The sequence below is a fragment of the Typopeltis vanoorti genome, chromosome 15, assembly GCF_054136105.1.
Source record: "Typopeltis vanoorti isolate ZY-2024b chromosome 15, IOZ_Tvanoo_1.0, whole genome shotgun sequence".
Taxonomy (NCBI): Eukaryota; Metazoa; Arthropoda; class Arachnida; order Uropygi; family Thelyphonidae; genus Typopeltis; species Typopeltis vanoorti.
In genome coordinates this window covers 105,316,735-105,893,450 of record NC_143563.1, presented here as the reverse complement: position 1 = coordinate 105,893,450, position 576,716 = coordinate 105,316,735, and the positions used below count along the sequence as shown (strand labels likewise).

Below are 576,716 nucleotides of genomic sequence, written 5' to 3'. Positions count from 1 at the left end.
AGCGTGAATGGAAGTTGTACTAGCCTTAGCAGTCAAGGGAATTGCGGAAAAAATGGCCCATTTATACTAACACCAATCAGCTCACTAAGGAATTCCTGAAGTAGGTAGCGCCTTGAGATTTCCTTATTAAGTATACACCCGAGGAAACTATCTGAGTTTAATCTCTACAGTTCTGGTAAACTAATAGCGTTAATCTCTCTCTCCGTGACCTTTCAGAGAGCGAGGAAGTCTTCTGAAACTACACGGTTGTTAAAATTTGTGGTGTAAACGCAATCATGTAAGTGCCCAATTTCTTGGATAGAATTGCCCGGTAGCAACTTGAAGATAATTACGCCGTTCTCAGATCCAAGCAATCAACACTTGAAGTCAGAAGGGAGCCAAGTACATCGAGATGTTTTAAGTCTTTAAGAAAACTTGGCCACTTTGACAAATTTTCTCTCTCTCTCTCTCCTAGTCTTAAACACACAGAGTTAAATAAACATGTTATATGATCTTGGGGAGTGGGGGACTGTAGTTTCTAGGGAGGGCTGTGTCGATGAGTTATATAAATGTTAGAACATGAATAACGTATACGCCATACCAGTGGTATCTGATCTATTAACCAGGCAAAACTTTTAGAATTGAAGGTCTCTATAAATAAGTAATATAAATTTAAGTCCCAAGCAGATTCTTCTGGGTGCTGTTCGAATATTTGAAACCTTAGGATACCAAATCCGTGAAAAATATATTTTAAACTAAATGCTATCTCTCCCACACAAATTTCATTTGTATATCTTAAATATACTGCGCTGGAAATAATAGATATTTCGAAAACTGTTCATTATTATTAAGTATTATCTCATCTTCCTTCTACCCTCTTTAACCTTGCGGTGTCGAGAGTTTGTTAATCATCGGACCTCAAGTCGTTCGCAGGATAAGGTGGTCAGCCCTACACCCCAGTGCATCCTATGTCTGTAGTGTTGAGTTCTCAAGGCCGGTTTGCATGATGAAAAGCCCCAGGATAAACTTGAAAAAAAAAAACCCTACTGTCCACGCCCAAGACCGGCTAACATTTGGCTGTGGCTGAGGAAAATCCTTCAGCTCCTCACGTCACCGACGGGAATCGAACCTAGGACACTCCTTCCCCAGGCATATGGTTGCGAAGCGCACAGCCACTGGGCAATATTAAAATAGTATTGGTGGTGGTTGTTTTTTAATTTTCTAATGGAAAAGAAGTTTATATTTTAAGAGCAACACGAACCATCTGAAATTTATCAATCGAATACGAATCCAAAATTATACTTATTTTCTGGAATTAAGGACCCACTGGTTGATTTAATAAACTAATATTCACGTAATAATGATAATTTAATAATAGAAAACGAAAGCCAAAGTCGTGACCATATTGGTTATATGTTTTTCTCTCATTTCGAATTGGAATATTTCTAATAGCGACCTCTGTGAGAAGCTGGCCCCAAACTATAATCCTCCCATTCTTCAACACCCGAATACCTTAATGATGAAATGCCAAAGATACACACCTCATATCGCTCTTCAACCAACAAGATGGCGTTTCAAATCCCGCGGTGGTCATGGATGTTTACGATTGCCTTTAAGCGAAAGATGAGTATCGTAGTTCGGTAAATGAGACAATCAGCCCGCTTACTGAAGACTTGGTGGCTTGAAAAAAAGTTGACAGTTTGGTTTCTTTGGAAGATTTTCCCAGATTATGCAATTCAATAAATAAAGTAATAAAATGATAAAAAAAAATGCCTTAGCCAGCTACGATACTGAAGTGTAATAGGTTTAAAAACATATTGTGGGTGGGAACACACAATAATGAGTCGTTATAAAGGGCCAATGGTGCAATCTCTGACAATCTTTTTCTGAAAGATTGACAATCTTTTGTTTGTTCACCAAATGGTTTTCGATTTTGATTTTATTCCATTCTTGATGACCCAGATTTTAAAAAAATGAACCACAGTTTCATTACGAATCAAACTAATTCAAATTTTTGTACAAATGATTATGGAACGTGTTAGTCAATTGAAATTTTTTCATTTACATTAATCTAAATTGCTATTTTAATTAACATTTGGAGCATTAAAATGTTTTGTAGGATCCAGTGAATGCTCAACTCAGAAAGAAAGAAACAGGAACAAATGAAAAACTCAGTTGTAAAACTATTTCAAAGATAACTTTAAAACTTGTACGATATTACAAGTTTATATTATGGCTGGGTTATATCAGCTACAAAATATCGCACCAGTCACTTTCTTATCTAAGTGTTCTGGCCTTGTGGTAAGCGACTGTTTGCCGCATGATGTGAGCCGATTTATTAAAAAATGGGAATCCATTTCCTTATGGAATAAATCTAAAATGAACAGCTTACCTTTATAAGGCAATATCCTCACAAGACGTTCTAAGAATAGAGATTAAGGTGTAATATTTGTTGTTTGTTTACCAGCGCCCGGTATGTGAAGAATGACGTCATTAAAATGAACTGTTTTGTGCATTGCTTAGATGGGTTTCATGGATTTCAACTTCAAGAAAAAATCCCATTTCCTCTTTCTTTTCATAAACGGAACAAGTAACGGTTACTGACCATAAGAGATCTATTTTGAAGGATCTTATGTACTCGGGGTCCCCCTTCATTTGACTTTCTACGTCAGACTGTTTTCCTGTGTTAATTATCAGGTGCGTTCTGGATATAAAACCAGAGAGAGAGAGAAAGAGGGAAATAGTTAATTACTGCTTTAACACGTGAAGAGAATATAAAAGTAGGTGTGTGTGTGTATGTGTGTGTTTGGGGGGGGGGTAAAACCAAATACTACTGGATGGTACTAATTCGTGTTATGAATCACGTGCGCATCCAATTGGAATTTAACGTATAACGGTCTTTCTTCTCTAGACCTAGAAACGTTGCCACAGGGCTGAACAGGCTCGGTATTATGCTGTCTATATACGTATTTGTACCTTAATAAATGACTCGGGAAGGGGAGAGCAAACCCAATTGACCAAGCTGTGTGTAATGGGAAGATTCACTTGGGCGTGGTTCAGATGATAGATGCGTTGAAGCCTACACGAACCAGACTGTGGTTTGGGAGTTTCTTTCCACGAAATCCCTTGTTAAATGTTGTTTTTGGGAAGTACTCGCGGTAAACCAAATAAAAATCAGAAACCTAGAGATCTATGCAAATTGTTCGTTAAACAAATCTGTTTACGCATTATGGATTATTTGATCCAAAAATTATGTGACGTCATTTTAGAGAATTGATAATTTTCTGATAAATACAATTAACGAAAATTATTTTAAAAAACCAGTAATTTTGTTCAGCCGATGCACAGTATTCGTGAATTCAGTTTATTTACATCGTCGCTGCTCACTACATCTGTGTGTGTGTGCCTATGATTTATAAACTACTTATAACTATTATTTTATTTAAGTATAAAGAGCTAATAAGCTTCATTTCGGCAATGAAAACATTGCTTAAATTAAGGGGATATTAAATCCCACATAGTTCTTTGCAACGAGTCGTCCGGTATTGTACTACGTATTAGGATCACTTGCATTGGCTAACGCTAGTGTCGCCGATACTTTATAGTTTTACTATATTCGGCATGAAACTCTCTGATTCCAATCTTTGAGTTTCTTATTCGGTTTTAAAACTATGTGGGATTTAATATCCCCTTAATTTAAGTAATATTATTTTATTGTTCTTAATAATGGCAAATAAAATTCAATATAAAGGTACTCTAGTGAATATAAGACTCGTAAGCCTATTACAATTACATGTAAGATGAAAATTATTAAATTCAGTGACGATGGTGTCTTGATCATTGAGATAGGCTTCAGGCTAATCTTACCTCGACAACTCTTGTTGTTTTAAACAAAAAATAAACTTCTAAGTTTTGAAAGGTGTTACACTCTTTAACACTACGGTTATCCGTACACGTGACAACCTTACTTCCAAAATAAAAAACAAATTAACGGTGCATGTTGATGACCAAACAGGTTAAGCCAAACTATTCGGAATGACTAAGTTCAGGGGATAATAAATCCCTCATTATTTTAAAGCCGGATACGAAACTCGGCGATTGCAATTTATCGAAATAGATGTTGACTTACGCTTGGACTCGCCGATAGTTCTTCGGCATGAAACTCTTAGATTTCGATCTCCGAGTTTCGTATCCGGCTTTAAAATAATGAGGGATTTATTATCCCCTGAACTTAATTTACGCCGCCGAAAAAATAGCCTCTTGGCTCTTTATCATTCGGAATGACTCTTCGTTGTGAGAATCATTCTAAATTTTTTGTTTGCCTATCTAATGAAAATAAATGCTTTATTTACCACTTGTACGAGTATGTCTGCATAAAAACGTTATTAACAGACACATCTACAAGTAAAAGAAAAAAAAGAAGCATTTATCCGCAATACGATGGTGGTCTAGAACCTAACGTGTCGTATGACTTGAGTATGCTTGTACAACTTTAGATGAGAGGGAATGTTTCCGCACACTCCTGCGAATACGTTTGTCTAATAATCTTTCTTATGTCACAAGTGTCATTAAAACTAGTAGTCCACGTTCTTTCTGGCGTATGCAGAAGCTCTTATATCATTGCTACGGTAATTTCCCATCTTCAAATTGTGTTTTCTTTTTATCTCCTTTAAAAGTGTAGAATGATGGTGGAATTTTCCATTATTACAGAAAAGCCAAAGATAAAGAAAACTGCTAAAATATGTGCTTTGATTACACTGTATCGTACACTGCAAGAGCTTGCAGATGCAATTCATGTTTTATCAATTGCAGGACCAGATGCGGATAGATGCATTTTTTGATCCGATGGCATCCTCCTTAGATCCCATGACTGACATTCTTGTTAAAGTTTAGCTATAATGATTTTATTAGATTCCAAATCACAGTTTGTTGACTGGAGAGGATACCCTGTTCTTTCGGCCAATCAATGCCTGAAACAAACAAGTCTCATTTCTGAGAGCGACTGACGATATTCTCTCTTATCAACGGAGAACTTGTACACTCTGAAGGTATGCATGATTTTCGATATACCTCTGTGAATGTTACTAGTCGCTTAAAATCAACATTATTCAAAAATCATTCCAGTAATGCCATAATCGAGCCTTATTTGTTTACAAAACGTGTTTATATACACAATTTCGTATCTCATATATCTTTCACTAGCAACTTCGTGAAGCACAAATATAAAACTTCATCAGTTCATTAGAGAACAAACTCTAATTTCAAAGACTTCAATCAGAAATTAAAACTAATCTTAATGAACAATGGGCCTTCAATAATTGTAATCTACTCCGGATGTGTTAGGAAGCTTTTCCAGTTAATGGGCAGATGCCACAACTTAAAGCACGCAAAATGTTTCCATCTGCAAACAGCAGTTAAGTGGTTGCAGTAGTTTTCGCTGGGATTCATTAAAGAGAAGATGGTTTTAGTATGATGAACAAACTATGTTACAGAAATTCCTATCTCGGATTTGTTACAAGCTTCCATTTAAGCAACTATTAGCCGCATATTTTTCCTCTTATTACTTTCTTAAATACCGTCTGGTTGCAACTGAGTAATTTTCTAATATTAATCTCAGTCCTTGCCGTGAAACCGCACCAGATTCACGGTAGCACTTTCATTCTGCAACACTTCGTACCGCCTAAAAATTAGTTTGATTTTTTTTATTTGTTTAACTGGGACAATTGTAAACGAAAAATATCATTCAGAAGAAAACGAGAACCTTCGTTCATTTGTTCCTAGCACGCATTGCAGTGGTAAAAATAATCTGGAAGTTTTGTAATTGCCCTTGCAATTATCTAGAAGCGCAGACTTTCTTGTAATATCTTGAGGAAGGATAAATCCCTGGTAAACACTGATATAGAATTTTTCCTCGATTAGTTTTAGGGGTCTTAACGTAAGAGTTACATTTGAGTGAAGAGTCCTAAATCATCGGAAATCGATATATATTTTCAACTCTCTGATAAAAAAAAAATACAACTAAAGTACTCCATAATACAATAAAATATGCAAAAGGCAGAGAATGAAAGATAACGTAAGCACGCGTAACTACATATTATTATTATTATTATTATTTTGTTTTCTTTTCTGAACTCGATTATGTTAGCTGTCTTGGTTCCTTTTTCCAACCAAGATTTACAATATTTCTCTTAATGCATCGCCAACAGGACTTTCTTAGCTATCAATTGCTCTGCCACTACTAATTCTGCGAAAATGTATGTAGAATAATTTCAGTCAGGGCAACAAAGGTATCCTCATCCACCAGGTTAGCATAAAAAATATGACTTCCTTATAACGCCAATATGAACTATCAAACAAGACACTAATTATTACATATTGTATAAATAATTTCACAGCAATTAGTATTCATCTGATATATTATTATTAAGAGAAACCTCTAGAGAGTCAAAGACCCATCGTGGGAGACCACATAATATTACTTCTTCAAGTGTCATCCCCTAGGAGGAGGTTGGCAACCATGTCACGGAACCTTTTTTCTTCTTTTACTGCTCTGGAACATTTATGGTAATTCAAGCCAGTCCAGTCCTTAATGTCTTCAAACCACATTCTACTGGGTCTACCTCTCCCTATTTTTCCATCCAATTTTCCTTCAATATTAATTTCTGAATGACTTCTTGTCTAGTTAGATGTCCAAAATATTTACGTTTTCGCTCTTTAATTATTTTCATTAATGTTCTTTTCATTTTTGCTTTCTTTAAAACATCTTCGTTTTTCATTTTCTCTATCCATGGTATTTTCAATTCTACTGATGGCCCACATTTCGAAAGATTCTAATTTTTTCTCTGCTTCTTTATTTAACGTCTAAGTTTCATAGAGAAGGCTTGGCCAGATATAGCATTTTATTAATCTTTTTCTCCACATAATACATGCACCATCTATCATACTTATTCTTGAATTCATTCACACTGCTTGCACTCACAACATCCAATGGCAATCCATTTCAACCACGCACCACTCTAATGAGAGAAAAATCTAGCTCTCATCCCTTTCTTGATTGCATTCATTCTCACAGCCTTTCTCCAACCTATATAAAACGAAAAATTCCACCAACGGAAATCTTGTATGAACCCTTCCGAAGTTTGTAAGTCTCGATCATATCACCCCTCTTTTTCCTGTTTGCTAGTGTCCGCAATCTGTCTTTATAATCAGTATTCTACAATCCTCATGTTTTGACACACACTCTCCTTTGCACTCTCTACACTATATCAGAATGGCAGAAGCAGTCAGACCAGACCTGCCCACAATAGTTTAAGTGAGATCTTTTGGATGTCAAAGTTCGTTCTGCATTGCAATTATCTTTTGAGTTGTATTTGCTATCTTTGCTACATGGCCCCTGAACTTCAACATCCTATCCACTAACACTCCAAGATCCCTAGCCTCATCAGTTTCTTCTAACATAACCTCACCGATATAAAGCATATTGGATATCTAATCACGCTGAAGTGAATGACTTTACATTTACTAACATCCATTTTCCCATGCCCACAATTCCAGCCTATTCAAATCATTCTGCAAGTACTACATATCAGCAGTATTTCTGATTTCCCTGCATCATCAGTAAATAGGTGTATGTCGCATGTCATATGCTTCCTAATGTCATGAATGTACAAACTGAATAACAGTGGCACAAAGACTGATACTTGTGGTATACCACTAGTTAATTTATTTATTAAACTTCATACTGAGAGTGCAGTATTACACTTACAAATCTTACTAGGCCGAAGCCTTCAAAGACTTGCCTTAAACTCTGTCAGTCAGCCATTTTCTTATCCACGCTAATATTCTCGAATTTATGCAGCAGTCTACCATGCCATATTCTGTCAAAAGTGTCATTGTGTATCCATTCCCCTTGTCTAGTTCAATCGTAACATTATTACAGAATGTGAGCAAGTTGTTAAAACATGACCTTCCCTTAGTAAACCCATGTTGCTCATTGAAAAGTACAGATTCTCTGTCAACCCATTAATGAATGGAGCCCTAAACAACTTTTCCAAAATCTTCACCACCACCACTCCTGAGATACTGATTGGTCGACAGTGTTATATCGGTCTTTGCACAACCCTTGTGCAATGGAATTACCATACATTCTCAGAACAGGAATCTTCCCTGTTCTGAGACTCATATTAAACATCCTGGTCAAAGGAATGGCCAATTCAGCTGAACACTTTTAGCATCTATGCTAATATCCCATCAATCCCAATAGCTGAATTCTTATTCAGTTTGTACATAGCTCTTAATACATCCTCCTCATACACCTCAGTTTTTTCATCCAGTGAAAAGATATCAGTGAATTCAATGTTGCATACACTAGATTGATAAGTTGAATGTTCAACTTATGAGCGTCCATTTTAGCAACATGGACGCTCATAAGTTGAACATTCATTTCTGCTAGAATTCTTGTGTGTTGTCTTTAGCATGCAGAGCTAATTTCTTTTCATACTCAGACTTTGCTTTCCGTACAACAGTTGTGACTATTCTAGCCTGCTGCTTATAAGGTTCATAACGGATGTCATCCTTAGGCACTCGGTGTTCCTTCTACATAATCCTTTTCTTTCGAATCTCTTGCTTAATAAGATTACACCTCCATTTGACTCCTACTCCATCTACGTTTTGAATTCTCGGAACAAATTCTGATATCGCATCATTTAAGTATTGTTTAAATGCTTCTCTGCACTGTTGATATTCTCCCGATCCCATTCCACTGAACTCAGTGTACTGCTTAGTTGTTCCTTAAGCATATTTTATCATATCTTTAAACGCTTTTAATCTATACAAGTAAAGTTTGGTTTTTAAGTTATGCATCGTTCCACACTGGTACAGGTTCAGAAATTATTATAAAGTGATTCCATCTATGTAGAAAAATCAATACTACCAAATGTCCTTTACAAAAATTTGGCACTAAAGAAGCGATAAATTGAACAATTTGCTTCTTTTAATGCGCTCACATGTTTCATGTTGAAACAATCCACTTCGGACTTAATGAACGTTTTGGTCATCGGGAATGAAATTTGTAAAATCCTCCTCCACAGCATTTTAGGGTACATTTTAGAAAATATTGACTGGAACGAACTAAAAAGGCTACACTACCCCCCTTAATCCAGCGCTGAAAAAAAAAAAAGCTTTATAGGGTATTTCGGGGGTGGGGGATCCCCCACCCCCGAAATACCCTACAAATTATGTTTAATTTATAGGGTATTTCGTTCTGTTTAATCTCATTTGTTAAGTTTCCTAATTTTTGTAGCCCTCAAGAGAAGAAGGCACCCCTGGCGGAACTTACTCAGAGTTTATCCAAAACTGATTATAGATAATCAATTCTGGATTAACCCTTGTAAACAGTTTTACACGGATCAGCGCTTGCCAGATAGTTTTCTTAGCATACATATTCTAGTAAAACTAAAATGCTTTTAGTTTTTTGATGGTACACAAAGCGATATTTATTTTAAACACCAGAACATTTAAATTGTTAACTTAGTATATTAATGACCAGTGTTGCATGTGTATTTAATGCAATGTAAAAAGTGAAATGAATATCGAGCAGATGTGGGAATTGTGCTTGAAATAAATAATAACCATTGTTTGCTTCGGTCTAGAAAGATCTCGCGCCCCTCTAGGGGGCGCACTCTACAGTTTGAAAACCACTGACCTGATCTAATTATTGCATTACATAGCTGGTGCTATAATGCACATTAGTCTAGTCAACAATGAAGCTGCAATTTCGCTCAGTGGCAAATCACCAGCATTTATTTTTATTTAAATAACGAATTAATCCACCTCTGTTTTCCAGATTAGAATGTTCGACTGAGCAGCGTTTCTGTGTAACAGGAATTACAAGGATTTACTTTACATCTAATTTACTGTTATCTGTACGATGTAAAATTTTAACATGAGATGCCGACATCTTTTGTCTCTTCATGAAAGAAATATTTATTATTAAAGGTATTCCTTCAAAGGCGCTCGGTATTGTGCTATTTAAACTTCTAAACTCTTTTAAAGAATTTGCTTACCTTAGCGCATCCTTTATTCTTAACCGTAGGGAGAAAATTAGTTGGAGGCATCAGTAATACGAGCTCTGGAAGAGTTATTAAAATTTTCTTAAAATCTTTCGCTTAGTCCGGTGCTATTATCAATTCTTCTCTCCAATCTTTGCATTGAAACCTTCCTTTTTTAAGGCAGCTTCAAAATTATGCTTCCTTCTTGTTATCAAAATTCAGCTACGTGAATTTTTTTTTGATTGTTTAAAGTAATTCCTCATATCTTTGTTAATTACTTAAGTTAGTTAATTTAACATTGTTAATTAGAGCACAATAGAGGGAGGTCTGGAAAACGACTTTTTTTAAAAAAACCCTCATTTAAACCCAACTTTCATGAAAGCATTTTATAAAATTGGTCAATAAAATTATGTAGCGAGGAGGACTTTTTATTTGCATATTGTACTCAGACAAGCAAGATGGATTAAAAAACTATAAGAAGATGGATTAAATATTATAATTAATAAAGTGATACGTCATCTCGTTAGTCTGTTGTACATACACAAGCAAAGGTGGGGAAAACCAAGCTGGAATATTTTTTCGTTCTTTCTTTGCATTTAAATAAGCCCAGGGAGGAATTTAAATAGCGTGTCAAGTAATCAGTTTTGTTTGTTTATTCTTACAGTTTCCTTGTCATTTTTTGGCATGCACACAAAACAAAAGAGGGGAGAAACATTTGAAAAGAACGTCGTAAGTAAAGTAATTTTTCTTTCATGAATTTTCTAGAGGCTTCTGTAAAGCGATCGACTCCCATTTGGGAGGTAATTGTGTTGTGGCATAATACAGGTTGAATGCTTACTTCAGAAACTCAAATTAATTTTCCTTTTTTAAAAAAAAAAGATTTTAATGTTTATTCACCTTAGCTCCTAAAAAGTATTATTTACCAGAAGGATTAATAGAATATTTAACTACATAACTCAAGATTTGCAGCTTTTTTTTAGTCTCTAGAGCGTATTTTGTGCAATCTTACATTATTTTATGGGTAAGACCTGAATAAAGTCCTTTATTTTAGCCCGTTATAGGCATTTCAACATCCCTTCACTTGATCTTCATTTTTGTTCCCCATTCGCAAGACATACAATGAAGAATTCTCTAATAAACCAAAACGACTTGAATCACATCTCTTGGTGTCAGACCACCACTAGGATTGCTGTAGTCGCTTGAAAGTTTCCCATGTTCGGTTTCTAGAGCAAATAGTTCGAGGGTTATCTGTTTCTAGGTAATAATATCACCCAGGAAAGACAACACTCATGGATGAGTATTGTCATGAAAATACGATAATCCTTGAATACATTTACATTCCCAAATATCTACAGAACATGATTCTTACAGCACGTAAATATTCTTTAGATGTCTTAATTCATTATAGTTTCATGTAAAGTACCTACTAGTTGCAAACTTAAAAATCTTTGTCAACCTAAAGTTTTATTTAATTATCGTTGAATAGTCGATTCCTACCGTAGTGCAAAAGCGACATTTCGATTCAAAATGATTTAGCCGATCTTTTATGGAGATGGAAGAGTCGTATCCTCCTCCCACCTTTCCTGGGATCTTTTATCCCACATAACATGTTTTACTTGCGTGAAAAAATTTAAATAAACCAATTAGCCTTAATTCAATTCAGCACAGAGAAAGAAAGATGAATTCATACAATAATTTCAGATCGGTCCACAAACAAACCTTTAATTTTAGCACTGCTCAGGTATGATTTATTAAGGATAATAAAACATGTAAAAATATATTTTGCAAAAAAATTAAAGAAATCGTTTTAATAAAGCATGCCTCTGTAAAATGGACAAGGGCCTTCGTCACCTTAAATTACGACAAGAGGCTTATTGTCTCTCTGCAATCCCTTCAAAGATCATTATCTGCATCTCCTATCTGTCATCCTGTAGGCAAACCCCGATGAAAATAATGCAAGAATTTATCACATATTACGATTAATTTTTATGGTACGTGCAAAGGTATTCTGTTGTTGCACAGTCTTTTCTACAAATATTTTCTTGACCGAAAAATATCCAGTATTTTGGGGCCTGTTTGGTCGAATTAACATCTCCGCTTTCCAACTTACAATACGAGTCCCACGGCGGAATGCTTGTTTATGAAAATCTTTAGATGGTAGATGGTTATCATGGCCCTGTGAAAGACCGTCATCCAGTTTACTCGATACATGAAGAGGGTTGAGAAGCAGCGTGTTAGCAATGCTAAATTCTCTGGATCATACCTTATGAAATGCGGACACGAGATCAGATCGAAATGTGGATTCACGATGAAAATAAGAGGAAATGACAATTTCACTTCAGGCGATATCAACACGGGAGTAGCACTAGATACCTTTAAAAGGAAGATGATTTTTATTGCTGGGTGTGAAATCACCATCTTGTTTATTGACACTTGAAGTTGATTTGAAAAAGTTCCATTTGCATTCTAAGAGTTAGATTTTTTTACAACCTTTGGTAGTTAGGATTAACGTAAGAAGTTTTGTATAATTGCTCTCAGATCAAGCAGTTTTTTAAATATATATATAGTTAGTGCAATCGTTTCTCTATAATGTGAAACAAGCAAGCAAACAAACAAACAAAAAAAAACTTGTACTTCAATATGAGACCGGATAACTCGTTTAAAACGATCAATCTTTCAATCTCAACGAAAGATTTTAAAGTAAACAACAAGCATATTAATCAGCTCAAGCCCTCATAAATAATGCGAGAGAATAAAGAAAAACCAAGTTCTTAAATTTTATATTTAATTTTAGGCTTATCTTCATATATGCAAAAATTTCATCGCTAGATGTTGCAATCATCGCCTCGCTTAGTGGAGGATGTAAAGTGGCTTGAAAAAATTCCAGAGCACGGTTTCGGGACTATAAATGTAAAATAAAAACAAATTCTTTGCCTACTACTACAAGACAATAGAGTAATCTTTCGTGGCTAGGAGACAAAAAAAAATATCACAGGAATATATAACATGCATATAGGCTATCACTCGTTACAGTTAATTTAGTAATTGGGCTGCTTGGAATTTAACTTGAATATTTTTGCCGTACTGTTTATCGAGTGGCGCGCGCTCTACAACGGATAGGTCGTGTGATTGAATCACAAAAAGGTTATCTTGCTTCATTGAGTGAATAGCATTGTCTCTTCATCTAAGAGGCTGCAGGTTCGAATCCCAGTATGTTTGTGAATGTGTTCAAGTGAAAGACAGAGTTCATGCATCGGTTCAAACCAACCTCCCCACTTACTGGAGGTCTGAAGTGGCTCTCTAAAACTTCGTTTTTGATAGGTAAAAATCCTCATGGAATTTCTAACAGCGAGTCATTATCATACGCACAACTAAATAATTACACACCGGTATGTTTAGTATATGCGCATCTAACAGAATGAAAAACTAAGTTTATCGGAGGGAGCATTACCCTTCCGCTTCCGTACAAGACAGGCCAACTCACCGTCAGTTAAAAAAGACGTTATAAATGATCAGTTCCTACACGAGATTCGAGCTCAAGTCCAGCCAAACAGCATCGTCGGCAACTACGACGTCTATACTTCATGAAGAATTTTTCAAGGGCAACATACTGATGTACGAGAATGAAAAAATCATCCACTTTTTTAATTAAGGGGGGAATAGTTGGGTGTGCTGTTCTGTTGAAAACTTCGCAAAGCTCAGTGAACCCAACGAAATAAAAGTTAACACTGCATTCAGAAACACGTTAATAAAATTACAATTATGCAGTATCTTTACAAATTGACGCGCACAGAACATACTCTGTGAATACGAAAAAAAAAAAAAAAAACATTAAAGATTCAAAGGATTTAAAGTTTTCCTGTTTTTGAATAGTTTCCTACCTCCACACATTGTGTAGGCGGCTTTCCACTTAATAATTGTCAAGTTACTCAGAGACTTTTATTCAACACATTTTCTTCCATACATCTTTTAAGTCGCCTTCTAAAATCACTTATTGTACGATAGATTTTTCATTTAAAACGCCTGACTTAAAAGAAACCATTTCCAGATAAATCTGTCGACAAGATTTGTTCCACGCAAGAATAGTTAGGAATCCGAAGAACACTGATTTTCCCTCCTTAGGTGATTAAATATTAACGTTGGGAGCAGGGCTTGGTTCAATAATGAATCAATTGGAGCTTTCATCCTAAAAATTAATGAGTATTCAAAATTGTTTTTTCTATCTTTTGTAACTCAATTTACACACACACACACACGAAGCAGAGCAGTATCAATGAAGCATTAAATCATCGCAAAGATAATCTCCTTGCGATAGTTAGGTTTCAATAGAATATTTTTTTCTTCTTTATTTAGATTACAAACTTGCTTTTTACGTGGGGCAAAATCTCTAATTTCGAATTCAATTCTGTTGTCTATCTGTATGGACAACGAAACAGAATAACTCCGTTCTGGCTGAGCGAATCTTAATGATGTGTGGTATTCGGGACATCGACTGATATTTTTGAAACTATTCAATTTTTGTTTCAGCATGACTATTTATACTGGCAAAACAGTATAAATTTTTCCAAATTTTTCATAAAAATATTAATAAACTGTGCGCAGTAGTAAGTTAAGATGGCCAAAAGTTTGTTTTTCGATTGCTAGATTAATGAGATTTCATTCATTATACGAGGATATTTCCACTGCGGAAAGTAGCTTCTTAATGATTATCTTCGTTATTATGTGTGTGTTTGTATCTTTTCTTCGAAGGGTAGACCACCCTACATGCTGTTTCAGACTGGCTACTGTTAGGAACTCTGTCAATGTTCTGAAACAACATTACGCGGATCACATATTCCATGCGTACAGACACGACACAACAACCACATACTCTCCAGCTGTTTTGCCTATTTCTCTGCGTTTGTGTTTTCAGAGTTTGCCTCAGTTTTTCCCATAATACGGGGTATTATATTTCGTCACAAATGCCGTCAGCACCTTACGTGACTTTGCATCTGCAGAAGAATGCACCTATTACAGGTTCGATTCTAGTTGGCGACATTTTCTAGGACTTTATTCCCAAACGATTGCAGAGTTATTCGGCTTTGGCAAACGCAAATAAAAAAAATAACCTAACTTCAACTTCTGTAGAAGTACTCAACCTCCATGATACCGAGAGTTTCAGGACTACTGTCTACGGTTTACTAAAAAAAGAGTATGGCCTGCTGCCCAAGGAATGGTAAAGGCGTTAACAGTTATCTCATGCATATCAGATCAGTACTTTCAAGGGATCTTATGACCCTAAGGCGATAAGTGACTTCTATTTAAAAACTGGGAAAGAAATCCAGTATTACAACAGATATCATAATTTTATCCGCAAATTATTACTTAATTTAAATTAGCTGATACCGATGAGTTTTGAGGTTAAGGATCCAAATAATTTCATTATTATTTTTTCTTTTCTTTTTATTTATTATTTTTTAACAGATGCTGTCAAATTTTGTCATATCATAATAATCTGTACTATCTTTCCGAACTGAAGGAAAATCAGTCGAATATGAAGGTGGTTGGTTTTCCGATAGAAAACTGGGATTTTTCATCCTGCAAAAAACAGAAATATCAATTGCAGAACTAACACAATAATACAATGACCGTATAGCGTTAAGGAATTAAAACTATAAGACAAATATATTATAGCAGTTAAGTGTGGAATTGTTCAGGCTAGTTTGCCTGTTGCTGCATGCCCAGAGTCACCTGGGTATGAGACAGGCTAACTCACCTCAGCGGAAAACAGTTATAAAGATCCTTGCATTCAAGATGAGGGGAGAAATCAGATCTTTCAACGAAAGGGCATCTTCGTAATCACTTGGCTATGATCTTATAGTTTTAGTTGCTTTATAGCCTAACTCCGAACAATCGAAACTCACGATTACTGGAGTGGAGAGGACTCAATATTTTTTTATGTGAATTTTAATGGTATTGTTAAAATACGCAATGTTCCTGATATCTTAGTTTCGAGTAATTCGACTGTTTAATGACAGAGGTCGATAAAATACCTTAATTTTAGTTATACCGAGTGCGATGAGTAACACTTCGGATATCTCCACGAATGACTTGATATTATAGGCGTGTACATAATCTCGGTCAGTTGCCACAGCACAATATCTTCGCCTGTTTGGGAAACAAAACCACACATATATTTTCACTTATTGAATTTTTTTAAATTTTTTTAAATATTTTTATTATTATTTTTTTTTTTTTACGTGAAGGTTTCTCCGGAACGTCGTCTGTCCTAAGTGACAAATACTATGAGTAGTAATTTTTTTAAAAATTCGTGCCTTGTTAGGATTGGATGGTTAGAAATGTGGCGACTCTTGACAGCTACGTTTATCTCACAATGATCCAAAAGCCTCGCTATTCTCTGCAGCCTCTGAAATACTCCGGATTCCCCGGCCCCTACACCGTTTGGTCATCAAAAATCGAACCTGTGATACGACACGCGCCATGCCAGAGAACGTGACAGCATTGCTCCAACGCGTATATAGTTTTTTACTTTTTTTTTTATAAGTTTTGTTATCCCTTTATTAAACCATTATATTGTTTGCAAACATGCGATCTCAATACCGAAAAATAAACGAAGAATTATCATTATTCTGAATACGTGTGACTAATAATCGAAACAGAATTTAAATGAGATTGAGATACAAATATTCGTTCATTTTCAGTAATTATCGAGAAGCACTTTACGAATATCCCCCCGCCAACACACACTCTTGAGAGTGCATCGATATTTTCTTGTCACACTGATGACGCCAATTTTTTAATTTTTAATATTTGGTAATTCATCTGCAAAACAGGATATTAACTTTCTCTGCATTAAGCCTATTATTATCCGAAACGACCAATCGCTTGCAACAGTCAACTTCCTTCTTGATTTAACACTTTGGGCGCGCAGAAAATTGTTTCATTAATGAAACGAATAAAAAAAAAGTAAATATGTAGGTGATAGAAGTATTTATTTAGTACATTTTAATTTAAATATTTAAAACACAGAATATGAGACACATCTTAAGATAACTTTTTAAACGCGTGGTTCGTAAAAGAGTCCTGCATAAATTGTGTGGAAAAATCCTCAATTACAAATCGAAGTGATGACAACTGACTGAAAAAAATTGTCAATAAAACGTGAGATTTTTCTTGGTTTTATTCGTTGACCAGATATTAATAAAATGCTATACACACATTTTCAACAAGTTTCGCCAGCTATTCTGTCTGTCTTCTTCAGGACAAGTGTAACGATACACAATAACGTTTGCTAGTAAAAATGAAGAACGGGGTAACAAAGTCAAATATATTAAAACTAACGCGTAACGTCATAAGCATGGATTAAATTACATAGGCCAAACAATAAGAAGCTTGAAATTCGAAAAAAAGAACATATAGGAGACGTGAACAACAACAGAACAGATACTTCGGGATTAGTCCATCACTTCTCGATCTCTAATCACACCATCGATTGGGATAACAGCTCCATGCCTTATATAGAAGAAGATTTTCGATGTAGAAACTTCAAAGAAGCCGCGGTTGTACTCTGTTAGGGAGAAAATCTAAACAAAAATCAAGGAATGATTCTGAAAGACATCAGAAAAAGCTTAATAAATTCACTCAGCTTACCAGAATTATATTTCGCTAAAAACTATCCAACGCGGTCAATAAACAATGCCTGAGACACCACGCTCCATGCTTAGGATGTTACGCGTCAGTTTTAATATATTTGACTGTGTTACTCCGTTCTTCTTTTTTTTTACTAGCAAACGTTAGTGTGTATCGTTACACTTGTCCTGAAGAAGACAGACAGAATAGCTGTCTGACAAGATACAGTTTCAAAAGGATGGTTGCGGATAATGTATTTATGGGGTCATGAAGTATTTATATAAAACAACCAGTAACAAAGCTAAAGTTAGTAATATCTAAGTCATCTTACTTAACTGAATTAAATTTCAAATATTTTATTACATCACAAGAATTTTGGTCATTTTTGACTCAACTCCCTTCTCGCAGTTTCTGGGAAAAATTACATCGAATATATTATTCGAATTTAGGACAATTCCACGTTGCCAACGCAATCGTAGTTTCATTCAAATTATCACGATGATGTTTATCATCGTGATAATTTATCATGTCATACTGCAAGAGCAAGGGCGATATGGTTTGAGGTAAGAAACGGAAGTGAAAGAAAGACTAGCCCAGCACCAAGACCTTATCTGAATCTCACAGATTACTAGCAGAACACTTGAAGGGTTCATGATTTTTGCTCTGTGACCAATAGATCGGAGATCTCTGAGCTTGTTATCGATCCACAATCTTGGAAATTTTTATTGCATATATCACTCTGCTGGTAGTCCAATTTTTATATTTAACGGATGAGGGTGTGGTATTTTATTCTTGTTTTTAAAAGTAATCTTTTTTGTCAATTTGGTAATCTTGTCCATATTTATAATTACATAAAGTAATTCCATTTCTGAAAGCTGAAGTGTAACATTTGAGGGTGAAGATAATATTTTCAAACTGTACTGATACTCTATATACTAATACTAAACTTGCTTTTAATAAACAAAATATGTAACAAAGAAATAAAAAATAAAAATACGCGCTCAAACCAGACAGAATTCATCGCTAACAGAAAACATTAATAGCTATGAAAAAAAAGATGCCCCTCCCCCCTGACAACAGCAGTACAAGTTGAATTTAAAAGAAAACGGAATAATTTTAGGACAGAAGTTAAAAGTGCAAAAAGAAACTATTATAAAAACAGCTCAGAGCGACCAAAAGGAAATCTGGACCTGATCAATGAAATGCTAGACAATACCCACATAGCCAACTTTGTGCTCTGTGTTTAATAAAAGCAGAATAGTATTAGCTATTTTTATTGATCCAACAAACGTGTTTGACACCCTAATACACAAAATCCTGTTCAACAAACTAACACATATCGGAGGTCGTCTACTCCTATAGTTCAAATCATATAGGGAAAACAGAAAGCACATCACACGTATAGGATCAGCGCACAGCAAAGAGCTACCGGTAATCTGTGGAATGCTGTTATTTCTCCCATTCTGTTCAAAATATATACATACGTCATTAACCAAATTCCCCTAAAAATTGTAGTATCTTGCAATGCGCAGAAGAAACGGCCATAGTGTCCATTCTCAATGACGAAAACACAGCCTACACAAATATGCAACACGAAATTAATCTGGTGATTAGCTTGCTAACTATGAACGGCATACACAAACTCTGGAAAAAAAAGGCTGGTGATATTCACATACAAACACATGGACCTAACCAATAGAAAGTAAGCACCACACTGTCCGACATCCATTCTCCCGTACCAATCCTATAAAATCTGCAACTATAGCACAGGACAATACAATACGATACGTCGGACATCACATCGATGCTGATCTAAACTGGAAAGGCCAAATAAATTATCTGCACAACAAACTCTGGATATATAAACTATATCGATCAAAAGACATTGCTCCTAAGTACATAAAAATACTAATCTATAATGCACTATGTGAAAACCATAAGAAATGTAACCACAGCATGCACATTCTGTACAAAATACAAACTTAACAGTCGCAATATAAAATGGTAAAACTGATACTTTGGGAACAAGGAGAAGATCCCACACTCATACGGGTCACAATATTTAAGCTAAAACACTTATGCCACTAGAGTCATGCTAAACAGTCGGAACTACAGAATAACCAGAACAGATAAGACTACAGTTAACAAACTACATAAGACATTATAATATTCACTAGGGAAACGTTCACTTTCCCGACATGATCATCAAGCTGCCGTTCGTTGAGATGTTTCTCTAGGAGAAACTAGCCCCCCCCCCACCTCCTCAAAAAGGTTAAAGTGCACATATATGGATGTGCCGATGCACTTAGTTAAATACTTTGTAAGATAATATAATAAACCTTATTACGCATAAAATAAATGAAAAAATATATTAATATATATTTCAATATTTTATGAAAGTACGTTTTAATTATTTAAATTTATTTATACCAAAGACTTGGCGGAAATAGCAACTTCCGCATCGAATATGTTGTTAAATTCCGATGGAATGTCTTTTATAAATCTCTTGTTCACGATCGCTGCAAAGTTGCGTGTTAAATCACTCCTGTAACCTATGAACTTTATTACAAAGGTAATGTACTGCACCACTCACTCCTTGCGCACAACAAACGATCTTAAAAGGTCCTATCTTATATCACTGCGCGGATAAAGCGATCGATTTTTCTACGAAAAAGCTGCTTATACAAAAGTAAACATGTTTACATTTTCCCGAAGGCATTCCTCTGTTAAATCGTGGAAACCTTTTCTCAGAGAATCCCCGAATCAACCGCTGGGATTTTCAATTTTGATTTCAGGCGACAGAAGCGCTTTCTAACTTTTAAACTAATAATAAATAGTACTGGTTACAACCAACTTATTCCCAGTTTAAGAAGTGTCGAATTCAATTAATTCAAGTCGAGATAAAAGTTACTAATAATAAGACATGTTACTATAAATCCAGGGAAAAAGTGGCGTATCCGTTTAATTTATATTTAAACTAACTTATTTAATACCACGGTCGTGATAAAAAAAACATTGAGGGTTCGAGACAATGAAGTGCGTATGTGCGCAACATTTTATTACATTCACGATATACTGTGGAACGACCACAGATGACTTGGAATGAATTCCTAATCTTGCCACGTAACATCGTTTAATACAGACATCCAAAACTTGGAATAGCTGAATTTGGGTTTTCCAAGACATTTAGATGTAGGAGTAATCAAAAATAATATTACAGCCTTAAATGTTCACAATTTTCCATATACTTGGCTTTCTTGTCCCAATAGATTTTTCCTCCTCCATGGGTAGGTGAGGAATACTGCATGCCTCAAAACTTCCATTGGATTTGGAACGTTTGAGGTAGTGCATCGTTACAACAGTTGCCCAAATTAACAGGCAGATACTGCAAAATGGATGCAAGAGATGAAGCATCTAGCTGATGTATGCATGGAAACGCACGATGCACATATCTGAAGATACGTAAGGCGTGATCAAAATTTTAAGTTGTATTATCATCTAGCACAAACTTTATTGCTTTAACTTACATAAAATGTGTGCATTATTTATTTTACTGTGTACACGGGTATAAGGTTAGCGCTGTTAAATCTGTAGGTGGTCAAATCATGATAATTTTATCTATAAATAAATCTTTTAACGCTTTTGATTCTCCAAACAGCCCAGTCATTGATTACTAATGATTTTGATGACATCGAGAGCAGGGGGAGAGAGAGAGAGAGAGAGAGAGAGAAAATAGGACAGAAACTACTGCAATCTAGTGACCGAAACCCTAATTCGCGTTCATGTCTGAAGCAGCGAGTTCCAAGTTCGATTTTTTGAGTTACGGATTAAAAATCTGAGGTCAAGAGAAGGAAAGACTCCATTTGGCGGAATTAATTCAGAAATAAGTTGAAAAAATGCGTAAAAGAGTTCTTTTAGTGTGTGACTAGAATCGACCTATAATGGTCTTTCCTGTGGTGGTCTAGCATTATGGGAGAAAAAAGTTGGCAAAAGGGTTACACGGTAACTTGATATGTGTGAATACAAATAGCTGATGCTATTATTTTAAATATTCGTGATTACTGCTTACAAATGGACATTATAATCGTTATATAATCTTTAATTAATTGGGAAGTCATCTCAGACGTAATTTTGTCCTAATTTTCGGTGACATTTTATTGAACTGTCATTTCCAAAAAAAAAACAAAAAAAAAAACGTTTTTACTGCGTGGAGTGTTACGCTGTAAGGATGGGTCAGTGTGTCGATAACTGCGCAGTTACAAATCAGATATATAAATGGATAAATATACTATCTACACTAATCTTGCAATCTATTAATTATAATATTTTTCTGTTTTTCTCAATCAGGTTATCATAGCGCTAAAAATCTAATTGCCCTCGATTTTACGTATAAATACCATGAGAAATAGAGCTAGAAGGAAAACGCAGTCAACTACGTTGTCGAAAATACTGCATTCAGTGATTTATAATAATAATAATATCTTTAATATTGTTCATTGACCTTCAGGAAGAGGGCGCGTTTGAAGCCATTATGTTACTATGGCCAATTCAATTTTCCACAATTGTGTGCTTTCATTTCCGTTGATATCGTTCGGATTAAGTTCTGCAGAACGTTTTCCTTTCATTCAGCTGTTTGTATTAATGTTAGTTCATTTTTCTTTACGAAAGGGCTGCTTCCTTCTATAATTATAATGATTAAAAAACATTAATAAAAGGCTAATTAGTGCAATCAATAAAATCAGCCACCAGGCGTAATCAAAACAGCTTCATGGCAACAATGAAAACCGACTCGTGCAACTGACACAGCATCATTGCAGATTCAAGACTATATGATAGATTACGAACCAACCGGAATACTATTTAAAGGCGGGAAAATGAAGTCCCGTCCTAATATGCAACAGCTAGTGAGTGCAGCCACTGTGAAGAACCATGGCCTATTTTTATCTGCTAAGAAAAGCTATTATCATAATTAAGTGGTCACAGGAAAATGACTTCGAACAACCTGGCCGCATAACCTTTATCTTCTGTCTGAATGACGTGGAAGGTGGGCGGGGTGTGCCACTTGCATCTGAGGAGACTTAATTACACTGTCAGTGCGAGCAGTAGACTGAATTTCTGGTTTTTAAATGTCGCTCTAAGAACTCCCAGAAGGGAGAGTTTCATAGAAATTTAAGTATTTTATGTGGGAAATACAATAGACTTTCGAGGAGCTTTTATGTGCGTGAGAATAATTCAAGGTGCCACGGTGTGTATTCTGAAACAACCAGTAGCTCCACCCGTTTGATATTTAAAACTACTGAAAAAAAGGAAAAGTCTGAGTGGCAGAAAGAAATCTGTCAGACTATTCTCCCGCCCATAGAGGGAGGGAGAATAGTCTGAGAAGGAGAAATGTTTGGGCTACACTTACATTTCTTTTTCTTCAAATATATTTTGTACACATGTTAAGCCAGATTTCCCAGGTATCCCATCCGAATACACCCACACGCGCCCATTTGTCGCTCCCTATCTCGGATTTCCAATTCTGGAGGGGGTCACACATGTTTATATCAGTGGTCTGTGCTACTGATTGCCATGGTGATGCATGATTTATATATTTCTTTACGTAACATCCTCCTGCGCCTACTACTTTTGTAAACCACATTTAAAAAATGTACAGGAGGTTTCAAATTTTCCAATGTCGTTTCAAATAAGAACACCTCCTTGTGGACAACCTTCAGGTGATTGGATTTTAGATTCCTTTGAGTTACTTGGATGTTAAGGACTCAGTTCTTTAGACACTTGGATTTGAGGAGACATATTTACACTACCGCTGCGTTACGAATGGATAGGCCACTGCTTTGGTATCCTATGATAACACCTGTTTTGAACTCCGTAACACTTCCCAATGTCGAATGTCAATACAGGGATGTATAGTATCTGAGTAAATTCGATTGTAACTGTGTATATATTCCTGATGATATTAATAAGGGCATGCATATATTTTATTCGAAATCAGGTGTACCAATATTTACTTACAGAACAAATATTCAAATTTATTAATTCAATTTTTCAATTTTAATTAATTGTCGTCTATGTTACACTATTTACATTCTCTACAGCTGCAGCGTTGATATATCAATAGTCAAAGTCAATTTTCACGAAAATGGGGAGGCTACCCTATTAACCCATCCACATCTTTTGACGATTTGGCTTTAATGAGGACTGAATTATTACAAAGTTTTTGTTTCTCCCCTTCGTTCTTTTTCTCTGTTGTACTTAACTGGAAATGACAGCAAGCAAAAATAAATCCCATTTGCTTGAAGGCTCTATTTTTGTCATTTACGATTATTCTTAACAACCAAAGGCGAACCGTTTTTCGAGAAGTTTGAAATTTCTTGGTAAAATACTGTGAATTTAATTTCCCAAATGTGTAAGAATTTTTTTTTTTTTAATGACATCTGGGATGCGAACTCAAGTGAGAGAAAAAAGTAATTATTCAAGAACCGCTGCCAGGCTGGAAAATTGTCTTTATTTAAACAAAACTTAATTGAAATAAAAATGGATTTTGGCTTAATAATAAAATGTACTGGGAATCATCATTTACGTTAATAGCAGTTCATACGTTACGAAGACGTATTTCTGACTATACATGGTAGTTATCCCAATATCCTCATAACTGATAAGGGATTGTTAATTGAAATAATTCTGCTCAGAATTAGTTGCAGCAGAAGGTTTTCTCGGCAATACACGAGTATTACAAATTCATTAAATAACGAATGTAATTAATTTTTTATGAAATAATAAACGCGCTGTAAAATATAAGAATGGAATCGAATTAAATTTTTTAGATTAAAAAGCCAATCTAATCTAAAGAAATATGACTGTGTTCAATTCCCAAGGATTGGTAAGTTTAACACAGCCAGAACATTAATTTTAGACTTCCCGTCCATAGAGGGCGCCCTCTTAGGACTTGAACATCTAGCACTTGTTCGTGTAGTTTTCTGTTCCTTATTAAAATTTTTACATTGTATCACAGCAGATGTCTCCGTGATATACACACTTAAAAGGCATAATAAACTCGCCATACGTCTGAGTTGCCTCAGCGTTAACTCTTAACAACCTCTCCTAAGTCTTTTCCTAAGTTTTTCCACACGTAGAAAGGCGAACTACAAAATTACATGAAATCAACTCTTTTTGGATGCACATTTTCAAGAGTATTATTCGCTACTTAAATCACAACGCCATTACAACTTATCGTGGACATGATTTCCTGCTTTTATCCATTCAGTTTCCATGTATGGACTTTCAGTATTTCGATTATTTCCGATAATTACTCAGCCATTACCAGAGAAAGACGTTTTGGCAACTTTATAAAACCCAACGATAATGGAGTTCTTCGTTAGCCACTTCGTATCCCATTAAGCCTAAGTGGCATCACACTTTAAGACTCCCAACCCCGAATGTAGAACGATTAATCACTTTAATGTTAAAACCTCGTCTTCTCACTCCAAGTCGCATCACAATTACGCTTTGGCGGGATTAATATGTGGAGTTAGTGCTTCAATATTCTCGAGTGGAGCGAAATCTTTATGGTTATTTAAAGTACTCTTTTTACGCTCTGACTTATCTTCCGGGAGTTCTCAGTAATAATTAAACAATAAGCGCTAAACGCGACTCAGAAAATGTATTTCTCTAATACTACAATTCATTCCCGACTATCAAATGCACAGGCAGTTTAACGGAAGGCTAACTATGCAAATTTATTCCCAACACCTACGGAACTTCCTCCTTTCCTGAATATCAACTCTTTGTAGTGGTAGATAACGTATCTTCCTGTTTAACGAGTATTAAGGCTTACTTAAAATAAACTGCCAATGGGCTTCACTTTGGCGATGTAACATTAATTAAATTAAGGGATATTAAATCCCCTATTATTTCAAAGCCGAATAAGAAACTCAAAGATTGGAATCAAATCGTTTCATGCCGAAAATAGCAAACTATAAAAGTTTCGGCGGATTTTTATAGTTTGCTATATTCGGCATTAAACTCTTTGATTCCAATCTTTGAGTTTCTTATTCGGCTTTGAAATAATAGGGGATTTAATATCCCTTAATTTAATTAGTATTAAAGCTGTTCAGCCGAACTAAATAAAAACTAGAACAGTGTGAAAGCAGTGGCATTTTCCAACTGAAAGCGGGCACAGGATCGACTAGTAGGAAAATGAATACAGTATTAGATATATATATATATATATATATATATATATATATATATATTTTTTTTTTTTCAGTTGTGCGTGTTCCTTAAGAGCATAATTAGAAGGGTAATTATGCTCTTAAGGAACACAGAGAAAAATGTAACTGTAAAATTAGCTAAACAATATTCATGGGAACACTTGAATATCGAGAATAAATATCAGGAAAGTGGCAAAATATTCTGGAGGCTATTGAAAAAGCTTAGAAATGGAAGAAATAGCACTGTTAAAGGAATCAGGGTTGATACACGTGATATGAAAACTGAGTATAAGGATATCCTAGATGTCTGGAGTAACTGCTTTGAAAGACTACAAAATGAAACGAGCAGTGTCAGCGTGGTGGTAGAAAACTCCAAAGAGGAATGCGCTCAAGAATACATATCAATACTCGAGGTAGAAAAATCCGTCAAAAACTTGGAATGTAAATGCTATTCGGCGAGAAATGCTCAAATATGGAGGCATAAAAGTCTTACAGCTGCTGCACTGCATAGTTCAGAGGGCCTAGTCAGAAGGGCGAATTCCCGATAATTGAAGTAGAGCTCTCTTACAGTACCTATCTATAAAAAAGGGAATAAAGGCTGAATGCGAGAATTACAGAGAAATTTCTCTACTGAGCGTTCCCGGTAAGATTTATGCAAATATTCTTGAAAAACGGCTAAGAAACGTTGTGGTGAAGAAGCATGGAGAATAGCAAGCCGGGTTCAGGCCAAATAGAAGTTGTCAGGTTCAGATATCCACTTTATGATTATAACAAGGATCTGTATTTAAGTTTTGTAGATCTGGAAAAGACATATGACCGGGTACAAAAAAGAAAGCTGCTCAGAACATTACAGTTATATGGTGTCAATGGGACATTATATGAAGAAATACATAGTCTTTATGTGATGTAAATCAGCATTTAGAATTGAAGGAAGTACAGGAAGATGGTTTAATGTTAAATCTGGTGTGAGACAAGGATGTACATTATCCCCTCTGTTATTCATTATCTATATGGATCACATTATGAAAGAAAGTGGTATTAAACAGATATCAAAATTGGAGATGTTAATCTCAGCTCTTTACTATATGCAGCTGATGTTATACTTCCAAATAAATCTAGTACAATTCTGCAAGATTCCCCGACTAAATTGAATAACTGTTGTAATAAATTTGGTATAAAGATCACAAATAAAAAGTACAATAAAAATAGGCAGAACCATTTAAAATATCAACTGTATCCTGAATAAAGAACCTATAAAATAAGTAACAAACAGGGAGCAGAAATAGCAGAGTTTGTATGGTAGGAAGTCAACTGAACAAATTCATATGGAATAAGAGAAAAATTAGTCAAAACACTAAATTAACTGTATATAAGACAGTACTGAAACTAGTTTTAATGTATGGATGTGAGAGCTGGGTTAGAAATAAAACACTTGACCAAAGACTGGAGACCGCAGATATGAGAGTCCTGAGAAAGATTAGAGGCGTGAACAGATGGCATCAATGGCAATATCATATTAAAAACGAGGATATTAGGAAAGAACTTGGCATTGTCGGTATCCAGGAATGCGTTAGCAGAGCTAATCTCAGGTGCTATGCTCACTTAAAAACAGAACAGGAGAGGAAAGATTAGCAAAACAAGTGTTCTCTGCCAGGTTGGCAAGAAAAAAGACCCAGAGGAATACCAAGATGTAGGTGGATTGATACAGTAAAAGGTATAATAAATTTAGTTTAATCCTTTATCCAAGTGTGAGCAAACAAAGTTTGCGCCTGAAAAATCTGTTTCAGGCGCAAATTGGTTTGCTCACACTTGGATAAAGGATTAAACTAAATTTATTATAGTCTAACCAAGTGAAAAATAAACTTTCAACAGAAATATAAAATCTGATAATATTCGAATGATGACAGATACGGCTAATCTGGAGGAAAATTGTTGATAGGAAGATAGTAATGATGTAACTTTTCATGTAATACTATCTAATTTCTATCAACGTTACGTTTTTTGAGTTAGTTGCAATTGTGTAACGCAAATATTATCTTATCACTACCGTTCGATGTGCCTCTATTCAACCGTACTTATACAATGCGAATAAAGACTGGATTAAGTGAACCGCGAAACCATAACCTAAATCAGAGAGGAGAGTGGAGGAGTTGACCAACTTTCTTTCCAAATTTTGCTATTGTAGAAAAGCAGCAATAAAATGCACGCACACTTACACACACACACACACACAAGAAAAGACATCTTTAATGAATTAACAGTGTTATTAAAGGATCAAAATGTTAATCATAGCGCAACTATCTACTGTGCTATAAACATGCATGTATAAATGGTACTTTGGGTTGCATACTTATTAGGGAGTCTCCATAACTCAGTTGGTATCGACATACCTCTTTCTTGGAAAGACCTGGGTTCGAATCCCGGCTATGGCACGAAGAATCTTTATCAGACTTTTTCAATCAAATAGGAGTTCGGTGGTCTCATATGGAGGAGTTTTCTTCACAGGAAAGTGGGCTTTTCGTCCCTCAAAACAAGCAAACCGGTCGCGTTAACATACATATCTAAAGACGGGATACTACTGGATAAAGAAGGATAAAGGAAACCGCTTGTTCTGTAAAATTTCCTAGTAAAAGTAGCCCTGTTGAAAAGACACACGTGTGATAACGTTTATAAACTTCAACTCCAAACATTTTAGAACAAATTAACTACTTTAAATGCCTTGGGTGTGCTGATATATCAAAATTTATAAAGATAACAGGAATGATCACTAATATTTTCAAACCTAACCAAGTTAGGTTTGAAATAGCATACGAGAAAGTTTTGGCAAGACCTTTACTGTACAGAAGTGAATTATGGATCATAAAAACTGCAGAAGTAAAAGGAATAGAAAACTGGAGAAATGTAATTCCTGTGAAGGAGGGCAGGCTGTACTCTCTTGGCCAAAAAAAAAAAGAGTAGCACAGAAATACGTCAAGAATTTTTCTCCAATACTGAAAGAATTCTTTTCGTATTGGAGAAAATTTCAATAGTTTACCAACAACAAGGCGGTGACGCTAATGCCGAGCGTTTATAATTCCGGCGTTTGAAGGATAGGATAAAAGGTCCGATGACAATAACAAATCTTAGAAAAATGATTTTACGATTTGAAAATAGCGGATCTTTAGCAGTGAGGCCAAGACGTGGGCGAAAATTGAATATTCCGCAGCAAGTTGACAAAGTTGCAACTGCCATCATGGAACACGGAAGCGATAACGCACAAGGGTCGAGCTCTTAGCTCGAATGGAGGTCGATGATGCATGACCTGGAAGATCTTGTGGGACGACGAGGAACAATTTTATTTGAATGGTAGTGTTAACTCACACAACTGCCGTATTTGAGCTGAGAATAACACTCATGTGTTCCATCAGATCCATTTACACTCTCCGAAAGCTACAGTGTGGTTTCACTGCATCGTCTATTATCGATCCGTGCTTTTTCGTCCGACAAGACCAGTAACTTGTGCCGTCTCTGTTGTTAGATATCGAGAGATGCTCCGTAACATTGTTGTTCCGCAACTGCAGTAGCGAAGATGCCTTGAGTCTACCATATTCGTGAAGGATGGAGCACCACCTCACATTGGATTGCCGGTACAGCGAATGCGATGAAACAAATTCAATGTAAAGAGAATGGCTAATCGTTCATTTCCCACAGCATGGTTACCTCATTCGCCTGATCTCAACGCTTGAAACTTTTGGTTGTGGGGTCATCTGAAATGCGTGGTGTATGGAGGACAATGACCTGATTTAGCAACCTTGAAAGAAAGACAGATTAACGGTATGTGAGGCAAATCAGTGCAGATTTATTGCGTTCCGCTGTAGGAAATGTCATTCACAGATTGCAGCTCTCATCAGAAAGGAGGGCACACTGAACTACATCTGTAAGTTATACGAACACGAAAATTGATTTGTTGCGTCTCTTCTAGCCATTACTGTTTTAATTCATCCTAAACCACGCCCATATAGTGCCAAATTTCGCCTGGTGGCAGAATTTCGTACTTTTGTTAATCTTCTATAAACAAAAGCCTCATGTTCCAGTGTGAATGGACTTACCCAAGTTTGGTTGAATTCCAATACATTTTTCGCTACTACAGGGCTCTGAACACCTCATTAATTATGGCCACCCATCTTGTATGAACCAACTTGTGAAACATCCGTATGAATCATATCGTTATTATTTCCCGTATTTTGAGAGTACTCTCTGTAAAACATTACATTTTTCGTGGGAAAAAAAAAAAAAAAACTATTGTTCTAACGGATGCCTAGTAGACTTGAATAACACATGACCATTTTATACGGAACTCCTTGTAAAAGACAGTTCATGCAATTCAATCTTTATTTTATTATTTTCTTTCTAAAGTGGATTCGGAACTTCAATTATTCCGCCTAGATGAAACGGTTGAAAAAGACGAAGAGTTGTTTTAGGAAGGGGATGGCGTATTTTGATTGTCTCCGGAACACAGTTCCAGTCTGACGGCGTGTCACTGAACTCCGCGAGAGCCGGGATGGGAAGCATTTCTGTCTACACCCTTGCCGTATTTGAAATGGACAAAAGAACAATTTCTGAAACATATTAAGCAATAATGCAGACGCAGTGGCGTTATTAAAATATGAGACGGGTTTTATCCGCTAATTAGGGGTTTTAGGCAATTAATGTTCGTTATTTGTCTGCTGCATCCCCCTATGGCGAGCATTTCATGTCTGTTCACGTGGCCGGTATGCCTGTTTTGAGGAACCGGAAACTCTCCTCCTCTCAATGAAACTGGCTATCTCACCGTTAATTAAAAATTCCTCGCACTTGCATGCTGGAACAGCACACAAGTGCTGTTCTACAAATCTCCACATTTTCCTTACGCAAGGCAGTTAATAAAAATTTATTCGACAATAGCTGAAATTTTTATCAAGCCAAATTGCAACATTAATAGGAATGAAATATTCGAGACATTTTATATGAAATATTTGCTAAAAACTATTGTGCACATTAATAGACGAAACAAACTGGTTAATAATATCGGCTGTGGAATAAAAATTTCCAGAAATAGTTAGAAAGCATTCGTACGCCATGTGGTTTAACGAATAAAGTTTCTATATATATATAAAAACACAAGCTAAAGACATCAAATCAAATCTTCTGGTATTTTTCCTTTAAGTTTGAAGACTCCGCCAGATATGCCCTACTTTAAAATTGATCACCGTTAAGAAGACATATTTCTTGAGATTTTTCTTTAGTGTTTTTCAGACTGACGATCCGATTACGCATAATAAGAACTGCTGTCGCGTAATATGAGTAATGCTGTCGAGAAATAAATCGGCTTGTTGCAATGCTTAGCTTATGTCGCCTAAACGCTTGCTGTACGTCGATTTTTAAAGAAGTATTTCACGCAGACTGCAAAACATCATTAGATGCCTTTCTCAAGAAATCTGAAGAACTTGAGAAATATTCATGTAGCATGAATGGCAGAGGGAACTGTCTCACTAGAAGGACTCCTTTTTCTTATTTTTACATCACTGAGAGAGAAGAATGCAATGGAGAGAGCATTTCTGCAAATAAGTAAGTGCCAAAATGACAAAACATTATTTTACTACGGCTAATATTTGTTTCATTATTTATTTATTTATGTTTGTATACGCTGACCTCGATTCGATAAAGAAATCCTACACAAACTAAACAGATTCAAAAAATATTAAAGTTATGGACGACACAAAATACGTTACATATGTATTTGGAAGCAAGGGAAAAAATAATAACTTCTTTAACAAAATAAAAAGATTATTCATAAATTGAAACGTTTCTTATTTGAATTTATAACAGTTATATATCTTTCCATTACTTTTAATACTTTTTTTTGGGGGGGGGGGATTTAGCATATCAATCATAAAAATTCAAAAAAAATTTAAACAGAACTTTCGCTGACTCCTTCATCAGAATGGTAGCACTTTCCAGTAAGCAGTTCCCATCTATCATACATGCAACCTTTTAGCGTGCATGCGCAAACGGGATAAACTAACAATTAATCAGGTTGTAGTTGCAATACTTCAAATTCACACTTGACTGATTCGCAATCGTTTTGTTATTATAACATTTTCTCCCCTTTTAGCTATTCCATTTCCAAGACTACATTTTTCACGTATTGTTCTTATAAATAATCTTATAAATATCTTCAGAAGTTTGTTAACCTATTTGGCTGAGTACACAATCAGAAAATCACTGTAATGAATAAATTACAATTGCATAACTTTATGTTATGCTCATTTTTTTATTACAATAAACTTAAACTGAATCATAATTAAACGTATAAAATATCTTAAAATTGAAAATTCAAGGCACAATCCGCTGAGTTTCCTGCAGTATTGAATAATTCAGAAAAAAAAAGCAGCTAAACATAACAATACACCATTTTGGATTCCACGCAATATGTAATTAAATATATCCAATATTTTCATTTCACGAATGAAGTTCTAACTGAGGCTCGGCTATTGCCCTCCTGCCATGATTTCACGAGCTGAGGGGTTAGTTGAAAAAAAAAGATGGCGGCTCGTGTGTTAGTGTTTCGTGTCGTGTATTATTGATGATGAATTCTGAATTTGAATGATATGTTTTTAGCGATTTATTTATGCTTATTCATTAGTAATAGTAGTTAATTGCTTGCTACCATAAACAGTTACTTTATTTTCCATAGTGCTTTATCCAGGTAAGTCATTTGTAATTACAAGGGCGATACGCTAGGCCTACTGCCGCTAGTATCGCCTTTGTTTCTTACAGTGACATTTTATTGCTGGTAGACACCTAAGAGTGTCTACGGGATTTGCTAGTGGACCCTCAAAAGTCCACAGGGCTCGGGACACCTGAGAAATCTCTACTCTTTCTCCATCATTTTAAATTATTGAAATGGCAAAACTTCTGAATGAGACCAAATTCGAGGAAGTATACATGGAATTCCTCAGACTAGGAAAGCTGCTGAGTGATAATTGGCCGGGAAAGGTGAATTTGTATGGCACGTTTCCCCCCGAATGTGTCTCAGACGTTGTCGCTGAAGATCATTTAAAATCGGTGCCTTCTACTCCTTCAGACTTTGTAGAAGTGCGCGCACGCAAAAAGCGAAGAACAACAGATGAACCACACAATGACAATACAGAAATGGAACAGGATTCCCAGGGTTCGGACGCCGCTATTTCTCCCAAAGAAAAGGTGCCTCCGATCATCCTTAGAGAAAAGCAGAAGTGGGCAGCTTTAAGATTCACAATGTCCAATCTGCATATTGGCTTCATTAAGGCCAAAAACATGGATGAAGGCATAAAAATCCAGCCAGCAACAGTTACAGACTATAGAAGGTTGACCAAAGAACTGGACGATAGAGGCATCCAGTATCATACCTTTGCGCTCAACTCCGAAAAAACTTAAAAGTGGTCCTTCGTGGTGTCTGTGAAGACTGGAGGCAGATCTGTGAAGACAGATCTGCCTCCAGTCAAGGTCAGCAGAATGTACAAAGCAGACAGACTCCCATGCCATTAGTCCTTGTTGAGATTCATAAAATATACAAGGATATCTACAACTTAAAAACAGTCTGTGGTCTCATCGTCACACCGGAACCACTCCGTAAAAGATCGTCTTCTGGGCAGTGCCACAGGTGCCAGAAGTTTGGCCATGCCCAGAATCTGTGCAGAGCGGAATATAGATGTTTAAAATCTGGAGACAGCCACCCAACCAATACCTGCACAAAGCCGAGGACCACCTCGGCCAAATGTGCCAACTGCAGTGGCCCTCATCCTGCGAACTACAAAGTATGTACTCAGTACCCAAAGAACAGACGGATGGAGGCAGTCAATCAGCCCTCATCCTCCTACAGTACAAGAACACCAGAGACCCAGGCATCAAAACTGGAGACTCAGCGGCCACAGCCGGAGACCTCCAATAATAGAGACACCCAAAAGCAAACAAGAAGTTATGCCGATGTGACCCGTACAATACCAATTCCAGAACAAAATCAACCAACAGCACCTAAAAACCTAACAGCTATTATTACGGCCTCACTGCTACAACATGCTACAAAATTTCAGCCTATCAAACCCTACTGAAACCTCCACTAAAAGATTTCTTCGTGAAACGCAGGTCATCCTCACAGCTCTCATAAATGAATAGTAACAAACTCATTCCAGCATCTCTTCAGATAGTTGCCTGGAACGCAAATGGCCTCAAAAACAAAATTCTGGAACTCCAAGATTTCACATATAGGTATCAACCAGATGTTATTTTAATCAGTGAAACTCATTTAAGACCCTCAGACAATCCTACAATAAGGGGCTATCACCTATACAGAAATGACAGACTATTCTACAGAGGCGGCGGCATGCCATCTTCATTAAAAACTACATTAAGCACCACTCTGTGAGCAATCCTTCAACCACTAACCTTGAGATCACAGCCGTGGACGTAGTCACCAGCTCCACTGGCAAACTGAAAATCTACTCAGCTTACAACCCTCCCCAAAAATCTCAACTTCACTCTGATCTAAATGCCATCTTATGCATCAGAGAGCCCACCATTATTGCCGGGGATTTGAATTCCAAGCATCCTGCATGGAATTGTACAACCACAAACAAGAATGGTTGCATCCTTTCCAATTACTTAGGATCAAGCAACGCTGTTGTGGCAGGCCCCACCGAACCAACTCATCTCAGTACGTTCGGCACTGCTGACATCCTAGATATAGCTATCCTGCAGGATATTAAACTTCAATACAGCATCATATCTATGGATGAACTATCATCCGATCACAATCCAATTCTACTACAGCTGGGAAATCAAGAATACCTGTGTCGTCCTTCTCACTCCTACATTGCATGGGAAGGACTGTCAGCAGCACTCAAGGATTATATTGGACCTGTTCCTCACATACGCACAAAAGAAGAAGTAGAAACTGCAGTTACAAATCTCACACAACAAATTAATTCTGCTATAAAGGTAGCTTCCTCCTACAAATCTGCCCGCAAGCCAGATCGTTTGCCTGAAGACATCATGAACTTGATCAGAGACAAAAACAGAGCTAGAAAAAGATTCCGTAACACGTGTGCACCACAAGATAAAACAAATCTAAACAGATTAAATGGGACAGTAAGAGATGCACTCATAGAGACCAAGTATGGGATGAAAAGTTATCCTCCATTTCACCTACTGATCACTCCATCTGGGGACTACTGAAAATATCAAAAACAAAGACAGATCCCTTCCCCCAATATTCTCTGACCAGGGCCTTGCTCACACAGATGTAGACAGAGCAGAAGTTATAGCATACAATTTAGAGGAGAAATGCAGGCCTTCGTATGGAAACCTTGACTTTGACCACATATATAAGATTCACAGCAAGGTCAGACACTCACTCAAACTTCCTATCACCAGCACTGACTATATTGCATCAACATCACCTGCTGAGATATATGACATTATTAAAAAATTAAAGAACAAAAAAGCTCCCGGGCCAGACGGCATTACTAACCGGGTGATCAAACTTCTGCCCCGAAAAGCAGTAGTGCACCTGACCAGTATAATAAATGCAATTTTAAGATTTCACTATTTTCCTTCCACCTGGAAACTGGCTGACGTAATTCCTATACATAAGCCAGGCAAAGACACACACCTACCGCAAAATTATCGTCCAATCAGTCTCATCTGAAATCTGGGTAAGGTTGGAGAGGAGGTCATCCTCTCACGACTCCAAACCTCAGTAAATGACCTAAACATCCTCCCTAAAGAACAGTTTGGTTTTAGGCAACACCATAGTACTACCCAGCAAACCACAGAATTGTCGAATACATCACCACCGGCTACAACTGGCGCCAGTGCATAGGCGCTGTTTTCCTAGACTTATCCAAAGCATTTGACAAAATCTGGCATTTTGGACTCATGCAAACTTATCTCAGCCGGTACCTCACTAAAAATGGTTCATTTAATCCATCCATATCTTCAGAATAGATCAATGCAAGTAAAAATCAACGGTTCTACATCCTCCCAGCGCCACATCTTTGCTGGAGTGCCGCAGGGATCTCTACTGGCTCCATTGCTGTTCTCTATATACATGTCAGGCATCCCGCACAATCCGATGACTTCCATTTTGGCCCTGTATGCGGACGATACGGCAATACTAACCAGATCTCTCATACCCCATTTCATTACCAGAAAGCTTCAAGAAAACATTCTAAAGCTGGAGGGTTGGTTCTCTAAGTGGAGATTGGAAGTCAACCCCCAGAAAAGCTCAGCCGTTCTTTTCTCAAAAAGGCCAATGTCTCCTGTAGGAGATGTGTTACTATTCAATACTAAAATTCCCTGGCAGACAGAAACAAATTACCTGGGTGTAATTCTCGACAAAAAGCTATCTTTCAATCAGCACACAAAGTCTGCGTGCACAAAGGCATCTGAAGCCATAGCTCAGATCTATCCGCTAATTAATAGAAATAGCAAGCTCAGCAACAGAATCAAATTGCAGCTATACCAGATGACGATTCGTCCTATAATCACCTATGCCTCTCCGGCCTGGAGCCACACCTCTAATGCTAACATTATCAAAATACAGCGAGTGCAGAACAAGTGCTTGAGAATGATTCTGAACGCCCCGTGGTATGTTAGAAACAATCAACTCCACAGAGACACAAATATTCCCTATATTTTCTCTTTTCTACAATCCTTAGCATCCAAGTTTTTCCTCAAGACGTCCACACATCCCAACGATTTGGTTCAGCAAGCTGCAGCATACGAGGCAACGGACATATTCAAATATAGAAGACCAAAAACTATAATAGCCTCCTATAGCGATGCATAATCTCCATGCCCATTCAGGGCGAGCAAACTACTCGTAAATTTTACCCTCACTGTAACCACAACAGATAGCGGGGAATATGAAAAGCATCTTGCTTCATCCCTAAAGACATAAACGTCAATTGTCAATTTCACAAGCTCTTTTTATTTGTTGCATTTTTTATGTTTCTATGTTGTTTCACATGCTTATTGGCGAATACGATTTATAAATTCTTACTTTTGTTTTTCAAAATTTAAGCACCCGAATTCAAACATGCATGATATTTTATCAGCTTGTGTTTTCTTCATTCGTCTTTGTTATATTCTCACTATTAATTTCTTTTCTGGTTATTTAAATCACATTTTCTACTATTTTTCAGTTCAGTTCCAATTTGCACCCCCTGTTGGTTCTCATGCATTACCTTATTTTGCTTTCTTCCAATATTGCAGTTGCCTTCGGAGGTTAACTCCATTTGCTACAAGTAACACTACACTATTTGCATTTCAACCAAATTTCAGTTTTTTTTTTCAATAATCCATAATTAAATTAAGTGAAAATTGACATAAAGAATCTTCCTGCCAGATTACTTTCATTAAAATGATTATCTCCGTTTCTGTATTGTAATATTTCATCGTATTCAATGTGTGTGTGACTGTCATTTAGATATTACTAAGCGCAAAGTTATGCACTCTGAAGTGACGATATTTTCAATGGCATAACTCTATTGGTTGGATTATGTTCGGAGAAAGGGATGAAAATAAGGATGTTAGAGTTATGTTGGATTGGAAGTTGAAGTTCAAATGTCACTTAGCAAAAATTGAGAATACAACTCAGTGGTTCATTGCTATCCAGAAACTAACATTCACATAAGGAAGTCATTTTGTCTCTTTACAAGTGTCGATACAACCGCATCGAGACTACTGTGAGCAGATTTGGTCTCCTGAGATTCAAGGGTATAAAGAAGCAATGTAAGTTATAGATATTGGGATTATAAAATGGCAGATCATGAGAATATATGGATACACATCCTAGCATAGGAGAAAAGCGGTCATGTGATAGAGGCCTATACACTTCTGAATGGGAGTTTTACAAAAGTATTGAGTAATGAAGTCTTCCGTTATATTCGAGGTGGCGAGGGGAAGTGGAAGTTAAGAAGCGGGGGGGGGGGGGTGAGAGACGGATTTTTCTCTCACAGAGCAGTGATTTAGGGGAACAACTGTTGAAATGGCGAATGCATCTGACCGAGTAATACCTGGAGGTATTTGACGATGAAGATCATGAAGACGATAATTTTAAGTAATACACAATAAATTTAGTCCCTGATAAATTCAAGGTTTAGATTTTATTCCTCCTTGATCAGTGGCTTGTAATGGCCATCATTCATTCGTGTAGGGGGATGGGAGTGGTCGTTTCTTTCAGGTACTCTGAGCTTCTCATGTGTTCAAGAATTCATGTACTATCCACAATTTAGTATTTCCTTAAAATTCACCGATTTGAGCTGATTCTATTCATTTATTATTTCAAATTGTATTTTGTATTGCGTTTAATATTTCTGACATTCTTATTTATTAGCCTTCATAACACTTGATAAATTAATTCTTCCACCGTTTTGTAATTGGTATGGATTTCGGATTACTCTCCATAAAGTCATATCATATTCCAATTACTTCCAACTCCTAGAGTTTGAAGAATAAATAGAGTAGCGGTGAAATGGATGTGTAATCTTATCAAACAGATGATTTGTAAGGAATACCTTGTGCATCCATATGCACACGGTATTCCTTATGTCCATTATGAAAATTATAATGGGCTGGGCAGAAGATTCCCAACTGCTGCACCGACAGCTGAATATAAAATGATGTTGGCTCTAGCTAAAGACAACTCCAAAGAATTCTATCATTGTGTTGCAAGTAAAAGAAAGAGTGAATATGAAAGAATAACTCTACTGAGTGCCTATTTTGCTCAAAGTTGTCAACCTCATGTATGCAACATCGTGCTCACTGAATGAAGAAACTCGGGTGTATGAAGAGGGGATATTAGAGCTGTTGCACAAACTGAATAAGAATTCAGCAATAGGGACTGGCGGGATATCATCATGGGTGTTCAGCTGAACTTGCAAATCCACTGACAGGGCTATATAATTTAAGTCTCAAAACAGGAAAGATTCTGCAGGAATAAAAATAATGTATGGCAATTCCATTGCACAACGGTTGATGCAAACACTGATATATCCGACTATCGACCAACAGTATCTCAGAAGTAGTGGTGAAGATTTGGGAAAGGAACTCGCATTCAGAAATGGGCTGACAGAGAATCTCTACTTTGCATTGAATAGCATGAGTTTACCAAGGTCATGTTTTAACAATTTTATCACATTCTATAATAATGTTATCACTGAACTAGATAAGGGGAATGGATACACCTTGATACGTTCGGATTTTGCCAAGGCTTTTGACAGAATACAGCATGGAAGATTGTTGCATAAATTGGAGAAATTGGGTTTGGGTTATACAATATTAGCATGGATAACAGGATGGTTGACTAACAGATATCAAAAAGTAGTATATGGAGGATGTGAGTCTGCAAGATTTAACGTAACCCGTAGTGTACCAATACAGAGGATCAGTGCTTGGTCTACTCTGTTATTCGATCTGTACATTAATGATATTGAGAAGGATTTCACAAGAGACATACAGCTATTTGTTGATGATGCGAAGATACGTAGGGTGATCAGGAGTGCTATTGACATGCAGTACTTGCAGAATTATTTGTATAGGCTGGAATTGTGGGCATGGGAAAATGGATGTCAATCCAATGTTAGTAAGTCATGTACTTCGGTGAGATTAGATATCCAATGTCATATTAGTGGGTTTATGCTAGAAGAAACTGATGAGGTTACGGATCTTGGAGAGTTAGTAGACAGGAAGTTGAAGTTCAGAGAGCATGTAGCAAAGATTGCAAATACAACTCAAAAGATAATTGCAATGAAAAACGGTCACATGTAAAGATAAGGATAGCACTTTACCTCTTTAAAAAGTCTTGATAAAATCTCACTTGGAGTAGTGTGTGCGCGCGCGCAGGTCTAGTTTCTGTTGTGATTCAGATATTTTGGAGAGAGGAGTGCAAAGGAGAGTATTAAAAATGATATCAGGATTATGGAATACTGATTATGAAGACAGATTGAAAATTTGTAGACTGCAGACACTAGCAAACAGGAGAAAGAGGGGTGATATGACTGAGGCATATAAACTTATGAATGGGCCATACAGGATTTCAGTTGATGGAATTTTTTAAATTTATCGAGGGTGGCGAAAGGACATCCTTGGAAGAAACTGAGAATGAATGCCGCTAAGAAGTGGGGTGAGGGCTAGATTTTTCTTTGATTGGATGGTGTGTGATTTGAATGGATTGCCATTGGATGTTGTGAGTGCAAGCAGTGTAAATGTATCCAGTTATCGTACAGTACTTATTCAAGAATAAGTATCATAGCTGGTATGTGTAGTATGTGGCCTCCCTTGATGAGTCTCTGACTTCATGGAGGTCTCCCTTAATAATAATAATATTTTTCGTTATTTTTTATCGTATAATTCTTCTATGTGTCATTTCTTATATTTAGTTACATCAGTGTTTCTTCTTTTTATATGTTCTTTTATTTCTTAGGTAAATTGAGAGCGATCATGTAGTTTAACGATTCTCAGTTTGTGTTTGTTCTTATGTTACTTATACGATGCTTGTCCATTTTTTTTTTTAAATTTAAGATTTGAGATTTTTAATTTTTTGTGACTCTTGGTAGAGAATTCTTATACGACCCACTTATGATATTCTAGCTTAAATTATTTGCTGTTATATCTTATTTATGTGCGTCTGTAGCTCAGTCAATCGTGAGGATGACCTTTGCTTGGAAATATAAATATCTAGGTTGGAATCCCGTCCAGGGAGCGACAATCCTTTATTATAACTTTTTTTTTTTCCATCTGAAGGTGAGTTGGCTGGTCTCATACGGTGGTGAGTAGATTTTGTTTCTCCTGGAAACTCGAGATTTTCATCCGGAAAGCAGGCAAGAACACAAAGCAACATAAGCATAGGAAACTACGAAAATAAGGATTAACTATCCTATTCCTACGGATTGAGTCCTTCATGCATGGTACGGTCTGCTCGTAAAGTAGGAAGGAAGGATTTCTCATTTTCTTCGTATTTTTTGGAGTCGAAATTCTCTTATCAGAAATCTGTGATTAATTCTTATGAATGCGAACACTGCAACTCTAATATTCAATATTTCATTGGCATTTGCTGATCTATTCGTCATTTATAATTGTTGGTTATTATATATCTTTTGTTATTTCTCCATGTTACTTCATCTGATATTATTATTATTTTTTTAAATTCATTATCTGTATAAAATTGAAGTTACTTTATTGAATGCCTTGTCACGGCCAAGTAATTTGGCTTCTTTCAAACATAATTAACGTTTTCGTTAACTGCATCTTCAACATCTTTCTATTATTTCATTTTTTTTTTTTTCAATTCTAGCATTAAAGCTTGTATTATAAATTCATTTGATGCATTTTTTTTTCAGAAATTAAAACCGAATTTAAAGGACCTCGTTTCAAATGGAGTAGGAACAAATTCGGTGGCAATGTCAAGCAGGATTGATTCTGACGAACTTTTTAGCACGTGGCACAGTTACAACAGCGGCAGCAAAAGAATTCGATACTCTGGGCCAACAAATACTGCTAAAGAAATTACACTCCTGATTTAGGAATTACCTACCGAAGTGAATCCGGGTATTAAAACTGAACAGGAGTTCTTTGAGGCGCAGCATTATCGTCCAGTTTTCAACATGTGCATCAAAAATATTCGCACTCATACAGAGACAGATATATCGATATTCAAGACATGCACTACTAATACTCCACGAGAACACCAACATTGCCCTGTCCATATCGCAAGACCTGAATTCATTACCGACATATTTTCATAATAAATAATATGAAAACCCAAATGCTAGCTTTCAGCACCATCTAAGAATTGGGTAACCTGCACCAATTAATTACCCTGCTGTCACACACGTATCGCATTATCAATGCTAACAATTGTTATCATCCTGAAACCATCCCCTTAACGCATGCTAAATGCCTGTGTCTTTCTATGGACTACTACAACAAACGGACCAAACACATTGAATTTCAAACCTTTAGAATCTTAGCATTATCACAACCAAGTTGTTCCAAGTAAAGGATATGCACTAAGAAAAAAATTAACACTAAGAAAATTATCCACCATTGCATCAGGGAAACAATACAAAGATACAATACGTCTACGCGAACAATGCAAACAGCGAACCTTATAAATTAGAAACGGTGCTCAAAAGATTAATTTCTGTGGGGCGCTGGAGAACCAATACACGAAACATTCACCATATCTTTAAGGGAATATCATATCAAACCTGAGACAATACGTAATCATAAACATTTATTTCAATAATGATTGCCGTTTCCATAGAGACATTTCGCATAACGCAGCCTACCACTACCCTCTACATTACAGGGGCTGTAATAACACATAATATACAACTGTGAGAGAGAATATCACATGTGCTCTGTTCAACTGTCAACCAACAACTATGGATTAAACGAAGAACACTACACCTACGTTAGGCACCAAAACACAAAGTAAACAATAATCCCACTTTCTTCATAAAAAGCTTAATCTGGCTTCAATGATAACGGGCTGGGATTATAACTCCACACTACCCACAATCGTATTACAATTAAACTCTTTGTACTTACATCCACACAGATTTTACCCTGTTACACACACTTTCTCTTTGCGCATAACTTTTTTTTTGTCTTAGTCTACATTTATCATTATTACCAAATTTATTAACAACCTAATATTACCATTATTATTCATTAAATTAATTAATCATCATACTAATAATAAATTATATTTTTCTCACTAATGAGTGTGTTTTGTATTGTATGTTTGCACTAAACAGAAAATATAATATTAATAACAGTAAATAAATTATTATTACTGCTACTACTAGTATGTGAATTTGTCTGAGAGATTTAAAATGTTCAAAAAAATTCTCTGACAGCGCCCTCTAAATGTACAGTGCTACGACGTACAGTTGTTAGAAAACTTAGAAATAAAAAACGGTACGTCATCAGAGCTGCATTCTACTGTAATCCGAAAGCACCGCATGCTGAAATGCCGTACCAATATCTTTCACTACTACAAACTAGTATTCACAGTACAATTTTTTTTTGCAACACTGTTGGTTTACTTTAGGTGACGCGGTATTGTGAATACTAGTTGGTACTGCTTTCAACAGTACAAACTGCGACTAATGTCCCAGATACTCTGGGAATACATTTAGCTCCATGCCTGAAGTCCCACGTTTATATATAACAGGAAAAACACCTCGAAGGAGGAGCAGGCTTAATGGGACTAACGATACCAATCAGTACTTGGATTAAATACGTCTGTGTAGACACGCCTCTCACAAATACAACCACACGACGCCAAGCGGAAACCAGATAAAAGTAAAAATGAGACGTCTTACACAAAGTGAACACTCCGATAAACAGTACATCACCTCTGGCCATTAAGCTCGCTCATAATAGCGCGTGAGGGCAGATTAGCAGTAGATTTACAACGTCGGTAAAAGGGGTGTGAGCGGTGTGATTAGACAAAGACAACATAAAAAGGAGAATAAAAAAAAATAATGTTAGCAGTGTACAGACTGCCACTTAATGCGCTGGATGAGACTAACAGAGAATGGTCGATTGATTTCAGATAAAAGAAAAAAAAATATTTTCGATTTTATTAATGAAAAACTGATAATGAAATTATCACAAGTTGTACACATAAAACAGTTAAACATTCCTTGCCCTGAATGTACTCTGATAGATTTTATGCTGCTTCGTTATATAAAGAAAAAAAATTAATGTTTAAGTTTTTATAAATAAAAAGGAAGTAGAAAAAAAAAACCATCCTGTAAAGGACAGAAAAACTCAAATATTTTCGTCCAACATATCAACAATTGCATCATGATACATCATACAACAATTGATTGTTGATATGCCGGATTGAAACAGTTGAAAATTTAAACAATGAGTTGTTTAAATTTTCCATTCAAAATAACGAAAGCACGCGAAAAGTTTCCAACAGATTCTAGCAACGAGTAATCTTCACATTGCTACTCATAAATAAATCTACTTACTAACTGATATATAGAAAGGTCCACTGTAAAAAGCACTGCAGATGAATATAAACTATTTTGCATTTCAATTATCGGAAGGGACGGAAATTCAGAATGTATTACGAAATTACTCGACACGTGAAATATCACTTCGCATTTATTTTGAACATCCATTACACATTAACAACAGTTTTGTTTTGCCATCGCCTCATTTACATATTAATGTTCAGCGTAACAAAGCACGAACGTTGTTTGCCCAATCATTGACGCCACGTTTAGAATAACAAAACTACCAAATTTAATTCAGGAAAGAACGCCAATAAATATTTTGCAATTTTTCTGTTTAGCGGTTAGAAACAGCTGTTACATCCCTGAATAATCGTGATTTACGAATGAACCAGTCCAATATGAGTGATCGAAAAACAAATTCTTGCGTGAAATAGAAAACTTTTAAATATTTTCAGCTGTGAAAAATTTCGCCACTCAAGCGAGGACAACAATTTATGGAATCGGTTTTCCGACTAACAGAACAAATTTTTCTACTCTTTTTTTTATTTATTATCTGTTACATAGGTCATGATAATTCGGCCAACTTTCGATCGAGGATTTAAAGCTGTTGATCCACAGTCGGACGCTAGACGGTGAACCAAACTTATAGTAATCCTTTAGGAAGTTGCCGAAGTATCAAATTAATATTACTAATCTTACTTGCCTTCTTTGCGACCATGGAGAGAGTATAAGCAGTGGATTACTCGAAGTAGAGTTTTCAGACCCTGTGACTGTATACTCGAATCCAAATGTTTTGCTTGTTGACGTTCACAATAGATAAAGACATTGAATTTTGTCAAAATAATATTGAAATTTACAACCTTGGTTTGGTTCCGATTTATACTTTGTGACTTCTCAAATAGTAGAAATGGTCAGGAATCACGTGAGTACTTTCACTATCAGTTTTAACAAGAATGTTGTTGGATAAACTGCCGATAGTACTAGCACGGCCAATTATGACCGAGACTAACTGGTTTTGTGTAGGAATACATTCCGTTTATGGGATACTCTATCAGGGAAAAAAAAAACTTTTGATAAAAATAAAAAGATGAAGACACTGAGATTAGCATTTCTCAGACAACGAAGAAGAATTCGAAATCAGTACATTTGCGTTAGCAACGTCTCGTATTTAAATGAAAATATTCAAAATATGCCGGTGTCATTAATTATTTTAAAACTTCAACTGGATGCAATAATCTTTCGCAACAAAAAAAAAAAAAAAAAATGAGTGAATTGGGAGATGAAATGAAATTAGTTACACAACACGTTGGAATTCGCTTCTTGATATGGTTTCAGCATTTTTAAGACTTAAGTTTATTGAAGAGATTCTTCAAGATATTGGTAGAGCAAATTTAATTAAATACCTCCAACATTCAACTGCTACGCGATTTGAATAATTCACTAAAGCTGATTAAATCGACTGTCGGTAGGCAAGATGAAAACTGTCTGTTCAGCAGATCCGACAAGTGACTCCATGTTAACAAAGTTGGGGGGAACTCAAGGTGACTTAGGCCAAGAATTGTTACTTAAATTGGAAACACCATAAAATAACGCGAGAATATCGACAGATTTCTTGGGATGTCTCACAAACACTGACGTATCGCCAAAACGGATGTTGGATTTTGCAACAGAAACAATGTAGATACTTTTTTTGGGGGGGGGGGATTTAAAGTAATTAAAAACCTGGAAAATTCTAATGAAAATACTGTTGAGGATAATGAAGAAAAAACATTGACAATGGAAGAAGAACCGGAGCAAATTTAAGTAGAAAAAATTCTTGTTGCTGATACTTCATCGCTTTATATTTCACATCCCTCTATTACCCCCACCCCACCACCACATCAAAGTTAAAAGTTGCATAAAGAGGAAGAAAAGGTGAGAATCAAAACATCGGTCACTCATTTTAAATAATAAAAAAGCTACTTAAAATATTAAAACATAAATGTTTGATAGCCTCTGGGTCCCTTTGTCTTGGATTAGATGCAAGTGCTTAATTTATGACAAACTCGTTTTCAAACTAAATCCACTGTTTTTTTCTGTTTAAAATTTATATGTTCGTATGCATACTGGGGAAACTTGTATACAGTATATGTAAATTTCGACTTCTCATGTAAATAATGCTCCCATAGTTATGTCAACACTTTATACACTGTATTCAAGTATTTTTCATCTGAATCAAAAAAAAAAAAAAAAAGCCTAGCCACAGAAATCGTTATGGTTGGCCGAGTGATTAGAGATCCGCTCTCCAGCTATTGGTTAGAATCCCGCCGTAGCCATGGATGTGTACGATTTTCTGTGAAAATACCAGTGGTTGGCGGTAGACGGCGTTGGTATAGATGATGCGGTTTATTGTAGTTTGGGGATTGAGTGGTGGAGATAGAGCTGTAGAGTTGCCCTCGATGAGTCTTTGGACTCCTTGGAGGTGTCTCGTAATAATATTTAAAAGAAATGTGCAGCAAAAGTTTTTTTACTAGCTCCTTTAAGAGCGACTTTGAGTACTTCTTAGGTGTTTCTCTGACCGTTATGGAATATACTGTGTGTGATGGGTATGAATGTTTCCATTTATTCTGATTATTATAAAAATAGATTTTGCATCAGTCCCCGTTCTATATAAAGCAGTGCAATTAAACAGTTGTTATTCACACACGAGGATGACAATCCGATTGTTACCATGGAAACTGATATGTCTGATATTTCAATGTTTCACTCTCAAAGACTGTAGTCTATAGTACATCGATGTTACGAACGGGCTAAGGTTTAAGTAATCCAAAATTTTGCTGCATAGTATTTTTTGCCATCTCAGAGCGTCTGGTAAGCACGGTAATTGGGGTGGTAAAGCAATGAAATTCTTCTACCACCTAACTAAAACTGACTTAACTACTGTTATTTTGAATTGTATTATTTCATCCAGTACGTGAGATTGGCTTGAGATCTTTTGTATGTTTGTTTTTATGCTTTTCTTCAGGGATTCCTCTGGAAGTAATCTTGAAGGACAAAAAAAGAAATATATCTCTGACTAGAGGGTGATATATTTTATAAATTTCTTTTTTTCTTCGTCGATGAGAAAAATGAGGCCAAGCAGTCCTATTTCTCAACGGCCGCAAGGTCTTGTTAACTTTGATCTTATATATGACCTAGTATAGTATATGAATAACATTACGATATACGAAAAGTTCATTCCAGTAATGGAGAAATACATTTATCATTCAATAACATTTGATAGGGAAGCTACTTGACAGTTTGTCTATTTAAAGGTACTAAGCAGATGTCAAACACAACTCTATGTTGCGAGGTCAATACAAGGATGTTATTTCGTATCGCAATATTTTATGATCATCTCAGAAAATTAATTTCAGTGACGCACCCGTGAATATCTGGGCCATATTTAAAGTAACAAAAAAATTGATAATCATTATAATGTGCTTACCGAAGGTATAATGTCGTTTATAACTCTTCTTAAAAACTAAATGACACAGCAGTTCTACATACGGCTGGATAATGCAAGCAAACTCAGTCACACGAGAAATATGTTCGCCTTAAAAACTTATGGATATGAAATAATCCCAACTGCTTTATATACCAGTCTTCTAACGAAAATAAGACGAAATTTAAATGATGCAGCAAAAGGAATTCAGATAAATAGCTAAATGTTAAAATTTTTCATTCTTATTTTCATGAGAGAGAGAGTTGAAGTTGTTGGATACGCCAAGTGACAGCTCATGCAGAAAGATGGCATAATGATGTTCAAGCATGTGGTTAACAATCGCTTGGATGTAGGCTAATTATTTATCTTCTGTTAGCTCGTCCTTTGTTTTCTCGACACCATTCCATCTTCTCATTGTGACATCACAGACAGGTCTACGATCATCATCATTGTTTCATTCGTTTGTTTAGCAAAATTTATTTTCAGTGCGTTTTAGGACAAATCGAAGCCCTGTTTCTTTGGATGTTTAAGTACTACGAATAACAACTATTCACCAACAAAAGGAGTAGATGTTTGTTCAGTGTCAGATACGAGTATAAATGCTGCATTTGAAACGTGGTGGGTGGTTGCTGGAGGTGTCTTCCTGTGTATGCGATAATTTTATGTCGACTTATTATGAATAGTCAGGAATGTTCTGTTTGGAAACTCGCAGGAGTGTCTAAAATTGTCAACTCAGTCACAGAAAAGATCTGAAAGATATTACGAAAGAGATTTAAGAGAATAGATTTAATTACGATAATTAAAAAAAACACACCTGGTGGAGAATTTATGCAAGAATATTCTTGCATAAACACTCCAACAAGTGTTCTTTTTTCCAATGATCAACGGTTTTTAAACATTCAAACAGCGTCATAGCTCACCAGACTCTTCTGTAATCTCTACAAGTCACGCGCCTCCTCACGTGGAAGTTGCGATTTCAAAATGCTAAACGGATATCGTGCTCTGCTTCTATTTACTTGAACATGAGATATACAAGTAAATGGCGTTAAGATTGAAATTGGAGATCCGTGCTTCACTTGACCGGTTGTGTCGTAATGATCACAGCCACGTAGTGCTGCAGAGAGAAAACAATGCGAAGGAGATAAACTCCTCACGTATTCTGCATGGGTTACTTGACAATATTACTCAATGGGTTACTTAATATCACGCATTCTTCTGTTTGTCAAGCTTGAAAATTTGTCATTTTCAGGGCATATGAAACCTCTTTGAAGACGCTAATTTAGACACGAAATCAAACACTTTGACTTGTATATATTTCGAGTATTTTCGGGATAAACACGAGAAACATTTTAGTGGAGGCCGCAGTTTCTCATTTGCTCTGGAATCAAAGCCTGCTTTGCAAACTGCCTCCCTTCGTCCTACCTGCCACCTAAGTGGATAGCTAACTTCCTCTTTGGTCTTTCACTGCGTGTCATTTGGGTGGCACCCTCTCTTACAGCTTTGCACCAATTCTCTCGCCTACCCTCTTTCTCTTATACATAAATGACCTACTCTCCGATCCACAAATCTACTGACCTACAAATCCTATCCGTAAGTTTGCCGACGATAACGCTCTTCATTCCTCCTACTCGTTTGACAAACCATGTAGTTCCTTTCCAGCAATCTCTTATATCAAGATCATATGCAACCAGTGCCTTAAAGACTGACCTCCACACCATCCTTCAGTGGGGCAAGGATAACCTATTCACCATAAATGGTCTCAAACCTTACCTTTTCTCTCACAAAAGGGATTTCAGCTCACCTTCCCTCTTCCTAAGTCATACACACATACTTCTCTTGGCAAAAATACATTACATCAATAGTTTCCTCACATTCTAAAAACTAAGCATTAAATCTAGACATTCTCCCAGCTACTAACACTATACAAATCCCCAATCCGCACATCCCTAGAATACTGTTCACATATTTCGGGTGGTTCACCTGAAACCTCCTTATAGTCACTGCTCCAGTGAATTGGCAAACATAATTCCTTCATATGCTGTTATTCCTGTTAAAACGGAGGCAACAACTGCTCAACATCTCTTTATAGTACAACTGCAAAAATCATCGAACCTGTTTCTCCTCTTCCGCTCTTAATCCATATATTTCTGGTGTCTGGAACAGCCTTTTCCATGATGTGTTTCCCAACAAGTTCAACCTACAGTTCTTTAAGAAAAATGTCAATATTTTCTTCTTTCTCAGCCCTCATCTACACCTCACCCATGTGCTACAGGATCGTGTATCTCTCGTGTGTGGGATAAATATATAGAATATGTATATTATTTCTGGGAAAACTCCCATGTTACTCCTCTTAATAAACTATTATAATTACGGCTATTTTACCTGCTTCAGTTTAGGAGTGCCCTTTTTTAAATGCCATTGGCTATTTACTCACGGATTCTTAGGGCATTGTAGATGTAAGTTTACCAAAATATATGTAGCATAAGGAAGAGAAATTTACACATACCTTTTTCTGGGTGTTGCGGCTTTTCTTCTTTATGCGATGTCCGAAAACTATTGAGTGTGTGGAGGGGGGGGTAGGCAATTTGGGAGAATTAAATTAGAAAAACCCCGGTTTTTTTCCGTAATATATATATAAACATATATATTATATTACTATATTATATAGGGTGGGGGAAATGTGAAAGGGTTGATTATTTATATAGGGGGAAAGGGGGTTGACGGGGTGCGGTCCGTTTCGACTATTCTCGGTCGTCATCTGAACACATTGGGAAAGTGGATGCTATGTCAGGTCGGGTGGGTGCTTCTGTTTTTTAAGTGTTTGTGTTATCGCCTATTGGTCGGGGTTGTGACCTCAATTTTATGTTGTAAAGCTTCCAAACCTCGGAGATTATGTAGGGCCTGTGTACGTTGATAGAGTTCGCGTCACATTTTATGGCTATTGTTTCCGATATTCTTAGCATTGTTTCATTGTCTTGTCTGTCTACTATGATGGCCTTGTCGATCTTCGGGGTATGTTTTTGTTCAAGGGCGTGAACAGCTATTTCCGTTTTTCCTATGCTTTGTATTCGATTTTTCTTTTTCATGTTACGTTTTTTAGTGTTTAAATGTTCTGGAATAGGGATGTTACAATCACGGAAGTGTTCTTGTAGTCTTGCCCATAAAGACCTGATGGTGGAACCTGTGTAGGTAATATCACAGTCTTTTTGGCAGGGAAATTTATAGACTACATTGTGATGTTCAAATATTTCTTTCTGTGTGTGAGGTTTGGTGGATTTTAGGAGATTTGCCAGTTTTTGGTTTGTGGTGAATACCAATTTTTAGTCAATATGTTTGAAGATGTATTTATAAGCATTGTATGTGTTTTGGGTGTATGGTAGTTTGATAATTTTTTGTGTAGGGAAGTTCGTTTTGGTACTTGGGTTGTTTTGGCGGTTTTTTGCCGTCTTGTTTGCGTAGTTAATCAGTTGTGTAGGATAGTTGCGATTTAAGAAGATCTGTATTAGTTTTTTTATTTCTGCGTTTAGATTATTCTGATTGGTTGAAAATTTGTAGGCATTTATGAATTGTGATAAGATGACAGATTTTTTAACAGAATATGGATGGTATGAGTGAAAATGGAGGTAGTTTCCGATATGCGATGTGATATATTTTCGTGGCTATTTTGTTGTGTGTTCTGGTTAATGTCAAGTTTAAGAAATTGATGGATTTGTTCTGTTCGGTTTCTGTGGTGAATTTTAGTCTGTTGCTGTAACCGTTTAGGGATGTTTTTAAGGTGGTGATGTGTGTGGGATTACCAATGCACAGAATATCGTCCACGTATCTGCCATAAAAGGTTATGCCGGGGGGGGGGGGGAAGGGTGGAGTAGGAGTGATTCTATATGTGCTAGGAACACAAAAAATTATCAAACTACCATACACCCAAAACACATACAATGCTTATAAATACATCTTCAAACATATTGACTAAAAATTGGTATTCACCACAAACCAAAAACTGGCAAATCTCCTAAAATCCACCAAACCTCACACACAGAAAGAAATATTTGAACATCACAATGTAGTCTATAAATTTCCCTGGCAAAAAGACTGTGATATTACGTAGACAGGTTCCACCATCAGGTCTTTATGGGCAAGACTACAAGAACACTTCCGTGATTGTAACATCCCTATTCCAGAACATTTAAACACTAAAAAACGTAACATGAAAAAGAAAAATCGAATACAAAGCACAGGAAAAACGGAAATAGCTGTTCACGCCCTTGAACAAAAACATACCCAGCAGATCGACAAGGCCATCATAGTAGACAGACAAGACAATGAAACAATGCTAAGAATATCGGAAACAATAGCCATAAAATGTGACGCGAACTCTATCAACGTACACAGGCCCTACATAATCTCCGAGGTTTGGAAGCTTTACAACATAAAATTGAGGTCACAACCCCGACCAATAGGCGATAACACAAACACTTAAAACACAGAAGCACCCACCCGACCTGACATAGCATCCACTTTCCCAATGTGTTCAGATGACGACCGAGAATAGTCGAAACGGACCGCACCCCGTCAACCCCCTTTCCCCTATATAAATAATCAACCCTTTCACATTTCCCCCACCCTATATAATATAGTAATATAATATATATGTTTATATATATATTACTGAAAAAAGCCCGGGTTTTTCTAATTTAATTCTCCCAAATTGCCTACCCCCCCCCTCCACACGCTCAATAGTTTTCGGACATCGCATAAAGAAGAAAAGCCGCAACACCCAGAAAAAGGTATGTGTAAATTTCTCTTCCTTATGCTACATATACATTTTGGTAAACTTACATCTACAATGCCCTAAGAATCCGTGAGTAAATAGCCAATGACATTTAAACAGGGGCACTCGTAAACTGAAGCAGGCAAAATAGCCGTAATTATAATAATATATATTTAAAAATAACCATACAACAATACTACAAGTGGTGTGGTTATTCTGTGAAATTTTATAGTTTTATGATTAGCAATCCAATGTTAATCTGACTAACGTCCAAATTCGTTTAAGATCAGGAATCTTCGATAGCCGTTTTACTATTAAACTCTACACACACACACACTTGGAATGGGAACGGGTCATATTATTTAGCTGAATGGTGAAAATAATTATTCACAGCGGAATTGGATCACCACCGACAGGATATATATATCCTGTCGGTGGTGATCCAATCCACCACCGACAGGATATATATATCCTGTCGGTGGCGAGTTACTTGAATATAGAACCAGCATTATCGACAAAAGGGAAGTATCCACAATGCATTTATTATTAAGATTACTCTAACAACAAAACACAGAGCGTAGAACCGCAGCTCATTTCAACACAGTCCCTATTTATCTGAAAACACCTGGGTCCAGCAACAAAGAAAAACGGAACATAAAAGAAATCTACTGTTTATTGCTGGCAAAATGACAATCTTTTCACGCATTTTTGGATGTTACCAAGAGATTATCAACAGACAAGGAATTCTTCCTAGAAGGATATCAGGACTTCATCATCAAACGTGTAAAGTTTATGAAAACACTTCTCTGCTAACATCCCTCCCTCTTCTGTCTTCTTCCTAATCAGTATATCGCTCTTTCGTATTTCCTAATTAGGAAAGAGGGTGCTCCTTAATCGAACTTTACTTGCATTAACATAAAATATTAATTTTTAAATAAACATTCATTATTTTATTATATGCATGGGTTCTTGCAAATAATCGAAGTGAGGCGATTATAATACAAACTTTAAATTCCTCGTCTTTTTTAAATGCATATCTTGCCGCATTAGGTTACTGAAAAAAATCAATAGGGTAAAACATAATGAGAGATTATTCTTAAATAAACATGGTTAAGGAATTGCGACGCATTTTAGCCACACAGCGCAGAGCGAATGACTCGAGTTGGGCCTCCATATAATATGAGCTTGCGTTGTATGGGACGCACAATAGCGAAGAGACATAAACGACGCTCTCTCCGATGACAAATGGAGAAGAGGAACGAGATTACTGGTACGAAAGAGACAGTAATGGCTGTATCCGGTAAACATTAGGGGACTTTCTTTCCTTAAGAAATACGGATCCCCTAAGCTGTCATTAGGGAAGTAGAGTAGAAATATGTGGATAAACCCTGTGACCCCGAGGAGTACCGCAGAACAGACAGAAGAGGGTTATGGCGCACAGGGGAGGCGGAGGAAAGTAAAGATGACTTCAGAACACGTGCGAATGCGAACCGGAAAATAGAATACATTATCTTTACTTCACCGAGGGCGCGTGTTGCACGAAACAAATTACGCAGAGATAGCGGAAACAACCGAAGAAAGTGCAAACACTACTCCTAACAAGACGATATTCGAGATGTCTAACCCGAGGCGATTTCTTTTCAAAATGGCGAACTGTTTGGAAAAAAGCAGCTCGGTACAATGCATCTCATTTTTGTTCGATTAAATTAACAGGACGGGCTTTCTTCGGCAATTTTTATAAAGATTCTGAAGGTGTTCAATTACATGAAGAAAATTCAGTAGTCATCCACGGTCATTTAAATATTTGCTAATTTTTAATAATACAAGCAGAAAAAAGGAATGCCTGATTTCTCAGAATCTTTACAGATTCTGAGAAATCAGGCACTCCTTTTTATGAGAATAATGAACCCTTATAAACCTCATAATAACGAAATTATTTTTTAAATGTTATTTTTTCTAAAGTTTAAAGGGAAACATGGGTGTTGGATATGTAATGCAGTCGGAGATTTAAGAGTAATCGACTAATTTAAGACATTCTACTAAGAACTGCATTGGTTCTGTTAGGTGTGCCTGAGCATCGATTAACTACGAGTTTATAGCGGAAAGTAAATCCGAATGGAAGTTCTTCAAGAAGCAGCCTTATAAGGACCTTTAAGAACACACAATAAATAAAGTTTGGAGTCAAGTTGTCGATAATTATGAGAAACAGATAAGTTGTTAAAGCACCTGCAGTGTCTCAAAAGAGAGCATTCAAAGAATGGCGAACTTCTTTTCGGGGAGGGATAAAGCACTGAAGTTGACTAGTAAAGAATCCTATTATTTCTCTGTAAACATGACTATCATTGGATAAATGGCGTGGTTTTATATATATATCAACGGGAATGACTTTTGCAGACACAATTGGTTTAATATCCTAGCCACACAGTTCCAAAAACATAAATAAATATGAAACGAAGAATTCTGTTTCATATTTATCATTTTCACATTTCATATTTCGTATAAAATGATCAGTTAATTGTAAATCGCCTAACACATTCCATCACAAACAACAGCAACGTAACACAGGATGTCAAAACACGGATGTATACTATCTCAATTTACTTAAAAAAAAAAAACCAACTCTGTGTCTAGAGAAAGGCAAGTCAAAAACGAAAAGTATCTATCAAACGCGCGCGCAATGCATAATACTTCAATAAACTTGGTAACCTTAGTCAACTTTTCGGAAAGTTGCCTTCTTATATTCTGAAAATTCGTCTTTCCTTCCATCCATCTCTTCGTGCTTTTATCTTTAAAAAGATAATTCGTTAAAAGCGTTGGCATTACATGTTTACTGGTCTTCCAAAACTACTTTAATTCGTCGGAAACTGCAGTAGATTGTGAGTTTTAAGACACTACGACACGAGGAAACTAAAAAAGCAAAGTCATATTGCTGTTGTACAGCTAACAGAACTGCATACCAATTAGTCATTTCTTTAAGAACGTTTCAGATACAAATTCACGAAATTTGGTTCTTTTAAAAAAATCACTGTATGACCACATCACAAACTTCATTCCAAAATACTGAGCACGAAAGAACAAAAATTGGGCATTTACTTTTGTTGTCGCTCATCCTGCGTTTCACTTCTAACGCCTTTAAAGAATTTTCTGTATCTGAAGAATTCCCGATTTCAGATAATCTCTCCTGGAGGTTGTTTAAATTGAGCAAAAAAAGATGAGAATGTACTGTGAGTATCACCTTGCCGCTTTCATATCACAAGATATGAAAGCGGCAAGGGGATTCGTTAACTAAAGAGGATATTTCAACATCTCTCATCATCATATCAAGATACAAAAATTAGTCATGTTGGGCAGCGTGTGACTGTTCTTATCAATGACAGCCTTAACCTACCGTCACATCGTTATTCTATGTGAACGGATTGATACAGTTTCTGTATTCGCCTCCAGCAGATCACCCTTGAACCAGACTTATAACCGAAATAGTCTTTGGGTATGTTGTGTTCAGCAACTCGATGCGGTGATGTAATACATCGATCAAATATTAATAAACGAATACAACGTTATTTACATAATCCCGGTTAGCTCTCTGTTACTATGGTGACATCCGTGACCTCAATTAAACACTAAAATATTGTTGGACAATTCGCATGGGCTTACGTAAATGCGAACAAAATTTCATTAAAAATAAACCCAAGTATACGATGACATTATAATGACTACAATCGTTCGAGGGAAAGCATCAATTTAAAAATAATCTATTATGCATGAGTGGAAACGTAAACAAATCTAAAGTGAGGGAAAGAGAATTTTTTAAAAGCAAACAACGCAAATATTAGCAGCATGGCACAGAAAATAACAAGAAAGCACTAAAGAATAAAATAGCTATTTGTTTTCATGACTTCGTGGCTCAAGAACTAAGTTCTTGAATGACACGTAGAACGGTGCGTCTAGAGCAAGAACGTGGGGCAGACTAATGCTGCAAGCACAATACATCCCTGCTCGTAATTTAAGATCAGTTTCACAGATGAAAGTCTACATTCTGATCTATAATTCAAGCTTTAATTTAAGGCATTACGACCTTTAAAAATCGCTAAACCTCATTAAAGTTTTCTCCATGAATATCACGAGGTAAACATACATGAGTATTATTTATTCATTCTGCGAAAATATTTTTGAAAAAGGATTTTTTTTTCTTTTTCATATTTTAAATCCATGATAGCTTTCCAATTACTAACATAGTTCTCCAGCTGACAGAAAAAATCCATTTCATTCCCCTAACAAGACCACTTTATTTTCTTGTCAAGAAATTTATTACTTCTTGGTGTACGTTCTAAGAACAGAAATCAACTTGTCCGCCTCACATGTTAGCGGATGACCAGGTAACGAGCAGAGTTCCTGAAATTTCTAGGGAACAGATAAAAACTTGAATGACAGCAAAAATATCTTTTTTTGTGTGGTTCCTTTTGGGTGGAGCTGTGTGGACTGAGTAACAAGCACGCAACACACGAAACACACCTAACTAGAGTTTATATCATCGTCTTACTTGTACTTTGAAGCTGTGGTGCTTCGCTCGCTGAAATGTTTATAAATTTTACGTTACTTGAAGTAGGTGGAAGCACAAAAGGATTCGATTGTAAATACGTAAGAAAACGAATAAAACATTATTTTTTATAAATATTTCAATCATTGATTCCAAGAAATATCAAAATTTTAATAAGAGAAAACTTGACAAAAATATATGTGCGCGCTTTACACATTAAGTATAGAATTTCTTTTAATTGTAAGGAAGTCGATCATGGAATGTTTCCGAGACCACATTGAAGAGTCAGAAGCACGCACACACTGCTGTTTTTGGCAGGAAGTCTTGTACCAATAAATCAGGATTATTGTTGTACTAGGAAAAAACAGAGCTTGTGTATAATTTCTAGTAGCGCAGCTCTCAGCTCATTTACGTCAAACATCATCCTACTGATGCAGCAGAATAAAAATGATGGTTCTCATTTTCATCTGTTCTACTCGTAGAAAGACATCTGAAATTCACCATCATCAACCTGAGCCATCTCTCAGGCTCAGGACTTCAATCACTTTTGTATTCTGCTTTATCTCCAAAGATTTCTGTCCTGGCTTCAACTAGTCTAAAGCAGAAGTTGATGGGCATACGCTGTTCCTTCAAGATCTCCCACACACCTTTTTCTGAAGGACGAATATCGAAATTGAGGAAACACACGTCACACGGTATTACTTCTTAATTATGCAAACTCAAACTTCTAAATACACGGAGAATGACTATAAATATTACTCAATTTGTTATATTTAGTTTTAATCGGGTAGGAATTTTATGTACGGATAAAAATTACGTTTGGTGTACTTCGGTGTAATCAGGAAAATGCTCGGCAAGAAGAACACAGTTTACATACAAGATAGAATCACCAATGATGATTATCATATACGATGCTATAACACACACAAATGGTCACGTTAATAAAATATACTAACCATATCAATCAAATTGATATTAATCGGTCACCACTCTCAACATTTTTTGGGGGGGGGGTAGATGTTTTTGCCATATAGCTGTTGCATATCTGGCGCAGTTGCGATATGCTCCTTTCAGTAGGAAAGGCCCCGAGTTCAAATCTCATCCGGGATGAGAGAAAGCTATATAAAGGGTTTTGTATCAAAAATGAGTTGTCCGGTCTCAAAACACAAGTAGTGAGGAGAGGGGTGGGTGTAAGGATTTCCACTGAAATAATATATTGTGCACTGTTAATGGACAGAATGCCTTAGTCGCCTCGTGTTGTTCCGGTCGAAATAAGTAAAAAATCCGTAGTTGAACTTTGAAACACGAAAACCATCGATATGAACATAAAAACAAAACTGCAACGCCCTCTAACGTAGATTAAATAAATTGCTGTGCAATTTTTATTCGACAGAATACAATTTGAAACGCAGCTCCATCTAGTGAACACTACAACATTTAACTTAATGCATCACTAGCAATACATTCCAATGACTGCATACTATTATTACGTGACACTTGCAAGGACTCATTGCTGGAGGCCACTCGACTCCACTCCAACACACGCTCACTAGCGACACATAACCACAGTATTACTACCATCAACATCGTCGTCTACTGGCCCGCACCACTAATAGTATTTTTTCTCTGTAAATTACGTGTGTTCTCATGGCCTATATGCGGATAAAAACTCGATTTTCCGGTAGAGAAAACCCCCTGCTACCCCCCGTTTCAATAATTTCGATATCAGCTCGTAATGCACGGAATACGTAGCATACCAAATTCGGAAGCATTTGGAATAAATGTTTCAGTATATATTAACAATTTTATATCGAAAAAAGAGCAGTACAAAGAGTTCCTGCATTCTGTATACGTGATTCCTTTTTTAAATTAAATTCCTTTTCAATGAATAAATTCAACTGATGGCAAACTGTTATTCTGCAATCACCTCTCAGCTTAGCTGGAGAAGAAGTCAGTGTTTGCTCTTACTATCGAAAGAAAACCAATTTTATAATAACACGAGAGATAAGTGGAATTTACACTTTCGAAAACATCTATTCAACTCTTCTGTGTTTGAGCTATACATTCAAAAACTTTGTAACATATTAATCCTCTACACAAAATCATCGGTATATAACACGTGCATGACTTTAACCCTGCAAGCAAATCAGCTTTAATTTTGTTCATTAGTAGAAGGAAAGCGAATTCATATCTTCAGAAACTTTTAACACTATTTGGCATCGCGTCTTGTAAACTAGAGAATGGCTATTACAGTCACAATGAAATATGAAGACAGAATGGCGCCCTACAAAAGCAGGCAGGAAGGCAGCAAACATCTGTGAAAGGAACGTAATTATGTATTAATAGAACACGTCCAAAGGTAGTGTTGTTGTGAATGTATTTGCTAATGAATGTTTACTTAACATCGGCGTTTATGAATCTTCCTCTAGAGTATGAGTCTTAGCAAGTAACTCTCAAGACATTAGAAACACGTGTCTATCCACACGTGCCTTACACCATCTTCTAGTGACGCAGTGAAACTTATTGGCGCAGTTATCTTAGAATAAGAGCTTTGAGACGAATAGATAAGACAATTGCTAAAGAATTTGTTACGGCTTCACGACATGTCTATTTACCGTCTCCGACTAATTAGAAAGATTAAACTGCGATCAAGAAAATGTTAGTTGCGTACCACGAAGCACATTACACTGATTATTTGTCTGAAATTCGATATATTAACGTCATAAAATACGAGTGGAAAACGTTGTTCAACAAAATATAAGTCATTCTGTTCTACGCTCTTGATCCAGCTCTGCAGAGCTTCCTAGCCAAAAGGTAGTTGCTATAGCAACTACCAAATTGGGAATTATCCGGTATCACACACAGCTGACAGAATGTTTTCAACCCCCTCCCAAAATGAAAACCATAGATAACGTAGTTGACGTGTATCGCATTAGATGTCGCGTAAATTTCTAACTTGGTCCAATCTCCGCGATCAGTTTGACCATTTGATAACAGCTTATCTACAATTCCTCGAAATGCAATATTTTGTTAACTATAAAGGGATTGGAAAACTTTGTAACATATTAATCCCCTAAAATACATATTTAATTTCTGGTAGCTCTCGCATCTCAGACAGTAGAAGTGTGGTGAATAACAGGAGTGACTGAGAAAAAGACAGCATAATAACTGAATCAAAAGTAGTCTTACAGGAGGGAACAGTATTAATTTAACCCATTAACTTCCATGACCGCATTTGGGGATCAGCAATATTTTTTATGTTGGCACCACTAATTTAGAACTTTATGAGTATTTTTAAGGTTACGTGTGTACATCCAAGTCTGCTCTCAATGTATGTAGTGAAAGTTTTTAGTTTGATTAAAAAATACGTGTAATAAATGATATTAATTCAAAGTTTTGCCGGTGAGTGATGCTTTTTTCACATATGCCTATTCGATAATTGAAAATCTCATATTTTATGTCGAAATAAATCATTTTCCATTATGGAGGTTATGTGCATGTGTGTTCTGAATAACACAGTACGAAAACTGAGCAAGTTTCAAATTTCATTACTTGATGAGCTGAAAAATATGATGATCCCTATTTGGGGCCCACGGCTAGTGTAATGTAAAATGATTTACCATTTCGACTTATGTCAAATATTATCTTATGAATACCGAGATTGCGATTTTTTATTACTTCCATGACAATTATTACTCTTAAGAATATTTTTATAGTTATTCAATTTATTTTTCAGCATAATCATGAGTAGAAAAAAGTTTTAACGCTAAGAGAACTTGAAGAATATTGGGACAATGAAATTGATTTGACAGATGAAGCCCTTAATGGTACTACCACCGTTGGGACGAGTGTCAAGATGGTCTAGAGCTGAGATGAAACAAGTGATAATTCCGCAGCCCAGTGCTATTGCAAATTACAATAAGTACATGGGCAGTGTTGATAAGCTTGAATGGAATATACAAAAGTATCGAATAAAAATCAGAGGCAAGAAATGGTATTTTGCAATTTTCAATAATGCAGTGGATATGGCTATAATCAATGCTTATGTCATATACTGCAGTGCTAATGGAAAAATGCCACTATTGGATTTCAGAAGAACGGTTGCGAGGTCCCACTTTAATATACACTCTCAATCTGATCCCAAAAATAGTGGAAGTCCATCCTACAGTGTGAATTCACAGAATCGTGTACCAAAAGACGTGAGAAAAATGCTGCAGGGCATTAATTAGAGAAAACATTAGATGGAAAACAAAGAAATTGCGCAGTCTGTAAGAAAAATGTTAGGAAACAATGTGTAAAGTGTGATGTCGGGTTACACGTACACTGTGTTGTTCAATGGCATTTATAAAATAATGATATAATTATTTACATGTCATGTACCGTGATCCCCAAATGGGGATTTTTTTTAAATCAATAAAAATCATATATTTACTTTCTATATTATAAAATTAGATATCCCATGTTTGTTTACATGCAGAAAACATTACTTCATTCCAGAAAATAATTTAAAAAAAATCTGGCAGGAAATGGGTTAATATCTTAAATATTGCTGAAGAATTGTGAAGGCTATCGAGTCAGGTGATGGGGGTTGTTGATTTGTTTCTCATTAACTGCAAGTGTGCCCACTAAAGAGCATTTCATTCGTATGTAATTTTCTGCTATGAAAAGTTTTAATTCAGCTCTCCTCTAAATTTTCCACGACATGCGCTACTCTCCGGTCACGTGACGCCATTCTTGGTGAGAGGTGGAGATCGTGTGCCTTTTAGTACATTCACTGACATGGGCTATCACTTACCATAAGTCCACACACAAACACAGTAGAATTCAGTTCATAAGGGAAAACATATGGAAGCGATTCTAAAGAAATCCTAGATAGTAGTAAACAAGATAATCCTACAAAGTTTTAAAAATCCCTAAACGACTCAATCATTCACTATCATTTTTAAACCCACGTATCGCTGCGTTATTCATATCCAGTGTACTTGTACTTATTTCTCGAGTGTGATAGGAGGGAGGAAGGCATCTCTGATTTATTTCAGACTTTAGAAAAACAATACTGCTTGAGTAATTTCGTGATAAACTCCACGAAGTAAATAAACGGCATTTTGTACGTTCTTTTAAGAATTTTAGTTTATATTAATTATGTGAGAATACATAAACTAGTATCGAGTATTAATCCCTTTGATAGACTGCGCTTACCGTTCATTCAGCGTTGAACAAAATCACTTCTATAAAAGTATGGTTATTAGCAACTCTGTAAGAAAGGCTGATAGCCAAAGTTTTGTTAATCTCGATACCAGAGGTCAACTCAAATTTATTTGATATTAAAAAGAATGTGAACGACTCGAGTCTCATTAAACAGGTTTGGTTTTTTCCTAACCGTGATAATATTTTTGATTTCTGCTTTAGCTCTAATCATTGTGCTCAGTATAATAGTGAGAATAACTTCACTAGTTTGGTGTATTAATAATTAAAGGGACTTTTTTTAATTAGTGCAGAAGTACCCCATATGACCATGCCAACTGCTATTATAATGGGTAACATCATTCGAAGAAATTGTGAACTAAAGTTTCATTAATATGTTAAGTAATAAAACTTTTTTTTATAAAAAAAAAAACAGAATTGAAACTCATTTCATCAAAATCATCTCACGTAGAGCAGCTCTTTATGTGTAAGGGTAGAGGGAAAAATTATGCAGTGCTTGCATTCCTAAGTGTGCCTAAAACGGTATTTGCCAACTTACTGACACCTACACCTTCGTAACTATTATTGTGACTTCATTCGGGATTCTCTTAAATGGATTGCATCTTGTATAGGGGTTCATTTTTCATGTAATGGAGAGATGAATTCTCAAACAAATATGTACATACACGAGCCAGATACGTTACTATACAGACATCTGTATATTAACGTATTGTGCCACCTTTGGCTGAGATAGCTGCTTGCATCCGTCTTTGCATTGACTTCCACCCGACCAAGTAAGGTGTCCTGAGGTATTCTAGACCAACTACACAGAATAACGTCCCGGAGGTCAGGGACTGGCATCGACAGCGAAGGCTACGTTCTACATAAATCCAAAAATGTCCATGGGCTTCAAATCAGCAAAACTGGGTGACCAGGGGAGCACAGAGAATGCCTGGATATGCTCTTTGGACCATGGTTGCGCAATGCACGCCTTGTGACACTGGGCGTGGAAGAGTCTGGACCCACTGAGCCACGTTGTCACCATGTGGAACAATCTCTGGTTCGAAACAATCCCCAAAGGGCAATTAACGGCAAAGATTTGTTCACCAACTATGAGTATCGGACAAGATTAAAACACACTGTTGTGATTTTTGCAGTTTCACGTAAAACGGAGTAACCACAATATCAAAATGTTCATCGGTATAAAGAAAAAAATAGATCAGCCAATTTTGAGTACTTCTTAACATTATTTTGGGTCTTTTAACTTGTTACAAACAACGGTTTGAGTTTCTTTAAATTAAGTTTTCACAGATTTGATTTCACCCATTCTTATATGAAAAGTTGCCGCTTCAGAAAGGAAAAGTTTACACTAGCTGACATATTATAAATAAACAAACGTTTTGAGCAGTCGGAAGTTCACAGCGAATTCTAAAAATAAGAGATAAATGACACATCATATACATGACATTCGATATCAACCAAAGTGGAAAGGTAATTTTAAACTAAAATTCGAAATAAGCGAAGGCGAGATAGTATACGCATATTCTCCCAAAAGAAAGAAAAATCCTTCAACTATTTTTCCCGACAGCAATCAGAAAATACACGCAAAACTCAAAGCAGAACATAATTCTGGAAGAGAACAGAAAATGAAAAGTCCATTCCCACTTTTGGTCGTCAAATCAGTTCGGAGATTCTCATTTCATCCAATATATGATTTCTTTTTCTTCTTCAGCTTGATAAGCGTGTCGGGCTGCGTTTTGTATTCTCTTGTGAGATGATAAGAAATAACAAAACGAGCCTAAGAGAGATTCGGAAGACCCACAAAATATGTCAGATGCGAACAAAACTTCGAAACACCTTAATTTTAAAATACTCACCTATTATACTAAAATACCGAATTTGTTTTTTGTTTGGCGAGCTTCAAAAAAATTATGACTTATTCAAATGAAAATCTCAGTTTACTCTACGATGCGGATTTGTAATAATGTTTTATGAGTATCCTGCCCACGAAAGCCTGTAAACCAATGGTACGTTAGGATACAGTGGGAGAGCTAAGGATTTTATTGTTATCATTTTTGTCTCATTATTCTTTCTGCATTTTTCATTTATTTTTGCATATTCCGGATACCGTGCTCTGGAGACCAAACACGGAACTTTTTCAAGCCACTTCAAACCTCCAATAAGCAGGGCGATGGTTTCACACCTTGTGGTGATAATCATCTCCCACCTAAAGACAATCACAATCGACAGATTTTGCATAAAAATGTTACTGCATTTTAACCTTTTAATGATATTAAAAACAGATGCATTTGAATACTGCAGAGCTTTCAACTATCCGAAGAATCAAATACGGAAATAACCAACGTGAGGTTTACCTTTTTAATCTGAATCACTAACTGGGATGACAAGCTGGTCAAGAGAAATGATCAGTCAACAACAGAGTACCAAAGCAAACAATCTTAGTTGACATGTACGATGGAAGAGTTGTGGTTTCTTTAATTCGTTTTATGGAGAAGACTTCAAGACTAAAAGTGCCGAAACCAAATCCAAATATGGTGAATTCAATCTAAGAAAAAGAAACTCATCCAGTGCTTTCTGCAGTTTTAACAGACGATTATCTTAAATAGTTTCCAGAGGTTCACACAGTAAATTTCTTCTCATTAAACTCATTACTTCGATCGTATATAATGCACAGAGACGCGGCGGCAATGGTCAGTGAAATCACACGCGGCAATGTAATGCACATATGAAAATTCGAATATGCCATAACAGCAGACAAGAGTAGTGAGTTATTTAAGCCTGCGAGCATGTAGATATCCATAATCTTTAAATGTGTACAATAGGAAATCAAAGAATGCTTCTGTTAGCAGCAGCATTCAACTTTGCTTCTGTTTCAAGTTTCTACTCGATGCACTCCATGAATGAAGAGAAAATGTTGGACAAGATTTAGCGCCGCTGCTCTTGAGCATAAATTTCTCATATGATTCTGCGAAAGGCGCTCTTCTGCGAGTAGCTAAATATAGTCAAGATGTTTCGAGGCAATAGTGCAATTAAGTTTAAGGGTTAATCGTTAAGGTCCTATGTTGGTGCGTTTAGCGAAGGAGTAGCCTTCGAGTTCATTAATATAGTAGATATAATACACGCTTTCGAAACTGTGGAGATTTAAATTAAAGTTCTGCTGAAATTAATGAGCTTCGCTTACCATCATTAAATCCACCAAAATTATAAACTAAATATCAGAGGAAAGATGCGAGATCGCAATAGCTGAATTGTTTCGAACGTAACCACGACAACAGAACGAACAGACTGTGGATTATTATAAGGATTAAGTCAGACTTTTTTAATTCCATATCTGCATGATATAAACACCGAAAAACGAAACGATAATACGAAGCGAATTAAACTCTTATTCAAAATCAGAAAGACCTTTAATTTCAAGAACCGGAAAGACTGTTGTGGGATAAGCGTGTCTTTGGATCACGGAAATAACTGTTCGTCTCATATCAGCCAAAACAAAGAAAAGAAAAGCTAGACACAATAGAACTACACAGATTCTTCGGCCTCTTCGTAGCCCCGTTTAAAATTACAATGACCTTTGCGTGAGAGTTAGCAAATGTGAGTACAGGTGTGTTTATATGGTCTGATCTTTGGAAAGAAAAATGTCGACGCTACTGGGTGAGACACGATAACTCACCTTAGCTGGTACAGGCTGAGAAAAGCCCCCCCCGTATCTTTGGCAAGATCTGAATTTAGATTTATCCACACAGGCCTCCTACAAGCTTACTACAAAATCGTTTGTAAAGTAACTGAGGGAGTCAGAGAGAACGATGAAATCATATTTTATGAAGGTAGGGAAAGGTACTTTAAGCGAAAATATTTACGGGTGAGAAAACATATTAGGAATACAGAGATTGAGCTGCTAACTAGCATAAAGAAGAGCTTCAAGGCATGACTAAGACGCAAAAAAAATCATAAATAAACGGTCATTGAGGATTTAAATATTTCTGCTCTAATGTAGAATATTACTTTGTAATGTACGCACTATTCCAGGGCGAAACTGGTAATTCATCCTTACGTAATGTCGGTAATTTAACTTGCATTGATAATCACTGTTGTCATGGAAACAGAATGTGAGAAGCACTCCTGTAAAAAATAGTATTTAATCGACTCGACAAGAGAAATCCTACGAAGTGATACTAATTTCAATGTTTGCGAATCACAATGAAGTAAATAACTGACAAGTTATGATAAAGCGTTGCAGTTATATCAAAATGCTCAATTATGCAACTTATTACATTAATATATTGATTCAGACAGACAAGTTGTGCAATTCTCTTCAACTGTCTGGCAACAGAAAAAAAAAGAAATTAATTGTGCTTTTATTTCTTCCGTCAAAGCACAAAATCGATACATACACAGATAATAAGTGTTGCATGTTTGTCTCTTGACCGGGATTAAAGCAACTTCTAAATGTTTACAGCCATACTTGGGTGGAATGCACATAAAAACGAAAACGAAATCATGCAATCATCGCAAGATAAGCATTTCTGAAGAGATAAACAAATTACACCTCAGAGTATCCAACTATGTCCTGCATTTATTCCTATCATCAGCTTACCAAGTTAAATATTTAAGGGCACTCAGAGGGATATATTCGCACGCACGAAACACAATCGTCAGTAAACCAGTAGGCAGTAAATTCGCTGGTTCTCGCTTTTCAACGTATTTTGTCTCCGTAGCGTGCAATTTCTGAAGTTCAGGCCACCCCCTAGTCAGAAAGAGAACCTGGCGTGGTTGAGTGCGTGCATTTTTGAAAGAGAGAGATCGTATGGTAGCGTGCACCACCGACGAGAGAAAAAAAAAAAAACGTACACGCAGTTCTCTTACAAGGTACCATTCTCGAGGTGGCGACTGCAGACGAGTAACAATAGCAACAGATAAGTGGAGCCAGACGATACGACACCAGCCAACGTGATAAGTTGTTTTCTCCACTGTCTGCTCGACATGCCTGCCGGCATCGTTTTGTCCTTTACCAAAGAACTCGATGACAAGCACAGCAACAAACAATACCGAATGCTCGTCTAACGCGTGACGCAAATAAATCATTACTAAAGGGTTAACGAGGCATACTTTAAAGCAGTTTGTGTGAGAGGCAGCCTTTCGTATTTGAATTTTTAAGAATTAAACTCGTTATATTCTAAGGATAAGAACTTCAATATGTTACACGTATGACGAACAGAAATTGCCGAGAGAAAGCCAAATTTCTACGATGATTACGTCATCGTGGCGTGAGATATGAGAACCAGTGGAACACGTTTCCTTATTAAGGAATCGTAAGTGCATCTGGTTAATCAAGAATCGTTCAGATCGCGGGTCGCTAATGAGACGCATCCCATCATGCACATACGGAAGGGCACTCATTCGATTTATTAGCAATCTTCTAAGATACTTTCAACTTGATTGCGTTATGGGCAATGGAGTGAGTCGTCCATCGCACTAACACCGATAAGCTTTTTCTTCCAAGTGCAATATCCATCTCTCAATCCCCGACAGGAGCTTCATTTGGCAAGTCTTTAATAATCGGAGGACACGTCATGCTACACGAATGCCGATCTTATTTCACGATAAAGCAATGCGATTAAGAAAATGGAAAGTTTTAATACGGTGATGTCATAAAAGAATTGCGTCAAATGAAGGTGGCTACGGAGAGAAAGGAATATTGAGAGAAAGGCAAATATTCTAACTCTGTTTACATTTCGATGTCATCGCATATTAATACTACTGCTAATAATAATAAAATTCGATTGTTTTAAGACAGACTTTAACCTTACTTTCCTTAATAATATATTTTATTATTAGTTTTTCTAAATAATTTCAATTCCGGCCTGCCCTGAGGTAACAGTAAAGCCTTTTGCAGAGAAAGGCATTGAATTGCATCGACGTTACCGAAAGAGATACGAAGGCTTTCTCGCTAACGCAAAGTTACAACTTTTTTGAATGAGGAGCTCTTCGTGGTTACACGAGTCCGAGTTTGTCGTGAGCGATTTCATGACCTCTTGTTGTAGAACATTCCAATCCATCGTAACTTCATTGCAAGCAAACGGAGTCGTCCGATATGGTGAACACAGTATTCCCGCGATTGCATTATCAACATGTCCATTTTCAGAATGCAATACACCACACAGAAACCAACTTGTTTCTTGCGTGTTCCTACATGCAAACAAGCTCAATGTGAACTGCGAGGCGTTTCGTCCTTTGCATGCGGAAAAGGAATGACGTTCTGATACGCCTTATACTGGCGAATTCGAGAAACAGTTAATGTTTGCGTAACTCTCCAGTCGTGGAGTTTTTTCCCTTCTAGTTTCGACTATTACGTGCACAGGCCCAGCACCATATTGTGCTTCTTCAAACACACACACGCACACCACTGTTTGCTATTATTAGATGACATTCTTTATAACTAGTATTTACCAAAATGTGTATGCTTTATACCTTACTCTGGGAAAAACCCTCGTGTGATATTACACGTGATATATTTTCTGCTTAAACAAACAGCAAAATACGAACTTCGATTTAAGTAAACAATTTTTTTCTAAAGCTATTGCTATGAAGTAAAAAAATATCTTCAGTTTCTATTGCTAGTATTTTCTTCGAATATGTAAGAGAATTTGGAATGAGACTAAGTGTGGGTGTAGCATAAAGTTTGACGAAAAAGCTTCCTCTCAATTTATGGTTGGTTAAAATGCGGCAATCGTGTTTATTGTTGTCACCAACTAATTACAATAATATCTGTTTATGAAGGAGAAAATTCTACGGATTTATATTATCTAAACTTCGAATTAACTACGGATAATCTAGTTTTGTGACGTTCAACAAGGTTTAAGAACAATAAAAACATCTGTAGTACAACGACAAACAACAAACAATATTTACCGAAAAAAAAAAGCGACTGTTGAAAGAGACTGGCGCCTTTCCGCGACACATGCACTCAGCAACAGTCTGCTGCAGCGCTTTCGAAGCAGCTCGATACTTGGCAGCTTTATTTTTTAAATTTGTCTAGCCAACCAGTGCTTGCTTTGAATTCTCTATGACCTACGTCCTCTACACATTCTGCACTTTTTCCACCCCATTAAATGCCCGTTTATTGGAATACTTCTATTACCAAATCACATCGATTAAAGGAGTTTAATACTGCGAATACAAGTCCATCTTTGATTCAGCAGAAGTCTTAATATTTTAAAAGGGTTTCTGGGTTCTTTACAGTCTGCAGCACTATTGCAGGAATTCTTTGGAATCTTTTTCCCATTTTTCCTACGGTTTATCATGAAGAGTGGCAACAAATTTAGTTCAACCATTCGCTGTTTTTTCGATAAATTGTTTTCGGTTAACTCTCTGGATCGTACTGTTTATCTAGAATGTTTAAGGAAATATCCCGGAGCGTTGAAGCAGTAACCTGGAACAGCCAGGCAGTAAACGCTACCGATGACACAAATTTTAACTGCGCGCTTATGTTCCTATAGACCGCTTCAAGATCAATAAAACACGATTGTAATTTTTTTGACCTAAAATTTGATTTTCACGAACTAATAATAGCGTAATAAAATGTAACGCATTTTATCATTATTTTAATGAACGCTTTTAAATTCGCAAACAAGTCTCACACGAATGGGTCAATTCCCACTAATGCTGATCACGTGATACTGCTGAATGACAGGTGAAAACCGAACTAAATGATTCGTTCTTCCCCTGCAGCAACGACTTCGATAATTAGATTTACTCGCACACTATTTCTTCCGATGATTTTTGCCGAGTCTACAGAATGGGTCGCAATTAAAGGAAATTTCACCATTCGAGACTGTTGTTTCACGTGTTCTTGCTGACCAGCACGCATTAGCATAAGAATACACCTCCTAATCTTGTAGAAATGTAGGAGAGGATTGGGATGGCTGTTCGGCGGAATAAATATTCATGTTGGAAGAAGAAACAACGAGCTGCAATACCAGGACGGCATTTGCTAAACACGCCTTTTTATGATTGTCCGCAAATCGCATCGCCATACACTTTGCAACTTGCTTAATCTAATTTAAATATGTTCGGCTCGAGCAACATCACGATACATGCTTAAAAAGGTACAGAAACACGAACCGCACTACTAATATCTTGAGCTATGTCAGGAGAGTAAGCTGAAAGGAGAATTATTGTCCAGAAGAAACAAGTTCTGTTGTACTGGGTTCTGTCGAAATTGTGGGGTTCAGGATTCCGAAAACAAAGCGTAATTAATTACAGACACATTTGTGTGAAAGGTGTTTCAAATTAATTGCAGGCGATGAATACAACCAGATGTACACTATCGGTGTCTACGCGCCTTTTATTGAAAAGCGCACTAAAATATGAGACGGGTCATCAATTTCTTTCATATTGTAATAACATACAGCTCGCGATGAAATGTAGCGAAAATCGGTGTCGAGAGCCGCGTGCGATCGACCATTGGAATGAAGAGTTTCCTAACGCCATCCTAAGAGTCGTTTCTTCCGTAATCACGTAAGCTAATCAAAGACCCTTCTGAGTTTATTTTAATAAGAGACTTAGGAAGTCAGTCAGCTGAGAAATTCTACCAGAGGTATGTTTGCTTAAATCCACCGTCATCTGATCTGACATTCAACTTCTGCTTTCAGTAGCTCCGTTTCGCGAACTATTTTACTTTAAGCACTCATAAGATGCCTCGTCTTTTACTACAATCCTAAATGGTGAATGAGAGTATCGCATAAAACGCGAAACTAACTTAAGTCCAACAACATTAGTCCTATAGACAGCAAAAGTTCATCTTCAAAATAAAAGCTGCCACTTTCTTCTTCTTGTCAGATTTCTTAAAAAACTACCAACTGGTCTCTTATCATGAGAGAACCGAGATTACGTTCCTCTGGTGGGATGGCATTGCTGCTATTCCAAACGCGGCATGGTAGTTGAAGTTTCGTTGACTTCACTTTTAATTTGGACGAGCTAATCTCGTATTCATACAAAGTAGACGTGGTATTGCGCTTAATTGGTATTTCTTTACGCGATATTAAATCTGACTTACTGGGTACCACAACGTTTGGCACCCAATCCTTTGGGCATTTCCCATGATAGCAATTTAAAAAAAACTTCAAGTTACTTGAGTCTGATGAACGAATCACTAACTTTTATTTTGTCGTCATTGAATTGAAACTTTTTTTTTTCCTGAATTGTTTTAGAATCAAATGCCGTTTTGATATTTCACAGGTGAAGCTGTTTTCCTGGCCGATCTTGGTGAGAAAAACAGGTTTTCATACTGATAGAAAATCTAGTATTTCCTTATGAAAAACTAGGTTTGTCATAAGGAAATACTATTTGGTTGTTCAGTATTATAGGCCTCTGGACAAAGCAATACGCTGGAGGTGCCCCACCCACTTATGTGAATAAAAATGTAAACGGTCAATAAAATTAAGCCTATAGATTTATTGGTACTATTAACAAAATCAAAAATGCTGTAAAGCGAGGATTAATCCTCACAAACTTGGATGCATGGGGTTCCTGGGCAACTGCCCAGTGTGCCCATGACTTACGACCAGTACCGTCAACAGGGTGTAGCATAGAGGCAGCCTGCCTCACGGCGCGGCTTAATAAAGGCGCTCGTTCAGCAATATTGCGGTAGGCGCCGTCGCTACGCTAACAATTCCTGTTAGCGTATTAAGTGCGGAAAGAAGTTTTAAAAATTATTTGCGAACAGCAATGACCCAAGAAAGATTGGTTGGTTTATCAACTATATCGATAGAGGCGGACATAGCTTATAATTTAAATTTAGAAAAGCTTAAAAACAGTTTTATTGTGCGATATCCGCGTAGAGCAAACATTTAATTAATGTTATTATTAGGGTGCGATCTAATCTGGCGACGGCCCTGCTTAAGACGGCCTAGGAGGCCAGAGTAACCAATCGGTTAACTGCATCAGTTTATTGATCTGTTTATATTTGACAAACAATCAAGAACATGTTTGGGAAGGAAAAACTAGATTTTCCTGAAACAAAATTTTATGAGACTAGATAACCCCACAAAAGGAACCAAATGTCATGAAGAGCAACTCATTATACACAATGTGTGTGTGTGTGCACGCACACATTGTGTATAATGAGTTGCTCACACATACGTCACTAACATCGACGTATAGTGGTTTAATGAGTCGCACCATACATCTAGGAGGTTGCTAAGGCAACAGGTTGAATGACATAAATGTATATGTTTAACTTTAAGCTATAAAGTTCATTTCAAGAGAGGCATTTATGCTTAAGTTAACTTTATAAGTTAATATATTTTGAATCATGAATGAATGAACTCAAACAATATGGCGTACACTAATTCGCTTCTGTCACCGAGAAAGAAGTCGCGATTCTGTAATGCATATCGCTACAGTATTTCTATGCGACAGGCGGCTTTTCTTGTAGTTTCTCCACTCTGACAGCTGCCTCGGTATGTCCTGTTAGGTCGCTATCAAGAAATGATGGAACAGCTGTCCAAGAAGACGGAAATTTCATTCAGTGTAATATCCCGGGAGGACTCACTTCTCCAGAGGAAGGTTCCTTAGGCACAAACTGATTTAATCAATCTGTGATGCTTCGGTGGACTCCCGATATTTCTGAGTATCACCATAAATGCGGACGCCAACACACGACGGCACTTTTATCTAAATTTTCTTCGTTGGACAATGGAAGCTTAGTTTACGGTGAGAATAATCAGTGAAGTGCGAAATGGTGGGAAACAACTCCCGTTAGGAAAACTTACTTCGACGATGTTGACTGCAAATTATCACACATTCAGCCGATAAAATACTTTTTAGTCTCTTGGTGTATTCTCCGTCTTTGTGTCAACGTATCCAAAAAACCGGTCAGGCGAATTAATCTTATTAATGCGAAACAAACTCTATTAAGAACGTTACTAATTAAACAAGGCAGAAAAGCAAATATCGCGATCAAACAGGAGGTTGAATAGAACCTGTGGGAGGTGAATTAAAAGATTCAACTCCGAAAAAAACAAAAATTGAAAAGGAATGCGACAATGAACAAAATAATACCCGAAATTACATAACGGAATGAAAAGGGCGAGGTATTTATATTAATGAAACCACCCCTGTATTCCAGCCTGTAGGTCTAAAATGAGAGTTGCCTAATTTTTTTAGAGAAATATAAAAATAGCGCAATATTATTTTGCTGGAAGCTGAACAATGTCTTGATGTGTTATCGCATCAATTTAAAAAAAAAACTGCAAAAATAGTAATTTAAACTCTGCAAGTATACGGTTGATTGCTTTTATGGCCATATAAATCTCCTATTCAGTGACAACTTGAGTTTTGGAAATAATAAAATATTGCAAAAAGTGCAGGATGTCAGTAATTTCGACTTGACAGTAACCTTTCAGACAAAACAGAGTGGGTGGAAGAACTTCTTGGAGATCTTCAGTGAGCAATTTCTGGAGTCGTTTTTTTTTTTTTTTAAACACGTATCGCTTTAAACGTCAGAAAGAAAAAAGTGGAGGTGACAAGCGGACTCTTGAATGACAACGAACTAAAGCACAATTTCACGCGTGTCAAAAAACTGAACTTATAAATCCATTCAAGGCGTGTGAATCCTGTTCATTTGTTCCATGAAATAAAATTTAATATTGAAGGTTTCTGCATCATATTTTCAGTTTTTTACAGTCGCACTCTTCAACCCCCCCCCCCCCAACAGACAAACACCTAAAGCTAGAAGACTGAAATAAACAGAATGACCCCAACAGTTTCCTTCTACACCTAGCAGAAATCCGGCCATCTAAAGTAGTGCCATTTCACGGCCATGCTGAAAATTTGATGATCACACCATTTTATTCTCCCGTAAAGTTTTTACACGCAGCCTTTGTTGTTCACGTGATAAACGCTTAGTTGATTTTCGCCTCAACAATTTCAAAATCGTACAGGGGATGATACTCCATTGCTCTTTTGTGTCCTCTTTTATTTTTATTAGGCCAGAGTAAAATGTCTGTCCTGGTTATTCAATGAAACACATGGCAAATCAATGGGGCTTTTTTTTTTATTGTACATTTCAAATTTATGGCGATCAGAGCTGACACTGAGCAGGATCGGGCAGTGTATATTTTCTCAAGATGCTTATCTGATAATTAATTATAAATTAATTAAAAATAAATAAATTTCGGGAAGAAATAAAATAATCATATAATTATTTTTTCCTTTACAAAGGTTCCAAACAGTTTACCAGCAACTTACTTTATCGAAGCATTTAAGGAATGAATACTCTCGTTTGGTAATTACGTCCCATGCATTTATTTTGGGACGACTTGAATAGAAATTCCGTGAAAAACCTACCCACGATAACCTTGATTCCTCAAAACTGGACAATGTTTTCTCTTTTCAGAAGTCCTCCTCACGCCAAATAGCAACAAATCATCTATAAGAATGTCTGATAGTTTAGCCAACCCCGATCAACATTCAATCCCCCCCCCCTCCCTTATTTTTGCCGCATCGCTTGGGAATCAATTGTTGTTACAGATGCTCGATTTATCTCCAGCACACAAGAGAAATAACGTCATCGCTCTCAATTATGTGCTTTATGTGTTGTATAAATGTTTCGCATCACGCTGTCAGTAAGAGGAAATCTGATTTAAGATAGATCGTTATCTTCATAAATCTTTAGACCGAACTACGAAGAGGAGACATGGGCAGACCTACCCACATCTTATATTCAGTTTTATTAATAGTCTTTTACGTATTTCGTTGAAATATGACTAATATTTCAGTATTAACAAATGCAAACATTTTGATCAACCTCTGCTTAACATTGTTTCAATAGATAGCACAGAATTGATATGTTGCATTTCGCAGTCATGTGGCCTCTTACCAAATTAAAGGTAATTTTAAGTTACCTGTAATTGATAATTATCAGTTAATGAACAGTGACTCAATGGATAACATTGCTGCCACAGCTAATATAAAATGTCTGGTTACAACAAACATCACTCCTTCACAATTTACCGACCCTGGAAACATCAAAAAACACCTCATTTCCTTGGAAACCATGCAGCTGGGCACAGCATCAAAGGAAAAAGTGCAGATCTAAAGGAAAAGCCTTTATATATGAAGAACATGAATATCGTCTGGCGCTTTTATATGCAATAACTAAACACATCTAAAGATATTTTTATAATTCTTACATTCTTTTTTTTATATATATATTTTTATAAAGCATGAAAGAAAGGAAATTTTATAAAGCAATACTACTCAGAATACGTAGAAATAACTCAAACAATAAAACTAGCAGCGCCAATTTTGTGGCTTCGAGAAATTTTAGTAAATTTTGAAGTTGCTAAAAAAAGGTTTTCTAAATTTATATCTGAAAATCACGAATGTCGTTTGCCGCTTTTATATGCAATAACTATCCTTATAAGGACTGGCTTAAAGGGGTGAAGCAAGAATGCTTTTTATCTTCCCCGTTATCTGTAGAGGACAGTGTAGGGATAGTGTTATTGAGCTATTAAAGCTCTGATCATGGCAGGAGAGTAACAGCAATAGCCCAGCCTCAGTTAGAACTTCATTGGCTACAGCATTGCCATCCATTACCCTCCAACGGTATTCCGGAGGATTATATTTTGAGATCATTCCTTGCAATAACTAACACATTTGAAGATATTTTTATAATTCTTACATTCTTTTATATGTAAGGTGTATTGTTCGTTTAGAGAAAAAAAAAGTAAAACATGCATTAATATTTCTAATTCTTGAAATTTTAATATATCTATTATCTTTCATTAAATTTATTTAGAAAATACAATTTTAATAATCGTGTAAAATACTAAATTCGGGATGAAAATGCAAGCTTTCATTCCAGCATCAGACGCCATCTCCCGGCAATCGATACGGACATGAACTCTGATTTTTCTTTCATTAGAAACAAAGTCCAAAAAAACAAAACCTCTTCTTCGTGACGCAATAATATATAGTGGTAATTTAATATTTCGTTCCTTTTTTTATTCGCAGCGCATGATATAAGAGCTCATATTGTTCCGATAAAATAATTCTCTCAGCATCGCGGATGCCTTCCAGCGCGATTAATATTCTATTGGTGATTGTGAGAATATTATCGAGTCCTCCTTGCTCCTGTGATCCTGAAAACGTGCTTTGAATACCGAGGGCGCAATCGAAAAAGTAATGGCTTTGAGCATGGTTATTGCATCACCGTTACCGGGGTTACAGCGAATGTGAAACACAACAAAGACAGCTAGCTTGCGCGAGGACGCCGTAATGTCCTCTCCATAGTAATAAAGGAGCTGAGCCGGGCTTCGAAGTATAATTCCGTGTTTGACTTAACAAGTCGGTGATGAATAAATCAAACCGTAATGAGGAAACTTAATGTCGAAGGAAATTACAAGTCGGAACTTCGCAGTCCGTTTATACATCTAACCGGGGCGTTAGATGAAGCGGTCTATTCCAATAGATGCTGTTAGTATTTAAAAGAAATGATAAAATATCTCCGCTGGTGAGAGTCGGGATTGTTTGAAGAAGGGATACCATTTACTTCCCACAGGAGTTCATGTCACCTGTTCTGAACAACAACAACAAAAAAATGTTAATACGAAACTTCTCCGGGAATATAAAGCTACTAAAATTGTAAGATTGCTTCCATCTCGAGTCCAAATTGCGCCTGTTATGGACAAGTCACAATTGTCGAAAGAAATGGCAGTGTACAGCGATCCATTGTGAAATTAAATTTTGTAAGGGATCAATAAGTTAAGGATGGAATCATATTTGAGACAGGCGCTGTCTTCATATCTATCATCTATATAATTTATATACCGCATCAAACATCTCTGCTTATAACCCCTTTATCGTGTTACAGTCTTTAATGCTTGGATACGTTTTTAGCAATTTGTTTTCAAGGAAGACTGCTCAGCATATGATTGAAGATTTTATGCCAATTTCAAGTAGCTATGCAAAATTAGTGAGCCCCTCCCTCCACTTTCTGATGAGTTGTATGAAAAGCCAGGGATTACTCTCAAACGAGTTTTGAACAATAGCACTGAATATCTGACTCATTCAATCCACATGAACGTTATTATATTATTATATTTTATTTTATTATATTAGACGTTTCTCAGACAGAAATTTCTCATTCTGGATTAACATTAATAATATTATTCTATACAGATCAAGGAAAAGATAAACAGAAACAATATTCGGATTAGCCAACAGATTAGACTCCATGAGATAACGGCGCCAACTGTATTACTAACTTTAAATCCACATAAATCGAAAATGACATCATAACCCATTACTCGAACGTAGTGGGTTGTGATGGGTCGTCCTCATATAAACCTCGCTTTGAAGTAATGATAACGTTATTTATGAAGGTCTGCTAGATCTATCCTTGTGTGTGTTCTTTGTCCAGTTTGTCTGTTTTAAAGGAGAGAAAAGTTTATTGGCAGAAAATATCCTGTCACCGTAATATCAGATCGGATAACTGACCTGTTAGACGAAATTAGGATTGTCAATGACGGCAATGCGATAATAGAAAATAGCGAAAAGGGTATACATTTAGAAATGCGAAAGTCATTCCATCACCTTCGACATAGAAATGCGTGCCACTGATTTACTGAATGAGCCTTTCCACTCTATGTCTCAAATACGTAAAGTCGTTCTGTAAACGAAAGGCTTGTCTATCACCACCTTTTCTTGGTGACGAATGCAAGCAGTGTTATTTTTCAAACAAATTTCCCACAGTTAGTAGAACACATTTGTTGTTGCTCTAAAGCAGGGATTCTCAACCTATGGTACGCGTACTATTGGTGGTACGTGAGCCGCTGCTGTATTGGTACATCTATCTTGAATTAAATATAGTGGTACGCCACTGGAAAAAGGTTGAGAACCCCTGCTCTAAAATAATAAACCCCCATTTCTCAAACACTGGCCTCAGAGAGCTTATACTTCGGGCACAATATTGGTTAAGATATAAATATTACTTTCTTTATATTTTGATCTAATCATTATTTTCCAACCGAGTATGAAGAAATTTACAAAAAATAACCATTATAGACATTTCTTTTTCATTTTTATAATCTATTACGTCCGTATACATTTGTACTGTCGATGATAAAACAAATTTTAATAAATTCCGATGTGGGGGTGTCGAAGCTGGTTTATACTCGTCTCTTATGGGAATCAGCTCACAGTTAACCAATCATAATTGTAAGTTCTCACCTGCCCACGATTTGCCAAGTATCCTTGACTTTTGTATCATTTTAGAACCATAGGATTCGTCCTTTGCCTATTTATGTTTTTTTATGTGAAGTCCGCTCAAACAGACTGAGCTAAGGAGGTTGTTCACACTAAAGCGAAGTATTACTAATATTATTATTAGAATTATTACAGTGAAGAAAATATCAGGTTACTTCATAAGCCACGCCAATAGCAACGAAAAAAATATCGCAAACTAAAAACACGCAAGAAATTCATGAGCCAAAAAGAGTGAAGTCAAAATAGCGGGTTGATGTGAAAAGTTTCGAAACCAATTATCTGAGACATCGACGAAGTATTTTAATTGAAATAATGTAGAAACATTCTTAGAAAAGGTGTATTAACGCAATATCGTACATGCTTTATAAACAGCTTAAGACTTATGCGAATATTAATCTGGAAGTCAGAGAAACTTAAACCAAGCCCAGCATTGTACACATCTGCAAGAGTTTAGCAAACATCCCTTGCCTTTATTCCGTGTGTGATATTCTCTTCACTATTATGAAGCACACAAGAAAAATGTGTGTGCAGGAAAAAATCTTTCGTCATATATATGTAAAACATGAAAATATGTCGAACTAATTTTACTGCATCTTTTGGCAAGATTTTAAAACGATAAAAGAAATATGAGGACAGGCTACCCGATGAAGAGATATTCCTAAGAAATGATCTTATCGCGTCGATAAATCGCTCTACAAACTATTTGAAAGCATTGCAATGAAAGCTATTATTTGGCTAGATTTCTCTCGTTATTTGGCCTACCTTGAGGCTTGGTTTTACTCATCGCAATCTGGTATCAGCATCTCAGTAAAATGGCAGAGAAATGAAATCAGTCGAAAAGAGGGAATCGTTTATGGCTAGCAAGACCGCAGTGCCGAAGTCATTAAAACGTATTTGCCAGAATTTATTCCCCTCCATTAGCTTTTTTTATATACTTTTCGAAGTAGTTAGTAGATATTTAAAACTGGGTCATTTCGTAGTCGTTGGCCAACCGTCACATGAAAACGTACAACTCATGACGAAGAAATTAATGAGTCCAAAGTCGCTTTGATGATGGATAGGAGATGGAAAAATACTTAGATATGTTTTTATTCCTAATAATCGAAACGGCAGGGCTGAATTTCTCAAATCTTCACGGTTATCTTTATAATTGTACTTCTACGAATTATAAAATTTGACATTTGCGTTTTAAATTAGTGGATGTAAACAGAAATTTCTGTTTCCAACTGCGACAGTACAGTTGTAGTACGGTGCACGCCGCCCCTTCACCCGGCAACAAATAAACAGGCTCAGAAATCTGCATTCCATTCTTCCCCATAAAGAAGTGCAAAAAGGCATGCTCAGGTCACAGATGATTATTCGCCATGAAGGAGAAACTACTCCATTGCACCTGACGCGATCTTTTGTGAAGAAATAACACGCTCTTCACCATGACAACATGGCCTTCGCAAATACCTTCATGCCGTATGTGTCTAATGGGACTTGTCTTTCTAGCGTGCTCCACCGGAGCTTGGTAAAGATGCTCGGATGAAGTATGAGTGAGAAGCCGCAAAGCGTTCGGCGCCTAATTGGCTCACAGTGCCGCTTCTAATACCAAATGCGAGTAACCTTGGTTGTGCACGCTAAGACAATATGTAACCGAGAGCTGCTTGTTAAGCTGGAACGTAAGGCTTATCATGTAGATCTCAAACCAAGCCTAACATCTGAAAAGTATCGAAGGGCTGATTTTAATAACCAATTTCAGTTGCATTTTCTGTTCATAGCGGCGCCTCTAGTCCCTGATTGGATCCAAATTATTTTCCATTGTAGAAAAAAACGATACCTACTGTATATTTTTTTAATACATTTTGTGCGAAAACAACGTAACGTAGTTAGATTCCCAACAAAATGGCAACGAACAACTGACCACCAGAGTAACAAAAACTAAATACTACCTGCTAAACAAACCATTGCGTTAAGATTTGGAAACGAGATGGAAGGCAGCTGCTTGTCCGCGAATGTAACTATGAGTGAACGTGAGGAAGTACATGCAGCATGAGATAATGTTCAGAAGGCATAGGTTAAGCTAATCGCTTGGTTTTCGTGTGTGTATTCAGAGAAAGAAACAATCTTTCCTTCTGTCAATGGATATTTCAAGAGAACGGTTGTATGCGAACAGATTCTTTCGAATTAAAAAAAAAACGTACAGGAATTAAGAGTGGCAATATACGCATTTCACAGATATATAAATTCTGCCTTTGACATTTATTAAAAATAATAGTTTATAAAGACAGCTATGGCTGTTACTTGGAGTAGGATGTCATTTTGATACAAACCTGACAAGGATTCGAGGATAGAACCTTACTAACACATACCATCACTTATACTAGTTTGGCATTTTGGGAAAGTGTGCGGTGGGAAAGAGGCAGTAAAAGACCCTTCTGAAAATGCGTCTAAAAAGAGCGGAGCAGATTTCTAAACAAACGTTGAAATCCTAATGGGTGTCCAAATACTATTTCTATAGCATAGGATGGTTGTGTTTTTATTTATTATTTTTAATACAAATTTCCAGAACAGACAGAACGCAAGCTTATCCAGCTAAAAGTAATTAACTGTTGCTCTGATTTTTTTTTTAATTGAATCTGAAAACAACAAGCCTAACTTCACTGGGAAAAGAGTTCAGCCGGGTAGTCCAATCAATCTCATACTTCGAAATCTTACCTTCTCCATACTTAAAAAGTATGGAGAAAATTAGCAAAATACATACCTAGGCAAAATAATTGGCAAAATACCTAGCGTTCGGGTCCAACCGAAGGACAAATGCCACGTAACTTAGAATCGTTTGTTCATTCAAAAAAAGAACCTCTGAAGGTCATTCGATATCCCTTGGATGAAAAGACTCGGGTCCGAATCTCATATAGCACTTGTAAGAATATTTTGAAGTCATTTTTCATCCGAAGCAGCCAACCGGGATGTGTCACACATGGAGAAGACAGGGACTTTTTAAGCGACACAAACAAACATGTCCTTCAAACAAAAAAAAATGATACAATAATAGGAAAATACCGCTGACTTGCGCGCAGTAATACAGATTTGAGAAGAACGAAGCAATATGTCAATACAATTACAGTTTATCATACCCTTTTATTTAAGTTCATTTATTTCAAGTTTGTTACATATGTAAGTTTTTTCTCTGCTACCTACGAAGTGACTTCAAGGCCCAATTTCCTGCGAAGATTACCGCAGACATACTGAAGTATCAAATAAAATGACAACCGATGGATTTTGGCAATGGAAAAATAACTAAAGAGGAAAAATGACCATTACACAAATAACAGACAGTACTATCATAAAAACTTACGTTTCACTACCTTTATAGATTTGAAAAAATGTATTTGATAAATACAATGAAACAAGTTTATCGAAATTATTACAATGGATTTGACTGGATATTATTATTCGTGACACCTACAAGGAGTCCGAAGACTCATCGCGGGAGGACACCCATTGTACAACTCTTCGTCTCCACCATCAACACCGAACCTCTACTACCAATTATCAACATCAGCTCCATCCACTGGCCACCACCACAGTTAGTATGTTTTGTCTGTAAATTGTGTGTGTTCTGAAGGTCCGATTTGTCTGTATGCGGGATGAAAAACCCGAGTTTCCGGGAGGAAAAAACTCTGCTACCTCCGTATGAGATCGGCTAACTTACCTTCGATTGAAAAAGTCCATATAAAGATTCTAACCGTCATGACGAGAATCGAACTTAGGCCTTTTCCAATCGAAGGGCACAACGTACCGTCGTTCTTCCAAATGCACTACAGAGGCGCTTATGTTAACCGAAAAGTAAAGATACGAGAAAAATGAAGTAAAAGCAAAAGTGAAAAACTGTGACGAAGACTACAGGATCCTTAATTTTTGATCTCTATACAGAAATGCAATAAATGACGAAATGAAAATAGAAAATGCAGATATAGTGCAGATAAATGCGATTTTGCTTATGATATAAGTGCATCAGCTGAGAATGAACAGAAATTTAAACAAACAATAAACAGAATGGAAGAAGCTCGAGATGAGTTATGAGCTTAAATATAAATGTGAAAAAAAAAAGAGAAAACAATGGTGAGAGGATCACAGGAATAAAATAAGATAGGGATAATAATCATGACAATCACTAAACCAAAAGAAAATTCATATAATTTGGGGAAGAAGTGTAAGAGATAGAAGATAAGTTGGAAATACATATTGCTACAACAGAATATATATTAAAGAAAACAGGTCGTATATTAAGAAAAAAAATGAGCAAAGATATAAAAAATGAAGATGGTTTGTATGGAAAACATTGGTGTGTCAGTAATCCTCGTGTTATGAAAAATGAACCATCACAGCGCAAAAAAAATTGAAAAAAAGAGCCGATGCTTATGAAATATATGTTGGAGAGAATTACTAGGAATACATTGCAAAGAATAATAAATGAGAACCAAAAACTAAAGACGAGAAACACAGGAAGGATGATTATGTCCAGAAAAGAAGCCAGTTGACCCTTCGATTAGCAGTAAGACCTTATGAGAAGATTAAGAGAATCTCAGAGGGAGGCTTCAAAGAAGAAACACACCGGAGCGGATGGGTTGCTCGATAATGAGACGAAATGTACCATTCTTTAATAGACTGCCGACAACCTCTTTCTGAAAAGTTAAGACACGTACCAGATGTTCTTCTTAAAACTAATCATCAAGTAAACCAAATTCTTTTCTGATACAATTTTTTCATATTTCTATTGGGATGAAACTCAGAGCCATAAAAAAAAAGTGTCACGTGACATAACTACGTGCTTGCCGGATTTGAGAAACACTAATATTTACAAATAGTGGCTTAGGCATAAAAGAATGTTTTCCCTTATTCAAGTACAACAACGGCTTTCAACTTCGGATATGCAGAAGATAATACTTTCAGATGGCATGACGTATGAATTATTGATGGAGAATCCTTTGTGATATTTATGTTTCAATATGGAAAGTATACGTAAGAAGCAATCATGTAGAAGTGTCTGAAAACATCGGTGAATGTAAAATACAAAACTGCTTACTCAATTTTCATAAGTGCAGCAACATATGCGTCTAATACCAATGGATATGTACAGGAAACGACTACAATTCAATTCTCATTTGCCCGGAAATATCAACTAAGGTATTTTATGAACAAATATTAAAATATCTAATGTATTGGTTAATTCAACTCTTTTTTTAGTTTACAATAGCATCTCAAATATGGGATTACTTGCTAATCCCACTCTTAGGTTTCAATGTACCGATCTAACTCGTATAAAACTGCAATAGTTTAATTCTTCTCTCATAAGAAGATACTTTAGCGTATCCATCCATTTTTAGACTATGGCAGAAAATAAACAAAATGGTTGTCAACATTAACAGGGCAAGTTAGTCGCGTAATATTTAAGTAGCGTGTTTTTGGACCATTTATCCTTAATCTACCCACGGTCTTAGATGTTTTTCTGGTTATAACAAATCCCAATGGGACATGGATATTTTTGAAAGCCTTTAACATGGTTCAATACTTCAAACTTTAAAATACATCAAATAAAAGCACTTGCAATTCGTATGATGTATTCTAGAAAAAGTATTCTTACTATAGTTTAGTTACATCAACATTACTCTAAATAATCTGGGAGGACCAATGAGATCAAATTGCTTCGCATACTCTGTGAATTCTCGAATCATCCTACTGTAAGGAGAATTGCAAATAGTGATACTTTTAAAGTATCACTCCGGTGGCTAGGCCACAAGGCTGGATCAGATCGCTTACCTAAATTAGCATTATAGGGCTTGACTTCTGGATTAAGACATCGAGGATAGCCTAGAATCACCTGAATAGATATTAGAAAGTGGATTAATTCTTCGTTTTCCACTTAGGGAGGTCCTAAGGCAGAAACATCTGGAGAGGTATGTAAGGACTATCACCTTTATAGTATCACAACGATCCACATACAGTATGGATAATAAACACTGATTTCTTGTGTGTGTGTACTCATATACAACCTATTGGTTTTAAGGATTTGTCACAATTCTTATGTGTAACAACAAATACATAACTAAATGTGTCTCGACTAGTAACATAACGTATAACTCTTTGACAGGAGTGACGGAATGAGTACGACGACATTATGATTAACTGAAAATTAAACGCACAAAAACAAATAAAACGAAGATGACGTGCTTAAAGAGGGAACAATTTTTATCGATCACAGTTCCCATCACTTGCACATATTCACGCCACTTATTTTTAGTTCCAGTTGCTCTAAAATGTTCTGTAGTAAACATGCAATTACTTCTATAATAAAAAAAAATTAAAAACACTAAGTTTAAGATTTTGTTTTAATATTGCGATCAGTGTTGTGAAAGGAGACATTGTTATTTTTCGTGCTCAGTGTGCTTACATTATTAATGACAGCCGAATCTTTTCAAACATCACACACTTCGTAGGCTTGTGCATTAATTAATTTCAAATGTAGATTACTGAAATCCATAATTAATGGATTTTTCTTTCCTCTTTGAATTAGTAATACAGTTTATTTAGAACATACACATGAAAACCATGTGTATGTTTATCAGTGGAATCGAATTAAAAAGAACACAGAATGAAGTGACAAAATGAAGTTCGGTTTCAATACAAAGATCTGATTTTCATAACGTTTTTGCAACAAACACGATCCTTTGTTTATTTGCCAGTGTGCGAGAACTATTCATACAAAAAAAAAGAAGAACATTTTAGTCAGGAACTCATTACCATCGGCACGTGTGTTCAAAACATTTACATAAGACAGCGAGGAATGGATACCAACACCGTTTTTCATTCTCTTTTCTTTCTTTCTCGAGATCACGCCGAAATAGTAAATGTCAGCTGACTGTTTGAGTAGCTTTATATAACGACGAGACACATCAAGATGCTTGAAGAGATACTGCTGTTGACAGTGACGTCTTAGAGTCTTTAGAAAATTACGTACCTCATGGAACCGCAGGTGAAATCGAGATTGAAGAAAAATATCTTAAATTTCCTAAGGCGGAATGTCTTTCGATTAGCGTTTACAAACGAACCCCTAGCGATCAGGCAACGTTCCAAAATAAAACTATTTTAGAAGGCGACATCCTGCTTTGTGATACGACATTTCTTCTAGGAGAAATGTCAGCTGCAAAAATGCGCCGAGTTTGGGTGGAAAGGTTTAAAATTATTTCCTTTCTCACTTGCGTACGATCTACTAGTGCATAACTCAAACACAGAACTGCGTGCGAAGGTATCTAATTATGTAAGAACTTTTACTTGAGCTAAATAAAAGGTATGCGACTCAGTCTTTCTTTATTATACCAAACTTTACAGAAATATGAATAACGATGGCGGATAAACGCTAAAGGCGGCAACCAGAATTAGAGGGAATGGCTAGTAAACATAAGACCATCTTTATGTTCCGTGAATCTGGAACCTACATGAAGGTGAAACGCAACACGATCATTTCGTTTACAAAATTGTCTCTGAAATCACAGTAATTTTTCTTGAGTTTCCTCTAGGTTCCGGCAGGTTGGTTATTTCTTCATCTTGATTAGATTTATTTCTTGTGTTTTGAATTGTTTATGGATCTTCGAATGATCGCCAAGGAAATAATTTTAGTCGCAAGTTATATCCTCACAATAGTTATGTCAAAACCTTTTGCTAACACAACAAGTGTCAAAACCACAAGTAATCCCCTCATTAAGCTGGGAAGTAACTACATTAAATCATAAAAGATGTGGCCATAAACACCATAAAGTACCAGATGTGTTGAAACAGACAACGGAATTGAAAACGAATAGTGGTTCTTTTATAAAGGAACGAACGTTGAAATTACTAAAGAAAATCAAAGAAACTAGACCTCATCTGAAGTTGTTGGAATCTTGCGTTTTTATGCAACAATGAACTGTCTCGTTGCTTTGGTAACAAGAACTGGGCAGCTGTTAACGGAAATTGTTGAGCCTTTGTAAACGAAATGCCCATCAAAAATAAACACGTAGATCATGGTGGCATATTGAGGTCCTACAAAATGACACGTGGATTGTTTTGAGAACAAATAAAAATTCAACACACACACGTATTATGCTAGGTTTAAAAAGACTAAACACATCAGTGGCCTCACGCATTCTCGTTCTTTACAATTACGGTGGCGATTGATTCTAATTGATCTTGGGATTACATTTCAGTTTAAAAAAATTTATTTAGGTGAAAGTTTAATTAGAAAGCATGCTCTGGCGCCTACTCTGTACTGCAGGCATAATTTTGCGAGTACATATAATTGATAAATACTGAAATGACTCCATAAATTGTGACAGAGATGTAAATACGAAACGTCATTAAAAATCAATCCAACCAGTGAAGAATTTAATATCATTTTGCCAATAAAAACGACCATGTTTAAAACAAAACGGAATCCCACCGACGACATCACCTTGTGTGCATCTGATGTCGCTAATTTCATTATGTTCCACTCAGCAAGAATCGAGTTATTCAAATAATTTGGACACATTCACATCCTGAAAAGAAATTATAATCGTCAGCCAAATCCACGTGCATTTGGTCATTTACATAAGCTGTATCGAGTCATTTTCACCCTTACGTTCACACCGACTAATGGATGGGTTCTTTTCGCTGGGCATTTTATTTATTTATTGACAAAACGATTTCAGATGATGATAAATAAATTCTCTTGCAGGAGAGAATAAATTTAATTTGGTATTAAAATTAGGGTTCATTTCAACTGCGGTTTCAATCAGACAATTTCAATGAAAAAATTATGCAGGATAAAATTATGTTTAAAGTAAAACTCGCGTGTTAATACACGACACCACTGTACAATAATGTCATTAGGGGATGCACCATCGTATGATTACGTAAGATCATTTTTTATTTGTTTGTTATTATTGTAATTTTCGTAATCATGATCAAGATGTTCTTAGGAGCAGATAAAGAGACTACGATTTCAATGCATTAAATCTTTTAATTGCATTTGTTCTTCTGACCCATTTGGCTGGATCCCTTCCATTTCTGTAGGATATCAGCTAACTATCGTCAGTTGAAAAACTAATGAAAACGTGCATTCTTCGAGTAACGTGAGCAAGTGTGTATTTGAATCATTTCTCTAATAAACTGCGGAAAAACTAGAGATCTGCGTGTTTTTAAATAAATAACCACAGAAGATTAACGAAAAATGACAATTGCAGAAAGAAAATAGAAATGTAAAAGTGTGCCAGAAGATACCTTTGTTTTAATGCATCTTATACTTTATTCAATCAAAACTTTATTCCACGGGGATCCTACTGATGACCAATTATAGTTACTAATCCTACTCTATTCGGAAAATAAGATTCTGGCTGAAACTAATTCTTCACGTAATTAAGTTTTTTTTTGTTGCATATTTGTGGTTATTTTCCAAACAAGGGAAATTACTTTGAAAAGAGATGCTAATCTGCCGAGAGAAAAACAATACAAGTTCCAGCGTGGTCCTGAAAAGATTCTGTTTATCAATGACGTATAACACTTTGCAGCCCATCAGATAATTAAGTAATTAAGAACAGAAAAAACTTTAAACATTCTTAATACTAAAGGCTGTATTTTAGTTTTTTACATTTTCAGTTACACTATTTTTCCAGCCGTTTTTCTTGTAACTCTTTCATATTTTAAGTATATTTTAAACATTATGTACGAAAATGCAAGGTTCTTCATTTTAGTTCAAGAATCCTACATTAAAAGAGAGAAATGTAAGTTAGTGATCAAATACAGAACCTATTTGGAAAACAATTCAGAAAAAAAAAGTGAACAACATTAGCACTGAAAATTGCTGCAAACATCTGGCTATACGCTGTACACATTTTCTGAAGACTAGCCAAAAAGCCAAACGGCCGATCTAGCATTAGGGTGATATCTCTGTTACCATCATTCAATGCAAAATGGACGACTTTAAATATATATTTTTATAAATTTCTTCTGAAAAATGGGGCTAAATTATAAAAATACGCAAGCCTTGAAATAGCCTATAATCAATTTGTGTATTTCATTTTAATTTTCCGATGACTTATAAAAAGGTTTCGCAAGGTTTCCAATGTCCAAACCATTCACTACAGTGAGAACACTTTCCGTGCAGAAGCCAATCCATCTCCTGCCAAGATAGAAACCACAAATGGAGACAATGATTGAAAACATTACGATAATAAACAAAACTGGCTACTAACAGGAACTGGGCCACTAATATATTTTGTTGGAAAACTACCTGTGATACTAAATCAGCATATTACCATCGCGGGTGGGCGAAAGGTTAGATAATTTAGGAGCCGCTGTAAAGACTAAACATGTAGCTTTTTCAAGCCATTTCAGATCTCCAGTAAGTAGGGTGGTGGTCTCAGACGTAATAGAATTCAGAAACATCCTTATCATATTTTGATTTTAACTTGCTGTCTACGGGCTGGAGAATGGAGACAGACAACGCAACCAAGTCAGTTTGTCGTTGAATAATTAAAGTGACATCTCAGAAGTGGGTTAAACAAATGAAACCCTCAATGGAGAATTACAATTTCCGGATGGGAAAGAAGCACCTTTCATGACTACTGCTTTATATTCCTCATTAACAGTTATCTGCATTCTTGAGTGGGAGTTATTTGCCACAATTATCTTATTCGGTTAACTTCTTTCTCAAATACAGTTTCCTTAAGACATAACCTCATTTAGAATTGAAGGTTTTAAAGGCAAATTCAATTATTTTGATAGCGTCGTAAGGTTCTACGGCAACCAATTCTGTACGCTATAAGAAAATCTATCCAAACGTTCAGTAGATGTGCTGCGAATATTTTTTATTGCCATAAAAAGTGAAGTCTCTCGATTTTTGCTAAATAAAACTTTAAAAAAATGAAATAATCATAATTTAATGCTGAGTTCCAATACACTAATGCAATCATTTGGATGTTTGCAAGAATGGTTCGCGAATCAGATGTGGCAGTTTATTTTCAATTATGCTACAGAATTTTATAACTGTAAAAAGATCCGAACGCTGGTCATTCTAACAAACCACAAGCCTTTGTCGTTACCGACAACCACGGCGGATATTTTCACTTAACATTCCTCAACTCTGTTGCCATTTGAACGATTTAAATTTGGAGATACCACAAACTTTCGAATTTCGTTAGATTCCGATATTGTAATTTTAATCCCATGTGTACTGTCCGACCACAGATGCGCGACCCTCGGCTGGCACAGTGCCAAGAAGAGTCAATTCATGTTGAAGGGAAGAAAGGAATAAGGCGATGTACGAATTCGTTAACAAGACACGAAATCACGTGCTTTATATGTAAAAATTTCCAACTGTTGTAAAAACAAAAGAGTTAACGCTTTAAAAACTAGAATTTTCATAAAAGAAAAAAACGCTAATTTTCCGATGTATAATAATAAATACTCATCCCACGAAATGCATTGATTACCCTATTATCGGAATGGATTCGCCTTCTTCTGCCATGCGCAAAGTGCCGAGGGGTCTCGCATCTGTGGTCGCACAGTAGTTTAATTAACGTAACAGGTGCTTGAAGAACGAAGCGGATCAAAACAGCAAATTAGTAATAAAAGTATGACTGAACTGGCGATGATGCCAACAGCAATAAATTAGATATGACGTAAAATCCATAATGGGTCTATTTTTGAATGCATTTCCTCAGTCGATCTCTGGCCCAGGCAAGTAGGATTAATCTTCCTGGAATCACCTGAAATATTAACTACTCAGTTAATATTCCAGTAATCACCCTTCTGTGGTGCTAATTCCTTTCATTTCACCCACATTTTATCTTTTGTTTAGTGTCAAATCGTACGACACACATTGACAGATTGCAAATCCCGTCTATGGTTATCACCATCTCGTGTATTATATGCAGTTCATGGGATCACCAATAAGGTTTCATTCAGGATTTACATGAAAAAAAAAACTACATGCTTCCCTACTGGATATATTTATTTATGATAAGTTTTAGATGGGAGATCACCCTCCACTTTTTGGAGGACTGAAGTGATTCGAAAATGTTCCATGCTTGGTCCATAGAGAAGGCTTTCTGGACTATGAAAAAATAAATGAATTAGTACCAAAAATTAATAAAAATAGAAAAGTAATTCTTAGCTCACTCATTGTAAGAATGCATGAAAGGTTTACAGAATCCTTTCGTGGGGTAGTTTTTTCTTTCTTTTTTTTTACCCCACATGCCACAAGGTTACCCGAACACAACACTGCTTCAAAGAACATTACTGCAGGAAGCAGACGTTTGCTTGATGTTTTCCACGGCTTAATTCAATGGTTCAAATTTTATACCGAGGTCTAAGATAGCTCCTGGTTTCAACTATTCTCTTAACACCAAATATCGTCTTATACGTAGACATACACGGTATATCAATGCTTTCATATAATTATAGCTTTATTTCTTCCACGACTTGAATTTAAACCCTGCTACGAGTTTTTCGTTTCTATTAGTCAAAATATGTTGTCAAACGTTACATTTTATTTCGACTTATACCTATTAAAAATGGAAAAACGTGAACATTTGTAGCAAGTAAAATTAGCCAAATATCATTACGCAAAGAATAAGAAAGCTTATTACTTTAGGAGTTCATAAATGAACTCCTGTAAAAGAGTTCATTTATGAACTCTTTTACTGCAAAAGTAAAACTTTAACTTTTACAGGAGAGGTTAAATTTGTAGATCATTTCGGCTACTGAGAAACATATATCGAATTCCTTTTTGGGATTTCCAAAAGTGTTCTTGTCGTCTTTCGTTTAATATCCTCAACACCATCAACGGTACCGTTACAATTTTTTTTGAATCAGCAAGATGGTTCAGAAACTAGTAATTGCTTACTAATATGGTTTCTCCATGCCACTGCAATGCCTGTGATTTTTCTTTTCCATTAGTTAATAGTGCACGACAGAAAACAAGATTGTTTACTATTACTGACGAAAGTTGTTTCTTGCTTCGGGGTAAGGAATATTATCCACAGATCACTTAAGGACAATCCTGAATAAATTTTCTAATTCGAAAATCCTCTTACAAACTGTGATGTTAAGGAATTTTTGTACAAGTTAATACTCTAAAATAATTAAAATTACTTAAACTCTGCGAAAAAAAAAATGGATTAATTCACAGCAAACGATCCCCAGATGAACTATTCATCCACATAAGGAACATTGGGCAACTCCAAATTCTGATGGTTTTCAAGATCAAAACACGCAGTTTTTCAATGTATGCAAAACTAAAATGCACGTCAAAGTCACTTTAAGCGAACGACATTGATTATGAAAAAAAAAAAACATGTTAACTCCGACGGGAGTTAAACTTGGAAGTGCTCAGAGTAGCAATAAATGTTGCTGCCTTTCTACATGGTAGTTCCATCACGGCATATAACGAAGAGATGTCGTTGGACACGGATAGTAGCAATACGTATGTCAAATGTTGTATGGCGTAATCTTTACACATTTAATGCCCCCTGAGTATCGTCCTTCAACCGACTGACTTTCTTTTGACGAACAAGAGGCATTTTTCTCAGCGATGAAATAAAGAGATGTTATTTCTGTATTCAACTCATTAAATATATTTATGTATTCAACAGATTCAAACGCCCGAATAATACGACAAAGACTGGGCAAAAAGGGATAAATTTAATCTTAATGAGAATTTTTTTTTAGTCAACTATTCTTGAGAAAATAAATATTTAACTTCATTTTCTGATTGAAAAGATTTACGCTTGGCAAGTTGAACTACGTTCATCTTCCTTTGATTAAAAAACTTCGTTCGATGAGTATTTTTTTTTTTTTGAATATTTTTCTCTTCAACTTGTGTAAAAGTCAACAGATTTATTTCCAAATGCTAATTATTATTTGAGGAAAGGGAGTTTTTGTGCTCGTGTTTGCAAAATTCGTGTCTTGTCTAACCGATCCTAATTTAATTGTATACAAAATTTCAATTCACTGCGGAATTCAAAATAATTCTAGCGAAACATCAAATTAGTTTCATTATTATTATTATTATTATTATTATTTTGAGAACTGTTAGGTACAAAAGAGGACATGGCTGTAAATAGCATGATGGCATTAATTCACAGTTTAATTTCGCTAGAATAATGTATGTTTACCTGAATAAATTCACGAGTAAGATTTTTATTTACAGTAAAGAAAATAACTTTCCAGCCGATTGTAGCACATCAAGATCAACTGAGTTTTGATCATTTCAAGCACAATTATTTTGGTTTTTTAATTTTTTTTTATAATCAAACGGTTCACATCAGTAAAGATTTATGCCAAAACATTACTGAACATCGCAACCCCTCTGTTTTTTTGCGAAACAGTGCTAAGTAGAGGTCAAACTTCAGCACAAATAATGCTGAGATAAAAATTACGTGACGCGAAGTTCGTTGAGTGGACATTAACCGTTGACAACCTATTGTGTGGACTGCCGAATTATGACACGTGATGGGATACGTTTGAGTATGGCGGCTGTCAGAAGAACGTTATTTAACAGAAGTATCGCACCATCTGTGGTGTAATGAATCCTGGATTAGACTAGAATTTCTTGTTGTAATGTTGGAAGTTTATGTTTCCAACCGTTACAACATGTTATATATTTATATATGACAATTCTATTTCATAATTATATATTTTGGATAATTCTGTGTTGCGGTAGTTCTGCGGAAACAACAAAAATCAATACCAAGAAAGCGCTCTATCATCGTCTAATAGGAAGACGGCTAGGGAGGTTCTTTTATTCCTTTAGTTTTTTTTAAAAAAACCTTTAGTAAGAGAGATAAATTCTAAAGTAAACTGATATTATAAATAAAATTAATATAATTAATTTATGTATACTATTATATTTATACTAATTTTATAATATAAAAGTATATTAATAATCTTATTTAGCATCGAACACAACTCCAAAAATGAGTTGAGTTCGAGGCTATATAAGAAAAGATCGTTTCCATCTGAAAACGCATTTACAACAACATTTATGATACCACATTAACATCTATGCACAAAACAGCTCGCCAGTATCAACAATACTTTTGTAAGATGACCTCATCCATGGCGTGTTCTATACCAAGTTACACAAATAGTATGTCAAAAAAAACCGAAAATACATACAAACAATAAAACGTCTGTGTAGTAAACTGTCGAAAAAAATCTGTTTTATGAAATGAATTTGTGTTAATGACAATCTTAGTTCATTATCAGATTGGGAGAGGAAAAAAACCTAAAAGTACACAGCCACAGTACAAATGACACGAACATTAATACAATATCACCAATTGGGTTCATCTAATCGATTCAAACGATATTTCTCAACGTTGACGAGCCAGATACACTGAACAAGAAAATGGTGCTGGATGGCAATATTTTATTGCTCAATAAACTGTTTAACAAACTGTTGTGTGTATGTTGAACGCATCAGCACACCATAGAAAACATGGTATTCATTGCGATGATATGTGCTTCCGCTCCGAAGGCCTCAATTGTTACTGGAGTTTAAATGGTGGACATGTCTCGTCTACGGTGATAACTACATGCGAATAAATTCAGACTGACAGCGGCGTACTGGGAAAAAAAAAAAGCGTGGGAACGTCACTCGCAGATGGAGTTTTCCCAATGTGCCAAAGAGTTTTGTCTGCAACAAAAATCACAGTGCGTTTATTTTTAATTAAATAAAAAAAATCCTAGATGTACTTTTTTAAAATTAGAATAAAGTAAAAAAAATGATATTAATTTTATGAGTAAACAAACTGAAGTAAACCAATAAAAGAAAACTGTTAAAATTTCTAAAATTATTCAGTTGTCATAACAAAACTGAACATTGGACTGGTAAGGAAATACCATTCATATTTATACAAGAAAATTAAAGTTATTTTAGAAGTATTAATTTTAAATAACTAATAAAATATTAAATACGAAAGCAAATTAAATATATTTAATAAGTCTGTTTTTATACATAAAGCTGCGACTTCGTGTTTTTCTTGATTTGACGAAAGATAATCAAACTCGACTAGCTTACTTAGTGACTTCGCCATGCTCTTTCCGAATCCCTAATATGAAGCACTGATGTTCTACAATGTCAAGACACTCTGCACCCCAATAATCCATCTTACAGCAATAAAAAAAGAGACATAAGCATGACGAAAATGGTTTTTCGGCATTACTTGAAGATGCCAGTTTCCTACCTGACTTATAAAATACAGCATGTAACCCTTAACCATTGGACAGCGAATTTGTTTCGGATAAATACGTTTTTTTTTTCTCATATCTGATGGTCCAATGCGAGAATCTCTACTGCTGATTCTTAATTTATTTCAATGAGTATAAAACATAACTTCTTATAAAGAAGTTGGAAAACTGTTCTGCATATCCACAAAATATCTGAAAGATGAGCTTATGAGTTCCGATAGCAAAATACCAAAGTGCTTAATTCAGTGTAATATTAAAAAACCAACACAATAGTCGTCACTGTATATATATACACACACACACATTGTCATACATAAACATGCAGCGGTGGCCTGAACTGACATGCTGGACAGTTGAGTAAAGATTAGTAACACACCTGGTTAGTTATTTAGAATCTTTTGGCAAAATGAGCCATCTCTCCGTCTGAATCTGTTTTTCAACGAAGAGATCATCAGTGCCTACCATTCGCAAACATCAGGTACGCTGATGTACTGTTTAAGCGCATGCGTATGGAATGATTATAAACTTTGAAATCGTAAGTTCTGCTGAGAGTCACAAAATATTTTAGCCAAAATTCAAATCCTGTAAAATGTTTTACAGTAGCAAAGCACATGCTTAACTAAAGGTAATATCAGCCTATCAGAAATAGGAATAAAAGTTCAAACCCTCTTAAATACAGATTATTTTCTATGACTGGAAAGTATGAAACTCATGGATTCATGATGCCACTATTTGTAACGGATTCTAAAATTAGTTAAGCTATCTGAGACATAATTTCAGCAGGTTCCTTTCATGCCTAACTCTCTAATGCCAAATTTCGTGAAAAGTGATGGTGAAGTGTGAAGGACACGGATTTACTCATATCTGGACTGACGTGAGTGTCGACATTCCACAGTGATGATACTGCTATAACTTAATAGTAATGCGATCTCTCTTTTCAACGCTTGTGATGATTTATACAATGGACGTAATACAAGACGTGGTTAAAAGGAAATAATATTTTCCTAACCAAATTAAGATAAAACTGATGTGAATAGTAAGAATGTAAACTGAAATGTACTGTTCAAATATAAGGTTTATATTTTTATTTTTTTCTATTTAGAACACACACACACACGCACGAGGTGTGTCTACTAAATAACGAGACTGGTTGCAAAAATGTGGTTTATTATTACAATTGTACAACTTAATTGTTATCCCCTTCAACATTCTCCCCTCCTCTATCTATACACTGTTGCATACGAATTTTTCACTGCTGGAAGCAGAGCTGCAAGCCATCAGGTGTTGTCTGCTTCAGCAGCGCTGCCGTTTTCTCCTTCACCTCATCCACTGACTAAAAATGAGTGCCCTTCAATGCGGATTTCAACTTCGGAAAAAGGTAAAAGTCGCATGGAGCTGAGTCCGGATGGTCCAACACTAGGATCTTCTTATTAGTCAGATACTGCACTGTGGGCTGGAGCGTTGTCCTGATAGAGAATCCAAGCGTTGTTCTTCCACAAATCGGGTCTCTTCTTCTTCCTCACTCGTTCTCTCAGCTTGGCCAGAACCTGAAGGTAATAATGTAGGTTAACTGTCTGACCCTCTGATACCCATTCAACCATAACCTCATTCAACCTCGTAAAGGAGAAAACGTCAGCGCGACTGAAGCAGATAACACCTGATGGCTTGCAGCACTGCTTCCAACAACGGAAAATTCGTATGCAACGGTGTGTAGATAGAGGAGGGGAGTATGTCGAAAGGGATAACAATTAAGTTGTACAATTGTAATAATAAACCACAATTTTGCAACCGGTCTCGTTATTTAATAGCCACACCTCGTATATTTAATTTTAATTCCATTTTTTGTGTCAAAATGGCAATAAAAAGACCCGGAGAAAGACCTAGGTCTAGATGAATGATACAGTAAGATATGCCTTAGAAGACAGAAATATATTATATTATTTTATTTATATTATATTACTGTCTTGAAAAATAACGGATTAATCTGGAGGAAAATTGTTGATAGGATGTTAGTATTGATGTAACTGTTTAATGAAGTATTATCTTGTCTACTCCTGAGGGTACATCGTCAGGAATTTGACGATGATGGCATTTGATACTTTTAAAGTTAGTTCTTAGTTTTATCCTTATTTGGACGGGAAATATTATTTCAACTCATAATATTCAAGCGTATTGTTTGTACGGAGTCATGCCTTATCAAAACAGAAATCTCCTTTTTTTTTTTTTTTTAATTTTCCAAATGAAACGAAATCAAATGACTGGCATTACAGGGAAGAGAAAAAATTGCTTAAATTGTTTTATGAGCTTTGCAATGTCAGGATTGGCAAAATATATTCATTCAGAAGACTACATTAGAGGGTTAAATTAAAAACCAAATCCTTAATACAGCATTTACAGTAAATAAGGACATTTATTAATTAAAATAACAAGGATAGGAAAGATTGCTTGGCGAGTAAAGAAATGAACAACATTTACAGAAATAAACAACGAAGACAAAAACATAATAAACTACTATTAATTACTGAAGTCTTGAAAGAACACAGAAAAACTCATTCCCATTAGTCTTTTTTGATGGATCGAAATTTACATATTTTCTTCAGACTATTTTTGTTTCAACAAAAACAAAACATCCCCTCCTCTAGTTGAAATCTTGCCTGACACTATCAATCAGGTTTTTTTTACTTCTCATCTTAAAAAACAACAGCAGTTTTTCGTGAAGTTGAATAGTGATATTTAAAAAAAAAGTTTATCCGAAAACTTTCTAACAAGGCGCATCAGTTGATGAGTGGTCCTGAAAACTATCTTCCACACACACACACAAAAAAAAAGAAGAAAAACCTAAGATATTCAGAAGCAACCGCATCGTGATGAAAATACCCTAACAGAGACAAAAAGGTAGGATTGCGCCGATATCATTTGTATGCTCTCTCTTTCTGAATTATTTCACTCTGCCGATGTTTTTTTTTTTCCCTCAAATCTTATATTTCCTTCCTGCCGCCTACCATTTTGTAAACACCTGTCCACTTTATTGTCCTATCATATTTCAACATCTTTCTTGAATTACTGGGCACAGTCTCCAATATATGCTACAATTCCGAATGTTTTGTGGTTTTTTTTAATGTCTATAGATTGCTTCATATCCGTTTGTTGTTTTCTTTACAATTACTATCCGAATGATTTTCTGCATTGTGAACGGAAACAAACTGGCCACAGAATAAGCGCAACTGACGGACAGCAAACTATGCAGATAGGAGCATTAACCATCAGAAAATGGACTATTCAGATTTCTTTTGCAAAAAAGAGGTTGGGATGAGGCATATCAGACGTTCTGTTACGGTTTAAACGATAAACTGAATACGAGAGGGGAAATCGATAATATCACTAGAGCCATCAATGGCATAATATTAAATACAGTTTGTTATTTCATTTTGAAAACTCATTTCTGCTATGACCAGATGCGTCATAAATTAGACTTTTCCTCCGTGCCATCTGAACATCGCACTTAACTTCGTTGCATTATATTAGTGGAATTAAGATTTCAATCATTTCGCATTAGGACATTAAGCTAATATCCCTTAATCAATCGCGGAATAGGTCTGTTCGTTATTGACACTTTGATTACTTCCAATTATGGATTTATTTAATAAAGCAATGCAGCCAAATTATGCAAAGGCCTTTGTTATTCCGCTATTTTCGTTTTTCCGAAAAATAAAATGTGCTTTAATAAAAAGTCGTCTGTTTCGCGAGTAGAGAACCTTTTTCATTATTCGTTCTTGCATTAAGGATAACGACTGCTATCTGTTGAGTTCTTTCAAATGAATCATTTACAGGCACAATCAAAGAAAACAAAATTATATGTACAGAATTAAAAACGGATGTACGTTTACTTGTAATGCACGATGTTTTGAGCTTCTTCACAGGCCGGATGAAGCAATGTACACACTCTTTCGTTAAGAAGGGCATTTTTGTAAAAAAAAATTCAACAGCCTCGGAATAAAAAGACAGAATTTCCAAACAAAGGCTATATTTCATATTGTAATGAGGTTTTTTAATAACCCTCGATAATTCAGCTTTATTTGAATTATCAAAAGGAAATTCGGATAAAAAGGGGTTATCCAAAAATTAAAAATCGGCGGGGTCAGAATATTCACATCAATCAGACAAGAATATCGCTCTGCATGAGATGGCCACAAATTCCCGACATACAAATGCTTTCTAGAACCATTCTAAGGAATAAACAACAAAATTGTATTCAGGGGTGTGTTTGGCAGAACCTGAATTAAGTACTAAAATATGAGAAACTAAACTACGGGGTTTGAATAATAAAGTTCAGGAACAGAAACTAGGAACGTGCGATTTGGAAAATGCTTAGAAAACCGATCGGGCTAATAGTCCACAGGTGTACTTCAGAAACTGTAAAAAAATATTAATCTATTATATTCGACATTATTTATTTGCATTTCATAATCAGGATCTGATCATTAAATTTGAAATCTCTACGAAATTAATTTCTTACCTTCAATTTCTTCAGTTCCCATATTATTAATTCCTCAAAATATGTATTATTAAATTATATATTTAACTGAGAATTAATTCTTTCTAAGTAAGATGATTAATGACTAGTCGCCTTGCCAATTCGACAAAAAAGTAAGAAATCAATCCGAGATGCTGTCGCTTTGTCGTTTAAGATAGGTAGACCGAGTCATAAAGAAAGGGGTAAAAACGATTTGTAAAATTTATCACTTTTTTTAAAAAATATTAGCCTTCACAGATGAAACCAAAGAGTAATTTATTAGAACGCAATGATTATTTTTTCTAAGGAATGTAATATTTAATAAATTAAGTTAAAAACCTACGCACTGTCTCTTGTTATTTCAGTATCTACTTGAAGATTAGATCTTTAGTAGAGTCAAACCAAAAAAAAACTGAATTTAACAAACTGCATCAAATAACATTTTCTGAAAGCCAAAAAAGAAATGAACTTCAACAAGCTTTTCACGAGTAAAAATTACGTTTTAGCCAAGATTTTTTTTTTTAATTTTTACATTTTTTTAAAATACAAAATATGAACATGAAAGGATGTAGAGAAGCCATGTATTCCATAATATTACAAAATCTTACTCTTTTGATGTCCGATCGAAATATTTTATCGAATAATTTAAAAATAAGATGTGTTTTTTTATGAGTAAAGAACCTGAGCTAATTATATACCTGCATTGAAAGTAACTGAGCTCTCAAACTGGGATGATGTCCCTATCTCAGAAGCAAATAGGAATTTGAATAATACGACTTTCTCCTGTCAACACATCCCATTCGTGTCTTGGTTTTGCTTTCTCTCTAGTGGAATATGTTTTTATTGCAGCGATAAAAAAATCGAAACGTGTTTGGGAACGTAAGTTGACAGGTAAACATTGGGAAGTTTTTCATTCAAAATAGCATGCATTCGACTCTTAAATCGCGTCTTGGTATGTAGGAGGAAGATATGTCATTATAAAGGAAAGCCAGAAAAATCTTCTCGGTCAGCCACATTCAATGTATCCATAAAGGCACCATCTTAACAGGTGTTGACTGCAATAAGCCTGTAAAGACATCAAAGCGGATCACAGTTAACTTCGTTATCGGTTTAATGACGATGAAAGAAGGCTTAAGGGAGTCGCTTAAACTTTTTAAGAAAGTAGCGATCACTCTCCTGCCACAAGAAATAGCAAAATAAACAGTGTAAACAAGTCGGTCTTCTGTTGCTTTTAACAAGTATACCTACTGGTATCATCATCTTAAAAAGAATGTTACATCTCTCTATTTTCTGCTACTTAATTATTTCTAAATTATTAGCGACATACAAATGAGCATGTTAGTAATTTTGTAATAGCTTCGAGAATTTTAAATTATCAACAATGTCTATTCAAACCGGCTCGAAAACGCTATTAGCACACCAGAAAGAAAATTATGAGTTCTACGCCATATTAAGAAAGGAATCTTACCCGTTTTTCTTCACACACTTCATACGTTTTCAATTACGTCTGTTGAGTACATGAAATATTTCCGTTGATTTCACTACGCTCTCTCAAACATTAAAAAAGATAGGAGTTGGTGCACAGACAGGAACATTAATCATCCCTAGCGGGCGTTACTCTTTGTTGTCATTCGCCTAATATCCTACTGCATCGCCTCCACGCCAGCCAAAAGCAATCCATGGTGATCCTCTTGTCTACTACTTTTGTCCAATTTAATATTCTTCTTTTTATAACGCGTTTAGCAAAGAAGGGTATCATTTTCGAATTTGTCCGTGCAGCGTGAATTTATGATTCGATGGTCCATCATTAGGTGTGCATCAGCATGCTTCACGTTGTGTTATATCAGTGATTCCTCAGCATCAGCCGCTCGTTGTACGAATTTGGCGATTCAATACATTCGCTATGATTACAATCGTTGTGTTGGAATTTTTATTTAGTAATTTTTTGCTTCGTTTCAATGTCATTGGTTACACAATTCGGTGTAATTTTACGCTAATCGCTGTGGCATAATTACACTACAGTATAACTATAGTATAATAATACACGGTTGTCGGTTATATTGGCTTTTAAGAAAACAAATCCTTTACTTTTTTTTATTAGTGTAATTCGGAGAATTAGAATCCTTTCTGTGTATGGAGAGAGAGAGAGATTAACATTAGCACATGACATTTTAATCGCTGAGTTCAAGCAATCATTTGTCGATTACTTTTCCAGCTCATTTGAACTGCATCACTTCTAAGATTTCCAAGCCTGACTCAGAGTAATTTGGTTACTCTGCAATATGTTAAGATTTCACTAACATCCCTGCAAAACCTTGACTAATTACGTATGCGAATTTTTTTGAGTAGTCTTGGATTTTCAGCTTTTCTAACAAAGTAAAATATCCGTTACTATGGCAACTATACCAAGAAGATCGCAAGGTTTATTAACGTATTTTCTACATGCAGGATTACTGGAAATACTGAAGGAGTATCAAATAACGCCGTCGTCTTTCACAGTATGGAATAAGCAAATGTTTATACTCTGCTTCAATTTTTAAAAGTTTTTTATAATGCTATTTGAAACCTGGAGATATTCTTCCAACAACGGATGGGAGAGGAGGCGTGCACTTTAGACGTCAGTGTTTGCTACAAACAACTTCAGAATTTCTATTTGTACAGATTTTATCTAACTCCATCAACGCGCAAATTTCTTATAATTTTCATTGATCTCCGTAGTAGTTTTGGGGAAATTCTTGTGTTTCACAAGGAGAAATACGTGAATAAACTAAAAAACAGGTGACGTACATAATGAAAATATTTGAACATGAATAACAATGGAAGCGTGCATTTGCTTGTTAGTGGTCTGCTATTAACTATAGTAACTGTGTGTGTGTGGGGGGGGTCGTGTTGAATTAGAGAAAGGCCAGACTTGATTTTGGTTTGTTACATAATACTTGTTGTTCAGTTTCTATTGTATGTGATAGTGAATCCGCTATCCAAATAATAAGTCTTGGGTTCAAATTAGCATGGTAGATGAATCTCATCGCCTTCTATGAGACAACCACCCTGCTTATTGTAAGCCTGAAATGGTCTGGAAAACGCTTCATGTTCATCTATCGAGTGTGTTTTCCACACTATTATAGATTGATGATTACATAATAAGTGTCTAATGTATGTACATATTTGTATAGTCTTCGGAAAGTAGTTAAGAAAAAGAAAAGGAAACTATTGATATACTGTAGTTCTTGAGCAGTGAATGTTGTATTCCTCAGCGAAAACAATGTGAAGAACGCTGTTTCAGAGAGAGAGAGAGAGAGATGGATGGATTGGAAATATGTTATGTAGGTTTCCAGCTAAAGTTTGAATGAATCCTCTCATATCTTGGTTGTTTGGAGCATTATGTTTAGAGGCTTACAGGAAGGGAATGATTGAAGCCTATTTAGCAGGAGAGAGTCCGTGAAAATACCTAGAAAATGCATAATTGTGGACGTCTATGAACAGTGACTGGACTGGAGCAGTTCTTTGACGTCCACAATTATTAATGTATTAAGTATATGCTTTTCTTTTACTAGACAGCATCAGTAATGTAAGTCAGCTCTAGAAAAGAAATCGCACCTTCGTTTGGCGATCAGACTATCATAAGTCTGAAAGTATGGAAGAAATTCTGAATTATGGAAGCTTGAAATAGCTTAACACTACCACGCTTGTCAAATGAAGATAACGGAATACACTGTTATCAAAGATATCGAGCAATGTTAGAACACAGTGAAGGTATTCACACAAAGAGGAAGGGCACGGGTTAAAGTTCTGCGTTCTGGATACTCTGCTGTTAGTACAGAAGAGACGAAGCCATTCAACATGTGGTGAGAGACAAAGAGAAACCCGGAGAACCAAAACAAATGTACTGAATTGAAGGGTGATCGTAAAATGGTAGTTATGTAGGTTTATTTTATACCATACTCGATGTCTTGGATATGTGAAGAGCTTGTTTTTTCTGTTCATTGGCTTCCATCAAAGAAGAAAGAATGAGATGGTCGGCAGTTACTGATTAAATATTCGATATTCAGGTAGCACAGAAGTTGAGTATCGATAGCATGTTTTGTTAATTTTACGCAGAAGTAAAGGCGAAACGAATGAAACTTTCGAGAACATCCAAGACATTTTGTACCCTCAACACAGTTGTGCTCAAAATCAGGATTAGAAGGATTGTTGGTACGCAAGTATTTGAATTCATTTGACGTCTTTCCGGTGAATAACGAGAGAAGACACCAGGTGCAGTTCTGGAATAGATGAAACTGATTTACGAGTACTTTGATCCGTGCAGGATTTGGAGAGAAGGATGCAGTCAGGCATTCTTCTCCTCTGAGCATTTAGGTTAATTTTTAAATAATGTTGTCATCTGTATGTGAGAAAGGAAACTACAGAAGGCAGAAGTTTTGTCCAAAGAGTGTGGTGAAATACCAATACGCAAGATTGCTATTTGAGCAGGAGGCAAATTTGGTCCTTTCAGATTCAGTGATGGTTTTGTGCAATTCTTATTAACTGCAGTGTAAGCTGAATGTCGGTCTGAAATCTGTCTTCGGACATTTTTTACACACTCTGGAATACTTGGAGGTGAACCAAGATTCGACAGGTGTTGATGGTTTTGAGCGAAGTGTTTGTTTTATTTTTATTTAATCAGTGCTAAGTATTCGGATCTTGACAGCGAAAACTAAACCAGGGAAATTAAGACAATGTCATTTGGCATCGCTATAATGCCAAGAAACACGTGAAAAACTGATGTTCTGTAGGAAATTTGACTCGGGAAAAATTAGGACCTCAACTAGAAAGAGTTCAACGGTGTTGGGAGGGTGAAGATTATTCTTACTTCTCAATAGTTTGGTAGGTATGTGAACAATATCGGTTCGGTCACTGCTAACAATATTGTTCAGCGGAACTGGAAAAGTGGAACACCAGCTTGAATTATAGACAATGAATCATGCAGTGTGTTATTTTGATAATTGGGGGAGGGGGGTTTACAGAAGGACATTTTTGTGTGCAGTTTTTAAAAATATTTTCTTATTTATTTGCAAGTGGATAGCAATGCCAGCGTAGTTATGTTTCATGCATTATTTGTTTAGTCGGCCCTGAAGTTCATAAAATAGTATAATAAAAAAAACCCGAAGAGAATTCCTTTTATTTTCATCCCAAAGCGAAGTCGACATAATAATTATTGTTGTTGAATGCTTTGATTTCATTCACATGCATTAATAATCACGGAACGAAATTCATTCTTTTAACTGGTAACTCTGTAGATCCGTCCATTGAGATAAAACAGAAAATATAATTTTGACGAGATTATGTTCCACTTTGCGTCTATTGTTATGCTAAAATCAGAGTGTATTGGCTAACTTAGTTACTCCCCAGAGCCAACGAAATAAAATAGAAGTATCCCTTAATATGCGGTTCAAACTCGATTATGATAATAAGTACAACAGAGAAGACAACCTTCGGGAGACATTACGCACATTCATGAAGTGCACGTCACGCGCTGAGAGATACGAAATGAAAAAAAAATGCTGAAATTGTCTGCATGTATCAATATTGGCTGTTGAATTAGATTAAATAATGGGATTTTTATATCACTTGGAATACCATAATTATATAACACAGTTTCATTCGTAACTTATAATTTTCCATCCGATTCAACTCAAGAAATTGCGATTGGTCCACAACAGAAATTATAATATGAACTGACACCGCTTAAATAACATGGCTGGCGTTGCGGACTTTATATTAAATTAAACTTATATTTCATACGAAAATTTTAAGCCAAAAAATTAACTATTTACACCTGCAAACACAGAAATGTTTTTACTTTAACACACGTATATTTGATGCAACGACATTATGTGTGCCAAGTTGTGATGCATCTTACATGTAACTGACAAGCAAGTACACCTCAACACTCTCACCTACCAGCCCGTAGTCCCTGTTAAGTAGTGAAACCCATCATTCGACGGCGTACGGTCGATAAGCAAAGGAGACCTGGCAGGGGTACTTGACCATAACTTGAGATTAGGTCTGTCAAGTTTGAGTAAGCCAGCAACGCAGCCAATATCTTGTGAAAGGCAGTGACCCATTAAAGTTGTTCACTGAGAACAAAGAGTAACCACTTCCTAGAGGATGGACTCCCCAAAATCAAGTCCCTGGAACTCCAGGTTTAATAAAGACAAAATTCCTACAGAGAAAATAAAATCTAAAGTTATGAAACGTGTACAAAAGAACTTGCAATGAACATGGATCAGGAAAGCAAGGAAAAATGACAATATATGACAAACCTCAACTCCTAAAAGTAGTAAATTAGAATCGTAGTATCGGGAAACGATCCTATATTGAGAGGACATGTAAGCTGAAGGTAAGTTCTTTAATATCGCCTTCATTTGAACCTATACACCAATGAAAGAAGCTCATAACGATGTGAAATGTTATGTTATGTGGTTTTAAAATGGGTTATTGGAAGAAAGATATAACAGACAAACAATTATAATAGATACATTTATGTTGCCTAGTTCTACTAGGCAATTTAAATGCTAAAACTAAAAACGAATACAGACAAGTAACAGAAAGTAAATTTCCATATGAATGGCAAAATGACAACAAAAGAAATGTACTTGCTCCTTGGAGTGCAAAACGTATCCCGAATATTATCTTTTACTCTGGTGGGTGGCAGAGAAGAACTCAACTCTGGACATTTTCTTGTGTGAATTACACACAGAGATACGATCTCAAGATATAAAGAAAACCAAAGTAAGAAAAGAAATTGGGATGCTCAACGATGATGAGTTGTTAAGAGATTCAAATGAGATGAAAATAGAAGGAGCTAATTTCCATTAAAGTGGAGGAAGAAAAAGAGAGAAAGAATTGAGGATAATAAACAAGTGAAAAATAAAAACGTCTGAAGACAGGGGAGGTGAACGAAGTGAAACAAAAACAATGAAGGGATAGTATGATGAGAAATGTCATTAGCAAAAGAAAATAAAGAAAATCTACTCTACAAAGAAATGACGAGGAAAGTATCTGAATATAAATAGCAGAGAACAGTAGACGAAGAATAATAGAAATAAAAAAGAAAACAAGAGACGATAATTGGAGAGAACATGAAAAACAATGAAATGAGAGGTTTTTATGAAGGAAATAATTCCGATCTAGAGCTTTTGCAAAGATATTTAATAGAGGAAGAAGGAAAAATGTAAGACATACGCTAAATATTTTGCATCAGAATTAAGATTGGGGAACCGAAGACACTGTAGCGATAGAACTAATAAAATATGCAGAAGAAAAGAACCAATTTCGGAATCGAGCTTCTGTTTTGTGGGATAAAAACTCCTGCTAGCTCCGTAAAATTCGTCCGATTTTGGTCGAAATGTTCCGCATGGACTAGATTTTCTTGAGAAGACAACCTTATGTTGCATCTTTCCCTTAAACTATGAGGCTTCCAAAGTCTCTCAAGCCTAATGGATGCTGTGTCGACTAACAGGCTGTTTGTATCCTACTATGACTCAGTGATGTACGTCTTTAATTGACCTTGGAAAAAAGTGTTGCAATAACTACATATGAATCCCTAATCTTACCTCCTAAGAACCCATATTACGACCATTAAACTGTGGAGTTTGCTAATATTATGTTTTAATTTATATATTCGTTTTACTTTTATTTTTTCTTATGTTATTTACACTGAGCTGAGAAATGCGAGGGGGCAATAATTACTTCCCCCTTTCCGTTTATTTGGGTGCTAGCAAGAATATTTCTGCGCAGAGTGGTCTAGGGATCTTTCATACAATCTACTGTTCTAATACTGCAATCTCTAGATTCGACCAACCATCTGCTTAATAACCCAGTTAACTTCATTTCTGTCAAAGAAGGTTATTTAGAAATTCTTATTTCACCGCGGTATCCCGATTCCAAGTTGACAGTTGTTTGACACTTGGAATAAGAATCGGGTGACTGCTTTTGTCATAATGCGCCCATTCTCAAAGAAAGATTCTTGTTATCAACCAAGTCCATTTCTACAATAAAGAAACTTTCGCTATTTCTGGCACACTTTCTGAAAATATGAACGTCACAACGGGAGGGTATAGTGCGCTGACAACTAGTTTCTGATTCTGCTTCACAACTCTTTCAGCGAAAACTGTCAGCCGAGGTGAATCGTACACAAGAGTGTTGACAGAAATATATGCCTTTGGATTAAGAGTTCGGTTCTGCATTCACCCCTTGCATTCAGATCAGAGGGAGCGAAATGCTAAATGGCACACAGCAAAAGTTGAAGGAATAAAAATATTTGCATTATCAGCTCTAACTTTTCGAAGTCCAGTGGTATTAAATACTTTATCATATACAGTTCACCATTGTTATCCAAAAAAAAAATTGTTTATTTTAATATGAAGGAATTTGTTTTAATTCTTTCAGTGCTTAGCTTAAAAGGTATTCGTTCCCGTAGCCTGGACAAGCGTCTGTATTTTTTTAATCAATTATGGCATATTAGGATGTCTATCAGTCATGGCTTCCAGCGAGGTACAATAGCTTCATTTCAATTCAATTCAATAGTTCAAATAAATATAAATAAAATAATAAATACATTATACAAAGCCTTTTTATACCCTAAAGGAATACGTGAAGTTCTTACTAATTTTTGGAAATCGGAAGCCAGACAGTCGCCACTCTTGCCAATCAATCACCGACAACTTAACCAAATGCTATTAACAATTATAGAAACATCGGGGAGAGAACAAAAACAACTGCTGCCATCACCTGATTATATATCCTAACACCCATATTACTGTCTGAATTTTTTTTTTATTAATGCGAAATTAAAAACCGAGTTCCGGCGAGGAAGAGTTCTCCTTGCTTCTGCCAGAGATCGACTATCTTGGGAAATTGATTATAAAAGGACTAAAAAAACAAAATTCCAATAGTTGGCGATTCGAGTCGAATCCCTAACATTCTTCTGACGGTCTATCATTACGGTACTAGAACCGCTGTCTCATTATGAGTATTAAATGTTTATAAATAAATACAGGCCAGTGTGTCAAAAATCGCAAATATCATACTTGACATCACTATCAGAGATAAGATGGGGGGGGGGGATTAATACTGCCATCGGTATGTTTTAACTTATGCATCAACTCGTTTGTTCATAGGAAATATGTACACATGGCTCTGCGAGGATGCATAATTATGAGGCGTATTATCCACAGATGGCGCTGAGATTTGGTTGTCAAGAGTGACCGACTTTTTCTTTACGTATAAGGAAGTTTTTCAGAGCACAGAAAACTGGCGGAAATGACGTACTGTTCGTATGAGAGTAACATGTCCCACTTCTGAAAACAATCCTTACCACTACTACAAGGGTTCTTGTTCGCTAGTAGTAGTCAGCATGAATAATTTTTGGAGTAGGGGAAGAATAACTACATACCCGTACTAAGAGGAAACTATTATACAGAGAACTGAATTGAAACTCGAAGCAGGCCCTTCTCCACTAGGATTGTATATTTTACATAAGGAGGAAATAGGGGGTGAAAATTCATATGCTTTATGTACCCTCACATTGCACTTAAATTTCAGTTTCACATCAATACTTATAGCACATTTGATTATTTTATAAAGGGGCACCCCCGTAGCATTAAAAACCCTTGGCTTTTTACTGTGGTTAAATTAAGACATGAAAGGTACACGTTCAAACATATATTGAAAATGAAATTATATGAAAAAAGGTAATTTTTGACAGATTTTAAAGGAGCCTCGTGTTGACCTTAAAGTTTTTGATGAAACAGCATCGGAAAATATAAAATTGAGAAGAACATAACTCTTAAAACAATAATGAGCTATAAAAGGAATTTAAAGCCCATCGGTTAGAAAGACGCGTTTTTTTATTATTATTTTATTTTATTTATTTTTTGCAGAAAGGAATAGAGTAGAGATAAAAATATGGAAAGTAAAAACGGGAATACGTACAGAGGTATGGTGGGCTCATATGAAGGTCTGAAAATTAAAACTCAAGATACAAATAAAATGAGAGTAACATGTCCCACTTCTGAAAACAATCCTTACCACTACTACAAGGGTTCTTGTTCGCTAGTAGTAGTCAGCATGAATAATTTTACGGTGTGTGAGCCATTTCTACATATGAGTTGTCTTCAGAGCTCGAGGGAGTAAAAGTAGGGTCTACGTAATGCTGGCTTTTTTATGATTGCATCGAATTTTCTGAGTTATTGTTTATTGCCGGAAATTTTGAATTCATTTGCATGTGGTGAATCTTCGAAGTTTTTTTAGCCACATAGGAACGGAGGACTTTTATGGGATTCCTGTCGCACTTTATGACTATGGTTTCTGATATTCTTAGCATCATCTCGTTGTTTTGTATGTCAATTACAGCTTTTTCAATCTGTGGAGTGTGTTTCTGTTCGAACGCGTGGATCAAGATTTCAGTTTCCCCTGGATTTGCTTTTTTATTCTTCTTGTTTTACTCAGATATTCCGGAATGGATATGTTACAGTCGTGGAAGTGTTCAGAACAATCAAATCGTCATTCCTGTGAAGTGACTTCGCAGTGTTGACAAGGAAATTTGAATACCACTTTGTGTTGTTCCAACATTTCCTTGTGTGAGTGACATTTGCTCGGTTTTAAGAGGGTGGCCAATTTGTAATTGGTAGTGAAAACTACTCTGTAGTCATTATGTTTAAATATGTATTTAATTGCTTTGTATGTATTCTGGATGTATGGCAGTTTTATGATTTTTTGTGGTGGAAAAGTTTCTCGACTGTAGGACGTCAAACGAATTTTGGCTGTTTGGTTAGCGTAATTTATTAATTGCATAGGATAACTTCGGTTTTTAAAAAGCTATGTTTTGTTTAATCTCCTTATTAATATAGTCATTTGTGGTATAAAATTTATAAGCGTTTATAAATTGTGAAAGAATAAAACATTTTTTTAATAGAATGAGGATGATAAGAGTTGAAGTGCAGCCAATTACCGATATGTTGAGGTTATGTGGTTGTTAGATTTAATGAAGATTAAATTAATGGATTTTTCGTGTTCTAATTCTATAGCGATTTTATTAGAGCAAAACATTATCATTGAAATTCAGGTAAAACTAGAAACAGACCCCAATAAAGGAGCAATGTTTAACAAAATAAATAATAATGTCATTTTGCTGATAATGTTATTAGCAAAATAAATAGCTTAACATTACTCCCAATCTTCAGAAAGCTTTGATATCACTAAAAATGAACGCGGACATCATGATCGCTAAAACATACAAAGGTGACATAGTGGTCATTCCAAGTAAAACCGATTATCGAAATAAAACATTCGAAATTTTGAATGGCAAAAACACGTACTAATAAAGTTCCAAAAACGCTGGGTGGCCATAATTAAATAAGTAAAGTATACTTACACCAAACTTGGTGTAAGTATACTCGGCAATATGGAGTTTTGATTTACAGAAGATAAATAACAGTACAAAATTCTGCCAATCGGGGACATTTGCATAATCTCACTGTTCCTACTGACGAGTTAGTGAATATAAAGAAAACTGAAACGGATTCGCGTCATTCTGATAAGACGGAAGTGCTATGGATCTCACCTTACCGGAACGACCGTTATGTATAGGTTTATTAACACAAAGGTCCATCAGTGCTCGAGTAATATCAAGACAAATGGACATGCCATACTCAACTGTGTGGAAAATCCTGCGTCAAATGCTTAGGTTTTACCCTACAAGAGCTTTCATACTCAAGATTTGTTTCATGGTGATGCGGAACTCCACTGGAGTTTGCCCTGACGTTTTCAGATCGAATGAAGGCGGACGATGCATGGCCGGTGTGGATCTTATGGAGTGACAAGACACTTTTGTATCTGAATGGTAGTTTTAACTCATACAACTGTCGCATTAGGGCTGCGAATAACCCTCGTGTTCCATCAAACCCCTTTATACTCAGCTAAAATCACAGTCTGGTTTCACTGTATCGTTTATTATCGGTTCTTACTTTTCGAAGAACCAACAGGACCAGTGAATTGTACCGTCTCCACTGTTAGGTATCGAGAGATACTGCGCAACTTCGTTGTTCCACAACTGCAGCAGCGAAGATGCCTTGAGTCTACCATATTCATGCAGGATGGAGCACCACCTCACATTGGATTGCCGGTACAGCGAATGCGATGAAACAAATTCAATGTAAAGAGAATGGCTAATCGTTCATTTCCCACAGCATGGTCACCTCATTCGCCTGATCTCAACCCTTGAGACTTTTGGTTGTGGGGTCATCTGAAATGCGTGGTGTATGGAGGACATGTGCTGATTTAGCAACCTTGAAAGAAAGACAGATTAACGCAGTATGTGAGACAAATCAGTGCAGATTTATTGCGTTCCGCTATAGGAAATGTCATTCAGAGATTGCAGCTCTCATCAGAAAGGAGGATATGAACCACAGCTAAGTTATACGAATACGAATAAGTTATACGAAATTTATTTGTTGCGTCTCTTTTAGCCATTACTGTTTAGTTAATCCCAAACCACGCGTTTACAGCGCCAAATGTCCCCTGTTGGCAGGATTTTGTACTAGTGTTTGTCTTCTGTGAATCGAAACCCAATGTTCCACAGTGTACTTACACAAAGATTGGTTGAATTTCGTCCGAGACACATTTTTCGTTACATGGCTCTGAACACCTCCTCTTTAATTATATATTACATGAGTTTAAAAAAAATCAAAATAAGATAGATAAAACAATAATGAAAAAAAAAACAGTATCCCTGATCACTCATGCTCCATATATATTCGGACAGGTCAAACTTCACGAAGTAGGCTGCTCAGTAATTTAATATAAAAAGAACCCCACGTCACTTTATCCCAATTTGTAGTAAAATTACACAAATCATTTATGATTAAAAATCACGATGACTTATTCCAAAGAATATCGAACCGAACTTTATACTAAAGAGACCTCCTTGATGCAACAGCGCTATATACGTTGGTTGATGTCCACAGAGTATTAGACATCGTTCGCACTTTACTCCTATAAGAGATACAGCAATCCCTCGATTAGTGCGCCTAATGCGTTCTTTAAGACAGGCGCATTAATCGAAAACGCACTAATCGAATATAATAATCTATGGGAAAATGTATAATTCGTTCCTCAGATTTCTTTTTTGACCCTTAATTTTTTTTATAAAAGAATTAGGGTATGTCTCAGGGCCTAGTTAAAAGAAAAACATGAAGCTGAAAGACAATAAAACATATTCAGAATATAAATTTTATTATTCTGCTTCTTAACAAAGAATTGAGCTAACGTAGTTTGGCGGGAATTTTGTTTCTTTTTTTCATACAACCGACGGTATGGCCCTATTGCCTCTTCTGCAAATTTTGCTTCTTCTCTCTCTCTTTATGATCGAATCTTTTTCCCACATCCACTTATTTGCTTACTAATTCTTTCACTCATGATTAAAGCTTGGGAAAATACTTTAAAATAAAAAAAGTAAGGAAAACACACTCATATAACATTGCAAAGGAGGCACGAGATACGACCATCAAAGCGCTATGTAATTATAATACGTCCACACTTTTGTACAGCTTCGCTTGTCTTCGTGCCAAGAATAGTCGATTCATGCTGAAGGGGAGAAAGAAATGAAGGACGTACGAATCGGTCGCAAACACGCGAAATCACGTACTTTATAGATGAAATTTCCCAACTGTTATGCAAGCAAAATAGTGACCACTTTAAAAACTACAATGATCATAAAAGAGAAGTTAATTTTCCGACGTGTACTAATAAACAACTCATCCCAGAAGACGGATTGATTACCCTATTATCGGAATGGATTCACCTTTTTACATGCGCAGAAATGTCGAAGGGTCTCGAATCTGTGGGCGTACTATAGCAGACGACATACATTTTGGAGGTAAAAAATTTGAACAGTGTACATGGAAGTAATGTAGTATGCTATTAAAAACAACTTTGTAAAATGTTTTAAATCGGTAACTAAATTATTTCATTCTGGTGAGTGATTTTTAAAATAGTTAGCCATAAAAATGTAATAGATGGAAATTTTTTAAATCTGTAACATTTATTTTTAAGATGTACATAGCCGACTAATCGAATTTTAGCGACGCACTAATCGAGGGATTATTGTAGTACCTTAGAATCACGTACAAAATTAACCCCCGACGTTAGCTTAACCCTCATAAATTTAATAATTTAGCAAATTTCTTCAAATTCAACAATGATATTTATATTCAAATTTTTGGCTGCCGGTGAGCCAAAAATATTAACGGATAACTGACCGAACTTTTTTTTTCGTCACACCTGGACTCTAACTTATTAATCCCCCCTCCTTCGCATCAGATTTCTTTATAATTTTCACTGAACGACTTCAGTCACACACTAAAGTTGACTATAGAATTAGAACAAGAAAAATCCATAAATTTCCTAAATTTAATCTTCATTAGATCTAACAACCACATATAACAATAAACCTCAAAATATCGGTAATTGGCTGCACTTCACCTATTATCATCCTCATTCTATTAAAAAATGTGTTATCTTTCAGAATTTATAAACACATAAATTTTCTACCACAAATGGCTATAGTAATAAGGAGATAAATAAAACATAGCTTTTTAAAAACCGAAGTTATTCTACGCAACGCTAACCAAACAGCCAAAATTCGTGTGACGTCCTACAATCCACCACAAAAAATCATAAAACTGCCAGACACCCAGAATACAAACAAAGCAATTAAGTACATATTTAAACATAATGACTACAGAGTAGTTTTCACTACCAATTACAAATTGGCCACCCTCTTAAAACCCATCAAACGTCACTCACACAAGGAAATGTTGGAATAGCGCAATGTAGTATTCAAATTTCCTTGTCAATATGATTGCGAAGTCACTTCACAGGATCGACGATTAGATCGCTACAGAACACTTCCGTTACATATCCATTCCGGAATATCTAAGTAACAAGAACATTAAAAAATCAAATCCCGGGAAAACTGAAATCGCGTTCGAACTGAATCACACTCCACAGATTGAAAAAGCTGTTGTAATTGACATACAAAACAACGAGATAATACTAAGAATTTCAGAAATCATAGTCATAAAGTGCGAGAAGAATCACATAAATGTCCACCGCCCCTACGTGAATTCGAAAATTTGGAAGCTCCACCACATGCAAATTTATCCAAAATTAATTCAAATCTGAAAATGAATTCGATGCAACTGGACTGAAGGAAATGGTTCAAACACCGTAAAAACATATTTTCGTTTTATCTTGAATTTTAATTTTCAGTCCTTCATATGAGCCCATCATGTCACCACTGTGTGTATTCACCTGTTTTTAATTTTGATACCTTTTATCTTTACTCTATTCCCTTCTGAAAAAACAAAAAACTCCATGCATTATTTCTGTAATCGATGGTCTTTGAACTCCTTTTATAGCTGATTATTGTTTTAAGAGTTCCGTTTATATTCTTCACAATTTTATATTTCCCGATGTTGTTTCATCAAAAACTAAGGTTAACAGAGGATCCTTCAAAATCTGTCAAAAATGCCTTTTTTATATATAGAATTCTTTTTCAGTATATGTTTGAACGTGTACCATTTATGTCATAATTTAACCACAGCAAAAACTAAATGATTAATATTACGGGTGCCCCTTTATGAAATAATCAAATAAGCTATTAGTACTCATTTTCGAGATAATGGATTTTACAACTGTCACCACTGTAATTTCGAAAACGAATGCTGATCACCGTGTAACACTAAAAGAAAGGTGCTATGAGTACTGATATCTAATATCTACTTACAGAAGTAGCAAGAAAATTTTCAGAAACATAATATCTTCCGTTCGACTTTTAGTAAGGACATTTGCTTGGTTTGGCCTAACTAGAAAGATGTATACATTTGCTGCTCGTTTCCTGTGCATGTCTTTAACAAAACAGGTAAAACCTGTGGAGAATTGTTAAACGTGTATGATATCAGTGATGTCTATGTTTAAAATCAGCAGCAAAGGCCATTTATTTTTATAAGCTTAAAATATACATCAAAATTAATTATTTTGAACGTAATGTTGATAAGCAAAGCAATAAATAAAAATCTTTACTCATCGAGTCCATATTCCGCATTCCATTCGTACAAGCTGTTAAGCGTTATTATCCGATCAATGTGGGGGAGGTTCTGCATAGGATGGGTGAAGATAGGAAGAGAACAAGAGGTCATTCCTGGAAGCTGTATAAGGAGAGTGTGAGAAAGAGGAGGAGGTGAGTGATTGGAATGCATTGCCCGAAAGAGTGGTTGGTAAGCGCGGAGATAGTGAACAAAGTTAAGGCGCGGTATGATAAACTGTGGAGCCCCCGTAACTCAGTCGGTATAGACGAAGCCCTTTGGTTGTAAAGACCTGGATTCGATTCCCGTTCATGACGGGAATCTGGTCTCTTTCGACTAAATGTGAGTTAGCCGGTCTCTTATGGAGGTAGAGGGTTTTCGTGCCTCAGAACAGGCAAACCAGCCCCGTGAACACACACGGATTTACAGCCATGAACACTTACGATAAGTATGTGGAAGAGACGTACAGACTTACGATAGGTATAAATATGTCGAAGAGACGGGGTCCTCACTACATGTTGTTACATCCCTAACCATGAGACACATCATGGTAGTCAGCCTCCTAGATAGGAGACGGCACATGAATGGGATGATAAACTGTGTTTTGCAGTGGAAGCTTCCGCGATAAGTCTTTTGACTTCACGGAGATTTAATGATAATAATATTCATTCAAATGTATTAAAATAAACAACCGATGATCTGTCAAGGATTAGGATACAGTCATAGAAATAGGTCTGTGACTAAACTACTTTGGGATTACGTAGAGTATCTCTCTTAAATGACAAATTTAACCGATATTTTTGTAAAGTTACTCAATACGGTTTTAAAGATTGTGTGCAACAATCAAAAATTTGATTTCTTTTAAAATCTGAAAGATATTCTTTCTTAATACTGTTTTAAAATATTCTCTATTATTTATGGCTTCCCATAAACAGAATCTTTAAGAGGAAAATGTTCTTGATTGCCTCATACAACAATCAAACAAACAATAAAATTATCATCATCATCATGCTTGTCAAGGGTTTAGGCTTAAAGTGGCCTGTTCCAGCCTTAGAAGTCATCGTTGAATCTCTTAAGAGGACGTCCTGGTTTTCTCTTTCCTAGTAGTTTAGAATTTAAGGCTTGTTTTGGTAATCTTTGTTTTCATTCTTTCAACGTGTTTCATTCATTTATGTTTATATTTAAAAAATGTTTTTCTATTTTTTTTATGTACATTTGTTTTTCTATTACTGATTCCTAGTAAAGTTTTTTTCATAATTTCTTCATTTCTTTTGTAATCGAATAGAGTGTACGTTGCAGTTTTTCTCATAAACTTCATTTCAGCTGTAATAAAAATATCACCAAGGTAATAAATGAACTTTCATCAGTAAACGTTTAGCACTTATGATGGAAGCAGATTTCGACATAATCTCATCAAAAAGAAAGCAGATGTCATCGGTCAGTCTAACCAAAAGCGTGATATTTATTCTAAATCATAGGAGGTAGCTGTGATTTAGAATAAATCACATCACTTGGCTGGAGGTAATACGCAGGTCATAAGAATTAACCGGGGAATACAGTTACAGCTTAGAGACCCCCACATGGAGCAGCATAATACTGTATGGACCACATAAATATACGGGCTCATCCAAATAGCTATACAGCATCCGTTATAACGCGTCAAGTAGCAGACCATTATGTCACTGCATACTGAACCAGAACCCTTAACACTCAGTGAGACTACAAAACAGTATAATAGCATCCTAAACGACGAAATCAGATAAACAGACTGGGTGCAAATAAGATCTTTAGACTCTGCTTATGCTGTATATAGTAATCTTAAACTTACATTTAATAAAATATATAACAAAGCATTAACAAAAGTAAAAATATGCTCCAAAACCAGACGGAATCCATGGATGCAAAGATGCCCTATGGAAACAACTTAAGATGTCACCTAACAATACAGTTTTACAAGCTGAATATAAAAGAAAACAGAATCTCTTAACAACACAGGTTAGAACTGCAAAAAAGACGTTCTAATCTGTGTTGTTAAGAGATTGATGTTGTTAATTTGTAACGTTCTGAACTGTTGTTAAAACAAATTAACAACAGTTCAGTACGACATAAAGGAAACCCATTCTCTCAAACAGTTGGAAACAACTTTAATCGGCACTTCACGAACTCTGTCCAAAACTGCAGGAAACATTCTCTCCTCAAAAAAAATATTCTCCACTAGGACCACGAGCAACCCAGTCAATGTGGTTCCCCACAGTAACAAAAGAAGAACTGTCTTGCAAATCAACCCTAACAAAGGAACAGGAACAGACCAAACAACATAAAAAAAACTCAACCAACCTATGTCCAGTTATACTAAAAGTGTTAAATAAAATCTTCGAAACGGGGTACATGCCTAAAACACCAAAGATTGCATTATTCACTCCTATACATAAACAAGGAAAAACAAACAACGTTAACCACAATAACTAGAGACTATCGCAACATTATAAGTAATCAACCAAATTATGGAGCGCATCGTGTATCCCAAACTCTCCACATATACAGAAAACTTCCACCTTATCCCTAAAACACTAGGATATTAAAAACAATAAAATAAAGGCATAATAACAACAACAACACTCCTGGAAGATTTCCTACACCTAATAAACGGTGCGTTAGCTAAAGATAGAACAGTATTGACATAGCAAAAGCGTTTCACACATTAACACAAAACATTGTTGAAGAGCTACTGGATAATGTAGAGTACCACAAGGTGCTGTTTTTTTCTCCCATTTTGTTTAGCATACACAAACAGGACATTAACTAACTTCCCCTAAACAGTAAAATCTTCCAATACGCAGGCGATCGTAATATCCATTCAAAATGATGCAAACACAGCTTACATAAATACGCAACATGACATCAATCCGATCAACAACTGGCTAACTGAATACGACACATATATAAATCCTGAAAAAATAAAGCTATTATATTCCAAAAACTCCAGACCCAACCCACACAAAATATATCTAACTAACTGACATCCATGTTCTTATACACAAAGCGCTGATAATAAAACCACAACCATCATACTGTATATGTGAAAGCAACACGCTATCTCGGACTTCACTTCGATGCTTATCAAAGTTGGAATAGCCATACAAACTACCTACACAACAAACTCAGGATAATAGCAAGTAAGCTATATCGATTAAAAGACATTGCTCCGACATACATAATAATAGTAATCTATAAGGCATGTTGAGAAAACTTTTTAAGATATGCAATTACATCATTTTCATTAATGTTGTGATTTGCATTAATAAGTTAGTAATGATGAAAATATTTTTCATGTAATGCTATCATATCCTATACACCACTTGAAGGTAATGGCAGGAATTTGATGATGATCATTTGCATTCTGCGCAGACTTCAAACTTTACTGACAACATAAAAATGTAAAAAACTGATATTCTGGGAATAAGGGAAGAGCCCACACTCATAGGGGCAGCAATGGCAGAAAACAAAATATTTAAGATAAAATACTTATGCTTGGACCGCTTATCAGCATATAACCCCATCCATACAGTCGTGTACACGAAAAGAGATAGTCAAAAATACAATCATCCCATCCTGTATTGATCACACATAAATATACAGACCCCTCCAAATAGCGATACAGAAGTCGTTATAACGTGTAAAATGGCAGACCATTATGTCACTGCACTACAGCTGCATACTGAACCAGAACCCTTAAAACTCACAGACTACAACACAATATAATAGCATCCTAAACGAAATTATAGTAAATGACGAAATCAGAAAACCAGACTGGATACAGATAACATCTCCAGACTCTGCTGATGCTCTATATACTAATCGTAAACATATATTTAATAAAATATATAACAAAGCATTAACAAAAGTAAAAATGCGCTCCCAAACCAGACGGAACCATGGATAACAGACAACATATTAATAGATATACAAAGAAAAGATGCCCTATGCAAACTACTTAAGAAGTCACCTAACAATACAGTTTTACAAGCTGAATACAAAAGAAAACGGAATCTCTTAACACAATTAGAACTGCAAAAAACTATTATAGAAACAAATTAACAACAGCTCAGAACAACATAAAAGAAACATGTTACCTGATCGATGAAATGCTTGACAATACACACAAAACCACTGCCTCAGAAACAATAAAACACAGCTTTACTTGCGAGCCCAAATCCCTCAAACAGTTGGCAAACAACTTTAATCAGCACACTTCGCGAACTCTGTCCAGAAACTGCAGGAAACATCCTCTCCTCACACAAAGAAATAATCTTCACAAGGACCACAAGTAACCCCGTCAATCTGGTTCCCCACAGTAACAAAAGAACTGTCACTTGCAATTCATCAAATTAACCCTAACAAATGACCACGAATAGACCAAATCCGAACAAAATATATAAAAAAACACTCAACTAACCTATTTCCAGTTATACTAAAACTGTTAAACAAAATCTTCGAAACAGGGCACATGCCTGAAACACTAACGACCACATTAATCTCTCCCATACATAAACATGGAAAAGAAACATAAGTAATAACAGACCTATTGCCACAAAAAAAAAACACATTACGTAAAAGTGTGGGCTGCACTCTTTGTTCCCAGAGTATCGTTGCAAAATAAAATGATTAAACCTATATTCTGGGAACAAAGAGTGCAGCCCACACGTTTACGGGCAGCAAGGACAGAACACAAAATATTTATAGTGAAACACTTATGCCACTACACAGTCATGCTAAAATTACTTCAGTCCAATTTACAGGATATTGACCTATAGCTGCTTTTGCCATAAGAATAAATAAATAAATCCAACTTACAGAGCAACCAGAACAACTTATCAGATAAGAAGACCACAGTCAACAAACTACTAATCACTACGGAAAAGCCCCGAAGCTTCTACATACATGACATGATCAACAAATTGCCACCCGACGACAGAAATCTAGGGACCTACAGAGAGCTGGAACAGGCGATATATAAATATTATAGAGAGAGACTAAACATTAGAGAGGAAATTACACACACAAACCTATAACGAATTCCTCTCAAACATCGCTACATTGACACAAACACGCGATATATGTTTCCAAGCACATACATATGAACTGTTAAATCTATACCTGGATTGCGACCGATGCTGAAACCAAATCACCGCCATCTGTTATCTTCCTCAGATAAGCTCTGCAGAAGCTTCAAGGAAGAACGCAGAAATGCCACCCCCAACAAAGAAACAAACAAGTACATTAAAAAGAATGTACTCAGTTAACTTGTATGCTGAATTTTTGTGGAGAAGTAAAATATCTGTATTAAATTCAGAATTTATATAAAAAAAAGACAAAATCTAGCAACATTATGTATATTAATATAAAACCATTCCTTTATTATTATCATTACTATTGAATTGTGTATTGTATTACTGCGTTGTATAGCGAATAGTATGCACATTCGTGTCAATCTATGGGTAAATATTTAGTTAGTTTTTTTTTAAGAAAAACGTATATTTACATTTATAAAGAATTAAGTTCTCTGCATTTTGTACTGAATCTTTGCTTTGTACTGCCCAGAAAATAAGTCTCATTGTGTGTGTGTGTGTGTACAACGATTTAATGTCAATTATGTATAGAGACTCTCTATGATGTTCATAGTTTATTTAAGCTTCAGTGTTTTAGTGTTTTTTCTTCCTTTTATAATGTCACCTGATGAAGGCTATTACACGCTGAAACTAGTCGCGTTTTTATACTAAAAGCTTTTTACTTAAATCTCGGTTCTAGTCATTCAATTCGTTTTAAAAAATATGTATGTTAAACGAGTTAATGATCGTTCTTTCATATATGAAAGTAAAAGCGGTTGAATAAAATTGAATTTTATTGAACTGCAACTGTAAATTACAATTACATATTAGTTTTTCATTATACAAAAAGTCTGTAACATTCATTGTTAATATTAGAAGAACAAAAAGTCTCGGTAAATCCATAATAGATTAGTAAAAAAATTCTTAAAAGTTATTATTGAAATCCAATGTAAAAATGATCCATATATGCAGCACCAAGTGCTGAAATTTGTAAATTAATGTTGGAATATCACTCAAAATTATTGTAGTATATATGTAAATATTTTAGAGACCAATAAAAGTATTATTATTATTAAAAATACGTTGTCAAATATCTGTAGTCAATACAGAACATAAAAGAAATATTCTGTCATCTTAGCGCAAACGTTAATGATCATTGTGGTATGATTACTAAGAATAATACATGAACCCAAAGCAGGGTCAGATGAAGAGAAGAACGCAAGAGAAGAAGATCTGAAGTCTCTAATAAAATCGATCGATACATCAACAGGTGTGCCGATCACAACCACGGGCATCTCTTCCGTAAATCGAGGACCACAACGAAATAAAGAGAAAGACCACCACCAGTGATCGCACACCTCCCAGTAAAAGGCTGAAAGATCGCATCCTGCTTGCAAGGCAAGAAGGCAAAGCTAACAACGTGAGTTCTCAATAACTGGCAACTCTCAATTCCAATCTACATGATTGAATCCCGTATTACAGAGACCTATTGTAGCAAGAAGGGAAATCCAAAACAAAAAATTCCAATGGACTAAGGATTCCTAGGTCTTCGAATATGCGAAAGGTCGAAAACCGGCATTCATGTAATCTCATGTGAACCCGATCTAACTAGTCTCTTAATGTAGTGCTTAATCCTCCCTCCTATAGAGGGCAATTTTTATACAACATCTCACACTAACAGGGCTACAAAAATGGTAACAATGTTGTTTTTGAATCTTTAAATAATTGGATGGACAATCTGTATACAAATTCTGAACTGGCCATACTACGCACTCACATGAGAAGCATAAAGAAACACTGGCTTACACTACTGCAACAGCTCAATAACATCTTGAAAAATCTCGATGTTCTAATCTTGACCGAAGTTTATCTATGAAACTGCATATAACATTAACAATTACCAACGTTACACATTACGTATCTCACAAAAAAGAGGAGGCGGCATAATCGCATTTGTAAGTGAAAACCACAGTGTGACCGAAATGATAACCACTTTCGAACATGTAGAAACACTGCACTCACTTGGAAATCATGACTAAGTACAACCGAAATTATGATACACACAATATACAAACTCCCACTCCAGATAGAAACCCCTCTCAGCTTCTTACAAGAATTAAAACATGACTAAATGACATCAACAATCACGCAAGAGATAGACTTATCCTAATAGGTGATATTAACATGAACACTCTTGACCATGGCTGTCCAACTGCTAACATATATCTTGACATAAGCGAGTACGACATAAATCAGACTATAAGCTCCCCAACAAGAGAAGATATTCTACACGACTCACTGACACAATCATGCTCAGACCACAAACATACGGGCTCCTATTAACACACACACACACACACGTGATCACTAATCACCACTAAAATAGCTGACCACTATTTCATCGCAACTTCATTCCACAATAACACCTTTACATCCTCCGCAAGCCGTAAAATCCCACCAGATAAACCTGACTATACTATCATAGTAAAAAGCTGATAACGTTATAAAAATATACAAACTGGAACACACTACTTAATATCATTGATCGGACAAATGTATATGGCAGCCTCAAATTCCTGTTCACAGAAATATAAAGAAAGGTAACAAAGCACCCAAGAAATAGGAGATAAGCACTAAACAATCCATGGATAAATAGGTAACAGTGTTGCAATAAAAGGCATCCTATGGAAGAGAGTAAAAAGGTCACCCACCAACATTCACTCATAAACATTATGCAAAAAAAAAAAAGAAACCAACAACTAAAATTAGGAACACAAAAAGACACGACTACTACTTTCAGAAATTAGTGGAATATAGTGCCAACATGAATCAAGCATGACCTACCCTTCATGAACTATTAATCCTAAAAAGGAAAACCTCCCCACTAGATTTTAACACACCAAGAGAAGAATCAGAAGGAACTCGCAGAATCACTTAACTAGGCCTTCACCAGCAAACTCACACGACTCAAAAGAAGATACTTTTCCCATTAAGTCCGACACAAAACTATTAACCCCAAAGTCAATAGCAAACACAGTGCTTTCCTCCTGAATTCAAATTGGAACTGAAAGATGCTCTCTCACAACCGAAGCGAATTCGGGAATCAACAAAGTCAGACACACTGACCTCTTAGCACATTTTGAACAACTACATTAAACAACTAAATTCTGTATATTACATTAAAAATGAAAGAATATACACAAAGACAACAAAACTACTTACAGAAATATAGCATCATCTCACAAAAGCAGTACGGTTTCCAGAAAACGAAAAGCACAACCATGTTAATTAAAAGACATTACAAACGAACTAAATAAAGCTCTTGATACAAACAAATTTGACACACTTCACCATGATATTCCGCTAACCAAACTACACTCAGTCCGAATAAGAGGAATTCCTAAATGACACTGCATACCTGGTTTGGGAAATATTTCACAGACAGAACGCAAGTAATAAAAACAAGCACATATCACAGCAGGGGAATACAAATACAACACGGGCGCCCTCAAGGAGTGATATTATCACCCACACCGTTCATCATATACATAAATAACATTTGAAACGTGGTTATACAAAGTCAATATATCAATACGCAGACTACATGGCGCCACTATCAGTATACAGTCAGAAACACTGCACCCTCCAAAGCACAATATGACCTAAACTGGCTGCTTTTACCACAATTCAATTTTAGTAAACAACACTAAAACGCAAATGCTAATAATAATAAAGAATTTGAAATCACACTCGTACCACACACTAAATACCTCAGTTTATTCGTTTCAATGGTGCATTGGAAAACCAATAATCGAACTCGTAATGGCAAAATGAAAATCCTGAGTTAAAGAATCTAAGACAATGCGTACTATTACTACAAACTATTTCAATAATGCTTACCATAATAACACAGAAATGTATACCAAAATAGAAATATAACATCGAAATGTATCGCATAAAATTCTGTATGGAGCAGCCGTGAGTGAGGATCGCATACCCACACTACTCAACAACTTGCCATATAATCTACAACTTCTGAACAGTTACAGAACGCTAAAAAACGAACTAAGAAATTGTACCACCTCTCCTTCTACTTCGAAAGTTGCCATACATTTCACACAAAACATAGTAACCACAACACGAACGCTAACAAAAAAAAAAGTTTAGTTAATCCCATTGGCTTCAGAAAAGCTAACTCTAGTTTAGAAATCAGTGGGGTTACTCCGCCTCATCATCCATTTACTACTATTAAAACCTAACTCATTTTCATAAATATATAATTTTTGTTTCTTTAAAATTACATACACAAATAATTATTCAAATAAATTTCTTAGTATAGACGAAGCCCTTTGGTCGGAAAGTCCGGGGTTCGATTCCCATCAGTGACGTGAGGAACCTTTATCTGGTCTCTTTCGACTAAAGGTGAGTTAGCCGGTCTCATATGGAGGTAGGGAATTTTTTCATCCGGTTTCGAACAGGCAAACTGGCCCCGTGAACACACACAGATCTACAGTAAATGTATACTTAAACCCTCATTAGGATGGCTGAACCCGTCTTGAGGGGCGGGGGAGGAAGGGGAGAAACCCCATACGAAATAACTTAAAATGAACAAAAAAAAAAAAAAAAAAAAAACGAAATATTGGTTGCATCAAAATTAATTAAATTTACACTAAAATTACTAAGTGTAATGTAATAGTATTATTATTTAAAATGTGAATATTACTATATAAAATGTAATAATTTATAACGCAACATATGAAACTATAATGTAATAAGACATTATTAAATTATGTAAAAAATTATCAAAACGAATGAACTCAGCAATTTGTATACTGTATCTTTGTAGTGACAGAAAAAGTAATAATAACGTATGTGAAATGTATATGTGAAAACACGTTGTATAATAATAAACTACGACATGATCGAAAAAGAATTAATATCATAATTATAGACATCTAATCATTTGTTTATTTGCAGTTATTGTAAAATATGGACCATAATATGAGCATGCAGCACTTTGTGCTGAACGCTGTGAAACAATACGTTGCAATGCTACTCAACGTGATTATTGTGAATACGTAAATATTTGAGAGATCAATAAAACAAATATTTGAGTGAGTGAGAAAACTTTGTTGCTCATAGCAGTAGGTATATTGATCCAAATAATAAACGCACTTTGTACTGCATACATGTCTTTACTAATCAGAAACATAACGTGCTAACTGCATATAAGTAAATACAATAACTACTATAAATATATGATAACGCATCTTTTCCATATCAAACATGAACAATTTTTCTTAATACGTGTAAATATTAACTGTATAATTTCTAATACAAATGTGAAAATGCAAGTAGATTACCAACGCAAAAGTTATTGCATATAATACTATGCTGCATGTTACTCATGTTAATGAGTAATTTCTAATGCGCATTTCTAATATAATTGTTACACTTAACAATATTAGAAATGCGCATTTCTGATATCATTGTTATACTTAATGCCATTGTGTTTATTGTCAATAGCGTTTGTAACTATTATCGAAGACCAATAATGATTATTATTATTAAAAATGAACAGAAGGGGGTTCTAATAGAAAATTTCAGGACTGATGAAGTTTGTACTGTGAACTGCTTGTATACAGTAATCTTAAGAACTGATGCGTGCGTCAATCTATTGCCAATGGCTTGGATCTAAATTATGTCCTAATTTACAAAACAAAGCTAGGAGAAACAAATATTGTTGCAACTAAATAATTCAGAATCGTTTATTTATTGTAGCAGAGCGTTCCTTCCTATATTCAGTACGAATATATAAATCCAGATTCCATTACTGCAGAATTTCCATTAAAGTTAAAATCAAATAAGGATTCGATTTTAAGTGTTGGTTTACAAGAAATGTGACGCTAGTTTTTTTTTTTTTATCGAAAGAGCTGAAAAAACTGCTATGTAATGCACAAATAAGAATTGATGTATACAATAGTGTATACATAAATTCTAAACGACTGTGGGCAACTAAAACTATAATGATTACATATTTAAATATGCGTATTAACAATATAAACTAAAATGGAATGAGATTGACAGTCCACAACTTTATCTGTAAGTAAAAATCCAGTCACGAGATTGTCGACACTGATTCTGGAGATTGAGCTTAGCGAAACTCTTTCCACTAACAGCGTTCCTCTTTTCTTTTTAAGATCAAAAAATTCTTTTCAATTCGTCACATTCGCTGCGGGTCGGCGAATCTGAATTACATTCCGATATAATCCTAATCTGAATTGTATAGTAGAAGATTTCCAACCTAACGTTTTAAAATTCCTTATAACGATGCGCAATTTATGCTTACTTTGGCAGAACGTCGTTTTATGGATTCACATGACCTATTTCCCGAGAAGCTGTCGGCTCTCAAAACTGCTTTCGGAATCTGACCCCATTGGGATCGTGTAACCTTTATTAGCATTTTTCACATATCGCGTAGCTCTGAATCTGTAGAACAAGCTTAGCATTTCGATAACCAGGTAGTACACCGCATTCCGAAGAGTTTACCAAAACGACCTGTTTTGCCGACGGTATTTAGTTTTGAGGTGGGAGATATAAACATGCAGTTTCTAAAAAAAAATTATTCAATTGAAAACAGATTGTATTTGAAATAAAGTGAGCTCACACACCCGGAAAAATATTGAATAAAGGGCAGATATTCCATGCTTTCCTTTATCCACCTGACATTCTTCAACCCTGCCATAACTGCAAATATTACAATTCCACGTACCAGAAAGATAGCTGTGATCTACACCATTATCACAGTTTATAAAAAATACATTTCGGTGATAAAAAATACTTATGTTTCTCGCATCCAAAAGAGAGATGAACCCGGTTTTCTTTCCACTGTGTAGGAAGAAAATTCTGAGTTTGAACGTTAAGTTGCGCAGACGTACTGCAGACAATAAATCATCATTATATATACAGTATTATCCATTCAATTATCCTATTTCTACGTATATCCAAATGTGGTGATTAAATATTGTGTGGTCACTCTTCATAATTATTATTCAAGTATGTATAATGAATGTTCGGAAAAGAAAAAAACAAACCCTGCTCCTAAGTGCACCACGGGGGTAACTGAGTTATGGAGTCAGCGCCACCATACCGAATTATTCCCTTAGACCAGTCTGTTGGAGATTTAGGAATCCAAACGGGCAATAAGGACAAGGATATCGTCATTTAGTACCTTTCATTATATAAGTTCTCTGATGGCTATAAATCAAAGAACAATGCATTATTAATGTTATAATATTACAATTAGTAAACTGTAGAATCAAACGTGTAGATATTAATACCAAAACCCCATACGATAGCGAAATTTTAAACCAATAAATCATTTAAATAATTCACAAAAATAGACATCCCACATGGCTCATCCACGAGGGTTTCTAACATGAAAATTTGCAGCTGCACACGACTTTATACAAAAATATATTCTGTTATAATGAAATACAATTACAAAAATTTAAGATATAAAATAAGATAAATATTTCGATAATGTACAGTTCAAGCAGTGAAATCATTAACAAGTATGGGAAAGAGGTTTATAAGTGTTCTTATAACAGCATTTCCTATTATTCTGTCATTCTTCTGATTTACTGACAGAATAATGAGGAAAAGATTACAAAAAACTGGTCACGTGCAGGTAAATAGTTTTGATAAGATTAAATAGGTTGCGTAATGAGAGAGAGAATTTGAGCTGCAATACGAGCAAGACCTGCAGGATTTGAGTCACCTGGCGATGGGCAGAGAGAAATGGCAAAAAATGGTGACACAAGCACAGACACCAAACGGCATTGCACCCACGGGCACTGATGATGACTATACGAGCAACTATTACTAAATATAGTGTATATGCTTCACTAAAAATATATGAAACATGCACGCGGAGTCTCTGCTTAGAAGTTAAGCTAGTTTAAAACGCAAAAGCTCCACCATAATGCGAATCACCCAATCACAGATGGAAACCTTTCTCTTTCGGTAAAAAAAAAATCTTGCATCGGTGACCTTGATGTGAAATAAGAATTCAAAAACCACAAACCGTTTGCGTGAATCAATCAACCAGACGATCTAATATATAATTTCGACCATGAAACTGCATTGAAAGTGGCCAAGGAGGTAAACACATAACGCCATTCAGAGAACACACTAACAGAACATTTATATACTCTGTTAATATTTATAACAGAATATATTATATAACAATATATTCTGTAAATATATTATTATATAATATAATATTATTGAGGAAAATAATATAATATATTATATTATATTATTTTCCTCAGTGTTGGACGTTCGTGTGAGAAGAGGGACAGAACTGTCAACTGACCACCGCCTTGTTGTGTGCACTCTACGGCTTCAGAAACCAGATGCAACCATCAACGCTGGTAGGCCTAAGCCGCTATACCGCGTGAAATGGGAGGCATTGGAAAATGAGGCTGTGAGGAAGAATTTTGCAGATGACATTTCCTCCAGGTTCAAAGAGATTCCCAAGCATGCTGCAGATATTGAGGAGGAGTGGAAGCTGTTCAGAACAGCTGTCACTGCCTCTGCACTCTCATGCTGTGCAGAAAGCGGCTCGGCGTGCCAACGGGCAGTGAGAAAAGGACACCTTGGTGGAACCAAGAAGTCCAAAAAAACTGTCCGGGCAAAAAAAGAGTCCTACCTAACATGGCTTAGGATCAGGTCACCTGAGATGCGTTTGCGGTATGCTGAGGCACGAAAAGCTGCTGCTGAGGCAGTAAAGATAGCAAAGCAGAAAGCCTGGGAATCCTTTGGAGAAAGATTAGACTCATCCTATGCAAATGCAAACAAAGTATTCTGGCAGACCATTCGTCGCCTTCGAGGGAGGAAATCGTGCACAGCAAGGGCAATTAAGCCTCTGATGGTGCACTTTTAACAACCGAGAAGGATATCCTCCACAGATGGAGGGAATACTTAGAGAGCCTTCTTAACCCGGGTGTCCCAGCAGTTGTGGACATCCAAGAGGTGCAGATCGGGGCAATGACTAGTCTCACAGTAGAAGAGGTCCATTTAGCAATAAAATCGCTAAAATCGGGCAAGGCTGCTGGCGATGATGAAATTCGGCCCGAAATGCTAAAAGCCTTAAATCAGGACGGTGTTCTCTGGCTGACTCGAGTGTGTCAGGCTGCTTGGATATCTGGGCGAGCACCAAAGCAATGGCAGACAGGCATAATAATACCAGTCTTCAAGAAGGGAGACCAGAAGGATTGCAGTAACTATCGTGGCATCTTTCTGCTCCGCCTGCCTGGGAAAGTGTATGCTAGGTGCTTGGAAAGACGGCGCAGGAGCATAGTTGAGTCAAAGTTCCAGGAAGAACAATGTGGCTTTCGTCCTGGTAGAAGCACAACTGACCAAATCTTCACTTTAAGGCAAGTCTTTGAGAAATCTTGGGAATATGCCAAGAATGTCTACACGTTTTGTGGACTTGGAGAAGGCATATGACCGGGTTCTTCAGGATAAGCTTTGGCAAGTAGTACAGGGATATAGAGTGGATGGCCAACTATTAGCTGTCATCAAGTCCCTGTATGAATGCCCAGAGTTTTGTGTCAGGGTAAACAGCACAAAGTCTGAACCTTTCACAGTCTCCGTTGGCCTCCGCCAAGGGTGTGTTCTGTCACCCCGCCTTTTCATAATATTTATGGACTGGATTGATAGGCAGTGAGTGTGTCAGAATTGGAAGATGTAGCATTGGACGTCTGGTTTTTGCAGATGCCCTAGTTCTACTTAGCTCTTCCGCAGATGACCTCCAGCGGACCCTGGATTAGTTTGTAGCTGTTTGTGCAGACATCGGAATGAAGATCAGTGTGGCCAAAACTGAAACATTTGTGGTCTGAAGACAACCATCCCAGTGCACTCTACTTGTAAGTGGAGTCCCAATGAGGCAGGTGGAGAAGTTCAAATACCTTGGGTCCATATTCACGAATGATGGAAAATGGGACGTAGAGCTAAATACTCTCGAATTGGCTTAGCAAGCTCAATATTGCGGGAGCTTGGCCGTTCGGTAGTATTGAAGCGGGAGTTAAGCCAGAAGGAAAAGCTGGCTGTCGTCAATACAGTCTATGTCCCCATCCTCACATATGGTCATGAGATTTGGGTAATGACCGAAAGAATGCGGACACGAATCCAAGCGGTTCAAATGAGGTTCCTTCAATGGGTTGCGGGGCTAACAAGACCCGACAGTCAGCAGCTCTGCAATTCGGGAAACCCTCAATACTCAACCCCTCCTTCTCCGTGTTGAGAGATCACAGTTACGTTGGTACGGGCACCTGGTCAGAATGCCAGAAGAGAGGCTCCCTCAGCAGGCCCTCTTTGCCAAGCCAGAGGATGGGAGGCCACGTGGAAGGCCACGGACTCGTTGGATAGATTATATCCAAAACCTTGGGTGGACACGTTTGGGAATTCCACCAGAACACTTGAGTTTGGTGGCAGAAGATCGTGACCATTGGTGTAGCTGTTGCCCCCACAACCCAATTAGGAAAGATGGGCCTTCAAGATGTATGTATGTATGTATATTATATAAATAAGTAACGCGTATGGGGGATTACAAAATCCGTATTGTAGGGTTGATGACGCTGATATTTTGCAATACGAAATGACCATGCGTACAGTTATTTAGGGTTTGTACAAAAGTAGGTGTTTAGGCAATCGAAGGACTCAGATTTCTGATGGAGTTCTGCGTAAAACATTTTCACTTGTATACTTCATCTACTCGTGTTGCAACTGCTCTACATACAACGTTTACCAATTATTGTGCTTCAGCACTAGCTAAAGTGAAGAAAAACTACCATAACGTGTGACACATTAAAGGATTGTAGTCTTTCAAGTAGAGAACAATAGAAAGCATATAGTTATATGGCTTCTTAGACCTTTAAAACACTATCAGAATATTAGTTAATTTAATGGCGTGTGAAATAAACACGGCAGTTAACACAATACGAATCCATCCGTTTTTGGAGGCGATGATTACAACCAACACAAAACCAGACGATATTCAAAAAGCAATTTTAGCAAATCAACGACGTCAGTAACGTGAAAATCTTGTCTAAGTTCTGTAACATACTTATATTAAGCATAACTGTCTCGAATAACCTCTGATAAAAGATTTTAATTCATAACTTCACTTTTATTAAAACAGCAATTAAGATATAACTATTTCTCAGCATCAACCAAATCCAGTATCCTCCTTGAGACATTAGTTATACCTAATTAGTAGACTCAACTTTTTCAATTACATTCACATGTCATGGGCGTGGAACTGTGGAGTTTCATTTCCTAGTGTTTCGTTACAGTCGAATGATAATATTTCTATTTTTCCACTGGTGTTCAACATGAATCGCGCCATTAATCCTAAGAATGAACTTTTGACCTTTTGCTGAATATAAGACAAATCTCTTTAAGAAAGGAGCATTCTCTTTGAATACCGAAAGGTGGATTGCGTAATCAGTTTAAAACAATGTTTAATTAACGTGAAATTGGCTTTGTGATAACGAAGATCCTGAAAACGGCTGGCTCTGTCCGCGCGCGCGCACACGCACACACACACAAAGGATTGCTCTCTTCAAGTTCAGTGCCTTTAGAAAAGTATTCTTACAATAGCGCATCTTTTCTTGAATTGCTAAACAATTCAATTCGTTTATCAGTCAAAGAAGGTGACCATCCCTTCTGTGAAAGTGTAATCCTTATTGGGAGAAAAAGATAACAATGTTTTAATTAATGTTGAAATTCCGCAAAGAAACACAAAATGAAATTGAGAATAAAGACAAAATGTAAGAAAGCTAAACACTGTGTAAAACTAGCTAAACAGAGTCATGGGAAGTTACGTTGGTATCGATCATATAGAGTAAATATCAGGAAAGTTGCAAAATATTCTGGAGGCTATTGAAAAAGCTTAGAAATTGAGGAAAGAGTGATGTAAAAGGAATCAGGCACGACAAAGGCGAATTGAAAACTGATATCTGGAGTAATTACTCTGAAAGATTGCTAAATGAACATTATGGTGGGAGAAAACATTCAAGAGGAATGCAATCAGAATGCATACCAATACTTCAAAAAGAAAAAGCCACCAAAAATCCAAAAAGGCAGCTGGAGTAGATGATATTCGACCAAAAATGTTAAAATATGGAGGTGTAAATGTTTCAGTGGCTGCAATGCATAATTCAGAAGGCTGAATTCCGGATGACGGTAGAAGAGATCTCCTAGTAGGGAAACAAAACTGAACATTACAGAGGAACTTCCCTACTCAGTGTTCCTGGTAGGAGTTATGCAAATATTCATGTCGAACGTTTAAAAAAATTCGTGAAAGAGAAGCTTTGAGAAGAACAAACCTGATTCAGGCCAAACAGAGGTGGTCAGGATCAGATTTTCACTTTACGACAAATAGCTGAGAAATCATGAGAATATGACAAGAATCTGCATTTTTTGTAGGTCTGGAAAAGGCATACGACAAGGTGCCAAGAGAGAAACTATTCGAAATGCTACAGTTACATGGGGTAAACGAAATATTTTACAGGGCAATACATAACCTTTACTTAAGTTGCAAGTCGGCAGTTAGAATTTAAATACAGGGAGATGGTTTAATGTTAAACCTGGTGTGCCACAAGGGGGTACGTTATCTCCACTATTATTCATTACCTATATAGATCACATTATGAAGGAAAGTGGTATTAAACCCAATATCAAAATCGGAGGTGTTAATCTCAGTTCTTTACTTTATGCGGATGATGTTATACTTCTAAATAAATCCGCTACAAGTCTGCAAGATTTCCTGAATAAAGTGAATAGCTGTTGTAATAGATATGGTATGAAGATCAGCATTAAAAAGACAAAGACAATGAAAATAGGCAGAATCATTGAAAACATCAACTGCATAATGAATGGAGAACCTATAGAACAAGTAAAATGTTTCAGCTACTTAGGCACAATTATAAGCAAAGACGGTAAATTAAATATGGAAATTGACAACAGAATCAGCAAAGCTGGTATGGTGGGAAGTGAACTGAATAAACTCATATGGAATAAGAGAGAAATTAGTCGGAACACTAAATTAGCTGTATACAAGACAATTTTAACTTATGGGTTCTGAGAGCAGGGTTAGAAGTAAACCACTTGACCAAAGACTAGAGACTGCGAATATGAGTTCTGAGAGATGTTGGAGAAGATGGCATCAATGACAGACTCATTAAAACCGAGGGCATTAGGAAGGAACTTAACATTGTTGTCATTCAGGAATGGGCTAGGACTTAATCTAAGGTGGCACGGCCACTTATACAGAATGGGAGAGGAAAGATAAGTAAAACAGTTATTCTTTGCCAGGATGGCATGGCAGAGAAAGAGAAGGATTGATATAGTAAGGAGTGTTTTAGAAGACAGACATATAAGAGTCTTGACAGATAACAGATTAATGTGGAGGGAAATTGTCAATAGGAGGCTAGTAATGATGTAACTGTATTATATATTACTATGAAGATATCATTTACTCCCCCCCCCTCTCTGGGGATAAAGAATATGACGAATTTGATCACGATGTAACTGACTTGGCTGTCTTTATTCTATCCGATGTAATTTCATTTAAGAGCAATACTTACGGATGCGCCAAGGAAGATAGTGCTCTTAAATCAAGGAAAATAAAAGGCAACTGTAAAGAGAAAATATAATAAAAACTAATCAAAAGATGTTTATGTGTATTTATGCACATAATGCAGAAACGTAGTAGTGCTACGAGTCATGAAAAAAACATTTTAATGCAGAAAAATATATTCTAATAAACTCAACACAATTGCAAAATAAACCGTGAATATTAAACATAATGTAAAAGGCTTCTCTGTACAAAATATATATTTCGCTTCATTCGTGTACCGCTGCGTTCTTGTGAAATATAACCGTAGCCTGCATTTTTATATTTATAAGAATTTTCCGGAACTTTATGCAATCTGCTTTGCTTGAACAGCCATGCAAACAAAGGATATGAAAAGCAATATGTTCACAAAATCAACAATGGAGTTGCGTATGCCATCGCGTGTCGTGTTGTTCAAGAATTACAACGGACTTAGGCCGCTCCCAGTTGTTGTTAACGGAGGGGGTGTACATTGCAAATTTACTTTTTGTCTCTTTTTTCAGAAATATTTAAATGAAATAATTGATATTACAGAACTTTGGTGAACAGAATATGTTTAACAGGAAAACAAACCAGCCGAATTAAAAGGTTGAATCATGTCACACTCAAGGGCGGGAGATTTGGTCCAAGTGTGACACACCGATCAGATGATGAGAGGTGCATCTAGGATGATGTTCTCTCTCAAAGAGTTGAATAATTTTAGACGAATATTTCTGTTTAAAAAATAGAAGGAACTTAAAAATTCATTCAAATCTTTTTAAAGTCCAAAACATTTGAATCCTTATACTTATCGGACATATGCAGATTACAGTGAATCCAATTATTGCTTTATTGAATTTATTTAATAAATGTCGTAGATATCATTACACAGAAAAGGAAATGTAAGGTAATCACATTTTCACTTTGCGCCATGACATCTATTTAAGGGGGGGGGGTTATGATGCCGGTATTATTATTATTATTATTTTTTTTTAACGAGAAAAGAAGCCGTGGATCAATACATTGGGATATCATGGCGAACATTTCTCCCTCCGCACTCAAGCAACCTACACGTACCTATGAAACCAAGATAATCGCTATGACCGCGGCAAAGCACCTTGAACTGTAATAAGGAATCACTTGTGTTCTGGCTTCCTCCCAAAGTGTGATCAAGTAAATCCCCTGCTTTGTCTTGATCGTGAGTTGGAGAGGGACGCGAACCATTCAACACTAGTGATAAGACAGGCCAAGAACGTAAAGTTGTCTTTTAGTGATGCATTACACAGTCACGACTTACACAAAACTGGTTAGTTTGGTGCTAACTGAAAAAAATGGCCCCACTATTACCCCTAAAAATGCTGAATTCGAGGAGTGTTTTGTACCAATCCCATTGACGAAAGAGTGAAAATTTAAATTACTTTAGACAGGTAGATGAATGTGCAGGGCCAATTGGAGGAACTATCACCGTTCCTTTAGTTTGTAAACCTTGGGTTCCATTCCGGTGTAAGCTGTAGGGAACATCGTGCGGTGTTACAACTGAAAGCAAGTGAAATGGTTTTATATGAATGTGAAAAGGTACAATTCCGCCCCTTCGGAAAAGATACATTTCAGGGTCTTAGCTGCTCTTGATTCAATCGATCCTAGACGACTGATTCTTTTTGTCAAGAGGATTATAAACATTGAATTTTAAAACAATTCAAGTGATCTCAGATACTTAACATACATCACAATTAAATTGTGTAATATGATTAGTGGAACCTCGGGTTTTAGGATATAAGTTATTTGAAACAACTACTTTTCAATTATGACAAAAGTTTAGCTAAATTCGCAAGCGAACGTGGGCGGCCGAGTGGCCTACGCACTCAAGCACACGCACAAATTCAGATTAAGTTAAGTTTGAATTTTGCTGTTGCAGACATTCAGTGAGTCTCTAGGTGCGAAGATGAATTTTCATCGTCGCTTGTAAGGCCAACAACTTGCTTATTCTGAATCTAAAGTGCTCTTAAAATACCCTGCGTGTTCTACAACAGATCCTTTGTTCACTTATGGCACAGAAATGTGCCGTAGGATTATAAACGTTCGTTGACGGGATTACATTATCAACAGGGAACTCTAATTCAGACTATAACACAATCGTACTGCAGCCTTTTGTTTATTGATCTTGCTTACTGCATCAACCGACAGGTATTCACTGATAATTTCATTGTTTTTTATTTCTCTTTATGTAGTTCTTAAATTAATCTATCAACCTTTGACCTTCAATAGATATGACCATAATAAATTAGTGATATTAGCCTAAAAACACAAAATTATGAATTATTTGTTAAATTTGCCATTGCACAATCAGGACTTGCAGTGATTACAATATATTAAGTTCTGCCATGAAGGACTCGGCCGGAGCAGAACTTCCACATTGGAATTGCGAGAACACAATTGCCCATAGTTCTGTAACTTCAAGTCTTTTGGTTATGGAATTAGTACAGCGTCTGGTGATTTTTGACCATCGGTGAGAAGAGTTTGATGCATGATCTTGTGCGTTTATACCACAAGAAAAGACACTGATAATCTCACAAAAGAGAAATGACACGCAGAAGTAGATGTTGTTTACCTTAACTGATAATACTGATTTCTAAATATCCAATAAAGTAAAATAAATACTGTACTTCAAATGTTGATACCACTGAAAATACAATTAGCACATGAAATGCATTCACTCTGGTGGCACCACGCAAAGCATAGTTGATTACAGTGTGATGCAGCGAAAGGAGAATAAGAAGTGCAACATAATCATCTATTACGAAAAAGTGACAAGATGGTGAAAGAAAACACTTATTTAGAAGCGAATCCTTATCATTATATATAAGATGATGACGGGATAGATCAATCGCATTCGTTTAATCGTTCCTATCTGCAGGTGGATAAAACGAAAGTGGAAAACAAATACCAGTAGGAAATATGTGAAAAGCACTTCGCGATAAGAAATGGAAACGCGCGCACAGCTCGCTAGAAAGGAGAGATAAATCACCCTGATGAGGTGAACTTCATCATTAACCCTGACAGGCCAGTGCATCAGCTGAATTCTAAAGAGGGCCCAAAGGAGAGCCGGATTAAAATAGAATCTGTCTCTACTCGGGAGCACACACAGAAGTGACTCAACACACACACACGGCAGTGAGCGGAAGAAACAAGCCCGCTACAGCGATCACAGAATGTGACAGCAATGCCAAAATTCTTTAAGAAAGAAAGATTCCACTACGAGCGAGATCAATAAACTCAAATGGCGCTCAAGAGGGAATCCGGACGCTATCGACGGAGAGGGAAGGTGATGAGTAATTAACCGAAAGGCCAGCAGAAATATACGAGGCGTATATTAAGATGAAAACGTGCAGGTACTTAGAACACGACTTTCCCATTGTAAACCTCTTTTTACCAGGTAACAGATTGACTTACAAATCGTTTTTTCCCTTTACGAATAAACATAACGTGTCCTACGGTTCGACTCACAGCTGAGATAAAACCAAAGCTGAAAAAGTGTTTGCTTTTTCACGCTGTTAAGTTGAGCCTCCCAGTCTGCTATCATTAGTGGATGAGGTACGCGTCTCATTGGGCACGCCCACATCATGGCATATAATGGACCTGTGACAGTTGGCCTAAATGTCGCGGGAGGGATATTCTAAGACAGCATGTCTCAAATGGTAGTTTGCAACCGATTTTTAAAATTGGGCAAAGCTATTACTGCCGGTGGTCCTTTTTCCCGTTAGTGTTTCTACTAAGACCGATATGCTCCTAAGTAATCAAACTCGGTGTCAATAAATCATTACTACCATTCAGTTGCAAAAAAGTTTGCCTTAATTAGAGTTATCATGTTTGATTATTTAGGCGTGAGAAAGAATACTGTGGATTTGTCAGTATGTCAGTGATAAAAGAAATAAATGAATATAAAAATGCATTTCTTATTTTGTATATATAATTTATACTTGTATAATTACAAGATCTTCAAGTCATCTGTTTCACGCTACAGACAAGAGTATGCAAAAAAAAAAGCATGCAGGTAGATTCTGATGTCTGAACACGCATACTAGATGCATCAGAAACAAAGAGGTAGAGTTTGTTGCCTTAGTCAATATGTTGGGACCTCAGATTGTAGGAATTAGTGAGGCCTGGCTATAAAAATCAGACATACGAACTGGTATGAATTGTAAAATGTGCAATATTTCTTAGCAAGAACAGAGAGGATAGGAGAGGAGGATACTGCTAATGATATTGGATGACTGTAAAGCTACGAGCCACATGAAAAACTGCTACTACTGCTCGTGGTATCAATTTTTCATGTGGCGAGTTTCAAGCCATCTGGGGTGGTGAAGTGTTGTTACAGACCTACTGGATCGGTTGATAGTGACGAAGAAATGCAATACAAATAAAGATGGGTGAGAATCGAGTAATGGTAATGGGGAACTTTAATTATCCAAACATTCATTGCATAGCAAATGAAAATGAATTTACTGAGCTGTTGCGAGACAACTTCCTCAAGGAGCATGTGACAGAAGAAATTAGATGTCAAATAATGTTAGATGTGTTTACAGTGTGTCATATGGGATTTTTGTTTTTTCCTTATTCAGATTTTCAGTATTCTTCCTCCGGTTTGTGACAGTGATCATACAGTACTCACTTGTGAAGTGGGTACTACAAAGCAGGAAATTATGACCAACTGAGGAGTATACTGAGTTCAGTGGAATGGCTCGGTTGCTGGATGGGAAGAATATCGACAATGCATAAGAAGCATTTTAAAAATATGAAAATGATTTAACATCGGAATGTGTGCCTAGAGTTAGAAGAAGAAATAGGGTAGGAGTCAAATGGATGTGCAATCTTATCCAGCAATAAAGTGTACATAAAGATTAGGTCAATTATGAATATTATAAGGCAGCAGGCTAGGATTTTTCCGTTTAACCACTGTTGTACGGAAAGCAAAGTTTGAGTATGAAAAGAGACTGTCTCCGCGTGCTAAAGACAACCCACAAAAGTTCAATCGATATTCTGCAAGTAAAAGAAAGGATGAATATGAAAGAATAACTTTGGTGAATGCTACCTCTTCAATGAATAAGGAAACTCAAATGTATGAGGAGGAGATATTAGAGCTGGTGCACAAACCGAATAAGAATTCTTCACTAGGAACTGATGGGATATTAGCATGGATGCCAAAAGATAACTTAGCTTAACTGGCTATTCCTTTTACCAGGGAGAATTCTGCAGGAGTGGAAAGAATGTATGGTAATCCACTTGTAAAAGTGTAATGCAAGGACAAGACTGATGTATTCAACTATCAATCAATCAGTATCTCAGGAGTGGTGGTGAAGATTTTGGCAATGTTGGCTGAAGCTCACCTTCAGAAATGGGTTGGCAGTGAATCGCTAATTTGCAACGAACAGCATGGGTTTATTAAGGGAACGTAATAATTGAGCAACTTGCTCACATTCCATAACGGTGTTATCATTGAACTAGACAAGGGAAATGGATACACCATGATATGCTTGGATTTTGCTAAGACTTTTGACAGAGTACAGCAATAGTAGAATGTTGCATAAATTGGAGAATATGGGTTTAGGTTATAGAATATTAAAGTGGATAAGAGGATGACTGACTGATATGAAAAGTGATATATGCAGGATGTGAGTCTGCAAGATTTAAGGTAACCAGTGGTGTACCGCAAGGATCAGTCCTTCATCCATTGTCATTTAATCTTTCCATTAATGACATTGGGAAAGATTTAACAGGCGACATAAGCTATTTGCTGATGGTTAGGGTAATCAGGAATGCCTGCTGATATGCAGTCTTTGCAGAACGATTTCAATGAGGCTGGAATGGTGTGCATAGGAAAATAGATGCCAGTTCCATATCAGTAAATGTAAAGTCATTCACTTCGGAATGATTAGATATCCAATGCCGTATTATATTGGTGGAATTATGCTAGGTATTTTGGAGTGTTAATAGATAGGAAGATGAAGTTCAGGATTCATGTATGTAGCGAAGAATGCAAATGCAACTGAAAAGTTAATTGCAATGCAGAAACGAATGTAAAGATAATGATGTCATTTTGCCTCTTTACAAGATATTGATAAGACCTCACTTGAACTATTGCGTGCAGGTCTGCTCCCCTGTTTTCCGTTGATATTCTGATATATTGGAGAGTGTTAAAAATTATATCAGGATTGGAATACTGATTATATAGATAAATTGAGAATCTGTAGACTGCAGATACTAGCAAACAGGAGAAAGAAGAGTGATATGATTGAGACTTGCAAACTTCTGAAAGGGTCATACAGGATTTCAGTTGATGGAATTATTCAATTTATGGAGGGTGGGGAAAGGACGAGAGGGCATCCCTGGAAGCAGAGAATGAAAGCCGCTAAGAAGAGGGCGAGGGCTAGATTTTTCTCTCAAAGGGGTGGTAAGTGATTGGAATGGATACCATTGGATGTTGTGAGTGCAAGAAGTGTGAATGAATTCAAGAATAAGTATGATAGCTGATGCATGTAGTAAGTGGCATCCCTGGAAGTCTCTCTTACTAATAAGAAAATCTCTGATATCTGTAATATCTACCTCAAATAATAATTTCAGTAGAAATTTTAGTTAACTTTCAGTCCCCAACATAACTGCATTTGGGAAACACTAGGGAAAGGATTAGGGAACAAAGTCTCACGCAAGACAAAATGCCTGGATTTGATCTTAAATATCAGAAACATGATTTAGGAACTGAAAAATCAGAACCCGGATTGAATACAAAGAGAAACGTGGGATGAAAAGTTACTATCGGGGGGGGGGGTAGAAGATTTCGACCAGTATCTCCCCTACGCAGGCACACCAATAAACCAAAATTTTAATTTTTCATCTAAACATTTCTACCGTGAATTAAGCTCTATTACTAATTCCCCAGTTCGCAAGTAAAGCAAAAGGCGCCTACTATGTTATCTCTGACACGCAGTGCATTTAATGAACGTTAAAGCTTTACGTGACTCACAACCACGAAAGACTGAAACCTCTGATAAATTACTACCACGGCGAACTAAGGATTTTTTTATATTAATTTCATATTTTTCTCTGTTTTATTTATTTTTGCATAGTCTGTAAACGCAGTTCTACAGACCAAAGATGAAAGTTTTTCAATTTCTGTCAGTCTTCCAATAAGCAGGACAGTGGTCTCGCATCGCAAGATCTCATGTAAATCCAATTATAATTGTCCATCCACTGATGTAATGATAATTATCATTACATTAGTGGATGACGAGTTACCTTTTGCAGAATAAAAGCACCTTTAGATATTGTAGCCTCAAAAATAGGTTGGCAATATTTGTTCATAGCAAAAGTATTAATCGAAAATAAGTTGATCAGATTAAGATTTTTTATTACTGTCTACAATGTACAGCTAAAATGCACTCGATCTTTAACTGTACGAGTTTTGCCACATACTGTTAAGCAATTCATCAAGATAGTTCTTCTTGAGATGGACCGCATTCTCCAGATTCAGGAAATTAACACTTTTTGAATCGAAAGTTAGTTGTCCGTAATGATTAGGGTTTACACCTTACTGTAGAAAACATTTAAAATCCGCTAACCCTTCAACTTCCATTGAGTCAGTCAGTTATTAAACATTCGAAGGACAACAATGATAAGTTTTTTTTTTTTTTTTTTTTTTTTTTTTTTTTTTTTACTTTCCTCTGCAGATTTTCCACCGATACAAAAGAAGCAGTGGCGGCCGGTGAAAATTTTAAGTAGGGGAGTGCTGCATATACAAAATAAAAAATAAAAAAATAAATAAATTATTTTTTTCTAATCAGTAACCAATTTATTAATAAATAAATTTACATATTAAAAAATTGCTTTATTAAAAATAGTTCACCCTCACCACGAACAAACACCAATAATAAAAGTTTCGTATCTGAGAGAAATAACGCGCGCATGCATACAATTTATGTGAGCGACATTGCTCAAACGAGCAGTGTCGGAATCATTTGTAACGTGCAATGAGAAGCGCAAACAAATATCGGCAAGTCTAGCTGCAATTGGCCGAATGTGATAATTCCGACACTGCGTTAGATCGCAGTGTATTTTTGTCGTAATCTAAAGTGATAATCGAATAATTTCAATTATTAACTATTCAATCAATGTCAAAACATAAGCTGTAACCTTTAGCATGTTGTATTGCATTTATATAATGTTGTAATTTATATTTTATTTATATAAGCATTGTAATTTATAAACACAATTTAATTTTTTCATTTTTTCCTTGGTGGCGCTGCAGTGTCGCAGTGCTTATGTACGAGCCGCTACTGAAAAAAACAGAAGTAATATAACAATTGACAACGTAAATCAGTAACAGAAAGTGTAAAACTAATCTTAAATGTAGGACTTATCTCTTTTACTTATCTCTTCAGAAATATAAAAGGATCTGCAATTAGGTCACAGAAATTCCTCCTTAGGCAACTAAGATATTGTACTTTTATTAGGTAAAAATGTTACTATTTCCGCATTGACAATAAATATTAGGAAATAATTCATATAAATAAAAGGAAACAAGATATTTGATTTGATAGTATTTAGCCTTACGGCTGTCTGGGGGTAGCCATATATGCCACCATCTAGGGAAATGATTATAGCAAGGTGGTTTACCGTTGTCGCTTTAAACAAGATATAACACTTGCAAAAACGTTACAAATGGAGAAGGCTTTGAAAAGACTCACTGATATCTTATGCAGTAATACGTTTAAATCGAACAAGAATGCTGTCGAGTTTCCAGAGAGTTTAGGGGAAATGCAAGAATCTGCAACACTGAATTCACATGAACCTAACTTTGGTTTGAAGGATGAAAAAAAAAAAAAAAAACATGTTTCCCTGGTGCTCATCCATGCGGGGGTGGGAATCGCTTGTCTCAGTGTGACTGGAACTTGAGTGCACAGAATGTAGGAGTTTCCTCAACATCATCGGTATGACTGTCATACCGATGATGTTCACTTGAATGACTGCCATGTCATTCAAGTGAACACTATATTAATGGCAACTCGATGTGACCTCCTATCCAGCTAAGACTCGTAGAGGTTGTTTCATTCTATTCTGTGCAAAGTTGTTTTTTCATTACGAGGAAGACTAGGAAAAAACACGGACTGCTTTTCTGGTGCAAAATTATTTAAACGCTATTAGGGTCATTTGGAATTAACATCCGGAAAAGTGTACCACTTCAAGAAAGCTAAACGAGGGTCCAAGAAAACCGCATTTCCCTTCCGTATTTCCAAGAAAATCAAAACGTATTTCCAGTGTATAAGAAAACATCGTATAATAATGGTTCTGCATAAACATCTTAAATAAACAGCTGTTACTACCGAGGGTATTAGAGTAACCATCGTCTAGATTATGAAATTTAAGCTTATTACATCGGGCAATTTCATGAGCTGCATTGGCGAAATAAACCAACCGACGTGGAAATTTCGTTACTTGGATGCTCTATGAGAGGTACTTATTGCTGCAGATTAAGTTTATTCTAATAGTTGAAGAATAAAAGTAATTTTCTTACAAGCACCTGCTTATTTTTTGAGCAACTGTGCGACTATGTGAGATAAGCGCAAGCTTTATAACCTGTCTTGTTCCTCGAGAAAAAAAACAGAATACTGTGTGCAATTGCGTTAGTGTTTTCGAGAGTCGCCTTAAAATTTATCCAATTCTGAACTTCTTTAAAGTATTTTCTTGCATTTCGACTGATAAAACCGAAAAGCGGTGTAGCAAACAGTACTACAAAAAGTCAAATGATATCGTGGAAAAACACATTTCTAACAACACGTCACCGGAAAAGGGGAAAAAATTAGGTGATTTTAAGTTGATGTTTATAAGTAAAGTGTTTTTATAGACATGTTATATGCCATCATCGAATAGTTTGAATTTTCATACTAATGCTTTTCTACACAATTTTTTTTTCATCAATAATACATCGCCTGTTGCAAAATAAATATTTAAATAAATAAATATATCTAAGACAGTACACAGCGCAGATTAACTTGAATACTTCTAATTTTTCTTTTTGGATGCTGTTAGCGGCAATAAAAGTAAAACTGAATAAATGTACTTAAATAATTTTTCCAGAGTTAATACTCTTTTACCATGTCGTCAAATGGCACATGAAGCTCTTAAAAAGTAGCACTCTTATTACAAGGCTTTTTGACAGTAATTTCTCCTGGACAAAAAGAAACAAACTCATAAATCATTTAACAGTTTCCCCTGATGTTTATTGTTATCGAATCTCCTCAGCTTTTTCCTCCTGGAAACTACGAATCCTTACAACTCTGTAACATGAAAATATACGCAATTAACAGACAGTACAGTATAATTTAACCACTAGCCCTAACCTTAGGCCTACTTCAAAAACAAATATCATTGCACTACATCAAACTGGTATGACCAAATACACACAGTCATAGTAAGTTCTTTTAAGTTTCTTTTCCATCTTGTCCAGAGTCTCAGTTTGAAATTGTTGAGAGATGAATTTTTTGATGGGTAATATTTCTGTTTTCTTAAAAGCTAGCACGATATCTATGAGTACAAATTTAAGTTATTTGAAGAACCAGGGCAGTAATTTTGCAAAACTCTGATGAGTGGGTCAGAAATTATATGGCATTCGTGTAAAATTTTAGGGCTAATTTCATGTAGTTAGGGAAGACTTATTCCAATATATAATATTGCAATAAATATAAACAGAGACATAGTATAGACAGAGAGGTATGAATTTTCCGCCTTGTCCTTTATTGTCTATGCCTGGATAATGGATGAGAAGCCAAACCAGAATGATTGATGAACACACGCAGTGTCAGAAAGCAAACTGTGTGATCGGAAGCCTCAGAGAAACGATCTAACCAACAAAAGCGAAAGGGGCCAATTGCCTACCATGGCATTGTTCCAATTGCCACACAAAATATGGCCGAAACATCTTCTACTACAGAAGAGAAAAAACATGGACTGGCAGAGAAAGAGGGCGTTAGTATGATTACAGTGGACTCAGATAAACATTGTCATCATTTCTAGTTAGTTCCATTTTGTTGAAAATGAAACTAACTGGAGTTTCCAAGTTCAATTCCTGAGATAATGAAAATGTCTTTTAAATAAGTTGAGCTACACAAGTTTTACACCATAATAAAGAAAATTCGAAGATTCCCAGGCTTGCAGAATGAAGTACAGAAAGTGTCCGAATGAGAATACCGATATTATGGGCTACTTCACATTAGTCAATCTATGATATGAACTTAGTTCTTCTCTCAATAGATTATAAAGAAATAAAATAAATGCTTCTAATAAACAGAACTACTTCATTACGATTTCTTTTAATCCATTTAACCTCTGCTAGAATGCAATTTACTAAATCTATTCGGAAATCTATTCGGATGATATAGTTAGTGGGATAGAATATGTAGATTATAGTGTTTAGGGGGGACAGAGAGAATAAAATGGGGGGGGGGGGTTGTTGATGATAGCTGACGAACTGCAGCCAAGGAGAATTGAAGTTGTACCGCAGGATAGTGAAAAGAGCTCATTTGAGGCTATTTGGTGTGAGATTGAGACTGGCAGAATAAAATATACAGTTGGGTGCTGCTATAGACCAGGTGATGGAATAGATGGTGGAGATGGTATGCATAAACAAATTCATGAAATGAGTGGAAGGAGGGTAATTATTATGGGGGATTTCAACTATGGTAACATTGATTAGAAAGAGGAGAGGACACATGTGAGGAAGGAAATGGATTTTATTCAATTATTAAGGGATAACTATCTGAGACAGCATGTAATATTGAAAATACTGGGGGTTTGAGAGTTCTTGACCTGGTAATAGCACCTGAGATTTTGACTGTAATGAATATGAACATGTTGCCACCTATTGGTGAGAGTGATCATAAGGTCTTGGGGAGGTGGCTAAAGGTGTGGAATTTTCGATTAAGACAGGGTATATGTGGAATTACCGTGTTGGCAAGTATGATAAGCTTAAGAGATTGCTTGGTTCAGTGCCATGGCATGTACAACTGCAAGGGCTGGACGTCGATAGAGCATGGAAGTGATCAAGGAGCATTTACAGGAGGCTATGGCTGATTGTATACCTAGGGTCCGAATAGTAAAACAAGTAGGGGTTAAATGGATGAATAACACCATTAAGCTTGAGCTGCAAAAAAAAAAAAAGAAACAACTGTGGAAAGAATTTAAAGAAAGAGGTGTGCAGGCACACGAACGGTATAAACTGCAGGCCAGAAGGGTAACGAGTGTGGTAAAAAATCAAAAGCGGATTATGAAAGGAAACTAGCTATGCAAGCTAAAGAGAATCCCAAACAGTTGGTTCAATATGCTGCAAGCAAGAAAAAAAACTGTACACGGCAAAATGATTTTAAGGAATGACAATGGTAAGGAGGTCACTGAATCAGTCGATATAGTGGAGTTACTGAGCGAGCACTTTGCAAAAGTATATCATCCAGGTGGTGACATTGAAAAAATGAAGGAACCATTAGTTTATACAGGAATTGTGATGAATGAAGTGGAGGTGAATAGTCTATTACAGAACCTTAATGTGAATACATCTGTGGGATTGGATGGTATACAGGAACAGGTCTTATGTGAAGCATCTAAAGAATTATCAGTGCCCTTGTTTAATCTGAGTCTCGGGTCTGGTTTAATCCCGAAGGTGTGGAAAGAGGGGAAAATAGTTCCACTGCATAAAGGAGGATCCAAGCAAATTACCGACCGATCAGTATATAAGGAGTCGTTGTCAAGGTCTTAGAGAAAGTAGTCAAGGGATGACTACTTTCTCCAAGGAATGGATTGATGAAAATGAGATACTGTACGGGGGACAGCATTTCTTTGTGAAGGGTAGATCATGCCCCAGTAACTTGCTCAAGTTTTATAACACGGTGACGGCGGAACTGAATAAGGGTAATGGGTTTACAGTGATACTGCTGGACCTGGCAAAGGCATTTGACAGGATACCACATTCCTATCCGTAAACTACAACATATGGGAATGGATAGAGGGTTGGTGAGATGGATAGGTGGGTGGTTGATGAAGAGATATCAAAGAGTAGTTTATTCAGGAGTAGAGTCCAAAAGACGGCCTGTGACTAGTGGTGTGCCGCAGGGTTCTGTTCTCGGACTACTGCTGTTTAATTTGTTCATTAACGATATAGGGAAGGATCTAAGAGGAACAGTTCATTTGTTCGCTGATGATGCAAAGTTGGGTAGGGAGATAGTGAATGCAGAAGATATCAAAGTCTTGCAGGATGACTTAGATAGATTGGAGTTCTGGGATAAGGAGAATGGATGTCAATTTAATGTGACAAAATGTAAGGTTATGCATTTTTGGTTGAAAAGATTAGCAGCAGTATACCACACTGGTGGAACTGCTCCAGGAGATTGATGAGGTCAGGGACTTGGGAGTGTTGCTGGATAGGGAGATGAAGTTTAGGGGACACATTGCAAAAGTAGCGAAATGAGCTCATCAACTCACTTGGTTGTTGAAAAATACCTTGACGAGAAGAGACAAGCAAGTTATTGTACCTCTGTACCGATCCCTAATAAGACATCATCTCGACTACTGTGCCCAGATTTGATCACCTAGGTTCCTTCTTGATGGGGAGGAGGTGGAGAGGATCCAGAGGTGAGTGACCAAGATGATAGTAGGGCTATGGAACGAACCATATGAGAACAGGTTGAAGATTTGTGGGTTGCAGAAATTGGTTGATAGGCAGAAAAGGGGAGATATGATTGAGACATTCAAATTGCTAAAGGGTTTCTATAGGATTAATTCAGAGGATATTTTTGAGATCAGGACTGGTGGTGGGAGAACTAGGGGACACCTATGGAAGCTGGGCAAGAGTGTGGTTAGCAGGGGTGTTAGAGCTGGGTTCTTTACTTTTAGAGTGGTAAATGAGTGAAATGAGCTGCCAGAGTCTGTTGTGGGTGCTATGACACGGTGAGTGAGTTCAAGGCAAGGTATGACAGATACTGTGAGAATTTCGTATAGTTGTGTGGACATGATGTTTAGGGCCTCCCTGGAGTCGCCCGTAATAATAATAATAACAGTACGAGAAATTCTCCAAAAATGCATTATAAGAATTGTAAACATGGTACCATAAAAAGTGTTCTGTTCCTGATAGTATGCACCACTTCCCGCTGGAATTGAAACTACGACGGGGAGGGAGGGGGGTGAAAAGTATCGATAAACGCCTAGAACAAAAATAATATTAAAAGCAACTGATATAACTACAAGAAAGAAAACATCCTGAAATGAGATTCGAACTCAGATTTTTCCAAACAAACAGCATTTCCGATACCGACTGGGATGCGGTTACCCTTTCACCAAGGAAGCCAATATGTGCTATTGAGTATAGTCTTAATAGGCCTTTCACCCGTAATCCTAACCAACACGTGCCTTTAATGCATATGTTCTTCAACCTCGCACGTGTGTGGGAGGTTGAAGATTGAAAAGCAAAATTTAAAAGTAAAATATAAAAAAAAACATTGGTTTTTCAATCTTTTATGATCGATGTCATTTTAATGTAATACACATTCAATACCACATCTACCAAAATGTAAATAATAAACTGACACAGCGTCCGTAATTTTGTTGATCTTTCGGTTGCGCGCAGGTCATTCCCCAATGCATTACACCGACTTGAAATTCCATTAATTAAATATCTCATGAATATCTTTAACATTCCTAGCTTCTTAATATTTCGATAAGACGAAAGAAATGTATACGAAATTGAATTTCAAAGAAGCGGTTGGAAATATGAATTTTTTCGAAGGCTATACATAATCAGACGCAGCCGTAGATAACCTTAAACATGCGTTGAGCTATTTAATTTCGTCTCCAACCACAACAAAATCATTATAAGGTGAAAGAAATTGACATGTGCACAGGACCACGAACAGCAACATAAATCTCATAACAAGCGAGGTCTCAATTATATCTTAAGAATTGTTTAGGCTTTGATTTCTTAGTCAAACTTTCGTTTCCTATCAAGTTTCTAATTAGGTAGTTCATAAAAATATCAGAATGACTTGCATTCGCGTGTGCATCGTGTTTTTTTAACGAAAACGGAGAACGGAACTTCACTGAGATCACTGCAAAGCTCTCAACATATTTATTTACACTGGGATACAAATTTAATGGAAAATAACCACCAACCAGCTTGACGGATGGACCCAAATACCCTTATTACGTAATAAATTATTAAATCATACTCTCTTAGGCAATATACAGAGTCTTGCTGACAGCTACGAAGATGAAAACACATTCCCTTTTCTTCTTTGGTTATTATCCACAGGTAAATCACTGGATGCGGCATCATTAGGCACATATTTACAAAGTACCTCAGCTATAATCAAAATGAATGATAAATAGAGGATGTCAAGAACTTGAAAGTGCTCTCTCCAGTGCAAAAGGTTTCAGAAAAAATGATTGTTATTTTAACTACTTAAAAGAAATGTGAATAAGTGTTTCAAAATGTGTGGGAAGTAGGCAGATGGGGTTATTCTTTAAAAATATATGATTAATTACGGCTATTAGAATGCCTACCGTCTTATTCACGAAACATGTTAAAATATTTTTAAGCCTTTGAAACTTTCAACGGTCACAAATGAAACCTCGGCTACAAACTGCTAGATGCGATGAAGAAATTAAAACTAACTTGAATAAAACAACAATATTCGACCTATAATAATAAGGATGTTTTATAGAAAATAAACGAAACACTATGATCTAATACACTTTTTGCTTTTAATTTCCAAGTACCCAATACTCCTTTATTAATTTCAGATTAGTACAGTGATATTACACTCGGAAATTCACACCACTGCACAGAACCAGTCCCAGAAACAAATATTTTATTGCAGAAAGTAAACAAGACCTTTTGCTCCTTTCGAAATTGAAAAAAAAAAAATACTAGTACATTTATGCATTATGAGAAAGAATAAATTGCGAGTTCTTTCCACAAATGCATTTTTGGTACAACTGCTGCCATGAATTTATTGTAGTTGCAGACAATACACAACTCTTGAATAGTAACTCTTCCTTCTACGTCGGTAAATACAATACATTTCGCATTTCTTTGACAGAAAAGAAGAGTATATATAGCAAATTACTACTTCGATATATATCCAGAAACAATGATCTTATATTTCCATATTTGGTGGTCACAACTGTCGCAATCCTGTTTTCGTTTTGTTGTACATTAAAACTAGCGGCTGGATATTGTTTTATATGGTGAAAGAGCCCACAAAACAATACTATTTAATTTGGAGCATAAAAATAAAAAGAATAACCGAAATCAAGTACGCAAACATTAAACGGACATTTCAGTAGCGAAAATACGGGATAAAAAATTGCTAGCACATATCAGTACTGTTAGTCGAATAAGAGGAAGTCTACTGTATGATCAAGTTGTCATGCTCGGTCAGTTTTCCAGGAAACAGTGTGGCGATCTACACATGTTAATGAAACTACATGGTAGCTAAAGACATTCAGTATAGATTATGACACCCACCACAGCGAAATTCGAGCCTGTAGTTTTCATAGCGGGTACTTCAAGTCTTCAAAAACAAAGTTCTCTTATTAGCGATGAAATAAAAATTAATTCGTGAATTGCCGAGTTATTTTCCCAAACGGGGTAGTAAAGAATTATGCAACAGTTATTGAGAAACTGTAAAATAAAACTGGTAGAAAATTCAAACAAATCCATGAAAGGCTATATTAAAATTCCCTTGAGAATATATTACAAGACATTAAATTCAGTTCTATAGAATGAAGATTGATCGATATTAGCAAATAAAAGACTGTGAACTGATATCTAACTAAATAAAATTGGTTCGTTTCCATCAATATTTACTCGCTGCATTATCTTTTCTCTATCATAGACATGGCAAGGGTTCTCTCAAATGAGAATTTGAATACGCATTACTAGCTTAACAAAGGCTCCAAGTTGCTTAAATAAACAGAGGTCTAAGCTCGCTAAATATTTTCGTTTTGATTTTAAATTATTCTCCATATTTGTTCATTGAAGTGGGGTAAAAAGAGTCAGGTGTTCTTAAATTCAAGTCGTCGGACGAATATCTAGGTTAATTAACTTGTTTAAACATTTCCGGAAATACACTTGCCTTACGGTTGTTAGAAAAATTAATGGAACTAAATTAATTTCATTTTCAAGCTAAAAGCAAATTAAAAATGTCTGTCTTTCTAAATTAGATCTTTCTCTAATGACTTCTATGCATCTACGATAACACTAGATTCTATTTCAGAACAATCTCTGCATTATTTTGATTTAGTTTTCAGTTACTCATTATGAGCTGACATCAATGGTCCAGACACATTTTGTTATGCGTGGAATAGTTTCAAAGAGATGTTGAGAAACATTCCAAAACGTTACAATAAATATATTGTGCACCAGATTGAGAAATTCTTATGGGATCACTCCTAATAAAAAATGTGATTCGTTTTTGAGTTACTAAAATGCAAGCTCCATTCATGTTAAGGCCTGTGTTATCCACATTCATTTTTAGACAAACAATAAGTAAGATTCAATCAGTTTTTTTGTTCCATTAGCTCATTTACTTTATAATAATGGAACCATTAAGGAAACCATGTCTAGGAGTTTAACAGCAAGTTAACTAAAGATGAACAGCAATTAATTTTGTAACTCTTATTCCTGGATATTGAGTAAATAATTTATTTTATAAGTATTACTCTCTTACTATAAATATGCATGTGTGTTAATCCTTAATTGTTAATTTACAACTATAAAGTTCAAAAGTTCAATCTGCCAACGTCGAATTTCAATAATACTTTCAACTCGACAAGCATCTCTTAAAATATATATTAATGAATTTGTCAGGCGTTTATCTGGTTAAGTAAAAAACCAGCATTCGATAATAAATGCAACAATTACTTCCAACAGAATTAGTACTGCAAATTTACATTGTTAACTTAAACAATGAAAATGGTACACTTGAAATAAATTGATCAGATAACCGGAAATATTTCCAAACGTCTGCGGCTACTGCTTAGATCGCTGGTTTAATGGTATGGAAACACAAATGAACCACAGCGAAAAAGGAACATCACTGGTAAGTCAACAGCAATTTTAATCAAAAGACAAGAGCAATAACTTTCCAACTAGATCTTCACAAGGTCTGTTGATAAAACTGCATTTCTCCGTATTGCTTATTTATTTAAGAAATGAATAACAAAGCTCAGTGGTACTGTAAACGCTGGAGAATATACGACCACTTTAGCCAATGGAGAACTGCACCTAAGTGCCTTGCTCTTTCGACGTCTCCAAAGTGTTACAGTATGTCGTTGACCTGTCTGTAAGTAAACCATGCGATGGCCAATCGATACGGATGCGACTCTGTGATACTTCCTTGTTATAACCGGTCAATGCTAGGAAAGGGCTTTATTCTTGTATACAAGGCATTGTACGAAACCTTCCAGCGATTCCGGAATTTTTTACATTAACTTCATTTGCATTAAACACACTGTTTGGATTCTAACACGGTTCAGGTACAGCATGTAATCCTTGAAATGATGCGATGCAATATCGATCCACGGGGGAGACATCGCTTTTCTACTAAACAGACATGCTGTTCGTATTCGATGTGAGTGCAGCTCGATGATCGCTAAACATCTTCAAAGATAAATGAATTCAGAATTACATTCAGAAAACTCAGGTGATAAGAATATTGTTCGAGATATTTTCCGACTTATAGAGAATTATCAGGGAAAGCTGGTTATTTTATTTCTTGTTATTCATAACACGAAGAAACAGGCTGAAACAGTTGCAGCAATGCTTGAAATGGACATTTAAGCAGATGATTGATATTTCTCCCTTGTTCGTAATTAAATGATATGATGAACACATATTCAGGGTATAGTTCTAAGTATATAATAAACTATAATTTCTGAACATTTCTGAGTATAGTAATTTCGAAGTATACATAAGTTCAGAGTATACAATCAAGTATAATTTCTGAGTATAGTAATTTCGAAGTATAAATACGTTCAGAGTATACAATAAAGTATAATTTATGAGTATAGTAATTTCGAAGTATAACTAAGTTCTGAGCATATAATAAGTATAATTATTGAGTATAGTAATTTCGAAGTATCAATAAGTTCAGAGTATACAATGAAGTATGATTTCTAAGTATAGTAATTTCGAAGTATAAATATGTTCAGAATATACAATAAAGTATAATTTCTGACTATAGTAATTTCGAAGTATAAATAAGTTCTGAGCATATAATAAGTATAATTTATGAGTATAGTAATTTCGAAGTATCAATAAGTTCAGAGTATATACAATGAAGTATAATTTCTGAGTATAGTAATTTCGAAGTATAAATATGTTCAGAGTATACAATAAAGTATAATTTCTGAGTTTAGTAATTTCGAAGTATAAATATGTTCGGAGTATACAATAAAGTATAATTTCTGAGTATAGAAATATCGAAGTATAAATATGTTTAGACTATACAATAAAGTATAATTTCTGAGTAGAGTAATTTCGAAGTATAAATATGTCCAGAATATACAATAAAGTATAATTTCTGAGTAGAGTAATTTCGAAGTGTCAATATGTTCAGAGTATACAATAAAGTATAATTTCTGAGTATAGTAATTTCGAAGGATATAAATATGTTCAGAGTATACAATAAAGTATAATTTCTGAGTATAGTAATTTCGAATTATAAATATGTTCAGAGTATACAATAAAGAATAATTTCTGAGTATAGTAATTTCGAAGTATAAATAAGTTCAGAATATACAATAAAGTATAATTTCTAAGTATAGTAATTTCGAAGGATATAAATATGTTCAGAGTATATAATAAAGTATAATTTCTGAGTATAGTAATTTCGAAGTATATGTTCAGAGTATATAATAAGTATAATTATTGAGTATACTAATTTCGAACTATAAATAAGTTCAGAGTATACAATGAAGTATAATTTATGAGTATAGTAATTTCGAAGTATAAATATGTTCAGAGTATACAATAAAGTATAATTTCTGAGTATAGTTATTTCGAAGTATAAATATGTTCAGAGTATACAATAAAGTATAATTTCTGAGTATAGTAATTTCGAAGTATAAATACGTTCAGAGTATACAATAAAGTATAATTTATGAGTATAGTAATTTCGAAGTATAAATAAGTTAAGAGTATACAATGAAGTATGATTTCTAAGTATAGTAATTTCGAAGTATAAATAAGTTCAGAATATACAATAAAGTATAATTTCTGACTATAGTAATTTCGAAGAATAAATAAGTTCTGAGCATATAATAAGTATAATTATTGAGTATAGTAATTTCGAAGTATAAATAAGTTCAGAGTATATACAATGAAGTATAATTTCTGAGTATAGTAATTTCGAAGTATAAATATGTTCAGAGTATACAATAAAGTATAATTTCCGGGTATAGTAATTTCGAAGTATAAATATGTTCAGAGTATACAATAAAGTATAATTTCTGAGTTTAGTAATTTCGAAGTATAAATATCTTCCGAGTATACAATAAAGTATAATTTATGAGAATAGTAATTTAGAAGTATAAATATGTTCAGAGTATACAATAAAGTATAATTTCTGAGTATACTAATTTCGAAGTATAAATATGCTCAGAGTATACAATAAAGTATAATTTCTGAGTATAGTAATTTCGAAGTATAAATATGTTCAGAGTATACAATAAAGTATAATTTCTGAGTTTAGTAATTTCGAAGTATAAATATACTCAGAAATTATACTTTATTCTATACATAGTAATTTTGAAGTATAAATATGTTCAGAGTATAGAATAAAGTATAATTTCTGAGAATAGTAATTTCGAAGTATAAGTTCTGAGAATATAATAAGTAAAATTTCTGAGTATAGTAATTTCGAAGTATACATAAGTTCAGAGTATACAATAAAGTTTAATTTCTGAGTATAGTAATTTCGAAGTATACATAAGTTCAGAGTATACAATAAGGTATAATTTCTGACAATAGTAATTTCGAAGTATAAATAAGTTCAGAGTATACAATAAAGTATAATTTCTGACTATAGCAATTTCGAAGTATAAATAACTTCTGAGTATATAAGTATAATTATTGAGTATAGTAATTTCGAAGTATAAATAAGTTCTGAGCATATAATAAGTATAATTATTGAGTATAGTAATTTCGAAGTATAAATATGTTCAGAATATACAATAAAGTATAATTTGTGAGTATAGTAATTTCGAAGTATAAATATGTTCAGAGTATACAATAAAGTATAATTTCTGAGAATAGTAATTTAGAAATATAAATATGTTCAGAGTATACAATAAAGTATAATTTCTGAGAATAGTAATTTAGAAGTATAAATATGTTCAGAGTATACAATAAAGTATAGTTTATGAGAATAGTAATTTCGAAGTATAAATATGTTCAGAGTATACAATAAAGTATAATTTCTGAGCATAGTAATTTCGAAGTATAAATATGCTCAGAGTATACAATAAAGTATAATTGCTGGGTATAGTAATTTCGAAGTATAAATATGTTCAGAGAATTCAATAAAGTATAATTTCTGAGGATAGTAATTTCGAAGTATAAATATGTTCAGAGTATACAATAAAGTATAATTTCTGAGTATAGTAATTTCGAAGTATAAATATGATCAGAGTACACAATAAAGTATAATTTATGATTTTAGTAATTTCGAAGTTTAAATATATTCAGAGTATATACAATGAAGTATAATGTCTGAGTATAGTAATTTCGAAGTATAAATATGTTCAGAGTATACAATAAAGTATAATTTCTGAGTATAGAAATATCGAAGTATAAATATGTTTAGACTATACAATAAAGTATAATTTCTGAGTATAGTAATTTCGAAGTATAAATATGTTCAGAATATACAATAAAGTATAATTTCTGAGTATAGTAATTTCGAAGGATATAAATATGTTCAGAGTATACAATAAAGTATAATTTCTGAGTATAGTATTTTCGAAGTATACATAAGTTCAGATTATACAATAAAGTATAATTTCAGAGTATAGTAATTTCGAAGTATAAATATGTTCAGAGTATACAATAAAGTATAATTTCTGAGTATAGTAATTTCGAAGTATAAATATGTTCAGAGTATACAATAAAGTATAATTTCTGAGTTTAGTAATTTCGAACTATAAATATGTTCAGAGTATACAATAAAGAATAATTTCTGAGTATAGTAATTTCGAAGTATAAATAAGTTCAGAGTAGACAATGAAGTATGATTTCTGAGTATAGTAATATCGAAGTATAAATATGTTCAGAATATACAATAAAGTATAATTTCTGAGAATAGTAATTTAGAAGTATAAATATGTTCAGAGTATACAATAAAGTATAATTTATGAGAATAGTAATTTCGAAGTATAAATATGTTCAGAGTATACAATAAAGTATAATTTCTGAGCATAGTAATTTCGAAGTATAAATATGCTCAGAGTATACAATAAAGTATAATTTCTGAGTATAGTAATTTCGAAGTATAAATATGTTCAGAGAATTCAATAAAGTATAATTTCGAAGTATAAATATGTTCACAGTATACAATAAAGTATAATTTCTGAGTATAGTAATTTCGAAGTATAAATATGATCAGAGTATACAATAAAGTATAATTTCTGAGTATAGAAATATCGAAGTATAAATATGTTTAGACTATACAATAAAGTATAATTTCTGAGTATAGTAATTTCGAAGTATAAATATGTTCAGAATATACAATAAAGTATAATTTCTGAGTATAGTAATTTCGAAGGATATAAATATGTTCAGAGTATACAATAAAGTATAATTTCTGAGTATAGTATTTTCGAAGTATACATAAGTTCAGATTATACAATAAAGTATAATTTCTGAGTATAGTAATTTCAAAGTATAAATATGTTCAGAGTATACAATAAAGTATAATTTCTGAGTATAGTAATTTCGAAGTATAAATATGTTCAGAGTATATAATAAAGTATAATTTCTGAGTATAGTAATTTCGAAGTATATGTTCAGAGTATATAATAAAGTATAATTTCTGAGTATAGTAATTTCGAAGTATATGTTCAGAGTATATAATAAGTATAATTATTGAGTATAGTAATTTCGAAGTATAAATAAGTTCAGAGTATACAATGAAGTATAATTTCTGAGTATAGTAATTTCGAAGTATGAAGTATAATTTCTGAGTATAGTAATTTCGAAGTATAAATATGTTCAGAGTATACAATAAAGTATAATTTCTGGGTATAGTAATTTCGAAGTATAAATATGTTCAGAGTATACAATAAAGTATAATTTCTGAGGATAGTAATTTCGAAGTATAAATATGTTCAGAGAATTCAATAAAGTATAATTTCTGAGGATAGTAATTTCGAAGTATAAATATGTACAGACTATACAATAAAGTATAATTTGTGAGTATAGTAATTTCGAAGTATAAATATGTTCAGAGTATACAATAAAGTATAATTTCTGAGTATAGTAATTTCGAAGGATATAAATATGTTCAGAGTATACAATAAAGTATAATTTCTGAGTATAGTATTTTCGAAGTATACATAAGTTCAGATTATACAATAAAGTATAATTTCTGAGTATAGTAATTTCGAAGTATAAATATGTTCAGAGTATACAATAAAGTATAATTTCTGAGTATAGTAATTTCGAAGTATAAATATGTTCAGAGTATACAATAAAGTATAATTTCTGAGTTTAGTAATTTCGAACTATAAATATGTTCAGAGTATACAATAAAGAATAATTTCTGAGTATAGTAATTTCGAAGTATAAATAAGTTCAGAGTATACAATGAAGTATGATTTCTGAGTATAGTAATATCGAAGTATAAATATGTTCAGAATATACAATAAAGTATAATTTCTAAGTATAGTAATTTCGAAGTATAAATATGTTCAGAGTATATAATAAAGTATAATTTCTGAGCATAGTAATTTCGAAGTATATGTTCAGAGTATATAATAAAGTATAATTTTTGAGTATAGTAATTTCGAAGTATATGTTCAGAGTATATAATAAGTATAATTATTGAGTATAGTAATTTCGAAGTATAAATAAGTTCAGAGTATACAATGAAGTATAATTTCTGAGTATAGTAATTTCGAAGTATGAAGTATAATTTCTGAGTATAGTAATTTCGAAGTATAAATATGTTCAGAGTATACAATAAAGTATAATTTCTGGGTATAGTAATTTCGAAGTATAAATATGTTCAGAGTATACAATAAAGTATAATTTCTGAATTTAGTAATTTCGAAGTATAAATATGTTCTGAGTATACAATAAAGTATAATTTATGAGAATAGTAATTTCGAAGTATAAATATGTTCAGAGTATACAATAAAGTATAATTTCTGAGTATAGTAATTTCGAAGTATAAATATGCTCAGAGTATACAATAAAGTATAATTTCTGAGTATAGTAATTTCGAAGTATAAATATGTTCAGAGAATTCAATAAAGTATAATTTCTGAGGATAGTAATTTCGAAGTATAAATATGTTCAGAGTATACAATAAAGTATAATTTATGATTTTAGTAATTTCGAAGTATAAATATGTTCAGAGTATACAATAAAGTATAATTTCTGAGTATAGTAATTTTGAAGTATAAATATGTTCAGAGTATAGAATAAAGTATAATTTCTGAGTTTAGTAATTTCGAAGTATAAAAATGTTCAGAGTATAGAATAAAGTATAATTTCTGAGAATAGTAATTTCGATGTATAAATAAGTTCTGAGAATATAATAAGTATAATTTCTGAGTATAGTAATTTCGAAGTATACATAAGTTCAGAGTATACAATAAAGTTTAATTTCTGAGTATAGTAATTTCGAAGTATACATAAGTTCAGAGTATACAATAAGGTATAATTTCTGACTATAGTAATTTCGAAGTATAAATAAGTTCAGAGTATACAATAAAGTATAATTTCTGACTATAGCAATATCGAAGTATAAATAACTTCTGAGTATATAATAAGTATAATTTCTGAGAATAGTAATTTAGAAGTAAAAATATGTTCGGAGTATACAATAAATTATATAATTTATGAGAATAGTAATTTAGAAGTATAAATATGTTCAGAGTATACAATAAAGTATAATTTATGAGAATAGTAATTTCGAAGTATAAATATGTTCAGAGTATACAATAAAGTATAATTTCTGATTATAGTAATTTCGAAGTATAAATATGCTCAGAGTATACAATAAAGTATAATTTCTGAGGATAGTAATTTCGAAGTATAAATATGTTCAGAGTATACAATAAAGTATAATTTCTGAGTATAGTAATTTTGAAGTATAAATATGTTCAGAGTATACAATAAAGTATAATTTCTGAGTATAGTAATTTCGAAGTATAAATATGATCAGAGTATACAATAAAGTATAATTTATGATTTTAGTAATTTCGAAGTTTAAATATGTTCAGAGTATACAATAAAGTATAATTTCTGAGTATAGTAATTTTGAAGTATAAATATGTTCAGAGTATAGAATAAAGTATAATTTCTGAGAATAGTAATTTCGATGTATAAATAAGTTCTGAGAATATAATAAGTATAATTTCTGAGTATAGTAATTTCGAAGTATACATAAGTTCAGAGTATACAATAAGGTATAATTTCTGACTATAGTAATTTCGAAGTATAAATAAGTTCAGAGTATACAATAAAGTATAATTTCTGACTATAGCAATATCGAAGTATAAATAACTTCTGAGTATATAATAAGTATAATTTCTGAGAATAGTAATTTAGAAGTAAAAATATGTTCGGAGTATACAATAAAGTATAATTTATGAGAATAGTAATTTAGAAGTATAAATATGTTCAGAGTATACAATAAAGTATAATTTATGAGAATAGTAATTTCGAAGTATAAATATGCTCAGAGTATACAATAAAGTATAATTTCTGAGGATAGTAATTTCGAAGTATAAATATGTTCAGAGAATTCAATAAAGTATAATTTCTGAGGATAGTAATTTCGAAGTATAAATATGTTCAGAGTATACAATAAAGTATAATTTCTGAGTATAGTAATTTTGAAGTATAAATATGTTCAGAGTATACAATAAAGTATAATTTCTGAGTATAGTAATTTCGAAGTATAAATATGATCAGAGTATACAATAAAGTATAATTTCTGAGTATAGTAATTTCGAAGTTTAAATATGTTCAGAGTATACAATAAAGTATAATTTATGATTTTAGTAATTTCGAAGTTTAAATATGTTCAGAGTATACAATAAAGCATAATTTCTGAGAATAGTAATTTCGAAGTATAAATAAGTTCTGAGAATATAATAAGTATAATTTCTGAGTATAGTAATTTCGAAGTATACATAAGTTCAGAGTATACAATAAGGTATAATTTCTGACTATAGTAATTTCGAAGTGTAAATAAGTTCAGAGTATACAATAAAGTATAATTTCTGACTATAGCAATTTCGAAGTATAAATAAATTCTGAGTATATAATAAGTATAATTATTGAGTATAGTAATTTCGAAGTATAAATAAGTCAGAGTATACAATATAGTATAATTTCTGAGTATAGTAATTACGAAGTATAAATATGTTCCGAGTATACAATAAAGTATAATTTCTGAGTTTAGTAATTTCGAAGTATAAATATGTTCAGAGTATACAATAAACTATAATTTATGAGAATAGTAATTTCGAAGTATAAATATGTTCAGAGTATACATTAAAGTATAATTTCTGAGAATAGTAATTTCGAAGTATAAATATGTTCAGAGTATACAATAAAGTATAATTTCTGAGAATAGTAATTTCGAAGTATAAATAAGTTCTGAGCATATAATAAGTATAATTTCTGAGTATAGTAATTTCAAAGTATACATAAGTTCAGAGTATACAATAAAGTATAATTTCTGAGTATAGTAATTTCGAAGTATACATAAGTTCAGAGTATACAATAAAGAATAATTTCTGACTATAGTAATTTCGAAGTATACATAAGTTCAGAGTATACAATAAAGTAAAATTTCTGACTATAGTAATTTCGAAGTAAAAATAAGTTCTGAGCATATAATAAGTATAATTATTGAGTATAGTAATTTCGAAGTATAAATAAGTTCTGAGCATATAATAAGTATAATTATTGAGTATAGTAATTTCGAAGTATAAATATGTTCAGAGTATACAATAAAGTATAATTTATAAGATCTGTGTATTGCTTAGTATAGTAATTCATCATCATCAAATTCCTGCCATGTACCCTCAAGGGGTGTATTATACAGGATATGATAGTACTACATGAAAAAATTACATCATTACTAACTTCCTATCCACATTTTCTCTCCAAATCAGTCTGTTACTTGTCAAGACTCCAACATTATCAGATCTTATATTTCTATCCTCTAAGGCAATTTGTACCGTGTCAATCAATCTATATCTTGGTCTTACTCTGGGTCGTTTTCCTGCCATCCTGGCAGAGAACACTTGTTTTGCTAATCTTTCCTCTCCCATTCTATTTAAGTGACCATACCACTGAGATTACCTCTGCTAACTCATTCCTGGATGCTGACAATGTCAAGTTCTTTCCTAATATGCTCGTTTTTAATATGATATTGCCATTGGTGCCATCTGTTCACGCCTCGAATCTTTCTCAGGACTCTCATATCTGCTATCTCTAGTCTTTAGTCAAGTGTTTTACTTCTGACCCAGCTCTCACGTCCATAAGTTAAAACTGGTTTGAACACTGTCTTCTATACAGATAATTTAGTGTTCCGACTAATTTCTCTCTTATTCCATATGAAGTTATTCAATTGACTTCCCACCATACCATCTTTGCTGATTCTGTTGTCTATTTCTATATTCAATTTACCATCTTCATTAAAAATCTGCCTAAGCAGCTGAAATGGTTTACTTGTTCCACAGGTTCTCCATTCACAACACAGCTGACATTTTCAATGATTCTGCCTATTTTCATTGTCTTTTTATTGCTGACCTTCATACCATATCTATTACAACAGTTATTCAATTTAGTCAGTAAATCCGCTACAAGTCTACAAGATTCTCTGCAGGATACAACATCATCCGCATAAAGCAATGAGCTGACATTAACATCACCAATTTTGATATCATGTTTAATACCACTTTCTTTCATAATGTGATCCATATAGATAATGAATAACAGAGGGGATAATGTACATCCTTGTCTCACACCAGATTTAACATTAAACCATCTTCCTGTACTTCCTTCAATTCTAAATGCTGACTTACAACTCAAATAAAGACTAAGTATTGTTTGATATAATGCCCCCATTGACACCATATAACTGTAGCGTATTGAATAGCTTCTCTCTTGGCACCTTGTCATATGCCTTTTCCAAATCGACAAAACATAAATACAGATATTTGTTATATTCCCATGCTTTCTCGACTATTTGTCGTAAAGTAAAAATCTGATCCTGACAGCCTCTATTTGGCCTGAATCCAGCTTGTTCTTCACCCAGCTTTTCTTCCACAATTCTTCTCAATCGTTTCTCAAGTATACTTGCATAGATCTTATCTTGCCAGGAACACTTAGTAAGGAAATACCTCTGTAATTTTCACATTCAGTTTTATTTCTCTTTTTATATATGGGTACTATGAGAGCTCTACTCCAATCATCGGGAATTCGCCCTCTATCCAGGCTTTCTGAACTATGCAGTGCAGCCACTGTAAGACTTTTATACCACCATACTTCAGCATTTCTGGTCGAATATCATCTACTCCTCCTGCCTTTCCACATTTTAAGCCTTTGATGGCTTTTCTACTTCAAGTATGGATATGTATTCCTGACTGCATGCCTGGTCAGTGTTTGTTAGCACTGTGCTGTCATCACTGCTTGTTTCATTTAGCAGTTTTTCAAAGTAATTACTCCATACTTCAAGGATATCTTTTTCTTCCGTTTTCATGTCACCTTTATCATCTCTAACTCCTTTTACTGCACTCTTTCCTCCATTCCTAAGCTTCTTCAACAACCTGCAGAATATTTTGCCACCTTCTTGATATTTATTTTCTATATTCTTGCCAAAGTCCTCCCATGACTTTTTTTTAGCTAGTTTTACACAGTGTTTAGCATTCTTGCATTTGTCTCTGTATTCTCTAAGAGCACAAGCTGACTTATTTGACAGGAACTTTTGATATGCTTTCTTCTTTTCCTTCACTGCCTGTTTAACTTCCTGTGTCCACAATGGAGTTCTCATTTTTCTATCCTTGCTGACAACTTCACCACATGCCTCTCTAGCTGAATCAATCAGGGTTTTCTTCAAGGCTTGCCAGTGAATCTCCAAGGTTTGATTCCTGCTCTCAAACTGTTTAATTTTTTTTTCAATAATCTTTGTGTATTTTAGTCTACAGTTCACATCTGAGAGCTGCTCAACTTTTATTCGCTTTAAAACTTTCTTACATGTTATTCTTTTCAATATGAAATTCAATTTTATCCTGCTCAAGACTAAACAGTGATCACTTCCAATTTCAAATCCTCTGTACACTCTAGTGTCCTGCACCAGGGAATTAAACATCACTATCAACAATAACATAGTCAGTGAGACTTTTCTTATTCCTTGCTTCTCCTCTCCATGTGAACCTGTGCACATTTTTATGTTGGAACATGGTGTTAGTAATAACCAGTCCATGTCCTGAACAGAAATCCAACAGATATTTGCCGTTATTATTAACTTTGCTCTTTTCTCCAAATTTTCCCAAAATATTTTCATTTTCTACTCTGCTATTTAGATCCCCAACAAGGACCAACTTTTCCTTTTTCATTGTGTCAGTTGCTTTTTCTAAAGCATCAAAAATTCCTCCACTTCTACCTTAGTAGAACCTTCTGTGGGACCATAGGCACAAATAAGTCTCATTGTCCAGTTCCTCATTCTCATATTTGCCCACATTACTCTACTTGAGACTGACTGCCATTCAAGAAGATTAGCCTCATATTTTGTGTTGAATACTATGGCTACTCCTTCTTTTCCTTGATTGTCATCGCCTGAATATAACATTTTGTATTTATTGCTCAGAAAGATCTCACCAGTTTTTGTCTTTTTTGTTTCAGTCACCCCTATTATGTCAATCTGGTACTTATCTAATTCCTCAGCTAGCTCGATTTCTTTGCCATTCTGGCTTCTTATGTTGATAGTACCGATCTTTAACTCTGGTGATGTTGAGTTGGGGTGTGCTTTCAGATTTGTTCCAGTAGCTGACTTTTCGCTGTTCGCCCTGGTTCCCTGGCGAAAACAACGGGGGCCTTGTCTAACCGGGCGACGCCCCAGCATGAAATTTTGTCATGTTGTACCATCATTTTGTATTTTGGTTTAACCAATAAGAATACAATTGGTCGGCTAAATCCCAAATTGCCAGCCCATCCTCGTTTGTTTAATATCCAGCTAGATACCCAACAGGGTGCACGACGAGAAGGTGAGGATTGGACATTAGGTCAGAAGCCCTGGTTGGTTCTCCGCATTCCTTTAAATGCTATGTGGAGGTCTCCTCTCAGTTATACAGCTTTGACCTATAGTAATTTCTTAGTATAAATAAGTTCTGAGCATATAATAAGTCCCAGGACACCTCAGGCGTTCGCAGTTATAATACTAATACTATTATAATTCAGAGACTGCGCAAAATGAATAACTAAAATATTGATTTTAAAATTAAAAATACAATAGAAGGTTGCAAGAACCGGATGCTAAGAAATGTTTAAATGATTATCCTTGAGAGATCGCGTTTGTTGAAATCAGAGTTATAAAACGAAACAATCCCATATTCAGTGGAATGATAAATATCAAAAGTTATCGAAATCGGAACTTAAATGAAAAACAAAACAAACTTTACTGGTTATGAATGAAGAACAACATTTAGACATTGTAACTAAAGACACAAAACATGGCTATTCATTAACTAAGACAGTTCAATGGATTTAAATATCTAAGGAAATTATTGTTCTAATCTGGAAATAAGATTTATAGCCAGACCCTTGTTTCTTGATATCCTCTTGTGGTATGTACCCCCTCACTGAAACACTAACAATGAAACTGTTTAATTTAAGTTTGAAATTTAACAGCATAATCGATATTGCTTTCTCTTAAATGTGCTATTTCGTTGCCACCAGCAACAACCATGTCTGGTGAGTCTAACAAAATCTATAAATGAGGCAGAAAAATTGTCTAAGTCGCGAGATAACGTGATGTAACTATGCTAGCCAGACAAGTTAGAATAGCGAATCTGAAAAACAAAAAAAAAAAATTGATTTTGTTATTATAACATGCAGATTTTCGTAATACTATTCAAATTTTATTAAATGTTTCAGATTTCCTAAGTATTTGATATAATTATAATGTAGTCGGAGTTAGCCGAAATCTGCATTGTTATCTGTATTTGACTCATGCATGAAAGCTACTTTTAAAAGAAATACGACTTTTATAAAGTTTTGTTGGGCGCTTAAATATAAGAATATACTATCAAGTTTGCTTACTCGGATAAAATTTGTGAGAGCTTCCAATGTCAATTGCTAACAGTACGTAACAAGTTATCTAACGTCAGATATTTTGAGTCAGTTATCTTCACTATTAGTCGCAGAAACTGCAATGAATCAGTCTTAGTTGACATTCTATTTATATAATAAATAACAGCTGCAACTAATTGCCGTCCATATTGCGTTAACGTAACACTTGGGTATAATAATTATATACACGCAAAACTCATTAATTAAATAGTTTTTAGCCAATTATCGACAAACTGTATTTGTTGTGACAACTTTCCTAATAATTCATAGAATATTGTACCCTGACTTTGTTCATAACGGTACTGTGTTCTCCGAGGCATTTGTCACGAATGTCAATAGGAAAGCGTCTTATTAGCGTGGATGTAAGCTGGGAGCTTAAATCGGTGACCGGGAACAAACAGCATGGTAACAGAATACGTACGACATAGACAGAATTAGTGATCAATAAGGTTAATCTCTTTAACGCATCTTTCGCACTGCCAATAGTGCCAAGGAAGATTTATGCATCTTTCAAATGTCATTTGTTGTCACTAATAAATTTTCCCTTTTCCGAAGAACAGAACTCTAAGATACCATTCTCGGAGGAATGTTGCTTCCGCAGACTGCGCACTACACGAACGAATGCTATTGCATTATTAAAATTGCAAATTAATGTACCATTTCCTTTCATAATTAGGAATTCTGTAGGAGACTAACTAAATTAGTTTACGAAGTTATTTTGGAATGTAAAAACTCGGCAATGTTTGAAGTAAAAAGACAACAGTGTAATATCTTTTAATCCGATTAAAAATTGCTTCAAACTTGAGAAGTATTCTTGGGTTAAGCTGCCAAGTGTTACTCTGATTAACTGTCAAGGGAGCTAAAAGACTTGACAATTTGCTGCATCTTCGTTTCGTAATAAACATTTCTTATTCAAGAAGTCATTTCAGATATTTTACAATAAATTTACAGTGAACTAGAGTTCCTCACCAAGACGTTTTTTTTTTTTTTAAGTATAAACAGTAAAATACATTTTTACTCAAACTTAAGAATTTCTCTGAAAAGTCATCTTGATTGTCTCGAAAATCCAAATATTTCCTGAAAATTATAACTGAAAAAATAAACCATAAAATAGACGGTTTACTTAGCATGTTTATGTATTTATCCTGCTTGAGATCAGCCTACAATTCAGGTACGTACGTTTATGAGTGTTTGGAGAGGCGATAGACCATAAAGGATTTCTCATTTTAACAGTCGCAAAGCCTACAGGCATCGTGCTACCTTACAACTAGTCTAATTATAATTTCGTATTATTAATAAAAAAAATAAAAAAATGATTATTTTCAAAAACGTTTTGGTTTGAATATAATAAGTGTTCTGACCAATTAGAATATTATAGGAAGGATAGATTTCCGCTATTATTTAATAGCAAAAAATAAAAACTTTTATAGTAAAAGGTGCTTGTCAGAGATTTTATCGGTTTCTCAAGTGATACGAGAACTCACGAGAACAAGAACCATTAGTAATGATTATTGAAATATGCCATAATCATATTAAATTATCTTATATTGCAATACTTAATAGTTTGTATTTGTCTGTAAAAATAATTTGTAAAGTAAATTTTGGCTCCGTATTATGTAAAGCATACTAACGTAACCTTAAAAAATATAAATGAGATTATCTAAATCTCAAGTCATGGGCAGAAAATATGTAAAAGAATTGTCTTTATCTAATGCTTCAATCTTTCGTATACCTTTTTGGTTGATTTTTTTTATGAATAAATGCAATTTTTTTCAGCCCACTTTCAGATAAGATGTATTATTGAAGGAGGGGCGGAGGATGTATGTGTATATTTGTAAGATACCTATAAATCTATTGCGTTTTTTCTAGCCAGTCTGCCTATTTCGGGGAAGGAATGAGAGAACAACTCTTCATATGTAACAGGCTAACTCAGTTGAAAAACCCTGAAAAACGTTCGCATTCTAGAATGAATTCGAACCCTCTGAAGAAGGAAAAGCAGATTCACTATTATAGTTTATTTCTAAGAAAATGTGAACTTAATTTAGGCTTAATCAGAATAACAAATAGATAATAGAGGCACCTGTAGACAGAAACGAAGCAGAAAGATATAATTACCATTAGCTATTGAAACAATGCAGAACAAACTGGATCTGCACTGTTTCAATAGATCTGCAGCATTTGCTTCCGAGAATGCAAATACTGCAGATCACATACCACAAAGATGTACGCAAGTTAAAAGAAATCAACATGCGTAAATATTAATGTAAATTTAAACGTGATGAGCACGTACTGAATACAAATCCTCTATTCGAGTCTCACATTTCAAAGTTAAAAATCTGCACGATATTACGTTAGCAACATCTCCGCAGGTGTTCTCTTTCTCACGAGGTAATGAATAGCAATTCATATAGTAGTCTGGAATAATTACGATGAGCCTGCGAGTAAGATAGGAGAACCATCACTTCTCTTGCGTTTCTCAGCTCCTGATTCAAAAGACTAAAGTAGAAGTGTTTGAACACCAGAAATTAATGAGTTATTTTACCTATTTTAAGCCATAAAAGTATATTTTTCACCTTTTGATTTTTTTAAAATTTACAATGTAGTAGATAAAACGGCATCACCCACCACGCGCACACACAGAATTAGTAAGAACAACACACCCGAATGCGAATCTATCCTTAAACCGATTGCATTTAGACATTTTGCGTGAATAAAATAAATAATTTAATAAATTAAAATAATAAATAATAATTAATTCATTAAAAAAATCTTAGCAGTTGTTTTACTGCTAAGATATAGAGAACCATGGAACATATTTGTTTCTAATTTAGAACATGATTTATATAAAATAAGACCCAATGTATATAAGATTTTGAAACACTTAAATGCAAATACCAAAGAAAACATAAAATTAAACACCGAATTGAAATTGGAAGAATTTCTAAATTACTACACAGAACTGTAGACAGACAAATATTTTAAAAAGACAACTGGCAAACAATTAACGAAAATGAAAAGGAAATAACTGAAGAAGAATTAGAAATCAGCCTGGCAGAAACAAGAAACGGAAAATCACCTGGAGAAGATAAGCTAGGTTCAGAACTGTATAAATATGCAGGAACAAGATTCAAAGAAAGACTCCTATTATTTTTAAATAAAATTTACTCAACTGGTATGCCCCCAATAGAATGGAAAAAAGCAATTGTGATTCCTATCTTTAAAAAAGGTAATAGAGATGACTCTAAAACATATAGAGGTATCAGTATACTAAATTCTTGTTACAAAATATATAGCAGACTCTTAAATAGCAAACCAATGAAATATTCCGAAAACTTTATTTTAGAAGTACAGAATAGATTTAGAAAAGGACGATCATGTATAGACCCGGCCTTTTGCCTAAAATTAATAATAGAGAAAAGAAGAAAATACAATTTAGAAACACATATTGCATTTATTGACTTTGAAAAAGCATTTCACAAAGTTAAAAGAAACATATTATTTAACATATTAAAAGAAAGACAAATACCAAATAATATCCTAAAAGCTATCATAAGTATATATGAAAATAATCAAATACAAATAAGATTAAATCACGAGCTATCATATACGAGAGATGTCCCCTCTCAGCAACTTTTTAATATTTACTTAAATGAAATAATAATAAAATGGAATAAAAATTTCAATCAAGGAATTAAACTTTCTCCTACAGTAAATTTAAACACTCTCCTTTTTACCGACGACCAAATAATAATTTGGTCGTCGGCAAAAAAAAGCCAAAGATTACGGTATTATAACATCAGAAAAATAAACAACGATGGCCTTTAAAGGACAAGATCCAGTAAGAACTAAAATAGTAATAGATAACAAGATCTTAGAACAGGTGAATTCATTTAACTACCTAGGATATATGATCACATATGAAAATGAAAAAGATATAAACGTAAAAATTGCAAAATATTTAAAAATAACTGGTGTAATTAACTCTATATTTAAACCAAACCTAGTTCAAAAACAAACCAGACTAAACGTATACAATACATTAGCCCTACCAGTCTTAATGTATGGAAGCGAAATCTGGACAATAAAACAAAAAGACAAAGATTAACAACAGTAGAAATGAAGTTTATGAGAAAAACTGCAAAGTATACCCTATTTGATCACAAAAGAAACGAAGAAATTATGAAAGAATTAAACCAAGAACCAGTAATAGAAAAAATTTAAACATATATACATAAATGAATGGAACACGTTCAAAGAATGAAAACAGAAAGATTACCAAAACAAGCCTTAAAGTACAAGCCATTAGGGAAAAGAAAACCAGGACGTCCTCTTAAACGATTCAACGATGACTTCTAAGGCCGGAACAGGCCTAAATCCTTGATATGCATGATGACGATGAATTTAAAAAATAAAATAAATAATTGCTGGCCTGGTTTGGTCGAATGGATGGCGTATACGATCTCCAGTCAAAAGGCGGCGGGTTCGAATCCCGCCATGGATGTTTGTGATTGTTTGTGGAAATATCACTGGTAGTTGGGAGTAGATGGCGTTAGTATAGTTGCGGTCAGTTGGTGGTGACGGAGTTTGTAGAGCAGATGCCTTCCCTTGATGAGTCCGTGGACCCCCTGGAGGTGTCAAATAATAATAATAATTACTTATGGATTTCTAGACTATGGGTTGTTAATCTTCAAGCCATTTTTATATTATTAATGAAATAAAGAGTATTGTAATCCGTTTATAAATTGCTTATTACAATTTTAATATTTGGCGCATTTTAGCGAGTATAGGTGATATCTTTTTTTTTTTTTAAATGTTAACTTTAAGCTAGCGACAATCTCACCATCAATCTCTCCATCAGCAAAGCATTTATAATGATTCCATATTACCTGAGGAAAAATAACCTCAGTAGGATGGAGGTGGCGGAGATGAGAATGCTTAGGTGGATGTGCGGTGTGACCAGAAAGGATCGTCTGATAAATGACTAGGCAAGGGGAACGATGAAAGTTACGAACTTAGAAGCAAAGATACAGGAGGCAAGGTTGACATGGTTTGGTCATGTGATGAGGAGGAAAAACGTGTATGTGGGAAGAAAGGTCATGCAGATGGATGTGCAGGGGAGGAGGAAAGGCGGGCGGCCAAAGAAGAGATGGAAGGAGCTGGTGGAGGAGGACCTGAGGATGAAGAACTTGGATGTGGTTACAGCCCAAGTCAGGACACTCGCTAAGAACTGCGACCCAACCTGAAAGTGGAATAAGCTATCCAAAATGAATTTAAGAAATAAAGCAACTACGCATGATTTTCTCAGAACATGGTGTACAAATGCAGCAAGGAATACCGCATTTACAGCCTTTAAGAAAATTACTGTTCTATTACAAATTCTTAGGGAATGTAGACAGTTTTCCTATCAAGAAAACGAGTAAGACCGAGGGGAAGATGAACCTTCCTTCGGTGACATTGAATTTTTCTTCGAAAAAAACGTTCAGAGCTGTTCCCATTAATATATTTAATGAGACACGAAATATACGAATAGATATTTATGAAATAAAGGCCGGCGATGTGCTCCAAAAATTAACAAGTTCAATCTAGCCATTTTTTTTTTAATTTTCATTGTTTAAGTACAGAATACTTCACAAACGACTACTGATCACGCATCCTTTGCTTTGATGGTAGTTTGTCATTACTACGTAATTTAAATTTCATCTAATCAAATATGCCAGTGGAATGAATGCGTCATCAGTGCGACATCTCATGAATGGAAATGATCAGCCAGTAACAAATTACAAAAATTAGATGTGAATAAACAGGAAGACTGCCAAATTCTTTATTTACACGTTTCTTAATTTCTAGGATTTCTAATTAATCCTTATAATACAAGCAAGCTTTTATCACCAGGATGATTGTTGGCATCATCAGCTTCAAGTGCTAGTTCAAAATTTAAGTAAATATTTGAGAAATTCGAGCACCTCAGATTAGGGTATTCGGAAGCTGGGAACCGAAGAGTTTTCTATCAGTAAAGGCCATATATCTTTCCACTAATTTGCAGCTGTCTGGTAATTATGATACATTTATAGCTCCACCACGTATCCAATTTTCCGCTATAATATGAATGATCTATCATCGATGTGTCAAAGGGCTTTAAAAGGGCGCGAGGAGATATTAACCGGGAGGGAATGATAAAAGGGGGAATATTGATTGATTTACTTCATAAGTTTTCTCCACTATTCTCGTTAGCTGCCGTATGCGAGCCTGTCAATAGAAATCGACAGAGAATAGCCGATGATCGAGACCCGTCGAAATCACTACACACAAAGCAGGTGCCCATACAGACTCTAAGCCATTCTCACAGTAGTGGCGAATAAATAGAGGGGATAATTATTCACCCATAACAAAACATTTGTTATGGGTGTTACGGTTTGCAACAACTGTCTAAAATTCATTATTGTATGTTACCTTAAATACCCAAGATGGCACTAAGATTTCTCCAGATGTTAGTAACCGACTCGTGTGCACGGAACGTTTAAGGTTTTCTAATTTAAATGGAAAGCAACTTCTAGAAGATTCACTAATGCGATAATCTGAAAACTGAAATCAACCTTCTCCAGTCCAAGTCTTGTTTCATGGTTCCCGAAGCCCAATGTATGTTGCTGTTGGTGGGTTTACAGAAATTTTCATTAATTTCCTGTCATTTGGGAAAAACTACAGTTAATTAAACTATTTAAGAAGAAATTAACTTATCTCATTCACTATTCTTCTCTGTTATTTTTTAATAGCAACAATACAACCCATCTTCGAAATGTTTAAACCCTAATGTTTTGGGTCTGAAATACGACTATAGTAGTTCGGAAAATACTTTTTTTCTAGGAAGAAGTTGTGGAATAAATAAAGATTGGGAGTTGCTGCAAATGAATGATAATTAGTTGGTCTTTGGCGTTTACTCAGTACAGATGAACAAGGTGATGAAAGTTAACTGCAAGAGGAATATAATGAAACAGAATGTTGTGCCACACGTAGGGGGGGGGGGGTTTCACCCTAATAATGCTGAATTCTAGGAAATGCAGAAATGTAGTTTCAATGATCCTAGCAGAATTCGTATGCATTTCCAGGTTAGGATATATCCAGAGGCAGGGCCGTACTTATGTACAGGTGCCTAGCTGGGGACCCCGAAAAATTAGGGCCAATTTAAGAGCCCCAAACAACGAAGGCCCCCGGAGCACTCTAGGCCGCACCCGCCTCAGTAAACGTGCAAGTACGGTCCTGTCCAGACTGCAGAAACGTAAGGAGTTATTTCTGAAAAAAAAACTGCTGTATGGTTTTTAAAGTTGTGTAAACTACTTCAAGTTGATGTTTAAGGAATCGTAGCCACTTATTGCGAGTTTCATTTGAAGGGATTAAGAATAGCAGAGCACTCAGTAACATTTAGGGAAGGAAAAGTGTTCATTTCCCGAGAGTTATTGAATAAAGGTGTTGAATCCCCAGTTTTTATCTACACTAAATATCGGATTGAATAGTCCATTTTATGGGAAATAACGATTGTAAAGATTGAAGTCTTCAATTCATGCACATTTATGGAAAATAAATGTGGAAATGAGAAAAAAACCATGAGAAAAACTAGAGTTATTTCTTCAAAGAAAAGTGAGAATTACTTAAAAGTATATGCATTCAGGTACTTCGCTTTTAATTGTGTGTACACTTAGTCATGTTTTTTTTGTTCTTACTTAAAGCTAGCGTAAACTGGGTAGTTATCCCTATGATATCTTCGGCTTTGCAAATGCAGCAATAAGATCACTTATGACCTGTTTCAGAAGTTTGCATTGCTATTAGGTTTAATCCAGTGTTTCTCAACGTTTTTTGGATCATGCCACCTCAACGTCTCAAAGATTTTGATCCCCCCCCCCCCCCTCTAGCATAATAGTCAGCCAAGTTTTGAAAAAGTATAATATAAATATGTGGATGTACATTTTCTAATTGCCCCCAAAATATTCAAATTGCCCCACGTTGAGAAACACTGGTTTAATCTGATGGCCGGCGTTTAGAGATTTTACTGTGTTATCTCTCTTTTACGAATGAGAATGCTGCAACGAAAAAGAATAGTTTCACATTATTCAATATACGGGGGAAGCATTCGAGCAATCCTCACTGCAGTGAACATCAATTTTCTTGTAACAAAGGAAACTGTAGGCTGCTTTCCAGTTGCAGTCTACTCCACCCTCTTCTATTACCACACATCCATGGTCTCTCTCTCGTGTGCACATATGAGTGAGTTGCGGCTAAAGATTACTGGATATCTATGAAAGAGGAGGAAAAATAAAATTATCGTTACAAATTAAGCTTTGAGATCCTCGTGAGGATCGAATCAATAATTTATGGCCTCAGTTGATTTTATTATCGCGTGGAAACGAGGTGCGAATTCAACATTAATCGATTACGATTGGGAGAGATTATGGATGCCGTAAATGAGCGTGGAAATAGTGCGAAAGTAAATATGCATTTCTATTCGGTGCAAACGACAGAGTTTAAGTGAGTATCACTCATGATACTCGGATTTAGGACGAATTATGGCAGATTATATGTAAGCTACTCTCCTGTGAGGTTTATTATAGTTTGAATTATAAAAGTCAAATAATTGTTTCTTACCATCCAGAAAAATGAAATAAAGATGAAAAGCAATCATCTTACTCCTCATTTCAGTCATCTTCAATGGAGAATGATAATTCAAAAAATCGAAACTGGAGAAGCATCTTCCATATAAAAGATACCAATATTTATTTAAAATAAGGTACAGAGTACATGCGATGTACTCTGTACATTTTCAGTGTACATGCAATGTACACTGAAATGAGTCAAATGGATGTGTAATCTTATTAAGCAAGAGATTCTTAAGAAACGGATGATGTGGAAGGAATACCGTTTGCATAAGGATGACGTCCATTATGAACGTTATAAGAAGCAGGCTAGAATAGTCACAACTGTTGTACGGAAAGCAAAGTCTGACTATGAAAAGAAACTGGATCTGCGTGCAGGGGTGCGCCGGCCATATGTGCAATGTGTGCGACGCACACAGGCGCCAGGATAGTAAAGGCGCCAAAGAGGAGGAAATATTAAAAAAAAAAAAACGTTTTTTTAAGTGATTATTTTATTGAAGGGGGGGGGGGGATAGGGGCGCCAACTAAAGTTTTGCACACAGGCACCGGACACTACTGGCGCGCCCCTGTCTGCGTGCTGAAGACAATCCACAAGAATTCTATCCATATGTTGCAAGTAAAAGAAAGAATGAATATGAAAGAATAATTCTTCTAAATCCAGATTGCGTGAGGGTTACAGATGCAGAAGAGGTTCTTCAGTTAATGAGTGCCCATTTCGTTAAAAGCTATCTACCTGGTGGACGCAACATTGAGCTCACTGTTACCTCTTCACTAGATGAAGAAACGCAGGTGTGTGATGCCGAGGTATTAGAGCTGTTGCACAGACTGAATAAGAATTCAGCAATATCAGCACGTGTGCTAAAAGAATGTTCAGCTGAACTGCCCATTCCTTTGACCAGGATGTTTAATATGAGTCTCAGAACAGGGAAGATTCCGCAGGAATGGAAGGAATGTATGGTAATTCTATTACACAAGGGTGGTGCAAAGACCGATGTATCCAACTATCTATTAGTATATCAGGAGTGGTGATGAAGATTTTGAAAAAATTGATCAGGGGCTTGCATTTAGAAATGAGTTGACAGTGAATCTCTACATTGCAATGAGGTTTACTAAGAAAGGTCATGTTTTAGCAACGTGCTCACATTCTATAACAATGTTACCATTGAACTAGACAAGGGAAACGAATACATCATATTTTTGGATTGCTAAGGCTTTTTTCAGAATACAGCATGGTAGAGTGTTGTATAAATTGGAGAAAATGGGTCTGGGTTATAGAATATTAGCATAGATAAGAGGATGACTGACTGACATATTTCAAAAAGTGGTATACGGTGGATGTGAGTCTGCAAGATTTAAGGTAACAAGTGGTGTACCACAAGGATCAGTGCTTGGTCCACCCACTGTTATTCAATCTGTACATTAATGATATTGGGAAGGATTTGACAAGCGACGTACAGTTATTGGCTGATGATGCAAAGATAGGTAGGGTAATCAGGAATGCTGCTGATATACAGTACTTGCAGAACGACTTGAATAGGCTGGAATTGTGGGCGTGGGAAAATGGGTGTCAGTTCAATGTCAGTAAATGTAAGTCATTCACTTCGGCATGATTAGATATCCAATGTCGTATTATATCGGTGGGATTAGGCTAGAAGAAACTGACGAGGCTAGGGATCTTGGAGTGTTAATAGATAGGAAGTTGAAGTTTAGGGGCCATGTGGCAAAGATTGCAAATACAACTCAAAAGATAATTGCAACGAACAATAAATGAAACGAACGTTCACATGTAAAGATAAGGACGTCATTTTGCCTCTTTACAAGGTCTTGATAAGACCTCGCTTGGACTATTGTGCACAGGTCTGGTCTCCTAGTTTCCGATGTGATGCTGATATATTGGAGAGAGTACAAAAGAGAGTGTTAAAAATGACATCAGGATTGTGGAAAACTGATGACGAAACAGATTGAGAATTTGTAGACTGCAGACACTAGCAAACAGGAGAAAGAGGGTTGATATTATTGAGACTTACAAACTTCTGAAAGGGTCATACAGGATTTCAATTGATGGAATTTTTCAATATATGGAGGGTGGGAAAAGGACGAGAGGGAATCCTTGGAAACTGAGAATGAAGGCCGCCAAGAAGGGTGTAAGGGCTAGATTTTTCTCTCAGGTGTGTGATTGGAATGGATTGCCATCGGATGTTGTGAGTACAAGGAGCGTGAATGAATTCAAGAATAAGTATGATAGCTGGTGTGTGTGTGTGTGTGTAGTATTTGGCCTCCCTCGATGAGGCTGACTCCCTGGAGGTCTCTCTTAATAATAACCGTTGCTAGGAAATCTAGCAATACTTTCTGACGAATTCCTCTAAATATTTAAGCACTTATTAGTTTAATGCTTTAACCCCCCCCCCCTCCAATAAGAGCATATTAAAAATTAGCACTTGTAGGACGGCTTTCACCTACATTTGCCAATTAGGTTGTGATTAAACTGTTGTGGATTACCAACGAGACAATTAATACATACCAGGCGCGTGTCCTAATATTCTGTAATCCGCGTATGTTCTTCGGGCCAATTTGTCTGTCTTGCTGAATGAAAAACCCGAAATATCAGGAAAGGAAACCCAACACAGGCTTACTAAACCGTGAGATGAAAAAGGTCATTCAATATTATCACTAATCTCTGGAGTTAGATGGCGGGGGGGGGTGGTTAATTTGGACAAATATATTCGAAATAATGCTGCTAACTCAGTTAGCACTGAATGGATTATGATGCAGTTTGGTATTTGAAATTATTACTATGGCAGAACAATTCAGAACGAGACAGAATTGTGTTACTAAGGCAATAAAAACTCGAGTCTACCTAACTCCAAAGGCTTTTATAGTCGTTATGAATTACCCCGGTATACAAGAAAGCTATTAATTAGGAAATGCTTACAAATGTTTAGGATCATTTCCACATGTTTATTCTACCCTTTTTTATTTCTGACATCCTGAATTAACAACTATGATTTATTTTTAGCATTTAAGTTTCTTGCATGTTTTCTCTAGTGAATGGCGGATATATAAAAGTGAATAGAGAAGATTCGTACACTTCTTGGTATATCTGCCATTCAGAAATTAGAAACGTACTCTGGGAAAACGAGAGCAATTTCTTCCCTTTTTTTTAATTTATTTTCTTCACTGCTACTCTCCGAAACCCGCTTTAATTCCTTTTGGGATTAAAGCGGGTTTCGGAGAGTGTCAATTTTCCGAGTTTTATATGAGGTATCGTGATAATTCTTTTCATTATTTTCGTAACCATTCAGCGCTTTTGATGCCGATTATTTCAACATACCACTGCTCATCTATTTCGAGAACTGGGGAAAACAGCGCCTGTGCTGCATATTCATTCAGGATTTGGATAAATGCTTTGAGAGAGCACTTACGATAACGAAACGCCCCTCCCCCTTTCATGCTGCATCCGATTAGCGACCCTCTCTAGATGTTAGTCATCCCAACTCGTTAGGGACTGGCCGTTCTGAAGACAACGGCAAGGCTTTTGATGCTCTTACAGATCACTCCGATAACAGCTGCCTGTGTTACTCCCACGTTTTTGAATTTGGCAGCGGAAAAGCTTTCGGTGGAGCATTTTTGCAGGTTTTTGTTACATACGGAAAAAGGGATAACAGTTCTGTGAGCGCTCTTTAATCCCTTTAAGTATATAAGTAGCCTGATACGCCGGCTACTCCATATTACTTTAAAGGGTTTTTCCCCTTTCCATACATAATAACATTACTTTGAGGAGATACTGAAATACTTCAGTGGACCCGAGTACTTTTAGAAAGCTACTAGGCAAGATGCAAATATGATAAACATATCTGAATCCTACTCTTTTTATAAGTGTGAGATGCACACTAAGAATATGCATAATACTTTTACAAAAGTGTAAATTTCAAAGGCTATTTAGAGATTTTGAAATGTGTGTTTTTTGTATAGGAGTGTACTTTATCAAAGTATGACGTCAGGATGATTTGAGGATTAGGTACTACTCTATATATATTGCGTTAGAGTCTCGGGGGGGTCTTTTATTTATGATTTAGTGAGAGCGTGTACAGTAGAAAGAAGGTAATTTATTATTATATATTGAAAGATATCCTTTAAGATGGTTGTTACGGCATGTTTCTAATACACAAAACGCACACTCAAATATACAAGAAAATTACGTCTCAAGAAAGATAATACATACCCTTTCACAACACCCCTTCACCAAGAAGCAAATAAAGTAATATTTTAACAACAGTCCTGAAGCAGCCTTTGCTTTCTCGAATTACATAATAAACCAAAGTGCTAACCTACATAATGCTACATCTGCAAAGGAAAGAAGTGCAGACTCAAATCCAATCACCGACAAGTGGAACTTTGTTTTTCAGTCCATTCCAAATTAATCTTTTTCTTGCGCACCAGAAGGGTTTCCTCCCAAGAAGCAATCTAGTTTTTTTTTTTTAATTCTGGAACTCTGATCGGCAGTACAAGAGGTGTGGGTACATTAAATACTAGTTAAGAGCGCCACCTTTCATTTAGCACTTCGAAAATATGATGCTCTCAGCTTTGGAGTTGATAACAGGTGGCGAACGACTGCCTGCCATTTACCAACGTTAAGGAAAAAAAGATTGCCTTCTTATTCCTTTGGAAGAATGAATATATATTACACGATTTTTATACTTATATTGCCTAAAAATTAAGATATTAAAATAATATTAATCACTTGTTATGAATTTATTCAGATAAGTCAAGGGTTGCTTAAGGTGGGGGAGGCGAAATGTGTAGCACTTGGTTTCAAGGATATGAACAAGAATTATTCATATTCTTGATGTCACTCAAACTCAGGTCTGACCTAACTAAAGGAAACTTGCTCTATGGACACGCCCAAAGTCAGCAATTATAAGTTGCTAAATCGATGCAATTATCAAATAAATTAAGATGGACAAGATTCCCAGAAAAAAACTGATGAAAGAATAGAAACCTTTGTAACATTAAAATACAAAAATGCGGCATCAAAAATGGAAAATAGTATTAAGTCGCAATTTAGGACAGTAACTTGTTGAAAAGATCCAGTAACAGGAGTGGCAGTTCCATATCAGATATACGAGCAGTAAGATACAAATAGGACAATTTACTTTAAACTTTTCTTGCTTTCTTGAGTGGCTCAAAAGATATTTTCATAATCACAGATGTCTTCAAGGGATGGTGTGTATGATTACGAGTGTCGATTTCTAATTCGTCAGAAGATACAGAAATGTATCAATTCAATATGGAGACAACCCCTATGTATGAAGAATATGTCCATTATATATAGAGAGAGAGAGAGAAAGAGAGAGATTTTTTTCCAGTATTCTTCGAAAGCTTGAAGCCATTCATGAAATGGATCGTGAAGCATCAAAAGTACTTTTAACTCATATCGCACGCATAGCAACAATTTTCTCATAACTTTATGGCGAGAGTTCATAAGAGAAGTAAACTATTACAGAAAATGAAGAAAATTATTCTATAGAAGGCTTTCTTTGTTATTTCTTTCTGGTACATATGATGGAAGAAAAGGCTCAGATTACTCTTCACAGTCATTACACTTCATTCCAGGTCAAGAAATATCAGAAGATAAAAAACTATGTACACCCACTCTTCTTTCCTCTTCTCTCTTTCAAAATTCCATTACTCGAGAGCTATAAAAGTTTCGAAATTATGTACTTCCTGCACTTATTTTGAAATATATAAGAAACTGTTAAAAGCCACGGCTCTATATGTTTTCATCATCCTTTTGAGAATATAACAACGCCAGGAAAATCGAAACATATATTTGACAACGAACGGTGAATTACAGAGGAGAGCATCTTGTAATCTCATTTATTGTATTAAGTATTCCCCAGACGTGAAAAATTTACTCTGCATTTTTCTCGAGACAAGAAGCTTATAACTAGAATGATGTTAAGAAATCCACATAGATGAGAACTTTTACACGCTCCTTGTTGCTTCTATAAAACTCGGAAGATACAAATGTATAGCAACATGAAGATAATAAACGAAGATAAATATGCTGCTCTCAGGGTTAGATCAAAATGCTGAGCTGATGCTCTTTTCATCATAAAAAATAATTCACAGTTATTTTCTAATAAGATATTCGAATACTGTATACCTTTGAACAAAGACATGAAATTGTAACAAAGATTAGAGTCAATTACAGCCACAGTATGTTCCTTTAACATTTAATTCCTCTGTCAACTATTGGAGCACTGTTCTGCTTTATGCATGTTGGAATAGTCCATATGATTAAGAGTATAACATATAGTGAGGTTAGTGCTTCGACGAATAGTATCCAATACCTTTTGTTGTCATGCTATATTAATGAAATAAATGTGTCCTTTGATTATTTATTTTTTACCAGTGATGGCCAACGGGATTGGAATTCGACAATTACTGACCGTTATCTGAGGCCATATGTGGCTTGCTATGCGTTTAATGAAAATACATATCACTGAACTAATCCTATTAGGTGATCGTTGTTTATTATTAGTACAGTTAACGGTTGGAATGAGTCTGCAGTACAGAAACAGACGGAAATGGCAGCAGGTGATGCGAGCATATGGGAAAATTCCAAAGCCCGGTCTGACTAAATGAAAAAATGTTATGACATCAGAAGCAATATGAAACTGCACAAAAATATTTGCACCGGTCAATTATTAATACTAAGTTGACTGCCGGTCCACATTAATTAAAAATAAATAAATAAAAATACATAAATAGGCCAAGCATCTACACCTAGAGGTTGATGTATATGACTGACAAGAAGGACAAAAATATGCTAACAGAATGAAATACTCTGGTAATGACAGATAAAATTATCTATTTCTTATGTCAGCAGGTTTTCTCAGTGCAAATTTTCACTTTGAACCACGAACTGTCAACTTCACCAGCTTTGTCTTCCGGTACACAATCCACTCGTTCAGCTCACTTCATTGAGTAGTATAAATTAGGTTTAGTTATACAATCGCCTGCTAAACATACTATTTACATAACAGGGTGAAATATTTCTATTTGTTACTCAATAAAACGATCCTTGTATGCTTCCAAATCTCATCTGACATTTCAAAGAACGTCGCCAATAATATGTGAACGTTAGAGTATACTCGCTGAATATTCTGGTTGATGCCTTTCGGCAATGTCATCTTAATTCGTCGTTAGTGGATATTGCAGCAGATTAGAATTACCTTTGTAAGCCAGCAGGCAAAAGCAGCTGGGAATCTGATTTCATTAAGGTACTGAATAGCGCCGAGCATGAAATAATAAACTGACCTGCACTGGCAAATCCAAATTAAATCAAATATGTAAACTCATATAACGAGTCAATAATTCATTACCTAATCATCTCGCAGTACTGCATTCTTTCTTGTTTCTACTTATAAGTATTAACAACGATAATTGATGACTTTTGAAATAAATTAGTGCGTTAAGTTATATCTACTAGAATAAGATCTGCACGTGTTAAAAGTTGAGAATAGTTTTGTTCATGTCAATCCCACCCACTCAAAGTTGTACCTATCATACATTTTAATCACGAGGGATCGGGGAAAGCAAATCCTACTCTAGAGACCAAGCATGAAACGTTTTCAAGTCATTTAAGGACTGATGGTTAGATGCAAAGCGAGGAAACATGTTTATCATCTCGGCCAAAGTTTGATTCGAACCCACAACCTATTGGAGAGCGGATACGCTAACTATTCGGCCCACCATGCCGGTAAAAATGAAGTCTGAAATCTAAGGTGGTGAGTTACATAAGCGGATCAAATAAAAAATTAGTCAAACTATTTAGTTATTAATACCGATGCAGCCTTCTTTGGCTGATAGCAATTCAATAACCAATAGATTTCCGTTGTTCTACAGTCAGTCCAGAGGTCAGTTTTTACCTTGCATCGGTGACGTAGCTTTTAATGAGTTGTATTAGTGTGAATCAAATCTCGTGACCACAGTCCACTTGCCTCTAGGTTGGTGGTCTCGAGGGTGTGTCCATCTACCAATGAAATCTGGATTCAATACTTCAAAATGGCTGTAATTTGGTTAAACATTGAAAGTCTGTTTGCAAACATATGATAAAAATGATTCCTGTATTTTTGTTCTATGATGCAAAATTCCTGCAGTCCTACTAAACTGAATTATTATGATGTCACCAATCGCATGATTACACATGATTAAATACATTTGATTTGTAATAGATATATAAATAGCTGCTGATTTTTCTACTGATTTGTTTCTATAAATTCAAAAGAGGATGTTCTCAAGCGTCAAAGGCGAGGGGCCTGCTGAAAAAAGAAGAGATCAGACGAAAAGTAGAGTCCACTACTGTATATTTCTTTGTCATCTTTCCAGTTTGAAATTCTACTATAGTTTTCTTTGGATATGAAACTAGTTGTGCATCATCCCAAGTTTCTTTTTGAAATGGACTTTAGTACATAAAATGATAGAACGAAAATGATTATTCTGTTTGGTTTCATTAGACATAATCTCAGCACCTTAGGCTATGAGATCACTGTATGTCTTCTAAGTGCGTGTAATTTCATACCAGCTTGTTTTGTGGGATGAATTCTTGTGTCAGTAGTTGGTCTACAGGAAAGAATCAATCACGTCGTCAATGTCTAGAAAATCTTAATGCGTGATTTTCTCTTCGTCCAGTATTTGGGCCAGCTACAAACGAATATGAATACGAGTCTGTAATGGCATGAAAAAAGTAAGTTTGGTCTTTCGAACAGGATTTATAGATGTAGTTCTGACATGGATTTGGATTTACTATCTATAATGGATTTAGCCCCTTTTAGCGGGCGGGATTCACAAACAACACAAGTACTTTCTCATCATACGCGAGATGATGGTTGAATATGAAGTGAGGATATGAAACGGATCAAATATTTTTCCCACACTAATCCCTACTGAGTGGGCAATTTTATTCCCAATGTGAATCATAGGATTCAATGGCACTTACAGAAGCATTGTGAACATGCAAGGAACACTTCGCACTGCCAACGTCAAGTGTATCTGCAAGTCATTTCTGAATAATAGAAATTGGTTTCACGTGTCCCTATTGACATGAGTCTTCGATTATTTTCGCAAATTCTGAGAACAGAGCATAGGTACCTTCAACAGAAAACGTTACCTAAGTATGAGTCAATAATGTTATTTAGGAACCCCCTTGATATCCAACTAGTATTAGCTAAGCTAAGACAGACAATGAATAATTTTAAAATCACGTGAGAAATTCTGAGCAAACGCGAACACTCAGTCGTAGACAGATAAAGGAAAATTGAAAAATAAATTTAAAATTAACACAAAAACATATCAACGGCAGAAAAAATATTTGTTGAGCCGAAGATAAATGAGCAGAAGCGTCATTTGCTTAATAAAAAAAAAGCTCCGAAAAAATCTAATGATACATAATCACGCATGAAACATTACCAATTTAGAATTAAAACAAAGATACAAAAAAGATGGCTATAATCATGAACAGCAATTATTTGTGCAGCCTAACAATGTCCTATAGTAAATCATAAAACTAGGCAACGAGGTTTTAAAGGCTGTAGCACCAATGGAATCATCAATGTCATGGGAAAAGGATGTGAAGGTGCTTCTGGAAAACTAATTAACATTAAATACTTTCAAATAAGCGCTTATGCAAATGTTAAGAGACTACCATGCAACAATGATGAGATACTTATCTTGGGGTTTTGGGCTGTAAGTGACTGCGCATCAGTACGTAGAAATGTTGATACTAATTCGCTAGTAACTGATAAATAATGAAGTGTAATATATTTCTTTCCTTGAAGGTAAATTAAATAATAAAAAAATAAATGAACTTATACATTCGAATGTATTAGTTTGCAACAACACAGCAGAATGATACCAAATAAAGTGGAAAAACAATCGAAAAAGTTGCAGACAAAATCAGCATTCATCAAAGATAAATAGAAGAAATTATTTTAAAAGGGTAAACTCTGAAGAGCCAAGCGGCATTGAATTTCTCGATGTCAGAGAAGCAATCACTTTGTGACAATTATAAGCCCCATAATATCTCTAAGTCTGTTATGACGTCATCGTGAAAGGTTCTTAAGGAAGACCAAATGATCCGATAGAACGATCTTATAAATTCATAAACACTATACAGAGTGGGGGTCAATCTTGGATAAATCGCGCTGAATTCTGACTTCTTACTCTACAAGCTTGACTACCTGCAGTCAGCGATAACTACACAGCGAAGTAATTCTCCTTAGCATTTGTAATGTCTATTACTTCAATTAGTTCCCTTTTATTGTAACTGAAGTATTTCCTGCCAGCAACAACGTAAAGTAAATCACTCATCTCTCAACAACAGTAGCATTTCAGACAATCTTCTCCACGCTAGATCTTTTATTATCCGATCCTCCTTTCAGATACACTATTGAGATCATCACTCCTCTGTGTAAGCATTACATCACCACCAAGTTGGAAGAACTCTAATCACTTCTGCTTCTCATGGCCACACTACTGTCCATTCTCCAAACCCAAAGAATCTTGAACAACCAACATATTAAAAATTTTATAGTCCTGAGAAATTCTCCATTGCATTTAAGAAATGTGGACTTGAAACGGCATCTCCCCTTTATCATCTCTACTTCCTATTATACTTAGCTGGCAACCACTTCAGAGCATGGAAGAAGCCCGTATTCACCGCATTCTTAAAAAATTGAGAAATTTTGTCCCGAAATTTCGAAGAATCTGATTGGGTTTTACATCGAGGGATTCTCAGCAAATTACCATTTTGTGATCCTTCCACCCATTGTGACTGAATCGCCAGTTTCTCCCCGGTTGTTCGCTGGGTGTAATGGTAGATAGTGTTCTGTCTTCAGATTTCTTTACTAATGCAGATGTTCCTCAAGGCTCTTATTTCACTACCAACCATCTTAAACTTCATATACATGAACGACTTTTTCTGAGTTACCTCAAACCCCACCAAGAGTTTTGCCGGTGATAGCGTTCATTTCTTCTTCTCATGACAAACCTTATGGCACTCCAATACCAAACTTAAAGATCTTTAACGACTAATACTAATCTCTATCTTAATACTGATCCTTCAAATCAGGTGATGGTAACACCTTGAGTCGTCCCCGATGTTTCTTGTTTTGCGAAGAACTGATAAGCAAGGGAATAGATGACGTAAGGATTAAGTTGAGGAATAACTGGAAATTAAATTCGTTCTTAGATTTTGTAAGGTTATCTTGAGCAATACTCTTCAATTTTGTGTCAAGTAATTTTTTTCATAATTAGTTTTGCTTCGTTGTATTCTAATAGTTCTTAAAATTGCAATATGCACTTTAACAATTCATCTCTTTTTCTTCGGTACATTGCGAAAAGGTATCGAAGCTTGGCTGAAGATTTTGCCGATTTAGAGAAACAAAAAGAGACAGACAAAGCACAAGTTTGTCTTTTCTCTCTCTCTCTCTCTCTCTAAAAGATCTTAGTTCTTCTTCGATTGTCATGACGAGATTTCTTTTATTAAAACTGCATTGGAAAAAGCTCCTTCAAGAAAACAGGTGTCCTTTTCCACTCAAGACGTTATTTTTCATCTCTTCAACTACTGATTATTTTAGAATAATACTGTCACTCCAAATCTCTTTAATATTTTTGAAACTGTCCAAAAAAGAGCGCAGTTTAAGCCACTAATGACCCTTCTTTCACAGTTTTTCTCCAGTTGCTGTTATAAAGCTTGGTAGGTATTTTCCCGGATTGTGTATTTTCTATAGATATTTCCAGGGACGCTCTTCTGCTCAACTGGCATTATCATAACCATCCCCATTAGATCAGCAATTGCCGTAATCCCTCCCTTATCTGCGGGTTCGCTATCCGCGGTCAACCCCGGTCCGAAAATATTAAGTGGAAAATTCCAGAAATAAACAAAGTGAATAGATCCAACATTATTTCGAAGCCGAATGTTCGTAGAGAGTACGAAAGTTTCGTAAGCTGACCTGAGAGCTTAGGAAAATACAATCCTCTGTCTCCCAGAGTTGCCTTAGCTACTTTAGTGCAAGCTAAGGTTGTTGAGGATTGTATTCTCGTAAGTTCTCAGATCAACTTACGAAAAAATCGGCTTTGAAATAATGTTGAATCTAATATCCACTTTGCCGATGTAATTTTACATCGCCGAAATGAAGCCGTACGGCTCTTTCTTTTAATAATAGACAATTCATAAGTCTTAAATTGTGCGCCGTTCTGAGTAGTTCTCGGTTATCAGATCGACTGTCGCGGTATCGCAATGCTTGGGTTCAAGTAACCCTTATTTTACTTAATAATGGCCGCAAAGTGATGCTGGCAATTCGGATAAGCCGTAAAGTGCTTCCTTTTAAGGGAAAAAGGTGAAAGTTCTCGACATCACAAAATAATAAATAACGTATGCTGTGGTTGCTAAGATTGCATTCACATAACTTTATTACAGTATGGCGTTATAATTATTCTAGTTTATTATTAGTTATTGTTGTTAATCTCTTACTGTGCCTAATTTATAAATTAAATTTTCTCATAGTTATGTACGTATAAGAAAAAAAAACATAGTATATATAGGGTTCGGTACTATCCGCGGTTTCAGGTATCCTCGGGGTGTCTTGGAACATACCCGCGGATAGGATGTGGGTGGGGTGGGGGGGGGCAACTGTATTTACTGCTCAACTAGTAATCCTCCGAACGTGCTATTCCAATTCATTACATCTACTTCTATTCACCGAAGTATTCCAAAAAGACTACAACCTCCTGTCTTCAAAAAGAACATCGACAGATTCTGTCCTCTTAATCCCTCCCTCTCTCTCTCTCTCACACACACACACAGCATTTACTTTATTATAGGTTTTGGAAATTCCCATGTATGGGAATAAGATAGAAAAATAATGAGAATATGATTCTAAAAATTTTCTCATCGACTTTAAAAATATGTACGAAATATTCATAAAAATGAATATTTACAATATAAGTGTTTCATCAGACTAGAGGTTCAGCAAACTCCTGTGAGTAAAAAAGACATGCACGGAAGCACAGCGGCATACTACAACAGTAATGGAGTGACTTCCAAACCTCGCGTAGCAATTTTCAGCCTGAAGTATTAAGCTAGGCAAGAAAAATAAATATCCTTTGCGACTTTATAGCCATAAAGCTGGCAACTGGTGTTTTAGGTTGTATGACTTAAAAGTATCTAGTTCTGTCCAAGGACCCAAATCTTTTCAGAATAACAATATTAATAAAAAAATAACTGACTGTGTTTTAATACTTACTGATGCCAAGACGAAGCCTTTTCTTTAATAGTTAAACGTTAAGAAAAGCAAGCGCTGCTATTTTTAGAAAAGATGAAATCGTGTCAGTAGTTTTTAAGTTAAGCAATATACATCGGTTATTCATATATGATAAGAAAGGCTGAACGTAAGACAGCGTAAAAAATAATCAAAGAAGTTTGATGTAAAGTATTTTAGTTTGTTACAGAATATATTAATTCAAGCTTTTTGCTGTTCTTTGTCACTGCTACTGCAGGGATCAGTAGGATCACTGGAGCAGGCTTGAAAACTTTTTATTCTGTCTCAAACAGCAAAGGAGTAGTCCGATTAATTACCCCTTAGCCAATCAATGGAACTAAAAAGCTCGTACAATAGGCAGATAAAATAAAATCATTTATGATAAAATAATCCAAGAATAATAAAGCGATTACTGCAGACAATCACGAACAGTAGTATTTCGTAATACCATCATTTACAATGCAAACATGTCTTTTATTTTTAGCACGTGTTAGTTTATTAGTAGTTACTCCATCCGGAAATGTGTGGTACTATTTTTAACCTAATTACTTTATTCTAATTACGTCCCAGTGACGGACAGTGCTGATATGCAATAAGTTTGCAACCTTTCATAGTTGGGATTCACATTCCAACTAATTAACTTTAATTATGCTGTGTGTACGAGATTTGACACTGGCTTGTGTTTCTGAAGTGCTTTACTTGCTTCCAAGAGGGATATTATCATATTTAAGGAAGGGGAAACCTTCACTCTTTCAGATGAAATCAGCAATGGTTGAAAACAAAAACACGAAATTTCACATTCATGACGGGGTTTCAACGTTACTGGCGAATGCCACGAACTCTTGTGCCATTCAGATTGTCATCAGCTAAGTTAATACGAGAGGAACAAATTCAAACTCAACAAGTGAACAATTTAATAATGAGTATCCTTGAGGAAAATCCTCACCCCCCCACACACACAAAAAACCCTCCGAATGATATTGTGTGTCCTGGGTGCAGTACTTTTAAACAAAACATTGATATATAATTTTCCAAATATTAATTTCAAATTAAACAGTAAAGTTTTATGTAATTAAAATTCATTATTTTACATAATGAATGTTAATTTTATACAACTGAAGCTTGGTAAGCAAATACGATCTTGTGCAACTGATAGCTGAAGCATTCACTACCTACCTTCCATATACAAGCAGAACCTTAACGTTATTCCCACGCAAATAGAGAAGTATTTCCATCAATGCCTTCCCTCTTCTATATATAAAAAAGAATTTATATACAGAAAATCAAACAGGCATGAAATGAAACCTATATTTGGTAGTGTCCTCTTGTTTAATATAAAAAATTTCAGAGGAACTATGTTCTTATTATCAGGTTGAGTTCAAAGCTGTTTAGAGGGAATTATCACGATTTTTTTACGATTTTTTTTATTTATTGATTTTAAAAGCTAATATTTTCCCGTAAACTTTCTCCGTGAGTCTCTGGATCAATCGATCAACTTTGGATGAAAACACCTGAGTTCGAATACCGTTTAGGATGCGTACAACCTTTATCAGGGCTTTTCACCTGAAGATGAGGAAGTCGGTCTTGTACCGAGGTGGAAGGGATTTCAATCTCGTAAACCAGCAAGTGGAATACACGCTAAATGGGAAGTGAAGTGATGTCTATGGAATACGTTCGTATTCAGCTACAGTATTTTAGGATCAGAAGAATTTACAATGTAACTAAATAAAATTAAAAACATTTCTAGTGTTTATGAAGTATTTATACCTTTCTGATATCTATTATTTAGGGACGAATAACAGTCTCAAGGAAGCAGAAAATAATAATATTCTTCTTCGTCTAAAATGAATGAAAATAAAGAACGTAGGCGCAAGCATTCTTTGATGGTAATGGTATTTTCGTTTGTCCGAAATCCATAATGTATGATGGGCAAATAAAACACTCCACCAGGGCGAAATGGACAAGAATGGTAATGGTTATTCCAGACACGAAACATCCACCATATATTTATTTGATGCATAACTTGCTTAAACAAAATCGTTTTCTTTGATGGAAGAGGACAGAGAAACGAGGCAAAGTTTTTTAATTCCAATGACGAAAGTATGTTCGCCTTATATGAAAAATCAGAGCAGAAATAACATTGAAGTAGAAACAATCACGTGTTGGTTGATTCAATAATTCTTCGACCTGTTTTAACAGCTGTTTAAATAGAATTCAATATCGGAGACAAATGGCAAAAATCACACGAGAGATTCCAATATCCATTACCCTACAGGGTAATGGATATTACTCAACTGTTTCGTTAAGAGCGTAAATGAAACTTATGTAAAAAATCGTCAATTTAGGAAACGATGCTTTTAACACAACAAATCGTAAAAGGAATGTAAAGGAAAAATGCGATGGAAACAATTAATAATAAAAATCAATAAAAGCGAACTATCTGCACAAGATGGAGGGAATGAGATGCAAATATCGCACCATGGAAAGCAACAAATCAGTCTTTATTAATGACACTTGGAGAGAGATTTAAATTTGAAAATATAAGAAAAAATGCTCCGCCTACATGAGATTCTACTCCGGATTAATAGATGCGCAGAAAGCAAACACCAGGGAGAAATTCTTGGCGAATTTATACGCATTTTTCAACATCGAGTTTTATGCTATTCTGCGTACCGCGCTCTCTTTAGGTCACTGTAACTCTCTCTCTCGCAATCCTGCCACCTAGCGGGTAAATTTTGAGTTTTCGTCTGCATACGCTGGCGGTTATGATAAGGGGGAGGGGAGCTGCGCTCAGTCGGGTGGTAGCTATCGGCAGTAGCTGCCTGTGAGTCGCTCTCTCCGCTGTTTTGGAGAAGGCGCACGGTCTCATCGAAGCAACGATGGAGTTGCTTCACAGCTCGCTAGTCTTCGCACTTCTTAAAAACATCATTTCAGCTTGAGGAGTCATCAAGTCGGTCGTCGGAGACGTTGGGATGCGACAGGTGGTAGTGTCGTCAGATGCACAGCAGCAGGCCAAATAAAACTATGACGCCTCGAGCGCTTATCCTTTCGGAGTGATTTGTGCCATCTGAGTCGGCGGCTCCATAATAACTGAACAAAACTCCTGACCGGCACAACGCCTCGGTTGACCTCCAAATGGATACAAGAGGCAGAAACTGTCTACGGTGATCGACAGGGATCTTTCAGCGAACAGAATCGGTGTTGTCAGACAGCCTTCCCATGACTGTGTCACGGAAACTCGGCTATATTGTCATTCCTAGTTCAATCCTGTGGACGGGATTATGGATAGCTGTGTTGTCTCCTGGTGTATACGCGAGGACTAACCTGATCATCGCAGGATTCTTTCCCACCACCCACAATATCTCGGAAGGAGCCATAGGTCGGGGAGTCCTTCCTGCTGTCAATCTGGCGCTACAACACATCAACAGCAGTCCCCACATCTTGCGTGGCTACTGGCTGGATATGGACTGGAATGACACAAAGGTAAGCCTTTCAAGCCAATCCTTAACTTTACGAATTACCGACAGGTAACATTTCGGGGGTGCTGTGGAAACTGACAACTATTACGCGCATTCAGTTACGATCGGCTACATGCTGATTTATGAAACCTAAAGAGACGGTTGAAAATATCTTCTTCGTGGACATAAATATGAAATCATCTTTATTGGGTTCATTGTTCTGCAAGAGACATTTAAAGTAAATAAAACGCTTCAGCTCCCGTATGCGTTCCATAGAATATCTGAAGTTTTTTTTCTTTTTTTGGGATCGCTAGAAGATTATTATATTTCTTAAAACCCCTGAAAATAATGGAAATCAATACACAGACAGACATACTCTCTTTAGAGTGACGTGCTACGCTTACAGAGAGAAATAGTACAGTTTGTTGCCAGGAACATGGCCGATCTCTGATCATTAACGTAGCATTTGACATTAGATATACATTTCAATGTGCTTGAACAAGGAAAGTGGAGATGAACTCTCGCGGTGGCTCTAATTCCAAGATCATGCCTATTAAAATAAAAACCTGTCTTCCGATATAAAACTCAGTAATTGCATTTGCTTATTACAAACAGATATAATGTTTCGGTAGGCGTTTAAAATAAAATCGAAAGGTGTTTGTTCTACAAGAGTTAACTTTCTGACAGAACGTATGCATTTTTGACGTCAACTGCGCAGGTGAATAAGGATATTGATCCGAGTATCGGCCAGAAGAGGTCTTATATTTTATTCGTCTTTTTGTCGAGCTGGAGCGAAACATGCCTGCTATATTTTGCGAAAGTACAGTCACAGTTTTCGCATGGTAAATGAAATGTTAAGCGCGCAGCCAAATTCTTGGTAGAACAGTCGATGGCAACGTATTTAACAATGCGTCGGTTGGCAAGATAAGACAGCTTTATTATAGTGCCGTTCACAAACTGAATAATGTCATTAATAAACTATATTTAATTATGATTAGTGTTATATAAATGCTAAACACCACTAAATACGCGCGTTGTTATTCAAACCACTGTGAACGGTAAATAGTGCTAACGTTATATACGCAATGATATAATTATGCTAATTTATACTGTTTAAAGTGGGTTTTCATTTGGACTATTGGGACACTCTTTGAAATGCAGATGATTCCCGAGTTGGGTTATGATTAGGTTACAAAGAGAAGATAATTCTAATAAGCAGATTTTGAATGTGAATTGGCAATTATTTGAATATATTCATAACTTATGAATATAACCTCTTTACTACCCAATATATAATTGCTTGAGTAATTAATAATTAGTATTGAACATGGAAATCGGGCAGAAGCATCAAGAATTCATAGAGGAATGGGTGGGGATAGATATTCCACAACATCGACTTTGAGATTAATTTGAGGTTACTTGGAATTGTACTAGTTTAATGGTTTCGCTTAAACGTGGAATGAGTTGCGTCCAATATGGGTTGTTGAGATTATATTGTCCACAGAATGAAATGGAAATAGAAAATGAAATCCAATCAATGAATTGGGGTGCATTATCTTGATCATTTTCTTTCAGTTTTATAGATGGTTCAGTAGATGTATCCTATAAATCATTTGGTGTATTGTCACAGAGAATATTTATTTATTTCTGATTTTTATACAGCTAACATGCTTCATAAAAATCCCACGAATCGTATTTAGTGCAAGATAATTGATTATCCGGCCCTCCTTCGAAAGTTAATTGGTGACTGACCTCACCTTAACTAATTGATTGCGACGACGACGTCTACAACGAACTTCTTAATGCACTTTAGATGCTTGCATTCCCAGAAAAATATGCGGAGTATGGGTCTGATAATAGCAAACATTATCTCCCAACGTGATTAATTATCTGATCTTGAATTAATACTATATACAGAGTTTAGTGGTTAGAAAGTAATAAGTGATACAAAAGGACGAAGCCATGTTTCTACTGATCCGAAATACAAAAGGCTGATGAACATACGTTTGATATTCACGGATTCATTTGCACTAATTTAGTGAGGAAAATGATGATGATTTGATAGCATCACTAAAATTTTATTACTGCAGTACCATGAATAGATGAAATGAAAAATATTAACTTACTGAAATCAGCCATTTAATATAATTTCCATGTATGATTAAGATCACTGCTTGTTTCAACGAACTATTTTGCAAACATATAAACACGGGGGTGGTATAGCATCTTTCTAAAACAGAACTAACAAGACAAATAAACACAGACTTTCTGCATTACATTAATTTAGTTGATAGTCAAAACACAAAATTTGGAAGGTGGTTACGGTGGCATTGGCTGGTGCTACCTCGGTACTGGTAGCAGTTTCATGATAAGTCATTTCCAATCGATATCCTTATAGCGAGTGGTAGTAACCGTACTCAGGCCTGAATCTGTGATTGCTTTTTTAAAGTTATGAAGATGAGTTCTATAAAACTCCAGAAGCTACTCACTTTGTAGAAATCAAATTAGCATAAACTAGACAACGCTAGGTTGCTTATTGTAATTTTCAATAAGCAACTAGCGTTGTCTAGATTATATATTATTTCTCGTATCCGAAATAAAAGCAGCAAGCAGACAGAAACGAGTTTATAAATAATTCGGTAGATGATGTACTTAGTTCGGGTGACTGTTTTTCTAAAATACCAGTATTATGACGGTAACGGCAAATACATTTACAATTATTTATAATTTTATTTAACAGTTTATTTATTTCATACTGATCGTAGCTTAAAATACTAACAATATGTTGGTGGAATTTCGGAGGTCCATTATCCCACATTGAAATTTCCCTGTATGAAGGTCATAAATTCTTTCTCCTTTCCGTCCACCTTTACGAGCATATATATACGGCTGTAGAGAATGGATTTTATGCGCTATCCCTAGTGATGCCCTATTACAGTGCACTATTTAATGTACCGCGAAATGCTAAGATGTTCAATAACTCTCCTCCTAGCTTTCTATTGAGAGCCGCATGCATTCCTGAAGAGATGCTTTACTAGTGAGTCACCATCAGATGGAGCGGAGTAGTTTGTATCGTAGTGTTGGGTAAGTATGTATCTGTTGTTAATGTGTATAAATGATTTCATTGTGGTTTATTTCTCGCCAATCTCTTTAAATAATTTAAATAGATAAATGATCAATTTTTCATTAAGGTAATCTAAATGGACTTTATTTCAGAAGTAAGACAAAAGTTATACTTTCAGAAATGTGTTTTAATTTATCCCAGTAACTTGTTCTTTCTCACTATTAAGCAGCAATTTAACGACAAAGATAACACCTGAATTAGCATTGCAAATAAACCCAAGAGAATTCTCATCCATAAAAAAAATAGCCAAGATAATTATGCCGAGTTTCTGTAGTACATTTATCTTTATAGAAAATATTTGCATATAAAAAATAGAAAATGGAATCTATAGCGATTATTGTTTAATTATGTTTTTTCCTACATGAGGGGCTTATTTCATTATGCGGCATTAAAATTCAATTCTATAAATAAATTACGAGATGCTGTTTTCTGTTTAAATTTCAAATTATATTTATTTATATGATTTAATGATCTGAAATGTTTCGGGCAGTATCACAATAATCATTATGTAAGATGTGCCATCTGTTCTGGTATAGCCCGATATCGATTATATATATTATCTTTTTTTTTTCTTAGTTGTTTATCTTTTCATTTTTTTCTTAATTCTTTCTTTTTCGTAATTTTTATCTTTTTTTTAGTTGTTTATCTTTCATTTTTTCTTAATTCGTTTTCTTTCTTAGTTGTTTATCTTTATTTTTTTTTAAATTCTTGCTTATTCGTTTTTTTTCCTCAGTTATCTATCTTTTTTTTTTCTTAATTATTCTTGCTTATTCGTTTTCTTTTTTTTTTCTTAGTTGTTTATCTTTTATTTTTTGTAAATGCAGATCTGAAAACATCGGAATATTTTACACAACATTTCACATTGTTCGAAATTTGTCTTGTATTTCTCTGTAAATAAATTATTTTAAAATTAGAACATAACTCTCTAGGTTATTGTTATAATATGATAAAGGCAGGAAAAAAAAACTAAACAATAGCAGTTGCTTAGAAATTTTGAATAGAATGCTTTTATTTTTCTTTGTATGCACGGTGAGAGATATCTGGAACGTCATATAAGTTTATCACCGCCACTTAATTTAGCACTGCAGTAGAAACGTGTGAAGACGCTAAAACCGATAGATAAAGGAAGGCACTTCCTTTCCCGATACATCCCTAGAGCTTAGCGTCTCTACCATCGTAAAGAGAACGTGACATTGCCTCACGGAACTGAAGACGAAGTCCTAAAAACATGTGGGAACGTTCTGAAAGGAAGATATTCAAATTGTGGAGTTGACGCTTTATGCAGAATTACTGTCGCACTTATTTCTTCTTCGCACGTCGGACCACGTCATTCTTTCATGTGTGTGTGTGTGTGAGAGAGAGAGAGAGAAAGAGAGAGCTGGCAATAATTTTTCCGGTATTTATTTAAGAAAGCATACCATTCACGAAATATATTAAAACATCGAACAGTTTTGACAATTTAATTTCGCACTGAACCTTGTCAACTGAATGATTTGCACGCATTTGAATTAAACAGCCGAAATGAATATAAATAAACATCTGGAACACTGTAAGAAAAAAATAATAAATGTGGAGAAAAGGTTAATATTTAGAATACCGCTGTGTTGACAGTAATATATTTAAGAACAAAAATCTTTTGCCAATATTTTTTATCTAACATATAACCTTGCTATGACCCACATCTAAAGGATTCCTTTGTTCCACGAGATATTTCGTTACTGTGCCACCTTTTTAATCCACATAAGTCGTGATTGACGATGTCAATGGTTTCATAAAAAAAAAAAAAAAAAAAAAAAAATGCGAACTGGCATGGAGTTTGAAGTTCTTGGTCCACCTGACCTTTCCACATCGCTGATATCGTTTTATTGATATTCGAACTACTCATGCTACTAATTTATCGGCCGGTATGATTAACATTTTACCCTGGTACACCGGCAAACTCAGTTGGTATAAATATGGAAATTATATTTAAAAACAAATCCTACTACACTTAGTCTTTTTTTTTTTTTTGTTTGCACAGACAACAGAGAGACGTTTTCTTTGGAATGTCGAAACAGGCAGTGTAGTGTCACCATCTGCCAGAAAAATAAGTAAATAAAATTAACGCATTAAAAATTCGACTTTCCTTCGCATATTCTGAAAATTAATAATATTCAAATACGTTAACGAAACAGGTGTGAAGATCTTTAAATTGATCTTGCTATGTATACGGGGGGGGGGGGGGTCGGATGATTATGTGACATGGTGAAATGAAGATGATGCATTCAGTTTAAGATATTTGGGAGTGCTTTACCTCGTTATACTCTAATATAATTTCGGCATAACTCAACATTACAACTATAAAATATTTACATCTTTCAGTAAAGAAATAATTATGAACATCGTGTGTGTGTTTTGAGCTCAATTTCACCAGAGCAGTCTAGAAAATTAGCTGATTTTTCCCAGTAAAATCGGCTGTAGAAACACACACACAGCACATATAATTTGTGTGATACAGGCCATGAAAGCAGGAGTGCTTACCGATTTCTAGAAAATTCCGTTTATATGGTTCGAGAGGGCGTTGTGTAGCCGCATTTTTTATTGTTTAGATAGCCGCTAAAATGTCACCAATATATTTAGCAGAGAATCTGGGAGTATTTGTATAAGATAGATTTTTGAGAACTTCTCCAGCATTTTCATCTGTCTTGAGGCCTCAGATATGTAAGATAATATATCAAAAAATCATCGTATTTAGCAAATTGAAATGAATACAGGGACGTGTAGTGACTAATTTTCGACTAGCTAGATAGACCAATAAAATAAATAAAAGGTTACAATAAACTATTTATTATTTATCAAGTAAGCAACATTTTCACGGACATACTGACTATTCCATTATTTATGCTTTAGATCAGCATCTTTTTTTCCTGCTCCCTCCTTTGCCTCCGTTCCCCTTAATAACTAGGAATATTTAATGCTAGAAGTATTTAAGCATCCAGAATTCTACTGTGTTTTTTCCCTTTTAGGATAATAACCAAGTTTTCTTCATTTTGCATCTTTATTCTAGACTGTTCATATCCATAACTTGGACATATTCGAAAGTACAATCTGGTCAGAATTATTGCATGAATTATGTCCAGCGAATTATGTCAGGGAATCGGTCACGCTGTAATTATGTGGAAAGATAAGTAGTCGTGTTGTAATGAGACGGGTTATCTTTAAGACAGGACATTAAGATCGACGGTGGCAAAGCAAATGAGTCTGCGTATGTTAAGAGCATTTTAATGCATTATATTCAGATTATTTGTGAATTACACTACAACTAAATCTCTCTCTCTCTCTCTCATTAGTGGGCTCTAATTCCTGCCTTCACTCACTCAGTTGTTCAAATTATACTGTATTTTCCAGCCGTATACAAACAAGCGGGTGATTACAAGATTGAAGAATGTGCTTTTTTTATGATAATCATATCCACAAGCACATCTAACATATTAGTACAGTTGGTTGGCTCGGTAATCCATGGACACAGCCAGAGACCAACCGAACTATTATAAGACATTTCATTGTCGTCACACTGGGTGATGAAAATCATCCACCACGTTGACTCTCAGACATTCATACCCTAAGAGAATTCAATTTCAGATAGTGTACAGTCTACTTACACTGTCATGTACATTTTTCCCAGTTATCCAACTATCTGCAGATGTAAGTGGAAAGTTGTCGATTATGAAAAAATAGTTCGAATAACTAAATGAATGAATGTCAGTGTATCTCTCGTTTATGATGCCTTCAGTAAACACATGCAATTAAATATGATCAATAGCGCATGCTACAATCACATAACAACTACCAAGAGCATTTGCGAGAATTAGACCACAATATGTACAAGACCACAATAGTCAACACCCAGCTTCTAGTTAAAAACGGCAGAATCATTAACTAATTACAATATGTATTCACTCATCCGGAATTCACATTGACATAAATTGTTTTGCTTAAAACCACTGAATTTTGCGAGATTCCTCTGAGCCAATTTCACGGAGAAACAGATATTTGCAATACAATATCACAATAAAGCCAGCGCATCGCGAACTGCAATTTCGATGATACTGATGCTCATCTACCCTATTACTACGTTTACGCAAGTGGATTACGTACAGAGAGCAACACGAGACATTATGTAACACTGCCAAATTATTGAGATCTAGACGGGTCATCTTCGGTCAGTGGATGAGCTCTATATGCGCGCGCTCATATTAGCATCCACAATAACTGCGAATTTCTCTTAATGGAGAAACTCACCAGAGTTCTAGCAGGCTATGCGCCAATATATTTTATCCATAAGCAATTCTAATTTTAATCAGGCATTTCATTCATATTTCCTGATACACCACATTGCAAAATAGGAACACAGATTTTAGAGTGTCGCTGTAATTTTATGTAAATGTAATTTTAGCCTTGAATATGTAAAAAATATACATATTCAAGCTCCCCCCTCCAGATTTCTGTATTAACAGTTTGTATTTTACGGAGACAACGTCAACATTATAGTCATCATAGTGTTCCAGATTCTAATTTATGCTGTTGAAGTTGAATTTGGCGTACTTGGCCCTTCTGTTAACTTAGAGAAGTGTTGGCGATTTTCTCCTTTTATAAAGCACCTTCTTTTCCTTGCATCATTTTTATCGTTCTGTCAGTTGATTCGTCTGTGAGAACTTCAAATTTTCAGATACGTCTTACTGTTGCAGTCACGTCTTAATCGAAATGGGTTTCAAACTCAGAGGTGTGCAATCTATCTTAGTTAAAGTGTTCTTTTCTCATTTTCGTCCTTTTTCTGTAGTTAATGAAGAAAGGCTGTGTGCATGCTGACGTGTCCTTGGGGACCATGCATATTTTATAATGCATGTAGCGTTTATATGTCCGCGTTTGCTAGCTAACATCTGCCAAAATGCAGACGGGAAATACCATTAAATATGTAACAAGCGAGTTCACCAAAATATTCTCTTATAATTAAGTTGTCCATCGAAGCACTCTGGTCAGAAGCGAGCAGAAGTCAATCCATCATCATCCTTTCATTTTCAGATGAGACGCATTTTCATGGTAAACTTTCTCGACTTGAGGTGATTGTCAAACAACTCCACGTACACGATTGTGCATTATGTAATAAAAGAGTGTGATGAAATTGACACATTTATGTTTTAGTCAATCTGTAAGCTACCCTGGTGTATTGCAATAAAACTAAGAAGGCTAACATTTTAAATCCATGTTTACCTTTTCTGCCTGTGTTCGCATCGGTGTTCAGTTCAGTCTAAAAAGGATTGTAAAACAAAATATATTCAAGAAAAGGTAAAGCTATAACGTCAACTTTCATATTTGGTATCTTTTTCAAACGGTGGTCATTTCCTTGATTCGTATGGAATGATTCCTATTAGGATACAATAATCAGAAAGAGAAAAAAACTAAATAGTTCACAATAAAGAATGTATCTTAAATTCACGCAAGAAAGAAAAAAGACAATATATATATATATTTTTTCCATATATATATATATATGGAAAAAGACGAAACGAACTAATATTAATAACGAAAATCAGATACATCAGCCAAACTATCCGATTATTGGCAACGATTAAAAACAAATATTTGGAGACATTAAATTGCATAAAACCTAGACGTAAAGTAAAACTAAAGCACAATGCGATTTTAATGCATTTTTTAATTCTCATTTTAGTAGCTAAAAATACATCGTAATATCGATGATCTAGAAAATCATGTTTGTTCTCTTTTTAAATTTCTGGGTTTTCTGTTTCATTTTTATATCTCGTTTATATTTCAAAATCGGTAACTGAACATAATAAATTTGAGTTTATAAAATTTCTACGTTACATGTCTCTGTTATTCAGTTGTTTGCTGAGAATGCAAAATTGTGCGATAGTTGATGCAGGTGTCTTTCAGGATGACTGAAATTACAATGGACATTCTCTTGCGAACTTCTGCATTAACCATAACATGGTGATCACCCAAACCAAAAGGAAGACTATGGACCTGGGAACATCCAAATGGTTCTCATTCCCAAATAGACCACATACTAATCAATAGAAAGTGGATCAGATCAATAAGAACTGTGTGCCCACATTAAACTTTCACTAAAAACCTCTGAAAATAACAAGCCTAAAAAGAAACAATACAACTGGGACAAACTAAATAACCCATAAATTGCAGCCTCTTTCTACAGCAAATTAATTAGAAGACAATATGGAAAACATTCTTAAAGATCCAGTTAGTGAAAAGTATAAGGGTATTATTTATTGAAGCAATAAACATAACATCCAACAAATTTCTTGGAAACGGCAACAAAAAAGACTCGGAAAAATGGTTTACTCCTGAAACTGAAAAATACATAGATGAAAGAAATAAAGCAAGAAACTCTACTGCTTAAACAGAAATGAAATAAATAAAGATAAACTAGACACTTTAAATAACAAGGTCAATGAACTAGTGACCAGAGGCAAAGAAAATGAAATAAATATTGCAAGGAACTTGAAAAGTATAATAAAACTGGGGATACTAGAAACACTTTTCAAACGATATATTATATCTGTCTCCATAAAACAAAAAGAAGTGGAAATATTGTCATCCATTACATAAACGGTAGAAGCTATCAGTAAATTCGAACTTGATGAAAGAATGGAGAAACTACTTTTAAGAATTACTGAATGTTGATAATCCCCAACATTCAAGTCAGCTAGCGGACCTGCATCTAACCACCACTCTACCAATAAATTGTCAAGACTTCACTGAAAAGGAACGAAAAATAGCAATAGATCAAACCAAATCAGGAAAGTCCCCAGGGATTGACGGGATTAGGGCAGAAGCTTTAAAAAATGCTGGGTATAATACATATTCCAATATCCTTGCCATAATGAATCAAGCTTAAAACACTGGAATAATAACCTCAACAATGGAAACAAGGCCATATTGTCCCTATACCCAAAAAGGGACAGTCTTAATAGAATGGATAACTACAGAGGTATTACTTTGCTATCAACCACAGTGAAAATCTACAATAGGATGATACTCAATAGAATAGAACCTTACTTAACACCACTTTTAAGAAAAAAACCAAGCTGGATTTCTAAAAAAAAATGTACAACAGAACAGATACATTGCATCAAACAAAATCATAGAAGGTTTACGTGATAAAAACTTACCACTCATTTTAACCTTTATAGACTTCAAAAAAGCCTTTGACTCCATTAATAGAGAAGCAATGTTTAAAATACTCAGCTTCTATGGTTTACCCTCAAAACTCATACATGCAATTTCAGCACCTTATGAAAATTACAATTCCACAGTAATCTTTAAAACAGAAACATCTGAATCATTTCCAGTGACAACAGAAGTCCTGCGAGGTGATGAACTAGCATCTTATTTGTTTTTGATATGCTTGGACTACATCTTCCGGACCATCAACACAGATGATCTTGGTTTTAACATTAAAACATCCACCCGCACCATGTGCAAATAACTGATCTTAGCTATGCTGACGATGTTGTACTTGTTGATACAGAACCAACAAATGCACAAAAACATCTCAGTCTACTAGAGGCAAGGGGAAAAGTTATTGGTCTGCAGATCAACATCCAAAAGTCCAAAGTATTCTCTAGGTTGTGAAAACTTTATACTCATGTCAACAATAAACCCTTAGAAAGAGTCAAGAACTTTCAATATCTTGGATTACATCAGCAATACAGGAAATGATATCAGAAAACGTAACCAGCTGGCTCTAGTCTTCCATAACAAACTACGCCCCATCTGGAAATCATCATTAGTATCATTAAAGACAAAAATAAGACTATACCATGTAACCAGTAGATCCATCGTCTTGTATGGTTCTCAAACCTGAACAATAAGCAACAAAAAAAAAATACAGATCTGATTAACTCCTTTGGAACTACATGTCTCAGACTGATCCTTGGATACACCTGGATGGACCGCGTCACTAACTCTGCTGTGCTAAATCTGGCTAAGCAAGAACCACTTGTCAGTATAGTCTACAACAACTCTGTCTAAAAAAACTACAACTCAAATGGCTTGGGCATCAACTCAGACATCCTGAAGTGTCGCCCTTTTTGAAATCCCTCATCCTGTACAAACCAGAAGATGGCAAACGCAGTAGAGGAAGACCATGCAAACAAATTTGGCAGTAGATATGTGAAACCATCAGTAGGCTGAACTGCAAAACTCCATCTGACATCTACCCGTTAGCTCAAGATAGAGAGACTTGGAAAACCATAATTACAATATTTAATTTTTAATATAAATCTCTTTTTCCTTTTCACATTCTATCATATTGTGAATAAACTATGCATGTATGTGGACAAAGGAAAATGTTGTCAATTTATCATTACACAGTTTAGGATAAAAATATTACATGCTTTGTATTGCACTGATAGTAATGGAATGCAAGAAATTGATGAGGCCGATGATTTGGGGATAATGGTGGACACACACAGCTGAAGTTCAGAGGGAATGTTACAAAGTTGGTAAAATAGCTCAAAGGATTACTTGGATGTTGAAGAACACACTAACAAGTAAAGATTATTCTGCTATTTCATAAATTATGACTTCCTAATTAGAAAAAACAAGTGAAACCGGTTCGTCAATAAAGATCATTCCGTCTAACTTAATATCTAGCATTACGTACGATGAAATATGAAACAAGAAAATAAATTCTAAAATAGCTCTCTACTAGTTGTTATTAATTCCCGAATTACATCATGAAGACAAACTACTGCAGCAAATCAATTCTAATGAAAGCTAAGCAAACCATAAATCAGACCAAATATTCCATAAGATCGTCTGTGCATTGAATCATTTACGGTATAACAATAGCGGATGTAGCACTTTAATCTGATTTGTTCATATAAACACATGACACAAATATGTTCGCGAAAATGGCAGCCCGCCTGTTTGGTTGAAATTAAACTTCTTATAATGCATCGCTGTTTTTCTCCATATGTTACATCTGATAGAACTTTCGTTTAACAGTTTATTTTCCTTTTTTATTGCCGTATGTCTCTAGAAAACGGCTTCAATATTTGAGCAGCATTGTATTACGTTTAAGACAAGTGTCGTCAACTCGTACCCAGTGAGGTATCTTTTGACAGATTTTTATCGGTCGGGGGAAAGAAAAGACCGAATCCATTTATATGATGATGTGTACAGAAATAGCTATAAAGAAGAGCCTCGCACAAGTAAGAATAATGTAATGGTAGATATTTTAAAACCATCCCACTATTCGTGGCAGTTTTGGTTTACCTTACTGCCATCTTCAAGAAAAATATACGGTAACTTCAAACAATCTTTATCTATGCAGCACATAAAAATCTGGTTGCCTTTGTAGTTTTCTTCTTTTGTTTTTAAATATAGGTTGTTTCTTCTATAGATTCATCTGATTGAGAACAGCTGTTACAATATTTTCATATTAAAAAGAAAGCTCCGCGAACGCAATACATTCTAGATAAAATTGCGATGAAATTATCATCAGCACTTTACCTCCTATCCGCCAAGCTTTGCACAGCGCACATTCCCTCAATCTATCTTCGTATTCCAAATTAAACCTTACGGGCATAGTCACTCGCTACTGGAATTTCCCTGTTATCACCCTGATATCGATGAGACAAGATCTGTGCATGGAACTCCACACATACTAATCAGTGCTTCGTACAATGGCGCTATCACTCTGAATCCGGACTTGTCAGTGTCTTTCAAATTAAGGAAGCAATATTTTGTTTAACTTTTCCAACTATTGTTACATGTTCCCTGAACTTCAGCTCATCATCCACAAGCACTAAGAACTCTATCGCTTCCTTCACCTCCTGAAGAGAACCCAATATAACACATCCCATCGCACCAATTCACACTCTCCTATAACATCAGAAGTCCGGAGACTTATGAGTAAAATAAACCCAACAAAGACTTTTCCACAAAGGAAAAGGAAAGCCATTTATCCCTTATTTTATAAACTGAAGGGGAGGTCAATAATTTTCTAGAAATATTCGAAAAGATAAATTTAGTGAAAAACCAATTGAACCATTGCAATAAAGCAAAATAGTTGGCTTTGGCCAGATTTTATTTGTATCAAATACGCATATTATACATTTAAAAATGTATGCAAAAGAATCAGCAGTAACTCAAGCTTTCATTTGTTTATAAAAGTACTCACGTTGTAACTAATCCAGGAACTTGAAAAATAATAGCTATATGCAAATTTCATTCGTCAAAGATTTTACATCGGGTGGGGAGCGTCCCCTATTTTCAGGTAAAAGGCTCAATAAGTCTCTGGAAATATTTGGATGTAGCCATTTATTGCAACAGTAAACAGACTTTCATAACTGCTGCATACATGCAACATTAAGTAAACAGCCCGTAATTATGTGAATTAAAAGGCAGAACAGAGTCAGCATTAATAAACTCGACATCGTATACTGCCTTTGGGCAGGAAAACAATTACTTGTAGGGCCTGAAAGCTACGACGTGAAGAGGTAAATGGGCTTGGTGTAGAAATGATGTTACTTACAATATTGAGGTCTCAGGTCGCTTATTGCTGAGTCAACAAGAATAAACAAACTCTAATTACAAGCTTTCTCTCTCTCACACAGCGTAAAACGCAGTACTGTTCTTGATACAGAGCGAAATTGGTGTGTAAGAAAACGAATATGTCGTTTGACCTCGGTCTTAGCTGCTTTGACCTAATGCTACCAACCACCTTTTTTTTTTTTTTTTAATGTTGCTCCCACCCACGAAGGTTATTTACAAACCTATAGCATATTTTGTACCGTGGGTGGTACAAAGTTTACATATCCTTTTGTATTTTAATTTATTTGTTGCAGTCTAGACTCTCTACTCTAGAGACCAAGCACGGAACGTTTTCAATCCATTTCAAGCCTCCAATAAAGGGGGCAGTGGTCTCACACCAGGCGATGACATTCATCTCGACCTAAAAACAATCACAAGCATCCAATTCCCACGGCGGGATTCGAACCCGCATCCACTCGGCCATCTGGGTTTGAAATGATGGGCTGTTGGATGCTTTAAATGCTACATTTAGCCATTTATATTCTATTATTCATTAAGATAAACACGCTTTTAATTCAGAATGCTGAAAAGAGCAAATCTGACTCTTAAAACTTGTAATGGCTTCAAGCACTCATATATGATACCGGATTAAACCTGTCAAAATTAAAAACGTCGTTCAATATCACTCCATTTTTCTACATTTCATGTACATGTCTATAATTTATTCTCAGGTGCTTCACATCTTTGTATAAAACGAAGCTCACCAAAGCACAATCTAACATTCAATAGTTGAGTATTCTCAATATTTTTATCTTAATAAGGTTTCAATATCATTCGAATGAACTGATCCCTCACTGTTCTCCCTTACGATAAATATGTAAGAAAAGGAATGAAAAAAGGAATGTGTAAGAAAAGGGAAGAAACAGCAGCACAATGCTGCTGTTTCTTGGCGGTTGGATTCCCTGCCTCATATTCCTTTTGCAAAGCTCGAAAGTATATTTAAAGTTTTTCAACCAAAAGGTTTCTGATCTACAAATATAGAGATTGAGTTAGTTCAAAATGAGACAACTCAAAAGATAAACGATTTCTGCCAGTAACGTATTCTAACAGTAGATCACAGGTATTCTACAGAAACTAGGGGAAGGCTTGATCTTCCATCCAGCGTGAAAGAGTATAGACAAAGTTAGCAACCTGGGAGAATTCAAAAGGGGAACAATGGCAAAAGCTATACAGCTTGGCGACTATTATGAAAACTGATAATTGTGGGATAAAAAAATAAAGAAAACAAAGTTATTGTCACGTGACAAAAATATATTCAGTCAGCTGTCTCACGTATTTGGCCGGAAACATCAAATCGATAGACCAAACACGAAGCATGGAAGTTATTTCCAAGTCAGAGTAACGTGATACAGATGACCAAATCACTCTTCTAGAAGAACCAGAGAACACGGACCATCGCATTTTAAAGGGCTGTTTGTTCAACACAATTCCAAAAATGGGACACGGTAACAGCAATAGTGCAGTAGTAGTATGGCACACGTTAGTGTCAGTCCATAGGCATCTTGATTACCAGCAGAAAATGAGCTGAGTGGTGATGCATCCGAAATCACTGCCGACCAACTCCAACTATATATATATATATATATATATATATATATACACTGATCACTTACCCTGCATGTGAACGACATCTCGACCAGAATAATTCCTCATGTCATTTAGGAATAGCTAGGAACGCGATTCTGATGTTTACCTTAATGGACAGGTTCTATCAATCACCGTTATCAATGCTAAATCTTTGTCGTAAGATGGGACAAAATGTTCGTGACTGGGGCCTCACACCCAGTATATCTTGATGGAATTACAAGAATTCTTCACATCTTTCTGGTTACCCTGTTACGTGTTCCGGAACCTCATCCAGTCAATGTGTAGACGAATACAAGTCTGGCCTTTAAAGTTTAATGGTCATCCAAGATGCAGTTAGGCGAATCAGTCTAATCACAAACTGGAAAACGAGTCTATTTTGCTTTTAAGACGGTCTAATTTATGATTCATGTCTTATGTTGCATATTTCTTCAACAGGCAGCAAACTTAGTGTGCCGAAATGGCTATGCGAATGGTCTAGAACTCTTCGTACAAAAAACAATGGATGGCTCAAAATTGAGGTCTAGTAACTATGGCGATTACAATTTACCAATCGCTTTAATCATAATTAGGCACTAGTGTGGATACTATTGGCTAGATGCACATAAAACTTGAGATTGCCAGTTAAGCTTATTTCTGTTGTGGCAACACAATTACCACGAAGAATGATTAGCCGATATTGGTGGAGTGGATGGGAAATCGGTTTCCGACTTATATACTGAGTTTAAATCATACTGTGGTATGGACTTTTGTATTAGTGCTTAGGATGTAATTAATTCTACTGCCCGATATGAAATCCTGTTTATTGCAGGCCTCACAATGATCCATGGTGTCTAGAGCGGGATTCCCGGATTATCAAACCGTATGCTTTTAATGTACTAAACGTAAAATAGCATAAAACATCAGCGAAGCATAACTGAGGTCATTGACCAACGAAGTACGAGTTGCTTGTTACATTTTTAATGACTCTCTTGCAATTTCTGTACAATAAGATTAAAATTAAGAGAAAGGGGCTGGAAGGAGAAATCAGGACAAAGAAAAATCCATCAACTTAATTCCTCGACTGTCTTCTTATCTGCATCTTAAAAAATAAACTTCTCACAAAAAAACATACTGTGAAACGTGAGCTAAGACTAGCGAAGCAGGAGATGGACTATTTAGAAGTGATTGTTTGCTAGCATTGTTTTAATTGTTGCGAATGTTCCTTCCCCCCTTCTGAAATTCAGCAATGACTAATAATTGTTAAGAACAATATGTAAATTATGCACCGCCTAGCAGTAGATGACTTGTTCATCCATCAGCCCTTGACTCATGTATTTTATATACGAAATTTTTCTTTAATGATGTTCGGAAACAGGCGACACGGTTGGATTGGGTGGGGTAAAATTACAGCCAAAGCAGCGAAAGTTTGTAAGGCTAAACTATCGCCATTAAGTATTCTAAGGCTAGTTTACCTATTTACCCAGAAAAAAATATCTAATTTCCGGGAGGAAAACCAAGCCTTTTCTGTATACGCCCCACACGTCTTCAGCGAAGAAACTTTATAAATGGTCTCTCTAAGCATAGACGGGATTCAAACCCAGGTCTTTCGAATCAAAGGTCAAATGCTGCGACTTTCTCGCGACAGCGCTACGGAGTCGAAGATTTAACACCAAAAAACATACAAATACTTCTGGCCATGAAGTAAGACATTAAGTGTAAGACAATTAACTGTATTAAACATGATTATGTTGATAAATCAAACCCGTTCCATCTTCATCCTTCCTCAGCTGCATAAACATCACAAAAGCATTCTTACATCATCGCGATAAATAACGCAGTACGTTACAACTAGAGGGTTGTTACTGCTGATGAAGTGCGATTTATTACTGTGCTGCGCAAGTAATATTTATATATCCTGCTACACAGAAACTGGTGTTTCTTATAAGAGGGATGTATAAACCATATCCTTTTAGAGAGAGGAACTGGCCCTCATTGTTTCACCATCATAATGCCATTCATTCTACGCTGATGGCTTTCCTTTTTCGCTGATGTTTCACGCCCTGTAATGACAACCTGCAATCACGTTAGGTCAGAATAATTTATTTTATATACGTCTGTGCTCTTTCTATCTATCTCTGTTCCACTCTTTTAGTGTACATGCGATAAAACAGTTCTCTAAGCGTGTAATAAGGCAAACTTCTCTTTAGCCCTAAATACTTTACACACTGTATTACAAATATTGCACGGACACCTGATTTTTTTTTTTTTTTTTAAATGCATGTCAGTTACAAATCTCGTGAGACATAGCAAGTACTCAAAGGACTGCAATGTCAAATGACTAGTGCAATACTTGAAGTTGTTTAACTCGCAGGCTGCGCAATTAGTCAAAACAGATCAAAACTGCACAATCGGAACACTGGAAAGTTTCAGAGGTTGATGCTATTAAAAGGTGGATCGCAATGAAAATAAAGCAAAGAAACGCATGCGCACAACACTAACTGAAAACGGTCGATGTGACCTCATTCTCAAAGCTGTACATATTTTGTGATAATTTCTATTGCCTTTGACTAGAACTTCTAATTTATGGAGAGATTAACAGTGAAAATTGTACTCACATTCGGGATAATTCTCTGCTGCCAACTTGCACAAGATGCATTATATATTTCGGAACTCATCTGGACTCTTTCAAAGAGCCTTTTCATGCTTTTCTCAGTAGCCAACGGAGTTAGCAATTCAAACCCAGGAGCAGTATATTAGATAATATTTTCACCTTGAATAATAATCTGCTAGCACAAGGGGATGCATACCATAAACGACTTTGGACAGTTCTATTATTCACAGTTTCATTGTGTGACTAAAAGGTACTGGGCAATAAGAATGGGTTATTGTGCAGTACCGGTCATCCATCAGTGTTGATGCCTCCCCACGGCAGTCCACTTGAAATTTACCCTTGAAATATTCCACTGTCATTTACTGGATTGGGTAATCTCTGAAGGTCGCATATCTGAGCCTCTTACCAATTTGTCATTCATAATCCCTAATGTATTTTCTCATTTCAATGTGTAAAATATTGGATGCAATCAATATTTTAATGAACAGCGAGGTCATTTCTGGATGATTCTTAATGCGGGGAACTGGAATTTCTTGAAATATGAGGAAAGAGAACTCAACAAAATTCAAACATAACCTTGCTTCTGTGGAGAGGGACCATGTCAAAACTAAATCCAGTATCAATTTCACATGAAGAATGCTGACAAAATTTATTGGATTTAATCTTGCGTACAGTATAGCACATTAACTAAACAGTGACAGAATATTTGGAAAAAAGAGTAACAATAATGGCGCATCCATGTTATACAATGATGGTTGGTGACGTGATGAGAAGAGCCTTCAAGATCTGCGCGCATCAGATTTTTGATGAAAGATGACCGAATATCATGTAGAATCATCTGTATTCCTAGTTACATTGATGTTTATATTAGCATTTACAGTGGACCTCGAATTCCCCGAGGAAGTTGTATTCAATGTAGGCCATTTTTGTATACCACAATAATAGATGACTTGACTTGGTTGCAGGTGCTCCTAGGCATAACGTTTCTGTTTGGCCCATTTGTTCCACATAACAAATTCCGCATGAACAAGCCCTATGTATACTTTTGGGTGTTTGAGTATTTCAGAAGATTCTAACATGTCTTTTTTTTCCGATAAAATGTGCTTGTTTCTGATGTCAGTATCCGTCTTGCCTATAAGTGAGACTATCAGCTGTGACAGATTTGTGGATAGAAAAGAGAGATGCGTGAATGTCCATTATAAACCCCAATGGTATGTCTTGTTTGTGCATCTTAGGAGCTCTGTAAATTCTTGGAACTAAAGGATATTCACGTGTAAGAATGTTTTATAGTACCTTCAGGACAGTTGACAAGGTCTCGAATTAAAATGTTGGTTGTGTTGTGTCAAATATGGCGTCGAGTACACTAAGTTACGGAATTAAGTTTTGCAGTTTTTCAACATATTTCTCTAAGTTCATTACTATGGCATCAACTTCATCCGCTTATAATGGTCATGTCATGTCGTAGTTTTGGAGCACCGAAAATTACAATTTTAGGATTTTTTTCTTGCTTGATGTATAATAATAAATAAACGAAACATTGAAATGAAACAAAAAAATTTATCAACAAACAGTCTTCATATAGAATTAATAGCGGTCTTGAAGTTTTGATAAATCTAGTATAATACATGTAGGGGCAATAAACTTGAATAGCGAACGTAATCTGTAATATATGAATAAAGATAAAAGCTATTTGATCGTATAGAAATATATTTCTAACAGCTACGTCATGGAAGTTCATATATCACGTGTTAAACTAGGAAGGTAGAAAAACAAAAAAGCAAACTCTCTACATGAACATCCATATGAGGACTTATCGCATTAGTGACTTCCAAATGGAGGACATGGTTCTTTTGTGTATAGCGTTTCTCCTCGATATCGATATAATCTTGAAGTGGAGCAGAATTTGGTAAACTTGAAGATTAAAGCTGTTGATATTCGACATATTACAGTAACCAATTCACACTTAATGAAACGATTGCCACCAAGGAATGTTATAGGAGGGATATATAGAAGACTTGCTTTCTCAACTAGGTAACGAAGGTTATCACAAAATTGCGTCTGGCTCTAAGCTTTAAAAGATAACTTGGGAGATTCAATAACCATTTACAGACTAATGCCACAAATTCGAAGGTTATGATCATATTAATACAGGTACCAGCTATCCCGGGTACAAATCATGCGCACTGTGCGGGTGTGTAGGAGAAACATGAGACATGATCGCTTCAACACTGATGTGGTAGTCTCCCTCAATGTTATTGATGCACAACAATTGAGTCATTTTACGCCTTGATGAAAAACTGAATCGAGACTGACTTTGCTCACACATTTTGGATCAAAATGTTCGCCAAAATTTCAAATTTTCAATATCAAAGTTATTGATATTCTACAAAATTTACAGCATACATATTATTTGTGGAATTTTCCATGTTACTCCTCTAAATTGATATTAACTGGCTATTTTGCCTATTTCATTAAGGAGTACCTCTTGCATTGGTTTGTTTATATTGTGAAATACTAGTAAAAGGAATTTTTGGCATACCCTTATAAAATCCTCAAGATGAACTTTTTATGGAACGGCATCAGAAATACAAGTGTATCGATAAAAAGTATATAACTGAAGTTTAAACCATTAAAATGAACTGTAAACCATTTAGGACTCTCATTTGAATAAGCACATTAACACTTTTACAAAAAAAAAAAGGACGAATTACAAAATTTAAAAAAGAAGAACGATAAAAATAAAGATAAAAATTCGTTGTACGGGGTATGACCCGTTTCGACTAATTGTCTTCAGAGCTCATGGGCAAAGTGGAGTCTCATGATGGATTTATGTTTGCGTCAGATTTGTCTGTGCTGCTTTTCAATTTATGAGAATGTTGGCCCTAATTTGCATTTTGTGTACCTTCCGCCTCTCTGAGATTACATAGGGGCGGTGGACGTTTATGGAGTTGTCACATTGAATGGTACAGTTTCTGATACTCTTAGCATCGTTTGATTATTCCCTGTCTAATATGATGGGGGTTTTCAATTTATGGAGTATGTTTCTTTTCAAGAGAGTGATTGCGATTTCTGTTTTCCTGGTATTTGGTTTTTGTTCTTATTTTGGATTTGACTCTTCTTATTTCTTAGATGTTCTGGAATTGGTATATTGCAATCTCGCAAGTGTTTCTGTAGTCTTGCCCATAATGACCTATATTGTGAAACCTGTATAGGTGACATCTCAGTCGTGCTGGCAAGGAAATTTGTACACCGCATTGTGGTATTCTAATATTTCTTTGTATGAATGAAATGTGGTAGGTTTTAAAAAAGTTGCCAATTTTTGACTCGTAGTAAACACTAATTTATAGTCGGTATGCTTGAATATATATTTAAGCTTTATACGTATTCTGGATGCTTGGCAGTTTAATGATTTTTTGTGTTGGAAAGTTTTCTTTGATTACAGAATTGGTGAGACGAGTTTTCATTGTTTGGTTGGCGTAATTTATTAGTTAAGTGGGATAACCTTGCTTTTTAAATATTTGTGTTAATTTGCTAATCTCCATGTTAAGACAATCATTTGTAGTTAAAAATTTGTAACTGTTTATAAATTGTGAAAGAATAACGGATTTTTTAATAGAATAAGGATGATACTGGAGGTAGTTACCGATGTATATAGGTTTGTAGAATATTTCTGTGGCTACTTTGTTGTTAGTTCTAATTAATGTTAAGTTTAGGAAATATACGGATTTTTCGTGTTCTGTTTTTATAGTGAATTTTAGTCTATTGCTGAAGTCGTTAAGGGAAGCTTGTAAAGAGGTAATGCGTGGTGTTAATGTGAAAAATGCGATACCACGGGGATGAGAAGGATTTAATAGATTTGATTCTAAATATGACCGAAATAATTCGGCTAACTGTCCACTAACAGTATAGCCTATTGGGAGTCCGAAAATATGAATATAGATGTCATTGTTAAATTTAAAATAATTATTAAAAAATAACAGGGTTAAGAATATTTCATTATTGGGTATGTGATTCTGAGGTGTGGTGTTCTAGGAGAAATATATGAACGATATCTAATGTTCTGGGGGACGCCCATGTTAGCAGAAAGCGCTGTGGCGTCCAATGAAGTAAGGACCTCTTCATGGGATAAGCTCAGATTTGATATTTTTTAAAATAGTTAGCCTGTCTTTTTAATCATATGGTTTGAGTAATTTCACTAAGAATTTTGATAAAGGTGACGTGGTAGTGTTTCATATGAAATTATTTGTGGAGTTGGAAGCTCCACAAAATGCAAATTAGGCCAAGATTCTCACCAATAGGAAGGCAACACAGAAAACACTGATGCAAATATAAAGCCAGCATGAGATAGAATCCACTTTGCCCATGAGTTCTGAAGATGACACTTAGTCGAAACGGGTCATACTCCGTCCAACAAATTTTTATCTTTATTTTTATCGTTTTCCTTTTTTAAATTTATAGTTCATCCTTAATATGAGACCACTATGAAATTACTTTTTGTATTTTTCGGTTTTTAGTCCGCATATCTTTAATTTCCGCATTTTTAGTTGCCACATACTTGTATCTCTATTTTCTTGCCACCTATTTTTTTTTTTTTTTTTTTTGAAAAGGTGTTCATGTATTTATTCAAATGATTGTCTTAAATGGTTTATAGTTCATTATAATGGTTTAAAGTTCAGTCACACACATACTTTTTTTATCGATATATTGTTGATGCCGTTCCATAAAAAGTTAATCTTGAGGATTTATAAAATTATGTCAAATATTATTCTTTTTATTTCTTTTCTTTTAATTTATGCTGGAGTAAAAAAGCCAATAAAGCTGTTGATTAAAGACCAGAGCCTACAGATAGGAGAGATCTGAGAGAAATCAGAAGCCTGAACAGGTGGCATCAGTGGCAGAATCTTATTAACAATGAAAATATCACGCAGGAAGTTGGCATTGGTGGCAGACAGAAATGTGTGTGCAGAGCTAATCTCAAGTGGTAATCAAAGCGTACTGATGCAGTTAGAAGGGCTTTAGAAGACCGAGAACACAGGGGTCGTAGCAAATTAATTATTTTAGAGGAAAATAGTTGCTGATAGAATGATAACAATAATGTAAACTTTATTATATATAATTTTTATTTCGACTTGCATAGAAAGTAAATCTAGTAGAGTGTGTCGAATAAACACTTTGTTTGTTAATTACGCAGACTTATGGGTTTATTCTAGGAAAAAAAAAACTACAAAGAATAGGGAGTGCGAGTTATGCAAATAAGCAAAGTTTCATAAACGGAAAGTACGTGATAACCTCATTTAACCATCGCATTTCATTTTTCCAATTTGGATCGTCTAACAACAACACAGAAGAAAGCTATGAAACTGAAGTCATGTTCGTAAGCGAAATTCTTCTCTTTACTTACTTATCAAAAACGCTAAAGTTGGTCGTAAAAGAAATAACATCTCTAAAATATCCGTTGGGTAATCTGATATAAGTAGTTGCAGAACTAAATTTTTCTGACCTTTTGGTTACGCGCTTCAAACGTAAATGAATAAAAATATGCCTCACGCAACCGATGAATTTCATAGTTTAATATGGGTGTGGTGTGTACGAGAGAAAAGAGACAAATCCGAAAATGGATGACCAATCATCATTATTACCCCCCCCCCACCCTTCAACATATTGATTGATTCAATGTTTGAATTCATTCGCTGAAATGCTGAATTCCAAATCAAGACATTTCTCTTCACCTAAACGACAGGAAGGAGGAAAAAAAACAATAATAAGGCGAGGGATTTTTTCCTTGTCTTTAATTGAGCCAGCACATTTCCTTCTTCTCCACGAAATAAATATAGCTCACTGCCATTTCGACCAGTGCATTCACTGACACGCTTTCCCAGAATCCTCAATAGGAAACCGTAATAGGTTGTTGCGGTTCCGATGAGAATGCTATTGATCTTCCAACGGTCCAACAGAGGGAACAATTTGTATGTATGTGCGCCAACTGTCGTAGTCGGCTGGGAGGCTTCTGCCTGTCACACCAACGATGAAAGAATAGCAATTCTATTTACAACAGAGAATGTTCAAATAGTTAAATCCATCCATTCTTAAGTTGCCAAGAAATTTTAGTTTTTTTTTTTTTTTAATGCCAAATGATGCGACCAAAACAGAGCCAGATAGTAGACTTTGCCAGAAATGGTTTCTTTTACCTGTATGTATGCGAAACAAGATCCATAAATCAATGAATACAATTGCCTAATTCATATGCTGCACGCATTTCTGTCAGACATTTCAGTTCTATAAGGTATGTCCAATAAGATTAATAATTCAAGAGACGTTGAAGTAAGAAATTCTTATAAGATTATAATGAAACACGGGTATTTCAATATGCATTTTCATTTGACGGTTAATTCAATAGAATTTATTTATATACGGCGCTGTTCGAAAATTTAGTAAGACTAAAACTTAATTTAAAATTATAAATTCATTTCAAAATAAATGAAAACAGCAGCTTCTTAAATACGCCATGGTACAAATATTATCCACCCGCTTCAGTCCTGTAGGAACTGACGGAAGGATGCTTCTCAAAAAGTGCTAAACGGCTGAGATCAGGATTCTAAGCCTAGCGCTCGCATCACCTCAAACCAAGTCGCCAGAGTCCACCTACAGTTTAACATAGTTCAGTTCCTGTTTGATACTCAATTGGATCGTAACCAATGAACCACGGAAACAGTAGACATTTGTTTAGAATACCAATTTATAATGTTGCATTCAGAGTTCAATATCGTATGTCAATACTATCACTTGAGTTCTATATGCATCTATCTATCAGTGGTCCTAACAGGCACATAAACGCCCACGACCTTTCGAAGTATTCTTGGACTTCGCAACCGCAACTCGAGGATAAGATGGTTAGGCCTATGCCTTCTGGTGTGTTCACGGGGCCGTTTTGGGGGACGAAAAACACGAGTTTCCGGGTGAAGAAATCCCCTACATCCGTATGAAATCGGCTAACTCACCTTTAGTCTAAGGAGACCAAACAAAGGTTCCTCGCGTCACGGACGGGAATCGAACCCAGGTCTTTTCGACCAAAGGGCTTCGTCTATACCGACTGAGCAACAGAGCATCATATACATAATCTTGTTTTAGTTTTAGAGTACAACAGTCACCTTTTTTAGTCAACAAAATGCAGCTCTGGAATTAAAGGGTATATTCCTAACTAGGATAGGAATACGCTGAAATCAAAAGGAGAGGAGAGGAGAAAAAAAATACATTGACGTTCGGGGAGTATTCAGTGAATGGCAATCGATTCGAAGACTGGGTCAAACCCGTCTGTGATACGAAGAAGGTTCATAAGAACTTTCGAAGTGAAAGTAAGCGAGAATTCCTTTTGCCAGTGCGCAAAACAGATAGAAATATCTCATACTAGCAGCACAAGAGCAGGCGTAAACAAAATTAAACAAGTTGGATCACGCTTCTATTCTGAGGACGTCACAATAGTTACTCATACGGAACTCAATGACAGGTAAACAAAGACAGAATACAATAATAAATAACCGTTTACCTTAATTAATATTATAAAAATATCAAATTTCATTGTGGGCAAACAACATGGTTATTCTTTCACACTATTTTTTTTTTTAATCTGGAATTTTATGATGCGCATTCAAAACACGCAAACTGCATATTTAATCGAAATTTTTACCTTCACCTTCCATTTTTCACAGCATCTTTTATATGTTAATGGATTGGATGCTAAAGATAATAACACTGAACAAAGAAAAGCACAAAAGAAGTAATATTCTAAAAACAAAAGGCATTAAGATGATGTCGCATTAAGCAATTCAAATGAAAAGAAACGGAAGATAAAGTGTGCTACAATAAGGAGTAAATAAAGTTACAGTAAAAGAAAGACATGAGAAAGAAAAGAGGGGATGGGAGACATGAAAATAAATAGCAAAGCGTACTATAAGAAGACCGAGAAGAAAAAAGAAGAAACAAATTAAAGGGAAAGAAAGACAAATAAATTTATTTTAAGAAAGTGGAATTAAAAGGACGTGGGGAAGCTGACAGACTGTTGTGCTCAATGTTTACAAGTAATTAAAAAATAAGGTTACATCTTCTGCTCGAGCGACCAGCAGCGCTGGCCAAGGGGTTGGTCATAACGAAGATCTATGCCGGAACAGGAAACAAATGATGGGAGCGTAACGGTCATGTGCATCAGTGACCTTTTCGCGCTTCCGAGGTGCTTTGTTGTTCCCATAATCAACTTAAGATTTACGATATCTAATTACGGTTGGTGTGATGTTTTCTTTGGGACACTTTATCTTAGAAGTAGCTTGCTTGGCACACCGAGTCAGCTTGCATAATGAATAGATAGCAGAGGATAAGGAAAGAATTTTAAGAGGAGCTCTCCATGGAAGTCATTACAAGATAACGTGGAAGCTTCTTAAAACAGTGCATACTATATTAACAAAGGCGTTATAGCTAGACTTAATGAGGACTGTGCAACTGGCCTGAAAGCACACATGAAAAGTATGTTGATAATCCAGTTAAGCAGTTTTTCAAACTTTATCTACGGTCCTCCAAGTGTAGCCAATAAAATCTTCCGCGGACTCTATGTTCCTTTAATTTAATTTTAAAAAGGAAAAAAAATATATATATAATGCTCAAGTTGAAACTGAATTATTCCTAAGCTCAATTTATGAGTAAAATTGTGTATCATCTACTTACCTTATGAATATTACACGTTTTTTTTGTCTCTCTGATGAAGCCTTATCTCTAAGATCTCTTCAAAGATATCTCTTTCCTACCAATGCCGAAATTTGCAGATTTAATCTTTTCCAAACTGTGATATGTGACTCTTTTAATAGGGATGGCAAGTGATCGTTAAGTGATGTCCATATAGAGACTTGCTTCTGCCACATTTTGTGGCTCACCTATGAATATAAATTTGCAAATTAACGTCAAGATATTTGACACTACTATGCGCTGAAAAAAATATAATTTGCTTCTATTAAATATTTATTAGAGCAATTATTTCTGTAAATTTATTCATAAAAAGGGGATGAAATTATCTCTAAGACTGAAGAGAACACAAAATGAAAATTGGCTCAAGATCAAACTTCTAAATCAATACCATATACCAATCGACTCCATTAATTCGTTGAGTGTGAGGATTTCATTTCACCCTCGAGCAAAGTGTTAGAAGCATTGTATTACAACTCACAATATTGACGACAGCGAAGTAGAATTAAAACGACAATACCTTCAGCAAATGTTACGTCTATCCAAATGTGCAATACTTCTTAGATAACATGGAGATAATATTCGACTAACATGAAAGAAAAATGCAATATATTTGTAAATGTTCTTTGAAATGAAGGAAATACTTTTTTTTTGTTAATTAAGGAAAGAAAGAAATTACATGATATCACGTAAAAAAAGCGAAGATTTATTTTCTATATTGTGATGAAGTGCATCGCTACCAAACTGCAATAAGCTGCCATATATCTTATTAATGTCTTCCTGCATGTCAATGATTTTGCAGGTCTTTCAAGCAGATATTCGCCTTTATCAATTGCTAAATCACGAAGATGCGGAAAAATTGCTTAAACAGATTCAACATAAGTTATTGGTGACTGACTGGAGGTGCTGCAAGTTCAGTGCGACTCTTTTCTTAGATAATATTCAGAAGAGAAATTCTGTTATTTCATTCGCTCTATGATTATTGGTACATCTACAAGCATAGCGCGGTAGATATTATTGAACATGGAAATCAAGTTCCTAATCGTATCATTTATGTAAAATGGTTTCAGAGAGAGGTAACTCTTCCTTCCATTTAGAAATAACAAAGATAAAGAAGATATGCGACTGCGAACTGCAATTGGTACCGTTAGCAGTATTATATCTCTTAGTAATTCAAAGTTGCTTGCTGACATAGTGAACAGAAAGAATTCGATTATTCTTACTTCCTCCGTCCTGGTGGATTTCTTAAGTCAGTCAGGTCCTGATAACGAAAGGCACTTCTGGAGTTGATTCAGTTCTCTCGTATTCAAAATTGGTTTTAGACAGTATACAATTTTATCTCGGAGGGAACTTGAGGATACCGCGCTTGTCTGTGGTACACTCTTGTTAACAGCAGAAAACAGGCACCTAAAAAAGGAGATAAAGTGAAAGAAGGTTATTTAGCCTGCTGTCTCATGTAATTCAAAATCTGATCTAAAATACACAAAATCAAGATGGTTTTTTCATTAGAATACATTTTTTTCTAGAAGAAAAAAAAATGATTACCAACCAAGTAATTCTACTCTTACTGGACAACCTTTTCTGTACCAGCACACGTGTTTCTCGTCCTTAAGTCGGATGACTATCAGGAGATATAAAAAGAAAATATTGTATTAAATATTATTTAAATTATTTTTAATGTTTAAAATATTAAAAAGAAAACCACCAGAAAAGTACATTAGCGGATCTCATAGTTTACCTAAAGATCTGAAGGATCGCCTTTCAGCATGTTAAGAAAACATTTCACGGGTGACACGGTACGGACTAAAAGGCAGCATTGGTAGGTTATCGATCGGCGCTAAGGCTGAATATCCCATTAAATCTTTCTTCGACAGAAATGAACTTGAAGAAACTTAAGCTCGACTAAAACGTAAACGAAAAGGAATAAACATACGTCAAAGTAAAAAGTTATGTGGGTTTCAAACAATATGAAATCAAACATGATTCACCTGCTAGATGCACATATTTGCACTAGCTGTGCTAGCATTGCGTGAACCTGGACTCCTGGTGGAATAAATGCATGTCAAGGACCATGAAAATAGCGCATTATGTGTTGGAATTAGCCCTTCAAGCAAGTAAGGAAAGGTGGCTATGTCCAAGGTCGCATTTGTTCTTCAAGGTGAATATTTTATAATATTGGCTTTGTGGAGGGATCTTTTTTGCAATCAATTTTAATCTGCAAGATTACCCACATTATTTCAGTTTAAGAAATGAATGTTACAGAATAAAACAAAAGGAAATATTTTGCTCTTAATATGATTCGGTGTATGTGTGGATCAGATGCAGTAATTTGCGTTCATAGGTTCAAAACTGGCTGAAGGAAACAAAATGATAATGAATTACAGTAAAGATCCAGATCGATTGAATTTAAGGACTCCACAGTGAATCGTACGCAACCATGCTATTATGAAATACACCATTTTATGATGCTCATTTTCTTAATATTTAAAACACTTGTGACATCGCATGCTACACAAAAAAGAGAAGTAAATAAAGACAAACGGATTCCGATTCTGACCTTTTCCGATACGTAAATGCATTCGAAATGAATCTTGGGTAAAAGCGCCCTTCTTCGGAAGTTGCACCAGTAGTAATCGCTAAATGCAAATTAATGGCACATCCAATTTACCCTGTGTGTGTGTGTGTGTGTGTGTGTGTGTGTGTGTGTGTGTGTGTGTGTGTGTGTGTGTGTGTGTGTGTGTGTGTGTACTCCGCTTCATTTAGCTTGGATGCACTTTTATAGTCGCCCAGCAATACAACAACGGTGTGTCTACTTTTTGGAACGGTTTGTTGGCTTCGCTTTTCGTTCAGATATCTGAAAATTTTGCTGGTAATATTCACACTGAGATCTGCACAAGAAACTCTGAATAAAATATCGATAACACAATACTAAATCTATTACAATACCTCAGTTCTCTTTGCTACAGAACTGTTTAAGATAAAATGTAATATCATAATGGGAGCTTGATTAGATAGCCAGTTATGTTATTAAAAGGCTAATCATATCACGTACAGCACCAGCCGTTAAATTTTATCCGTTTCCAATAGAATGAATGAAGATGCGTTTTATGCTAGATTTGATTATACGCATAGCTCAACTTGTGAGCAGATCATAAAGGAGGAAACTTCGATCTTTGTCCATCTTTTGTTTTAATCATAAGAAGGTGGGTTAACGAGAGAGATGCTTCCGTGTTCTGAAGAATAAACTCGCATTGGCATCTCTCCGTAACAATTTGGAAGTGCAGCACATTTCATCTTAGATTTTCACTACAAGTTGTTTAATTTGATTGAATTCCACTCCATTAAGGTTATTAACTAAACTCAGAGCGGTGTACATCAACCTCATTAAATAGCTAGGTTAAAATCTCAAGAGAGATCACTGGGTCATCGATAGTATATGAACAAGTTTCAATACCATATAATTAACGCTAAAACAGTGTCAGACGGACACGAACGACGAATTTAAGTGCGTGTTACTAGTGGGAATTCTATCTTCTATTTAAACGCCAGACATCAGTGGACATCCGACGAACAGACATTCAATAAAGGGGTTGCAAGCAGCCTGAAGCAATTCGGACTGTAACACTTGTAATGTCCTTTGGACTTAAATATAATTCATTTAATCTTCCCTAATTGTATACTACTTCAAATTTCCCTACTGTCTGTGTACACATAACTAATATTTCGAGGTTTAAATCAAGAAAAGTCAAGAGTGAATGCAATCATATTCACGGATTGTTTTCACATACCAAAAAAGCACTGCATATTTTCCCACCATTAATTTGTTTGAATAAATATTTTGAAATATGAATATTAAACTTTTTTTTAGTTTATTATGGTCTTTTTCACTATTCGATAATTTTGCGAAAGGGGAAGTTTATTTTACTAAAATAAATGGTGCTTGAACACGATCATGAAGCCTAAATTGTGCTGAAATATTTCCCTTCAACATCATCCACAGCTTACAGTAAACTGTTCTCTAATGTAGTCGAGAAAAAAAAAATTTAGTCAAATGCAATCCTACCTTGTTAACTGCCAAAGCCATCTCGCTTCTACACCAGTTTTGAATCCACGTTATAAGATTTCTCTAACATTTACTTCCAGCCTTTTCTGACGAAAATTACATCTCAGAATGTCCGAGGGAACAATCATCTGCGTTCATTTCCGATGTATTCCTTCTTACCTTTGTACAAAACTTCCGTTTCCTTAAAACTGAGAACTATTTGAGGCTTTGAATCCAAACTTCCACCTAAAAATCTTTGATGCTGTTTCAGAAGAGGATAAATCAAATCCCTCTTCCTTCCCCATTTCTTACAAGTTCACTCCAAACATAATCAGCCACGCACCACGACCCTGAAATTAAAATAAAAAATTCCTTTAAATGGAATGAAAAAAAAAGAACAAAAATAAATCGCGTAGTTTGAAACTGCACACAAATAAGAAATGCAAGTCATATTTTAATCATCTTATTCTTCTTTCCAATCTTGATTTGAAATTAAGTCACGATTGGAAAGTAAAAAAAAAAAACGTTAAATAACAGACCTCTTCCGTTCGGAAGCGCACGTGATTCAGTTTGTGTTGTGATGCAAACGAAACTTTCCACGGAAACTGAATGGAGCAAGTAATGTTTGGCGAGCATACATTACTTGTATGCTCGCCAAACATTTTGATTGTGCTGCTGAGTAAGTAAACAGCTCATTTGACGCAAGAGAAGTCAAGTCACTCAAACACTTGTGACAAAGAAGAAATGGTAATTCATCCAAATCTGATTTTCTCGTGTTTCTAGAATGTATAAAAGATATCCTAATAACTGCTGATGTGCAGGAAGTTTCCAATCTCTGCACATCAGCATCTAATAAATATGGAGAATGCGAAGAAGTGTTGCAAAATCGTAGATATAAGCAACTTCTTTCCTCAGGTAAACGATGTATTATGCACTTTCCTCACACTCGTTAATAATGAATGAATATCGTCTTACATAACTCCTAGCTTTATTTCATTCTCAATTTCATTTTTCATCTCTGCTTTTGCCATTTTACTTTGCCTAGATTGAACAAAACTTAAATTTCAGTTATCAGGAAATTTAAATTATTTCTAGATAAGGAAAATGACAACTGCAGCACGTATTTGCCTTATAATTTTGACCCTAATGTATACATAATGGCAAGTGCATGTTCTTTCAAAGGAAAACAGATCCATCTGATTTCTAGGCGCTTAATAAGTCAAAATCTTAAGACTAATTACTGGAAGGTAAACAGATTTGTTTGTATTCTAATATGCTAATAAAGAAACGTATTTTAATTAATAACGTCTCTCCAAATCTTCGATATGCTTCCCCATTTTCCGGTGTGAAAATCTTATCTGTTATGGGCATGCCTTATATTTAGTCTGAGAAGTTTAAAAAAAAAAAAAAAGAAATATTTAGTATTATATTTTGTACCTGACAGAAGATAATTTAAGGTTTAAGCCGTGAAATGCAACTCAGCATAGAAGGAAAACAGGAGTAAGTGCCAAATAACCGGGGCGTAATTTTGAACTTCTTTGGCGTCAGTCCAACCTAACGTAGCCACTTTTCAATTACTGTAAAGAGCTTGAATCTAATAACAACAAGAACAAAAACAAAAAAAGACGTTAATCTATACGAAGTTATATTCACCGTAATGAAGAAGACTAGAAAAGAATCGTATATAGAACAGACTAGAAAAGAATTGTATATAGAAGATGAAACACGCAATAATGTTATATAATAGATAACATGCATTGCTATATGACACATTAATACAAATGGCAAAAAAGAGTAATGCTATATCCTCACTGTCATGTGATAAACCGTGGAATATCACCTATTTCAGTACATCATTAACTGATAATACACATACCCACCCGTTATCACCAGGTATCGAATCTTGAACCGTTTTCTTACATGTAGAGACAAAAATGTTCAATTTAAAGAAGTAGAGGACAGGGCACTCATGAAAGCATTTTTTGTTAAATTCCTCAATTTTAAAGCTAGGATGGTTGGGATTGGTGACAAAGAATCGATGCTACGAGACGTTGTATTATGCGTTTTTCAGAGTGGTTGTTCGGGACCTGCTACCTCCTTATTATATTCTTATGAAGTCCAACTCAGAAAAAATCCCTTAATCCTAGACGAGATTTGACCCCAGGTTTTTCCAACCAAATCGATTCAGAAGGTGGCAGGGCAGGAAAAACACAGTAGACCACAACTTAGTAGTTTTTTCCCTTATGGGTGAACGGATTTCGTTACCACCAGAAAATAGCAAATCGCAATGACATCACTTTATTTTCAAATAATCAATTTGCCACTTTCTCATGTATTCATAAAAGTGCTTTGCGTCAAACTCGATTCAAAGAAATTCTCTCTCTCTCTCGTTAATCTGGAGTGCATTAAGTTCCGATAAAAATCACAGCACTTATTCATTTGACAAATATTCATTGAGGCGAAAGACATTCTTGTCTCAAACGTCAGCCAGCTGATCCAAATTTATATAATATTCTAATATGCAAACAGAAATAACCGCGATATCCTGAGCATTAAAAGACTACTGAACTTAACAGAACTAAGGGCTGTTCTTATAATTTATTTCAACTAAGGTATTTGAATATGAAATGACCTATTTATTCGTTAGTGACTCGGTGTCGTCGTCGTCTGTCGATTGATCTCACTGTTCGAATTGAGCGTTGAATCAAAGCTGCTTGCTTTCATTTTTTTTTAATCGTAAAACATTTGATAAAAGGCTCGAAAGGAAATTAAATTTATCCTGAAGTGTTTTCGATTCTAAGAAACCGTTCTTTTAAAAAACGTGTGTATGTGTCAAAGACAGCTCGCGGTTATGCACATCTTTCGCATAGATAAATAAACACTGCATTCGTTGCCACTTGCAAAATGGAATTTTTGTTTGTCAGTCGCCAATACGATCGATACAGGACAAGAGGATTTCCATTCAACTTCAAATACTTGGTGCGAAATGACATGCAACATACATCGTACGCAGTTTATCATTTTATTTATAAGACGAGAATGTCTAGACTTCGTAATTATTGTTATATTATTAATGATATTTTCTTGTCTTTATCTAACAACATGCAAAGTCTATATAGGTTAAAATACTTGAACTGTCTATCGAGCAGGCTTATTGGGTTACTCAGATCTTTAATTCTCATAACTCCAGACATAATTAAGAAAATCCATCGGATTTCAACCTTTCATAATAAATGATTTTCTTTACTAATCATCATCATCATCTTTAAATCTTAAATAACCTTACAAAAACGTACGTCTTTCGTATTTTCCATTTTTTCTCAGACTTCCGATCGTTTTCTATTTTGTGTAGAGAATGCAGTGAATATTATAAAAGAACGAACGAAGTAGATGCAAATAAAGAACGTTTTGTTAATAGTTTTGCTGACAATACGTACATAAGGATAAACAAGGTACCACTTGAATACGGAATTAACATAAATGCAGAATCAAAAAAAACATTGATGACAGAATCGAAACAAGAACTAAACAGGATAGATAAAAATAGAAACTAGAGAAAGTCAAACGTCCCCAATTGATAATTCTTATTGTTAATTGGGAACGTTTGAAAATCTGGATTTGAAATGAGCGTATACATATTATAATATTTCTGGGAATATTATCCCAGAAAGGAATTAAGAGCATATGACCCACAAATAAACTTCAATTAATGTATAGGAGGATCAAAGTTGAAGAGCGGATTGGAAGAAAAAAAATAAGTCCCTTAGAATGATAAGATAAAAGTATTCGAGCAATTAATCTGTTAAAAATAAAGACCAACATTTAATTTTAGCATCTTGAAAAAAGTCGGCCCTGATTGTTGGATTCGTCACAAAAAAAATAAAATAAAATAAAATAAATAAAATAATTTACGTCAAACGGACACTCGTAGCAGTCGACGTCACTCCTACGGGCCACATGGACATCAGCATTCATGCTGCTTGAACCCGGAATCTTCGTAGGCCGTTCTGTTTCCTAAGCCCGCTACCTCTTATTTGATTCGTGCAACAGAACCCGAAGAGCGTGAAATTACTTTGTCAGGATAACAATGCCACAGGCATCCGGTTAGGCTAAAGGGATCCTGAGATCATATCTTCATGGCTGATGTATACGATTATGATAAACAGCGAGGTCAGTCATGACTTTCGGTCACATAATAAAGAAGTGGACAAGTTTCGGTGTCACTGGCGAAATGGAAAGGGGTTAAAGTAAATCTAAACAGGTAAGCAAGTTAGTCTGTTATGTATCCCTCACTCTGCATAACAAGAAGCAAGTTTGGCAGTGTTAGGTATCATTTTTAGCATTGACGGAATAATACGATCATCCGTTGCTGTGCAGGCGATAGGACACGACTCCACTGCGAAATGTTTCGCCCGCTTTCCTTTGTGTAAAGAGCGAGACCGATCTACATTTGTCTCATAATTAACTCATTCAAATGTAAGGTTAATATTGAAGGAATGAAAATTGTTTTTTCCTAGATAACTTTCTCACCAGTAAGGATAACGTTCTAGTTTCACAGTGCATATAAATGCAGCTAGTTAAGAAGCACATAGAAACAATTGCTGTTTCTCTAACAGCAGGAAAGAAAACGTTGGCAATGTGCCAAGTAAAAAGCATGCACAAGTTAATGGAATAAATGCTAATATACAGGGATTATTTTCTCCGTGGAATTCACAACTATTTCCATTTTTTCATCAAAAGTCATTCCTGTAAATAAATTTTAAAAAATTTGAATGGAATACAAAACGCTTTAACAAATCTAAAGGGGACAAATCTAAACGCTTTAACAAATCTATGGCCCAACACCATACTAACTCATTCTGATTTCCTCCAGGATGATATTTCCAAGATGGCAACGGTAATTTTGTTCTCGTCTAAGTCTTTCAAATTACATATTACAGCTGGTTCAACACTTCAACTCCAAATCCACGTCACTCGCGAATTAACACTCGTGTGGTGTCACAATAAGAAAATTTATTATACACAGAAGTGCAAATTTTAGAGCTAATACAGGTCAGAGGTTTACTCGGAAGGTTAATGCCCGTGAAGAGTTTTAGTCGGAAAGTTATGACTCCAACCCAAGAAAATTTAGTAAACGTACAGTACATGAGTACCGTGGGTCTAAGAATTCTTGTTCGTATTTTTTATTAATTTTATATAAAATAAGAAAGGACACTGCGCGAATATTCTTGTTGAGGAAGTCAAACTAAATACCACAACAACACTGACAAAACAACAGCACACTGACATAAGAGTTAACATCTGTTTGTTAGGTTTGCTGCATCGATGAGAAATGAATTTTGATTATCCATATTTCGTTGTTTTCGAAACTATCATGATGTCAGTAATAATGTTAATCCAAGTATCAACGTTATTCCAAGTATCGTTGTTGATACTTGGAATAACGTTATTCCAAGTATCGACAACGCGTTACGCTATTCAGAGATAATGGAATGTCTACCCATGTTTATTATGTTACTCATGTTAAAGAGCAAAATTATGTGCCCAGGGCATAATTTTGCTCTTTTGAATTTTGCAATAGACAAATGATCCTTTTGAAAACAAAATTTAAAAGAGCAATTGGAAACTAATTTCAATAAATTTTAAACTTCTGATAACCTGTACGGACAAATAGTTTAATAAGTGCTTAGTTTGTAAATTCATCTTAAAACTATGTTCTCTGTGAGAAGAAAAAAATATGATCTTCAGAGTTCTCTCCTTGGTTATATTAATTAACAACAAAACCAGTGTAATCGTTAATTTGAGTTGTATGAGAACGATGACGTCACCACGAATCCGGACATTAACAAATGCAGTGGATATCTAGATGTTTCTTAAAGTTTAGATTCTTGTTTCATTCTTTTAACCAAGTAATTATTAATGTCCAATTCTCAATAACGATTCATTTATTTTAATGCATGATTCTTAAGATCCACTTAGTAATTAGGTTCTTGTTTACTCCTAACTAGATTTAGCTTTAACAGCCACTAGTAGCATTTAAATGGTAAATTTTTAGCTTTAGTTCCGTTCATTAGTAAGTATTGCTGTTCATCAAATGGGAAAAAAGATCCATCGTATGAAGAGAAATTCCCTTTATGTTTCCACTGTCGGCACATTACGTTCTGCAAGTGCCGAGCTAAAACGACTGAGTCACTCTTCCCCCAAGAGATGAACGAAGGAACATTTGGCGGACTCTAAGTTAATCTCCAAGCCCAATGGTCATTTGTGTCAATTGGGCTTGAAGATTAACTTAGACCCCGCCAAATACATCACACGTTATCAGAAGATACGATCCTTCCTGATGACAGAAAGTCTACATGGGAAAATCTACAACCAAAACTGGAACATCCGAATGGAGTCACAAGAACACCTTCAGAGTAGCAGTAAACCTTTGCTCAACTGTTCGTTTAGTTTTGTAAATCTTTCTTTTGAAATCTTGTTTGGTTTACATGATTTTTACAATGATAGTTAAGTAAGGTTGAACTATAATTCAAGTTTTGGAATAATTGATTATTAGTGGAATAATAATAATAATCATAAGGCAGTAGATAAAAAAACTAACAGTAAATTACAAATCATTCTGAGTGTGTTTAATTCTGAATAATCAGTCTGAACTGTCTAAAACTGTGTAATTTCAAATGACCATTTCTATTATTATTGTGCAATTTGTATATCTCTAAATTATAGCTGACTTTAATCCCACTACAAATTCATATGCACTAAATATTTCTGATAGTTTTATGTATGGGCGGCTCGTGCAGAACCCCCAATTTTTCTCGATATATAAATATATTTATTAATTTATTTATATTGGCTTATAATATTTAATTTTATCACCAACAATCCTATACAATTCTCTTATTTTGTATAAAAAATAATAAAAATCCATCTTTTAGCACTTAGGAGGGCGCTAGCAGCACCGTGTTTACCACAGTGTCATATTGCTAAGCGCGCAAGTATATGCACGTCATAGTGGGATGCGAGCTATTAGCGAAATGCGGCACTGTCCGTCGCGCAGTTCCACTGTTGTTTGTATGCAGTTTGCGTCAGTAGTAGAGTGTTCGTAGTGCTTATCGTGTTTATTCCGTCTCTTTAAATATTTGGACATTACAATTAAAGACATAACATTGTTATAGTTTTTATTTTAGAACATTATTGGGATTATGATAATGGATTTTATTTTGAAGTAATTTTGAATTATACCAAACTGTTTAATTTTATCGATAATAAACAATATTTTTTCATGTTTATTTATTTATTTTTTTTTTTACCATAAGTTTGATATTTTATCCAAACACGTATACGCTGTACTTACAATGTGTATGTATATTTCGAAAGTTGCAGCACCCACACGATTTCAAGCTGCCACTGGTTTTATGTAATATAACTTACTTCTCGTACTGTCAAGGTAAACGTATTTATTAGACGCTAACCACTACTTAAAGGCATTCTTAGATATATATATATATATATCATCTATCGATACATTTATCATTAGAGCAGGGCGTTTATACATTATTTTTCCCTCGGTAAACAAGTAATGGAATTTCTTAAGAGGGATGCACTGACAGTTTTCCTAACGGACATTATAAAATTATAAAATGGAACAGTGCCAGTTAAAATGTTTACCAGATATCTTTAATTTTTCTTTCTTTCTTTCTTTTGTAAAATAATATTTAGTTTAAACAACGTTCATTTCTGCTAACTGGGGTTACATTACATTTAATTATCTTATTTAATTTCTTGGCATCCGCACATGAAAGACTGACATAAACAACGCCAAGGCGTGCTAAATGGTTGATTCTTCCATGATGTATTAACTCAAACGTTGCTTTGAGTATCAATTCTTTTTTAGTTTATTTTAGACCTCCAATATGCGGGGCCGAGATCTCATTCCGGGTACTCTATCATCTACCACCAATTCACAAGCAGTCGGCAGAAATCGAATCTCTGATTTCATCTTCACTTATGACGCACAAAAAGCCCTACATTGTATTCGCTGAGACTGCGAAGTATTGGAAGAATTAACTCTTATTTTTAATCCTTTCTCAGTGCTCTCTTACTCCATTAAGCTTCTAACAAACAAGGAAACTGCATTACACACAGAACACGGGGGGAGGGGAGAAACCGAAGGCAACCTTTTATATCGAAAAAATAAATAAATCCACTAACGCATTTTATTGCCTTAAGGGAGTAGGCGAGGTCGTTTCACCCTAACTTCTTTTTTTTTTTTTTTAAACTGGAGACAACAGTTAATCATGAAGTTCCCCAAAACTGATAATTTTAATTGGCGTCTGGGGAAGAGAGTACAGTTGACAACAGCCACCATCTGGTGATCTCAAACGCTATATACTATTGTCTGAAACAGTGAGTTCCATGATCGATTTTTCATCTCTCAATAAAAGGGATTAAAAATCCCAGTTTAAGAAAACAAATTAATTGTCCATCCCAGAGATCGACTAACTCGGGAAATGGTCGAAAAAAAGACTTAGAAAACGTTTCTCTAGACGAACTTTGAACAGTCTCTTTTTCGGACGGGCTAGCGCTACAGACACGCGCGATTTCCACAGGACTGCACAGATCTTCAAAAATAAATACGTACTTAAGAAATGATTTACTGCAACATTATTTTAGATAACTTCCTAGAATAAAGTAGCTTCAAAGAAATTAGATTTTGTACATTTTTCCATTTTAACTAGCAGATGATTATTCAAGAGTGAAATTGCTGCCAACTATACGCTTCCATTCGCTTAATGAGTTTCAAACAACATTTGTAGATACAACTATCATATTTCCTTCTTATAAACTGTAAAGAATACGCAAAGCAACTAGCTGTCCGGAATGCTACCATTTGCTCTCATACACGCAAAGGACCTCCACGCCATGAATAATAGCACGACAGTGGGTTAATTCAACAACATTTATCTCGCAGTCCAATCGATGGCTGAAGTGAGTCTTGCCGAGACGAACGAGCCTTTGATAGGAAAAAAGAAAGTTAAGCCTTACTTTTCAGTTTGATGAGTTTTCAGATCTTCCAGTTCCCTCTTGCCGAGTGTTGCTGGAAAAGATACCTTTATTATTAAGCATTTGGGAACATCTTCAAGACATTACTGTTAAGAAATATCTCCGTTGCTGAAGATGGAAAGTTATGTTTACATCAGTCGCTCTACTCGAGCAACCGAGGCAATATTTCTTGAAAATAATTTTCGTTTTGAAAGTTCGCTGTTATTGGTAAACTTTCTAATAACCGCGAAGTCTGATGCGAATACGAAACAGAAAAGTATTCATTCAATTACATTTCGAATCGATCCAACTTGGGATGTGGCTTATTTGGCGAAAGTTATTAAATCAACGCAGACTGTAGTTAATCGATATCAATTCCTTACAGAAAATTATCATAAAAAGAAAACAATGTATTCTTGCAGTTATTTTATCATAATTTGAAGCATTAGTTCAACAAAAAAAATTGCTGGTAGGGCTGCCTAATTTATACAATAAATGAACACTTGGTAGAGCATTTAACACAACGATCGCTGTTCAACAGTTTTTCCATAAAATTTGCTATTTCTATTTAAGTAAATAAATTTCCAATTGATTAAAGGACAGTTGATCACAGAATTAAAGAGTGATTAAAATACTACGAAGCCAACATATTCAACCAATACCAAGATACAGAGTCCAGGAGGCTTCAAGCTGATAAGATTTCAAATATCCGCCATCGTTTTAAACCAAACCAGAGAATTTATGAGAACAAACCTTCGGCATTAAGAGTTGCCTAGAAATGAAGTATTTAAAAGACACGAACTCTACTCAGGAGTCCATATATTCGAATTTCATTAATGCATATATTAGGTTCCACTAGCTCAATTAGCTGTTTCCAACTGTCAGTTCTCATTAGAGACTGGACAAAAAAAAGAGCTAATAGAGCAAAACTCTCCGTTCATTACCACGCAAGACGTTGCTGACTATAAGGGTGAAGCAAAATGCTTTTATAATCCCTGCTATCTGATAAGGATTGCTGTGTGAGGAAAAGTTTATGAGCTAAGTGCTCTGCCTGAGTGGGTGCGATTTAAAGATCTTCATTTGGAAGTAGGATGGCCTTGGGTCTCCTGTATTTTGAGAAGTCAGTTTCATCATAATTTGCTGCTTGTTGCACTAATTCATTTGGATGCGAAGAGGATGCTGAGAAGAACTTTACTGCTGAAGACTGCAGGAAAGAGTAGATGGAGGGGATATGTGTGTCCCGGTGGAGTTGGACATTTCTGACATACCATGGTGCGTTTAAGATCATGCGGAAACATTTGTTTTGCACTCTCTGTAGTTTGAGGATATTTGTACTTGAGGTGTGGCTCCAGGCTGGGGATGCATAAGTAATAATGGGTCGAATCATCAACTGATAAAGGAGCAGTTTTATTTTGGTATCCAGCTTGCTATTCCTATTGATAAGAGGATAATGCTGTGCAATGACTCTTGATGCTTTTGTACACGAGGCTTTTATATGTGGACTGAAAGTTAGTTTTCTGTCCAGCAGTACACCCAGATATTTGGCTTCTGCTTTCCAGGGAATCTTGGTATTAAATAGGAAGATGTCATCTTTGGGAGATATTGAGTTTTTAGTGAAGAGCATGGCGATACTCTTCTGAGGGTTTACTGGTTCTCGGAATCTCCATTCCGAGAACCAGTTCTCTCATCTCTGCAGGTTTTCTTGCAGTTTCTTGGTGACAAGGTGCGGTTTAATAGATCTGGCTAGTACAGCTGTGTCGTCTGCGTATAGGGCAATGATATATGACATTGGATTGTGCGGAATGTCCGCCATGTAAATCGTGAAAAGTAACGGTGCCAGTAGGGACCCTTGAGGAACTCCTGCCAAGATGCGTCACTGGGTAGATAATATATCATTTAGTTTGACTTGCATTCGTATGTCACTAAGAAATGACTTTATAAGTTGGACTAGATCTAATGGAATGCCAGCTAAAATCAACTTGTATAGTAGTCCAAAGTGCCATAATTTGTCGAACGCCTTTTCTACGTGAAGAAAAACTGCTCCGGTGTATTGGTGCCAATTGTAACTTGTGATAATGAATTCGATTAGTCTATGAATTTGTTGGGTGGTACTGTGAAATTGGCGAAAACCAAACTGTTCTGAAGGAAGGATGTTTAATTTTTTTACTGAAAGTTGAATTCTGGAAAGGACAGCTTTTTCTGCTAGTTTGCCCAAATTAGAAATCAGACTTATGGGACGATAACTTTGAGGCTGCTGAGAATCCTTTCCAGGCTTGTATATAGGAACTACGTCTGCCAACTTCCATGCAGAGGGGAAGTACTTAAACCTGAACATGGCATTTATTATTGTTGTAAGATATACGATAGCCTTTCGGGGTAGAAGTTTAATAACTTTGTTGGATATGCCGTCAGGCCCTGGAGCTTTTTTATTCTTTAAATTCTTTATAATGTCATAAATTTCAGCTGGGGAAGTAGGTGTGAGTTGGCTGGTACAGGTATAAGACCGTTTTAACACGTGTCTGACGTGGCGGTGGACTTTGTAAATATGATTGAAATTTAGATTATTGTATGAAGGGCTACACTGTTTTTCTAAATTTTTAGCTATAGTTTCAGCTTTTTCTGCATCTGTGTAAACAATGTTCAGGTCAGATTTGAGAGGAGGAAGAGATTTGTTTTTGATGTTTCTCAGGAACTTCCAAACGGATTGATCATCACCAGGTGATATGGAGGCTAATTTGTCTTCTCATAGTTTGTTTCTGTGAGCTTTAAGTGCATCTCTCTCTGCACTGTTCATTTTGTTGAGATATTTTTTGTCTTGGGGTGCTCTGGTGTTGTGGTATCTTTTTCTTGCTTTATTTTTTTCCCTGATTAAGTTCATTATGTCATCTGGTAGTCGTTTAGGCTTGAAAGCAATTGAATTTGAGGTGATAGATGCTATGGCTGTGTTGATTTGATCAGTAAGTTTATTGACTGCAGAATCAATTTCTTCCTTGGAATTAATATGAGGGATGGGATCAATGTAGTTTGGAAGCATTTTGGATAGTTTTTCCCAGGGAATGAAGATGTGAGGCGAAGAGGAAGTCCCCTCTGATAATCCAGTAGGAGCAGAATAGGATTGTGGTCTGATGATAATTCATTCAATGATTCCAGGCTATAGTGGTAGGTTGACATTCTGAAGGACAGCTATATCCAAGAAGTCGGATGAGCCAGTAGGACTGTGGTGAGTTGGCACTGAGGGGCCAGCCACAATTGCGCAATTTGAGCTTGTGTAGTTAAAGAGGATGCGGCCATTCCTATTTATAGACCTACTGCTCCAGGCGTGATGTTTTGCGTTAAAATTTCCGGCAATAATAACCGGCAGTTTAACGCCGACGATAGCATCCAGATCTGTGGTCAGCAGTGTTTTAGATGGTGGGTTATAAGCAGCATAGATTTTTATGTTGCCGACAGAATTTGTGATGACATTGATACCTGTGACCTCGAGATTAGTAGTTGTAGGAATGGCTACAGCATGATGGTTGATGTGATTTTTGATGAAGATGGCTGTGCCACCACCTCTGTAACCTAGCCTGTCATTCCTGTAGAGTTGATATCCTTTGAATTTAGGATTGTCAGCAGGTCTTAGGTGAGTCTCATTAATTAATAATATATCCGGATTATATCTGTTATTGAATTCCTGCACTTCTAGTATTTTATTTTTAAGGCCGTTGGCATTCCATGAAATAATCATTAGAGAATCTGGGGTAAATTTTTTCCTATGCATTGGAGAGTGCAGATAAAATGAACTGTTTGCTGCAAGAAACATTTTGTAGTGCCCAGTGATGGATTTGCATTACTGAAATCCTGTAACATATTTACAAGAGAAGAGGTGATGATGGCTGTTATATTTGAATGTGGGTTTGGCATATTCTGGTCATGGATTGCTTTTTTGGGGCGGGCCACATCAGTATATGTTCTTGTTTGGTGTTGAAGATTTATTTTCTTAGGGAGCTCAGTTGATGGTGGGTGAATACCTGTCATCTTGTTCAAACTAATAGGAGCCTGATGAACTTGAGCTTCCGGGGCTCTCGTTTCTGATAGTGAGGTAGATTGATTAACTCAGTTTGCCTGTTTTTGGGTGGCAATTAGCACACTTAGCCGGGCTGGTTTTTGGCTTGGAGCAAGTATGTGTGGGGTGGGTATCACCACATTTTAAACATCTGTATTGAGCTTTGCACAACTTCTGGGCATGACCAAATTTTTGGCATCTATGGCGATGCCCAGAAGAGGCCCTCTTCCTAAGTGGCTCCGGTGAGACCTTAAGCCCACAGATTGTCTTCAAGTTATAAATATCTTTATAGATATTGTGTATTTCCACCAATACCAGAGGCATAGGGGTCTTGTTAGATCTGTACATCTGTACTACTGACTTTTATGGGAGGCAGATCTTGCAACTATTTCAGCTGTTTCAATGTCTTCAGATAATCCTCGGAGTACCACTTTAAAATTTTTCTCCGAGGTAAGTGTGAAGGTATGGTATTGTATACCTCTTACATCCAACTCCTTGGTTAAATTTCTATAGTCAGTCACTGTAGTGGGCTGAATTTTGATGCCCTCCTCTGTGTTCTTGGCAATGCTGCAGGTTGGCCATGGTGATTCTTAAGGCTGTCCATCTCTGCTTTTCCCTAAGACTGACTGGAGGCACCGTTTCATTGGTGGAGGCAGAGGAATCTGTGTTGGGGGTATCTTCATCCATGCCATTTTCGTTTGCTGACTCCGAGGCGAGAGTTTTGCATTTTTTTACGCGCGTGCCTCTCTCCTTGATCTGAATGAGTAGAGTCAGAGATTACTAAGTTTAATTTTTCCTCCATTTGAGGAGCATCTTCATTTTGATCTTCATCAGTCTCGGGTAAAGAGTAAAGATTCAGGAAGCCGGGTCATTCAAGCTCGAACTTCTTAAGGAGTTTCTTTATGAAGCTGAAAGCCAGTCCTTTATCTAGAGAGTCTATAATGATATCGGGATCTATCATGTTTGATGGCCATTTGAGCTTAAATTTCCTTTGAAGTTTATTTAGAAGAATAAGCGCTGGCTCTTCATCCAGCGAATCTGTGAGGGCGTCCAAATCTAACACATTCATCATTGACGATTGCGTATAAACGCAAGTAAATGGATCTGAAATAGATATGCTAATAATGGCGATTCTAACGGCTGTTAGGCCTAACGAATCGCCCTCGTTGCAATTACAGTCCACTTACCTTTGCTGATGTTCTTAAATACAGTATAATCCGCAATTTAATGACTTTAAACACGTCTCTGCTAGTTAATCTAGCTGCTACACTACAAAACCAAAGTCTCTCATAATAACAACTATTAAAATCACTGATCATATATATAAACACTTGGCAACCGCCATCACGCACCAGCGCCACCTCCCGTTCATTACCACAGAAGTCCCATGTTAGCTTATATTCCTAATAAGTGAATTCTCGGTAGGTGTACAATTATAATATCAAAATATAGAGCCTAGAAGGCTTCAATTTTTCTAAATTAATAATATACAATGAGAATATTAAACATTATTATATATTGCTGACATTCGGCTGCTGTAATAATGAACAGCGGGTTCTATGCCAGTTTCTGCCTAGTTTGTCTCTGAAGCGAGCCAACGGTTCGAAACAGCTGTACCACCAGTGAAACCTAATCAATGGATTAATGAATATACGGGGCTGATGATCCGTATCTTTTAAGTACTGAAAGCCAATGCCGAAGGTCTATCTCATAATGCCGGACTGGTTGGTTGCGTACTCACTCTCGAATCAATAAGCTGAGGGTTCGAATCCTGCCGTGGTCAGGGATGTTTGTGATTGTCTTTATGAAAAGGAATGGCGTCGCCCGGTATGAGACCACCAACCCACTTATTGGATGCCTGAAGTGGCTTGAAAAAGTTCAATTTTTTGTCTATTTCCGGATTATGTAAAAAATAAATTAAAAATATATATAAAATTGATCAAAATAGAAAAAGATATATCCCTTGCTTTCCCACGGTACCAAATGCACTGTATGTTTACAAATACTCTTTTTGTGAGTAGAAGCAACATATAGAAAATAATAATAATAAAAAAGGCTCCCTGGTAAAATTCAAAACATTCGTATTTGATTTAAATCCATGAAGAATATGTAATATCATAATTATATATATTCAACCAATGTCCCGTAGAATATATAATGCCGTTTATAATTAATAAAATGTTACGATACGTTTAAGTCCATCCTCTTTGTTAATAGTCGCCAAAAAAAGCTTCCATCTACGCAAAGAAATTGCTGCTAGAGCACTCAATTAATTCCAAAGTCCCATTAGAATTTGATCGAATGCAAAACTGTGTGATGGATTCTAAGAGATAGATTGATGTAATTAGCGTACAGCCGTAGGCAAACAGTTCCTGTTGACACTCCCTCCCTGCCTCTCCATGTATCACTAACGGTGCTAATTAGAACACAAGTCTAACATAGAAAACATTGTCCGATAAATTTCAAACCATTACTCTGAGAGGACAGTGAAATATTTAATTCCGAGACATTGCTACTGTAAAATTATCACGTAACATGCACAAAGAGAACAGCAAACGGAACGTTTTACATTGGGAGAGAAAACCAATTAACAGAGGTGCGGTTTCTTCGCACTACAAGAGCGTTTCGCATTTTAATGCAATTTGTGTGTGTGATAATATGCTCTCTCTTTTTTTTTTAAGCTGAGGAACTACTTTAAAATGTACTATCAGCATTAACTGCATGCCAATTTCCACTATTCCTATTAATAGTTATCTAAGAAAGTTGTCACATCCTGTAGGAAGTTGCTACAGAGGTGTATCACTTAGAACGAAATGTCTATATTCTTGCAGATGTTCACTGTGCTTCTGAAAGAAATCCTCCTCCAGTTCTGCAAAACACTCCATTAATCTTTATAAATAAAGTATGAACTAAGAATATTATGAATTCAAACGTAAAGTTTAAATTTAAGCAAATTTATATAATCTTAAATTTCTTAAGATCTCATACATTTTGCTTTGTGAATATTTAGTGATTTTTATTCAAATGGCTTCTTGCAGAGTCAAAAGTAAAGAGAAAGAAATATCGGTCCTCCTCCTTCAGAGGAAGGCGGCCATTTTTAAAACAATCATTTCCGTCATCCTGTAGTCTTCGGTATCTTTCAGCATTCATTATGAATACTTATTCTATTAATTTACTCTTCATTATTCACAACCAATAATTCATTAATATCTGACTAAAAAGAAACAGTTCGGTTTTGGTATGGCTTATACTGTATTCTCATTACAAAGTAATAACAATGTGAAAACTGATGTTCTTCATTATGTACAACACAAAAGGAAAATCATTACTGAAGATAAATTCTCTAACCAAACCTCCTAAAATAAATTCAATATAAATATTTTAGTGATATGCGAAAACTACTACAAAAATAGCAAAAAGTAGCACAAAGGCTTTCAAAATTACCTTCTGTTTAGATTTTGTAAGTGTTCCTATAAGAAGGGGTAATTTGACAAAATCTTTCGGATCGGCCGAGTAGAGGTGATCTTCAACGTAAGCTTAATCAGAAACTCAAAGGAATTTGACCACTATTCTCAGGAATCTGGAAAAAAGAATAATTTTCGTATCAAAAAATAATCATCATACGTAACTAGAAACGAAAAACATTTATAATTTGAAAACTAATAGTAATAATGATAATCAGTTGCACTAATTAGAGGTAATTAGCGCTTGTTACATTAGCGATATTAGTGATGCAATTAGTTGTAGTAAGGGATACTTAATGATTAGTTAAAATTAGTTACATTAGTGATATATTTGACAGTGATCAGTGATATTGGCGATATTGTAATTAGTGACACTGTTACTAATAATTAGTTCTAATATATAATCAGGATACATAAGTACATTGAATTATAATCACAGTGCGGGCAAAACTTGTGCTGTTAATTAACGAAAAGTAAATAGAATCGTAGCGGGTACCTATCTTAACATAAATTTCAAAAGTGTTAAAAAAAAAAAAGTCACATTTATTTCGTCACACTTTATAATGATGGGCTGAAACCATTCTACAGCATTTTATTTAATTTTTATTAAATTGTTTCAGAGAATTTCATAAAATTAGTTTTGGTAAAACCAAATATTTTAAGCGGTTATTAATTCTTGCTGAAAAACCAGAAACTACATTTAAGCAAAGAAAATCTGCGTAACAGCAAAATGTAACAGTTGAACTTAAAGCAAATTATGTAAAATGAAAACTTATGTGCAACAGATAAACAAACCTGTTCTCTACATCAAATTATACTGATGAGTGAATCATCACTCTAATTTAATGACAACTGAAGATCTTCACTCTGACGAGACTTAATTGGATGCATTTACCACACCACATCTGCCATTGTGTTAAGTGCAGATATTTGAAAGTGTCGCGATTTCTCCAAATTTCTCAATTAAAACGAGTCGTAAGTGCTACGTTAAAGCGTGTTAGGAAACGGCTGAGCAAAATTAATATTACGAGTCATTCATCTGCCTAATACGTCCAATTTTGCCCATTACAAAATCCGTTTGTGAATGAACAATTCTTCGTTAAGAACAGCATATCTGAATGTGTAATGAAATAACGGCTGCTTCGTGGGAGAAACGATGCGTTAAAATCGGTTTAGAGAACTGAAAACAGTCAGGTAAGTGATTAAACGTATTACAGGGAGATAAATCATTTGATTCTTCGATTTTTAATCAGCCCAATTCCTCATCGTAATATCTCAGTTTTAAAACACTGTAGTTCCTGATCATTCGTTGAATGAAAAGAGGTTCGGAATACATAAGTTAGCCGTCTCTATTATTACATAATGTAGCACATGATATTCTGGTTAAATGTTTCGAAAATGGCAGCAACACACACACTGAGATGGCTTTGAAAGCCAAGTTTACCTCTTTAAAAATATTTTTCATGTAATCTGATAAATTCAGTGATATGAAAGATAAATTACTTCCCATTCAATTATTCCATATTACGTTTCCATTTATTAGAATGAATTATCTCTGGCCATTCTCCTCCCTATCAGGAAAAGAGAATCAAGTGCATAAAAACACGCCCGCACCAATTACAAAAGAGAACTGTTCCCGACATTAAAATTAATAAAGGCAGAGCGTATCCTAACAGTTTGATTCTACTGCTTGTCGTACAATGTGCTAGTTATGATCGAAGACCATATGAGAACAAGAACAGATGTTGCAGGCGTGATTTGAATAGATCTTTACTACAAAAGAACCATTTCCCTGAATAAATTTTAATAATTCCAGAATAAAGCAGAAACCTGCTTCTCGATTCGGTCGGCAAAAAAGAAAAACATCAATTGTCTACGTAATAGAAATACTGACTTAAATATTTATTTAATCTGAGAGAAATTCATGATACAAATCTAAATACATTAGCTAATGTGTATTTTTGTCTACATCTTCATCGCTAAATTGTTTTAGATGAAATTCATAGCTTCCAAAAATGAAAAAAGAACAACAACAACAAAAAAAAATTTTTTCTTTTTCGAAATGCCTTTAAACCCGAGCAGAGAAACAACAAGTCGATTCGATGACCAGCCTACTCGCTATCACGTCTTCTGTAAGTACAGTAGAAAGGGATCGAGTATCTGATAAATTTCTTAAGGCCAAGACAGGAGAATTGGTCTTCGCTAGACGCATCAGACATTTCCTAGATAAGAAAGACATTACAGTGCATGACAAGCGTATGACTCGGCTTTCAAAGGAATTGTTCGCTAAACTCTTTTGACCCTTTCGTAAAGAAGTCTCCGTTCACCTCGTAGCATTTTCTTTGAATTCTCATCGATCCTAAGCCCAACATCCTGTAAATAAAGTTTCTCTCCGTCAGGTAACGCCGAAATACTTTGGGAAAAAAAAATAATGCAAGCAAGTTTTAGAGTTGGCTTTCATAATTTTTGACAAGATTATTATAAGGGACCTTTGAGTCATTCTTAATAAGTTCTTGATATTATGGCATAATTGCAAACATTTAAACTAAGATAATTCGATATGTATGAACATTTCTAGTGTTAACGCAATATAAGTAAATTTTTCTATATGAAAATTGAAGTAGGTCATAACCGAGAAAATATGTTGCGTTTCAAGAGAGGATTTTCATATTATAAATCTACAGAACCTTTCTCACGTGGGTGGTACAAGGATTTTTTTATATTTTATAGAGTTCGGAAACCATCGTAAATACTCATGGGGCGCTACATATGACAGTTGATGATTATCAGAACAGTTTTTGTAGAAAAACTATCACCGATATCGAAGAGGCAACCATGTTGGATTGTTAGCAACATTTATTGATGCCAACCACAGGAAAAAGTAACAACTTCAGTCGGATAAGAGCTGATCATATTTTGCCCTCCGTCGCACTGTGAAAGGAATCCGCTGAAAGAGGAAATGGGGGGGGGGGGGATGGGCACATCACGTTTCACTGCAAACTTCACAAGACGGACACACAGAAACGTAAGAAATGTCACTGCTAGACTTCGTCGTCATCATTCGATGAAAGGTGATTCCAAGAAAAATGTCAAGGTAGTGTTGATCACACTGACCCAAACAGCATCAAAGTCTGATGTACCAGGAAGTTCTTTTCCCCACATTCTATACTCAGTGATTATTCAACATCTTCGAGATGCAGAAACTACATTAAGGTGTCACCCATACAGTCCTAAGTGTCCAGGAATCCATAGTCCAGCACTATATTCCCGTGGTTCTGTGCCAACCTTCAGGCATCAGAATTTCCCACATGTGATTTGTTCTTCTACCCAGGATGAATCACACACACACACACACACACACACACACACACACACACACACACACACACACACACACACACACACACACACAAGGGGGAAATGATTTCAAGCCGTTAATGATATACAACGGAATAGGTACCTAACAAGATCCCATTTCTAAACAGATCGCCTGCAGTGACCAATGCAATGATCTTTAATTGCCACATACAATTAGAAAAGTCATAAAGTCAAATAACTCGTATTAGGAGAATTAGATTTACTACGATAAAAGATTTTAAAGTGTGGTGATAATTATTAAAAATAAAATTCCCACTTTCGACACTGTGCTGCTAAGTACATGCATTGGAATGATCCTACTGGCAATATCCTACAACTCCCAAACAACACGCAAGACGTTTCCTGGTACTGGTGCGTAAATTATGGTAATTAGTTGGGTGACATGAACGGACACGAGATATGTACCTAATCTTAACCTGTAGGTCAATGAACTATGACTTTCTTTCTGAACATGCAATAATCGATTAACAGAAGTTAAAGATAATTGCTCGACCATAAGGAAAATAAAATTCAAAACATACGAAAGCGAGATAAAACAGGGAGTGCACATTCAACTTATAATTTCATGTAGAGTAAGTTGTATAAATTAATGAAGGCAGACAAACCTTTGTCAATTATGCAGCATCGTCTCTCAAAAAACAGACGATTTTTAGTGTACAGAATATTTAAACCACTGAAGACAAATCTTGGCCAAAAAAAAAAAAAAAACAACTGATACTAAATGCAAAATAATTATTTACAACAATAGCGTGAAAAATGTGTTGCAAGTCGGTTAGTGAAAATTATATTGTTAAATTATTTATTGTTTATAGAGAAAAAAAAATTATTCGTTTGCGCAGTCCACAATTGTTCAGAACATTTCAAATTGTAACATCTTGTAGCAAGTTTAATTTGCGCTGGAATTTTCTCTTCGTTTTTCCGTTAATACAGTACTTTCAATGTCCCATTTTCTCGATACGCGTTACTCAGGAACGATACTTATTCGAATGTCATATTTTCTACGCAGTACATAAATGGAACAAATATACTCTCAGTTATCTATTAGAGTAAGTAAGATAAATGCATATTAAAAATTATTGTATCTATCATTTATGCACATTTAGAACAGATTGTCTATTTACATTGATTTCATCAACATTTTATTATTTACAAGCTGTTATTTTGGTTCGTTAATTTTAAATTCAATACAATTGATTCATAAGTAGCAGAAAATTATTAGTAACTTAAAATAAATTAATTTTGCTATCGAAAATATATTTAGCTAATAATTAGATAAGAATATGCATCGAATCTTTAGCATATTAAAAACAGGTAAATTTTCTTACCCATTTTATCAATTATTTAAAATAACCGATGAATAAATAAATGATACTAAATAACAAAATATTTCATTGAGCATAAGTTCTAATAATTCACTGATAAACGGAAGATATTCTTCTCCAGTTTTAGCCTCCCAGGGTAACAAGAGAGAGAGGATTAAACAGGCAGAGAGTACGTTCGGAGAATTATATATTAACCAATTTCGTTCTTAGTAAAATATTGGTTATCCATTAATCTTTGTCATCGATTCCGAAACCATTACAGCCATTTCCACCCAACATTATATCCTAGCATTTGAAACTAATAATGGGATCGTTACTCTAGAAAAGCTCAGGTTATTAACCCCGTAAATCAGAAATATCGGATGTAGAATGCACAGTTATATCAGTTAGGCTTACGAACAAGATACCGCAACAGTTCTGGCGTATTCTTGCTGTTAATGCTGACAAGAAAGATGATGAAGATGATGGACTCGGCTGGCAACGAACTTCCAAAAAATAGCTAAAAAGTGCTGCCAAATTCCCTTTGGAGAATGAACAGGATTTCAAAGGCATACTGTATTGACATACTTATTAAGACACCCCTATTTTAGAAATTAAACAGTGGTGTGCATGTTCCTGTCGTTGAATACCAAATCAATTTCCTATTCGTTCATGTTATCACGAAAAATAAAATGTATATTCAAAGTGTGCGAATACCACTTCAGCAAGAAATGTACGGGAAAATCCAGAGAATAAAGAAGGCTCGTGAAGAGTGATATAGAAATCTCGACAGACTGTCGGAGGAAACAAAAACAACTAGGAATTCGTCTAGGAAGCGTCTCTAAGGATTCTGAAGAATAACATATTCTAAAGAATGGCATATGAAAAAACAACCACAGCAAGCAACAGCAGATTACACTGGTATAATCTGGGCTGTTGTAACTGAAATGATGTTGATCTCATGCTACGGCCTTTTCCTATCGGAAGGTCGAATGTTGGTGTGTTCTGGAGTTGTTTCTCTTGGCATGGGCCTCGAATCTTTGAGATTTAGTGACTGAATGAGAAAACAGCCACGGATATGCGAAACATTCACACTTACAATGCAGGAATAATAAGGAAAATGATTATGGAAAACTTGAATGGCATATACAAAATTCTAATCTCGAACCACTAAAAAACAAATGGTAAGTCACGTTTGGCCATACAAGTACAGATACACGGATTGATGTCATATTGAAGGAACAACGAGATATATCTGATTATAGTCAGATACCATAAAAACAATCAAACGTTTTGAAATGTGTGTGGATTGTATATAAATTTATTTAATATTTACTTTTTTTTCAATTATTTTTTAATTAATTTAATTATTTAATATTTAATTTATTGTATATAAATGTGTGTGAATTGTATAAAATGGTTGCCAAGGTAAAAAAGCACATCCACATATGAACAATAATTAGTTTCTAAAATGTGTGTTCTAGGAGTAAATCATGTTTATCTGCAGTGCCTCTCCCCTCCCTAACACACACACACAGGGAAAAAAAATTCAAGTGACCATTTCGGGCCTTCTCTATTCAATCTTATTTACTTATGAATACGGAGGATTAAGCTGAGATATAAGTTCCGGTTCAGTGGCAAAATTTGTAATATGCCCTACACAGAGATTACAACAACGATTATAACAGCACCCAATCCGCGATAACGCATCCAACTATAACAGGCTAAACGCGTCATCTTAATAATTATTATTGTGACATAATGGAAGTAATCTGAGTATTTATTATGAAACAAAATAAAGCAAGAGGTTAAGTCACATTTAGTTGTAGCATAGCATCGCTGCATAAGTTAACAGCCGAATTTTCTGTCGAATAATCTACGAAATGTCGTCATAAGGTCAGAGACAGAAGAGCAAAATTCAGCGTTCATTCTCTACGAGTAAATCCCAGAAGCAACATTAGAAACACGTAGATGACTAATACTGATATTGCTTTTTGCGTATTTGTATTCCGTGAAAACTTATACAAGGAAATATAATTATGTATATTTTAGATAGTTTTTTTTTTTGGGGGGGGGGGAGATTCATTAGTAACAATTGGATTTAAAATTTCACCACAACTATTGGGAGATATTTAGAAGAATACCCCTCACTTATCTTTTCCAATAAATTAAATACAGTTGCCCCCATGAACAAAGTGGAGGTTAGAGGTGCGTTCCCCCCCGCGCAGTCGAAAAATCCGAGTATAACTTTTGACTCTCCCAAAAACGTTACTGTTGACCGGTAACAAATTTTTGACCGGTAAGGTAACCGGTAAAAACCGATACCGGTTAACTTACCGATAACAAACAGTTAATTAACACATATTTTGCATGTTATACTGTATTCTTACAATAAAGTAAGCTAGAGAAAAGAAAATTTTATTAAGAAAATCATAAGGAAGATAAAATGCATTTAATGTACTGTACTATATTTATCGATACCATATAGTAAATTTACGTCGTCTGTCTGTTAGTACTTACACCAATATTGTCTTATATGATACACAATACTGTTGATGTGATACTGACACTAGAACATCAAAAATGAAAAGATAGTGTGAAAAAGAAATTCATATTTATTTACAGGTATAACGATTCATGCAAAGATAACGAAGAAATAGCAAGATGATCGCTTCACAGTAGCCTAGCCTATATTTTATGAATGAATCGTTATAAAATTTTTATTTTATGCTAATTAATTTAACTAATAGTTAATTTTATGTAGTTATGATTTAATACTGCATCTTTACGTTTGTTTGCATTTTAACTTTTAATAGATTTGTAGTTTCTTATTCGGCTAAGAAACGATATGGGAAGCAATATCCCTTAACTTAAGTCATATGTCGCCGAATTGAAGCCTTTGGCTCTTCATATATCTAAATAGATTTGTATATTTTTATGGCAGTAAACGATGAAAACCTAGTATCTACTTATGCACTCATGACATACCCAACTTTTTCTTAAATTTTTTCGATATTTTTAGGCTACGCGATTCGTCAGCGAATGTTTTTTTTTTTTTTTTTTTTTTTTCCAAATTGTCGCAAATCTCAAAAACATTTTCCAATATATTTATCAAAAAAAATCCGTATAACTGCGCAGTTCAAACTCGTGTTCTTCAAGGGTCAACTGTACAAATATGTACCTAAGAATATCTGCTATAGAATGAGTACAGTACTTAAAAGTGAGCACGAGTCTGCTATCATAACAAACAGCGCGTTTGAAAGGACTCAATCGAAAATCCCATAATTTTATTTTCAATACGAGCCAACGAAGACTTCCTGCTTAAAAAGATCGATCATTATTAATCCTTCGTAAAAATGTCATCGACATGAGAAGGCAATAAAGGATTGCGGTAGGAAAGGGCGGTTTCGATCGAATGTAATAGGCGCGTGCGGGTTGGAAGCAGTGGCCGCCACCTGCAGCATAAAAGCTTCCTTTCAGTACTGAACTACCGTAACAGAAGTGAATCTAGAAAATTAACGGTGATCGGTAACAGAAGCGTATGAGTTTGTTACCTTATATAGCGTATACTGCGATCTTTCAGTAGACCATAAAATTTGCCTTTATGTGACTCACACCCACTTAAGGATATAAACTTACAGCACAATATATATACACATGCATACTATAGAAAATACAATTTGGAGTCTTCTCTAGCCAAATATATTTTTAATAGACTTCAGGTCTTGATTAAGAGGTTTCTTATTCTAAATGATAAGAGAAAGTTTCTCAGGATTCTGTAGACTTATTAACATACACTATTTTTAACTGATTATAACCGCTGCTTGAGCGATTTGTTGTACACGAAATTATCTTGGAAACTGATGTGTTGAATGAGATGAGTGCGCATGTGCAAAAGTGTAAGCGATCATCTAACTGGATTTGATGACTAACAAAAAAAAAAAAAAAGCGATGAACATATCTGCATTTAAAATATCTTACACACGAAATTTTTGTACAGTGTTAGTATTTAGAGAATTTCTGTCATGTACACAGATGTTAGATGCCTGAAGGGAAATGAGTTGTTCTTCAGTAGTATAACAGAACGAATACTGTTTTTTTTTTTTTTTTTTTTTTTTTTTTTTTAAACTCAGTTTTGGAGGCGTCCACCAACATTCAAATCAGAAGAAAAGAACAAAATTGTTGTTGCAAATTTCTCTGGGAATAAATGTGTCTAGTTATCTTTAGATAACGTTTTCATTACTTTAAGGATTTCCCCAACGACATAGGAATATTACCGATACAGAAACTAAACGTACTTTGAGTTACTTTTACTTCACACAACATGACATATCAGTGACCTTCATCGGCCCTTGGGTCGTTTTTGCTTTCACACCGACACGGAAAACAAAGAGATCCAAAAAAGCCTCAGATGTTCGGTAATCCAATTCCTGTGTGGAGATGGCCGCTTGCTCCGAGGCATTTGCTGCTATTATATTCGGTCATAAGGCATTTTCAGTCTTTACCCAATCACGTGAGTGCTTCTCTGTAGGAATGGGGATTTCTAATAACAGGCTAACATCCGATAATAATTTACATCTTAATTTGGATTGATAACAAAAAGTTCTCTTATTTCTGTGAGGTTTTCTCTTCATGAGCGGCTAATCACCTTTTCCAAAGCCGTTAGGAAAGTGTCATTGACCTACAACTCAGATCTTTCCAACCGAAGGTCAATACCGCTTTGACCTCGTCAATAAGCTACGGTCAATAAGCCTCGTGCCAAAATAAGTTTAAAAATAATACTCCGAAATTATAAAATATTGCAGAAATAAATTGGTGGGAAGAGCAAACTTCATTCACTTTAAAAACAAAATAAACTATCCATCCGGTTTAATATAAAAACCACAGAGGCACAGAAGAGACAGGACACTACAGTCGATATCATTCCTCATTAGCAGGTTTTCTTTAATAATTCCTTCACGAAACAGTTCACTAAATCGTTTACAAATACTTCGCAGATTTTCAAGGGAAGAAAAATATAACTGTAGGCGTATGTTTGCTTCTTCCTTATGGGAATGCATTCCACGAATCAGCGAAGGGCAAAAGTTTTATTATTATTATTATTCATGTTATCAGCGAGCTCCAAACAATAAAGACATTGTTTATACTGAACAACGAAAATCGCCTGCTGCTCGACAAATTTACAAACATACATGCTGCAGCAGGAATAAAATCTTTGATCTCTGCAAATATATTACACTTTTTTTTGTACAAGTAAGAAACATTTATTAGAATCAGATTTTGCTAATACTCAGGGGCGCGCCGGCCATAAGTGCAATGTGTGCGACGCACACACGCACCAGGATAGTAAGGGCACCAAAGATTTGGTATGATATTTTAAATAAAGTGAATTTTGTCTGCAAAATACTGCAGTCTTCATCTATGAATCTTCAACTTGCTTTAGATGCATTAAATGATCGAAATCAATTTTTAAGTGATTATAGGTCTGATGAAACTTTCAAAGAAATTGTAGAAGGCTCAAAATTAATTGCAGCAAAATTTGATGCAGAATCTGTATTTTGTAGTAGTAGACCACTAAGGCGACGTAAAAAGACAACACAATTTGATTACGAATAAGAAAATTAAAATATAGTAGATCCTGAAATTTAATTTAAAGTATTTTTTTCTCTGCATAATAGATCAAACATTAGAATCTTTGCAGGAAAGATTTACTTTATAAAGAACATGAATTCATTTCAGTTTTTGTATTTGTTAAGTACTTCACAAAATAAAGAATATTTATTATCTTGTTGTAAAACGTTACGACAAAAATTAACACATGAGAATCATTCAGACATTGACGCAGACCATTTATGGGAAGCAATTTCACACTGTCAACCATTTATTTCTAATTTTAAAAACGATATATATCAGATAAATTTACATATATATCAGTATATTTACGTATCTGTGCCATCTGCGGAACGGTCCTTTTCTAGACTTAAAATTATTAAAAACTACTTGCGCTCCACAATGGTACAAGACAGGCTTTCAAATCGTGCCATTATATCAATACAGTCAGATATTTTGGAACAACTTGATATACATGAGATTATTCGAGAATTTTCATTAATGAAAACTAGAAAAGCTCAATTCACTAAGTGATTTTTCTGTTTAATATGTTCCTATTTTATATACTCGTAAGTTACTATTATTTATTTATTTTATTATTTTTTTTCCAAATTATTTTTGTTCTTTTTGTACCCTTCTTGAATGTTTATTATTTTTTATAATTTTTTTTTATAATTTCTGCTTTTTGTTCAATAAACTTATAATTAATATATTTCGTATTTCATTATTACTCACTGATACGTTTTTATAAAGTGATTTTTATTGGGGGGAGGGGTATAGGGGCGCCAACTAAAGTTTTGCACACAGGCGACAGACACTACTGGCGCGCCCCTGCTAATACTGCAATACTCGCGAAATATATTTTCACATTAACACTTTTTACAAAGACCTACGCTGCGTACTCATTATGTGACCTCATTTTAAAATCACAATAAGCACAAATGATTTGCTTCTCAAGAATGCGAAGATTTCGAGTCCTGAAAGTATAAATGCGTAGAAATTATTTTGTAAACTTATAAAAAGTCTTTAATTAAAAAAAAAAAAATCATATGCCAATATGATTAGCCAAGAGCGCAGCGTATCTATTCTCCAACCAAGGCTCGAACCACGAAGTGAACCCAGATGTGTGTTCGACAGATTAATGTACAAGTTACTTTCCGTCCAGTCCTCAAACTTCGTGCATTCCTTATCTCACCAAAAGACAAATACTCTCCTCTATCTTATCCTGGAATTTACAGAATCCCGCGCTTTTGTGGCTTATGTTGTTATGGACAAACTGGTCGATCTGCTCAAATTCAACTGGAAGAACATCAGGAATGCATTTCTCTCAACGAACCCAAGAAATCCGGTTTAGCAGACCACGCATCTACAAAACACAGGATTCAGTGGAACAAACCTAAAGTGTTACGCAAAAGTTGCTTTCTTCTAAAAAAAAAAAAAAAAACGATTACCCAAAACTTTCCCAATTTTGGAAAGTTATATTAACCAATACTCGCCATTCACGTGTTCCGTAATTGTAATTAAACTATTTAGAATTTAAAAATAATTAACTAAATCAATTTATTGTACTTTATTTTGAATATCTATTAATGCAGATGGCGCTATTCTCCTGCAGCCGATATTGCACATATCACGTGCTTGCAATTGAATTGCCCTTTTTAGAGTTTTCCTATAACTGTATCGACGATGATTATGAAACTTAGCCAAAAATTTTACAATAAAAATATTAAACGTAAGACTTTCTGGCATTTATATTTTATAATGAATTTTTCCGTTTACATCTCGATTTTCAGACTGATTCAAAATGTTATAAGCTCCGTAACTATTTAATATAAACCTCATGTTCGTGAGATATTTTAACTCATAAATTACTTCTGTTATGGGGTTTTAAAAACTGATGTATGTTCCTGAGTTATGAGGCTGTTTATTTTGTTAACATATAACACAGTTCATATTTACGATAATAATCACTCGATAATTTTTATACGGATCTTGCTATATCTACAAGCCCATATGAAAAGCAATCTCTTATCAAAATACTTCGCGCCATCCTGTTACAATCCAATCGCTATTATTGTGGTGCAATTCTTATTGGTCAAAATGGAGAGGCAATTAAATCTTGGTCATTTCCATATTTTTAGTAATAAGTAACACGATGAGATTAGCACTTAATTACAAGACAACGTACGTAGTATAACTAGCTTTAGCTGACAATCATGCATTTTTGTGTCTGAATTGACATGTAATAGTAATTTAGGGGATATTACTGTTTATCCATCAATTAATGAATAGGTTGCAAGTCCATGACAAAGGACGCGAAGAAAAAATTAACTTTAGTTACCGCAGACGATCTTAAACTCTTTTAACCAACCCGAAATTTGATTTTCTCATATCCATCCATCTGCACGCGAAATCATTTGAGCTTCTTTTGACCATAAATAAAGCAAACGGAAGCAAGCGCCTTTAATACAAGCTACAAAAAAAAAAAAAAAAAAACTGAAATTTTCAGCGGGTCCAGTTAACAGTGCACATCCCTTTTTTTGTGCGCAGCTCTTGACAGACTTTTCCCATTATTTTCCAAATTGCTTAACTCACAGCCCTTGTTGACAGGTGTTTGTATTCTCGTCTCAAAGATAAGTTTTTATCTAGCACATTTCCTGGGGCTACCTAATCAAACAAAGGAAGAAAAAAATCCATTAAGTTTCTTTTGTGCGCTTCTTATTCCACCAGAGCAGGTGATTTAGCGCGAGCATTCTAGAAATCGATACTTTCGTGACGGAGACACTTAATCCAACATTTCTAATCCTCCCTTCAAGAAAAATAAAAGTGAGAAATAGAAATGGGGGAAAACGTTAACTTCTGAGTTAACGAAGACAATGATACGACACTCTTTCCTCCCTCGGAGAGTTCTCTTTAAGAAAAAAAGAAATCATGGTTTAATTACAACAGCAAATAATGACAAATCCTTTATGGTTATCTGCTTGCCTTTCTATGACCTTTTACACCTCTGCAACGTATATAGCAGAGCGTTAAGACCGTCAATACTACTTCTGGGTGAACGAAAGTAATTAGCACTGACGAGGATCTGTTGAGTTTGTTTTCAATTCTTCTTTTATCATTGCGGTATTTGTAGATATTAAATCTGCAACTGTTTCTTATTTTGTTTCACGACCCACGAGACAAAGAGCACGCGCTACAGATTTAGTATAATATTTCATATTTAATAAAATAATCCATGATATTGTAGTGACTAAACACTTCGAAAAATGTCGTGTGTACAGTTGTTAATGGCAACCATTGTTTCATTTCCAGTACCGATCGTCTACCAAATCGCAAAAGATATTGAGAATAGAATGTCACGGATGTAGAAATGCCAAGATTTTTAAACTACAGTTAATAATATTATTATTTTATTTTTAATCGACGACTTCTTCAAAATTGTCTGATCATAAATAAGCGATGATTTTTCTCAAAATATGATTTAAAATATATATATATATATATATATATATATATATTATTTTTCTCAAGCGGAAACAATTCTGATGGCTGAAGAGCGATCACAATACCTTAGCACGGCTTATTCACTTACACAGGATAAGTGACTATGTACACGTCTATAGCCGTCGGAGTCTCTCAATTCTTTGCAAGTACTCAGAAAATCCGAACACCTGAAGATTACTATCGTTACGCTGGTGAATTCTGGACTGTTCGCAAATATTTAACCAACTAAGGCAAACATTCTTACACAACTTGTATTTTATTGAAGGATGTGCTTTTTATATCTTAGTGTAGGCCTTCTAGCTTGTCTTCTCACGTTAAGAAATTTATAAGACTACGTTTTGAAGTGTATTTACTATATATTGTGCATTTTGTGTGTGTGCTTTTCGCATTGAATGACGGCACGTTATCTAAATTTATTTTTTATATTATTCCCAACCACGAATTATTTTAAATCTATAGTACGTTGGTGCTCTGTGTGGGCTACGGATTTTTTCTTAGTTTTTAATTTGATTTAATTTTATAATTATAGTTATTTTTACGTAGTCGAGAATCCAGGTCTAGAGACCAAACATTTTTTTTGTTAAAACCAAAGGCAGCTCTCCTTATAATTAATGCAAAGTTGGAATCCGAATGTATTCGTTCAACAGAAAACTTATCAAGATGGAACAGAATTAATTTGGAAGTCATTAAAATTCTCATTCATAATTTAATTTAGTTGAGTAACAAATCTTGAATTCAGTGTTTCATGTGTAGAATGCGAACATATTTTAATTTGGATGTTTCCGTGCTTGCAGGCTGTAAACGGAAATATGTTTTGCTTCTACAAGAAATGGCGAGACATAAATTAAAGCAACTCAGTCCACATGGCGTTTCCTAGTCCACCGTGTTCGTACGTGCCCAAGTTACAAAATTACGCGAATGTTATTCTGAAATTCCCGGCAGACGTTTCTCGTGTGGTTGTATCCATTTCAATATTCGATGCGCCTCTCCAGTTATAGAATTATGCTTCTCCGCCAGACAACACAGTCCATTTGAAATAATGTACATTTGCCAAATGAAATTTAATATCCTTTATCCCCACCTGCTTTCTTCCTCCCTACCAAGATGTAGTCCAAGCAATTTAACGTGTCGGCTACAAGAAGAAGAAAAACAAGATATTGAATTACATTTCCTCTTAAAAACATAGCTATTATTAAACAGCAGCCTTTCTGCAAATAGAGATTCGTATCAAGAATAAATCACTTTATGTGTAACAACAAAAGTATCAGACCGCAAGAAGACGGAGGGGTCAAGTCTAGGCTCTGTTTGGATTCCGTAAGAGATAAATGTGGTCCACATATTCCTGACTTATTTTCAATATGGATTTCTTATTATTCAAGCAAAGCGATACGTTACTTATGTTAAAATGTTTTAAAAACAAACATCACATCAAAGTATTCCCTAAAGCCGCAAAGAATTTCCGTAGAGATAAACAGAGTTCACTCTTATAAATGCTTTGTAATATCCATGATTACTAGCATGGATATTTGCACGCCCTTAACACACAAAATATCATATCACCTCTCGCAGTTTCTTTTGTATTTCAAGCGATATTGAATGTAGGTAACGGTAAACTAAATGAAAGAGTTATAATCTGATTCTTCTATATGAGGAATTTTAAGTTCTTGACTATACTAAATTATAACAATCTTGAAACAGTATAACCCATTTAGTATACAAATAACCCCACAAATGAAGATAGATGCACTATTTTCAGATGATCAACTAGTATTAGCTACATCACATAATATAACATAATATCTAAAGGAAAAAACAAAAATAATGGCATTCAAAGAGAAGACAATATAAATATAGAACTAGACAAAAATGCATGTGAAAAATTTAATGCAAGACTACTGAAATTTTTTAATATGGAAATAAATAAGGAAATAAAGACAATTGCAGTAACTATAGGGGAATTAGTCTGCTCAATATAAAATATATGCAGGAATATTAAAAGAGAAACTAAGCAGCATTGTAGAAGACAAACTACCAGAAGAACAAAATGGTTTCCGAAAAGGCCGATCCTGCATAGATCCAATTTTTACTTTAAAATTATTAACAGAAATGAGAAGAAAATTTCAAAAAGAAACACACGTGGCCTTTATTGATTATGAAAAAGCCTTTGACAAAATTAGTAGACAAAAATTGTTTAAAATATTAAACAAACCAAACCAACTTTTAAAATCCATTCAAAAAACAGGAAATAAAATAGCAGTTAAATTAGAACACATTTCAGAATGGAAAGATATATCAAGAGGAGTACGACAAGGATGTACCCTCTCACCTCTGCATTTCAATATATAACAATCTGGACACAGTATAACCCATTTGGTATACAAATGGCCCCGCAAATGAAGATAGATACACTACTATTTACAGATGATCAAACAGTATTAGCTACATCAGAAGATGACTTACAAAGATCATTAAAATCATTAAATGATATCTCAAAGCAATATAATACGACAATAAAAAAATAAAGATGAAAACCAATAAGAAGTAAAATAGTGATAAATAATAAAATATTAGAACAAGTAAATACTTTCAGATACTTGGGATGTGATTTATCATACGAAGAAGAAAAAGACATAGATACTAAAATATCAAACTTTGTCAAACTAAGTGGCATAATAAATAATATATTTAAGACATCCCTAGTACAAAAACACACTAGAATCGGACTATATAATGTCTTGTCAAAACCAACTCTACTATACGGAAGCGAAACACGGACCATGAAAAGGAAAGATGGAAAACGAATTCAAACAGCAGAAATGAAGTTCCTCAGAAAAACAGCTGGATATACCAAGTGGGACCATAAAACAAATGAAGAAATTCTACAATCCCTGAATATAAAACCAATTAATTACCACATAAGACAGCATAAACAAAAGTGGCTAGAACATTTAAATCGAATGGACAACAGCAGACTACCAAAAATATTATACAAATACAAAATAAGTGGGAAAAGAATAATCGGAAGACCACGAAAGAGATGGCATGAAACCGGAACAGGCCACTTTGCCTAAAATTCATGTTAGGAAGAAGAAGACTGTACTAAAGATCAGGTTAATGGCTATGGACGGCTTAAGAAGAAAAATGTCTACAACACGAACAGGAAAATCCAACTAGGTTCAGACGAAAATATTAGATGACTACAAAAGCCATTGAGTCAGCATAACACATGTTAATTGTGTGCGTTTCTTGGCCAGTTTGTTTTGCGCTAAAAGATTCCTCGCAGTGAAGATTTTCACTGCGAGGAATCGTTCAACAACAAAGTCATTACATTCGAGTCCGAAAGTACCCAAAGAAGTCTTGTTCCATCCAACAGAAAAGAGATTTAGTTGTCTGAAATCGTATTACTGGGTAGAGGATATCTAATTTCAGACTTAAGTTGGGATTCAGGACTTGATCAATATGCTTGTGACATTCTGCCGGTTTTAAATATCCCTAGTCCTCATAAATACCAAAGACTATATACAAGTTGACTGTTAAAATACACCACATTTAAGTATGTCATCTAAGATAATGTAAGACGTTATTTCCCCTCTTTCAACATATTTATCATCATTCAGTATTTCGCGCTTACTGAGATACGAAACCAAAGTTTGCTTTCATACTTGCACTGGAGTTAATTCCATTGCGTTTTGAAATACGGGTGGACATAGAACTGTCTAAGTTGGCAAAACATTAAATAGCGAAGAACTCTAATATGATAAAATAATGAAAAAGCGGCTTGTTTAGAGGTGCGAGATTCAAAGCCGGTAAAAGTAAACCTTAAATAAATTGTGAAAAAGCGAAGATGTCGCCCTGATGACAGGTATGACAGATTCTGATATGCGGTCTTTCGCTAATGTCAACATTTGCCGTCCCCAGTATTCCATTAAGAATTATTAGATACCCCCCCCCCCCATATCATTTCAATAAAGCAAAACTAGCATTTGTCCGTTAACCATTCTCAGTGTGAGTATTTACCTATTTGAAGTGTGAATTCTGGACCAACATTTCCATAATTTAACACATGTGACCATCCCGATGGTATATTTTCAGTCTTACTTTGAACGTGAATTTCTCAAAGCTGATAGTTTGATTTTCCTTGGACGCCGAGGGAAAATAAAGTTTTTTACTAGATTTCGTAACTAGTAATTTTCTATAAGTTCCTTCCTTTTTTTTTTCCAGTTAAGACATAATAAGATCTAAAACTGGAAGGTATTTCATTTTGATAAGACGAAATTAATACTGTTACTTGATCCATGGTGTACTGCAAAAGGAGGCTTAGATGATCGCTGAGGTCGAGATTTTAATTATTGATTCTTCATTTCATTCGCGAGTACTTTCTATAAAACGTAATTACGTTTTATAGAAAGCCTGGTTTTATAGAAAGTTCTATTAAGCCTGGCTGCCGAAATCAAAATTAATTTTGTTCTAAAAAAAATTATTTGCTTTCCGTTCTTAATACACAGAAAAGTACACATTCGCTTTTTTGTTTTTTCAAAAACGAAAAATTAAAAAAATCCTTAGAATATTCCTCGCAAAAGTAACAACCCCGTTCTGAATTCTATCACAGAAAAGAAGAAATAAACCAGTCAAGAAAATGTTTTCGACATTTCACTAAGAGTTATGAAACCATTTGTTTTAAGACACCAATTAAAAATATTAACTTGAAAAAGTGCGGTAAGTGAAATGAGTAACAGTTAAAGTGACTTGAATCACTCCGGGGGTGAAAGTGATTGACGGAATAGTGATGAGATGGAATAACCACTGGAGAAGAAAGAAATATAGTTTCAGAGATTGACGTGCTAAATATATTACAATATATCATCACAAAACGCAATATTGTCTAAACACCCAAACTTAACAATGGCAACATCACAAAGCAGGTATTTAAAATAAATAAATAGGAAAAGTACTCGTATAAGGCAATGGATTTTTATGATGGTGAAATGATACAGAAAATAGTTCCGCAATATTTAGCCAGTAACGCCGAACAATACAGTTAACCTCCCCATTGGTTCCCAGAACAGACTGAGTGAAGGACCGCCCAGATGGTGGAAGATCATCAGGAGAGAAAAAAAAAAGTTCCCTGTCAGAGCATTCAGCTCACAAAGCAGACTATAGAGGTTTAAGATTCAGAAAAAAAAAAATTCCATTGGGATTTTCATATCCCAAAAGACATGGATGTTGCTATTAGTCATGCAAAGAATTTGTGGTGGATACAGTTCCAGGGAATGCAATATCCCTTTATTTAAGGTTCTAGACTGCTAACAGACAGAATGAAATCCAGGATCGGTAGTTTACGACACGTAATCTACCAATTAAAAAAAAAAGCTTTCTTCGATCTAATAACATCGGTTACCAAAGCCTAATATAAATCCTTCGCTTATAATCGATATAAACTTAGATATCTCTTTCTTATGTGAAGTATAACGAAATCAATTAGCTTCAGCTAAGTGAACCGGATATGTGTGTGCTGTAAATATGACAAAAACCGGAAATTAAAAGTGAAGGTTTCAAAGTAAAGAAGCGGGTCGGTCAGATTGAAACCAACCGATTGCATCAAATCGTCTCATCCTATCGATTTCAAGAGCGGTGAACATTCTGCTGTCATTTATAAGCTTTGAATTAATCACATCTCTGAAACCTTTCTTACTTTAAGCATATATTAATTCATCTTTTAAATAGAACCTGTTTAGAGTGCTGTGTTATTACAGGTTAGTTCTTTTATATATTTTACTTGGTCTACAGACTTTTCCCCATTTCAAAACATCAACAGATCTTTGAAATTCTAACAGTTCGTTGCTGATAAACTAAACAAGGAATACTAAAACAGCCGATATTTATCTCACTTAAAATATCACATAAAAGCATTCGTTCTCTCTCACACATACACGCGCGCACACAAGAAACGAGCTGAATTCCAGAGTCTTGTTTAATTCGGCTTTCCACTGTTCCTACGGGTGATAACAAGTGAACTATAAAACATTTCTGAGTTTGTTTGTTTTTTTCTTTACTTTCCTAGAGTGCATTATTTTGCGAGGAATGTTTCTTTTATTTTTGAACTCCTCTAAGAGTTAATAATTTTACATTCTTCAGTGTTGCACAAAAACAAAGCAAAGGATCTATTAGTTTAATAATAATAACATCAGTCTGGAGTACTTTCGAACAGACAGGCCCACTCTATGGTATGGATATCAGAGAGGAAGATGATACCGTTTTGAGTTGCACACCTAATTTATTGCTGCCGCGAAATTATACTGTTGCACTAACATAACCACAGCAACGGTACACACGCTTAAGTTATACGTTAGGATTGTTGTGTGCGTGCGTGTGACTACTAGAGTAACCTCCTCGCATGGGGACTGTATTCCTCACCACAATAATATCTTAACTCCTGTTCCCGTTTACTCCCGGGAGAGGATAATTGAGGATATTATAGAAGTAAAAGTATCTGAAACATATGATGAGCAAGTCCAGCTGGTCGCAGTAAAAGTTTGGGAAACTACTGATTGGTAATCTTGAAAATGCACTCGGGGGAAATTCTCGTGGCATCGCCGGCAGCACTTTCCCAATCGAGCACTAAGCACACTTCTGTCATCAGCTAGCGCAGCATCTGTATTCTATTCCGGAATAAGCTTCAAGAAGTTTCGGTAGACTCCGATGTTACATTAAGATCAGTGGGTATCTCAAGAATCCTTAAAGTTAAGAAGTGTTGCTAATAATTAGAATTCAAGCAAAATTCAGTAAAGCTATTTTACTTAATTTTACTTCCTATAAGTGAACAGATAATGAAATACTGAATAAGCAATTCTGTTAGTGCGTCACTGGATATGCGTAAAGGAGGAAGCCGTAGATATTCAAATTATCGTTACGTAACGTAAAATTAAACGTTTACGATCAAGTCCAATTTATTGAGAAATTTAATCATCTTAATTCTTGGTTACTTGCAGAAATACAGGAAAACTATGGGATATACGACATGTGTGGATCATTTGAGGCAGTGCGGTTTTTATAAGGTTGGCGAGGGCTTTTTTAATATTACCCCTCTCTGACATCATCCCTCCCCCCTTCAACTCAGAGTACGACTTCACTCCAAAAGCTTAGCGCTCAAGTTATTGATATTCTGTGAGACGACATATTGTATATAACTTAGCCATCAAATCCATTAGATGGAGGGGGGGGGGGGTTGACTCTCGTCAACACAGCTCGACAGAAGTATTTCTTGTACTCTTTCTTCCTTCTCTCATCTGCAGAAACGGCGATTAACCATGTCTCTGATTTCGTGCGATTTTGAAATTCGATCGCCAAGATCGTCTTGGCAACTTTCCAAATAGGTATCGAGTGTTTTGACAGCTGAAATATGCCACGGAAGAGAAAATACTCACCTTCCTGCTACGAAGTGTCTGCGGAGTTTCACTTATCAAAATATGAACTGCGTCAGCTAAGCCGTAAAGTCAAGAAAGAATAATTGAGAATTTTGGTTATCAATATAAATCACAGAAAATCCAACCCGCTATCTTAAAGTCCATTTATTTTTTATGTATTCTCAGTATACCTTCGTTCCGATCGGGCACCATGAATGTCGCTATTCTGTGAACGGTACAAACAAATACAAGAATTCACGTAATCAAAGTAAGTTGAGTGATCCTCTGACCGTTATAGAAGTCTTCCGTCACCATAACTGTAAATTTTGGTGATTGGTTTCTGCAGGTCTCATATCTACTTCAAAGATTCATTGTAACAAACACCCTCAAGATATGCGGATTATTTCCTGTGGTAAAACGCCGGGGCTCTGAGCATAATCTGCGCATGCAGCAGAATGAGATAGAACTTCTAAATAACAGTAATCAGAATTCTTTTTGTACCATCTTTGTGTATGCGTCTGTTTTTTTTTTTTAAAGGAGTACGAGTATTTTTATTCAGTTGAGAAATTTAAGGTGGTTATTTTAAAAATCTATTTTTAAAATGTGTCAACAGTTAACTCTTCGCTCGAAAAATACAGTATAGCAAAGTAGGATTAGATACTGGCACGATAATTTTAGCCTATGGAGCGAACATCGATTTTGTTGAAACAACCGATTTACAAATAGCGTTTCTTTGTCTTTCAGTTCTAAACGATACACAAATCATACATTTTCTTAGAAATGGGAAGATGAAATAGTAGCAGCGCATAAAACTGAAATAAAAAGAGGGATACAGAATATGGTATAGTGATGTTCCGGTTATAATCATATAAATGGCTCTTTCCGATTTCTCTTAAAAAAATCACGAGAATCTCACAAGGCTAATGTTGTTTATGAGAGTACGCTTCACTATCGAACCGAACCAATATTCCCTTAAGAAACAAACCCTACACTAGTTAAACTCCCATCAGCATAAAGCCGATAAAACAAAATGAGCGCATAAACCATACACAAATTATCAAACTTCCTAAAATACACATAAAAACGATCCTACTTTTAGCAAAAAGTAAACTCACAATGTTTCATTTTAAAGTTTAAACCATTTTGACGCTATAAAAAATAAAAACTGAATCACAAATCTGGCTTTTAATTTTTAAGATATAAACCGGTGACCATGCATCCCGTCTTACATCTTCGGTCATAAACGTTAATGAAAGGGCACTATCTTTAGTAAGCAAACGCTGCCGGCGATCTCCTAACTTTGGAGTGCTTTTATTATCTCCTTCACGGAAAATTTATGTCTCTCACGCCAAGGATGGTGCCAAATTTCGGTGCGAGGGGAAAATGAGAAAATACATTAGAGGAAAAGCAATTTTTCGATTATTTCACGAGCACGCGGCATTTGAGGATTACTGTTGTTATTAGTAGCATCCAATTATTACAGCAATATTCATAATTCAGACAACAGAATAAATCTTAGGTTTATTGTCTACGAAGTATATAAACAAGCATGTTTGTACTAAGTAAATATAAAGAATACCTTGCTTATTTTTGCGATATTGTTTCATTTAAACGCGACAGCATTACTATATGGAGTTCGAGAACTGCTGAAGGCCATTTTGAATACGATTGCGAGGTTTATTTTCTTATTAACCCTGCGGAGATCGCGGTCGAAAAAATTACAGCGTAGGTCGCGTGTATCTGAGAGATATATTCATTACCAGTATGCGCTAAAATGCGATAAATAAATAATTAAAAAAAAAACACTGCAAATATAATACATGATGGTTTATTTATTTTCGGTTACAATCTAGAAATTGCTGAACAAAAAAAAAAACAACTAAACCAATACTATTCTGACATCGGAGTTCGCGGTATTTCTCAGATGCAATTTACTGTCAAATATCGCACACCTTTACATAACACGTGTTAAACCAAAACTGACCGCATAAAACAGTGCGGAATATCACTCATAACATATGCATGCGCAGCTAGTCATGACCTCCAAACTATACACTGGATATGTGTAACAATATTTATATTAATTTGTTTGTATCTGTCAGATCAGCCGCGACCTCCGCAGGGTTAAAGGCTTAAGCTATGGTTTGTTTCAACAGTGGAAAACTTTGTCTTCTTACATCTGGCAGCGTAGAAGTTTGGACGGTCCATCTGTTTTACAGCACATTATTTGCCTGAAATATTGTTTACCAGAAGATCACCGTAGAGACCGAGTTAACTTCTGTTCTGCTTCCATCATCATCTAACGACTAAGGAGGCTGGCAATGTCTCATTCTTCACCACTGGTGATCAACGTGTGCAATACGCAACAATCACTTCTGTGCATAGTATGTTCAATACCATTCCAATGGGCGCAATCCACTTTTAAAAACAGAACACCGCACAAATATGGTTTATATTTCTACTGTAATATCACAGTACAATGTACACCAATTCCTTCATTACCACAATGCCACAAAACAACGGAGGCGTTATGTGGAGGTAAGCTGTGTTTTTCCGTTAAAGACTAGTTATTCAAATTACTTCACGTAATTTACGTTAAAGATGCTTCAACGTAAGAAACATCTTCAACAGTAAATGATAACAATAAAATTGTGATACATTAATATCCGGTATATTGCAATATGACATATATTGTAATATACAAGAAACTTAGATCGCAAGGTAGTCTGAATTACTGACAGCAGTTTAAAAAAATAATAATAATTTATACAACATTCTTCTCTGGACAGCTAACTTGATCCCACTCAACAGACGAATCCTGTCCAGTCTGGATACTACTAAGTCTAAGCAAAGACGGTATGTAATCGCTCAAATAATCTGCACTCCAGCATGAATTCGGTATTTTTCTACAGTTGTGTTGAAAGGAGTGTACAGGAGGGTTCGAAGTAGGCATGGATGTCTGTGATTCTTCTTAGGTGAAAGATAAATTTCATCCGGTTGAAGATCACAACCCTACTTATTGGAGGTCTGAAGTGGCTTGAAAGGAGTTCCATCTTATGTCCGTAGAGCTGGATTTCTGGATTATGCAAAAATAAACAGAAAATAAAATAAAAAAAATCAGCCCATCTAATATATTTTTGTGAGAGGAATCGCATAAAAAATGAAGTAATGCACGTACATTGTCACGTGATGCTGGTTGTTTTATCTTATCGTATTGTGCAATCGCGCACTACCCTCGTCTGGAAAACATGTAATCACGGTGCAAATAAAGCACGCGTAGGTAATCAACACTGCAGGTAATATTGTGTCAGAACTCTTCGGGATGTTGGACTCCTGTCAGCGACTATCTGAACAGGCTACTTACACTCGCTGGCAACACGCAAATTACGCTACTATTATGTAAATTGGTTATGGTAATCAGGGTTAATTTGGATTAATATAGTAACATTGGTCCTAAGCTTGTGGTCCACGCAACACATGCTCGCACTTCGGCGGCCTGATATCTCGAGCGAAATGGATGACTCCTAGGTATCCAATTTACAAGAAGTGGGTCAGAATTCCATTGTGGTACGCGAGGTTTCTCATTATCTTCGGAGAGGTCGATTAATTGCATCTGCATAATAAGTATTATGGCGATTCTCGAGACCATCATTATAAAAAATGAGAGTGGTTTTAGAAACCGTACACCACGTGTTCGGCCACTAAGAAGTTCCCAACCCCAGTCTCACCCAAGGATGGATAAGGTAGTATGCTATAACCTAATACACTTATGTGCTGCATTACCAATTTTAAAGGTTTTCAGGAAGCATTATTACCTTTCAAAAAAAAAAAAAAAAACGAGGGGTGCAAACCGAAACATCAGTGGTTATTTGATAAATCTCATCTCAAAAAAGTGCTATTCCAAAGATAAATGTGCAACAAAGAACATGATTTTTCAAAGTTCAAAATGGAAAGATTCCGGAATCATTTACGGTAATAATTAAATACTAAAGGTACGCAATCATAGATTGATCCTCACTTTTTTAGTACAATAAATGTGTTAATATGAATTTAATAATCGATCTTACTGCATCCATTTCCTATTCATTCTTTCCTTTCTAAAAATATTTAAAAACTATTACAAGTTGAAAACAAAAACTTGAAAAGAAGTTTGCAAGTAAGGGATTTAACATCTTAATATTCAAAAGTAAATTAGACAAACTGAAAATATATTTGACCTCCTCCTCCTCTCCCCTAGAAAGAGCATCCTCACAACACTTAAAACGGTGACGTGGATTTTCCCTGCTGGGAATATCTGAATTTAAATCACGTCTATGGCCCTAACAACTTTTACAATAAATATTCTTTCAGTCGGAAGCGTCAAGTGATTTGAAAAAACACTGTTAGCTGCTGAGGTCCACATTAGCTGACCTTTGGCCCACCCACGATAATTAAGTACGATAGATTGACAACTCATCGTCGCAGGATTCGCATTAAAAAATGAAGGCGAGTTAGCTTGTTTCCAAACGGTGATGGTAGTGTTTTTTTTTTTTTTTTTTTTTTTCATTCCGGAATTCAGGTAAACCAGCCAGAGAAAAGTCTATTATGCATTCCATCATAGTATAATGGTCACCCACCATTATTTGCTTCGACTGTAATTTGAGCCAATGAAACAATACAACCCCTGCCCCACAGTTCTAAGTATGGCAAGTATTATATTCTGGATTAGCATGCAACATACTATTTAAAAGAAAAGGAAGGACTGTTCTTTTCTGTTTCTCCCCGATGACCAACTGCTATAAGTATTAATTGGATGTTTGAAATCAAAATTATAAGAAGGGTTTAAAAAATTCAAAAGATGAACCATAATAATAAAATAATTTAATTAAGGAAATAATAACGAAAATTGTACTCATAAAACCGAAAACCATTTTCAAAGTAGCAATCGCAAAATTGGACAATTAGAAATTTTCCCAAGGTGGAGGAAACACAAATCATTTTATGGCAGTTCGCGAGACCATCATTACAAAAAATCAAAATAGTTGTAAAAACCGTATTCCATTATCATTCCCTCTAGAGACAAGATATTCACAACTCAGTCATATGCATTATATGTTTAACTAAAGGAAAACCACGCTGAGTGAAGGAATTCTGTCGAAGTACTTGACTTCCATTACTTCGATAAATAATCCTGAGATGCATGGGTTTGGTGAGCGTGTGCCGAATGCAATATCAAGCGTGTCAATCTCAGACTTCCCTGCCAAGCTTAATTAGCCGTGCTAATTGGAAAAGACGCACAAAATAATAGTAACGAAGGAAATATGGACCGCATTATTTTAAACTTTCAGACGAAAATGTCTCGAAATGTCTCGAAACAACCGAAGATGAATGATCAAAGAAAATGCATCATCTTGCGCTCACCAGGAAATCTAACGATGCTAATCTGCCAGGAGCACAATGCTATCGCTCCATAGAAACTCAAACACACAATCCTCGATATTCTTATTTGAAATGGATGAGACGGCTCTTTCCTGACGCTAATTTCCATAATTTTGAATGGGTAGTGCCAGATCACGCTCCTTCACTATTTATTATTCGCTCCTTAGTAACTACTCGCGACGGAGTAATGAGTCCTGACTTCTTTTGCACCCACCCACAAATATCGAATCTTACGATACTCGAAGGGTTAAAGAAATTTCGTTACGGTGCATGATAAACGTTTAATTTGTCGCCGACTGCCCACAGGGACTATAATTAGGGAAATTGGCAAGGAAGATTAGCAAAGGCTTAATTTACTTATACAATAAAGAGCGTGAGGTTAATTTTATAATCGAGAAGAGAAATTGGCAATTTATCATTCGTTCAAGTTGCAAAAACTGCAGGATGAAAAGCGATGTTTGCTGTTCGTGCATTTATCTCATTTTATAAATTGCTCTGTAGTGAAGAAATTCTCTCATGGACATTATGGGGCAATAAATACGATCAGCAAGTGCTAGGGAAAAAATGAACTATTTGCGCTGTTTATTGCGAAAAGAAATGTCCGAGTTACAAAGCAGTCCTTAGTACGATGTAATAAACCTATTAGATTCAGAAAAAAAATTAATTCCCAACTGCAGAAGACTGCTCATATTCCTGATGATTACGCAATCCAAAAAGATTAATCAGGATCAACGTGTAGTATATTAAAAAGACCCTGATCCTAGGATCTTTTTTCAGCTAACCAATAGAATTAAGTATTACCTGGTTATATAAGCGGAAGATTTAGTCAAAGGAAAGAAAATAATGAATCTTCTCAGATGATAACTGCATTGTTCTGCTAATCTGCCGATAATTGTGATCAAGAAGTCGGAAATTTTGATATAAATCGTATTATCACCTGAATAGTTGTCAATTTGTTCAGGACGTTTCTTTTTTAAACAATACTGAAGCACTTTGTGCAAGAGAACTTAGTTTTTGAAAAGTTACTGAAGTACTTTTTTGTGCAGGAAAATTTTTTTTAACAAATTAAGTATTTTGTGCAGAACAATGTATCTTCCTTTCAATACTGAAGTAAATTGTGCAAGACAACTTGGTTTTTTGAGCAAGTTACGTAAGTATGTTTTGCGCAGAACAATTTTTAACAAATAGTGAGTGCAGGATGATTTTTTTAAAACAAATACTAGAATAGTTAGTTTGGAGGTCAGGAGGAAAAACGGAGCATTTGTTTGGGGAGAAAATACTAAAGGATTTGTCCAGTAAAAACAGTCACACCAAAGAGTTTTCGGCTATTTCTGTATACAATTTAAGAGTTTATATTTATGCAATTTATATTTACAATTTATACATTATTATTTCTAGCAGATATGTGTTTGCTATGGCACATGAAAAACGAATTTTACTCCGCTATCTGCTTCGCATAACAATTAGTTTCGAGGTCGGAAAAACACAGAACTGTTGCTGCTTTTCTTGCATTCGCTATCGAAGCAGTAAAATCGTTTTCCCGTTGCGAAGGAAGGGTGTTGTTGTAATTCATATGTTTCCGATCGCTACGTGTGTGTGCGCTGGTCGAATTTCTCCAATGTATCACGGAGTCTCGACTTTTATGAGATAGGCAAAAGGATATATTTCAAGTCACGTGTGTATGTTTGCTGCAGCAGAAAACCACACAAGTAGCCGCGTTTAGTGCACACCATTACTCATTTCACGGAAGACATAAGCAGAGTTCCTCCAACGGAAACCACGACATGTTTTACTGTTATGGTTTTCGTGTCAGGTTTTATTTCTACAGTTTCCTCTTTCATCACCGTGGGTTCGAACCGAAAAGAATTTTGCACGTTTCTGCTGTAGGAATACGTATAACATAATGATGTTCATCGCGTGCAGATATCCAACCCCCATCTCTTTCTCTCTCCCTGCGAATGCATAAACCGTATGTATACTGGTATACACACAATATAAGAAACAGAGAAATTGTATTAACTCATAGAAACAATTAATTAGCAGCCACACCTGCACGAGCCAATTAAGGGAATATTTATTACCTGTGGAAATTAACTATCAGATTAATTTAACAGCAACTGTTTTTAATAGTGAAGTTCAGAACAAGCATGCTACAGACATTAATACGTAAAATTATCTGCCCATAGCTGATATGAATCGTGATATTCCGGAGTTAAATTTCTTGCCTTTTGTGTGACTGATGAAAATCACCTCCGTCCACTTAAACCCTCGATTAATCTAGAGTTTAAATCAGGGAGCACGGAAGTTAAAACTCCATTACTCCTGTAATGAATTTTGACTGCATAACGTAGGAATGAATTCCTACGTTAGGATTGGAGAATTATGTCCAGTTTGGAGGTAAAAATTTGACTAAGGTGTTCTAATACACATTTAAAATTATGTGCCATGTAATTACCGTTTACACTTTTTTACAATTACACTTTTTGGTCTTCCACATCGAACACTTTTAAAACATTGTGGATTTTCATGTTTTCCAATGGCTTTAGTTGGTTTCAACTTTCCTTTTCCCATTGCAGCTAAACAAGACAGCTAATCATTACTTTGGATTTCTTTCCTTCTACACAGATCTCCCTGACAATGAATAGACGACGTGGAAGTAACGGACAGAACCCTCGCCTCATGAACACTAAAAAGTAATCGATGCTTCTTTTACAGAGGTATATTTTAGTTTTTATTATTATCAGCAATTCGTTAGAAAGAGATCAATGTATTACCTTTTATTAAATAAACTGTTTCGTTATTTTTGAAGTTCCTCCTAGTGGAATGCGAACTCTTCAAAACTGCATTATGATACGCATGTTCTTGGTGTTCACTAATGATGATGAGATCTACTAAAGAAAAGTCGGAGATACCATTTTGACATTACGATATTTCATAGGTGGCTATTTTTAGATAGTTTTCTTTACATAATGAAACACACACACAACATGCGTGCTTTATTATATTTTGATAGCAATTCTGTCACTAAACCCATATTAATTAGATTAATAACATCATTACTACAAAGAAAACATTCCTATATTTAAAAAAAGTCTGATGAGACTACAAAGAAATGGCCAGTAATTGTTAAATGATAATGCGTTCAAAACTGCCATCTTAGTAATCGGATTAACTTCGAAAACGTGCCGAACAGAGGGTGCTGCAGGAATTATAATGAAACGCAACGCAATTTCAATAAATGAATATTTTCGCCGCGTATGTCAGATCTGCGCATTTTCATCTCTTCAGTCAGAGGATGATGCACTTAATCCGCAGTTCTTTAAATAAGCGTTGAACGTGGCGCGAAGATTTCAATTGTGAGGAGATGCACGAGGAAAAAATGTCGCAAGAAATGAATCGCAAAATGTTAATGAGTTTCGGAGTTTTCTTTTTCTCAATGCCGAGGGTTAAACGCGAGTCTGGAATTTGTGCGTTTTTTCCGAGCCATGTGCTACGTAATGAAGTGAATAAAAAAAAGTTTTAAAAAGAAAATGAATTAAAAATAAGCGGGATGAACACGTATTCTAGAGCAAAGGAAGGATTTCTTTCTTTGGACTAGAATAAGACAGTACAATGGTAGAAGGATTTTCGATTAATTCTTCACAAGTCAGACAACGTTCGGTTCAAGCATGACTTCGTCAATGACTTCCCAAATTAAACGAAATATATTTGGACAAGTTTCCATTAAAATAAGTAACACAAATATTCTCACATTCCCATCAAAACAACAAATAAATCTCTCATACCATTATACAGAATGACGATATGCCCAAGTTCCGTTACTCACAGAAAATACTTTTCTCCATTCTAGCAATCGGGTTTCTCATATGGGCTTTTTAAGCTTCCATCTTGTAATGTCATCTTTCGCAACGAGGCATGTTAACTAGCTTCTTCTATGGTTACGCATGCCGGTCTACGGATCTGTATTTTAAAATCTTATTTCTAATGATAACCAACCCCCAACACAAGATACTTTTCTTCTTGAAATTCGTTGTTGTTGTTACTCTTCCTCTGAACAGTTAATCCAATATTCAAAATCCAAATGGGTCTTTTACATGACTCAATATTTTTAGGAGCTCTCCGAGAGCTATTTGGCTGGAGAATGACTCTCGTTGTGACCAATTCTCTCCACCCTTTCAGAGACATTCGCTTTCTGCCATTGTCAGTGTTCATCACAACTGGTTATCGGTAACTCTCCCGATCTCTCATTTTAATCTATTAAGACCCATGCATCAGCTAGTCACTCCTGTTCACAGCACAAACATTTTCTCCTTTTTCCCCAGTATAATCCTGCCGCTCAACGTTGTAAGAGTCCTCTGTTGTGGATTTACAATGCACAAGTCTTGCAATCCAGGGTTAATATGTCTTGTTTCCACTCAGTGCATTAATTAGTGCACAGGATGAATAACCCATCATGTGTGTACCTACCATCAAAAAGAAAGATGTTACAATCTCGATTAGCTACTGAATATTTATTCATTTAATTTTCACGCCAGAATATATCTCGAAGACATCGAATATAAATGTTATCATGGTGATTGTCGTGAATATTAAAAACACGAGTATCAAGGTGATCAGGAACAATCATAAATGTTTTGCTTCCTAACTACGTTGTATTTACGTAACTACGTCCGTTTTTGTCATACACACTGTAGGTGAATTTCATTTCGCCTAATTTTGTCATTAAAACTGTCCAATCATATTAACTCACTCTATTCAATTTGCAAGAAAGAGTTAATTTCATTCAATCAAACAAGAAAATATTAATATAATTTTCAACTGTTTCGAGATGCCTCAGCAAATTTTAACAAGAATTTCAAATACCGAATTTGATCAAAATCTCTCCAGCCATAACGAAAGAATAACTGGTGGAAGGACAAATTGGCGACACGAAAAACGCGCGTGCGTACACTGACAGCGCCACCTATCTATTACTTACGGGGCAAAAGAGTTAATTTCATTCAATCAAACAAGAAAATATTAATATAATTTTCAACTGTTTCGAGATGCCTCAGCAAATTTTAACAAGAATTTCAAATACCGAATTTGATCAAAATCTCTCCAGCCATAACGAAAGAATAACTGGTGGAAGGACAAAGAGTTTGCTTATGTATTTGGCGACACGAAAAACGCGCGTGCGTACACTGACAGCGCCACCTATCTATTACTTACGGGGCAAAAGAGTTAATTTCATTCAATCAAACAAGAAAAAATTAATATAATTTTCAACTGTTTCGAGATGCCTCAGCAAATTTTAACAAGAATTTCAAATACCGAATTTGATCAAAATCTCTCCAGCCATAACGAAAGAATAACTGGTGGAAGGACAAAGAGTTTGCTTATGTATTTGGCGACACGAAAAACGCGCGTGCGTACACTGACAGCGCCACCTATCTATTACTTACGGGGCAAGTTTTTATATCTTTATATTTTATGACCAGGGTCTTCGTTTTTTCTAACTGAAGCCAACAGGTCTCTCGAAAAGACTTAAACTTTAGTTCCAAAAAAACATCACGTACTTTGGAAGATGATGGCCTGTTTGACAACTAACAGCTTCAATTTATGTCAACGGTTGGTTTAACATACATTACATAAGCAGTTCGTGAGCAATGTCCAGTAGAGAGAGAGAGAGTCAGTACACATCTCTATTTATCCTGAGCAATAGTGACTATGCTTCCTTTAATATTAATCAACTCAACTTTCTGCACCTCCGCTACTTTTATTTGCTTGAATGACCACTTCGTGATCAACATATTTAAAGGAATTGGCTGTGCCATGAATAGCAAACACGCCACCTGCTGACCAATATAGAATAGTAATCTATTAAAGACTTCAGTGGATTTCTGAACAACTGCGTGCAGTTTCATATTTCTGTGCTCGGGATTTCAAGATAATTCATTTAATATAAACGAATTAAGTGAATTATCTAAATTAGGAAATTATACGAAAATGGTTTGCTGCATTGAAAATCTCAGCATTAAACCGAAGAAAATCAGATAAGAGAATGTAATACTCTTATTTCATATATTCTTCGCCACTTGTTTGATCGATCTTCACTTTAATGTACATCAATAATTAAATTTTCTTAAATTGGTGGCATGAGTTCCACTTAACTGAGATGGAATTAATCAGTTGCGAAACAACACAACTGCTTGACGGAGGATACAAGACGCACTTAGAACGAGAGTACCCTGAACAGATTCGCTCTTATTAAAGTTATAACAAAATTAATCAAGCAGTCCATCACGGTTAAAATATTTTTTAATTGTCTTCACAGTTTAGATCTGAAGTTATTACTTCACTGTGAAATAAAATTAGGAAACGGACTAATAATCCTTCGAATTTTTCAAGAACATGTAACGTAATTCTCTTCTGCGAACCTTAAAATAGCTTCTTGAAAATGTTAAGAGAGTTGTGAACAGAGCACGATTTTTGGTCACATGACACGCTTCAGAAAAATCGATCATTTAATTGTTAATTTTATGTCTTCCATCATCAGTTAGGATTCCTTTCTCAACACTACCTGAACACTTCAGGCGATCTTGAAATTTCAATTACTTTCATTGAAACTCTTGAAGAATTCTTTTCTCTGAACTACAAGATGTCGTAAACGGTATAATTATTCTAACAACAAACTTTGCAAGAACAAACCCTGTTTCATGTTTTCTAAAACTCTATTTGTGAACTTCGATTCCAATTACCTCGATATTTTCAGAAACAAGAAAATGCCATTAAAATAGTTTCATCTACTTTTCTATTAAGAGGCTATTTTTTAAAATTATGGTTTAGATGACAACCTCGTCATCACTAGTTCCATGCACGAATGATGAACTACCAGTGTTGAACGAGTAATAAGAATTCTTTGAGCAGATTGAATATTGGAGAGTTTTAGTTATCCGATTTGGTCATTCTATATACATTACAGGACTATGAGTAATGAATAGCATTATCCCGTTAAAAAAAGTCTACTCTTCTCTATCGGAGTGCTGTCTTTTTGTTGGATATCTACGAAATTGAGAGAAACAGATCATGAAGTAGTAATTACAAAGAAAAGTATTTCGAATACCAAGACAAAAATTAATTACTTCCAATATAAAAATACATCCGGGAAATAAAGTAATTTATAATATGTATACGCGTTTATACGAAAGGGAGGAGTTTACGACCGGTTGGTTAATGATTCTGGTAATGGACTGTATTATTTCCGTATTCAAGATCACATTTATCACAGAACATCTCACGTGTTGTCCACCTGACGGAGAGACAAGAAAATTCACTCACAAATACGTGCCAAGATACAAGCAACGATTCTTTTTCTATCCTGTGAATTGAGGATTAGATCATCCCAAATCTCTCCAGAGACCAAACATTTTTCCTTCTTACTCAAACCAGCCACTTCAGGATTCAATAAGCAATGTTCTCAAGGTAGATGATAATTATCGGTATCCGTTTTGTGAATCAGTTTTAAAAATAGATGGAAAGTGACTTCATGTTTTTCTTTCTCGCATACGGGAGGATCTAAATGTTTTTTCTGATGGCTCGGAACAGCAAAGCAAATAAGTACAATTTTAATATTTTCTATCATATCTAGTGTCGTATTAATGTCGTATTTCTGTAGTTAATTTTATGTAGAAAATTAACTACAGAAATACTGTTAAGACGATACTAATAAACTCAATTTCGTTTTAAGAATGCAGTCAAATCAGAGCTAAAACTTAAAATACATATAATGACGATCACCCAACACAAGATGGCGTATACACCATAAAGACCTTTTTTTTTTTTAGATCAATCTTACAAAAACATAGAAGAACGATTATAATGGATTCTCAGTAATGATATTAATTCTCTGCATTCGATCTCTGTATCATTCAGTATGTAATCAGTGAAAGGACGTTAGCATAATGTGCGGTAAAACATACAAAACTAGACTATTACATGCAAATGGCGTGTGTTTAATAAACACCGATACCATTTAACAATTAAAAGCAAATATTAAAAAAAATAGTGCATGAAATTATTTATCAGCTGTGCAGACGCTCCACTTTTAAGAATGTTTCCCAAAATTAGTAGCGTCTGCTTTCTTCCCGTTTATTAGTCTTTGTCTTGTTTTGGAATACAGTATAATAAAATTTTTCTTGTTGAGGAATTTTAATTCCAGTTTTTATCCGACCACTAAATGCGACTAAGTTCAGAGCTTTCATAATGACGCAGTCGCTTATACAGCAATGCGATCTTGAAATACATCTTTTATGATTGCTCCGATCATTTTCTTATTTTCTCTGGTCATACTCATCAGATGTAGTCTTTTCGCGTTTGCCCCTACAATCTACCAACACGCCTGATCTCTTCTTAACAAGCTCCACTTCCAAAAATATCATTTCTTCTCACGGCAACTCGGAACTAGACGGATCTCTATATACAGATCTCCTTCGCCATGGAACATCCCTAGCCCAATAATTCTTTGTGTAGCGTGCTTCTGGGCTACAAGGAGCTAAATGAGTTGATCCTCGTAACTTCTACTCCTCCATTCCATAATCCGACTACCGCTTGATCCAACCACTTGCTCAGACCAAATAACAGAAGGTCATGGGAAAGATGACCTTCATCCCAATCAAAATTCTCGTCTACCACTCAGGTGTTGGTTCTCAAAAAAGTGTGCCAATGCAGCGCAAGAAAGAAAAAAAAAATTCAGCATAACACGAACGGCTCAATATCAACGATCCAGCAGCTTGCTAAGCCCATGTCCATGTTCGCAACGGCTGCGAAAGAAACACCAATAAATCCAGTCAGATTCTGAAGGGCCAAATGCTGAAAACTCGTCTCGTGTCCAAATGGGAGTCCATTCTTCTAGTCCCTTGCCAACTTACTGGCATTACTCTTTTCTTCCTATTCCTGAAGTGACCAGGTCAAAATTCCTTAAGAACTCTACCAAGAACTAATCCCTTCTTCTACCCATAGTTCGCTTGAAAAATATCTTTAGAATTCTTTATAACCTGAACACAAACAAGACATCCAGTTCTGATGGTAATCTGCCGATCCTAAATCCACCAAACCACAGAACACTGCTCTCACGCTTGGGATGGTGCACCGAAATCCTCTCTAATACTACTCAATGCTATCCAGAAGAGAGCAATAGGGTTAAATTGATCACCCCCCCCCCCCGTCTAATATACACATCGCAGTCTCTCTCTCTCGCACACTGATGTTCAGTTTCTGCGTTATGTCGCTTCTAAAAATACTTTCATTTGAATTAGCATTCTTTTTTCCAAATCATATGAACAAACGCTGCTGTTAATCAACAACCTTTTACAATTCTGGTCAAAAATCGCCGAACAAAACACCTCACTCTCTTTCCACCTGCTTCTATTCTTTGGATCATCTACTTCTGTTCTTTGGAAGCGAAGGCAGAATGGAGGAGGAATATTCTTCTTCCAAGAACACAACCTTCAGGTATTCAAAAAATGTCAACAGATTCCACTGTTCTTCTTACCCACACATGGCATTAATACGTTATCTTCCAACCTTGCATGAGTGGATGAGATAATTAAAAAAAAAAAAAAAAAGAAATCTTTATCACAATTATGTGCAATTGTGATAATTGGACATAATTGTAACAATTATCAATTATTATCAATAACAATTAACAATTTTGATACATTGTTACAATTTATCAAAATAACTGTTTCGAAATATTTCGAAATGTTATCAAAATAAAAGTTAAACTTTTATTTTGATAACATTTTGATAAATATGAAGTTCGGTCGGGAAGCAGTGTTAGAAGCCCTGTAGAAGTGTGACAGTTCTATTTTCCTAAAGAGGGTTGTTGCGATTATATATGGATAAACGATAGTAAATTTTCTAACCACACCAATAAATTCACGACCACATTTGCCGCATAATAAGAGAACACTATCTTCGGCAAATCGATTCCAGATAAAGGATTTGTCTCAGCAACCATTATCTTCGATGATCATTATCAAGATATTTCCGATGGCCTATTTCAGGCTAATGGCATCTTTGAATAGTAATAAGTGACAAAACGAATAAGTATTATTAAGAATACTCATCGGAAATGCTGTAAATTGAAGTAAATACGAAGCAGCTACATTAAGAGATTTTTTTTTTTTTTTGCATTCAGCAGATTTCTAATTTAAGAATGCAAAGCAAAAAATGAGGGGAGAGAGAGATGCATGCGGATTACACCATTTATGACTTCAAGTGTAAATTTCTTCCATGAAAGCGAACTTAATCTGTACAATCTTTAAGCAATCTGCTTTATTCTGGCCAAGAACTTCGCTGTAATCTTGATGAACGAGAATAATTTCGTCGTGATATTGATTGGAGAAGCAATTAGGGAAGTCGTGTAGAAGGCTTAAGGAATGAGAAATAAGACAAAAAGTGAATTTATGGAATAACTAGTTCTTTTGATTACCTCTATCGATCAAGACTCCGGCGACGAAGATTTTAAGCTGTTTTCATTAATAACTTCATTAAAAGGATTATTTTGAAAAACAAGGCGGAAGTGGGATAACACTGAAGGGTTGATATGTTAGGAGGGATTCCAACTTTTCCACTGGGTTAAGCCTAAGTAGTCTTCGCTGAATTACGCTAAATATTCTCTGGCGTTCATTCGCAACCCATGCATGAAGTGGACGTTATTGAAAAGAGATTAGCCAGCCTTAGAGACTGGCGGAACATCCGCAGTGCACCGAAGTGAGCTACTAATAATAAAATGAGATAAGTCAATCTTATTCCGACCCATAAAATATATGAAAATTTCGCTGAACCGTAAGAGCATGTGCGTTGAATGGAGTGTTTTCCCGTTAAGCCTTGTCACCTTCACTTCCTTTCTTCAAAATGGCGACAGTTATGTCACGAAAGAAAAAGTAGTTTCTCACAGAGATTTCTCATAATCAGACCTTATTAAACGTATGATTTAAAAAACAAAAGACTCAGCATTTAAAATAAGACTCATTTCTGATTTATCTTTTGCATTTTATAGAGCTTCTCTCCTGTTTAAAGTCGTACACAGTTCATTGATTTATAGTTGCATTTTATTTCTGCTCAAAACTAGATTTAGTTTTACAACGGTCCACTGTTCAACAGCAGTCTGTCATGCAATTCACTAGATCTTCGACAGAGTGTGCAAATGTCTCATTGGCAATGTGTTTGTGGTGTAGCATTATTGATCAATTTGCATTTCGGTCTGAGAAAGAGACACGCACCAACAATCATTACTAGTGCATTTTTAAGCTACATAAAGCATATTTGGTTTGTATACTGTCTATAACCTAGTTAAGGTCCATTTGTTATCACAATGGCAAAATGTATATCACGAAAGAAAAATTTAAAAAATGGAACAAAATGAATGACTAATGATGATATCAGAAACGAATTATAGATGAAAAACAGGTTATGGAAAAGAAGACGTATAGAGCGGCGAAAGGTGGTGAACAGCTGCATGAGGAACACCATCACCATCGCCTGTCCTTTAGAAATGAAAGGAACTCTGGTAAAATAGTGCGAGAATAGAGGCATCAATCTATAGACTACTTTGTATTACTACTACAGTTAGTAAGATAATGGAAAAACTGGTAAGAGTCCGTATATGATTTCTTTATGGATACTTTATTTCTCACAAATAGAAGTTTGTTTGTAAAATTTGTAAAATAAATGTTGAAGGTATAAACCTCTTTCTCTCCCCCTCCTGCGATGAGTCCAACTCTAGGAGAGAGTTTAATAACATCATAGCCACCCGAAGTAATAGAATGGATATCGTCCGGTATGCAACGCTCACTTGGCAGACATCACACCAAAATACGTCCATCGTGATCGACCATCTTTTCATAGAAGAGACAACTTCTCAGCTGATCCAAAACGGGGAAGAAGTAACACTTTTTTTGCAGCACTCCTCGAATACTTTCCATCATTACTGTATGTGGCCCGCTGGGCACTTCTTGGATTTCTTTTGAACCACGTTTCCATATTTTAATTACGTGCACGAGTTAATCTTGGATGGTATAAATATGTTTCATTCACATGAACTACCTCATTACTAATATGATATCATGACACTGTCCAACCACAGAAGCGAGAGCCGTCGTTGGCAGGCTGTCAAGAAGAGTCACTTCATGTTGAAGGGAAGAAAGAAATAAAGGATGTACGAATTGGTCACCAACACGCGAAATCACGTGCTTTGTACGTAAAATTTTCCGACTGTAATACAAACAGAATAGTTACCACTTTAAAAACTACAATAATCATAAAAGAGAAGTTAATTTTCCGACGTGTAGTAATAACAAAAACTCATCCCACAATACGGATTGATTGTCCTAATATCGGAATTCGCCTTCTTTTGACATGCGCAGAAGTGTCGAAGGGTCTCGCATCTGTGGGCGTACAGTAATACCTCTGAAGATCAAGTTAATAAAAAGAAGCTACAGTCGCATTCATTTTTCCTTACGCTTCTGCTATGCACAGTGTTAAAACAGAGACACCCGTGCAATGTTTGCAGCATGTGCATAAATGAAGCTCCGCCACTTATTTCGACATGCAAGAACATTATTTGACTTCTAATTCATATTAACTGAGTTAACAATCTGATGAAATTTTCATAAGTTTGGAAAATATTATGCACACATGTTCCCAACAGTGAAAGTCAGATTTTTGTAACCGCGACAGAATTATAACAAAGATCGGCACAGCCTTTTTATTGGCAATAGTTAAATTACAGAATAAAGTCTTTCATTAAAATTGTCGAAGATGTTGATAATACGTTTTGAAGTGCAAATGAACTCATCATTACGTGTTCGTAATCGATAACCGGAGTTAGGAAAACGGGCGCCAGGCAAAAATGAAAAGAACAAATGAATTCCCATGAGATGGGATCTGCATCTCACAATTCAGAGGAAATGAGGCTCTTAGAACAGAGTAAGACGATGAGGAAAGAAATGGCCACATTTATATTAGAAAGCACAGAACTATTTCGAACAGGCTTTCTGCATAATCCCCACCTGTCTTTCCGTCTATTCAATCTACAGAAAGGAGTGTTGGGGGGGGGGGGGTCAACGATTGAAATAAAAGACTTGGGCGGAACTTCTAGGTTTGATCATGACGAAAGCAATACAACGACGTGTAATAGATTACATCATTAAGACAGAATGTCTTTACAGCTGGACGGACATGACATTTCATATAATTTACTGCAGGCGATGAAAGGTAACAGGGAAATATCAATATTCGTTCAAGACACCAGCAGAATAAAGGAAAACGTTTGCAGCATAATTAATTAGTGAGGATATTAACATTTGCAGTCCAAATAGGGTATGCCTTGAATTATTATTCTGGCTAGATGCACTTAATTTATAACATTGCGCCAGTTTTCCGATGAAGCAAATGGAACTAGCTCGGTAAAGGTTATGGAAAACTGTACAGAAGATAAATCATCGGCTTTATCATTGGTGTAGCACTCTAAATGCAAAACAACGTTGCTTTGAAGTTTATTCATAACACAAATCATTCAGGAGTTAGTTTTTTTCTCTTTACCTAGCAGTAGTGTACTCGTCAGATGATGTAATCGAAGTTTGAAATAAGTGGAAAAGATCCCCGTGTAGTCTTTTTTTTTCCCTGGGTGATGTATAACTATGTATCCGTTTACCACCGTGTGTGTGTGCGTTAGAACTAGTTTGCCTACACGTACTTGGGCAGAAAACTGACTCTTAACCTTCATCTAAGATCATCTAACTCTGGCTCCTGTGTTACCTCCATTACTTAAATACGTGCAAAAGTCTGCCCTCTTTCCTATTTAGTGCATGAAGGTATTTCATCACCGTATGGTACCTGTACACTACTGCACAGAGAATATCATCACACGTAAATCTATGAAAGATTACAACTAACATGCTCATTGTTACACATATCTCGTGAATGCGATCTGATGGTCAACTATTTTGTCCAACAGCATTTGATTCTCTGCTTTTGAATAATGGGCTATGTTCAGTAATCCCGAAGATCGATTAAGTTTAGTGAAATTCATACGCGATGATTGCACAAATGATCAACGAACTGACAAGACTCTGTGCAAAGTGTTGAAAACATCTACCTTCGATTTTAACACATTTCTCAACGTCTTCGTATATTTGCGTTTTTCTCTCTCTCTCTCTACTGACATCGATATTATTAATCTTTTGTGCTATACGCTAATACGTTAACATGACCCTAGACACAGCAATCTGAGAGGTTTAGATTGGAAGATCTATTTGAATACAAACCACATTAGCTGAGTCGAAAATGTGTGCAAAAAATGCCTAATTTGTGTAAGAAGTAGATTTTAATTTTCTGTTACGGCACTGCAACATACTGTATATCCATGTTTAAATTAACAATTGCAAATACGTCAACTGGTTGTTAAAGGTAAAAAATTTGCTACGTTCCTTTACAAGAAAATGGGGTTCATATCTAATGAAATAACCTTTATTCAGCTGCGTGAAGTTTACGCATGAAAACTTTTCATATCTTCATGGGTGGCATTCGAAGCATTGACAGTCCAAAAAATGCCACGTGTGCCTGTTGCCACCAGGAAGTGCATTATGCACGTTCCAGACCATCCTTAATTAAGCGTTATTACTACTGTCACGAACATTACGGTGCATAATAATGAGTTTAGGAAAGCACGAACCAATAATCACAGTTGTGTTAGAACTGTTCATTTGCTGCCTAAAAATGTTTCCGTGAAGAATGCGGCTTCTGCATGATAAACACATTTCGCCAATTCCCAGAAGGGAGACTCCTGTTTGAAAGATGTGGTGGGCAATAACGATGATGAACTTAATTCCGGATATTTGAATGTCTTACAATAAAGAACGCAGAAATTTAAATCACCTGCACTTTCCAAGTTGTGAGTGCTTGACCCTGCATCACATTACAGGTTGCATTTTTGAAACTTTTCCCAAAAGGATCCCAAATTAAAGGAACTCAGTGATAATATATGCATAATACGGGCATTTTATGCATAACGAATAATATATTAAGATGAAGATCAAATAATATGATAAAGGCAGAATAAAGTTCAAAGGCTTCGGTGCAATATTCGACATAAATTCCATCCGATAGGTTGGTTTGTTTTAGATTTGCAGCAGAAGCAACCAAAGCTTTTGAGACCAACGTATTATATGTCTGTAAATTACGCGTCTTTTCGGTCGCCTAGTTTGTGGGATGAAAAACCCGAATTTCCGAGGGCAAAACTGCTTCCGCGTGACACCAGCAAACTCCGGCGATAACTTTGCGTCCTAGACGGGAACCGAACTCAGGTGTTCCCAACTAAATGTGTCGTCAATACCCACTAATCTATGGAGGGTTCTGTACCCCCAAAGTCACACAAGATTGTTTCTTCTGTTAGTAATTTCGATAACAGTAATTCTAACAAGCGAACTGTAATTAAAACTAAAGTCGTACTTAAAACAACATACAGGAGATAATCACTAAAAAAATCAATTTTTGATTCATGATATTCATTGTATAAGCATAGATTCATCATGATACCAACGCCCATAACCCGTTTATTTATTCCCTGCTGCGAAGATCTCTGGTTTAATCTGGTCAACAATTTAATGGGCTACAGTGCAATGGCATTCTTGCAAACTGTGGTCCGTCATTGCACGCCTTCGACTTGAAACGAAAGTGCAGACTTGCGCATAATGATTTAGCGATTCAATATTACTTCTATTTCAACCCCTGCTATTATGGACTACGAATCCGTGCAACTCGTGAGCGCACCTAAGATCACCTCCAAGTTACTTTCACTTGGCGCATCGTCAACCGACTACTGAATTGACGCTCAACGCAAATGTGAAATCTTATAAGTCATTATTATAAGATTTCGGCATAAGTTGCCGAATAAAATTTTATGGTTGGAGGGGGTTCTTTCTCTTTTTTTGCATCGGCATGATAACTGACGGCTCAGGTCTGGTTTCACCTGAAAGAAAAGTACTTAAATGAAGACAATGTTCGCAATTCGTTCCCCCCTTCCCCAATAAAACAAGATCCATCTGTAAAATAATATCACTAAGTAAATAGGTTAATGATATATTCATCAGAAGTTCAAAAATTATGCCATATCGCATGTACTTTAATTACTATTGCTAGGAACTAATAACCATTCGAGATACATTCTGAATCTGCGTCTTACATTTGTTCTGTGTTCGCTTTTGGCGTGCGTGTGACCAATTTCAACTGTATCTGAAAATCGACATCTTCTTAATGGCATTTCTTTGGTTTGGCTTAACGGACACAAAGTTTTCCTCTCATTCGTTTCCTAACGATAGGAAAAACGAGACCATCGGCAACTTGTTCCGCCCTTGTAGAAGCAGTGTTTATGATTTCCATAACAACACCAATAATGTTGCAAGGGTCACCCACGCCCCGGTCGATGTCTGGCAAGAGAATCCTAACAGGCGATCCATCTTGAACGGAAGGTAATTTCTGTTGGGTTAAACGCTTTTCTGCAAGTTGTTGCAGAAACCCAATTTTCTTTTGGAGGGAAGCTGTTGGGGAAAATCTTTCTGAAACGTTATCGTACCAATAAAACCTTTATTTTGCCTTCGCCATTTGCGTGTAAACGCAGGTCACAATTTTTGCAATAGAGGTCAATTATTTTATTCTTTTAATATAAACAGCGGATGTTAAAACTGAACTTGGCTTCATCAACATACATGATCCCTTCGGTAACTAAAAGTAAAACCCAAAAGTTCCGGTAATTGGCCACCGGAAGAAAAGTTGCTTACGTAGCAAAAATGCGATTGTGAGAAGCGGAAAAAATTATTAGCCGCGACGCCCTTTAATAACTGCAGAAGGCTTATCAGCCACCATTAATGCCCACCGTTTAAAGGTCATATACTCATAGTATAAGTTAAAGAACAGAGAACTATGAGTGAAATTGCGGGCGTTAATAATTTAAAAACGTTGAAGTAGGAATATCCGGAAGAAGAATATCCACTGACATGCTATTGGTTTTGCAGCTTCTTATGTTTGGGATTTATGTTAAAAATGAATGCACACAAATATTAGGATGATTAAACCATTATGTAATCAGAACATTCTGATCCTCTTCAGGATCTGAAACCCTTCGGTTCCTGAAGAGGAGAACGGCTGTCTGCGAATTCAAAGACAGCCATTTAAGAATGACTCTTTGAAATGACAGAAGAACCTCTGCTATGGGCAGCAACCCGCAGATCATGATAGAAGCGAATATGAAGCGCTTCAATAGAATAATTCTGAAAGTCGGGTACATTACATCTGCCAAAGATTTTCTTTACATAGTGGTTATTTTATTCTTCAGATTCTGATAAGAAAAACGATGATTTTTTTATAATTAGACGACTCGACAACAATTCTCTCTACAGCAAGAAAGTATTTTGGGAGCTCCTGTCACCCTGGTTAGGCCTGGATAACACAACCCACTGCTTCAGCTTGAGGTAGGCAACAGTATGTGTTGGAATAGATTGTATAGGTTATAAACAGGCTTTTAAATAGCAGAGTTATATTGGAAATGACGATTAGCCCGTTAGAGCCCTTCTGAGTTTGGGGAGGAAAAATACAGACTAGCTTAACAAGTGTACCACAAGCGCCACTATATGATAAAAAGATCAACCAAACTTGATCAAAAGCACTAATAAAACGTGAACATAAGGGCTCCTAAGGCAGTCTTTTTTTAAGTGCCATGGCAACGATTACAATTTATTCTCATAAGTTCTTGGATCAATTTCAATGCTTTTAAGTTTCAGGTATTTGGCTTTGAAACAAGACCTGATTTTTAATATCCATTAATTGCTGGCCTGGTTAACCGAGTGGTTAGCGTATCCGTCTTCCAATCAACAGGAATCCCAACACAGGCACAGACGTTTGGTCTGTAGAATAAGGCTTCGAATTTTTCCTTACAATAATAATAAAAAAAAGTTCGATGCGCATGTTACTAAATTGTAGAATCTGTTCTAACATGTGAAACAGGAGAGAGATGAATAATTTGCTTACAAGTGTTAAATTAAAATTCCATTTTTACAGAGAATGATTTTGTCGAAAATTGCTAAGGCTCATAGAAGTTTTTACACATCTTTTTGTAAAGAATTTTGACAAACATGTTTGCATTTCAGGAAGTACATTTGCGAAAGAGGAATGGTTATTGTGGTGTTCCTATGGCAACAAATTTCTTAAAAAAAAAAAAGGTAACATTCCACCCATATATGAGGCAACAGTAGTGGGAAAAAATGTTTTTAACTTTATAGAAGTGCTCTAAGCGGTTTTCAAGATTCACAGATATGCTGTGAATCACCTTTTACCCATTTTTATGCAGCAAGAAAGTGCTTATTCATGAACCAGAACTTTTCATATTACTGTCTAAAATCTGGCAACGGAATGTATCAAAGATATACATCACTGCGGCGTATAAGCTCACTATTCAGTGAACAGAATGTAAGTTTATATTCGTATTTCTACTGTGGCAGAGATGCCTGTGAACATCTTTATGCGGTGAAAGAAGATTTTTTACCATTTGGTGCGTGGATCACTACCTTAAATACTTAGAAGCATAAAGTGTCTGGGAAAAAATTGTCTTTGGTCTCTCTCCCTTCCTAAATCCTCCCTAAAACTGCTCGATGTTTCGGGTAATTTTAGTTCTGAAGCACTCTCCAAAGTGAAATAAGCATTTTTATTTCAGATTTGTATGGGATAAGGGAGCTGTTGGAGTTGAGACGTATTTTTTTGTTTGGGCAGAAAGGGATTTAGTTCTGTTGTAATTACGGCTGAAGCAAGTAAAGGAATAAAAACCTGTGTGTTTTACTACATATCGGTTAAAGAAGGAAACTCTGATCTAATTAAGATCATGCTGGTGGTATCTCAAGAAAGGAAGTCATCTATCATGATGCGTAGGGAGCGAACAAGACCACAAAGACAGTTTTAAGTAGCATCTACTAAGCGGATCCATGCTTCTGAATTTAGGAGTAACTATACAAGTCTAGAAACCATTTTGTGCCCTATCCAGTAGCGAATGGTGTTAGCTACGCAATTCGCTAAGGATCGCTAGAGAAGAATCTGACCTCTGTTTTTGAGAAAACTAAGGTAAAAGCGACTCTGACGATAGTCTGACGGCAGAATGTTATCTGGAAACCATATGAGATTTATTTCTTAGGAAAATTAGAGTGAACAGGTCGCATTAAGGCAAAACTTAAGACAATCGAAAATGAAATATCAGAAAGGAACTTGAAATTAATTAAGAAAATACGCTCAATCAGAGTTAAACTGTTGAGATCACACTGATTAGCAAAAGATGTTCGAAGCATAAAAATGGAAAACAAAAGACACCCCAAGGAAGATAAAAAAAATGGATCAATACGGAAATTAAAGGTGTCACACCTTTAATTTCCGTATAAAGTGGACAAGAAGTCACTCTGGATGAAAACAACAGAAACAAATAAAAACGAACCACGGTTGTCCTGTACACCCCCCCCCCCCTTTCGAAAGTTACCAAGAAAAGGGTAATAGGTTATTTAGTATTTAAAAAACTTTGGTATCGCAGATATTTCAATTTCCGGACTTCACCTTATTAGGAATAATCCATTATAATTTTGGAAAGGCGTAGAAGATTAAAGATTAAACAAAAAATAAAAATAAAAAATAAATAAAAAACTTTCTTCCACTAAAATCAAAGTGTAAATGAGAACAAGCAGCACAGCAAGGGCACAACTTTAAATGTCATTTAAGACGTCTTTTGTGCACTTCCTTCTCTAGACAAGACTTTGATTATAATGCGCTGTTCTTCCCTGCAGAATATCGATTTATCCAATTCATTTGGAACTTCGCAAAAAAGTCAACAACTGTTTCACAAGAACATTCTACAGTTCAACCGCTGCTGACCATGAAATTGCCGCCTTCCTGTCGATAGTGAAAACATGCAAAGGAAATACTCCATTAGCGACAGCGGAATACGTTTCCATTATCGATCTATTACGGGAATAATGCGTGGCCTTCTTAAAACTGCAAAATAAAAGTACGCGTGAAATATCAGTAAACGAAAGAAGTAATTAATTAGATGCACTTAATCAGACACTAATTGGATGCTTTAAAATCTCCCGATGTTAACTACTTTCGATGCAGATAACACCTAACATTGTTTTTCAATTGGTGATTGGACTAATTGGATCAGTTTATTCTTCCGGTGATGGAATAGACAATCGTTAGCTTAACATTGATCAGCAAGTGTTGATTTTCTTTTGGTCTACTGTGCTCTTTTTAGATACGTTTCAATAACGAGTAAGGACTTTCCCGATTCGTTTGTGTACTGTTTATGAGATTGTAGAATATTGGGAAGTTTGTAGACGGTTATTACGTTTTAAAAAATAAACATATATATACACAAAAATGGCGGCATGGAAAACGGATGGTTTTCCATGCCGCAATCATCACAGCACGAAGCCTGTTCAAATATCAGCTGACAATCTTCATTATCGTTTTAATATGCGACTCACCCTTTAAAAATGCAAAATGACCGTAATGCCAATAACATCACCTAAACACTTCCACGTAACCACTAAGATTATAAAAGCTGCCTGATGATATAAAGGACGTAACCATTTTTCAGCAGCATGTAGATACTTTTCTCGATAAAAAAATTTACGACAGCCAAGATGTATGAAAGTAAGATGATGACAATGCGAATCGATTACCAATGCTTAAAATTTAATTAAAATTTAAAATCTTCATTAGTGAACTGTAATCTCAACAGAAGAAATCATAATTGGCAGCCTGGAAAGAACCGTTCAAGCACGCTCTTCCCCCCCCCCCCCACATACTTAGGCAAAATTTCTAATAGTTTTTTACTAAAATAAAGAGCCAAAGGCTTCATTTCGGCGATGCAAAATTATATAAATTAATTGGATATTAAATCTAATTAGATCCAACATAGTAAATACTTCACCCACCGATCGAGAGTTCGCTTACAGAAAATACACCTCTACGACGTTTCAAGTTCCCTAGTATTGAGAGTTTTTGCTTTCTTGGGTTTCTGCCTAAGAGAGCGAAACCAATGAGTTTGAAACAGCCGTCAGACTAGTGAAACCTATCAAAATAGACCAATAGGAGGTGAATATACGGGCGCTTTTAGCGTTCCTGCTTTTCCTATTAGGTTCGGCTACGGCAACTTGTAGTATGGCGGCGGTGTATTCCCGCAAGCTTTCTGGTCAATTTTCGCACGAAACGTTTATAGTTTCTGTACTCGCCTTTGAACTGATGTTACATTTAATATCCACTTAATTTATATCATTCTTAAGTAGTTTTGTGTCACTTATGAAAGCCTTTGCACAACAGAAGCCACATTGCCTGTCTTGCCGTATTCACTGCAATGGCGAAGTTTATCAAACTAATCTAGTAGCTCATGAGTTCGGATTTGAGTACGCTTAATGTCAACCTGGGCCATGAAACGATGAATCGATGGCCCATTTCCAGATCAACCAACGGAGCACACTGATGAGCCTAGTAGCGTTTTGATTCTCTTTTGGCCGAGATGAGCGCCTGTACTCGTCTTGGCATTGACTCCACTAGACCACGGAAAGTATCCTGTGGTATTATGAACCAGAGTAATTTCCCAGAGGTCAGCGACCAAGCGAGTCACTAGCGTCGACTGGCAGATGCAGAGTTTTTGCATGATCCCACAAATGCTCGAGTGGATTCATAGAAGAATTAGGTGGTCAAGGGAGTATGGAATGTTTCAATATACTCTACGAACCTTGTCTTGCTGGAAGAGTCAAGCCCCATTGGGCCTCACTGTCACTATGTAGGGCAATACCTGGTTCAAAATAATTTCCAGGTAAGAATTAGTATTCCAGTGATGTCCATGAGAACAATTTGCATATCAGGATATCGCCATCAACCGTACAGTATATTTGGCCAGAAGCAGGCTGATGGTCATGTTTTGGCTAGTGAGTGTAAGACAGAAATCCTTGCAGTTCAGGCCACCAATACGTACAGTAGACGATATCACACCTAGTGTTGAAAATCATCTACTTCTTTTACAGAAAGAAAATTGAATTCGATTTCAAAATCGCTAGTTTTTCTTCCCACACGATTATGTCAATACAAAGGTTTACCGTTCTTTAACAAAGGGTGGACAGAATTCTTCGTTGAGAAGGGTCTCGTAACAATAGAAAGTTACACTCAATCTATGAAGAGAAAAAAAAAACATGAAAGAAATCCGGTGATTTTCACTCTCCTCGTGAAAATTTGTTGTCAATATTATTATTAATTATTGTTAAAATGGTCGATTGTGTTGCCATGTTTTCTTTTTATCAAGGAATATCCCACCTGCAATACAGCCAACAAACGGACGCGATGGCCTTTACGGATGAATAAGCCGTAACCAACAAGGCACGTCATCGATACGAACACGGCATAAGGAATTAACGTCGATTCTTCTTTCGCATTACATCCATGATTTTTATTAAACTCGACACAAGGGAAATGACGGCAAAGTGTACTGAAGTCTGGAATGCTAGTAATCACTCTGAGAAAAAAAAAAGTAAATAACAATCCTTAATATGCAATTAAGATTTGCCATCTAAAGATGCAAGCTTAAATTTTTTCAAAGGATTACTGTGAAAAAATATGTATTTATTTTCTTTTTTAATAAATGCAGGCACGCGCACACAGAATACCCTCAGATAATCGATTTAATAATAATCACTGCCATAATCATTCGACCTCCCCTCGGCAAGGTTTCGATTAACGAAAGGTGGTCGAAATTCTTTTAAAGCCGGAGAAACTTCCTCGGCAAGCATCATGTTCGGCATAATCGAGCATCTAAAGAGAATATGCTGTCCTTCATTACTAGGAGAAGACAAACAGAATTATGCGCAAAAAAGTAAAGCTATAATCGCTATGCCAAGTACAAGAACTTTCGAATTCTCTTTTCAAAGTTCGAGAATTTACAACCCACGGTTTTTTTTTTTTTTTTTTTTTTTTACAAAATACTAATGGGGGTATGTGTCATAATCTGGAAGGTGACAGTTCGTACGAACTTGCAACTAAAGTTTTTTGTACAGCTGTGCAGATAGTAAAAACAAAGAGAAAATGCTTGCTCCCCAGAAATAAACAAAAGTTCAAAAATAAATAAACTAAACTAAAAATAAACAAAATCAAAACCAAACTAAACTCTGAAATAAAATCGAAAGGAACTAAATCAGAACACTAATCAAAATAAATAAATAAAACAAAATCAAAACACTAATTGAAACAAAAAATAAAAATAAATAAAAAGTAACCAAAAAAAAAGTAAAAGTAAATAAAAATAAAATAACCCAATCAATCAAAAAATAGAAAAAAATATTTATCAAAGATATTTTGGACTAGTTTAGAAATAGGGATTAGCATCTCAGCATAAAGAAGTCGCTAAATCTACTACTTGATTGTCGGGAAATAAAATATAACAATCCATATCTTGAAAGTAGGAGTTGGAGCAACGGAGAAAAACCTATTCTTGTCCTTGATAAAGTTCAAGTCTTCCTAACCAGAGCTCTGACTGGCCGAAGTCTTTATAAATGTTTGCAATCCTAGTCTGTTGAACTAAATGGCAATGCAACAGACGATGAAGACCGCATGTGTGTAATCGTTTATGGCTTGGCATAATTCTGTGCTTTCCATGTTGCATTCATTATTACATGCCTACACCTCTGCTCTTTGCGAGTCTTCGTCATGCTCTTTCCGGCTACGATTACAACCATCAGGTCTTCTAACTACCTTCTCACATACAATATGTCAGAGGATCGCTTCTGTGTGGGGGATAGCATGCATACACTCATGTTCATAGAAACCTCATCACCTTACATAAATATAGTTTTAGTAGTTAATGGTCATTTTCATTAGTTTTTCATTAGATATTTCGTCGTATTGCATCATCTATCATTCCCACTGGTTTCTGTATAATGCAATAGTTGCTGCTATTGCGTCAATTTTTTTTATGCTATAAACAGACAGCAAGAGCTAGTTTTCGCATTTTCGGGCTAAGATCGCTATGGCTAGTTACGTGCAGTTAGAAGCTCGCATAAAAGATGTTCCAAGCTTTGAATAGGGAAGGCTTTTCCTCTCGTGAAATAGCTAAAAGGATGTCCTGTAGTCAATCGATTGGAGGGCTGCTGTCGAAAGTGAAGGAAACCAGATTTGCTGAAAGGAAGAAGGGACAGGAAGAAAGCCACTGTCTACACCATGCCAAAAATCGAGTTCTAAAGGAGTTCTGCCTCAAAAATCGCCCTACTTCGTCAGGAGAACTGAAACGATACTGGGAAGAACAAACGGGAGTTATGGCAAGTTCTGTAACTGTCAGGAGTAAACTCATTCGACAGGGACTGATAGTCAGGCACCCTAAAAAGGAAACCAATTTAACTTTTTTTTTTACTTTTTTTTGCTAAATTGGTGCAAAGAGCATGCCAAATGGATCCTGATCAGCGGAAAAAGAGTAATTTTTTCTGACGAGAAAACCTGCAGGGCGCCGATGGCAGACAGTTCGAAGACGATCAGGGGAAAAATTCAACCTGACTGTCTCGTGTCAACAGTCAAATTCTCAGCCAGTCTGATGATCTGAGGCTGCATATTGTGTCATGTTTGCATTTCACAAAAAGGTTCAGCGAATGCACGAGTATATCAGAAAATTTTAGAATTGCTGCCTACTATCATAGACCACTTTACCGTACAATAACTGCATCTTTCAGGATGGCTCTGTCCTTTGTCATAGGGCAAGAAGTGTAAGTAATGCTACTATAACCCTAAAATGTACCACATGAATTTAGTTTAGTACTTAAGTTTTTTGTATTTGTTGCAAGTTAATAAGTGGCTCAATGAACATTCGATTCAGGCCAGATAAAGCCCAGGTCTCAACCTCCAATGAGAATTTGTGGTGCCAACTGGAGACTGAAATACAAAAGAATAAGCCGAAAACACTTCAGGACTCCAAGAAGCCATTATAAGGGTATAGAACCATGAAATGACAGCTGCATCCATCGTTTTGTCAATGCCGTGCCGATGACAAGCTGTAATAAAGGCAAAAAGAGGACCCACGAAGTACTAGACAGCATAAAGTGAATTTTTAGATTTGAATATTAGTAAAATTGTGCTGCGGAACTAAATTTTGATACTGGTATTTGTTTTTTCAGTGAAAATATCATTGCCCACCCCCATTTTGAAATATTTGAAAATTTGTCAAATTCGTTGTCGTTTCCTAACGATGCCACATCTTGTACTAAAAAGTGCCAAATATTAATGAAGTATAAAAATATTATATTACCTTCTTCATTGTTTGTTACAGTTATAGTTATCCCTTTTCAAATTAGCCATTCCAATTACCAAAATCACATGGTTACACCAGGTGATGCGGTTTATAAGAACATGCGTGTATAACGCATTTTCCCCCTGTCCTCTTGTTCAATGCTGCATCTGTCCCGAATTTGTTGCAAGTAACCAGAATGCTAGGAGCAATATTGAAAGAAAAGCAGATTGTGTAACCCAGGGTTTCTCAAACTGTGTTCCGCGAGAAGTTCTGGAATTTGTCATTTTAGTTTTCTAGGCATTTTTCATGAATAAATATTTTATAGTGGAAATATTCTGAGGAGAATAACATTCGTGAATATGTCGAAGAACTCAGATCCAGAACGCCTAATAACATCTGTGTATGTTAATTTTCAGACGTCGAAACCTTTCAACATTTAGGAAAGGGAATACCGCTGTTTATGACGGGTCATAAAAATTTGCCTGCAAGCGGATTATAACAGTGGGTGGCATATCCTCTGTTCTCAAAACTGAAGGAATTGACGTCTGTGTAGCAAATGTCAGTGACCCAGCGGCATATTTTTAAACATGGAAATATTCATGAATTATCGTTAATTTTCGCACATCGAAATCTTTCAACAATCGGGAAAGAGAATACCGCCGTTTATGACCGATCATAAAAATGGCCTGCAAGCCGATTACAATAATGGGCGGCGTGTTCTCAAAACTGAACGAAATAACATCTGTCTCTTGTAAATGTCAGTGACCAATCAGCAAGTAAGTATAAGAAAAACTTTCCCACTGAAATTGAAGATCAAGGTAGTCTGTATCCGGTTCTCAAATCTATTAATACTGAATACTTTCTTCGTAAGTTCATATTGCAGTGTGTAATTGCTGGTTCTGAAACCGGAGTACCGTGATTTTTTTAAAAGTAATAGGAATACGGAGTTCAATTCTAATATGAATAAGCGACAAGGCACTTTGTTTAGTTTTGGTATTAAGAAATCTCTTCTTGAAGGTGTTTGTGATGGAACAGATAGCGAGTCATCCACCTGAAGCCTACAAAGATCTCTAGGATGTACAAAAGGAGGGAAAAACTACCAGCACTCAGGAGAAAAAGTCTGCATTCACTCGTATGTACTTCTAATATTATAAATATATTTGGTGATCAGAATAGGATATGTCAATGAAAATCAGCACAAATTAATTTAATGATGGTTTAATCGATGTTTAATTAATTATTAATAATAAAATCAGCTAAATTACTAATTATTAATTAATACATTAAAAATAACCAAGGTGTTCCGTAAAAAATTATTTAAGGATTTGTGAAGTGTTCCGTCGTAGAAAACGTTTGAGTAACCCTGGTGTAACCCATACTAATGTACTGTAATATGCAAGCAGCTTTTGATGCTTCGATTCGCATTAAAAATAATCTAAATTCTCACCCAACTTTTTTTCAGCTATTCATTAAATCCATTGTTTACATTTAAATGCACATGCTTAACTGTTTTAATAGTTTACTCTCAATACAGTCTATATTGTTATTAAGATTTCCACGTAATCCAAGACTAACCTTTTCTATTGCTATTTGGCGCCAGTAAAACGGAGGTTTGTTATATATATTTTTTTATTATTATAATAATTGATTGCACATCAGGAGAAATGCAACAGAACCGCTTCTCTTCACAACTTCTCGTTATTTCAGATTTAGTAATTTCATATGAAGCAAATACGAGAGAAATGCATCCGCTGTTCCTTTTAAATACATAAACGGCATAGCTGCGTAGCCACCTCCGTTTCTTCAGCGATCGAATTCAGGTTAGTTACAACTGACCTGAGAACAGCTGGTTTGAGGCGGTTTGTTGTTTTGCAATACTTATGCTGACAATGGCTCATTGCAATCCCGAAATAAAAATAGCAATTTCAAAAGCAGAAGGAAAACATTACGTGCATTTAGATCAACTCAGCCAACCGCACCAGGCACAAAATCATTTACTTGCGCACATAGCAACGGTTTCCAATATTCGTGAATCAGCAGCAGGTCGAAACATTTCATGTTAAATGTTTGTGTTCTGTTATTTAGTAAAATATTAGGACTGTGAAAGTATGGTTATGGGCATTTCTTTCTGAAATCGTCTTCTTCAAATAGCAACGCCCCTAAGATATAAATTAAAATACTGGACTAATAAAGACTGGAAAGCAACTTGCATTCCTAGATGTATCTTGTTCCACCCAACAAAGGCTATAAATCGATTGCATGCATTTGCTTTTAGGCGGCATTTTGGTAACAATGAAAAATCAAATAAGCAATACAGGTATTGTGTGTGAATATAATATTTTCCTCAGCTTCTACTCTGTGTTTGAAAAAAGTTCGCGAAATTTTCAATTTAGTAAATGTAAATCATTCATTTGCTTCAGGCAAAACGGTTATCGAATTTACCATACTGGTTTCGAGTTGGAGATGCAATGTTCAGGAGGAAATTATTTCATAAAAACTCTAACGGGAGCAAATTCTTATGAATCTCTTTTCTGTAGTTAAAGTAATTAACCACAGAAAAGAAGTTTAATTTAGAAAATAAACTACTTTAGTTGAAAAGTAGTTTGGGAAAAATATCGTCAAGGGAATTTAACCTATAAACGAAATTCCACATTGGCAAACTCTTTCATCGTTCAAATTATGCTAACATCATTTTCCCAGGGTACGGCATTTCATGCATGGGAGTAGACCAAAACGATAATTTTTAGTAGAATAAATATGACTGCATTTTAATTGTGATCAGTTTGTCATACTGAAGGCACATTTCAAAACACGCACATTTCAAAATATGCAAATTACTAGCGAAGAAACAACTTTCTCTGTTTAGCGGATATAGCGCAATATTCAAGTTATCGTAAAGCTATTTACTACAATATTTCTTCTTTTATACGTTTCTGATGACGCAACAATTACTAAAATTGATCAGGTAGTTAATAGTAGTCCCAATTCATATCTGCATTTCCTCTCCACTTTCATACGAAAAGTCAACAGTGTAGTGTTCTGCGTCATACTTTTAAATATACCAAGGCGTGGATCTGTAAAATGAACTGACAGATCGGTTTATTTTACACATCGCGGTGCAAATGAAGGATGTTTAATTCTCATTTGAGAAAATAAAATGCAGCTCCCGTTCTGAAAAATTCGATATCGAAGTTTTTTTGTTACTTGTAAGCTATTCACTCCATAAGTAATGGAGTCACACCGGATAGTGAAAATCATCCACCACCAACCATTTTATTTCCATTTCTCATTTGGTTTCTAGTAGAACACGTAAGAGGTTAATTCGGAAATTTTCAATTCCGCCATCCATAATGAGAGGGAAAAGCAACATATGGCGTAATATCCTTCTTAGAGAAGCAAAAAGAATGGCCCGTTCCAAGCAATAGATTCCCACCTAACTAACTTTTTTTTTTACCACACAGCAAAATGCTAAATACTTACTAAGTAGCTTTCTTTCACATGAATCACAAAGCAAACGTGTTTTAGGTTTCAATAAACGAGAAAATCTGAAAAATCCGCGCATTCCTATCAGAGAACATTATGCGCTGCTGATGTGCTGGAGGGTGTTAAAGAAAATTGTGCGAATCGTGCAATGCATACGGAATTACCCGCATCGCAGTTTTACTGTTACCGTTTTCCTGAGGGAAATCAAAAGACGGCTGACGAGTGTAAGCTTTCATTCAACTGTCAAAAGAAGATTTCGTAGCTGCATTATCAATCTGCTGTATATAAAAAAGCAAGTATTATTATTAAAGCATAAACATTACCAGTTCAGAATCAGCAGCAATAACAAGATATCATGAATGCTGTCGAAACAATACTGGCAGCTAAACAATGCTTAACTAGACAATGAGTATGGAGCTAACAATGAAAAGCTGATGATGCATTTGTTCGCCAAAAGCAACAATAGCAATAGCACTGTTCTGCTTTTCATACTGTATATACAATGACTTTAACAATCGCATATTCGAGTTTTATTTTTTTCAATTTTGATTGTTTATAAGCAACTTTATGAGCATAAGGAAGAGTTTTCGATCTCAGAGTTTCGCATACTGGCTATAAAATAATAAGGGATTTTTATCCCCTTAATTTAATTAACTTCGCCATAAAAAATAGCCATTTGGCTTTTTAACTTTATGTTCTGTTCTACTTACAAATGCTGCATTAACGACTTAACATAATACATTTACTAAATTAACTGTAACTGCACGAACATAAGATATTATTTGGCTCCTTTCATAAACATAATCAGTGACTTCTTGTAGCCGTTTTTTACGCCTATTCATTAATGTGTAACGACTTCAGTCTCAAAGAGTCCACATTAGATAATTTAAATAACGTTGGATGGTTTCCAGTTCCCGAAAAGCAAGTTTGTGAGAAAAATTGCCTTTTTTTTTTTCTAGAAAATATAACTTATTCGTGATACAACAAGAGATGACGTGCGAGATCTTTCAGAGACCCAAATGTAAAATTTAACTCCTCAACCGAAAATTCATGATTCTTTCTGGCAACAAGGAAAAAATAAAGAGATATATTTATCCTTTCATATTAAGCCAAGACAGGGTGCACTATGACTGCCAGCAATGACGCGTGAACGAACTCTGCTCCTCCCGGATGGAAGAAGCAAAACTTACGTTCCTTGCCGACGGTAATCAATATTTTGTACGACTTTACGCTGAAGGCTCACCCCTCTCTCGCCACCTTTTCCGAGCCTATTTCGTGACAAATGGCTCTAATGACCAATGGAGAAGACGGCACCTGCATCTCCGAAGCAGTGAACGTCACACGCACGTGATGGCGTACCCGTCGCTACCAGCTAGTTTGTTTTCGTGCCGGCAAGAAATGTGCGTTCGATTCCGCCTAATGTTTCCTTATAAATATCAACCCTCGATTTCAGATACACCTCCAAGAACCATTACTTGCTTTCACGGTCTGGTCACATATTTGTGTGCGTCAGGCGAAATAAACATTGATTAGACCTTCCGCCAGCACCGCAGTTTTATTTTATTCGTTCATTTTCTCTCTCTTTCTGTCCAAAACAAAGGCCTTGTTACAGTTGGGCATTATTATTATAAAGTGTCTCGTTTGGTGTGTCGCACACGCAATAACATCCATACTTGCTTTTTTCATTTCTGCTGTGGACGTCGTGCATGCGCAAAGTGAATCCCGAATAGGCCTCGCCTTTGTTTCCATGCTAATGCGATACTCTATCGGCGACATACACCTTGTTATCCTGTACAAAGATTAAAGACGCTTTTGGTGACAGATAACTTCTTGAAATTATCTTAGAAGACGATACAATTCAGATGTAAACCTAAGGAGATCTTCTCTAATTACTCCATAGTGTCGGTAGAGTCAAGAATATACGGAGGTTGGAAACGAGCCAGATCTTGAGATCTGGCTCGTTTCCAACTTCCGTATTTTGGTATATTTTGCGCATTTATATATCAGAATACGCAGAATATTCTGATAAATTCTGCATATTGTGGTACATTCAGGTCGTATTCTGCGTATGCTATTAACTGAGTTAATAGCATACACAGAATACGACCAATCACAGTAAATTGTTAAAAAATGATATGCAAGTTTGAAATTGGGAAACGAACATGAGCAACTGTAGGAACGCGTGATTTTTGAACTAATTAGAAGTTTACATTAGCAACTGCAGGCATGAATTGAACTGATTCAAACTTCAGGTTGGTAACGTATGAAATGCGAATCATAATTCAATGACAAAGAATTCGAGTATTACATACTGAATGCTGTTTTGCTTTTCCTTTGCAAACCATACTCGTAAATTTCTTATAAAATATTAATAAGCGTGCAGTTATAATAACAAATTCATAATATTCAATTATAATATTAATAGATATGACTAATTAAGATTATCATTGGAAACTTAAGAAATATCCATTGGAGGAACATAACGGGCAAACTTGTTTTCTAGATGGAAACACACTTAATGCAAATATTTACAGAGATAATAATTAACATTCTTATCTCTGTAAATTTGCATAAAAATTCCATTTTCTCCTTTATTAGATCACTTTAGTATGCAGAATAATTAAACCACAAGCACCTACATTTCAAACAGTAACACTGCAGTTACTTGTTCTAGATGCAAGTGAATCTCGTTAACAATGGACTTTTAACAATTAATTAAAATTCAGCTTTTAATTGTTTAGTTTGAAAACTATGAGACTATTTTAGTTAACAAAACAGCCATCTAACTATTCTCAGAGAAGTCATAATTTTAAATATTCACTGACAGTTAATCGTACTTGTAGAAGTACGTACAGAAATGCGAATACATGAAGTAGCAACGCATTATAGAAATAAATCCTAAAAATAACTTTGCCGATACTTCAGAGTAGCAATTTGCCACTGTTTCGCTCTTCCAAATAAATGTCCTTGCAATTCATTAGCAGAAATTATTCGTTAATAGATTTCCTTCCGAGATAAAGTAATCAAAAGATGGTATTAAGATCGAAGCGAAGAAATGACGATCGAATGTGAAAGGTACGTCTGACTAACGAACAATGGCGACCTTCACGCACTAATACTTAATAGACGCTATTTCGATCTTGCACCTCAACAATGTCGTTCATTTCATTTTGTTTGTTTTTCGCAATCTAGACGGCGATGTCCGATCTATTTAAGCTCAGATCGGAAGGTAACCCAAAACACAAACCTGATTTAACAACAAAAGTCTGCAATCTATCGAGCACTCACAGAGTTTATTTTATTTTTATTTATTTATTTTTGAAGCTTTTTTCGCTGTGCATTATAAAAACTTACTATAAATCCTAGTTAATGAAAGATTATTGCTTGATCTGAAGTAAATTATCTGGATTATTAGCGAAAATTGCTTGCCGGGACAGACGAGTGAATATCGATTCACTCGTCTGTCCGACAGACTGCGATCTCCAACTCACTGCAGCACGGATATTTGTAAAAGTCTTCGGATGGCGAATTTGAGTTGAGAACAACATTCTCTGTACCGGACGCTGTTGAAATGGCTTAAATAGGACTGCGTTTAGCTTCCCCATAGTACTGAATGTTTATAATTTGTTTATAATTTTCCTTATTAACTAGTTAGAATTAAAACTATGCGATCATTAGAGCATGTCTAATTTGTGGAATGAGGCCCCGTCACCTGCGGATGAATCCGGTTAACTCGCCTCCCACTAAGAAAACCTTATCCGTGGTTCCTCGCCTCCCGGTCGAAAAGGGTATAGGGATTCGAACTCCGGTCGTCCATTCAAAGGACAAATACTGCGTTGTCCTCGAGACAGCTGTACCGAGGCTCTTTTTAGTGGACGTGATTATCGTAGAAACATAATAATCCATCAACTACTTAACCAACGAAATTTGTGGAAAGTGTCTTAATTCGCCATCCATTCTACCAACTAACCGTCGGCTACAGCGAGTTATTTAACAAATATTTCTTGGCATGTCACGACTGGAGCGAAATCATTCGTTCACATCGAATTCCAAACAAGAATCGAAACTTCTGAACGATGTATCGAAATCCCTAATTAAATTACACGCAGCACTTCTGCTCTTGAATATTCCAATAATCTACGCCAGAGACAGTCACGGCTGATAGATGACGTCACACAGGCAACACCTGAAAGACGATTATTTTTCCATTATAGTCGCTTGCTATATATAATTTTTTCTTGCATTTGTTTTGATATGCTACCTTGTGAACATCTCTACTAGGTTTAGATGTTCGCATTCCGATCATATTATATTATTTAAGCGACAAAAAATACTAGAATTTAAATTATCGGTCTTTCATTTATATTTTTCACTGTTAAAAATGAGTTATTCTAATCAAGTTAATTTTCGAAATTGTTTTTCTCCAGTTTTTTCCTAACGCAAACGTTTCTTAATTTTTTCCCCGATTGATTTTCCTTTCCTGATTATCCATTCACTCCGTTTACTGCAGCAGATACACGATTAATCTCGATTCGTTATTCTAACTCATGTTCTCCCAAATTCTGCTTTGTTTTTCATGGTTCGTAGGCAGTGATTTCGTTTTCCAACATTAAAAAAATTCAAAGTGGATACACACGAATGCTAAACTTTCAAATAATTTAGAAAGGATGCTAAGTTTTTGCATCCTTTCTAAATTATTTGCCAAGGAATTTGTTTGACCACTACCGTAAATGCAAATTTCTTTGGCTGTTGCTTCCGTCAAGCTGAGTGCGAAACTTCATCTCTCCGTTGATTTCAATGAACATCCGGTTATTATTTGAGCCATAACATTTCCTGTCTTTGCAACCAAAATTTCGCTAAGCCTCAAGGATGTGTTGGTTTTTTCCACCCCTCTGCGGAACTTTTGGCATACTTTCTTAATATTACTTAACTGATAATACCGCTTCTCTAGAAGTGTTTTTTTTTCTGATGGTATAATGTTCGCTGAATGATTAGCAACAGAATGGCGGTGCTCCACTTCTCATTTAATAAACATGCCAGTGTCAGAGGAGATGCACCTGACGTCTATTGTGGTGTAGGGGGGAAGCTAATTCTTAACAGCGTGCTGTAAATTTGAGAACAATCACACCCATTCATGATCAGGAACTGAATTTCAAAACAGAATAAAAAAACTTAATTCTTAACGATCAGGTCCATTGTTGGCAACAATTGTCATGCTCAGTATAAACACCATTATTAAGGTGCGTGGGCAAACGATAATAAAGTATATATAACAAAGTATAATAAAAAATAACTATAATAAAGATAATTTCAAAACAATGCCATCTATATTATCGAATATATACGTGCGGCTTATATATTTATACATACGTTTTGTGTTTAACAAGACATTTAAAGCGACTCCCTAGATTTTAAAATAATCGCTAGATAAGCTATTTGTAACAAGCATGTAATTGCTGATTAGCACTATGATTGTCTGATAATGTCCATGATTTTATCATGTATTTTCTGACTTCGTCTAATATCTTATTCATGGCTAAAGAAGTCGGAATTCCGATACTACGGCAGAACTGGGTCGTTTTAAGACACGTGCCTCAGCAGTTTCTGCACAAGATTATTTTTAATTAAAAGTTAATAAATGACGAGTTAATCTACGTGACAATTTAATGATATAGTCCGACTATTAATTTCTGAAATGTATGATACATAATTAATTTACGCATTTCCTTCAAGTGACAGTTTCTTCCACCAAATAAATTTCAATTAATGTTGTCTTGACATTCGCAAAAATCATAATAATGCGACTGGGAATTCGAAATTCAATATTATTCTCTAGGTCGCATAAACACAGCCTTGCTGCTTTTACACTTGACATTTTAGGAACAGAAAGTGAAATCAGAATGGGAATGTGTTACGTTAACAAGCTGACATGTATACTTTGAACAGACAATGTTGCTTATTATGTTAAATAATATTTAAACTGATGTCATATATTAAAACTGGTGCAAGTCTACAAATGCTATTCCTCTGTTTTTAACGGATTATTATTCTTGTGCTTCTGCAGAACAAATTGTTTCACGTAAACAATTAGCAATAATGAAAGTGAGTGAGGCGTGACGTCACAATGCAATACGAAACAACTCTTTTGCAACAGTAATTTTAACATTTCATTAGTGCTTTGAAGAGTAGCGGATTAGGAGAAATTTGAAATATTCTTTCCTATTTTCTCCCTTGTTTTTCTGCATAAATTTTGCTCTTCTAAAACACAAAAACTTTCCGGTTAACATTTCTGTGCACTAATAAGGAAATGTCAGAGGGGAAAAAACAACAACCATTTCTGTTGCTCGCTAGTATTTCAATAATTTTCTGCACCTCTGACTTTGTTGCAATCCACACAAACCCGCAGCAATTTTCGATCGCCACTGCCGTGGTGCATTTCTGTAATTATTACGCTATTGATTATATAATTAAGGAAAATTGTGAACAATTCGGGCACATTGCTCCTGGCGGCGGTTCTGGTATTAGACGCTGGGCGAGTGCACGGAGGGATTTACTCCTTTGCTTTATAAGTCCGCATATTGCAGATGTTCAACAAGCCGTTTATCACAATATTAAACCATCACATGAAAATATTTTATGCAATCCCCAGTACAAAATTCTCGGCAATATTACAGTATTAAATCAGGCTTGGGGCCAAGTTCCTGCAGGGGCCACTGTAATAGTGAAAGCGAGATTAAAGGTCATCTTCCGCATGGATGGATGAGAGACTATCCTAGTCTCATACGATCTGTTACATTCTCTTTCTATTTATATTAGTTACAAGTAACTGGTCTTGTAGAGTTTAATATTTCAACCTGAATATTTTTATCGTATTGCTTTCCAGCTGTCTCATTCGCATCTACGAATAGGTAATACGTTTATTGGTTTAACTGAGATTTATTCTGAATTAATTTTGGATTTCGTGAATAAATTAAAAAAATAGAAAAAAAGCAAGTAATATTCCTCTTAATATATATTTCTATTCCAAATATTATAAGTGTATTATTCTGAATTGACAGAAAGTGGTAAATTTTAAATCTCCAAGCATATCAAAGTGCATTTTGTATTTATCAACTTTATTACGTATATAATATGCGCTAGGTTCAAATCCCGTCTATGATGAGGTCACTTTTATCAGATCATTTCAATTAAATGGAAAGTCAGCTAGTCTAACGGTGGTGAAGAGTTTTTCTCCCGGAAATAGGGTTTCCGTCCCGCAAAACAGGTCAATGGGTCCCGTGGACGCACAGATCTACAGGAATAAATAATTGTCCTTGGGGGGAAGCAGCAGCAGAATGGAGTGCCCACTGCATTAATTCGCCGTCAGCCCTAATTAGAGGACCCCTACCCATTTTAAGTGACGGAAGGATTGAAGAAATAAAAATCCTCTAATCCGACAGGCACTCTTCAAGCTCTGTGTGAGCACTCTCGTGTGTGATGTACGAGTATTTCTCTCTTGTATATATATTCAACATATTCATTCTATTCGTCCGAAATGGTTTCCATATACGGCAGTGGTAACTATCTTTTCACAAGATGGTGTGTTTAAAAGCTGCTCTGCTAGATTTGGTGATAATTGCGTGCTATTTCGAAATCCCTCACAAAGCAACCCGAAGAATGAAAACGAAAGCAGCACGAACAACGTCTACGAAGTTCCAGAAATGCGCTCATAAATTTGTCAACTGTGGTAAGAGATTTATTTAAACGATTCGTGTTGTCCACCGTTATTACCTCTCGTGTTCAATATGGGCAGTAGACGTCTTGATAAACTGCGACCTTTAGCCACCCTTCCCTTTATTATTACCACGAAGTTCAGATATTACTTTTATAACAAATGTCTGCAAATCAGCGTAACGTACTACGGAGTACTATCGAAAATAGACTTGATGAATAAATATCTCTATCACGTATATGGATGAAAGCATAATGACACTAAATACGGATGTTGGTCTATTTCGTTCTTGATGACGTGCGCAGAACTGTTGTTATGGAAACACTAGTATACATACATCTTTACAAAACGATTTAATAAAATAAACTCATTATACGAGTGTAGTCTGAAACGTTCTTGGCCTCGACCATAGATAGAAAAAAAACCTTGCCGATAGTGTTTCTAAGTTGGGACATCTATCATACGCATCCATGTGAAATTGCAAGTCTTTTTATCAAGTACTTTGTTTTATACAGATGTCTAAAGCAAAAGTGTCTGTATCCTTGAAATTGATAAAATTGAGTATCGTGCGGTTATAAAAGTCTTTGTAAAAGAAGGTTTAACGCCAAAAGAAATTCATTCGAAGTTCATAAACGTTTATGGGAGCTCTTCTCCTTCGTTTTCGACAATTAAGAAATGGGCTGCCGAGTTTAAACGTGGCCGTACCAGCCTTGGAAATGATCCACGTGAATGAAGGACGTCCAAAAAGTGTGACAACACCAAAAATCATTGATCAAGTGCACGATATGGTATTGGATGACCGGCAAGTCTAAGTGCGTAAAATTGCTGAGACTATAGGCATTTAAAAAGAACGTGTAGGATATATTTTGCATGAAGAATTGCAAATGAAAAAGCTTTGCACAAGAAGAGTTCCGCGCTTGCTCACAGCAGATCAAAAACGCACTCGCATGAAAAATCTCTAAACAGTGCTTGGAGCGTTTTAACAAGAATACAACTGATTTTTTTCTGTCGATTTATTACTATGGATGAGACCTGGATTCACCGTAACACAACAGAATCCAAACAGCAATCAAAACAGTGGACAGAAGCTTGCTGTTCAGCGCCAAAGAAGACAAAGTCGGTTCCATCAGCAGGAAAGATCATAGCATCGGCATTTTGGGATGCTAAAGGCATTTTGTTTATTAATTATCTTGAAAAGGATAAAACAATAAACCGGGGAATATTATTCCGATCTTTTAACCAGAGTAGACGAAAAAATTCGTGAGAAAAACCCAGGTTTGCAAAAGAAAAAATTATCTTTCATCAGGACAATGCACCTCCCCACAAAAGTGTTTTGGCATTGAAAAAATTAAGGGATCTATCTGTACTATGAATTGTTGGAGCATCCACACTATTCCCCAGATTTGGCTCCCTCTGACTTCTGTCTCTTCCCAAAACTAAAACTCTTCCTCGCTAGTCAGCATTTTTCTACGAATCAAGAGGTGATTGCAGCTGTAGAGTGTTTTGCACATCTTACTGAGAACCACTACAGGTACGAGATAATGGAGCTGTATCATCGCTGGAATGAATGTATTAGTCTTAAGGGAGATTGTGTTGAAAATAAAAATAATTTTGAAATTATGAATTCACATTTTCATTGTTAGGCCAAGAATTTTTCAGACCACCCTCTTATACAGGAAGGGTTGATATACTGAAATTTCCCCACGTCATGAAAATTTACACCCTTTAGATGCTAACTCCAGTTAATAGATACAGGTTGTAAGGAGCCGTGCGCCTCTAACATTCCTCTTTCAGCATAATTTTTAGTTTGATTTTCGGCTAGGTTTCACCTGGGAATGACTGGTCCCACCAATATAATTATTGCTGGAAATTTCGGCTTTTAACACTAACGTCAGCCTGATGTTGGCAAAGGGGATAAGGTATCCTCTCTCCAACTAGGAGGGGCTGACGTTAGTGTTAAAAGCCTGCAGGTTTTAGTGAATATCATTAAGTGGTAGGTGATTTTCATCCCCAGATATAAGGGCATTATCCTACTTAACAGACGTGAAATGGTTTTACGAAGTCCCATTGTGCGGTTTCGAAAGCAAAGATTCGATCTTGCCTACATGGTAGTCAACTAGGACTAATGTACAATTTTACAACAGATTACATTTTAATGTACAATAAGTTTACAATTTTTCATGTGTGGAATTCACATAAAAATACGGCGAATGTTTTTACCTCGTTTTTTTTTCCTCGTACGTTGTGAAAAATATGCAAAACGTTGGTATACCTAAAACTGAAAAGATTTGGAGAAAATAAAATGCATCAGGTTTCCAGTCGTATCAAAAATAATATTTCATGATCCAGTTATTAGATGCTACGATGTTCAATCACGTATGAGTCAGATATGTTCATCAATAGAATAAAATAATTCAAGAGATCGACTGCTCTTTGAGGAGAAGGAATATTCCAAGTTGAGTTTAGGAGACCAGAGATATTTGAAATGGCTTTTCAACTAAAGAGCGAGTTAAGATGATCATATGGAGGTGGCGATAGTTGTCCTAGCAGGAACACCAAGTTTTACCAAAACAGAAAGAAACATCGAATTGTAGAACTAGAGAATAACGCACCGATCTTGCAGTCTTAGTTTTGGTCGAAATTTAACCAGAAGTCTCTTGAACTTCCCTGGATGCAAAGATTTCTGGGAAAACGATTTGGATCACAGATATATTTAAATATAATTCTTAACTGCAGTAAACAAATCATTGATGCCGGTCTTTCTTCTGTTTATCCTAAAGATCACTTTATATTCGGAAAAATTCAGTAACCTTCCGACGATTATTCGATGCACGTAGCCATTCCAAAATGAAATAACCTCGTATGCAAATGAAAGGCGTCTCCGCAATGACCACCGAGTAGATGGCAAACAGGTGGTTCATCAATCCATGTTACTTATTTTGTGACCGAATCTCTCGCAGACATCTCCATCTCCACTTTCATTAAACGGTGTGCTAATTTGAAGAAAATAATTGCGCCAAGTTATTTTTTCAAATTATTCCAGAAATTATCAACGTCTGTTTGTGACTGTCGCACCACATGGATATGAAGGCACTTTCCGGATATTAATAATCATTTATTTTTGTTGACTGTGTTATTCAGTTTAAGGTTTTTCTTCTGTGGAAAATTCGATATTTCTGTTTTCTTCGAGTAGTTGGACTCTGTTGCCTCTACGAATTAAATGGAACGAAAGGGACTCAAAGAGATAAACATTTATCCATGAGTGGAACGCGGAAATACTGGTTTGTGACGCATGCAAAGGAGAAATAAAAACCTAACCATGAGAACGAACGAGCGAATCAATGCATCTGTGCAAACCAATTGCATTTATTTTAAAACGTTTGGTCTCGACTATCATTTAACAATAGAATATTCACTAAAATCAGATTAATTTGGGATGTATGAATTTCAGGAAAAACAAGTCATCACTAAAATCGATTTTTCTAAATAGCACGCCGCTTTTATGTGAAATACGAAACTGTTGTTAGAAAATCGCAAAAAATGTTATTTTTCAGTAATAAAAATCTTTCTTAGTGAAATAACCAAATGTCGTAAAAATTAACATATGAATGGCTGTCCTCAGAGGAAAACAACAGATTCTTAGAGCCTCCTTTGGTTCGAAAGACCTGGGTTCAATTCCCTTCTAGGACGTAAAAACCTTTAGCGGGGTATAGATCAGTTAGCCAGTCGGTCTCATACGGATGTGGCAGGAATTTTTCTCCAAACACATGCAAAATGGCAAGTAAAACGCACGTAATATACATAGAAGACCACTGGAATAATGATTAACGTCATTCAAAATTAATTGCACTACCTAGCATTGCACTACCGGGTGTTGGCTTACGCTTAGGATTCGCCGAATTTATATATATAGTTTTCTATATTCGGCATGAAACTCTTAGATTAGATTTCCTATCTTTGAGTTTCTTATTCAGCTAAGAAATAATGGGGTATTCAATATCCACTTAATTTTGAATATTTTACTTCGTCGAAGTGAAGCCTGTTGGCTCTTATTTTAGTGATTAACGTCATACTATTCAATGAAGTGTGGCATTAAGCGTAAAAGAGGTAGAGAATATTCTTATACAAAGTTATGAAAGAAAAACTGGACAGCTCTCTTCTCTATTTCTGCTTGTAGCATGGTTACCACATTAATGCGTGACTTCTCTGTCTCCGAGAGGATCCGTTTGTTATATAAAGAATTAAATGTTTTCCAATTTTAATTATCTCAACTATCTTGATATTTTCGTAGAACAAAACTCTGCGATTGAAATGCCAACTCTTTCTGTAATTCCCTCTTTCCAACTATTTTACTAATCATGGTTTTCTTTTCTCATTAACAACATACAAATTTGGAATTTGTAAACTATGAAATCTAAATCAACGTCATAGCCTTAGAAAGAATGCTTCTTCCATTCGTTTATAATTGCCGCAAACAGAATCTGCTTTCCTGTGCACCTCCAAGCGGGCAGAATGTCTCCCAGCAATGAATAAATTCAATAATGCGTAAGGTATGCCGCATCTGATAGAAGATCAGCCCCAGGAATCACAGGATTCCACTGAATAAAGCACATTAACTACATGCAATGTGTTGTTTCTAAGGCCAAATTAATTAAAACGAAAATTGTGATACGGATTTCTTAATCAGAAGGAATAATTTTAGTTAAATCGATCTAAGAAAATTCTTACAATCTGTAAAATAGCGACAATTACAAAAACAAATTATTCCCATTTCATCGTTGTGAGAAAAAATCGCAATCACTTTCATCACAGCAAAACATTTTCACTTCATTATTGTGAAAAAATGCAATCACTTTCACAACAAAATTCCCATTTCATTGTTGTGAGAAAAAATGGCATTCACTTTAACAGCAAAACATTTTGACTTCATTGTTGTGAAAAAAAATCACTTTCGCAACAATATATTCCTATTTTCATAGCAACGCATTCATCTAAAAACCAAAGAACAGTTTAAACCGGTGCAATTGACGCCTAAGTGAAATTATGGGCTCCGCCCATGACGTATGAAAACTAGGTCAAACAAAGCAACAACGCGATCCTATTTTGTGACATCCGCTAACGGTATTGTCTCCTCATTAACAACTCTGAACGCCATAAAAGTTACGGTAGCTTGTGATAACATTCTTTCCGGTATGAAGTTGTTAGCAGTCGGTTTGTTTTCTATTTTTGTGACGTGATGTTTAATAATCAAAACAATTCTTTTTTTAAAAGTGAAATATGTGTATTTTATTTTGATGGGAAATGCAAATTCTATTATCAATCTTACTATTACTCAATATTACTCAAAAAATAATAGCAAAAAAATCACAAGTCCTGTGAGCTAACATTTTAAAACGCCAAAAGCAAAGCAATATACAGTATAATTTAACTATTTATGGAATCAAAAAGGAATACTTCATATCAACAATAAGCAGTACGTCCGGGAAAACTTTCATTACAAATTTAATTCCACGTCCGCATGCTAGCTGATTAGTTACGAATATACACACTTGCATAAGGTACGTGTATATTATTTCTTGACTATTAAACTCAAGTGCTATTGTTGTAAAAATGATTACGATTTTTTCTCAACAATGAAATGGGAATAATTTGTTTTTGTAACTGTCGCTTTTAAATCCTATTACTAATTGTGAATAATACTGAAAATGGCATGCTATTCAAAGCTGCCCTACTAATAATACGGACGTGCTATCAATTAGCTACAATATCAGTAGATCAGTTTCTGCAACTGCAGTACGAATAACGCATCCAAAAAAGACATATTCGACAGCGGAAAATCCAAAACATTCAAGTAAACCACAAACCAAGATGACTGCAGAGGTTTCGGGTTCGACATGTCCATGACAAATTATGACTTCGTTAAGTCCAATTTAAGTGTTTGAACATCGAGCAGCCAGGAGAACCTAAAGTAACTGATGAGAGATCGTCCCATCTAAGTGTTAAGGAGATAGTTTTATAGTTCCCCGAAGATGCTTTTAGCGGTACAGATTAGGAGTCCTTTTCGTAGCAGCAAGTGATGTTCGTGTGTTCACAAACAGCACGTGACTTACTCTTAGTAATGTCGTAGTGGAAGCTAATTAATTTAAGTGACGTGCAACCGCAACCATTTTTAAGGACATGGGGAAAACCCAAATGTTCGGATAGTTTTAATAACCCAATTTTACTTCTCCAGCGGTTCTTAACGCTCATAACCACCCAACATTTCATAACCATGATTCCAAGATAAGGTAGTTAAGTATGTAAATTGCGTGTGTTCTCCTGACCAGTATGCCTGTATGCTGGATGGAAAACCCGAGTTTCCTGGAGAAACTTTCTACCTCCGTATGAGACCGGTTAACTCGCCTTTAGTTGAAAAGCCATGATAAAGGTTTTTGCGTCTCAGACGGGATTCGAACCAGGTCTTTCCAATCGAAGGGCATCGTCGAAACCGATTGAGGATATTTTGTATAACACCTTTACTGAAAATAGCATGCGATTCAAAGCTACCCTACTAATAATAAGGATGTGCTATCAATTGGATACAGTATCAGCAGATCAGTTTGTGCAATCAGTTTATTTTTTTTTATAAAATTATAATTTTTTTATCATATGAATAAGAAAAATAATATAAGCATGTCCGTCTCCTTATAACAATGAAGCTTAAAGAAACCGTGATATCGATTGGTATCCAGAGATGGGTGGAAGAAAGTGTCGCAATGCTTGTCTTAAAATAATTCCTTCCGTAGAATAATAAAGCAAGGGATAGAAGATGCTTATGATGCCACAACACCCCTCAGTATTTTTTATAAAGTTTTCTACTGTTTTCTTATATCAAGAAAAAATTAAATGTGGTTAATTACAGCGCACATTTAATACCAGGGAAGAGAGCCGACCGCACCATATTTCATTATTTTAGGATTATTTTAATCCTACACTTAATAGTCTTTATATGGCGTGTTCTCTATCGTACCAATGCTGGTGTTCGCCCATTCATTTTGTATAATAATTTAAAAATATACGACAGAATAACGAAGGTCTAAAAAAAGCTCGAAAACTATTTGTAATTAAATGGTTTTACTGTCTGATTGGATGGCATCTGGCACCAAATCAGACAAGTATGAGATTTGGACGTGGGTCCAAATCTCATACTTGTCTGATACAGGCATTCAATATCTATCAATCAAGATACAAAATCTCATACAGGCATTCACAAGTATGAGATTTGGACCCACGTCCAAATCTCATACTTGTGAATGCCTTTTGAGGCATGAAATGGCTTAAAGTTCCTTGTTTGGTCGCTAAGACATTTTCAAGAAATAATGTGTTTAATAAACCAGCAACAAAGGTTGCACAACTTCTGAGGGCGGTATTATCACCATCATCGCGTAACGCGTGCAGTCATGTACATATGACGATGCGTGTTACATTATATGTTACCAAAGTGATGTCTCAGCAAAGAATAAATTAGAACTCGCATATCAGTTCCAGTATGTTGCACACGGACCCTGATGTGCTACCGCAGTTTATCAATTTCAGTATTTCTTTGAATCGACGAACTGCCGTTTGCTAGTAAGAACGTGGAGCCAAGTCCACAGGATTTCTGACCATCGGAATGTAATATTAATCCTATTTCTGTAAAGAATTTAAAGGTATATGTATCTCGCGATGTGAAAAATACCGATATACTGTGCTGTAGCAACCACTTAAAATTTGTGAATACAAAAAGTTTATGGTCCTCCTCTTATGACACATAAGTTTATTCAATGTGCATTAGAATCATAATTACTGAAGTATTTGCGATACAAGCAATCCTTAGGTGCAATTTTATCTCCGATTAAAATCCAATAAAGCTCACCATAGAATCCATCTGAACAGCCTTTCTCGTCACCCTTTCTCTGCTTCGTTAGAAAAGTAAGTTATTTTACCATTGAGACTTGGATAAATATATCACACACGTCCTATAAAACATTAAAACTAAATATTATTCCCCTAGCCACCCCTATAATCTCCTCCCTCTCTCCCTCCTTTGAGTATAGGCTGCGTTCTGTCTATCAGAGTCAAGGAATGGCTCCATTAGATATTTGTTCTCTGCGTCTCCCAGGCAACGACGACTTTCGAAGACTGAAGGGATTATAAAATATGTAGGAGAATCACATGAAACGACAACCAGCTTCATAAGGATTAGCCTCGACGGTACCATAATGTGTATCAAGGGACCGACAGAAACGGTGTCCTGGGCGGAGAAACACGATACACTTCTTACAAGGCTATCACTGAAACGTGATGGTTTCCTGATTCTACGTTTGATGTATATTTAAAGGAAGTGAGTTGTGCGCATGTGTTCGAAGCGTAAAAACACGCTGCTTGGTGAAAAATGTGTAAACGCAAAGTCATCCGCTCAATGTTTTGAATGGTTGTCGTGTGTCGAAAAGTTGTGGATATCCATTACGTACCAAACATTTTATAATAATAAACAATCTTGATTTGCGACTATACATGGGAACAAATTTCAAAACAGTCCCAGAATTGGGAGTAAGAGACGCATTACTACAAAGTGCTGAAGTGAAGTTTCAAATACCACTTTATTACTGGTAAAACCGGGCGCGTTGATGGCCTTTGAACTGCCCTCTGTATTATACATGCAAACATACTAAGTGAGTGAAAGTTATATGTTCCTTCCACTTCTGTGATCCTCTTCGCTTCCATAATCTCTGAATTAGACTAAACTGAATGGCATTCTATGTACAACCATCAAGATCAAACAGTTTCGCAAGATTGGATTATGATGAGTGCTGCCAACGGAAGGCGTTTCCGTTATCTGAGGACCAACTATAACGAAGGTGTCTGTCCACAGAATGCTTTCAATTCCGTCTGCATATTAAACACTGCCAGGGCTTTGCTGCACTGCAGCCATTCATTCAACACACAGAGATGTTAAACCACGCACGAATTCCTTTACAAGCCAAAGTCGCTGATATCTGCAAACAAACTTAGGTCCAATTTCAATTCCAAAATGAATTCAAGGAACTCGTTATTCATAATAACGTGGAAGTGGATGTGGAAGAATAACTTTATTGAATGCAGATGGTATACGAGTGTTGGAAGCTAAGGAGACTGTTCAGTTAATGAGTGCTCAATTTGCTAAGATATATCAACCAGATGTAGCATGGTTCACAGTGCTACGTTGGATGAAGTGTTAGAGGTTCATGAAAATGAGGCTGAAGAGCTTTTGCATAACTTGGATAAGAATTTGTCAATAGGGTTAGATGGAATATCTGTCCATTTGTTAAAGGAATGGTCAGCTGAATTGGCTAGGCCTTTCACACATTTATATAACTTGAGTCTCAGCTCAGGAATGCAATACAGTTCCATTGCATAAGGGTGGTGCAAAAACTGATGTATCTAACTACCGACCTATTAGTATTTCTGGTGTGGTAGTGAAGATTTTAGAGAAGGTAGTAAGAACTCGCATACAGCAATGGGTAGACAATCATTCTATACTCTGCAGGGAACAGCATGGGTTTACTAAAGGAAGGTCATGTTTTAGCAATTTACTCATATTTTATAACAATGTTACGGCCGAGTTGGATAAAGGAAATTGATACACTATGATAATATTGGATTTTCTAAGAGATTTGATAGGATACCACACGAAAGGCTGTTGCGTAAACTGGAGAATATGTGATTGGAATATAATCTATTGACTTGGATCAGGGGATGGTTAACAGACAGATATCAAAAAGCGGTATACAGTGGGTGTGAATTTGCCAGATTTAAGGTAACCAGTGGTGTACCTCACGGTTCAGTCCGTGGGCCATTATTGTGTGCAATCAGGGATGCTACTGATATTCAGCAATTACAAAATGATTTGAATAGACTGGAAATCTGGGCAAACGAAAATGGCTGTCAGTTTAATGTTAACAGGTGTAAAGTTATGCACTTTGCGTGATTAGAGATCCAGCGGCATATTATATTAGCGGGGTTATGTTACAAGAAACTGAAGAGGCAAGGGATCTTGGCATATTGGTGGATAAGAATTTAAAGTTCAAAGGTCACATAGCAAAAGTTGCAAATACAACTCAGAGGATAATTTCTATGCTAAAGCGAATCTTGACATGTAAGGATAAGTAATTTTGCCTCTTTATAAGACTTTGATAAGACCGCACTTGGATTACTGTGCTCAGATTTGGTCTCCCGGGTTCCAAGGGGATAAAGAAGCTGTAGAAAGGGTGCAAAGAAGAGTTACAAAGATTATATCCGGAATATGGGATTTAGATTATGAGGACAGATTGCGAATATGTGGATTACAAACTCTGGTCAACAGGAGAAAGAGGAGTGATATGATAGAGATCTATAAACTTTTGAATGGGTGTTATAGCATTTCAAACTGATGAAATTTTTCGTTATACGGAAGGTGGGGAGAGAACATGAGGGCATCCGTGGAAGTTAAATTTATTTGTAGTCAAGAAAGGGGTAAGAGCTAGGTTTTCCTCTCAGGGAGCAGTGAGTGAGTGCATCTAGTGTAAATGAATTTAAGGGAAGGTATGATAGCTGGGTTGGGTAATTTACAGCCTCCCTCGATGAGTCCTTGATTCCATGGAGGTCTCAGATAATAATAACAATAATAATAATTAACTGAAATATGAAATTCTGGAAAAAATTACAACACAGACCGGTTAACACGAAGTCTTTAGATAGTGTGGTGCATGCATGTTAATGGTAAGAAGGATGGTGATGATGAATAGCAGATGTAAATAATGTCTGAAGTAGTCAGTCTAATAGATACTAATGTTATCTGTGAGACTTCAACTTACAGATTATTCGATAAAAAAAATATTCTGCTGAATTTTTTGTTTACACTCATGAGCTAAATCTGACTGTCCAGTGTTTCCCACCAACCATCTGACTGGCCAGAAAGATGAGTAGCTCGGTATTCGGGGGGGGGGGGGGGACTGTTCCCAAATTGGGAACAGATCCCCATTTTCATTCTCCATTCGGACCAGAGATCGTTTGTACGAGGTACTGTCCTACATGGTGACAATGTGGATCTGGACTCTTCCAATACGACAACTGTCGCAAGCCTCGCATTGTGCAAGTATGGTTAGAGTAGCACAGCCAAGCCCTTGGCAGCTTAATTATCTTGATTCGAATGTCAAAGAACATTCGTGAGATCATGTGGAACGCAGCATCCGCCAGTCGACGCCAATGTCTCGATCAGTTGCTGGACGTTATTCTGACTAGCTCGTCCACACTACCTCAGGCCATCTTCCGTGGTCTTCCGAGATAACCGATTGCACCTGTCTTGGCACAGACTTCACTAGACCACGATAGGAGAATCCAGGTATTCTGGACCAACTAGTCAAAATAACGTCCTGGAGGTCAGCAAGTGAGAGAGAGTCACTGGCATTAACTGGCTGATGCTGCGTTCCACTGGGAGATGAGGTTTAAGGAATGAAGATCATGATTAGCGTAACCATATGCATCAAGACTATAAGAATAGATGTGGGAATCAGTACAGTGCTTGGCGATTAATGCTTATAGGATAGTGAGAGGATTACCGCAGTAGAGATTACAGGAGTGTGGCAAATGAACCAACGTTGACTGAACGTAAGCGATCACCGTCATTTTATAATTAGCTCATCCAGAAAATATAAATCTCTCAGCATATTGCGGATAGCTAACGTATGCCAGAAACGTCTTTCTGCTCTTCAAACAGTATTTTTCCCTTACTATTCACGCCAGTAATAAGCATCGTGACAATTCTTCTCACACCGGGCAATAAAAACTATCTGCCTCAAACAACCGCAATGAGACTCTCGAACTCAGAATTTCATTGGAAGATATCACACATTCGGAATGCCTTGCGCTGTCTACATACAAGAACACTGGTTGTTAACTGAGGCCAAACTGAATCTTGCGATTGTATAAAGACACGAAACTAATATTTTTTAAACTGTTTAGATCTAAAGCCGAAGATGCTAAGGCTTTGAGGCCACCTCCGGTCACAGCTAAATTACAAAACTTGTAATTTCGCTTCTTGTAAGCTTGGACGAAAAATGGAGCTACTTCTTTTTTCTTTGGACTAAAAAGGACCGAACGTATCGTATTTTACTATGAATTACTTTTAAAGATCTGATTGGTGGATTTATGTGGCCATAAAAAACATCCCATTTTTCGATTTTAAACTCCACTACTACCACCACATAAATCGTGTTCAACTTCCAAATGGATTAAACTAAGGAGAAGCTCTAGTAATAAATCCAATCAGATCTTTAAAAGTAATTCACAGTAAAATACGATAAGTTCGGTAATATATGGCGTAGGAAATCGTGCTATGCAGGCTAATAACAGGAACATCGAAGGAAAGACAAAGTCTTTAAACTAAACATTAAAATATGTTTATTCCGATTTATAGGGTGCTTCCGTATTGCTGAAACGAAATCTGCGTGTTGTCATCATTTGGTCTTCATATGCTTGCTATAAATAATTAGTCTGCTGTCAGAAGGAATTCGCTAAAGATGAAAGACGAGAATTACATCTTAATGCGTGCTGTTCAGGAAAGACACGAAATCATATTAAATCCCACCAGTGTCAGTATTGGTTTACATGAACTCTAACCTTATGACATTGCTGACGGCCGTAGTTCGTTATAAGAGTTGAAATAACCTTACTTAATAACTAATACATGAGTACTAAGATATATCTCGTCCCCCCCCCCCCGAGAGGCTCTTTATTTAGTTTCAGAGCAGAAAAGGCAACTGGAAAAGATAAGAACTACGCAGAGGAAATAGACTGTCCGCCGTGTATGTGTCATGATCAATTGTTGCTAGGCAGTAGGCCACCCCAACGTCGCTGCAATGCACATTAATAACTCGGTTAAACTTTTATGAAAGCCTGGTAAGGAAAGGTCCCTTGCTATTGTTGGCTCCTGGTAATTGATCGCCGTCTAATAGCACGTGAGACAAAAACTACGGGGATCACTTTGCCCGTACATTAGACATAACTGTTAGGTGAAGTGCAGGTTCTTGTTTATAGAATGGAGAACGATTTAGTTCGCTTGAGAAATGTCGACAAATAATACTTGATACGAAACTTGAATATTCCTATATGAAGAGGTCAGATTTAACGTGATTGGGGGGGGGGGGGGGGGATACGTAAAAATATTCTGCCCACTAAGCCTTAATACAGCGTCTTTCACAATAAATGAAAAATTCCCGGTTGTTAATAGAGGCAGGTGTAATCTCTAGAAATAATGGTTCAAGTAAAGAATACGGAACTACTTGTAGGCAGCTCTTATTTGGAATGGATAGGAGAACACACGCAATTTTCTGCTGTGTATAACATACTACACCTCATATTTTTAGTTGCTTTGGCCATAATGCGAACCAAACCAAAAGAATTGTGAACGCGAATCCCATTGCGATTTGGATATCTTTAAAAGGTGGCATAAACACTCAGTTGTGCAGTCACCACCCTGCTTAAAAAAGTGTCATCTTTGACCTCTAGTTGGTGGTTCACAGATAATCTAACCTTTAGGCCATTAAGGAACTAAATATATTACAGGTGTAATATCTCCTGCGGATGAGAATGTCTGTAAAAAGATTGGGGATATAGATATCGCTTGCAGTGTTTCTATTACTTCTACAGCATCACCTGAAAAAAAAAATCGATTTCCCGACATTTTACTGAGAATATGCACTGTATCACAGTAGACCATTTTTATTTAGACCAACAACATTTTGTTTCTTCTCGACCTTTTAACAGAAAGCAATCGGAAGAATCGCGTTCACTTCGGAAATGAATAGTGGAATGGTTATATCCTAAATCGCGTCTTTTTCCTATTATTCAGCATAAAAATTAGACTTAAATGAAACAAATCCTTATTGCCTTTTCCCCTCACTTCAATACTTTATGAGCTGGTTGAGGAATTCTTCGCCAGCTAATGGCTAAATCACCAGTGATCGGTAGTCTGACTTCCAACGCTTGACTGGAAGTGATCCATTTTGTCCTTTGAAAATGTCCTGATAAACCTGCGTCAGATAATAGAAACACGGCAAGAATCTTGAAGAGGATTTATTAATGGTTTGCAAGCAAACTATCTTCGCATAAACAAATCTATATCCAGTTTTTCTTTGCTTCCAACTGTCTGCCCCAAACCTTACTTCTCCAGTTTGGACATAGCATTATGATGTTGCTATACGTTTCTCTAGAATTTCTCTTTGTCTTAAGAATATGGTCGTTTTCCATACGAAAAATATTTCCTGTCCACCGCATCTTTTTTTTTTTTTTTTGCATTTGAGATATCGTGGGTTCTTTATAAAGTTGTAACAACCGTAAGCCATGGTCTGATCCTGCTCAGACCATTATCATTGACTGGGCCAAATACTTTTTCTAAGGATTTTCTTTTCAAAATATTCTCCACCCTCGCGTAAATATCCAGATTTCACATCCACAGGTAACAGCTGGACGAATTATCCATTGCAATATTTTAGTCTTCCAATGAATATCTTTTGAACTGAGTACACTTGAGAGATCGTAGAAAGTCTGTTTACCTCGCTTTATTCGATTGTGCACTTCCGCATCTCGTTTGTTGGCTAATAATCATTAATAGTATTTAAATTAATAAACAATTTAAATACTTTAGGAGTAATAATCATTACTCCTAAAGTATTTAAATTGTTCCCAGTTTTCGCACTTTTATCCCTTAACTGATTCTGCCTGATAGTAATCATTATTTTAGGTTTTGGGTCGACTAATGTTTAGTCCCATCTCTTATGCTGATTTTTGTGGTTCCAAATACGTTTCGTCTGCTGTTTGGTTCTTGGTATGATGTTAATGTCATCTCCATATTGCATATGCTACAATCTGTACCGATTTGTTTATTGGAGTGCCTTGAGTATCTACTGACAACAATCAGTATACTGTAGCTTTACGAGCTTTCTCTCTCGTGTATGGGATTAATATAAAAGTAAAGTATAATTAAAGATGCCAACAGAAATGTCACGTAAAAGCACTTTTTTTTCTTTGAACACAAACTGGGTCAGTCATGTGCACGTCATGATATTCTCTGGAGCATTGGATGCGTTTTAAGGCGAGGATTTCAGTGAATACTTCATGTCAAATGGGAGGTACGCGACCCTTTGGCATTATAACCAAGGGAGTGTGTCAAACTTGGAAACCATAGACGTATACTATAGACCAGTGGTCTCCAAACTTTTCGCCGTGAGGACCACATTGGGTACTTCAGCACTGTTCAACGGGCCGTAGTAAAAAAAAAAAAAAAAAACTCTAGAACTAGATATATGAGTTTTATTGAAAGCAGATAAAAACTGATTACAGAGTATGTGAGATTAAATTATCGTATATTAATGACAACGAACACCATCAGCAAATTTTTGCTAGTCGTTAGTTTTTCAACCGAATATACACCGACAATTTACATGCAACTTTTTTTTTAATTTCGTATAACTGCGAGTTTTTTGTCAATGAATACAGATCGGGAAATTGTTTTTATTTTGTTTTTTGCTCGTTAATTCATTTTAACCGTGTTTTTACCGACTTTTTAAGTGTTCTTATTTCGCGCGACATAAATGTTTTTTGTTGATAAAAAATTTTATTCGGATGTAACTTTTTATTTCGTTTTGAATTATTTTAATTTTTTTTTTCTTCGTTAGTCCATTTTAACCAAACTTTTACAGTCCCGTAACTTGGATTACGGTTACTTTTTGCTATTCGGAAATATATTTTGAACACAATTTTAACTAATGCGTTTGAAATCTATCAACACCCCGTGGTTTTTTTTTTTTTTTTTTTTTTTTTTTTTGCGGATTCTTATTGAAAAATTAGTCCATTTGGCGGGCCGGATAAAATCATATCGCGGGCCGTAGTTTGGAGACCCCTGTACGAACTAAAAATACTAAACTTTGCTTCTAAGCAACTTTTCAATCTCATTACGAGTCATGCACAATGTGACGCCAGTACAAGTGATGTTGACTCACTGTCAATTCTCTCTAGCTAAAACAAGTAAAAGAAATCTAAGATCACGTGATATACGAGTACTGGCAAAGCAGTTATTAACAGCCATCGTAGCCATATTGAAGAATTACAAAAACAAAAATTAATTGCTGAATTTTTCTTCTGTGAAACACGGAAGCTGTCTCCTCTGCACACACATACAAAGCATGCAGCAAGAATCTGCATCCGTCCTATAAAACAATCCGGAAGGAAATGGCGTCTACAAAAATAAAAACCGACTATTGTTTTATTATGCGCTATATGTTAGGATTCGGTAACAAATCTTTTTATTGCATCTCTTGTCGATCCAACAATATAAATCTATCTCAACTACAAAGAACAAATACATATAAAACAAAAAAGATATCCCCGTCTTTTTTTTTTTGCAGGGACACAGAAAGATTACCGTCAACTTGCGTCTACTGTAGGTACTAAATTTCAGTAAGCGTCAATACAAGATGACGTTAGTTCAACTAGATCTCAATATTATGGATTTATGCAAGTCTAAAGTCCAAGCCATATAAATATCGATATCCGATATGTCCAATACACCAACCCAGCGTGTTCCGACCCACTGAAAATTGATTAACGCCATCGCCATAAATCCAAACCAAAATAACTTGAGTAATTCTTCTGAAAACGTGCCTGATAGTATATCGGTAGAGCACTTCTCTCTGCCGGTGATTTACGCGCGCGAGCGGGTCGTGCAGACGAATGCGAGATGAGACAGTATTTTTATAGTATAGGTAAGCTGGCAACTGAAATCAAAGAGACAGATGGCACGAAGCGATACGAGCATAGCAGAAAATATTGCGTGTGTTTTTGCTTGGATTTAGCTTTGAACTATCCGCTTACTAATATTAAATGAAATATTAGTTCTGAATTTCTTTTAGACTGCAATGTTCTACAAATATTGCCATTTATTTTAACAGCGGTCTTTAGTGTCCGCTACTTCCGTTTGTCAGAAAACTAAACAAATGGGAACCCATTAACGTACCACTGACTGTTTCGCTATTACATCTCCGTCGCCTTAATAACTGTTTCATCTGTGAATACGAAAACGACCCACACTGCATTCGGAGACGTGCATTTCCTTCTCAGAGAAAGATCAAGAACAAAGAACGTCTATTCCCATGACTGGAAAAAAGTGTGGACAAATTATTGGTGACAGTGCAGTAGATGGGTTGGGAAGCAGCATGAGCTGACAATCATCTCAGAAGTCTCTAATATGAATCGATATTGCTCTTTTGTCACAGTTCTATCTAGGAATTGGTCCTTCGCCTTTATTACGCAAGACGTCTTCTAAGACCTTGAAGATGATCTTGTCCAGGTCGTAAGAAATTACTTTGCCGAACACAATTTTCTTTTGTGTCTTGTACAATATTTCTTGTGCCACATAATCACCGATGTTGCTCATAGGAATGCGTTTTTCGCATAAAATGAAATGGGAGTGTTTTTGTGGTGAAGGAAGTGTTCTTTGCTAAGCTCAGTAATGTATTTGACGATGAGGCATATTCAAATTTACGTAATATGCACATTACGACAGAGGTGACTCGGACAAATTTATTTCCTTTTTTTTTCACAGAAGTTATCCATTGTTGGCACATCTGAAATTTTCAGAAATAAAAAAAAAATACTATACTACTCCAACTGAGGAATTCGAAGACTTGCTCGCTTTCCTTAATCTAGGTTTTAGCTATTAGTGTTATGTGAATTCCTTGGTCAAGTTCTTGGTAAAATTCTGTATTTATGGAAGCGGCAGACTTCCACAAATACGCTCTTATTAGATTGTGTCTCAATGTACTCGATCTTTCCAACTTTCCAAAGATGTGATTCTAAGAATAACATCCTTATTATGGTAGACGTGCAATACGAAAGAGGTCATAATTATAGAAATTATTTCAGCTGGGACAACTCTCTGGCAATCAGATGCGTTTGGTAACGAATCACTGAGAAAATCAATATTTCAAAGCACTTCAAGAGCAAAAAAAAAAAAAAAAAAATCACTGATGCTGATTGAAACAGCATAATGTTTGAAACAAAACTTCCATAGGCCATCCAGAACTAAAATTATAATTATTAGGTTGATATTTCTTGCATTATTGTAGTTATTTATAATTATATTTATAACAGGTGTGTAAATTTTATAATGATCTTCATTTAAATATTCTAATTACGTAAATACACATTTTTCACTCTGTCACATTTTATTGTGTTTTACTGTCAAGCCCCAGTAAATGAATACATTTGTCCCAAAATTTAAAGGACTAATTTCTCCTAAACGTTTCGGCTGTCTACTCACTGATCAGGCGAGCTCACTTCATACGTTACTTGATGTTAAAATAACCATTTGTTTCATTGGATTGAGCCAATGGAAAATCGCCATGCTCGGGACTGGGTCAACTGTAAAATGGTTTTCATTTACAGACTGTACGGAAAAACAAACTGTTGAAATCCCAAAAAACAAACAAACAATCTATAATTCGATCATTTTTGTCAAAATTGTTAAACCAAAATTGACAGCCGTTCGCTGCACAGCAGAGTAGTTAACTCAAACAAATTCATTAAAAAAAATCCTGTACAACTTTGTTCCAGACATGGCTAATTATATTTCAGATCCAGCACAGCATGTGGTGTCTCAAGAACTGTTTCATAACACATTAAGCACCTACGTTGCGCACAATGATTGATTACACCAACGTACGCATCGCAGTTTTATTTTTCCTTCGAAGTAATTAAAACTGTAATAAAAAGTAATTCGAACACAGCATTTAATGAACTGTCCACAAAGCATCAAAGAGGTACAAACTCTTCTCAATCACATACCTGTTTTCTTCCAGGAATTTTTTTTTTTAATATGAGCACCTACATTCTTAGGCGTAAAACTGCCGGAAATATAACCCTGTTTTCGTAGCAAAAATGCACTTTCCGAAGGACTTAGATTAATTAAAAATAACAAGAACTGGCTTTAAAAAACGACCGTTCTGCCTCAGTAATTCTCTGGCGTGTGTTCACTTATTAACGATATAATTGTTAAATCTTTGAAGTTGACCGTTAGCAGAGGATGATCGTAATGAAACAAGAACAATGAAAAAAAAAAAAAACATGAAAATATCCGGCTCGTTAATTCTAGTTCGATGTAATTACATTTAACCCATAAGGCTAAGCCACCTGAAAAAAAGAACTATTTGGTTTTGATTCTAGTCTCCGACTAGAAGAAGAAACGGGGTTCCCCCTGCTGGAATTCTGGTTTTTAATCCAGTTAAAGAAATTAACATATTTCAGATAATATATAGTGTTAAGGACCACGAGATGGCAGCAGTTATGCCGTACTCGTCTCCCCAGATGCCTACGAAAATCACTGATAGCCATGGGCTCTCTCAATAACTGGATTCAGGGTGGAGATAGGCTCCCTTCAAACAGTTAGGACCAAACTGCCTCGCCTACTTCCTTTGGGGAATAAAAGGCGTTAGCATGTTTATTTTCCTCAATTCCAGTTAAATGCATTGACCTCTGCGAAAGCACGAACAAAGTCATTTTGGTATTTCCTAATTTTTGGCATTAAAAATGGAACTAATAAAGACACGGCAATTATTCAAACGACGAGAAGTAGTTTAACAACATAAAAATACCGTTTTTTGCTTTCGACGCATTAAAAAATATTATTACGGTTCTTATTATTTGCTTGGTCTATCAGGGACAATCTGATAGACCAAGCGGATACATATCCGGATACGTAGTTCTAGAAGCCTACAGTCCATCAGTGGTATTAATATATCAGTTTTGGAACGAAATACTGGTTACTTCTGAGATCGGACTAGCTCTCAATCAGCTTTTAAAGACCTAATAAAACGTTCCTCCTACCTTACACGCAATGTGAACTCAGATATTTTTCTCCCGCTATCGTTCTTCCGAAACTTACATTAAAGATGCTGAAACTGACACATTATAATCGAGTGTTTGTTTCTGCCTACCTTTCAAATATATAACTGGGCAAAGGTGTGGTGACGACGTTTTCGAGAATTATCTGGAAATGGACATTTACTGTTCAATGAAAGCATCTCCAAATATATTTTTTTAGGTTATTAAAGCAAAATACTCAGACTGTTTGATTTCGTAAGGCGAAAGCTATCAATTTGCGATATTTATATTTCAAAGATGCAAAATTAAAAAACAAATGTTATCAAACTACGTCCATGATCACTGCTGTATGGAATTCTTTAAGTTTTGAGAAATCCAAATCTTTCGTAGATGCGAGTTTTCTGCACAAATAAAACTTGACAGATGCAGAAAAGTGATATGTACTGATACAGGATTCAGAACTTGGACAAAAGATTCCACAGTGACAGGTTGACGATAGTGTTATCATATGGTGTGCTTGACAACAAAATGTTTTCGAAGCAACCTACGTAAATGTCTTGCAAGAAAGCGACACGACTGCGAGAGGCTTAGAAATACCGACGTTATATTTTTGTTTTTATTAAACCTTTTATTTTTCAATTAACATTCTCAATATTAAGAACTACGTTGAGATTTCTGCATTCCTTCATATGTAATCTCGCATATTAAATTTGTGCAGGTGTAGACTGATGGTCCAATATGTTCCGAAATTAAGTTACCGTAATGTAGCAAAGGCTAAGTGTTGCAGAGCAGCCAGTGCAGACCATTTAGTTAAATATAATGTTGTTGTTGGAAATACTCGGAAATAACTCGCTTTGGTACATTACACTAACTTCTGTATTAAGGAGTTGAACTCCCACCTCGTGCTACGTTTTGACTAATGGTGCTTCTGGTCTTGCTTTAACTTTATTTCTTCTGTCATTAGTAGTATAGTTTTCCTGTGCTTGTTTTATTTACCGGATTTGTAATATACAGGACAACATATACTTCAAGTATAATATACGTACGTTAAATGCTGCTTTCTATATTTCCTCCTTCGTATCCCATATACTCTCCTATGAAAGAAATGTTTAAATCAGGTCAGCATTTAATTTTATCAACGTTATTCTACCAGAGAACACGAGTCAAGAGCAACCCAGAATTTCACAGACTTCACACACGTTTTGTACAATACACGACAGTTGTGTCGTATCATTAGCCAATGACAAGGAATATTCGTGTTTGTTTGTTATATATAGGATACAAATGAGCTAACAACTCCTTTTAACTACGATGCGTTCAGAGAATGGCATATCGTAACGAAGCAGTATGTACGGCTGAGTTGATTGAGGTACACAATGACGTCGGATTTTCATCGACCATCGCAGATTTTAAACAAATCAGTGACTAAGATAAAAGATCACCGTAAATCTACTGTCTTACATGTTAAGAGCTACAATTCAATATTACCACTGGACAATTTATCGTGAAAGAACAGCTACTACACTTCGATGTCAGCTGTAATTCGTATCATGCTATTAGCGCCCTCTCACTACGCTAGAGAAATTATAGTGTTAGCGCGTGATAAGTCTAACATGTTTATTGCATGAAACACGAGTAGTCTAAGAAGAGAAATAGAATATTAAAATAAGTTACATAAAAACTTTTCAGAGGTTTATGCAAACAGATGTAATGATATTTGCAAATACACTTTTCTTTATTAAGATAGCTCAGGTTTTTTTAATTATTAATTTTATTTTTTGTTGGTTTTGTTACATAGTTCGAAAATCCAGATCTGGAGACCAAATGGAGAACTTTTTCAAACCAATTCAGACCTCCAATAAATGGGGGGGAATGAAATTCATCTCCCACTTAAAAACAAGATATTCTAACGTCAGAAGTACAGAACGTTTATCGAAGATCTAATTTTATGATAACGACAACAAGGGAATGCAATCCTTAAATTCGATTTGCAGTGTTTTCACTCAAAAAACGGTGTAGTGATGTGCATTTGTGTTTTCATTTGGTTAATTTTATTCCACAAAATAAAACACCAACATTAAGAACGCCAACATTCAGATTTAGGAACTGAACGAAGTAGAATTCTCTGGCATAACCATAATAGGTTCCGTTAATAGTAGGCATGAACTGAAAGAAATCTGATTTTCCAAGCCTATGCTCCCTTATCTCTCTGGTATATTTAATGGCATTCTGTTCCCTTGGAGCAGTTTAATCACCGTCCACATAAAGACAAAAGATTAGGTAGCCATTCCGAGATCTTATAATGGCCACTTAGGAGCGGCACACCAACCAATATCTGTCGGCTGCTGGTGGATGAAAAATTCATCCACACTCATTGTGGGGTTAGACTGCAGCGTGATTAGCAAATTGCTCAATCAGTTCACAGCATTATGGCTGTTTAGACACCGAACAAAAGGCACAATTTAAATAAAATAAACAAAATGAGCTGCTATGAAAATTTTCGATTTTAAAATTAACATGAAAACGAAATATTCAGCAACAGATAAAAGAATTGCTTTCTGGCTTGAACAAAGATGTTTACGCATTCAGCTTCTTTTGTAATTAATGTTATTCCTCTGACAAGCCTCTTCATTGGGTGGTTGCCAAAGACAGTTTTCGTGAGCATCCTCACCCCAGCAATGTAATATAGCGAAAGGAGTAAATTAACTTAGAAAATTTGCAGCCTTGTGATTGCGTAGACAGTTAAGGTTATATGCAAGTAGGATTTGTATCGGTCACTTAGAAAGGCGAATTTTTTTTTTATCTGTTTATAGAAATAGCATAATTTAGAACTAATGCATTCGGCTATAATTCCTGGAGAGAAGCTAAATTTTAAAGTCAATACCGAATCAGTATCTGTATAAAATTATAGAAAGTTAAATATTATCACGGATCATTTAACCAATATTTCCCAATCGAGCAATAATACTGCATTACTGACATCTGCGAATGGGATGGGAAAAAAGCAGTTAAAATCTAGTATTCCATGTATTCCATGCACCGGAATAAAATCAAGAGTTAAGTACGTTTATTTTACAGACTCATTTCCTTAACCAGAGATATATTTTAGACATTTTATTATGAATTAACTTCTATTACAAATTTCCAAAAGTTGGTGTTATAAATGTACGTTTGCAAAAATAGAGATGTTCAGTTCATGACACCTATAGCGCAATTAGATCATTTTTGAACTATTTTGAATTTTTTGCGAAGATTTTCGGTGGCCATCTTGATGTTCTGAAAACTTTTATATAAACAGGGAATGAGCCGGTGCAACAGTCTATAAAAAAGATCTGTATTTATCCTGACCTGCAATTCTCTACTTATCTGATAAAAGTATTATATTCGAAATGTCGCTAAAATAGTGTAACATTCTCTTTCTTAAACTAGCACTTAAATATGGCTTTGTTTTTTTTCTGACACTCTAAAATGAAGGAATATTTGTAATTTTCATTTCAAAATAAGTCTGTCATTAATAGTATATTTTCCTGCGTCAAAGTGAAGGATATGCTTTTTCTTAGAAGCATTTCGGTGTCTTCAATTGGAGTGGTAACCTATCTATCATCTCCGCTCTTCCGTTGAAAGGCCGAGACTTGTAAAGTATCCATGTATCACTCACCAGTTGGTGTTTGTCTAAAGCAGAGTGATGGGGACAAGGTTTACGGTATTCCAACAGAGACAGGACGTATCCATCATCACTTAAGGTGCCTGCAAGTCTGTCCAGTCAGCGAAAAGCCACATCGAAATATCAGTCAAAGGAATTGCAGTCTGTGACTCTTTTCAACTCGTTGACGCTAATACACAGAAATAAGCTATCACAATAGGCCCGAGCATGAGGTTATTGATAAATTTTCGCAACCTTATGTACCGCTACAAAGAACTAAAAGTCCCAGTGAACGATAACTCAGAAATACTTCCTGGGAAATTTGTCTTGGTTTGCGTTACGCTTTCTTGAATCCTTTGCAGCTTTTCAAAACATTTCTCTCAACGTCCTCCAGTTATGGTAGTTTGGTGAATCGAACGTTTCTCTGCTTATAAAAATACACAATGAAATCAATGCGTATCCTATTGTTTTATTCAGTTTGAGAGATTGTGCATCAAATAATAATAACCTTGATCGAATAAATGGCAGAAAAATACACTTCGGTTAGACGGCGGCATATCACGGAACAAGAAGCGAACTAACCCATAATTTTCAACAAAGTTCTTGTTTATTTCCATGGCGACGCCACTTGATAATTCAGAAATTATCAACGAAACACAACTCTGCTGACCGCAGTTGTTCCATCATGTAGAGACTTTTAAAGTTATAAATATTCATCGAAAATTTCAGAGATTTATTGGCACTTGCGTCAATATGGTGCACGAAGGAGAGTACCTTATCGTAAATCAATGGGCGCCGATTCTAAACAAATGGGAAGAGGAGTCTGCAGCTGTTACCACAGTGAAGATACATAAGCAATTACGAAACGATTAAAAAGTGATTTGATTCTTAAATTATTTCGAAAAACACGTTTTTTTGGCTTTTCTATTTTTAGATGTCATTTACAAATGTTAAGTTCTACAGTGGAGAGAAAAATATTATTAACACAATAAAGAAATCGCAAGACATTTGCTTAGGAAGAAAGAAAATAAATCACAGGACAGGAATATTCAGCTTAGTTTCCCTCGTGGTTTCAAATACCGAAATTAGCTAATCATTCCTAATGTAATTATACTCCTCACATTAACACTGGAACATATGATATGTGATTTAGAATGGTCCAATAATAAAATTGCTGATTATATTCTTAGTATTGCAAACAATATGAAAGATTTAAAAGAAATGATAGATCTAATAACTAAATCAACAGAAATTGGATTAGACATTAATTCTGAGAAAACCAAAATAATGACAAAACGAAAGAGATACGATGACAGACGCAGCATCGTAAACCTTGTCCCCCATCACTCTGCTTTCGACAAACACCAACTGGTGAGTGACACATGGATACTTTACAAGTCTCGGCCTTTCAACGGAAAAGCGGAGATGATAGATAGGTTACCACTCCAATTGAAGACACCGAAATGCTTCTAAGGTAAACAATAAAGAAATTGAAATAGTGAATGAGTATGTATACTTAGGAAAACTGTTAACAATGAAGAAAGAAGGAGTCAAGGAAGAAGTGAAAAGAAGAATTGGAATGGGATGGTTAGCTTTTGGAAAATTGAAGAGATGTTTAAACAGCAAAATAAAACCTGAGAACAGAGCAAGACTGTCCAACCAATGTGTATTGCCTGTTATGACATACGGAGCAGAAACCTGGCCAATCAAAAAGGAAATAATAGATAAAATGCAAAAAACAGAAGGAAGAATGGAAAGATGTCTGCTAAACAGAAGACTCAGAGATGAAATCAAAAATGAAGAAATAACAGCTAAAACAAACTTTTTAGATATTGGAGAAAACATACGAAACGTAAGAAAGAAATGGAAATGACCTGGACACATTGCAAGACTCAAGGACAATAATGGACAGAAATTATACTGCAATGGCGGCCATATGAAGGTAAAAGATCAGCTGGAAGACCTGAACGAAGGTGGTCAGATGATATAAGAAAAACAATCACAACTCTTTGGCAAAAACAAGCTCAGGATAGAAACAGATGGAGAGAATTGGGAGACACCTGTAGCCAGAAGTGGCTATAAAAAGGATTGAAAGAAGAAAATAGACGTTATTATTATAAGATAAATTCCACTGATTAAACATCTAGGATATCTCACCTTTTGAGAAATCAGTCAGCTCTGCCGTTTTCAAACTCGTGGCTTCAGCCAAACAGGCACTCACAATAAGCCGTTTATTAAACTCCGAAAGATCCTTTGCGATTCTTCTGGAATCATTCGCGAACAATCTGTACTTTGTGACATGAGTTATTTTGCTGTGAACTATGATCCTAATGAAAAACCGCGTGGTTACGATTGGTCACAGAATATCATTTTGTTACAACGTCATCAGATTTGAACCGAAGGTTTGGACTGGACTGAAATGGTATCATTTTAACTGTAAATAAGGCTAAAAATCAATCTACTATCGTTGCAAGCAGCTCCCTCCCCAAGTTGATGGGATGGTTTGGAATCGCAATTCCCTTCGAATGTTGCCAATACAACCACCACATAACTCTGTACGGCTATTAACGTGTTTAGTATTCATGGCAGTGCTTACAGTGCTAAGAGCGGCTTCTCTTAATGTGTTGCTCAAAGATTTATTTTAAAATAATCCTCTGTTTAACAAATCTATCCATCTTTCACCACTAATGAAAGATGGAGAAACCCGCAATCGGGGGTCTCTCCAACCGGGCAAATGTCGTGCCATCGTTTCGATTGTATTAAAGAGATTCTCGGTGTGGCTATAGCTAACAAAATGTGATGAAATTTAAGGTACTGAGTGAGATCTGCTGCATCATTTAAGTTTTATATAAATCCGACATTAGTATGAAATTATGTAAAATGTTCCATAATCATACGGAAGGAAATGAAAAGAAGAAATTTATTTTAAGTTTGGTGCTGAACTAAGAATCAAGGTAGTCGCTGTTGTAACAGATTTAGGCGAGAGTAGAAGAATTACTTGTTTCAATTCTGATACACAGCGACCAAAATTATATATAGAAAAGAGCGGCAACTTGAGCATCTCTGAAAGCGTGAAGTGAATCGGAGAGACGGCTCATTAATCAAGCTAATTGCCCTCTCTTCTGCACTTAGCTCACAAGATCTGGATGGTTAGGTTACGCCGAAGCAACTAATGCTATATGGCTAATGTACGTTCTGTTAATTGCCCGAGTTCTCTGGCCTGTTCGCATGCAACGTAGGATGAAAAAATATCGCACCTCTCTATGCAAGCCTAGCTGATTCGTCTTTAGTTGAAAAACGTCCAGAGAAATATTTCTCTCGTGCTACACGACAGGTTACCGATCTGTACAGGATTAACACTCAAAAGTAAATTATCCCCGCAAAAGAGGAACCTAGATTTCCTAGATGGTGACAAGCGATACGTGTAATAGCGATATTTCAATGTAGAGGGGGGGGGATGGATGGAGATGAAAATTTCTCACACCAGTTAAATAAAAAATATTTCCCCCCCCTCCATTACACTAATCGGAAAACCATTAAGCAAGATGAATGCGTTCTTTATATTAAAGAGATACTCATGTGGCAGATTTTCAAATGGATGACTCTCAAAACGTAATTGGTTTTCAAGCAGCAGGATTAAAGTCATGTTCCTATCCGAAATGTGGAACACAAAACAGTAAAAAGGCGTAGGATAACTAAGGATCATACAAACTAAACACCATCCTTCATATTATAAATTTTCAAATGGTGAATTCATAAACGAGGTAAAAACAGGCGACATCAACAATTACACGAAGGCAAAATCTATTTGATCAGTTCTTCTTGGAAAGACGGAATGTTTGGTATTTCGAAAACAAATTTCAGATCCCCGTGAAGATGTCATAACTGACAGAACAAGACGTATTCGTGGACTTGGCAAGCACTGACATTCGCTTTCATTTGAGTGCTTATTTACAATAATCGAGGACTAATTGAGATTGGCACGGATCCCAATGATGGCGCCAATTGCAAAATGAGCCCTAAATGCTCTTATTTCAATATCCCATCATTCTCTTGGAATTTCTCACGGCGAATCATCTCCAGGGACTCGATCTTAACAACGACATCCAGCATCACCAATCTTCTCTTCTTGAATCGATAGAAAGCCGCACGTTTCTGCGTTTCTCTCTGCCATCGCTGGGATTATTTCTAATCTAGCCCGCTTTCTTTACACCGGAGTTACTTTCGGTGCACTACACCAGTGGCATTAACTCTGTCGCTTGTCTACCGGACAGCGACGCAAAATGCCGCATGGAAGAAGGATGTCAAAAGTTGATGTTATTTCTCATTATCGATTGATGACACGCGTTTTACGGAATGAGCACGTTGGGGTTGGATAATTGCGAAACACGCCCTCCTGGGGAGGAGGATAGCAGGAAATTAAATGTGTATTATATCACGATTTACCCAGCGTGATCAAGGCGTGTCTGTGTCAGTCTGCTCACGAAACTCATGCCGTCATTATGTGTTTGCTGTTAACGGAACTTGGATTAATTCATCTCCTAAGTAGTTTTGTCTGCGATGAGCTTATAAGGCATTTTAAAGATTAGGTCAGATGCGTGTGTATGAGTGGGTGGGTGGAAGAGATTTACAGAATGGGAGAGGTAAAAGCAGATAATATAAACAAGCAGTAGCCTTAAAAACAGATGTTGTATGGAAATAATACCATTTTGAGTGGGGAATGTTGAGTGAATTATTAAAATAACTAAAACATAGCAAAATCACCTTAAATAGATAAGATATGAAATGAAGTATTTAAAGAAATTAAATTAATTTTACGGAAGGAGAACTGCAGAGGAATAAATGTGCTCTGTGCCGCATTAAAATGATGAACAAAAATAATTAGAAATATAACTTTATCCGATGTGCAACAAGGATTTAGGAAAAACAGATCAACAATAGACTCGATATTTATTTTAAATAAAATAATAGAGAAATCATTAGAATGCAAAAACCGCTCTTTTAATGTGTTTTGCTTAACTAAAGCAGTGAATAGAATACTGTTAAAAGACAAATAACCACGTTGAACATTGGCAAAATGCCCAAAACAAATTTTGAACTAATTAAGAACATTCATACAGATAACATTAATCATTACACAACAAGAACGAACCCACGTTCGTTCTTTATTTTAACTGCAAAATTGAAAAATGTGGAATACATGATCTTACTATCAGTAAAATAAAGATGAACTATATGAGATGTAAATCAGAAATCAAACAAAATCAACTGAACAAGCTAGTAAGATAAAATATTTAGGAACAGAGAGCTACGGTATCACACACAATAAAGTACAAGAATAAGCAATCAAAGTTAGCAGGTTAAGTTTCGAAAGCCTCGTCTGTAAGAATAGACAAGCAAAGAAACAGAAATAAGAATCTACAAAGATGTAATCAGACAAAGTTTCTACAAAGAATCTACAAAGTTACTAACATATGGAGTAGAAATTCGTGCAACAACTACAAAAATTAGATAAATCAATGAAACTACTGAGATGAAAACATTAAGATAAACTGAAGGTGTAACAATAATAAACAAAATTCGGAAATCGTAAATCAGAGAAAATAGTAAAATATAACCAAGAAACAATTGCATCCAAAAACCGAAAAAATAATGGGAAAATCATATAGAAAGAATACAAGAACACAAATACGCAAAGAAAGAACTGGATGTCAAATGGAAAGAGAAAAAGACGGCAGGATGATCTTAAAAACAGGGGCACGCAGTGAGACTTCACTGCGTGCCCCTGTTTGAAGTAAGAAAAATGCATGCCTTCAGCATCAGTTAAAATAAATTAGAGAAATATTATCAAATAAAGATAATATATTAACAATGCACTTAAATTTTATACACCATAAAATTAAATTAGTTCGTAAAGTACTTCTCCCGACTTCGTTTCTTTGCCTGTTTGTTAATCATGAATATATCAACTGATTTCGGTTGGAAATGACACTTGCTCCAACTCCTCCTTGTTTTAGCTCGTCCGCTAGGCATATTTCCATCGCAGTCCCATCATGAAGACTACGATCGCAATATGAAGAGCAGGAACAAAATACGGCACTCTCAATAATAGAAAAACTACACAGCGAAGTACGCAGCTGTTTTTGATGGGGCAGCTGCGTTAGAGAAATTCCTTGCAGCACACCAAAGAAATTTTCGGTATGCTTGTGAAATAGCAGAAGTGGGAAGTGTAAGCATGCCTATCTTCCATTTTAATCTGCTTATTCGCACAAAAAAGTACAGAAATCTATTTCGTAAACTGGAGAACAAAGAGGAATTCTTAAAAGCAGCTAAAACTTGGACCAACTGCAGTACGATTTCTGGTTCAGCGATGACTGTGCAAGTTTTTGTTTGCGAGAGAGCTTGCGTCGATAAAGATGATGGCGATATTCTCTGAAGCAGAGAGAGAGCACAATTTTAGAAAGAACGGAAATTCTCACAGAGAAATCTAAACACTGCAGCTACAGAGAGAATGCACACTCTTCTAAAAGTGTATACGGAGAATTACAAAAAAACTAACCTTCTCCGGGTCACACCTTTTTGTGAGTGAATCATGATTCACTCACAAAATCAATCACATTAGCATGTGATGCTTAGTACATTAACACGAAAATCGCGTACATCTTTTTAAGGAAATGGTAAGTCCTTACTCAGATCCAGATAAAAGGTGTCAAACATCATCTCAATGAAATGCTCAGTGACCCAAAATAGGAAAGAGTAAAACGCGTGTCCACCATCGGAAAAACAAACATCACTGACAGTTTAACAATGCGGGTACGTTCAGAATTTTTTTTATATTAGCTGAACTCGCGTGCTTCAGATTTACGTCACTGGTAGTAAACAATTCGGCTCTTAATCGTGCGGGCAAAACAATCTAAAGGAAATCGAATGAATTAAATCCAGACTTGGAAGGATTAGAAAACAGTCCTCTGAAGAGAAAATGTAAACCTTCACTATAGGATGGACATAAGTACAAAGATTTGAGTACAGTTATGATTAAATAATGATAAATATGAAGATTCAGCATCTGCATACTTTTAGCATTTTAGTAGCATCAGCACACCCTCTCTCAGCCAAAGGCAATTTGGGAAAGCATTTCCAACTGCGTGGTTCAAACTATTCAGATTTAAACTTTTAATGCAAATAGTTCTAACCGCACTGTTGAAACGTGATCGTGTCGTTAACCAGAAGCGGCCTAACAGGTCAGTCGATACATGGCAAGAGACACGTCGTTTAAAACTTCCTTTAGAGTTTAAAATTATTTGACTGATCCACGAACTCTATGTTCATATTTTTCTGCTCATAAATACAAAAATGCAAACTACCATCCAGTGCTAACACATTCCGGTAAGTGAAAATAGGTATGCAAATTAGACCAAACATTTTTTGTTTACATAAATTTCAATTTAAACCAAAGTAATTAGCAAGTAACCAGACCATCCTAATTGACCGAGAGTCCCCCCCCTCACCTCTCTCAAATCAGCCTGACATGGAGTTTTAATTCCAACACACACATGAACCACACATAGATGGTAATAATTGCACTCACCCTGGGATCATCTCCTTTATTGGAGTATAAGGTATCTGGAAGAAGTTCACGTTTGATCTACTGAGATGAAGTAATCTGATCAATTCTCTGAAATTTAGCCAGAGTTACCCATAAACGCATCTTGTTCCAACCCCGAACATGTGTTACATTTTTCATGGGTAGGTCACATGAATAACAGTGATTTGGAGGAAATAATTAAAAAACAATGCATATAAGTTTATTTTATTCGTATGGGTTCCCTGTTCCTGTTCTTCGACCGCTACTTAGGACATTAGTGGGCTGAGCTCTCCTGATGAGGAATTAAGTATATTTTATGACTGTAATCCGTGTGTTCACGGGGCCGGTTTGCCTGTTGAGGGACGAAAAACCCTCTACCTCCGTATGAGACCAGCTAACTCATCTTTTGTCGAAAGAGACCAGATAAAGGTTCCTCACGACTGATGGGAATCGAACCCAGATCTTTCCAACCTCGTCTATACCGATTGAGGTACGGAGGCAATGCATATAAATAGTAACTGGAGATCGGAAAGCGTTAGAGGAGGTACCGACCTATGTTCTTACGATATTTAAAAAAATTAAAGTTACAAATGCAGACCAATATTAGACATAAGTTCTGCTTGTTTTCTACGCCACCCCAAATCGAGCCAAAATCCCCTTCCGGTAAGAAATCAATTTTACTCAATGACACAAAGTTCCAATTTTTCTATGTTATTATTGCAGCTGCATAAAATTTAATTTTCAACATCTTGTAGCAATTAATAAGTATAAGAAAAAACATGTAAGAAAGTTGACGTGATGGAAAGTTAATGAAATATCAAATAATTACAAATTGGTATTTCTTATTTTTTCAACATCACGAACATGAAACAAGAAATGTCGAAAGAAAGTTTGAAGAACTGTTGAGTGGGGAGAAATTAGCGGGATAAAGAAATGCGAACAAAAAATGTTCAAGGGAAGTCAAGGACGAAAGTTATTGATTAAAATACGGAATATGTCAAGGGACTAAAGAAAATTCTTCTGCAGAAGTACTACTTAGGAAGAGAAACGCATTTCGGTGTGTAAATTAGCGAGTTGCTAGGCAGGGGGAAACTTCGGGGAAATTATGAAATAATAAGCTCTGAAATTCGCGCACTTTCCTCGCAAGAAACTAATCAAAAAAATTGTGTAGCAACCAAAACGGTGGAAAGAACTAGTGGCGCCCTCTGATTATCGTGTTAGTCATTCACTGAAATTATAAAATAATTTCATATCCAGAAAGGACATTAAAACTTTCTGTGCCAATTACTATTTACACAAAATAAAGAAACAAATAATGTTTCACAAAATATTTTAATGTAACAAAGGCGTTTTATGAAATGAAATTATAGGAAGAAAAGGACCCAGAATACGATTGCACTACATTCGTCGTTAAAATGCAGAAAAAATACAACAGGTCTGTCTAGACAAAGAAATCTGCAACTTAAAATGATATAGCAAAATTTATAATATTCTACCCACATGAAAAGATGTTAAAAACAGTAGCTTAATCGAGCTATAAAAGGCTCTCTGCATGCATCAACGAACGTTGACTAAACTCAGCATCGAGGAATAAACCAAGGTGTATAAAACTCTCATCTTATGAAAAGATAGGGAATGAAAGCTGCTGTTACGATCTCGTAACCTGTTTCACACAGATGGAAGAAGAAGCTTTTGGGAAATAAAGAATTATGAAATGAGCTTACACAAAAACTATGAAAACTCATCCTCTGCTAAGAACATTGGAGAAATCAGAATTCTGATCTAAGAAAGGAATATGAACATGTACCTCAAGATTTTCTTTAGTATTCGTTTCTATATCTTGATCAGAATACTGAAAGACGGCAATGCCAAGTAAACAGAAAATGACACAAGAGCTATTCGACAAAATGAAACTTTAGTCCCTCATATATATTTGCCCCGATATATATAGAGAGAGAGAGGTGGGGGGAGGGCACATAAGGTAACTCAAACATTCTCAAATATGGCGTTTCAATGTACATACACGTGTTTGCGAATTCATATTGACACCTCTTACTGTTATCTAAACAAATAGCAATGATAAATAAGCCATAAAGCAATGAGTTACACTAAATTAATAACACGGAATTATTAGTGTCATATTAGCCAATTCGTGATATCGTAAAAGAAGCAGAGCAGATGTTAATGATTGAGAAAAGGGTCATGAGAAGAAAAAAGGAAAACGAAAAAAGGGAGTAAAAACACCAGGAAACAGAACTGAAATAAAGGGATAGGTAAGTGCTCGAAATTTCTGAATTTATCGTGATTGCATAGCAGGTCACTGTAACAATGCACCCACTTTGAAATCAGATGAAACCTTTGGGTGTGGACATTGCCAGGAGGAAAGATGTTTACCCAAAAGTACTTCTTTATCTGTTAAATGTGATGATAGTGTCGTGTAGACGTGATCCCATGTCGAAGTGAAGGTTATTTTCAAAATCTAGGCAACTGTGCGTTACCCACGGTGTGGCAGTTTTACAGAAAACTATCACATAAAGCAGCAGAGCATGACAATGCACTCTGCTTGGACTATGGCGACATGGTTTAAGGAAATGGGAGCGTAAAGGTTAAAGCAGTCAGCAAAGATCCCTAATCTGAACTCTACAGAGCAGCTTTATAAAGGGTTAGAATGTCATTTGGGGCAACACACCAGCTAATTTCATTAAGGGCCTTTTTATTGGAGAGCTAAAATTATCTGTTCGCAAAGAATGCGAAGGGACAGACTCCCGCATTTGCAGCGAAAAGTGTACTGAGGTTGGTGAAAATCTTTTGCAATATAAATTTAAATTTTCTTTAACCCAGTTTAAAATGTCCTTTCTTCGAACTACAAACGCTAAGAAAACAATGTTAAACTCTGAACTTTACGCCCTGCGAAATGTGGTTTTTAAATTGTTATCAAGGTGGATTGTGACGTCATCCTTCTCTCTCGCTACCAGCTAGCAAATTAAGGAACGGAGAAAGCAGCACTCCCATTATATGAATGCAAAGGAGTTACATCTGTATGTCCTGTAGTTGCTGCGCCCGTACGACTTATGAAACGAGTTCTAAGAGATTACCGGGAATTCAGTGACGATGCTGACCTCTGAACAGCGAACTGCGTGTGTGTTCGAAGTTATTAGTCGACGTGGGTACCTAATCCAAGTCCGCACTCTGACCGTTAATAGAACTGTTGATGAGTGTGGCAGTTTGTTTCCCGGAATGACTTGGAAACAAACCCGAGTGTAAAATGGATGAGCCGCTTACAATCGTTTCGAGAACGCACTGTCTTATTAAATTATTTTCAAATGACTTCAGTAAATCCCGGGAGAAACGTAATCTGCAATTAAAAGGCGAAATATTTGTTTCTGACGGATTAAATTCCGGAAAAGATTTATTTTCAGTGCATGTTTACTCGAATATTTTGGACTATTCCAGTCAGCATTCTAAAGTAGACCTGTTCCAAGAATATTAGGCGCATATCCGTTTGTCCATACGACCCTTACTGGTTAATATGCAAATAACTCACATTTAAAATGAAAGAAATAAGAAAAACATGCAACCTGTAAAAACCATTCTACGGTCATTAAGTAAATCATATTTGAGAAAGCAAGTTAATTACAAATCAGAGTTTGTTGTTAACTGATTCAATTTTGGACAATTTAAAATCTGAACTATTAAAAGAATGCGATTAGCTAATTAGCGTTTTAAAATTAATTACAGCCGGTCTCATCTTCTCAATAATACGTTCATCACGTCCGTCCTTCACTACTCCACCTTTCGTTTTGTTGAAATCGTGAGGATACTCTCAGAGGAGATCTGAAACAAAAACGTAAGAAACGGCATTCTCAAGTTGGCCTAAAAGGGTTGAACAATATGAGACACTTCCTCTCCCTACGCATTCAACTGATTGCAGAGATGGTTTCTTCAAAGTTTCTGTATAATTGGGTACTTCCAAGTTTCTGAGAGACATTATCCAAAGAACCTTGGTTAAGCATTCCATAGCAGAATAAGGTCGTCAAGCTCTTTATACGCTGAAACTGCATTTGTTTTCTGGCCGGTCGACATGTTTTATGAGTTGAAAAATTGCCTCCGCTTCTGTGCAAGACCTATTACACATCTTTAGAACGACCACCCTTATAATGGTCAGGAAATCTAAACGAGGCCTTTATCAGTGAATAGACCATCGTGGTTATCGCTCTGAAACTCACCCCGATTCCAGAATCCGTATTTCTATTTTAAAATTATTCAAATTACTAGAAAGTATTATTATTACGAGACACCTCCAGGGAGTCCTAAGACTAAGCGAGGGAAGACACGTACTCTTCATCTGTCTCCACCAACTACAACTAACCGCAACTACGCCAATGCCATCTACTGCCCGCTACCACCACTTGTATTTCCATAGATATCCCACAATTTCATTCAAGTTATGAATCAATCCGTCCTCAGTAAATCGTATGGTATTCATATCTTCAATTCGGAATATGGTTGAACTGGAGTTCGGCAATAATCTTTCGACATGTGAGTCACAAACGTACAACCAAAAATAGAATTATTCCCATACCCGCTGCAATTCTGATAGGACAAAACCTTACCAACTTTCCAAACTCAATCACTCTGTCAAGTAATCTCCGCAAATGATACTGGAAAGACCAGTTGATTCTCGAAGGTGATCAACACTTTCCCCTTTCAATGTACAGTCGCTAGTGTTCGGCCTCACAGATGCACATTTCGTTCCAAGTTGTGCGAACTTCTAATTTGCGTCAGAGCTAGAAAACTCCATCTAGCACGTCCTTCGGAAAAGTCGCTCGACTATATCGAGACTTCATCTCATAAAAGCATAAGCAATCGTGCCTTTTACACCTGAGGCGCCTTCTTGACTACAGAGATAGAAAGTGTCACAGCCTGAGGGCGATGTATTAATTCGATGTTGTCAGAGAAGCTTTCTCTGCCTGAAAAAGTCTTAAAACACATTTGTTTATCACCCAAATGATGTATAATAATCCTGTATAAAAAGAGTTTAAAAACCCATCCCTTACCAGTTAATATTTATCAACCACAGTAGCCGAATACTCATACTATAGTATGACTATTCAAAGACAGCTTTAAGTTTTGGCGCCCTCTAGTGCTATTTTAGTACAATTACTTTAGTCATTTTAATTTAGTGTCCTTTATTTTAATCATTTGAATTTAGTAATTAAAAATAACTTATTCGGACAAATATTTAATGAAATGTTTTTAAGTTTTATTATTAATTTAAAACTTAAAATTATATGTAATGTGTTTTTAGTTATACACATATAATCGAAAATTAGTTGGTGGCGTAGGCAGTTGCCTTTAATTTTTATTAAGGCAGCTACTAATTTTCTACTTACTAATAAAAAAAATAATTTCTTTTATGCGATTTTTTTATTCGTTAAAATTACACAGCAAACAAATTTAGCGATAGGACATCGAAATGCTGGTACAACCCACTCTCTCGACTACAGATTTTTCTCAAAGTAATTCTTACATATTTCCCAACATCCGATGTCAGTTTACCGGTAATATTTGAAATGGGTTCTTGTCGAATGCCAATTACCGGCAGTTGTGCAACAGAACAAATCTACGCATCGAAAATGTTCAAACTGGCATTTGGAGAAGAAAAAAAAACTAAAATAAAATAAAAGGAAAACTTTTAATCTTCAATTGTTAGAAGCAGCAATCTTTTGAATCGCGCAGAGTGAAACATTAATCCTGACTATCTGCTGCCAAATCTCAGAAAGCCATGTGGATAACATTTGACTTTCTCTGTACCTCTATTCCAGAGATTCACCAGTGAAAAGAACTAAAGTAAATTATCCTTTCGAGGTTTTTTTTCTTTTTTCTGTTTTGTGAGAGTACCATCACGAAACTCCTTCTTGGAATGTTGCCAAAGAGTCATTTTTCCCTCCTTTCCTTATCTCTTAAACGTTGCAAAAAGCAGCTTATCCCGGGATCATCTTCTACTGCCAATAGAGCACATTTCCGAGTGTTCTTTCTTTGTTCTTGAATCTTTTTTTAAATGAAGACAAAGTGCATTAAATCGACTTTCATCTATCATATTTAAACGACAACGGAACACACTTCGTGACACCAAAGATCACCGAACAAAAAGGTGCCAACTGAATTTTTGTGCAACTGATTTTTATTCATTTGTTAATGTAGTTGGGCACAACTTTGAAAGTGGTTTGTTCAACGCCGTGATTTGGATCATTGTGCGTAACAATATTACTACGTAACAATGTAATATAACAATATTACAATACATCAACTACAAATAAGCATATTTCGGTAATTAATTTTCGAAAAAAAAATTGTGTTTCACGTTTAGTTTCTAGAGCAGGGTTTCCAGATTATGCAATGCAAAAAAAAAAAAAAATGTAAGTACAAAAAATATATAAAACTAATACAAAAAATTTAGCCCAACCATACTTGAAAACTTCGCTAATATTATTTTCTTCGCACAATCTCAATCCTTGAGCTAGGTGAATACGTTTTCAAGCTGTTCGTATCTTGATCCAAATTGTTGTAAACAAACTGGCAAAGAAAACAAGCATACGCAAAAAAAAATAATAATAAATAAAAAAAAATAGGCATGCATGATATAGTGGTTTATATCCTGGTTGACCGAGTGGCTAGCACATACGTCCTCCTACCAACAGGCTGCAGATCTGAATCTCCCATGGATGTTTGTTATTTTCTTTAGGTGGGACAAATTTCATTGCGTAGTGTATGAGGCTACCGCTTTGGGAACAACTTGAAAGTGGTCTGTTCAACGATGTGATTGGATCGTAATGGCGTCATCATTGTGCGTAACAATATTACTACGTAACAATGTAATATAACAATATATCAACTTACTGGAAGCTTCAAATGGCTTGAAAGAAGTTCCGTGTATGGTGGTCTAGAACAGAATTTTGTGAACTCAATAAAAATGCATAAAACTAATCAAAATATGGGAAAATATCCTTAGCCCACCCACGCTACTTATGTACTATAGATTTATCAAAACCCTTTCGTGAATGGCAGTCCCATTACAGTTTCAAACGCCATTCATAGCTTTATCTTCGCCAAAAATTTTCCTACACAAAGTTGTGCATTATCAGGTTAACAATCACCCCAGCATTTCTTCTTCTAGGTGGTGAGGGATCATGCTGAGTGTTTGCCTTATTTTAGCAGCACCACAGGATAACAGGTCTTAAGTGAAATGATCCTGTTAGCACTAACGAAGTTTTCAAAGGAATCTGCAGAAATAACTTCGTTATCACGCGTTCTTAAGCACGTTAATACACTTAGGGTACATCGATAGTCTTCTCTGAGCGGGTTACAAATAATTTTTCGCTCGTTAACCGCGTTTAGAATTTTAATTTCATTCTCGCCTGCAATGCAAGAAGATAAATCTTGTCGTTGTCAACTGGTTGCCATGTTTAGCTGTGAAAGAAAAGTAAAACTGGAGTGCACAATTCCATTATCAGTGAAGTAAGAAAAAGATATGATGATAGTTTTATCCCCATACACTGCGCATTTATTTGAAATAATAGAAAGGTGGCCACTGGATTAACATTTAAAAAGTCCTACAACTTACCGATAAAGTAAACATTTGTCCATTTCTGAAGCACCGTTTTTAAATGTGCTTTTTTTCTGCTGAAAAGTAAAGACAAAATTTAATACAAATGCAGGAACGTTACCAAAATTAGTCTATGAAAAGAAAGAAACGTAATCCCATTTTAAAATCTGTTCTCAGAATTATGCTTTTAAATTTCAAGAGTTTCTCATTTAAAATATTATTCCCGTCAAAAATGGGGAGAACCACAGAGCGTGCTTCTTGTGAGGTTTCGAATTTGGGATTGTGTTTTTACATTTGTACTTCTAATCTGAATTAGCTTGTTCATCAGAAAAGCCATTTCGTAAACGTCTATTAAAGTGAATGGTAATTTGTCCAATTCTCGTTTACCAAGTTAGAAACAGTTGCTCCAAATGCCCCTCCGCTTGTTTATCGTTCTTGGTTTCCGAGTTGTTCACAATGTAATTTGCATTTTCAAAGCTGGTATCTACACCAGCGTTTATGCGCTTCAGGAATCTGCTCCATCAAATCACATTAACCCATGAACACGTTCTCTATTCGCTCCGACATTAAAAGAGCAAAAAACAAAAAGAAAAGGTAGAAAGAAGGGTGGATGAAGTAATGGCAACAGTTTAAATTGCCTAGCGAAAATGCAACCTTGAGATTGTTTATCTTCCTAATAGCTTCTATAATCTCGCATTCCGTAAAGTAATCGCTCAGCACATATAAACTTTGCCGTCCTTCCCCGGCAAGTACGGCCGATGCAGTTTTCATCGTGTTTAACCGTCTATCTTGACATGATCCCTATATTTGTCATGTAAGTAAAACATAAAAACCTATTATACATACTAATATTATCAATGTGGAACAAACGCCAATCGTAATAAAGAGTGATAAGGTGGGGATCATCATTTTTGTCATCAGTGTGCGTATTCTGACTGATGAACTTCAATATCACTTCGTTGATTTTTTTCTGTTTGATCACATGTCATTTGAAATGTATCGAATCGCACGTCCACGTTTTTCTGCCAGCTAAACATCGTATTCATGCAAGTTATTGTTGCATTAGGAGAGAGTAAAACCTTTATTCATAAACTCTTGCATTTTTGAAATAATTCTTCTCAAATTGTGCAAATGTAAATTGCAGCACATGAAGCTCTTGAGGGAAGGTCTTTAGTCCTGTCTTAGTAAACATCCGATTGATTTGAACTTTGCTGAATTACTTGGATTCACATCAATGAACAGGGCAATCCATTTATATCTGATGTATAGAATCAGATACATATTTACTTTCGACAGATCCACTTTACATGACATTTTCCTGTTTTCCGAATTTTTAAAATCTTATAACGGTATGAAATTATTATAAAAGATACTAATCACAATATGAACCCGCAAACTAATAAATATACTAATAAAATTTCAGCATGTCGTAATTTTAAACACTAGGTTTAATAATAGGAATTTAATTTACAAAGGGAATAGCATCCTAATATTGAAGACTTGGATCGGAAACTGCTGCTAAATTATAACATGTTGTAGAAATAGTTCAAAGATGCAAGTAAACATAACTGAAGTCAGTTTTTATTATTTTTTTTTTTTTCACATTTGACGTCCGTAGACGTCGTATGGTCACTGCCCGTACCTCACATGGTTTTTGGCAATGATGTCTTCTGCTAGAATAAGTGGTAGGGTCGCAGATTCCATTTCCACACAAAGTTTGTAGGACAATCACAAACATCCATACCCACGGCGGGATTCGAACCTGGAGAGCGGACAGGCTAATCACTCGTCCAACCAGGCCGGCAAGTCAGTTTTAAATCGTTAAAAATTGAAACAAATCATTCTGGGGTGGGGGGGTCTCAAGTTTAATGAACAGCACGGTTGATTTAGTAAAAATTCATAAAGTCGTACCTCTGAATAGAGTTGACGACCCAACAAATGTGTGCAATATGGAGTTAAGCAATTACTCGTACGTAACAAATAAAATCACGAAACAAACCATCAAATTGTAAAAGATTTTTAAATTATACCAAAGGATTCGAAGGAATACAACAATTTTTCGAATTTTACAAAACATTTTAGTGAATATTACCAAAGATGTACAACGTCAATATTTCGAGTGTCGATTCCGATTCATATTTTAAAGTATTACACGATTCTGTCAATCCATTGATTTCAATGGACTCTCGCCATTTATCGTAATAAATTTATGTGCTTTTTTTTTTCTATGTAAGTCACATTTTCTTCTAAAAATTGGACTTTTAGCTCGTTTAAAAGCTTGCAACATTTTAATAACACTGTGTTATACTGTCGTTATGTCGTCTCACAGTTTAGGGCTCACAGACTGTAAAGGATAATAAGTTACATGAAATGTATTATCGTTTGCAAAGCTCGGTTAAAGCAATATTCTCTGAAGTCCAGTTTCAGCTTTAACACAGTGGACTCGAGAAAGACGATTTATTTCAAGACAAGCCAAAACAGCAGCTCCAAGAATCCAGAAATGCGGAATTTAAGAAACTTTAGGAATGTAAGCCATGTTATAATAGGAAGAAAATAATTAAGTGCGGCACTTAAAAACTTGTCTCCTCAGCTGGAATTTCCAAAAATTGGAGAGAAAAATGCGAAATAGACGAGCTGTAGGAGCGACAAAACTTTTATTTCAACTCGTAAATCTCTAAGTTTTTAGGGAAAGGTGAGTGAAGTTTCGGATAGTTTTATTTTTTTTTATTTTCTTTAAGCAAACACAGGGGAAATGTAATACTGCTAAAGTATTGCAGACAAAAACAAAAATAATATTCACGTTGTTTGTCTTCAATAACCTAGAACATACATTCTGAATTCTTTAACGTGAAAAGCTGAACTCTACTAATGCTGTAAGGTTAGAAAGAAGGAAAAAACTTCGTCATTTAATTTACATAACAGGAAATTATTGTAGAAATAATAGTGGAAGAAAGTTCACAAGAACATAAGTAGAGCGGATGATTAAGAGTCTAAAAAGATTGATACTTTTTTATAAGTTTATTAGTTGAACTAATAACGATAACGTTTCAACTGAAGAAATCGCACGGGCGGGCCACAATCCCATTACGTGTGTGAAATGAAGGACGCTATCAAAAGGAGTAAGAAGTGCATTGAAATTTAATGTGTCCGCAAATACTAGCTGCTCCTTATCAGTTAAGACTCGTTTGATTCTTCTCCAAGATGATAATTTTAAGATAATAGGGAAGAATCGCTGATATCATTCCACTGAATCAGCTAAGATAATTTCACAATCCAGTTCTATATACGACGCATGCGTGGTCAGTGGCCACCTTCACATCAGATCAGTTGTAAGACGGACAGTAGTAATAGCATCATGCTTGTTTTCGGGGGGTTTTTTATGCTCTTGTTAGGCGAAATAATTGCAAGACAGACCAATATGCTGACTCAAGTTGGATATTACACATTTTACATAACTATGCGAGGCCACGTGTTACACGTGAAATATCTCAGCTCGTGAAAGTATGGATGACAAGTAATTCCTTGCTTCTGGTCTCCGCCTGTTTCCTAAGTTGAAATAAGCACTTTATGAGGAGTGTTTCTCTACCACCGTTGAGGTGTTTGTTCACGTGACCCTTATCACGCACATCCACAACAACAAAAAAGTTTGCCGAGGAATACAAGACTTTAGGCAATACCGGAGACTTGTAAGTCGTTTTTTATTCAATAAATGTCCGATTTAATTACAAGAGTGTGCAGAAATAACATTTTGTAACTGAAAACTCACCATCCTACCAATCACATTCAATCAACGCAGGTAACGTGTATCCCTTGAGTGCAACTCAATCCATCAATCTAACGTCACTTAGCTTCAACCTTCTGTCTCTATTCCATCGTAAGCAATACAGCAGCGCATCTACCAGGATTAAATGTTTAAACTTCTTTCCCCCTTCCAATGTCTAATAGTGACCACTTAACTTTTCTTAAAACTGTCTTCCTCTCACACGGTTTTATTACTCTCTCAATAGCGCCAACTTCGTATCCCATGCAGTTTTACATAATTCAATTACATTTCATGATTGTTCCGGCATATTTCACTTGCATATCTTAATGACTTTCCCAAACAGTCTCAGCTCTTAAAACAATCTCTGGGAAATGTGTTAGCAGCACGCAGATCATTTGGACAGATCTGTAAAACAGTACTAAACTGAAATCGATAGAACGATTTGAAGAAAAGATATCAAGCATGCAACCAAAGGCGTTGTTTTAGAAGATTATATCATGAAAGTAGGAGGAGGAGGTGCGTTAAGATGGCGAGCAAAGAAGCACTTTTAGCGACGGTTTCAGGACCTCTAAAAGAAAACTGAAATTTGCTTCTGATATCATTCTAGACGCCACAAACTGTTACTTTATTCAGTGCTTATCAAATCCATTTCAATATTTAGTCTTCAAGATGTATCTGACAGTAAATATGAAGACATTAATTCAATTCCGCTTCAAGATATGAAAGAGCAACTCCATTTCATCTCGATATTATAGCTGATTCACTAACCTAGAAATACGCGGGTTTTAATAACTCGAAAACGTTTCAAGAAACACGAATTGTTTTAAACTGAAGAGGGCAATAAAGTAATGGAATTCCGTAAATAAAAACTGACTTCACTGTGGCGTCGGTAAAGTCTTCATTACGATATATTTTTGCAAATTCCGGGCTCGTAAATCCAGTTACCACACAGGAAGTTTGAAACAGCATGAAAGAAACACTTGCTGTCTGCAGAACATACTTTTGCCACTGCGAGGGCAACCTCATCTCAATTTTCTTGAAATAAACTTGTTTTACTAACAACGTTACGAAATAGTAACAGCATTGGCAAAATGTATCAATAACAGTGAACACCGTCATATTAGTGTACTGACCTTTCAGCAGAGAAGCAGATCAGCGGTGTATGCTTAGATATTTGAATCCGTCCCGTTCAGAGATGCTCAGATATCTGAGCACACACCGTTGGACGAATATCACTCAATTGTCGGTATCTATCCTCGCACAGTTTTAACCAAGATAGGCCTATTAGTTAACAGTATACAAATAAACACTGCGTAAGATAGATAGATAGATAGACAGTTTGTTTTGTGATAGGGAAATTTGAAATGACGGTATATCGACTGAACATTTTTATCTTCAAAGCCATGTTTGATACCTCATTTCACTCAACTATTTGCTGCTAATTCTGGCAAGTTATAACATTAGCCTCGTAAAAATCATCAAAAACTTCAATTAGCACATTAATTCGGCTGTGATAAATATTCCAGATTTATGCCCTGTTACTCCGAAATGACATCTGTAGATAACGCTGAGAGATATTCGTATTTTAATATATTTTTGTTACCGATTCTTTTGAGCTAATCTCTCATTAATCATATAGGTAAAAGAATAGCTCCTCGGAACCAATATAAAAAACGGAAATATGCTCTTCTGTCAGAAGTATGTCTCTTAATTAGGTCCCCCCCCACCTTCAAATGCGGAAAACCACAAACAGCATAAATGTGTCATTGAGGTTAATGTGTTGCTAAATACGTCTGATCAATCACGTCTTTTTCCCGGTATTGTATCAATTATCAAAAGAATTTAATAGCTCCTCAAATCCAACTAACAAGTGAAGTCGAAATGTTATTATAACCATAATAAGGGCACTTCCTTTAAAAATGTTAGCGGCCGCAAAATTATTTTCCATATTTAGTTCATAGTTGAATTGAATCTGCGTTTTTCCATAACATGTTGTACAAACTGAATTCAATTTACTATTCCACTGTTCTCAACATGAAATCTGGTTCTAAACCAACATTGATTAGTCTGGCTACAAAATATAATTGTATTTTTTATACTAACACAAAACAGCTTTAGTATTAATTACAAAAATTAGACAAATTGGTATCTTATGCATCGCGCGACATATAAAGCCTTGCTGATCTTGCTTGATTGAAGGTTCTGGGTGCCCACAAAGGATTCTTTGGTGAATACGAGGAGGAAGTCGTTAAATGAAGGGATTATTTAATTAAGATGAGAGATCATAGGCAGAGGGGACTATCTCTAGATTAGATGAGATGGAGAGGAGGTCAAAAGACAGAATTAACTGGTTGTTCGCATTTTCCAGCTCCAATTAGTTTGAAAGTGGGTAGGAGGCGATGTGGAGAATGAGGCTGTTGGCAGACTTCTGATCTATTCTAATGGAGATGGAGTTCTCCTTATTAACAATCTCTTTGCTTATATCTTCTCTTCCTAATTAGTCCTACAAAACATTCTTCCTAGAACGAACAATTTGTCAATAAATTCCCGCAATATCGCCAGAACTGTAAACCCTTGGGAACGAGACGTAAGCCTTTAAACGCAAACGAAGTGAACAAGAGCAGACTTCTATGTATTGTACAGCTTTAATTTGTATTAAATTTGTATTATGTATTGTAAAGCCTTAATAATAAACTTAAGAATAAAAATTGACAAATGGTTAATTATTTTAATCAGTAAAGTAAATGGTTAATTTGATTCCTATCAAATATCTTTAACATCAGGAAAAGATAAAAGATCAAAAATTTAAATCTAAAAAGAGCACAATCTTCTGCAAGTTTCATCTTATAATGGTCCAAACGTATCCATGGTTTTCTTAAAGAAAACAAGGTAGAGTGTAAGATTTGGTATGAAACGTCCAACTTTTTATGGACAATATTTGGTTCTAAACAGTTTACGCTTTTTCTCCCCTGAAGTATCTGATTGTAGTAGTGAGAGTTCAACAGGTATATGCCAAAATACACCCTCTGTCCAAAAAAAACCGAACTTTTGGAAAATATAAGAGATTAGTGGCGCCACCTGTTGTACTTTTTTGTTGTCAAAAGCGGCAACCTTCATTAGTGTTGTGTCAACTGTTTATGACATTTGTTATATTAGAAGCCGAGTTATAGTGCCAAGAGTGACAGTGTGTTTTGACGAACGTCGGTCGTCACGATATTCATGCCGTACGCGACGAATTCTCGCTATCAATCGCTTTAAAACTTCGAGATAAAACTCACCACTGACCGTTTGGGGCAGGCAGAATAAATTCTTTGTGAATAATGCCCTTGGAATTGTAGAAACAAATCAGCATTGTTTTTACTTTTGACTTCTTCAAGCGACTTTTTTTTTTCGGATGCCCCTCTTCTTGTGGTCTCCACTCAGCATTCTGTTTCGGGCTCAGTCAAAACACCACGTTTCGTCACCAGTAACGATTGTTTCAAGGAAGTTTAAGTCATTAAAGCGGTTTTAATGAGGTCCTTGCAGTGTTCAATTCGATACCTTTTTTGGTCGTTGGTCAACTTGTGGGGAAACAAATCGCGAATTCAATTTACGAAGGCCCACACTCTTGGTCAAAATGTTGTGCACAGTTGATTTTGGAATCGCCAATTCATCTTCAATCAATCTCACGGAGGATTTCGGGTTTTCTTTGATGAAATCACCCACTTTTTGGATGTTAACTTCGCTCACTCAGTCCAGTTTTTGGACGGCCCGGCTTTTCGTCGTCCTCAAGCGTCTCACGATCACTTTGAAATCGCTTAAACCACTCGTAAACTCGAGTACGGATAAGCATTTATGCTTTTTGAAGCATTTGATGCGTTTCGGTAATACGTTTACCAAGTTTAACACAAAAGTCAATTGCAGCTCTCTGTTTGAAACTCATTTTCCGACCGTTCGTCAAAACACACTCTCGGCACTATAACTCGGCTTCTAATGAAAGAAATGTCCTAAACAACACTAATGAAGGTCGCCGCTTTCGACAACAAAAAAGGTACAACAGGTGGCGCCACTAGTTTCTTACATTTTCGAAAAATTCGGTTTCTTTTTGGACAGAGGTGTAGATAAAAAAAATAGGTAACAGACGAGGAATAATTGTGTATGTTAGTTCAACTACCTTTTAGCTTATCGTGAACATATTTCGTTTTATCAATGTAGATAAGATTATCACACGCCTGTCAACAATTGTTTTCGATATTTTTATGACATGTAGATCCGGGCACTTCAATAATCTATCTGTATGACAAAAGCAGGCAGAGGATAAGGAGTTGTATATGTTAATCATTTAAAAACAGTTCACATTTGATGAAACAAAAAAAAGTTGAAACAAAATTTTCAACTTTTTTTTAATCTCGTCTGCATTAATTTTGAACTGTTTGTTATATTTTCAAATACGAACTCGCACGCCAAATAATTTTAAATAACTGACTGCTCACAGATGACGCACTTCCCTCTCCGACGGCCGGCACTCTATTGATTTTCGCTGTGGTGAATATCGAACATCCTAATACAACGAAGCAAATTTGTCTGATGTATAATCTTCTTATATAATTCAAGAAGTGTTTTGCCATGCAAAGTATTGCGGCGATGCACACTTGATAGTTGTGTGATTTTTAAATAAACTACGTAATGAACTAAAAATGGCACCCAAGGTTTCGAAATGGTAACTGATTAATTTACAAGTCTCACGAAAAGAATGAATTTTAGGAAAAGAATAAAGCCTTTGTTGTGGAGGAGAAAATGAAATACGCATTTGTACAAGGTTCGATCATAATTGAAGTCAATTCACGCAATGACAAAAGGCGAATATCAAATATTGTTCAAATACATGACGATATGCTGATCTCTAAATGCAACATGTCACTGCTACAGAGTAAATAGAGGGTGAATGGGATCACTTCTTCAAGCAGGGTGTGATCACTATTCAACAAACGCTTAGGAATTAACCTACTCTTAGAGCCATAAAGGTTTCAAGTTATGAAAAAATATCCTTGGTGCTAATTCTGGAGTGATTTTTTTTGGAGCGCATATCTTCGCAGAGTATACCGTACACTGAAGTAAACATCGTAACTTAAAACAGTATTCACATACAAAGATATTAAGTGACAAATATTATTGAGGATAAGCTAAATCGTTAATGGTAAGTAATCTGTAGTCGAAGGTCATAATGTTTGGAAGTTTGTCTCAAGCTGTGAGTCAAAATCCAGTTCCCCTTCAGATATTTCTGCTACTGGTTGATTGAAATTGTTACCCACAATGCATTTATGCCTCTTGCTTTACTCGTAACTTGTAAATGAAAGAAAATTGCGAAATAATTCATTTAATGGCCAATATACGTTACTTAGCAGCACACATACACGTATAAGTAGCACAATCTTTAAATCTGCACGCATTTCCAGTTTAGTTAATCCCAAATGTCATTATTATATTTTTTGTTTAGATAATCATTCCACCAGTTCTTCCTTGCACTTCCTCTATTTGTCTTTCACTTTTGTATCCAGTTCTTTTACTTTCTTTGCCCATCTGTTATCCAACATTCTTTCAATGATATTTTCATTTATTTTCCGCTTTTGGATTTTTTACAATACAATTTTTGCCGATTTGCGAGTTCCGTATTTTGCTTAATATTGTCACATTTTAAATGTTTCTTAATATCTGTGAGTTATCTTCATTTTCTCCTAGTAATCTATCATCATCATATCCAGTTATCCCTAATTTTTCTTTTTTTTATTGATATTCCACATCCCCCTCCCCTATTTTGTTTACTTTTTATTATTTTATCCATCACCAAATTAAATAAAGTTGGACTTAATGAATAGCCTTGTCTAATTCCTTTCGTTATTTTAATTGCTGCAGTGTGTATACATATTTAGTTCTAAAGTTGGTTTTAGTATTTTTCTAATTATTAACGTGGTTATTATTCTTTTAACAATATTCTATCCACTTCTAATTCTTTAACCGTTTTCAATATTTTATTAACATAAGCAGTGCTCTTTACTGTGTATAGATTGTGAAACTAATTTTTCCATTTATCAAATCCAATATTTGGTCATTTCAAACTTTTTTTGGAACACTAAGCACCGATTTGAGTTATTTGTCTGCCAGTAAGTAAATGATAATATGGCTGGATGCATCTAACTGCAATTTAGTATTGGGAATTCTTTCTACTCCGATTTTGCTTCAATCGAGCTATTTATAAGGTTGTCCTCTTAATCTTATAAGGTTATAATATCACAAAACGGAGACAGTATTTCAAATATCCAGTCCGGCGGAAATTTAAAGGTAATAAATTTGATTATTTAAGATACAGACAATACGACACCAGTTAAAGTTTGGTTTCATTTGGATCACTTGGAGGAAATAGAAATTTGTATATTTAGACTGAGCACGTATGCCAAAAATGGATAGAAGTTTAATTAAGCACGTGAGAACTTTGACACGCGTCGTTTTTATTGTTTATTCATTTATCATTATTCGGTAGAGTAATTTCAATAACCCAATGATAATTCTCCGAAAATATCAACAACCCAAAATCCCCCTCGATATACAATACTCAAACAGATGTCAACCCTAACAATACAACGATTTCAGACTGCACACTGATGGGAACCATGTCGTACTCTCTTTCTCTGATGCCAAATTAAAATAATTTATTGATTTTAATATTAACTACTACTGATGGTCTTGTGCTATTTAACATCGCTGTCTGCAATAAAATAATTTCTCACCCCGATGTCACTAGCCAGACTTAGCCAATTCAAGGATTGCTAAAACATCGTGATTGCAACAGACATCCGGAACAACAAAAAAGTAGGCGGCCATTCCTGTATATCTAAAATAGGACAATCGAATTCATTCTAAGTTCAACATACTTATACTTAGAAAATATTTCGTTAGTTTCTTGAAGGGAATAATAAGAGATTAGAATAAAGGATGTGTTGGTTGTTCAAGTCAGCGGTTCTTTTGGTATGGAGGTGTCCACCACAGACAAAACCGCGTTTGTGATAATACCTACAATGCAATTAATATCTACGCTATCCAAAAATTGTTTCATCAGCTGAAACTAAATGTCGAAAATTGAGAAATGTAACTGTAGTCAAATTCCATGTAGAATTAGAAATAAAGTAATAATCTCTTTTACCGACGCCACTGAGAAATGTCCTTGATTTGACTGATAAGCAATGAGACCGCTTGTCATCATGTACTCGTTTAAATTTGTTGGTGCTTATCTGATTATTCTTGAAAAAAAGTTTAATGGCTTTTAGCCTGAGGCTTGCCAATAATGATACTGCAGCAAACCATCGTTATCAGCTGAACATACCCTAATCGTACTTTTATGTTGTACTATTAATCGGAATAAAAGAAACATGCGTTGCTGAGTTATTCGAAACCAAAAGGTTAACACCATATTATTAACATGTTTAACTCATGCGTCGATCTACCCTTTACGACATCGGATCCAGATACCCGAACGTAATTTCATAGTCCAATTAGCAGTAAACAACATCCGTAACAGCAAAGACAATTAGCAAGATGCTTACGATGTAGTTTTCGTAAGATGCCTTGAATGCGTTCTGCGATCGTTTGAAATCATATAACCGAAACTGAACAAAGGAATAATTGCTATACGTATGGCAAATTATCCGAGAAAATACTTAAAATGGCTGTTGGTAATGTCTTTCCTGTATAGCGTGACATTAACCTCGTCTCGGCATCTGTATTCTAGTACATGGGCCGTAAACAGTCGTAGTGTTGTTTATAGCACATAAATTCTCCATCATTTCCAATCGTTCCACCTAATATACCCTTAAATGAAGAGAGATAGTAAGATACTGAACACAGAAAGACTGGAGCTGACTAGAATTACTAAAATTTTAAAAAGGTATCCAATGAAACTCTGGAATGTTACATGAAATTCATATAAGTGGAGTATTTTAACCACAGTTGTGATTAATGTATAAAGAGATCAATTCATATAATTTAAATTCTAAAATTCTATTTATTTCATTATTAACAAAAAAATACAAATAAATTAATTTTATTTATTAATATCTGATAAATGTCATGATATGAACCACTTCCATGTTGTTTAATTCCTGGTATGTGCATGTCTATATTACCTTGTAAAAACAAACCAATTTCATACTTTCGTAATTGTATTTTACTAACTATGCATGTTCAATTAATATATAGATTTTCCCAGAAGTCACTAAAATTAAATTTGACCTCGTCTTGGAATAGATAAGGTAAACTTTATTCTGCACCAGACGTCACTTTCAAATAGCAAATTCCTATTTTATGAGACTTCAAATAAAATGGCCAACAGCTTAATAAGAGCCGCACTGAAAAGGTGTATAACACATTAGTACCGTACTGTTCATGAAGAAATTTTTAGTTCTTTTTTTTGCAACATAGCATTCCATTTTTTACATAGTACGTCAGCACAATAGAACCAGTGCTTTTTTGATTATGGACATTTAATCAGAACCAATTACATGATTGAAAAGATGATTCCCCACGTTTCCTTCAAACTCGATAATGATTTAACGCATCCAAAATCCCATGATATGAGCCCAAATTTCTACTAACAGTGACATACATGAACATGTTGAAGAATGAATAATGATTGTACTCTATAGCACTTTATGCAAGTCGCTATTTCAGTATGCAAACTTCAGAGTAATATTCTACATCACTTGTAGTTCACTCGATCCCATTTATTGTTCCCCGTAGTCGTTCAATAAGTTGTTTTTCCTTAGGATTTTGGAAGAATTTAAAACTGCTTCAAAGAATCTCTGCTTACTGTAAACCGCTGCGATATATTTATTTAATAAATGATCGTTAGGATGCTTAAGGGTCAAAGCTGTATAAAGGAGAAGAGACCTCCACATAGCCTTTAAAGGAATGCGGAGAACCAACAGGGCTTCTGATCCAATGTGCAATCCTCACCTTCTCGTGGTGCACCCAGTTGGGTGCACCACGAGACGGTGAGGATTGCACATTAATATCTACTAATATCTACCTCGATACTGAACGAACCAGGATGGACTGACAACTTGGGATTTAGCCAACCAAATTGTATGTTTATTGGCTTAAACCACAAATAAATGATGGTACAACATGACACAAGTTCATGCTGGGGCATTGCCTGGTTAAACAAGGCCCCCATTGTTTTTGCTAGGGAACCAGGGCGAACAGCGAAAGGTCAGCTACTGGAACAAATCCTAAAACACACCTCAACTCAACATCAGAGTTCAAGATCGGCTATCAACATAAGAAGCCTGAACGGCAAAGAAATGGAGCTGGCTGAGGAACTGAAAAAGTACCAGATTGACATAATAAGGAGGACTGAAACAAAAAAGATAAAACTGGTGTGATCTTTCTAAGCAATAAATACAAAATGTTATATTTTGGAAATAACAATCAAGTAAAAGGAGTAGCTATAGTATTTCAACACTAAATACAAAGCTGATCTTCTTGAATGGCAGGCAGTCTCAAGTCTCATTGTCGAGTTCCCCATTCTGATATATGCCCACATCACTTTACATGATTGAAAAGATGGTTCGATGTGTTTCCCACAGAAGGTTCAACTAAGGTAGAAGTGTACGAATTGTTTGAGGCTTTCGAGAAAGCAACTGACACAATGAAAAAAGACAAGTTGGTCCTTGTTGGGGATCTAAATAGCAGAGTAGGAAATGATTGTCAGACATACAAAACTATTTTTGGAAAATTTCGAGAAAAGTACAAAGCTAATAATAATGGCAAATACCTGTTGGATTTCTGCTCAGAACATGGACTGGTTATTACTAACGCCATGTTGCAACATACAAATGTGCACAAATTCACATGGAGAGAAGAGGCTAGGAATAAGAAAAGTCTCATTGACTATGTTATTGTCGATAGTAATGTTTTCTCCCTAGTGCAGGACACCAGTGTGTACAGAGGATTTGAAATTGGAAGTGATCACCATTTAGTTTTCAGCAAGATAAAATTGAATTTCATACTGAAAAGAATAACATTCAAGAAAGTTTTAAAGTGAATAAAAGTCGAGCAGCTCGCATATGTAAACTGTAGACTAAAATACACAAACATTATTCAAGAAAAGATGAAACAGTTTGAGAACATGAACCAAACCTTGGAGAGTCAGTGGCAAATCCTGAAGAAAACATTTATTCATTCAGCCAGAGAAGCATGTGGTGAGGTTGTCTACAAGGATAGAAAAATCAAAACTCCATGGTGGACAGACGTTAAAGAGGCAGTGAAGGAAAAGAAGGAAGCATATTGAAAGTTTCTGTCGAATAAGTCAGCTTGTGCTCTTAGAGAATACAGAGACAAATGCAAGAATGCTAAACACTGTGTAAAACTAGCTAAAAGTCATGGGAAGACTTTGAAAATAACATAGAAAATAAATATCAAGAAGGTGATAAGATATTCTGGAGGTTGTTGAAGGAGCTTAGAAATGGAGGAAAGAGTACAGGTGACATGAAAGCACTCAACAAGCATGTACCCAGGAATACATATCTATACTTAAATAGAAAAAGCCATCAAAAGCTTGAAATGTGGAAAGGTAGCGGGAATAGATGATATTCAACTAGCAATGCTTAAGTATGGAAGTATAAAAGTCTTACAGTGGCTGCATTGCATAGTTCAGAAGGCCTGAACAGAGGGACGAATTCCAGATGATTGGAGTAGAGTTCTCATAGTACTTGTATATAATAAGGAACCGAGTGAGAGAATTACAGAAGTATTTTCCTACTGAGTGTTCCTAGTAAGATTTATGCAATTATACTTGCGAAACAGTTGAGAAAGATTGTGGATGGGAAGTTTGTTGAAGAACAAGCTGGATTCAGGCCAAACAGAGGCTGTCAGAATTATTTTTTTGCTTTAAGACAAATAGATGAGAAATCGCGAGAATATAGCAAAGATCTGTATTTTAAGTTTTGTCGATCTGGAAAAGGCAAATGACAAGTGCAAGAGAGAAGCTATTCAATACGTTACAGTTATATGGTGTCAATGGGGCATTATATCAAGCAATACTTAGTCTTTATCTGAGTTGTAAGTTAGCAATTAGAATTGAAGGAAGTACAGGAAGATGGTTTAATGTTAAATCTGGTGTCAGACAAGGATGTACATTATCCCCTCTGTTATTCATTATCTACATGGATCACATTATGAAGGAAAGTGGTATTAAACCTGATATCAAAACTGGAGATGTTAATGTCAGCTCTTTGCTTTATGCAGACGATGTTATATTTCTAAATAAATCCGCTACAAGATTCCCTGACTGAGTTGCATAACTGTTGTAATAGATTTGGTATGGGGTCAGCAATAACAACGCAAAGACAATAAAAATAGGCAGAATCATTGAAAATATCAACTGAATAATGAATGGAAAACCTTTAAAAAAATGAATTGCAGCTACTTGGGCACGATGTTTAGTGACAATGGTAAATTAAATATGGAAATAGACAACAGAATCAACAAAGCATGTGTGGTAGGAAGTTAACTGAATAAATTTATATGGGATAACATGGGACATTAAATGTCGTCAATTTTTATGAAGTATTATTTCTCATAATTTTATGCGTCTCCATGAGAGATTTACATTCCATTATTCCTATGAAATTAGTCAAAATACTAAGTTAGCTGTATACAAGACAGTATTCAAAACAATTTTAACTTACGGATCTGAGAGCTGGGTCAGAAGTAAAACACTTGACCAAAGACTAGAGACCACAGATATGAGAGCCCTAAGAAAGATTAGGAGCGTAAACAGATGACATCAATGGCAATATTTCAGCAAAACTGAAGATATTAGGAAAGAACTTGACATTGTCAGCATCCAGGAATGCGTTAGCAGAGCTAATCTCAGATGGTATGGTCACTTAAATAGAATGGGAGAGGAAAGATTAGCAAAACAAGTGTTCTCTGCCAGGTTGGCCGGAAAAGGACCCAGATGGAGACCAAGATATAGGTGGATTGATACAATAAAAAGTGCCTTAGAAGACAGAAATATAATATTTTATCATGTTGGAGTCTTGACAAGTAACAAATTAATTTGGAGGAAGATTGTTGATAGGAGGTTAGTAATGATGTACGTTCTTCATGTAGTATTGTCATAATATCCTGTACATCCCTAGAGGATACATATCAGAAATTTGATGATGATAAATGAACGTTTAGAAGTTAAATTATAAATAGATGTTTCTGAATCGTATTTTAAATCAATTTTTATGACGCAGTATTTCTCATACTTTTATGCGTCTCAATGAGAGATTTACACTCCATTATTCCTATGAAGGATGACCCACCTATCGTCCAATTTCTCACATCCTCAAAAGTAACGAAACACATAGCTCTACGCGATCTTCAAAGTCTCAACTATAAATGACTGCCAGAATAAATTACATCACTGTCGATTAACAGAGGAGCTGCTCACAGTATGTCACCCATTTCTGGAAAATTACCATTCACATTTTGAAGAATGTCAATTGGTATTAATGCGTTTGACTGGCACAAACATCTATTGAGTAAGCTCCTATTATCTGGTCCCCGCACCCGACTTTTGGGTGTCCAACTTTCTGACCGGACGCACAATTCGTGTGATGGTGGATGGTTAAATATCTTCTGTGTAACTACTGCTAGGCTCTGTTATTACAAAGCTATATTGTTTTGCCCACTTGAAAACAGTAACAAATCTTTAACTTCAAACACTGTCTAATTTATCTCAACTCAGTTCTCTCAAGATTAATGGAAAGAACCATCAATACAACTCCTACGCTACCTTGAAAGTCACTATCTTTTGTATATCAACGATCCAATCCTACTAAGAGCCAATTCAATATAAAGCTTCGCTGATTTTCGCACATTACGCTTACTCCTTTTTACATCGCAAATCTTGAGGCTCACAAATAATAACAGTTTCCACAATGTCTACTGTCCTCCTAAATTCCTGTTTACAAAACAGACATCAATGTGGTTTGGATAAGCTTGTCAATTTCAATGCTAGCAAAACACAAATGTACTTTGTTCCCAATACAAAAGATGAGTTCTCTTCTAGTCTCACTTCATATAACACCCATATTCTACTCAAGATGAGATTTATCTTCCTGGGATTAATTTAAACTCAAATCTCTCATGGCACAAATATTATCAATATTACCTCCTTCGCGCCCATTAGGTTTCCTCTTCGCTTGCGGAGTTACTTTACCTTTAAAACAGCCTTTAACTCTACACTAATCCGAACGACCAAACCGGCTCCTTGAACACACATGGATTAGTCATGAATACGTCTCCGACATATGCCAGCGCGGAGGTGGGGAGCAATGGTGAATTACCTTGTAAAAAATCTCACCAGCAATACTTTGTGGGCAGTGCTCACAAAGTCATCTACGGTCGGAAACGACTGAAAGGAAAAAACCGCCACCAATCCGTTCGACCATTAAATATTGCTCTCGCATGTGGGGGATGGTACCCTAGGTGCTCCCTAAGTACTATTTAAATAAAGCACTTAAACTAATTAATGATCCCTCTTCAACCAACACATCCCAATCACTGTCAAATCTGTTCAAACACGTGCGGCAGCTAATCAACTTCCCTTCACAATTCGACTCAGATCTCCAAGAACAAATTTCACCTGCATCCCTTTAACTGCTTTCCTCTGGAAAGGTCTCTCCACTTTATGCGAACAAGTTCCAACTTGCTCAGCCACAATGCTAGCGTCCTATGGATTCTCCATTAAACAAAAAAGTGACAACAGAAAGGCGCGGATGCACCACACCTGCCTCTGAGCATTTCCCTTGCTTTTTTACCTTCCTTCTTCACTTAATAATTGTTCATAGTTATATGCAAAGACAGTTAAGAATACGAGACCAGACGTTTATATTTGCCTATTTTTCGGCTGGCTGGTCTGCTTTTAATGGACTAAAGTTAAACGCTAGTTTTTGTGGTAGAGAAATCCTACTACTTCCACATAGTATCGACTAACCTACATTCAAATGAAGACCTACACAAACATACTCGGAGATTCCTTGGATTCTAAGTTTTCAATTAGTACCGCAGTGTCGTGCTGACAGATCGTTGTGTTCCATATTATTACTATTGCCACAATATAGGAACCGCTGCGTTATGCAATAATGCTGCACATTTATCGGCATTCGTCTTTCCAGGAACCGCAACCAAAGAGCCCATGTGCCACCTAAAGACAAACATCCATGCTTACTGCGGAACTCGCGACATGCTAAGCTGGAGAAAGAACGGAGAATCTATCAAAGTAGACGTGAAGTAGGCAGGAAAATTAACTGTTGAGTCAGTTTTAGAGGTAAGCACGGAAATTATTCAGCGGGATATGAAAACAAAGCGATGATGGCATTTTTGACTTATCTACTACATTTATTGCCAACCAACAGATATTTCTGTATAATTCGAAATCATTTGCAAATCACATATCTCCGAAACTAAAATCAGAATGGCTTTAGAATTTCAGCAAGATCATAAGTGAGAAATTTAAATAAAATATATTCGGCGAGAGTGAAGTTGTTTCAAAGACAAATCTAATGGCAATGAACGCATTTTTGCTACGCAGGTTTCTGCGGGAAATCACCTACTTTGGTTCCGAAACGACGTTTCGGTTGCAATGATAAAAGTGCACTTATAAAAACTACAATTACATCAGCAGTAATAGTGTCAGAGAAATACAATATTTGTCGCTTTTTCGGATTTGATGGGGAAGACAGTTTGATAATTTTAAACAAAAGTAGTCCACAGCACCGATGATCAGATTGCCCCCTGGAAATGCATTAACAGAACTTTAATATGAAGAAGATGAAAATGATTCGAGACGGTCATCAAAATGCATGTTTCTCAATGGCATTTTTATTATTATCACAAGAGCCATTACATTAAGCTGACATAATTCTTAATTTTTAACATAGTTTGATACCGTCTTCAATAATTTGCCACTTAAATAATTCGTTTTTTGGCAATAAAACCAGTGGCACTTCTAGTAAAGTGTGCAAGCTAAGAGTTAAGTAATGCAAGTATGTTACGAAGACCAAACATGGAAATGTTTAAAACCCGTTTATGCTTCCTGTAATCAGTGCAGTGGTCTCACACGGGCGATGAACTTCACTGCATGAAATTGTATAAAAAATGCATTTACAAATATCCATAGCCACAGCAGTTGCGAACTCCATAGTTTACTGGTTGTAGAGTACAAAAAATCTATCACCTGGACTAAGCAGGACTCATATAAAAGTTGATTTAAATAAACATTGAATGTAAAAGGCATTTAAGTAATTATTGTAGTCACAAAATTTCGTTAAGTTTCGTCCGATCACAGCGTTTACTAAGAAAATCAAATTTGGGATTTTTCGGCAAATTGGTACTCAATAACACTGTCTCCGTCAAGACAGTTTCGTTTGAGTACAAACCGAGCAACACACAAAACTATCTAAAATATCATATTAGATAGTTGTGTGTTGCTCGGTTTGTATCATAATATAGTATATTTCATAATATTTATATTATGAAATATATTATTTCATAATAAGAAATAATATATTTCATAATATATTATTTAATAATATAGTATTTTTAGGTTAATATATTCATTTATTGTGTTTATATCGGCAGTTTTTTTCTTATTCTCGTTACGTAGTGGCTAATCAAAAGAAATGTTAGATTTGCGAACAGGTTCTTATGCGGACATTTTATTTTTCGTCATTGATGCTATTTAAGTGTGTATTGCTTCTATGTTTACAATAAATGTGAACTCGGGAAAACTAGGAATCTAATAACCTGCTTCAAATATAAAACACGTTAGCAAATGCAAACTGCTGCAGACATCCAGTAACTTTCTGATAGAAAGAATTCCGCATGAAATGTAAAAGGAAAATATTCAATAAAAAGTTAAAATGAGGAAAAATAAAAACTATTCAACTGAGAGAGAGGCAAGAACACAAAATGAAAACCCCAAACTTGGAAATTAATGTTCTTTGCGGCAAACTAGCATCGCAGTCCATTTGCCAGAGGCAACTGCACAAAGTCCTGTTTGTTTGTGTTCTTTCTTTCCGTAAAAACAAATCATTCCAATGAATGCTTAACTGGGGGGAAAAAAGAACGACACTATAAAAGCACCAGACCAAACTAAGACTGAGCAGTACGAAGGACGAGGAAATGAGTGTCTTTAGAAACGCATAAAATGTTATTCGGGGCACGAGTGAACGAAAGAATACAAAGTTTTCATATGTGCCAAGAAAGTAAATAAGTGTTTCCCCTCACGTTTAAGTAAAGTGGCTCAAGACATGTTCGCCTTCTGTGTGCAATTAGAAGTTCCGGTCTGATGCAGCAACTGTAAAACTTTAACCACACAAATGGTGGGTAATGATACTCGATCTTCATTCATAAAGAGAATCTACTCAAAGACGAGTTTTTCTATAAGGCGAAACAGATCGATTACGGAATGCATCTGAAACTTGTTTCGGTGCTGAATAGTACAGCAATGGTGGATTTAAAAATTGGGAGTTCAATCGTCAAATGAGTGACATTTTAATTTTCTTTCACCTTTTCAAGTGGCAGTCTATTTCGACCTTCGGTGGAGGACGATGCTTTATGTCACCTCATAATTTAACTGGTCTACGGTTCCGGGCCTCATGCCTCCCCGAAAAAATATTGTTTTTCTTATTCCTTTTAAGTAATGCGTACATCTTCAAAATAACAATCACCATCATAAATTTTCTGATATGTACCCCCCATGGGTACATATCAGGAAATTAAGTTTACATTATTATTAATCTCCTACTAACAATTTTCCTCCAAATCAGTCTAGTACTTGTGAGCACTCCAATATTAACATTTCGTGCTTCTAAGACGCTTCTGACAATCAATCCACCTAGACTTTAGTCATCCTCTAGGATCTCTTTCCTGACATCAAACACCTGTTCTGCTAAACTTTCCTCGCCCATTCTGTTTAAGTGACCATGCCACCTTAGATTAGCTCTGCTGACACATTCTTGAATGCTGACAATGTCAAGTTCATTTTTAACATAATTCGGCCATTGATGCCATCAATTCACTCCTCTAATGTTTCTCAGAATCCTCATATCTGTGGTCAAGTGCTTTATTTCTAACCCAACTCTCAGATTCATAACTTAAAACTGGTTTAAAAGAGTATACAAGACACAGTATACTGCTAGTTTGGTGTTTTGGGTAATTCTCTCTTATTCCATATAAATTTATTCAGCTGGCTATTCACCATACTAGCTTTTGTTATTCTGTAGTCTATTTCTAGATTTAATTTGCCATCTTCAAAAAATATGCCTAAATAGCTGAAATATTTTACTTGTTCTATAGGATCTCTATGCAGAATGCTGCTGACATTTTCTGTGCTCCTGCCTATTTTCATAATTTTGGCCTTTTTATTGCTGATTTTCATGTTAAAGTTGTTACAGCTGTTATCCAATTTAGTTAGTGAATCCTGGAGACTTGCACTAGATGAGTTTAGGAGTACATTATCACGTGCATAAAGCAAAAAGCTAAGTTTTACATCTCCAATTCTAATATTAGGCCTAATGCCACTTTCTCTAATAATGTGATTCATACAGATATAAATAAGAGTGGAGATAATGTGCATCCTTGTCTTATTCCTGATTTTACATCAAACCATCTTCCTGTATTTCCTTCAATTCTAACTGCTGAATGACAACTTAAATATAGACTATGTATTGCTCTGTATATTCCATTCACCCCATATAATTGTAGTGCTTTAAAAAGCTTTTCTATTGGCATCTTGTCGTATGCCTTTTCCACATCTACAAAATTTAAGTAGAGATCCTTGTCGCATTCCCACGATTTCTCAACTATTTATAGTGAAAATCTGATCTTGACAACATCCATTTGTCCTGAACCTGCTTGTTCTTCTTCCAGTTTCTCTTCCACAATCTTTTCAACCTCTTTTCAAGTATGCTACCATAAATCTTACCTGGAACACTCAGTAGGGAAATACCTCTGTAATTCTTACATTCAGTTTAATTTCCCTTTTTATATATGGGTACTGTGAGGGCTCTATTCCAATCATCGGGAATTCGTCCCTCTGTCCAGGCATTCTGAACTATACAGTGCAACCACTGGCAGACTTTTATACCTCCATACTTGAGCATTTCTGGTCGAATATCATCTACTCCGGTGCTTTTCCACATTTCAGATTTTCGGTAGATTTTTCTACCTGAAGTGTTGATATGTGCTCCTCTTTGTATTTTCTACTATGGTTCTGTTACAGCATGGTTCGTTTAACAGTCTTTCAGAGTAATTACTCCAGACATCCATGATATCCTTATCTTCAGTTTTCATGTCACCTTTATCATCTTCGATTCCTTTTACAGTACTCTTTCCTCCATTTCTTAGCTTCTTCAATAGCCTCCAGAACATTTTGCCACCTTCCTGATATTTATTTTCTATATTCCTACCAAAGTCTTCCCGTGCTTTTTGTTTAGCTACTTTTACACACAGCGTAGCTCTCTTTTGAGACTTGGACTCCAAAGTTTGGTTCTTGTTCTCAATTTGTTTCATTTTTTCTTCAATAATGTTTGTATAGTCAAGTCTACAATTTACTTGTAAAAGCTGATAAACTTTAATTCTTTTTAAAACTTTCTTACATACTGTTCTTTTCAATGCGATATTCTTTATCCTGCTTAGTACACACGGACATTTTATTGTATATGCCAGAAAACATAATTAGAATAGAAATATTTAATCTTATTTCAAATCGCATATAAATATTTAAATATGACACACCGGATGAATGAATTTGTTTCGCTTGTATAAGAGAATAACAACTGCTTGCTTGCATAAATATCGTTCCTAAAGATACTTTTAACCAACACAAGATCAAAGCCGATTTCGCATGATTTACATTTCTGAAAACGGCTGATCGCATTAACAAGAACTCCGGTCTCAGCTGGCAATAAATATATCCGGAAATACCTCGGTTCAAATCCTTCCCCCTCAGTATACAACAAACCCCTTTATAAGAAGGTTAACTGAAGGTTGCTTAGCCGGTCTCTCGGGGTTCTTCATGTCACAAAAGAACTAACTAACAGCGATGGTCTCGTAGTCAAGTTGTTTGTAATTCAAAACAACCCCGACTAACTTACTCTCGTTCTTGAATCAGATAAACTCTTCCATATCCTCAAAAGAAGTAGATAGCGGTTGAACGAAACCAATATTGCGATAACTGAGCCTATATATCAGTGTTGATGACGAACTTAAGACTGATTAGCAGAACACTCTCGATGGAATACTAAATATCAAAATTCTGGTTATATGCATGCATGAGCTCTTCACATAGTCATTCACATAGCTCTTCACATTCTTCTTACATGATGAACACTTAAGATGGATGAACGAAAAGTTCGTAGCATATGAAGTTAGAAGGATAATATTCTTTGAGGATCGCCAATTTCCCTTATGTAATCATCGAATTTTTTTCCTTTCTTTTGGTCTCTAAAGTGACAGAGGGGGAGGGGGATTATAGACTGATAACAATGAGGTTGCACTGTTATCTATAAACTGATAACAATGCAACCTCTGGACATCATTATCTCTAGATAAAGAGCCTAATGACAAAAACAAAGATTTTAAGTTGAGCTCATACACGAGAGGTTGGTTGATCAATCTGTAATACGTTAGTGTAGTAATTTACGAGAGCACAGTAGAGAGAAGAGGGATGGACACCTCAAATTATGTAACAGTGGACAGGCGAATCATGCCGGGGTAAGTAATGCATCGCGTAATGATGACCCTCGTTCTTAATGTAATATCATCAGCCAACCATAACAGAACATGATGGGCAAATTCCACTATTGAATGATAACGTTGGATGGGTGGATGGTGAATTGGAATGTCCTCGGCCTGTGGGAAACTCTGGAAGAGTATTCTGTTTCATCAAGATCATCTCGCTATTACTATATTCGTCCAATCTTGCGCCATTGGACTTTTAGTCAAACCCTAAAATCCTGTCGGACTATACACAACTACATGATCATCATCGCGAAAACATGTGTCGGCTTTTGAGGAGTGTGTTAAAAAACAATGAGCTATTATTAAATTCAGTGCAACCCTTTATATTTACGCTACGCAAACCCTACACTTACACGTATCGGATGAGTTCATCTAACTTTATTTGATCGAATAATCGGTGCGTTTGTCTGAGTGGAAATGCAGCTAACTGGGGGGGGGGGGGGGGATAATGAAGGTCGTTACTAGTCAAACTGAGACCAACCAATCCAGCAATGAACAATGCCGCATGGAAATTTCATAAAGGGTTAGCCGGTCTAATATGATAGCGGAGATGACCGAGATCTCCGCTCTGGTAATTGGGGTTCTTTCTGCAAGCACAAAAACCGGCTCAGTGAACATCACATATGCACTCGATCTTAGAGAATAACTTATCTTATCTTGGTCGAAAATTAAACTAATAATATAATTTTGCAAAGACAAGGAAGTTAGAAATGAACATTGCACGTGAGCGCGCGCACGCACACACACACACACACACACACACACACACGCAGAGCAAGAGAGAACTTTTGCTCAGTATTTATAGATTTACAGAAAATCAAATGAATCCTCAAGGCTATTTATCCGAGGGATGCGCAATATACTTGAAATAACATTAAGACCTGCGTCCCGCTGTCTTTAAACATCAGAATTACTTTGGTTGAACAATCATTCTGTTGTCATCGGCCAGTAGACATCCTTCTAACCCAACAGAATCACTGGCACCACTTGCACCGGATACACAAACACCATTTCTGAAAGTAAAATAATAACGTAGCGCCAAAACCGGAAAAGCAGTACAAAGAGCACAAAGGGTTCGATACTCGGCAAATCTCTTCGAGGACAGTGAACTCGGGCAGCATCGCGAAAACAATCCCCGTAATTGCATTAGATTTCCTTCAGTCAGTTTCGCCCGGGCGAAATACTAGGCGAGACTGACTGACTAAATGTGACAAGCGATCTCGTAAGTGAACAGCACACTAACACCAGAATGCGCATAATCTGCTTGTGAAAGATACGTAAATGAATTAAGAGAAACACTTATTTGCGTTGTCGCAGCACTGCTTGGGTTAAGTGCAAAAATAATATTTCGTCGTTATACGGTTGCGATTCGGACAGTGATGCGTTATACGATTCAAGCCCGCATCCATTTCTTCTGATATGGACTGTATTCAAAATGCTCCTAGTTTCTCACCAGCGCATCGCATCAAATGTTAATCGGATTCTATTTAGAGGATTCGTCTTCCTTTCAGGAAGTATGCTCCTGAATATGTGATAATGTCAAACATCTAAAGAGAATTGTATTCAGTGGAAATCTCGCTCGCGCGCGCGCGCACACATTATAATTTCAAAGATGCATTTAGTTTGATACACCAATTTTACTCTCAACTATTGCTCTTGTCCGTGTACAATTTATCCCCCCCCCCCTGGAGCTTTACACACGCCGGATTTAGGGCAACACATGCGTTCACACAAGGCTCGGGGGTTTCTGATGACACAGGCTCAGAGTACGAGTATCTTCAGCGTCGTCACACATAATAAGGGGGACTTGGCTTAATGAAGTAAGGAAAAAGAAATCTCTGCGGGGTAGTAAATTAATCCAGCCGAGGGAAGTTCGATGTTTCTCGCCGGTAATCACAGTCTACAACGATCAGGTTCTCCACAGCTGGTACGAACATTAGAAAACATAACGGACAATGTGAAATAAGGAAAGCAAAGTGTTTTTTTAATAATTTCTTTATAATAAAGGATTTAAAGAATAAAAATCCATTATAATTTTTAATCCTCATTATGAATTAAGAAGCCCTTACACTCGTAAAATTTATAATTTAAGTTACTCATTTTTCGAACCAAATGGGTTTGAATTCCGTCCGGAATGGGATTCAAAGCACCTTTATGAGAGCTTTTCAAATGAAGATGTTAATCTATCTCTGAAGGTAGAGGGTATATGGATTTCGAAGAGGATTTCCTCTTGGAAATCCATATCCTTCACAAGCAAACCAAACAGTTCTGCATTAACAGACATTATAGACTTGCTTCAAAGCCTTGGCTGCTGGCCATAGTTCGAAACAAAAGAAGCCAAACAGCAAGCAGATGTTAACATTAACATTTGCAACACAAAATATTCGAACTATGAGTAAAATGAGAATACAAATCAGTTACATCGGTTAGTGGGTTGTAGACAAAGTTGCGTCTCTTAATAGCATTTTTAGCGTGACCTTATTCATCGTAATGTCGATTTAGAGCCATTTTAAGTCCTATTTATTACTGTAGATTGAATTTTCTTTAGACTACTTTCGCAAGCAAAATAGCCCACAGCAACCCGAATTAAAATGAGTGGTTGTATTTAAATACGATCTTCAATAACGTGTCTTACTGGGAAATTAATGTTAGTTTCAGAATAATTTTACGAATTTTTGCCAACTAAAGTGATTTTAACTGCAACCAAAATTAATCGCAGATTCTCGTGATTAATTAAACAGATTCTCGTGAACACTATGCATCACATTGATTTAATTCCGTCCAAGCAGAGTTGAGTTATTGAGATGTATCATTTCGAAACATTTTGTCCCTACAGAATGTCCTAGTAAAACGAAAATCACAATGGCCAAAGAAATGTTCATACAAGTCTGAATACCGGATTTCAATAAAATCCAGATAGCTAGAATCCAAGAATAACTTTCCTACGGACGAATGAAGTGAATCTAACGAGGTGCTTTTGGCATTACTAATCCTACTTTCACTCGGGGTGGCATCCTGAGTGGATTATCCACTCAATGATGCCATTCCGCAGATAATCCACTCCGGGATGGAAAAAAAAAGTCAACTGATTAGAGCAGCAGAGTCAAGTAAGAACAGTCGATCTAGCAGCCCATTGGCCGGGATTACGGAGAATCCTGTTGTCTAAATATTATTCCATACATCCGAAAGAATGCTGCTTTATATTTAATGTTATCTTTATATAGGGAGAACGGCGAATTGGCGGAGACCCAAATATGTAACTGATGAATCAAATTTCACAAAGAAGCTCTGACAAAGCGAGTTTAGAAAGCAAAGCAGGAATATCTTTCCGGAAGCAAACAGATCTTCACACGTTGCACTGCTAGGAAGCATTCCAATCCCTCCCCTTCCAATTCGCTAGACCGACACAACCGGATGCTTATTTGCGAGGCATCCTGTAGTGTGACCCTGTGCTATGACACCGTTCTGCTGATAGTAGACTATCGGACAAATATTTCCTGAATGGATGTGCACGGATTGCACACCCATTCTGGAAATGTCTGAAAAATCTCCGTTGCAGATATGAAAATTATCAGCGTGATGCATGAAATGCAAAGCCGACCTTGAAAGCCTTCTCGGTTTGTTTTAACTTTCGTTCTGCTTGCTTTGGAAATTAAAAACGGCTACACCTAATGGAGGGCTTAAAAAGCCCAGTGTTTAGTCTACAGAACAGAGATATCAAAGATTTAACACAAATAGTAATGAAAACTGAAGATTAAAGGTTTATCTATTATACTTAACGAGAGCATTAGAGAAAGACAACTTCTTCCTTCCAGTGAACGACACATCGTATTAACTTGTTCGTAACATATTCGAAGAATATATTGGAATATCTGTTGGAACGTTATCGAATGCGACTTGTCCTCAGGAGACAGCACTCAGCAAGCTATACTATTGGGAATGCGCTGTTAAACTCGGAGAGACAAGAAATTTTAGGAGAAATGGTCAAAATTCAAATTCAGAGGGCACAGGGTTAATAAGAATAGTTAAAGCACGCAAAGTATCGCTGCCATAATATGAATGAAACTGATGAGTCCAAGGAAGAAGCTATTAATGTGAATATTTGTCTTGTACATTTATCCTCTCTCCAATCTGCAGCCTCCAATGCAAAAGTAAGTAAACCCCATCTAATTTTATAACTTGACAAATGCACTTACTAACTGGTAATATACGTTTATTTTCTTTCCGATGAACAAATCAGGATAAGCTTTTTCAACTGAACTTTGAGCATAATAAGCATGTTTATACACTAAACTGACTGTTTCGAATTTCACACAAGGAAATAAGCTGTTTGCAAACCTAACTGCAGACCCAAGTGAACAAGATTTAAGGAATGTAACTCTTAATATGTAAAACCTTTACTGTTAGGATCCCTCGAGCAGCTATAGCTTGTTGTAATTTTGCATATTTCTATTTATTAAAATGAAATGCTCTTGAAACCCCTCTGATTTTAAATATATGCGCAATTATAGACACACACACACACAAAAAAAAAGTCTACAAACTCAGTGAACTTCATATAAGCCTAAAGTTCCATGAAAATTCCAACATTTTGGTTATATATCTTGCACATAATATATTGTGTCTAAGCCCAAAGGCCACAAAACTACTAGGGTAGTTTCCGAGTTCTGTATACTGTATTCCTTCCGGCTGAATCAATCCATTTAGATCGAGGTCTTTCTCGGAGTTTCTTTCCTGCCATCTTAGCATCAACATCTGTTTTGCTAACTTCTTCGCCCATTCTATTTAAATAGCCATACCACCTTAGATTAGCTCTGCTGACACACTTTGAAATGTTAACCATGCCACGTTCCTTCCCTAAGTAGGTCCCTAATCTTTCTCAGAAAGTTCATATCTCTGGTCTCTAATCTTTGGTCAAGTACTCCCCGAACTCTCAGATCCATAAGTTAAAACTGGTTCGAGCAGTGGCTTATATACTACTAGTATTTTGGGGTAATTTCTCTCTTATTCTATATAAATTTATTCAGCTGACTACCCACCTGATCTGCTTTACTAATTAATTCTGTTGTCATTTCCATATTCACTTTACTATCTTTACTAAAACCTGTGCCTAAATAACTAAAATATTTTACTTGCTCTATAGGATCTACATTCAGCATGCAGTTAATGTGTTCAGTGTTTCTGCCTATTTTCACAGTTTTGGTCTTTTCATTGCCGATTTCATGCCAAAATGGTTATAGCTGTTATTTAATTTAGTTAGTGAATCCTGGGGACTTGTAGTAGCTGTGTGTAGGAGTATGTCCTCATCTGCATAAAGAAAAGAACTAAGTATGATACCTCAGATTCTAATATCAGGTTTAATACCCCTTTCTTTCATAACGCGATCCATATAGATGATGAATAAGAACAGAGATAATATGCACCCTTGTCGCACACCAGATTTGACGCCAAACCCTCTTGCTGTATTTCCTTCAATGTACTGGTCTGTAAATGCTTTATTTACCTAATATAATTGTAGAGTTCTGAAATTTCCTTTCCTCTGGGGACCTCGTTGTATGCTTTTCCAGCTCCGCAATCTGGAAAAGGTACATATCCCTGTTCTCAAGTATTTGTTGCCAAGTGAAAAGTTCATCTTGACATTTTCGCTAAGTTTAACTGGTTTACTTTAAAAAGGCTTGATTTTTTGAAGAGCTTGATCTATGATCGATATCGTTAGTATTGATTTATGCTTGTTTTTCTTTTTCAAAAAATGTATGCTAAAGATTTTAGTGTTGATTTATGAATGATTATTTTTAAAAAGGTTTGATTTATGTTTTTCATAGAAATCTTGAATTACCTGCTGAATTATTTGTTATGAACTTTCAGTATGCTTTTATGTTTCACTGATGCCAATTATGTCCATGTGGTACTTTTCCAGTTCTTCTGCAAGTTCGACTTCATTTCCACATTTTTCTGTCCTTGCAGACAACTTCACTCAATGTCAAACTTTCTTACATGCTGTTCGTTTCAATGAGATATTCATTTCGTTTCTACTTAAAACTAAGTGATGATCACCTCCAATTTCATATCCTCTGTGTATATCCTTGTATCCTAAACCACCATGAAGATACCGCTATCAAGAATAATACGGTCAATGAGGCTTTTCTTACCTCTTGGATCTTCTCTGCACAAACTTGTGCACATATTTATGTTGGAACATGGTGTTAAAATGCCTATTCCGTATCCTGAGCAAAATTCAGCAAGTACTTACTGTTATTATTAACCTTGCCCTTTTCTATATGCTTTGGATCGCCAACAAGGACCACCTTTTTCCATTCCATTTTATTTGTCAGCTCCTTCTCTAATGAATCGAAAGTCTTCCATTTCTTCCTTAAGGGAACCTTCTGAGGGGACCTTAGGTACAAAAAACTATGTTTTATTTTCCGTTTTCCACATTTAGAAGTTTGTCCAAATAACCTTGTATAAGGTTATGAGTACTACTGCACACGCATCTCGAGTCAAAAATAAGTGCCTTTTTTTTTTGGCAAGGCGACCCCTGTACTAATGGAATACAAACGTTCTCACTTTAGCAACAAAGAAAAAAAAGAGTATGTTTGTTCTTTCAACTCAGGGAACAAAACATAGCTCATAGCAGGCCAGGAGAGCGGGTTGGGAAGCACTTGCAATCCATATGTATCACTTTGAACAGAAAGGTGTGCCCATATATTATAACTAAGATAAAAAGCCAAAAGGCTATTTTTTCTGGCGAAGTTAATTAAATTAAGGGGATAAAATTCCCTTATTATTTTACAGCCAGTATGCGAAACTCTGAGATCGAAAACTACGACCTAAGAGTTTCATGCCGAAGAACTATCGGCCAATTCAAGCGTAAGTGAACACCTGGTAGTACACCAAGGAAACGCGAAGCAAAGGTGGAGCAAGTTCCTTCACTATCTTTGATATTTTCTCATAATGCAAAACACAGCTCCTAGGAGCAGTGTTTTACATTATGAAAAAATATCTTAACTTCGCCAGAAAAAATAGCCCTTATGTTGCTTTTTATATTAGTTATAATATATGGACACACCTTTCTGGCATTCGTATAGCGAAGGTATGTAAGTTCTTTTCATTTAAACTGTGATATCATCCAGGTCTACCTACTCACTGATGAGACCTCAAAAAAGGTTGAAACCGGTCTGGGTAGTAACCTCTCCTCATAACGTAGGGCAGTATTACATCTCCTAGGAGCTGTGTTTTACATTATGAGAAAATATCAAGGATAGTGAGGGAGCTTGCTCCACTTTTGCTTCGAGTTGCCTTGGTGTTGTACTACCAGGTGGTCACTTACGCTTGGATTCGCCGATAGTTCTTCGGCATGAAACTCTTAGACCGTAGTTTTCGATCTCAGAGTTTCGCATACTGGCTGTAAAATAATAAGGGAATTTTATCCCCTTAATTTCATGCAGAAAGTCATCAACAGTCGATTCAGTCAATGATCAACTCGAAGTCCATCAGTTAATGAATGAACCCAATAGCGATTCCACCATTTCGATTCACAGCAGGTCTTCTTCGCAACAAGCTGTCCATCTGACGACCAGCTATAGAAAGAATTAATGAAACCCATGTGATCGGCTCTAGACATTTCCAAGGCATTTGATTGGTCGGGCAAAAAATATGAAGTTATACGCGGATGTTATCAGTTGAGTGAGATGTGCTTCAACCAGTTTATCGAAAAGTGGATAATTACATCAGAAATAATCAAAAATCACGGCAGGCGACGTATTGCGCGAAGGAATCGAATATAGCCTAAGAATATCGAGCAAGTGGGGTAGGGTGACAGTGGCTTTACATAGCAATTTTAAGGCATTCAGCGAACTTAGAAATGGAACCTGCCTTGTATAAGGTTATGAATACTGCGCACGCATCTCTTGAGTCAAAATGGGTGCCATATTTTTTTGCCAAGGCGACCCCTGTACTAGTGGAATACCATCGCTCTCACTTTAGCAACAAAGAAAAAAAGAGTAGGATGTTACTGTCGTCAACAGTATTTTCTCCTCCAAAGAGATAAAAGTGGATTTCTTCACACCGTTAAACTTCAGCATATATAACAGGGACAGTGCTTTCTGAGATGCAAGACATTCTCAGCGCGCTTACAAACTCATCTATCACTCTGAATCTAAAATTCTTGCAAGCGAGTTTGTGAAAACCGTTTATGGAAAGATTTGTTTTTGTGAACACAAAAACCAAAATGCAAACAAAAATTTCTCTGGCGCATAGTTAAAGCCACAATGCTCAATTTAAATATACTATATACATATTTTAAAAATAAATAAATCTCATTCATTGCTGTTCTAATATGGATGCATGGTATCTGTAGAATCTAATACAGAATATCTGGAAGGAGTACAGCACGCCTCTTACTAAATAAAATTTGTGAGAAGCCTTCAAGTATTATAAATGCAGTAAAGGGCAACTAAGTTCAAATCTGAGTGAATAAAAAAATCGTTCTGTGAATGAATCAAATAGGTGTTTTAGAAACATACAGTTATCGACTCAAGTTCCGACTGACCTTCAGTCGTCCCCTCCATTATTTATTCGACCATAATTCGCGTCCTCATAATTAGTCATCAATAACGATTAATTACTCTAACTAACCTCTAATCCACCCTCATATGCGTAGGTTTGAATCTCTAGAGCAGGTGTTATGGAGCCCACTTGCAATACACTAGTTTGCTATAGATTTACCAGGTTTCCTTAGTGGAACTGGAATAAAAATTAAAATAGTGAAATCACCTACTTTAATTACATTGGAAAGACATGGAGATACTTCGGGTACAAAATTTTTTACCAATGTTAAAATAAAATATGGATGCAAACAAAACATACACGAATATAATTTCGTCAGAGCCTCTGCACCACAGTTACTAACTTTGCTCTTGAGGAAAACGCCTAGATTCGACACGATCTAACATGAAGTCTTTACGATTGAAGGTGGATTGAAGGTAGTGAATTTTCGTTCGTAAAAGAGGTATGGCAGATGGAATACATGCATTGTACTCATAGCCAGAATTCCAACCAACCAAGCACAACCCATGAACTCACCAGAACGTTTATTTGCAATTCAAACGAAAATGCTTTGCGCAACCAAATTTCGAGGACGTTTCATGATTTCATGTCTTTTAGCGTCACTAAGAGACAAAATCTGCAATCAACAACCTAATCACTCACTTTTCTTGGTAAACCTAATTTGAGTTACAACTGCCGCTTTCTGTAGCTTAAAGAATCGAATTTTTATGAGAAATGAATAAAAACAATCATTACACACAAAAGCCATTCAAACCGTCTGTCTCCCAGTAACAATACAATAAATTGACGCCTTTTTAGTTAATTCATAGCTACGCTGTGTTGGTAATGCTTGATTTCATAGGAAGAAACAAACCGGAATTAACAGCATTCTCTGATAAATTGATTTGCCACAATTTCATTAGAAAACTCCGTCATGTGCCTTAACCAACTTACATTAAACATAACATTAAAAAATCAAGCTTAATATAAATGTCCACGTTACTTACAAAGAACTGTTATGTTTAACTGCAATGACTTCTTTGGCAATTTACTCGGAATTTCGATAGAACTTCATATTTGTTTAACTTTTTAATTCAAAAAAGTGTTTTGTATAAATATACGGTGTATTAGCAATTCGTATTGTTGAATGATCGGAAAAAAGAAAACTGACATCACATTTCAATTTCTTTATAATTTGATTGACAGAAACGATGCTCGGTTGACTTGAACTGATGATCGTCTAGTTCTGGTATGTAGAGACAACGAAAAGGCAATACTTCGGTTGTGTATTGTCACTGGTGAGTTTTGTTAAGGGCACCTTATAGATTAAGGTGCCCTTACTGAATAGTGTGTATGTGTGTACAGTACGTCATCAGTCTTTATTAGCATCGTGAGATTCTTCGACTTGGTCAAATCAAAAAAGTTCCATGTTTGGCCCCTGGAGAACGGGATTTCTGAGTTACCAAAACTTTGATCTTTTATAGTACTAAGTGCTCGAGTTCTGACCTTCCGTGAGTGGTAGGTCTTAAAGAAATCGCTTGACTTAAAATTACATCTTAGATATCGTCATCAAAGTAAATAAATTAATCAAATATGCCTTATTTCCCGATGAGCGTCAAATAAGGTCCTTTAGCTTACTTATTTTTTATTATAAACACGTAAGAAGAATACAATTGCTCATTAATGTAGTAAATATGATGGGATTAATTTGAAATTAATCTGACCTTTTCGTATGAGTTCCACAAACTGTTCCAACCAGGTAATCATATATTTCGTTTTAAAACACACAAACTGCGGAAGATGTGTTTATTGCTGGATTATAAGCTGATTCCAGTAACCACATAACATATCGTTGAGTAAATTGATGTCCGGTAATGAATCCTTAGGTGTTCACATCAACCGTATTGCTGCATTAACTGTGAGTAACCTCTACTAAAAAATCGCATATTACTGATCAACTAACCCGCTGATTATGTTATTTCGTACTAATCATGCAATATTTCTTATCGCACTGGCCGACTAAATGCAGTGTTATGAATTGAACGTAATGATCAATATAAAATACTCCGATATTTCATTCCTTACTGTTTATGTTTTATGATGACAAATGAAGCAGAAGTCGCCCTACTGAAAACATATTATACCGATAATGATTCAATTATAGTGGACGGGATAACTTCCAAACAGGAAACTAAATAACTTGGCAAAACCATTCTCAGCTAATTTATAACAAAATTAGAAGAAATGATTTATTATTAGCATTAAGCTCAAAGAGTTTTATAAGTACATCGGCGTGGAGTGGGAAAAGAAAGTAGGTAAATCACCTTAATATTGGCTTACAAAAACAAGAAAAAAGTTAATTAGCAAAATATAAATTAATCTTCATCATTCTTACATTAAGACTGAGTGCGTAACGCATCTAATAGATGACCATTTTTTCCCTACGAAAACCCAAAACATAAGAATACCTAACACAAAATTTCCAGCTACTCTTCACCGATATATAAGAAAAGGTTGTGGTAAAGTATAAGAGTGAAAATCAACAATAATTATTTTTCAACATAAGCTAAGTGTACGCAAGTGCGCCGAGATACTCTTATTTTCTCGAAGTTTTTGCAATTACATTAACATATAAGAACACGTGATCACTTATTCATATCCGATATCTTAAAGAGGATTTTAGAAAAGTTTATTGGAAAAAAGCATTGTAAACGCTAGCATAGACATTAGTAACATGAAATGGAAAATTATAAAATTATAAAAAATAAAGGACGCTTCACATACAATCGACCCCTCAAATATAATCCTTCCGTAGACTTCTAGGAATTCTGCACCATAATTCCACTAGATGGTCAATTCTTGTTACATGAACGAATATTGCATTGGGGGAGGGGATGTGGGGTATTCTCAGTGATCATTAATAACACATCACTCAAATCAGCACCACTCTCGCTATGTGGTAGGCTAAATCGACTGAAATCATGCGACAAAAATAGACATTCAAGGAAGAGATCAGATGTCAGTGTTGGAATCGACACACATTCCCGGCTCTAAGGGCTCAACCGGATGCACTCAACGATATATTTGTAGAACACATGATGAAGAACGTGATAGAGCATAAGAAATTCATCTACTTAAATCATAAACAGTTGGCATGCAAAATTATTAGACTGAATACAACAAGCGGATAATAATCCTCGCTTGTAAAGTTCCTTCAGCTATAGCAGATGATACAAGTTACTTGCCTACCAAAGATTGGATTCTTTTATTTCCGTCCTTGCCCTGAAAGGGTTCTTTGTGTCACCAAGTATCAATTATGGGTGAATGGGCAGCGTCATGATATTAGTCGTTCGCTTTCGGGACATTGGCGCTATAATAACTAATGAGATACGTAATGAGTTGATCAGCCTAAAGATAACGTTGCTCACAATCCACACCGGAGCATGCGCCTCTGCTGTGGATCCTGTTTGGTCTTGTAATCAGAAATGATACCATCTTATCATTGTCACTTCTTTTACTTTAACAGTGGACAAAAAGGGCAGAGATTCCATCCATGAACTGCCACCATCTCTTACATCTAGAAATCAGAAAGGTCTTCTTCCTAAACCGAAATCTTCTGACTTTTATCACAACTCTTTTACATGCATGCAAAAAAGAGGATGTGTGTATTTCTCGCTGCAAAGATACAGATGTGAGGGAGATTCTCGACTTTGCTCATGTTTTATGGCCCCAAAACCGAGTGGTTTTGCTGTTGCGATAGCTGTTCATACGTCATAGACATCCATATTCTGAGGAAACTACATATAAAAATGATCATGCAAAATGCATTCGCACGTGTCATGTTCAGTCGTTGATTCAAAGTTATACGGTGAATAACATCGCGGATCTGCAGTAATAACTTAACAAAGAGTGTGTTGTTATATAGCCGACGTAAATACTAGAGCTCTAGACTTGGAATAGTGTCATTTAATACGACAATTCTTGGTCGTACAGACCGCGATGATATGTGTTATCTCAAAACGTCGAATGGCTTGGAAGCTCTGACCGTCCCTATATCAACTCTGTATGAACACTTGAGCGAGTCTAAATACTGGGATACAAAATTCATCTTATTTACTACCTAAAGCAAACGATAACAGATTCAGTTTTATTCTCAGGTGAGCACACTCGCTTGCTTTAATTTGACACCCCTAGGCTGGATCATCGTACTGCTTAGAAGCACGTCTGCATAGTAAAACAGTAATCAGACGTGCATAGCAGTCTGCAGGGCCATCCTGAATTTATACGGCAGATTCACAGTTACATAACATCAAACCGTGCAGGAAAGCCCAAAATAACTTACTTTTCTCTAGAACAGCTTCTGTTCAATTAACATCTGTGTTGATGTTGCATTAGGTTTGATATAGCAATACACTCGCACATACCTTGCTTATAGTTTAATATTTCAGAAGTGCGTGAGCGAGCGTAGGGGAAAGAACGTTACCATCAGTTGGCATTATAGTCCTAGTACTCACGTTATTAAAACTTGAGAATGGGAAAACCACGTTCGCTGTAAACAGTACTAATTAATATTTATTTTCAATCACGCTTTGCATTTGCTAACTATCAGGTTCCATCCACCTATTGCTATCCGTCAAAGACGGGTTTGAGCCCCCTAATTACGGGTTTTATTGTAGCAGGTTTGCTATTCCTCTGCTCTTCCCCCTAAGGACAAATATTCATGCCTGTAAATCTGTATCTTCAAGGGACCGGTTTGTCTGTTTTGAGGGAACAAAAACCTGAGTTTCTGGAGGGGGGGGGGAAACCCCCCTCACCTCCGGCTAACTCGCCATGTGATTGGAAACACCTAATAAAGGTCGTTCACTTCAGAAAAGGGATTCGAACCTGGGTCGATCCAACCATAAAGGTCATCTATACAGACTGAGCTATGGAAGCTTCAGTGATCAAGTTAGTTGTTCATCACGTTTCACTGTGGAAGTCTACTGCGAATAAAACCAGAAAACCTAATTTGGTGAAGAAGGACATTTATCCTAACTATTAAGGATCCATCCTTATTTAACAGGCTGAAATAAGGATGGATCTTTAATATCTCCTATTTCTATATATTTTAACATCACTAAAATGAAGCCTTTGCCTCATTTTTGATTATTATAATCTATTATATTTTCCTACCCAAAAGCTATTTCTTGCTTGGACTGAAAACGTTTCTTAAATGAACAGTACCATTAGGTACTACAGCACTCTAGACCAGCGGATGCAAATACGCCCGCGGAGTATTTGCATGCGCCCGCTGCCAATTATTAAATAAGGAAAAAATAAAATTAAAACTGGAAAATATGTCTTCTCCCAGTAATAATATTTATTAAAATCGTAAAAAATTTTAACATTATGTTATATTACAACATTTGTAATTCGTCTGAGTGCGAGTGTTACCGGTGCCAATTTTGTGCGCATGTTTTATGTATTTAGTCTACTAGCAACGGTGTGCTTGAGGGATGTGTCACCGGTGTTGTCAACACGCGTTGACCATACATGGTTTTCTCGTGTTTAAAAATTTTGCCCCAAAATGAATGATCCAAATAAAAAAGCAACGAACCTAAAAATTCAACAGCGATTGGGAAGAAGACTTGTTTTATCCAGAGTAATGTTTTTGCTTATTGTGAGATGGTTTAATTTAGTTGTATAATAAATGTTACATGTATATTTATCCTACTCTCATAGTTAATTGTTATCATTTGATATGATTTCAAGTATAAATTTTCATAGAAAAAAAAATATATTGGTGCCCGCCACTCTTTTCCCAATCTCGGATGCGCCCGCGATCACAACCATTGTTTGAGAACTCCTAATCTAGACAGTTATAATAAACAATCCAGGGGCATGTTAAGTAAAAAAAAAATCATTCATGGTAATGAAGAACATGCAATTTTACTACTAACTCTGATTATAACTGTTTTTATTACTACCTATTCGCAGCGGAGATTATTGTAACTTGCAGTTTAACCAGTTCACTCATACTTGATATTCACGTAACTTATGATAAAGGGTTTATATAATATTCTTTGTAAATATATTATGTGAGCATATCTCTTGTATACATTAGTAAGAGGAATGCTCACATAATATATTTACAAAGAATATTATATAAATCCTTTATCATAAGTTACGTGAATATCAAGTATGAGTGAACTGGTTAAACTACAAGTTACACCTGCAAGGTACAATAATCTCCGCTGCGAATAGGTAGTAATAAAAACAGTTATAATCAGAGTTAGTAGTAAAATTGCATGTTCTTCATTACCATGAATGATTTTTTTTTTTTACTTAACATGCCCCTGGATTGTTTCCCCACGCCCTCCATCGAGTGTCTTCTTACTGATGTATACACAAATTATAAACATAAATCGAATAAATATAATTAGAAATCGAGTTATGTTTATAATTTGTGTATACATCAGTAAGAAGACACTCGATGGAGGGCGTGGGGATGTTGTCTTTCCCCCCCCCCCCCGGTGATGACTTAAGTATTTTCCAAAACGTGGTATAATAAGGAATATACCACAGTTTATAAGATTTTCAAGATCACTCGGAGCGGAAATTCAAAACTGCTATATCCAGGATACGGGTGCTGGTCCCCAGATCAAATTCCTCGTGTTCATCCCTGAGTGGGTGTAAAAAAACCTCTTCGGACCCGATAACTAAGCCCAGAAAAAACCTAAAGGAAAATAAAGGATTCAAACTCTGTTGATCATTCATCTCTCATTTCCTCTGCAATGGCCAGTGATAAACCCTAATTAAATCAGAACGCTGCTTGCGTGTTTACAAAATTTGTGAATAGCTGCCTGTCTGTGTTGCTGTTAATCCTGCTTACACCCATACGCTGGAAATGCACGTGTTCGATGTTAGGTTACAACTTCCGCTTTGGCTTGTTTAGAAAATAGAATATACACGAAATGTCTTAATTACATGCATAAGGGTGTTAACCGACCAAAAGAATGAAATGTACAGTTTTTTTTTTCCCCGGAACATATACGGATTTTATTAATACTCATTTAAAATGTAAGACGATTAGCGCGTGTATAACGATGATAACTTCAATATTCGCTGTTTCGATACCGGTGACCTTCAAAAACCATATTTGCATATGAAACTTAAGAAACCTATTTATAATTAAGTCGTACACAAGAATGAGTTATTGTACCTACTGTTCCTTTCATTCGGTCCGCTTATCTACATTACTGAAGTTCTAAGCAGCTGGCAAAGAACAATAATGGCAACAATTTTTTGTTAATATACTAGTGCAAAAACCAAGAGAGTTGGTTCTCTCTGATCTTACACATGACCATAATAATTACCCTATGTCTTGAAGAGACCAATAGGTGTATATTACATTATTCGGGTGTGGAATTTCAAGGGATGCTTCTTATTTTTTTATAAAAAATCTGCAGATGTGAACCAAAACATAATTAATAGTTACCAGAAATCAGAACTGTCCCACAACGTAACTTCGACACGAAGTTAATATTTAGAATTCATGCTCACTGGTACACGACCATTAACATTGGTCGTGTACCAATGTTAACGGTCATTAACAGGACCACTGACAACTTTGTTGCTGAAAGGCTGATTTTGGCCGATTCCTTTTAACAAGCAACCGATTTTCATCCAGCATGAAGTGAAATTTCGCACTAAATATAGAACGAGTACTGTTGGTCACAATCTTGGTCTTGATGAACCAACTACCATTCAGCCTTGACTCCATGACTCATTTCTTTCCAATACCGAATGAGCATCTTACGGGTAACCTTGTCATGTTCGGAAAACGAAATGACACAGCAATGATGATGCGGCGCCATCAAGAACACGTTCTGCTCTTTCTTGATAGATTCACGAAACTACCTGGATGTTGGTGGCCATGTGTATATTACTGAGGTGCTTATAATGAGAAATAACTATAAAAGGCGGATTAAAGTCATGGGAAAAGGAAAATACCATTTCAGTCATCCATGCAGTCCACCTCTCGATTTCTAGCAAAATGAATCATTTCAAACCACTTTTATTGGTCCACAAGAGAAAATAAGGTCTGGATTGCAAGAAAGATACTGTAGAACCACAGACAGTAAACTGAAATGTTTCAAACTTTTAACGCCTGCAATCGCCTCGCAATATGGGGTTGGATGTTGCCACACACAAAACAACCACTTGCAACTGCAGTGCTGAGCGTCTAATCCAAAATGGCTTCAGCTTATCACGTAGCTATCTCACGGTGACGTAAATCATATTCAGGGATTTCTTGTCGCTAATCCCAGAAACTCTTGCGGATCATCTTTTCCAGTTAACGGTGGAAAAGATGATCCGCAAGAGTTTTGATCCGCATGTGTCTATTCAAAGCGGTGGCTGCCCTCAGGTAGGAATATTTTCATCACTAATACAAACATTGGTTACGACAAGATTTTGCTCACGTTCTGTGTGTGTTTATTTATTCTAAATGTCCTTTGCCTAACTAAAAGCATAACATGTAGTGTGTACTTTCCAAAGGAATCCATATCTAATTATTAGGTATTTTAGCGAATGCTGCTCATAAGATCTTTTTAATAACGACGTCAGCTACAATGACATTAATCTATTCCACACAGGCGCGAACACATTGCATTTCCTTATGGGTTTCATTCGTACTGCGTGTGCACTCTTTATTTTTAATATGATTCATGATTAGCCTGTCACCTGGCGTGCTCAAAGACAACACACACTCATTGCGACAGGTAAAGAATGCATTCTCCCCACGTAGCTAATTATGGAGCTGGATTATTAAGCGGCCAAATTGCAGGTATTAGAGAGCGTAATTAGTATTATGCCTTAGGTTGAAGAGATTATTTATTCTTACAGTGGACTGCGGCGTGAAACGAGTTTTAATTGGCTCAGTCGATGCATCTCAACGAAAAGATCACACACACACAAAAAAATTGCTTCAGAAAATATGCGAGGCATCTATTTTAAAATATGCATAGCGGAAGTCATATGACTTTCCTACATCTCACTATTTTTTTTTGTCGCCGCAATTTTATTGTAGTCTGTTCACCTTTTTGTTGTCTAAGTTTTAGTTATTTCTGTGTGTGTATAATGGATGGACTGTCACCCTTGAAAATATGAGGTTTGAAGAATGCGCTTACTTCGTTGGTGTTTTGAGTTGACGCTGCTTCTCAAGTTCCAATCTCTCCACAGAATAACAGTTTTACAGGAAACGTATTTTTTTTCCTGAATATATTTATTACAGAACGTTTTTTATGAATGAAAAAATACCCGCATATCTTTTATTTATTAATTTGCATTTTCTAACATATGCTCATGGCATTATTCTCTCGAGGTTACTCAAAAAATATGTATTAATATAGAATAGAATAGAATGAAATATTATGCAACAGCCATGTTTGGATACCAGTGTGAAACGAAGATATATTGTGCACGTTTACATAATATATAATAACTGTGCATGTATGTGACGTTAGCAACCTGCATTGTGAAGTGCTACTTGCTTTCAGTCCGTTTTAAGCACGCTTGAGATGTTGAATAACCATATAGAAATGTGCCAATATATTTGCCAGTTTAGATATTCATATTTTAGCCAAAAACACAGTTAAGAGGGAAACCATGATGCTCCGATTTTTCGCCGAAAGTGAGTTACGTTTGGCAGACATTCTTCTCTTAGCGTTGAGCCATACTCGATGATGCTCTTCAACTTTGATCTCTCTTCATCCTTCAGTAACATAAAAATCAGTAAAATTATTTCCTCGTTTACTTGCTCCACTTGTTTTATTTACTGCTGCAATCCAATCCTTTTAAGGAAATGGAGATAAATTTAGCTGTCGTTCGCACTAACATGGAGGTCTACTGTGATAGCGTATCCGATTTCGAAGTGATTTGTGTACCTACGATTTATTTTATTGCAGGCACGAGTTTAATGTGCCGTGCCGAAATATTTAAGGGAAGTTTTACGTATACTGTTAAAAGGCGAAATTAAAGGCGCGTGCTGTCGTATTCGATTCATGTAATTTAATGCCGGACAAACACACACTTGGAGATAATTTGCCATTCAGAGTAATGTTATGTAATTCGCTGAAATAGGAAATGTCAAACTCAGGCTGGTACATAAAGCATTATACACATAACGGAAAATGATATTCGGTTTCCATTGTACATTTAAAGAATATTCTTGTAACTGGCAGATTCCGAATAACCTAATAAATTAAGTTATTAGATGCGTAAACATTAAATGTTCGTGTAATATCTTAAAATTGTATCAGATGAATGGAACAGATTTGCGATCAAGTTGTCCATTAGTGCACTTACAATTCGTGGATACTCACGACAGATAGATTACGAGAGTTAACTACTTTCGTGGACACGAATGACAACGTGCTTGTGTGTGGGGACGGGGATATACAACGAGGACGACTGAATAAGCATTTCTAATCGAAAGCACACACAGATACCACACCGTGTAATTAAAAGCATGCACAACTATATCAACACTGCAATATGAGGGTCAACTTCGTATTAGAACTCCTTTAGCCAGAATTACAACTCATATGCGGTTTGGCAGAGATTCCACAAGGTGTTAGATTAAATCTACATCTACAACATACCAGTCGTTCACCAGACATTGTTTAACTGGCTCAGATGGGAAGGAAGAGGACCTTGCTCCTGGATTTGTTTTTCTACCGTGTCCCACACATTCTCAGTGGGGTCCAGATCCGGACTTTGTGGTGGCCAGGGAAGATGATAGAAGTCTTAGTCATACTCCCTAAACAATTCTTGCGCCATGGACAGTAGCACTGTCTTCCATGAAACAGCTGTCACCTAGTGGATAAAAAGTCAACAGTATAGGATGGACTTGATCGGGAACAATGTTCAGATATTCCTTGAAGGAGGCCCGACCTTCCAAGGGACCTTATCAAGGGACCCGTTCCGTACCAACAAAACATGCACCACACCCTGACACCACCGCCAGAACCTTGAGTTGTGTTTATAACTCAAGCTGGGTTCATTGCTTAACGGCACTCTCACCAAACTCTCTGCCTGCCGTCGGTACAGAACAGGGTATACCGTGACTCGTCGGACTACACTTTTTTCCAGTTCTCCAGTCACGGTATTCCTTTCATCACTGTAGACTAACTTTCCTGATCTTCGCAGAAATCAGTGATTTGTATACACATGGGAGTGCCAATACCAGTCCTCTTCAATTCTGTGCGCATAGTTCGGTGAGATACGAGTCAGGAGCAACCTTCATTAAATGCTTCCATCATTTGGAAGTTCTGTTTGTCTGTACAAGCCCTCCCAGACAACGGCGATATTGTTCCTAACAGACATCTTATAGGGTCGCAATTACGCATCTTAAACAAGCAATGTGGGTAATTTTCCACATATTAAACACCCAGGATTTCTCACCTTTTGAAAAGGCTTCAGCCAGACGAGCACCCACAATAATCCCTTCATCGAACTCAGAATGATCCTTTGTTTTTCACATTGTGATCAGCAATATTGGCGATTACCGACTAACACTATTCTTAAATAGTTGCCTAGAACACGTGACCAATTACTTTGCATAATACGCTGCAAAGTGACGTTTGCGTACATATGCATAAAGGTTTCTAATTCACGTGGCCGTTATGTAAAAGCCAGTAACCTACTTAAAGGTGGCGGCAAATGCATACATATTTCAACAGAAGCCTCTGATGGATTACCACATCACAAGTTGGTACTTAAAACTGGAACAGATGGAGTTCAATAGTAACAGTAATACGTTGGATTGGAGATTTGATGTCTGATAGGTATCAACAAATTGTATATGAGAGGAGAAGGGGAGGGATCCTAGAAGAAGAAAGTCACTAGTGGTATGTCGCAAAGGGTCTGTTGTAGGGTTGTTGTTTGATTTTTATGTAAATGATATTGGAATGGGCTTGAATGGTGATAAAGAGTAGTTTGCTGATGAAGCAAAGTTAGGAACAACTATGAGCAGGAGTACAATGGATGTTTTAGGCCTGAATTATTATTATTAAGATACCTCCAGGGAGTCGGGGACTCATCGAGGTAGGCTACATACTACACGCACCAGTTATCATATTTATTCTTGAATTCCTTCGTATTGCTTGGACTCACAACATCCAATGGCAATCCGTTCCAATCACGCACCACCCTCTGAGAGAAAAATCAAGGCCCTCACCCCTTCTTAGCAGTATTCATTCTCAGCTTCCAAGGATGCCCTTGTCCTTTCCCCACCCTCCATAGATTGAAAAATTCCAACGATTGAAATCCTGTATGACCTTTTCAGCAGTTTGTAAGTCTCAGTCATGTCACCCCTCTTTCTCCTGTTTGCTAGTGTCTGCAGTCTACAAATTCTCAATCTGTCTTCATAATCAGTATTCCAGAATCCTGATATCAGTTTTAACATTCTCCTTTGCACTCTCTCCACTGTATAATAATCAACAACGGAAACACCAGGAGACCAGACCTGCGCACAAGAGTCCAAGCGAGGTCTTATCAAGGCCTTGTAAAGAGGCAAAATAATATCCTTAACTTTACATGTGAACGTTCGTTTCAACATTTCAATTATCTTTTGAGTTGTATTTGCAATCTTTGCCAAGTGACCTCTAAACATCAATTTCCTATCTATTAACACTCCAAGATCCCTAACCTCATCAGTTTCTTGTAGCCTAATCCCACCAATATAATACGACATTGGATATCCAATCACGCCGAAGTGCATGACTTTACGTTTACTGACATTGAATTGACATCCATTTGCCCATGCCCACAATTACAGCCTATTCCAATTATTCTGCAGGTACTGCATATCAGCAGCATTCCTGATTACCCTACCTAACTTTGCATCATCAGCAAATAGCTCAATGTCACTTGTCAAATCCTTCCCAATTAATACGTGTGGGCATCAGTTGAATGTAGCAAAGTGTAAGGTTTAAGAATTTGGCAAGCAAAAATAGAATGTAAGTTGAGATATCCTAGGCGCTGGAGGAGATGAAGGATCTGAGTAATGGTGAATAGGGACCTGAAATGTCGGGAACAATTTGCTAAAATTTTGAGGGCAGCATAACAGATCATGGCAATGATGCGTAGGATACCGATATGTAGAAGTAAGGATGTTATGATTCCACTACAAAAGGCTTTGTTCAGACCACATACGGATTAATGTCATCTGGTTTTCAAAGTATGAAAATATGTTGGAAAGGGTTCAGATAAGATTGAGTTGAGTATATGAGAACAGATTGAGGAAATGCAAATTGAAATAGTGAACAGGAAGGGAGAGGCCATGCCATAATCCAGACCTAAGTAATTAAGTGGTTATTATTGGATTAATGCGGATCAGATTTTTCATAGAATTTGTGGAGACAAGGTAGGTGAACTGCACTGTCCAAGAGTGTGGGGAGTGCGGAGACGGTTAATATATTTAATGCGCGGTATGATGAACGTCTTTGACAGTAAGACCACTCTCGATGAGTTTGACTTCGTGGAGGGCCGATGATAATAATAATGACACAATCTAAGTTTAAGGGGGATGGTAAATCTCGTATTATTGTACAGCCGGGTACGAAACTCGGATCGAAATCCATCGAATCCTAGAATTTCATGCTGAAAAAAACTTAGGATTCGATGGATTTCGATCCGAGTTTCGTACACGGTGGTACAATAATACGGGATTTACCATCTCCCTTAAACTTAACTTATGTCGCCGGTAAAATAGCCTTTTGGCTTGTTATAATGACACAATCCGTTGAATTAAATAATACAAAATATTAATAAACTCATCTGCTTCAGAAGAGTTGATTATGATCTACTTCATATATTAACAGGTCGTAATGCCAGTGAATCCTTTGCCATAGACAATTCGAGTTAATTCTCAAAATATCAAATAACTTGTAAATCATCAGAACAGTTTGACATAAGTGAGTTTTCTCTACAGTGCATATCCTTCAGAACTGCACGATGGTGTGTACCTCATAAGTTCCTGAAGCAGCTCAAGGGTGGTTAGTTTTGTAATTCCGAAATAAACAGAACCTGTAATAAATATTTGGCATGTGCTCTAGAATTAACCGACTATGGAATCAAATCCCAATGAGGGTATGGATTTTTATAACGTATTTATGTGGGAGATGAATGCCGTCATTTGAAACCACTCTACTTACTAGAGGCCTTAGCTCATGTGTGGCCTAAGACCTAACGTACAATACCTTACAACCTATAGTGGTTGGGATTCATATAAAATAATTCATTTAAAATAACTCGGTATTTTAAAAGTCGAAACATTTTTATGTTTACAGGAAGGAAATTTAGCTACAAAAATCAGGATAGTATACATTTTTCGGTAACCTTTGTGTAGTACGTGATATTCCGTTTTAATTTCCAGAGTCTCATCCCATTGCTTCTCTTCATGGTCAGCAAGTTGAGTTTATAAGGTTGGTCTTTAAAAAAAAAATGGGAAAATTACGTACTATACAAAGAACGTAATTCTAATGCAAATACCTACTTCACTGTATTAACTGTAAAAATTCACTACTATACAATATGTTGTCAGCTCTCATGATCTTTCATGACAGCTTACAATTTTTTTTCAAAATTTTATTTCAAACTTTCTAAAAGAACAGGAAATCTTCAGCTGACAGACCGTTTGGATGAAAATGCAGAAAACAATGTGAAGTTGGTAATTCACCCGCGAAGCTCCTTATTCAGTATTTGTTCCCTTTAAGCAGGACTCTTTAGCGAACAACAATCAGATAAGTGCACCCTAAACTACGAACAATTTATTCATTTTCCAAGTGAAGTATATGCTAAGAATATGCGCAAATTTCTAGGAAAACTGACAACGAGAATTACAATACTTTTCATATTTTACCAGAAATTATACATCCAACCTTTTCACGGCATCCTGACCGACATGAACACACAACGCCATGGCTAGCAACTTACTAAAACAGCGACAGAGCAATGCGTTGTACAATGAACCAATACAATCGCATTTTTATTCTGAAGTTGTTTGTGGACATTTCATGTAATTTTAGAAGCAATTTTTAAGACAGTACTTAAATTACTGAAAGAAATTTCTTACGCATTTGCGATCTTTCCGAAGTAGGATACGGCACATTATTGTTCGGTATTCCATGAAAATATCGATGCATTTAGCGTACGATGTAGACAATATATATTATTTTTTTCTTATGCTGTCGAGACTGTTTCGATGGGAAGCAGCTCGAGTGGATTTCACTTGTCATAGCGCCATACTTGGAGAAGAATATGATTTATGAAACTTGTATCCCACGGAGACGTCCCTTAGGCCCACGTCTGCTATATAGGAAGAGTGGATGACTTTTGCTGCTTTGAAAGTCACGGAAAAATTTTTGAAATATATTTCCATCTCTGCAGCGAACAGGAATTTACCTGGTTTGGTCCCTTAATGCATCCATTTCCAAAATTCGTCTCTATTTCTAAGTATTTTTCATGCGTATCGACTTTTGCGAGACACTGCAGTCAAGCTTGTCCGTCGGAATTTAACAATTCTACTAAGCTGAATCCAAATATAGCACAGACAACATTTTTCATGCTCAGATATTATCAAACAATGTTAAAAATTTCACGAACTAGATAATATATTTTTATTAAGAAAAAGAGACGCATTATTTGATTTGTGGACTCGAGACAATAACTTTCGAGATGTGGATCGGTCTTTGGAATTGTAGCATTTATATCACATAAAAAGAAAACTTAAAATCGCGAATGGCCAGGAAGAACTTAAACAACCTTCTACAAAAGAGAAAAATGTCAAATGTTTCATTATTATATCCGAATATAACTTTAATACTCTTTCAATATTGCATTTTATTTTTTTACGATATAATCGATTCGCTCGGTTCAGATTTTATTAAAACTGAACTTTATATCTGTATTGTCAACCACAATATATTTATCATTCAGAAAATACAACAATATGTGTTTAATAAATATGTAGTGTCGTCATATGAAAATAATGAATTCTTTCTCCAATTGGTGAGCGACATTAAGTGACCACTTGGTTGGTGGACAGCCATATACGGACTTTTGTGAAAAAGGGTTATTGTGGAACTTTAGGGTAGGTGATTATGGCAAGCTCAGGAGGCAGCGATATCATGGAATGAGGAATTCCATGGGCAGGAAATCCGTGTTGCTTAGCCTCTATTCAGAAAGTACCTGGCAGAGGCAAGAACAGTGTATTCCAAAGGCCAGGAAATTAAATAAGATACATATTCAAGAGGTGAAGCATGCAATCTGAAAGAAAACGGCATTGTGGAGGCAGCACAATATAGGATAATTAGTTATATGGGGAGTACAACGAGCGAGCAAGCAAGGAAGGAAGGTGGCTCAATAAGGGTAGCAAAAGTGCGATATGAGCAGCAGTCAGCAAATGACGCTACAAGAAATCCCAAGGAGTTTTCTCAATATGTGACCAGTAGAAGGAAGGAAGACTATGGAAGGATGATGTTAGTCAGTAATAATGGGAGAATGATAAACACTGAGGAGGATATAGTAGAAGTGATAAAAGCAGTTCGTTGCACTATTACATCCTTTAATTGCAACATAATGCTGAATTTGAGAGCAGTAAGAATGAGGGAGGAACCAATGATGGTGAGTGAGCAGAATATAAAGGTATAAGAGGAATTGAATAAGCTTAATGTCAACAAGGCCATGAAACTTGGTGTATCACCACGTGTCTTGAGGGAATGTTCCGCGGGGAAGGGGGGGGGTTCCGCTTCATAAAGGGGGTAGTAAGACTGTCTCCAAATCATAGGTCAATCTACTTGTCTGGAGTTGTGGTCAAGGTATTGGAGAAGCTCATGAAGACAATGATTCAGAACTGGGATGACAGCAGCAGAATTCTCTTTAATGGACAGCATGGATTATTTTAGCAATCTGCTTATTATAGCAAGTTGAAGAATTCATTGGACAATGGGATGCATATATATAGTATATTTAGATTTTGCAAGGACTTTCGATTGATTGCCACATGACAAACTAGTAGTTAAATTGGAACAGATGGAGTTAGATTGGAGACTGCCTGTCTGATAGGTATCATCAGGCTGTGTATTGGGGATTGATATCCCAGAAGAGGAAAGTCAGTAGTGGTGTGCCCCAATGGTCCATTTTGGACCATTGTTATTTAATTTGTATGTAATTGAGATTGGCTTAAATTATGATACACAGTTCTTTGCATATTATGAAAAGATGGGAGAATTTATGATAAACCCTTACTGATGGTGTATCACCACGTGTCTTGAGGGAATGTTCCACGGGGGGAGGGGTAACACAAGTTTTAACTTACATTTTAACATGAAACGTAGATTATCTCAAGTTCCAAGGGTCTGGAAAGATGGCAAGTAGTGCAGATGTTGTGGTCTTGCAAGATGGCTTGAATAGACTTTAAATGGGCGAATATATGGGTGGGGATGTCAGTTTAACAGCACAATGAGAGGTTTTAAAACCTAGGAAGCAAAGATGGGATGCAGGTCAGAAGATTGGTGATGATATCTTAGAGGAGATGGAAGATCTGAGAGCAATGGTGAATAAGGACTTGAATGACACAGCGGATTATGCGGAGAACACTGACGTGTAGAAATACGGATGTTATGATATGTTATGATTACACAGTGCATATGGATTACTGTGCAGATTTGGGCACCTGGTTTTCAAAAGGATGATGAGATGTTGGAGAGGATTCAGAGACGACTGACTTAGTCGGTTTCTGGTCTCTGGAATGTGAGGACAGATTGAGAGAATGCAAATTACAGAGCCTGGTGAATAGAAAAGGGGAGGCCATGACAGAGACGTATACGTTGGTAAGGGGTAATTACCAGATTAATGCGCATGACATTTTTCATGGAATGTCTTTAGACAGGGGTGAATAAGAGGCATCTCTGGAAGCCGTATAAGGCGGGTGTGAGGAGTAGAATTTTGCATGGAGAGTGGTTGATAATGAAACACACTGCCTCAAAGCGTAGTGAGTGCAGAGATAGTGAATGCATTTAAGGTATGATAAGCTGTGCGTGTAAGATTTCCCATGATGAGTCTCTTGACTGCATGGACATCTGATGATAGGAATTGCATAATGAGCTATTATTTCGTCTTCAAAACTCTGCCATAGTTTAATATTCGGACTAATGTGTTATCTCTTCACACACACACGCGCACGTGCAGAGAGAGAGAGCTCAGAAAACAAACCAGAGAGGAAGGAAGATACCGGCCCAGCGTCAATGCTGCCAAAATCCAAGGCCCACAGTAGACCGGTCCTAATCATACAGAAAGGAATATTCTATATACAGAGAGTGAGAAGAGAAAATATAATTGGAATGGTCAGGAGAGTAGAATTCGATTTATTAGTTTGATTATTCAGCTAATTAAATACTACATTCTTCCAACTCAAAACATTATTCTGACATTTGGGACAGTGAAAGAAAAAATCTTTGCAAATGCTGAATGCTATCCAGAAGCGAGCTTAACAGATGACAATTACATACTAATGCCAATCACTCTCGAAGTTCTACTGCTGCCTGACGTTTCCTCTAAATATTTACATAGACGCTGTTTCCACAAAATAGTTGCCATGATTCCTTTTCTAAGCCTGTAAAAACGCATATCAATATCTATCCACAGTTCAGCTTCCGTTGGCTTAGGATGACTTGCTGTTGACACGCGCTTACAGAAATCCTTCAGGTCCTGGATGAGATTTATATCCAAATGGCAAATATCACGGTCCATGACTGCAAGCATATTTCTCAAACCTCTTAATTCTTCCTACAGAATGTATGAAGAATGAAACTGATGTTGCTAATGCATTTAGCGTATCGCTAAGATAGATTCGCTCTGCATTTCATTCGTTAATGATCCCTTAAAACTTGTACCAAACGAACGCCATTTCATATTGGGTTAAACCTGTTAATCATCAAAACAGATGCAGAAAATGCAATAAAACTGAACTCCCTAAGCAGATAACTATTATATTAAAAAGAAGTATGGATATCCGTAGTCTTATGTGGGCTAGTCACTCTACATTCCATCATGTCCTAATCGTCAAAAATGTACTTAATTATCAGCTATGAGATTCGCGGAAAGACATACTTAACGTTGATTATCAGTATTTGCGTGACCTTTTATTATCGGTCTTCTAACGCGTACAGAGGAACTTAATATTGCTTCACTAGCAACCAATTTCACAGGGAAGTACATAAATATATCTTAAGTACGCTGATGAGAAAAACGGGAAGTTTTAAGAGTTCATTCTCCTAACAGCTTTCGTTCTTTACTTACATAACGATTGTGCAGTTTCTGTACCTCTTAACGGCATACACCCATGGAGTGGATTTCTCTGTTTGAAAAGAAACCACTCTGTTCTCGTGCCAGAGGACGAGAACTGAGTGGCTCTGCAGAGAAGGAAACTTGGACAAGATTACGGTTTGAGTTACCAAGAGTGGAACTCGCATCCATTCTTGGAGGAACTGGTTGCGAAAAGGTGAATAATATTAGGATGATGACGAAGATTATCTAATTATTGTTCTGGTTGGGGTAGATGAGCAATTTGTTATTCCATTACTAACGACAAATACTTTGAGATTTAAACATCCATAGCTGGGAGAAAGCTGAGATTCGAACAACCAAGCAGGCCAGTTATTTGTGAACAATTATTTAAAAGTCAGTTTTCTGATGAGTTCACATTTAATGTCTTTATAATTAGCACCATTTAGTATAATTAATGTCTTTATAATTAGCACCATTTAGTATAATTAATGTCTTTATAATTAATATTAATACAATTACATTAGCGTTATAACTGATACGATACGCACACAATAATTCACCACGAATAAAATTGGGATATTACAAGCGAAAATTTCCTATGATAAATAATGCCCATTTCTATAAGTGCCAAATGCACATCCACGAAGCCATGTTCTTTTGAAGAATTTTGTTGTGGTTCTTCGTGATGAGCTATCTGCAATCGGAGAACACATCTGGCATCTCCTTCAAGTGTAGAAACCTAATATTTACAAATTGCCCCTTCCCTACGTATACGACGCTTACTTCAGTGATAAAAAAGGTTCTGATTTCATATATGAGGTCCGCAGATCATCTTTTTCAAGTTGGTTCAAACCGAGCGAGTTTTAATTGACTGTGGCGATTTTAATAAATCCCATCCATGCAAAGTAAAAAAATCAATATCACAGAAATACTGAGTAAGCTAAAAGTTAAATAAGCGCTGGAAGTTCCGGCTGCAATCAATGACATTTGCCACGTCAGACTCCCAACAGACAAGATAATGAAAAACCAGTTACATTACAGTTCTTATATTTTCGAAATTTATCTAGGGATTTTATAAGTCCTTATCGTAGCAGAAATGGCAGCACAAAAGCCATTAAGAATAATATCCTTTAGCAGTTAGAAAAGACCTAGGTTTAAGTCTCATTAGATGCATGGATGAGGGACTTCATTCGAATTTTATGACGGACACTGTATATATTATTAGTTATAATGCTAATTATAACCAATTTAAGGTTATTTTAATTGAAGGCGAGTTGGTTTTGATAAGCTTGCTCATCGAAATCCTTCCATAAAAGATTACGCCATTTAAGGACATAATATATTCTCCCGATAGTTTTAGTTGCAGTTGCGTAATATAGAAATTCAACTAGCCAACCTGCAAGGTTGTTGCTTTCGCCTCGCTATCAGTAGCGAGGCGAAAGCTTATACGGATTACAACACTGATGGCGACACTGACAAGTCGAAGTCGCAAAACAACCAGTCCGCATACCCTTTGTCTAATTTACGCCACGGGTGTATACTGAAAATGCATAATAGCTACCACAGTAACAACCTGTTTCCGAGAGTAAAATTTTATTGAAATATTAAACCCAATTACAAGAGGTGTACAGCTAAGGTTATTATTTTCATTTTTAAGAAAATCTCGCATTTATAACTTATTTTTTCATTTGCATTTCTGTTATTAGAGCGAATAGCAATTCATACTAAGAATTTAACATCGGGAATGAAAGAAAATGGTACTTAATTAACCTTTGATGCGTTAATAGAACAAATGAAAGTGTTGCATATGCTTCACCTGTGCGCAATTCTTTATTTCAGCACACAAATAATTAATGGCCTTTGGAGTTTTAAATAGAATTCGGAACATTAAAACTTGGGATCTACTGTGCTGCGACGAGGAAAAATATTTCATTCAGAGTAACTGATCAGCGGACGGCCCGCCTCGTTCTCATTTAAGCTAAAACGTGATGCAATTATCCTGATTTATAAAATGCGGAAGTTCTAAATATATCCCGTTCATCTCCTTCACTCTGATCAAGCACTGGCTGCATTCAGAGGTGTGGCCGAAATAGTGAAGGAGCTGCCCTTTCAGAAATCGACTGAAGTCCTAACCGAGGGTTTCAATCTGGCTATAAAACTCGGCATTTTTGTCAAGATGCATTTCTGCACGCGAGTAATACATTTACTATCTTTCCGAATTAGATCCAATCATTTTATGAACGACAGCTCCGAAGTTCTCGACGATTTATCCTTCATTCCACTCTCCCGGTGAGGTAAGGCAATCCATATTAAAAATAACAATAATGACACAGAAATCGAATTTAACAAGACTTTTAGATTGATAACGAAATAAGAAAACCAGCGATTAGTTCACCAGTTCTTTGAGAATTATCATGCACATGCGATCAAGATCTCACCCAAGATGAATAAGTATAAGTATGGTAAAAGTGGTAGTTTTAAATGAATGCGATTTGGTAATTAAAAAATAATTGTATTTGCAGAACTAATTGCTTTTTCTCGGCCTGATTCCTGACATGTGCCCTCAAGGTGTACATGATATTGTACTATACGAAAATGTTACATCACTACCTTCCTCCGAATTATGTTACTCCAAATTAATCTGTTATTTGTCAAGACTCCAACATCATCAAATCTTATATTTCTGTCTTCTAAGACACTTTTTACTGTATCAATCCACTTATATCTTGGTCTTCCTCTGGATCTTTTTCCTGCCAACCTGGCAGAGAACACTTGTTTTGTTAATCTTTCCTCTCCCATTCTGACGATGTTGTGACAATTGACCATACCAAGTGAGATTGGCTCTGCTAATCTCACTTGGTATGGTCAAGTTATCGAATGCTAATACTGTCAAATTCCTTCCTAATACTTTCATTTAATATGATTCTGCCATTGATCTTTCTCGAAACCCTCATATCTGTGGTCTCCAGCCTACGATCAAATGTTTTATTTTTAACTCAACTCCTATATACGTAAGTTAAAATTTGTGCGAACACTGTCTTGCATACAGCTAGATTAGTGTTTTGATCAATTTCTTATTTCAAATAAATTTATTCAGTTGACTTTTTACCATAACAGCTATGCTAATTCTGTTGTCTATTTTGATATTATTATTATTATTATTTTACGGCATCTGCACGGAGTCCGGCGACTCATCGTGGGAGACCCAAATCTACCGTGATACACACAAATCCTATCATACCTCTCCTCGAATCCATTCACCGTCACGGAACCCACAACCAATTCTGACAATCATTCCACTCACTCACTCACCACTCTCCCTGCAAAATCTGTATAACCTTACATTTTGCAACATTAAATTGACAATCATTACCCTTTGCTCACAATGCCAATTTATTTAAATCATCCTGCAGGATTTCTACATCACCTTCATTAACTATTGCTCTCCTCAGGTTTGAATCATCGCAAACAATTGAATACCTCCCCCTAAATCTTTTTCTGTCACTGATATACAAATTAAAGAGTAGTACCCTTGTACCGAACCCTCAGGTATTCCACTGATCACTATCATTCTCCTAGATTACACTGCCCATCAGCCACCCCCCCCCCTTAGTTCTTCAGCATATGCGATTGAGATCTCACCCAAGATGAATATGTTAAACTTTATAAGAATACGAAGAGCGTAGTTTTAAATGAATGTGATTTACTAATTAAAAAAACAATTGCATTTGCAGAACTAATTGCAATTTCGGCTTTTTCTCGGCCTGATTCTTGACGTACCTTCAAGGAGGTGTACATGATACTGTACTATATGAAAAGGTTACATCATTATCTTGCTACTATGGATATCATGTTACTAGCCTGCTATCCATTCCCACCCTCTCCGATTTCTGTAATAGTTTTCCATGTGGTATTCTGTCAAATGTCTTGGTGCATCAATTACCTTTATCCAATTCTGATGTTACTTCATTATGAAATGTGAATAAGTACTAAGACAGGACCTACCCTTCACAACGCCATGATGCTCACTATAGAGCATCGCATCCACCCACTGTTTTATTTTACCTTTCAACAACTTTTCTAATTCTTTAACTACTATTCCTGATATATTAATTGGGCTGTAGTTTTCTGCCTGTATCTTGGAGCCGCCTTTATGCAATGCACTATCTCACCCTCTTTCTACTCCCTTGGAATACTATCAGAGATTAAACTAGTTTGACTTGGATTGATCAGCTTCGTCAGGGGCGATGCCAATTTTCTTGCACATTCACGTGATACATGGGCTGATATGCCAACCAGTCTGCCTGTTGTGTTCATATTTCTATTTTTAATATACTACACACCTCCTGTTCATCTACCTGCATTTTGATAGTCTTTGTAACATCGGGAACAGTAAATTCTCCGCCTGAATGATACACCTTTGTAAAATAATCACTCAGCAACTCAACTATTCTTTCGGTTCAGTCACTTTCCTACCATGAGCCTTGTTTAAAGTCATTCTACCATAGTCATTTTTCCTCTTACTTGCTACATAATGAAAACTCTTTTGGGGGTTTACTTCGACCTGTTTGGCTAATTCTCTCCCATAGTCTGATTTGACCTTCTTTATCATACTAGTACCTGCACTCTGAACTGCTCATGAGTATGCAGATCATCTTTCTCTTTATATTTCCTCCACAAGGTTTCCTTTTTTGCAGCTCTAGCTTTATATCCCCATTTATCCACTTAATTCCAACTTGGTTTATCCTCCTGACCTTGGGAATGCAGTCTGATACTGCTATTTTCAAGCAATCTCTGACGACTTGCCATGCACTACCAACATTCTTTCCTTGTAGCTTCTCGAGCCATGCCACTAATCCGAGATGACTCCTGAGTCTCTCATAATCACCAGCCTTATAGTTGAACATAAACCCTTTCTTGACAGAGAGCTCCACATGTTTGGCAACTTCCCAGAACAAGACCGCATCACTACTCTCTTCAATTGGAGGCTGAGTGTCAACCTTGGTTATGGATACATTTTATGATGCTATTATCAGTTCCAACACCCTCAAACCCTTTGTCCCTCTCTATAACATGTTTCATGTAATATCCCTTAGCAACTGTATAAATCCCAATTCCATCTTGCCATGCCTCTTTCCTCCGTCCAAGCGATGTCCCCATAGTTAGTCTTCCAGTATAATTGTTCCGCCTACACTCATTGTGTAGGCAGAACAATTATTTTCGGAATAAAAATGATCTGAACTAATGAACCATCTCCTTCGACCTAAAACCCTCCAACTTCTAATTTTGTTTGTTGCAATTTTAGCTATCATCAGCATACCCCATCTTTTGCCCTGTTCCGAAAATACAATACCTTTTACATTCTATCCCTGTAACTATATCATTTTCAGTCAATCAGGTCACACTGCTCCCTAGAATTCTGACCAAGTCGAGCTGACCAATGCCAAAAGCTCTTCACCCTTATTCCTGATACTTCTTGCACTGCATTCGTGTACATGCATTTTAACGTCCATTTGTAACCATACTTATTTTGGTGTAATGTCAATACCGACCCATTCAAACTGGAAACCCCATTCGGCATTGCATAATCATTACTGTACACATGCTCATTATCACAGGAATGGCCAGACACGTGCATGATTTCATCCCCCCAATATATGTAGTTTCCCTGGTTTTGCGCTACCACACTCTCACTTAACACTTTCTCTAAGCATCTACCTGCAAAGCATTTAAATGGAGTCCGTCGGGCACACTCAAGTCCTTTCGTCCATCAAACTCGCTTCATACAACAATAAACTGCACATAATGTACACAAACTCGCTTCATACAACAATAAACTTCAAACTTCTCGTTGGCAATGATGGCCCTTCTTCTCAGTTCAGTCCTATCATACCGAGGCAGAAGACTCACGATCTTTACTTTTTTACTATTCATTTTGGTTCAACTATCAACTCTTTCATATCTTCCCTCATTGCACTTTCAAATCATTCGTGCCTGCCAAAACAATTAACTCGTTCGCTTTTTCTGCATACTAACAGCGTCACTAACATCCTTTATCTTTGCACCTGGAAAACATGCTTTCGTCACTTTATCGTTAAGTACACCTCTTATCGAATCTTCATGCAATACTATCGCTTTTCTCCCAGTTTACCCCACTTTTATGCTTTTCCCATTCACTGTTTCTTTCATTCTCCGTCCTTCTGTACCACACGCCAATATTTAATTTGCCATCTTCACTAAAAATTGTGCTTAAATATCTGAAAGATTTTTACTTGTTCTTTAGTTTCTCTGTTCAGGATTTTAATTGCACTGCAGATTCATACCGAATTTATAACAGCAGTTATTCAATGTAGTATGTAAATCCTGCAGAGGATAGCGTGCATTAACATCTAGATTAACATCTCTAATTTTGATATCAGGTGCAATTCCACTTTCCTTCAATAAGGCAATTCAAAATTACTAACATTAGAGAAAATATGCGCTGTTGTCTTCCATTTGATCTAACATTAATTCCATCTTTCTCCAGTTCATTCAATTCTAACTGCTGGTAAACAACTCAAATAAAGACTAAGTATTGCTTGATATAATAACGCACTTGTGCTATAGAATTTGTGTTCTGAATAGCTTTCCTCTCAGACTTGTCATAGGCCTTCAGGTCTGCAAAACAAATACATATCCTTATTATATTCCCATGAACAATTCACCCACTATTTGTATTAAAGTGATCCTAACAACCTGTTTAGGCTGAACCAGGCTGTTGGTTTCCAAGCTCCAACTCCCAATTCTTGTTAAACTTTCAAAAGTATGCTTGAATAAATTTTACCTGGAACACTTAGAAGAGACATTCCTCTGCAATTCTCACATTTAATTTTATTTCCCTTTCATGTATGGGAATTATGATAGCTCTACTGCGATCATCTGACTAGGCCTTCTGTATTATGCAGTGCAGCCATGAGCCTTCTGGTGGAATAGCATATTCTCCAACTGCCTTTCACATTTCAGGTTAAAAAAGAGGAAGTAATCCTCTTGCACCTTAAATGTTTTGAAAATTAGCATCTGAAGCTGTTTACGCAATTCCTGAAGCACAGAACCTAACGACTTCAGAACTGGACTTTATGGAAAGAAAAGATAACAAATATTCCCAATTATAATTCGAGAACCAATCTAAATAATGAAACTGTATGCGCGTGCATAAAATTTATTTTACTTTAAATGCTTGTAAGTACTTCCTGTTAATATACTATGGAAAAAAAAAGAATACAGAATGTTAACGCGGTTAAAAGTAACAAGGAAGACTTAGGTGAACGAGATGGTTTCGCATTAATTTTAAAACCTAAAACACGACATGGAGAAGGGCCAAGATTTTTTTAATGTCACTAATGAAACAGTTGAGATTCAATCAATCTCGACTACTCCACTTGTCAACTTTAAACTAGATGAACAAAGAGCGCTCTCTTTACTATTTAGATTAAAGGTTCCCAGTACATCGCTCGCGGGCGACATTCAACTTGAGCTGATGAAGTGCCGATCACGCACGGAGGTTAAGGCGGTTTAAGTTCATTAACAAAAATCTAATTCAGCGTCATATGAAGGAATAATTTTAAAAATAGCCAGTTTTAAGTTATTCACATATCTTTGCAAAAACCAGCGTGTATTTCAAAATAGATCAAGTAAGATGAAATAAAAAAAAAGTGACTTCATCTAGTATTACTCGACCTTTGTTTCAGTTGTAACGCAAGTTATTTCAGAAATAATACTGTTCATTATGGCATTGCTATATGAACTTAAAATCCGAATTAGTTGAGAATTACTGCTGCCAATACTAATTCTCAACAGTAATCGCGAATACAATTACGGACAACGTACGAATGATTCAAATATAGAAATATTTTTCATGCAATCGCCTCTGACTACTACTACTGAAGAGTAGCGCGCGCCACTGTTAACGGAGGGGGGGGGAGATTTTTACAACTTTATAGTAGTAAAATATCTTCAGATACAACATATCATTAACAAATATGTCACATTCAGATATCTGTTGGCGAAAGTTCAAGTTCGAATCTAGTTTTAAATAAAGCACGCTGAGAAAAATTTCGTTTTCTTTTCGAGTTCATTCGGAGATGTATTACGTTATCATGCGCCATGTACATTTTTGAACTCATCAGCATAAGGTTTTGCTCTCATAATTGAGCTTGATTACAATTTGCAATAAGCACAATTATGATCTAATATAACAAATTATGGCATCCGTCACTAACGCTTTTGGTTTGTAATAAGAGGCTGATTATTCTGCAAACTCAATTGAATAAAATCAGAGAAAATTACTTACCAGAAAACTTATTCTTACTCAAATCCCATCGTTGTCCATTTAGTTTCCAGTGAGACAGTGCCACAAGCAAGCATAAAAGCAAAACATGCACATAAAGGAGTTGACTCAAACAGAAAACAGCTGAGTGACAACATTATTACCCAACAATCAGATTCCAACCAAATCAACAGAACACTCACCAAGACAGTGAAGTGTTGCGTAACACTTTCTATTTCAACTTATGACCACTAGAGGGACATTGTATTTGATTTCTCACAACTGATTTTTTTTTAATTCGAAAAATTACAAAATAATACATTAAATAAATATATAGTCCGGAAACTGCTCTAGCGACCAAACACAGAACTCTTTCCAACAACTTCAGAACTATATGCTGGACGGTAGTCACTGTACTGGGCAATCAATGAAATTCTACAAATATTATTATAAATTTGGATATTTTGAATTCTAGAGTTTAGCCTCCAAGATCTCCAGGCCTTAACTCGAACCAACAGGTCATCAATTAAAAATCCACCTTGAGTTGGCATGCTGCTAGTATTGGTCTCGAGTGGGATTCCGGATTATCTGACCCTCAAACCCACCAACGAGATACTACTAAATGTGCAAGAAGCAAATAGTCTTTGATGGGTGGGATTGGCATAAAAATATTGTTTGTATACGGTAGATAAATTTCATCTCGTGGTGTCACAATCAAAAAATATGAAAAAAAAAAAGAATTTCCGCTTTATCCGAGGACTGAAAGCATAAAAAATATTTAAATTCTTTCTCAAGCGAAAGAGTTCCGAATTATGTAACCCACGGAACTAATGTGATATCGGGTTACGACCTTTATACCACTATGCAGTGAAATTTAATATGCAGTCAAGATTTTATAAATATATATAAAATCTCGACAACATATTGAAGTTCATTACATATAGTGGTATATACAGCAATGTTAGAGGATCAGCTTCCATAGTGCACCCAAGGTTAATATCATAGGTTTACAACCTTTCGAGGCGGGGGGGGGAGTATTTTCACACGGAAAATTTCGAAAATTATCAAATTCGATAAGGTGTAGAACGGTGATCAAATATATCCAGGAAGAATGCGGTAAAATGGACGTCTTAAATGTGAAAAGATGGGTTAGATATAGAGTATTCGGTCAGAAATTATTAAAAATCGTAGTTTGAACATTTCAAGCGATTACACCAATAACTCAAATAAGTCTGGTAAAAATGTTCATTCCGAATAACTGGTATGCAGCTTTTCAAAAACGGTGAGGGATAAAACTGAATGTGAGAAGTCCGGAGGAATTTTCCTATTGACGTTCCAAGTAAGATTAATTCAAGCTATTTGAGAAAAGGCTAAGAAAAATTGTAGAAGAGAAAGTTGAAGAACAAGCTGGGTTTAAATACAGTAGGGGTTGTCGGGATTAGAATTTCACTTTAAGACAAACAGTAGTAGCGAAATCATGAAAATACAAGAAGGATATCACTTAAGTTAATCAGATCCGGAAAAGGCATATAATAAGGGCGTTATGTGATGTAAATGATGCATTATCAGGAGCAACCGATGCTTTGGCTGTAAATCATCAATTAAAACTGAATTATGTACAACAAGATGGCTTGAGGTACAATCATACGTAAGACAAGGAAGGGTGAACACATTTCGAAAAACTGTATTAAATCTTATGTCAAAAGAATAGATATTAAACTGGTATATTTACTTTATATGGATGATATTATGCTTCGGCAAGAAAAACAATATGAATTCTCATAGCAGATTCAATTTACAAGCAAAACAACTTAAGTATTTGGGCACAATTTTAGTACAGACAGCAAAATAAATATGGAAACAGATAACACAATCAAAGCTACTAGCGATGTGAGCCACTTTGTTTAACGTAAGAAGAAAATAAGCCAAAAGAAGAAACTAACAGCATATAAAACAGTGCTCAAACCAGTCACGAATTTTGGATCTATTAAGCTGGGACAGAAATATTTGATTAAAGTTTATAAACCACAGTTCTGAGGGGGAATGAATGAATGGCAGAATCTATCAGAAATGAAAATATTACCCTCAAACCCGACATTAACGTGAAGCAGAGATAAAGATCATCATCCTAGATAGTGTAGTCAAGCAGGAGAAGATTAGCAAAGAAATTATTTTGTCGTAGAATCGCAAGAAAACCAAAAGGAAGAACCAAATCTAGAGGGGCTCCTACAGTTTTAATAGTGCCGTGGAAGACGGAAATGTCAAATCTACCATAGCTGGAGTCCAGATGGATAACAAATTGGGAAGAAAGTTATCAGGAACTACGAGTGTAACTAGCCCAGATGCTGCCAAAAATACCGAAATAGGTGGCGGCGTGACTGGCAGTTCCGCTTTGTAATCGTCCTGCTTACGTCAGACCTCAAATCACGAAAAGTACTTAAGGGAAGGATTTCCGAATTATGCAACCCACGGAGCTAATGTGATATTGGTTTACAACCTTTTGTGAATACGCTAATATACGTATGAAACATGTCAACTACATATTGAATTTCCTCACATGGCATGTCTTTGGGTTTCACTGAGACAGCCGTTTACGGTTCGTTAGCCAATAATAAACATAGCATCAAACGGAGCCAATGACCACCTTTCCCATGCAAATTGTGAAGCAAAGGACCGAAACCGCCTTTGACTTGGCAACAGGACGATTAAAAGAAAGGATAATACCCACACTGATAATCCGAAAATCAATCTAAAAAATTATGTGAAGTGAATTAACTTCAGACTGCATCTAATGAGAATTTTTTCTTTCTGAGGACATCATTCGCCTTCCGAAGTTGCTTCAAAACGAGAAAACCCTTTTGCACAAACAAGATATACTTTTAAAGGTATATTACTACATGGATTGTATATTTGAAACCTGTTAATACGTAAATGTAAAATTACTATTATTACAGCTAAGCTACATTCAATTTGCTTGAAATGTTTAAAAAAAAGATGGCTAAAAATAAGAAACGTTTTACAAATACTGTACTGTGTTAAACTGGTTGGCGAGCAATGGATCACCGAAGTTAAATTTATTTAGTAAAAAAAAATACTACAATCATATAGTGCCACCCATCCTTCACTGTGAAATAGTACGCAAGGCAAGAAAATAACAAAAAAAAACTGATTATTTCATCTAAACTTACTTTAAATGCATTCTAGAATGCTAAATAAAATCTTAAGTCTGAATATCATGAGAAACCGCAGCTTGAATTGTTTCTACAGCTTGATTAATATTACTGTCTGATATGGAGGACATTTTCTTTGGTAACAATTCGTTAATTTTTTTTTTCTTTTAATCGCTCATCGACATGAATGGTTTTCCTATTATAATCCCATTCAAACCATATTTAGAACAGCAATCATAATCACTACTGAAACTTATTCGGTTGTTGACAATTAACAGATGCGTGCAACGTGATGACTGCTTGTCGATATAGCTGAAATTTCGCTGCTGGTGATCTAGAAAATGGCGAATACAGTTCGCTTAATCATCCACGCATAACTAAATGGGCGCGTTGTGCTTACACCTTTGGAATTATACACGACGGTTTAAAAAACGTAATTTTTTTCTTTTTATTTTAATGAAGGCATCGCCTTTTTATTAACCCTACTTAGTATGACGCAAGATATTTTTTTAAGCCAAGCATGAATCAGGAGTCCGTTCGGGTACTATATGACGCAGTAACGTACGTGAAACTAAAATCCAAATTACTTAAGAATTATGCTGGCAGCATTGATTCCCAACTGTTATCGCGACTGCAAATACAGCCAACGTATGAATGCTTCAAATATAAATATTTTGCGTGCAATCGCCTCTGATACTACTGAAGGGTTGCACGCGCCCCGTTGTTAAGTTGTGGGGGTGGAGCATTATACAATTATTATCCGAGTAAAATCATTTCTTTAATTGTGTACACACTCCTTAACAAACCTTCCACATGCAGTAGCCAGTGGCGAAAGTTAATGTTGAATACGGTTGTAAATAATTGTCTTCCCAGAGTTCATTTCGGGATATATTATATTATATCATCACGCGCTATGTAAAATTTCTCAATACAGCCATTGTGAACAGCTTTAAGATACAATTAATTTCAAGTGCATAACCGTTTTCAAAATTAATATATATTAAATTATATGAATATTTATTTCTAGAATGACTGTCTACTATTCGTATTTGCGTATACATTTTTTAAACTAAGAGAGGTAATGTATATTGTGAATTAACAATCATAATTAAGCTTTATTACAATTTGTAATAAGCACAACTATGAATTAGCTTAAGAATTCATATGGCTCTCATTACTAACGTTTTTGCTTGATTGTACTGAAAACATAATTGAATAAAATCAGAGGGATTATCTTACCTCCAAACAGTAATTATCTTTACTCAATCTCACTATCCGTTTACTTTCACATATGCACAGAGCAAGAAAAGCTGGAATCAAAGCATAACTACCACACAAAGGAGTTGACTCGAAAATAGAAAACAGCGTGACAATAATTAATATCCAACAGAATTCTTCACGCTCACTGACACAATGAAGTGTTGCGTAACACAGTGTATTTCAACTTATGACCGCTAGAGGGATATTACTTTTCATTTCCCACGACTGTTTCTAATTCTTCGAATAAAAAAATAAAATAAAATAAAATAAAAGCAGCCATCGTTACATTCACTTCTTTACATGTTGTTCTGAAACTGTACAAATAGAATAGTTCCAAGATGATTCATCCAGCTTTTTAGATTTTTAATTTCTAATTTTTAATTGCTCTAATATAACAATATAATTTGAAAATAACAGTCCTTAATTTAGTATTTAGCTTTTAGTAATTACATTTGTTTTCTTTCGAAGATATAAAATATTTTACATCTTCGAAAGAAAAAAAAATGCTAAGTCCTTAATTTAATTTAATGAATTCCTAATAAACTCTTAATAACTTGAAACCGATTTGGTCTTTGGTATACAAAAGTGGATTTTCATCTTAATGACTACGTGAATTTCCAAAATCGCAAAGTCATCAGAAACCAAACTCACCACAGCTACAGTAGACGATGGCAACTTATTGGAACAATATTTGACCCTGAAAGTCTCTTCTTAATGTCTTACTATAGTTACTTAGGCAAGAATTTGAATTAAGAGAATGGGAAGAGGGCGATTCTAAAAAGGTTGCCAATTGGATATTAGACAAAAGAGCCATTAAAATTAACCTCTTAGAAAGAAATCAACGGACACCATAATGAGAGGAACAAATAGCCGTGGCGGCCACCTTAATAAGATGTAGGAACCTCCTTTAGCTGCGATGAGTTACAGCAGCAACCTTATGACACGGTGCATTTTTCTCGCTGAAAGAGACAATGGACAGTTCCGCTAAAACACCACAAAAAGCAGGAAAGATTGCATTGTCCAGAATGTTCAGATAACCCTCGAATTCGTGGCACCACAAACAGAGGTTCCGGGGCCAAACCAGGAAAAGCTGGAGCATACTATCACATCACCACTTTCATAGTTGGGATTGCTAACTCTGGTAAGAGACGATCACCGGGCATCCTCCACACTCGTTCATCTGCTCGGTAATAGCGTGATTCGTGGCTCCATAACAGAACATTCCAAGCTTCCACGTCCCACTGTATACGCACTTTGCACCATTGAAGATGACGCTGCATGTTGGTTCGGGTAATGTGGGGCTTGCATATTGCGGTCCAACGATGGAAGCCCATGTTGTGAGCCTCGGTTCTAAATGGTTTTGTGCAGATTCGTGTTCCCGTCGATGCCCGAAACTCCGGAATTAACGTGTCGGCAGACGAATGGCGGTTTTTACCTATCCTTTGTAGCACCGTATGGTCAAGTCGTCCACTGCGGGTAGCACTAACAGTCAACTCCCTGCGTTTCCATCTCAGTATGGTATCACTGATTGTTGACCCAGGATGGTCCAGTTTGTCAACAATTTGCTGAACAGATAAGCCTGCAACATGGCATCCTATCACAACGCTTCTTTTAAACTCCACCATTTCCCTTCTCACAACCATTTCACCCGGACACAGTTGCACTGATTTAGGAGCATCATATTCCTCCAATTTATACCAGCTACAAACACGTGACTCATGACATGACACGAAGCACCTTTCCCATGGGGTGTCCGTTGACTTCTTTCCAAGCAGTGTATTTATGCGTCTTTCACCCACGAATGACTGTAAATCTGTAGCACATTGCTACAGTGGGAGTGCTCAGAATTTATTATTTTCTTATTTTTATTTATTTATTAATATAGTTCGGAAACCCTGTTCTAGAGATAAAATATGGAACTTCTGCAAGCTACTTCGGGCCTCCGATAAGCGGGGAGGTGAACTCACGGTGGGCGAGCGATGAATTTCTAGATATGAATATTATAACTTTGGATATGGAACGTAGATTTTGGCTTCCAGGATCTCCCGGCCTTAAGTTGGGTAATTAATATCGGCACGGCTACAAAGAAGAAAAATTTACAGAGCAATTTTTAACCTTCACGTAAACTTGAAAATAACGTCAAGATTATTAATTGACCCACACTAAACTGCAGCCCTTAGAGACTGCATAATTTAGTTTCAACAGTGTTCAGGATTTAAAGTGCCCATTTTCAACTACATTTATATAAATTTATATCACCACGGCTTCTAATTCGCATGCGAGTACTTTGAATCCAAGAGCATTCAAGAGATTTGAAATGGGAAGTGAGAACTTAGCAGAATAAAACTACAATGAAACGAAAACAGCGAACTCAACTATGCAAATGTTATGGAGAAAATATCAATGGCAAGCTCCGAAGGAAAAAAAAAACACTTATGGTGAATATTCAGCCCATGAGGAATCTTTGGTAGGATTACAGTGGACTCAAAAGTTAAAGAAGCGATCCAGGAAAAGAAGAAGTCAAATAAAGATCCTGACAAGTAAGTCAGCATATACTCTTCGGAAACATAGGGAGAAATGTAAGAAATCAAGTTATATCTAAAAGTATCTAACAGAAAGTGAAGGAACATTTTAAGAAGGATGTCTTGGGATATCGCTGGCCTGATTGACCAAGAGGATGATCTCCAACCATGGAATCAAATTCCACCGCAAGTAGGCATGGTAATTGGAGATTTTTATATTTCGAACTTTATTCTTATAAAAGTGTCCCGTACTATGATCCCACATGTGGGGCCTGAAGAGGCCTAAGCGCCAAGAATATCCTACGTTAATCAACTACAGACCTGGGATCTGAGAAGTCATTCTCTGGTAAATTCCCCAGTGTGCTCTGCAGGCACGCAAACAAGTATCTTGAAATCAGCCGGAGAGAGAGTCCTGACACCATACACATTTGAAGGATGCGGTTGCAGAGGTATATTTTGGTGAGATGCGGTGTTCTTCACCAAGCAGCTGCACCAAGTCTTAGTTGTCTGCATAGTGGGCAGCTTTTTCATGACGAAGGGTGGTGAGTGGTCGCCAGCACCCAGAACTTGTACATCGATAAGGACTAACTCATCGTCTCTCTTCACTACAAGTCAGGCTTCCTTAATTCAATGTTAATCATATAGTGGGGTTCTACTACTCTTATCCAATCTATTCTTTATAATCCTCACCATCACATGGTGTCTTTTGACACGTACTCCATGTGTTCGATAAGAGAACTAAGCAAAACACGAGCCCAAGTTTCCATACTCTGACAGCCTGCTCTGCAGCTCTTCTGACCATTTCTTCCCCGAGTTGTACGAGCTCGAGTCAACAGAGGATTGATTCTTGTTCTAGTAGTTTGAAAAAGTTCCATGTTTGGTGACTAGAGCAGGGCTCTGAATGTAACTCTTAACCTTCCAACAGGACTAATAAATGTACTAGATGACCTCTTTCGTGGATGGGATTTGGATAAAAATAATGTTTGTAAGACGGCAGATCAATTTCATCTGGCGTCGTGAGATCATCAACATGCTTAATGGAAACATGAAATGAAAAGAAAAGTTCACATGATCCAATGGGATAAGCGATACGTAAATGTAGAAGAGTGGTCAAAAATATTCAGGAGGATTATTATAGATTTTTTTCAGTGCTGATAATTCAATCAGGTCTGATTAAAAAACAAATATTGATTTTCATATTAAGTGTTCCAGGTAAGATTTATGCATGCATACTTGGAAATGAAAAATCCTGACAGAGATTGATTGACAGGATTAGATTTTCACTTCAAGATAATCAGAGAAACCGTGATAATCCAAGAAGGATCTGCATTGAAGTTTGGTAGAGCTGGAAAATGCCCAAGGTCTCTTCAAGGCGTTATATGCCGTAAATGCATATTAACAGGAGTAATATAATATACAACTTGTGCTTAAGTGCAAATAATCAGATTTGAAGGCGATGGATTACAAATTTACAAGACATCTGTTAATAGGAAACTGAGATTGTAATTGGCAGATATTACTACAAATGCTAAAATAGGTGACTAGCTTTTACCACTTCACAATCTACAAGTTCTGGGTTCGAATCCCAACGTCAACGATGTTCGTGAAGGTTTGTAGGTATCAACTGAATGCGATCATCCTGCTTATTGGAGGCATGAAGACATGAAAATACGACGTTCTCTCTTAAGAGAAAGATCTCCGAATGCAATATTCGGATATTTGCAGGATTAGATAGAATTACAACAGAATGTCCTTTTCACTAGCCAGTTTGCAATTTCGGGAGAATAACAAATTCTGAGTCCACCGTATGAGACTGGTTAACTCACCTTTATATAAACAGTTCTTATAAAAGCTCCTCGCATCTTAGACAGGGCTCGAACTCAGGTCATAACATAATTGCAATTGCGCTGGAGACGCTACTTCCTAAATAATAATGGTAATACAGGATGATATTGATAGTGTCGATTGCATATATATATATATATATATATATATATATAAAGAAAATAATCTACAAATTAGCAGTTATTTCTTTTATGAGCTATTCTCAATAGTTAAGTAATATAAAAACTTCAAGCATTCCTTACTGCTGAACCGAAAGATAATGAAAGATTTTAACTGTTATTCTCATCTCATTCCTCAGAATCAGTTTTCTATCGCAATGCCTCATGGGAAAATATTTATTAGAACGGAAAACTATGCGTTGAATTTTCAAATTCCTTTCTCGTACTTCGCTATCCATCCAGTAATCGTTTAGATGCCTGAACATTTCTTCCCAAGTGCTGATGATACTTTAATGATATAAAAACAAACTTGTGTGGCGCGAAAGAAAGAGAGAATACAGCATTATTGCTATTTAAAAACTGCTCAGAAAAGTAAACATGCGAATAATTCGATGATTTGGAGCTTGATGTAGATGAAATGGGCGAAGATGAGTCCCAATCGTAAAATAAAACCGATAAAGAACAAAACAGTTATTGTTCAGAACAATAATTCTTCTTGGCGATTGCGTAGCCACATGGTAACTACCATGACGCCAGATCTGTAAAAAAAGGAATTATAGAGTTACAACATTTACATGGAATATCCCTCCCCTCAGAAAGAAATTCCAACTCAACAACTTCGCTTGTAGAAACCACACGAGTGCATACTACTAGTTAAAGATAAGAAGCATAAGCAGCGCAATGTCCGCCATGTTCTCGTCTAGCATTCCGCAGAAATGCATTCAACTGCAGAGATGGAGATATGTGGAGACCAATAAAAAAGGAGTTAGAGATTTTATTTATTACTCTATAGATAAGTACATCTCCAGATATCTAGGATGTACAATATATTCAGGAAATGCATGACAGACAAATGTTCATTTCTACACTCCCAATGAGCAGTGTGGAAACGAAAATCGCAGCATAAGAAGCAGCCCAAATCTTCAAGAGCCGATAATCCTTCAAGGCAGGATAAAAAGAAATCTCCTTGATTCCTATCTAGACTTAGCACGCTGAATTACCTGTTCACTATTAACCAACGCAATACAATAACGATCTGTTGTGCTTGCAAACAAATATTGGAAGCAAATGAAAGAAGCAAATGCGGTAGCCCTAATGCCACTCAGATTTCCGAAAGGAAAGTTGTAAATAAACAATTCGACAAATGTTTATAATTTATGATGTCAGTTCGTTAATGATATTTCATGAAACTCTGTTACTTGAAAATGTCGCCTGTTGCGATTGATCATTTGCGGTCTCTTGAAGGGCATTATAAAGGCTTCTGTAAAGTTGAAAAATGAACCTCTTCGAATGATGTCCTCGCATGGATTGTTCACTTAATCCTCGAAGAATGAAGCGTTATTTATGAAACCGTCACATTCCTTACGCTTCACAGAATGATCGATGCTCATTTCAAGTTGAGATGGTGATAAGGAGGTTTATTTCTTGAGACAGAATATATCTCTAAGAAAGACAGTACGTACTATTACTGTACTATAAAAAAGCGCTGACATTGATACAAATACGTACTCGTAAATCCAAATATTTTGTACACAATCAGTCTTCTTATCAATATGTATATAAAGAATAAAAACAAACGATGTTGCTGTCTGTGCGCTCAATATTTTATTTATTTTTTTATTGTAAATTTGTTTACCTTCGAAATAACTACGATCTCCTGGTGGAAAATATTCTGAAATAACCACGGCCATAAAATTATATACTTTTGAACTTCTACATCTTTGCCCTGACGTGACGTCAAATGCAATGCAGCACGAGGACCCAAGGCTATTAGAAGTTTTCTGATAGAATAAAAAAAAGTCACTTTTTGCAAACTTTTGGAAACCATCAGAGCGTTACGACGTTTCAGACACGCTGCGTGAAATATAATATGATGGGTTGAAACGCTTGCGAATCGTGAAAAATATCGGCGGACAGTACAAAATTTAACACACCTTTCTAAGCGTAGTACACGGCGGTTCGAATATAAGCCGCTGCGTTATTCGTAGGAGCCCAAGGGAAAAACAGCTTAATGTCAGGCAAGGTTCCGCAAAGACCATAAAATGGCTTTGCAGACCCGACTTGAGAAAGTGGTTGGCCCAAATGATTGTCAAGGGAAGGTGGGATTTGTACAATATTTTCCCATTTTCCTTATTTACGTTGATTTTTTTTTATGAAAACTTCCTCCAGCGTGTACATAAACTTTGTTTAATGCACGTCCAATCGTCAAAGTAAATGGCTCAATTATATTGCGGTTTCCTTTTGTGTTTTTTTTTTTCAGGCTCACTTAAAATGCTGCTGTGGTCATCTAACAGTTTGGATTTAGTTTATAAACTGCAGAAAAAAGCAAGTGAAGCGAATGAGATGTTGCCTTCTGTTCAAATTATAGGCTACGTGCTTTTGTCGAACATTAAAATGTTAAGTCGTGGTTAATTTCAGAACTCGATTTAATGAAACTGTTAGCGTGAAAGAGTTACCTTATTCATTGGCATTATACGTATGAAACTGCTCCTTAAATGAATAAAAATGAAATAAGAAAGAATGGAATGCCACTCAGATAGAGGTATTCCATTCTACTGCCAAGGGACTAGTACGTCAGGGGATATCTTCAGCTCAGGGAAAAAATCCTTATTTTCATATTAGACTTCTAATCACCTTCAATTTAAAAAGGCCTTATAGAAGAGGTTTGAACCCGGGTATTTTAAGACGAACAATAAATTTCGCAACGTCCCCAATACTGTACCCAAAACAAAGAAAATATCTTAAGATATTCTGATGATACGCTAAATTTTTCACTACTAATAGCTACCGAAACCAGGTTTAAATTTGTAATTCCGAATACTCACAAACAAACAAATCCAAATATTTCACTTTTGTCATTGAGGACTTAAAAATAGTTCAATATTAATAGCATTTTTCTGTGGAATAGTTCCAAGCATTTTTTTTCAGTTTCATATGAAACCTTCGTTAAGATATGCATTCGTGAAGCAACACGTGATTCTACATAAATCCTATCACATTTTCGGAAGAGACATTCGAGCCTTAATCAGAAATCTAATTCGATTTTTACTAATAACATTTTGACTATTAAAACTACCTAACCCTGGTATTTTATTATTATGTAAATCGTTTGTATATATGCTTTGGAATCTCATGAGCATATACAATATTTAAAAGTTTTACATAGTTTTGAAAGTTTTACACTCTTGTATTTATAAATCAGCAATAAAATACAAACGAAAAAGGACGACGCCTTGTTATGTTCCAAGATGGTGCAATGGTTTAGGTTTAAATCCTCATCCATGGCAATGTGCAACAACTCTCGTAAGTAGGTAGGACTGTCACAAAAAACTAGTGCGTCTAAAAAAGAAAAATAATTTTTTTCCGAAACGTTCTGATGAACTTATCACTTCATAACCCATCACGCGTGCTTACAGGTACGTCATCATAAAGAAGGATGTGGCCCCGCTAGAGACTAGTGGGTTTCATACTGAAGTTTTCTCGCAGACGGCTTCTATCAGTTTTCACAACAGTGAGTAGTCTATCTCTTGAATGAAACGACTTAACCTCGCTTTATTTTTAAATCCATGCTTCCTGAAGAGATCACACGAATTACCTTTTTTCTCCTGAAAAAAAATTAATTTATTTTTGCAATTATATTATTTTGGTTGTCAAATTGACGCACAGTCAACGGCATCTAGAAGTTTATGCAGTACAATCCTAAAAATTTTAACTGGATTTTATTTGGGTTGTGATCTGTGGTTTGGTGTCAATCATGATCGTAAGGCGATGCTGGTCCTCCAATTGAAGCTTTTTTTTTTTAATTGGGGACCCAAGAAGAAATGCCATTTATCATCAGTATCATTTTTAAGTTGCAATTTGAAGTTTTAAATGGGCAATTAAAATGCCTTTCGAAATTACAAGACTGATTTCTGTATATCTGACTACCCTAGTAGAGATGTATAGGAATTTTTATTCCTGTATCGATTTGTTATTCTTTCATTCATTTATTCCGATTTGTCTAGCGTCTCAAACAGTCCCATAGGGCATTTGTAAGTGCAAATATCGACGCATTGCTTCGTAATTAAATTCATTTGTTGGCAATAAGTTGTTTATTACTCTTTCTGTATGTACAAAAATAAAGTGACCTGCCCCACTAAGGTAACTGTTGACTCTAAAAGATATATTACTAAGTAAATTATATTTAAATTACAATTAATTAAGTTTTTGAAGCAATTACATATCGAACTTAATTTATCAGATGTTTATACTGTGTTTTCTACTGTAAACTCGAGTTTATTCCGCAACCAGAACAACACGTGCAGTAAGCAGACATAATGCACTGGTCCCACAGCCTTAGTCTCTTCAACTATCTGCCACACCCACACCCGTCCATCAACTCGATAGTTGATGCAGCGTGATTCGAAGCCTCCATAAACGCAGCTATCCGAGCTTTCACGTCCCACTGTACATCACTGAAGACAACGTTACATGTTGGTTCGGATAATGTGGGGTTGCATTGTAACCCATGGAAACCCATGTTGTGAGTTTCGGTTCTGAATGTTTTCGTGCAGATTGGAATTGTGCGGTTTTTACTTATTATCCTTCCTAGCACCTTTCAGTAATGTTTGGTAACTGTGGTTGGTCGTTCACTGCGAATAGCACTTGCAGTTGACTCCCTGAGCTTCCATCTCAATATATTATCACTGATTGTTGAACTGGGATGGACCAATTTCTCAATAATTTGCCGCACAAATAGACCTTCAACATGGCATCCTATCACAACACTCCTTTCAAACTCCATCAGTTCTCTTCTCGCAGCCATCTCACCAGACGCAGTTTTATTGACTTGGTAGTATCACATTCGTTCAACTTATACCGGCTGCAAACACGTGACTCGTTACATCTCACGATGCACTTTGCCCATGGGGGGGGGGGGGTGTCCGTCGACTTCTTCCCAAGCAATGTATGTCGCGATATACCATTTTTTCAGTTCCTTATTTTTCTTTTTTCATCTTTTACTTTTATTTTTTGCCGGCTGGTGGGCTGAGTGGTTAGCGTTATCCTCTCTCCAGCCCAGAAGCTGCGGGTTCAAATCCCGCGTAGGCATGGATGTTTGTGATTGTCTTCCCCCTTCATACATTCATTCACCCTAGTATAAATACCTCCCAAGATGGAATGGGTCACCATGGGAGAAGTAGACCCAACCCTCCCGTAATAGGAGAGGCCTTCACTCTGTAGTAGGTAGAAAAAACAGGCTGTTTATCATCATCATTTCTATTTCTTATAATTATATTTCTTAAAAATCTATCCTTAATATTTCAGATCTTATTTTTTTTAAGATGCCATTCTGAAGATTTCTTACGTGAGACTAACAATATAGCCGAAAATAAAATCTGGCTACTCCTGGTCTCTATGCGAAAATATTATTAGCGCGTTCGAAATTCTAACATTATTAATAAATGTTATAACTAGGAATACAAATATATACTACACGCATGGACAAGACGCCTATTAAGGAAGAACCCGACTGCTACGTACATTAAAAAATCATCCGTTTACCAAGGAATACTTATGAGCCTCGGTGTTCCAACTATAATGTTTTAAAAAAACTCAAATGAAATACAATACAATTCAAAAAATGAATTTTTTTTATACAAGCATACAAGTGAAATAAGATTTCATTTGTACAAGCGTGATTACCACTAAATATATTTTCCACTGGTGCCGTAGAATAAGATTATTTTGTCTAAGTAACTTCCTTATATTTTGAAATGAGAAAAGGGCGCAATTAGAACCACGATCTCAAGAATGTGAGGATAAATGAACGTATAATATTAGTATATTAATATTAGTCGATGAAACCTAAAAAAGATTTTAAAAAAAATTGTTTCTTACGTTATTTGCCAAAGACATCTTTTAAAAGTCTACAAGATTTAAATAATCAAAGATTCGTACATTCATTTTAAGAGGTAAACATACTCGATGATATATTCTGCAAGGTAAAATATAAAACCGTGGCTGATATTTTAAAATCACCCCCACATCAATCTCTACGAAGTTTGGTACCAATCTAGTAATTGCAGAAGAAACGTTTTAACCATAAATCGTATATAAAACACGCGGATAACAAGACAGGTAAAACCGTTGAGTGTGTGGAGCCAGGATATTCTGACACGGTTTATAGTGTTGCATACTTCGAGTTTTAGGGCTTGCATTTGCTGTTATTACACCGCACGCATGCATTGCTGCACAAACAGGCTTGGGAATGAGATCTACACAAATGGAGGAAATGGAACTTCTGAACTTTTAAAGCGTAAACAAACAAACAAACAAATAATAATAATAATAAAAGTGCGTTTTTACAGCGATTCGTGTCATTCGGCCTCTGGGAAAGAACTAAGTTTACGTCGGCGTGATAGAAAATGGAAAATCTTTTTGTTGCTTGCAATGGTGTGAATACATCGAGGAATACTGGGAACAATGAAATGCATCCCAAAGTATTTTTTGTGGCGAAGTAATACATTTAGATAATCCAAGAAGGCGGGTTGCAAATAAGCTATCTTCAATATTTGATGAGACTTGGGAAAAAGGTACGAATTTATAACTTAAAATTGGCTTATGGAATACATAAATCCTTACGTAAATCCGGCTCACATTTTGGCGAGCTAATATGAATACATCATCTGCAGGAATTTGCTTCTAAAATGTTTGAACAGTCGCACGGCCGAAATATTCCATTACGCCTACTGGTATTGCTGAGGGATTTTCTCCCATTGATTTGAAGACTTCCTGCGTCGACAAAACGAAAAAGAGGGGACAGAATTTGCTCAGGGCTTTCAAGATTTGTCTCTGTTTGTGTGTCAAGACAGGTGACACGGAGCACCTTTATATTCCGCTTCGTTCGCTCTATAAATATGGACAGAAAATGTCAGAGTGTGCAACCTGAAGTTCTTTTCACAAACAGTGAGTCTTATTTTAGAACAATTCTGTTGGAAACTAGTTTGCATTCCATATTTTGTGTATATGAATTGTATATATAATTACGTGCCTTCTAAAATGCACGTAAAAAAGCAAAATGTGTGAATGAAAACCCGTTTTTAGTCTGAAAATGACAGTTCAAATAATGAATAATTAGCGTGATGATAGTATACGTTGATGTGAATTTTTTTTTTTTAGAGAGGCTTTATATGTATGAGTCAAGTGTCTAGTTAGCGTATTGTCTCTCAAATCAACTGGTTGAATGTGTGATTGCCTTTGAGTGTGAGTTGAATTTCACCGTCCAGTGTGAAACTACCTTCCCCTATTGGAGACTTTGAAAAAATTCCATGTTTCGTCTCTAGAGCTGGCTTTCCGAACTATTAAAAAAAAAATCCTTAGCCCAGTCACAGTGTTAATCTACGGTGGTTTTCACCCTTTCCTGGGTTCGTCACATAAAAAAAGCTTTTTTCGTTTTTACATTTAATTCTGAAAATTGAAAATAACGACACATTAGCATTTTATTTCTAAAAGAAACTATAACTTTTTAACAATTAAGGTCCTTAATTAAGGGTTTGTGAATTTTTAATTGCACCAAAAGGAGCGTGGAAGTTATAATCCATGAAAAAAAAAAAAAAACATTTTAGTTCAAATAAATAGCACATTCAATTTTAGTGCGAGATTACCTGTTGCACGTGTAATCACGTGGACAATGCGGCGTTTAAAGTTTTCTTTTTTTAACTTTTATTTCGTGTAATTTCCGTTCCTTAAATTCTGTTATTATGACGTCCATAATTATGTTAATTAAACACGGTCTTAAAGAACTACCTTGTCTGATTCCTTTCCTTATAAGGATTTCTTGCGTATTTCTGTTCTAATATCTTATTGCACATTTGTTTTTGTGTGTAGCTTTGAATATTTCGATAACTTGCGGTGGTGTATTTCTTTATGCTGGTAATTTCAGGATATCCTGTGATCTGATTCTCGGAAAGCCTCCTTTAAAATGAAACAGACAAATACTACCTTGCGAAATTACTGCTTTTCTGTTGTTTGCTTTATAACAAATATAGCACAAAAACGACTCTCATCTGTAAAGCGTACATTGGCCCATTGTTGTCTTGTTTATTTTTTATGGATACATCACTACTGAAAACGTGCTCTACGATGAGCTGGACAAAGAGACGCAGACTAGAGGTCTTCGGGCGTATAGGCCTACTTGTCGAAGCCACAGTTTGTCGAAATATCCACTGCGCTTGAATGGAGCCGATTTGCAAGCTGACCTGCCGTGGTGCATCGATTACGTTTTGCTGTTATAACCAAAATTCTGTCTTCGTGCTTCGTGGAAGAATGAGGGCAACCTCTTAGAAAACGTCTGGAACACATTCAATTGGTTTGAAACACTAGTTAGAGCCTGGATACAACGCTATGTAAGATTTCTAATTCTCTTGCAACATCAGTAATTCTGCTGCGGTCTTCAATAAATCTTTATTGCAACTTTATTCCTTCACCAAAAGGGCTTCCTTCGAACACAATTCGCGTACTGCAGCCTGCCTTTTTATCCTGTCGAGTGCTACTCGACCCCTTTGCGCGCGATTCGAAATTAATGCGCTTTCGAAATGGAAATCGCCAATCGTACAAATTGCCGTAAGCTGATTCGTCTGAATTTTCGGTTGTCATTTTCAGAAATAGCGTTCGTCCTTAGGTTTTAGGACACCGGTATATATGAATCATTTTACCCTGTTAAAGTAACTTTGAGAGCCTCTGTAGCTCAGTCAGTATAGACGAAGACCAGGTCTTCGTCTATACTATCCTTCGGTCAGAAAGACCTGGGTTCGATTCCCGTCAGTGACGTCAGGAACCTTTATCTGGTCTCTTTCGATTAAAAGGTGAGAGCCGGTCTCATACGGAGGTAGGGAGTTTTTTCACCCGGAAACTCCGGTTTTTCGTCCCCCAGAACAGGCAAACCGGCTCCGTGAACAAGCATGGATTACAGTCATGAATACGTCCCAGTCACATGCCGGTCTCGAGCTCGGATAAAATTGGGGGTTTCGGGAAAGCAATGGTGAACTATCCTGTAAGCATCTCACCAGGAAATCTTTACGAGGAGTACACAGCACTAGGAAAGAGCAGCTTACTAGAAAAGCTTCGATGGTAGTAGGGTAAGCTGCATGCTAGAACCTCGTTTACAAAGAAGTGAAGACGCGCTAAATTAATACCGACTTTCGCTAACTGAGAAAAAGCCATTAAATCACCAGGAGCTCATAACATTTATCTAGAAGCTAGCCATTATTTGGTGCTTAATCAGTTACCAGTATTTGAAAAGGAATTGGGATTAAATATCATAAAAACAGAATTGGAAGCTGATCTGTCAAATATATTAAAAATCATGACTTACTATATATGATTATTAATACATCAAAAATGCTTTTTGATGTATTAAATTATCGCAAACCTCGAAAAGAAATAATGAAATTTACTAGACCGATCATGAAGAAAAAAACTTTTACCTACGGACGAATGGGCTGTTAACTCATCTGGCCTTCCTCTGAAGATGATAACTGAATGTACTAGCGGGGAGGGCCACAAGTTCGCCCAAACTAATTATCTTTAGATTTTATGCACAACATTGAAAAGAACATCGGGCCGATCAGCCATCGGCCCGGTAATGAAGCTAACAGACTACGTTTCTAAATAGCTAAGTTTATCTGTGACGTACAATCAGAACTGAATATTCGGCCATCAGAATTAAAAGCCCCGAAATCTTTAAAAGGAAATAATAAAGTTATCACCAAAGCTGACAAAGGTATTACCACTGTAGTCTTAAGTGCGCAATCATAAGATCGAAAAATGGAATTACTTTTAACGATTGCAATATATACTCCGAGCTTAATGATCCTACAGAGTCAACTAAAAAAAAATCAAGGTTATTGGATAAAACAACATCCATAGATCAAAACCCATGACAAGACTCAGAACATACCATGCAAGACCTCCTAGGATATACGGCTCACCGAAATTACACAAAAGCAACTATCCACTTAACACGTTCATTGCCAAGCTGAAAATTGGAATTTCGTGTGGTGGCCAAATTTTTTATATTTTTTTATTTAGTTAGCGAAGTCCACGCGATATCGCGTGATTGGCGATGAACGTGTTAAATCTGTTGTGGATTCTATTGGCAGTCGTACATACGAATTCTCCAGATTCTTCTTGATAACTTGTTCGATAAACACGAAATACTTGTATTCGAAATAGATGGTATTCGAACCCAAGTCCTTTTTAACCAGAGGGTTTGATCAAAACTAATTGATAGTCACTAATATTAATGTAAATTAAAATACAAATATTTATTTAAGCGGTCTTTTCTCATTATATATATATTTGTAAGATACGTCAGATTATTATGAATATTATCCTTATTTGTTGAGTTTGGGTTGGCATTGTTGGCCTTTAGTTTTAGTTTTTCACAGACTGATGTTGGTCTTCAAGTAGCTCGTTTGTTTTGCACCCACTTTTTGCCATCTCTTTTCTTGTAATGAAAAATTTTCTTTGAAACGATTACGTGAATTATCACAGAAAATACAAACCGCATATGAACCTCTATCCCGCTGTATCAGAGTGATTTCGCCAAGCGCTTTGTGGAATGCATGATATAATATTTTAAGACTAAATTTAGACCATTTTTAAAGTTTATTGTATATATTTTTTACTTCCAAAAAATCAGATTTTCCCCATGCGCACAGGCAAACAGGTTCGAAAACAGATATAACATTCTTAAGTAAACCGACAATATCGATGCAATAACATAATATTATTTGATACTTGTTTCACTAACTGCAGCAAATCTGCGTTCTTCAACATTTACGTCAATGATCTCCCCATCTTTCCAGGAACTAGAAATTTTATCTATGCTGATGACCTTGCCATAGCTACTCAATCAAAAAATTTCGAGGCCATTGAAACTACTCTATCACTTGCCTTAAATACTCTAATCGCATATTATAGCAGTAATCAATTAAAACCAAACCCCTTGAAAACCCAGGCTGGCTTTTTCTACCTTAACAATAAGGAAACCAACAGGAAGCTACAGATTTCTTGGGAAGGCTCTAATATAGAACATTCCTGGAACCCAATCTACCTCGGTGTGACTCTCGATCGTACCCCTCATATAAATCCCACATAGATAAAACAAAGACAAAAGTGAATGCAAGAAACAATATACTAAGAAAGTTTACCTCCTCCAAATGGGGTTCACACCCTAGCACACCGAGATTTGCCTTGGCCCTTTGCTATTCTTCTACTGAATATGCCTGCCCGGTATGGTCCAGATCCTGTCATGCTGAAAAACTTGACTCATCATTGAATGAAAGCTGCCGCTTAATTATAGGATGCCTGAAACCAACACTCTGGTACTTTGGCTGGTATTGTCCCCCCCCCCTTTCAATTCGAAAATCTGCATTCTCAGCTGACGAAAGAAGCATACAAATGAATGATGAACGCCACCCACTATTCGGCCAGACCACAGTGCCCCAAAGAATAAGATCCCGACATAAGCTCCTAGCAACTGTTGAACCACCTAAAAACCCTCCAGAGACAAGACTTCAACAATGACTTGCACTATACCCTGAGAATAATACTGATATTCCATCAGCCGAACATCTTCCACGTGGTGCCCACTTGGACTGAATACTTGGAAAAGCCTCAACAGACTTCGAACGACAGGACGTTGCAAACAAAACCTCATTTGATGAGATTTTGTTTACAGCGTCCTCACTGGACCAGATAATTGTGAGTGTGGGACAATCCAGTCCACGGAACACCTTCTTTCTCGTCTCTTTCTTCAATCACCTTGCACAAAAGAGGACCTTATATCCTGCACAGAAAGAGCAGTTGACTGCGCAAGATACCGAAGAAACATCTGACCATGTTTATTGTATATAACTTATGGTATAGTTTCTGTTTTCTTCATATTTTACTTATTATTCCCTGCATAATTCACCTAACAAATTTAAGCTGTTCTCATTTGCAATGTATCCTAATATGATGTAAATAACGTTGTACCACTTGTGTTTGGATACGAAATAAATAATCTGCATTCTTGTGATCGTCATTAATTTCAATCATTGGACTCACTAAGCAATTACAATGTTTAGCTCTGCATTTAGCGAAAAATTAAGGACTATTTTCTTACCAGCGTTATTTTTTTTCCTTCCTTCTTTTATTTGAAGTGGAAGTTTTCTGTGTTTAGAACAGCTATTCTTTTAAAATGTCAGGAAACTTTTCGATACGAGATTATTATATATCTAGTTATTATAATTTTACAGCTTGTTTTAAAAACAACATTTGCTAATGTGAGTAATGTCGGTCATGGGTTTAAGTTAATTAAGTGCAAGGATATCTCTCCTATGGACAAATGGGTTCACAGGCGGATGACCAGTTTGTTAAATTGGGATATAAGAAGTCGAAGGTCCTCAACATCTTAATATTATTATTATTTGACACCTCCAGGGAGTCCAAGGACTCATCGAGGGAGGGCACCTGCTCTACAACTCCATCTTCAGCATTCAAATATTATGCTTAAAATGATTAAGAAAACATGATTAAACACCATTTTCCTAGATTACTCCATATTTTGTACCACTAAGACTAAAAAGATTACTATACACCTAATAATCTTTTCGCTATACACTCTCTGCTTTATCTAGTTATTTCAATCAGCGGGGAAAGCTTTTCGGAGGAAAAGCAGGCTCGCAAAGACACTTACCGATATTCCACTCCTTTAGCTTTTTTTTTCTCAATCAATCCATCAAAAGATGTTTCCCCTTTAGTCGAAAGTAAAGTATTTGATCAGGAAGAGTCTCGAACTGTATGAGCAACTGTGATAAAGATTCAAATTTAATGCAGAGCTAATGACAGCAGATGCCATGGTAACCTGGTAGAAATGTACTATACATTTCTTTCCAGGTTACTACAAGAATCAGTTATAAGCACATCAGGTCCTGAGATCCAGTCCGAGTAAAATTTACCGACAGAGGATTATTTAAATTGGAAAAGCTAATAATTGTGAATCTATCAGTGCCGTTTGTAATAAAACGGCGAAAGTTTGGGCATCGAGGAGCCAACTGTTAATCCAAGAGTCGGCGTTTTGAACTGTGAAATAAAGTGCTATTTTCTTAGGCATCGTGTAAACTAAAGTTTTAAGTCACGTAGAATTTTTACTCTTAGACTAAAATTTGAAACCAATATTCTATTAACTGTATCACTGTATTCAATATGGCACTCCATCGTTTGGTTTATTGACAAAAGTAAGACTAGAATCGAATAGAAAAAAAAGGGCAAAGGAACAATAAAAAATTTGTCTAATTAATAAAGGCCTAAGGCAAATAATGAAAGAAGTCCAATTAAAAAAAAAAAGCCGAAGGAAAACAATTAAAAATAGTCGCATTTAAAAAAAAAAGCCAAAGGCAAATATTTAAACCAGTCGAACTAATAAAGGCCAAAAGCAAACAATATCATAGTTCGGTGTTCATTTACTAATCAAAGTAAGCAGTCAATTAATGAAGACTTAAACAATGAAATTAATACAATACAATAATGAAAAGAGTTATTTATGGAAAATAAGAATACTTCATAACTTCCTGCGCATAACAAATGTTTTCGTCAGATATTTAAACTTACTTTTACGCAATTTCTAATTATTAAGTTATGTGATATTGATCATCCACTCTTGGTAATATAAAAACACACTAAACGTGTCATATAGATATACGGTGAGATTAATTCAAAGAGAGTCAATATTACTGATGATTTACTATATTCATAATTATCTATATATTCTTACTTCGTAATTGTACCAAAAGCTAGTAGCAACACTTATACGTTGGTTAGACATAACTGGTAATTAGTTTACGGAATTAACAACGCATATAAAGTACATTAATTAAAGGTAACTTTAATGAATAACTTCTATATTTCGGCAATGTCACATTGCCATCTTCAGGAACATAAAGATATGGTATGTGCACTCAGGAACTAACACAAAGCAAATGAGGAAGAAAGCAAGAAACTAATATTGTTCCTAAAGTCCTAATGGTGCCCAAATTAGCCTCTTGCGGGCTAATTTGGTAGTCTTGGCAGTTGGGCTGAAGTTCTCATAATGAAAGTCTCCCAAATTTGGGGCAGTTTCATGCACCCAAATTTGTTTGGGTGCATCAAGCTGGCGGGTGATTAAAGTGTCTAGGAAGGGGAGGGTGTTGTTTTCCTCTTTTTCTAAGGTGAACTGGACTCTGGGGTGTTGGTTGTTTAAGTGTGCTAGGAAGGAGTAGAGTGTGTCTGAGCCATGTGGCCAAATAGCAAACACATCATCCATATAACGAAGCCAAATAGTGGGTTTTTGTGGGGCAGAGTTTAAGGCTTTCTCTTCAAATGTCTCCATAAAGAAATTGGCCAAGGGTGGGGAAAGTGGTGAACCCATGGCTGTCCCCTCTATCTGTTTGTAGAACTTTCCTTGCCAAACGAAATAGCCTGAGTTCATTGTGAACTGAAATAGGGCTGAGATATCGGGAGGAAACTTGGCTTGGATGAGCTCAAGGGTTTCTTTGAGTGGGACATTAGTGAATAGGGAGGAGACGTCAAAACTGACCATTATGTCAGTGTGTTTGAGTGTGAGGTTTTCTATACTGGCTTTAAAGTGGGCTGAGTTTTTTATGTGTGATGGTGTGTTGCCAGTGTAGTTTAGCCAAAACGCTCACACACTAAACACCCCAAACAACCAACACCCCAGAGTCCAGTTCACCTTAGAAAAAGAGGAAAACAACACCCTCCCCTTCCTAAACACTTTAATCACCCGCCAGCTTGATGGATCTTTGGTTTTCTCTGTTTACAGAAAACCCATCCACACTGGCAGATACATTCACCAGCAATCCCCCCCCACAACAATATGGGGTGATAAAAACACTATATAACAGGGCAAAATTAATCTGCTCAGATGACAAGGCCCTGACTATTGAACTAAACCACATCCTCAACACTTTCTTAGCCAATGGCTATAACCCAAAAAAATCCAAAAAATACTAAAACCTGTAAACCACAACCCCCCTCCACAATAAAGATTACACCAAGTCTATCACCATCCCCTACATCCAGGGCACCTCTGAGAAAATAACCAATATCCTCAAAAAATATGACCTTACTTCCTGTTACAGACCATATAAAAAGTTGGCATCCCTTATCCGCTCTACCAAAGACCAACCACTTCCCCTAGACCTACCTGGTGTATACCAGGTCCCTTGCAGCTGCAAATTGTCCTACTCTGGCCAAACAGGCAGAACAACAAATATCAGGATTTCAGAACACCAAGACTACATCCGGTTTCACCAGTACAGCCGCTCTGGGCTGGCAGACCATGCTTTGGATACCCACCATAAAATTCGTTGGAAGAAAACAAAAATAATTCATCGCAGCAAGTTTAAATACGAAAGATTATTCAAAGAATCTTCAGCAGCTCTAAAAAACGTTCCTAGCCTCAACAAATTTGGGTGCATGAAACTGCCCCAAATTTGGGAGACTTTCATTATGAGAACTTCAGCCCAACTGCCAAGACTACCAAATTAGCCCGCAAGAGGGCACCATTAGGACTTTAGGAACAATATTAGTTTCTTGCTTTCTTCCTCATTTGCTTTGTGTTAGTTCCTGAGTGCACATACCATATCTTTATGTTCCTGAAGATGGCAATGTGACATTGCCGAAATATAGTAGTTATTCATTAAAGTTACCTTTAATTAATATACTTTTATATGCGTTGTTAATTCCGTAAACTAATTACCAGTTATGTACCAAAAGCTGGTGACTTCTAAAAGTAATGTTTTGTTACGATAACAAAAGGTAACGTGTGTGTGTGTGTGTGTGTGTGTGTGTGTGTGTGTGTGTGTGTGTGTGTGTGTGTGTGTGTGTGTGTGTGTGTGTGTGTGTGTGTGTGTGTGTGTGTGTGAGTGAGTGAGAGTGAGTGAGTGAGTGAGTGAAACAGGATGTAACTAAAAACGGTAATTACCTTACAATTCCGAAAAAAAAGCTGTTGCACTTCCCTTTTCTTTTTTACTATCCCATTTCAAAGTTCGAATCAGTATTGTAAAGAAGATGGAGTGTTTCGGATTTGTACCAAATAGAAATAACGCGTCAGTCATTTAAAAAAAAAAAAATGTTTATTACGTAAGTTGCGAAATGTAGGATACCGGCGATATCCTACATTCCGCAACTTTTTTCATTTACTCGGAGAAAATGAGGTTACCTACACCCCATCTTCTCATAAACTGACCGTTGGTTTCTACTATGACTAAACTTATTGTGAACCTTCAAAGTCCATCCCGCTGCACATAGCCACCAACACACTGAAGACATCTCGTAGCCACCGAAGCGATCCCATTCTGGAAGTAACACCACTTCCTATCCTAATTTAAGCTCACGCGCAGATCTACACTTTTTCCCGTGTAGGCATTCGGAACCGAAATCCTACGGAACAGGTTGCTTACTCCTTATTCCTTGAGGTATCCTATGACTGTAGCCTGTGTGTTCACGTGGCCGGTTTGCCTGCCTGGGGATGAAAAACCCCAGACAAACTAGGGGAAAAAACCCTGCTGTCCACGCCCAAGACCGGCTAACTTGGCTATGGCTGAGGAAGATCCTTAAGCTCCTCACGTCGTCGACGAGAATCGAACCTAGGACACTCTTTCCCCAGGCATATGGTTACGAAGCGCACAGCCACTAGGCTAACCGCGCGGACAACACCATTTCAGGAAATTTTAAAACATTAAGGAATAGCACACTTGAAAAACTGTGTATGTTTCTCCAGAAATCTTGTCAACAGCACGTGTGCAGGGACAGCACTAGAGATCTTTTTTGTCGTCACTAAAGAAACTAAGTTAAGCCTATTCACGGCTCTGCTTAGAGTGTCTGATTGGGTATCACAACAGCAGCATTTCCGTATCACTGTCCAATTCAAGAGTCTCTACACAGAATAAAGGAAATGAAAGTGCGTGATTTTCAACGCAGCTGAATGGCGGATGGTGTGCCGTGCTCGTAAAAAACTGAGGACAAAAAAAATTGAAATTTATGTTTTTCTGTATAGCAAATAAGTGAATGAAGGTTCCTTCTCGTTCCTAAAATTAAGGAACGAGAGTAATTAAAAAAAACCTGCAAACTAAGATAGTTTTATCACTAAGATCAATAAATGTGCTATAATTATGAATAAAGCTCGTTATCGTAATCTGCCCTTCTATTTTCTAAATAAGTGTTTTTGTTGTTTTTTTTCCTGCTAGGAAATGCATGTCCTTACTTCGTTATCTGATATGAACTGAAACAATGTTTTAAAACTAGGTTCACGGACAATTCATCGCGGGAAAAATCATCGAGACGTTCATCGCGAGGAAAATTTCATCGCAGGGAAAATTCATCACAGAAAACATTCGCTGAAAATGTTATTCGCTAGAAAATTGAAATGATATTGCATTGATACCGTATCAGTGGCTGGTTGCTTCACAACCATATGCCTGGGAAAGGAGTGTCCTGGGTTCGATTCCAGTCGCTGACGTGAGGAGCTTAGGATCTTTCTCAGACGTAGCCAAGTTAGCCGGTCTTGGGCGAAGACTGCACATTTTTCTCCCTCAAGCAGGCAAACGGCCTTTAGAACATTACGATTCTACAGCCATAGGATGCTGGGGGGCATAGGGCCAACCACCTTATCCTCGTACAACGGTTGCGGTTATAAGGAACAGAAACCCTCGACAGCGTAAAGGAAAAAGAGGGAAAGATCAACGTATTATTTATTTAGATTTTAATTAGATTTTCATAATATTTTTGTTATTATACATTGAAAGTAATATTTTATTGATCAGTGAGTTTCCTAATTTCTGTTTCGTCTTAAAAAGATACAAATATTCTTTCTTACTTCGATACTACAGGTTCTGTTGATGGAATATTAATATTTACAAAACTGGAATAGGGTGGTTTACGGAGAAAGGGCACCATATTTAAGAATATTTATTATGCGAACAGTTCACTGTTTTTCTGCGCACTTTATATATATATATATACACTAGGGGCTCCGCCACACTGGCGCCTACGGCGCCCCCCCCCCCGAGTTCCGGACTGGTTAGCCGGTAAGACAAAACACGTGACATAAAAACGTTTCAAATTTCGCTTATCTTTTTATATAGAGAGAGTAGATGTAGCATATGCTTATTTTCTCTGAAGTAATTCAGAAGGTGATGTGTTTCAGTTACTGAATGCACGTGTATTTTGAAAATGATTCCACTTTTCCTGCATACGAAAGATATGTTGTACGCTGTTATCGTGAACAGAGCTAGTTTAAGAGCACAGGTGCCCTCTTGAGTAATTATCTACCCTATATATATATATAAAATAATAAGCCTTTTTATGTCACGTTTTTTGCAACGTTTTGAAACTCAGGGGCTACTGAGGAGAACTGGCCTACGAGTCCGGAACTCGGGGAGTTGGGCGCCGTAGCCTCCTAGTATTAAAGAAAATGATAATAAAGTTACGTAAATGCAATCATAATGATGTAAATCAGTATTAACTAAATTGCCATCTGCGGCTGCAATGCTAGTCTTTACCTTTTCCTCCGATGCTAGTATTTTCAGAGGAAGAAATTCATCTCTCACCTAATAGCAATTACAAACATCCAAGCATGTTGCGAGTTTCGAATCCACAGCTCATCGGTGGGAGAGGGTACGCTGTCTAGTCGGTTGTTCATCATCATGGTTTATTTACAATTTGTAAACAGGGAAACGAACTAAATAAATAGGAATAAGAAAAAGTTAATTATTATATGTAGTTTTCCAGGCATTTCAGTTCTGAGTCAGTTAAGTTATTTCTTGTGGAGAGAAAGAAAGAGAGAGTATCTGTGCTGATAACGTGGTTGATATACTGCCAGAATTGTTTAGTTGGTCTTCCTTTCCGTCTTTGTCCATTTGAGGAGGCGTATAAAAATAAGATGTCAAATTATGGAGAAGGAGAATGTCTCAGTTGATGTCCAAGCCAATCAAATGACGTCTGCGTTGGGCTTCAATCAAGGGTTTTTGGTTTGCCTCTTCTAAAATAGTACAATTACGAATATGATCCTTCCAACACTAACCGAGTAACAGTCATAAGCAGGTTGTATTAAAGCTATTAATGGTTTTTATTGCTTTTTGGGGTGGAACCGTCCCATGTTTCTCCATGATACAAGAAGATAGCCTGAGAGTTTTTGGAAACAAATTTTTGTTTCCAAGGTAACGCGGGGCGATTTCGATATATTTCTTGGATTCCTGTGTTGAGAGTTTATATTTTCTTAATAATATGTCATTTACACTATTATGTATATTTGAGCCTAAGTATTAGAAGTCCTTCTACTTTTTTTTCTAAAGGTTGGTTGTGTTCTGTAATGAAGGAACCTTGTACTATATTTATGAGTATTTTAGTTTTATTTCATTTAACTGTCAATTCCAAATATTTTTGCAACTTGGCATAGTTCGTCAAAGTGTTTTGTTGCGCCTTGGCTAAAGATGAGTCGATTAATACTATATCGTCTGCATAACTGAGGTTGTTAGCCGACTGAGTCGGTTGTTAACCGACTGAGTCGGTTGTTAACGACATGATATTTCTGATTACAGTTTACTTTTGAACGGTTCACAAGAGAAGTAATTAATTTTCAACGTATTTCAAAATATCCATCTATATTTTTTTTTCAGTAAAAAAAGACTAAATGTAAATTTAAAATTTCTTAGTGCCATAAAATACTAGCATTGGAGGAAAAAGTAAAGATTAGTATTGAAGCGGCAGATTTACTTATGCTGATTTACATTATTATCATAGCATTCACGTGATTTTATTATCATTTCCGTTAATACCTTTACTCAAAATTGCACCTATGATCTTAAACTAGCTCTGCATACGATAGCAATGTGCAAGATGTCTTTACTATGCAGGAAAAGTGCAGTGATTTTCAAAATGCACGTGTATTCAATAACTGAAACACGTCACCTTCTGAATTAGATAAAAAAAAATATATCACACTTGGGTGTGATTTCTGAATGTGCAGAACAGAAAAATAGTGAACGGTTAGAAGTATAAATATTCTTAAATATGTTGCCCTTTCTCCCTAACTATTCTTAAATATGTTCTTCTCTCTAATAACTATTCTAACTCTTAATAGAAAATAGGATTAGAAAATTGGATATAACTATTATCCCTAAATATTCTTAAATATGGTGCTCTTTCTCCCTAACCATCCTATCCCTGTTTCATCTACAGAGCCTGCAGTAAGAAAGAATATTAATAACTTTATACAGAATAAAAAATTTCACAACGCTAAGTGTAATCGAAATAATTAATCACACATAAAATATTTCTTTTTTTTTTTCATTTAAGGGCATGACGTCATATAATTTCAAATTTTTTTGCGAAGAATTTTCCCCACGATGAATTGTCCGGAGACACGTTAAAATTAACTCTAATGTGGTCACGACATAAAATCATGTGACTTGTATACGCATGCTTTTCGATTTCAGCATACGTAGATAATAAAGACGTGTCATTTAATCGGAAAGCATCAATAGGAAACAAAAAAATCGGACATTTAATACTATAAAGGCAAAGACATTAAAAGTCTGACACAGATAACACACGCGCACACGATGGAGTGTATAAAAACGGTGCACCTCATATTCGCTCCACCGTTTTCCTAATCTAAAGCATCCCCTAAGGTACGCACGCCATTTCTCTGCTGAGAGGGCTTTATCTACCTGTAAACGGAAATCAGAGTTGGGAGCAAAGGAACAGAAGAGCAAGTCACCTTCCTCTTTTCTTCCTCACTTCAGCCGATACACTTAGTGACGTGATTTGCTGACCTTCAACCTTCGACGCCTAGGGGCGGACTTGTTGTATCGATCTTCCGGCAGCGTCGAGTGCACCGTTCACGACAAGAAATTAGTTCACTACGGCAAAAAGTGACGGCGTTCAAGAAGACGGAGTCGGCGTAAACGATTATGGCGTTTTTAAGAAACTCAAATCTACCACGGAGGGAGTACGAGAAAAAAAAAATGTTGAACCGAAATAAAATAAAAAAAACTGAAGATAAAAAAGAAACGTTTCCTCTCTAGACAGAACCGTAAAAAACAGAATCGCGATTCTGTATAAGAACACTACAGTTTTCTTAGCTGACCAATCGTAATTGACTTAGGCAGGTAAGACGTGCGCCAAGAATCATCATTCTTTAAGTTATTTCTTCGCAATGATGATTCCATTACATGTCGCTGTTTGCATTTATTCTCGTGTTATATTCAACAGTCGATATGTAATCCGTTTATGCAATCGATAAAAGCCGTATTATAAACGCCGTGATAAATTTTAAATCCCTCTTCCTTTTTAGAAATCGAATATAAATCAACGTGTTCTGACGGAGTCGAAAACGTTGATTTATATTCGACTAATAGGAACCCGTTTTAACTCCCCTCGGTTAAATTTAGAATCATAATTGAAAATGTGTTATTAAATGAATTTAAGCGCTTCCGTTAGCGCAATTGGAAGAACGACGGTACATGGCGCGCTTCGAGTGGGGAAAAAACTGAGTTCAATTCTCGTTATGACGAGAGGAATCTTTATAGATGGGCTTTTTCACTGAAGGCGAGTTACGGATCTCATACGGCAGTATCAGGGTTTTTTCTTCTGCCGGAAAGTCGAGTTTTTCATCCGCATACAGGCAAATGGACCATGAGAAACCCCCCCCTTTTACAAACGTTACATATTGGTAGTAGTGAGCGGTAGATGGCGCTGTGTTGATGGTAATAGTGTCCTGCAGTTGGAGGATTAAAGCACAGAGTGAGTTGTAGTAGTGTGCACTCCTACGATGAGTCCTTGAAAGTGTCGCATATTAATAAAAAATATTTCGGAGGAGGATCACACAAATGCATATCAAAAAAGCAGAATACATCAATAAGTTTTAGATTCGTATCTAGCTGGCTGTCACGAATAGATTTGTAACGGTATAACTCAATCCTAACCAGTGTATCTCTCTGGAAAACCCTCTTAAGAACACCGTTTGTTTCAGAATCCAGTAACTGCACCTATCCTGTGATTCAAAAGTACGAAATGCTTCGATCTTACTCCAATACACGTCTATGATACATACGGTATCCATAAGTCTTTTATTTCAGAGGACAGTCCTTTATTTCACTGCTTGCCTTTTGTCCTTTATTTTGTGAATTACGAGAAATCCCTCTGCAGGCGAAGATCGAGGAAAGCGTTTTGTTCATTTCCAGTCACTGGAACTTAAATATAAATGATGGCGAACTATTTGATGAAGTTTCGTGTATTAAAAGTTATGTCACCAGTGAAAAGATCGATGAACGGCGACAAATTGACGAGTCCTGCCAGCCTAGATGGGTTGAAAATTTTAAATATTACACAGATAAACACACATCTTTTAAAACATTTTAAAAATTATTGGATTTTGCTCGTCTCCCTGGATCTAACGCCCCCACTGAATGAGTATTTTCATTAGTGAATAATATGCGGACCAGTGAAAAAATCCAATTAAAAATCGAAACATTGAAAGAATGCATTTATATACCAAATGCAACTTTGACGTGAATTGTATACAGCTTTATGAATTTTTAAAACGCAAACCTGATTTATTTAAAAAAAAGTTCATTCTTGTGAAAAGTACCACAATTAATTTTTAAAGTAATAATATGATTGTTTAAAATGTTATGCTTATATTTTATAATAAATGTTATAAAGCTTTTTAGTGAAACGAATAAACGCAACCTGCTTTTTTTATTATGAAACAATTTCTGATTTATCCTTTATTTTCACCAAAAAAATATGGTCACCATAATGATACACTTAAACTGTTCTGTGCACTGCAATGAACAAGCAACTGGTTTCGTATCTAATATGAAATTTAATATTTTGATATTTGCGCGAGGGGGGAATAAATGACAAATGATAAATGAAATGAAAGGCATATAAATTAAGCTTATTGAAGGGGAGAAACCATCTTGAAACTGATCCAACAGAGAATAATAAATTTGGATTTTTATAAATTTTAAGCACGTGCCACAGAACTCCTAAATAGGGTGACACAGTCTTCCTTCTATGTAATATTTTTTACATTCCAATATAATAATAACAAGCGATGATTTTTATCTCCTTTCATCGCAGATGGTACCCAAAGTGTCACTTCAGAATCGCCTTTACTTAAATGCATATTTAAACACCCCGACTCCTCACGAAAAAGAGCTTTGTAAGTGCATCCAGACACGAACATACATTGAGGTGACACAAACCGCCAAAACGCAATTCAAAATTAATAAATACAAAAGTATGTCGTGATTACTGTGTTATATTTTGGGTATATGTAGTGAATGTCCACGTCTTAAGATTTTTCAACAACTTTCAGCTTGAAAACTAAATTATTAAAAATAATAAAACGTAATAAAATAAAAATAATAGTTGCCTGTGTAGCTCAGAGGATGTGGCGTTTGCACACCGCCGCGCTTGGCCGCACGAAGGAAGACTTGGTTTCGAGTCTAGTCGGCGACTAGAGGAAATTTTTCTAAGCCTTTTTTCGACCGGTTCCCGAGTTAGTCGATCTCTGGCACGGGCAAGCAGGTTTTTCCTCCCGGAAACTCGGGTTTTTCGTCCTGTAAACTCAAGAAAATCGACCGTAGAACCCACATTATTTCAGACATTAAATATATTGTGTTAGGGTTAGGGACCACGAGATGGCGGCACATTTGAGCCGTCTGTCTTCACTGCGTACTGCTTAATTAGTGATAGCCTTGGGCCATCTGTCTCTGATTGGGTACCAGTGGAGATTGAACTACCCACTCAGTCTCCAAAAGTTAGATAGGGCTAAATGGCCTCGCCTACTCCCGTATACGGGAATAAAAAGGCGTTAGCTGATTTTTTTTTTTTTTTTTTTTATAAAACGTAATATTAATAAAATAATAAATAAACTATTATGCATATCATGTGAGATGGCCCGTTTGTCACGAGACAGCGGTTGGGATGCGTTTGTTAGAAGGGGATCAATTACTAGCTTAACTGCCCTCTTCTGACACAATGAGAAAGTTCTTTAGATGTTTTTAGTGCACCACCCCAACAGTTCGAAGAGATTTTGGAAACTTGCGTGTTCTTTTGGTTGCTTTGCTGGTTTGATCGGATGAAAAACCCATTTCGGTGATTTCGTAGCACAGAAGCTGATTACGTTATCGTCAGGCCACTGCAAAGGAGATCGGTGATTACGGCACTGGTTGTAGAATGCGTTGAAACCTCAATGCTTGACCAATGCACGGTTTGTTAATGCGGAGGGACAAAAGTGCGCTAAACTATGAGTGGGTCTGTAGTCAGTGGGAGAAAATGATGTACAGGAAAGAGAAAGATGAAAAGGTGGAAAAAATCATAACTTATTAGAACTCCTGCAAAATTCCCTTTTGAATGCGAGCACAACCCCCTGCGAGAGATGGTAGGTTCGTAACCTGGACTATGTAGACTTGTTCATTTTCGTTTACGTGACGCTGTTGTGCTAAAGGTTCTGTGACCTCTCTGTTAAGTTCTAAAGGTTCTGCGTAGGGTTACAAAAACACATTGTTACGCTAAGCAAATTATGAGTTCAAACTCCTGATTTATAGTAGTAAAAAAACAATAACTGTATTTGAATTTATCGATGCTTTTGTGTTAATATTACCTGGTTCAAAATAATATAAAAAGAAGGAATGCCACTTCTTGAAATATCAGAATTTCTCTTTATTCTCTCTAAGACGCGAATATATTACCGGTTATAAGGCAAATACGTGAAGATAAATCAACGCGGAGATAAACCAGCAATAACAGAAAAGACAGCAAGCGGAAAAATAAACACTGCATAAATAAAACAGATGTCAGATGCGTTTCTTAATGCGATATTTCTTTTATGCAGGAGAGATATATCCAAGTTCATCATCTTAAACCTCCGTAGATATCAGATAACCTCCCAAGAGACGAAAGAACAACGAAGAAGTGACACCATTAAAGCACAGCGGCACTCCAGTTTGCATGGAATATTTGAAATAAGAGAACAAAGGCGATCAATTCCAGTTAGAAGCTCCTAACGGAAAGCGTTAACACATCTCCCATTGGTACCATTAGCGTGGAGCTGCTGATAATCCAGACATTAGTGGAGCTGGACGAATCAACATTCATTATCTAAATTACCCATCGCATCAAACATCGACTCCACTAGTCAACAATCGCCAGCCAGTCAACATCCCCTCACCACACAACATAACATTGCTCGCACTGCTGCATCCGAACATTAATTGCTGTAAATGCGGCAGCCACTGCCATTACGGTACACACACGTTTCATCTCTACGTCACAGTTCCGTCTTATTCTCATCCCTTCTTGGACTCCCTGCTTGGAGCATTCTTTCTCTTTCCTCTGCGTATTAATTTCTTTTGATGGAAACGGATAAAGTGAAGAGACTGGATAATCCAGAAGCGCTCAAATGACCTGCAAAAATTCATCATTGGATTTCTACGACTGCACTATCAATTATATGATATTTTGTATTTTATTTTCAAACTATCATAATAATTAGAATAGTTAAGAACGAACGTGGATTTTTTTAATAATTATATCTTCTTAAATATCTAGTCGACTTTAGAGAAAGATGTTGGAATTTTTTTCCACTTGGTCAGACTATATTAAATTTAGTTTAATCTTTTATCCAAGTGTAGGCAAACAAAGTTTGCGCCTGAAGTATCTTCAGGACTGAGGGGAAAGGTAGACCAAGCTCTCATCACTCCTTCTCTTAGCATCTCCCATAATGCAAAGACGAGACCTCAATAAAGGTCGAAACCGCTCTAGGTAGAGGCCCTTCCCTTAATGCATAGCATTATACATGTCCACAAGGAGATGTGCTTTGCATTATGGGAGATACTAAGACATGGAATAATGAGAGCTTGGTCCACCTTGACCACGAGTTGCCTCAGTCCTGAAGATACTTCAGGCGCAACCTTTGTTTGCTTACACTTGGATCAAGGATTAAACTAATTAATCTAGTCGACTAGTTCACAATGCCGCGGATGTTCATGAATAAATTTCTTCGCTGGTGTGAGATCTCCGCCCTGCTTATTGGAGGCTTGGAAATAAGTTCCATGTTTGACCTCTAAAATACAGTCTCGCATTATCTAACCCTAAACCCACTCACAGCTCTGTATAATATAGGGTTTACAACCTTTCCTGAGTGGAATTCTCATAAAATATGCAGGGCAGTTGCAGATATTCGACAGTCACCGAAGCAACGTCAACTTAGTTCTAGCAAAGGAGCTTTGGGTTCCAAAATGAAAAAAACCAGCAGAAGGATGTTTTGCCCGATTAACAGCCAAAGTTTTATTCCGAAAAAAAAAAAAAAAAAAAAAAAAAAACACTACACTTTCATTCACATTTGAAAAGCTCTTGAAGATGTTTTGCGTTCTAGACGGGAATCGAACTCAGGTCTTTCCTAATGAAGATCACCTTCCATATAGGCTGAGAGGCTCTTTTTAGGGAGGGAAGTTCATTTATTTCAAAAGTCTGCTGCATTCTACCAATGTATGTGTAGTCGATCTGTCCCTTCTATTGGACCCCCCCCCCCCAAAAAAATGCACTATCTTATCAGACTGCCTCAGTTTCATCTATAAAATTCTTATAAAGTATCTTATGAATAAAATGCTCTTACTTTCCAACCACAGATGCCAGAACGACGGCTGGTAACGTGCCAAGAAGAGTCAATTCATATTGAAGGGGAGAAAGGAAAAAGTGATGTACGAATTCGTGACCAACACGCGAAATCACGTGCTTTCTCAGTAAAATTTTCCAACGGTCGTACAAGCAAAATAGTTAAAGCTTTAAAAACTAGAATTTTCATAAAAGAGAAAGGAAATTTTCCGACGTATAAAAAAAAACGTCCGCGCGGTTAGCCTAGTGGCTGTGCGTTTCGCAACCACATGCCTGAGGAATGAGTGTCCTAGGTTCTTTTCCCGTCGCGACGTGAGGAGCTTAAGGATCTTCCTCAGCCATAGCCAAGTTAGCCGATCTCGGGCGTGGACAACAGGGTTTTTCCAACCAGTTTATCTGGGGTTTTTCATCGCCAAGCAGGCAAACCGAACCAGTGAACACACAGGCTACAGTCATAGGATACAGTAAGACAAGGAAGGCAACGAGAAGCCACCTTGCTCATAGTCATTTCCCTAGATGGTGGCGTATATATAGCTGCCCATAAAGAGCCGAAAGGCTATAACCTCAACAACAACAACAACAACAACAACAACATAATAATAATAATAATAATAATAAACACTCATCCCACGAAACGCATTGATTACGCTTTTATCGGAATGGATTCGCCTTCTGTCATACCCAGACGTGTCGAGGAGTCTCGCATCTGTGATCACACAGTAATGTCGTAGATGGGATTCGAACCAAGTCTTTCAAACTAAAGACATCGTCATTATGAAAATCTGATGTGAATTTAATTTCAAAAACAAACAAACAAATAAATAAAAATAATTTCATATTTGAAAGTGCACAATACAGAAACAACACCCAATTTAAAGCTCACCCTAATTCCTTACATTAAATACTAATTTGAGTGCAGAGCAAGTTAAATTATCGTATTTTAAACAGATCCCTAAAGTGCAGACAACGAGCGCTTCCCTTTCTTCCATATGCATTTCTGAATTTTTCTATTTCTTTTCGACTCCATTTTTCTTGTTGTTATTTTAAGAAAATCGCGGAAAATTAGGAAGAAACGTGAAGATAAACCTGCATCGTGATTTTTAAACTACAAAATCGACGACGTAGACCCAGAAGTGGTTTATTTTCAATGTAAGAGCGTCCTAAGTGCACACAACTGCAAAACATACAAAACTATGCAAATTATCTCATATTTGTTGAACGGCGTGCTTGCTTCGAGTGGCGACAGCAGCAAAGAGGTCCCACTAACCCCTGCGTGTTGCTTTCAACTGCGCTAACCGAATGTGCAATCAATACTGGTGACAATGTCTCCTTCGTCGTCGGTTATATGAAGTGACGCATCACGGACAGGCGTTCTGTGGGTTTCCTTGAAAAAATTTCGATCACTTAAGAAACGAGACAGTTTCCTTAACTCAGTTTCCCGGCAGAATGAGCTTAAAGACAAACTGAATAATTTATTTAAAGACGAGAGCAGGCTATAAACCAACTCTACGCGGTTTTTCCCATTTCGTGATATTCTCTATTTGGTACGATTTACTAAGAGACAGACGATAAAAGAAAGTAATCCTTTTATTTCCGATTTCTCCTTCGATTTCTTTATTTCTCTTCGAAATGTCTGATCGTTGGATAATATTCAGTTTCTTCCGTCTCGTGATGCGGCTCATGCTTTGTAGAGATACATCACGTGAAATAAATTGCGTTAAAAATCATCTTTGTCCTACTCCACTACCCCCAAGAATTAATAATTTCCTAAAGAAATATGCATGATGTATAAATAGTTGTTTTGAGCTTAATATCCTTTATCTATTGAATGTATTGTTAGCTTCATTGTTGGCAATTTTCGTATTGTTAATTTCACTATTTGTAAGTTTTGCATTTTCAGAATCACTATTTGTATCACTGTAAGTTTCATAATGTTAGTGTTATTTATAAGTTTCCCATTGTTAGTTTCACTCTAAGAAGTTTTAGATTGTTAGCTTCATTATTTGTAAGTTTTGCATTTGTAAGTTTCACAATGTTAGTATTACTGTTTGTATTTTTCACATTACTAGTTTCACTGTTTAGAAATTTCATATTGTTAGTTTCACTATTGTTAAGATTGACATTGTTAATTTCACTATTTGTAAGTTTCGTAATGTTAGTTCTACTGTTTGTAAGTTTCACATTGTTAGTTTCAATATGGTTTCTCATTAGTTTTACTATTGTTAATTCCCATTTTCATTATTTATAAATTTTGCATTTTTAGGTTGTTTTAATTTAATTGTAAGTCTGGCAATGTTAGTTTCACGCTTATTAAGATTCACATTGTCGGTTTCACTTTAAGCTTCTCGTTGTCAATAGGTTTTTCATAACAAACCATTCATTATTATTATGCGTATTAGATTTATAGCTTTAACTATCCTTGCTTAAATACATGGGTCGTTGAATGAATATCTGCATATTATTTATGTTCGTAACATAAATAATATGCAAAATAAATAAAACTGCTAAAAAATCATGCTGCAGTTTTTCTGAGTATTGTATTTCATATTGTTATTATTAAAATAAACAGTGATTTTGGAATACAAAATGCTTTTTGTATTCCAAAATTTACCATTCAACGTAACTGCATTGAAATATATCGATGTTATACTACCAGTGCTGATGAACATAAAATGAGCAACATGCAGAAGTCTGTTATTGATGATGACTACAGAAGTATTCTTTTTGTTTTATTATTTAGCTTCTGCTTCTGCTTGTTCACGGGTAACTTCTCAATCAGTCATTTGAATGTATTCAGAAATTAGCATGATGGATGGTCAGTTGGCCAGAACCCAATCTTCCAGCTTTAAGCTCCATAATCACCACACCTATTACGAACAGGGTTAATTTGCACGTGTACTCTCCGTTAAACATTCGCATCGATGAACTTTAGTGAACAGTGGTAGAAACGAAGTTCCACATTTCAGTTCAAGTGGTATCCCTGAACGTATTATCAGATATTACGCTATCGGAATAGACAGTATTAGTGTACTGTATATTAGGCGGACCAACTGCAGTTCAATGGGCACTAGCTACGATGAAATGATCGCATGTCCAATGCGTAAATAAACTCCCACACTTTCGGAGACTGTGAAATGGAAAATTCGGTATAAGAATCTCCTTCTCTCGTGTAAAATCAGAACTTCCTCGTAAACTGAGAAAGAAACAAGTTATTTAAGAAGTAAACCTACTGTAATAACGTAATTCTTTGATTTTCATCACAATATTATTTGAATTTATTGTATTATGTATGTATGTGTGTGTGTGTGTTACCGTATGAATACTACCGTATTCATACGGTAACCATCTGAGATTCACTCAATCCAGAACGGTGAATTTGTTAACAAGAATTAACCTCCAAGATCCAAACCAGTTCTACTAAATAATGAGTCGGCCCTGAGAGCATCGACCCACTGATTAATTGCCCTGGCGTCTGACTGCCAGTCCTGTCTATCGCCTTCGTACAATTACAAAGAGAAAAAGAAAATAAGAAAGTAAAAGATGAGGGGGAAGGAGAGACTCTGGAGTTCCGTACATTAAGAGGGCAGTAGCATCCATATTAAAAACATAGAATGAAGAAAGTCAAAATTTAAAGGACAAAGTCAAGAAGCTCTGAGCGATTCTTACTGAAACTGAATGGATTTGAAAAACTCAGCTTTTTTTTAACTAAAAGATCAAAAAAGGGAAGATTCAGGTAGCCGTTCCAAAACCTCGGTGAGGAGGAGTGCTTATGGTGGTGCACAGACTCAAAAATTGAGCTGATTTGCGGGTGACAAAAATTCAGGCAATAAAATGCTGGTATTGTGAAAACAGCGATGTTCATATTTTTCCATTCTTTAAAATCGCGGGTACTCCAATATAACGCCATCAATTTTAGCACGCATCAAGTATCGCATTTAAAAATTACGATATGCTACACCGTCACATATCGTGGTTTAAAAAAAAATAAACAAAAGCACAATGTCGTCTTTAACCTTAGCTGAGCTCAGGTGTGTTGATTGTTTACGTCTTTTGGTATCGCATTTAAAAATTACGATATGCAACACCGTCACATATCGGGGTTTAAAAAAAATAAATAAACAAAAGCACAATGTCGTCTTTAACCTTAGCTGAGCTCAGGCGTGTTGATTGTTTACGTCTTGGTAAGAAGATTAAATAAGCTTACACGTATAGATAAACAATGAACGAGTGTATAGGCATTATATTGTTGTCCATATGACGTCACCGAGTACGTATTTTTACTCAAGGAATTTAACAGAAATATGATGATTCTTATTATTATTTCATGCGCTTCTGAGTACCAAACAAAGTGCTAAGATTTTGCAGTTTACACACGACTTGTTCTCAATAAAAAATACTCTCATTCCTTGAGTTGCTTGATTGATTTATTGAAAGCTTCTTTTGATTTGTTTTCATAAATAAATCACTTTGAAACAGAAATCTTTACTGCTAAAACTGCATAATTATTTCTTTTGGATTACTTCTTGACATCTCATAAGTGGGGGCATTTTTCCACCAGGAAATTATGAGCTTTTCTTCCAGCGAAACAAGCAAACTCACAAGAAGAAGAAGAACACCCACAATTAGAAATAATACACTTGTTTTAGAACATTGTAGGTTTTTGTCGAAACAACTTAACCAACTTCTTGACAGCGCGCAAGCATTTTGCCCATTTACTAATATTTAATATTTTGTCCCTGTTAACAAACGCGCTACCTGAGTAATTTTAATATGAATTCCGGAAACACTAAACTTGCTACTATCTACTGTTCCAGTCTTCAGTGCTTCCTTATGTTGTAATCAGAGCACCTGACTGTCCAGTTAATTCCGTTTTGCCAGAGCAACAATTATTTTATGAGGTAATTGCAACAATATGTACAAATAATATGAATGATGCATTGTTGATGGCGTAACACGAAAACCTATTTCAGAATTCTGAGACAAACGATGCGTTGACAACGTTTGTATTAATAGAGAAAATAACTGTAAATTAAATTATGCTTTTCTAATACTGGTTCCAATCTTTCTTGCGAAATTCACTTACAGTAACACATCAAAGAATTTCAAATATTTTGTCATGTCCGAAAAATATTTGTTACTGAAACATCTTTAAACAGCTTTGTTTGAATCAAAACAGTTTGTTGTCGAGGGAATCCCATATCTGGCTTACCAGCGATCAATAACGATGTGGATCCTATTCTGAGAAACATTACACCATTCTGTTTAACAACTTCGTCATTTTGGTCGCCAAATAAAACACGCGGGGATAAATTTCTACTTTATTTTCCACTCAGATTTGTTTTGATAGGCGCACGTTCAAATCAGTTCGGATGCGAGGAATATTTTACAGTTCAACTCAGCTTTCTACCATTTCGTCTTATCCGCACGCGCTAACTTTATTTCTTCGCGTAACAGCTCCACTAGCGTAATACAAAGACCGGAGTTTATATATATATATATATATATATATATATATATATATATATATATATATATATAAGGCACAAACTAGTCCATCGTTCTTTCAGAACAGTTGAAGTACAATTTGCAATAGAGTTTCAGAAACGCCTAAACTCTTAAACGAATCCCGGCTTCGAGATATTATTTTTCTTTTTTTCGGTAAAGTTCGAAGTCTGTCTTGCTGTTTGGCACTTGTCTGTTGTAAAGCAAATGGTGCCTCGGGTGGTAAACAGCGTGTTCCAGAGGAATTTGTGCGAGTTCTTTCTTCAATATCGTTTACGCAATTCGCCTGAAAGCTATATTGTGTTATAGCAGTATCTTCTTGTAGCACTTTCTGTAATTCGCATCAACTTTATCCTCCCCTCCCCCACCTCCCAAAAAATAAGAAATAATAAAAAGAATCTGTATCGAATGTCTTGCAGAAAAGTGAACCGTTAGATCGAGCACGTCTTTACTTTTCTTTCAAATCGCAATATCTAAAATATTTGTTGCCATTACCAGTTACCTTTATGGCGCAATATTTCCTCCAGAGAGGCTGTAAATCTTCACATAAATTCAAAGAAATAATGTCAGATGCGATTGCAACCGAGACAGATATGAAAAGTGCCAAAAAAAATAGTAGCGGTGGCAGAAGGAGAATTTATTTATGCAAATAGGATGCGACCTCGTTTTCATAAGTTAGGTATTTATTTTTTTAAAAAAGATATTTCAGCAACTTAACGGGATGCATTTGATATAATAACCGAGAATAACTCCGTATGTGTTAAATATATAGATTTGTGGCTTCCGAAAAAAAAAATAATAATAATAACTCTAGTGTTCACAAATTCAAGTCCGAAATTATCGAATCCGAATTATCTTTTATACATTATATCCGCGAGGAGATGGGAGAAAAAACAAACAAATATTCGTGATTTGCGATTATCAAACAGACCTACTTCAGACTGGAATGATGGTGTTATAATAGTGGATCAGCGGTGAGTTTGACCACTCGTCGTGGCCATCGTGTCAACTCGTACGACACTTTGAGATCGAGCGTTGTATCATGCATTCGCTCACTGCGATGTTGTTCTTGCGTGACATGCTATTAAGTGAGGATGCCGTGGCGTGTTTGAAGGAGCGGTCATAGGCGATAAGAATATACTAACTTGTTGTAGCCTTCTTTTAGGAAGTTTTGTACAATATGATGAGAGTATCAGTTTACCGCTATAAGGGATACGCAATTAAGGCTTTATCACGAAATATAAACAGTCCCAACTCCTTATGCGCTATTTCTATTGTTTTTATTATTATTTTCAAATTCAATTAGTAAAAATCTATTAGTGCATTGTTTTAACGTTGTTGGTTGCATTTCAGAAAAAGATTTTTTATTCAGAGAAAGTTTTATTATAAAGTGCTTATTTTAAATCTATCTTCATAGTAAATTCCCTTTTCGTCTTCTTCACAAGAGATGATATTTATTTATCACAACTTACAACAACGCCTCACTTAAATCGATATTTAATGCTTTCTTAAGTATCCAAAACAATCCCCAAAGATTATGATTCCAGTTGAGATATATGAAGAGCCCTCGCTGATACCGACAGCCACGTTATGAAAGTTCCCTCACCTTCTTGAGATCACGTAAAGTTTTATTTGCTGAAGCAGCTGAGACGCCATTTCCAGTAAGATTACGGTACTGCTACTAAGCTGGTACGTCTCTTCGAAGAGCCACCGTGGCGTTACTTAGAAGTACGATGAAAGTGTGGATATCACTTTGTTGAGGGATTTAGTTTCTGTTGAACGTGGGTCTTCGCTGGTGGCAGTAATGGTCCTCTAATAGCATCTCTGATTGATGGCCAAAAATCAGTTAGCATGGCGGATCGAGTTTGGTTGTTGTCACGGATATCTGTACGGATTAGCTGGAAACGAAAGATTTTTTTTTTTTTTTTTTTTTTAAATCCACAAAGATTCGAAATATCAAAAAGTTTTGAAGGTTCCGCTATTAGGTAAAGAAAATATTTCTGATGTATGATAACGAATCGAAATGCAAAGTGGGTCATATTGAGGGCACTGGAAAGATTTCAAAACTGGAATATTGCTGTATTCTGTTTCGTAGGTTTAAATATATTCACACTATTTGCGTTATGTTAATACATTAAGGAATGGTCATATTATTAAAGTAATTAATTGCTTGAAGCTAGTTATTTCGGGAGGAAATGAATTGGCACATATTTTGAAGCAGCGATATTCCCCCGAAAATGAATAAAAGCGTTATTTATGCTTGTGCCCCTTTTCTCCATCACACACACACAAGCACAGAAAAATTACTGCATCTACATTCGGATCATACAGCGCCCCCCCCCCCCCCACTAGTGGTGAATTATAGGTATTCTGCAAAGAGTCGCTGTATTTGGATCGCTGGGTGGCACTCCACAAGGCCTTAAACAGGGATACCTTAATTTTGATTATCCTATACTATGCCGGAATGTTTCAGCTTTTTGTTCTTCTTTGGCTAGAAATATCTCTGCCTTGTTCTGTCAAATTTATTTATTGTTTCTGTCGCTCTCAATGTCACAAACCGCTCTGCACTTCTAGAGTTCCTTTCTTCGGACAATACGCTGGCCTTACAGCCCTTAGATGCTTCTGCTAGCAGATAATCCTAACCACTCTTCATTCGCTGTAAATATCTTATCACTAACAACAATTCTAGTATACTGCGGGGGATTGTTTGTCCTCTAGCTGATTCAGACCACAATCTGGTATTGATCTCTTCCAGTGGCGCACCCTGAGGGGGGCCCTGCCTCCCAAAGAAAAAAGGGAAAAAAACACTAGAAAATTTTCCAAAAGTCTTTTCCTAATTAAAATTCTTTTTGTTTTATTTATGTTGTGTCGTCGTGCCTTCTGTTTCTCTACTACTTATGAATTAGCGATCATTGCAGATGCTCAGTCATAGATCGTATGCGATGCGTAGTGTCTATTCTCAAATCGTCTACTCAACTCGGCCCTCCCCAAGATTAAATCCTGAGTACGCTACTGATCTCTTCGCCCATGGAACGACACTCACATAGCCACTCTCATAGACGTTGCTTGGCATTATAAAATTGCCAAACGGGACAACCTCTTGCTTGCATTCTCTGCTCCATCTCCTTGGGTGGATTATTATTTTCGGTCTTCTAACCAAAACATTTGCTCCTCTGAATATATCAGGGACACAGTTCTTATTGATTTGGAAACGTTTAATCCTATTTCACTTTAAATTACCTTCGTTGTCTAAACATTGGTGCATCAAGAAGTGTTGCCAAGGCTGCAACAGTTGTCGAACCCTACTACCACCTCTTTGCACTTGGATGGATTAGTCCCATCGTTATCTATAGGAAAAGCCAATCTCCTGGCTTCTTACTTATCCTCAAATTCTTCAATAGACGATCTGAGTAGATATCCTCCAAACTTAGTTGATATTCTGCTGAAAGCGATCAGTCATCTTGTCTAACCCTGGTACCAAAAACACTTCTGGTCTTGATTCTGCGATTGCTCTACGATTTTGTACTCCAGAACTGATTCATGCTCTTTGCATTTTTTATTCTCTCCTATTTCCATTCCAGCCTGTAAATTAGACCATATCCAACTCTTATTTTCTTTCTGTTTTCTTTTCTTTCCCTCCCCCCTATCTTTTAGGTATTCATTTTTCACATATTATGTATTAACAATAGCAGAAGCATTCTAGCAACAGTAATTTTATAATTTATTTCTGTACTTTCTGTAATTGTTACTAATATTAACAATAGTCAGTAACAACGAAACCAGTAGTGCATTGTTGATATTAACTTTCATTATCACAATGACAACAGTAGCGTATAATAATGCATCGTCTGACTGTGCAGCTTCCAGTGTAAGTGCTCAGTGTGTCTCAGTAGTTTCAGCAAAATGCAGAAAATCGAATTATCTGTCCCTTAACATGAATAATGCATTAAGTAAATTAGCTTGAGAAAGGAAAATGAACCAGATCGACAATTCTATAAATACCGATAATTATTACGATTAACTTCATATTATGTATTAAAAGGATGCCGTATCAATATTTAAATACATTTAGTGCTAAACCGATGCTTTTTTGCCGTTTCAAGATTTTTCAATTACGAAACGAGCTGCATTTCATTAACAAATCTGAGCATTGCTGCTAATGGCTCAACTTTGTTACCGATTGTTGTGTGACTGTTTAGTTGTGTCCCTCGCTGGGTTGTCTTGTTTTAACACGAAACACGAAAAGCTACTTCAATCCCTAATTAAACATCTGCAGAATTCAGCACTGGGATCGAGCATTGTACAAACACGGATGTGAAGGACAAAATGGTGTTTCTTCGTCATTTCGAGCTGAACACATTATCGATTCGAAAGACAGCGCCGTACACGACCCTTGCACACACAAATTTCCGTTTGTCACTCAACTGTCAGCGATTTAACGTAAAAGTGCCCAAGAGGCTGGAAAATATCCCCCCCCCCCGGTCCCCGTTATAGCTTTTTTTTTATATAAAACATTTAATTTAAACTCTTGAATTTTTATTATTTTATATTTAATCTTTCCCTTTATTTTTTTAAAATCTTATCTTTCGCATTCATATGTTCTTCGCTACCTTTCCTGTCTTGTTGGTTTAACCTTTTCATTTACCTTTCAGTATTTCCGCTTATGGGCAAACTTAAGACTGAGTGACGTATACACACATTGTTATGCTCTTGAACCGTTTTTAATTTGCATTGTTTAACCGAGCGAATCATATTCGCTGTCTCATTTTTAGACATGCGTATTACAATGCTTAACAATACTAGTTGACTAAATTCGTTTTTTATTAACAAAGAAAATATTCATGTTTCCTCTCATTTTTAAACCCAAACGAAATTGAGTTATACTGAGCGAGGTGGTGGTGGTGGGGGGTTGTACATGACAGCTCCAAATGTTTAATTTTTGTATTAAATACCATGTAATTAAAAATAACAGTTTCATATTATTACACTAAACAATAAATGAATAAATTTTAAATCTTATTCAATAAAAAATTAATAAATTTTATATCCCAGTAGTCCAAGCCTTAAATTACGGTTCAATATAAAGATAATGATTATTTCATGATATTCCTCTGTTTCTATACGTTATATAGAAACAGAGGGATATCTAGTAGACAAGATACGTACGCGCAGCTTAACTAGTTATTTGAGGTCAAAGGTTACAATGAATTTTGAGATATACAGAGTGATTAAAATTAAAGTATCCCTGTTTACGGTCTGGTGGAGCGACCAACACTGATCCAAATGCTGAGAAACTTTGCAGGAATACATTATGCGTTATGCAGAAGCGATATCTAAGAAGTTCCAAAATTCGCCACAAAGGGCCGCTGTACGATATTCCGAATGTAGACGTAGTAGTTTTTCTGTGTGCAAGATGGAGAAAAGCGACACAAGCATAAATAACACATTTTTATTAACTTCTGTTATGCATTCACGGGCTGGACTGTTCAATGTGCTGTTCTTCCCGGTATGCCGCAAACTGCATCCTTTGCACGGTGTGTTCAACGGCGGAACGCAGCTGGTAGGGATTGATGTCACGTACATGCTGCGTTAGGCTGCCTTTCAGCGTTGGGGGTTATCGGGATGATCCTGATAAACCCTGTCTGTGAGAAATCTCCAGAGCCAAAAGTCACAGGAGTTCAGATCAGGTGAAAGAGGCGGCCTTGCAGTGGGAAACACGTTTGATCACTCTGGTTTTCTTAACGAAGAATCTTCTGTACGGATTGACCGATGTGTGGAGGGACCAAATCCTGCATGGAAAGGATTAAATCCATGCAGAGGCGTTGCTGTAGCTGTGGCACAACAAAACTGTTTATCATATCTCTCGGCTGTAACTGAGCAGGTCACAGAACCCGAACTTGTGACTGTCCTCAAAGAAGAATGGTCCAATGATAAACGAAGATGTAAATCCGCACCAGGCAGTAACTTTGGGTGAATACAAAGGAATTTGCTGGATTGCATGCGGTTTTGCGTATTCACAGTTCCATTCAAGTGAAATTGAGTCTCATCTTCCGAGAAAATCATCCACGGCCACGTGGCATCCAACTCCACTCGAGCAAGGAATGTTAAAGCGAATGTCAGTCGACTTTCAAAGTTCTGAGGGCGCAATTTCTCTTTCAGGGTTATCTTGAATGAGTACAAAGGCAGAATCTTCCGTAGAATTTGCAACACAGTTGTGTAAGCTATATCCATGAGTCTTGATACAGCACGTGCTGCAGGAACCACGCTGTTATTCATGACCTGCTGCACAACGGCAGTAGCAACTTCATCCGCTTGTGAACCGATCGCTTGGCGACATCTGCCAGGTCTAACTCCCAACGATCCCGTTTCTTCAAAACGCTAAATTTTTATCGCAGAACACAACGAGATAGTGGATCTCGTCGACACTTGTTCAGGCGACGAAATTCGCAAAAGCCAGCAAACTATTGCAATTGTTTAGGTCGTACAACTTCACGAGGAAAGCACTTGGGGGCAAGGTTAGTGCCATCGCTGTGTACGGTATTAATAACCAAAATGAAGAGAAAAAAATCCCGTGTCCATCTTTTTAAACACTCCTGGCACCCGCCGAGTTGCATGATGAGCAAATTCCATGCATTTGGTGTTTACAACTCCCCTGGTGGTGAAGTTTATAACTATTTTTTTCTGAGATATCGCTTTCTCGTGACGCATAATGTATTCCTACAAAGTTTCGCAGCGTTTGGATCAGCCTGTATATCAAAAAGCAACACACACACACGTGTGTGTGTGTGTGTGTGTGTGTGTGTGTGTGTGTGTGGATAATTTCACCTAATTCATTTGCAAATGCCGTCTTCGGTAGTGTTCCCCCACATACCACTACTCATTCCCTCCAGCAACCCCTGTACCACGTAAAGTGGTACCATTCAGAGGGATTCGGTATATTGTGTCTGCAGAATAACAATTTTAAAGCTGTACCTCGAAAAGAAGAAATGCCGGGTTTCTCTATGAAGTCTAATATAATTCTTAAAACATCGCATGCCGAGGAAATGGAGGAAAATCAAACTCTCGATGCCAAACATGGTCGAGAGCCGTTTAGCCGTTTCAACTTCCAAAAAAAATCAGTGGTGGGTATCACACCGCGTAGTGAAATTCACCAACTAGTGGATGCAGACACCATATTCCACCCTTTTTACTTAGTTCACTCTTAATCTAATGTAATGCCTGCTGTCTGTGGGTCCCATCCAGGTCAAGGTGCAAGAAGAAAAATCCGGTTGTTGAAACTCTTGCTGTCACAACACCCAGGTGTTACTGGAGGGAATGAGTCGACTAACTGTGCCGAAATTCGGCGTAATTCACGTAACCTCGTCAATTTTAGACTTTTCACGTTTAGTCCTAGAACCTTTAGTCTTCACCCCCCCCCCCAAAAAAAAACAGATTAAAGAACAATTTTAACTAAATCAGTTAATAAAAATAAATAAATAAACTTGTATACCGCTGAAGCTGTAATAAGAATGGGAAATAATTCTTTCGAGACTGGAATTGTATTATTTTACAGTTATTTAAGTGGTTCCAATGTAGAAGTGAATTCATGACTCGATCTGGAAATTGCTTTGGCACTTGAAGGCAACGAAAGTGAGCCAAATGCAGGATCACATGAAGAAAAGAAAATTCTCATAACTTAAAATCAGTTTCTTGCTATTTCATAGCTGCAGTAAAAATAAAATCCCACTATCTGAGAAGGTCTCTCTTTCTCTCTCTCCTCTGAAATGCGAATTTTCCTAAATTACTAAAATGTGTTATCATAAATAGCTTACGAAAACGAAAATTCAGAAATCGCCTCTTTAAAGCTTTCCTGCGCCCAAATCTACTTCAAAATGATGGATTTTATAAGAGCGTCCATCATTTCTTCTTGTTATGCGGATATAACGGCGATGTACTTTCAAAAAAGTTAAAATAACTTCTCTTTTCTTAAGAAAACCATATAACAGATTAATAGCGAAGTGCGGAATATTCTCCTTTAATACGCAGTGCTTAAACAAAGCTTCTTCCAGGCTCCTCTCCAAACGAATCGAGCAGTTAAGTTTCAGCAACAACATCGCGAGAGTTGGTTGCTATGGTAGCTATCATCTCCTCAAGAGCATCATCTTTTAGTAATTTTCCGAAATTCGTCTTCTCTTGATTTTATAATCCGTTATGGAAAGAATTCTGATTGTTTTCTGTTCGGCAATGAAATTTCTGTGTTCACTGACGTAACAATAACCTCTCACGTTCAATGAAGAAAATATAAAGTCGGGAAGACAATCATCGAGATGTTGGAACTGGATACGTGAAACAGGAGTAAAATAGGATAAAAAGCATTGGAAAACAAGCAGGATTTATATCTGAGAATATTCTTAAATAAAAAAATACCAAGGCAACGGCGTGAACTAATAACACTTAGAATAGTATAGAACTTCACAGGGCAACAGAACTACGAGTGTGATGAACAAAAATTAAGAACATAAAGGCATGCCATAGGGATGAAAGAAATATCTTTCATCCCTATGCATGCCTTTATGTTTATGATTGTTGAATTAACGGGGGAAGGGGAGTAAGCCTTCATTGATTGCCATTCTCTAAAAGATGTATCTCAAGGAAAAGAGCTTATTTAACTGCTACATACGCACCTGAAAAGTTTGAGGATGAAATGCATGATGTGGAGAGGCATAAAAATCAAGTTATGTGAAAAAATGCAAATCAGCCTCAGTTATGTTACTGTGGGGTTATTTTAATTGCGTGAGAGGGAGTACAGCCGTGAATCGATCATCATGTCTGTTAATTTGAGGGCGTTTTGTTTGGAAGTAAGGAAGCTAACAGGCCTCTGTAGCTCGGTAACTCATTCGGTGTCAACGAAGCCGCCTGATTGGAAAGAACTAGGTTCGAATCCTGTTCAGGATGCGAAGTTTTCGTCAGTTCTTTCTATACGGAATTCATAACCGGACTATGGAGGAAGAAGGATTCTCGCGTGCAGAAAAACAGACTAATTTACTTACAAAAATTAATATTTAAGCATATGATGGTTACAAAAGTCTGGTCGTCAGTGAAATGTTATTAAGAAAAAAAGCCAGGGATGAAAAATAAAAATAAATAAAAAAAACTGTCATTTTCATACCGAGACCAAGTAACTAATATTTTCAATTATGAATGTCCTTAACAGGATCACAGTTCAGGTCTTTCCATCCAAAGTGGGAAGCAGCAATCAGAAAATGAGGAGCGGAGATGTTTCAGACTTTAATTATAGAGAACGAAAAAAACATAACAATCACCATGGAAACGGGTTTTTTTTTCTTTTGCTAGATACGAATGAATAAATCCTCACCCATTCTTCGGAAAGCATAAAAACTGGCAAATTTTCTTTCTTATTAACTCCCCTGCTCCTGTTTACCATTCGATCAAGAAACATTTCATGATCAATGGTACAATGTTTGCATTCGTCTCGGTACAATGTTTGCATTCGTCTCATTACGATGCCAAGTTTTCCGGTTTTCTTCTTTCTATCTTTCTCAATACTTTTTGTATCTGTTTTCCTATTATAGCAGAGTTACACGATCAAGTTAAAGGATCTGTGTATCTTGCACTGCCGGTGCACTTCATGTCCATTACGGAGAAATACGGAGCTATAGGAACGCCATAAATGGCACTCACCTGCACATAATTCTTAAGAAGTTCCGAAAATGTTCCTACTACGCTCGCTCTGAGCAATGCACACCCTCGAGAAGTATGTTGTCCTCTCGTGTCCCTCCCTCGCTCTCTACGAGGACACTTGTTTCTCTGTTGAGCCAGAAAAGTCGATCACAATTCCTAGTTATCCACTTCTGAGCAGCCTCACGACACGCACGCAGAAGACTGGATCGATTGTTCCAGGGATAGGCGGGAGACGCATCAAACATCTTTGTCTTTAGGAACACACACACAGAGGGGAGACTGTTTTAGTGAACCTAAATGTATATCTGAATTGAATTTTATCCCGTCATGTTAAGGCACATAGGAAGGGACAGGGAATATTAAAAGTGCACGGCAAGTGTAGGGTCCAGTAAGGAAACGAGTACATTTCTTTTAAAAGTCATTTAGATTATCATCTTTTTATTTTGAAATTATGCTTATATTTCAAATATAGAACAAATTAGAAGCAAACACATAAATCTGATTTTTATACACTTAATACCAAATTTATTATTGTAAACTGTATTTTATACGGTATATACAGTTGGATCTATACAGGGAGAGAGCAGCAGTGATGAAGATTTAAAACACCTTTAGTTGAAGAAGACCTCTCGTGTGATTACGTTAATCTCGCCGAGGATGCGAAAACCACTTGTATATTCTTCCTTGACTTCTTCAAATTAGCATGTAACACATACGCATTTATGCTCTATAGAAAACATCAAAATGAGACCAAGAGGTGAACAATTAACACAACTCATAGGATTTTTTTCTTTAGATAATTTTAGGAAGTAGTCGGAAACGTTGCATTTGATCAATCAAATGTACAGGTTACACAACGTAAAAACAAGAACATTATAGAAGACAAGGGTTGTTTTCATTTAAGGCAGAAGTTTTTAAGATTATATTGCAAGAGAATTAATTGCTTATCTTCACATGGCCGCTTTAACGCTTTTTCAGGAAGTAAAACCCGAGTTTTCGGTGAGATCTGTCGCCTCCGTATGAGACGGCTAACTCCCTTTCAGCTAAAGTCCTGGCAAAGGCTCTTCTCTCCCTGGAGAGGATTCGAACCAACTTGAGGACAAAATGTCTTTCCAATCAAAGACTACACTCCTTTCTTTATAATTTGATATTTTACATATTCACTGTGCCAGTGGAAAGTTAGTATCATTATAATCAAAGGTACTCCTTGAGATATCAATGAACACTGGAAAACTTCAAGTGCTTATCAAACTATATTTTCACTCTTTTCTGATCGTTTCAAGCCATGACGTAATAACATTTTTTTTAATATTTCAGTGTGATGCAGCCGTGGGAATGAAAACATTCTTCGACATGTTATCTAAAAAACCGGAGAAGGTCATGCTGTTTGGTGCTGCCTGTACGGCTGTAACAGACCCTATTGCTAAAGCCTCGCAGTTTTTTCATCTTGTGCAGGTGAGTTTCTTAAAATAATCGTTCTCTTACTGATATGTGAATAAAAGTAAATAATCAGACGGATTTATTTAGTGCTTAAACCAAGTAAATTAAATAAATCACGGAACAAGCAAGAGTCATGATAATGACCCTTAAGCCAGAAATGGAAAAAATAAAGCCTAATTTTCTTAGAAGAATCATTACAGTTACATTTCAACGTACTGTACTCCTGTTCTGGTTTGATATTATGGATCGGGTACTTTTTTTTTTGACAAAAGTATCACAGCCTGCTAAACTTGAAGAGTTACACTCACTGCATAGGTTAGTGATATACACCCTCTGTCCAAAAAAGAAACCGAACTTTTCGAAAATAGAAGACACCAGTGGCGCCACCTGATGTATCTTTTTGGTGTCGAAAGCAGCAACCTTCATTAGTGTTGTATCAACTGTTAATAACATTTGTTACATTAGAAGCCGAGTTATAGTGCCAAGCGTAACTGTGTGTTTTGACGAAAGGTCGGTCGTCACGATATTCATGCTGTATACGCGACGAATTCTCGCTATCAATCGTTTTCAAAACTTCGAGATAAAACTCACCATTGACCGTTTGGCCAAGTGGAACGAATTCTTTGTGGATAATGCCCTTGGAATCGTAGAAACAAATCAGCATTTTCTTTACTTTTGACTTCTCCAAGCGACTTTTTTTTGGATGCCCCTCTTCTGGTGGTCTCCACTCAGCACTCAGGCGCTTTGTTTCGTGGCTCATACTCAAAACATCACGTTTCGTCACCAGTAACAATCGTTTCAATGAAGTTTGAGTCCTTACGAGCGGTTTTAATGAGGTCCTTGCAGTGTTCAATTCGATACATTTTTTGGTCGTCGGTCAACGTGTGGAGAACAAATCGCGAATTCAATTTACGAAGGCCCAAATTCTCGGTCCAAAATGTTGTGCACAATTGATTTTGGAATCCCCAATTCATCTTCAGTCAATCTCACGGAAGATTTCGGGTTTTCTTTGATGAAATCAAGCACTTTTGTAGATGCTAACTTCTCTCAGTCCAGTTTTTGGACGGCCCGGCTTTTCGTCGTCCTCAAGCTCTCACGACTACTTTGAAATCGCTTAAACCAATCGTAAACTTGAGTACGGGATAAGCATTCATCAGCGTATGCTTTTTGAAGCATTTGATGCGTTTCGGTAACACTTTTACCAAGTTTAACACAAACGTCAATCGCAGCTCTCTGTTTGAAACTCATTTTCCGACCGTTCGTCAAAACACATTGTCACTCTTGGCACTATAACTCGGCTTCTAATGAAACAAATGTCATAAACAGTTGAAACAACACTAATGAAGGTTGCTGCTTTCTACAACAAAAAGATACAACAGGTGGCCCCACAAGTTTCTTCTATTTTCGAAAAGTTCGATTTCTTTTGGGGAGGAGGGTGTATATACCCAATCTTTCAACAGCATGTCGCACAGGTCATTAAAGTGGATGTTACAATTACTAATATGAGATGCTCCAGCACCTCCTACAAGTGCTCCATAAATGGAAACCTTAGCTCCATTTAAAGGCCAGTAGCGTAACATTTTTGAGAGGATCCACTAACTACAAGATAGCATCTTTTACTCTCATCGAAAGTTATCTTTTATTTGCCATAAAAAGATCCAAGATCTTTTTATCGCAAATAAAAGATTCTCTAAAAAGATCCGATATCTTTTTGGAGCATCTACTTATAATAGATGCTCCAAAGGTCTGACTTCTACTTGGACTTCCATACGTCATCAATAATGCTGTTATTTTCCCAAAAGCGTTGATTGGCCATTTTCAATGTAGTCTTCCGCGTTCAAAATTTTGGATGCTGCGCAGTAGGAGAATTTTGGACTATACAGATCTATTGTTAACTTTTTTTAATTTTTTGTGTATACACTGATGTTTTCATGTAACTACAGATGCAATCTTTAGTGTTCTTAACCTATGATTTGCGAGGCCTACTCTCGTTTCCACGACTATTGTAGAAAGTTTTTTCCAGCAGATAAGTAAAGTATATATGATTAAAAACATTGAAAATTTTAATTCCAGAATTTGAAACTCAAACGTTTTAATCCCAAATAATTATGTAAAAAGCTTTCTGAGCTCTTATATACGCTAAAAATGAATAGACAAACCACTTGAATATGTAGAATCAGGCTGCAGACAGTTGTAACAAATAAAACCAAATATTGAAAAGATAGTTAATCAGATGCAGAAACCTATCCATTAAATTGAAATTGATACGTTTTCGTTTGTGCATTATATAAAATATTTTAATCTATGTGTTTGTCTGGTATATCGTTTTGAGGTTGAAATTGTAGAAATTTAGAACCGCTTGTCTAGAGTGAAGGTATGGAGATCTAGCAAGGCAAGGGTAAGGACAACCTCGGGCAGCCAACGGTGGGGAAAGAAACCGTTCAGATAATCAAAACATTCCGAGGGGGGGGGGAAGACATAACTTCATCATGTTAAAAATAAATAAACCGTATTATCAATAAAGGAACATACTATAAATGGCATTCCCCGCTGCAAATTCTACAAAAGAAATTGCGTCCCCACATCGCGATGATCTCCGAACACGTATGATAGTGATTAATTTGTTGACAAGCATACAATTAAAGAAAACTACATCACGAGTATTACTCATTCCATCGAAAGGGAAAATCCTTCGTCGGTGAATAAAGTGGACCTACACGCATCAAAATGTTCGAACACCCAACAACAATAAGCGGGGCGGTAGTCTCACCTGTGGTGATGAAATTCATACTCCCCTACATAATATGCGTTGAGAAGGATTTCCATCTAGAGGGATGGAAGGAAGATATCGTTGATGCAGTCACACACAGAACTAGAAGAAACTTTATAAGTTTTTTTTTTCTCCCACTGAAGGTAAGTTAGCTGGTATTATATGAACGTGGAATGGTTTTCCTAACAGAGGCTAAGGTTTATCATCCCAAAAAAAGAGGCAAACGACCATTTTTCTATTTGCAGTCTTAATATACTAGCCTCATAGCTTTCGTTCCTGTTAATTCTGTAGAATTTCTGTTTATTTTTCTGATCGATTAATACGACAGTGCCGTGTATAGACAAGTGATTAATGAGCTAGTTAATAAGCGTATGAGTTATTTAATATGCGAACAGCTCTTCTAAATATAATCAAGCATTCTGGGGATGGTTTCTTGTGCGTCAACCCAAATGCGAGAACAATTTCTGAGGTCGAGCAGATTTTAGATTTGTGTTAGGAGTAAAGTACTCAAGCACTGATGGGAAAATGCGACCTGAGGAAGCAGTTCAGCATGACATGCAAAATTCGACTATAGAAGAAGCTGGCCATCCACTCAGAAAAGACACCAGAGAGATCATAAGATAACTTGGTAAGAAGGCTGCGGTAGCAAACTCGATCAAATGCCTTGGAAACGGTCTCAAGGGACCTCATAGCTCACCTGCCATTTGAGCATGAGTCAAAGTGTGTTTTGGATTTGCAAAAAATTATCAAGCAATCTATTTCGCGTGTGTAATTTATGCAAAATTATAAAATTGATTTTCTCGAATGTAAAAGTAGTAGAAATTATAAACAAATTAAAGTTTTTAAATTCGGATATATACTGCATAGGTTAGTGATTTATTATATATAATAAATTTCAGTATGTTGCAATTTCGAGGATAAAAAAAGAACATAAAAACACTCAGAAATAGGAACACTAATTTAATATAGATGATTACTAACAGACCTGTTCTAATCTTTAAGATTAGCTGCTGTTGTCCATTAGTTATAAAAGACGTGCTTATTTACTTCTTATCTATCAGCCACGTCATTAAGTCCTAAGTAGAGTAATTCCACGGTATTACAAAACTGCATCAAAGTCTGGCCGGAAGATTCAACCGCCACTAAATCCTAATATCGCACTTAGCGGAATGCACAAGATAATCTGTATTTACTTCCTGTTCGAAATTGACCTGAAACAACTTCTAAATATTGTCAGGAGTTATAAAGACAGCGAAAGTAATAAGACCTTAATTATCTTCAAGGAATTCAACGCAAGAAACCCCCTTAATTTCCTGTAGTTTACCGGCCATCTATTAAAGTATGCAAAGTGAAAAACCCTTTTTTTTTTTTTCGGTGGCTCGTCAAATAGCATCCGGAGAAAATACTTCTCTGTACGTTTATGTTTTAGTCATTCAGAGAAAACAAGGTTACGATTATAATTTTGTATACTCATTAGAGCTGCAGTTTAGTTGTTGTTAATGTATATAATTTTCATTATCCATTCACTACCAAAGTGTACATTAATACACTCTTCAAGAAGTAAGAAGTAAATTGTAGTCAAGCCGTTTGTATTGTTCAGGCTACTGTTTCTTTTATTATATATTTCACCTGCAAATACCCTTCTCTGAAAAATATTTACGTCATATGACTATCGAAAACTGTCTGATGCTTCCGATGTTCCGAATATTATGCTCAGGTATTTCGTTTATTTTTCGAAAGATCTTTCTTCGACACTGTTTAGCATTGTATTTTCTTGTTCTGTGGGCGCACCCGTCGCCTGAAGTAATAAATCTCCGACCACTTCATCAAAAAATGAACAAGACTGTTAAACTGCATAAGGCTAAAAATGCACATTTTTACATTTTTCTCCGGCAATGTTGTGTGTCACTGACATTGCCGTTTTTTTCTTTGTTTACCAAGGGATTCTTTCACTGTTTATTAAAGCTGTTTAGATAAGCCACGCTTTATTTATATCATCTTCAATATGTTTTTGACAGCCATTGTTACTTTTTCTTCGTGATATATTACAGAGGTTTAAAAATCCTGACAGCGGGCGAGTTGCCGTAGAGGGAAACTTTCATATAAGTTGCTTCCAGAAAGTGATATGAACCACCCACTCCACCGTTTTAACGATCTTTGGAATATTATTTTGACGTTCCTTCTTTGAACAGAAATTTACTTTTAGTTCTTCTCTTTAGAATAACCACAAGTAAATTTCTTTACTTGTACAGTAGCGAACAAATTAATCCGAACAAGACGAATTTTCGTTTTTTTTTTTTTTTTTTTTTTTTTTTTTTTTTTTTTTTTTTTGTTGCAGTTCACAAGAACTCATCTTCGGTTTCAGTTTACTATTTTCGATTTTGGTTCACTATTTTGGTTGAGTTCTGCGTGCTTTACTCTCTCTCTACGATATTTAATAATAGTCTTGTATATTTTTTAATAAGCAAGTTGACATTTGTAGGTGTTTTATTCATTTTGTATAGCTATAAAATGAATAAATCTCCAAGAAAGCGTTCAAAAATGTGTACTCTTTCTCAGCACACATCAATGACTCAAATACGAATTGTCAATGAGTGTGATACTGGTTTGGATACTCGATTTTAAGAGGTTTAGGGAGACGAGTACCTTTTCTCCTGACAGTAAAGGAAAACGTGGGCGAAAAAGGAAAACTACACTTACTCAAGATCATTTAGTGGTTAGGAAAAAGCGAAATGTATCCAAGATGTCTGCTGTGAAAAGAGAGACTTGGCAGGTAGTGGGATTAATGCTTCTGACATGACAATCCATAGAAGATTATTGGAAGTAGGGAGGACTGCCCACAAACCAAAAAAGAAACAACTGTTGACGAAGACTATACAGAAAAGGAGGCTTCAGTGGGCAAAAGTGTGCAAACATTGGACTGTTGGGAAGTGGAAGAAGGTCATATTCTCAGATGAGAGCCATTTCTTTGTCCAGGGAGAGCGAGTACCTTATGTTTGCAAATCAGCGGCTGAGAAGACTTCTCCGCCCACCTTCAACACGCTCCTAAACACCCAGCTAAAAAGATGTTCTGGGGTAGTTTACACATGACGGTCAAGGATCACATGGGCCTGTTCACGGTATCATGAAAAGTGACCAATACATCCAAATATTGGAGAAAAGAGTGGTCCCACAGATCCAGAAAGACGAAAAACTCATCTTCGAACAGGATCTCGCTCCATGCCACATTTCGAAAAAAGTGAAAGGGTTCTTCAAAAATCACAACATCAAATTATTTCAGTCCAGATAACACTCCTGACATTAATCCTACAGATAATTTTTGGTCCGTAGTGAAAAAGAGACTTTTTCACTACGGCCCACAAAATTAAATTGTGACACAAAGGAAACATTTTTGTACTCATTTTCTTGCGAAATCAAAATGTTAAAATCTTTAAAATGCGAGTGTTCGAATTAATTTATTCCCTACTGTAGTTCTTCCCTTTGGAAGAAAGTTACTTGTGGCTCTTCCCTTTAGAAACATAATGTTTCTAACAATACTTAAAAACATTACTGTTTCTAATTTTTATTTTTTAGAAAATATTTGTATTCCTGTTCTTCTTTGCTCTGTAAACTGCAACTTACGAGTATGATACTATTAGTCATCACTAATAGCATCATACTCGTAAGTGGTCTTTTTACCATCTTATTTCAAGAAATGTTAAGGGTGATTTTCGATACAAATTGCAGATTTTGCTTCTAAACTTCTTGTCTATGTCCTGTGCAGCTCGGAGAAACTGCATGCTCCTAAAATAAGACAATTATTTTCTTCATTTATTTACAAATAAATTTGTAAATTTATTTGTAAAAATCTTTCAAAATTGAAGAACAGTTTAATCATGATCGAAAATGTCTGTGCACGTAAAGTACTTCTTTTCAAATTCTTTTAAGAGTAAACTTTGCATTATTAGGATAATGCGAGTTTCGACAGCCTGCAGTTAAACAGCAAAAAAGAAAAAGAAAAAAAACAAACCCCTTGTTTATTTTTATCCAAGCCAGTAAGATTTTCGATTTATCAATATCTAATGGCCCTTGCACAACATGGTCTAGCCATTCCAAAAATCCTACAGCATAAATACAGGCTGAACAAAAACAACGACCATAATACTGTGTCTTACAGAATTATAAAGGCATTTTCATGTTTTCTTCCTTCTTCAGACATTAGTTACTCTTCCATATACCATCGCTCTTCTACAGGACACTTAAACTATGAAAAAGCGATTGTTTAGAAGCTTTACGATGAGCTTTCCTAAAGGAAAATTTTGATCGGCTATTTCTTCATTTAGTTGCAGACTTTAGAAGAAAGAATTCTGCTAAGCATCCACACATCTGCACAAAATTCATGTAAGAATTCAGACCACTGTCGAAAACCATCTTTTCTGTTTATGCACAGGAAAGTTTCGAACGTTCTAGATGGAATCTCGAACAGGGATCGGCAAACTTTTCGGACTCTTGACCTCTCCATGGAATCCTTGATCGCTCATCGATCCCCATCATGTTAAATAAATGAATAAATGTTATCAATAATACATTTCTAGATTTAAAAATAATAATTCCTTAGTCCTTTACTTTATTACTGCTTCTCGATAAGAAATATTTAAAGAAATTTAAATAAAATACTTAGAGAAATTCACAAAGAACATTGAAAATGCAAACTCCCTTTTGATCCCTAGACATTTATCGACCCCTGCTCTAGAAGAAAGCGAAAGATCTAAGCCAAGCGAGAAGTGTATGTAAGGCGACTTCGATACTGTTCTGACATTACACAATCAACTAAACCAACTTTCATAATGAAGATTGTGCTGATTAAAAGAACTGATTAAAGTATTTTAAGCCACGTCCCCCTCAATGATGTACCTCAAAACAAAACCTCAGGCAAGGGGGGGTCACCAAGGACATCATTGCATTTTTTATGACTCCCACCCAAAATGGTTGTAAACCTTGAGTACATTAATACTGTGCAGGACTGCCGTAACCCACTAGGAAAATGCCAAGAAGCGGCAAGGGAAAGACAGCAAAATTATCTCAACCATTTTTTTTATTGATTTACAAATTTTCTTGAATTTAGCGGCGGCAAAATATTGCTTGCCTAGGGATGGTATATACCGTACCAATGTCCTTGGTTACCCTGGCCAAGTTAAGGACTTTTTTATATATTTATTTTTCATTTAATCCATTTATGCTATTTTAGCATTTTAGGTTTTAGATGAACTTCATCGCTCGGTGTGAGACCACCGCCTGCTCATTGGAGACCTTAAGTGAATTGAAAATTTTCCATATATGATTTATGTATAAAAAAATAAATAAAAAATAAAAAAATCTACCGTAATAATGCAGCATAGGCTTACCCCCCCCCTTTCGTAGGTGGCAGCCACATTTTAAAACTATGCACACAGATCGTCTTTTCGGAGGGAATTATTGTTCTTTCACATCTTCTCCCTCCACTACTGCGTTTAGAACAGTCTATTGCGCCAAACATGCATAATCGTTGTATAGGAATTAAACATAATTTAGTCATTTAAAATTTCTCTTTTCATTATACAGTTGTTCGTGTTCATTTAATTTTTAGCTCACATACGCAGATACTCATCCGATGTACACGAAAGAAAGTTATCCCAACTTTTTTCGTGTTGTTCCGAGTGAGTCGTCGTTCAATCCTGCCCGAGTATCCTTGCTGAGGCAATTCAACTGGACCAGAGTAGGAACCTTGTACCAAAATAAGCCAAGATATGCCTTGGTAAGTAATATTTTTTCTGTTAACAGACATTAGATAATTTTGGCTAAATTTAACTATTGTGCGTAAATAAATTCCTTAATCATGGTACTATGAGATGGATTAGTCTGTTGATAATTTGCTTTTGATATATTGCTTGTGTGTACTTGGGAGATTTACGAAGGTGATTATAAGTTTGTGTTTTAAACTATTCCATCTACGAGTAGACGCAGCAAAAAATGTAAATAAATTATGACCTAAATCAAAATAACTTAACTCATGACTACAACTGTCGGCAGCTAAATTATGATCTAACTTCAAAGAATGACTAGCGCATGGAAAGAAAAAAAATGCTTTGTTCTATATTCCTTTAACCCAAGCTTGAAGGCTTTGGCCAGCCATGTTAGCGACATTATATCTGTCCTCTGAATTTTTAATATTAATATCCATATCCGCCAACATTTTAGTTGCTTTTTCTTCCATGTATTGACTGCTATGCTGTTTGATTGGAATAAAGAACAAATATATTTCGACTTCCCCAATGGACAGTAAGTAACTTACAACAATAGTCATTTGGTCAACATGGGAAATATCTGGAGTCGAATCAAAAATTATGGCTTAAAAACAATAGAGATGCAGGAGAATTGTTAATATCCACAGTATGTGTGCAGTAAATCGATAACTTTTTAATACGAATAAGATGCACTTCAACCAATCATCTCCCGCTTCAGTACGTTTAAAATGATACCAGGGTGAATTTTTATCCATATTTACAAATCTCTTTTCAATACCTCCTTTGCTAAATGTCAAGCCAAATGAAATATTTTAATTCTTACCTTTGAGTTTTCACTATCTGACACAATATTTGAAATATGAAACAGCGGGTGCTACTTACTGCTCTCTCTCAACGATCAATAAGAATACAAAATCACGGAATATAAGTTTGTCGTAAATACAGCATTAAAAAACTTTAAAGATTCGCTATGAAACAAGCGGAGAGGGGCATCGAAATCAAATATATATAAGGGAATCTGTTCGCTTCAGAATGTATCAGAGACCAATCAGGGAAATTCTATATTTGGTTGGTATATTCAAAGTAACCAATAATAAAAAAACAGCCTGTGTATATTTATCGGTAGTTTAGTAATGGAATGACCCTGTGTCGTGAAAAATTCTTCCCAAAAAGTCATCATTTATATTTATAGAAATAAAAGTCTACCGAATTGACATGCCAAATACATTTACCGGTTTGTAAAAATGTGCTCGCCAGATGTTGAAGGGATATGTTAAAAGGTCAAGAGGGTTACGCATAAGCAGACATACAACACACGAGAGAGTTTTCGAGTGATCGTGTTAACTTGACTAGTTACTCATGCTGTAAAGTTAAATTATTTACGAAATATTTGAGGTAACAATGCAAGCAGTGGACTGCTAATGTGAATCTGTAGCTATACAACCACTTGACACCTTAAGGTTTGAGCGATTTTATTAAAAAAAAAAAAACTAACTATATATTACAAAATTAGTCAATATTAAAATGTTTTTGATTTACCGAAATACAAGTAGAAAACACCGAATAACCGGTAATTAATAAATGCTTTGTGCTCTATTTACCAGTATTACATTCCCTAGAAATGATCTTTTCTCAGACTATACAGCACTGATAAAAGCATAATGAAAATGCCCAAATTATCAGTCAATTTACCGCTGCACAAAAAAGAAGAACTGTCTCGATTGTACACTGATAGGGAAAGAGGTAGGAAGAGAACAAACGTGTGTTCACGTGTATACAAAAATGTTAATACCTACTGTTTTCATTCCTAAGATTTATTCTGATATGAAGTGTAAATATCCCTTCGAATACCGTATGGAGAGCTTGAAAATGAGAACAAATCCATAAAATTAAGTAAGGGTAGGCGCAACTATAACCTAAGTTTATAGCAAAACGTATTAATGATAAAAGATATGTGATTGCATTCTGAAGTACATAATTCAGCCTACACTTAATAAAAACGATTAATTTAGTTGTTTTAATACAGTGTTTGGGAAAATCAACGAATAACTTTCTATACAAAAGTATATTTGAATCCAAGAAAGATGATACTCACTACTAGTTGGATGGTGTAATATATCATGTCCATTTCGGTGTATTAGTGTATGTACGATAATGATTGAAGTTCTCGAGTTTCTTTCCTACATCTAGTACACATCCGTTTTCTTTTCTGTGTCATATTTCGAGAATCATTAGATTTCCAAGGACTGGCAGACCAAAAGCGAGCACCTGTCAGTTCTATTACCAGAGTAGTCACAGACCCATACAGTGTCAATAAATCGATATCCACAATTTTATTTATCTGTTGAAATGACATTTGGTCTTTATCTATCGTGAAGCCTCAACTGTTCAGCTTCACCAGAAACGGTTCTATAAAGTGAGGAGAATCGCTTGGAGTGTACACACAAAGGTCGTTATCATCGGTATTCAGTAGCGAAGTTGAGTAAGAAGAGCCATTAAACGTTCATCACTCATTCCCTTAAAAATAATAAAATGAAATAAAATCAGGAGAGCACTCAACTTTCCAACTTTGCATACTCCACACCCACTCGATGGGGAAGGCCATGGAGTACTAACAATATGTAATAGTTTTATCATTGTATGAATTTACAAAACTAAACCTCAAACTTTAAAATAGACAAGGCCTATTTTGTTAATTTTCGGTTTTAAAAGGATTTTTATAATAGTAGGCTTAGCTAAGCCTAACTGAATACAGAATGCAGTAAAGGAAGAAACTATAATTTTAATTAAAATACAAAATTTGGGAGAAACAAGGGCCTATCCTATGCAGATGTTTAATTTATTCATTGTACGCAAAAAAAATACTATGAAGAAATTAAATACAAAAACGACAACAGAACTTTCTACAGCAAATTATTTTTATGTTCATTTGCAGAGAAAGAAATGTAAAGGAGAGAAAAATGTCAGGTGTTATACAAATGGGCTAGTGGCAAAACTAAGGTAAAAAATCATCATGAACAATGAAGTAATACTTTTAAAATTATTCGCTAAGTGAATTAGTCAACCATTCGCATACGTAACATCGAGTTTTACACGGGATTCAGATCCTAAGTAACATTGAAAAGTGTTTTTGGTTCATTGTTAAAAATGTATGGTGAAGTGACTGTTCTATACTTTGATTATATATTAGGAAAAACTAATTGCACTGATATTTAGTCATTTTTTTCTGTAACAAATTTATTACTGCAATATTGTTTTCTAGGAAATAATCAGTCTATTTGAATTTTGTATGCTGGCTGCACGCCAAGAAGCAAAAGTTCATTTATTGTAGGGCATAAGCTTTTCTGTTTGCCGCTATTTTAGAATCATTTTGGATAAAAATGTTTTCTTTTTAGTTTGTACGTAAAGAAAAAGCATTTCTGTGATAATTTTATAATTTAGAATGACACCACACAATACGTTCGAATGTTATTATGAAAGTCTAAACTCTGACTATTCCAGTAAATAAAAATTCTGAATTTTGCGAACAGTCAGCGCTTAAGCTAAAGAATATCTCAAATCACATTGTTTGCTTTCTCTAAAAATCTCTTAGAATTTTCATGTGGGTTTCATATGAGATATATTCCAAGCAGATCATCATCGAAGACATTCGCTGCCATTCTCATATTTGTTCTTTTGTTTATTTTCCGCATGTTGACTTTTCAGTTGCTGTGCAAGCATCTCCTCCATCTTGAAGAGCATCTTTTGTCTTGGCAATTTATTCGCTTCAGTCATGTGGATAAATTTCTATTTTTAGTAATAAATTACATCAATGTTGGCCGTATGAGCACCCAGGCGAAAGCCCTCAAGTGACGGAATCAAGAACGGATCTTTAAAAAAAATGAAACTGAATACTTCAATACACTTTTTTACTTGCTTTGAACTAATTTTTATATTAAATGCATATTTTAGATATCACATTCATTGTGTTCTATAATCAATAATTTACCATCTCAATCTTAAGTGCTCTTCATTCATATTATTATGCTTCTTTTATTATACAAGAACCACCATTTCAGGACTGCTTAATCGTTTCTAGGATCAAGTACAAACATGGTCCTTTGGTCATTTTAATGTTTTCAATTTGAGAAATTGGTGTAGAACTACAGTTAGATATCTGTTGTTAGAATAAAACTACTGCATGCTTATAAACAACACTCGAGGATTAATTTAAAAGTTCTGTAAAGCGTGGCCAGTAGAATGATGTAATAGTTTCTATTTCTGATATTCCTCGAAATCTAACTTCGAAATGTAGAAAGAACCTGACGAATCTCAGGTCAAATGCACAGTGACCAATGACAATGCGAGGCAAAACGTCAACTATCTAATCTTAGAAATGACAAGTGCCTCCTAACCCCCTCCCCAGTACAGTCCTGACATAAGCTCTCCAGACTGATATGGAGGTGTCAGGATTTTCATCCAGCAGAACAAACAAATCGGTTAGAAGACTACGTGGAATTTATAGCATACGTTGGCCACGTGGCCTTGGTCGCTTGACAAGCTTTCTGTTGAAGTTACTCGACTTATCAAACGCGAAATTACCTAAAAAAGAATAAAAAAATTATTACAAACGTTGAAGAGCAATGATGCGTCAAAACGGAGATCATATTCAGGGCTCGTAAATGCATTTTTTTAAACATTGAGTTTAAGAACAGGAGTACAGTGTGCAAAAAATGATACTCGTATATATGGGAGTATCGAAATTATTTTTTTATCTATAATATAGAGAAACAGAATATATGCTGGGTCTGACTCGAAGGTCGAAAGCTGTAATGCCTGACGCAGATGTTTCAGGCTGACCCAACTACTCACTGTCAGCACTTCCAGAGTGTAGTCGGAATGGATGAAAAGATCTAGGATCGAATTCCATCTAAGATGCCAAGAACCTTCATAATGGCTGTCAACTGAAAGTAAATTGTGTTCTCATTCTGAATTAGCAGAGATATTTTCCCACCCTTTGGAAACTTCATCTTTCTTTGTTGTAAGACACAATGAGATACTCGCTTAAAAGGATTTAGTTGCTTGACGTAACGTAAACAGTCAACAAACCAAAACCACCAATGGACGGATCTGAGAAGATTTCGTCATGCTGCTTCATATTCAGCTGTGAAATCATCGTACTGTATGACTATGGGGGTTAGTAGCATAATAAATGACATTAAATTTGGGGATTTAATTGTAGATTCGTTTTGTCAGTGATTACATGTGTCCTTTATTTATTTTGCATCTTTAAATGTCAGATCACAAATATTTGTATATCGTTAAGTGAACAGGTTATTGAAATATGTTTATGAGAGAATTGGAGATAACTTCTTTGGCATGTTTACTGTTAATACTGAAAGGAGAATGCTTTCCCCTCCCCCGCAAAACAATTTACTTTAAACATAGGATTTTCTGACATTTCTCTTTCTCAAAATAAAATATATTTCGCACTGCCAGTTAGTTCCCGCCGTAGTTGTACTAATATTTATAAACTGTATTACAATTACGGTAATACAATCACTTAATGAGGTAAAGTATTATTCTACGCAAGTACTAATATTATTTTAAGTTCTAAATAGTATTCTAACTATTATTCTAAGTACTAAATATTCTAATTATTATTTAAAGTTCTGAATATTATTCCAAGCAATTTTTACTTTTTTATATATACAATAATTGTATATATAAAATACAATAATTGTGATTTATGAACAATTTCAGCCCCACAGCCGATTACTAACGGAATTGGATAGTGCCAGTGTTACGATTGCCGCCACCCAAGGATTTGCAGATGAACTTCAGAATGAGTTACACAAACTAAAGGTAAACAACCATAAAACATTTTGGTGCATTCATAATCGAGTTCCTTTTGCATGAATACTAGGATTCAGGGCTGCCACTCACATTTTTCGAAATTCCCCAGATTAGACCTCAAAAATTCCCCAGGTAGTAATAACTAGGGCTCGGATTTTTAGGTTGTAAAAAAGTGCAAAATATGCGTTCACGTATACACTAAAAACATTTAAAACATCCGAAATATGCTCTTAAATATGCAAAAAAACTCAAACTATGCACTTAAATATGCTTTATCAATTTATAATTCTGCATGGTTTAATTAAAACATTACACATAAATTAAAAACATAATATAAAATACAAAAAAATTGACATTTAAATAGTTATCTACTATCTGATCAGAAAAATGACTTAAAAATTTGCTCTTTTTTTATTAATTTTTTTTTTATTAATTCCCTCTTTCTCTTTTCCTGTAACAAAGCATACTTTCATTTAAAAAAATGTATAAGTTTATTTTATACGAAGAATACATGCTTAACTTACTTTAATTGACATTTCCTCCCTCTTCTTCCTCGCCAATATCTTCTGGTAACTGATCACATTCTCTTTGCTGCTTTGTGGTATTAAGTCGATTTTTATATCTATTATGAACTGTGTGACTTTCCAATTCCTTGATTAATGTTTTCGGCGGCTCCCAAGAAGAAGACGTTGCATTTTGTCTCGCTAAGCACTGCTTTGCTAGGATTCAGTCTCTCACGGTTTCTGTTTTTAATGAATTCGGCAATTTTGTGTTTATACAATTCACTTGTGAGAAAATTCGCTCCACGTATGCAGATGGATGCAGCAGAATAGTATGATCTGTCATAAAATATGACAGTAAACCATATTTATTATTATTCATGCCATCTTTTATGTCAATCAATGAATGCTAATATCGAGGAATGCTAATATCTTTAGGAATTGATAGATCTGATGCTACGAGACGATAACTTCTTCACTCATCATCTATTTGATTTAACCTAATATCATCAACAAGTGAGGGGAATTGAGCAACAAGAGGAATAATGGTGGATAGTGACTGGCTAAGGTCACTAGCAACTTTTGGGTCCAAAATCTTGGACCCAAAAGATTTTGGGTCCATTGTTGCAAAATTACGAATTTTGCAACAATGCCGTCTTCTTCGAAGACAAATCTTTTCTTTATTTGCGAACTAAGTTCCACAAGAACCTTTAAACAATCATTTTAAATCTCAACAAAATAGAGTTATCTTCGAAAGGGTTTCTAATTAAGTGCGCCATTGCTCTACCACTGATAATTTAGCTGTTCTTAAAATCTCATCTTTAATGAAGCAACTAAGTAAATTGAGATATTCTGTTGATACATTTAGGAATAGTTGGTGGAACCTGAAATGCTCTGATTGAAAATCTATATTAAGTGTATTTACTTTTTCAAGAATATACTGAAGGAAAAAAAGCATTGGTCTGGTTCCAAGGTCAGTAAGTGTATCATATATATTTTTGGAATTGTCAATTTTATCTGTCCTCGATTCATTTTGAAAGTATAGAACTAATGCATCATACTGTTCTAAAATAGTTGATACCACTTTTACCCTCGAGAGCCACCTGGTTTGAGCAAGTTTGGGAATTTTATGTGTAGCTATATCAGCAGCTTCTTGAATGAGTACAAAATCTCTTTGCCGCTTAGCACTGCGGGAGAAGTAGGAGGTTAAATCCTTTAGAAAAGCTTCTAAGTGTGAGGGTAAAACACTGACTGCATGACTAGCGCATAGAGCAAATGAATGACAAACGCAACCCATCACAAAAACAGATGGGACGTCATCTTTCAACAGTTTCTAAAATCTACTGTTAACGCCCATCATGGAGAACAGTTATCATTACCAAATCCAATGATATTGCTAAGGGGAATGCCATGGTCCAGCAGAAGCGTTTTGACAGCACTGTAAAGACTTTTAGCACTTCCGTTCTCTACACATACTATGTCTAGTAATGCATCAGCTACATCTTTTTTATCTGTATCAAAATACCGTACAACAACAACCAAAATTTGAGTGACGGAGATATCTGTACTCTCATCTATTATAATTGAAAATTTTTGATTCTTGCATATTTCGGTAAGTTGAGACTTTTCATGGAATGATATTCCATCCTGAATAATATAAGAAAGTTTAGTTTTCTTCATTGCCAACTTTCCAGCAATTTGGCTATCCGGAAATGCGCGTTTCCATATTGTTACAAAATGATCAACACGAGAAAATGGGACGTTATGCTCAGAAAAGAAGCTCGCAATTATTAACTCACTCCTGGCTAATTGTTTATCCTCTGTTGACGCTTTTATTAAGAAATTGAGTAATAACAGCTGTCGACTTAGCAGACTGATAATTACTTTTATATTTGGCTGAATCTTTATGCTTTATTAGTGCAGATTTGTTTGCGTTTTTAAATGTAATATTACAACACTTACAGTAACGGGTATCTTTGCTGTTCCCGTCTTGCTGCAGCCAATCTTTTAATTCAGGATATTTTAACCAATCTTCTTTAAATGCTTGAGAATAGCACTTCTGTTTTTTTCTTTGATGGCTCCATAGGGTTGGATTGGAAGTAGCATAAATATGAAAATAAGTAAAAATATTGATAATTTAAACAATTTGTCAGACACTGTACAAGCACAAGGATCTCTACGATAACACTGAAGAGGTTGCGCTATATGTATGTAACGATGTAAAACCTGTGTGATAAGAAAGGGAAAACGAAACCAGAACAGAGCAAAAACGTTTTATTTATCAGATTTATCAAAAAAAAAAAAAAATTCGTGAATATAATAGTAAAATATGACAAAAATATTAAAGTTCAAACTTTTGTTCAAATTTCCCAAGATTTTGGGAGTTTTTAATTAAAAATCCCTAGATCCCTAGGTAGAGGCTAAATTCCCTAGATCTTGGGAACAATTCCAAGGAGTGGCAGCCCTGCTAGGATTGCTCACTAATTGCAAACTTGTCACAATCATTACAATTATAAAACCAATGAAGAATTAATCTTACGAAATTGTTTACAGGAAGATTCACTTTTTTTCTACGCTATACTATTAAGATCAATTTTGTTAATGTCAGATGACCCACGATTTCTATGTCATAGGCGGATGGCAAACCAACGTTAATTGTAGTCATGAAGAACAAGCGTTTGGAAAAGTAAAGTTGAACTGCAGAACCATTATGACCCCTTCATCCTTTCCAGCGATCTTGCGTGAGCAATGGGAAGAGTCCGTAAAAAAATTAAATATAAATAAACAGGCAAGTCGGACAATACATCATCTTTCTTGTAGACCAAACATCTCAAACGATTTTAAAAATGAATAAATAACAAGCACGAGGAAGTTTCAGTGTCTTACAGATTCCAAGAAGCTCATCTGGTCGGCTGAGTCACGTGTTGTACACAAACTACAGCCGACTTGGTTGCCCTTCAACCTACAAGTCATGAGTTCTAATCAAACGGCGGATATGGATATTTGAGTCTTTATGTGAGACAACTACCCTGCTTACTGGAGGCCTGAAGTGGGCTTGGATAATGATTAAGATTTGAGTCTCTTCGTCAGGTTGTACAGATTATTAACCCTTAGCCGTACTACATTATTAATATACTATAGATCTGCAACCTTTCGCGGTGACATTTATAAACAATAACAAAGCGCATTAAACTGGATAGAAATTATCTGCTTATGTATTGCTAGTATGCTTTTTTCTCGAAATCAGGTCAAAACAAACTCGACTTGACTCTCTCATCTAGTACATTAGGCACATATCCTAAAGACAAGTTGTTCTAAGATGAGAACGCTGTCCACCGTTCAGTTAAAATGTGTGGTCGTGGTTTTATAAACGATTAAGACTTCGAGCATTTCCCATAGCGTGAAAAACTGCTAAAATTCAACTGAACAGAACATCTACAGATGAAATTAGGAGGATACATACATCTGCTCGATTAATTGCAAGCAATATGCTGACCAGCTTACCTCTGAATAAATAAAAGCCCATTTTACTCATTAAGATCACTGCTAATTTCATTTTCTATGCGATCAAACATTTCGTAATATAATGTATAACATGAAAAACAAATACTGATAACATTGTTATTAGTTGTTTTAATAACGTGTACCATTTGATCAGGAGAAAGATAACAGGTATCGATGCGCATTTTTGCTTTGCATAAAATATGTCACACAGTTATTTTGACTCTACATAAAGTAGTGTTTAGAGCTGATGTTATAAAGTATTTTAAGTCTACGGATATTACACTGAGTTTGTCTGGAATGCCTCCATAGTAGAGTAGTGGAAACAACACACTTCGGTTGCAAAACCTACGCTTGAACCCCGTGTAGGATGCGGAGAACATTTATAATGACTTCTCACTGTGGACCTCCTATGGAGCTAAGAGGTTTCTATTGCTGAAACTCAAACACACAAACAGCAATTATGGAAGAAACATTAATCACCTTGTTATCATTGAACATCAGACTTATAAAAACCAGGTTTACTTATTATAGCGGATCTCTGGGCTTATTATGTAAAGAAACTGTTTATGGTATCGTTTAGTTAATTTCTCATAACATTGAATTGCATTTCCCTTTGTTTCTAAATTAACTGAGCTAGTTAACGTACAGTCGCTCTAAATAACAGTGACGGTTCGAATCCAGATAGATATCTGTCAATGTTTTAGGTAGGACATGAATTTCATTGCGCAGTGTTAGACCACCCCTACTTATTGGAGGCCTGAAGTGGCATGATAAAGTGGTTTGAAAAACACTGTTCTGTGTTTCTTAGAATTTACAAAAAAATCTAATAAAAAACCAATCGTAGGTATTTTAACTGATAACTTCCATAAACCTTTATGGAAGTGTTTCACTTGGCTATGCTACCAATTATATACTGGGTTTTATCCTTTATCCAAGTGTAAGCAAACAAAGTTTGTGCCTGAGGTACTTTCAGGCGTATAGGTGAATATGACTTCTCCATTACCTCCACCTTAGTATCACTACCTGTGGGTGTGGCTCCCACTGATGAGACCTCAATAAAGGTCGAAACCGGTCTGGCTAGCGGCTCTTCCCTTAATGCATAGCATTAAGTTATTGTATTAAGTTATTAAGCATTAAGTTATTGTACCTCTGTACCGAGCCTTGATAAGACCTCATCTTGACTACTGTGCCCAGATTTGGTCACCTCGGTTCCTTCTTGATGGGGAGGAGGTGGAGAGGATCCAGAGGCGAGTGACTAAGATGAGAGCAGGTCTATGGAATGAACCATATGAGAACAGGTTGAAGATTTGTGGGTTGCAGAAATTGGTTGATAGGCGGAAAAGGGAAGATATGATTGAGACATTCAAATTGCTAAAAGGATTCTATAGGATTAATTCAGAGGATATTTTTGAGATCAGAACTGGTGGTGGGAGAACTAGGGGACACCTATGGAAGCTGGGCAAGAGTGTGGTTAGCAGGGGTGTTAGAGCTGGGTTCTTTACTTTTAGAGTGGTAAATGAGTGGAATAAGCTGCCAGAGTCTGTTGTGGGTGCTATGACATGGTGAGTGAGTGAGTTCAAGGCAAGGTGTGACAGATGCTGTGAGAATGTCGTATAGTTGTGTGGACATGGTGTTTAGGGACTCCCTCGATGAGTCTAAGGACTCCCTGGAGTAGCCCGAAAATAATAATAATAATAATAATTATACATGTCCGCAAGGAGATGTGCTTGGCATTATGGGAGATACTAAGGCAAGTGATGAGGACTTATACCACCTTTATGAGTTGTTCCAGTCCTGAAAGTACTTCAGGTACAAACTTTGTTTGCTAACACTCGGATAAAGGATAAAACCCAATATATAACTAGAACCATAAAGGTTCTTTAAGGTGAGATAACCAGTCTCATAAGGATAGCAGGATCATTCTGCATACAAAACAAACCGGCCAAAGAACACATCTAACTGACAGCATAAATATCTTGACCTCACGGCGTCTTCCGTTATCACAACACCAACGTTTTTAAATCTAATTGCAGTTTTGCATTTTCACCTTCTTTTTATTCCTTGTGAATTCAGTGATGTAAGAGATACCGCTTTGTATGGTCATCAGTCAAGATAATGCGAAATGGAAAACGGTCTCTTTTAAATTCATTTCTCTTCTAAGAAATGAATCTAACTTAAGAACTTTTCATTAACCCTAAAACGGACGAAATTCCTTAAAACTTTCCCATTTGGCCCACAGTAATAACTTTTAATCAAATCCGGAGAATCATATTTCAGCTTTAAGTTAGCAATTTGCCTTCGGAAATCTTAGTTCAGTTATTCTTCACTACAAGAGGTGCAAATGGTTGACAACACTAAAGAAATAAACTGAAACATTAAAATTTCTTAGGGGACCAATTCCACTTATTTAATTTTCTTGTACGGTTACGTTCTGCATATCCGGTTTTATATGCGCAACTTTATAATCAGATCAGTGCGAAACATGCAGCATGTTACATGCAAGGCATACAAGATTACAAATCTTTTGTTTGCAGCTGCTCAGAGCACCAAACAACCGGTCCTCAGGTTACCTCTTACGTGAGTACGACAGCGTGTTTGGTTTATTTTGTTTGTTTGCTATAATCATGAGATTTAGTGTTAGTAGCGCAAAACACGCATGCTAGCGAAAGTTTCCCTTGTCACGAGGAAGGAGGTTACTGTACGTTTCTGACAATATAACTGAACAGAACTGTTAATGGAGTTCCGCGCTTGGACATAAAGGAGACTTATAACCGGCGGCAATGCACCGTTTGTTTGGGCAGGACAGCGAGGTAATATCTTTGGCAACAAGTAAAGAGCACGAGAGCATAGTGAACATCCATTAACAAAACCCATTGTGCGTACGAAAACAGCCGTCTGACCACCGGGAAGAACGACGTGTTGCGGGATTACAACAAATGCACGCGCCTCGACGAGAGGATCTTCTTGGTGAAATGTTTACTTGTTGTTTTTCTGAACTGAGCTTTCAGGGTTATTGCCTTGAGAACATAATGTATGGGAAACGAAACTGCAGTGATGCGAACCTACTGCCTTAATATGATGATTATTTTATCTTTATAGGGTAAGGACGTCCGTATTATACTCGGTAATTTCGACGAAGAATGGGCAAGGAAGATCTTCTGCGAGGTTGGTGCATCCTTTCTCATTTTATATGGCATGTTATTTAAAGCAGAATTTTAAAAGCGGATTTTATACGTAGTTATTATAGTTTTATTAAAAATTCCAATCTAAGCTAAGCAAGATTATTATTAATAAATTATAATTGCCTAATGTTCATTATTAATAGTTGAATAATTGTTATATTGCTTAATGAATAATATTTGGTGAATTAAATGTTTTATAATTTAATGTAATTCAACTTCGTCATTTTATGATACGGAGCTGTAACGTAATGCATTGACATGTGTGAACCACACTTTATCATTATTCTTATAATTGTTCCGTTACATAAGTTCATCAAACGTTTCTCTACAAAAGATTGAAATAAAATGACAAAGCGAATTTATCCGAAAATTAATTTACGTATGAATCCATTAATGTAATCTTAACTTCGGTTGAAAACACTTCTAAAGGTACGTCTTGTCGTAGTAAACTGGATTTTAATCCACAGGTTTCAATTCGATGGATGCTGTGCTAACTGATAAGCTATTCAAGTTCATATGGTGGTTGACATACAAACCCACAATATTACTCTGCTATGTTAATTACCTATTAGCTATTGAACATCACGCCAGGCCATGTCAGAACTATTTTAGTGCACTTAAATAGGCAACACGAATACACTTGACTAGAAAAGAAATCAACGACATTCTACTCTTCTTAAACACACTGCGCACACGCTTTTCAAATAGCTGCATTACTTTCTCTACACAAAGGAAACTGACGCATGTAGGCCAACACTTTTCCCAACAATCATGCCACCACACAACCAGCAATAATGCCATTATAAAAAAAAAAATGAGCTTGTGGTTAAATAGCTATTTCTGTAAATAATGCATCGCTCTTAACTGAGTTAGATTACCTACAATCAACATTTTAGTTAACAGCAAGGTATCACTAACAATATACCGAAAACCACCATAATAAATGCCTTTTCCAAATACTGACATCATCAAATCTATTGCTGCCCGACACATCTGCAGTATCTCAAAAAATATAATTAAATACTGGGGAAAATAAAACTGCATTCAATGCACATCACCTGAATTGGCTAAAATGTCATGTGCGTTTAAGATGTTCTATTTGAGCCAAAGAGGAAGAGACAGTGAGTAAGTAATTATATAAAGTAAGCTGTAATTAGTATGCCAAGTCTGTAGAGCAGAGAACATTCTTTTTGTAAGGCAATCTCGCCCAGAAAAAGTAAGAAACCTGTTGCATAATCTGGGATCTGCTCTATATTTTGTCCATGTTTGGTCTATACTAGACACTTCTCAAAAAAAGAAATAAATAAAATAAAAATAATGATGACAAATTCTCACGCTTAATCCGCTCACAACACTCGTGGGTGGCAGTCTCATAACGCAACTTCTGATTCCTTAATTATAAAGTCTTCCGAATTATAAACTAGATGGCAGAGAACATCGTCTCAGCTTTCTACAAGGTGCTGGTAAGAATGCTCTGAAGGGTATGGGTAGAACGTGAATTCCATCGCCACCACCCTGCTTATTGAACGCCTGCACTGACTCGAAAAAGTTCCATATTTCATTTCTAAAAAGCAAATTGCCCACCTGTGGTGTGCTAATTGCAAAGGCTCTCTGTGGTGGTGTTTAGTTCTTCAGTCACATTCTTCTCATGTCATAACATTATTGTATGGAAGTCCTTTCAATCTCAATTACAACTTCTTATTTTTCATACGTCAGATGACGGGTTGAATCCCCTATGAATAACAAATCTTTGTCACCTGGCTCTATCTCTGACCATTTCTCCCATCTCTCTGAAGATCGATAATTGTGACCTTTTCTTCAAAGAATGTAGCCAGATTCTTCCTCCGGTGATTCCATTCAAGACTATATTTGGCAATATCTGGGAGGACATTCTCCGGAGGTGTCCAAACCATCCTAATTGCTGTTTAATAATTATATCTACTCTATCGTTTAATTCGTGTTTGACTTGCTTGTTTATTGTGTCCTGAACAATGTGTCTTATTTATTTTTTGTAAGCATTTCAACAAGCAAACTGAAATAAAAGTCTGCTGGAACCAGTTCAGTTCCCATTATTTGGTTTATGACAATGACATCATACAATGCACAAGGACCGTCGGATCAAAAATGCAACCTAAGTCCCACTGTCTGGATTGGGTTGTCATACTTCTGTGCTTCTGTAGCGCCCTATCCAGGTGATACTCGTGCTAAATATATATTTTTTTAAAAATTAAGTCTCCTTCCTTACTCTTGTAATGATGCAATACTTCTAGTGCTGCACCACTAATGGAGATATACAAAAAAAAACAGATGAAGATAAGCTTTACAAAACATTCCATTTTTGTCTGTCTGCACTCTCTTAATAGCGACAAAGCGCTGACTGAGTGGATTTGGATTAAATTAGATTTTTACGAAGTACATTAATTTTATGGAATATTTCAATTTCACTAGAAATTAGTCACTGAATTAGTCACACAAGTTTTGCAAAAACGATACGAAATTATATGCTGCAATATTAAACAAAACCAACGCTCTAAATGGTTCTTTTATAACAATCTTAAAATGCTTAATCCACGAATAATATCAATCTGCCTTTCATTCACTCATCCTTTCCGTAAACTATAAACCATGTTATATATCGTATACGAAAACAGAACAAAAGCCTTCGTTATTATCATTTATATTCCATACTTTTGAGACATTAATTTAAGCAAAAACACTGACAGCTAATACAAATTTTAAACACGCTATTAAATGAGCACTAAATGGAAAGATGATTATTATAAGAATTCCTTATTATAATGGGCCAGGAAGAACAGTCATACAAAGCACTGATGGTAAACAAGCCTCGTAATGTGGAACCCACTCAAGACTTACTGATCGTTGAGTGGACCACCTACTTGGCGAGTGGATGGCGTCACGCACTGTAACCGCATTGAGATTTTCTAAGTCATAAGCGATGAACTTTATCATCAGGTGTAAAACCATCAACCTGCTTAGTGAAGACTTAAAAAAGTTCCCATGCTGGGTCTGAAGATCGTGGTTTTCTAGGTTTATCTAATCCTGAAGTTTGAGGATTAGATAACCGCATTATTGTGCCAGTATTTCCGTAACGGCTGTCTAATAACATATGAATTGGAGATTTTAATGATTCTTCTATTCATTTCCATACTTGTTAAAATAAACGATCATTTTAAACATCACAGCCACACACAATGTTATGTCAGAAGTAAAGTAATCAAGCATGCATTTCGTTTAATCCAGACAACCTAACTGTACGTATTCCGGAAGTTTACAAAACTATTACACAATGCAGGAACATAAAAATTATTGACTTACTCTTCAATATTTATGTAACTTGAGGAAGAGTTTATCCTAAAATGTCATCCTCATATCTCAATCTTGTGTTTATTTCCGAAGGCTTACAAACAGAACATGTACGGAAGGAAGTACCAGTGGATTATTGTCGGCATATTTCAAGAACGCTGGTGGGAAGTTCGTGATCCGAGTGTAACGTGCGAGATTAGCGAACTGCGACAGGCTCTTGAAGGATATATCGCCACCGATGTCCTCCCGCTGAGTACCAATACTGCAACGACAGTCTCCGGTCTGGTGAGTTTGCAACGAGCTTAGCAGTTTCTGTATATTCATATGATATCCTTAAAATATTCCTAATGGACTACTTCATCTGTATATTCGCTAAATACAGAGAGAGAGAGAGAGAGAGAGAGAGAGAGAGGAGGGGGATTCAGACAAACATAATATGAAAGTCATATTGGCTCCATTTATCAGCGATAATATCATCAATATTATCGCATAATACATACATAATTCATGTGCTGGTATCTGCATCCACAATGTCGTGGATGCAGATACCTAATTTGAATTGGTTATCCACAACAATTCAAAACAGCGATTAGGCCAGCAGCGAAACCTAATCAATGCATTCATAAAAAAACGAATATACAAGCTTCTGGGAAGAGTTCGTGTCTTTTAAGCAGTGCAAGCCAAATCAACTTCGAAGCCGAAAGTTATATTCTCATAAAGGCAAAATTCAAAACTTTTTTACGTCTACTACTGGTATTTGACTGAAATTAAATAAAAATTTTAAAATATCAATGTCAAAATTAAAATGTCAGTGCAGGACAGCAAAAATATTTAAATGAGTGTCATATATCACGGGTAGAGGGGAGAAAAAAAAGAACCTTGGGTAGGTATTTTCTCGGCGGAGTGGGGGGGGGGTTAAAACACGTTACCTTCATTTAATAAACTGTTCGCAACAAAATAATTTCGCGCAATTTCTTTGATACACAACGGCAGCTGGTGGCGAAACAATTCCCCACCGTCGAAAATTGACCAAGTGGTGCAAAATGAAAGTTGTAACATTACGAAAACATTTTCAAAAAAATTCAGGGAAAAAAAACGAATAACATAATGTAATTTATGTGCTGTTCTTAATCGTTTACCAATGGATAAACGCTACTCTTTTTTATTATTATTTTTTTATTTTTTTTTATTTGTGAAATTTAAAACCTTGCGGTGGACTGCTGCAAAGTTTGTTCCAAGACTTCAGCTCCTTCAACTTGCGTTTGTCTGGTTCAAAAGAACATCGAAGTCGTAGCTCATCCACCTTATTCATAACATTTGTACCTCAGGAACTTTTTTATTCCCTAAGTTAAAATTTCTACTTAAAGGACAAAGATTTCAAGACGTATATGAAATTAAACAAAATATGACAGAGCAACTCGAACCCATTTCTTTAAAACGATAATAATCCGTGGTAGGTACAGCACTTTAAATCTCACGACTTATCCAGATTGGCTTCGGTAACCATAATTTTAAGATAAGGTGGTTAGTCTAATGCCTAAATATATATTTCTGTGTATAAATTTGTGCATGTTCTTCTCTCTGGTTTGCAAGATGAGAACCTGCCATCATCATGTGATACTGACTAACTCACCTTCCCATGAAAGGACCCCAATAAAGGTTCTTAGCGCAGTAAACTGAATTCGAACCAGGTCCTTCCACACAAAGGATGTCTAAACGGAACCATCTATCCACGAATAATACACTCCGTTTTAAAATATTCCAACGGATATGGTTTAACCAACGTCCATTTGTAACGTGGGTTTCGATATTTGTGTTGTGTAGATTTGTTGAAAACCAAATAATCCAACCATATGCATTTTTTTGCATAATGAATACCGAATACTTTGGAGAATTTCTTTATTGATGAGAAGGCGTTTGCATTTCCATCATGACAGCGGCACTTGCTACCAATAGAACACCCCAGAACATGCATTTGTCAGCTGTTCTCTTGCTGAGAAAAATCTGGATAAAATTATGTGACGTTATACCCGAACGCCTATAATTAATACTCTTTGTGTAATATATCCCCGCCTCTCATTGCCACTGAATCAGTAAGCAAATCCAAATAGAATCATGATACGTACAGTCGACGAGGTGAAATATCACATTTTGGAAATCAAGACTCCGACACAGCAACAAAATGATATTTGACTAGAAAGGACAAATCATTTAGGACCAACCATCCCAAGTTTAAGAGTATTTTTTCTAGGAGTTACAAAAAAAAAAAAAAAAAAATAGTGGGAGTTCTCTTCTCTGGTTTCGAGATGAATAAAAGACGTTGAGATCTTTTTTTTTTTCTTGTACCATACTACTTGACTCTCTTGTCTTCTCTTCCTCATCTAAACTCCTGTACGCCCTGATAAATCCCTCCGTTACTTTCTCCCTTCCATCATCAACATCCAGCACATTTCATCCAACAGATTTCCGATTATATTAACCGTATACCAAACTATCCGACTGATCCGAGGATGTCCTTTGGTAAGTAACAAGTCTTTTGATTATAAGATTTCTCGACATGTTTGCGATGATGCTGCACACTCACTTCTGCACGCAAAATATGAAAGTAATCATAAATTCAACGGATCTGTTCGATTTAAAATTTCATGTAATACTACAAGTGTCCCTCACTTTACGCGATTAATTGGTTCTATGGAATAATCGCGTAACACGAAATCGCGTAAAGTGAGTGAGATAGGGATAGGGGTTTCTTCAGAAGGATAAAAAAATGAAAACTTTACACCTGTGAGCAAAAGAAATTTTAATGAATGAATTATTTAAAAACATTTAAACTTATAAACAAAACACACAAATTTCGTCGTTTCGTCGAGATTGAACACTTGCTGAGACAAATAACCATGTTCCTGAATTACACTTAGAAATTTTGCTGGAAAGTTCTCAGCAGGAATGCCATCGGCTCCCGCAGCCTCGCCAGTCAGCTTGAGATTATGGAATCCATGTCACACCTTGAAACGTACAAACCACCCATCACTTGCAGCAAAAGTTTGCACTTTAGGATCAGGATCTATAGCATTGAAATCATCAAACAAACTTTTCGCTTTAGCCTGGATAATCAAGATGGATAACGGAACAGCACGTTGATTTTCATATTTAATCCATTGGGCCAGCATCCTTTCCAATTTCTCCATAATTGGTGCCCTTATCTGTGTTATCTTAGTTGTCGACATTCTCGTCGCACTTTTACAACTTGCTTTTATGTTCTCTGCTTGATTTCTTATTGTTCTTGAAGTTGATTCTGAAATTCCTGTAACTCTGACTATGTCGACTGTGCGCTCATACCTCTTTAGAACTTCTAATTTTTCCTCCAGTGTTATAGCTTTTCTCTGTTTTTTATTCTTGGAAGTATTTTGAATCCCAATTACCTCTTTTTTTCATAATGTTTGCGTTGCAGAACACTCCAACAATGGAACTTACTAGTTCTACACCTTCTGTGAGACTGACACGCAGCGCGATGTTGCCATGTCAAAGCGGTGCGCGCACAAAGTCACGTGACCACGCACAGGGTGACTGCGAAATTGCTACCGGTTGCGATTTTTTAAATTAACTTTTTTGAAATCGCGTTATAGCGAAAACGCATAAAGTGAGATCGCCTATAACGAGGAATACCTGTATTTGGATTTAAAAGATTTCGTTTATTCAAGACTTATTTTATTCATTTATTTCAGCTGAAAGTCTTTCAGAAAAAGTTCCTCGCATCCTAATAGGATTACAATCCGGCTCTTTCTAACTCGAACGGTAAAGTGGTATCGTCATCACGAGACAGCGCGTCGAAATTAATACTCAGAAACGACTAGTTAAAAACATTCTCCGGGTTCTGCGCTTGAGATCACTCTGCTCAGTTCCTGAATGGAGAAATAATTCTGAGGATTTCTTACACTGTTCAGCTCCCCCTCCCCCCAACACATCGCACAAACACATTACTTCCACTTCATTCATTATCATACAGGTATTGAAGTTTTACTTCAAGCCTTTGTTCAGAAATATTTTCATGAAAATCATTACTTCATACCAAACGCTCCCGTGGAACTAAGCAAATGATCCTCTCAAGGACTCTCCCACGCAGAACATTGGTGTCAGTGTCAATTATTGTTTATGACGCAACAATCATAACCGCATTGTCGCGGCTTTAACTATTCCATAGAACGAGTGCCCATCGGAATTTCTGAAAGCTTAAAGGAAGTTGCGAAAATAAATCATCAAAGGGCTTCACATATCCCAAAGGGGGCGCTCTTTTAGCCTTATCGTTTTTTATTAATTGATTAGAGGCCGACTATCATCGCGGCAGGATTGAATACATCCCAAGCCAGCATACTCAGAAGAAAGGAGAAGCGAATACAACAGACAGCTGCCGCCACCATTCTGTGTTCCTAAACCTAACTAGTATTAGTTTACGATGCAATTTACACAGGCAAGGGGGGAAAAAACAACTATTTAAATGAACCCAAAGATCGATAAACTTAGGAAGAGGCTAAAAATGTCTGCAATCGGTGAGTGGAATCGAACCAGTAAGGTTTTATTCTGACGATCTAGCGTCATAAAAGTTATCCCAACATTACGGAAACAGTTACGAAGCAATCTGCTTATTACATCCTAGAAAAATTGAATGAATCCTTGGCACATCCACTTCCACTTATAAGAGAGGTAAAACACATTTAAGCACTTTTAAAAATTAAGAGGAAGAAAACACAACTGTTTTATAATGAGATGGATACCCTCCTCCTTCTGATTATCATTTTGCATCCAAAATACTAAAAGTGAGACAATCTCTGCTTCGTGAAGAAATAGAGGGGAAGCATACTCGCTCTCCAACCAACAAGTTGTGGATTCGAATCCCATCGTAGGCATGGATGTTCGCAAAGGCTTGCTCTGGACGATCTTCCATATACTTTCTTGAGTTTATAAAGAGAAAACGTATTGCATCCATACAGTATAGGTTTTATGTTTATGTGTATAACAAGTGTTTGTCTAAAAATAGGAGACCAATTCTAGATTAAAGATTATCGTAATTATCAGGTCTTTCTTAACATTTCTCATTACCACACGAAGTGTTAAAAAAAAGCCCATGCAACCTTCCAAAAATTCTCATCATTAAACTGTTTGTTTAGGATTATGCATATATTATGTCTTTTGCATGTGTGTTCACCGGCTGGTTTGTCTATTCTAAGAGAAGGAAAGACGGGAAAAACTTTAAGGAAACAAACATTTCTACATACGAGAACGACCAACTCAGTTTGAGTTGCAAAACCTCTAGAAATGTTTTTAGACTGGATTCGAACCAGGTATTTCCAAAGGGCAAGTTTGTTCTTCTAAATGCGTTAGGAAAATTCGGCTATAACAATTTCATCAACAGTATCATAAAAATAACGCCTTGCTTACTAACATAAAGATTGTGGAAACGCAATTTTGGCGTGTGTATGTGTGTGTGTGAGAGAGAGAGAGAGAGAGAGAGAGAGGTCAAGTGCTGTTGCATACATCTAATAGTTTCAAGCATCCTCCATCTCGGTTGCAGATCTCCCTTATTACTCGATATACATTCTGGACATTGAAAATTTCAAGAAGAGCAAAAAATTTGCACTTCACCAGAGCGTTCTTCAAGTAATTATTCGTTTGCTGTTCCATCATTACGTATAAATGACAAGGACGACACAATTAGCGGCTCTTGAAGTCGCTCGCCGGTCATAGAAAACATGTGAGGACTAATTAACAATAAACCGTTTCTTTCTTGTTAAACAAGCAGAAGCAAAGGAAACGTCGTGGTGTCGTAAAAACAGCTTATACTTGTTGCAGTCTTTAAATAAAGATATGTATTCGTTCATATTATGATTCAAAGAATTGTCACATTTTTACAAGCATAAAATATTTTCAGTTTTTCAATCTTAATTGTAGAATTTTTATTAACGGGATTAATTATTATTAATTCTGTTAATTGTTATTAACAGAATTGTTATTAACGGGGCCTATTAACAGCAGTTACAGCGCTAGACTGTCTGAAAACAGCAGTTCGAATCTATCGCCGACTAGAGGAACTTTTTCTCCCGGAAACTCGGTTTTTTCGTCCCGTAAATTCAAGCGAGCTGACTGTAGAACCCTCCGTATTATACTAAGGTGTGTTAGCCAATCTTAGATTGGTTAAGGTTGCATAGCAAGACATTGTAAAGACTTAAACTCGCTGTTATTTATCTAGATATTGATGGCTGTCTTTCGGTTTGTTTTTTTTGTTGTTGTTGTTAGTTTATTTTGGGTGTTCGGATAGAAATAGGAAACAAAAATTCCCGAAAGGCACGACACCCAACAACAGAATCAACTAAACCTCTATCCATTTCAGAAATAAATAATCCAGTGAATTAAGCAGAAATTCACTGCATTATTAATTAATTCTCGCGCAGAATTAATCCACTGAGAAAATTAATAATTGCCGTATTTGCCGGTGTATACGACGCACCGGCGTATAGGACGCACACCTTTTTTGTACACATTTTTTAGGAAAAAAACTTTATCACTGAATATTATAATGAATTTACAGTATTTCAAATATAAAGTAATAAACAGGTCTACTTTCAACAAATACCTAATCTAACTAGGAAAGAGTACCCAGCTTTTAATCGTCAAAACCCAGAAATTCATCTCCACAGCTAAATGAAGAGACACTTGAAACCTCTTCTAAATCAGAATCTGAGTCCTCCTACAACAAACTGTCCTCTGTATCATCCAGTACATTACTAATGCCACACTTCTTAAATGATTTAACCACTGTCTCAGTTTTCATAGCATCCCATGAAGCTTTGACCCACTCACAAACTTGCGAAATGCTAAGCCTCTTCTTTCTTCCTGATGGCGTAACCTCAAAATCTAAAGACTGCATCCACCTGTTCCACTTCTCCTTCATAAATCCCTTAAATGGTCTATTAATAAAGACAAAGGTTGAAGCTAACTAGTTAGACCTCCTGGAATTACAGCTAACTGAGTTTTCAATTCCTTGAGTTTATTTGTAACAACGTCTGTTCTGCGAGAACGAAACTGATCCCATACTAGCATGGAAGGCTTCTTCAACAGTCCACCATGGCGCCAAGACCAAATTTTATCTATCCGTAACTTAACTTCATTCCTCCTCCATCCATTTAGCCATTTGCGTGAACATGTACAAACACTCCTTTACGCAGTTTTTCTTTGGGTAGCGTCTTCCTTTTAAAAAGCAACAGTGGAGGCAATTTTGTCCCGTCAGCACAGCAGGATAAAACAACCGTGGAGTGAGTTTTTCGTGCCCTGAAGTTTTAATAGTGACACTTTTAGTGCCCTTGGAATCTACAGTTTTGTTTGAGGGCACATCAAAAGTCAGCGGAACCTCGTCCATGCTTCCTATTTGCGCAAGTTCAAAATTTTCTCGTTTCCTTGCGTTAATGACGAATCGATAAAATTCAATCATTTTTTCTTCATATTCAGCTGGCATCTTTTGTGATATTTTTGTTTTAGTCCGCATACATAGCTGGTTCCTCTTCATGAATCTTGAACACCATGATGTTGATCCAGTAAAGTTGGCGATCCCCCCTGTTAGTGGCTTTCGCTTGATGAATAATCATTTATGTAGACACACTAAAAGTCTGGCTTTTCTGTGGTCTTTTTTGCAGACCACAGAAAATAATCTATGAAGTGGAATATGTTTACTGTGAGTTGCTTTTTTAAAATCCTCTTCCTAATTCCGCCAAGATCTTATCATTTTCTCAGTTGGGAGTGGTCCAAAATGCCTCTCTGCAGCTCTGTTTCCATGTTCTTTAGCATACGCCATCACACGTAGCTTGTATATTGTAACAATGTCGACGTTTTTCAGCCATAATTTGCCAAGAAGTTTAGAGAAAATTTAACGGCAGAAATTTATCACCGTTCACAACTGCGACAACAATTGGAAAGTTTAAACGAACAGGACACAGCTGTGATCGTCGATGACAGCGCATGCGCATCCACTGAACTATACGTCAGTGTTTCTCAAAGTGCGGTACGTGAAAGGTCTTCAGGGGATCCGTGGCAATTTTCGGCTATGCATCATTAACACATAGAATAAAATTCAATGTATTCGTGAAGTTCGAGATCGTAAAACGTTCCTATTGTATCATTGAATAAGGTACATCAGAACATTTGCAGGCTGTGCAATATGTTTCTCACAACTGGGATGAAAACGGCACAAACTAATGAATCGCATGTCACCCCTTCCACAGAAAATGCTGTATGACTCTAGCAATGGTTCACTCAAACAGAACCATGTGTTGCCGGTGCAACACATGGTTCTGTTTGAGTGAACGTGTTAAAACGAAGAAATATATAGTGAATGTGTTTCAGATATTATATAAAGAATTCGGTTGAAGAGAATTAGCATTTCAACTCAAGTGTCGGTTTGTCTTTGTCATTTAGTAGCACGATCTTTTGTTAATACAGCACCATTCATATGCACGTGAATGTCTGAAGTTTGAGAAACACTGCTCTGCGTAACTGGAATGCTCTCACACACACCACAAGGAAGCAATAAAGAAATCGCGTAACTCGGAGCAGAGAAAATTTCCAGAAATGAAAATAATAAAAAAACCGAGTATCGGCGTACAAGACGCACCCTGTTTTTCAGACCTATTTTCTGAAAAAAAGTGCGTCTTATACGCCGGCAAATACGATAACTATCCATTACATGTTCTTCTGGGTGTCTTTTGGACCTACAACCATCTTTTGATATTAAATGCTTAACTTAATAAAATCTTGACAGACTAACCTTCCACTTTTGCGTTCATTGCAGACTCCAGCCGAATACGAAGCTCAGTACAATGAAAGGAGGGCTCACGAGTACAGTCGCTTTCATGGGTACGCTTATGATGGTATTTGGGCAATTGCACTGGCGATACAAGCAGTGACAAGAAGGCTGCGAGCATTGGGATCAGTATCCATGAAGGAATTTCGCTACAGGAATCCGTTTTGGGATAATATGTTCCGGGAAGCCTTCAACGAAACGTCCTTCTTAGGAGTAACAGTAAGTATCAAAATTGAAAGTTTTCTTTTTAACATTAAAATAAAACTGCTGCAAGAAGAAATTGTGAAATTGTAACTGTTCACATATTAATCCAAACAGGAAGTATTTCTCAATTCAGAGCACTGTCGTACTTTTATCACGTGCTAATTCCGCAGGATATTAATCCTTCATTGTGTTTATTATATATATATATATTATATATATATATATATATATATATATATATATATATATATATATATATATATGCAAATATGCGTATATTTATATACATTTATTTATCTTTTTAATGCAAAAATTGTCCTGAACAATAACGATCAGTTTGTCCAACATACACTTTTTGTATTTTTATACTTTTTTATATCCCTTCAAGGGTGCGGTTGGCTTCATTAATAACGAGAGAAGAGGACTCATTCTGTTGAAGCAGTTTCAAGGTATGCCTTTTTTGTTTCATTAGACTTGAAGTAGGAATTTTAGATTGATCTACACGTAGTTTGAATTTATTTTGATGACGCGCTGAAGTAACTTACTTCTAGAAGACACGTTTTCTTTGTAACTCAAAGTACAAATTTGCAATGCATTTCCACCCTTCATTTTAATAACATTCTTATTTTAATAACAACTATTTTAAATTTAGCAACTTTTTTTTCTGATGCTGGTGGAGTGAATTCCATCATTTCGTGGATGAGCGGAGCTTTCTTGATTCATTTTTGCACTTGTCTGATCGTAATAAAGACTTCATATTTCTCTGATTGTTTGCAAATCCAAAAACTGTTCATGACTTCCTCTAAATTCTGGAAACGTAACATTAGGCGAACCATAAATAATGTACTTTTTTCTGGCATCTCCAATTGGTATCGAGGTCAAGCGATATACACACACACACACACACACACACACACACACACACACACACACACACACACACACACAAAACGCTGTAAATCGGTGCCCAAAAAGTTTTTATAATGCTGCCCTGTTTAAACTAATATTAGAAGTCTTCGATGAGATTCGTACTCGATAAAAAAAAAATAATAATAATTAAAAAAATAAAAATTCAAATTTTGATTGAAAAATGGAATTCAAGTCAATATTTCGAATGAAGGGGGGGGGGGGGGGGGAATGTGCACTCCTGTGCATAATCGTAATCAGTGTTTACGCAACAAAGAACAGCGGATGTGGCATTCATGTGGTGAGTTATTCACAATCCTTCAAGTTTGCATATGACGATAAAAGGGCCGTCAGGCGAAAAGCCCGAGTTTCCGAGAGTAAAAATCCTGCCACTTCCATATGAGGCCGGTTAATTCACTTTCTACTGAATAGCCCTAATAAAGGTGTTCGCGTAGTAGATGGGATTAGAATCGAGGTCTTTCCAACCAAAGGGCATCGTCAAAACTGAATAAGCTACGGAGGGCAGTCCTTCAAGTGATAATTCCCGCTGCATTAGCAACCGTACACAGCATAATCGCGAAGACTACGAGAGATACCTTTATAATATTAGAGGTTTCAACGGAAAGTGATCACAACAAAAATGGCGCCGAATGGGCTGCTGAAAGTCATGTTCATGTGAACTTTCTTACGGTTCTTTTCAATTTCATCATATACTTCAACACTCGACGACGATACATTATCAGGGAAACCAAAATGCCCTTCAAAGCTCAAGAAAATGGATTCATGGATTGTGATGACATACTTAATCAGTTCATTTTAACTACGGCACGAAAAATTACTTACTGAACTTTTTTTTCGGGGGGGGGGGGGGATCAGAGTTGGCCAGTATTACAGATTAGTTATGTATTTCAGCTGTCACATGGTATTGAAAAAGTTGAAGGGTTAAACAATGTGTTATCTAAAATATCGCTCTGTACACGATACCCGCAAGTACTGAGCCCATTAATTCGAGTCGACTCCGAAGTAGCCAAAATGCTGTGCTACTTTGGGAAAGTGTATTTCAAGAATTACCACCTCTATTACTTCCAAAAGTAAGACACTACTTCTGGATATTTACTAGGACTATACTAAACTTGATGCGTAGATTTAAAAATCATATACAAGAAATAACTTACAAAGAGAAATGAGTAATTTGAACATCACGGAAAAACAAATTGCAATGAAAATATCAATGAGGAAAAGCAGGACACTGTGTGAACAAACCTGCCAAGAATTAAAGTAATAATTAATTACTACATAAAGAGAGAAACACTTAATTACCTTGAATACGAAATATCGTATGAGGCTTAAAATTATACTAAATGAAGAACTGATAGTTACACAAGCTACAGGTTAATAAATAAAACGCTTAATTATAATTTAATACACTACAGAAACAGGTTTCATAATATACGATTTATAAGCAGCAAATTCAACATTACTGTATGGAAGTGAAACAGGGGGATGTTATTAATACCAAGGAATCTCTAAATATCTCTAGAATCTATAGAAACAAAACATAAGCAGAACAGGAAATGGCAACGATGTAAACTGCATGAAGTATGAAATAAATATATTTTATTTTTAATTTTTCTTGAGGTGTTTTTGATATTCCTTGTTTACAAAATGGTGGCATCGGTGCTAATTTCCGACTTCTTTTTTTTTCCGAAACAGGCGGAGCAGAGGTCAAAATAGGAGAATATGATTCTATTACGGACAACCTAGATCTGACCAAGGGAGCACCTGTCACGTGGAGAGGTATGGTAAGAACCACACTTGGATGACAGTGTTTTTATACAAAATCTTAGCAGTTTGAATTAACTCCTAGTTTATTATTCTTTTATATATTTATTCCAATTGTGTTTAAAACCAGATTCAGAAATTGTTGAATATATTTGCTCGTGGATTGTTATATTTGAATTAAACTGAAGAAATTTACCTAATTTGGATGATAGTCACATGACTACTGTCAGCATTTCACCTTTTTTTTTATTTAATTTATATTTGTTGTTTCGTTTGAAATTAGCTACACGTGCAAAAAGGTAAACGTGGGAAGTTGAAGACTGGTTTGATTGTCAAGTATGAGTTGGCACTGGAATGGAAGATCAAGGAAAGAATGATCCGCTGAATGAAACTTGGCTATAAATCTTCAAATGAGGTTCTTAACAAGTGATATTTCTTGCCTGTTTTACGTTATCCAGGTGTACACACACACACACTCACACACACAAAGCTCCCGCTACTGCTCCCTTAGGGAGCAGCGCGAATAGCGTCAGCGTGAAGCGTCACTATGAACGATGACCTATCACAGCGGCTGTAATGCAACAAACAGTAAAAATGCCTGCGGTGGAAACTTTTTGGCTCAAATGCGTGCACAGGAAACGTTGATGGATGAGAGGAGAGAATTAGTGGCTCGTGATGATTATTAATTCCTAGCTTTTCTACTGAATTTGTTATTAAAGGCTGAAGCTTAATTGCACTGCATATTTTTCCAAATAAGCGGAAAAATATTTAACTTGGTAATCACGCTAAAAGTTGCAGCTAATTTTGGGCGTTTCATTTTTTCGTACAAACTACACAATTTCGTCATAGATGCGAACCCAGTTCTTTCCAACCAAAGGACTTCGTCGAAACAGACTGAGTTACGGGCGGCCTAAATTTTAATAACTTAAGCAATAAAGTTCAGAGAGAAAAATTTAGGATTGGTAAAACAAGAAGTAATAGATAGCGAATAGAAATTAAAATTTGCTGATTTTCTATCTTTACATCATTGTAGTCAAATTTGCCTGCCTTGTTGGCCGACTGGATAAGGTATCATTGTCCAAAGACCAAGCTGAGTCCGAATCCCGCATGGCTGTTTGTTAACTTGAGGTAGGAGATGATTTTCACTGCCTGATGTGCGACCACCACTATTACTTACTGAATACAAAGTGAACTGAAAAAGCACCGTATTTAGTCGCTAGAACAGGATTGGGTTGTGTAACACTCCGACGAGCCTGTAACCTTTTGTGGGCGGGATTCATATTTTAAAAAAAATGTCAGAAATGATCAACGCTTGATTTCTAGTGAAGATGCACCTTGTGATATCCTGTTTATTTGCATATATTTTTTGATGAATAAAAATTTTAATATCTAGCTGTTATACACTTGTATTTGTTAGCGATCTTGGGTGGGAGATGAATTTGAGTCGCCCCGCTTACTGGAGGCCTGGAATGGCTTGAAAAAGTTCCATGTTTGGTCTCCAAAGTAGAGTTTCCGGACCAGATAAAATAATTTTGAAATACAAAATTTAATAAAATCATAAAAAAAATCCTTAGCCCATTTACGGTACCGACGTGCTGCAGGGGTGGGAATCACGTAAAAAATACTTCATTATTTACCAAATGGATAAATAAATTCTCGCGATAACTTCGAGACTCTACATTCGCAGATTTTAAAATAAGACCGACTGAAAAATTTATTAGAGTAATATTTTCAGCCAGTTCACAAATTAGTTAATAAGCAACGGTTTAAGGAAGAAAAGCCTGCTTTTAACCCCAAAACGCGAACTCTGTAGCTCATGCACACGATGGTGCATCCATAACGTACACTGGTAGTTAGGATTAAGAACACAAGATGGCAGCTAATTACTGCATTGTTGCGTCACCCTCCCACTCGCATTGCGATGATATCAACGAGTTTGCCATCCGATGTGATGGCAAACGAACCGGTCATCCAGCGATGATAAAGTGGGCGCCGCACTATTTCATTTGAGGTATGTTTTTTGGTATTCGCGTTAGTCGTTTGTTTTGTCCTTCTGTTGATCTCTCCACATGCAAATAACAATTTCGCTCGTTATATTTGGAGAATTTTCGGTGCACAGTAACACGTGTGAATAAGCGTGCGTTACCAACAACGCTTAAAATACAGGGTAGTCCATAAGTCACGAAGGGGGTTTAGAATGTGAATAACGTTTTTTGGTTATTAATTTTTTTTTTTTTTTTTTTTTTTTTTTAGGTATTCGGGGGAGGGGGGGTATAGCGGCAGACGTTCACTAAGAATGTTGTGTATGCCCAACAAACACAAACAACGATAATTCCGTCCACATGAAAAAATGGGAACGGATACATCAAAATGTATGGAGACAACAAGAAGCTATTCAATCAACGCATTGGGATTTATTGCAAAAATCCAAACCGACGGAGTGATCGTTGGAGCATGTTTCCTGGCACTCCTAGGTGTGTTGTTGTTGTTGTAATGTTCCATCGAGTCATTTTCGACTCCTGGTGATTCTATGAACATACACTCTCCATTCAGATCTCTCCCTCGCCATATATTTCATAATTTCCAAGCGCACTCCAGTTGCTTCTTTAACTCCATCCACCCATCTAATTCTTGGTCTTCCTCGTCTTCTGTTTCCATCCACTTTAGCAAGCATCATCATCTTCTCCAGACCGTTATTTAACCGCGCTCTCATAATCTGTCCGAAGTATGACAATTTTTGCTTGAAGATCATAGCTTCGAGGGAGCAATCTGGCTTTATTCTGTCTATCACTGATTTATTGTTTTGCTTTGCAGTCCATGCTATTCTTAGTAAGCGTCTCCAAACCCATAATTCAAATGCATCTATCTTCCTTCTTTCACTCTTTCTCAGGGTCCAACTTTCACATCCACACAGCACCACAGGGAATACCATTGCTGTCACGATTCTGATTTTTGTTGCGAGGCTAATATCTTTATCTCTAAAGATTTTGCTTAAAGTTGTCATTGCTTTCTTTCCGAGTAATAATCTTCTTCTAACTTCTTCAGTACAATAACCATCTTTATCAATTCGGGATCCTAGGAACAAAAATTGTTAACTGCTTCCATTTTCTCCCAATCTACTTCAAAATCATTAAGTTCACATGTTGCCATACCTTTTGTCTTTTTGAGATTAGGTTTAAGGCCATCTTTAGCACTTCTTCTTTAACTTTCATAATAAGTTCCTGCAAATCTTCTTTGCATTCTGCTGGCAAGGTGGTATCATCTGCACACCTCAAATTATTAATATTTTTTCCACCTATTTTAATTTCAACTGAAGACTCCTCCCGCCCTGCCATTCTTAAAATGTATTCGCTGTACAAGTTAAACAGGTACGGAGATAAAATACATCCTTGTCGCACCCCTTTACCTATTGTGAAATACTCAGTTTCTCCAAGATCTGTTGACATAGCTTCTTGTTCATAATAAAGATTCCTCACAAGGATAATGAAATGCTCTGGGACTCCCATTGTTCTTAACACATTCCACAGTTTCAATGATCTACAGAGTCAAAAGCCTAGCTATAGTAAACGAAACAAAGGAAATTTTAACTGCCTCTTCTCCCAGGACTTTGAGCAGCTCAATGGGTATTCCATCCCCTGCTGGTGCTTTCTTACTGGATAACTGTTGCAGTGCCCACCTCACTTCGCCCTCCTGTGTATGATCACTCCTAGTACGTTGATACAAATGCAACAGAAGCTAAATGATGCTGTGTATTTGTCAATAATCATTTACAAAATTACTCATTGCAAACATACCGCTGGGTCATTTATGTCGTATGTGATAAATACTTCCACCAGGACAGGTATCGTCCAGGAATGGTCACAGGAACATGATAGTGACTTTAATTCAATAGGCTATTCCCCCCCCCCCCCCACACACACACACATTGTCACCAGATCTCAATCCCACTGGCATCTTTAGGATACGACGGAAGGAGATTTCGCGACAGAGATCCACAGCAATCCTATCTACGGACATGCTTGCCCTGCAGTACGATTCCTGATGAATCCCTAACACCGCAAATGAAGCTATTCTGTTAGCTCGCCGTGGTCCACCTTATTAGGTTAGTATCAACTGGTCGTTCAGTGTGTAATTAATAAAAATAATATAATTAAGTAACACTTCTGAATCCGTGCTCGTATCGTTTTTTTTTTTTTTTAATTTCTGGTTTATTTCTTTCTTATTTTTTCGCAACTCCTTATTTCCTTCTTGCAGAGTCCGAGCTACTTGGCAATATAACTGAGTATCATCATTATGATACGATTTTTATTTTATACTCTACTGGAGAAAAGAAATTCTTGAAGGGGAAAAAATCGAGTCATCAGAAGCAAAACGTTTTTCTTTTTAATATATATATTTTGTTCACTCAAGAAAATACTTTATTTATTGTTAACCCAATGTTAAAATATTTGCAAATATCAGTATTCCAAATGGCACCCCTTTCCTAGATGATTCCGCACATATTAACATAAATAAAATGCCGACAAACGTCTTGTTTCTTTTCCATGTCATAAAATCTTAAAATAAAAGCCTAGTTTTACCTTTTTTGTTTACTTTTGCATGGAAAGTAATTATGACACGTGTTTATTGTGCTGCCATCTACTGTCTCTTACACAAAATTCGATACTAACAAATTACTAGCGACTAAAAAGTTAAGTAATGGAAATATTTTAATATCTTATTTATTCTAATTTGTTTTTTGATGACTTATAGATTTTACAAGTTAACTGATTTTCTTTCTAAGTGGAAAAATATAAAATATAATTTTGTTTATATTTAAAATATAACAAACAATATTTTATTTTAGTAGCTTAAAATAGAATTTTAAGCTATTAAAAAGTTTTAATAAGAAATCATCTTAGTTTAATTTTTTTCTTCCTGCTTTTATTCGAAAAAAATAATAAACTTCAAAAAATATTTCTTTGATTGACAGGATTAATTTGCTACCGCGATTTTTATTATTATTCCCCCCACCCCTTCACTCCACTCTACGGGATCATCCCCTCTTTTTCTCCTGCCATTCCCTGTTGGGCGGCGCTGCTGCCCCACTGGATCCCGCAGTGTAGACGGTATTTAAAAGACTATTGCCAAAAATGGCTGCTTCTTATTTATTCGATGCAATTTTATTAATTCATAATTTAAATACAATTTACTCTTTTAGACCTGATTAATACTATATTTACTTTATTAGTTGAATATATTTTAAATTATTAACGTATTGGTTAACTTAAATATTTGCGCAATAGTAAATGCCCATGCAAAGTCAGATCAGCCGCGACCCTGCGAAGGTCGCGGCTGATCTGACAGATACAAACGAATTGTTTAATATAAATATTCTTACACATATCCGGTGTAGCGCTTGGAGGTCATGAGTAGCTGCACATGCATATATTACGAGTGATATTCCACACTGTTTATGGGGTCAGTTTTGGTTTAACACGTGTTATGTAACGGTTTGTCATATTTGACGGTAAATTGTATCTGAGAGATACCGCGACTTCCGATGTCTGTAGAGTATTGGTCGTTATTATTATTATTTACTGTTGTAAATGGCTGGAAAATATATCGGGATAATCCATCAGATGTTGAGGAGATTCAGCGAATGTTACTCGAGTCCCGATGATAAGAATGATAGAGTCGAATGCGAAGTGATATTCGATAGGAAATTGTATCTGAGAGATACCGCGAACTCCCATGTCAGTATAGTGCTGGTTTGGTTGTGTTTTTCTTTGTTTCTTTGTTTAATAATTTCTAGATTTTAACTGAAAATAAATAAACCATCATGTATTATATTTGCAATTTTTTTTTTTTTTTAAAGTTTCATCGCATTTTAGTACATACTAGTAATGAACGTATCTCTCAGACACACGCGATTTACGCAGCAATTTTTTCGACCGCGACCTCCGCAAGGTTAAATATGGCACCGTTTATATTAAAGACTAATCGGTTCATATGAATGAACCGATCAGTCTTTACAGGTAACTAGAACTAGTGAATAAATGCAAAGCAATTTTCAATTCTCGGAGAAATGAGAATCTGTCTACATAACTGTAAGCGTATATTCAACTGATGCAGGTATATCATAGCTATTTCTCTCCGATACCAAGAAATGAAAAAAATCACATGACATGCGCATGCGTTAGGTGATGCGTCACCGGAAATATCAATCACGTGATAATACACTACAGAGATACGTCACGGTGCAGATAAGAATAAAATATCAATAATAATAAAATGACAAGAAGAAACATCCTATTTTTAGAACTGTTTTTGCACATATCGCAGTAAGTTGCGACAGAAGAATAAAATGACACACAACACAAAATAAAAATAATAGATATAAAACACTGAACATATCAAAATATTATAAAAATAAAGATAATAAAAAAAAGGATCATAAACACTATTACTAAACTGCGGCCTTCGATAGCTAACCAAAAAAAAAACTCACTGTAGTACGACAAAACCGGTACCATGCAGTTATCGGAGGGCCGATTGAGTATCTTGTTGCGTTTGTCACTAATAACACCTTGATGGCACAACCACGTGCAAAAGATAATCCATTTATGACATCATATACATCTTTATCCCAATATTAGTCATGAAGTTCGGACTAACGAGTAGATCATTATTACTATTGAAGTGTATGAGACTTTTCAAGACCTCCACGCCCTCTTTAACCTTCCCATCAAGGAATTATTGGTATTTTTAGGTTATAGCTCTTTAAATCGGTAACTATTCTTGATTATTATGTTGTAGGAAGAATATGAAATGGTGAAGAGTATGTCTAGAAGGATGGAAAGTGTGAACAGGTATTACTGTCCCTTTACTTATTTCGCCATAGTGTATTTTATCTACGTGTCTGTGCATCATCTTTTGTTGCTGTTCTGATCACATCAGGATCATAAAGCGTTAACTTGTCAACCTAAACAGAGACTGATATCTTCTAAGATTACGGGGATCTTTTGAAATTTGCTTCAATATTTTTCGTCACTATTCTGATCGCTAGGCTTGGTTTTTATTACTTAATAAGGTCTCTACTGGACTGACGTCAATTTGCATTGATTCGTCTGAGAAAATACTTCTATTGCGTATGGAAATTGGGAAGCCATTTTATAATTCGTGTTGGGAAATTTGTTATTGTAACTTAGAATTTTTGGACGGTGATAGTGAAACACAATACGCTTTTGCAGCTGAAGTATTTGTTATTATTATGTACTTGAAATAGCCAAAGAAAGTTCAAGAAAAGACAAAGGTCATTTTCTTCTACTTGCTCGTCATAGAAGGCTGGAAAAGTTTTACCCATCACACCCCACAGGGAAAAGAGAGGGAAATGAGAATGAGCACCGCTGGTTACCTCGCGATACGTGTGACAAACGAGAAACTAGCTTTTTTTTATTATTATTTACATGCCATCAGGGATGAATGCTACACTTTTAAAATTCTGACAGCACGCGTTGCATTCAGAAAACACCGTGATGTGTTGAGAGACAGAGAGAGAGAGAACACAGTCCCTTTGCTAATTCATCATCTTCTTTGTTACGTATGCCCAACAGCTTGACGTGAGCAGTTACGGTGCTTCTGTAACTCCTCTCAAGAAGTAACATAATAATACCGTAAAGCAGTAGCATTTGTGGATTATGACTCCTGAAGAACTTGGCAAGAAGCATGCAGTCATTTCTTTTTTTTTAACTTCATATAGGAAACGGAGAAGAGGATGGAAATTCAAATAGTTCCTGAAAGTAATTTACGCAGCTGAAAGTGTAATAGATCTTTAGAAATGGTTAAACTCATCTGCTCCATTCCTACATACTTTCATTACGAATGGTTATTTGCCTGTCCACACACAGGCAAATAATCATTCGTATCGTGCCGTGTCATAGGCCTTGGGACCCTTCCTGTGTGGGACTAATAAATTAAACTTCGAATATGAAGGAAATATTGGTTAAGTCTCTGGATCTACGCATTCCAAAATGTCAACCCGATTTCATGTTGTCGATATGTTGAAGGTCCAGCGTTACATCATCAAGTGTGGTTTACTATTAAAGTGGGAAGACCCAAATCGCCAAGTTAAAAATCGTTAGGAGCTCTGAAATACTCTGATCTTAATCAGTTTCAGAAGATAGTGGTTTTCTATACCTTTCTGCCATTTGAGATTGATGTTTACTTAACAGTGGCCAACTTGTCGACTTGCATTGAAGTATCTTTAAACGTATCGGCTCTTTCCTGAGTTGCTTCCGGATTTTTCTCGTGCTCATCGGAAATTGGCTGTTATTCACAGGTGTAAACTCTCTATTTCTTGCAAAATGCACCTTGGATCGCGTTCCAAGTTAAGACTTCCCCCCCCCCCTACTCAACCTGAAAATCAGCGTATTTGTTAAAGTGGGACGTTTTCACTTTTAGCCACTTCTATTACAACCCAAAACGGATGTGGTCAAATAACTTAATATTTCCAAAGTCACTCCGATTTGCTAGTTCCGTCATTGGGATGAAATACCCGAAGACCAATTTACGAGACCTGCAACGTTACGAGAAAAAAAAATAGTAAAAAACGGACGTCAAGAAAGCAAAGAAGGAATAGATAAAAACAGACTCAGATATCGTCCAAAATTCCCAAGGATTTCAGTAAGCAGGGATGGGGAATGCGAGATCATTTTACAGATTGTTACTATTGGGCGAATTCTTATAAAATCGTTCAAAACTTATTTTTAAGTTTTTACGACTAAGGGTTTGAAAATTCGATTGCTTTCAGAACTTAAAAAATCGGTATATTTCACGAATACTTAAAAAAATGAATATCTAATTTTATAAAAATGAAGAAACTCAGTGAAGTGCACATTTCTAAGAACGAAACAAATTTCGAACAGCCCCTCTTGGAGAGGAAGATCTCGTTCCGGTTTCCCCACAAAGCAGAAGTAACAGAAAGAATGCACAGTTTCAAGATCGAAAACCTCAAGGATGCACAAACTCTTTTCTTTCTTGAGTGCCTACTTAACTTTTTTTCCTTCAGTTCACTAGCGGAGGCAAACACGTGGCACAAGGCAGGTCATTCGGGGTAGTAGAGGCACGCTCCTCTGATATTCGTGGTGGCTAAAAAGGCTTAGTCGGAGCATTCCCTCGCCTACTCTTCCAAGATACTTCAAACTTTTCTTTCATCTTTGCTCTTCTAAATCTTAGCACTGGGAATGCAGGTTGTTACAAAATATATTTCAGATGGTTGGTGGGTGAAAACTTCGCTTCCGTGAGATGAACCTGCGGATAATGTGCACATTTCTCAACTCATTTGATGTACAGTTTAATGGAAAACAAACTACATAAACATCTTCGTTTAATACTTGTTTTGCATTTGTTTGTCTTTCTTTTTTTCTATGTGCAATTAGCAGTTCTCAAATGCAATGTCAAGAAAAGAATAAATATTAAAAGCTGTTTGTATTTTTGCTTACTTTTTTTTCACCAAAGCGCCTTCGTTTTGATGAAACTCTAAGACAATTATCCAGAAAAATAAATGAATGAATGAAAAAAAGTTTGCATACGAGCACAAATGAAAAGAAAGTAAATATGTACATATGTTAATGAGAGTTGCAATGCAATTTATTAAATAGTGATTCGAACAAGAAAAATTTGCAATATTTTTTATGCGAAAGACATTTTTAAGCAGAATTAAGGATGCGAAACGTACTTCGATATATTCGAAGCAAAAAAAAAAAAAAAAAAAACAGCGTCAACACAGTGTTCATCGCATAAGCTATTTCATTAGGATGTAATGTCTTGTCATATAAAAACCCAAGTGATTATTTTGCTTACAATGGGTTGACTCGTTGACTCGGTTCTTAATTCAATTCTTTGGGTGTGATCTACTGACAGATCATTAGGACTTCCACAAATCAGATGCAAATACGAGATTGAGAAGTTTGCCCTGTTTAATCATTTGTAACTACATATTCATTTAATTTGCTTTTATTTTATATTACTAACACGAGAGTTTCATTATTTATAAGTTTAATTTTGTATTTCACACACACACACACACACACACACACACACACACACACACACACACACACACACACACACACACACACACATGTTACAAGTTTAATAAGAAGCCTAACGGAATAGGTGAACTGTAATTACGGACACCAAATATAACTGTAACTATCCCTTTTCAAATTTATCACAACTTCGTGACAAAACTATAATCCAATCGCTAAAAGTGTTTCATTACACACTACAGTTAAAAACAGAAATTTACTGTAATCGGTATACATATAAATAATTGGGTTTTTTTGGGCTTATGAAGCTGCAGTTTTTCTTAGGTTTAGTGGGAATTTGAAATCCCTGGATAAATGTGTGGGCAAGTAATTCTATCGACAAATGAGTTAGCGTCTCAAGCAGGGACCAGCTAACTCATTTTCAACTGAAAAGCCCTGATAAAACGTTTTTCGTATTCTAGACGGGATTCGAACATAGCGCAGGTCTTTTCAACCGAGGACATCGTCAATACTGATTGAGACACAGATGCTAATTTTCATTCAAAGTGGATTTTCATGCTGTCTTTAATAATTACATAAGTAAAATTATGACAATTCCTAGTGAAAGTGACCCACTACTTACACCAAGCAAATCGCTTGGTGAAAGCGATCCCAGAGACTGCTGCTTGTCTGTTTACCATTTTGACAGGGATTCACGAAACCACAGGAGTGAATGTCATTCCATACACCGCTTAAACTGAGGTATTTAAGCATTAAATGCATGCAGCAAAGAAGGCTGCCAACCTGTCTAGAGTAATTAAGAAATTCAGTTTCAGACCACTCCAAATGCACGAGAAATTGGAATAAAACATTTGTGCCACTTTTTTTATATATATTCGAATATTCGACATTGAGTGCATATCCTTTGAGTATAACTTAATTCTATTGAGTTACTGGTTTAGCGCTGTTCCGTATTAGAGTGAGCATATTGATATCAGCTAGAGATTGCTAAAATCAAAATCCCTAAAAGCAAAAAAAAAAAAAGAAAAAGTTTATTGTAGCAATAAATACAGTATCTAGAACCAGTGCACTGCATTTAGTGACAATTAGAGTAATCACAGTATTTAGTGTAATTAGCGACCACTTAAATTTATGAACCGACCCGGTATGGCGCAAACCGTCCTTCTCCCGCAGTCACCATTCTGCGCCGACGGCAAACCAAAACAAGTTTTATTTTGTAGCACTAAATTAAGTACAACATCCTATCAACCTATTTTCAAAGTAACTGATAAGGGAAATTTATTCAGTAACATATTCGCCTCCGTGCAGAAACAAAGGCATTTATGTAATGCGAATTATCACAAGCAAATACTATTTTTGTTTCATTTTCTTTTATGATATGAAATAGGACCACGTTACATTTAGGATTTTCTGTACCATTAAAAGATGGTTCACAAATACTATTTTAATAAATTAAAGTCTACCGAATTGAAACCGGCATGCCATGTAATGTACTGTATACTTAACAATCTGCAAAAACATACCCGCCAAACATGTTATAAAGTGAAGAGAGTGGGCACCTGACATACAGCCCACGAGTGATACAACTTTTGGGTGAACCTCCTTAACTTGACGACTTACTAATACTTGAAACTTATCACGAAATAGTTGCGGCAATAGCGCAAGTAGTCGTCAGTTAACAGAAGCATGTGGCAACACAGCCATGAGACTAATGCACGTCTGAGCGGTTTATCCAAACAAGGAACTATAATTTACAAAATTATTCCAATACGCATTAAAATGTTTTTGATTTACCGAAACACAGATAAATATGTGATGGACTTTGGTTCCATTACATATTCAACAGTAAGTCTGTTCTCTCAAATAACTTCCTCCTATCGGTGTTATCGGGCATTTTCAACGGAGAGAAAGAATAAAATGGAATCCACATTGCTTTACAAAATGGTTGGTCACATTTACGCTTCACTGCATGAAAAGGAGACAGCTTAGATGTCGCCTTTCATAATTGCCATGATTAGGCTTATAAGTCTGTAAATATAAATTTATAACGCATCTACAGGTTTGCATGGAACTATTCCGAAACAGGCGAAAAAAAAGCAATATGAATCGCGTTAATCAGATCGCAATAAAAGGAATAAACAATTTTATCACTATGGACACCAAATACAGCTTAAATATACAGAAACATACAATTTCCGATGATAAATCCATCGTTAACAAGCGGCTAAACGGCACATCAAAGACTCAGGGTTATTACTTCTGGGGTTATCTGGACTCATGATGCGTATGTTAAACAACACTTGGCACAGTCATTTGAGATGACCTTTACCCTGTATATGGGCAGCACCTTCAACAGGATAATATATATTGTCAAAGAGGACACGCAACGTTCAGGAATGGTCACAGAAATGACAATCAGTTTACTTAATACAACCCCCCCCCCTCCCCCGAATAACTGAATCTCGATCTCATCGAAATCGAATAATTTGGGAAGTGGTAGAAAGAGACGTTCGTGACAGGAACTCAGTGCAGACAAATCCGATGGACTCCAGGATTTCATCACGTCCGTCGGGAAGGACACCTGTAGTGTACATTTTCAAACCTCGTGGAATCAACGTGCTCCAACATGCACATTGATTAATTACATGTTTCAAATAAGCTTGTCATTCAATGTGCAATAATACTAAGAAACAGAAAAATCAGAAGAAATGCATTTCATGTGTGTGTCCGTAGCTCAGTTTACCATTTTACCTTTGTTTAGATGAATTCCTTTCATTTGTATTGCAAAACTTTCATCGTCGAAATTACTACGAAGTAGGTTGCTGGAAATGCCGTTCGACGCCTCCAGACTTTTTGAAAACGTTACATCGAAATCCAATTCAATCGAAACTTAACGAGCATTTTGTGAACAAAGAAGTTAAAAAATTTGAAGGACCTGCTTCAAACTTTTTAACCGCTCCTTCATTTTTGAACTATTTCGACAACAATATTTTAACAATGGCAATACACGAGTCGTATGGAGGAATCATCAAGCAATTTCTGAACTAATGGAACTGAGAACCATTTTGAGTATTCACGAGATTTCGCTTACCAAGTTCTGCCAGTGGAAAAATGTCTTTAGTATTTAACATAAAAGAGCACAAAGCAAGCCCTAATCGGACTGGTAAAAGCAAGGACCAATTTACCAGGTTAGCTCAGATGATAGAGCGCTCGCTTGGCATGCGAGAGGTACCGGGATCGATACCCGGCGCCTCCATTCAGTATTTTTAGAAGATCTGGTTGGCCGAGTGGTTGGCGCATCCGCTCTCCAGTCAAAAGGCTGTGGGCTCGAATCCCGCCGTCTCTGAAAATACTAGCGGTAGTGGTCGGCGATAGATGGCGTTAGTGTAGATGAAGGTAGTTGCGGTTGGTGGAGTGGTGGAGACGAAGAGTTGTAAAGTAGGTGCCCTCCCTCCATGAGTCTTTAGACTCCTTGGAAGTGTCATGTAATAATAATAATAACAACAACAAGTACACTTTCTGTGTCTGAGAAATAAATGTTTCAAATTTAGATCTGTACTTTTTTAAAGTTTCCAGAATTGCAGAAATTTAAATTAAATTTTTCCAGAGAGCCTGGAAGTCGAGATTTAACTGTTTTATTATTGTTATTATTATTTGACACCTCCAAGGAGTCTAAATACTCATCGAGGGAGGGCACTTACTCTACAACTCTCCGTCTCCACCACTCAACCTCATCCACCAACTGCATCATGTACACCAACACCATCTATTGTCCACCACTAGTATTTTCACAGACAATCACAGACATCCATGTCCAGGGCGGGATTCGAACCCGCAGCCTTTTGGCTTGAGAGCGGATACGCTAACCACTCGGACAATTTGGCAGGCGTCTCAGTTGTGAAAGTTTGTGAAACGGCTAACAGTTACTTAAAAAATATTTTTTCATTTGTGGTTCAGGAAATTTCTTAAACAGTATTCGTAGCGAATACTGTTTAATTGTTGATAAATAATGATAACGTGTACAAGTTGCAATGCACTAGGTATCTTTGATTAGAAATTTTGAGAACATATAAAGTGGAAAAAAAAAACAAAAAAAAAAAAAGAATTATAGAAAAAAAAATTAGTTTTGTCATAGAGCTATGTTTATCCTGCAATTTTTCAATATATGAAAGAATAATATCCCCACAATGCTCCTAAATGGGGTATTATCTACTCAATGCTCAAAAATGTGTGTGTGTGTGTGTGTGTGTGTGTGTGTGTGTGTGTGTGTGTGTGTGTGTGTGTGTGTGTGTGTGTGTGTGTGTGTGTGTGTGTGTGTGTGTGTGTGTGTGTGTGTGTGTGTGTGTGTGTGTGTGTGTGTGTTGATTGATCTCCGAACACACACATACACACCAAAATTGATGTCTGTCTTTTTAAACGGAACAATAAGAGATGCCAAGGAATGTGTACAGACAGACAGACACACAAGATTGGATAAGATCATGATATGAACCGGCGTCATAACCACCGTCTCCGGAAACTAAAAAACTCTGCAAGATATCCTGCGCAGTAGGATAATGCAATGCGCATAATAGAGTACGTTGTTTTTTTTTTGTTTGTTTTTTGTTTTTTTTTTCAAGGAAAAGATTTTAGGAAACTTTCTTATTTTAGGATTCTAGCAAACTTTCTTAAGTGACATTCCCGTAAAAAAATAAATAATTCCAAAATGTTATAAAATATATCCAATATTTGGCAGTTCTAGATCTCATACATATATAATGCGAGTCTAGGCACGGTATGCAAATTTGAACTTTCCAAATCAGTAACACTGGATACTGAGAAAAGATGGAAGAGTATATGATAAATTAAGAAACAATTCAGTCAGCCAGTCAATGATATTTCTGGAATGACGAATAGAATCATGAGTGGAGATTTATACCATCAATGAAGAGACACCAAATCTGGACGAGAACTTCAAGTTCAGAGCGGAATTTTACAATCGTGTGTTAAATGTTTCTACTGTGCACACACACACACAGAGGGAGTTGCATGAGCTGTCGATAAAACTGTAGCTCACAAGTTCCATTCCATGTTTACACTAACGAAGGTTCAATGCCATTTAGATGGGGGGGGGGGTCAAATTAGAGTGATTACTATGGAACTTGTTTTAAGTGTTCCAAAAAGGATATCATTCAGGAGAATGATGTCCCAGTTAGTAATTTCATTGGCATATCGGTGGTAAATGATTTTCATCACCATGTGTGAGCCCATCAACATGCTCGTTGGAGGCTTGTTTAGTCTCTATGGCTGGATCACGGATTAACTAACTCTTAACCTAACAAGCGTATCGAATTGGGCATTTACCTTTCATGGGTTCACAATGTCATAAAACTTACATTCCACAGTTAATCACGTAGTACAAGTAATGCACACTATTAATCATAAACTGAAATTCAGTTTATGATCAATAAACACAGACATTCCCATGGCCAGTGCTGCATCTGTAATAGAACTACGCCATATTTTAAATTCCGGTTAACGATTTCAATGGGAACGACAACCATAAATCGGTGACAGGTGTGCCATGAAATATTTTGATAATTTTCACAGTTTTGGTTAGAACTAAATTATGAAATCAATTTCTTGTGTTATTCGTTCAATTTTATGAGTGCATGAAAAAAAAAAAAAAAAAAAAAAAAAAAAAAAAAAAAAAAGGTGCGTATTAACTCGGCGTTATCCTTTAGTCAACGTATTTATTTTCGTAGGAGGCGTCGGACCCCCGACAGACAGAACTCATAAGAAAATAGCCAGGAAAAGAATCAGCATCACTGTATATTCCATCATAGTCACTTTCGCAGTCCTCGGTATAATCCTCGCCACTGGATTTTTAGTCGTAAATATAAAGTACCGGAATCAGAGGTATTTATTTCTTTGATTAATTTCTATTCGAAATGAAATTAGATCTAAATCTGAATTATATGTAGTAATTTTTAAAATCTAAATTTGAAGTCATTCAGTTACTTTACAAACATTCTAAAAAAATTACATTTCAGTTCCGACATCTCTTGGAATTTAACTTACCAATCAGCGGAGATCTTGTGGACCTGTATCTGCGTATTCACACTTTTTTCTCTCAAAAAAAAAAAAATAATAATAATAAATTCCACAAAAAATCTTCAGTCGACTAATCAAATTGGCAAAAATTCATTATACGGAATGTATAAGAAGATGCCACGAAAATTTCCTTCAGAAAAAAACTAAGCCAAAAATACCGAAAAGCTTTCTAAACGCAATTCAAAGCAAATAACGATGTACCGAAAACGAAACAGACAAGCGATTGTGGGCAGATAGGGGGGGGGGGGGTTTAAAAACATGGACGCTCAGAAAATAAAACACGAGAAGAGAAAATTCGAACAGAATTAATGTCACGAGAGAGCATGTACGAGCCCACCTTCGGAAGAAAACAAATGAAGAAGCCAAGCAAGTACAATATATTGGTCGTCGAACTAAAGACTGCCGACATATTACCCCCGATTTCTTTCTTTGCCATGAAAGAAGTTCGTCTCTTGACAATTGCATGCTCTATGAAGGTACAGAGATTAAAATTTAAGGCATCGGAAGAATGAATTCCGCAGAACATTATAAATGCTGTCTAAAGAGAAAAAGAGCAAATAAGCAGTATTCAGCTACTGCCTTCTCCTTCCCTTTTTTGTTATTGTTCTTTCATCAATTTCTTTTTTATGTGTCTTTTTTTTTATAGGAAGACCTAATTTGAAAGAGTTCAAGATATTTTCTGAGAAAGCGTTTGGAATTTATCTTTTCGATATTTTTACAGTATGCCCAGAGAAGAAAATTGGAAAAATGTGTAAATGTGTAATTATGGAATGAACGAATAATAGAAGTTATAATAAAAATAGATAGAGGTTATTTAACAATAACCGGTTTATATGCACCGGAAGAAGGAAGAGAAGATGAAAATATTGAATTCTATAATCAATTACAAAATATATATAATAAAATAAATAAAAACGATTATGTAATATTAACAAAACTTAAATGCAAGAACTGGAAACAAGAAACTTAATCATAATATAGGAATATATGGAGAACATACTCTAAACAGGAATAGTAAAAATTCGATCGACTTTGTCGTTTATAATAACCTAAAAATAATGAATTCTTTCTACAAACATAAACACATACATAAATATACTTGGGCAGCAAGAGGATGGAAATCAATATTAGATTATTTTATATTAAACGAAAAGACAAAAATTTTCACTAGATGTTAGAGTTCACAGAGGATATGAAATAAGCAGTGACCACTTCCTTGTTAAAATAAAATTAAGATTACCACCTAAATGGCAACAAGAACAGAAAGAAAAATTGAAACATTTGTTTATAAAACTAGACTATTGAATGACACAAATGTACAATGGCTGTATGAACAAAGAATTAACCAATATTTAGATAAAATAATGAAGAAATAGAATGGCTTAATATAAAAACGATACTAAATATACAGCAGCAAATGAAAGCCCAAAAATTCACTGAAAAGAAAAAATTGAATATATGGGACAATACAAAAAAAAAAAAATAATCAAAATGAAGCCTATCACAAATGGCTAAACAGTAAAAGATGAGAAGATGAAATAGAATATAAAAGAACAAAAGCCATAGCTAAAAGAGAAGTCAGAAAAAAGACAGAGAATCATGGAACGAATTTGTTTCTAATTTAGAACATGATTTATATAAAATAAGACCCAACGTATAAGATTCTGAAACATTTAATTTTACGCTTTCTTTAGTATCTGTATATAAATTATTAATACAGAATCACCGAATTGAAATTAGAGGAATTTTTCTAAATTTCTATATACAGAATTGTGGACAGATAAATATTTTAAAAAAGATAGCTGGCAAACATTTAATGAAAATGAAATAACTAAAGAAGAATTAGAAATCAGCCTGAAAGAAACAAGAAACGGAAAATCACCTGGAGAAGATAAGTTGGGTTCAGAATTATCCAAATATGCAGCAATAAGGTTCAAAGAGGGAATTATTATTTTTAAGGAAAATCTATTCAACAAATAACCCACCAATAGAATGTAAAAAAGTAATAGTAATCTCTATATTTAAAGAAGTTAACAGAGATGACCCTAAAAACTATAGAGGTATCAGTATACTAAATTCCTGTTACAAAATATATAGCAGAATCTTAAATAGCAAACTAATAAATATTCTGAAAACTTTATTTTAGAATGGATTTAGAAAATAGAATTTAGAATACAGAATGGATTTAGAAAAGGACGATCATATATATACCCGGCCTTTTGCCTAAAATTAATAATAGAGGAAAGAAGAGAATACAATTTAGAAACACATATTGCATTTATTGACTTTGAAAAAGCATTTGACAAAGTTAAAAGAAATATATTATTTAACATATTAAAAGAAAGACAAATACCAAATAATATCCTGAAAGCTATCACAAGTATATATGAAAATAATCAAATACAAATAAGATTAAATCACGAGCTACCATATACGAGAGAGATAAACCAAGGGGTCCGACAGGGATGTCCCCTCTCAGCAACTCTTTTTAATATCTACTTAAATGAAATAATAATAAAATGGAACAAAAATTTACATCAAGGAATTAAACTTTCTCCTACAGTGAACTTAAACACTCTTCTTTTTGCCGACGACCAAATAATAATTACACATTCTGAAGATAACTTACAGAAAGCTATTTTAGATCTAAATGAGATAGCCAAAGATTATGGTATGATAATATCAACAGAAAAATCAAAAACTATGGCCTTTAAAGGACAAGATCCAGCAAGAACTAAGATAGCAATGGATAACAACATCTTAGAACAGGTGAATTCCTTCAATTACCTAGGATGTATGATCACATATGAAAATGAAAAAGACAAACGTAAAAATTGCAAAATATTTAAAAATAACTGGTGTAATTAACTCTATATTTAAACCAAAAACCTAGTTCAAAAACCAACCAGACTAAAAGTATATAATACATTAGCCCTACCAGTCTTAATGTATGGAAGCGAAATCTTGACAATAAAACAAAAAGAAACAAAGATTAATAACAACAGAAATGAAGTTTATGAGAAAAACTGCAAAGTATACCCTATTTGATCACAAAAGAAACGAAGAAATTATGAAAGAATTAAACCAAGAACCAGTAATAGAAAAAATTAAAAAATATAAACATAAATGGATGGAACACGTTCAAAGAATGAAAACAAAGATTACCAAAACAAGCCTTAAATTCCAAACCACTAGGAAAGAGAAAACCAGGACATCCTCTTAAGAGATTCAACGATGACTTCTAAGACCGGAAAAGGCTACTCTAGGTCTAAATCCTTGAAAACCGTAATGATGACAAAACACTACCAGCCAATGATAGTGACCTTCATGGGTGTCCGCAGAAAATTTTTTAGGGGGAGGCAAAGCTTATAGATAAATAATTACATCAATAAATTTTTATTTAATTTTTTTAACAAGTATATTATAGAATACAGTTGCATGAATACAAAAACACATACATAATGCATATACATTTACAATATAAAGGAAACAAGAATTATATATATATATATATATATATATAATTCTTGTTTCCATTATATTGAAAGATACCAAGAAATTTTATATACTTGGTTTTAATGCTTTTCTCAAGTAAGCAAAACAAAGTCTTGCGCGTGAAATATATTCACGTCTGTGCTACTTGTATATAGAGCTAATGACTTCATATCATAATGACTTCATACTTAGGCGTGTATAATGATGCATAATTGGAAGGACCACTACCCAGACCGGTTTCAACCTTTATTGGACCTTTACTGGCTCCCACTGAAGAGACCTCAATCAAGGTCGAAACTGGTCGAAAGTGATCTGGGTAGTGGCCCTTCCCATTATGCATTGCATTATACACGCATGAAAGGGGATGTGCTTTGCATTATGGGATTATACTAAGGCAAGTGATATGAAGTCATTAGCTCTATTCCGCGAGGTTAGCCTAGTGGCTGTGCGCTTCGCAACCATATGACTGGGGAAGGAGTGTCCCAGGTTCGATTCCCGTCGAAGACGTGAGGAATTTGAGGATCTTCCTCAGGCATAGCCAAGTTAGCCGGTCTTGGGCGCGGGCAGTAGGGTTTTTTTCGCCAGTTTATCTGGCGTTTTTCATCCCGCAAACCGGCCCCGTGAACACACACGGATCTACAGCCATAAATACTTAACCCCCATGAGGGGGCTCAACCCTCCCCAATAGGGACGGGGGGTAGGAAATGGAGGAATACTCCATACGAATAAATAAATAAATAAATTAGTTCTATATACAAGTAGCTCAGACGTGAATATATTTCACGCGCAAAACTTAGTTTTTTGCTTACTTGGGAAAAGGATTAAAACTAGTACATAAAATTTCTTGGTATCTTTAACGTATATTATACACAAGGTAAAAACCTTTCTACATCTTTCTCTCATCCAGAGATTTTTATTAAGAAGGTCATTTATCAAGCACCTTTCGTTTACTTGCATATAATATATATATATATATATATATATATATATATATATATGACTTCTGCATTACTTCAACCTTAGTATCTCTTCCGGGTCTGGCTCTCACCGAAGGGACCTCAACAAAGGTCGAAACCGGTCTGGGTAGTGGCCCCTCCCATTATGTATTGCATTATACACGTCTGAAAAGGGGGGGGGGGTGCTTTGCATTATGGGATACATACTAAGGCAAGTAATATGAAGTCATTAGCCTCTATACACAAGTAACTCAGACGTGAACATATTTCACGCACAAAACTTTGTTTTACTTATTTGGGAAAAGGATTAAAACCAAGTATATAAAATTTCTTGGTATCATTAACATAGATAGATAGATAATAATTTCAATAATCACGTAAATCAAGTGTGAATTGTAAATTTACAATTCACACTTCACTCATGACTCACCAGACACAGCGGATAAACGAACTGGTCGCTGTTCACAACAGTAATGAACATTTTTTTTAACAAATCAGAAAAAGATGAGCCAAAAACAGGAACAGGTGTTTTATTGCTGCTATAGATGAAACACGTGTTCTATGATTATCCCGAGGGCCGAAATCGGCCACCCGTAATAAAATTTTAAGACAGACAAAGCGTCCCATGGTCGAAGGTGTAAGGCATGGGTGTCAAACTCGCGGCCCGCGACGAATATTTTGGCGGCCCAGCCGTATGCCAATGACAGTGATTACTACATATAGCCGTGTTGCATGCATTTCCTTTACACGTAGGCAAACCATTTCCCCCACTATTTCTAACAGCCGATTATAACGTGTCAGTGCCACGCCCACGTCTAGTCGTCAGTCTTGTTTGAACTGACTTGTTTGGTGTGCGTAACAGGAAATATTTCGCTTTCGGTGAACAAGAAAAATGAGTTTATTTACGTTACGCTTATTAATTTGTGCAGTTATTTAGTGTCTGGTAAGTTGATGATCAAGAAAAAATATCAGTTTTTATTAAAATATTCGATGATTTTATGTTAACGAATATTAATTTTTATCAGTCCTTTGTATTCAGCATGTCTCTATCGAAACCAAGTGATAGTAATAAACCAAAAATTGCTCACGAACATCGAAATTTCCAAGAAAAGTGGGAATTGGAGTATTTTTGCTGTGAAGTAAAAAATAAAATAATCTGCTTAATATGTAATAATGTTATCAGTGTACCAAAGTTATACAACATTAATCGTCACTATGAACAACATAAATCAAAATATGATAATTACGAGGGATTAATGAGACAAGAAAAGTTGAAAGAGCTCAAGTCGGGACTGAAAAAAACAACAGTTCGTGTTTACTAAAGTATCACCAGAAAGTGAAGCGGCGGTGCATGCAAGCTACATCTTGTCGAAGTTGATAGCTAAACACTCGAAACCTTTTACTGAAGGTGATTTCATTAAGGAATGTCTAATTATAGCAATCACAACCAGACTAAGACTAATTGACACCTTGGTGAATTCTGTCCTCTTGTATGGTTGTGAGGCCTGGACTTTATTGAAGGAAGATGAAAGGAGACTCCTGTCTTTCGAAATGAAAACTTACAGAAGACTTTTGAATCCCTATACCGCTCACGAAACCAATGAAAATGTCCGAAAACTGACTGATTCAATAGACGGGAGAAAAAGGGAAAATATTCTGACAGCCATCAGAAAAAGACAGATGAAATGGTTCGGACATGTGGAGAGGGCTAATGGCATTCCAAAGCAAGCACTAGAAGGCATCATTCAGGGATCAAGGGTTAGGGGTCGACATCGATTAAAATGGACTCATAACATCAAAAAATGGACAAATTCCTCCCTTTCTCAACTGACATCAAGAACGAGAGACCGAGACGACTGGAGGAAGCTAGCAAAGAGTATCACCTACCAGCCATGAATGACCCAACGGTTCATTTGGGACTACGGGAGAAGAAGAATTAAAGCTACAGAAATTATTTGTCCTGAAAATATGAAGGCTTTTCAAACAATCTCTTTATCTCGAAAGAGATTGTTTGAAAAAGACAGTTGCGGAAAGAATTACTGATTTGGCCGACAATTTAAGTGTTCAGATCAAAGCAAAATCATCTAGTTTCGAAGCTTTTTCCATTGCCTGTGACGAGAGTACGGACATTGGGGGGCATAGCTCAATTAGCTGTGTTTCTTCGTGCTTGCGACACGGATTTCAACATTTCTGAGGAATTATTGGAACTAGTACCAATGCATAACACTAGTACAGGACAAGATATATTTAATTGTGTTTTTGAACTTCTGCAAAAATACAATCTACCTCAGTCAAAATTAACTTCTGTAGCTACAGATGGAACTCTTTCTATGACCGGAAAAAACAAAGGTTTTGTGGCATTACTGCAAAAAAAACAACGTGAAATTTATGACGGATCCAAGATTCATCATACGCATTGCATTATACATCAAGAAGTATTATGCGCGAAAGTAATAAACATGGAAAATGTGTTGACATCTATCAAAAAAAATCATTAATTTCATAAATCAGCGACAGTTCTCTGCTTTCTTAAGTGAATTAGACAGCGAATATTCCGGTTTGTTCTACTATACCGAAGTACGTTGGCTATCCTGCTCTAAGATTCTTAAACAATTCTGGGACTTGAAAGAAGAAATATGGCAGTTCTTAATAACTAAAAATCAAGACACAAGCCTGTTTTTTGACAGTGTGGTTGAAGATTTATCCTTCATGGTTGATATAACAAAACACTTATAAGATTTAAATTTCAAACTGCAAGGAAAAGATCATATCATTACGAACATGTGTGACCAAGTTAAGGCATTCAAATGTAAACTAGTTCTTTGGGAAAAGCAGTTGAAAAATGAAGATTTAACGCACTTTCCGACATTCAACCTGAACAAATCAAGTTTAAGTGAAACTGCATCGTATCAAAAATACGCAGAAAAAATTGTAAGCCTTAGAACTGAATTCGAAACAAGGTATGCATATTTTACATTTTTAGAAGACAAGTTTTTTGTTTTCTTCGATTTTTCAATAAATATTAAATCAGTACCTAATCAAATGCAAATGGAGGTAATTGAGATCCAGTGCGATTCAGATTTGAAGGCAAAATTCAGTGAAGTTGGCGTGCCTGGATTTTACAAATATTTACCAGCCAGGTTTAAAAATACTCGAAAATTCGCATGTGAAATTATATCCATGTTTGGAAGTACTTATCGGTGTGAGTAGTTCTTTACAAGTATGAAGGGAAATAAGTGTCCTGTCTGATCCAGAATTACTGACATTCACCTTGGATCAATTTTGAAAGTAATCACTGCGAACAAGATTTCCCCCGAAGTAGGAAAGACAGCAGTAGAGAAGCGATGCCAAGTGTCAAGGAGAAAATTTTTTTTATCGTTCTTCTTTTTTTTATACGGTACTTTTCAAAATAAACTTGAGTTTTTATGAAAATTGAAGTTTTTGTTTTTTGCGGCCCACATAAACTTAAACCTCGTTTATTTGGCCTGTGTTAGCCTTTGAGTTGCTTGGTGTAAGGTGTATCTCAATCACTTTTACGATTATAATTGGTGGAATTTTTTACTAGATCCAAGGAGAGAAGTGCCCCGTTTGTCCCCCTTTCCAAACGCCCATGATGACCCTGTTAACATGCCATTGCCTAGTAGTTACCAGGTGGTGTTGAATAAAGCACTAAGAAAAACACAACAAGCGATGAGAAGCGTATAGCAAAATTGGAACTCAGTATGGACTTGTCCGCTATCTAATTGCGAGCATACCACGGAGATTATGCCGCAACTAATAAAGGCGAAAAAGGGGTCCTAATTAAATACAAAAAAAGGCATTTCGGTGATAAAAAAAAAATTATTTTCTTACACTTGCTTCACATTATTCTAACATGTAGTACTACTGATGTAAGAGGAAAATGCAAACATATTTGGCTGTAAGCTGTATTACTCCAATTGTTTGCAATTTCGTAAGGAGCGCTCCTTTTATATTATTTTGGAGAGAAATTTTCCTTATCCACAAAACCAAAAATAACTTCTCAACCTGGTTTTTCTTATAATGAGCACAACTAGTATTAGTAGAGATTTTTTCCCCAGCCCAACTGTTATAATATATATATATACTAGCACAGTGTCCCATATAATCGAATTCCACAAAGAAGGTGTTTCCTTAAGATGATCTCCAAGAAACTAACATAATGATCTAATTGAATATATTGCTGCAGAAAGGAGACAGCTCCCCTTTTGGTCGAAAACTGAGTTATAGGCTGCATTGTATGTAAAAGAAATCGCTTATATTATATGTGGCCATTCACAATTATGAAGCTCGATAATTGTGACCTTCTCTTCGGAGACTGTAACCAAATTCTTTTTTTTGGTCAACCTCTTGATTGTCTTCCTCCAATGATTCCATTCAAGGCTATAATATTTGCTAATCTCTGAAAGGACATTCTTTGGAAGTGTCCAAACTATCTTAATTGCTGTTTAAGAATTATATTTATGATATCTTTTCTAAGGTTTAATTCGTGTTTGACTTCCTCATTTGTTTTGTGTTCTGACCAGTGAATCTTATTTATTTTTTGTAAGCATTTCCTTTCGAATGCTCTGATTTTCTGTATTACTTTCTAATTGAGTGTCCATGTGTCGGCTGCATACGTTGCTGTAGGTATAAATGGTTTTAAAGAGTTTTATAGAGTTTCAGGCTTTCTGAAATGCTGTTTTATATATATATATATATATATATATTGTACAATATTCAAATTAGACCATCTTTTGTTAAGTCTCTATTTTACTGTTTCTCTGTTATCAAAGTTGTGAGTAATGAGACTGCCAAATATGTAAATTACTTTAACTTGTTCAAGTATGTGATTTTCTAAGTTTATTGCAAATTTTTTCTCATCTCTTCCTATTTTCATTGTAGATTGATTTTCAATCAGAGAAAAATACAGACCCACCGATAATCAATCCCCTGTTATGTAACAAAAACCCTTCCCTTGTTTATTCCATCACTATACCACTGCTGAAATATTTTCCCTGCATCAATCTTATAAAAACCGTTTAGTAACTTAAATGTTTCTATCATATCCACCTATCAACCAATCTCTGTAATCCACAACTCCAATCTATCTATGTGAACATTCCTTACACCACTCACCAACTTGTTCATTCGCTTCCGAATCTTTTCTACCACTGCCTCATCTCCAAGGAACCCAGGCGACCAGACCTGAACACAGAAAGCCAGATGTGGACGTATCAAGGCCTTCTAAAGAGGAATAATAACTTCTTTATCTCTGCATGTTAGTGTGTTCTTCAATAACCAAGTACTCCTACATTGGACACCTTAGCAATGTGTCCTCTGAACTTCAGTTCTCTATCCACTAACACTCCGAAGTCCCTACCCTCATCATTCTCTTGGAGTACAGCTCCGTCAATGTGGTACACAGCTTGTAATCTTTTAATCCCAAAATGCATAACTTTATACTTTTCCATACTGAACTGATATCAATTCTCTTTTGCCGATATTGCCAGCATATTTAAATCATCCTGCAAACATCAGCTTGATTAATTATTGCTACCCAACTTTGCATCATCAACAAACAACTGAATCTCCCTTCAGGTCATTTCCTATTTTGTGTTTTATGTACAAATTAAACAATAACGGCCCGAGCACAGAACCTTGTGGAACACCACTGGTCACCTCACCTGCTTCATCCTGGACTCTGCTCCTCCATACACTACTTTTTGGTATCAGGTACGTGTGTTATCAGAACTGACTGCGAGGAAAAAATCGAGAACTTTCAGAGGAGTCTGCAATTGGCCCATAATATTCATTACATCCAATTGCTGAGACAACCTTTTAAGGAAACAGAGGTATCTTTTCATTTTTTTTTAATTTCTCTTGAACGGTGTGCCAGCTCTAATCCCAGCTTCAGATCAAGACATTAGTCGACACCAGAAGAGCTACTCGGCATGCAACTCTTGACTTCAACCATTAACTTCGCATCTCCGTAATGTTGAAAGAAATGCTTAAAATTAATTACTCGATGAACAGAAAAATAAATAAAGCAAAGAAGACTTCAAGATTTATAATGATGTGATGAGCTTGAAATACTTGGATAAGCATCAAAGGATGAACCATTCGTACAGTTTAACGTTCTATGGGATTATTCATATCGATTACGCTTAGAAATAATGAATACAGATTACGTCCATTAATTCAGCAGTTATTTAGGGACAAAAAAAAGTTTTGTGGTTTCTTGTTTTAACATATCAAGCGCTGTCCAAAATCAACAGCAGGATTGTAGTAGTAAAGTAATTCAAGCAGGAAGTTCTAGGTGCTCATAGATATGGTAGGGTTAAAACCCCTCTAAGTGGTTTTAACACTATCAAATCTTCCTGTTTATCGATTCCAGATGCACACTTCCGTTTCCGTAGATTTTAAGGCATCCTACTTATCCTCACAGTTTTTTCCGCCTCTCTACGCACAGAAAACTGATAATATATCCTCTTGAAACATACTTCAGTTTCACTCTACCAGAAATTCTTCAGTAGCACATTCTGCCAATGTATATTCCGGTGCAGCGCAAATGTACGCTATGCTTGACAGGGTGTCACCACTGGTGCTCGTCAACTATTTGCCCAACACGTGACATCGGCTATACTTTATATACCGTCTTCGCATCACGCAACGTGATGCTATTTGCAGCTATCTTCTATGCTCAGCTAAGTTTTACATTTCCTCAGGAGAGTCGGGAGACCTGTGGCTGCATTTCCGCCTGGTTGACATTCCGAATAACGGTGTGAGAATTGAATTTTTTAGTCTCTAGTGGGCGATGAAATCGTTTTGACGTAAAAGGAATCGCGTCCCTTTGAAATTCTATTTGCTTTCACATACGTTTCTTCGATCTGAAAGAGGGCACACTTTGAGCCCAGCACACCGCAGCTTTTATGACTGAAATATTTCTGAAAGCTGGCGTTTCGTGAGTCACACCACGTTTCCGTAATTCTACTTTTAAACAGCAAGCCAAACTTGGTATTTTATAAAACCCCACTGATGCTTAAATAATTTCTTTGAGACGTCACAACTTTTTACATCGATATGACATTCCAAGGAAAAGCTCTATTTGAAGGAATTCATAACAACCTTAGATGATTTTACACACGAACACTTTCCACTTACGAGATTTTTTTCTATGGAATATCTATGGAATACCCTGTTGTTTTCTCAGTATCTCTTTCTAAAAGCAGTGTAGACATGCTTTTCTAGTGTTACACTAGAAAATCTTGCCTACTCAACACAGAAGTTTTTGACGTTCTTCCTAAGAGGGGAACTCCTCAATCACAATCAAAACGATTATCAAGGTGTGGAAATTCTAGTAGGAAATTATTGTAGGATTTAAGTTCTGGTAATATAAGAATGCTAACCAACACTGATATTTTTGTTTCAAAAATGTAAATATTTATTTGTGTTTAGCCAGCTTTATTAAAGGGATAGAAATTTTAAAAAGCAAATTAGATTGTACATAAGTCTCTTGATTATTTCAGATAAAAACGGAGCGTTTTAATATTGTAAGGGCTCCACATGTTTCTTTAATTTATTAATTTATCCGAGAATAAAATCAATTCATAATTAAAATAGCCACTAGAAATGGAAAAATGATCTAAAGGACTCGTCTATACCAACTGAGCTACGCAGGCTCTGGAATAATATAAATAATCTGTCCTTAGCTATAATTTTGCTCATAATGTTCAAACATGCTCGTATTTAACATAAATCTGTAAGCATTTTTTTTTATTATTTAATGAAGATGTCGAATTGTCACGTTTTCATTTCTTAGGTATATTAAGATGTCCAGTCCCTATCTAAACAATATAATTGTTGTTGGATGCATGCTAACGTACACCAGTGTCATTCTTCTTGGTCTGGACAGCGGTTTAAGCAGCGAAACCAACTTCCCCTACATCTGCGCGGTAAGTTTGCATATACATATATGGATGTATATATATATATATATATATATATATATATATATTGCACAATATATCTTATAAATTTGCTATGATGTGTATTCATTTCTCAATTATCTTATGATAATCACTGACATTTATCACAGGATACAATGATCTATCTATCCACATCATTAATATGCAAAACTTTTTTAAAAGCATTAATTTCTGTATTTTGTTCTAAATTACTTCCCTCGAAAAAGCTTTCTCAGTACTGAAAGCGAATTATGTGCAGTATGATAATGGTAATGCAAATGATGGTTGGATATTAGTTGTGGTGGTGGTGGGCGGTAGATGGCGTTGATGGAGATAATTGGTAGTAGAGGTTCGGTGTAGTGGTGGAGACAATTGTATAGTAGGTGTCCTCCCGCGATGAGTCTTCGAACTCCTTGGAGGTGTCACGAATAATAATAATAATACCTGCTGGATATTAGCGCAGTGAGTAGGCCAAGCATTAGATATTTCATCTTTAAAGGAATTTCTTGCACTAAAGAACGAAACAGCGTTTTCGACTTAAGGCCTCGAAAACTAAGGCGAGGGAATCACACCAAACAACTGAGAAATCATCTACCACTTAAAAACTTCAGACCGACGGCTGTTCAAACTTAGTCCACCGATCAATTACAGTAATATTATGCATATCATTATTATGAGGATAAAATGTCCTCTACGTTAAATGCAGTAATAACAGACTTTAGATTTCTTCATAGAAAACATGTTCCTCTCACGAAACACAAGCCGATGGGAAATACTCCCCCATATGTTTTATAAGAAAATTTTCATTTTTATGAAATCCAATAATTTACAGAGAGGGGTAAAAAGTCTTCTCTTGACATGATCCTAAATTTTGATAATACTCAGATGTTTGGTTTCCAAGAACAGACATCTCCACTTGGCTTAACATTCATCCCCACCCTCTCCATGTTATAAACTCATTGCCTCGATTTTCTGGAACTATTTACTCTGCACTGTTCTCAAAGCTGTTCTATTCTGAAATACATTTAAACTGGTTCCCGTGAGAGCACACAGCTCATGGAAGGCATCTGTACCTCCCCCCGCATACTTTCAGGGTCCAACCTGACACACATCACACTGATTTTTCTTTCTCTCCATTCATCCGTATAATCCTTTGTCACTGACGCTCCTCCTTAATATTTTCCCAAATATTATTTGGGAAAATATTAAGGATTGGGAAATATTACTTCCCAATCTTTTGTGATTTGGATTGCAAGATTTTCCTAAAACATACCTTTACATTTCGTAAATAAAGCAAATCTATCTTTATAAACTCGTGACATTTTAAAATATAACATTGTTTGCATAGTCAGTAGAGTAGTTTATATTTAGCTACTGTTACCGCATTCAAGCTCCATCCCCATCTCTCTCTCAAGCAGGTTAATAGTGTTTATTGACTTAACCCACCTGTCTGACTTTCTTCTCACGGCTCCAGCTTGGGTGGAGTTGGTAGTTTTCTCGGAAATGCTTCGGAACATGCACACGTTGTCTGATCTTTTAAATTTTCTCGTATGCAAAAGGCATTGTGTACAGTTTCTACAAGTTTAAGGCCACGAAAACGTTTTTCAAAGCTATATGTTAACATATAATTAAAACGTGGCGCAAAGAAAATTTTATGGACAATAGTACGCATGTATTTTGTTCATATTTTACAGATATCACTAAAACAAAGGAAAAAATGGACCGTTTTATATTGAATATAAAACAAATTGATCAAAAACAAAATTTTGGCACACACGTTTGAATTTAAGTGTTGAATTTAAACTTAAAATGATTTTAAAAAATTCGGTACCTGGCTAGATATTAATATCTAACTGTCGATCACTGCTGACCATTTGTCTAATCATTATCAGGTTGCACACTTGTGTAGAGTGCAGTCCTAACCTTTAGTCGGGAAGGACTAATTTCAAATCTCAATTAAAAACAGTATCATATAGTTTGAATGGAATTCTGGCAGAGGTTCGTACATTACGTCTATTAGCTACGCGTGTTCTCCTGCCAGATTTCTAGTTTTTTGAATACCAAACCGTAGTTTCTAGGAGGGTCGAGGATCCTACCACCTGTATTGAGACCGACTACTTTCAGTTGACAAAAGAAGGGCCTTTTAACGTTCCTTGGCTGAACACGGAGCTCACACAACATGTCGCTTCGTAGTCGTAACTATATTTTCATACAGCTAGTAGGTCCCCCCCCCCCCTCGAGATGGGAATATGCCTACGTAAAAACATATAATTAAACAGAGTGCAAGAAACAGCTGAGGACGCAAGCAGTTAATAACTATATTCGCCTCGTGGTTTAATTTATATCGGCGTGACTCTAAATAACAAATAATAGGCAAGAATTATCACGTTGCATAACGCTGTTGAACTCAAATAACTTAAAGGGGCTAAATTCCTTTAGAGGGAATTTCCCAGAGGAACCACAGTAGTGAAAACGAATAGCAAGATTGATCAGTCACTATAATAAAGACTTTATCACTTGGAGGATTCTCAAATCCATGACGTATACAAAACTCATTACCTGCACTTAAGATTTCTATGCCACTGATGGAAGCATAATTTTGGATTTATTAGATATAAGAATCGCAATGAATCTCATACATGATTAAGGAAATATTTGATCATTGTTTTATGTGTAGTTCTTACATCGTGATTTTTAAATTCCGAATTTCAGTGGTTTGGCTTTTAAAAAAGGAAACGTCAAGTTACATAAGATGACACACTTCAACGGTAAAGAAGTGTTTGGAGCTTTTAAATACTTAACTTGGAAATGCTCTAAAACAAACTTCATCACAATAAATTATAACACTAATAGTTAAGGACTGTTGTAAAACATATTAAATTTAAAGAAGAAGTTCAAGACTCTTTTTTTAGATCGATGTTGCTGCAATGCTAAATCAATTAGGATTCACCATTCATCACAAATACTCTCGACTGCCGAGCGAAAACGTCATCGCAGCGCATGTCAATGTGACAGAACTACCAACTGCAGGCGCGAGAGGTTATGGTGCTAAAACTGGAATATTTCGAATCACCAGTTTCGCACAGTCCTGATCTTGCACCATGCAATTTGCATTCTTCCGACCACTAAAGAAGCTTATGTAAAGACAATTTAACTAGGAAAAAAATCTGGCATAATTCCCGTGATTTACTATTTTTACTTATGCGGAAACAGTTTGTTGCCAAGACGGTGTGCAACCTTGAGGTTATTCTTCCACAGTAATGCTCCAAATCGCAATGGAATTACCTGAACAAAAACGTGATACTCCTTGAGACGTTGTATTTGGGTTATTTACTGTCTAATAATTCTTTAAAATAAACATGCTGACGATGATATTTTCTGTTCTAGTCTGTTTATTCCGATCGTCTTTGATTCTAATTCTTTTTTTTTTTTTTTTTAATTTCCATCCTCTATTTTTACTCAGTCGATGCATTCTAATTTTTGCATTGTGGTACAGTAATATAAGTATCGATTGGTTTACATCTTGTAAATGTATTCTTGTCTTGAAAATTCCTCCTTCGTAACTTTTTTATGTTATCCATGACAGTAAGGAAATGTCTCTTTTTTTCTTTTCTGTATTGCGATATAAAAAATGCATTGTGTATACATCGATATCACACCTAGATATTGACATTGAATGCTTTCTCCATTCAGCTACCAGATAACACAGAGCTCTCCTGTCTGATTTCCTGAATAAAAAATGAATGTAAAGTAGTATTGAAGAAAGTTGAGTCTCTGGTAAAAATAATTATTCAATAATTTTTAATTATCGAAAACACGCACAGTCGAAAGAAGTTTTCAGAGCATCCATAGCTCAATGGGCATCGATGAATACCCAATTGAATGGGAAGAGTTTATCTAAGATGCCAATAACTTTTATAAGGAACTTTCAAGTGAAGGTGAGTTAGCAAGTTTCATACGAAGGTGATAGAATTTTTCGTCGGAAACTTGGGTTGCTTCGATCGTAATTCACACGCTATAATAAAAATGCTCCCCTCGTTTTAAAATGAAAAATACTAAAACGAATATTTCAGCAGTCACACGTGGATGGTCTCTGTACTCATATAAGCCAAAAATGCATAACCCTATGATTATCTTTTTGTTACTGCACATCTGTTATCGTATGAAGCCGCAGCAATAATACCCTCTCCATTCGCGATACTGGTAAAAGGCTGCATCATCCAAAATCAACTGTAGGCAGCACTAACAACCAGTGGATATGTGAAGGAACCATCTTAGATCAGAAACGAGGGGTAAGGGATGAAAGGCTACTCGGAACGTTTTAAGGGAATTTAGGCAGACCAATGTGTAAACTAAGTATCAAGTATTCAAAACTCTACGTGAATTCAGGTGCGTAGTAGGTCACTACATCGCTGCAACAGCCCGATTCTAAAGAAGAGCAGCTGCACATAAGCCAAATCTCAGCTAGGATAATAAACAGTACAGACAAATACTCTGGGAACTACGTGATATGGAAAGACGAACCAAGGTACACGGTTTTCCAATGGAGTAGGTGAACGTTAGTGTGATAAAAGGGTATCTTTTGAAGTGTGAAATTTGATGGTTGAAGTTTGCCGACTGGTATGTGAACCAGAACTCAGATCTGGTTCTAGTGGATGGAGCGATGATCCATAACATATATGCAAATACTACTGGATAATAGACTGTTGTATCTCTTTCAGCATGACAATGTACCATGTTATACTGCAGTTGCTACTGCGACATGATTTGAAGAAAGTGATGTGGGATCAGCCCACAGCGAAGAACACTGACGTTGAGTGTGGATCTGAATGGCGGTAATGGAGAATAAAAAAACTCCCACGTACACTCGTACATTCTTCCTTCTATCTTTGAGTCTTGAAGAGTCCATTATTCGATATTCAGGTTAAATTAAGTTTCTCTGAAACTTGTCCCAGTACGTTTTTCGATATCGAGCGCGCGTGCGCGTGAGATTCGATCAATGCCTTGAAAATATCAAAGGTAACAGTTTCATACCATTCGTACTCAAATGGATGGTAAGACTTGGCAGGAAGATCCCCCCCCCTCACCATCTTGCAAATCAACAGCGACAGAATTGGTCTTTTCTATAATTGATTACCGTTAAAAAGATTGAAGTAAGAAGAAAATAGGACGATAATTGATGTGCTGGTTAGATATTTTTGGAACATACAGATTACTAGAAATGTTGTGTAAGAAACAACAAACAGAAAGAAAAAAAAAATCTGGAAATGAAATAAAAAGTAAAAACCTTGAGTGATTTCTCCCTCGGGTCAATAAAGAGTCCAGGGGAGGGGGAGATGTTCGTGTACTGCAACGTATAGACTTTGCCAAGAAAGCTCACCAAAAGTCAAATACGAGCACGTCTTATTAGGTTCTACAGCCGTTTGACTGATCGAACCGTTTACGTTCCATTATTAATCGATTAGCTTCACCAGTGGGTGAACTGTGGAATAGAGAGAAGCAGTCGGCCACTTCCTCCTGTTATTAATCATATGTATGATTTATTTAAACATCATACTATTACTTAACTTAATATAAACTGAAGAATCCACTTCTTATTACCCGTCATGCTAAAAAAAAAAAAAAAAAAGACTCGTCTCATTGGCTTGAGACAAAGTTTATTACCTAGCTACTTATCACTGTAACGCTCTTTCGCAACAGTCATTATACGCCAAAGATTTAAAATTAGATCTAAGACCAGAAAAAAAAAAACCTCATAAGTACACGCTCATAGAGAAACTTGGCATAAAAATTGTATGAAAAATTTAACACATCAAAATATGTTACAGCGTTATACTAATTATTATAACTGCTATTATAATACCGCTGATATTGTTATTTATGTTATTTTTGCAATTCGTTACAGGCTCGAGCATGGGTTCTTATGACTGGATTCACTTTGGCATTTGGTTCGATGTTCAGCAAGACGTGGCGAGTTCATGCAATCTTCACTAACATCAAGTTAAACAAAAAGGTACAATTACTGATTTTACTTTTTACTTGATGTGTAAAAATTGATTTTAGTTGAATCTAATGAAATTATTAGAAGGAACAGTATATGGTATTTCTACAAAGGAACAAATCAAGAAAATGACTCTTACCAATGATGCAAGGAGAAACACTTCTCAGGTGGTGTGCTCTGTATCTAGACACTTTGATTACTTACATTGTATACCGATTCAGTGGATAAACATGAAAACGCCGTGCCTAAATATGCAAAGAGTGATAAGAAATTACAATAGTGGAACATACTTCCAGCAAGCAACTGGAAGTGCAATTACTGAGAAGCCTAATGACGTCACTTTTAAAGAGTGATGTCATTTTTATCACAGAAACATGACAGTGTAGTTTCACAGAAGTTACGAACGATTGCATCCATTAATAATATAGATTTAATGAAAGGAAACAGCACAATTGAAATGAAATTAAATTCTTTTAATACTTTCAGTATTTCGTCTGTATCACAGACTGAGGAAGTCTGTCACAAACTTCCTCAGACTGTGATACAGGCGAAATATCATTAGCACCAGATAGCACCTGGTATTCACCTAAAACAATGTTTCTCAAAGTGTGGAAAGGTGTTTATGGTTACGAGACACTTGTTTAAATTTTAATTACCTTTTTTTCTCCTTTAATATTTTCTTATTGTCACGAATAAGTGATGTACTTGCCGTGCATACGATGAAACGTAAATCCGTTCTCTGAATATTAATGAATGGTCTAAAAAACCGCTGTTCTGATTTGTTTCAAAATATTTACTAAATATAAGTATATGCTCTCTCTCTCTCTCTCTAGAAGAGAGAGAGAGAGTTGAGGGGGGGGGGGAGAACAAGCAAAAGAATACATGATTAATTAATGCGTGTTCGCTTGGCTTTCCTCTATAAACGTATTGGCAAGAGCTGTCTGGTATTCAAGCACGTGCATTTTGTATGAAGAAAGAGCACTGCCAGGTCAGTCAAACAACCTTGTGTTATGATGGCATGTTCGTAAGGCCGCATCAACTTTCCTTTGAAGCCAAGATCGCTTTGGAGATCACAACCACTACCATCTGATGACAGCACTGCATTTTTTATATCTTCGGAATGTTTTAAAAGTTCTTGGATCAAAAAGAATTTCCAAATCTAAGACACCACTTAACAAGAATGATTGCAAATAAAGTGAAAGCGAAAAGTCTTAATGAAATGTGTCTATCAAATTTAAAAAAAAAAAAAAAAATGCGTTTCTTTTAACTGAATTTTTAATTTGAAAACTCGTGTTTTTTTGTTTTTTTTCTTATTGAGATAAATCTATCTTGCGGGCAATTTTTATTGTATTGCCTTCGTCTATGCATAGGCTGAAAAATAAACATTGTAGAAGGCACAACCAATAATTTAAATATCAAGTATCGGTAAAACTTTCATCTACTTAAAATTACTTACATTATATGTTTATTTTGGTATTTATGTTGCTACTATCAAATGTAATGCTAATTAAAATCACTGTTTGAAAAGTAATCTTTGTAACCATGTGTGTGTGTGTGTCGCTAACAGTTCGATATATACAATCACAATGGGTATAGAATAGTGTTAACCAAGGTATATTTACAAGCTGATTAAAGACTGAATTCAGTACACGATTTTCAAAATATGTTCCTCTTCACCTTCGTGGAGGGTACTAAGAAAACATCTGCTCATAAAATATTACTCAAAACCGAAGTAACCGTTTCGTTTCACGACTGTCAGAACTTCTAGACAGGTGCTATCAATGCGACAGAGACGTCACCAGCATCAGAAAGGCGTGAGCTACAACAATAGATAGTTGAAATGCTGCAACAGGATTAATAGCAGCAGATTCTCCAGCCTCTTAAATTCAAGATTACTTTAGAAATAAATAATAAACGATTACAAGAATCTAACAAGACAAGGATATTTGTGTTATCTTTTTGACATTACCATTTCTAAATGAATTATTGCATCCTTGTACCATGAATAAAAAAAAAAAAAAATCAACACCAGGTGGTTCATTTTCATCCTTTACTCAGATTTTCATTATTCTAAGTTGGTGTTATAAATAGATGATCGTTGCCCATTCATCATTATAGTATCATGCACCCCGAAGCAAAGACAAAATTAAAACATGAAAGCAATTTCTCTTTGTAGGTAATTAAAGATTACAAACTGTTTATAGTTGTTGGCGTCCTGGTATTGATTGATGTTGTGATTCTGACTACTTGGCAGATTATTGATCCATTCTACAAGGAAACCAGCACAGGAGCACCAACGGTATGTTATGGCAAAATTAGTTTATTTATTGTTACATTTTAAAACATTACTTTATCTGTTTCTTTAAATTATAAAGAAACAGATTACTATGAAGATTGTCAGCCAAGAAAGTTTGCCGCAAGTAGCTATAACCGCTTCGTGATAGTGAAAATAATAATAATAAAAAAAAATCCTAAATTTTGGTCCTAAAATATAAAAGTTCATCATAAGGAGAACGTAAACAAAGCACATATTTTATATAAATTTACTTCAGGCAATGATTAGAAAAATTTATTATTTACAATTTCACGATTTTGCAGTTAGTAGTTGGACAACTAAGTACAAAACAGTGTCCAACTACAAACTGCAGAAGGAGAATGGTTCACTTCTTTCTTAATTACAAAATAAAGAAACAGATTGATTATTGGAAAACGATAAATCTTAAGTCGATTCATGAAAAAAAGCTAGTTAAGGCTGAATTTCCGCCACTGAGCGAATTCTACATCTACTAGACAGAATTACACTATCAATTTATGGAATGGAACAAAGCCTTACAAAAGGGCAGCAACAGTTTTATTTCTGGTGGCCATCCGACTTTCTCTCTCTGATAAAGCAATTCATATTCATACGTGACGAGTATTTTCAGCTTCGTATTGCAAAATGCGTAAACACCGATTTGATCAATTTTGTCTGTCCGTCCGTTCGCTGGTCGTGCCAAATATAACAACTCTGCTCTAGACGAGTTCTTATATACTTATGTTAAAGATTTTATTGATTTTATTTGATATCTGAGATCGTCAATGAACTTTTTTTTTTGCATCTCAGTTTTTTTTATCGAAATCGGCCCATTTCAGTGGGAAAAATTATGAAAAACAATTAGGGATGATAAAAAAATACGTCACAAATAACAATAATTAAATTGACAATGTTTAAATGAAGTGGATATTAAATCCAGCATTATTTCAAAGCCGAATGCAGAAACTCTGAAAGTTTCGTACGAAATTTAATTTTATATATTTTTTAGAAATTTTAGTAAAAATTAAATTGCCAGATGTAATAAGTCAAAAGCAGATAACCAGAGTTAGCTGCTACGATAATAAATTATGTGGCATCAAAATGGATGAATTCAAATTGCAAAATACGCTATGGCGCGAAAAAAAAAAAAAAAATACCGAACTTCAACACCTGCTTACATTATGTACACACGTTATGCCGTTCGACTGCATGCACATTAATCCCAGAGTACGTGTAGAGTCTACGCCATTACATTTAGCAATGGTGTTGACGTTGGAAGAAAAGACGTTTATTGTTGAGTATTATTTTCGTTCATGCGCAGTTGGTAGAACAAATGGTCCAAACCCACGACATGTTGGTGAGCAGTTTGTTCGTCGTTTCCGTAGGCGTGCCCTAAGCAACAGGTGTCATCATTGCCAGCAGATGTCCCAACCCTTATTTTCCGAGATGACAGATAACCTTATTGCGGACTACGAAATCTGTCTTGAAAGACATGGTGTCCATTTCGAGTATGTAATCTACCATCGTTAATACTTTATTTGATCAAGATTTCACCCATAGTTGTGGATGGGATGTGCATATGTTTCTTTGTTAATAAACCCGTTTACTCTATAACATACATCGTTGTAGTTATTCAGTACTTTTTATCCCACAATTCTGTACCTGTATTTATGACCATCTTGCATCATTCTATAAGTAGAAAATAATTCAAGAAAAGAAATACATATAGCATTTCCTTCAATTTTTTACTCCGCGTTCAGGACACTGTAATATCGCCACATCTGGCTTTTTCAAAATAAACTCTGTGTGTGTGGGGGGGGGGGGGGTAAGCAGGTTTTTATCCCAGGTAAAAGACCAACTGGTCTGAATCTGACACTCAAAGTCTCTCCTTAGATATTCCGTTACTATTCAGTCAAGAACACCTTTCTTGTTTTTAGAAAGAATACAGTTCCAATTCCCTCCGGCGAAAAATATTCTGGTTTCTTAAGCATCTTCCCCCCCCCCCTCCCTAATTTAACTGGTATCAGAAGCATTGGAAATTTCTTCAAAACAGTTCCCAATTTTTGTTTGAGAAAAAAATCTCATCTCATCTTCTTTATACCCTCTTTTACCTTGCGGTGTCCAGGGTTCATCGGTCCATCGGACCTCCGCAAAGCATGCAAGGCCAGTTTGCATGCTTTGCGGAGGAAAAACCCCGGGATAAACTGGGGAAAAAAAAACTACTGTCCACGCCCAAGACCAGCTAACTTGGCTATGGCTGAGGAAGATCCTTCAGCTCCTCACGTCTCCGACGGGAATCGAACCTAGGACACTCCTTCCCCAGGAGTATGGTTGCGAAGCACACTAGGCTAACCGCGTGGACTTTGAAGGGAAAAAAAGACAATGTCCTGACAATACACACACATCTAACTAGCATAAAATTCTGATGTCTCATCAAACAATCCAATTCCTATTGATTGTTCAGAGATACAATTTTCTTTTTTTTTTTATTTTAATATCGCGTAACTGTGTTGCAGACCATCTGCACTCTTTCATGCTAACTAAGGCGTCTTATGATGGCTTCCCAAAGTAAAATAACATGAAAAGCCGCAGAGGACTCGCCTTTCCTGCTTCACTGAGTTCCTCAATGCATCATCATGCATATCAAGGATTATAGCGTGGTCTGTTCCGGCCATAGAAGTCATCGTTGAATCTTTTAAGAGGACGTCCTGGTTTTCTTTTTCCGAATGGCTTGTACTTCAAGGCTTGTTTTGGTAATCTTTCTATTGCTTGCTCAATGCAGTACTCCAATACGAATAAACTAAGCCCATTACATTCTATTGTACGCCACAATAGAATGTAATGTTCATGGAACCGGGGTTGGCAGATTGCCAAGAATAGTCAATTCATGCTGAAGGGGAAAAAAGAATAAAGGATGTAGAATTTGTCACCAACAAAATCACGTGCTTTATACATAAAATTTTCCAACTGTTATGCAAGCAAAATAGCTACAACTTTAAAAACTGCAATGTTCGTAAAAGAAAATTTAATTTCCCGACGTGTAATAATAAACAACTCATCCCACAAGACGAATTGATCGGAATGGATTCGCCTTCTTCTGACATGCGCAGAAGTGTCTAAGGGTCTCGCATCTGTGCACGTACAGTACTCATGTTATTATTTTACTACGGAATGTTATTATTTTGGTGTACCTCCCTGGAATTAAAGCGAATTTACAGAAATTCCGAAAACTAAATTAAGTGAACTATGGTATTCGGCTTCTGCTCCTAATAATATGGTCACTAAGTATTGCTATACGGATGAAATAATTAAGACTGCAATAAGAATTTATTGCTAAAATGCATACTTGTAAAATGATCATTTCACTTAACTAGTCTTAATTTCTTTATAATCCTTTCATTTACTAAACCGTCTTCTTTTAGCCATCGCCTGAAAATGAAGATATTGAGATCATCCCCGAGTTGGAATTCTGTCAAAGTAACAAGATGACCATTTTCCTTGGTTCCATATATGCTTACAAAGGATTGCTAATGGTAAGGTTTCAGTTTCCAAGTAATCTCACCCTTTTTATTAAATCAAATATTACACGCATCCACGTGTCAAAATATCAAATTGCATTCATCTGTGAGACGAATGATGTTTATTTATAAAATATGAACTTTATACGGTATATCTTATATAAATACAAGCTATAATACTGAGTAAGTTATAATAATGTCAAATAAGAAAACCAGGTGGATCATATGATTTTATGGCAATCTTACATTCAGGAGATGTGGAAAATTTGTAATGCACAGAACCGTGGGCTAAACTATCGCTGCACTGGGTCATTACAGTGGCGTAGCTAGGGGGGAGGGGAGGTCTTCCCCGGGCGGCACTTTGAACCTTACCCTATACGTCGTTTTGATTTTTATAGTGTTTTTGGTGTGTATTGAGAGTGGTGGCAAACTCACGGTCCGCTCCGGGCGGCAAAAGCTCTTGCAACGCCACTGGGTCATTATGATGAAGTATGTTTCGTAAAGAAGGAACGAATGATGAAGAACACCTAAGATGGTGAGTTTGGTGTTAGACTAGAAATAACAACACAAATGGCTGCTCTTCTGGTGGTAAGTTGCGAGAAGAATGCCAAAATCGGCGATTCTGCAATTAGTTTAAATTCAGAATGGCCATGGAAATATCTAACAAAGAATCGCAGAAAATAAACTAAATATCTAAGTGAAAAGAAGCGGTACAATTCAGGACATGACGTTATTAATTAAACATATTGCTTTCTGGTGAGCAGAGACCAACATTTAAAAGGAAAAGAACCTTGAGATACTTTGACACTGGAAGAGAAGTTTGAGAGTTAAAAATAAATAATAAATAAATAAAATATGTTCCAGGTTCACATGTAATGGGTACCATAGAGAAAACCCTGATCTGATTTTCCCTTTCAGTCGTTTCCGACAGGATGTGAATTTGTAGGCATTGCCCACAAAGTACTCCTGGTGAGATTTTTACAGGGTAGTTCACCATTGCTTTCCCCAACCCCTCAATTTTATCCGGGCTCAGGACCGGCATATAGCTGGGACGTATTCATGACTGTAATCATGAATACGTCCGTCATGACCGTGTGTGTTCACGGGGCCGGTTTGCCTGCTCTGGAGGACGAAAAATCCGTGTTTCCGGGTGGGAAAAAACCCTATCTTCGTATGAGACCGGCTAACTCACCTTTAGTCGAAAGAGACCAGATAAAGGTTCCTCACGTCACTGACGGGAATCGAACCCAGGTCTTTCCTACCACAGGGCTTCATCTATATTGACTGAGCTATGGAGGCTCTGAGAAAATCCCGGACACACACGCGCGCACAAAAATAAATAAATAAATAAAATAAGTCACCAATATCGATGTTCTTCCTTTTGTCACACATAACATTGCTGCTCAATTTCCCACAAATGATAACGCACAGATTTAAACTGTCCTTTCACTTGATAAATAACATGAGAATATGCTCTGGTAAAACTTTTAAAACACTAAAATAAAAGGAGAAAGCAGCAGAATCTTCCCCCAAAAAAACTGGATAAGCAGTATATTTCAAACGGTGGCATAATAACACACTAAAATTGCAGTGTATTTTTATTTTTTTTTCTTCTTCAATTCTTTTTTTTTTTTTAATTTCAAATAAGGCTTTTGACACCTAATTGAAGCTGGCTTGAATCTTTTCCCCTACTGATGCCACTTCTTTCCAGTCGTGCGACAGTATATAATAATAATAATTCTCGGTGCTGACAGGCTCTCTACGAAAACCAGCCTGGGATACTACTTATCTTAGATTGGCTTTCGCACGATGTGTCTCACGAGTAAAGGATGAAAAATTCGAGTTTCTGGAAGTAAAACTCTTCCACCTCTGAGACAGGCTAACTCAGCTTCAACTGAAACTCCCTGATAAAAGTTCGCGTCCAAGACCGGATTCGAACCCAGATCTTTCTAGAGAGAAAAGATTTCGTGGAACCGACTGAGGTAGGGTAATAGTATATAATATAATATAAAAAGAAAATAAATCACTAAAGAGGCATTCAAATCAGTGAGGTACATCGAATTTGCCGGAAAACGGAAAAGCCCCCATCCTTGAAGACGATTATATTGAAATTGTTCATTATTATGCATTATAAGTGCACTTCTTAAAGTATTAAAAAAAATTTTTTTCTTTTCATCTTAAGGCATTCGGATGTTTTCTAGCATGGGAAACGCGTCATGTTAGTATACCCGCATTAAACGACTCCAAATATATAGGAATGAGCGTCTATAACGTCGTCATCATGTGCGTTATTGGAGCTGCGCTATCATTTGTACTGAGGGAACAACAGGATGCCGCCTTCGTCATCATCTCCATCTTCATCATCTTCTGTTCGACCACGACTCTTTGCTTGGTGTTCGTTCCCAAGGTGAGACTGGTGAGGTTCTTGTATTTCTTTAATTCACTGTTATTTTCATCTTTTCTTTGCAATCTACACGCACCCTGCATGGTCGCCAAGCACCCCAGAAATCCTTGGAACGTGCCTGTATCCGCTTTCTGAATTAAATATCACTTCCGGTTTCTTCATCTTACAGCACTTCCGGTTTCCCATTAGCGTCAGTTATATGCAGCTTAACTTTTGTCACTTTCTAGTCATTTCACTGCTCGTTTGATTATCCTATTAATGCACATTAGTTTGAATTACTTATTTTTTTAAGTAAAGAATAGCTTATTTTTACGTACGTATTTTTGAGAATTTTATATTCTGTCAACAAGTCTTAGATAATAAAACACTGACCAGCATGAAGCTTTTCATAAAATTTTGACTTGTGAGTTATTGTCGTTTGGCTGAGCTATGTACTTCGTCTCTGAAAAAATATCAATTATATTGTAATAAATTGAATACATTATTTATATTTTATTTACACGAGCACAGTCGTATTTGTTGCAGATGCTGGGAGTTCTATTTTTGTTTAGTTATATTCCTTGGACGTAGTTTCATTTCTGGAAATTCTCATCACCACAAGGGAATGAGACGTTTTTCCTTACTCAACACTACCTTCTCATATTTAAGCTGTTAATACAAGAATATCGTTCAACAGACTAATAATGATTTCTTGTAATTTTTTCTAAAGCTCGGAGACGGACAGCTGTTTTGTTTTTTGCGACTTGATGGCACTGACGAGTGTCTGAAATATCAAACCGCTGCTATTAACTGTCGGCCAGCTGCAGTCATGAATACCAAGTCCGCCAGTTTCGCCTCCAGCATAACGATGAATGTTACAAAACAAAGTCTGCAACAATCTATTCATTTATAAAGAAAACCTTTAGTGAAGCCAACATTAACAATGCGTTAATAGAGGATTTTTTGAAATCAGGAGCACTTTGATGGCTCATTAAAGTACCCTTTTAAAATATATATTTCGAGTATTGTTTTTAAATATACATCCAACCCACGAAAGGCTGTAAAAGTCGAAGTAACACGTGCCTATGAGTACCATGCGTTCGCTTAAGGGTTATACCATGGAGTAACCCCTCTGGAAACCAACCACGGTACTTTTCTCAAACCATTTCATGCCTCCCCTACTAAACATAATATCGGATGGCTGTCCCGGAATCGAATGATTAAATAATTTATCTTTCATTACACCGATAATCTATAAGCTGTGGTTCTGCTGTTGCAGTTATCTACTGAAATCATCCGAAGACGCTCCGCTCCGAAAGCACTAAGATTCCTTCATACTAAAACAACAAGCAACCTAAGATGAAGTCTGACAAATGGAAAAGCCACGTTGAGGAAGAAGACGGAGATGAAACGTGAGTCAAGCTGTATGGTCCGTACCTTTAGCAACAGAACTCCAATTGGAAGATCTCTGCATTCTTACCAAGGCAAAAAAAAAAAAAAAAAGGAAAAAAAAAAAGCCTTGCAGTTAGCTTTTGATAAAATTATTCCCTGCAGCGGAATGATTCGCATAAATGCTACGAGAATCTGCTTCTCTTCATTTTCAAAACTCATGCAATGACGAAAAGAAACGACCTGAACTATTTGAACACTGGATAAAGAGAATGTCGGTAACTAAAAGCGTTTATTATGCCTCTCCCACCAGCGTCACATTCACGTGCGTTACTCAAGTGACGATGAAGTCAGCGTCAAATGCAATGCAGCTTGGTTAAACGAGAGGATTGCGTCCATATTCGAGCCCCAAGGTGACATTAATATTTTGTGAAAGTCTTTAAGTGGAAGACAATTTTCGCCATCCAGTGTGCAACCATCTTTCCTCCCCCCCCACACACACTTGCACACTAATTAGAGGTGTGAAGTTACCTGCAAAAAAATTCCATACTTGATTTCTAGAGCAAGTTTTCGGATTGTTTAGGCCATTCATAAATATACTGTAAGTTAACAACCTTTCTTTGCGATAACTACATACATGAAACCCTATAAAAATTATCAAAATACAAATTCACCGTTTACGTTTACCCTCCCCCCCCCAAAAAAAAAAAAATATCCAGTGCCAGACATCAATACCAACCTACAGCTGGTATCTTACGCATGAAATATGGGTAATAACAATTTGATTAAAATTGTCTTTTCTCAAATACAGCAATCGAAAGCTATTTTGCGCTGAGTAGGATGCCGTAACATAGCATCATAACGAAAAGCTATCCTCCGAGGGCTACGACGAACTATTAAAAAAATTACAACATTGATCAAGTACTTTAAGAATCTACAAAGCTATAAGAAGAAATCCTCCAGTGTGGCCATAGATATAGCAACCAAGGAATAACTCATTTAAAACTAGCAAGTTAAGTCATGTTTTCGAATATTTGCCATAAGACACAAGTCATTATTTAAAATTATATAAATTGAACATTAGTTGTTTTTTTTCGTCACCATTTCATATTACACTGAACTTAAAAAAGTTTGTTCAATCTCTAAATAAGTAAAATTATGCAATAACCATTGAACTTTACTGTTGGATATATTGGCTTTTATAAAACCCCATGTGTCAGTCCTCTAGTACACGTAATGGTTTCATTTATTCGTAACAGAAGAACATTGGGAATACGAGTAAATATATTTCCAAATAGCTTCTCCACTATCACAAAATGTAAAACAATGAATTCAATTAGGGTTTCCGTATCCAGTTATAGAAGTTCAACTCTTTCTGTGTGATTTGTATTTTCTCACTAGAAGATAATTTAATTCGAAATTTCTTCTATTAATTAAAATAACTGTGAACAGAAAAAAAAAAAAAACTGAAGCACAGCAAATAGACTATCATCATCATTAGAGCCAAAAGAAAGTTTCGATGGTATGAGAATATGCCAACCAGTGAAGTATAGGAAGGTGTAGTGCACCGAACGCATGTTTCCTACGAAACTTAAATTTAATGCCATTTTGTGTGCAGCAAAACTATCTACTGCCGAATTTCTCTTCAAATTCTTTGAAATCGCACCAAAACTAAAACAATCTTCTAGAACGCCTCCGTAAACCATTGGTAAACAGCGACGAACTTGGGTCGGAAATCTTGATTACCATAACAGTACGAAGGGCACCTTTATAAAGATTTTTCCCCTAAAAGCGCGTGAACTAATCTTATGAGAAGTTATTGTACGATACTCCTCCAGGATACTTTTATTTTTCCATAAAATCTGTGTCGCTGCCGTGGGATAAATACGACATTTGCTCTTCGGTTTAAAAATGCATGGATTCCAATTCCATCAAGAACGTGGACAATGCAAGTGAAACACTAGACTTATAGGTAAGTGGCAAGATTTCCCCTTCAAAAAAAAAAAAAAAAAAAACCTTTTTCATCCCACAAAGTAAGACAAACGAATGGAAGACAAATAGGTTCCGACTTGAGAACCTCAATTAGGTTCTCCATTTAAATACTTGTAAATTATAATTTTTAAAGTATTTTCGCACCAGAAGATGTTTTAATTCAAAACATGCCTCTCCCCTTAGGGGAAGCCTTCGTCCTGCAGTGGACAAAAAATGGTTGAAGAATAAAGAGGGATCTACTTTCAGCTTTTCTATGCCAATAGTGGCTCCAGCCATGTCGTTCATTACCTAAACACTATCGCAAGCATCCATGCCACGGTTGCGATATCCACTTCACCATTAATTAATTCATTCATATATATTAACCTTAGTGCTAGTAAATGGGCAAGTGGATATCTACTTGACCAATCATCTTATAAGATATCTTGAAAGAATGGCAACATCCTACTGACTTCGCCCGAACGTTTGCCACAAAGTAGCGATGGGTTCACAGCTACCAATGCTATCGCTCTGAAAATCCTGCTACAAGTTTACTCAAAGAATCTTATATGCTGCAAGTCCCTCTTCCGTAGTAACACTGTTCGTAACGTGGGAAGTAAACATAATAGAGAAGCCAATTCTCTGCCATATTCGATGATGAAAAGCATTTTCCATGTTGCTTTTGCTGTTCCACTCTACAATTTAGACTTATCAAGTATGTACGTGTAGAAGGAAACGATCAAATTTATGGTCCACGTCACGATTACATTTGTAAAAGAACTATAAACACGCTTATAACATTGAATATCACCCAAACCATGGCATATTCGAATCGCAAACTAGATAGTGAAATAGTCAATTATTTCACGTTATCTAACTAGAATAACAGCACGTGTAATCAGCAACAAACAACTAATTTTAAAAAAGAAGAACCCTTTATTGACGATATTGTGTTTACTGCTACAGAAATATACCCACTGACAACAAGCATATTGTTTCCGTCACCTTTAAAAATAACCGAGAAGCTCTGTGAGTAATTTCAACGGCATGTGGCGCATACACAACGCAGAAATAAAAATAAATAAATTAATTAAAAAAAAAACATTCAACGGAAAAGAGAACGAATTCGTAAGGAATATATTTCATAATGTTATTTAGTACACGTTGTTGTTACGCAAGGATTCTACAAAATTACAAATTATATTAAGAGTTTTTTTTCTTAATTTTAGTTGCAGAAAATACACCCTGTCCAAAAAGAAACCGAACGTTTCGAAAATAGAAGAAACTAGTGGCGCCAAATGTTGTATCTTTTTGTTGACACAACCTTCCTTAGTGTTGTGTCAACTGTTTATGACATTTGTTTCATTAGACGCCAAGTTATAGTGCCAAGAGTGATAGTATGTTTTGACAAATGGTCGGTCGTCACGATATTCATGCCGTACGCGACGAATTCTCGCTATCAATCGATTCAAAACTTCAAGATAAAACTCACCATTCACCGTTTGGCCAGGAGGAACGAATTCTTTGTGGATAATGGCCTTTGAATCGTAGAAACCAATCAGCATTGTCTTGACTTCTGACTTCTCCAAGCGACTTTTTTTCGGCCCCTTTTCTGATGGTTTCCACTCAGCACTCTGGCGCTTTGTTTCGGGCTCGTACTCAAAACACGTTTCGCCACCAGCAACGATTGTTTCAATGAAGTTTGAGTCATTACGAGCGGTTTTAATGAGGTCCTTGCAGTGTTCAATTCGATACATTTTTTGGTCGTCGGTCGACTTGTGGGGAACAAATCGCGAATTCAATTTACGAAGGCCCAAACTCTGGGTCAAAATGCTGTGCACAATTGATTTTGGAATCCCCAATTCATCTTCGATCAATCTCACGGACGATTTCGGGTTTTCTTTGATGACATCACGCACTTTTTGGATGTTACCTTCGCTCAGTTCAGTATTTGGATGCCCCGGCTTTTCGTCGTCCTCGACTGTCTCACGACCACTTTGAAATCGCTTAAACCATTCATAAACTTGAGTACGCGATAAGTAAGGTGTAAGTACTTGAGTACGGGATTCATAACCGTATGCTTTTTGAAGCATTTGATGCGTTTCGATAAAACGTTTACCAAGTTTAACACAAAAGTCAATCGCAGCTCTCTGTTTGAAACTCATTTTCCGACGGTTCGTCAAAACACACTGTCACTATAACTCGGCTTCGTCAAATGTCATAAACCGTTGACGCAACACTAATAAAGGTTGCTGCTTTCAACAACAAAAAGATACAACAGGTGGCTCCAATAGTTTTTTTCTATTTTCGAAAAGTTCGGTTTCTTTTTGGACAGAGTGTGTAGAACCGAAGTTAATAAACCCACATTTAGGTCTGTGTATGGAGATATTCTTGAAGAATTCTGTTCAAGCGTTGTTAAATAAGAGGAGTGCATTGTAATAAAATGTACTTAACACTAGCAAAACGACCAAAAAGAAAAGAACATTGAAATAATTATGTCTTAGATACTTGGAAGCAGAGCCTTCTGGTCCATTGCTAAAGCACTTCCACCCCTCTCTCATCCTGATGGCACAACTCTTACTTCACTCAAAGATAAAGCTGACTTCCTGGCTAACATCACTCTTTTTCTCGAACTCCTGCATTGATAACCAAGGAAAATCGTCCCCTACCATACCGGAATCCGAGGACCGTATGTCTCCTGCAGTTTTTCGACAAAAAGGCACTAGAAAATTAACTAACTTGGAGTGAAAAGTCTTCTGGTCCTGATGGCATCTCTCCAATTATTCTCAAACACTGTTCTCCAGAGATAACACCCATACTATATTTCTCTACAATCTACTGTACATAGCTGGTACTTATCCCAATGCGTGGAAGCAATCACATACCCAACCTATTCCATAAAAGGAAGATAGAAGCCTACCGTCAAACAACCGACTAATCGCCATCGCCTAACTTCTCTCCAAAATAATGGAGAGGACTAGATAAGTCATCAATAGCCAATTTCTCCACTCGCTAGAGACCAATTATTTAATCTGCAACCACCAGTATGCATTCCATCATTCAAAATTCAAAGCTGACCTCTTAGCTTACATCACCCACCTTTGGACAACTGCTATAAAAAGGTTCTCAAAAACTTATGCTCTCGCTCTCGACATTTCCAGAGCTTTCGACCGTGTCTAGCATCGAAGCCTAGCTAAATAAATTGTCATATTTTGGTCTTTCCCTCCCTCTGCAATTGGGTTGCCAGCACCAAATCAGGAGTACCTCAAAGCTTCATTTCCTAGCACATGTTCTTTCACCTGTACATAATCGACCTACTCTCAATCACCACTAATCCTATCCATAACTTTGCAGAATAGCACTCTCCACTGATGCTACTCACTTAAAACTGCCCAGTGTACAGACATCAACATAATCTACCACCAGTACCTTAAATATTAATCTATGTATTTTCCTTCAATGGGATCAGGACAATCTGGTCACCTTCAATGCCACCAAAACAGTTTTAAATCTTGTATCGCAAAAGAGATCTCAGCTGACTTACCCCTACCCTCAGTAATACACAAATCCCCATGATCAGATCTCTGCTTGTACTTACATCCGGTCTCTCCTGGCATAAATATAGCACATCGATAACGTCAACATCCAAAAATCATCCATACAGGTATTCCAACAGTAATGGCTCCAATGAATTGTCAACTATCATTCCTCCACTTTGTTGCACCTGATAATACAAGAGCAGCAGCTGTTCAGCATCCCTTCACTGTGCAACTGCAATCACACTGAATCTGCTTCTCCTCTTCCTCTTTTATTCAAAGAGGAAGAAGAGAGGAACAGCCTTCAGCAAGAATATTCCCCAAACAACTACAACTCTTCAAAAGAAATATCAATAAACTTCTATCAGACCTCATCTGCAACCCACACACGGCACTGGAGCACATAATTATGGGTTCTTCGACCTCTCGTGTATGGGACCAATATAATAAAAATAATAATCATAATAAAGATCCATTATCATCACACAGCGATGAGATTAAAGGAACAAAAGCCTGTAACAATATCAAGACACGAGTAGACCGTGAGAGGAATCAGCTGTGGATTATTCAAAATTAATGTTGGAACAGCTGGGGTGGTCTTGAAGTGAGCAAATGTTTCCCAGTTGCGGAATGAATTCTATTCTGTGTGAGAAAAAGTGAACTCAACTTGGTTGAAATGTTCCTCGAATCTCTGATATGATTCGAATCAGGTGGATAGCAACAACGAAATGAAAAATTGACTTAAAATATCATAAAGAAAAAACAAGATCAAATTCATCAGAAATACTAAATATGTTTGAAAAATAACTTCTGTTATTAATCAAAAATAACAGAAGTTATTTTTGATTAATAACAGGTAATAAATATCGCGATATGTGATTTATCGACATGAGACTCCATTTTCAGAATTCAGTTACGAAGCCAAATCAAAAAGTATACGCAATGCTAACAACAATACAGAATGGACAAACGTATACATGATTTCTCGAAAACTTATCCTGCTACTGAATGGACTTCCTCCCGAGACACATGGCTTCTGTTTGTCTGCATAAAATTGTTTTTTTTTTGGTTTGGAATCAAGTGACTTAATCACAACCCTATCAAACATTTGACTGCTGGAAAAATGAGGGTCTTCCGAGGTACTTTGCAGTAGCTCTGTATAGTAAATAAGGTCTGGACTTATGAAGTATCTTATACGACGATCTGAAAAACGTAATGCGTAAAGAGAAGGATGATGTTTCTACGAGAAACATCGTCCTTCTCTTTCCAACTCTGCAACCGCGCTCAAAACGTATTATCCACATTTCCTCACCAGCGGCAATACACTTCAGAGGGAAACTCTTTCGAGTTATGAAGGCAGTTACAGATATTATTATTGCATGGCACCTCCAGGGAGTCCAAAGACTCAACGAGGGAGGACACCTACTCTACCATTCTGTCTTCACCAACTACGCCAACGCCATCTACCGTCCACCACCACTAGTATTTCCACAGACAATCACAAACATCCATGCCCACGACGGGATTCGAATCCGCAGGAGAGCAGATACGCTAACCACTCGGCCAACCAAGCCGGCCGATATCCGAACGATTTTGCGAATACTGGCTTACAGTGTTCAGGAGCTTACGTTGAAACAACTTTATGGAATCAAAGTTCTTTTTTTTTTATCACTTCATACTTGTAACCGACCTCTTGTTGTCGGGAAGCTCTAGTCTGATTTTCTTGTGGAAGAAAGAACCTAGTTGGTATAAGGAAGTTAAAGAGGCTAAGACATCCTTTAAGTACAGTCACTTACACTAATATAAATAAATACGTGTAAGAGGACTTCGATGCATATTTTTCAAATGAAATGATAAAAAAATATTTATTATCCACAATATAAAATAAATTTTGAGTACTGGCGTGAAATATATCGCATTATAGTTTATGTCAGGTGAAAATCACTTAAGCTAATTTTTTCGACCTAGCTACTGGAGTTATGGAGAAACCCACAGGCTGGAGAAAGAAGAGTGAGGGCCACCTTGAAACCTTTAAAAAAGTCAAGACGGGAATCGGATGACGAAACGATGAACAGCAGACTTAAGCTACTTCAGGACGAAAATCACAGATACAAACAGAAATTAGAAGAGGTGAGTCCGATGTTACTCAAAAGCAATGAAATTATGAAATCAATCTACAGTTAAAAAATTCATAAAAATAATAATAATTTAATTCCAAATAATTTTAATAATAAATAAATTTTTAATTTAATAATAAATAAATTTTAATAAATAAATTTTTATAATTCTAAATAATTGTATGTTTGGTACTTTGATAATCTTAAATAAAATTCAAACAGAAATCGGATTATAATCAGTAAATTCAAATATCAGAAAAACAAATAATAATAATAACAATATCCTATGAATAAATTCTAAGTGCGCAAGTCATAAGTTACGCATTGCTTAATATCAATTTTTTTTCAATTGTTTTACAGCTTTAAGAATGCTTTAAATGCTTTCGTACAAAAAACTGACAATTTTGAAGATCACATTCTGGCAATTGCCATGAAGGTAATTTTTTTTTAATTATGTTCATGGCATTATGCTCATGAATATGATCGCAATTATTAGAATGCATAAAAGTTACACTTTATAACTTCATTGTTAAAATATTGTTCTTTCACATTATTTGAAGCACAACGTTGAGCTACAAGCGCTGTTTTCAAGAATGAGGGAACTGGATGAGCCGGTGATAGTAATTAGCCACGGACATGGCATAACGTCTCCCATTCCGGAGCACCCCTCCCAAGAAGGTAAAAGTATAGTACAAATAAATCAGGGTTTTTTTTTTTTTTTTTTTTTTTTTTTTTTGCACGATGGCTGACCAAAAGATTTTGTATGAAGTTCGCATTATGGTACTGATTTCGGGCTGTCACTTCGCTGAACAGCACTTCAAAGGTAAGTACTGCACTCAGATCGAGGAATATCGAAGAATGAAAGCTGCGAATTAAGAAATAAATATCATCAAATTAAACATATAAACTTTTTAAACAAATTTAAATTTATGAATAAGAAAAAATTATGAATTTTTTATAAATGAATAATTATAAAAAATAATAATAATAATAAATCCTGCATCAGTTCGATCTCTACTAAATTTCGCATGAAATAACATCCCGAAATAATAAAAAAAAGTTTCAAGCTTATGTTATCACACAACGCGCCCGCGCGCGGGCACACACACACACACACACACACACACACACACACACACACACACAAAAAAAAAAAAAATTAAGGGGAATAATTATTTTTATTTATTTTTTGAATGAAGGGGTATATATTTCAATAACATACCTGAGTTAATACAAATCTTTTACTAAAAGATATCAGACTTCCACACCAATCTAATAAACACTGAAGTGAGTTTTTTTATGCGTTCTCTGAATGTTTCAGAGTGGAAACCTCAATAGATGGAATAATAATAATAATAATAATAATAATAATAATAATAATAATAAAATACTCCTAGTGAAGAAATACCACCGACACCCCAATAGGAATCTCAATCCAAATATTACTGTTACAAGCATCTTTATGGACATTAACAGAAAAGACAAATACGAATACCCCCAAGTGAAGAAACGCCACCGATGCTAGAACATCGACGATAGTAACAACGACCGTAAATGCAAGAAAACCACAGGAATGTACAGAATGCAACATAACATTTTGGGCGAAGCAAAGTTAAAAGGAAGATTAGTTTTTCGAACTGTTATCTGCACATAATTTATTACTGGACGATACAACAAGAAAATAAAACTGCAAACATAAAAATAACAGATATAAACACATCAGAATATCATAAGAAACACACGTAACGGGAAAAAAAAAACGACCTCAAACACCGTTACTAAGAGCCAATAACATTGCCTTGATGCCGAAAATTCATAAAACCTACCATTCATTACATCAAAAACATCTTGGTAAAAGATGTTTTTGATGTAATGAATGGTAGGTAATGAATGACGTCACTTCCGATGACGAAAATCAGCTCACACATGATGTATTCAAGTGGTTTATTTGCAAGGAGGTAAAGCCGATTTAGTTTCAGCTTTGTTGGTCCTCTTCTCCCCACTGCAATTTTTTAAGCATATTTATTATTTAATTTAATTATATTATTACTGAATTTTACTTTATAAATATAAATATATTAAAACCGTTGTACATTACCATCACTTGAATTCGCCTCACACTACAGCATAAGAGACATTGAAGTCACTAATGTTATTCAAATAAACGACGAACTCGGTGCACAAAACTATAATTAATTAACTGATAGTACTTAGGTTATCATGAACCACCGGCATAAATCTTCCCACAAATAATAAAATCAGTTGGTACACGCAAAACAATATGGCGCCACAAAGTAACGTACCTTTCCCGCCACTCATCTCTCCGTTACAGTAGATATCCGGAAATACAAATCTCCCATCTCGTGGTAGAATAAGTAAAGTTTATTTATTTATTATGTATATAGCAATAAACAAAATTGTATAAAGTGAAATAGTCACAGGCATTAAGTAGGTAACTATACTACTACCTTTTGTTTATTATGCGGATTATTAACTTATTTGTTCCGAGATTATAAAAGATAAAGCTTCAGCGCATATTAAAATATTGCAATCTAAATTAAGCTGTGAACTGTGGATGCGGTGGCTAATTCGGTAGAATAGCGCCCATCAAAATAAACAGAGAAAAGACATAACGCAGACACAAAACATCGATGAGGTAGTGATTGGAGGGGGTCTGTGAGAGAGGAACTGCGTTTATATTAAAACTTATATTGAAATAAAATAAAATAAACACGTAAGAAATTACAGTAAATTATAAACTATTAGAATTAATATAGAAAGTCTTGACAAACTCCAATCTTTTTAAAATAATAAATCAAACGATACAAAGTGGACGAAAATGGTATCTTGAGTCTTGGACTGTCTAAGATCTAAATTTAGATTACAGACTATTATATGGCAGACACATGTTAACAATTACAAGAAATACATTATAAACATTAGGCATTGACGTCTTAGATGCTATTTTACTTTATTCGAGAGACTGTGATGTATTGTCCTCCGACAAAACGTGCCACAGATGATCACAGACCAGCATAACACAAGGTTCGCTCTAAACACTATCATGTGGCAAACAAATGCTAACAATTACAAGAAGTATAATAGTTCATAGAAAGTACATACTTGAATATGTGTGATTTCCTGACTAGTCGCAGATGATATTGTTAGTTAATCTGGAGACAAAGGATTCTCGAACAAAGGCTCTTCTTGGAGTTATGTCATTGACTTTTCTTATCATTCTTCCTGCAATGCTAGAAAAATCTGAAAGACGTCTTCTGGAGGTATCCCTAAATGTACATTCTGTAAAATGATATTCCTTCAGAAAGTAATCGATTCTTGCCACGTTAGGATCACAGTTCTTTTTTTTTTTGCATCGCCACCTGTATCATCTTAACAACACACAGTACACCCAAATACATACTGTGGGTTTAATGCATCCCCCTCTTTTTCTCCAAAAAGAGTTGGTTCAAAGGTAGATGTCGCATGGTATCTGTCATAATTAGTGTAATGCTTCACAATGTGTGTGTGTGTGTGTGTGTGTGTGTGTGTGTGTGTGTGTGTGTGTGTGTGTGTGTGTGTGTGTGTGTGTGTGTGTGTGTGTGTGTGTGTGTGTGTGTGTGTGTGTGTGTGTGTGTGTGAACCTTGAAGCGTTAACAGTACTCAAATGACCAAGCACGATCCGTAAAAACAATTTACATTTCTGCAAATCTCGTACGAAACCCTACTCACACTCAACTTCGTGTACGGTATTTAGAGAAGGCTTAGAAGCACATGCCGGCCTGGTTGGCGTGTCCGCTGTCCAGCCAAGAAGCTGAGAGGCCGTGGGCATGGATGTCTGTGATTGTCCTACTAACTCTGTGTGGAAAGGGAATCTGCGACTCTACCACTTATTCTAGCAAAAGAGTTCACTTCCAAAACCCGGTGAGGTACGAAAGTGACCATACGGCGTCTACGGACGTCAAATGTGAAAAAAGAAAAAAAACACATCGTCACAATAGGACCACAAATGTAGTTTAATCATCATAATATTTGAACCATGATATCGGCAGCATGGCATGGCGAAAATTATGAAATTATTTTTTACAATGCTAAAGAACATTGTTTAAGTTCTTAATGACGTATTTTAAATATGAATTAAATACAGTTTTAAAAATAATATATAATAAAAATATTCATAAAATTATATAACACTGTAAATACAGATTTTGTATTTATTTAAATATTGCATAATTATGACGTGCATTTCATGTGTTCCTTCTATAAAAACTCACTAAATTTTGCTGAATTTATGGAAGTAAGAAACCACTGTGGTAGTAGTTGCCTCTACGACATTTTATTCTACAAAATGCACCTTTAGGAGTGCAGTGGACCGTGGGGGGGGGGGGGTGATCGGGGATATTCATATTAAAATTGCAATAGGACATCGTAAACGAAGAAATATCTTGGAGTTATTAAAAATTTTATTACATGTCAAAGTGTAACTAAAAATATGTATCAAATATTATACGTGGTTTTGTATAATTTTTTGTATAATTCTAAAATTTATTGTAAACTTTGATTCCAAAAGATGATATACCAATTCTCGGTAAATAGTGAAGAATTCATATCCCATTTCTTAGATGTTTCACTGGAAAATATTTGCTTGCAAATATATGACAACCATGCGATAAAAACTAACAAATAATTGTAAGCCATAATTTGTCACATGGCATATACAGGATAGTTTGAATTTAGCATAATAAGATGAAGTCACTTTAGCGATTCTTAATTCAACACTTAATAAATAAATAAGCACCTTCTGCGCAATAAACAGGCTCCATCTTGTAATGCTAATGCATACTATTATTAACTTCCGAATTATGTTGTTATTTTTCTTCTTCTTCTCCCCCCCCCTCTGAAAGGAAGAAAATAACCATCATTGCCCACAAATATACTTTTGAAGTTACAAATTCGTGCATGAGTTATACTTGTTATTAGCACTTATAAGACACGAACTCTGAATAGTAGGTATATATTTGCTGTTTGATTATTTCTAAGGGTTATAAAGATTTCACTCATCTGGCTTACTTCGAAGAAAATGACATTTGATGCTTTTAAAGCGTCAAAGTAAAAACACTTTTGCTTGCTTGATACAAAAAGAAACTATATTAAATATCTCTTCTTTATTTCAGTTAAATAAACTGAAATCACAACATTTTGAAAATAACAGACAGGTTATTACAGTAGAACTCTAGACATCGGAGTTGCCTTGGTAATGCGCTACTTAAAAGACAACGGATTTTTCCAGAAGCCCGTATGTTCGTCTTCTGTTAGTACATCTAATCAAGGTTTCATGACCTGAAAATTGCTTCAAACTATTTGGGTTCTCCTCACCTCCAGTCCTTTCCGCGAGCTCATGTAATAGTTGTTTAAGTGAACTGTCGGTCGGTGCATGATCAAAATATCGAAAAGAAAACACTGCCTTTATGCTCTTTTATCAGTGTTTAAAATAAATTAATATTTCTAGTAGTTTTTTTTAATATTTCAAATAAATATTTCTAATAGCATGTTAGTAAGTTCAAATCGTTTCACCTTTTTCTCGATTAAGTAAATATTTCCCTTCAACGATATTCCCCCCCACCCGCGTGCTGATATACTTCACCTTTGAATGCATGTTCATCACAAAATCATGATCATGCAGTATTAAAAAAGCATGCCATTAATTTTTTTTTCAGGTGTATATTATTCACGCAAATAAATTTCTTGTCCATTTTTAGGTAGCGGAAGCGAAGAAGAAGAGGAGTCCAGTTTGATTGCTAAACAAAGTCCACAGCAAAACATGAAAAGTTACCTTAATTTTCAAAGAAGGTATGAATGACCAACACCATTAAATTTCTTTTCGGTTATAAACTTTTTCAAAATAGAAAAAGAAAAGAAAAAAGTATATATATACGAGGGTAGTCTGAAACATTCTCGGCCTAACAATGAAAAAACGAAATTATTTTTCAATATAGTCTTTCTTAAGACTAACTGGAATGAATGTGCACTATAAAGTTTATAGTGCACATTTATTCCAGCGATGCTCCAGTGTCATTATCCCATCCCTGTAGTGGTTCTCAGTAAGATCTGCAAAATACCCCTCTACAGCTGCAATCACCTCTTGATTCGAAGATAAACGCTGACCAGAGGGGAAGAGTTTTAGCTTTGGGAAGAGATAGAAGTCAAAGGGAGCCAAATCTGGGGAATAGGGTGGATGTTCCAACAATTTATAGTGCACATTCCTTAATTTTCCCATTGCCAAAACACCTTTGTGGGCAGGTGCATTGTACTGATGAAAGATGACTTTTTTCTCATTTTTTCATCTACTCTGGTTAAAAGATCGGAATAATATTCCCCGGTTATTGTTTTACCGTTTTCAATATAATTAATAAACAAAATGCCTTTATCATCCCAAAACACCGATGCATGACCTTTACTTCTTTGGAAGACCAAGGTCATGGCATCGGTGTGTAATGGATTCTGGATTCTGGTGTGTAATGGTGAATCCAAGTCTCATCCATAGTAATAAATCGACGCACAAAATCAGTTTTATTCTTGTTAAACGCTCCAAGCACTGTTCAGAGATTTTCATGCGAGTGCATTTTTGATCTGCTGTGAGCAAGCGTGGTACCCATCTTGCGCAAAGCTCTTTCATATGCAAAATATATCCTACACGCTCTTTTGAAATGCCTACAGTCTCAGCAATTTCACGCACTTTGACTCGCCGGTCATCCAATACCATATCGTGCACTTGATCAATCATTTCTGGTGTATACTTTTTGGACGTCCTTCACGTGGATCATCTTCAAGGCTGGTACGGCCACGTGTAAACTCCGCAGCCACTTCTTAATTGTCGAAAACGAAGGAGAAGAGTGCCCATAAACTTTTACGAACTTCAAATGAAGTTCGTAAAAGTTTTGGCGTTAAACCTTCTTTTACAAAAAAATTTATAACCGCACTATACTCAATTTCATCCATTTCAAGGAATACAGACAACACTTTTGCTTCAGACAGCTGTATGAAACAAACTACTTGATAGAATGACTTGCAATTTCACATGGATGCGTATGACAGATGTACCAACGTAGAAAAAAAAAATCTTACCGATTGCATTGCCATCTATGGTTGAGGCCGAGAATATTTCATACAACCTCGTACACTGAATAAATATCTGCTTTATATATTAAGAAATTAAAATGATAATATATATTTTTTTATATAACGAAATGTGCATATATATATATATATATAATCTCCTTTTAACAGAAACTGTTTGACAACTTTAGGCAGCGCCTGGGTTAGATTATTATTATTATTATTATTATTATTAATATTATTATTATTATTATTATTAGACAACGTTGGTTAGCAAGACCTTACTTCTATTTCCATTGTCGTACAAGTGGAACATTCGATAAGGTCTTTTCAACTGAAGGTGAGTTAGTAGCCAGTCTCATATGAAGAAGAGGGAAGAATTTTCCATTCGCTTAAAATGCCAATCAGTCAGAGAACTCGCGCAGTTAAATATAGATACAATACACCACCTTCATAATCGTATTTGGCATAAAAGCAGTCATTCAGCGCGAATTTTGACTCATGAGCGACGATGTAACAGACTTCGCATATATAACCTGTGAAAGAAAGAAGAAAAAATTCTACTTTATTTTTAGCGATGTACTTGCGACTAAGGCATTGCAGTTGTCCGGTACAGTTCCCCCCCCCCCCGTTAATTCGTGCTAATTCATGGAGTTTCTTCAACCGCAAGCACATTCTTCAGTGTAACTTCCCAAGCATACTGTTCTGTCGACAAGAAACAGAACCAGATCATCCCAGTTTAATTACCAGAGGATGAAGTGATTACGCACTTCGGCAAGCTAACTTTTTGAAGTTTGTGAAGGTGTTATTTCTTCATGAGTTAAATCATAATTTATTCCAGAAACATTTCATAGTTATATAAGAACATCAAAGCTTAAATTAATCAATAAAAGCGAATAATTCTACTCATATGTATTATTCTACAGCGAACGTATAAATTTTGAGAAATATATCACATTTGCTATTCTCGAAAATCGGCATTAAAGTCACAAAATATTTTCTGCAATACAAGTAGATGGCATATTTAATATTGTAGAAATTTACCTTCGGCATTTTTGAACACTTGGCAACATAATATCACTAGAAAGGTATTTCTCCAGTTTAGTGTACTTCTGCAAGCGTGCTAGACACATAAACGATGTTCCTAATCCCAACGAGTATTTCAATTATGTACACGTGCGTGTTGTTCTTTAGATTCTGTTGATTTCAGAGGGTTAAAACCCGAGTTTCTTTCTTTAAAAAGTCTGTTTGGACAGTGATATTTGGCATAAAAGCAGTCATTCAGTGCGATTTTTGACTCATGTATTTCAGTGATAATATCCATAAATTATCTCACACTAAAGCAACAAACTGTACGCTTGTTAGTGTCAAATATTTATTTTGTGACAAAACTTATCAGTGCGAGTAGCGTGCGTATATAACAAAGCTTTGCATTGCATTCGTTTGTTAATTCATCTGCAAGAAGCCCTTGCAACCTATAAATAATTGCTATTTGTAGAAAGGCGATCTAGTTGCTTGCTCAGTTTATGCTTCATTTTATTTTTCAGGCCATCAGAGATATCTGTGAGGATTTCCACTGTATCCGAGAGAGAGAGCAGCGTTGTTAAAACGGAAGAATCATCTGTCCAGCTCAGTCCACCGCTAGCTACAGAAGACAAATCAATAAGGGAAGACAGCGTATCTTCCTTTAAACAGCTCCGCCCTCTGTCGCTTTTAGATGCTGCCAGTCAAGTAGTGAAGTATGTAGACTCAGAAAGTAGTGAAGAATCGCAAAAATCACCTACCCCGAAGGAGCGTGGTTATCCAGGGGAGTCAGATGACACATCGTATGCTCGTGCTATCAAAAATTCTCATCGTAGGACATTAGTAAATGGACTTTCATCCTCGTGTGAAGATGACACCGATAGATTCGAAATGGGTACGTACTCCGAAGGTAAGTTGGATTGTTTTAGTATGAACAGAAAGAATATCTGCCCGCACGTAAATTTTCCATTGGTTCTCTTACGAAAAAGAAACAATGAAAAAAATAAAAATAAATAAAATTATTCAAACAAATACAAAAGATTGCCAAATTAAGTTTGTAGAGTATAAAACATCTAAAGGATTCCTTTCTAAGCTAATCCAAATAGCTTATAGATTTTTTTAAATAAAAGAAGCTTCATTATTTTAGTCTGACTTATTTATTTATTTATTTTATTTATTTGTTTATTTATTTATTTATTTTTTGCATAGGCGTTTGTGTTCATATAATACGAACACAAATACCTCTGCATAAATGGAAAATACCAATGACAAAATGGAATGTGGTAAGTTTACTGATTTAACTTTGCGATTTAATATTATGTGCTGTCCTAAAATGCATGCAAGAACAAATAAAAATGTATTAAGTGATCATATTTTCTGTAGACTTTCGATTTTTTTCAAGCAACGCAAATTTCTTAGATATCATTAAGAGAATGCCTATTTGGAGAACTGATCTGGATTTCAAAACGACATAATCACTTCGTTGGTTTATAAAATAGTATACGTTTGCATGGAGCCGAAAATATTTCAGCTACAACTGGGAAATCCTGTATCACCTTCAGGATTTTATGTCCAAATACTTTAAAAGTTCTAGTGTATAAGTTTTTTCGGCAGAATGCACTCAAAAACTCAAACTGCTTTACAATAGTTTATTTTTCTTCGACTGTTTTTTTATTTGTCTTTTTGGGTTCATTTAAGCTTCGATTTATGGCATACTTATATAAAAAATATACAATTAATACATGTAAAATTTTAAAATGTTATCAATAAACGATGATGGAAAACTAACTTGGAACCAATAAAAAGACGAACAGAGCTCGTAGTGTTTAAAACAAATGTTTGATTTTGGGATCCACTTATAGCGAATCGGGGGGGGGGGGTGAATGATATATTAACCGCTCGTGAACTTAATTGTCCTACAACGTATAGATCTCATTTTATTCGATGCATTGTGTCATATTTTATGACTCAAGCCATCGATTACTTGAGTCATAAACAGACGATGCTAAAAGCGTTTAGATAAGCATCCCCACTACTTCGATAATTGTTAATACAAATGAATTACTAAAAAAACTACAACGTTCAACTTACCTTAACTAACTCCGCTGAGTGTGTATAATAATGCGACCGATTCTGTCACGTGACTTAGGTAAATCCGTACACACAGAGTGATTATTTATCTGAAATATTCGAGTTCTGGTTTCTATAGTTATGACATAAACGCATATGTCACGAATTCTCATATGAAGTGAGTCCCAATATTTTCCATCATTCGCTAAAGAACATTCCACCTTTATTTCAGAATTCGCAAGTGCCACAACTGTTTTTCCTTTCCTACCCTTCCCATATTAGCTGCTCTGTGCGAAATACATAAACTACTAACTTCTAGACTTCTACAAAACGTAAAAGTGTATATGTTTATTTATTCTTTAATTTATTTATTATGCTTTGTGTATTTATACAGACGTATATTATCTTGTATTTCGATGTATACAAACGTATATGTATTGTCTTAATTATAAAGAATGTCCGTTCGCCTCTAAAATTCGATCAATACCGTAACAGGAGCAACAGCACTACTAATTAAAAAACTAATAGTAATAACTTTTTCAGTTATTATAAGGTATACGTGTATAGAATTTGCTAATAGAATGCTATTTGGAAGTTAAACTTTTTAACAAAACCCTTCACAGATATCTTTAAAATCTTATTGCGAACATTTTTATTTATTGCCTGTCAAGGAAGAAACCTTAAACCCGCATCAACAATGAAACTTTTTTTTTTTTTTTTTTTTTTTTTTGGCTAGATGGGTAAAGCAAAAATGCCTTTTATATTCCCCGTTATCTGTAAAGAAAATGTATGGATAGGGTAATATAGTGCCATATAAGCTCTGATCATGGCAGGAGGGTAACAGCAACAGCCGAGCCTCAGTTAAAACTTCATTGGCTACAGCACTGCCATCCATTACCCTCCCTGGATACCCATTTTAGTCGCCTCGTACCACATGCATGGGCTGATATGTAAGTAAATTCATCTCTAAAAATTAAGACGATCCCCCGGACCACTCCATAAGTGGCCCAAAGATCGTCCAACTCAGCGTTGGTATCCACTCTCAGTGACGGGCCCCCACCACTGAGCAGAACCGCTTATATTCCAGGGAAAAGCATCCGCCTACAAGGCCCCTCACGGGCCACGCCGGAGAACACCCTCCCCAGAGACTCAAAAGGCTCTCTCAGGACAAGTCCCCCGAAATCTAAGCCCCCTCACTGGGAGCAAAATTCCGGAAGAAACCTGAGAGAGCAAAACTCTGCTTCCTATTTTAGTCGCCTCTTACGACATGCATGGGCTACGGTGAGGCTATTCTTATCCCCGCCACCACACGGGATAACAATGAAACAATCATAGGTTGGATAGTTGTATTTTTCATAAATGAATTGCCTGTTGGTGCGTAATTATAACCAGTACAGTAACGAGAGTATGAAGCGCCTGTGGCAAGTGTCTAACTTGCGCCTCCCAACCCAAAAATGACAAGCATTTTGAAAAATTTAAACGTAACAAGTTAAATTTTATTAAATACAATATGTTAAATAGTTACTATTAACCCCATCAAAATGAGTTGCAAAATTTGTATGTCTAAAGCGGCGTATTGCCGAAATTTAAAAATACAATATAAAATAGCGGACTTTTATATCTGTTTATTTATTTTTATATTTTACGTTTTGCGCCCCAAATCTAGTTTGCGCCCGTGGCAGGCGCCTCTTTAGCCACGCCCTCGTCACTGCACTGATTATAACTATCAAAAGAAGAGCTAAATTGCTTCCTTTGGTAAGGAAAAGTAAATAAAAAATGGTGGTATTAAAGATTCATCCTTATTTCATAGCCTAATTAATATAACTTTTAAAGTTTCGAGAATTGATAATACTAAAATATAATATCTAAAATCAAGGATTCTAAAAACATAAAATCTGGTGTTAATCGCGCCTCCTCTTCCTGAAGAAAATAAATAAATCCTACTTGAAAACAATATTTTTGTTTGTTTTTTTAACTTGTAATTTTTCCATCTAAGCGTTTGTACGCTTACATTTTTCTAGTAATTTGGTAATACTTAATTAAAATTCTTCAAATATTATTTGTCTACTGATTATTATCTTTTACCTGTTTATTTATTTATTTTTTAGAAAGTGATTCAGCACAACTGAGGATAGATATGAGAAGAAGAGCAAAGAGTCTTGGGACATTGAAAGACAATTCTGCGCCATCACAGGGCAGAAGTGGTATGCATCATCTGCAGCAGCCAGGTGTGTCTGTGATCCATAACAGAAGGACAGACCCTGGCATACTGCCTTTATTTCCTTATATCAGCCATATTATGAACGACAGAAAGCCATCTCAGAGGACTGACGAGGAAGGTATTCCTCTCTACTCATCCTTTCCTTCTGTCAAGTGTGATATTGTAGAATATTTATGAGAATGGCTTACTCCTGGGAGTTAGAAACTAAGTTTGTACAGAACATTCATCTAAATCTACTGTGTTGTATATACTGATGCTCAATTACCCAGTTGGACTATGCTCTTGGTGAGTGAGTGAGTGAGCCCCTGCAGGGACCAGTACAGAGCAGCCGACCGAGGGCGTCAAGAATGCAAGGTACTAATCAGATGTCACGTGATGAGAAATTCGACTTTCTGCAGGACCACACGACAATACTGGAACTTATATCATTAAGGGGGAAAAGAAAAAGACAGAAAGAAAAAACGTATGACCTAGTGGTAAAGATACATCATACGGATACTTCTGTCAACTGCACAAGTGAACTTTTTGCGGGGAAAAGAAAAAAAACAAAAAAAAACATTAGTTATAGAATGTAGTAGTGCCTTTTAGGGTACGTCAAAAAATCTGATTTAGAAAACATTACTGTCAAGAAAGGAAATTTTATTCGAGTTATGCCAACTTAATACCTTTATATATTATGCTACGTGTGAATATAATTATCTCGTCAAAGAATGAAATTCTAAACACTGAAAATTTACGATGAACATATGTACTTTGTACTTTACAAAATGGTTTTAACAAACAAACATTGAGTAGCGCTGGTTAATCTACGTTTTGAAAATTGCCATCCACTCCAGTCTAGAATTCATAACGTAATATCTGCTACACTGTATACATGAAACTCAACACACACACACGCACATACACACACACACACACACACTGCACGAGTATCGTATTGAAACAATGAAACGACTCTGTGCACGTGCTCTCAAAGAATAAGTGTATAGATGAATAAATCTCACAAACTTGTTAACCTCAAGTTGCTACGCGACTGTTCTGAAAGTAATTATTTTAATAATCCCTTAGAAATCTAGTCCATAAATTTTACTTTCTTCTTGCGGTTATTTACGAATTGAGAGACATCTTTTTATCACAGATTTTCATGATAAAAAGTTTTAAAAAAATGTATTCAAAGTAATCTAACCATTGCTGTTCTGAAGGGAAAAAAAAAAAAAAAACCGGTAAACAATATAGCAAACAACAATTTATTTCTGCGTATTATGGTGGTGCTGCACTCTCCACGCGGCATTGGCTTCCGAATAATGTGGAAATTGTATTTGTTTCCCATTTTTGTCAATTGTGTATGTGTGAAGGTCGATCTGTTGTAAAACGAGAATTACAACAAAAGAAATATGCGGGTTACGGTGGGGGGGGGGGGACGTGCTACTTTTAACTGAAAAGATAAAATAAAATCTTATTTTCTTACCAATAATCAAAATCAAATTACTATTATTCAATAATAGTTATCATTAGTAAAAAAAAAAAAAAATCTAAACTTTAGATCAACAAATTTAACTTCGCATGCAATAAAAAGTGATTTTCTTCTTCTTCTTTTTTTTTTAAGTTATATTTAAGGTCCTGTTAGTAAATAAAATCCTTACTAAGCTAACTATTGAAAGCGTGACAAAAAGAGCATTGCACCACTAATAAGTAAAAATGTCTAGCATTTTAGATTTGAAATTTAATGCTAAGGTAGTTAACCGTTTTATCGATAATAGTTAACCATTTTATAAAAATAATCATTTTTATAAAATATCGTCATATATTTTATAAAAATGAATTAAACAAATAATTTGAAAATGTGTAATTTTCTTTGGCATATATTTCATTAGTTTCTAAGGCTGTTAATCACGCTAATTTTAAACATATTTTACAATTGAGAGAACAATTTATTCAAAAAAGTTTTCGATGTATGCAGCAGGAGTTTGTTTATATCAATAACAACTTTCAATACTATTTTCATAAAATTACAGGTGTTTCCTATGTGTTTCAGCCATTTCATTCCTTAAGACAGTGTTGGCATTTTTCGGATATGGTGAGAAAAATTGCAGCTGATGCAATTTTCAGTTTTGTTTTAAAATCATATTTTTGAAGAAAAAAAAAAAGGTAACAGTACTTAGGAATATAACAGAGTGCCTCAAAACATGGCATTTCCACAAATGTTTAGAACAAGAAAAATTTCTTTATAGTTAGTTTATTTTTATAAATACATAACCAATACACATATTATATAATTTTAATACTGTTAATATATTTCTGGTACCTAATTATCTGAAATTAGGAATCCCACGAAAATGGACCTAACCAGCTCCCGAATTTTGCCTTAGCTACTGTTTGTTAGATGACGCATCCATCTCTTGCGTCCATTTAAAAAAATGCTATGTTTGAGGGCTTTTGATTAAATGTGCCAAAGAATCTGCCACTTGGTTTTATTATTTTTCTTTTTAAATATTTTAAAGAACTTTAAAAATTTTTTTTTTTTTCACTGAGATATTGAATTATGCTCATCAAAATTGCTTTATCTTTAAACACGACTACAAAAACATTTGGTACAACCCCCACTGAGACGTTCCAACATGAAGCGTATGGAATTCAAGAAATCCTAAATAAACAAAATAAGTTTTATGCCGGGGGAATGCTGGTCTTGAAATTCACGCTTGCTCTTGTTATCATTCAGGGAGTGAGAGGTGTGATGTGAGAGGTGTGATTCAAGCCTGATTAACGGAATAATGAATTACTGACCATTTAAAAATATATATTTAGAAATTTATGTACATTTAATTACAGATACAACATTTCTTTTACAAATGATATTCTATCTTTTTCAATTTAGCTACTTGAATACAAGTTCTACCCTACGGTTCTTCTTTATGAACTGGTCAATAACATCGTCATAAAAAGTTGGTTGTAACTTAATTTACCCAAGCAACACGCACACTTGTAAAGGCTGGCTGAAGCTCACTGGCTAGGGCTACTTTGACTGCGCATGACCTGTGTTTTAGACCAGTGCTTTCCAAACTTCTGGATGTCAGGGCCCCCTTTGCAAAAATTAAAATATTTCACGGCCCCTCGAAAAAAAATCGTAATAGAGATATATATTATTATAATATTTATTGTATTTACATTCAATACGAAACATACACAGCGAATATTGCAAAAATCAAATGCATATATTACATTTTTTGCCTCTTACCGTTTGGTTCTGAAGACGATGCGGGCTGTTCTGGTAAATATGAAATACTGTACTTTTTTTGAGTCTGTTTCTGCTTCTTCTGATTCTTCGCGGGAATTTTTATTTTTTTATTTTTTATCAGCCACTTATCCATCTCAGGGTTAAATTTTTTAACGTAGAATAGATCAAATAATATCACCACTTACCGATACTGGCACACCACAGATTAATAACATGACATTAGTGAATATTACCTGAATAAGGGAATCCCTGGACCAGGAACTTTTCTCTTTTGTGACTTTTCTCCCTTTAAGGTAATTAAGCCTAACGCGAAACAGACAGCAAAGGCAGGTTATTAAAATGTGCATATGATAGGTGCGGTATTAACAAAAGATCGCGCAACCGAAAGATAAAAGCATAGCTGACAATTGACTCGAAATGCTAACTCTCTTCAACCGAATTCCATATGTGAAACTGCCATAACATTCATTATATAAATATATTACTTAGTTTTAACACTTTTACGAATTTTAACACATTCGGTTGAATTTTATTGCTGCCTTGGGAAATTGAACTCACACACATCTAAGTAATAACAATAGTTTTTAGTTAGATACTGTGTTTACCCTTGCAACATATGGTTTTGTTTCAATCTATACAGCATAGTTTCTGTATGAGGGGACATGTGATTCATTAGTTAGTGTGTTTTTATCCCAGTTGTCTCTAATTGCACTATTTGTTGAGAAATATATTACACAGACTCCTCATACCTTATTCACTGGCATAATAAAAGTACTTGTTTTTATTGCCTCTGCAGTATAGTGGCTCTTAGGGAGGGCGTGTTGTTTACCACTGCAAGTGAGTTACTATCTCCCCACATGAACTTGTTTAAGCCTTTTTTCATGTGTGAAGTATATGCGAAACTTTTATTGGTAACAGAAAACTAGCTCAGATGACAGTGATAATATAAAACGAGTTTTGATATGTATATAAAGTCAATATCAACAGTCTCTGATTACGAACGCGTGATGAAAGGGACGGGAAGATTTGGAGCTTCCATGGAGAGCATTCGAAGTAAATACAATTAACCACTGCTTTGAAATGAAACATATGAATAAGCAATATTTACTAATATTCATTAAGCGCCGAAATACGCAGGGAGCAAAGTTTGTAAACCAACACCAATGCGTGAATTTTTCCATTAAAATATAAAAAATAACAAAAAAGAAACAATAAATAATAAAAGTTAAATACGTTTCTTTTAAAATAAAAAAATCTACTTAGTCTTAAAACATTTTAAATTTGTTTTCATTATTTCACGCCCCCCCCCCTCAACAAAACCTACGGCCCCGATGGGACGGCCACGGCCCACAGTTTGGGAAGCGCTGTTTTAGACGACATGAAGGGAGCGGAAATGGCTATGCACGCGCATGAAATCACAGTGCTGCAGCGAGGACCTAGAAGCTCCGACAACCGAGCAAGCCAAGGTAGCTTTGACTAGACAAGCAAGCATCGACCTTCGATACACAACGCAAAGCTCAATTATTGCCGCGCAAGCTTAAGACGTCTTCTGTCTACAAAAATAAAAGCCTAAATGGAATGCTTATAAATGCATGCATTTATTAACAAAAAAATATTACTTCTTTCTCAAGTAATGAGCTTGCGCAGCAAGCATTGAAAATTATCCACTGGTTTTATGTGAACTCCACTCACGACAGCTTCGTAAGCCAATGGTACTATAGTAAATTCAGATGCGATAATAAAATCTTACGATGTTTATGTTAGATGCTGAAAAAATACAAAGGAAACACCTATTATCACCGAGGTGTGAAAGTGTGGGGGATAGATTGTGTAATTAAATCAGATTACGCGAAAGTATGAAAGTAAGCCTAATTAGAATCCGGTGTCGCATTAAACGAAATAACCCAACTGTCTTTCCATTAACGATTCAATATACCTCTTTTCAATCACTCAGTAGATGAAAATGAGTAGATATCCCAATTTAGAGTTGAGTATTCTTTTACTTTCAGAACATCTCTCGTGTATTGGCAATACCTAATTTCTGTTGATATAGATGTAGTTTTAAAGATGTATTTTTATAACTGACACTAACGATATGTATAAAATTATATTAGCTCACGATTCTTTTGCGTGAGTTCACTTTTCACAAATGTTAGTGTTTTATTTCCGATGGCAGCTCTTTAATCCTCATTGTCTAAAGAAGGTAGGGGGGGAAAAAAAGAAAAAAAACAATCATCTAGCGTGAAATTATTTCTCCATCGGGAGGAATATTGGTGTGTAGACCACCACAGTTTTGTATTTTCGATAGCTCACTGTTCCAAGCAACAAAACTGCGAGAGATTAACTGTTGCTTGCACTTCGTTACCACGACGATGATTTGTAAATAAAACACTTCTAAAATGGTTGCATTGAGTTATTATATATTTGTTACCCAACACGACACACACACACACACACACACACACACACACACACACACACACACACACACACACACACACACACACACACACATACATACATTTTAAATGTACATCTATCGTCGAACTGTGTAATGAATATCAACTACCATTATTTCTTGGTTTTATTGATTATGAGAAAGCCTTGGGTTCAATAAAAACGTGTGCAATACTTAAAGCATTACGAAACCAGCAAGTGGAGGAGCCATACGTCAGGACCATCGAATCAACATACACTAATTCAACAGCAGCAATTCATTTCAATGAATTCATCTCTAATGTGGAAATGCAGAGAGTTTTAAGACAGGGTGACGCAATCTCTCCAAAATTATTCACAGCCTGCCTAGAAGAAATATTCAAACTCCTTGATTGGTGAAGAACAAAGTCTGAAGATAAATGGAAGATATTTAAGTCATTTACGCTTGCAGATGACAGTTATCTTTACTTCAACTGCCCTGAATTGTATGAGTTCATGGACTCGCATCCATGAACTCCAAATTGCTAGTAAAAGAGCTGGCTTAAAATAAACCTAAAGAAAACCCAAGTTATGTTCAGTAGTTTCGTCCAACCAGAAATAATAAACTTCAGGGGCGAAATATACTTTGGTGGAATGCATTTGGAAAATTACAGTCAATATTCAAAATCCAGTTATCTTTATGCCCGAACAGAAAAGTTTTAATCAAAGTATTCTTCCTGTGTTGACATATGACTGTGAAACATGGACACTAAATGCAAAGGAAATTCAACAATTAAAGAGAACACAATTAGCATGGAAAGAGGTATGCTTGGTATCACATAACTGGATCATAAAAGGAACACGTGGATACGAAATCAAACCAAAGTGTCTGACATCATAGGAAGAGTGAAACATTTGAAGTGGGAATGGGCTGGGCATATTTCTCGAAGACAAGATCAATTGCTCAAAGACTGGATTGGATTCCACGAGAGGAAAATTGACCATGACGACGATCCAAATCACGGTGGATTGATATCGTCAGATTAGAAGTGGCATGGGGAAGGAAAGCCATTGGCAATCTTGGATTAATCTTCAACCAGCAGTTGATTGACTATGGATGGATATATATTTGTATACAAATTATTTTCCCAATTTCCAAATATTATACTTTTTCAAGCCACCTTGCCTACTCCCTATAAGGGAATAAAAGGTGTTAGCTGATTTTTTTTTTTTTTTTTTTTTTTAAATTTTAAACCTTGTCCAGGGACACACTTCCTCTAGTATGTTTAATTTTTATAAGTATAGAAATGAGAGGTAGAAAATATGTCACATGACTCGGTTTGGTTCTTGGCGTTCCAGTGCGTGACTAAAATTCATCAGGAAACATAAAGTTTAGCTGCATCATGTTTATCGTTTGGTATGTCAAAATGCATGTATGGCGTTTGATATGTACAATACTTGCTAAAATTCATTGTGACAGGAGAAAGTTTAAGACGCACTAATCAGGTATCATGCTTTGGTTATTAAAGTAATTGGATGAATGTTTTTTAATCCTTTAAACATTTTTAATCACAAAGCACTAAGAAAACACTTCATGTCGTAATCTCTAAACTTTTTGTTACAGTGTTCCTATAGATTAGAAATATTTTAATTCTGTTTCTACTGAGGCTTCCTTTGTTTCCTCGTTACGTATTTCCAAGTTTCTACTTTAATGAATATTTTATTTATCTAAATTTAATAAATGACAATTTTGCTAAATCTAAATACGACCAAGATTTTAAAAACTCACACAATATATCAAAATATCATCTTTTGTTACTTTTAATATTCTTACAAAACAGAGATTGTTACTTTATTATTTATTTGATTGTATTTTAGTAGTTTTTTTGTTATTTTAATTTTATTATTCATTGTTTTTATTTTATTTGATACTGTGATAAAACAACGGTTATTTTACACTGGGGCAGTGTCAAGTTTTAAGCCATAGAAGTAGCAAAGAACATTTTAAATTTAATTAGTAGTTCAGATCAAATAAAACCTGGGCACCATAAAAGTATAAAATGGAAAAAAAAAAAAAAAACTTACATTTCCTTACTTAGACGACAGTTAATATTTGCAATAATCGAATCTTCGTGAAGACCAGCATTTGATTCGTAGCTTCGTTCCCGTCTTTTTGGGAAAAAATAAAATAAAATAAATAAAAATGAATAAAATAATAACAAAAATTATCTGTCCTCAGAAAATATATTTTTAAAAAAATTCAATTATGGCATAGGAGAACTCCACTGGAAGTTGTTTATATATATATGTGTGTGTGTGTGTGTGGTATGTAGAACGTTTTTTACCTTGGGTATATATATATATATTATGTTAAAGATACCAAGCAATTTTATAAGCTAGGTTTTTTAATCCTTTTTCCCAAGTAAGCAAACAGACAAGTAAGTCAAGTTTGTGCCTGCACGTAGTGCAAGTCTGAGGCAACTCGTGATAAAGGTGGAGTAAGCCCCGATCACTTTCCTTAGTATTTTCTCCTAATGCAAAGCACATTTCCTTGCGGAGATGTATGATGCTATGCATTAAGGTAATGGTCACTACTCATACCGGTTTCGACCTTTATTAAGGTCTCGTCAGTGGAAGCCAGACCTAAAAAATACCAAGGGTGAAGTAATACAGAGCTTATAAATATTTTACCTAAACAAGTTGTCATAAGGTGGAAAGTGATCAGAGCTTACTTCACCTTCACAACCAGTTGCCTAGTGTTGCACTACGTGCAACAGCAAACTTGATTTACTTGTCTGTTTGCTTACTTGGGAAAAAGGATTAAATAACCTAACTTATAAAATTGCTTGATATCTTTAACATAATATATACCCAAGGTAAAAAACTTTCTACATTTTATTCTCATCCTCAGATTTTTATTTAATGAGGTCAAAGCACCTTATGGCAACTTGTTTTGGTAAAATATTTATAAGCTCTGTATTACTTCACCCTTGGCATTTTTTAGGTCTGGCTCCCACTGACCAGACCTCAATAAAGGTCGAAACCGGTATGGGTAGTGGCCATTACCTTCAGGGCCGGCGGAAGCGGACATGCAGAGCATGCGGGTGCTGCTACGATGGGGGCGCCATCGCCAGGGAACGGTTCATAAGTTAATTTTTAAGAAACAAAATTTTTATCATAAAAACAAAAAATTCTTAGAATGATCAATATTAAAATAAATAAGGCCGGATACACCGAATAAAAATTTAAAAAAAAGTATATTGCTGCCTCTTTGATCAGCAAGCTGTTTACAATTTTGCAGCTAGAGCAGGCTAAATGCTTGCCTGCAGAATGTTGTGTCTACTGCAATCTGTCTGAAGTGAAACGATGAACGGTTTTCATGCGCAGAAACGAATTTTCTAACAAAACATTTGTTTCTAGTTAACCAGTCATATGGTACATATCTCAGTAGGCTACTGACAATAGCGCAGTGCCGACTATTATTTCGTCTCTGTGTCGTGTTGTGTAATAATTTCTTGTGGGTATAAAATAGAAATGGAATCAAAAATTTAAAAAAAAAAAAAAAGGTATTCGGTGCACAAAATCGTAAGCGTCATGCTGAGAAAGAAGCAGATATTAAGAAACAAACTGGGGCTCTTAATAAATTTGTTAAAATATTAAAATATTCTGACGTTGATTGTAACTAACTCGATACATCAGAAATCAGAGTCGAAGAACCATGCACATCATCCAGTTTGCATGAAAGTACTATTGCAACTATTGAACAAGATAATTGAACATGATTTGAGTGAAAAATAGTTAGGATTTAGTCAACTACAACAAGATTTAGTTGTAGTTGACGACGAAACTAACACATTGTTAGTGTCTGTAAATTTAGAAGATCCAGGTGAATGGGGAAATATTGATGAAACATTACGAGTTGTTTTAATTGAAATGAGGCCTGTTCAAAATAAAAATATAATATATCCCAGAGATACATATGGTCGTAAATTTGGCGACACGTATTATAATAGAAAACTGGAAAAGGGGAGCTCTTGCCAAGAACATGGCTCATTTATTCCGAAACTTTAAATTCTGTTTTTTGCTTTTGTTGCAAACTTGTCGCACCTACTGAATCAACTGAATCACCTACTGAGTCTTGTAGAAGGTTATAACGATTGGAGGAATGTAAGTACAACTTTACATAGACATGAGACTAGTTTAACTCACATGAAAAATTTTCTTAAAATGGAAGGAACTTGATTAAAAAAAAAAAAAAAAAACTACTATTGATTTCCAGACTCAAAGCATGTATGAAATGGAAAAGAAACAACGGTTTTAGAACGCTTGATTGAAATTATAAAATTCCTTGGTAGTCGAAATTTAGCTTTTTGCGGATCATCTGATAAATTATATTGAAAGGAATAACGGCAATTTTTTTTAATTAATCGAACTGTTTGCTATGTTTGATCCCGTTATGGAAAATCATGTTGAAAGCGCCCTACAACGAAACAATAGGGTACATTATTTGAGTAAAGAGTCAAAATGAAATATTGGAAACTTTAAGTAACGCAATCAGGGATACAATTTTATTATCAATTCGCAAATCTAAATATTATTCGATAATTTTAGACTGCACACCTGATGCAAGTTAAACAGAACAAATGACCATTATTATTCGCTTTGTTTCCTGTGAGAATGGAATTGTCAAGATCAGATTGAAGACATGCGAGGTCAAGGGTATGAGAATGGGACAAATATGAAAAAGAAAAAATATGGGCTCCAAATTTTGCTTTCGAACAAAAATCCTCGAGCTTTTTACGTGCCATGTGCTGCTCATACTCTAAATTTATTCGTTAACGATGCAGTCAAAGTGAATGCAGATACAATTAGTTTCTTTGCAATTATTCAAGAAATATAAACTTTCTTTTCATTCTCTTACAAACGTTGGGCACTCCTTTTAAAGTTCATAATTAAAAGAAACACACGTATTAACTACAGTGAAAATTATTTAATTGTAAATACTTCATCCTGAGTATCTTAGGACATCATTATCAGTACAGTAGTTTTAATAGGAACAATAATAGGAAAATACAGTTAGGGCGAATGATTACAATAGAATCTCATTAAACGTGCATAACGTGCTACAGTAGTACAAAACAAAACAAAACAAAACAAAAAAATAAATAAATAAATAAATTAAATAAAATAAATTAATTATTTAACACAATTTTGTATGACAATTTCCCATACTTTAGGAATAGTAAGAACGTCGTTGCGGTTTAAGTTTGGTCTGTGTAGTAGGGCTTCAGAACTTTCTTTGTATAAACGTTCATGTTTATATAAAGATCTATGTAAACGTTTAGACTTTTTCCAATGGATTCTATGGTTTGGATTTTCAATTCCGTGTTGAGAGAGGCCAGATTTCTGCGGTTTAAAAAAAAAAAAAAAAATAACAATCTGGCAGAAATCTGGCCTCTCTCAACACGGAATTGAAAATCCAAACCATAGGATCCATTGGAAAAAGTCTAAACGTTTACATAGATCTTTATATAAACATGAACGTTTATACAAAGAAAGTTCTGAAGCCCTACTACACAGACCAAACTTAAACCGCAACGATGTTCTTACTATTCCTAAAGTATGGGAAATTGTCATACAAAATTGTGTTAAATAATTAATTTATTTTATTTTATTTTATTTATTTATTATTATTATTTTTTTTTTTTTGTACTACTGTAGCACGTTATGCACGTTTAATGAGATTCTATTGTAATCATGCGCCCTAACTGTATGTTATTCCTATTGTTGTTTAAAACTACTGTACTGATGATGTCCTAAGATACTTAGGATGAAATATTTACAATTAAATAATTTTCACTGTGGTTAATACGTGTGTTTCTTTTAATTATGATCGCACTACAGGTTTCGTTATTTAAAAAAAAAAAAAAACTTTTAAAAAGTTTGTAAAAAATTTATATTCTGAAATCGTCAGAATTATATGGAATGCCTAGAATATTGGAGTTAATTTATTCCATTATTCCTTTTATTTTAGGGTGCATCGTACTTGTTCCTGAGAAACTGACATACATTTTTCTTTCGGTTTACAAAAGAAATTATTATTATTATGGATGATGCCTCTAATTAATTACACAAATTAACTAATCTTCTACACACTGCTCCACTATCTATCATCATCAGCGCCATCTACCACTCAAATTTTGGATTCATTTTTTTTTTTTTTTTTTTTTTTAATCTGATCTGGAAACTATACTATAAAGATCACACACGGAACTTTCTCGAGCTTCTTCAGGCGTCTAATAAGCGTGGTGATAGTCACACACACACACACACACACACACACACACACACACACACACACACACACACACACACACACACACACACACACACACACACACACACACACACACACACACACACAAATTTACTGACATCAATGGCATGATGTCAGTAAATGTCTTTAGGCAATAGTTGTATTCCTTCCCTTGATGCCTTGGATCATTATCCTACTTACTGCACTCTCGAAGTGGCTTGAAAATAAATTCATGTTGATCACTAGTTTGCAGACTATCTCACTCATAGCCTAAACATAGTGGCAAGATATATTTACAAATTTTCATGATGGAAATTCGTATTCAAAAATTAAAAAAAAAACAGCTAGGTTCTCATGATTCTACACCTAAGAAGAATCGTCATGCTAATCATCAGTGTCTATGCGATATATTTAGCCTTCGATACAGAGTTGACAGTGATCAACACTAGGGGGGGGAAGAACTATTAGTAATTGCGGTATTAAGAAACCAAATTCAAAGGGATTCCTTCTGTTGAAGAAGTATGTTGATGCGACCTACGATCTTTCATTATAAATAGTTTTTTTTTTTTTTATTGTTGTTACAATAACAAATTCAAAGCATTGAGGCAAACAGCATTTATTAGGTCAATTGGCACGTGATTATCATATATCGCTATTTCTGCTGCCACCATAATGATATCCTTCTCACAAGAATGACCAGTGCAAAGGATTTTTGGGCTGATCATCATTTTACATGCTAATTTTATACACGTTCAACAAAATTGACCGTGTATGAAACTATCAAACCGTGACGGTGAGGATTGAGATGCACATTCCACAGTGTTGATCACTGTGGAATGTGCATCTTAATCCTCACAGTGATCAACACTGTGGAATGTGCAGAAATTATAATAATCTTCAAGAGGCGTGATAGACTGTGTCATCTGTTCAGGCATTTCTCTTTACCATCTATCCTGGGAAGATCGCTAATATTCTGGCAGTGCAACTGCTTCCTTTTTTTACATTAAAAATTATCTCTTCGAAGTTTCTGAAACCTCAGTATGGTTTAAAGGACATCCTGTAGAACAATCGACATCGCCTTTATTGCATGTCGACTCCAAGCGAAACATGGTGAACAAAGTTGCCTGCCCACTAATCATGGTCTTTATTGATTTAATAAACTATTGAACTGCACGCTTTAGGAAGTTTGCTGAAATACCCTATCCAATAGTGGATGTCCACCAAAAACAATCTGTTTTGAGACTGCCATCTGACAAAATGTCAGGTGGGATTCTTAGTAGCGACAATGCCAACAGGCGTGAAATAATGCTCTTTTAGATGCAAATCTATGCCTCCTTGCCGTCTTGTTGTCAAAAATACCGTTCTCGTTGATGTTAAATGTCATCCAGGAGTTGAAATCTTTTTAAACTTACCAGTTTTAGTTTGGAATTATGGAAGAAGCAACTAAAGTTATGAGGTCAGTGTATTATGACTGTGACATGTGTATATACTTGTGGCCATTTTGCCTGTTTTAAAGGATGAAAGACCCTGATACCTTTGCATAAGACTGATTACCTCACCTTCAACTGAAAAGTCATAACGATTCTACTGGATTCAGTATAGGTTTTTCCAATCATAAAATTCCATTGAAACCATACTCCGATAAAACATAATGACAATTAAAACTTCAGTTAAACAAATCCAGTATGCTGATGTTTTCTCTCATTCTGAAAGTGTACTTAAAATAATTTCTTAATGTTTAAAAGAAATCTACATAAAAATTCGCCTGCGTTTAAAACATAAAAAAGATGCATTTGCTTCATCAATGTCATTCAGCTGAATTAATGAGTACCTCTAATGCAGATGGATGGAATTCATCTATCATCTATTCTGCAAATACTGACCATGAAGAATTCACTGTCAATTCTATTTACATACACTGTTATATAAATATACGCTTTGGATTCGGACCTTTTGAGTATGTCTGGGAGAGAAAAGAAAAAGTTCTACAAGGCCAAATACATTGCATATCAAATTATAAGAATAGGCTCAGTCGTAATTTGTTATACCTATACACAAAACAGAAACAAAAAGATTCAGTTCGTTGCTTTATTGAATACGATGTGGAATAAGATTTTGACATTAGAATCAGATATGATAACTGAGATCGAGTGTAATGGGTATGCTGTTTTTAGGAAAGCCGTAAGAGATAGGAGAGGATGTGAAATACTACTAATGATATCAGACAATTTAAGTTCAGTTAAGGCAGAAATCAAGAAAACGACGAAGGTAACAATGTTTCAGTAGTGAGTATGATGCTATCTGGTGTGAAGTCAGTACCGTTGATAGGGTGTAGCATAGAGGCAGCCTGCCTCACGGTGCAAGGGCACTCGTTCAACCATATTGCGGTAGGCGCCGTCTCTACGCTAACAATTCCTTTTAACGTAGCAAGTGCGGAAAGAGGTTTTTCAAAGCTCATTTTTTTCCGGATTAAAAATTATTTGCGAACAGCATTGACCCAAGAAAGATTGGGTGGTCTATCAACTATATATCGATAAAGGGAGACATGGCTTATAATTTAAATTTAGAAGAGCTTATAAACAGTTCTATTGTGCAATATCCCTTTAGAGCAAATATTTATTTAAAAAAAATAATAAATCAGCTAATGCCTTTTATTCCCTAATAGGGAGTAGGTGAGGCATTTATACCCTATCCTAGCTTTTTGAAGACTGAGTGGGCAGTTCAATCTCCATCGGTAGCCAATCAGAGATAGCTGGCCCATGTCTATCACTAATTGTAGCAGCCACCGATGAAGAGGCTGGGAAACAAGTGCTGCCATCTCTTGGTACCTAACCCTAACAAGATATGTTACTGTCTGAAATAATGTGAGTACTACAGTCGATTTTCTTAAGTTTACAGGATGAAAAAAAAACCCGAGTTTCCAGAAGGAAACACCTGCTTGTCTGTGCGAGAGATCGACTAACTCGGGAACCGGTCGAAGATAGGCTTAGAAAAATTTCCTCCAGTCAGTGACTAGACTAGAACCTAGGTCTAACCTCGACGGCCAAGTGCCACTTCCACTGAGCTACACAGGCCTAAGAGCAAATATTTAATTAGTATTATGTAATTGTTTTGGTCCATGCAGTTAGCCTAGTGGCTTTGCACTTTGCAACCATATGACTGGAGAAGGAATGTCCCAGGTTCGATTCCCGTCAAAGATGTGAGGAACTTGAGGATCTTCCTCAGGCAGAGTCAAATTAGCCGGGCATGGGCAGTAGGGTTTTTCCCGCCAGTTTATCTGGCGTTTTTCATTCCGCAAGCAGGAAAACTGGACCCTTGAACATACGCTTCTACAGTCAAAAATATACCCCCCCCCCCCCAGCGGCAGACTAGGCGACAGGTCGGTTGGGAGTGGTACTAACAAGAAGTCGCATCTAAGTAACATGCCCTGCATAGGAAGTGGGAATAACGCGTAGTGAAAGAAGATGTAATCGTTTTGCATTAATGTTTTTCTTGTAGCAAAAACAAAATAGCATTTGGAGATTTTCTTATATTTTTTCTTATAACCATCAGGGGTGATATTAAATTGTTTGCCCCAGTGCGCAATCTAATCTGGCGATGGCCCTGTATAAAGTGGTGGCTAACAGAATGAAATACTGTATATGGTAAGGTGTAGTTGCAGGGAACAAAAAAATCCATCCCTAATTTAGCCTTATGGGTACTACACCAGTAACCATAATGTAATGGGTGATTAGAAATATCCAAACATATATATATATACATAGTTTATTCATAATATGATACAATGTGAAAAGGGAAAAGATTTATATTAAAAAAAAATATTGCAATTATGGTCTTCAAAGTCTCTCTATCTTGAGCTAACTGGTAGTTGTCAGATGGAGTTTTGCATTTCAGCCTACTGATGGTTTCCCATATGTATTGCGAAAATTGTTTACATGGTCTTCCTCTACTGCGTTTGCCATCTTCTGGTTTATACAGGATGAGGGATTTCAAAAAGGGTGACACTTCAGGATGTCTGAGTGTTGATGCCCAAGTCACCTGAGTTGTAGTTTTTTGACTATACTGACAAGTGGTTCTTGCTTAGCCAGATTTAGCACAGCATAGTTTAGTGACGCAGTCCATCCAAGGATCAGTCTGAGACATGTAGTTCCAAAGGAGTTAATTAGATCTGTAGTTTTTGTTGGTGCTTATTGTCCAGGTTTGAGAACTATACAAGATGATTGCCTCAGTCCTGCAACATCTTCAGGACTGAGGCAACTCGTAGTAAAGGTGGAATAGGCTCTCATCACTCCTTGTCTCAGTATCTCCCATAATGCAAAGTACATCTCCTTGATGATATATATAATGCTATGCATTAATGGAAGGGCCACTACCCAGACCAGTTTCGACCTTTATTGAGATCTCGTCAGTGGGAGTGAGACCCAGAAGTGGTGATACTAAGGCAGAAGCAATGGAGAGGTCATATTTCCTTATACGAGTTGCCAAAAGGTGTACCACCTTATTAAATTACTCTGGATTTAGAGAAAGATGTTGGAAGTTTATTTTCCACTTGGTTAGACTATAATAAATTTAGTTTAATCCTTTATCCCAGTGTATGGTCCTGAAGATACTTCAGGTGCAAACTTTGCTTACACTTGGATAAAGGTTTAAACGAAATTTATTATATTACAAAGTACTGTTCTGGCAAGCTGTAAGCCAAATAAATAACTTTTCTCAGAATTAGAAGAAAATGTCATCAGTAAAAAATTGAATCAAGTTATGAAATGTTAAAAACCTATAGTTTGCTTATGCACCAAGACAATGGATGAAAATTAAACCAGTTGTATGAATTACATGTAACACAAAAAAATATTCCATTCTCCTTAACTTTCTCATTCAAGTCACTAGTGGAAAAGATAGCTAGCAATTCATATAATGGCAACCATGTGATTTTCGATGTGACTATTGCTGTGCAGCCAGACTAAGTATTCTATTGTGTAACTCCCCCCTCCCCAATGTAAATTAAAGCCTGGATCTGCCAATAGTGTAAATGCAGCATCCACCATCTTCTGGGCAGCATTATTTAATTTATTATGTGACAGTGATACACCAAGTGAATTAAAAATACAAACAAACAAACAAAACAAAACAAAAAAAACAACAACTGAGACTCGTGACTTATTTAAGAGTTTTGCTTTTGTATTTATGTACAGGTGCGGTATGCAAGTGGGTGTTGGTCTTTCAGGTTTTATATACACAATTTTCTCAAGTCTACATGTGCAAATTAGCTACTTACCATTTCCAAAAGTTAATTAAGGATATAAGAGTCACCGAGCTCCTTTCAGGAATAAAAGGCATTATTGAATTTCTTCCTTCTACACCTGGTCTCGGCCCCATTGCAACAATGTTTATTACAACCTATCTCTCCATCGTTTTCCAACTTGGTCTAGCATTTGGTTTAAAATTTTCTATTTGTCTGATTATTCTTTTATTTCACATTCTGTTGACATCCCTTTTTCCTGTTTGTTATCCAATCATTCACTGGTTGTAAGGTACACATTTTGTATATATATTTCTTCATTTCTGGTTTTATCAAATTTTATTTTTCTGCAATTTTCCTAAGAGTTTTCATTTCTCTATTAGTGTTTAACTGTTTGATCTTAACTGTTTCTGCTCTTGTTTCTAACACATAAGTTAAAAAATTGGTCTTGTTATATTTTTCTGTATACTTGTTTTAGATGAATTTTTGGATTACTTTTCCATGTAATTCTGTTCAAACCTCCAGAAATTGTTTGCTTTAAACACTTGCATGACGTGCAGTGAAATGGCCTATCCATGATGTGGATTGACCATCAGCTTAGATGCTATTCTTAAGACAACTTTTTTCTAAAATGTTTAAGCAGTCTTCAGAAATGATTCATTCACATAGCACCTTGAATAGAAACCAGGGTGTTATACTTCATGCAATCTTCAAGTCTCTTATTAGTTTGTGTATCATACAAGACTTTTGTTATGAAAATAAAGACCTACAGACTTTATGCAACAAGACACATACTATGTATGATTTATCTAATAACACACGTGACTTGCTACTACATTATATATATATTGCTTTCATTTAAAAAAATAGAAAGAAATAATGCTTGTTAAACAAGTTTTAATGGCATTTATGATATAATAACAATCATTAAACACATATTTACAAGAATAAAGAATTATTTTTATTTTTGTACAGATGGCCTCTGGCACATGACTCAGCTCTATAAATAGGATTAACATTCTTTGTTCTAGTTTCATCTTGTAATTATGCTGATGCACTGATGACTGTCCATTAATTTCTGGCCAAAATATTTGCAATAATAAAATTATCCTTTATTCTTGTGAATACGTGTGTCGAAGAATCATTACTATGTCATAAGTGCCATTAAAACATTTAATTATCCTTCATGGGGAAGAAATTACCATGAAGATTGATGAACTTGGCAAACTCTCCCTTCAACTAGGTAAGCTACAATCAAAGATTTCCTTTTTAAAACAATGCTGTGACTCGAAGATAATTCCTAACCTCGCTAAATTCAAAGAAACAATCAAACCAAGTGCAATGAACACCTAGTGGTCATTGCACTTAATTTAATGTAGCAAAAGAAAAGAGTGACAGAGTTAGAATGGTGAGTCTGTTACCGCGGTATGACAGAGAGGAGTTTAGAAGGAGGGCCATAATCGCAAATGATATTATGCGCAGGTTATGCGGAAGGTGTGGTGTGGAATTTGTGGACGTGTGGAATGAGTTTGATGGGCGAAAGGACTTATACAAGATGGATGGACTGCATTTGAATGGACTTGGTGTGCGGAGACTGGAAAAAGTGTTGCTGAATGAAGTGAAAATGGATGTGCAGAACCAGGGAAACTAGAACTACCAAGGAGGGGGGGAAGTGGATATCCAGACATCAGTGAGACAGTTGAGTGTAAAAATGTATATAATGTACCTGAGCCAGCAATAAGGACAAAAAATGGGAATGGGATATTTAGAATAACGCATCAAGATAGGGGTGGGACAAAGGGAACACTGCAATTCATGTATACTAATGCCAGGAGTATTAGGAACAAGAAGGAAGAATTTTTGGCCTTGATTGGCTCTTCCTGGCCACAGGTTATTGGCATTAGTGAAACATGGCTGACGGAAGATGATATAGTTAGTGGGATAGAATGTGTAGGTTATAGTATGTTTAGGAGGGACAGAGAGAATAAAATTGGGGGAGGGGTGTTATTGATGATAGCTGATGAACTGCAGCCAAGGAGAATTGAAGTATTGCAGGATAGTGAAAGGAGCTCATTTGAGGCTATTTGGTGTGAGATTGATACTGGCAGAATAAAATATACAGTTGGGTGCTGCTATAGACCAGGTGATGGAATAGATGGTGGAGATGGTATGCATAAACAAATTGATGAAATGAGTGGAAGGAGGGTAATTATTATGGGGGATTTCAACTATGGTAACATTGATTGGAAGGAGGAGAGGACACATGTGAGGAAGGAAATGGATTTTATTCAATTATTAAGGGATAACTATCTGAAACAGCATGTAATTGAAAATACTAGGGGTGTGAGAGTGCTTGACCTGGTAATAGTATCTGAGAATTTGACTGTAATGAATATGACCATGTTGCCACCTATTGGTGAGAGTGATCATAAGGTCTTGACCTGGGAGGTGGCTAAAGGTGTGAAATTTGTGATTAAGACAGGGTATATGTGGAATTACCGTGCTGGCAAGTATGACAAGCTTACGAGATTGCTTGGATCAGTGCCATGGCATGTACAACTGCAAGGGCTGGACGTCGATAGAGCATGGGAAGTGATCAAAGAGCATTTACAGGAGGTTATGGCTGATTGTATACCTAAGGTCCGAATAGTGAAACAAGGAGGGGTTAAATGGATGAATAACACCATTAAGCTTGAGCTGCAAAAAAAGAAACAACTATGGAGGGAATTTAAAGAAAGGGGTGACCTGCAGGCACACGAACGGTATAAAGTACAGGCTAGAAGGGTAACGAGTGTGGTAAAAACAGCAAAAGCCGATTATGAAAGGAAACTAGCTATGCAAGCAAAAGAGAATCCCAAACAGTTCTTTCAATATGCTGCAAGCAAGAAAAAAACTGTACATGGCAAAATGATTTTAAGGAATGACGATGGTAAAGAGTTCACTGAACCAGTCGATATAGTGGAGTTACTGAGCGCGCACTTTGCAAAAGTATATCATCCAGGTGGTGACGTTGAAAAAATGAAGGAACCATTAGTTTATATGGGAATTGTGATGAATGAAGTGGAGGTGAATAGTCTATTACAGAACCTTAATGTGAATACATCTGTGGGATTGGATGGTATACCGGCACGGGTCTTGCATGAAGCGGCTAATGAATTATCAGTGCCCTTGACCATGTTGTTTAATCTGAGTCTCAGGTCTGGCTTAGTCCCGAAGGCGTGGAAAGAGGGGAAAATAGTTCCACTGCATAAAGGAGGATCCAAGACTATGGTTGCAAATTACCGACCGATCAGCATATCAGGAGTCGTTGTCAAGGTCTTGGAGAAAGTAGTCAAGGGAAAAATACAGGAATGGATTGATGAAAATGAGATACTGTACAGAGGACAGCATGGCTTTGTGAAGGGTAGATCATGCCTCAGTAACTTGCTCAAGTTTTATAACAAGGTGACGGCTGAACTGGATAAGGGAAATGGGTTTACAGTGATACTGCTGGACCTGGCAAAGGCGTTTGACAGGATACCACATGGAATTCTAATCCGTAAACTACAACATATGGGAATGGATATAGGGTTGGTGAGATGGATAGCTGGGTGGTTGATGGAGATATATATCAAAGAGTAGTTTATTCAGGAGTAGAGTCCAAAAAACGGCCTGTGACTAGTGGTGTGCCACAGGGTTCTGTTCTTGGGCCACTGCTGTTTAATCTGTTCATTAACGATATAGGGAATGGTCTAAGTGGGACAGTTCATTTGTTCGCTGATGATGCAAAGTTGGGTAGGGTGATAGTGAATGCAGAAGATGTCAAAGTCTTGCAAGATGACTTAGATAGATTGGAGTTCTGGACTAAGGAGAATGGATGTCAATTTAATGTGACAAAATGTAAGGTTATGCATTTCGGAGTGAAAAGATTAGCAGCAGTATACCACATTGGTGGAACTGTACTCCAAGAGATTGATGAGGCCAGGGACTTGGGAGTGTTGGTGGATAGGGAGATGAAGTTTAGGGGGCACATTGCGAAAGTAGCTAAATCAGCTCATCAACTCACTTGGTTGTTGAAAAATACCTTGACGAGCAGAGAAAAACAAGTTATTGTACCTCTGTACCGAGCCCTGATAAGACCTCATCTCGACTACTGTGCCCAGATTTGGTCACCTCGGTTCCTTCTTGATGGGGAGGAGGTTGAGAGGATCCAGAGGCGAGTGACTAAGATGATAGCAGGTCTATGGAATGAACCATATGAGAACAGGTTGAAGATTTGTGGGTTGCAGAAACTAGTTGATAGGCGAAAAATGGGAGATATGATTGAGACATTCAAATTGCTAAAAGGATTCTATAGGATTAATTCAGATGATATTTTTGAGATCAGGACTGGTGGTGGGAGAACTAGGGGACACCCATGGAAGCTGGGCAAGAGCGTGGTTAGCAGGGGTGTTAGAGCTGGGTTCTTTACTTTTAGAGTGGTAAATGAGTGGAATAAGCTGCCAGAGTCTGTTGTGGGTGCTATGACAGTGAGCGAGTTTAAGGCAGGGTATGATAGATACTGTGAGAATGTTGAACAGCTGTGTGAACATGATGTTTAGGGCCTCCCTCGATGAGTCTAAGGACTCCTGGAGTAGCCCATGGTAATAATAATAATAATAATGCTTATATGAGTCAACTACAAGCCACCAAATGAGATCTTTCAACATTTGCAACATTTCTGATCTTCAAGAGACAATATCCTTGATCTTAAACACTAACCTTTTCAACATTGTTTTAGACACATCTAGATGGTTTCTCCAATGATCTTACAATAAAAACAGATGCATCCTTGTCCAAAAATTTGACTCACTTGCCCAAAAGGGAAAACCAACCAAGTTCAACCTGGCAATGAACAGATAGGTTGTCAACATATGAGGACATTTTCTCACTCCTACAGAAACTTCAGTACTCACCAAAGGACATGATTATGCTCTAGTGCCTAAAAAATTTCCAAAAATGGATTTCCCGCATAACATTCAGAGGAACTTGACCATGCTCTCAAGTGATGATACTAATAAGCTGACTAGAAGTCTCCTCAGAGCCATCCTACCACACCCCAACCTTATTTCCAGCTGAAATCAAGGTCCTAAAATTCTTGAGACATAACCAGCTCATCATTGCTAAAGCAGACAAAGGAATAGTGGCAATCATGTTGTACTGAGTAACAATAGAAACATTTCCCTTTCATTACAAGATCAAACAACTTACCTGGAAATTGCTCAGAGTCCTACCGACAGCCAAATAAAAAAACTTAATTATTTTAATTCTTTACTTAACAGATTAATTTACTCAACTTAAAAACATCAACTGAGATGAAAACTATCATAAAAAAACCAAAGACCCATAGCTGACTGCATAAACACCCTCACCTATTGCCCAGCCAAATTCCTAGCTTATCTTTAAGCTCTTGTACAGGCCACACGCACAAGCCTCTAAGAAAAATTCATCACAATTTCTGATAAAAATAAAAAACTTAATTCTTCAAAACATCATGGTCAGTTTTAACTTCCAATCCTTATTTACCAGTGTATCTCTGGACAACACCCTCCAACTCTTACTAGAGGAATTCCCTCCAGATATAGTTGAACTGTTCAACTTTATCATGCACTCAGGCTATTTCATCTGCAGAAACTAATTCTACAAACGGATTGAAGGAACTGCTATGGAAAGCACTTTGTCACCAACAGTTGTCAATTTCTACTTAAACAATCTTGAAGACTCTAATCTCTTCAATACAACCTTAACCTTCCTTCTGAGTATACTATGTGCTTGATGTATTTGCCACCAACTGACCAGAATGAGAAGCATCTCTACTAACTTTCTTAACCAAAATCAACAGCCCACACCAACTCATAAACTTCACCATGGAAAAAGAAATGGCCAGAAAATTAGCCTTCCTTGACACCCTCTTTTCCTCTAGCCTACCTGAAATACTTACTCATAGGCTGCCACATACAATAAGATTCAGTCCATCATACATCTTAAGAAACAGGTGTCTTCAAATTTTGCTCAACAGAGCATATATATCTGCTCCAATTCTGAAGATCTCCCACAAGAACTGTGCACCATCCAATGCATTATACTACAGAATGGCTTCAACTCAAGGAAGTTTAAACCAATCCTAGATACAAGCCTAATCCTAAAAATCCTGAACCTTTATGGCGAGTTCCTATTCCATACATCACAGGCATCTAATACTCACAATAACTTCTGCTAGAGCAGAAGTTATTGTGAGTATTAGAATATTCACTTTTTTACATTTGAGATTTAGGGTTGAGCAGTTATTTAAAGGGAGTGCTGATAATAACAATTATTTGCTAACCCGATTAGCCAAGTGGTTAGCATACTGCTCTCCAAATTTGTTGATTTTCTTTAGGTGGGAGATGAATTTTATTGCCTGGTGTGAGACCTGTGCCCTGGCTCATAAAAGTCTCATCCTCAGAAAAAAATTAGTAATAAAGACAATATCAAAAGTCTTTATAATTGTAACTAAATGAATCTTCTAGACTTGTCTCAAGCCTTTTTTTTCCCTCTGTTCATCAGTTTTTTTGTTATTCATTTCAGTTTACTTCTATAATGGTATGTTTTAACTTGTATAAAGTTATTGTTATCTGGAC

At 35.9% G+C, this 576,716-nt stretch overlaps 1 protein-coding gene across 1 annotated transcript; it reads left to right on the top strand.

Moving 5' to 3' along the window:
• Positions 1-190,634: 190,634 nt before the first annotated feature.
• Positions 190,635-546,303, top strand: GABA-B-R2 (gamma-aminobutyric acid type B receptor subunit 2). Its single transcript, XM_090405802.1, has 18 exons — positions 190,635-190,898; positions 451,960-452,097; positions 460,458-460,625; positions 466,357-466,458; positions 473,553-473,618; positions 477,053-477,244; positions 485,796-486,026; positions 486,400-486,460; positions 488,631-488,714; positions 504,475-504,628; positions 517,094-517,226; positions 523,144-523,251; positions 525,416-525,538; positions 528,955-529,065; positions 531,233-531,457; positions 540,298-540,459; positions 541,007-541,124; positions 546,203-546,303. Exons 1-18 carry the CDS (start codon positions 190,635-190,637, stop codon positions 546,301-546,303), a joined length of 2,541 nt encoding a protein of 846 aa, XP_090261928.1.
• Positions 546,304-576,716: the final 30,413 nt, after the last annotated feature.

Bases quoted from the DNA above. Each gene is read 5' to 3' on its own strand.
- GABA-B-R2 (XM_090405802.1), top strand. From the start codon at position 190,635: ATGACTGTGTCACGGAAACTCGGCTATATTGTCATTCCTAGTTCAATC. The intron at 531,458-540,297 runs GTGAGACTGGTG...TTTTCGACCTAG, and splicing joins GCTTGGTGTTCGTTCCCAAG to CTACTGGAGTTATGGAGAAA. The intron at 541,125-546,202 runs GTAAAAGTATAG...GTCCATTTTTAG, and splicing joins GGAGCACCCCTCCCAAGAAG to GTAGCGGAAGCGAAGAAGAA.